At 35.4% G+C, this 557,934-nt stretch overlaps 8 protein-coding genes, 1 long non-coding RNA gene and 1 other non-coding gene across 19 annotated transcripts; 6 read left to right on the top strand and 4 right to left on the bottom strand.

The window, feature by feature from the left end:
- The first annotated feature begins 46,473 nt into the window (after positions 1 to 46,473).
- Positions 46,474 to 46,545, top strand: Trnae-uuc (transfer RNA glutamic acid (anticodon UUC)). The gene has a single exon. It is a non-coding gene; the product is annotated as a tRNA-Glu (tRNA).
- A 121,152-nt stretch (positions 46,546 to 167,697) lies between these two features.
- LOC126978722 (abnormal cell migration protein 10) lies at positions 167,698 to 222,640 on the top strand. 5 transcript variants are annotated; one of them, XM_050827749.1, is made up of 14 exons: positions 167,698 to 167,842; positions 178,103 to 178,201; positions 202,182 to 202,368; positions 202,977 to 203,110; positions 204,950 to 205,039; positions 206,755 to 206,989; positions 209,103 to 209,252; positions 209,428 to 209,613; positions 211,325 to 211,572; positions 211,942 to 212,034; positions 213,358 to 213,467; positions 214,047 to 214,138; positions 214,917 to 215,087; positions 215,546 to 222,640. In XM_050827749.1, the coding sequence occupies exons 2-14, from the start codon at positions 178,103 to 178,105 to the stop codon at positions 216,817 to 216,819; spliced, it is 3,069 nt and encodes a 1,022-aa protein (XP_050683706.1). In that variant the 5' UTR covers positions 167,698 to 167,842; the 3' UTR covers positions 216,820 to 222,640. The 5 variants fall into 5 exon arrangements, with proteins under 5 accessions (XP_050683706.1, XP_050683708.1, XP_050683704.1 ...); XM_050827747.1 differs by lacking the exons at positions 167,698 to 167,842; positions 178,103 to 178,201 and adding an exon at positions 195,463 to 195,954 and having other exon boundaries at positions 206,773 to 206,989; XM_050827746.1 differs by lacking the exons at positions 167,698 to 167,842; positions 178,103 to 178,201 and adding an exon at positions 195,463 to 195,954.
- Positions 222,641 to 224,692: 2,052 nt separating this feature from the next.
- Positions 224,693 to 250,554, top strand: LOC126978727 (uncharacterized). Of its 3 annotated transcripts, XM_050827761.1 has the most exons (10): positions 224,693 to 224,831; positions 226,942 to 227,122; positions 227,813 to 228,026; positions 228,789 to 228,910; positions 229,704 to 229,882; positions 240,155 to 240,327; positions 241,099 to 241,231; positions 245,288 to 245,452; positions 248,331 to 248,486; positions 250,369 to 250,554. In XM_050827761.1, exons 1-10 carry the CDS (start codon positions 224,819 to 224,821, stop codon positions 250,512 to 250,514), a joined length of 1,482 nt encoding a protein of 493 aa, XP_050683718.1. In that variant the 5' UTR covers positions 224,693 to 224,818; the 3' UTR covers positions 250,515 to 250,554. The 3 variants fall into 3 exon arrangements, with proteins under 3 accessions (XP_050683718.1, XP_050683721.1, XP_050683720.1); XM_050827764.1 differs by lacking the exon at positions 248,331 to 248,486; XM_050827763.1 differs by lacking the exons at positions 224,693 to 224,831; positions 226,942 to 227,122; positions 227,813 to 228,026; positions 228,789 to 228,910; positions 229,704 to 229,882 and adding exons at positions 235,245 to 235,918; positions 237,518 to 237,873.
- A 5,458-nt stretch (positions 250,555 to 256,012) lies between these two features.
- LOC126978719 (eukaryotic translation initiation factor 4 gamma 3-like) lies at positions 256,013 to 330,107 on the bottom strand. 4 transcript variants are annotated; one of them, XM_050827743.1, is made up of 29 exons: positions 329,593 to 330,107; positions 313,872 to 313,897; positions 311,519 to 311,691; positions 306,215 to 306,330; positions 305,249 to 305,386; positions 302,844 to 302,899; positions 300,343 to 300,477; positions 298,686 to 298,748; positions 297,051 to 297,133; positions 292,567 to 293,185; positions 274,252 to 274,623; positions 273,371 to 273,646; positions 273,129 to 273,262; positions 272,893 to 273,049; positions 272,451 to 272,626; positions 272,008 to 272,211; positions 271,708 to 271,848; positions 271,151 to 271,235; positions 268,312 to 268,661; positions 267,588 to 267,782; positions 267,265 to 267,415; positions 266,309 to 266,386; positions 265,462 to 265,717; positions 263,906 to 264,092; positions 262,978 to 263,154; positions 262,617 to 262,778; positions 261,310 to 261,526; positions 259,615 to 259,716; positions 256,013 to 259,476 (listed from the first exon to the last, which is right to left on the bottom strand). In XM_050827743.1, the coding sequence occupies exons 1-29, from the start codon at positions 329,646 to 329,648 to the stop codon at positions 259,397 to 259,399; spliced, it is 4,965 nt and encodes a 1,654-aa protein (XP_050683700.1). In that variant the 5' UTR covers positions 329,649 to 330,107; the 3' UTR covers positions 256,013 to 259,396. The 4 variants fall into 4 exon arrangements, with proteins under 4 accessions (XP_050683700.1, XP_050683697.1, XP_050683698.1 ...); XM_050827740.1 differs by lacking the exons at positions 313,872 to 313,897; positions 329,593 to 330,107 and adding an exon at positions 314,403 to 314,530; XM_050827741.1 differs by lacking the exons at positions 313,872 to 313,897; positions 329,593 to 330,107 and adding an exon at positions 314,403 to 314,528 and having other exon boundaries at positions 292,567 to 293,182.
- A 26,020-nt stretch (positions 330,108 to 356,127) lies between these two features.
- LOC126978724 (facilitated trehalose transporter Tret1-like) lies at positions 356,128 to 416,434 on the bottom strand. Its single transcript, XM_050827758.1, has 14 exons — positions 416,270 to 416,434; positions 380,782 to 380,905; positions 378,398 to 378,502; positions 376,619 to 376,821; positions 374,694 to 374,849; positions 371,933 to 372,016; positions 371,765 to 371,852; positions 369,270 to 369,400; positions 367,844 to 368,053; positions 367,245 to 367,322; positions 363,700 to 363,798; positions 361,950 to 362,095; positions 357,325 to 357,445; positions 356,128 to 356,439 (listed from the first exon to the last, which is right to left on the bottom strand). The coding sequence occupies exons 2-14, from the start codon at positions 380,903 to 380,905 to the stop codon at positions 356,359 to 356,361; spliced, it is 1,626 nt and encodes a 541-aa protein (XP_050683715.1). The 5' UTR covers positions 416,270 to 416,434; the 3' UTR covers positions 356,128 to 356,358.
- On the top strand, positions 382,033 to 400,997 carry LOC126978728 (uncharacterized). Its single transcript, XM_050827765.1, has 6 exons — positions 382,033 to 382,274; positions 389,268 to 389,549; positions 392,041 to 392,198; positions 396,580 to 396,838; positions 399,098 to 399,217; positions 400,807 to 400,997. The coding sequence occupies exons 1-6, from the start codon at positions 382,107 to 382,109 to the stop codon at positions 400,921 to 400,923; spliced, it is 1,104 nt and encodes a 367-aa protein (XP_050683722.1). The 5' UTR covers positions 382,033 to 382,106; the 3' UTR covers positions 400,924 to 400,997.
- Positions 416,435 to 423,799: 7,365 nt separating the features above from the next.
- LOC126978720 (structural maintenance of chromosomes protein 1A-like) lies at positions 423,800 to 483,575 on the top strand. Its single transcript, XM_050827744.1, has 27 exons — positions 423,800 to 423,815; positions 423,900 to 424,021; positions 424,488 to 424,608; positions 427,275 to 427,374; positions 434,486 to 434,634; positions 436,546 to 436,714; positions 436,877 to 437,089; positions 437,869 to 438,008; positions 439,078 to 439,177; positions 441,300 to 441,458; positions 442,270 to 442,377; positions 443,274 to 443,435; positions 451,771 to 451,982; positions 455,155 to 455,329; positions 456,770 to 456,892; positions 457,434 to 457,565; positions 458,584 to 458,649; positions 462,140 to 462,273; positions 464,264 to 464,385; positions 466,699 to 466,880; positions 468,351 to 468,473; positions 469,355 to 469,458; positions 472,004 to 472,145; positions 477,765 to 477,869; positions 478,484 to 478,558; positions 479,916 to 480,099; positions 482,873 to 483,575. The coding sequence occupies exons 2-26, from the start codon at positions 423,910 to 423,912 to the stop codon at positions 479,991 to 479,993; spliced, it is 3,306 nt and encodes a 1,101-aa protein (XP_050683701.1). The 5' UTR covers positions 423,800 to 423,815; positions 423,900 to 423,909; the 3' UTR covers positions 479,994 to 480,099; positions 482,873 to 483,575.
- A 2,857-nt stretch (positions 483,576 to 486,432) lies between these two features.
- Positions 486,433 to 490,298, bottom strand: LOC126978729 (uncharacterized). Its single transcript, XM_050827766.1, has 3 exons — positions 490,006 to 490,298; positions 489,580 to 489,775; positions 486,433 to 488,313 (listed from the first exon to the last, which is right to left on the bottom strand). Exons 1-3 carry the CDS (start codon positions 490,095 to 490,097, stop codon positions 488,074 to 488,076), a joined length of 528 nt encoding a protein of 175 aa, XP_050683723.1. The 5' UTR covers positions 490,098 to 490,298; the 3' UTR covers positions 486,433 to 488,073.
- A 22,432-nt stretch (positions 490,299 to 512,730) lies between these two features.
- LOC126978730 (dihydrofolate reductase-like) lies at positions 512,731 to 547,056 on the top strand. Its single transcript, XM_050827767.1, has 4 exons — positions 512,731 to 512,893; positions 523,630 to 523,801; positions 536,120 to 536,236; positions 545,799 to 547,056. Exons 1-4 carry the CDS (start codon positions 512,805 to 512,807, stop codon positions 546,000 to 546,002), a joined length of 582 nt encoding a protein of 193 aa, XP_050683724.1. The 5' UTR covers positions 512,731 to 512,804; the 3' UTR covers positions 546,003 to 547,056.
- Positions 514,668 to 515,741, bottom strand: LOC126978731 (uncharacterized). The gene is made up of 2 exons (XR_007732689.1): positions 515,348 to 515,741; positions 514,668 to 514,930 (listed from the first exon to the last, which is right to left on the bottom strand). It is a non-coding gene; the product is annotated as an uncharacterized LOC126978731 (long non-coding RNA).
- Positions 547,057 to 557,934: the final 10,878 nt, after the last annotated feature.

Raw genomic sequence — 557,934 nt, 5'->3', positions numbered from 1 at the left:
TAAGGTATTGATATTGTCATATAAATGTATAGATAGACTTAAAAAGCTGTGAAAATGTCGAAAAAAATTGAGTTTATAGTTAACCTCTTTTTTGAGCAATGCACTCACACTAACACAAAGTGTCATACAAATCGCGAGTGTAAGACATAGCATGTCATACTCACTAATGTATTAAACCTGGCCTGTTTTTAATCGGTTGTCTAACAGCAAGAGACTCTATTTAGACGTATAAATTATCCCAGTATGGTATTAATATACACACCATGGTATTTGATCCCTAACAAGGAATATCTAATTTATTCATATGGCCTTGTATTATTTATCTACTGTTCCCACGTCTACACGGATCTCCCCAGTACCAGATACTTCCAATTCATACAAAGAAGGGTGGCTCCCATCATCAATGACATCTCCAACCAGGGGCGTGAATATCAAATTCAAATTCAATTATTTTTATTCAAAATCACTTATTGAACGTCAAAAACTATCACCCATTCCAAACAGACTGTCTCAGACCTGAGTAAGACAGGCGCAAGAACCTCAGGGGCTTTTTTTTTATAAAAATATGGATTTTAATGTAATATCGTACAATAAACATTTATAATTGAAGAGCCTGAGGGTGTCCGCTTCATTCCCAGTCCGTGGTATCATTAAGAAAATCGCTTATGTTAAAATAACCTTTCCACACAAACGTTTTTTATCAGCTCTTTTAAATTTTGTGACACATGTATTTTGTACATTTTCTAGGATCATATTGAAAAAGCATATACATCGCCCAATAAACGACTTACTAACTCGACTTAACCAAGTAGTAGGAATAACAAGTTTATGTTTGTTCCTCGTGCCAACATTATGATTGTCACAATTTCTAGCAAATTCCTTAATGTGCTTATGAACATGTAGAACATTATCAAGAATTTATTGAGTAGCAACAGTCAAAATGTTTATTTCTTTAAAATTTTCTCTTAATGATTTTTAGGACCTAGGTTATAAATAGTGCGATTAGCCCTCTTCTACAGCACAAGGATGGTAATAATATCGGCTGCACTGCCCCATAACAATATACCATAAGACATATTACAATGCATTTAAAACAGTAAGTTATTGGCGCTAAACCAGTACACGATGTCAGATAGAGCATTGTTTACTTCCTCATATTAAACTTGGCTTCTTTTCAGTTTGAATATGAGTGAAGTGTTATTCGCAAACAATACTACCTTGTGTTTTTTTTTCTACAACTTTAGGTAGATTATTTATATAAATTAGTAAGGAAAGGGTCCTAGAATAGACCCGAATAAAAAATTATAAAAGATAGAATCATATAGGCAATCAGGCAGTGCCAACCTCGTTATCAACCGAAATAAATGTAGTGTTTAATTTCATTTCATTTCATTTGATTCGGTTCCGTTATTTTATAACCAAACATTAAACAACCTAATATGATTTTTCCTTACTTAAGATACTAAATATATACGGTAAGCAATCTGTAGGTTGCATATTCCAAAGTTCAACTACGACTGGTTATGTATACAGATCCTGCCTTTCTAAAAAACTAATGCACGTTAACCAGCTTAACGTTTTGCGTTTCAATGAGATATTGTCTGCGCATCACGCATGTATCATAGAAGAGGTTCAAAAAGATGTTTATCTGAAGCCAAATTTTACCACCAGCTATTAAATGCGATATTCAAACGCATCTCGCTGATATTTTGCATGGAGTCACTGCGCATTTCATACAGCTACGAGAACCGATTCGACTTAATGTTCAAGCTTACAGATTATACATCCAATCAAGGGCAACGCATCTCATCTCCATGGACGGACTGGTATTTATTTAGTGGTATTTATTTACCAGTGGGAGGGTCCTTAGCACAGGATGCCGGCTAGATTATGGGTACCATAACGGCGCCTATTTCTGCCGTGAAGCAGTAATGTGTAAGCACTACTGTGTTTTGGTCTGAAGGGCGCCGTAGCTAGTGAAATTACTGGGCAAATTAGACTTAACATCTTATGTCTCAAGGTGACGAGCGCAGTTGTAGTGCCGCCCAGAATTTTTAGGGTTTTTCAAGAATCCTTAGCGGTGCTGCATTATAATGTACGTTTTTCGCCTAATGTTTAATCGTTATGTTTTGTATATTCTATCCTACTTTGCTTATATTAAGGGGGAAACTTTATTCGCTTGTATAATATTAATTATGTTTTACAATGTATACATAACTTAGGCTGTTTGTTGTCCAATATATATATAAATACAATAAAAATAAAATGTAAGCTACTCTCTGGTCGAGATCCCTGAATTTGAAAATCCCAATACACGCAGGTATTTTGAAGATAACACGTTGTTAGATTTCAATTTGAGATATGCAAAATGATTTGCTTACGACGATCAACGCGATCTGGTGTGCGAATATGCGAAAAATATCATGTACCGATCGACACACGCGAAGTTGGTGTGATATGATGACACATAATATAATGTGATAAATTAACCGGTCAAGTACGAGTAAGTAACGTAAAATTAAGACACGAAACGTTCCAGACCATCGTACGAGATATATCACTACGTATTTTAATAAATTACTTATGTAATAGACACATTTTTGAAGTAGAATCTTTTTTAGACTCTCAAAAGATATTATTTTGTGGGTATTAAATGAAACTGAGCCTTTACGGTTGGCTATGTAACGCTGGCTCGAGTAAAATCGGCTCGAGGTCACTTATAAGGGTCCCTCACTTTCTAGTTGTATTTTATATAAAATAATCTTAGCTTTGTCCTTTTGTGGTTCGAGGTATGGTTATGGTTCATACATGGTTCTTTATTTGCTAATATCCATATTTTTATAAAAAAAAAGGCCCCTGAGGTTCTTGCTCCTGTCTCTCTCTTGCTCCTTACTCAGGTCTGAGACAGTCTGTTTGGAATGGGTGATCTGGAACGGTCTTGAAACGTCGGTCGGGTTAACTTAAATAAAAATTTAACTTTCACGCAAAAATCGAATGTAAAAACAGTTACAATTACACGCGTTTTAATCATTTAAAAGTGTTTATTCAAATGTGTAACACTCGTGTTAATCAAAGAAAATACAACATGAGGGATGGACTTGGAAAAAAGCTCATTGTGAGATAGATACTAATTTAATGTGGCCTTTCAAAATCTACTGAAACCCCGACTATTCCGGCCACATCTAACGTCCTCCGGGCGACAGGCATGATTGTATGTATGTCAATAACTTGAATGGTACACGTGTTAAATTGAAATCACAGTCAAAACATAATTCCGACAGCACGTTTAAATAATAACTTATTATGTTAGCTACTGGGTCGATTTTGCCAAACAATGGGGTGTTGAAATATCCGTTGTCAAATTATAGAACAATCGTTTCATTTTGTTGTGGTTTGTTTATATTAAAATAGAGAATGCTTGGTTGTTAGTGTGAAGGTAGTAGGTACAATGTAGCTGGAGACTTTGATAACAAAAGCTTAATTTATAAGCTAAACAAGGGGCTGTTCTTCGCGTATGATGTAAGATTGTAATGAAAAAAAAAATAGAGAAAAATATTTATGTTGACTTATTAAGTCGGGATAATATATTCCCATTAGAAAAACAATTGCGCAAAATCGTCAAGAAGTAAAACGTTAATTTATTGGTTCTTAGTAGAAACATTTTATATACTTGTTCAACAGTATGAAAAGAAATTCATTGTCTCTTTTCAATTGTCGAAAAATTCAATTATTTCCCAAGATAATTTACATAACATATGCAAGAATATATTTGTTTCAAATTCAAATTCAATAATTAATAACATTTACAATATATCTATAAATGCCCCGCCGCTTTTGCAATGAACTCAAAAATTACTTAACTGATTTAAATAAATTTTCACTAAAAAGATAGGAAGAATGGGACCTAAACATATTGTAGAGTTAAAGGTGAGTCGTATGTTTTCTTATAAAATTGTATAAGATATTTTATTTCTTTTCTTTTATAACACTACTACTTATTAACTTACCTAAACGAGCGTCACATAACCAAGCGTGACAGCTTAGTATCGTTCAGTATTCACAAAATCTAGAGCAAAGTGCGCGTCAAGCAGTTATTACTTTAATATTGGGAACTCTAACTGTGACTCATGTCATGTCAAAGCCAAATATGTCGGTTTAAATTATTAAAACTAACTTCGTACCTGTAAAAATGTTTTCCTTTGTATATATGCTGAAAAAAGTATTCTTTAATGATTAGTATAATCAGAAAGAGTAGGAAACCCTTTGTGGTTTATTTCGATGTGGTTTATTTTTGTCATAGAATTTCATTTAATAAATAGAATGATATTGACTACACATTGTAGAGAGATAAAGGTAATTACAATGATTCTTGCATTTAATTAATATTTATAATTCCTACCTAAGTTTATAGGCATTTATCTATTGCCCTTCTTATTCTTCCTTTGAGCAAATGCAGCTTGAGTTATAGGGACAGAATGACCTGTCTTTTTTAAATGGTCAAATAGTTTATTTTTTGATGGGAAGTCTGTCTGGAAATCAACACATCTAAGGTTCAGAGTACTGCCTGTGTTGTTGTATTATCCAACTTCCTGTACAAAAAGATACCAAATTTAAATCGGAAATACGACTTCAATATAAAGCATTATGGTAAGCATATATCTCAAAGAGAATGATCTCGTAATTAAGAAGAAAGAGTCAATGTTAGTAGTGTCTAAACGCAATACACTGTTGCTGTTTAATTTCACAGTTCTTAAAAGCACGGTGAAACATTCTTGTGAGTTGGCTGGTCGTACACCATACATTTGTTTGTTTTTTTAAATTTCCGTTTTCATTAAAAATTATAACGTTGGGCACTTTATTTAAATAACGGTTAGTGACCAATAAAAAACGTTGGCGCCATGGTGTAAGAATAATATGATTAACTCAAATTAAAATAATTGAGAATCGACTAAGAAAATACCCTAAATAAATATCAAAAAGATGACCATTTTGATCGATAAAAGAGTAATAATTAGTAAGGAATTTCACGAAAATTTGAATTATTAAACTGGTTATATTATTTTATTATAGTCGTTAGAATTTAAGCTTCTAAACTGGTTTGGGTATTTAAACAGTTAGCACTAACAGTTTTCGAGAAGGACGTTAGCCAAGCGCTGTTTATATATCCAATATGTGTAATATATTGAGGCATAGGATCGCTGGTTCAATTCCCACTTCAAATATTTTTTTTATAGAAAAGGAGGACAAACGAGCGTACGGGTCACCTGGTGTTAAGAAATCACCGCCGCCCACACTCTCTTGCATGACCAGAGGAATCACAGGAGCATTGCCGGCCTTTAAGGAAGTTGTACGCGCTTATAGATAGTTACATGACGCAGTTTTATTGGGGTCAGGGGGCAGTCTATGGTAGTAGGCTTCTTGTTTGTTAATCATAAATTATTAAGGGCTGTCATTTTTTTTTCAATAAGGAACGAGACGAGCAGGATGTTCAGCTGATGGTAATTGACACGCCCTACCCATAACAATGTTGTGCCGCTCAGGATTCTTGAAAATCCCAAAAAATCTGAGTGGCACTTCAATTCGCTCGTCTTCTTACAGACATAAGATATTCTCATCTGCCCAGTAATTTCACTAGCTACGGCGCCCTTCAGACCGAAACACAGCAATGCTTACACATTATTGCTTCACTGCAGAAATAGGCGATTATTGTAAGTAAATTGATTAATGAACGAATTATTGTAGAGTGTGTTTTACACATTTCCGCCTCAGCCTGTGATAGTAAAATAAAATAATTATATTAGGTACACATTTGAAAATTAATTTTGCATCAGCTTTGGCTAGTAGTATGAATTTACTTCGATAATGAGAGATAAGATGAATCTCATGTCCTTGGCGATACTGTTTCACATAATATTGTGAAATATTTTTATAAATATTTAAAATATAATAATTAAATAATGGTATATTAATGACGCATCAAATATATAAGGCAAGTGTGTGTGGGCAAGTCGGTCGCGGGAGACCTCGTAGAAGAACATTCGTCGACCAAATTGGGGACGTTTTGAGAAAAGGAGAGGTCCGAAGCAACCGCAACCGGCGAGCATGTATGAAAACAGTAATGAATGTAGAGGAAGAGCGTGAGGTTTGTAAGGATAGAAGCAATTAATGGCATTCTATTGTCTCTGCCTACCCCGACGGGAACAAGACGTGAGTGTGTATGTATGTATGGTATATTAATATTTACATGAGTCATGAGTCTTCACATAAATATGGCTGTTGTTCTAATAATGTTTTTTAAGTATGCCTGTATATTTTCAATTGATTTTATTGAAATTTTGTAGATATACTTGAGTTGTTCAAAAACATAACAAAGAAAGTTTCTATCTTATTTTGGGGGTATAGATCAGTATGCGTTTTTGGTTCTTTTAAACAACATAACAAGAATATGTTTCTATAAATTGGATTTAAATTTATTGAAAACATGGTGAAGTCGTGTAATATTCATGTGTGCGTAGTCACATTGTGGCGATACGTAGGTACATTTTTGCGTATGTAATGTTGCTGGATGTAAGGACGAAATTCCGAATAATTTTTGGAACATTTTGTCTCGCAATATTAGTACACAACTAGTGTTTTATAATTAAGAATAGTGGTGATCAAACAAAATCATAATAATAATATAAGTTATATTGTTATATAATACTTATACCTGAGTATATCTCTATTTAATTAAGGTCCATTTATAAAACGAAACAATAATTAGAAGAGAGTTCTTTAAAAGGCATAAAAAGGCATAAAAGGCATTTATTTTCTCAAAAATTGATTCCTTTAGAATTCTTTTTGATGTCATTTCTTATACTACTAGATACTACTACCGCTTCGGAAACAAATGGCGCTCTGAAAACATTTAAATTTATTTATAGATAATGCCTGAACAGTGGCTGGGACTTTATTGTAGAAGTGTATACATTTACCCTTAAAGCTATTATGTATCTTATGATATCTTTAATTATGTATCTAAACATTCTTGTCTAATATATAAAATTCTCGTGTTGCAGTGTTTGTAGTTAAACTCCTTCGAAACGGCTTGACCGATTCTCATAAAATTTTGTGTGCATATTGGGTAGGTCTGAGAATCGAACAACATCTATTTTTCATACCCCTAAGTGTTAACGGTAGTCCACCACAAAACCTTTTTTTTAATTTTGACAATTTATTTTATTTTATATTATGATGATTCAGCATTGAAATATACATACAAATTCAAGTTTTCGCTCTTCTACGATTTACAAGTTTTCTCGATTTTTGTATCGCGATTTTTATAGAATTCTGTTCCATCCACAAAACCGCTAACCGGTTACAAGAAGGCAATCGAGTACAATAATTGTTGTACGATATATTTGCTAGGTCTAAGAATCGGTTTCATCTCTTTTTTATACCCCAAAATTTTTAATAATTGATTTTTTTAAATGTTATATGGCAATACGACGTTTGCTGGGTCAGCTAGTTAAATATAAATTTATAAATGACTAGCTTTGACTCGCGACTTCATCCGCGTGGAATAGTTGATACTTTGCAAATAATACACATACAAACTGCTATTCCCGCTGCTGGCAACGCTCTTCTTCGCATATCCCTTGTCATTGTGGACAGTCTCTTTAATAGTATTTCCCTACAAGCTATACTATTCCATTTTATCCCCATGTAGGTAAAAGTTTCAAAAATGATGAAAATAAAACGACAATATAATAAAAATATAATATACGATCGACTGCAGTCACGGAAACAAATTGGTATTTTAAATAAAATAAAATAAAAGTAGAAAACAGACCGGACCCATTTGATTTGCGTGCATTTTATAAACATTAAATGCTTTTAAATAAATATAATTTGAATCTATGTTCTAACATTCTATTATGTTTTATTTTAAAGGCGGATTCCAAATACGTTTATATTAAATTAATAGTTACATTCGCGAATTATTATACTATTATGCATAATTTTATAGAATTTTAAGTGATAGTCACACTGACCGAAATGTGTCTACAGAAATGCGATAGCCAAACATTCCTAGGAATGGTATTAGTACTTAATAGTATCAAAAAGTTTACACATATCTACTTTCGGTAGTCAAAGTCCTATAATCAATCTCAACCTATTAACTACCACAGCCTGAACAACCAAGCAGCTATTTCGACACATAAATCCCGACAGTATTATTGCTACACTACTACTACTAGCCTTCCAGAATCAGCAAGTGCCCCAATACACTAATGTTTTCAGATACACCAAAATCGAAAGTGCCGTACGGCACACTACGCCTTGAGCAAGTTCTGACCCTCATTTTGTTTATAAGATGGTTTATTTTGCATAGTCTTATAGCTTGTTTCAATAGCTTTCTAATACATTCACTCAAATCACCCTAATTATAAGCAATCTATTAATACATGGTAAATAACACGCAATGGCAGACCACTGCGCCGCGCGGCCATCACAAATCCCGCCGATCTAAGGTATTCCGCGGCGGGGACTCTTACCGATTTCGGAAGGCTAGTTACCACTACATATAACTATCGATTTAACTACATATATTTTAAAAAAAACATATTTTTTGGCTGTCTGTTTATACAGGGTATTTAAATGGTTGGACCAATGTTGAATAGACTTTTTTACAAAATTTAAATTAAAATGTATTTTAAATTAAAATGTAATATTCTTCGCAATTTCGTATTTAAAACTTTCATTAAGTGGTTATTCTTGGAAATTGTCAATGTTTAACGGCGTAAAGGTTTACCCACAGCGTGGTTATCAGGAATATTCCCCTCATATCTTTAACCAAACCAGTGGTGTGAGGTTACTTGCGCTATGTTCTGGTTTATATAACCGTAATTTGCCCACCATAATCCTGATAACGCTCTTGTATTTTTTTACCTGATAGTATGTGATCCTGCTACCAAACTCTTTTATTTTTTTGAAATTCACCACCATGATTTTTGATAGATGGTACTATCAATATTTATAATTAGTTCAGTCCACTGATACACAGACAGACAAATGGACCGACATCGCTGTACAATACAATTTCCGATTGTTAACCTTCGGTTTGGTAACGAAATCCGTACTTTACTAACATATTAAGTAATTCCAGTTTATAAACCGTTTATATAACGGTACCAATCACATAGTTCATAAGAAACAAAAATAAAACTGTTGACTATTGTAATATAATATTTTCTTGAGACAAAAAAGACTCGTACAGCAATGTTAAAACAATGATAGATACAACTGTGTTCACGGCTGTTGAGGCGTTGCTCAGTTTATGTAAATTAGTAAAATATTGTATTAAAATGATGATGCGAACAAAATTTGACAAACTCATTCATTACTGGTACTTGTAATTAATATTTAAATTCATATAATATTTTTGTACAAAATATGATTATAAATCACTTATTTAACGCTGCGAAGTAACACCCATCAGAAAATATATGCCTCAGACCCGAGATGAACGGGTAGAAGAAACTTAGCGGTATTTAAAAATGTTTCAGCAAAATTTATAAAAAAATTGCCTAAGCGCTTTGTCATTTAAGTTAAAGTATCGTACTAGTTACAATTACATAAATGACCTTACACCTTAATATATAACACGATAAACAATAATTACTTTTAATAATAATATATCGCTTATAAGACGCGTGATAATCTCTTAACAATTTCTATATTTTAACGTTTTTAACTCAAATCAAATCAAAACCAGTTTATTCACGTAGGTCACGGGAATGACACTTGTGAATGTCAAAAAAAACATTAAAATATTTTTCTTATTGAATGTTGAGCTAATGAGAAGAAGTAGCAAGAAACTCATTGCCACTCCTTTATATCAAGATTTACATTTAAGTACATCGATTTACAAATCATTTCAAGTTACAATATAATATGTTAAATGTAAAATGATGCAACAGACACACTCAAACGTCAAAAAGTCAAGTGTCTTACACGAGTGAGTCAAAAAAGTAAATGTAAATTAATACAGAAGTTATTGAGTACAGTAGCTGCATCAAACACATACACCATAAATAAATAAATAAAGGTATTCTGTGAGCATTTATTAAGCGATTATAAATAAATATATATATATATATATACTCCACTCATAAACTTATAAATCCAACACAAACTGTAGAGACACGCTATTTCCTATTCATTCCGCACGGAAACAGCAGCCGCACGTTGCGTTGATATGCAAAGCATGCCACCTATTTCACCTTCTACAATCTGTTGAGGTTATTTCTAACGTACCTTGTATTTTTAACGACTAATATAACACTTCGGAAAAGTTGAGCTTTAATAGGAATAAGTGGATTTATTAACAGTTTCAGCATTGTACAAAATATTTACAAAATCTGAAGAGTTAATCAACAAATACTAGGTATTTTTTTTCGTCTTTAGTAATGCTAAAAATACCTCAAAATAATTATGAGTACAGTAGATGCCTCAATGAACACACATTGTAAATAAAAGTATTTATTATAATGTTAATAGTTAAAATTCTCGTGCCCCGGTGTTTGTTACTAAACTCCTCCGAACTAAACGGCTAAACTGACTTGTATGAAATTTTGTGTGCATATCAGGTAGGTCTGAGAATAGGCCAACATATATTTTTCATATCCCTTTATGGTATACCTCCAAATATTTTTGTGACAAAATTTTTTATTTTTATTTTATTATGATTCAGCATGGAAAAATAGATACAACTTCAAATTTTCACCCGTCTACGATCAACAACTATTATTGTATCGCGAATTTTATATTATTCTGTTCCATCTACAGATCCACAACAGGATTGCATGATGTCAATAGAATACCATAATAATTAGTTGTACTATAAAATTTATGTATGATACATTTGCTAGGTCTGAGAATAGGTTGTCATCTATTTTTCAAGCCAAAAAAAATTAATTATTGAAATTCTTTTATGGTTTATGGTTTAAGAATCTTTTTGATGTGAAAACATTATACGCGCTAAGCGATTTTTGGAAGAGAAAGATCTAGAGGTGCAGTTGCAAGAGTGTTCGATAAACAGTTTTCTTATTGCCTATGTCTATTTTATGCCAATCGCCAATGGTTGTCCAAAAAGATCTCTTTCAATTTTCAAAAGCCCTTTTTTCGTGTCCACTTTATTATATTGTAATTTCTGCTAAGAACTCTGAATTTATGAGCCAATGCAGCTGCAGTTTATTCCAACTTGAGGGATAGGCTAGTTTTTATTTCGATTTTGGACACATCATTATTTTTATTTTCAATATTTGTTTTGTTTATTAAAAAACTGACCCAAAAATTCTGAGCGGCACTACAATTGCGCTCGTCACCTTGAGACATAAGATGTTAAGTCTCATTTGCTAAGTAATTTCACTAGCTACGACGCCCTTCAGACTGAAACACAATAATGTTTACACATTACTGCTCCACGGCAGAAATAGGCGCCGTTGTGGTACCCATAATCTAGCCGGCATCCTGTAAAAAGAGCCTCCCACTGGTAGCGAGAATCGTTTATTGAAATCATGGCAACTGTTTACATATAGGAAATTGGTTGATTATTGTTTTATTCGAATGTATATCGTTTCCCGCGTTTATTTGGAAGGCTGATTGACATCATATTGTGTTGTCAGCGATATAATCTACATTTTGCATATTCTGGGTTTATTCACAAGTATAACATTATATCAAATTGATTTGTAATAAAGTTAATGGGTATTACTTCATGGATTGCAGTTTAGTCCAACTTGAGAGATAGGATAGTTTTTATTTCGATTTTGGACTCATAATTATTGTTATTTTCAATATTTGTTTTGTACATATTTTCTATGAGAGAATTTATTGACGCACGGTTTGACAGTTCTGCTGTGAAACAATTTCATTATAACAAGACGAAGCATATTTTACGAAATAATTCTTGATGTAATGAAATATTATTGAGAAATTCATAAAAAAACAGTATTTTATTTATTATGAACAGAACGTCTGTCGGGTCAGCTAGTTAGTATAAGATATATAAGATTAAAAATTAATGAGTTATTTAAATTCTGCCCACTTAGCTTAAGGTCCCGAGTTCGAATCCCGGGATTATGTGATGTACGAGTAAGTTGAATGTATGATGAATATGGATGTATCCGTATCAGAAAATTTTTCAAGTATGTTTAAGTATTAATTGCGATGTAAAGAAATTAAATTCATTGTGACGCACTCTATCAAACATTATTTCTACTTTTAGAACATTTTTTCTTAGCTCCAATCACATTTAAATTTCGATTTAATTGATTCAAATTAAAATCCAAACATTTTTATTAAAAATTGGATTCAAAATCACTTATTGAACGTCAAAAACTACCACCCATTCAAAAGAGACTGCCTCAGACCTGAGACGAATGGGTGCAAGAATCTCAGCGGGCTTTTTTTTTAATATAAAAATATGGATTACAATTTGATATCGTAAAATAAATATTTATAATTAAAGAGCCTGAGGGTGTTCGCTTTATTCCCAGTCCGTGGCGTCATTAAGAAAATCGTTTATGCTATAGTAACCACACAAACGTTTTTTTTACAAGTCTTTTAAATTTCGTAACACATTTGTTTTGTACATTTTCTGGGATCATATTGTAGAAGCATATTAATCGCCCAACAAAATTCTACTTACTCGACCCAACCGAGTAGTAGGCATAACAAGTTTATGTTTGTTCCTCGTGTGAACATTATGAATGTCACAGTTTCTAGAAAATTCCTCAATGTGCTTATGAACATACAGAAAGTTATCAAAAATGTATTGAGAATCAACTTGAGAGAAAGAAGAAAAAGATTAAGTTTACAGCTCGGAGAGAGAGAGAGAGAATTGCATCGCACAAGCATTGAATAGAATACCGTACATTAAACTAACTAAACACATTTACCAGTGGGGGGCACCTTTTGCATAGGATGCCGACTAAATCATCGGTACCAAAACGGTGCCTATTTCTGCCGTGAAGCAGTAATGTGTATTATTGTGTTTCGGTCTGAACAGCGCCGTAGCTAGTGAAATTACTGGGCAAATGAGACTGTACAACTTACATCTCAAGTTGACAAGCGCATTTGTGGTGCCGCTCAGAATGTTTGGGTTTTTCAAGAATCCTGAGCGACTTGCATTGTAATGGGCAGGGCGTATTAATTACCATCAGCTGAACGCCCTGCTCATCGCGTCTCATATTGTCATAAATAATTCGAGTAACATAATATATATTAGCCGTAGCAGTTAGTTTTAGAAGTATTAGCAAAGGTGGTAGGTTAAATTAATTCTATTAGTGTTTATCATCACCAGACGGTGCCATCTCATAACAAGGACATCAATTCAAACAGGAACTAATAATAACTGGTATGTCATTCGTCACCTATATTATCTTAAAACATCCTTAGTTAATACAAACGATACACAGTAACCTAGGGCTGCCAACCGCATTTGAAGTAACCAAAAAAAAAATAAACTACGTTTAAAAAACCGACCTCAAAAACTGGAGACTATTAAGTAACTATAAATTAAATTTAATACACCTCTTATGCAAACCTTTACCTTTTTAATATTAATAAATACTATTATATAATGTATATGCTACATACCGATAGCTTTTTCGCATCGAACTAAAAAAGAATTACGTAAATCGGATCATAAATCTCAGAGTAATCGGTGTACATATATAAAAAAATATCGATCGAATTGAAAACCTCCTCCTTTTTGAAGTCGGTTAAAAATAACGGACCACCTCTCAAAACATAAAAACTGCATTCGGTAAACTGTAATATTTCTATTTATTATTATAAGTTTCAGCATTTTACATAATATTTTAAACAATACATGTAAAGTGCTGCAACATACTTACTCAAATGTGTAGACTTACTTGTATCACTTAAAAAAAGCGGCCAAGTGCGAGCCGGAAGCGGAACCCATGAAGGGTTCCGTAGCAGCAAGTAACATATAATATAAAAGTTCTAGTAGTTCGTTGTAACTTTGATCGATGTTATTGATAATACGGTTTTGGACGTATTAAAAAAAACTAATTACTAGATCTCGTTTAAACCAATTTTCGGTGGAAGTTTGCATGATAATGAACATCATGTTTTTTTTAGTTTTATCATTCTCTTATATTAGAAGATACAGGGCACATCCATTTTACCACTTTGGAAGTGTCTCTCGCGCAGACTATTCAGTTTAGAAAAAAATGATTTTAGAAACATCAATATCATTTTTGAAGACCCAAACGTATGGGATTGATGAAAAAAATTTTTTGTGTTTCAGTTTAAATGTGGCTGTGACATACGGACGGGCATACAGATATAACGAATCTATAAGGGTTCCGTTTCTCGTCATTTGGCTACGGAACCCTAAAAAAAGAAAAAAATGGGATTAATCACAAAAAAATCTCAAAAGTAGAACAAGTGCAGCAATGTTCACACTAACACACACACATATGTGATCCATCTAACTATATTAACATAAAATGGTATATTATCAATATAAAAAGAGCGATTAGAACAATTTATTGCAGCTCCAGTTTGACCAGCTGATGATGGAGATGTTTGGAGAGTCATTGGTTAATCTACATCATCTCCCAATAATACACGTTTTCATACAAGTAAATTGTAGACTGACTTTTTTAATCTATACTGTGACATGACAAGCCCATGACAAGCCAATTTAACCTGATTCCTGCCACCGAATTCCACCTTCGCACGACACGCCATAAATTAGGATATCATCCCCACCATCTGGATGTGTGGTGGTCCTCCACAGTGCGGTTTTCAAGGAGCTTTCTTCCTCGTACTACTAAGCTGTGGAATGAGCTTCCTTGTGCGGTGTTTCCGGGACGATACGACATGGGTACCTTCAAAAAAAGCGCGTACACCTTCCTTAAAGGCCGGCAACGCTCTTGTGATTCCTCTGGTGTTGCAAGAGAATGTGGGCGGCGGTGATCACTTAACACCAGGTTACGCTCGTTTGTCCTCCTATTCCATATAAAACATACCATTAGTTGACCATGTAACAGATTGCATACTCGTTAGTCACTCTCCTCCATAACTGTTACATCCTGGTTGGTGGTTAGTATAACACATACGGTATTTTGCTGTTGCAGAATAGTGGTAGAAGAAGTTCATGATATAAATCTGTTTGACTGTTTTTGCTGAAGCATTTCATTATTTCAACTGCTGGTTATCAATTCTTGTAGGCTCCATAAAATTTCAACAACAATTCTATTCTAAATATACTAAAATATTATACCTTTTTGGTACATAACACTGCAAACACCACCTTATTATGTTGATATAGAATAAGCCTTACTTTAGTTTTTTAATGTATGTTAGTTTTAATTAGATTAGGCATATTATAGTAATTTTTAAGATAAGTTTTTTCATATTATTTGTTATTATATATGTTATTATATTTTGTAAATGTTCACGTGAATGTACACTACAAATATGTAGTGTTTATTCCAAATAAAGATATACTTACTTACTTACTTACTTAAAATAGATCTAATGAAATGTAATATAGTCAGTGTCACGGTTACTGGTCTCCCCGACATAAGCACGTATTTTTATACATTTAAGTTACATGTAAGGCTTAGATTATTGGTGATTATTACCTACTGTGTGTTAGATATCGTTGGCGTATCTGTAAAAAGCGCCAATATATTATTAAAATTGCGCATTTCACTAATTGCTCGAAATTTTAGTCAGACTCGCAGTGCGCAAGCAGAGATCTTGGTATCAATAATGTAAGTATGTATTTCTATATTCTTATTTGCCTCTCTAATGGTTTATATATAATGTGCCACCTGAGTAGCCAACAAAACGAAAAACCTTATTCGAAATCACACAAGATACGACGAATTGTTGTAACGTATATTAGTATACCGAATCAATGCTAAACCGATTTGAATGAAACAAACACATAGGGTACCGAAAGCCACAAAACATCTGTAAAAATTGCATTCAAATCAATCGAACAGACGCACTGTTAGGAGGGCCGATTCAACCGACAGATAAATATTATAATAACATAATCCTCTTCTCTTGGCCTCGGTGAAATACCGATAATGTGCATATTTTTTAAATTAATGTACAGCGTAGTTTTATTTTTATTTACCTACTTAGAATATTGTAACAATACATTGTAGATACTAGATAGGTACAGTACTCGTTATACTTTTCAATCTATACATATAAATAAATTTGTAATATTGAAATAACCGCTTTTTACTACATGTATATGAATATATATACGGTACATACCTACACCAATGACCAAAATATTCTTTTATACATTTTTTGTCTGTCTGTCTGTCTGTCTCATGTCTGTTTGTTGCGGCTAATATGCGAAATCATTTGACCGATTTTGATGGGACTTTATTGGCAGGTAGCTGATGTAATAAGGAGCAAATTAGCTTTTTAGAAAAATTCTTTTATTTTAGAAAAATAAAGTAATGTTGCAATGTCGAAGAAACGGTTCAACTCTAAAAATAATATATTAAGCAAAATAACGTTTGCCGGGCGAGCTAGTAATTATTATATATCTTAAAATTATAACTATATATATATATATATATATACATTGACATCTATCGGAATAGCAGATAACTATTGTGCTAACTACGCAACTGTGAGATAACGTCGTAGTCCTTTGTATTTCCATCAGATGGCGCTAAAGACAAAATAACAATAGAAAGTTTTTATATAGCAATAATAATTGAACTTCAATGTTTCGTATGTTACAAATCATAATATTTTTTTGTGTAGTTAATTTGTTGTAAAGAAATATTTACTGTGTTATTCAAACTGATATCTGATATGTAAGCATAAGGACAGTTAGAATCTGATCGGTGATGCTTTGAATTCGAGCTTAGATATCCGTATAGCGACTGACTGTCACTAGATGGCGCTATTAAGCAAACAAAATTGCTCGGAAATCTGCAAGAGTGCGCTACGGCGCGTTGAAGCTTGTATCCAGTGCGCAATCCCAGCAGGACATTACACAGTACACACTTCCGCCTACACAAGTTTATCTATTCCGGTTCGGCGTTGCAGTACGAACGGGCGAAACGGACTGTCGCGTGCATTACGATATTATTGTGCATCGGGATTCATAAGTGAAGTGATAAAATTCTTGAATTAAATACTTTGAATTTGTTTACTCTGGACTCTTATCAGCTGTTTTTACGTCAACCGGCGTTCATGTATGTAAGTTTTAATTGTTAATAAATGTTTTATACCTACTCTGTATTTATCGTTAGCTGTAGTATTTAACGTGATGTTAATAATTACCTAATTGTGTGAATTAGAGTTTCAAGTTTTATCATTGGTACATATTAACCGTGGTTTTTGAACTAAATACTAATAAGGTACTTACTTACCAATGATCTGAAAAGGTTAGAAGAAAATTTTACAAAGAGCAGGTTCGGTTCCTGTTGAGGTACCTACCTAGATACTATTTCTAAATTCGTAATTATTTCTTTAAACAGAGTACTTATATCGATAAAGGAAGGTCAGTACTTAGGTGATATCTACAGCACGATTACGTGTTGATTCATAAAACTTAGGTAAATAATTTATCTCTTCCTAGGATTGCCGTGACATTTTGAATCCTATTATATAGGAGGAAAAGAAAAAAATCTTTTCATTCCGAAAAATTGTAGAAAAAATAATAATGGTTGTACTCTGATCAATATAAACAGCGCGCTATCAAAGAAGTTAATAAAAATCGTGCTAATACATCAGTTAACTGTGTAACTTCATAATTTCTAGTCTCCTTGTGTTTGGCGAGAGTTAAAAAATCAATACACCTGTTCTCTCACCCGGTTCAAAACCGCAAAGGGTAAGTAATTCCAGTTAGGCCTGCCAACCCAACGGAAAACTAATCCAATTAATTATTTACATTACATCTGATGACTTAGGACATCAAAATATTTGGAAAAGTTGCGGATATACAAAAAGGGTACCGGATGCATGTATATATTATATATATGTATGTAGACAAGCGGCTGTATGTCGGTAGGTATATAATCATCAATTTAAATTAATTTGATAAAATATTTGTGTTATTGTTAATATCAATATCTAAGTCATGCAAGGTTGGCCAGACAATGGCAAAGTGATCACTTTGAAACTGTTAAATTGCGAATATCTTCCGGATGGATGCCGAGGATCTGTATGATATACCTACTACCTTTATTTATTAAATATAATAATATTGATACATTTGTAGACAAATTATCTTGCCTCAAACTCTACTATGGGTACCTACAATGATATATTTAATACAATATAATTACTTAAACATATATAAATACATATAAACGTGCATGACTCGGAAACAAACATTCATATTCATCATATAAATGATTGCATCTACCGGGATTCGAACCCGGGACCCCTAGCTCGTTAGGCAGGGGCACTAACCACTGGGCTACAGGGGTCGTCTATATTAAATGTCTCTATTAACTATATTTAGTCACGTAAATCTATCTCGCGGTAGTTAATCATCATATAACTTATCTTTTATTTCCTATCAAAAATGAATTATGAATAGAGTATGTACATAGAGTGGTAATACAATATTTGATCTATTTGACCTCAAATCCTGTAAGTAAATAACATTTTTTATGGAATAGGAGGATAAACGAGCGTACGGGTCACCTGGTGTTAATTGATCACCGCCGCCCACACTCTCTTGCAACACCAGAGGAATCACAGGAGCGTTGCCGTTCTTTAAGGAAGGTGTACGCGCTTTTTTGAAGGTACCCATGTCGTATCGTCCCGGAAACACCGAACTAGGAAGCTCATTCCACAGGTTTGTAGTACGAGGAAGAAAGCTCCTTGAAAACCGCACTGTGGAGGACCGCCACGCCTCCAGATGGTGGGGATGATGTCCTAACTTGTGGCGTGTCGTGCGAAGGTGGAATTGATACAAATATAGAAGACAATAAATTACAGCCGAACTTGCTATACCTATATATATAGTAATATATATTACTACCTACTTTTGAGGTATAAAAAATAGATTATGACCGATTCTCAGACCTACCAAATATACTTATTAGTTAATGCATATTAAAGTACTTACATATTGTATAAATTGTAATTATAAACTATACATAGAAATACGCGATACAAAAATAGGTGTTGATCATAGAAGGGTGAAAGTACCTATATATGTATTTTTCAATACATTCAGTATTATAACATAATAACATAAAAATACATATATTTAGGGGTAGGTCACCCTTATCATTTAGGGTTATGAAAAATAGATGTTGGCCAATTCTCAGACCTACCCGTTATGTACACAAAATTCAGATTGGTCAGCCGTTTTGGAGGATTTTGGTAATTAACACCGGAAAATTTATTGAAGTAGGCGTTACTTTGCGGAAATCCATAATTATACAAATTATTTAAGTTTTCTTTTAATTCCGCCAATATATTTTTTTAAACAATTCGACACGTGTTTCGCATCTACACGAAGGCATCCTCAGGACGTGTTGTCTCGCCAAAATCTGGCACGAGATGTCTCGTGGCGGAATTAACACTAAAGAAAACTTAAATCATTTGTATGATAAACACCGGGACTCTAGAATCTTATATATTAGATATTAAATATAAATAAAGAAATTCTACTAGACTAATGAATGCAATAATTTTCAGTATGTGCATAATTTATATTTTACCTGCATGTTCGGAATTTATATCTTAATTGTTTTTCGTTCGAGCATAGAGCTGGCTAATAGCAATAATAGCATTCAATGATCTCTTTCGCCTCAGCCTGTTAAGAGTGCAATGCGAATTTATGGCACTTTCTTTCTCGTGCAAATAAACTGTGGAAAAGCTTCCTTACGCGGTGTTTCCAGGAATACCTGGCAGCAACGCTTCTGTGATTCCTCTGGTGTTGTAAGAGAGTAGGGCGTCGGTGATCACTTGTATAGGTGACCAGTGTGTCTATTCTATAAACGTAAATAATTATTTTTCTGTTCATTGTTTTGTGTAATTTTTAATCAGAATGGATTATACTCACATCGGTGAGTACGTTATGATTACGCCCATTATCGGCATCGGTACGACTGAGGATTTTAGGTTGCAAATAGCAATATACTATAACATAATGGCAATAAAGTAGAAATTTCCGTGATATGTGGTCGTAATAACAAAAATACCGCTTCGGTATGCTTGAGGCTGCTGTATCGGCAGCCTTGAGAATGCTTCAGGATGCTTCGGCATCCTTGGGTACGATACAATTCAGACAGCTAGCTTGTAACAACTCTGAGACTGTTATGATGAGAAATACGATATTGAGACGCTTCGGCAAGCTACAGGACGGTACGGCATCCTTAAGGACGCCTCGTCATCCCTAAGAACGTTGCAGCATGCCAAAGCATAATTGCCGATATTGTGCGCTTGCATTTAGGATGCCGAAGGATCCTTTTCCTTGCCGATGCCGATAATGGACGCCGGGCCTAAAGGTTTTCAAAGTTATGGTACGTTCAAAAAAACATACCTACGAATTGAGAATCTTCTCCTTTTTTTTAACCTTTTCCTTTGTCCAGTGGTTAGTAATCCTACTGAGCTAGAGGGCTCGGGTTCGAATCCCGGTAGGTGCAATTATTTATATGATGAATATGAATGCTTGTTTCCGAGTCATGGATGTTTATATGTATTTATGTATGTTTAAGTAAGTATATTGTGTTAAATATATCGTTGTCGTAGTATAATATATTTAATTAATCAAAACATGTACATTGATACCTTTACTAAAACAACCATTCGGACGGAAATCAATAAAATGTTTAATGGCGGTTTGGACTGCCCTATCGGAGTTGAATTTTTATATTCGCAGCATAAAATCACTCTCAAAAAATGTTTCCAATAAAATGTATCTATCATAGATTCATAAGAATATTCAAAAGAAAGATCGGATATTAAGAAGAATACTTTGTTCAGTTTAGCAAAAAAAACTGTTTTAAGTTGTTGATAAACCGGTTATTATTTCCTATAATGTGATTAGCTCGCTTGTCCTTCTTTCACATAAAATACTCATTAAATATTTTAATACTTTACATAAAAAGTCGCTCGTGTTCTCGAGACACCTTAAAAGTGCAAATTTATTTGGACTCTTAGTTGGCGAACGTCCAAAGTAATATTTTGCATTAAGATTTACTTAATTTAAAAGTTTCATTCTGCAGTTGTAACATGCACCTGCTCTTAATCGAAGCTTGACAATCCATTTATTTAGAATTTCTTTCTGGCACGAACTTATCAAACAGACTGAATATTTTAATATAGGTACTATATATGTAAATCTCTTCTGAATAAACACATGGAATCCGGTATTACCAATTAGATTATTTATAGTAATATATACCTGATAAAAAAGAAATTATTATCATTATCGTCATGAGTCGGAAGACGTCCACTAATGGACAAAGGCCTCCCCCAAAGATTTCCATGACGATCGGTCCTGTGCTGCCCTCATCCATCGTATTCCGGCAGTTTTGACCAGACCGTCGGTTCATTATGTTCGGGTCCTACCAACTGCGTCTTCCGGTACGTTGTCGCCATTCGAAGACTTTACTGCCCCATCGGCCATCTGTCCGTCGAACTATGTGCCCTGCCTACTGCCACTTCAGTTTCGCAATCATTTGGACTATGTCGGTAACTTTGGTTCTCCTACGGATCTCCTCATTTCTGATTCGATCTCACAGGGAAACTCCGAGCATAGCCCTCTCCATTGCCCTCTGAGCGACCATGAGCTTTCTCATAAGGCCCATTGAAATAATTATAAATAATGTTAATTTCTATTTTGACAGCCTTACTTTATTCAAGTAAGAAGATTTAGGGTTCATTGATTTTTAAATTTTGTGGTTCTAGTGTCTGTCTGTCAACCGATCATAACTCTCTTTATTTCATTACTTAAGACTGATTGTGTATGGTCGCTATAACAACAAAAAAAAAATTGTGGATCTTAAAACCGCCGCTGTGCAAATTACCACTAACGTTGGTAAGATGTTATGAGTATTTTTATTAAACATCCTTTGAAATAACTTAGTTACGAGTTAAAAGCTGAGGAAACAATAAACAATGCCTTGATTTTCAAGAATTTCGTTAGAGAGGCTTTTACGAAACAAATTACAGGAGAACAATATAATATTGAAATGGCGTACTCATACCCTTTTAGCCTTCAATTGAAGTCTTCAAAACAACGGAGTTACTCAATTTGAGATTTATTCTTGATAAAATATATAAAGAACGCCTTAAAATCTAATAAATATGATTCGATCTTATAAACGTAGTTTTTTACGACATAATAATATTGATGTTAATAATTCTTTCAAGTTACCTCTCAAATCTATAATTAACTAGCGATTCGGATACCATAGATATTTTTTATAAATATATTTGCAGATTGGATTATCGTTACACAATAAATAAATATAAATTATTTGTTGCATGAGAGTTAGAGCAGCGGTAATCATTCGGCCTCATCATAGAGATAACATGCCGAACTCCGGTCCGTCTTTAGTGGCGTTCTAATTTATCATAAACTTAGTAATTATTTTTATCTACACCCATGGTTAAAATCCTCTATTAAAGATTCGAAAGCAGTTAGCTTATTGGCAACATTAAAACACCTAATATCCTAATAACCATTATATCCAAACGAGTGTTGTAATGAAATTCAGTACAACATTACAACACTCGTTTGGATGATGTAATGGTTGCTAGGACTGGCTTTTTTAATGTTAGCTAACTGTTTCAGAATCTTTTAAAGATGATTCATATTATGGGTGTAGATAAAGTCTTGTATGCAACTGTTGATAATTTGGTATTAAAACACTCATTTGAAACTATTATCAAACCCACATTCGTGTTACCCCTTATTACACAACTGTTGCATAAATGATAATATATAAGATAGCATAATAATATAAGAGAGGACCATTGGGCAAGAGGCTCACGTGATGGGAGGTGGTGAGGAAACCGCCCATTGACATCCTTAACACCAGCGATCAAGAGATGCATTGCTGACCTTCAAGTTATGAGTATGCTCTTAACAACGCGCGATTATAAAATACTAAATGTGACCGTGATGCGGACCTAATGTCCGGTGGTGGAATTCAGCTGCTTCCAACGTTGTTGGTGACAACTCCTCTGTGCACTCCCCGTGGTATATACGATAGAAGATGCAGAGAGAAGCCGCATCTCTACGCAACGGCAAAGCGAGCCAGTCAAATGGAAGAAGCTGTTGCTGAGAAGTGCCCGCTCAGAAGTTATAACAGTTCTCCATGCGAGGCCGAATTTGCATCTTATATATAAGTAGTTACAGGCGGTTTTTCGGACACCAAGCTTTTAAGAGTAGCCTCTAGCGTTTGGGTCTTTCGTTCAAAGTCGCCATGGATCTAAACAAATAATGAACCGACAGTTGTGGCAGTTAGAAGAGTGATCTTAAATCGAGGAGAAAAGACAAATGGGGATATTTTTGCGGTGATGAATAGTGTACTATAGATTCTCCCTTCTTCATCTATTTACAGTGTAAAAGACTAGTTTCCAATTTATATAGAGTCCGTGGACTACGAGCCCTATTTTTTTAATATCCAAACCCAATCATTGCATATTAGGAAATTTACTTGAATTAATGTGGCTCTTGCAAATCTAAACAATTTGTTATTTAAAAGTGATAAATCTCGTTTCTGAGATTTATTATACAAATGAAATTTGTAACTAAAATTTATGACCGATTACGAGACTCGTGCGGTATGATTGATTTTTCAGTAAATGGTTCCAAAATAAAATTTTATGCATACACATTTGATCTTCTGCAGCGAATACCTATATAAAACAACTTTAAAGGTTTTTGTATCCATCGCAATTTGGTAGAAAGCTCAAGCATCCACATAGACAATTACTTAACCACAGCACTGGCTCTCATAACCTATCGTATTTGCTAGGTCAGTGTTTGAGGACTCTGTAAACCAATAACGAGGATTGAACTCTCCTTACATGCATGACCTAAGGGACAGGCAACCGCGATTGCCATATAGAAATTTTGTATCTTGACTTATTTACTATCACATACAAATAAAATTGTTGTTCAATAGAAATTCGAGAAGGTGCATCGTAAAGATAAAAGTATCCAAAGCAGTGCCGAACCTTTGAATTTTGAATTATTGATAGAGTTGGTATTTATTTCGAACAGCTGAAATCTTCAATTCAATTTTTCTTTCTTAAAAACAGTCGATGCTAATTTCCGTCCCATTTCAGTATTATAGCCTCACTGTTAGAGCAATCACACATATATCCGAGCCCAGTTTTTGTTAATACTCATTGAGCGATTGACTCAGACACGCCACAAACTCTGCTAGAAGTACCGCAGCCACTAAGTGTTGATACTTGGTTAAAGTATGAAGTAATTGGTGCTGTGGTAAAATTCTAATCGATACAACCATAAATTACTGGTTTATTAAAAGGCATCTATTTTATCAAAATTAATTCCTTTAGAATTATTTTTGATATTATCTTAGTACTAATACCGCTTCGGAAACAAATGCGCTCTCAGAGCGAAGAAGCGGCGAAAAAAACTCTCCTAGTATTCTTTTTTGCGCTCTTTTTAATACAATATACGATATTGTACTGTCATTGTTTTAAATAAATAAATAAATCCTTTATTTTGCTAGAAAAAATGTAACAATGGGTGTAAATAGTTTTAATGTTTCAATGTTTTCGGCCATTTCTGGCATGCAAAATTATTATTAACAAAATTCTATTAACAAAACTCTTTTAATTTTGCTATAAAATAATCATAATCTAGTCCCAGGCTGTCCGATCACTTAGATATTCAGCTGTGGAGTAGTAGGATTTACGACAGAGCCATTTTTAATAAAACATTTAAATTTATTTATAGATAATAACTGAACATTGGCTGGGACTTTATTATAAAAGTGTATACCTATATTTACCCTTAAAGCTATTATGTATTGGTTGGTGCAAGCATTTATATGATGAATATGGATGTTTGTTTCCGAGTCATGGATGTTTAAATGTTTTTATGTATGTTTATAATATGTATTTTTGTATGTTTAAGTAAGTATATTGTATTAAATATATCGTTGTCTTGGAACCCATAACACAGGCTATATATGCATAATTTGTGTAAAAAGTGTGTCAATATTGTTATTATCTTATGAAGCCTACTAGATTAGTTACAAGCAATCCCTTATTTCTAGTTTTATAATAATGAAAATCAATATTAAGAGCAAAATGGTGACGATTTATGTGAACGTATATAAAAATTTCATGATGTACTGACAATGAACAGTCATAATATTTATTAATAGGGTACACCTAACCGGAGTCCATTATTGACATTCTGTTTTGTCAGGTATATATACGACCACTATTTCGGACTCTAGCAGTCATGACGTGGGCCATACTAAAAGTTATTGGAATGGCCTCTTGTTATATAAAATGAACAATCCCAAGAGTATGTTGTTACATTTAAATTTGTGTGATTGTCATTTGTTTGTGCATTATGGCATCATTACACTGAAGACGCGGTACATGCATTCAAGAGGCTATTCAAAATGTACTTCAGGAATACATAAATAACTGTTTTCAAACAATGGTAGGGTGTATAAATAGTGAAGGAATATACTTTAAAAAACAATATAATATGAAATTATCCATGGATGAGAAAAAAAGAAGGACTTCGTGTCACCTTACTTAACAGTGAAGCACCAAAACAAGCCGGTACACTTGTAAATACATAACCCCACGCAGACACTTACACTACTACAAGCCGATCCGCCGCCATTATGAGATTTGCCATCGTCTGTGACAGATGAGTTTGCGTCGCAATAAAATATTTTAAAATACCGTTGTTGCGTTGTGAAAAAGTGTAAAAACAATACTATACAAGTATTTGTGGCCATATATAATTATTTAAGTGAGAAAAAATTGTGTAACTGGTATCCCCCGTAACCGCACACACACTAGCATAAAGGCGCTTCACTTGTTAATATCACAGCGCGGAGTCCTTCTTTTTTTTACTCGTCCGAGGATATTATCAGAATATATGGAATTATTAGTGAGAACCTAGAAAATTACAATATAAAACTCATGATATAATAAAACGTTGTCGTATTGTAACGTTGTTATGTTTTAAGTTGTTTGTTGTTGTTTGTTTGAAGTATTTTGTGATTACAGATGCTTAGTAGAGTCGTGAAAGTTTCATAGTCCGTGTGTACTTTGAACCTCCTTGACGTAATACCAAATAATTTGTTGTGTTTCCGCCTGCCGCTTATTTCCTTTCACTCGGACCATATCTAAAGCCATAATCTCGTGAATGCACAAATGATAGTTTCAATATTGTTTCAGTGATAACACTGATGCACACTTTGTGGCTCATAGGTGCAGAGGATCATTCATCTACGCTGAATTCTTAGTTATTATCTGGTTGCTTTAATAGTCGTTAACTAAAAATTAATGGTAAAATGAAACCTTCTTTAGGTGTGCTTTAAGCTGGTTCGGGCGTATCGAGTGACCAATTTTGAATTATCAATGTGTGAGTTAGCTATTAGTTTGCTAAAAAGCAAACGTAGCATCTGTTTACGGCTTGCCTATCAAAATCGGGTTCACTAACTATAGATTTGCTATCCTTTTTTATCTTGCTATTTCTCGTTAGAAATGTTCTTCTCTTTCACACATTTTGTTTATCTTTACGCCAGTATATTCTTAATATAAGTAATAAATAAATAACAAGCATATTTATTCAAGAGTATAGATTACAGATTTCAGTACGTTAGTAACTTAAAAAATTATATCTTAAACTAATGTTATTACTTAAATTATAATCATGATCCCATCCGGGTAAATGCCTTCTCCATCTTCTTCCACAGCTCTCTAATTTTTGCTTTCTCCAGCTAGTTTTCACCTGCAACTGTAAGAAGGTCATCAAACCTCATTCTAGGTCTACCTCGGTATCTGTTACCTGAGGGACCACTCCATCTTGTCGCTTTTAAAGTATAAGTACACAATAATTATAATTCCTAAAATTGATTCTAAGATAAGTTGTATTTACCTCGCCCTGGTAAAGTTTTCACTTCTGTCATTTAAGTCTTCCGTCGTAACTTCTTAACTACCCACCGTTTTTATTATAAGCAACGCGGCCATCTATACATCGTAACTATCCTAATCTGTTAAAATTTGGATTTTTGTAATTACATATTTAGGTTACTTACTCTCTGCGGAGTCTTAGTACCTAACAGAGATATAACAGAGTAGGATGTTTTTGTTTTTTTTTTAAACTTACTAAATATTCTACCGTATTACAAATATATATTTGATCTATATAGTTTTAATTTAAGCAGATAATACGAAGATTATATAACACGTTATGGGACCAAAACCTTCACTTGACAGCCAATCATCATATGTCTCGACGCTGAGCAAAATGTTTTATTTATTAGTAGAAACTGTGCACAATTCCACTCAGTACTTATTTTGTAAAAGAAAAACTCACAATATGATATGTTCGTTAGAAATCCATTATACGATGTTTATATTTTGGCAAAAACATCACATAACGCATATTTCTGCCGTGAAGCAGTAGTGTGTAAACATTACTGTGTTTCAAAACAGACACTTTAATTTTATTTATACGTATTTCTATAGATGTGTCTCTCAGGGTGCATCTCAATAGTGTTACTGGGTGAGCAAAGGCTCCTCCGGTCATCGAATCAGTCAATGCGACAGTTCAGATTTGCTAAATGGTTCTTTATTATGTTGGTACAGTAAGTATTCTTGCGTTAACTCTACAATAATATGACAACCAGACTACATTAAATAATTATTTAGATCCATTACTTCCTCCGTGAATGTGCATCCCAGTGCGGCTACTAATTATTCTACCACGATGCCACAACAAAATGGTGGAACATAGTTGTGCTGTATTTTTAGGTCAAAATGACACATTTTACTTCAAAAATAGTGCACACAGTATAAATACTCATACAAATAATAAAAAAATTAACATTTGTATAAATCAATACATTAAAAATAGATTGACACACCATGTTACCTCACTACAAGGTACTAAAGACAACAATTGCTCTAAACGTTATTGCTTTTGCGGCGAACCTTATTTTTTATAATATTAATATAATTAATTTAAATAATTTGCTAAAATACACTTCAAAAAGTGTTAAGTTAGTAAAAAGGCCAATGTGATATTCTTTCTATCGATTCGGTTCTTGTAATCTTTTAAATAATATTAAGTTTAAATCATATATCTAAACACTATAACGCGCCTATAATTATGAGCTAGCTAATATTAAGGTTTTTTTATTAAACAAATTATCAAATAACTGTAATTTTCGTATTTGTGTTATGTGTATGAGTTTGTAAAATTGAGTGAGCTAATAAAATAGTTGCAGCAATGCACTTACTGACTACTGTAACTAAACCTGTGTTCACAGTCGTTAACATTGTAATCTACTTGAGTGAAAAATTGTATGAGTGAGCTGGGAATGGGTATTATCTATATGTTAATACTTGAAGAAAAAAAAATTACCCCTTTATAAGCTCGTTTCGATTATGAAGGCGTCTGAAATTTGTCACAATGACACGTGTTCATCGATGAAGATTGAAGAAGGGCAGATAATCAAAATGAGTAGTAGAAAATTATAATATCATTGATAACGTCCATTTTTACAATATCAAACAAAATTCAGTATTTTTGATAAATATAAGGTGACAAAAATCAGTGACAAACGATTAAAATGGTAATTTATTCATGCTGTTTTTGAAAAAAAAAACTAGTTACCGTTTTATTATAAAATATTTATAAAAAATATGGTAGAAAAATAAATGCTGACAATGATGATGATGCCACTTTGAATTTTGTCAACTGCAATGGTAGTTTACATATAAAAAAATGATTTCATAAAAAAAATTGTGTGCGTACAAACTACACGTATCAGACGTGAAACTGCATATTAAGTCCTGGTACATGTTGCTAGGATGACGCATGATTTCAACCGCAATGAAAGACATTACTATCAACGCTACCATATATATGTTCGCCTGGTGTCTATCTACAGTACAGTACAGGAATACGTCGTGCGCGTGACGTTAGAATATATTAAAGTATACTCGCGTCATACATAAGACAATCTCTTCTTCATCAATAATCGACTGATACCAAAACACTGTATAATGCTTCTTATCTCCCACGTTAAATCTTATGAAGTTTTGTGACTGTCTCTTTTTACTGTCACTTTTTCGTTTCATCGAATTTCAAATCACAACGATGTTAAAGAGGTTTTCACTTCAAAAATATTCAATGCGATGCACCTTTGTGTGGACTTGTCACAGGATAGTGCTTTAAAACGGTATCACCAGAGTACTTTGACTTGAAGCTTTTTATTTAATTTCCACTTATCGGATTTCTTAGAGGTGCGTTGCTGCCCTTTGATGTGAGAGTACGCTCTTAGTCTGAAGACCCTTAAATCGTATCGTTTCGCGGATACTCTAGCCGGTAGGTGATTCCACAAAGCGATTGTGCGAGGCAATATGTTTCTTAAGAAACGGTTAATGAATACTAATCATCAAAGTGATATAGGTAAAATACCTCATGCCTTCGTCGACAATGACTTCAACAGCACTTCATTGTATACGACAAGTGGACGGTGAACTCCTTCCACTTGTCGTATACAATGAACGACTGAATTTGCACCAGTAAAGAGGAGTTAGGAGTTGTTAAAGAGGTTTTCACTTCAAAAATATTCAATGCGATGCACCTTTGTGTGGACTTGTCACAGGATAGTGCTTTAAAACGGTATCACCAGAGTACTTTGACTTGAAGCTTTTTATTTAATTTCCACTTATCGGATTTCTTAGAGGTGCGTTGCTGCCCTTTGATGTGAGAGTACGCTCTTAGTCTGAAGACCCTTAAATCGTATCGTTTCGCGGATACTCTAGCCGGTAGGTGATTCCACAAAGCGATTGTGCGAGGCAATATGTTTCTTAAGAAACGGTTAATGAATACTAATCATCAAAGTGATATAGGTAAAATACCTCATGCCTTCGTCGACAATGACTTCAACAGCACTTCATTGTATACGAAAAGTGGACGGTGAACTCCTTCCACTTGTCGTATACAATGAACGACTGAATTTGCACCGGGTTAGTTTCTGGTCTTGTATGAACCCCAAATAATTTACCTAGATTTAGAATGGTCTGAATCTAAAATTAAAAAAATATGTATTTTCTGTATCAACTTATGAATACTACAAGTCGAGCCGATATGATTTTTTTTTATGGAACAGACAACAAAGGAGGGCTGTGGTCACCTCATGTTAAGTGATCACCGCCGCCCACATCTCTTGGTCTTTTATAAAAGTTTACGTGCTTTATTAAACTCATGTCGTAATATCTTGAAAACACGGCAAAACGAAGTTCATTCCACAGCTTTGTTCTACGTGAAAGAAAGTTTCTTGAAAATCATACTGAGAAGAACGCCACACATCCAGATGGTGGCGGCAAATAGTGGCGTGTGGTGCGAAGGTGGAATTCGGTATAAATTGTAAAGTTCTCTTTATTTGAATTTCAAGTTGTTGAATGGTTTCAATGAATCGTGGATTAAATTCCCAATGTGGTCGGCTCATAAAGTTAAGACTGACAGTTTAAAAACAACGAAAGCCAATAATACTATCTCAGAGAACAATTAAAAACAAAGCCTTAATATCCAAACATGGTACGGATGAATTTATTTACTTAAAAATACATAAAACTTAAGAAATCGTGTTAAACTGTTATTTATTATTATTGGTCATTGTTCTGTTGTTTAGCGTAATCATATAAAACTTATGTGTAGTAGTGACGAAAAGAATCAGAATATATGTAACTATATTTTTTTTTATAATCGTTTAAAATATTTGAAATGTCAATGAAACAGCTTTATAACGCGCCTTAACATCCGAATTGTAAAGCGTCGGCGTCTCGGCCGTTGACCCCGAGGCGTTTGGATATCCTTCCCGAATTGGTAGCTCACTATCAATATCTACAGTCACATGGCGCGTACCACGTTAAGTTGCATAGATATTATCTAATCAGAGGCTACTGACATTAATACGTTTTAATATGGGTATACATTAATACCGGCCGATTTCTATATGCAATCGCATTCCCAAATTGACGATCCGAGATTAAATTGTAATATTATTTTCAATCCCTTGGTATTTGATTATGGATTTGGAAATTCAAATTTTGAAATGATTGTGTTATAAAATCCGGATTCTTATATTAATAAATCGAGAAAAAAGAGATAGACTATTGAAAGCGACAATATAATATGTGGTAAAACGAACAGATGAAGAGATAAAATAAAGTCAGGGACAATTAAATATAATAGGCCCTAAATAGTAAAGAATTAATGTGAAGCTTAGAAGAATAATACATATTTGGAAATTTTAGTAAAGATTTAAATTCAATTTACTTACAATTTCTGTTCATAAATAGGCATACAAATTTTTGGTTCGCAATAAGGCTTTTCATTTAAGTATATCTCACCAAATTATACACTCAAATCAGACTTCAGAAGTTTTTTCTTCTTTCAGAAGTTCACTGAAAATTGAACAAAAAATAATACGGTTTGTCAGCTTTTTCATTTACACAATGGTTGCATTTCTTGTTAGGACAATTTTTCTTGTTGGTACCAAACAGTACCACATCTCATACTAGATACTTATAGTGGCCTTTTTTTTTTTTATGGAATAGGAGGACAAACGAGCGTACGGGTCACCTGGTGATCACCGCCGCCCACACTCTCCTGCAACACCAGAGGAATCACAAGAGCGTTGCCGGCCTTTAAAGAAGGTGTACGCGCTTTTCTTGAAGGTACCCATGTCGTATCGTCCCGGAAACACCGCATAAGGAAGCTCATTCCACAGCTTCGTGGTACGAGGAAGAAAGCTCCTTGAAAACCGCACTGTGGAGGACCGCCACACATCCAGATGGTGGGGATGATATCGTAACTTGTGGCGTGTCGTGCGAAGATGAAATTCGGCGGCAGGAATCAGGTTGAACAGCTCTTCGGAACACTCCCCGTGATAAATGCGGTAGAAGACACACAATGAAGCGACGTCCCTACGCAACGCCAAGTGATCCAGCCGTTCACAGAGTACTGGGTCCCCGACAATTCGAGCTGCTCTGCGTTGCACGCGGTCAAATGGATTGAGCTGATACTGGGGTGCGCCAGACCAGAGATGACAGCAATACTCCATGTGAGGCCGGACCTGCGCTTTGTAGAGCGCAAGAATGTGGGCCGGCTTGAAGTATTGCCGTGCTCTATTTATGACGCCCAGTTTCTTTGAAGCCAGTTTGGCTTTGCCCTCCAGATGGCCACGGAATTGGCAATTGCTCGAGATTTCGAGACCCAGTATTCCGATACTAGGCGAGGCTTTAAGGGAAGTGTTCTCGAAGAGCGGTGATACGGCAAATGGGGTTTTTTTAGTGGTAAACGCGCAAACTTGAGTCTTCTGGGGGTTAAATTGGACAAGGTTCAAGTTACCCCATTCCGCGACCTTATCGAGAGAGGACTCGATAGAAGACACAAGTTTCACCCGGCACTGGTCGACGTTTTCCCGAGAGAGACCTGCATGGCCCGTGTATACGGCATCACCAGTGCTGTCGTCTGCATAGCAATGCATGTTGGCGGTGTCCAACATATCATTGATATGCAGAAGAAACAGCGTGGGAGATAGCACACAGCCTTGGGGCACTCCAGCGTTCACGGGCTTGGGATTCGAGCAATAACCGTCGATAACGACCTGTATGCTGCGCCCAGTGAGGAAGCTGGAGGTCCACTTGCATAAGCTCTCGGGAAGCCCAAATGATGGAAGTTTTGCGAGGAGCGCCTTGTGCCATACACGATCAAAGGCCTTCGCTATATCCAGACCAACTGCCAGGCCTTCCCCCTTGCTTTCAATAGCCGCCGCCCATCTGTGTGTTAGGTATACCAGAAGATCGCCAGTCGACCGACCATGGCGAAAGCCGTACTGCCGGTCGTTGATCAACTGGTGACCCTCAAGGTATACCAAGAGCTGGCGGTTAATTATGCTCTCCATAATTTTGGAGAGTAGGGATAATAAATAGGTAATAGCAATAGGCCTGTAGTTTGCCGGATCCGAACTGTCTCCTTTTTTTGGGATCGGATGGACAAGAGCTGACTTCCATGAATCAGGGACTACGCCTTTTGAATAAGAGTGCCGGAATAAACGCGTTAGCACCGGCGTCAACTCAGGGGCACACGTTCAAAGCACGATTGGAGAAATGCCATCCGGCCCGCTCGACTTCCTGACGTCCAACGAAAACAGAGCTCGCCTAACAGTTTTCTGTCGGAACTGTACTTCAGGCATGGAGCTCTGACACCGCGGGATGGTCGGCGGTGTTTTTCCGTTGTCGTCAAGAGTCGAGTTGGAGGAAAAAAGAGTGCACAGGAGATCGGCTTTCTCTTTTGCCGTATGGGCCAGGGTGTCATTTCTCATGTGCAACGGCGGCATGGACGGCTGGTTGAAGTTACCAAGAGCAGCTTTCGACAACGACCAGAACTTGCGTGTTCCGGTCGGGTAACTGGAAAGCTGCTCGCCAATTTTGACGACGTGCTTCGATTTCGCACGGGCGATTTGCCGCTTAAAAAATCTGGAGGCACGGTTATATTTCCTCTTCAGAACTTTGCAGTTCGGATCCTTTGAGCCCAGCGCCGCAACCCAAGTTCGATACGCCTGTTTTTTGCAGTTAGATGCTGCTTTAACTGACGCATCGAACCAGGGCTGTGATCTGCCACCGATCGGTACTACAGAGCTTGGTATAAAAATATCTATGCCCTGCAGTATCACATCGGCTACTGCAACGGCGCAGGCACTAGGATCATCTGAAAGGAAACAAACCCTGCCCCAAGGGTAGGATGCAAAAAAGGAACGCATCCTATCCCAATCTGCTGACTTGTAGTGCCAAACGCGGCGGGTCGCTGGTGGTCTGCGACGTTGGCGTCGGATAGGCACTACACTCCTGACCAGGCAATGGTCGGACGTTCCGAGAGAGGCGTCGACAGAGACCTGGTAACCATCGGGATTTGTAGTCAGCAGAAGATCTAATAAGGACGGCATGTGGCTATCCACATCCGGGAGCCGCGTCGGCGACTCAACCAATTGGGACAGACCATACGCCAATGCAAAATTATGCACAGATCGCCCCGCGTAGTCTGTGGTACGTGATCCAAGCCATTCGGCATTGTGCCCGTTGAAATCACCCAAGACTACGATTTCAGCGGAGGGAATCTGAGCAAGCACGTCATCAAATGCCGCTTGAACGCAGCCCATGAGGAGATCCGTTTCTGCGTTACCACTATGGGACCTGTAGACACACGCATAGATGCGGACGCGGTCCTCTAAATCTACGCGGAGCCAGAGAGTAGACAGGCCCCTACCCTCAAAATTGCCGAGACGGCGACAGCAGATATCCTCCCTAACGTACACACATACCCCGGCATGAGGCATGAAATTATGCTCAATTTTGTACCCGAGGTACGTTAAATATGACGTATCGCTAGGTCGAGATATCTGCGTCTCCGTAAGGAAACACAAGGCCGGCTGCGCCGTCTCAAGGTGGTGGTGGACGGCGTTTAAGTTGGAGTGAATTCCCCGGATGTTACAAAAGTCCACATTAAGCGTGGAGCGGGGTGCCGTGGTGTTGCTGCCCTGTTTGTCCTGTGACATACGCGGTACTGTGCCCTCCCCAGAATACGAGGGGCAGCCCGAGCGCGAATGCTCGGGGAGGGATTCTCCGGCTCTACAAGAGCCGGTACCCTCCTGGGGTAATTTATTTTTTAGGGCCGCTCTCATATTTTGTTGGGGGGGGGGGGGAAGGACGGGGGGGAATGGCCTCCGGTCCTCGACACTAACCTATGCGAAACATAGCGGCACTAGGCCGCTACTTCACGCCGGTATTCTGTGCGAGTGTGGTAAGTAACCCGGACGAGTCTGGCCCGATTGTGCTGACGTCATAAGGCAGCAGCGTGACTCTCCCACTTTCAAAATTATATATATAATTACCTATCTATCCTATAAATCTTTTCCAGTCACATTTTTTATTATTATCACAGTTAAATATACTGGCATCTGCAACCATTGCAGGAATGGTGCGTTGTGCTTAATATACGAGTAGACGAAATAAGATATAAATCAAAACAAAATCGCTCTATTTATATAGGTTAAGGAAATGACACACATTAATGTCAAAAGTTTTATTTTCTTTTAATATATACCGCCACTTCGGAAAGGGTTGAGCTTTAATGAAAAAACACTCACTGCCACTCTTTCAAATCAAAATTTACAGCTTCATATCTTTACTATTCCTTTAAATTACAATATATTAAAAGTCACAGAACAAAAATATTCAAACGTCAAATACTTAACGCCTTACACGAGAAAGTAAAAAAATAGCAGGTGAAAATAGGGCGCATAACTAAGTAACTAATGCTTTGTGTTATGAATAAAATCTTTATTAGAAATGGGCTGGCCATGTTGCCCAAATGAAAGATCAAAGATAGACTGAGAGACTCACAAGATGTCGCGGTCCATCTGGAAAAAGGAATAGTGGCAGACCTATAATAAGATGGAAGGATGAAGTTAACCAGTGGGGTGCTTCTTTACACACGATGCCGACTAGATTATGTGTACCTCAACGGTGTCTATTTCTGCCGTGAAGCAGTAATGTGTAGACATTATTGTGTTTCAGTCTGAAGGGTGCCGTGGCTAGTGAGTTTACTGGGCAAATGAGACTTAACATCATATGTCTCAAGGTGACGAGCGCAATAGTGGTGCCTCTCAGAATTTTTTGGTTTTTCAAGAATCCGGAGCGGCAGTGCATTGTTATGGGCAGGGCGTATCAATAACCATCAGCTGAACATCCTGCTGGTCTCGTCCTTTATTATCATAAAAAAGGTAAAGAGAACAACCGGATCTTTCTGGATACAAATAGTTTAAGATCTAGAATTCTTTGGAGGAGGCCTTCACCCACTCTCAAGTTCCGATTTATTTTATAGTAGTAGAACCCTCATGACTGAGGTCTTGCTCATCATGGGCTGAGGGTACTGATGCTGTGATACTTCTTTCGATCTGCCTCCATCGGTGCCTGTCCATTGCAACTCTGACAACCAAGCAGAACTTAGTCGAGGGCTTTTCAATTGATCGCTCCATCTGGTAGTAGACCGACTGCGGGCGCCTTTGCCTTCATTGTTCCCTACAGCTTTTCAAGGCTCTCAACTCCTCCTGTTAATATGATTCGATAAAAAATAATATCGTACCCTTAATAATCAATGCAATCAACCAAACTGCAGAGTTCCTTGCCTGCAAGGTAAGAATTCATTGGTAGTATGGTGCATGATTAATTAATTTTTAAGATAAGCAGTTTTTTGATCACATAAATCGAAATTGCCAGTCAGTTACTTTAAATATTTAATAGATGTATGTAGAATGAATAACTAGTTACAATTCAGTTAGGCTTACAGTTCACAATCTTTGTATTTTTTTTATGGAATAGGAGGACAAACGAGATCACAAGAGCGTTGCCGGCCTTTAAGGAAGGTGTAGGCCCTTTTTTGTCTTTTCTATATCTAATCTTTGTGTTGAATTACGTCTTAATTTTTTTAACAATGCATAATTTGTTTGAATGGCTCAGGTTATAGGTTAGAAAACTGTAATAAATCTATTAATAATAATTTATCAAATATCTGTTTTTGTTTCAATTCAAGTTTAGGTTAAGCTCAGTGTGTAGTATTGGGGTCTATTGAAGTAAGTGGCCAATCAAGCTCCCTTTCTGTTTAACTGGCGTCATATCGCAACACTCCCGTAGGGAAAGATTAGATTGTATCGGGCATGTATTCCAAGAATATGTGGGGCAAAGTCTAAGTCAAGGTAAGATGACCTTTGACCATTGACGTGACATCATTAAAGTACCACGGCAAACGTTAGAAACAGAACACATATGCCTTTCCTTCAGTTACTTTCCAGGCATGCTTTGAGTATACAAATCTATACTTTAACTATTTCGCTAATTTTACAAAAGTTTATGTGATCTTGTTTGGTTTTTTTCTTAACTACTCAACTTATCATCATTCTTGCACAGAATGTGTTAGGGATAAAGAAAGAGATACAAAGTACAATTTATAGAAGTTTTAAAGCATTTCTCAGGTAGCGCGATACAAACTATTTTACACGGAGTTAGTGACGGGTAGAAGCTGGTTGAATATAAAATGAAACTTCTCTTGAGGGAGAATCACGCAACACCTTCTGAACGTAGCGGGATGCGACTATAAGCTTTCGATGCATAAAGTTTCATAGATTTTTAGATTTACTTTTCAATACATTTTTTCCCATACCATAACAAACTATGGTTTGCTAGCTGTGAACATAATAGATCATACTTTAAATTGTTTTTTTAATGAATTAACAAACGGGCAATTAGCTTACCTCATTGAAAGTAAAAGCAGCCTCCGATGGACATCTTGATGACCTTTGAATTTGGATATACTCTTACCAGTGGGATGATCCTTTCCTCAGGATGGCGGCTTGATTATGGGTACCACAACGGCGCCAATTTCTGCCGTGAAGCAGTAATGTGTAAACAGTATTGTGTTTCAGTCTGAAGGGTGCTGTAGCTAATGAGACTTAACATCTTATGTGTCAAGGTGACGAGCGCAATTGGAAAACCCCCTAAATTCTGAAAGGCCCTACCTTTCAGAATTTTTGGGATTTTCCTGACCTAACTACATTGTAATGGGCAGGGTGTATCAATTACCATCAGGTGAATGATTTCACACAGTGACTGTACGCCGTCAAAGTTACTTGCGAACGCTGCTATCATTTTATCCTATATATATTATTATCCTGAAAAGATCATATTTAATTTGTCTAAGTAAATGATACAAAGAAAATATATTTTGTCAGTGGAACCATTCACAATCTTTGTAAAGGGCTTATGAGTGTTGACTGTCCCTTTCGAATGAATGTGCCTTGCGGGACACAGTGCTCAGACTAAGATCTCGCTTAGTCTAATTGACGTCTGGCCATCGCACTGTGGCGATTGCAAGGTATTGAATAAGAGAGTTCTATTCTACATTAATGCACTCCCATGTACATTCGTTAAGTGTACGTGCACAGGTAAACAAGAGAACGAGCAAACAGCCGTTTGTGGTTAATGAAAAGACGACAAATCTTTCTTTATACAAGTATCGAGTATCTAGCTTGTTGATTGAAACTATAATAATGTCATAAAACCAGGGCGCGTCTTTATCACGGACACGGCCCTGGTAATACGTACATAAGTTGATATTATTATTTGAGCGTATTATTATGTGTAGTATAATATCTTTCTACATTTTCCATTCTTTATTCATAAAATAAGTCAAGTGTTTTTTTCATTACTGACTGACATCGTGACAAGAAGTAGATTTTTCCTCGTCTTCACACCACGGGGTTTAGGTTGTAACCCTGAAATTAATATTACTGATGTATTAATTTCTCTTTTTAGCATCTCGGCAGTCTCGATAGTTGAGATAACGAATGATTGGGGTCGCAATTGTGGCTCTCCTACCTAGAGTTTCGATAAGAGGACTTTTAGTATGTCTGCCTCCTAACTAGTCCAACAAACGTGCAAAGTCTTTCCGCATACCAAATGACTTGTGAGCACTGTGTCTAAAACTCAAAGGTGTACGCGCTTTTGAAGGTATTCATGCTGTATCGTAATGAAAACAAGGTAGAAAATTCATCTCCATGATTGTACGTGGGAGAAAGTTCCTTGAAAACCGCACTGTGGAGGTACGCCACACATCCAGATAGTGGAGATGCTATTCTAATTAGTGGCATGTCATGAAGGCAGTATTCGGTGGTAGGAATCAGGTGTTTTGCGATGAAGCGACGCGACGTCTCATTCAGATATGTTCCCCCTTTACTGTGTTATATTTTTTTATACGCGACTTTTTTATATTGCTATTTGACGATCTACTGTGACACACTATAATAATTACTTAACTGTAATATCACTTCAAATTATAAAACAAAGTCCTTCGCCGCGTCTGTCTGTCAGTTCGCAATAAACTCAAAAACTACTGTACTCCTTCTCATGCCGTAGCCACCAATGGATAGCGTGGTTCTTGAGGAAGGTTTTAATTTTAAATTGTTAAGTTTTTGAATACATTTCTGTATACATAAACGACATTTATTTAAGGTGTCGAAAAAAATTTGTCATAGGAGATTTCATCGAAAACGCTGTCTAAACCCTTTGACGTATAACAAAATAATGTTTGGTGGATTTGTGTATCTTATATAGATCTAGTGGGCACATAGTTCGACGGACAGATGGCCGTTTGGACAGTAAATTTCTTGAATAACGACCACGTACCGGTAGACGCAGTGTTGGTAGGCCCCCCACAAGATGGACCGACGATCTGGTCAAGATCGCCGGTTCTTATCATTTCCTGTGGCTTGAAGCCACAGTATTCCCGAATACTTGCTTTTTTTTTCTATTGAAAGAACAGCGTCTGAAAAGCTAGCTTTTATATAAGCTAGAATATAACTAACTAAACTATGATAGATCTGCAAGCTGACGATTGAAACATTCACAAACGTCGTATGTTCTTTCAAAAGATAGCTTAAAGTGAAATTATATTAAAGTGAAATTATATTGTGTATAATTCCTCATAGTGGGATTGCTTCACAGGACACTTATTTGCAGATCTCACTCAACGTAACAATTTCCTTCTTCCTTTTGATATATATAATAGATAACATGTAGCTTCAACACTATACTATATCTCAAGATTTAGTTATCAATTTTCGGGATTGCCTTCTCTATTTGTGAAAATTTAAAGAAATATTCACGTTAATGCAGAATAACTTTAATAACATTATAATTAAGTACTTAGCTTATTAGCTCTAAAGCCTGCTCTGTTCTACCGTAGTCAAAGTTTCTTTAGATTTACGAAGAGTAAGTTTAAAGGAGTTTCAATCAATGCCACACAACATTCTAAAACTTTTATTGAGACGCGATTCCATGTTGAGACTTATTTATATTTGATTATTTATTGAAAGAAAATACACATCCCTTCTCTGTGATAATAGTATTATCTATTTATTGGATCAAATTGAAATTGTAGCAGAATAAACAATATCTAATACGAAACATGCAAAGTAATCTTTACTGCTAATAACAATAAGAAACAAAAACATATTATGATGTGTATATATAAAAAAGTAATCACTTCCTACTCTTAGTCGTTAATTCTCTTCTTCCATAAAATAGTGAAATTACAAATGTTCACTGTCGAATATCCAATGTTTCTCAGAAATGTTCGAGTAAATACTAACATTTAATATTAATTTGGCGCCATATTTTCTTCCCGTAAAATACCAAATTGCTTCTGGGAATTTGCATTCATTACGCGGCTGAATGCTTCTGGCGGTACTAGACTATAATGAAATACTTTTACCCGCAATATTACGCTAGTTTACGGGCTATAATTTTCAAACAATTTTGTTTCAAAATCTTCGGATAGTCTTTCTAGTCATATTATGCGACCTAGCATAAGAGCTATAAATATATCAAATTGATATGAATCGAAACGTGGACTTTCAGGATAAGCATTTATCAATCTTGCGCATTACAGGCATTAAGTCAATTATAAAAAAGTGCTTAAGTGCTACTGGGTACAGTAGATACTGAATCCATCAATTCACACATATTGTAATTTATTAAAAGAAAATATAGTTTTAAATTATACAACAAAAGCAGGTTAGGATTATCCTGTAAACACAAGCACTGCTTGTTTAACAGCATAACAAATGGACCAGCGATCGGTCCACTCGAACATAAGTTGTTATTGATTAATTCTTGACATTTGACCTATTCAAAGAAACCACATGTACCCTAAATGCCACCCCTATGCTCTAGCTTTTAAATCACCCACTACAGACCAATTGCTCCACCGAATTGGGAACGCAGCTGAAATATTTGTGACTGATATAGAAACTAAATAACGTGACATATCCCTATATACGAAGAATAAGAGTTCAAGTCCCTCAAAACATACGAAATTAGATTAGTCACGTAAGATAGTATTGTGCATCGCGTGTCTCCCTACGTCTGACAGCTGGGAGTGATTCACCGGAGGGTGCTAACCCTCTGTCTCGAAACGTCCCTGAAAGAGGGCAACTTATACGTCGCACTCTCACCAAAATGTTGAATAAATTTGGATGTTCAATATCTGCTATCACCGTGACATAAATCATCATAAATATTGTTATTTTTTGATAAGTAGATAAATATATCTATACATTTTACTTGTAATACAAGAAAAATCAATAGATTTTACTTTTATTGTATTGCTTTCTTATATTTGATTAATATGTTTTTAATAGTGCAATTATTTAGTTTATTGGCGATTCTTCTGAACAAAGTTGGGTACCACAACGGCGGATATTTCTGCCGTAAAGCAGTAATGTGTAAGCATTATTGTGAAAGGCGCGGTAGCTAGTGAAATTACTGGGCAAATGAGACTTAATATCTTATGTCTCAAGGTGCATATTGCCGCTCAGAATTTTTGTGTTTTTCAAGAATCCTATCCCAATCCTAATTCTAACCCGGCACTACATTATAATGAGCAGGGCGTATCAATTATCATCAACTGAATGAGGTGCTCGCCTCGTCCCTTATTTCCATTAAAATAAACCGAACTTTACGGATCAGTGGTATTGTAAAAAAATTATCATATACACAAAAGTGATTTTACTATATTTTATACAAGGCTGACGTATAAAAGTGACAAAAATATATGACATATTTTATGCTACATTAATTGGTAATATTTTTTTTTACATTTTGATGACCCCTTAATTGTTAACATTATAAAACGTTTTTTAATTTTCTTCAGTAATTGAAGTTAATCCAAAAAATTATAAGAAACATAATTAATATAAGATATACAATATATTATTAACATAGTTAATTGATGACAAGATCGGGGGATATTAAAAACTAAGTCTTAATTTTACCACTCGACACCTGAACTATCAATGTGACGAGAGAGGATTTTAAATTATTCCACCCACTGAAGTAAGAAACTCCCCAACTTATTATCTAGCGTCACATTATTTTCCTTTAAACTATCGGTTTTCCTTTATATTTTTATCATCGGATCTCTTCAAGATCTATCGTACCATACCAATACTAATTAGGTATATTCTAACCTCCTTATTCATAATGGTCCGCTAACTTAAAACAGCCGCTAAGAAGTGTTTTTTCTCATTCTGACTTAGGTCAATAGAAGAAGACAGAGTGAGAATTAGCAAAGCTTTAAGTTAGCAGACTATTATGAATAAGGGGGTAAGTGTAGACCATATTCCCAACTTAAAGGCTGCAACGCATTTCATATCCATGGGTGGCTACCTCACCACTTGCACGTCTTATATATATATATTATCTCAATATATAAATTACGTGACACGTGGATTGTCCGCGATGGACAGGAGTCAAACAAAATCCGTTCATTAGTTTAGGAAAACTAATGAACGGATTTTAATGGTTTATTTACTTCACCAAGTGCAGTTAAGTCCGACTTGAGAGATAGAATAGTTTTATTTTGATTTGAGACTCATAGTTATCTATTTACATACATATTTTCTATGAGAGAATTTATTGACGCACGGTTTGACAGTTATGCTGTGAAACAATTTCATTACAGTTAAGAACAGGGAAAAATGATGTTCTATATGTCGTTGACAGGGATCATAATTTACAACTTATTCTTGGTGTTACGAAGTATTATTGACAAATACAGAAAAAAAAAGTGTTTTTATACTATGCACAGAACAACGTCTGTCCGGTCAACTAGTTATATATATAAAAATGCTCGCCAATAAGAAAAATCAGAAATATTGAAGTTATACTTATTTAGGCGCGTTATGAAAAAATGAGTAAAAGTAACAGGATGAACTTGGTTCCTCAAATTTTATGACCTTTGCGTCATTGGTTATTTTTTTTGTGGTTTCTTCGTCCATTATTAGGACAGGCAAAGGGTTCAAGTACATACAGCCGAATTCATTATTTAATAATTAATTGTCAAAGCCATCTTTGCAAGATTTTTACAAAATTGTTCTTTCTAAAAACGTAGAATAGCACGAGGACCCAGTGCTCTGTGAACGGCTGGATCACTTGGCGTTCCGTAGAGAAGTCGCTTCATTGTGTGTCTTCTACCGCATTTATCACGGGGAGTGTTCCGAAGAGCTATTTAACCTGATTCCTGCGGCCGAATTCCACCTTCGCACGACACACCACAAGTTAGTATATCATCCTCACCATCTGGATGTGTAGCGGTCCTCAACAGTGCGGTCTTCAAGGAGCTTTCTTCCACGTACTTCGAAGCTGTGGAATGAGCTTCCTTGTGCGGTGTTTCAGGGACGATACGACATGGGTACCTTCAAAAAAAGCGCGTACACTTCCTTAAATACTTCCTTAAAGGCCGGCAACGCTCCTGTGATTCCTCTGGTGTTGCAAGAGATTGTGGGCGGCGGTGATCACTTAACAACAGGTGACCCGTACGCTCGTTTGTCCTCCTATTCCATAAAAAAAGAGGAATAAATCATTTTAATGATGTTTGCTTCGTAAGGCGAACGAAGTTTAACTTCTTGTGTGCATACATAAGTACACACACACTTTTTTTAATATTATACCCCACAGTATGAAAATACCATAACACCACGGAATGAACAGTGTCGCAGACGGTAAAGAATTAAAGAATCCGAGCGTATACACAACGACATGATTTCACGGTTGGCGAAGATACATATAATATTTTCTGCCACTGCTAAGTAATACTCGTCCAGATAAATCAATCTCGATGGCAATTTCATTACAGCCTGATCATCAATAAAGTAATTATTATCAGTTGTACAGCACTTATTTGTTACTTTCTTTCTTCACCCAAGGAATGGAAAATTTTGTGATCTTAGACTTAAAATTTGATAGAAAAATTGCTTTCGCCGAGTACAGGCCAGCTACTTGCGATTATTTTAGAATCCAGATTTTTTACTATGTTCCGTAGATTGGTTATTGAAATGCCAATAGCAGGACATCGATTAAAATATCATGCACTACTAATTGTCAATTTCAGCATTGCGATTGAATAAATTAATTGCCCGTATAAAGGCCATCGTCAAAATGACAGCTAAATTATAAACGACTAACAAAAGGGAGCCTTCTGAAGAACTGTCTGACCTCATTCCTATCGTCAAAATTCACCCACAAAACCCACCATCTGGATGTCTCGCGTTTCTACAGTGCGGTTTTCAAGGAACTTTCTGCCACGCTCAATCAAGGTGTGGAATATTCTTTCTTATCCTGTGTTTCCAGGACGATACGATGTGGGTGCCTTCAAAATAAGCGCGTACACCTTTCAAAAGGACTGGCAACGTATCTGCGATTACTCTGTTCTGGTGTTGCGAGAGAATGTATAGGGCAGCGATCACATCAGATTAGGTGGTCCTCCTCTAACAAAAAAAGACGTGTGGCACTCGGGGACTGCCGCGGTGAAGCTATTGCATAGCATTTTTTATCAACTTATGCAATTATAATTATTTATTTATTTTATTTATGCAGTATTTTTTTTAATAAAATTAATTTAAAAAAAAGCAAACGGGAAGTGAGTAAAATTTAACTTGCAAGATTTTATTACAGACAGTAGATTTATGGGTAAAATGCCTGAAATAAATGATTTATTATTATTATTATTATATACATCTAGTAAGTAAGTGTTAGGTAATTTTCGTTACGGAATTTCTGGATTCGGTCCCCACGCTCAAGGCCCGCGATAGAAGCTATGCAATAGCTTAAAAAGGTATGCTTACTTCAATATATCTTTTATAGAACGTAACCATCGGAACCAGCCACGGAGTACGAAAAATACTCTCACTTCACCAATTTTAAACCTTTCAATACTTAATTCACCGTCGTAAATCACAACACACGCTGATTGGCTATCATATTATAACTTAATGTCATCACTGCAATTAAAAGCCAAAAGTCTCGTTGAAAGTCCATGTGACCGAAATCGTTTTAATTAATATTCTCATTTGATTGACCCACTACTGTCGTTATTTCCGAAATTGCTTGCTGCAAGAGTGATCCGTAGCTTCACAATATTGAAATTGAGATTTTAATTTCGTCGCGCGAACTGATAGTTATTGGCAATCGTTTCATCATCGGCTTTTCAATTAATCTCTTTTAATAGGCTTCCAATATAAATTGGCTTCACTTGTATGTATGTACCTACCTACCTAAAGTCTTACCAACATAATTATTAGCATTCAAAATGTGTATACTATTATTTTCATCCTTTTGTATTTATTTATAACTAGCTAGAGCCCGCACCGTTGTTCGCGAAGATTTATATAATATAATAATATATAATATAATATTGAAACAAATCTTATAACTATATTTACAATTCTACGACTACATAAAATTAAAACTATCATTACGTGGAAGCGTACCAAGAATACTGGCAGCATTACCGCGTTGGATAGCAAGGCTGATCCGTTGACCGAAATAGCTGCCAGAGCTTGGGCTTCCAGTAGCCTTATTGAGGCGCGAAGATTGTATTTTGAACATTCTCCGCGCCTCTGGGCCCCACGGGCATCCATGACTTGGAAACAAACATCCACATTCATTATATAAATGATTGCACCTACCGGGATTCGAACCCGGGACCTCTGGCTTAGTAGTCAGGGTCACTAACCATTCGGCTATATCGGTCGTCATATATTTCGTCTATTATTTCAATTATAATATTTGTTAGTGAGGTTCAACTATTGAAACAAAAACCAAAGCAAATCATCTTTATTTTCAGGACTTTTAACATGGTATTGTTGGCTAATAATTATTAATTTCTTATCATAAGGCATGCAAACTTAAAATACTGGATACCGCCTTAGTCTAAATTTTAACTTCTGTTACAATTGTTTGATATTATTAAGTATTCGCTATACTAAAACAAGATTAACATCTCAAACCAAATATAAATTAATGTCAAACAGACAAAATTCTTAAATGTTAAGATATTTTATTGGCCTCGCTTATAGAAGTAGAACGTGTATAAATTGTTTATTTCCGGATATTAATACATTATAATGTATAAACATAACTGATAGTGATGCTAAGATTTTATTGTGCTATGTAGGTATCGATAAATATTAATAAAAAATCCCTACCACAAAAGTGGAAGTCAAATAAAATGATTGATAATAAACTTTATCATTATTTATTAATAAAATATACAGCAATTCCAACTGATATCTCAACTCCCGTATGGTCTAGTGGCTAGGATACCTGGCTTTCACCCAGGAGGCTCGGGTTCGATTCCCGGTACGGGAAATTAGTTTTGATTTACTGTTTTATGAAAACATGTCTTAATATCTTTGCTTTATGTAACATAATTCAGAGATACAATTTGTTAAACTTAAAAAATTCTACATTCAAATGTTAATACTCGTATGGCAAATGTTTTATATTAAAATCTTCGAGATTCTTGGTAGCAACATATTTTGTCTTTTTATCTGTAAGTGTGATATCCTAAGGTATCTTTTTTTCTAATAATTTAACCATGATGCGTAGCCGAGGTAACCGAGTTACTATTTGTAGATAGTTACTTAAATACTACAATAGATCACTATGTATACTAAAGCCGCTCTTACAAACCAACTTCTTAAAAATTTCGAAAATGAGGTAAGTATTTATTTAATTTTTGTATCGAAATATAAATATAAAAATAGTATATAATTATAACAATAATTTAAAAAAGCGCGTATACCTTCCTTAAAGGCCGGCAACGCTCCTGTGATTCGTCTGGTGTTGCACTTAGCACCTGGTGACCCGTACGCTCGTTTGTCCTCATATTCCATAATTAAAAAATAATCATTTATTTAATAAAATAAATATTGTCGTGGATGTCATATTTTCGTATTATATTTATATATTTTTTATTTATTATATAATATATTAAAATATCACTAATCACCGAAAATAATATCTAGCCACCATACCAGAAATTCTGCTTAAAAGGCATTTATTTTCCCAAAATTTATTCCTTTAGGATTCTATTTGATGTCATTTCTAATATATTGGATACTACTACCGCTTTGGAAACAAATGGCGCTCTGAGAGAGAAGAAGCGTGCAAGAAACTCTACCAGCATTCTATTATTGCGCTCTTTTTAATAAAATTTACAATATTGTACTGTCATTGGTATTATAATCAAATAATCATAATATAGTCCCAGGCTGTCCGATCACTTAGACATTCAAGTGTGGAGTAGTAGGATTTACGATTTACACTAGACTTTGATGTCACACTGCACTTCTACCAATAGCATTGCCTTTCTATTTTTTATAGTTCGCGCGTATTTATTGTTTAATTTGTCTTCATTATTCAGCAAAAATTTAATAATAAAAAACTATTTAAGATATGACGAGGAAAGAACCTCTGTATTGTTTTTAAAAGGTGTGACGTCATTACTGTTGACAACACAATTGCTATCTTGCTGAAGATCACCCATTGGTTCTTCTAAAGAAAACTACACGAGTAGGTATTTTATTACTTTCGTTTATTCAACGGGAAGCGTTACGACATCCCAGAGAGGTCCGTACCGTACGACAGCCCGAGCACGACTGACTCAAGTGTCGACCGTGCGGCTGTATTTATAGGACCCGGCGCACGTGCTAATCCACGTGTTTTGAAATGCGGCCGTATTTATGAGGCTCGGTGCACGTGCACGTGTTTTCAATTCGTGTTGTAGTATTTTGCGCCGATAGATATAATCAATAGTAAAATTTATCAAGATTAAAAAAATAATAATTAAATATAAGTTATTTGGATATACCCTATTGCTTGCCATTTGTATTGCAAAAGGTTCAGGATATACGACCTCGCAGTATGATCCTTCTTCACCACTATAACGCCTCGTCGCACTTCGACCAATCGCCTTTTTGGCGACGTCACACGTGGAATTACTGGCTCACTCGCCGTATATCGCCTTAAAAATTTTATACATTCCCAAAAAAAACAAGAAAATTGAAAAATTAGAGGAAAACGTTTTATGAACGCCGATGCAGCTGTGGCTGCGTTCAATAGGCCTTCGTAGAGACCCCTAACGTGCTTTTTATTGTGGTTACATTGTATACGCCGATGTATTGACGTGAATGGATACTATTTTCAAAAGATATAATAAAACTTATAACTTACTTTAACAAGATTTTGATTTTCGTATATACTATTCATGAGTGTTCTACCAGATTTGAATTTCTTTTCTTAGTCATATTTTTTTTAAGTAGCGCCGAAATAACATATCAATATAAGTTATTGAAGCCTTAAAGGTGTACAAATGGGTGAAATCTATAACAAGATAGATGTGAAAAGATCGATCAAAATATTAAATTTAAATTTTTATCCAAAAATCATAGCGACTCCATACCTTTTTATGGTTGAAACAAAATTCTTATTTTTCTTACTGTCTACGTTCACACTCACAACATCCATGTTTCCTTGCTGGGGTCTTGCTGTTATTAAATTTTTCCATGTGCGCAATTTATTGATGACATTAATTTGCTGCTGTACAGAATTTTTCCTGAGAATAAATGAGAATGCAAGAATTGAATTATAAATGATATGTTGAATCCGAATTGTTGGTATGATGAAAGAAGTTCTAGACGGTGCCACTGCCAACTAACTCATCATAATTTTCGGCCCTTTTATTTCCAAGAAAATTGTGAGATATATCCTCATTAACTATCCGTACTTTTATTTCTTAGTTAGTAGCACTCGCTGCCTTTTTCTAACACAAAGATAAATAGACAGATATGACATACAGAACACAAAGAATTACATGTCATGTTCACAAATAATATGATTTTTTTAACGATTTTTTATAAAAATAAGAGACAAGACGAGCTGGGCGTTCAGTTGAAGGTAATTGATACGCCCTACCCATAACAATACAGCGCCGCTCAGTATACTTGAAAAGCCCAAAAATTCTGAGAAGCACTCCAATTGCGCTCGTCACCTTGAGACATAAGATCTCATTTGCTCAGTAATTTCACTAGCTACGGTGCCCTTCAGACTGAGACATGATGATGTTAACAAATTACTGCTTCACGGTAGAAATAGGCGCCGTTGTGGTACCCATAATCTAGCCGGCATCCTGTGAAAAGGAGCCTCTGGCACTGGTATTCTGTCTGCATCGAAATTAAAACAATATTATGGAAATCAAAAAGAGATTATTGAAGTAAAACAGAATGGGCTACAGAAATTATTTAAATAATTTGAATTTACCATGTCCATATGTATTAACTCCACGTACCTTCAATGTTTTGTTCTTATTTTGATACCAACTAATGTAATTCATTTCACTTTCATTCCAGATGTGAAAAGGGCAGCGTGATCAACATTGCGCCGACCATCTGTGACTGAAACAATATCTGTAAGTTTACTTTATCAATGATATTATGTTTAACGAAAATACAAGAAATTATTTCTCTATAACCTTCAAGGTCTTTTTAAATCCTCACACACTCAGCCATGCGTAACTGTATGACTGTGCTGAATTGCAACTTAAATTTGGTAGAAACAATAAGTATCAAAGCATTTTTTAAAAATATTTTTCATTTGATGTGCACATTGCATGCATGCAATGAAATGTTGAGAATGTATTGTGAAGCAACGGTCACAATGTCAATAAAGCGTTGTCTCAATGATTCCCGCGTTAACATGCTGTATATTAAACGTATCTCTCTCTTGAAATACAAAGAATACAATAGAAATAAGTATATTTATTTACTATAAGGAGTGACAATAACATAATATATCGCAACAGCATACTCGGTATACGTCATTAAGATACATCAGTTCGTAATGGCGCTATGGCATTCTTTTTTATGAAAATAAGAGACGAGCAGGACGTTTAGCTGATGGTAATTGATACGCCATGCCCATTATAATGCAGTGCCGGTCAGGATTTTCGAAAAACCCAAAAATTCTGAGAGGCACTACAGTTGTGCTCGTCACCTTGAGACGATAGATGTTAAGTCTCATTTGCCCAGTAATTTCACTAGCTACGGCACCCTTCAGACCGAAACACTCTGCAAAGGACCCTCCCACTGACATGGAGAGAAACAGTCGCAACTATAGCAGTGGGAGGCTCAGGAAGCCGGCTAGATTATGGGAACCACAACGGCGCCTTTTTCTGCCGAGAAGCAGTAATGTGTAAGCGTTTTTGTGTGTGTGTGTGTTTGTAGTGCCGCTCAGAATTTTATAGTTCTTAGAGTCCTTATTGCACTGCATTGGCACTGCATTGTAATGTGCAGGGCGTATAAATGACCATCAGCTGAACGTCTTGCTCGTCTAGTCCCTTATTTTCATAAAAAAAAACGAATAAACATAGATATAGCAAAGCTAGGGTAGCTTTGCTGTAATTAAGGTAGTGTTCGCAAGCTATGTTATGATATGTCGTGCATAATATTATAGGCCCGTGATGGGCCTTAACTTTGGTAGAATATGTAAGAGAAATTATATATTAGCGGCCGAGTAGCTCTTGACGAGTCACATAACTGACGCCCATTTAATTTTAGTTTTTGTAAACATTGTGTGGCAGTTTTTTTCCCTTAAGTTGAATAAATCGTGACTTATTATAGATTATGAATGCCTCAGGTCGTAACGTTGGCGCCTGCTATCTGTTATCACCGTGTCTATCCGTGACCCCGGGTCTACCGCGAACGGAAACCCGACCTAACGAGCCGTGATCGATTGCCTTCCAGACGATATAATTAATTGGAGCGGTATTTAACACTACAACGACAATACTTTGATTTATTCATAACTGAGACAATAAATGTGATGGTTGTGTTAAATATTATAGATGGTAGATATCTGTTTGTTTGTGGATGAATGAACCAAATGATACGAAATAACCCAGAGAATTTTTAAATTATAATATTACATGAGTGTAGTGATTGCGAAACTGAAGTGACAGTGGGCAGGGCAAATAGTTCGACGGACAGATGGCCAGTGGGGCAGTAAAGCCCTCGAATGGCGACCACGTACCGGAAGACGTAGTGTTGGTAGACCCCCACAAGATGGACCGACGATCCGGTCAAGATCGCCGGAATACATTGGATGAAAGCAGCACAGGACCGATCATACGTCGTGGAGATTTTTGGGGGAGGCTTTGTCCTGCTGTGGACGTCTTTCGGCTGATGATGATGACGATATAAATGTAATTTATATAAACTCTAAGTGACGCGCTTGTCTATGTGTAAGAATTATATTTAATACAGTGCGTTAACTCTAGACAGAGCAAGGAATGGGTTGCGGTATGAAGTAGAAGAGCAGCGTACATAAAATAACAATTATGTTTTAATTTTTTCGGTAGTAGATTAACAATAATTCATAAAGCGTCTGATCGAATAAGCTCAGAGACAAATCTTGGCAACATTTTCGTATCAGCGCAACGTGAAATATTTGAAAGTTATCTTAACTATTCTCAAATCGCACGCTCACAAAACCATAACAACATTTGTTCGTCACTGCATCGCATTCGCGACTGTCCGCCTTCCGAGTTCCGATGTAATGTCTACCGAACTCGACCCGCGTAAGTATAACTTGCGTTCCAGCCGTTCTATGAAGATAAAATACTGTATGATAACATTACCGTGGTAAATGGCTATGCGTAATCTTATATTAAGTTATGTTTTTGTGACATTACTTGAAGTTTTAGCGACTTAATGTAGAGACAACATTGCTAATTAGCAACAAAACAAAAGAGTTGACTCACTATAATTGTATTCACAATACTAATAATAATATGGTACATTGTTAATTATCGTTATCAAACACAGTTTATTTATTATAAATTAGCTTAGGCCCGCGATATTGCCTCGTAATTGCGCTCAAGTGTCACTTATTTATTTTAATTTGTTTCCTTCTTTATAGGCGTTACCCAAAAGCGTACAATATTTTTAATAAAGCCACTAATAAAATTCCAATTAAAAGTCCTCATGGTTAACTTATTTAAAATTATCAATTTGCTAATTTTAAATAAATTACGAACGAACGAACGCTGCTATTTTAGTTTCTGTTCACTCGACACAATTTTGCCTCAATTCAATTCACTTCCATGTTTTTAAATTTTTATTTGCCTGTGTTTGGTTTTGACACGTGAGCGTAAAATACTGGCAGGAGTATTTAATTTTTTCAAACGTCTTAAGAGGCCGTCCTGACAAAACGACGGATTTCGGTGAATTTTGTTCCGTGATTCTGAGAATATGTTACATAACATTTTCAAAAATGTGTACGTTTTAGATAGCATAACTCTTCATCTCGCATGTGGCTAGAAGGAATTTAAAAAAAAACTTCACATTTAATGGTCATCCTTCGATATTCAATGCCATTTTATTCAATAACGTCACAGTGAAGTTTGACCATCGTTTCAGGAAAAACGAGAAAATTTGCTATATATAAATATAAGTATCTACAGCATATAAATGTTCCGAAACCATTAATATGCTTGTGATGAAACTTCGATAAAGACCTATAAACGATTTGCAGTGCTTACCGGGTACAGCTAATTTGACGGTAATAAAATCAGGTTGAAAATTAGTATTAATATACAAAATATTATATAACATTTTACTTGCGCCTCCATGTTTGAACTTCGAGTCGAGATTATAGCTTACAGCCACTTTCATTAATTATTTTCAAGCTAAGATCATTCTGTCACTCCAAGTTCTTGAACCTGGTATTTTGAATGTCCACTTTAGCCTATTGTTCGTTATTATACCTACTCCTAAAATAAGAAACGTTTTATATTTTACGCGTGTCATTAGGATAAGCTCGCTATTTTATCTGAACTGTATAAATACCACTGGACAGGCTATTCCTTATGTTTGACAGAAAATTTTCGTGCCTATTTGAAGCGTCACTCGCGTATGTCCAGAGAACTAATTATGACGTATAATACAAATGACTTTTTGAAATTTGCATTGACAGATTTTATTTTATTTTAAACACTATAATTGAAGACAGTTTAAAGTGTAACTTTGGTATGGTATTGTAAATCTTGAGTTGTTATACATTCCGTCCGCGTTCTTTCACTTTACGACGGTCCGACACGTTTGAAGTCACCGCGAGAAGCGAACAGGCAACATCGCTTGTGTTCTATCCGACAAACGACCAGCGTCTTTGAACTTGAAGCACGCGGGTTGGCAACATCGCATTTTGATGTGCAAAGATTCAAGTTCATTGAATCATTGAGTGTTGACCCAGTGTCCTCGTGACCCGATTGTACATAGTCGCTCAAAATTAAAAGTCTACTTTTTGACCTAACTAGTGCACCAATTTTTTTCATGTTTTGTATATCGTTAGCAAATGTTATAACAAGTATTTGGCTACATTTAATTCATAGATGAAAAATACATACTGTATTTCGATGTTTGCCGGAGAGATTTTGTAGCTTGTTCTCTGTTATAGCAAGCACTTCACTCGATTCTATAGACATCTCCAAAATGCCCTCTCTTAACGGAAACCTAACAATCAGCCTCGTAATAATCAACAAAAGGTTTATTGAAGTAAAATTTCCTTCAGCGGGTGGAGGTTTATTATATTTTGAGGGTATTGAATGAGATTGATTTCGGGTAAAGAGCATTCATTCTAGGTCGGAGCAATATTAACCTGAGTAATATTACAAGTACACTATCTATAAATATTGTACATGTTATGTTACTTTATTAATATTGAATAAAAAGTAGATATATTGTTGTTATTTACCGCGCCTGGAAGTTGATGTTTTCATTTCTTAAGCCACCTTAAGCAAACACCGTTTTCTGAAGTGAAAACTTCATTAGCGGCGTTGAGCATTTTTCTTGGTATGGGTATAAAATGTTATAGTCGCGTCATGACACGTGACCTGATCGAAAATTCGTAAGACAGTCGTTGAAATTATGGATGAAAGTTGATTTTTCTTAGAGATAAACTTTTCAATGTAAAATAATTGTAATCGTTCTGAAATGTTAAATTTTTTATGTATAATGGTCTTCTTAACCGACTTCAAAAAAGAAGGAGGTTCTCAATTCGTCGGTATGTTTTTTTTATGTTTGTTACCTCAAAACTTTCGACTGGGTGAGCCGATTTAGATAATTCTTTTTTTATTTGAAAGCTGGTGCTTCCCAAATGGTCCCATTGAGAGTTGACTAAAAATTGAAGAGTTCCGTTACTTTGTCATGGATTCCGTAATCAGAACCTAACCAAACTCTCATCAAACTATCTTTGAAGTATATCCTTTCCAATAAAAAAAGAATCATTGAAATCGGTTGGCGCGATATGATGAAATGAAGTCGGTTAAAAAAACAATCGACTTCAAAAACACTATTCCAATACATCTAATTATAGATACGATTATTGTTATTTTTGGAGTCGGTGTTAGCGAAGATAGGTTTGTAACTACATACAGGCGAGAACGGGTTGCGGTGGAAGGACACCGATTCCAAAAATAACAATAATTGTAACTAGAATTTGATTAATAAATTAGATTGTATAAAAATACGCAATGATTTTTATACTTTTTAGTGCACATTATATCTATTGTTTTGGAATAGTGTTTTTGTAGTCGGTTGTTTTTTTTTTTAATTTATTTGTGTACGATAGCGCCTTAAATGAATATTATATTTTACCACATAATGCTAGTTTTTTTTAAATTGACAAAAAAAGAAATTCGTGCGAAATTATTCCCTAACCATTTTCCAAATATTCAAAAATTCACAACGTTAATGTTCATGTTTTCTCTTCTGCCAGCCCTCCCAGAGTGCAATCCGTTATAATCATTTTTATAATAATATTATAGTATTCAACTTCTCAGTAGACAGATACCTTCGTTTTCATATAAAACCTTTATAATCTCCATTCCGTAGAATTGTACTCGACAGCTAATAATTATCTTATACCGCGAATAACTACTCAAGACCCAGGATAGTTCTAAGTATAGATCTGCCCTTCGATTCTGAGACCTACTTTATTATACTTACAAAAATTAAAACATTTGGTTGTCTTGTACACAAAATCAAAACAAAAAGTCGTAGTTTCATTTATAAACGCCAATGTTTTTGCCAATACAAATTTCAGTAACTTAATTTCGATGTGAGAAATTGGCGTGAACCGAACTAGTAATTAAATTCAACATTTCGAAATAGAGACAGTTCCGGATATTTCAATTTGACCATTAAAATTTCACAAACCACTAAACCGTTCCCGACACTACACGGCTTATGCATTTGTAAACTTCGATATTCCGTTTGAAATTCAATCTGTATGTCAATGAAGGTAATGAATACTGAATGGTTTACGGACAGACATAAAGACCAATAAAACTTCCTATCGTTTGATTTTCGTGCGAGCCTCGCTTAACTATTTATTTGAAGCCACAACCTGTGAGTTGAACAAAGCAAACAGAATTTTATAACGAGGCGGTACTCGAACGGTTGCCTCAGTTGGTTAGAGCACCGGCACGGAACGCCGGAGGTTGTGGGTTAGAATCCCGCATCGTTTATAAAATTTTGTATTTGTTTGTTTTAATTTTATAACGCAAAAAGGCATCCTTGATATTGACATTTTTCACGACACGTTTAGATTATATAAAAAAAAGGATTTTAGAAAAAAAAAATACGAACACGATAGTTAATAGTTTGATTGTTAACTACTTATTACTTCTTACTTTTATTTTTGTAGTTTCACACTTATCAAATTATTATTATTAACATTGTATAGTTTCATATTAGAATTTACACTCAAGTAACTTACTTTTTTTAAATCTTGAATGTACCTAATTAGAATAACCAACCTAGAACTTGTATGTTAGTACAAATCAATTATTGTTAATGTTGAGTTACTCTTGATACTTTTTATAAAAAAAAAATCTCCACCAATGAAAATATTTACCCAGTTACGATGGTGGCATTGGCACGGGGAAGGAACGCGACTTGTTTCGACACTCTGCTGCCTTCTCATGTCCAAGCCACTTGGTACTGAGGCTGCATCCTTATAGCGTATAGATGAACAAAGTGTCCAAGTTATAATAACATTTCTAAGGAAAGATACAACAGGATAGAAAAGATAAGCGAATCTATTGTTTCTGTAACTGATTTTAGCTCCATAGTACTTTGATTATCATACTACTAGCTAATGCGCCGATTGTCAAATCAAAATTACCAGGCTGACAGATCGTCTGTATGTAAGTCAATGCTTATAATAAAATCGTAGTCGTGCCGCGGAATAGCGAATCTAATTTAAATAAAACACTTTTAAAGTATTAAAACGCGTGTAATTGTAACTGTTTTTACATTAGATTTTTGGGTAAAAGTTATATTTTTATTTTAGTTAATCCACGTTTCAAGACCTTTCCAAATCTCGTTTTTAGGGGGACTATGTAACTTTTACTCAAAAATCTAATGTAAAAACAGTTACAATTACACGCGTTTTAATGCTTTAAAAGTGTTTTATTTAAATGTGTAGCACTCGCGTCATACAAAGAAAATACTAGTAAATCTAACTTGCAGTGTACGGATGTCCTCTCTTGATTATTATATATATATATAAGAGATTCCCACCTATACATTGACTCATCACAGTATCTCTAGAACCATAAGGCGTAGAGACTTGTTTCTTAGGAATATTTCTATCGCCGTGTAGAGGTCAGCTAAGAACGGATTTTTCGAAATTTCACCCGCAAGAGTTTTTTTTTATTATGAACAGAACAACGTCTAACGGGTCAGCTAGTCTTAATATATATATTTATTTTGTGCGTTCTGTTGTAACTGAACTCCACCTAAACGGCTGGACCGATTTTTATGAAACTCTCTGTGTGTCTTCAGGTGGATTCGAGAATGGTTTAGATTCACAATTGAACTACATCCTAAACGGCTGGACCGTCTTTGATGATTTTTTTTTGTGTTTTCGAGTGAATTTGAGATTGGTTTACATTCTCCATTCCATATAATATAATTCTCCTGCCCATTTGTATGTTAGTGAACTCCTATCGGCTGGACCGATTTTTCAAATTTAAGACGTGTGTACAGGACAACGTCTGTCGGGTCCACTAATATATAATATATAAGAGATTTCCACCTATATATTGACTCATCACGATATCTCTGGCCCCATAAGGCGAAGAGATTTGAAATTTGGTAGGAATATTCCTTTCGCCGAGTAGAAGTCGGCTTTTTACGAAAAACGCAAGAGTTTTATTTTATTATGAACAGAAACAGAATCAGCTAGTTATATATACAAACGAAGAACAGGCATGGGATTCAAGTAATATCTTTTGTCACCGCAATTAAAAAATCTCACTTATTCAGGGTATTTGAGCTCACAGCTCGTCGTAGCAAAGGAAATTGTAGCGCTCGTATTAATTTCCCACTTCTATGCTTCAATTAGTAACAGATTGGCGTATTGAATAATTAACGAAGCTTGTGCCGGATAGACGACGGAAACACTATATATATCCAGCTATTTATAGATAGTACAGAGGTCATTGATGATGCAAGCTCTGCTTTCAAAGGAATATCCGATGTTAAATGGAATTTAATTAATGCAAGTTAACGGATCAGTTGCTTGCTTTTGGTGTATCTATAGTAACTAGAAAGGCTTAGATCATTTATACGTTTATTAAGCCTGTAACAGCTGTGAAAACGTCTATCGGCACTTCCCAATATACTATCTACAGATAGAGATAAATTACTACCTACTACTGTCAGTAACTAGCTGTCAATAATCTGAAGCTGTCCTAATATACCCCATAAGTCATTCTTATCGCCTTATACTGGGACGCATGAATTGCAATATCCATACAAATTTCATATTGCTGGTATCTATCAGCTATACGTCGTCCCATCGACAGACAGCGTGCACGGATAAGGTGAGTTACCGTCGGTAAGTTTATTGGTACAGAAAAGTCAACGATAGTTACAATTTTTATCACAAGTAAGAGATAGACGAATATTGGGAACGGCCGCAATTTGAGTTAACTTCTATTTTGAGCAATGCACGCACAATAACACAAATCGTGAGTGTCAGATGTAGCTTGTCACGCACACTTACATTTTAAACCCGACCAGTTTTTATCGGTTGTCTAACAGCAAGAGACTATCTAGACGCATAAATTATCTAAGTAGCGAGGAATAGTTGTTCATATTGATATGGCGCCTATTTCTGCCGTGAAGCAGTAATATGTAAACATTACTGTGTTTCGGTCTGAAGGGCACCGCGGCCGTAGCTAGTAAAATTACTGGGCAAACGAGACTTAACATATATGATGTTACGAAACTCGTGACGAGCGCAATCGTAGTGTCGCTCAGAATTTTTGGAGTTTTCAAGAATCCGGAGCGGCACTGCATTGTAATGAGCAAGGTGTATCAATTACCATCAGCTGAATGTCCCACTCTTCTCGTCCCTTATTTTCATAAAAAAGCTAACACCGATGTCTTGCGATATGCATCCGTTGATCGAAATCTCTGACTTTTTAGAAAAAAAAAGTTTTACATTATAAATGTCTTTTAAATTATATCACATCTGGATAATATGCTCGAAAAAACAAACTTTAATAATTTACCTAAGGGTTATTCTCATTAAAGCCCAAGTTTTCCGATGGAGGTTGATAAAATAGTAAAATCAGTTTTACATTTATAAGTATAACTTTTTAAGCTAGGCCAATAAAAATTTAAATTTATATTTCAGTTGCAGCAAATTAGATTCCTAACGTAAAAACCATGCAGATGGGTTGTATGTGTCAGTAAAAAATATATTGACAAATGGGCACTTCTGGCTGAGCTGTATGTTACCCAATATTAATTAGTATGTAATCCCATAAATTATAAATGCTATAATAAACTTAATCCGTCAAATAATTTTACATTAACACCAGCACGAACGCGTCATTGCTGAACTAAAACTTTCTCCAAAGATTTCCTTAACGACCGATCTTGGACTTTTTGCTTCGAACGAAACCCACGTCTTTTATCAGGTCAATCTACCATAGGGTTGTATAATGGAACTGCTGGCCTTTTCTTAGTTGTGTCGGACATATTGGATGTACATTCTGATAGTAGAGAAAAGGTAATCGTAATTTTATATGAATCCACAAGTATAAATTATTGTACAATTCCATTTGAGTAATATGGGCGTATTTTCAGCGATATTGCATCAAATATTGATAATATTAACTTAGTACCGGCAACTGTCAACCAATTTCCGGTTCGGCCGAGCTGTCGATCACGGCGCTAATGATTTTAGTTTACCGTGGCATCACTTCCGATACGGCCTTATATCTACGTGGCAAATGTAGCAAATTCACTGACCTGTATAAATACCACTGGACAGGCTTTTCCATATGTTTGACAGAAAATTTTGTGTACGTATTTGAAGCGCCACTCGCGAGCGTCCAAAGAACTTATTTTGACTTATAATACAAATGGCTGCGAGATAAGCGTACCGTACTCTGAAGTATTTTTTCATTTTGAATTAATTTCGTTCGTTTTCCGTGTTATTTATACTTCAAGAATCAACGTATCAAGTACACATTTCTTTTTGTAGTTTCCTGCCATCTATCGATGTTTGATTGGCTGAGGTCGTCATCACTAGTGTATTACTGAACTTAAGATATTTTTAATCAATGTTATATGTACAATAAACATTTTCATTTCATTTCACTACTTTTAGTACCGCAGACTCTCGCTATGGCCAACAGCGCCAAAATTGCGAATATCAAACAAGCACAAAAGCACTTTGCCAGGCGCCAGTCCAGTGGTAAATAGTGGAGGTGAGTGAGCAAATTATAAAGTTTATATACCCTATATCTAGGAGCCTACAACAAAACATACACTTAAATGAAGGCGATTATTTTTGATTTTTATAAAGTGTGCATTGCGAAAAAGCGTTCTTCGATCTCTCTCTCCTTTTGCATGAGGGAGAGAGGAAGTTATACTGGTTATAAGTGAAGTAGAGATAATAGGACTTATATTTGCTTTGAGGAATTATTATTTGCTTTGAAAGTAACACTGTCAATGTAATACATAACACCACGTAGCCATGTGATCATGACAAGCATTTAAAAAATGTCAAACCAATACAGAGGTTAGTATCAAAATAGTTTAAACTTCATTTAGAGTTCTTAGGAATACATCAAATCATTTACTATTACATTTTTTTCAAACATGCCTTGACCGATGCTATTTTTACTAAATTATGTTACAAGAGCTGCTTACAATGATATCCTACCTCGTTGTCATGACGTTCACAGTTCTACCTTCTTTACCAGTTTGAGGCTCCTTGGCACAGGATAACGACTACGGAACCACAATGGCGCCAATTTCTGCCAAGAAGTAGTAATGTGTAATCATTACTGTGTTACGGGCTTAGAGACTTAACATCTAATGTCTCAAGGTGATGAGCGCAATTGTAGGGCTATTCAGAATTTTTGGGTTTTTCAAGAATCCTGAGCGGCACTGCATTGTAATGGGCAGGGCGTATAATAAGGGCGTAATGGTAATTGTTACCATAAGCTGAACGCCCTGCTCGTCTCGACCCGTATTTTCATAAAAAAAAAAATTGTTAGTGTTCTGTTCTTCAAGTAAACTTCTCTATTCTGTTGTTATTGTTCACACACTAGTTCTCAAAACAGTTGAGAATTTAGCAAGATTAAAAAAAATGTTTGTCAGAGAGTTTTTTCTTCGATTCGTATTTTAAGTTAGATAAGTTTTTTTTTCTTGTCTATAATAGGCTCTAGAAATCTAGAACTCTTAGCCATACACTTATTGCGTATAATATACTTTATTATTTGCTACTAAATAGAATTGATGTTAAAATTTGTTTTGGTGAACATTAAACTTTTACAACAAAATATTTCACAAAAAGGATTGATAATATTACAAATTTATGGTGTATGGGGTTATGACGCGGTCAATTCACAGCCATGACCATTTTAATTTATTTTGAATGTATGCCTTTAAATCTTAATAGGCGTTTACATTTTCACAAATGGAACTCGAGACCGTAACATTATTTTTAAATATTGAAATTGGAGCCGCGTTCGCATCAATGTTTATAAACCCTGGAATCGTAATACACGGCGTCAGTTTGCACGCAACAGATTTGCACGTTACAAGTTAATAAATTTCTCAGTTAGCATTGCTAGTGCTACATTAGTAGCCGCCGCTTGCTACTTCACACGCCTGGATTAGTGGTAGTGGCAATTTCGTCGAATCGGATTTTGCTTAAATGTTAGGGTTGTCGCGGAACTTTAATTTAAGTCTGGTTAATATCAATGCTTCAAGCTCCGCCTTTCTATTTATCTTGCAAGTAGATATTTGAGTAATACATAAACGTGTAATAAGTCTCATAGACTGAAGAATTTTATTTTTATTTTATTTTATTTGGGTTGACAACAGCCTAATACAAAATAATCACTTATAATTAAATACAAAAACAGCCAATTATAGTCTAACCACAGTTTATCTTGTGAAAGGAACAGCAGTGTTTACAGTAATAAAAAAAAAAATATGAACAAGACACGATCAGAGAAATAAAAAAAATAATAAATTTAAAAGTGCCTGCGTTAATTGCATAATGAATTACATATATAACTATGAAAAATGGATATAAATAAGAGAAGAACATGATAAATACACAGATTTACAAATTTAATAGTACAATACTACATTTAATAGTTTTATAAATCATAATCTATTAATAAATAAATATAGATATTTGTTACAAATGAGATTTCTCTATAATACTTTTTATGGTGTGGTTTTAAAAGGTCAACCTAGAACCGTAGAATGGATATCTTTGAAGGATTTATTATATACATTAGTGCAACAAGTGAGAACACTGTTATTAGTACGATGAGTAGGAACTTGAAAAGTAGAAATGTCACAGGTGCGCAACGGCGAAGCGCGTAGGCAAATTCCTGCCAGAAGAGATGGACAGTCGAGACGACCGCTCAGCACATCATGCAAGAAAATTAAAGGAATAAATACTAAATCTAATTGATTAATTATATTTTCAATATAATGACAACTTTCACCTTTGACATTACTTAACACGAAGCTCCTTTTTAAAAGCTGAGAACGTAAAAGTTATTCATTAACAGCCAACTAGTTACATTCAATCGCAAACCTTAACTAACTTGTCGTGCTTGATATTTTAATCCGTTTCCTGCTTTTGACATTTCAATATTCGATCTTTGGTACGGGTGGCGTATTGGTATGGTATATTTTAGTAGATCTACAAGATTTTAATGTTATTTTTTATTTGGATTTGACAATGAATATTGGCATATTGAAGATGGATAGTTTGAAATTAGATTTCTTTAGATAGATAGATCTGAATTCAAAGTAATATCAGATTAGAAAACGAATTATGAATGTATATTTCCCTGGCGCATTACCTATTTGGGATCGGCCCTCCTGGTTCTAGTACGCCACTGTTTACAATCTTGGGTCATTGCTTGCATTAGGCCAGGTAGACTGTGGGCGGCCTCTGCCTTTCTTGCCCTTGTCCATATACATGACTCGTCTCGTTATGTGGTGTTCGTCCCTACGCATTAAAAGCCCTTCGTATTCGGCCTTCTTGCATTCTATGATGTATAAAGCTGCAATTTTAAAGTAGCCTCGGATATACACATTCCCACATTTGGTCTGAGAAATCGAATTATGAATGCTGTCGTTAATACTGGAAGCAAGCATGTGTTACTTAAAAATATTCCCTACGTAAGAATGCACTAAAATACACAAAATTTCACTTTCCTTTATAGTAAGAAGTGATGAAACAAGGCAAGAGGAGTCATCTGATGATAAATGATAGGTCCTGCCCACAACTGTGGAGTGCCGCAAATAAAAGATAATCTTAATCCGAATCTTTTGGATGACGCTTGGTATCTTATAGAAGAAGTGGTGTGATGGATTCATTTGGATTAAGATAGGTGCGAGTAAAAGAAGTGACGGTTATTAAGGCTTAGGGCTAAGCCGATGACCTTGACGAATTATTAAATTAAATATAGATAATTTTTTAATAAAATATAAATGTAATAATATAATTTTCTTTAAGAAACAAACAAAACTATGTACAATATTGATTACAAGTTAGTAAATTTTCGTACATTTTTTGTCTATTTATTAATCATTCAAATTAATTAATGGCTCGAACTGAAAACATTAGGGGTACTTCCAAAACCGTTCACAATTGTAAGGGATACAGCTTGAATGTTTCGTGTTTTTTTTTATGGAATAGGAAGTCAAACGAACATACGGGTCACCTGGTGTTAAGTGATCACCGTCGCCTACATTCTCTTGCAATACCAGAGGAATCACAGAAGCGTTGCCGGCCTAGGTGTACGCGCTTTTAATTTTTCTAATAGTAGGTACCTACTGTATAGGTAATTAATACTAATGTGTTAGTAATAACTCTGTGGATAGCTAACATAATGAGAATGTGAGTACTATCTATTATCTAGGAATGAAATGGTAGCAGTGGTCCCGTACATTACGTCGTATTTATAGATCAGCATACATAGGATATATAATAGTCAACAGAAGTTGTCTCAAGTTACAGATACTGTAATATTCCCACAACATGTTTATAATGATATGCTTATGTTTTTGTTCGCTACTGAGCTCCGAGTCAACAGGAATATTTACACACTAGTGGACCTTTTCGCTTATCAAACTAAAATTAACCGCCCAAAACAAATTTTTATACCTTAAAACCTTACCTTTTTCGTTTGACTCAATTCCCTATTTGTAGACAGCTCAAATTTTTAAATACTTAATTAACTCCATCATGGGTGTATCAAGTATTTCCGCTATAACAAATAATATTAAACCAATATTTCATTCATATATTTTTAACTATAAAATTACTGGATAAGCTTTCGTCCTGACCTCTTCTAATCTTTAAACTCTTCCGTCATCATTTACTCTATGACCATATCTCCATCTCATTACAGATTATTCAATTCATAATGTTCAATACTATATATATATATGTGGTTTTATATGAGTGGCGTACATATATATATATATATATATATATATATATATGTGATTTTATATGAGTGGCGTACCTACTTGTGTGCAAATTTACTATACTTAAACTTCGTTAGTAATAATTAATTTTAATAATATATGTGTGTTCACGAACTAATGTTATATTATCTGTTTAAATATGTTAAGAAAGCACAAACCTATGTATATAATATAATAAAATTAGAAAAACTGCCTGAATTAAAATTTAATACATAGTACATTGCTACTTTAAGAAACTAACATTTTAAGAATAAGTATTGCTGTACTATTGTAACTATACTACATATTGGGTGACAAATACATGTATTTGATTTTATACGTATTTGATATTGCTATTTTTTTTTATGGAATAGGAGGACAAACGAGCGTATAAGTCACCTGGTGTTTAGTGATCACCGCTGCTCACATTCTCTTGCAACACCAGAGGAATCACAAGAGCGTTGCCGGCCTTTAAGGAAGGTGTACGCGCATTTTTTGAAGGTACCCATGTCGTAACGTCCCGGAAACACCGCACAAGGAAGCTCATTCCACAGCGTTGTAGTACGTGTTAGAAACCTCTATTAGGGAAGCGACCAAAGATCTCTCTTCATTCATTCAGTTCAATTTAAGTCTAAAACATTTTAATATATTGATATTGAGGGTAGTATCGGAAATCTACGATTGATTTATCTTACTAGTATTTATTCTTCATGTAGATAAATAAGCGATCAGAGGTGTATCATAGATAAAATTACTATCGTGGTTTCCTCGAGGTGTTGAGATAACGCCCACAAACAGAACGTGTGTAATTAAATCCTTGTCCACTTATCTGTTATACAACATGCCTAGCGCCCTCTGCTGGCTAGCTTGTTAAACGCCATGTTGCGATAACCATAAACGTGCACACATTTCTTTTTAGGACGCCCGCGTATAGAAAACATATTAATTTTATCACTATAATAACAATTACGACGACCTGTATAGCCGAGTGGTTAGCGATCCTACCTACTAAGCTAGAGGTCTCGGGTTCGAATCCCGGTAGGTGCAAGCATTTATATGATGAATATGGATGTTTGTTTCCGAGTCATGGATGTTTATATGTATTTATGTATGTCTGAGTAATTATATTGTATTAAATAAATCGTTGTCTTGCAACCCATAACACAGGCTATATATGCCTAATTTGGGGCAAGATAAATTGTGTAAAAAGTGTGTCAATATTATTAAAAAAAATTGAAAACCGTAATATCTTATTTCAAAATGGCTGACATACAATTGTAAAAATATATTATTGCAAAAGTATTTATGAATTCGTAGTGTTATATCTTGTACGATGGTACAGACCGACTCGTATGCGTGTCCGACTCCAGATTTTTTTTATGGAGAATGATGCTTTTGAGTGAAACCTTCTTGTTTGATATTTGATTGTGGAATGCTTGTATACCTTCCTTTAAATTCCAACTATTTCTTGTGTTAAAAGCAAAGTAGAATTTTATTATTCCTGACGTGTGTGCAAAATTTCACGATTTATTGTTTAGTTGTAATCTAATATAATAAACTAGCTGACCCGGCAAACGTTGTTTTGCCATATAAAGTATAATTCACGCGATAGTTTTATAAGTAATAAAATATTGCCTATATTATAGCCTGTACATAATTTTGTTCTATTGTCAATAGTTTTTGCGGCGCACGCAAAAATAGGTTTTCGATTTTACACCTTGTGTTACAAAATAGCAATTATATTACGGATCCCTAATTTTGAACAAAAAAAACATAGCCTATAGCCTTCCTCGATAAATGGACTACCCAACACTGAAAGAATCATTCAAATCGGACCAGTAGTACCAGAGATTAGCGCGTTCAAACAAACAAACAAACACTGCAGCTTTATAATATTAGTATAGATAATGTATTAATTATATTTTGCAGTGCTATTGTTTATATGTTTATAACAATCAGCCTTTTTTTATGAAAATAAGGGACGAGACGAGCAGGACGTTCAGCTGATGGTAATTGATATGCCCTGCCCATTACAATGAAGTGCCGCTCAGGATTATTGAAATACAATAATTCTGAGCGGCTATACAATTGCGCTCGTCACCTTGAGATATAAGATGTCAAGTCTCATTTTCCCAGTAATTTCACTAGCTACGGCGCCCTTCAGATGGAAACACAAACTATATATATATATACTGCTTCAAGGCAGAAAAAAGCCCCCTTGTGGTACCCATAGTCTAGCCGGCATCCTGAGCCTCCCTTTTGGTATAGTTGCGACTTTTTGTCCCCATGTCAAAGCGCCATTAAGAACTGATGTATCTTCATGATGTGTACCAAGTGCTGTTGCGATATTATATTATGTTATTGTCACTCCTTACAGTAAATAAATATATTTCTATTGTATTCTTTGTATTTCAAGAGAGCGATACGTTCAATATACAGCATGTTAACGCGGGAATCATTGAGACAACGCTTTATTGACATTGTGACCGTTGCTTCACAATACATTCTCAACATTCCATTGCATGCATGCAATGTGAACATAAAATGAAAAATATTTTTGAAGAATGCTTTGATATTTATTGTTTCTATAAAATTTAAGTTGCGATTCAGAACAGTCAAAAAGTAACGCAACAGTGAAGCTTACACATCACTGATTCACGGCAGAAATAGGCGCGGTTTGGTACCCATAATCTAGCCGGCATCCTGTGCAAAGGAGCCTCCCACCGGTATAAGTTATACAAACCTAAGCTCAATAACAAGAAACTAAAATCATCATTGTAATTATATTCCCTCATTCGTACAATCACATAATATCCTTACCACACATCAAAATTTCATAAAGGATCGAGCCTACTGTTTTAAATACTAGTATAGATTAAACGCGATGAAACGAACATGTTTATTGATTGCCTTTATTCATATTCCAGCAGAAATTTTCATATAATGAAATTCCGAGAGTTACGTGAGGTCGGATATGCGGTATTAATTAAGTTTTGATGATGAATTCACCAAATACTACGTGTTTAATAACAGTTTATAATACCTGAATACGTACGTGTTACTCAAATTCTAAAAGTTTTATTCAAAGCAGGATTTAATTTAATTTATTGTTATTTAGTTATAGGACCTTTATCACACAAACGTTTTCAACAGTTCTCGTGTTAATACTTCGAACTATAACTACATTACAGTAACTACCAATGTTCAAAATGATTATTATGTATCTATATTATATGTATGTTATTAAGATGACGCGCAAGTTATTTTTTGATACTAATTTCTGGTAGTTGTTGGGTTGGACAAGCAGGTCTGGACAGGTAGTTGTTGACATGGGTTGACATACATTTAAGCTTCCTAGAAATGATTCCTGTCCATTTATAATGGTAAAATTTTCATCTTTTTCCTTCTTGTATTCACGTCACGCATCGTCACGTAAAATAGAATATCAACCTTACCATCTGGATGTATGGCGTTGCTCACGGTGCGGCTTGCAAAGAACTCTTTTCCATGTACTATCAAACTTTTTAATGAGCTTCGACACGGAAATCTTGAACAAAAGGACCGGCAACGCTCCTGTGATTCCTTTGTTGTTTTAGGAAAATGTGGTTGGCGGTGGTTAGTTAACATACAGTGGCTAGCACTCGTTTGTCCTCCTCTTGCATAAAAAGATGAGCTGCAAATCTCTTAGCATATATAGGTTATATATAATATTTCGCACCGTTTGTGTCTCACGGGGCACAATTGAAATATTATCTTAGAGCACGCAAGGCTTTCTGTACAAGAACACTGGGGGCGCCAATCCCATGATAAAATATGGCATGCCAGATTTTACATTAACGGAAATGAGAAACCCGATGGGGTATCCGAAGAGAGACAAAAATGGAGTTTGGGGAAGGGCTAGTTTTACAAGATACTGTTATTACTATTATAATATGCTTGGTAATTTTTACTGATAGTAATTGATACGTCCTGCCCATTAAAATGCAGTGCCGCTCAGGGTTCTTGAAAAACCCAAAATTTCCGAGCGGCACTACAATTGCGCTCGTCACCTTGAGATATACGATGTTAAGTCTCATTTGCCCAGTAATTTCACTAGCTACGGCGCCCTTCAAACCGAAACACAATAATGCTTAAACATTACTGCTTCATGGCAGAAATAGGCGCCGTTGTGGTAACTATAATCTAGCCGACATCCTGTGCAAAGGAGCCTCCCACTGGTAAATTGACGGTCACGTAATACGTGCACAACATCAACCAGGCTGGTAGTAGCTATCTTGTCTTATCCAAAATCAATTGTATTGTACTAGTTCCTATCTACATCATTGCATAGAAGTGATATTTATTCTGACTTCATATTGTGATGCCTTCTGGAGTATCGAGCTAAGACTTGATGCGCCTGGAAGAACCTAGGGATGTGTTTATATCGTGACGATGGCAATTATTATCTAAGACTAGTCCAATAGGAGACAGGCGCGTTGGTATTTTAACTTTAGACTTTTACTTCCCTCAACTAAGTTCGTCACATAGTGAACGGTTTCTAATTGTGGTGACTGTTAAAGTGAATAAATCATTTATTTCTGTATAGTTTGTAATTTTGATAGTATTTATCTTAAATACTATCAAAATTACAATGACAATGACTATCTAGTCATGTTAACGAGGCATCAAGGTAGATTTATCAACGTTAAAATAATAATGAATAATCATTTTAATGATAGTCTTATACCTTCGTACTTCTCACGGTATCTTCTCTTCTGAACATATTAAGATGTAATAAGTATATTAAATACTAATTACATGAAATTTACACGAACCTTAATTCACATTAGTGAAGTTATTATAAAATCGAACAAAATTGCCGATAATCGAATTATCATCTAAGTATTGTATTTTTTTGTTTCTAAGATTATATCAATACTGCACTTTGCACTTTGCGATTTAAATACATTATCCACATTCAATGTTTTCCCAGACACGATCAGTCACGGTCGTACTCCGGGGAATGCAAAATATGATGTCACTCTATGATGCAATTGCATAATAGTAAATGCATTTGATATTATTGTCTCTAACAGTTCCCACTGTTGTACCACTTGTTCAAGGTTTGATATTTTAACAAGTGCATTGAATATGTATAGAACTATATTTTAAATTCGATCTAATTTTTTTTTATAAAGAGGGAGCAAACGGCCAAAAGTGTCACTTGATGGGAATTGGTGAGGCGAGCGACCATGGACAACCGCAAGACCAGAGGTCAAGAGATGAGTAGGAAGTTTGAGGTGGATGTATGCTCTGTACCAGATGGTTCCTGAGTTGTATTGCAAAGCGGCTGTCAACATTATAAGAATAGACCGGTATTGGGAAACGCCCGCCCAGAGGTGAGAACGGTGCGTTTTCGGCCACACAAGGAGTACTGTATTTGTTCTGCGCTTCATACAGTTGCAGGCTTGAAGTGAAGTACTGTCGCGCCTCATTGAATACACTAAGCTTAGTATAGGCCAAAATTGGCTTTCTCTTCCAAAGGTCCACGAAACAGAACGTCGCACGATATATCGAAGAAGAACAAACATATACTTAATTATGACTATTTCTCAGCTAAGTCAAACCAGTAAGTCTTTTGTGGGTTGATGCATATGCTTTTATAACATATCCCAAAAATTTTTCAAAAAAAATTATTAAAAAATGACTTACCACAGATTTAGATTGAAGCTGCCGCCTTCAGGCTATTAAATAATAAATTTTATTGTATGACTAGCAGATTCAGAAGACGTTGTATTGCCATACAAATAAAAAACAAAATTAAAAACCTGAACCCTGGATGGTGGTAGGTACTTCAGTCTCCCCAGAGGTGCCACATTGATTACCAATATTTCGAAGCGTTGAAGTGTTTGTATAGAAACGCCACCATGTAAGTCCTTCTCCAGGATCAGATCTCGAAGCCTATCCGACTGCAGCGGGAAGCCAGACAAGGCGATGTCATATCGCCCATAATCACCGCTGTGTTGGACTCGAACGGATTTCGCATCAACATCAACGGCGAATACATCACTCACCTTTGATTTGCAAACGATATCGTAATCATGGCAGAGATCATGGAAGACAAAAGCCATATGCTCGATGGCCTCAATACAGCTTCCCAAGTAGGTCTTAAAATGAACATGGACAAGACTAGATCATGTCAAATGTCCATGTCGCACCTACTTCCAAACCAATTGGGAACTGTACTCTCGAAATTGTCGACGAGTACGTCTACCTCAGACAAACAATCCAGTAAGGCACGTCCAATTTCGCCAAACAGGAAACTCGTCGAATCCAACTCGGATGGGCAGCGATTGGAAAGCTCTGTAAAATCATGTCGTCCCAAGTAACACAGTGTCTGAAGACAAAGGCTGATGACGATGTGAACTTGGTCGGAGAAGTAATAATCATGTATTCCTTCATTGTTTTAATAGTTCTGAAATGATTTAATTTAATATGTAATATAATTTGTCATTTTTCTGTACGATTGCGCAATTCTGTATTCTAAAATGCATAATGATAATGTTCAAGTTTTCAATTCTGCCGGCTCTCCCGGAATGCAACCCGTTATTGTTTCTTTTTTTCTACTATTAAATCAAGTTAAGTATGCTCACGTTGTTTGTCACCACCACAATATAATAAAATTACTGATTTGCTCTTGTATTCTGGTGTCGACGATTAGGTTTTAGATTAGATTAGGAGACGGGAGCTGGCTACAAACGAGGAGCGACGCTGTTGATTCAATTTAAGAAGCCTTTGGCAGTCATTGCAAATTTTATGACCCAACGTTCTTATTCAGAAAACTTATATTACTACTTGTATTATAGCAATATAATTTTAAAGAGTGCAATTATTTTAGTTTCTTGCAACTATCCTCAACATAAGGAGCGTTTCTAATCGGTTGTAGTGTTCAATAGAATTTATAATTAAAAACTGTATAATAATAATAAAATCTTTATTTGTTGCAAAAAGAAAATACAATTATGCTTAAAATTACCTTCGACCCCCAAACTAGGATAACCCGTGACATGGGGGCAGTCTTACCCAGTTGTACAATATAAAATGTCAGTGAAAACAAACATCAACATATTTTAAGGTAAGTGACTAAAATTAAATGGTGTTTTTTTATGAATATAAGGGACGAGATGAGCAGGACGTTCAGCTGATGGTAATTGAAACGCCCTGCCCATTACAATGCAGTGCCGTTAAGGATTTTTGAAAAACCCAAAAATTCTGAGCGGCTTTACAATTGGGCTCGTCACCTTGAGACATAAGATGTTAAGTCTCTTTTGCCCAGTAATTTCACTAGCTACGGCGCCCTTCAGACCGAAACACAGTAATGTTTACACAGTACTGGTTACGGTAGAAATAGGCGCCATTATAGTACCCTAATCTAGCCGGCATACTGTGCAAAGGAGCCTGCCACTGGTAAAAGTAATTCAAATATTTTTATTCAACGACATCACTTATTGAAAGTCAAAAACCTACCACCCATTCCAAAATGAATGCCTCAGACCTGAAAGAATGGGCGCAACAAACTCAGCGGGTAATATGCAACTAATTATGTTAACAATAACAATTACTATTATATACGTGATTATGTTGGTATATGACTTAAGGGCACAATACGTACTTAACTTTTGTCTGATACTGACCTAAGTGATCCCGATATGACTCCGTGATATGAACATCCTTAAAGATGTAACCATACACAATTCTATCTACAGAATCTGTCTTGAATACAACATCCGTCTTGCAGAGCGCCTGACATCTGCAGTTCATTTCTTTACAAATGGAAATTTCCTTCGCACTAACCTTATCATATATGTTTATATTTATTTTGTATATTAACTTATAACTATTTAATATTAATGTATCCATTATATTGTATATCGCTAGTCCTTTGTAAATATTATTAAAGTTAATTTCTACAGTCTATCTTGTATATATAAAATTGAACAAATTTTGACCAAAACAATAAATGTGACAGCAATTTTATTTCACTTGTAATATGAAACAATAACGTAAAAATTTTTTCGTGTTAAGCATTGGCAAGCTAAATGCGGGACTTTACCCAACTTTTAATTTTTTAGCCAAATGTGATCTATATACATAAAATAATCGTGTCACAATGTTAGTTGCCATACTCCTCCAAGACGGCTGGTTCGATTTTTTGAAATTTATATATGTTTGGTAGATCTGTGAATCGATTGTCATTTATTTTTATACCCCAATTTTTTTACCGATTTCGAAAAGGAGGAGGTTCTCAATTCGATTGGTATTTTTTCCGTCCAAATTCCGTGATACTTCTTTAGAACAAAGTATAGAATGTTTGCCATTTGGTCCCATAAAAAATTGACATATTTTGGCCCAGTAGATTATGAACATTTTTTTATGAATATTATTGTTTACGTGTATGATGTTACTATAGTTTGTGTACTGATTTTTAGGAGTTTTCATTTAGTTTAATGATATATCACCAGAGAGCAAATCACCGTAATTATCAAATGCAAATCGTATACCTTTAATATAAATAAAATATGTTTATGTGCTTTATGTGAAATATTTTTATGTGCTACCTATTCATAGGTTTGAAGTCTTAAGGTTTAAATGTATAAGATTTACATAAGAGGTGTATTGAATTAAATTTCTATTACGTTATTTTATACTTTTGAGTTTTTGAAGTCGGTTTTTTTTGTTTTTGTTTATATAAAAGTTTGCCGGTCGGCTAGTTTAGCTTCTGCTATCAGTAATTAGCTGCCAATAATCTGAAGCTGTCCCAATATACCCGATAAGTCATTCTTATCGCCTTATATTAGGACGAGTGAATTGCAATTTCCATACAAACTTCTATCGCTGGTAAGCTATACGTCTTACCATTGACAGACAGCGTGTACGGATAAGATGAGTTACCGTCGATAATTTTATTGGGATAGGAAAGTCAATGATAGTTATGATTTTTATCTCAAGTAAGAGATAGACTTAATATTGAGAACAGCCGTAAATCGTGTCTCGTGTAATATTTTGAATAGTACAGTTAGTAACAGATATATATCAATAACGTAGTACATATTTTGTTCTTAATCTCTAATATTGGGGATTAATCTATTAGCCAATGCGATAATCAAAGGAACAATAAGATGCTTATAATAGATCGAACACTAAATCTCCAATAGATATACAATATCTCGGGTGCATTTCCATTACACAAGAGACAATAAGGGAAATTCTAGACAAGCTTCGTCAGCCACCCTTTGTCTGACTCAAAGGCCCGGATCTTCCTGTGAATGCGTCGGACATACAATGGACACACTCCGCTATAGATTAGTCTACGTTTAGTGTTTGTTGTTTGTCTATGCAAATATGCGTTGAAAGTGTTTACAAAGGTCAGCGTAAAACAGGCCTGTTTTAAATCTATATATAGAGATTTCTTTTAATGAAAATAAGGGACGAGACGAGCAGGACGTTCAGCTGATGGTAATTGATGCGCCCTGCCCATTACAATGCAGTGCCGCTCAGGATTCTTGAAAAACCTCAAAAGTTAAAAGTGGCACTACAACTGCGCTCGTCACCTTGAGACATATGATGTTAAGTCTCATTTGCCCAGTAATTTCACTAGCTACGGCGCCCTTCAGACCGAAACACAGTAATGCTTACATATTACTGCTTCACGGCAGAAATATGCGCTTTTGTGGTATCTATAATCTAGCCGACATCCTGTGCAAAGGAGCCTCCTTATTGGTTGAGTAAAACAGTGCTAAAACAGTTATTAGTAACGATTTATGTAAGCGCTAACTTTTTATTACTATGCACTAAAGGGATGATATAAATAAGTAACAAGCTCGCTTCTTCCCATAAATTTTTCTGCTTCAAGAAGATAAATCTATTATTAATAATACCAATTGAAAGTAACTATTATTTAAGTACAATAATAATTATTCTTTTGTAATTAGTACAATAACATATACACGTATATATACTGTCAAGACGAAACATGTTCCACGTAAATACTCGTATGTTAGATTATATTCTGCGGATGATTTTTGTAATAAAAAAATACTGTAAGTGTCACATCGAAGACTCATTTCTCAAAACAAATATTGCGTGCGTACAAAGTACACAATATGTTAGAAGTGAAACTTCTTTGGCAAAGTAATTTTTAAATCTCGTTTATATTTATACTTATCTGTTCTCTAAATACTAATTTAACGTGCAGGTTTGGCGTAGTGGGATACAATGCTAGTAGGAAACATGTTCTACTTACTAGCAGCCGCGTGCAAACCTACATCATCATCGGCCGTGCGCTTAACCTGAACTATACAACGCAAGTAGGGAAGATGATCGACTTACTCGCGACCGCGCACTAAACCTGCACGATACGACGCTTGTAAGGAAGATGTTCTACTTAGTCCTACCTTACTACCGCCGCTGGAATATAGTAGTTAAACAAGGCCGTAAAATATGGAGTTAATTACTTCACATTTTTATACTAAGTATATCAATTTCTTGATATCAAGTTATGAGTAAAAATTATTGCAACAGAATGACCACAGAAATATAATTGTTTGTATTAGATAAATTATACGTCTAGATACGAGTATCCTACTGTTACACAACCCATAAAAACAGGCCAGGAATATTAGTTCAGTGTGCGTGACATGCTACATCTTACACTCGTGTGTGACACTATGTATATGAATTATGATTAAGAGTAAAAAAATATTGTGACTGTGTAAAAGGAGATTTGTGGACTCAATTACTGGCTGCACGTCTAGACAATCAAATCTAATCTAGATTAGAGCACATTTCCCGTCACGTGAAACTCTCGCTCGATGGCCCTTTTGTATAAAAGAGTCAAATATATTTTCATTAAATACTAGTGGACCCAACAGACGTTGTCCTGTACATACGTCTTAAATTTGAAAAATCTGTCCAGCCGTTAGGAGGAGTTCACTAAGTAAAGAATACACATGAGAAGGAGAATTTTATTTAGAATCTAAACCAATCTCTAATTCACTGGAACACACAAAAAAAATCATCAAAATCGGTCCAGCCGTTTAAGAGGTAGTTCAATTGTGAATCTAAGCCATTCTTGAATCCACCTGATGACACACCAATCTCAAATTCACTCTAACACACAAAAAAATCATCAAAATCGGTCCAGCTGTTTAGGAGGTAGTTCAATTGTGAATCTAAACCATTCTCGAATCCACCTGAATAAACACAGAATGTTTCATTTAAATCGTTCCAGCCGTTTAGGAGGGGTTCAGTTACAACAGACGCACAAAAGAAATATATAAATTAAGATTAAGATTGTTAATGTAAATAAAAATGTTTTATGAATGTTTTAGCAACAAATTCATTTTTAAAATCTGCACAAGTTATGTGGGAAATTTAATTATTGGAAAAGCGACGCCACTGCTCAGATTGAACGTGTCGTAAACATATGAAATAGATTTTCAATTTTCAACCTAACCTCGCGCTATTAATTGTGTGTTTTTGTGTTGTATGTCGTGGTTGATAAAAATCAATTTGCAAAGCGTTTAAAGTGTCTCGTCGGTTTTATATTTTAAAAATTGTTTTAAAATGAAACTTTTATTACATCGTCTCAAACTTTTTCGTCTGTGTGTTGCATGTCGCGTGACGGTCGGGCGGCGCCTATAGTTCGCATATTGGATGCTATTGCGTTCGGGTGGAAGAGTAGGTTCGAACCCCACACACTTGATAAAGGTTTTTTTATTTTATGAAAATGAAAAGCATAATATTTAGATTTTTTTCTATGCTGACATAAATACCTATGTTATTTTGTGAAAAAAAGTTCACTTGCATCGTGGTTTCATAAAACCACACAATTACTTTTTAAAGTACTTTAAGTTACCATTTATTTTTTGCTTTTATTATATTTTTATGATATATAGTCATTATGATGCGCCTTTTATAAAGGCATTTATGCGGCTTCATGTGCCTGTTTAGTTATAATTATACTAACATAATTTAGGAAATTTTACTAACAATTATTATGGATTTCTTTTTTTTTTCTCCGAATTAATTATTAATATTATTAATTATTTTCTTTTTAATTGTGATTATGACATATCTTAAATTTTAAACTGTAATTTTATCTGTAATTTAATTAATGTAATAAAATTAAACTCAACAGTATTATGTAATATAATTTAAGTTAAGATTGTTTGTATATCTATGGGTAATGCCTGAAAATAAATGATTTATTATTATTATTATTATAATATACGCATATTCATTTCGGCAGATATTACATTTGTTTATTCTTATAAAGACGACAAAAGGTATGGATTATCATAAGCTTAATGCAACGCGTTCAAAAGGGTCAAGAACCAAGTTGTATACTAGTCCACCCACGTCATATCTCTTCCCACGAGCCGAAGCAATACCTGCAACCATATGTCATTTATGGGAATTATATTTATTAAAACTGGCTTTTGCCCCTTGCTTAAGTACTTGTGAGGTCTCTTTGAAGAGCGTTTTTCTGTGGAGTCGATTGTATTATCTTAGTGAAAGTAAAGGGTAGATTTTAGTATCCATACTTGATGCATACCTATCATCACATATGAAAGTAACACAATTATCTTCATACAAAAGATCAATTGTAAAAGTACCATGAATCATACTAACATTAAAAATGTATTCATAAAAATAATTTATACCCGATCTATGAATATGCCGAGTATGAAATAATTATCATAGTACAATGATTTACATAGTAACTTAATATTTTAATAGTAAAAAATAAATTATTTATAAAATTCTTATGAGATATTCTATATACACAAAGAGCTCGTAGTTATATAGTTTAATCCTGAAACTTAATCTTATACCTAATTACAATATGTTTTGTTTTAATTACAAGTAAGAATTATTTAGAAAGTGTCATAACCATAATATTAACACCGGGAATAAACATAAACTTTTTATGCCTACTACTCAGCTAAGTCGAGTTAGTGTTTTGTGGGGCGTTGTATATGCTTTTACAACAAGATCCCAGAAATTTAAAAAAAAAATGTAATACTAAATTCAAAATAATTACTAAAAACATTTGTGATTGGTTACTATAACATAAATGTCTTTCTTAATGATACCGCAGATTGGAAATGGAGCGACCGCCCACAGGCTATTAAATAATAAATTTTATTGTACGATATTATATTGTTACCATATATACATACAAAAACTAAGCCCTCTGAGTTTGTTGCACCCAATTCTTCTTAGGTCTGAGGCATGCATGCCTTTAAAAAATATTTGAATGTGAATTTGAGGGGGAAACCAAGAAACTGGGAAATCTGGATAATTTTGAACAATACGTTTTTTAACAATATGTTTCTTTCGTAGCAACCACGGCGCCTTATTGCATCCCTTTTTTTTAAATGAACACAAATGATCGCCACAATTGATCCTTCTCAAGAGCGTTTCATTTAGTTTCATACATTGTACGGTATATTAATTACAAGCGGAAGTCAGCGACTTATATCTCTTAGATGTAGCATTGTATTACATTATTGTTTACTATTGTAGGGATTTTAATTTGTTTGCGCTGAAACCATTTTCAAATTCATTTTCTTGTAGCTTATTTGAGATTAGCCGAAAAACAGTGACGCACGAACTTAATATAAAAAAAAAATTGTGTGTAATGTAAATGTAATCTTTACGCGCGATTGGAATAAAACTTAATAATAATTAACTTCAAGAATAAGTAACAGAAACCTAAATATATTATGTCTCGTGTCCCGGAGGAGTTTAAATAGAATATATAATGAAAATAATAATCAGTCAAATAAAATGGCGGAATCCAAGAAATATTTTACTCTTTCATCAATAAGAATAAAAGAGCTCTTTTATTATCAATCATGAATCAGCAATACCATTCGCACATTTAAAAATTTTGACTCAATAATAAAATAATTGATAATAAGAAATTTAAGGTTATTATTATTAGGACATAACAATATGACATTTTAATTGAATATTAACAAATATGGCTGTATGGGCTTGAACCCTTTGCCTATCATAATAATGGAAACGAAAAACAAAAACCAAGAACAAATTAATGAATGTCAGAAAATTTCTGAGAACTTTTATATGATTTATTGCAATAGTAGTAATAAAATCAATAAAAACACTTGGAGATTTAAAAAAAAAATTACTGAGCAATTTGAAATATTTTTTAAAAACATTTAAATATAACTGTAACGGCTTTAAAAATTCTTTCAATTGACTTTTGTACTGAGCGTTACTTCCGTCAGAAAAAAAATTCTGAATTACCCTCAAGTCGCGCCTAAAGAAGTTTTACTTCAAAAAATATTTACTGATATGGATATGAGTCACGTGAATTGAATTGGGAGTGACACAGGTAGTATCAAAATTGAATACGCGTTTGCCCTAAAGAGCAACAAACTTACGTAATATATCGGCCAACACTATACCTTCCTTTGCATTGCGCAGTCGGGTAAAGAGATTATAGAGATAACTAGCTGACCCAGCAAACGTTGTATTGCCGATATTAAAATCGCGATACAAAAGTAACTGTTGATCGTATCTACGATCAACAACTCCCATCTGGGTGAAAATTTGAAGTTGTATGTATTTTTTTATGCTGACTCATAATCAAACAAATTAAAAAAAATGTAAAAAAAAATTTAAAACAAATTTCATGTGGACCACCCTTAACATTTAGGGGGATGAAAAATAGATGTTGTCCGATTCTCAGACCTACCCAATATGCACTCAAAATTTCATGAGAATCGGTCAAGCCGTTTCGGTGGAGTTCAATGTTTAACAACATGAGAATTTTATATATTAGAATAAAATAATTATATTTTATTTTTTGTAATATATCTATCGACTACTTATAGACAGTGTAATGCCAGCTTATAGATCATTACATACGTCTGCTTGTCAGTTTGACAAACACGTCAGAAACGAAGCATGCTCCTGTCAAGCGGAGTTATTACCGAATAGTTATGTAATATAAAGCTGAACAGAACTTTTTTCGGAACGGACTATTCTCTGAGTCTAGATCTTTGTATATGTATCTTAACCATATTTATTGGAAATAGTATACACGGATTTTACTACTTTGGAAGTGTCTCTCGCGCGAACTATTCAGTTTAGTAAAAATTTATACTAGAAACCACAATATCATTTTTGAAGACCTATCCATAGATATACACATACAGGTTTAGTGAAAAAAAAAGATATATTTCAGTTCTGAGTATTGTAAACCCCAAAATTGTTGGATTTTTTGTCTGATTTTGTGTGAAAATCTTAATGCCGTTTGCAGAATACATCTACTTACCAAGTTTCAAGATTATAGTTCTTATAGTTTCGGAAAAAACGTGGCTGTGACATACGGATGGACAGACAGACATGACGAATCTATGAGGGTTTCATTTGGCTACGGATCCCTTAAAATAGTCAAGCAATAATACATATTTAATGACTAATGCTTATGAAACCGCGTTAATATAGTTTATAATAAAATAGCCATTATTAATGTTTATATCATTTCAAGCTCATAATAAACCTGGCGTCGACAGAGATAGATACAGTATTCGTGAGTAGTTTATCGTTATCACTGACTGTCACGCGCGAGATTCACTTGATAGCACGTCATCAACCCACATCTTAACAGTAACGCAAGTTCCTTCTCCATTATTTCTCCGGTGTTGCAAGAGAGCATGGTTCATGGGTCCTTTTCACAAGCCCGGGCACCGCAGCAGTGCCTTTTTCTACCCGCGTCGCCTCAAACAGTTTACCAGTGAGAGGCTCCTTTGCACAGGATGCCGGCTAGATTATGGGTACCACAACGGCGCCTATTTCTGCCGTGAAGCAGTAATGTGTAAGCATTACTGTGTTTCGGTCTGAAGGGCGCCGTAGCTAGTGAAATTACTGGGCAAATGAGACTTAACATCTTATGTCTCAAGGTGACGAGCGCAGTTGTAGTGCCGCTCAGAATTTTTGGGTCTTTCAAGAATCCTGATTAGCACTGGCAGGGCGTATTAATTACCATCAGCTGAACGTCCGGCTCGTCGCGCCCCTTATTTTCACTAAAAAATAAACAATAATTTTCATTGCATTATTGTATTTATGTCTGATTGGCGCCATAGCTACTGAAATTACAAGCCAAATAGACAAAGTCTATTTGGCTAGTCTTGTCTCAAAATGACGACCACTTTTGTTTACAAAATATACAAAGCTAGGTCTGCTTAGGGCAGTCCAGTTGAAAAAAATCTTTGGTATTCCAGTCAGTGACAGTTCTATTTCGAATTTCAGTCTTTTATTTTAACATCGATAGGGAAATGGGGAGTAGGCGATAAGCGTCGCGTCGCTAGCGCATTATGTTGAACCTCATCACGGAGCCTACGGTTTTTTCGAATTCATTTGTACGTTAATTCGATGATTTATAAGTTAGTCAACGCTCCTGTGATTCCTCTGGTGTTACAAGAGATAATACATCCGATATCATCAGGTGACAAAATAAATAGGTAATGCGCCCGGTCATTATGGAAACAAATGTGGATAAAAGAAACTTTTTAGTAACAAAAAAGGAGAGTTCTCCATAATTTGATCCACAAAGCATCGACCGGGCACTAATCTCACTCACAAATTTTTTATCAAGTATCGAGTTAGTCTTTGCTTGTTCAACTAAGATCCAATATGAGAAAATATCTGTCATAATATTACAAAATAGAGAAAATACTCCTAGAGTCGTTTCTTCTCTACATATATCCCAGAGTATTATTTTTTAGATTGGAGGTAGTTATGGAGGAGGTATTATGAAGAAGAGCTTTATTGAGTTTTAAAATCTTGGTAGTGGTTCTTTGCTTGGTACCGGGAATTTCTAAATTCTCCTTTACTTTACTTATAAATATAACTGGGGACTTGGTGGGCACGAATACAAGGCCCATTATTTTATGGATGGTTCTCCGGTTGGAATTTATTAATTATACATTAATTACATCTATAAACTGTAATAAAACGCAGAGTTAGATAAATATGCAATGAGCCCAGGGGATCGAACCCGTTACCTAGCTAGAAACACTCAATAACATAATATTTCGTAGTAATAACAAAATTTTGTGGAATATATTTGAGCTAACAAAGTCTTGTTACCTTAGGTACCATATTTAACACAAAATAGCTGCAAATAGAGCTGTAGCAAAACTTACCTTGGCTCTACGCCAACTTGCAATTTTGTCAAGCGCAAACAATACGACATCGGATTCTGCAACGCTAACGATCAAATTAAATCTACACTAAATTTTTTTCCGGTCAGTGTATTCGGCCCGAGAATGTGCATATGATTTAAATACATACATAAATACAATCACGCCTTCCGCTTAGGGGGAGGGGGAGGGGGGAGACAGAGATTGTGGTCTTCCATTTACTACCATCACACATTAAACATGCTGGTTCTTGACCTGGACTAGATTGTGATTAAAAGTACGGCAAGTTTGACCTCTCCCAGCATTCCATCCAAATCACCTATCAATTTGTGCAGCTATCTACTTTTCCGGGTCTCTTACGATTTTCAAATGAAAACCATTGAAATAATTAAAACATGACTTAAATATAATTTTATTAACTTTGTAAATCCTGGATTATCTGCAATACCAGTAGTAGTTCTTATATTAGGTGTTTAAATGGCTTGAATTTATTTTTTGATAATTAATTTATTTATTCCGGGAAATTCAAATGTTTTAAAAAAGGGCACTATTATATACCACAACGACGTCTATTTCTGCGGTGAAGCAGTAATGTATAAAATTTACTGTGTTTTGGTCTGAAGCGGTGGGGTGGGGTTGACGACTGACCTTCGTTCTGATATATCTACATTAATATACTTCTTATCTCTAAGCTTTTATGTTACATCTGCTTTGATCAATGTTTTTTTTTTATGACAATAAGGAACGAGACGAGCAGGACGTTGTAGATGGTAATTGATACGCCTTGCCCTTAATAATGAAGTGCCGCTCAGGATTCTTGAAAAACTCAAAATTCTGAGCGGCTCTACAATTGCGCTCGTCACCTTGAGACATAAGATGTTACTGGGCAAATAAGGCTTCATTTGCTCAGTAATTTCACTAGCTATGGCGCCCTTTAGACGATTAAACGTTCCCATGCAACGAAACGTAAACGTGTTAAATAATCTTTACGGAAAAATGTAATGCAAAAACACAGTTACAATTACACGCAGTTTAATTCTTAAGTGATTTATTCAAATTGTATAAGCATTTAGGAAGTTTTAACTCATTTACTCAGCATAACAAAAATAGCTCCCGATAAGACAGACGCTGTTTTGGTAAAAAAAAAAGTATATAAAGATGATAGTATTCGGGAATAATATTGTAGTTTAAAGCTATCGGAAATGTGTAATAAGGGTTAATAAATGTTTTCGCCAACATGCATTGCTATGCAGACGACAGCACTGGTGATGCCGTATACACGGGCCATGCAGGTCTCTCTCGGGAAAACGTCGACCAGTGCCGGGAGAAACTTGTGTCTTCTATCGAGTCCTCTCTCGAGAAGGTCGCGGAATGGGGTAAGTTGAACCTTGTCCAATTTAACCCCCAGAAGACTCAAGTTTGCGCGTTTACCACTAAAAAAACCCCATTTGCCGTATCACCGCTCTTCGAGAACACTTCCCTTAAAGCCTCGCCTAGTATCGGAATACTGGGTCTCGAAATCTCGAGCAATTGCCAATTCCGTGGCCATCTGGAGGGCAAAGCCAAACTGGCTTCAAAGAAACTGGGCGTCATAAATAGAGCACGGCAATACTTCAAGCCGGCCTACATTCTAGCGCTCTACAAAGCGCAGGTCCGGCCTCACATGGAGTATTGCTGTCATCTCTGGTCTGGCGCACCCCAGTATCAGCTCGATCCATTTGACCGCGTGCAACGCAGAGCAGCTCGAATTGTCGGGGACCCAGTACTCTGTGAACGGCTGGATCACTTGGCGTTGCGTAGAGACGTCGCTTCATTGTGTGTCTTCTACCGCATTTATCACGGGGAGTGTTCCGAAGAGCTGTTCAACCTGATTCCTGCCGCTGAATTTCACCTTCGCACGACACGCCACAAGTTACGACATCATCCCCACAATCTGGATGTGTGGCGGTCCTCCACAGTGCGGTTTTCAAGGAGCTTTCTTCCTCGTACCACGAAGCTGTGGAATGAGCTTCCTTGTGCGGTGTTTCCGGGACGATACGACATGGGTACCTTCAAGAAAAGCGCGTACACCTTCCTTAAAGGCCGGCAACGCTCTTGTGATTCCTCTGGTGTTGCAGGAGAGTGTGGGCGACGGTGATCACTTAACACCAGGTGACCCGTACGCTCGTTTGTTCTCCTATTCCATAAAAAAAAAAAAAAAATAATAATGAATTAAAATTGAAACAAGAAGGTATTTCCGAATGATTTTATAACATAGATATGATTATACAGACAAATGCCATCGCGGACTTTTCTGTAGACCTATATAAGATACACGATTCCACAATACATTTTAAGACAATGTTTTTGTTGAAAGCTACCAGACGGCTTATTTTTTCCGACACCTCCAACAAATATTGTTAATGTATACAGACATCTATACAAAAACCTAATAAATTACCTTCCTCGAGAACCACGCTATCTATTGGTGAAAATAGCATGAAAATCGGTGCTGTAGTTTTTGAGTTTATCGCGAACAGACAGGCAGACGTGGAGGAGGTCTTTGTTTTTTCATATGTAGTGATAGTGATGAATGATGTCACAAACGTACTGTGACTTTACGTAATAACGCAAAGCTTCGCCTTACGCGACAAAATGGCCGAAGAATAACAATATGGTACGCACTAGAATCGGATCCGTCATCCGATTTCTTTACTTCAACCGTTAGAAATAGTTCTACTACCGTTTTTTCACGGATACGGATCGGCTTCGGATCGGACGTAGTGCGAAAGCGCCCTGAGAAATTCCAATTATTTAGCATAAAAATCTTTGTAGGAAACTATTAGTATTTCTTGGTTACCATAGTAACCTATTGTTATGTGGTGTATGAGATACAGTCCCCTGACAGACAGATGGACATACTCTCAGACAACAAATGATAGGATCGATGAATCATCTAATAAGTTTATAACTTACTCGGTCGAACTCAGGATATTTTTTTTAAACATGACGTTTATACGATTGAATCTTTTAGAAAAAAATCTTATTAATGTTTTTGTCATTCATACTGTCTATATTTTCTTCAATATTAATTCAATTTAAATATGTATTTTATTAATTTCACCTTCAGTTTCAATTTTTTTTGTTACAACTGTTTACCAATCTGGGTCGACTAGAACGGTGATAAGGCTCTTTATACACTATCGAACAATTTTCTTTAAGGTGAAAACTTCTTAAGACGCGTCGTGCCTTTGGTTATGGAGCAGAAGCACTGGATTCGTGTAACCGTTACGTTAACAGGCAATACAAATTTTTTGTCAGAAAAAATTTTCATGCTTTTTCGCCACACACTTTTTGTTGTCATGCTTTTCACATAATAATGGAAGAATTAATTTAAATAAGAATTAAGTCTACCTTAATATGAATAGTGTTGTATATTCAATTGATTAAATTGAACAACGTTTATTGGTACAATAATGACAATTTTTATGTGAAAAAAGCGCATTAAATAAAATATAACAACTATACTAATACGCTGATAATACTTCCTGAAATATTCGTTTAAAACCTCAAAGTATCAACGGTGATTAAATAAATCAGTCATAACTACAGACGTTTCATTATTTCACGATTATAACCGGTAGAGTTGCTCACAATATTATCACCACTTGCGCAGACAAATGCAACTCGAGTGAAGAGCTTCAATGGACGTGAAACATTCATAAGTACGGGTATTATCTGAGTCTACCAAAGCTGCACAATTTATCGCCAGCACGTTTCAAATGCAGCGTATACACTAACAAGGACACTCCAGATTCAAACTAAACTCGAATCTTCTAGTATTTGAGTAAAAAACTGCCAATTACGCCAGCTTAGGATATTTAGATAAAACGTATGTACTTGTATGTATGTCGTGGTTTTTTTATGACAATAAGGGACGAGACGAGCAGGACGTTCAGCTGATGGTAATTGATGCGCCCCGCCCCATTACAATGCAGTGCCGCTCGGGGTTCTTGAAATACCCAAAATTTCTGAGCAGCACTACAACTGCGCTCATCATCTTGAGACATAAGATGTTAATTCTTATTTACCAAGTAATTTTACTACACCTTCACCTTCAGACCGAAACAAAGAAAAACTTACACATTACTGCTTCACGGCAGAAATAGGCGCCGTAGTAAAATGAATGTACATCGGGCCGCCAGTACTCATTTCTTATTTTGACTTGAAAACAAAACGCCACCCTAACCTATTGATTTGTTTAAATAATATTATTTATTATAGTAACATTTTATACTATCTGAACGTATGTTTTTCACGCATATATTCGGTATAAAATTGATAAAGTTAACTTATAATGTATACAAATTATGACACTTTTCGTGTTTGTTGGGTCTCCTGTAAAAATTAATTTTTTCGAGAACGGCTTTATTCGGTATGCGTTTCTTACTAACGGTTAGTCTACGAATCTTCACCAGTATTGTTAAATGTAATAAATGATGATCCTTAGAGTTAATTCCGCTAATTTCCAAAAAAAATAATTCGACACGTGTTCCGCCTCCACACAATACAGGAGCTGTTAACTCATCAAATCAGAGTTCTCTCAAGAGAACGCATTTACGGCCGTTGTTTATATTCAGTCTATCTCTTACTTGAGATAAAAATCATAACTATTGTTGACTTTTCTGTACCAATAAACATATCGACGGTAACTCACCTAATCCGTACACGCTGTCTGTCAATGGGACGACGTATAGCTTACCAGCGATAGAAGTTTGTATGGAAATTGCAATTCACGCGTCCCAATATAAGGCGATAAGAATGACTATTGGGTATATTGGGTCAGCTTCAGATTATTGACAGCTAATTACTGACAAGGTAGTAATTTATCTCTATTTGTAGATAGTATATTGGGAACGGCGGTTAGTGAAGTTTCCTGGACATTAAAAAAACTTAAATTTTATTTTTATATATTGTTTTTTGAAAAACCGATCCAGTTAGAAAAGTATAGCGTTTTTCATAGGCACAAAATAGGGCGCCAACGTACATGCGGTTCCAATTTCCTGTGAAGCCTTATTAATTGAACGTCACAGTTGTGTAATAGAGTGAATGTTACTATATTACTAGGTGTAGGTTTTCCTCGGGATCTATTAACTATGTAGGTAACATATAAACCTCATTTTTACTTTCTAATGAAAAGTCGTGTTATGTTGAATAGTTAATGTGAAGCTAGTGTTTGTTTCTACAGTAAAATAGCCGTATTATTACATTTCAAACTGACATTTAAGAACTGTTGGGAATACAATATCTAAATTTAAATTTGGATTAGAAAATGTAATGGTCATATACTTTTACTCCTCTAATTCTAATAACATTCAATATTCAAGTTATCTCACTTCTCCGTTTAGATGTAGCACGCTGACAGACAGACGGACGTCAGATGTATAGATGTATAGTATAGTATTAGTAAGATTCTACGAGATCCCTTGGGGTAAAGAACTCTTTTACTTCACATTAGGATATCCTTGCCCAATCTAACGCATAAATCTTCGAGTTTTATGTATCTGTATATGATATCAAGACATCAGTTTTTTTCTGTGCAGATCTGTAAAATTCGTTTCGAATATTGATTTTGTGCTTCATTTTCTTTTCTCATTTCAAATGTATTTAACTTTATTACATTCTGTGAACTATCATCAATTGGCTGACACAAGTCTCAATGTCTGTTCTGGCGCGCCCCAGTATCAGCTCGATCCGTTTGACCACTTGCAACTCAGAGCTACGCGAATCATTGGGGACCCAGTGCTCTGTGAACGGCAGGATCACTTAGCGTTACGTAGAAATCTCGCTTCATTGTCTATATTCTACCGCATATATCACGGGGAGTGTCCCGAAGAGCTGTTTCACCTGATTGATGCCGCCGAATTCCAACTTCGCACGACACGCCACAAATTAACATATCATCCCCATCATCTGGATGTGTGGCGATCCTCCACAGTGCGGTTTTCAAGAAACTTTCATCCACGTTATACAAAGCTGTGGAATGAGCTTCCTTGTGAGATGTTAATATGTGAACTCTGTTGACTATGTCGTGGTCTTCCAACGCATACATTACTATCTGCAACTAATGTACGTTTCACAATGAAATAATATTACGATATACGAAATTACGATTACATCCCTTTTTATATTAAAGAAAAAACATGAAAACAACCGTAACGTCATCAGAAGAGGTAAAAGTCACGCGATAGAAAAAAAGGCAACTTCTACGTGAATAAAAATTTAGGTTAATAGCGCTGTGTGATCTAAATTATACCTTATTGTATAGTCGCTAGAGTCCCAATTTTTTTAATTGATTTTTCGAAAAGCGCCTTCTGTACTTGTGCTATTATATATTCTTTGGTAATACAGTGAAAATACCAAACACAAATTAACACATTTTTCACGCTTTTTATTAGCTTCACCTGTATGTATTTTTGTTTGTAATCGACTCATTTTGGCGCGATTTTGACCCACTTTAAAGATCCAGATTTAGTTCAAACTTTGTAAATATATCGTGGACCAATGACTGATCATTAATTTGATATAATTATTCCATTTTTCAATTTGCAAAATAAGATTTTTATTATAAATTCAAAATAAATCTTGAAATATTTTCTTTCGGTTTTCTATAAAAAGCGTGTTTTTTTTACTACTATTTATTAATCTAACAACTTAACACAACAAAAACAATCCCGTCTAACACCTTACACAGATTAACTACAACTCGCCTCATACAACTTAACAAGATCGAGTGACTAGACCTCGCAAATAACATTTCAAGTCAACGATGAATGTGAGGATAATACGAGTAGATAATACAGCAGATAGACACAGTTATTGACTGTTATTGTTGTTTGTTTGTTTGTTTGTCCACGAGTTTCACGGTACTAAGCGGTAAGTCAGTTACATCACAGACAATGAAGATATTTATAAATATTATCACAGTGCGTTATATGTTAATACAAGTAACTTCATTGCTTGCATACAAAGTACACAAATGCAAATATTTGTTCAGCGTTGATAAGATGTTATTTATGCTTGGTTTGCGTTTCGAAGACGATAAAATCACAAATATCTTGATACAGCAGCTAGTTTAGTGAAGTTTATAGTTCTATTTATATACACAGCCAGTATTTTACCACCACATATTTGATAACAGCAACGGTCTATCATTAGACATAATATTTTCACCTTATATATATGAACATAAATTAATTTGTGATGCAAAATTTATAAATTCCTTTTTAAGAAAGTTTTATCTAGTTGCTACATTCTTTTAGATTTCTACGTGTATTACAAAGACGCTTAGAAAACACAAAACCGTCACAATATGATCACGTTTTTTTTATTTCTAGTACTCCTGTAAAAATAAATCGTAAAATGATAAAAATTATTTATTTTCGCGTTCTCGATAGCCAGGAACATAGCCACATGTTGCAGCCAGCTTAAATGTGTACGCAAAAATCATAAGTGGTTCTCAAATAAAGTGCACTACGCTGTTTTAACGGGCTTTTAATATAATTATATGCTTTCACGTGTTTTATGGTAGACGAAATATATGAGCTATAATATTTGCGTATATTTTTTCTTTTAAATTCGAACGTATTACGTAGATAAGTACCATATTTGTATATATTTGCCATTTATCTAAGTGAGCCCGCCCACGACTTTGCCTGAGTAGATTTCGTTTTCGTAGCTATATGAGCTACCTGCCAAAAAATATCCATTCAAAATTTGTCCATTCGTTTAACAAATTTTCCGGAACTCTTGTTCTTCTCTTCGTCTTGTTTGCATGTAGACCTTCACATGCATATAGAAAAAAAAAACGGGTTACACCCCGGGAGTGCCGGCAGAAGTGAAAACTTGATCATAAACGCTGTGCATCTTCAAATATTTTGGAATGGTAAGAGAATAATTTCGCACGAATAGCTTTATTTATCAGTATAAAAATATTAGCATTATGTCGTTAAATATAATATTAGTTTATTGCGCTATTGTATACAAAAGTGACAATTTATATTACATGAAAAATGTAATAATTCAGAACTAAAATCAAAATTCATTCATAATTTCAATGACTCTTTCACCAACTTCATTATCATCATCATTAGCATCATCATCGCCAATCTCTAAAACTGATACAATTGGTTTATAGTAGCTGAAGTAAGAAACAAAATAATAAAAATAAATTGAAATAAAATAATAAGTAACAAAGAAATACATGCATAACTATCGCCTTAGGTTGAGTCTTCGCTAATCGACTGTTTTACGAATTTTCTATCAGGCCACGTGTCCTGACGCGAGTTGAACATTTTATACACATCCCAAGAAAAGTGCTCAAAGCCACTAAAGAAGTTTTCACTAAAACAAAATTATTTTGACACAACCCACAGACACTAACATTTTCCTATAATATTAGATTCTCGCTGCTAATACGGCGACATCTGTTGGCGTGGATTCGTTTTACCGGGCTATGTTCTCCTTGTAAACAATTGAATGATGATTGATCCCCTTCTGTTTTATGATACCTATGTTGTGTATTGACATTTTTCATTACATTGTCTGCCTCTGTATACTTCGAAGTATTTTTAAAAATCTATCCCAACAGATAGGTATCCGATATATAATGCAAAAAACCTGTACAAGGAAATACCCCAGGAAATTTTTCTGCTAGTTAAATATTTGTCTCAAACCATATTGTACTTTAGTGAGATTTAAAAAAAATCAGACTCAGTGCAAATCATTGTGGCTCTGTTATGAGCTCGCATAAAAAGGGTGTCTTTTTATGAATAAACTGTTTTATATTTTCTTTTGTTTTTGATAATAATCGTCAGCTTATTTATCCTACCGTAAAGTCACGTTTAACTGGGGTTGTCTATGGTTATGGTTGTGTTATGACCAATGTGATCTATTGTGTCTGCAACTGTTAACTTATAGCTCACAAGCAAGATGGATTCTTTTCACGAATCTTATTATATTTTTTGCAGTGAGCTGACGTATCACAAGTGGTTAAAGAATTGGTCTTCCCAAAGAGAACATTTACGCATTGAAGGACCACATTCAGCATGTGTTAACGGCGTTTCATCTTTACAATAGTGATAGTCTCTGTATTACAGAGTCTGTGTAGATTCTGTGATAACAATAGGTTGCATTACAGATAAGGATATTGGGCAGAACCTGATCTGTAATGCACCTGTCGATTGCCTCTATACCTTTCACTAAGGATGAAGTAAGGCTGGTTGGTTAGAAGGACTTTCGATCTATGAAGTCCGTTTTGCCAGATTTACTAATAAACAGTACCTTGACCTTAACCCAATTTCACCCGTACCAGTCTCATTTATTTGTAGGAAATACACCAGTCCTCCCTATGAGTTCTCGTATTATGTTCCTCAACCTCTAAGTTGAGGGCCTCAGGGGATGACACTAGTTCCAAGGTTTCCTTCTTATCATGTGATGGTGTCAGCTGGTCTTATTAGACAGTTTGAGTCGTACTCATGGCGTTGTCACATAGCTTCCTTGATGATGCTCTACGGGCCCTCCTGATTTTTTTTATTGATTTTTGTAACCTCTCCAATGTTGGGTATTTTAGCCATGTTGAATAATGTGAGAACTATATACGTGTCTAAATGTGTCTATAATACCTTGTGTCAGAGCTGACACAGCTAGATCATGTATGTGTGTGATCACTGTACCCAAATTTATTTTTATAAATATAACATTTTTCTAAATAACTTGACGACATTTAATTGGATTCTTGCAAAACTGTCAGCTGCGCGGTACGCAGAAACATAAACTGATATCACTCACTTAGTATGAGTAATTCCAATTCCAAAAATGTTGGTTCCAAATTTAATCTAAACCTGTTCATCTATTTTTGAATACGAATCTTAACATTCAAGATACATCCTCACAGATGATTAGTTATTGCAATAAAAATAGTATCCATTAATCCAAAATTCATTCTAAGTTGACATTCTTATTTACTTCTATCAAAGTAACAGCCCTACAATTCAGATGTCAAAGTCATCTCTATTGTAATATCATTGAAGTTTTTCTAGTCTGTGCGTTCACAGTGTTGAAATAAAAATTAGAATACTTTAATATGTATGATATAGGTACCTAATATAGTAAAACGCTTGATACAGCATAACATGAATGTGCAATATAGGTTTTTTAATTCATATTTTATTATTAAAAATAAGATATTAAATCACTTTTTTACAAAAATGTATGCTTCAGACCTGAGAATTATTGGCGCAGGAAACTCAACGGGCTTCTTTATCTTTATGGCTCTATTGCCAATCTGTGGCATCAGAAATTAATTAATGTTACAGTAACCTTTATAGCATACGTTTTCAATTTCGTGATGCATTTGTTTTTTCGAGACATGTTTTTTTCTGGAAAATTTTCTGGCAATATGTAGTAAAAGCAACTGTACTACTACTAATAATATACTCGGTTTTTCCTATTTTCAGAAAAGCTTAAAAACAACCAACAACTCCATTACGACTTTCTACAATTTTGGTGGCAACTTGACAAAGAACAATACGTATTATTGGCTCAAACAAGTGAGGCAAGTAATAAGAAATTAATTTGGCCAAACGAAGCCAGTCCCCTGACAGTCCGCCGCGAGCTATCGTAAGCGTAGGAATGCATTGTGTTGCAAAAGCAAAAGGTTGTGTATTGGAATTTACAACCTTAACAGCCAGATGATAATCGATATAAGACAATTAGTTCCTTATCCTTATGTTAAGTTCACTATTCGATATCTTAAAACTATCACACTATCAATAACTTGATCGTGAGATTATTGAAGTGATTCTTTATCGGCGTTGAGCACTTTTCTTGGGATTCGTATAAAATGTTCAACTCGCGTCAGAACACGTGACCTGATCCCGGAATTCGTAAGACAGTCATTGAAATTATGGATGAAAGTTGATTTTTCTGATAGATAAACTTTTCAATATAAAATAATTATAATATTTCTGAAGTGTTAAATATTTTATGTAATATAAATTGTAAGTTTTGTGTACGATATAAATGAATATTGTATTTAATCACATAAATGCTAGTACTTTTATCCTGATAAATAATGCAATTCGTGCGAAACCATTCCAAAATATTCATTAATGCACCACGTTTATATTCAATATTTCACTTCTGCCGGCACTCACGGAGTGCAACCCGTAGTTTTTTGAATTCATATTATGCAAAGGATCACTGATCATTACTGAATCTGCTTTTCAGTATGAAAATCTTAATTTTATTAATCAGACAATCTTAAATCCATATCCAGACGGTAAACGCTCATGTGTTAGTTTCATACAAATACCTCTTGGTTATTGATATGCTTAAAGCAGGAAATGTATTCTAACATCAATCTCGATCATAAATAAAAAGAGGCAGTATATTCTTTCCCCCTTATTCATAATAGTCTGCTAACTTAAAGCATTGCTAATTCTCACTCTGTCTTCTTCTATTGACCTAAGTCAGAATGAGAAAAAACACTGCTTAACGGCTGTTTAAAGTTAGCGTACCATTATGAATAAGGAGGTTAGACTTTGCTGAGAGCGAATGTCCACCGCTACGATCGGGATTGCAATGGCGGCGCCGAAGTTCCGATGTATTCATTTACTATAATCGCGTGTACAATGCATTAAGATAACATTACTTGCCATTGAAGATGCACGAGCACGTATATTTAAACTATTTAATTACATTTTACAAATTATTTAACTTTTCGACTTTGACTATAACTTGATGATGTTAACTTGCTAAAGAACTTAGTAGGAACTGGTTTGTAGGACTTGTTTGAGATCTTCTATCACATTTATTATTTAATTTTATGATAAGACAGTGTACTGTGATTTCTATTGGCACTGTTAGAAATGACAATTCTAACGTTATGAAATAACACTGACGTGATGAATAATTCTTTTTTCCGATATTCTAAGTAAAATTTTTAAATATTGCAGCTCGCTGTTTACAAATGCTCGTCCCAACTACATCTAATTCGCGAACAGATACAGTTACTATAAGCTAAATCGTGACCGCTATGCAAGATCGTAATGGAACGTGAACTCAAGATAAGCACCCAACACACTAGTTAATAAAAACGCAACGCATTTCCGCGGCCGCGGTGATTTCGTCAAGTCATAATAATATAATAAACTAGATATTTTGATATTTTATAATTACCTTCTAGATCTAGACTTAACCGTTACTTTATATTACAGATATCTGACCCTAAGCAAACGCTTAATTTGTTGTTTGCATGTTGAGTTACATTCAATATTAAATCATTTAACTCTTAAAAATCTAATAAGAAACGAAAATATCGGAGACTTCGTTTATCATCGGGATGTCACCTAAAACAGTATGTCAGTACTTCTCCAATCATCTCATCGTAAACAGCCTTCTGTCAGATTAGACTACATTATATTTGCTTCGACTCAGCTCAACATAAAATAAGCCGCACCGTACACAGTTAGTGAGAACTCTCCGTTACAATGTAACGTACCTCACGTGTCGATTGTTCGTGGCCGGCGGAAGGATGTCCCATCTGTGACACGAATTATATTAACATATACATATTATATCACGCGTCGTGACTTCCTTATAAATACGACGTGCAAAACTTGTACCCCAATGAATAAAGGAACATGAATATTTGACGTGCTTTGGTTGCACTTTGTTTTTCTACTGGAAGTCGTTTTGAAAGTATCCATGTAGTATCTACCTAGAAAAACACGCCAATTCAGTGCCTGTCATTAGGTCAAACAGACTAAACAAACTCTTCAGAATACTTCCTTGATAAATGTGGCACAAGACACAACGCAGCAAAGTATCTAAGTAGAGCCAATGGATCGAGTAGTTCACGTGACCAAAATTTAATCCCAACGATTCGCACAACTTATAAAGGCATAAAGGCATTTATTTTCTCAAAATTGATTCCTTTAGAATTCTTTTTGATGTCATTTCTTATACTACTAGATACTACTACCGCTTCGGAAACAAATGGCGCTCTGAGAGAGAAGAAGCGGCGCAAGAAACTCTCCCAGCATTCTTTTTTTTTGCGCTCTTTTCAATAAAAAATACAATATTGTACAGTTGCTATAAAATAATCACAATCTAGTCCCAGGCGGTCCGATCATTTAGATATTCAGCAGTGGAGTAATAGGATTTACGACAGAGCCATTTTTTTATAAAACATTTAAATTTATTTATAGACAATGCCTGAACAGTGGCTGGGACTTTATTGTAGAAGTGTATACATTTACCCTTAAAGCTATTATGTATCTTATGAAGCCTACTAGAATTAGTTACAAGCAATCCCTTATTTCTAGTGTTATAATAATGAAAATCACTATTAAGAGCAAAAAGGTGACGATTTTTGTGAACATATATTAAATTTTCATAAATGTACTGACAATAAACAGTCATAATATTTATTTCTTTAAATTTTTCTTTGAGAGACTGTCTATAACCAAGCTGATATATAGCACGCAGTGGACGCAGTCAAATGCTTTTGACAAATCACAAAAAATGCCCAATGCATCCTGTGACTCTTCCCAGGCGTCAAAGATGTGCTCAATGAGTCTAGTACCCGCATTAATTGTTGATAAACCCCTAGTGAAACCAAACTGATTTTTGTTCATTAATTTACAAAAATGCATTTGTAGCTGTTGAAGCAAAAGTTTTTCAAAAATTTTACTAAAAACAGGCAGCACTGAAATAGGTCTGAAATTAGCAGGGTCAAAAGAACTGCCCGATTTAAACAAAGGTATAACTTTGCTGTATTTCATGAGGTCAGGGAACACACCCTCATCTATGCATTCATTAAATATTATTGCTAATTCAGGTGCTATAATGTCAAGTATGTATTTAACAATATTAGTCGAATGGCCCCATAGGTCTTTTGTATTTTTTAGGTTAATTAATTTGAAGATTTTTATTATATCGCTACCTGTAACATACTTAAATTTCAAGTCAGTAGAAGATACTGGTACGTGTAATTTAAGCATATCATATGCTGCTTTTGGCGAAGAGTTAAGGTATTTGGTCGTGACAATCGGGATTTCGGAGAAGTATTTATCAAATTCATTTGCAATTTCTATTTCCGAATTTATAACGCGATTATTAATATTTAAACAGATAGAGGTGTTACGGCAATTCGATCTACCAGTTTCATTGTTAATTACACTCCAAGTCGCTTTTACTTTATTATTACTGTTTTTAATTTTATCTGCAATGAAACGTGTTTTCGCTTCATGACAAACTATTTTAAAAAGCTTGGAGTATTTTTTTACATATATTTTAAATTCTTCACTATTATTGTAATGTTTCTCATAATAAAGGTCATATAAGCGTTTACGACTTTTGTGGATACCCATTGTTGCCCAATCATTAAAACTATGTTTGTTGTTTACTGTCACCGTTACTGGAGTAAAAATCCTGTCAAATTCCTCACAGAAGGAATTGAAGACTAAGTTATAGTGAAAATTAGCAGTTTCACCACAGTGTAAAAATGGTATCGTATTTACCAAATTATTTCTAAACCTCTCAAGACGGCTACCCGTAACTGGTATAATCGTCACCTTTTTTGGTCTGACATTGTCCAATCTTGTATTTACTTTTATAAGTTGCCCACTATGGTCGGACTGAAGATTATTAATTATGAGTTTACTAGTAATAGTAACATCTGTAAAAATATTATCTAAACAGGTTGCTGTTGTAGAAGTGATTCTAGTAGGTTCCCAAAATACATTGAACAAATTAAAACTTTGAAATAAATTTTTAAGGCTAGTACAATTGGCCGAAGGTTCAAGCAAGTTTATATTAAAATCTCCACACACTATAATTGACTTGCTAGTTTTGCTAAATTTTGATAGTACCTCCTCCATTCTATGTTGGAATTGTTCATATGATGCAGTGGGGGGGCGGTATACACTTACAATAATAAATTGCTCTAGTTCTATACAAGCTATCTCAATTAGTTGTTCTATAGAGAGATTAACAATATCTCTTCTATTTTTACATTTTAATCTATTATTAATAATAATTAGGGAACCTCCATGTATTGCCCTACTTCTACAAAACGAACTGACTACTTTATGTTCTCTAAAACTAAACTGGAGCTGATGACTCTTACGCCAATGTTCTGTAATACATAATATATCTATATTACAGCAGCTCAAAAACAGTTCAATTTCTAATTCCTTACTTGAGATACCTTGTATATTCTGGTGAACAATATTTATGAGCTTTATATTATGATTATCTATAGCAGTAACATTTATATTTGGTGAATGTTGCCTATTTTGTATGATATTGCAAGAGTTGTCCTCCCTTGTCAAATATAGATATATAGATATTGTACGTAGGCAAATGTATCGAATTCTGGACTGATACTGAGCTTCTGCAGACCACAGATGAGGGCAATACTCTATATGTGGCTGAACCTGAGCCACACGTGGTTACACATGGGTCGACTTGAATCAAGACACTCGAAAGCCATGTTTTATATAGCATAGGCTTTGCAGATGACGGAAAAATTTTGAAACCTAGTACTAGGCTGAGTATGGCATGTTGGAAGTTGAGAACGCTGAGTTTCAAGTGCTTGGACACGACATTTCATACCATCGTACAGGATATAACTTACATACAATATGTTACTTGTTATTAGTTTGAATGGTTGCCATTTGTAATTTACCATATTGGTTTAATTGTTTATTTGGCAATAGCAATACAGAATCAGTAATTTTAAAATTTTAATAATTTCAGCGGTCCAACAGGGGTGTATGTGACACGCTGACAGACAGACAGGGTTATAAAGTTAGGGCTATCAAACTAGCAGTGCGGACAAAGAGATACAATTTAAACCGAACTGTGGCAATACAATTTTATTAACAGGCCTCAAACAATTGCTTGTATGTGTTACAAGGTTGTGTATACGAGTGTGTCACTAATTACTTGGCCACCAGTCGACCACTAGCGCCTCAATTAATTAGATGATATTAATTCGCATTGTTGGTTCGCGTATTTGTAAGCTTAATTAAGCGGTTTATCTCGGGTTTTATTTTTTTTTATATCCACTACCAAACGGCGCCCACAGCTACTTTGACCCAATATAATTATTTTAACTTTTTTGAACTAAACCTTAACAAAGAATAACACGAAAAGCTTGCTACAATATACCACTAAAAATCACTTTCAAATCGGTATAGCCGTTTCAGAGACTAATCTCACCCACAGACAAAAAAGATTAAATCCAAAACGCTTGAATTTGACCATAAGTTTTAAGTAAGAGATTTTTAATCGTCTCGATCTCGTGCAGCTTAGAGCAGACCATGTCTTCTAAAATTGACCATAACTTAAGTCCAAAGGGTTCAGCTCTTGGCTAGAGGAAATCCAGTCTTCAGCTCCTATAAAGTCCGCAATGTTGACTTCCAGCCAAGCTTGGGTTATTCATGCTTTGTGACCAGATGTAGTCTTTAAATGTGTATTGCTAACATGTTTAACAGAATGATCTAAGACAGTCTCTTGATACACTTTGACTGAAGTCTTTCACCCGTTCACGGATAACCCATCATAAGCCCCCGCTCAACCGTGATTACCAAGTGAAAAAGTGAAAAGTTGCACTTTTCTCGACCAAGCTTCTTTGGAGCTATGAATTATACTTTAAAGGACAGCATGCATTTTGATCCAGCACCAAGTTTCAAGTCTTTTTTGATTGTTTTTGCTGAAATCTTCATTCCACGCGATTTTTTGTGTTCTTATAGGATAGCTATTTTCTTGTGCTCTTCTAACCATGTTCTTCGACACAGATTGTATTAATATAAACTATTGATAGTACCATATCGAATAACGGATGGATACCGAGATTTTGAAGCGTCTCACTGCGATTATGTTTTATTTTTTACTCAATTGCATTATTATCTTTGGGCGTTAAATCAAAAGTGACAGTGGGTCATTTTTTAAAAGTTAGTTTTATTTTTATGCATATTTGTCTCTTAGCATAATATACCGCTATTAAATCTTATCCACACTTAAAATTCCATTTTATAAAACTTTTCATCTTGCTTAGTTACACATGCTGCAAAACGGCTTCATCATATTAGAATCTTTATCCTTTCCAATAATCCTCCAACCTTGGAAATGGATAGAAACCACTTATATATTTTTTATTCCAATCAATATTCCAGCTTTACCAGCCAGTTATCTACGTGTTTTGGTTCATAAGAGTGCAGTTCGTTCTCACTATTTATAAAATGCTTCTCTTAGGGTACCGATCAGAAATCGTTTTATTTTTTTAAATATTTATGCTTTCAACACACTGCCTGTACACACTAGATAATCAACAACAATGAAATTATATTCAATATTTAGTCAGCTATAACAACAGCAATTGGGCAATGTTTATTAATCAACTGTTTTGTATAATTTGCTTCGTTTATCACGAGCTGAATCCCAATTATACTCTCAATTGGATGTGCTCGATCTCTCTCATTTAATTCAATATTCTAATTGGATATTGGATATTTTTATTTTACATCAACATAGGTACCCTATTAGTAGTTCGTACCTGCTTCCTCCTTTATCGTTGTCTAGGTTTGCACAGCAGTGATTGCAAGTCGTTCTGGGGGGAATGGGATCATGCAACTATATTTGCGCATTTATTTTGCTCTCCACATGAGCGCCGGGTCTTGTAAAGAAGGCTCTTAGGAGTTACGTACTTCTATAAGCCTTTCTTCTCTCTCTGAGCAACATTTTTTTCCGAAACACTAGAATTGCTTTAATTGACATCAAAGCAAAGGATTTAATTTTGAGAAAATAAATGCGTTTTCATAATACCAGATCATAATTCTCACATAAACGCCGTGGGAGTCTATTCCGTAACTCTACGATACTAATCGAACGCATAAATTTTACAAGCACGTTCACCAACGGTAAGGCGTGGGCTACGTTAATAGCCTCCTTATGAGCAGAACACTACAACTAAATAACTTTTCTTTTTCCATTTCATTAAGTTAACAGTGGGATGTGTTATTAAATTACTGATACACTTGAAATGTGTTCCGGTGGTGCAATGATTAGAGCCTGTTGCCTCTCATCTGAGACGCGTCGTTTCGATGCCCAATGCGTACCAATGTGTTGTCGATTTTAGAATTCTTTGGTCGTACATTTCATGGACTTACTTTGAAATAAAACATTGTTTGAGATCTACACACACGTCAAGAAATCAAAAGGTGGCGGCGGTCAATGTCATCAACGAATGACTACAAAACAGTATTCACCTTTTACCAGCCTTACCTAACTTGGAGTCGATTCATTCAAGATTAGAGCATATTTCCACCTTAAATGCCTGCAACGTATGTGTTTCATCACGTGATCATCTTGCCCGTTTGTCCCCTCTTCTGTAAATATATATAACTTTCGGCAGTATATATATAAATAACTTGCGGCTTGTCCAGATTTCACCTGAATCCTTTATCCGATATTTATTTGCCGTCAAGCATTAGTGCGAAGGGCATAAGCTCGTACATTTACTGGCCTATAGACTTTTTTACAGCTTAAATATCTATATAAAATATATATAGAAAACCGCACTGCATTGTTATGGGTAGAGCGTAACATTATCACATCACACATATTTTTCAAAAGACTTTTCATAAAAATACTATCAGCAATGCTAAACTCATCCTAATCAACACTTATTTTTCAAATGCTCAAAACGTCGAGGATCCATGTTCTTGACTTAATCACTCAAGAATATTTCTCTTGCAATAAAACATCCGCGTCTGAGAGCACTGAATTCACTTTATTCAATGGCAAGTCAAACAAAATTGTAAAACAACTGATTGAAAGCGATCACTTCCAATACAAGAAGTACCAATACAGCACTAATGGTATGTAAGCAATTGTGTATCGATCTGAAGAATCTACAAACGGAAGTTTTACAAAGCTTTATTGCATGAAAAGCCTTTCTCAAAGATTGATATTTAAGTACTGAAGGTAAACTTCAGCCTGCAGGAACATCTAGTCATTATTATTGCTATTTTCTAGGTGGTTTGTTTGGATTCCTTCGTATTATTAACCGACTAATAAAAAAAAGAGGAGGTTCTCAATTCGTCGGGTTGTTTTTTATTTATATTTGTTACCTCACAACTTTTGACTGGGTGAACCAATTTTGATAATTCATTGGAAAGGATATATTTCAAAGGTAGTTGGGTGAGTTTGGTTATGTTCTGATTATGGGATCCATGAATAAGTAACGGAACTCTTCAATTCTTAGGGGCAAATTAACGAAACTCGGTCGAACAACCGACCAAAATTGCGTATTCTTATAGAATTTAATTAATTAATATAATTGTAGTTACGATTGCTGTGTGCTCTGAGATAGAAGAAGCGGCGCAAGAAACTCTCCCAGCATTGTTTTTTTTCTCTCTTTTCAATAAAAATATACAATATTGTACAGACATTTATATGGCTATAAAATAATCATAATCTAATCCCAGGCTGTCCGATCACTTAGATACTCAGCTGTGGAGTTATAGGATTTACGACAGAGCCATTTTTTATAAAACATTTAAATTTATTTATAGATAATGCCTGAACAGTGGCTGGGACTTTATTATAACAGCGTATACATTTACCCTTAAAGCTATTATTTATCTTATGAAGCCTACTAGAATTAGTTACAAGAAATACCTTATTTCTAGTGTTATAATAATGATAACTACTATTAAAAATTACAGAAATACAAAACACACCTATTACCTGCAGTCAATGTAATAGATACTTACATAACAACTGTAAGAATATTAGTTACGTTAAATTTATATTTCTATCACTTGTTACACCACTATATTATATTTACAGACGCTATATTGCTATCATTTAAAATAAAACAAACATACATTATATATGTGTGTATACTTTATAAACGCAGGTAAATAGCAACACTTCTTTGGCATATCAAAAGAAAAAAAATTTCAAATCTGTATACATATAATCTTATATATAAAATTGTCGTGTCCCGGTGATTGTTACCAAACTCCTCCGAAACGACTAAACCAATTCTTTTGAAAATTTGTGTGTATCGGGTTGGTCTGAGAATCGGCCAACATCTATTTTTCATACCCCTAAATGATAAGGGTCATCCACCCCTAAATATTGTTTTTGACATTTATATTTTTATTTATTTATGCATTAAAAATTACATACAACGACAAATTTTCACCCGTTTACGATGAACACCTATTTTTATATCGCGATTTAATATTATTCTGTTCCATCCACAGATACGCAAAACAGTTGCAAGATGGCAACCGAATATTTGTGGTAGGTCTGAGAATCGGTCGTATTATACTCCAAATTATTATAATAAATTATTTATAACCCATAAAATTTTAATTATTGAATTTTTTTATTACTTTATATAGCAACAAGGTTTGCTGGGCCAGCTAGTATATTATATAAATACAAAATTATGTAGTACTATGGTTGTATTATGGTGGTAATAAAATCACCACTTCACACTATACTAGAGTGGCTGTCGACTTACTTCATGGTGTCTGATAATAGTGACGCTGTGAGCAATCGTCCTAAATAATACACTGTCATTATTTTCGAAACGCGCCATAGTAAGTATAATTTTAAAAATATAAGATTTACATAACCAATGTTATTAGATCTTAAATGGAATGAAGTGTTGATCATTAATAATGTCCGTGGGGGTTTATTTAATATACAATTATGAATATTTACAAACAGTATGGAACTGTCAGTCCCACACTGTGCCCGCGCCGCGGCCGCCCTCGCAACTATTTCTAGATCTTATCTGACGCCAACATCTTATTGTAATCTTGTTTAAAAACGTCCAACACACATGTTTTGGGTAATTTAGATAAATATTAAACATAAGCCAGTTTTATCCAATCATCAGTCACAATATTTAAACTTGAATTAATATCGATGCTCAGAAATATTTTTTTTTAACAAAAATCAACCGACTTCAAAAACACTATTTCAAAACAATAGATATAATTAGCATTAAAAAGTATAAAAATAATTGCGTATTTTTATACAATCTAATTAACTAAATCCTTTCCAATAAAAAAGAATCATCGAAATTGAGTTATTCGTAAATTTATCATTCTGAATGAATGAGAATCATCTCAAGAATTCTGGAATATTATTCGTAACCACAAGGCAACGACAGTAGTTGTTGACGTAGTTAGGTTCTCTAACCAGTGACACTAACTACTGAGCTATAGGTCCCGGGCTCGAATCCCGATAACTGCAAACATTAATATGTTGAATAATTATGGATGCTTATTTCCGAGTTACGAATATTATTATTAAGTAAATATATCGCTGTCTTGCACCAATAGACAGGCTATGCCTATTTTGGAATGAGATAATTTGTATAAGTGTGTATTATATTATATTAAAAAAGGATCTCCGAAAAATAACGTCCAATTTAATTAAATTATCATTTTCATGTCGCTGGCAACAAAAATAGATTATGGAAGGATCAGCTATTATCTATTATCAAATAATTTGAAAGGAAATCCGCTTGTTTGCAAACTTTAGTCGTACTATTTCATCGTTATCTAGCTTGTGTCAATAATGACAAAATTTGATGCTGAACAAAGTAATATTTTGACAAATAAAAATGAAGGCTGTTAATTCTATATACTTCGGTGAAAATTTAGTTGACGTTCACAAAACTCGTTTACTATACATGTCAAATATAGTGATAGTTATAGTTATTGAACTAATTAATCTTATCTTACATCTTTAAACGGCTCTAACGATTTTAATGAAATTTTGTATACAGACAGTTTCGGGGGCGAGAAATCGATCTAGCTAGGTTTAAATTTTCAAAAAATGTAGTTGTTTCCGTGTTTAATAAGAAACAGCCACAATAACATTAGAATACAAAGGTAAATTTCGCCACTATATACAAGACTATAATAGCTCAGATAGGTCATTGGGTGATCCGGAAAGCAGAAAACCCCGGTTCGAATACAGATGTCCTATTAGTTCTTAAAAATCTTAAAAATTCATTCAATTCAATCATTCTTGAAAATGTTTTACATTAAGGTACAGTCGATGTTCTGACGTTATCTATAAATAAATTGAATAAAATCTCTGCTGTAAATCTTATTACTTAGCTGCGGATGCTCTAAACGACCAGACATAAATAAAATACTTTTTAAAGCATTAAACTGTGTATCTGTAAGTTTATTGCGTAATAGTTATTTTTGTTTTGTATGACAGGACCTTACACCTACAGTCCCCCTCAAAACGTGCTTCTGCAATGGTCACGAAACGTAGTATCCATATAAAAGCATCTAATTTAAATGCGTAACTCTCTCGTTAATCAAGGAAAATACTAACAATCACACTGTCTAGAAACAGACAATGATTATTGAAGTTAAAACTTCTTTAGCGGCATTGAGTACTTTTCTTGGGATGGATATAAAATTTTAAACTCGCGTCAGGACACGTGGCCTGATCGAAAATTCGTAAGACAGTGGTTGAAATTATGGATGAAAGATTTATACTTGGAACTATAGCTCGGCTATTTCAACTTAATCATACGGTCATTGGACCAGTAGTTGAATCATTGTGATTGCGAGGCCGAAACACCGCGAAGTCGACGGATCGAATATCAGCCGTAAAATATTTTTCAAGTTTTGACTTCTACCAGCGCTCCCGGAGTGCAACCCGTATTTTTGTATAGCAATAACTTAATACATTGGATTCATTATTTATTATTATCTCTTTCTTATCTTCTCCATGAGAGCGCCATTTGATTCCGACATGGTGGTAGTGTATTTATTTTTGTAGAAATATACTAGTAATATACACGGCTTTTCTCCGCAACTGGATGATCTGCGTCTATACAAAACGCCCTCGGCTCAAGCACTTTTAATTAAATAAAATAGAATTCTAAAGGAATCAATTTTGAGAAAATAAAGATGCCTTTATAAACCCGACCTTGCTGCCTGCCAAAATTGTACACATTAAACCTTTTTTTATGAAAGTAAGGGATGCGAGCGAGCAGTATGTTCAGCTGATGGTAATTGATGCGCCCTGCCCATTACAATGCAGTGCCGCTCATAATTCTTGAAAAACTCAAAAATTCTGAGTGGCACTAAAATTGCGGTCGTCACCTTGAGACATAAGATGTTAAGTCTAATTTGCCAAGTAATTTCACTTTGCGGCGCCCCTCAGACGGCAACACGGTTATGTATAAACTGTTTCACTACAGAAATAGGTGCCGTTGTGGTTGGTACTCATAATCTAGCCGGCTTCCTGTGCAAAGGAGCCTTCCACTATTTATAAATTATTTGAGAGATAACAGCGTTATTTTAAATTGAGTAGTCCCGGGCGCCGAACAAATTCAGCTTCCGGTGTATATTATAGCGGTAACTGATAACCACCACCAACAAACACCAGTTATAAGATTGCCAGAACATTATCTGCCTTTACGAACCTACACAATTTAATATCGATAGTGAAAGTCTGCTTTGTAGTTTCTTGTGTAAACGCATGAGTCTGAAATGAAAAGCTGATAAAATTAAGTATATTATTAAAAGTATGAAATTAATTCCTTTTTTCCAACTTTTTCCTTAAAAACTTCAAATATTAATAAGACGTTCGATGTGCAACTATTTTACTCGTAATTTACAGTGTGTGATTTGATGCGTCCAATAACTTTGAGCTTTACAAGTTATACTTATTTTAGGGCGTTAGGGGAAAATTTTCAGATTGAATTTTTACTGACGTGAGTCACGGTCACTTCACATTATCAACCGGAAGACGTTCACTGCTGGACAAAGGCCACCCCCAAAGATTTCCACGACGATCGGTCCTGTGCTGCCCTCATCCAGCTATATTGACCAGATCATCGGTCCATCTTGTAGGGGGCCTACCGACACTCCATCTTCCGGTACGTGGTCGCCATTTGAGAACTTTACTGCGCCAACGTCCATCTGTTCGTCGAACTATGTGCCCTGCCCACTGCCACTTCAGTTTCGCAATCATTTGGACTATGTCGATAACTTTTGTTCTAATTCGGATCTCCTCATTTCTGATTTGATCTCGCAGGGAAACTCCGAGCATAGCCCTCTCTCTCCATTGCCCTCTGAGCGACCATGAGCTTTCTCATAAGGCCTATAGCTAGCGACCACATCTGCGTACCGTAAGTCATGACTGTTAACACACACTGGTTGAAAACCTTTGTCTTCAGACACTGTAGTATTTGGGTCGAGAAGATTTTACGGAGTTACCCGAACGCTGCCCATCCGAGATGGGTTCGACGAGTGACCTCTTTCGCGAAACTGGACTTGCCTAACTGGATTGTTTGTCCGAGGTAGACGTACTCGTCGACAATTTCGAGAGTACAGTTCACAATCAACAACAATTAATTGTTGTAACAACAATTTAATGATGTTAAAATAACGTTAAATCACTAGATTATACAGTATAATAAAATTTTCTTTGATTGTATTTAAATCTTTCTTTAATATTCGGCGACGACATCATCACCGCGCTCGGATTTTTAAAGACCGCATCAAAGAGCTTCTGTCGTTCGCTCGGGCGCAGTTGGGAGGGTTGTAAGTTAGGAGGACTGGCTCGCGCGGGGAATAGTTAAAAATAGAAAATTGACAATGAAATTAATTGTTTTGATACTCGAGGCTACAAAAAGGCTAGTATAGGAGTCTCCAGGTGCCAGAAATCTCATTTACAAGAATGATTTTTTCCGTCTAGCAGCCGGGCAGTCGCCTTCTACAAAATTTATATCAACATATTGACTTGATGAATGAAGGTGAATTCGGATCAAATATGGTCTCGGCTGCCGTGCCTTATTTGTACGCACATTGACTCTTTCAGATTTTAAAAGTGAATTTAGAGAAACCCCTCGTTAAGCTAACGGCAACTGGCAAGCACTTTTTGATTTTCTTATGATTATTGAGTACAACGTTGCCGATGTTTTACTGAAGGTTCTCAAGAATCCTGCTACTACGACGTAGTAGCAGGCGTATCAATTTCCGATAAGTAAACTTTTGAACACGTTACCTACTCGTCAGAATGCTGAAACTACGAATACGAATACTACACGGCAGAAAATGAAGACTCTACCTATTAAGGTAAATGTATTGAGGACCCCTATAGCCCAGTGGTTAGTGCCTGAGCTAGAGGTCCCGGGTTCGAGTCTCGGTAGGTGCGATCATTTATATGATTAATTTGAATGTTTGTTTCCGAGTCACGGATGTTTATTTGTATTTATGTATATTTAAGTATGTATTTTGTATGAAATATATCGTTGTCTTGTACCCATACTACAGGCTTTGCCTAGTTTGGAGCAAGATAATTTGTGTAAGAGTGTGTCAATATTATTATTATTATTATTATTATACAAAAGGCAATATGTATACTCGTATATCGTCGGATAGGTTAGATGTCATGAGCACTTACGAAAGACTTCATCTCAAAAGTATCAATAAATTGAATAACAAAATATCAGTAAACAAAACAATTTGCTCTCACTTCTCTGTTCAAATAAAACCCTTGAAACAAACGCGCCAGTTACTAGTTGATGACAGGAAAGCGACACCCAGAACGATGAGATGGACGGAAGTGTTCACTTGATATATCAAGTTACCCCACTAGTTACTCCGCAATTCTCACAAACTATCAACCACTTGATAATAAATGATAAATTTATTCAATAACAAAAGAAATATCTATATCTGTATAGCTTAGTATCGATTGAACTACTTTTTTGTATATTAATAATTCATTTTACAGCAGTTTCCTATCAGATACTGCTCAAAGCTATAACAGTCCTTCAGGGTATGAAAACAATGTTTCTGAAGTGAAAACGGCTCGACTCGGCTTCGTACCCACTTTGTGCAGGCAATTACTGCGATTTCTTAAACACCCCATTCTATTATTGTGATGAAAAGTTAACCGAAAAATAAAACACGATATCGCTCGAATTGATCGATATTATTATTATTAATGTCCGTATGTCACAGTGACGTGATCTGTGAACCGCATTAAGATTTTCACCTTAACATTTTTAACCTTAATTAAAAAAATACTCTAATATTAAAACATCAATCAAAGTTAGACAACGAACTACTCGTACAAAGAACTTTTATATTATGCAATTTGGTGCTACGGAACCCTTTATGGGCACCCCGACTCGCACTTTATATTTAATTAAAAGAGCCGCCTTTAATTAAATGGCCGCTTTTTATTTTATTAAAAGAGAAAAATTTAAATTTAACTCTCAGTAACTACTAGCTTACTTTGTTTTTACTGTATGAGGTTATAGTATGCACTTGCTTTTTGGTACTGAAAACTTCAGACTTTGTAAGGAAATTCTATTAAGGTATTTAATCGAATCTTGCCCTCTTTATCTATAGATTAATTATGCACGGGTATCTCAAGGAAATTGACAAACACCCGTCCTCGTGTCCCGATACAATTCTCGTTACCCTTTCGTATCGAAAACAAATGAAGCTTAGGCAATATAGGTTGAACAGTATAATGGATTGGCATTTGAAAAATACTATAAGAAGATGGTGTTAGCATTTGGTGATAACATTGTGTAGACTGTTTTGCTTTGAAGTTATACTTCTTTAGGCGCGTTTCGAAAAAAATATGAGAGTGAAATTTTAAGATGCGCACGCATCTCTGTTACACAAAAGTAGCAGGTTGAAGTTGGTTCCTAAAATTTTCAGACGTTTGCGAAAGTCGTATTTTTTTTTGTGGTTTCTTCGTCCATTATTCGGATAGGCAAAGGGTTGAAACCCTTACAGCCATATTCGATATTAAATAACTCTTTACTACGATCTTTCTACAAACGTAGAGTAGCAGGAGCAATAAATAATTAAACTCTTATTTCTTTACCTTAATTTCTAAAGTGTTTCTTTGGGACGTAATGAACAATGAACCCCACCTATTCCTCAGATATTTGTTGGAAATAAGTAAATGATAAGGTATAGTTCCTCTTCGGTGTGGGCATAAAATCATGCTGGCATACGGATATCTATACCTATACAATATAAACAACGACTCAGGAAGTAGATTACGTAATTTGGCTGGCAGTGGATTGAATTTCTATAAGATGCGCTTATGAATGTACAACAAAAATAGTTTTCTAAAGATTATACGTATATTAATTTGAAAAGAAGATGAAGGTTAGCTTTCTCAGATAACAAAAGGCACTACTACTCCATGTAGATGTTTTGTTCCTTACAAGGGAGCTAATGAATACTTGTGTGTGATTTTCTAATAAATATGGCAAAAGATGTATTAACTGAAATTCGAAACTATTGTTTGCTCATCCAGTTCCATTAGATGAGAATGAGATGAGAAGAGTTATGAAAATGTTTATAAAACTTAACGCAGGTCACTCTACAATTATTATTGTATGTGTTGAAGCGCTTATTACAAAATATGCCAAAAAATTCAGAAACTTACGGCCGTTCCCAAAATTCAGTCTATCTCTTATTTGAGATAAAAATCGTAACTATCGTTGACTTTTCTGTCCCAATAAACTTATCGACGGTAACTCACCTTATCCGTACACGCTGTCTGTCTATGGGACTACATATAGCTTACCAGCGATAGAAGTTTGTATGGAAATTGCAATTCACGCGTCCCAATAAAAGGCGATAAAAATGACTTATCGGGTATATTGGGACAGCTTCAGATTATTGGCAGCTAATTACTGACAGTAGAAGGTAGTAATTTATTTCTATCTGTAAATAGAATATTGGGAAGGGCCGTTAATTAACCTAAGTTAATGCTACCCAAAAAACTTTTTAAAAATGAGACGAGAAGTATCTAAAGTTGTGATGTTAAACACTCCTATACATTTCGTATGAGATTAGTAGAATAGAGATAAAGATGAGGGCGCCAGCGAGCCACTGTAAACATTGACTCCGTATTTATTGTATATTAAAAATCAAATAACATAAATTTCTCAATTAAAAACAAGTGCAGTGAAATAATATATACGCGACTAACAACATATATTGTGGACAAAGCTTTAAAATCAGTGAATAAACATATAAACACTACTATCGTGTTGGTGTCTCCGATCTCCGAGTAAAGAAAAGTTTGTAAAAATTTTAATGAAATAAATCTGTGTTACCTTGATTTTTAAAAGTACTCCGTGCTTCAACAATAAACGTTATCACAAATACATTACGAGTGATTCTAACACTAAATATTGAATAAATGCAACAACACACGATTTCGACGTTCACATACATTGTTTTGGATTGGCTGTGTGACAATAGTGAGAGTATTATATTTTGATTATTTATACGTGTATTTGAACGAATTATCACCGATATGTATTTTGCATAAACAGCTTTAGCACGAAACTAACACTCACGAGGTTTAATACTTAACTAAATTTAGCTTTGGTTTTGTGATAATAAATAAAGTGAATTCATGAAGGTAGTTCTAAATTGGATAAACAGTAATAATGGAAAAAGAATACATCACTTTACGCAAACGGAAACAGAATCAGAGTATGGATGACCTTTACTTAGAAACATCACCTAGCACTAGTGAAGACATTAAAAGCTTACCGGACCTGTCTACAATATATTGCGAATTAGATGATTTCAAAGAAAAAATTCTCACGTTGCAATGTTTATTAGACAAGGCAAATAGAGAAATAGAAGAATTAATTTTAGAAAACAATTTCTTAAAGAAGACAATTAGTGAACTGGAAAGAAAAATAACTACTTTGAATATATACACCGACCAAAATAGCACTAATAAGAAATTCAAAAAGTTCTCATCAGTTAGAACTTTAAAAGCTAAACGTAGGATTGATTTTGATATTGTTAATCCCTATGATAATCATCTCAAGCCTAAAAAAAGTGTGTCGACATCCATGCAACATGAGGAAAATAAACCCAAAAAGAAAAAACGTTTATTTATCTTTGGAGGTAAACAATGTGTGGGTATGGCTTCTCGACTCTCCACGTTTAATTTGACTTCAAAATATGAAATCTCAGCAGAAACAAAACCTTCAGCCAGTACAGAAAATATAATCGAATCGTGTTTCAAAATAAAAACTTGCCAAACGGACCAATTCATTCTTAGTTTAGGCGAACACGATAGAAATCCGTTCGTATTTATGTCTGAGACTGCTGCCCTCCTACGCTACCTAAAAGGTACTGATATTATAATATTGAATATTGTGAAAAATCCTCATCTTAACGAAATTCTTATTAATAACTATTTAAAACAAATATGTCAACAATATCCAAATTGTAAATATTTGAATTCAAATGTAAATTATACTGGATACTATAATGCTAAAAATAATTATATTAATAAAGTTTGCAACAACATCAACAACGAATAAGAAAGTCAGCATTATAAACAGGAATTTTTGGTATGCAAGGATTGGTTAAATAAACTAAAATATAAAAATAGAAGCGTTAGAAACCAAAAAGAAATGTCTTCACAAGATGATAAAACGATATTGTCAGTTAAAAACTATTGTAATAAAGCGACTCAAACAATTAATCTAGAAAATAATACACAAGCTAATTTTTTTCGACCATAAACCATGTAAGGAAATGTATCTCTTGCACCAAAACATTGCTGGTGTTTTAAATAAGCTAGAATGGATAGCTAGCGTTGTCTGAAATAGAAGTAGATATAAGTATCATTTGTCTTACTGAAACTTTTATAAAAAGGGGAGAAGAATCTAATCTCATACTGCAAAATTATGATGTCGTTTCGACGTTTTGTAGATTGAATGAAAGACGAGGAGGTAGTTGTATTTTATTGGAGAAATCTCTAGATTATAAGATTCTCGATCAGTGTACTGAATACTCAACCGAAAAAATATTTGAATGTTGTGCTGTTGAAGTAAGAGCGATAAATTGCTACATTGTTTGTATATACAGGACACCAAACTCAAATATTACTTTATTTTTTGAAAAATTAGAACTACTTCTCCATAAATTAACCATCAATAATAATAAAAAGATTATATTAGCCGGAGACTTTAACATTGATATATTAAAAGAAAATCAGATATCAAAATTATTTCAAAATCTATTAAGTAATTTCAATATTAATATAAATATAACGGAACCAACTCGACAACAAGCATGCCTAGATATAATAGCGACAAATATTCCTACAGTGGAAGGCAAAGTAATTAAACTTTTTCTATCGGATCATGAATCATGCCAACTAGTAAGTTTACCGAAAATATTTATAAATAAACCGAAAAATTGGTCTATAAAAATTAGGGATTATTGTCAAGAGAATATACATAAATTTAATATGTACTTACAATCTCTAAATTGGATCGATGTATTAAATGAGTCAAATGCCAATACAGCCTTCAAAAATTTTCATGATTTTTTCTGCCTGTTATACCATCTTTGCTTTCCCATATATACTAAGAAAATGTCCAATTATGTTGGCAATAATAAATGGATATCAAAAGGTATTAAGGTAGCTTGTATTAAGAAAAGACAGTTGAGATTTAATCACTACAAATCAAAGTCTCATGAAAGTAAGATAAAGTTAAAAAAATATAGCAAAATATTACGGTCTTGTATTGACTGCTCTAAGAGACATCTAAATAATCAATATATACAAAACTCAAAAAATAAAACTAAAGCTACATGGGATATAATAAAGAAAAAAGGTAGTCATAATAATATGATAGCTAAAAATTGTATTGACCTAATTCATTATAACGACGTTGATATAACAAATCCATCAGACATTGCAAAAACATTTAATAATTCCTTTATTGATTTGACTAAAAATTGTAATCATAATTGGAATAATCAATATAAATACAAAATAAATGCAATCAATAATAGTATATTTCTCTCTCCATGTTCCGAAAACGAAGTAATAAAGATAATAAATTCTCTTAAAAATACAAAGGCAACAGGTTATGATTCCATATCTACACATATACTCAAACACTGCAAGCACAATATCTCTCATATTTTGACTTACTTAATTAATATATCCTTTTCACAGGGTGTCTTTCCAGAAAGCTTAAAGTTATCTGTTATTAAGCCTTTACTCAAAAAGGGTACTAAAACCGATATCAATAATTATCGGCCAATTACTCTTATATCTATTTTCTCAAAGATAATGGAAAAAGCAATGTATGTAAGAATAATGCATTTTCTAAATAAACATAATATTATAAAAAAAGAACAAACTGGATTTCAAGCTAACAAATCAACTACTTTGGCTGCTTATTACTTAATAGAAGAAATAACTACACGTATTAACAAGAAAGTACCTGTAATATCAACCTTTTTTGATATGTCAAAAGCATTCGATTTTGTTGATCATCATATCTTAATATATAAATGTGAAAAATATGGTATAAGAGGCCCTGCTCTAAAATTGATTGAAAGTTATTTAGCCGATAGACAACAAATTGTAGAAATAAATAACATAAATGAGAAACTGGAGATGACTACATACAAGTCACCCTATTTAATTAGTAAATTTGGAGTTCCTCAAGGAAGTCTTATGGGACCCTTACTGTTTTTAATTTATTTGAATGATTTACCCGATGTGGTTGACTATAACTGTGTATTATTTGCAGATGACATATCCATAATTATTCCTGACGAGCATAAAGCGATAAATAATTATAATATGACTATTAATAAAAATTTAGAAATTATATTGACATGGTTTAATGAGAATAATTTATTCGCTAATATGACAAAAACTAAATATATACAATTTTCTAATTATAAAACAATACATAAATCTCTAAATATAACACACAGTGACCTAACGATTAAAGAAACAAACACAATAAAATTTTTAGGCATTATATTAGATTGCAATTGTAACTGGAAAGCTCAATGTGATACAGTGGCAGGCAAAATAAATAAGTTCGTTTTCGCTTTAAGAAGGCTCAGACAAACTGTATCCTTTAATGCTGCACTTACTGCATACCACGGTTAAATTGCGTCAGTTTTACGGTACGGGTTAATACTATGGGGAAACTCCACTAATATTTCAAATGTTTTTCTGGCACAAAAAAAATGTATAAGAGCTTTATGCAATGTCAGTCCTCTAGAATCGTGTAGACCATTATTCAAAAAGCACCGTCTGTTAACGCTTACTGGTCTATATATATTAGAAATTTGTATGTTCATTAAAAAACATGGTGAACTTTTTAAACCAGCAAAGGACTATTCCATATTAGGATTAAGAGATCCAACTCGCCTTCTGATGCCATACTGTAGAACAGCGCTTCATCAAAATAACTCAAATGTTATGTGTATTAGGGTATTTAACCACCTTCCAAAGAATATTAAAGAGATGCCTAAAACATTAATGCATAAAAAATTAAAATTATGGCTAATAGATAAATGCTTTTATAGTTTAAAAGAATTCTTTAGCCAAAAATAATAGTATTCAAATGTAATTTTTGAGAGGTACCTACAAACTAATGTTTATTTTATATTATCTCATTGAATTAAAGCTATGTAATGTGTATTAAGAACGTATAAGTATAAATTAAATATGATATTCCAATATTGACAATCAAATATTTGTATGCCGATATATTGGCGAATTGTGCTGTACACCAATTAATTGTTAACAACTATGTTACCACGATTCATACAAATAAATCATTTCATTTCATTTCAGAAAGTTTTAATTTCCTTATTTTTAAAGATTATTTTAGCTTATTACTGATATTAAAGGTAACTGTTTATTAAACCTAACATTGTAATAAAACTATCTTTTAATTGAATAATATTTGCATCTTAGTACATTTTGTATTTAAAGCAGATGTCGGAAGTGACGTCCTTTTTGTGTGATACAATGACCTTTCTACTTATGTCATGCTAAATTCATGGGAGTGTTTTATATCAAAATTTTGGATACTTCTCGATTGATTTAAAAAAGTTATTGATGTCATTTTCGTGATTAGATAACGTACTTTCGATATCGATAAAACCAGGTTACAAATCTTATATTGCGGCGTCTTTGTTCGTTCTCTTTTTCCTTATATTTTTCAAAGTTAATGCTCTTGTGTTGTCATTTTGCTTCAAGAAATGTCTAATGCTAATATCTGCGTCATCATATAGCTGCACACTTCAAGTTAAAGAATGTGCGACTTAGCAGCTGCCAAAGATGCCAAACTATAAATAAACTGAGTCATAAACCTTCTGGGCTTATTTGAACTCTTCCCAAGTCTCCATTAAATTTTAGTCGTCGAACGGTCGTATCATCTACGTAAGATGTGATTTTACAGTTAGTTAGTTCCATAGTTAAGCCTGTAGCCTGCGGTGCGGAGGTGATTTGTGAAGTTAGGTAAAGGTTAAACTTCTTGCCTCGCACAGCCACTTTGTGTAATCAATTACCGGTTTTCCCGAACCGATACGACTCAGGGACATTGGTATTGTGCTCTTGTTTCCGCAATTAGACCGCTTAGTTGGGTCCATTTTGCGTACAGTGTTGGCCAGTCATTCCAACCAGCCCAGCTCCTTCCAGAAGTTCAGGACACTCCTGGGGTGTTCGCAGACTTCCTGGAGTGATCTCATATTTACTAAGGTTTTTGCCCATTGGTTGGCCACCCCAGCACATTTCAGAATTACATGATTGACCGTTTCATCCTCGGTTAGACTAGTGACGACTCAGGGACATTCAAGCATAGAAAATACCCCCATATTAAAGGCCGGCTACGCATCTTCACCCCTGTTTGTTGAATGTCGATGGGTGGCCTCACCACTTCTCATCAAGTGAATCTCTTATCCTTTTTTGCCCCCTTAATTAAAAAGAAAAGCTCTTTGGAACACACAACGAAGCAACGTCTCAACGAAACGCTATACAGCTATGCGATGCACGTTCATATTTTCAAGTCAAGTCAATGTCAATTCGAGGATGTGCTAAGAAGGGCCTAGATCAAGAGTATCCAAGATCTCTTTCGGTTTATTCTTATTTTTATATATTTATATTATATGATATCATCATGTTTTTTCCGCCCAAAATAATGTGGGTGTCTTGAACTCATGGTATAGGCCTTTACAGCATATGCTACATGCTCGTCAAGGGATACCTCTCCAACAAAATTACTTTATATTTTGTAGGAGAGGTATGTTGATGCAATTAGTTACGAAACACATTTCTATTCACAATCCGATTATAATATTACTTTAGTAAGTTGTGAATCACATTGGTAGCTGTTCCCATACTAATTCTGTGATGAGTTTGTTATACAAATAAAACTCAACGTTAAAGTTTTGTCGTGTTCTAGTTCAGTATAACTTGAACCGTCGCAATTCTATTAAACTTGTGTCGTACCTGCACTTTGCTAGATTTAGTTGTATTTTGTTACTGAGAGTATATTTGAATAGCGAATTTACTAAGTTGGTAAAACTGAAACGTTGCGCTTTATTTTAATAATTAAAATAAGTTGGTCAGCAGTTAGGAAATAGGGAAATAATACAACTTCTCTGCATAATTATGGAATGTTCCGATGTGCTGCTTAAGCTATCTCTCATTCCACAGTTTATTTTACAACGAACTTTCTTCCGCATACAGCCATACTTTATGAGCCTCCTTGCACAGTGTTTCCAAGATAATACGATGTGAGGCCTTCGAAAAAGACTCCAACGCTCCTGTAATTCCTCTGTAGTATGAATGGGTGACACTGATAGCTTACCATCAGGTAAATCGTACTCAAACAAATAAACAGCTCACGTAAAAGTCTGAGAAATAAGACAAATAGTGATATTTAAACAAAATTTATTAAATAAATTCATTTCAGTTAAACTTGAACTGTAATAAACTAAATAGAATAATGTTATGAAAGTAGAGAATCAGTATTGCCGACTTTTAGTACTGAACTGACAGTAATGACACAAATAACTTGCTAACACTCTAAAAGCAATTGTTGAGTTGCACCCTAATTTGATGACGATTAAAGCGCAAAAAGAGGATGCCGTAATACCTTCTCTAGTGTGCTGTTAGGGCGCATGGCTCGAAAGTTGAAGCATAATGCTTCCCGCTTTAGAAGTTCCGCGATGGTCATGGCAAGACCCAGGATATTTTGTTGGAAACAGGCCTTCACAGTGATGTCGGTTTCTACTCTTATCGCATTCATTTGCTATTTTAAACTTCTTGCTTTAAGACCCGGCGTTTGGGATAGGATTCCCTGCAGGTGGGTGATGCCGTTGGCTACTCTTCGTGTTTCATTACTATATGAGCTTTCCTAAGAGAAGCCCATCCTCGTACTCCTCCGTATTCTAACTCTGGATATCCTGGATTTCCAAAGTTGGCTACAATGTCTGTGTTCCGGACGTTTTAGGTTGTAGTTGAATCAAGTCACCAGGCGGCTCGACACTGGAAGGCTGGCTCATGCTGGGTAGACTCCTCACTCAAATAGCAAGACTCTAAAATAGTTTAAATCTCTAGAACAAAACCAGTCCAAAATTATCATAATGGAAATCTTTGTGGCGATGAAAATTGCACAATGGTTCGACAGATATGTAAGCTAAGCTCACTTAACTCATCCTAAGAACAAGGGTATAAAATAAACTGTTATACCTGTAAGGACAGGAGATTGACACTTCATGACTCTCTACTCGTCCTTGCGTTAGTTATAACTTGGAATGTAGACCGGTTCCAAATAAAATCATATTTCGACATTAGATTTATATCCAACAAAAACACACAGACAAATTTTGTCACACCACGACTCGTCAGAGGCCAGGCCATAGCATGCATGTACCATAGCTCCAAAATACCGTTATGAAAGTATATAGAATACAGAATTCGAAAAGAAAACTACCCAAAGCATGTCTCTAATAGTATTTTATATCTGAGCGTTCTCCAAACAGGATTGAATAACGTAATAATATACCTTACTTGAAGTATGAGAGAGAGCATATCCCAGTACGAGGATCATGACACAGAGACTATCCCAAACGCAAGATAAAATGTGTGTTACGCCATACGACCATAGATGTCGGGGCTCGCGGTTTATTCTTAACTTGTACCGGCTAAGTTGCTAGGATAAAGGTGTAAGGCGTTAAGGAAAAGGTTGTGTGTTATTTGGACAATTGGCGTTACCACTTCCGTTAATGTGTTTACCCTTACAGGAAGACACTTTAAACAAATAGAGAATCTCTACATACATTCTTACTCTCGAATTCTAAATAAGTAGATGCCCCGGTACATTAGCACGTCTACAAGCATTTTACAAATAGTTATTTAAAAAAGTGCTGAAACAATTTAAAATGGCTCACCATGGAATAAATCAGCACATAATATGTATTTATGTATGTAATGGAATCATTCACAGTATTTGATTCTTTTGAAAAATAACGCTCACTAAATAAATAAGAGATTTAAATACGTAACAAAAATTTAGAAGATATCTTTAAACATACAGAATATATTCATTCTATACAAATTCAAGGTTAATTAATAAATTATACATAATTAAAATAAAATCTCAGAGAACTTTATATCTTTATAAAAGGAAATCTCCATATATAAAAAAAAATTGGTTAACTTTTATTTCGGTTAGCTGTTTACAGCATGTAACTTTTAAATTTCCAACTTTAATTTATTATTGTAATAAAGGTTTGAAATATAATTATTCTTCACTAGCGCTTCACGTATGAGTTTCGTAAGAAAGTATCACATATGGTTATAGGAATGTGCGCAGGGCAAGTGGTCGGAACAGCTTCCTTCAATGGACACTGGTCTTACCATAAACACGCATTCCCATCGCATCGTCCATCTAATATGTAACAGCGTAGATGCTATCAAATTATACATTACGCCCTGTATTTTTAATGTCTTATCATTCTAGCTTAATTTGTTTTTGCTTATAGGCCTAAAGTTAAAATAATACTAACATATTTCTTTTTAAGGCATTTCTTTATAAGTAAAACGTGTCAGAACTATTTTATAGAAACTTGTTAGTAAACTAGGATACCGCAATCATATGGATCTGATATTACCATGAATGTAGTTCAGGATTAATACCAGTAGCCAAACTTCACACAAGATATGCTTTATACTACGTACGGTTCATATCGTTCCCCTATATATGGACGAGGGAGGCGATCGCTGGTCCATGCATCATGTTCGTGAACGAACACTCCTTGTAGTAGCTGGATGAACTTGTCAATAAGAATTTTGGTTCAAGTTATTAAATTAAAGTTGTATATTATCTTAAAAATTACTTATTGAACGTCCAAAACGTCCTCCCAATCGATAGTACGCGTCAGACCTGAGAAGAAGTGGCATAACAAACTCTTGAGGGCTTATTTTTAATTTCTTCACAATACTTGCCTAATACCTTTATTAACCGACTTCAAAAAGGAGGAGGTTCTCAATTCGATCGGTATTTATTTTATGTATGCACATCGATTACGCTGAGATTTAAGATCTTGTAAATTGATGTTAAATCTATCAGGTAGCACATACAAATAATAGTATTTTATTTATATTAAAGGTAAAGGTTTGCATAAGAAGTGTAGTAAATTAATTTTTAACTTTATACTTTTCAATTTTTGAAGTTAGTTTTTTTAAACGTAGTTTTTTATTTATTTATGGTGTGTGTGGATTGATGCATCTACTGTACTCAATAACTCTTTTGAGTTCTTTTCAACTAATTAAATATTTTTTATATTTTTAATTTCTCCAGTAAGTCATGATGTTTTAAGTATTTTTGTTTCGACACTATTGATGGTAATTTAAATAATCTGTGTAATTATAATGTTAATAGAGAAGAATATATATAAGAATACATATGTGACGTCCGCGCGTCAAAATTCGAAAATCACCCGCTAGACTTGTTATATATGTGACATTCCACATCTTTGCTCGCAAACCATCTTGTAGAATCAATTACCAGCTAGAGTATTTTTGTAACTCATTTCTTGACCCCTTGTATTTTTCTTCAGTTGTCCATGGGGGCGGTTACCAAACAGATGGACCACCAGCCTCTTTGTCCCCTCTAACAGGAAATATCTTCAGATATCCATGGGGCGGTTATCCATCAGATGAACCATCAGCCCGTTTGACTCCTCTAACATCAAATAAATATTAATTTGTTTAATCGTGTTAATAATTAGTTTCTTATTTTTCTGGCATCTTGATACCATGTTTTATCTTCGTTTCAATAGGTTTAGGACCGGTTTTCTTTGTATGTGTCGTAACAATAACTAATTTTATTTATTTTTAATGACATTTATTTGTTTCAGATTTGAAATGCTGTTCACTTAGACATCATAAATGGTGCGTATACATAACCCATACATATTATGTAACGATCAGTCAGGTAAAGTCAGCTCGAATCGATTCAGACAGAATTTGTAACCCCTATGTTGTAAATGTTACTTTATGAATATATATGAAAAAAAAAATGTATTTCGTATTATTGATAATGTTTTTACATCTATGATTGTGGTCTTATTAGTATAGTATGAGTTCTTCAATTATTAATTTACGGTTTACGGTTTTATAAGAATGTACAATTTACTAAAATTACAAAGCTTAAAGAAGCTTGAAAAAGGTTTTACAAAGTTAAACTATTCAAACACGTCATAATTACTTCACGTGTAAAAATTAGTTTTTAAACCTTTAACTACGTAAGCATCGCAACTCGTTCCGACGCCTCTCTGTGTAGTTAAGTACTCGGCTTGATGTAGTGACCTCATAGAGTTATTAAAATAAGACTCTGTTTTAGATTGCATACAGACTAAACTTTATTTTCTTTGTTGAAAATAAGTTATTGTTAAATACGTTCGGTAAGGTAAATATTAATTTGTATCGTTCACGTATTCCAATACTTATAATTACTGTTTCAACATATTATTGTTACCTATATAAAAACAAGAGCCTACGCGAAAGTTGTATAACAACATTGGTTCAAATTTCAACTCGCTCAAACGTTTTCATAATATATACATGTAATACTGATACACTATGCCTTTGTGTGTTCCACAATATCAGTATTAATATTGTGAAAATTCATCCCTGTATTTTAAACCATCGTTGAAGTAGACCTTGTAATATACAGACACGTACTAGTTTAAGAATGAATTTGTTTTGTGCATCGCATTTTGAATGACAGATTGCTTGGATTCTGTGCGTTGGCAAATATCCTAGTATCTTGTAAAATACTTAGAAACATAATACATATTACTGGATCAAAAAAACTAACAGAATTTTTTTTTTGAAAAAAGTTTATAAAAAAAATATTTTGATCTGTAAGTTTTTTTTTTGTAAATAATTTTTGCAGAAGTTTGTATTTGTTTGTATTTGTACGACTGTGTCCCGGTTACTCATTTTTTATTAAACGGTACAATGACTTACTTAATTACAATAAGATTTAAAAAAAAATATCGGCTAAATTACATTTCGTTAGATACAAATTTTAAGTATTGTTAACATAATTATAAGCATTGTTTTGTTGTAAATCAAGAACAACATTACAAATGACGATTATAACAATTTTATTTTTCACTTTCAACTTTATAATAATTCTAGTAGCATTACATTTCATATTAGCATTCCATCTAGGCGTCATTCATTCATTCATTCCAGTCTTAAGCCTAACTTTTAGCTTATTTAACCATTATATTCTTAACTATTCTATTGCACTCCGTAAAGAACAGATCACAAAGCAATTTCGGCTATTTTACAGTCTTTTTCATTAATCCAATTTCACCGAATGATACGTTTTGTACGCAATTGTTTGATAAAAGAAAAGCATTACATAATACGATATATTACTGAATTCTAAGGTAAAAAAAACATGAAGTGGGAACTTCTTGTAATCTCAATGGCTTCCTAACCTAATCTCAATACCGTGTCGTTCAGTTAAGATCACTTGTAAGTCATCATGGTAATTAATATGCTGTTGTTAGTGGCAGGAGTATTTAGAACGATTAGTTTCAAAAGTGATATCTCTATCAGAGAGATAGACTTGCATATTTTGCCATTTGACTTACACGTGTACGGCATTGAGTATTTCATGTTTGAATTTTTTTTTATGGAATAGGAGGACAAACCGGCGTACGGGTCACCTGGTGTTAAGTGATCACCGCCGCCCACATTCTCTTGCAACACCAGAGGAATCACAAGATCGTTGCCGGCCTTTAGGGAAGGTGTACACGCTTTATTTGAAGGTACCCATGTCGTATCGTCCCGGAAACATCGCACAAGGAAGCTCATTCCACAGCGTTATAGTACGCGGAAGAAAGCTCCTTGAAAACCGCACTGTGGAGGACCGCCACACATCCAGATGGTGGGGATGATATCCTAACTTGTTGCATCATTCATTCATCTAATTTTATCTTCATTCATTCATCTAATTTTATCTTCATGCGTTCATCTAATTTTATTGCAACACATATATCACAAAAATGTATATATTGTGACTTAAATGATTTGTAAAACGATGAACGAAACACTTCTTCCAATAAAGCTTAAGGTATTCCGAAGTGGCGGTAAATGTAAAAATAAAAAGAAAACTTTTGACGTGCATAATTGTCTTTTCCTTGACCTACATGAATAAAGAGATTTAATTTGATTTGATTTGATTTACTAGCATAAAAGCTTTATACATGCGATCTTGTTCTTGGTACTCTTGACATCGTGGAATGTACGCCTAGTCGATCTTATCCTATACTTCCATCCACATCAACTTTATCAATTTTTGCAATAAATCTTCTTTCATCCAACCGCTCATATCCCATGATCGAATCTCGGTAGGTACAAAGGTTTGTGTGATGAATATCAATGTTTGTATCCGAGTCATGGGTTTTTTATACATTTATGTATTTTTAAGTATGTTTACTAAATTAAATAAATATCGTTGTCTGACAATACGTCTACCAGACAAGATACGTATGAAGTATGTCAGTTATTAATATTGTTATTATATTAAAGTCCTCCATTTGAGAAATCCACCCCAATATTTACAATAACTGTCTCTATTTCTTCCTTTTCTCCTAGTCGTTCTATAACGTCACTGTTTCTTAAATCACTTCTCAAATTAACTCGGCACATTTATTCCACTTACATTCTTCCCTTGCCACTACCACCTTGCCGCTTCCTTGGTTACCTTATGTTATTCTTCTTGTTACTTCACCACTAGTAAACATGTCAAGTTTTTGATTTGTTCCACTATCTTATTCATCTTTATCAAATACCATTTATTGACGTTCTGAGCTCCATCTGTGTATTAATTACACGATACAATTCATATGAAACTCGCAGATATAGCAGCTAGATGATATTGTATCCACATAAATCTGGTTCACGTGCTTGTGTTATTACGACATGTGTTTTGTTCATTGTGGACATATAAATGTCATTGTAATTTACATATGGAAATAGTTGTGCTTGTAATAGCACATACGGCGCCATACAGTAACCTTTAGTAGGTTAACTACACATGTAAAGGTTAGAACAATTTTCAGCAATAAGTGTTTCTTATCCTGCGGTATCTAGTTCGAGCGCTGCGGAGACCAATCCTTAATCTAAGGCAAAATGTTTACAAGCAGACATTACTTATTATTGGTTTATTCGGACGTATATGGTTTCCCTCTTTAATTTGCAAGGCTTCTTGACATTCGGAAAAATTCAGAATTATCTCTCAAGTTTATTTGTAAGGCCGGTTATCTCTACACGCTCAAGTCGAGTTAGTAATTTTTTTATTGAGCGATGTTATATGGTTTTTCATCATAATACCAGAAAATGTTCAAAACAAATGTATAACTAAATTCAAAAGAATTCTTAAAAAACGTTTGTGTGGTTAAAGTGTGAAAATATTTTATGTTTTAAATATTGATATGGTCACTATACTTTGTTGTTAGGTTAGCTAATTACGTTAAAAGTTAATACAGAAGGAGCCTTAAGTAGGAACCAAATAAATTGACAGGATTGGAACTCACAACTTTTCACGGTAGAAGAACGGAGTTGCGAGACTTGGTTTTTTTTTTACAAGTTATGTTTTCGATGGCTCAATTCTACTGTTGTGTTCCGGATAACAGAGTTTGGTTGCCGGTGTTGATACAAGACCATGGGATATTCTATCTTTAGTGTCAGTTTTAATATCAGGGGATGTCGCGCCGTAAACATTGTCACTGTAAGTACAGATTCAATTCATTTCATTCATCAATTCAACTGTAAAACCGTTGATTTGATGAATGAAAGTCTATACAGGATTTAACACGTTTCAACTTCATTTGTACGCATTCGATACGTCTGATCTTAAGTTTGCAGCAAAGTAATGTGTTTTTGTTTTGTGTTTAAATGTTTGTTACGTGTTAATCACGCGATTTTATCTTAAATATATTTTCGTATAACATGTCAAATATTTTTAAAGTGCAAATTCGAATTGCACTGCATTCCAAATGTTTTGAGATTTCTTTAGTGTTATTCTGCCCATATTTGTCTTTAAACAATTCGACACGTGTTTCGCCTCTACACGAGGCTTGCTCAGGAGATGTTGACTCGCCAAACTCTGGCACGAGAATAATGAATTCAAATTGTCGAATTGTTTAAAGACAAATATTGGCGGAATTAACACTAAAGAAAACTCAAAACATTTGGACACTTATGGATTCCCGCAAGTAACACCTACTCCAATAAAAAAAATTATGAGCAATGTAGGTCTCTATGATTAAATGTTTGATTATGTCAAGTTAAAATTAAGTTTGGTTTAGAACTTGAAATATAAATTACTAAAATTAAAAAAAAAATACAGTATGAACAGAAATGATAATCAAAACTTTTAAGCAACTCTATTATTCTTTTTGCTGCGAATGACACAGATCATTTAAATCAGTAATATTGGTGGCTCTCGTCATTTCTTCTCTCATATCTTAAATTCACCACGATGTTGAGAAAATGTATGGAAAATCGAATGCAATTATTAACTCGATCATCGCTTTCTACTAGCACAATATAATTCAATATACTGCGAGAGCACTTCTATCGTACCACAAAGCACAGCATAAATTGGTATTAATTGCCATCTAACTCTCATCTCAAATTTGTTAGTCAACTTTAAGGACCACTGCGATTTGAAATTGAATTCAACGCTAAAGCTGATTTGCATTTTGGGCTGAATGCATGAGGAGGATTTGCACGATAGGACAATAGTACCTACTACTAACAAGGGTTGAATGAAAACCGATTTGGGAATTTCTAATATGAAGTAACTCGATCATTTCATAATATAAAGTTTATTAATTCTTACATTACTAAATATTTATATTTCAATTTGGCGTTTGTAATAAATGAATAGATTTTGTGTAATTGTGTAAAATAAAAAAAAACGTTACATTCTTCCTTCTTTCTGACGGACGGAAGCCACACAATAAAACCAAATACCACCAAACGAAGTATCACTTGTCCAATAATATCAGAAGTATTTATTTAGCGAATATAATATTGTTATTGCCGCTGTGTTTCGTTCGTTCTGAAGAATCAGTCGCCCCTGTACAATCGTGTATGGTGACTGCCCCACTGGAGATGGCCAAACTGTCTGAATCTGGGTAAGATGGAACGGAGTAAGATTCTAAAACCCTCGCCGTGGACTTTTGTAATCTCAGAGGGTTTCATTCTAATCTTAATTCTTAACCACTTCCATCTTCTGACTGAGACATACATACATATCCTCTCTGCTGATATTTCATACCTCTCTGAGCCGTATAACCTGCAGCACTCCTTTATAGAACGGAAAAGTGTTTGCGTTTGCGCATACTTGAAGGTAAGGATGTATCCGTTCTGTGCCTGCGACCACCATCCGCGAATCTTCGCTTATTTTTTTATGCCAATAAGAGACGAGACGAGCAGGTCGTTCAGCTGATGGTATTTAATACGCTCCGCGCATCTCAATTCTGATTGCACTACAATTGCGCTCCTCTCCTTGAGACAAAAGATGTTAAGTCTCGTTTGCCAAGTAATTTCACCTTCAGTGCCCTTCAGACTGAAACACAATTAAAATTAATTAATAAACATATTACTGCTTCATGACAGAAAGCGGCGGCGTCGTGGTAATCTAGCCGGCATCCTGTGCAAAGCACCTGGCTCTCTCCTGAATGGTTCCCATACTGGTAACTCAGAGACTGGCCGGCTCCTTGAGCATATCTAAATGGCTATTAGATTCTCTGTTGAAGTTAATCCCCACCGCAGAGATAATGATTCTCACTCACGTACCACCAAACAAATGGAGTGATCTGTTTGCTACATAGCTTTAGCATATCCTCTTGCATTACTGCAGAAATTCCGAACTTGGAAAATAATGCAATTTCTATTCCTATATCATACACCTTATATTCATCCTCCTATTCCATATAACCGTCTGTAGCTTCTTCTCGTTGAGCTTATGCTCGCCGTACATTGAGCTTAATATTTTGCTTAAACTCTGGTGCGTTTATCAGAACGTTAAATTCGTCTGCCGTCCTCTTCAAATAATATAAAGGCCGGTCGCGTAAACACTAAAAGCATTGCTAAATTATAATAAATATATCTTTCCTTCGATCAACACATCTTGCATAAAGCGAGAAAATTTACATTTACATCAATAGTCAGCAAACATCTCGTTCCCGTGTTAATATATTTAAGAATGTATTGAAATATCGCTCCCATTATGTTTACATATCCACCTCTCTTTGTACAACGGTACTAGCCCTTTTAGGGACTTCACTCTGCGGCGAGTTACGACCCGATGTTTTTATGGGTCCATTTATACTATACGATCATATTGTCGTGTGTTGCGTTGTGTATAACTTTGCCATCTATTTATTCTATTAATTAGTTTTTTTAGTTTAGACTAATTGTAAGCATGTTTATTAAGATCACATAACATTTTTATATGTTAATATGAATAATAATCATAATGAATACGCAATTAATTCAATTTGATTTCAATATTTAATAAATATAAGTTATTATAAATTACGTTTTTATGGAAAGTATATATTTTTTAGTGTTTAATTTGGGAATTTCTCATCTTCAACGGTCACTATGAAGCTCATATTGCTCTTCGATAACAATATTATGTCAAATTTAACCCAACCCGTATTATGAATAATTTAATGCGTTCGTTAAAATAGTTAATTTCGCAATCAATGATTTAATGTTTACCTCATTATGATAATATTATTGTTCGTCAATTCAGCTGAAATTCAATTCAGCAAATGTTTAGTTGACGGTATGCACGGGATGTCAGAACTATAATAATAACAACCTTAAATAATTCAGACAAATTATATACAATTCCAATGTATAGTGGTAATGAAAATTATAATAATCTGAGTAGAATATGAAATGAGAATTAAAGTTGTTTTATTCTTGCAAATATCACTCATTAAATCTATACTAATATTATAAAGCTGCAGTGTTTGTTTGTTTGTTTGTTTGTTTGAACGCGCTAATCTCTGGTACTACTAGTCCGATTTGAATGATTCTTTCAGTGTTGGGTAGTCCATTTATCGAGGAAGGCTATAGGCTATGTTTTTTTTTTCAAAATTAGGGATCCGTAATAAAATTGCTATTTTGTAACACAAGGTGTAAAATCGAAAACCTATTTTTGCGTGCGCCGCAAAAACTATTGACAATAGAACAAAATGATGTACACGCTATAATATAGGCAATATTTTATTACTTATAAAACTGTCGCGTGAATTATACTTTATATGGCAAAACAACGTTTGCCGGGTCAGCTAGTTAAATACTAAAAGTATTTTATTTACAGTAGTATATTATTAAAAGTCAGTTATAATACAGCATTTTACTACAAACGCGTCTAATTATATCTCACTTTCAACTTTAATTATTACAAAGTGGCACACCTGTGGATAGAAGGTAAAAAACAGTCGCCCATAGACATTATCAAGACCAGAGCATTACCAACTAAATGGTGGAAGACTACTCTTAACTTAGTATTTTCTTTGATTAACTAGATTGTTACTTATACTTTGCACAGGCACTTTGTGAAATTATCTTCTGGCTTCTGTACTCGACTTCCGATGGCCAGCAACGCATTTTAAACCACCAATATTACTAATGTCCATGGGTGACTGTTTCTTTTAAATTTACATCTGTGATCTCACGAAGATCTTAAGAATTTTTCTTATAACGTAAGCAATCTGCAGTAATTATTTTTCTGTAAAACATTCTGTTAAAACACCATTTAATTATATGCAAGTTATGATAGTCGTTCCCTCATGACTGAGGATTGTGGTCATCAACAAGTTGTTGACACTTGGAATGAACTATTTGTATCCATCGGCTTCTATCTATTGCGGCCCTGACGACGGAACTAAACCTCGGGGATCTGTCTTTTATTTGGTCGGTCCATCTGGTAGGAGATCGGTCTCGGGCTCGCTTGCCATTTGTGTTCCCAACTACGATCAATTTCTCCAGGCTCTCATTACCCCTTCGCATTATGTGGCCAAAATACGAAATAATTCGTTGGTGGCATTTCGTGATGATATCGTTATGGTAGTAAGTTTTTCTTCAATATTTTTGTTCTGCGGACGGTTTTTTATTCCCTCGAGAGTAAAGCAAGTTTCAGTTATTCAAAAAAAAACAAAGTCTGAACATATGGTTTAGCCAAGGCAATTATCGTTACCGATATAATTAATAATACTATCGTCAAGTCTAAATGTATTTCTATTTCCCAAATATAATAAACGACAATATTGACTTCAAATATCTGAAGTGTATTGACCGCGTTTTATTCCTTCGCTAATTACATATAAATTTCCGTAAAGCATTCCGCTTGAAATAACTGGAAGTATTGAAAGCTGCTTTGTAAGTACATGTTTAGAAATTTATACTCTATATCATAAACTAGCTACTACCCGCGACTTCGTCCGCGTTTACCAGTGTCACAATATCTGTTGGTGCAAACATGCATTTATTCAAAACAATAATAATAACATTATGTCTCTCATCGTTAAGGCAGCGTTCGTAATAGACGTTTTGTCTGAACGTTTTATCTAGAACGTAGTTCAGGAAGTTTCAAGTAAATATCAGGTATATACTTATTTGTTTGTTGTCCCACTAAAAATATCACCTCTACTCAATATGTACCATCCACATACCATACGATAATAAAGCTATACCTTAAAATTATGTCTGAGGGCCTACACTTAGTCAGCTGTAAGTTTTGCTTTTATAATAAAATAATATAAAACATAAAATTTGTTCTTTTATTAATGCCAAAAATGAAACTTATTATAAATGTCATTAAAGATAGGAATACCACTACTGTTATAAAGGAATAAGTAATATAATGTTCTACCTTTATCCTTTCTAACAGTTCTACTAATGCAGCTCATGCCCTCCGACCTGCCTGTAGAGCTTGAGGTGAAGAAGAAGCAAAAGAAACCTACCTGCTTCTTTCAGGTTGGAGTTCAGACAGAGGCAACTCGGGAATATCAATACGGATGGTACTTATACATAACTTGTGTAAAACACAGCAAGCAGTCTATAAAATATTTCAGTTTCCTACAAAGTCTGTTCCGTCTACGTTCTAATTGTTCTTTAAGGAGCCTTGATTAAATACATTCTTGAAGCAATTTCAAGTAAATTTGCAACAAAATCCACACGAACGAAAATCAAAAGGTAACATCTAAGGTTTCGTCAAGTTAAGTTTAAAACTCCGAACAAACAGATGTCATAATCAAATTTTCGTTCGCAACGCAAATTAAGAGTAGGTTTAGAAATTCCAAATGCCAAACAATGACATGAAATGAAATGGCAATGAAACTTCGAAACGAATGAAACCGTAGTATGAAACACCTAAAAGTTCAATAGAAACTTTTTCGTAGTATGAAACACCTGAAAGTTCAATTGAAACTTTTTCGTTGAATAAGAGTTGACCTACTGGTACGGCTTTCCTGTAAATAACGTGTTGTGAAATCAGAACTTATGTTGCATTTGGAAAATAACCGCAAAAAAAACTTATAATCAATTAAATAGTTTTTATCTAGCGGTGAGAAGGAGACTTAGCTATTGCGTGTCTGCTTAATATAAATCCATTATCTTACTTAATCTACCTGTACCAATTAAATGTCGACACTCAAAAGCCTTTTTCGTCCGACGTATAACGACTTTCGTTAAATTTAACCTTGGATTTATATTTCATACAACTTAAATTAAATTATTCGAAAACAACGTTCGAACTGAGCCATGGTGATGCTTAAATGCTTACCGAATACTTTAGGAAAATAAATGCAAAACTGTTTCAATGCAACGTCCAGGAAATTGTGAAAATTTTAATTTGGTGTGAGAGAAAGTCGGTGTTTCTGACTGTGTTATATTTGCTGTCAACTTGTTAGTGTTAACGTTGGTTAGGAGTTGGCTGCCGCATGCAGGTGAGGGCTTAAAAAATAACTCAAACTTTTCAAAGCTTACTGGCTTAATTTATGAAATTTGTTTTATTCTGCTGCTTTTATTCTTACTGAAATTCAACCGTTATTTAAACAATTTATTTTTGAAGTCTATCGCGGTTATTGTTGATTAGGTTATAATAGACACCTTACTTATCATCACTTTTTGATTTTTCAACAAATTGATGACACTTTTGTTGCATGCTCATTCATTGTTGTCGATTAAAATTTATGGACAACTATTTAATCGGAGTTTCATTTCACTGTTTAATTAACGGATGGTTGTATTTGAATTTGACAATATAAATCTATAGCAATAATGTTGTTTCACTGTATTTAATAATGTTTTGTAATATAGAACTTCTAATTACTATCCAAAAAATCTCTTTAGATACTTTAAGGAAAAATTTATTTATTCACCATATTGTTTGAAATTACCTATCTAACGTATATCTCCTAAATAGAATAACCTCGTAAATAAAATGGTATGATAGTAAAGGTGTTCTTGTAATTATTTATTAATTGAAAAACGTGATAGCTTTTTGTTAATTTATTTAAGTCCTAGATGAAGTCATGATAGCTTATCTTCGCATAGGTGCTCTGATCACTCACAAAGATATAACTTATTTTTACTGAGATATTAGGACAGAGGAGCTTACTTCTTGTTGATATCAATGTCGGGTCAGTCTTCAACAGCTAGGTATGCTATGTCGTTAGTTGAAGCTAAGGTGTCGTTATCCGAAGCCATAGGATTTCAGACGATATGCAAGGGATATTTTAGTTTTGGCTGTTAGAAGGAAGATAATTCATGATAAGTCTAAGACTTATATAAAATATAAATATAAAGGAACTCATTTCAGACCACTGACTCCAGATCTGGCTGTATAATATGTCCCCTTCCCGGTTTCATACTGAAGGGTGAAAAAAATATTGGTATTACTTAATAGTAATAAACCTTTTTATTCCGAACTATCATACATGTTGAATGTATTCATATACTTGGGTTACTATATTTATAATATATCTCTTAGCTCGGTGTGCCTAGCGGCATAGGCCTCCTCCAACAATTCCACTGTTTTGCCACTCTTAGCCAAAGGGACCTAAAGTCATTTTCAGCTCGTCGTCCCATCTTCTCACTTTTCGACCTCGGCTTCTGTGCCCATCTCGTGGGTACCTGACGGTCACTTGTTTGCTTCATTTCTCTTGCTGACAATGGAACAAATGTCCAGTCCATCTCGATTTTAGTTGGTCGATACGTAATAGGATATCTGTCTGTTTTGTTTACTGATGTCTATATTTCTGATTTCGTCTTTTAGATGTAACCCTAGAATAGTCCATTCCATAGCTCTTTTTGCCAGTTTGTCTGTATGAAATTTTGTCGAAGCCCAGGTTTCACAGCCATATGTGATGCAGGAATTGAATATATTTTATTTTTATCATAATGCCTAGTTCCTTGTTTTTCATAATTATTTATTTCAAAGCCCAAAATTTTTTACACCTAGTAGCAATTCTTTCTTCAATTTCTTTGCACATTTGGTCGCTTGATTATATAGACTGCCAATTCATTCACATATTCGAGCTTTTGCCCATTCATGATTATATCGGTAGCTACTGACTTTGTGATCACTTTTGTCTTGCTCGAGTTGATTTCCTGATCTACTCCTCTTCTTCTTCGGCTTCTGTGGACAAGGCACTTCTTATATAATCAGATCATCAGCTGTTGTTGATCGGCAAAGTATCTCCTAGAGATTCCAATTTGACACTTGCTTTACTCTCTCTATAAAGTTTCTTATTATGTTTATATAAGCATTTTGGACCTCCTGCTCCGTAAGATTTTGCCATACAAATTCATGTCGTGAGGCTGTCAAACACTTTTGAGTAATCTAAAAAGGCTAGATAGATGGGTTCGTTGTGTATTTGTAGCTCTTTGATGGTGTGTATGTGACTGATTGTACAAAAGTTTTTTCGAAACCCTACCTGTTCTAGAGGTTGATGGTATTATGGTTGGTATTATTTACCCATTTTGTATCATTGGAAAGCATTAAGATTTTACAATGATCTTTCCAATGATACAAAATTTAATTTCCGGTCTTAGATAGGTCTTTAAATAAATTTTAAAAAGAATAGAAGTTCAATTAAACAATCATTTCCTTGTTTCTCTTGCGTGCTCTTTTAATTAAATCCTATCAAAGCAGAACTGTCAAACTGTGCGTTAAAAATATGTGTCGTACAAAAATAAAATTTTAATGAAAAATATATTATTTAATCAGTCATATAGAATTTAACAAAAATAATCCATCTGCCACTAAGAGGATGGTCTGGATTTCGGTAATGGCTTCATAAGAATAACAGGTATTGGTTGCTGACAGCTTCTTCCGTTCATTGTTTGAACCAAACGTTCTAGATTCTGTAAACTAGAAATACAGATGGCGAGCCAATATAAGAAATCTAGGACACAGTTCTAAGACAACAGGCGCTTTTGTTTAACGCCTCTTTGTCTGTCAGGACATGTCCGGTAATACGACAAATGGAATTTTTTACGCAAACTTGTTACAGTCGGGGTAAATCTGGACTAGATCAGCCAACCCCATTTCTTAAATTACCCTAGATTAAAAATTATTTAGTGTGATATTATTGAGCTCGGAATTCTTAATTATACTTAATACGTGGTAGTATTGTACCTATGTTGCATAATTATTACGGTGGGAATACATACGGAAAAGAAATGCGTCTAAGAAGATAAAACAAAATAAAGTCATATTTTTTCAGTGATAATGTGCTCACATACACGAAGTGTTTTGTAGCGGTTGTGAAATTGGTTTTGGCTTTTATTTAGTAACATTTATTTCACAGTATGTTGATTCGTACTTTTTTAAATTTATTCAAAAAAAATATGGCCAAAGGTACTGAAATCGACGTGAAATGTATGAAATCGTCTGAAAGTCGAAGATACGGCCTTTATCTACTTCATATTTATTTTATTTTATTAAAAAAACCAACAGCATATTACAGATTAGATAAATAACTAATAATATTTTACAATAATAATGCCAATAACAGGTTTCCCTTATATTATATTATATTAAATTACGGTTTCCCAAAAATTTGAACATCGTGCGATACCTACTAAACAAAAATTAGATTTATTTTGAGATTATATAGGTCGTTTCATTACATAAAAAAAAACTGTTACTAAATATATACATAAAAGGTAATACATAAATATGTATACTATATGTGGTAAAATAAATAAACATATTAATATAATATGTTAGTGCATCAGTTACTTAGATGTATCATTGAAAGTAGCTATGAGTTCTGATTTGAATTTAGATTTATTTATGCTGAAAAGATCTACGTGACTGAAGGTTGTGTTGTAAGTATGTATTGCCCGTGATATGAAAGTGTTTTTGGAATAGTTTGTATAGTGTAGTGGTTCATAGAGTAGATTCGTGTGCCTCGTGCGGGTTGACGGTGTACAGTATGATATTTTAGAGGTCAATTTATCACAGTCGACAAAGCTGTTCACAATATCAAATAGTAGGCTCATATCAAGTAACGTAAGCGTCTCTGCTCCAACGTTAATAGTTTGTGCGCCTTACAACTGTTATAATAAGAGCCAGTGTGTATTTTTTTGCGGTAGTTTAGGTGGTTTAAGAATTTTTTCTGTATACGTTCCAAGCGTTCATTGTAAATTATATATTGTGGAGACCATATTGGACAAGCATATTCCAAATATATTCAACAAATATCTACGTAACAATTATTTGATTGGTGAGATAAGATAGAGATAGACAGTTGCTGTTTAAATTCTCTTTGGTTGCACTGTGCCAGTGTAACTACAGGATCAAAAGTCATTTTATCTCATTATCCGGGTGAGACTTGCAGATGGATGTGATCGGGTTCTCATTATGTTACAGATGATTTCAATTAATATCACGTGGACCATCTGGTTGTTCCTTGCTATTATTAAAAAATATATTGTTTAATCATATTGACTTCTAATTAACCTGGAATCTAAGAATGTTAGTATTAATAACCTGTCGAGTATATTACGCACACGAAGGGTTTTTATCGTAGTACAAAATATAGCACTTTATCTTAATATATATAAATTACGTGCAACGTTGTTTGTCCGCGATGGACTCCTAAACTAATGAACGGATTTAAATGGGGATTACTTCATGGAATGCAGTTTTTTTTATGGAATAGGAGGACAAACGAGCGTACGGGTCACCTGTTGTTAAGTGATCACCGCCGCCCACAATCTCTTGCAACACCAGAGGAATCACAGGAGCGTTGCCGGCCTTTAAGGAAGGTGTACGCGCTTTTTTTGAAGGTACCCATGTCGTATCGTCCCGGAAACACCGCACAAGGAAGTTCATTCCACAGCTTTGTAGTACGAGGAAGAAAGCTCCTTGAATACTGCACTGTGGAGGACCGCCACACATCCAGAAGGTGAGGATGATAATCTTCACTCATCATATACATGTTACTTTATTATTATTTTCACTCATTATATACATGTTACTTTATTATCGTCACTCTTACCGGTTCTATTTTCGAATGCGAGCTACAATTGATCGTATATATAACAATTCAGTATTGAGAATACTTTAATATTTATAATTTATTAACAGGCTTAGATATATTCCATAAGTAATATAACCTCGAGTGTTGTAAAATGAAAAAAAATTGAGAATGAAACTACTTATGATAATAATATAAAAAGTACGAGTCGCCCCATGAAGGTTTCGGTTGCAGCAAGTAACATACTATAAATGTTATATTATATATCAAGGAATATGATATTAAATTATTTAAATGGAAAAGGCAAAAAATCAAAGTCATATAGTGCAAGTGATCTCTGATCATTTGTATGTATTAAAAAAAACTACTGACTAGATCTCGTTCAAATCAATTTTCGGTGGAAGTTTGCGTGATAATGTACATCATATATTTTTTTTAAGTTTTATCATTCTTTTTTTTAGAAGTGGGGGGAGACACATTTTACCACTTTGGAAGTGTCTCTCGCGCAAACTATTCAGTTTATGACACGTATGGGTTTGACGAAACAAAAATTTTGAGATTCAGTTCTGAGTATGGGGAACCCCCAAAATTTTTTGTCTTTTTTCTATTTTTGTGTGATAATGTTAATCCGGTTCACAGAATACATCTACTTACCAAGTTTCAATAGTATAGTTCTTATAGCTTTGGAAAAAAAGTGGGTGTGACATACACGGACAGACATACAGACATGACGAATGTATAAGGGTTCCGTTTTTTGCCATTTGGCTACGGAACCCTAAAAATGATAAACAGTCAGAGACATTGACACAATATGATCGTTTATGGTAGCAATTCATTTATAAACATGATTGTTATTTGAATTGGTAACATCTTAACCTAATAACGTCAGATTTCAAAATCCTTTCTATTCAAAACTATTAAGAATACAGATTTTATGCCATATGTCAATCGGTCGGGATTCTGCATTGCTAATCGAAAATTTCCACATCGAAATGGTGAAGAGCGCTTAACTGTACATTCTTATCTATAAACGCCTAACGGCCGTTTTCAATAACGTATCTCTAGTTCCGGATACATTGCTATCTATCGGTTTAGTGACAAGATCTTATCTGTTTTTTAAACTTTTATCATCGTGGAACTTTAACATTGTAATTGATGCCGATATTTATAAAATATATATCGTGAGTACCCATTATAATAATTACAAAGATCTTATCATCCATACTTATGTCCAATATAGTTATAGTCCAATGCTTTATATCGATAGGTTATTGAAATGTAAGTAAGCGCTAAAGGATGGATTTGTTTACATCTAGTAAGTTAAACTAAGCATAGATAGGTTATTGAAAACGGCCGTTAATATACACTGGTATGGAGTATTGACTCCATCGATGGAAGGAGATGACTGCAACTTTCCATACATAATATAAGATCTGTAATAGAAATGTCACAAGCAAAAAACTAATTCAGAAGGATCGAAAATTTACGATTGTGATTGAATATATTTTTTATCATGAGAAAGGAGAAAAAACGAGCGTACCTGATGTTAAGTGATCACCGCTGCCCATCTTCTCTTGCAGCACCAGAGAAATCACATGAGTCTACGCGCTTTTTTGAAGGTTCCATATCTTTGTAGTACGTGGGAGAAAGTTCTTTGAAAAACCGCACTGTGGAGGACCGCGCACACAGGATACATCCAGACGGTGTGGATGATATCCTAATTTATGACGTGTCGCGAAATTGGAATTCGGCGGCAGGAATCAGGTGAAACAGCTCTTCCGAACACTCCCCATGATAAATGCAGTAGAAGACACACAATGAAGCGACGTCTCTACGTAACACCATGTGATCCAGCCGTTCACAGAGCACTGGGTCCCCAATTTACTAGATATACAGGCCGTAAGAGCTGGTCGTCCTAAATCGACAAACGTATATAAACCTTATATGTAAATAAAAGTATACCTCGTAGGATAAGATACGATTGAACGAGTAATGAGGATTTTTGGTAAATTATCTAAGCTTAAATTACAAGATGATAAAGCACACTTGAAGAGAAAGAGAAAATAAACTCTTTATTATGTGTTGCCTTATATTGCAGGTACTAGAAAAAAAAATAGTGTATACAAACTGGAACAGAATACCAACCACCCAAATAACGGACTCTTTAAACCCACCATTTATTATCTCATCGAAAACCTATACATGTATTGATAACAACAGCTAAATAAGATATGAAGTGTATGCATTACAATTAAAATTTCATTTGCATTTTCGCTAGTACGGGCAGATTTGTGCTGTAATCTGGATATTCGAAAACATGTTAGCTTTTGATAGTTTATGTTGCATCCCTTTAGTTGAACATTTATGCGGAAAACTTCGGATACCTAGTAAGAAGAGGCTTGTTTACTGACCAGTTGAAAACTTCTTTCCACAGTATGATATTGCAATGTCATAAGCACGACGTACATCAGGTATGTGAAATGCTAGTCGCTGTCACTCGTTGTCACTTTTTCTCATAAAAATCAGATAACTCCCGCGACTACGCCCTCGTAGACATAGTTTACAGTCTGATGGCTAAATCTGATTTACTACTTTATTTTCTGCTAGTCCTTATTAAAGTTTGTTTGAGAAACTATTTGTGGTCTTGATAATATAAATATCAACTGCTTGCCATGCCGCGTTCATAACACTTGAAGGGTACAGGGAAAGAAGGATCATAGTCAGTATTTTTCTAAAACTGAGTTGACAGTGCCATCTAGTAGTAAATTGAGAAAGCTATCGAATGGTGAAATCAAAAAAATGTAAAAGAAATCAGTCAACATGAGGCTCAAATAAGTTTACTATGGCTGTAGGAAAAAAAAGATCATAATCACCTCTCTTGTTTATAAAAAGATCATTGTCTATGGACACTTTTTGACAGTTGACGGTAGTCTGATCTGTGGGCAGTGTGGGTGTCATTGTAGTTTGTTACCGCCAAAACCTTGTTTTCTCGTGTTTTACTTTATTTATCTGATTGTTCACGATGTCAGAAAGTGAGAGTGAGGAGACAAAGTGTGGAGTCACTGATAATCCCAAAAATTAACCATGTAAAAAAGGTCATGGTCGAGTGACTTTGATCTTTGTTACAAGTAATTTAATTAAAGATATAAGTTTTTTTTTAATTTGTGATGAAAAACAATTAATAACATTAAATAGTGTGTATTATAATTTGAAACATTTGCCTACATATCCTTTTAAAAAGTTTGTTCTTTCGTTTTGGTCTAATACATTGATCCTTCTTTCCCTGTACCCTTCACTTGTGAATGGCCGTAGTATCGGTAGCTGCAAGGTATGCGGTCATGATGATCATAAAGGACACTCTACTTTGATTAATTCTATCTCTAGCTACGTTTAAAATTAATAGTTTAGGACTGTTTCTTAGCAACAGCCTAGGATTCAAAATCGTGTTAAGTGGACCCCGTAAGTCTGCCTCGCCTTTTTTAAGGATAAAGAGGGTTCGGGTTACTTGATGTTAACTTATAATCGCCGCTCACATACTTCTTGAATACCGATTGAAAGTTATACGTAGCAACACAAGTATGGAAATCTTAATGAAGAGTGTAAATCAAGTATTGGCTTAATGTGACGCGTTACGTTACATGTCACTTTGCGATTATGACGTATGTACCTACGCTGTACAAAATTATAATTCCAATAATATGTATTATATTCCAATAATATGTATATGTATATGTATATATATATATATATATATATATATATGTATATATTCCTACGAAACTTATATAAGCATGTTAAACTCGAAATGTAAGACATTTAAAACATTGCCTCTCAGATCCGACAAATGAAAAGCAATACATGCGAGAAAATACTAATTAAAAATATCAACTCAAACCAGAGCCGCTTTATATAGAAAAAAAGTGAAAAGATAAGGTGTCAAATGATAGGATGATCACAGTGAAAGCCCTTTACAAAAGTCTGATATGCGACAAAACATGCTTCCTTTTGGTATTATGGATCTCAAACCACACGTGAACTGAAAATGTGTTTCCTGAACAAAACGTCCGGCAACAAACACTTTTAATCTAAACAAGGCTCTCCGCACGGTAAACGTACGCTGCACTATCAGATGTTGCACCGATCAATACAGACCCCTCCGCCTCCCCATACGCCGCTCTCGTCTGCCCACCCTTCGTCACCCTCCGTCGAACAAATAAAATACACCAGCAGAGCTCACGGGCCTCCCGTACCCCATTTTGGGGTTTTCGCATAATTTTTTAATAGCGCCCTCGTGTACCTTCAAAGTGCTTTCTAGATAACATAATGCCGTTTGTGAATGAGTGTTTTTTCAGTTACCACTACCAATTGATGGTGGTTTTCTTCATTTTTATTGACTCTAGGTTTGCTTATTTAAAAGAAAATTCTTGTCACGTGACCCGTACCGTACTCGTTTGTAATATTTTTCCATAAAAAAAACATTTCCATATTTTGTCATTTGCAGTATGCCTGGTGAGATAGGAACGATATTAAAAGAGAGTACTCGGTACGGTATTCTTTATGTTATAAAGCTAGGTACTTGATTTTGAGCACATTTCCCTATAAATAAATGAAGCGCCAATACACTACCTCACCTTGTCGATAGTTAATCGCAAGCGCCAACATGTTCGTTTGTCCGCCTCTCCACTTCCTTCACTTGCGCGTGGGATTTAAGTCTATTAATATTTATTGAAGTGAAAACTTCTTAAGCGGCGTTGAGCACTTTTCTTGGGATGGGTATAAAATGTTAAACTCGCATCAGTACACGTGACTTGATCGAAAATTCATAAAACAGTCGTTGAAATTATGGATGAAAGTTGATTTTTCTCAAAGATGAACTTTTTAATGTAAAATAATTGTAAAGTTCTGAAGCGATAATTTTTTTATATAATATAAATTGTAATTTTTAAGTTAACTTAAATTTTAGTTAACCACATAAATGCTACTACTTTTATACTGATAAATAAAGCAATCTGTGCGAAATTATACCCTAACCATTCCAAAATATTCAAAAATGCATATCGTTAGTGTTCTAGTTTTCACTTCTGCCGACACTCCCAGAGTGCAACCCGTTATTTATTTAAATATTTTTCTTTTACTCAAATATGATCGCTAAAGTAGGTTTGAATCCGCATATCTTACATTATATTTCCAACACTCTTAACCCAACGGGTATTACCGGTAAGCCAATCCTTCGTTACCTACATTGTTCAAAATCTTGTAATGTTTGCTCTCCTCATCATGTCACATGCCTTATATAAATATTGAATTACTACACTTTGATCTTAGCCAAATATTGAATTATAATAAATACTTTCATAATTATGTATGGTTCAATGAAAATAATACCATACCGGGTGAATCATATTATGAAAACGTAAAATATTACAAATTTTACCAATAATGACTTCCGTCTAGAATCGGTTTCGTATCCAACGATGCACAATTTCCCGATACTTTATCTGGAACATTTTTGTAGTAAAATGCAGAATTGCTCTCCAATCTATTAGTTTCCTAAGGAAATGCACTTCTAAAATAATCAAAAGATCTATCTGATGTCTAGAAACGAAAAAGTTTCTTTGCTCTCAACCTTTGAGCAAAACGACTTTGTAGAGATTACTCAGTGTAATTAGTATCGCAACTAATTTTAAATTGAGATTGTTTATTATTTTATTTTTTCGTTTTTCAACGCTTTCTATTTTCTTCGCCTGTATATATTTAGTTATAAATATATTTCTTTTAGTTTTATTTCTTAATTTGATAAAATGCGCTCATTGATTCAAGATGGGTCTCCAACTCCGCAGCCGTAGGCGTAGTCGCAAAGTGCGGCAACTAATACTACGCCCTAGTGGGTGTACTCGAGCCAGTCTCGAACAATGTGTGACGTTTACGTGCCACATTCTTTATTAAACTGATGGCAATGCTAACTGAAAAAATGACGTCACTACGCAATAACAATGATTTAGTAGTGTCTTTCGATAAAAAGAATCTTTACGAGTAACACTACTGAACGAGTACAGAGTTTGTGGTGGCCGGACGAGCCTATTTAATGTTTTATATCTTTAAAAAATTATAATTCTTTCTTAATTTCTTATTTTACTAATTTCTCAAATAGGTTGGATAGTTTAGGCATTTGAGAAGCATCTTGTAGAGATTGTATATTTTTTATTGTAAAATGCTAAAACTGTAAATGGCAATTCAAAGGAATGGGAATCAGTTTTTTATCGCTTGTCGCATTAAAGCTATAGTTTTCTCTTGTGTTAGTACATATATGAAGTATACAAAATAAGTGTTATTTTTGTCCTTAATGAATAAATAACTTTTTATTTTGAATTTGAATTCACTTCATTCGTGAGATTCTCAAGGGACATCTACGAATAATGAAAGTTTATTTTAGCAGTCTTCATCGTTTTCCCTTGATTGCCGAGGGTGTAGTGTAAACGACATCTCCAGTTGTATTCAGCGAAACAGTTCATTGTAAAGACACAGCCTTCTCTGGCAGATGCATCGTGTTATAAGGAGGAACCTATACTTCTGTTGATTTATGAAACTATTTAGAATTGACAATAAATAGTAATATCAAATTCGTTAGAGGCAAATTTTTATTTAAAAATAGTTATTCAAAATAGGATTTTATTTATCACTTGCGAACTGAACACTTGTGAACGTCAGAAACTACCACCCATTCGGAAATGTATGACACTGACCTTAGAATTTTTATAAAGTTTCGTCAGTATAACATCGTACGCTAATATTTATTATAAGCTAGCTGAAGGTGGTCGCCTCACTCCCAATCTATGGTATCCAGGGTCGTGCATTGGTTTTGTAGCAAGGTAGGCACAGTAGATCTAATTAGTCGTAGTTGAGCTTTATGAAACGCTATGAAAATGTAAGGCTGCTTGCTTCGTATATGCAATCCACAGAACAGTTTAAAGAGATGCAATCTGTATACTGCCTACAATAGGTAACAAATTAACTTTAACACTAGTGCTATATTTATTTAGGTTCATAACGAGATAGGCACTGCCTAATTGCCTATATGATATGCACGCCCCAGATGGTATCATAACTATTTACTATAATATTGTTACCTGTATTACCTGTACCACACCGACGTCTTTAGCAATTGTTTTGAATTTCGTAACTCATTAGTTTTGTATATTTTCTAGAATCAAATTGTAAAATCATACACTTATTCTAAGCGTATTACTTGCTCTACTTTCTTACGTATACAAAATAATGCAGTAATTGCTGGACAGCTATTCTAGTAGCTTCATAAAATACACAATAGACGTTCTGTCTTACTGGCAAAAGCAGTGTAAAGTTACTCCAAGTTTGAAAAGACTTCTCCCTGTCATGTGATTCTGTAGTGAAAAAGGCAAGATAAAGAAAAAAGTGTAAACACTCGGAATAACTTTACTTCGCTTTTATTAGTTACACAGGTTGTGTTCAACCCAAATAAAAAATGACTTATTCCTCAACTGTATTATCGAAAGATGAGGTAGAATGGAACTAGATTGTGATTTACCTTAGCATTTCTTTTTTATAAAAATAAGGGACGAGACGAGCAGGGCGTTCAGTTGATGGTAATTGATAAGCCCTACTCATTACAATGCAGTGCCGCTCCGGATTCTTGATAAACCAAAATAAAATAAAAATAATAAATAAAAAATTTTGAGCGACACTACAATTGCGCTCGTCACCTTGAGACATAAAATGTTCAGTCTCATTTGCCCAGTAGTTATATTAGCTACGGCGCGTTTCAGACCGAAACACAGCAGTGTTTACACATTACTGCTTCACGGTGGAAATAGGCGCCGTTGTGGTACCCATTATCTAGCCGGTTTCCCGTGCAAATGAGCCTTCCATTACCCTGGTACCCTGGCATAATGGAAATACCTTTAAAAAGCACAATAAAGGACACTGCCGTTTTATCTCTCTCAGAGCTCCAATATTTCCAAAACGGTGGTACTTACTTTAATGACACCAAGAAGAATACTCAGTTAAGCAATTTTGAAAAATAAACGAATATAATTATTACAACAATACTATCTCAATATTACGTTACGAAACAATTATTTAAAGTTCTTGTATGTTCTCGTTTAACATGATGTCCAAACTTTACAGCGCGATCACCAGTTAAGCCTCTACAGAGTTTCAATTCTGTCTCAATAGTCTAGCTGTTTGAATCAAAGTTATCCCAGCGCCGCGCATCAAAAGCATCAACATTGTTGAATGGAAACGCGAAGTTCTAAACTTGTATAGCGTATTAGAAATGAGCAGCGCATTTCGAGTGTCTTTAATTATTTCAATGGAATATCAATTATTGATCGAATATCGAGATTTTCGATGGATTTTTACAATTCCTTGTTTATAATATTTCTGTAGAGCATCGTGTATGAAATTTATTTTTATGAAAACTTCTTTATCAGCATTAGATGGTTTTTACTTGTGGTATTAATTTTTTCTGCATTTTCTTTATAAATGATGAGAGTTTCTATTAGTAATCTATGATCTGAAAGGGAAGCTTTCGCCAGCTTAGTTCACTACATCAATATCAAGTATGGACTTTACACAAACAAACTGAAAAAGTATATTTACTATTAGTCTAACAAGTATATTATGATATGTGGTGGCTTTAATATTTATTTATTAGAAGAATCCAGATTAGCTTTAGATTCAGATATTTGTTGAAATCATATAATTGATCAAATATATTCTTTGAACCTACTAGAGTAACCAACACCTCTAAAAGCTGTATTGATAATATTTTTTTTTGTATATGAGGAAGATTTACAGCACTGCACTAAATATACAATCACATAAATAATAAATGTTCACAATTAAGTATTATAAAATAAACAGGTATTAGTTAAATAACAGGTAAGGGCAAAAAGAAAATGACACTCACTAATGAAAATGTAAAGTATCTAAGAGGAACATTTTAAGGATGTTTTCAGACCTCTCTTTGCTGCCATTATTCTAGTAACTATTATAGAGGTAATGTTTAAACATCTCAAATTTGTATTAGAATTGTAAAAGTAATCTATATCAGATGTAGGTACGGTATTTTCTTTTAAATAATTAAAATAACAGAGTTTGCTTCTATATTTACGAGAAAAAGACAGTATTTCACTATACGAACTATAAACAATTTGGCTTTACTTTGGACGCTCGACTACGGATTCAAGTATTGAGCTGATCAAAAATATCTTTGAGGCCTGGGAGGAATCACAGAATGCACGTGGTATCTTCTGTGACTTATCTAATCTTTCGATTGTGTTCAATATTCGACGCTGGTCAGAAAGATATGTCTGTATGGTAAATAAGGATCTGCGATCAGGCTTCTGATATCATATTTAAAAAAAACACCACAATTAAACAAATATATAATTCAGAAAGTCTATGAAAATGGCGGGATATCTTCCGGGATTCCTCTCGATAGGTCCTCTTCCTAATTTACATAAATGCAAATAAATAAAAAACACAAGGTAGTATTGTTGACTCTTCACTCATAAGTGAAAAAAAAGCCAGGTTTTATACGACGAAATAAACAATGCTTAATACCTATTAATTCAAAATAAAACAAATCATCGCACTTACATTATAACTTGAGAATTACCTTAAAGTTCTTTAAGAGACAGCTATAAATTTGTTTTAGCAAAGTAAAAATGATATATTTCCAAAATTCATGTAGGTATCTTATTTTAATAATTATTATGATAAAGTGTATACAAAATGAAAGTGTTTAAAAAGACTTCCATATTATATTCTTATTACTTGCTCCTTATATCTAACCTCTATTTGTTTCCTAATAAATAATTATTGACTAATTCAATACCATAACTCCTACCTAACAACGTTTCTAATGAAGCTTCTAATGGAGTCAGTTTGAAACCATCGTTGCTACTAAATTAAGGATGCTAGCAATTAGCATGCTGAATACGATTATACTTGAGTAAATTCAGTAACACTTGAAATAATACGACTAAATTCAGTCAAGTGTAATAAGATGTTAACAGTGAACCTTATCTTATAAATCGCAAAACTTACAACATTAAAACTACAAACATTATTTTCGCGCTCTTTCAATTATACAAAAAAAATATTGTACGATAATTTCTTGTCTTAGTAAAAACCTAAAAGTTCAAAGAAGCTTCCCTTCGATATTAGCTACATAGTTCAGATATTATGAGTTTTAGGTAAAAGATCTCAAAGGTTGGCTCTAAATTGAGTCATGATAACAATCCGTTTGTTATCGCGCAAAATTGATATTAAAAGAACCGGCTATTAAAGAACTAATTGATTCAATAAGTGGCTCAAAAAACTCTACTCCTAGAATTTATATTAGATTTATTGTAAGATTATTTATTGTATGTATCCTCTTGTAGCAATCCGGTATCATATAGATATATTTAGAATATTAAATGGTGTTGTATAGTCGACATTCCTCATCCTCTCTTTCTCTCTACTTTCCGTTGAGGCAGTAATTCGCACGACAAGCGACTAGTTAGGATATCATCGCCACCATCTGGATGTGTGGTGGTCCTCCACAGTGCGCTTTTCAAGGAGCTGTCGTCCACGTACTACAAAGCTGTGGAATGAACTTCCTATTGCGGTATTTCCGGGACGATTCGACAAAAAGCGCATACCTTCCTTTAAGGCCGGAAACGCTCCTGTGACTCCTCTGGTGTTGCAAGATAATGTGGGCGGCGGTGATCACTTAACATCAGATGACCCGTACCGGACAAACGAGCGTTTGTCCTCCTTTTCCATAAAAAAAAATATATTGGTGAATCAAAGATTTTTACCTCAATTCATTTTATCACCATCACCCATGAAACCCAGGACCCATCAAAAAGCTCTTTTTACGTTACGTTATATTGTTAGTGAGTACCCACAATAGTCATTGATTGGAACACCAATAAACCATTTAAACTTGAATTACAATAAAATGTTCAAAGAAGAGGCCTGCTACACTAAAGATACCATAAAAAAGCCCTCACGTATTGGGATACAATTGTCCACTTAAAGACTAGAGTACCAACAATATCAACAGTATCCGATAGGTTAGGGTGGCTATACGCCTAGTCCTGTTTGGGTCCTAGTAACACCGCGTCCAGAATTGAACTATTATGTTTGCCACTCTTTACCACTTTCCAGCTCGTCGTCAAGCCCTGCCGCGTTTGTGAACTGCAGTATCTTCTTGACGCGAGTAGGTGCAAACAGCATCTAATCGCCACGGATGGTGTTACGCTTATGCAATTACAGAGGAGATGAAGAGGCGTTTCATCGGCCTCAGGGCAAAATCTGCAAGTTCTTTCGTTTTTTATTCCGACCACACAGAGAGATTATTTAGGCGACAGTGCCCAGTTAGCATTCTGGTGAGTATGCGTAGATTTTTCCTGCTAAGTAGGGCTTTATTCGCATTTCTGTTATTGAAAGCCTTTATCAGTGCTTTGGAATGGTTTATATAGGGTAGGATAGACATCCAGGCTCTTTATGATCCATAATAATGTCGAAATAACACTATGCCAAAAACAATTACTCTCGGATAGCTTTTATTCTATACCAAAGATTTAAAGTTGTTCACGGTAGCTTTAACAGCTTAAGTACGAGGTATCCGTTTATCAGCGACCTAAACCCTATCTTCATTACGTCGGCTTATCGCTTCTACAAATTCAGCCTTTCTATTCATTATCTTTTTAATGTTTGATATTCTTTATTATTGTATTGTATTTCTCTTTATTTATTATTAAGCACAAGTACACATAAATTATCTAGTAGGTAACTAGTAATTTTGTTCCCATGATTTTATTTATATGGTTTCCACGGACGAGTAAGAAAAGAAGGACTCCGCGCCGTGATATTAACAAGTGAAGCACCTTTATGCTAGTGTGTGTGCGGTTACGGGGGATACTAGTTACACAATTTATTCTCCCTTAAATAATCATATATAGCCACAAATACTTGTATAGTATCGTTTTTACACTTTTTCACAACGCACGACGACATTTTTAAAATATTTTATTGAGACGCAAACTGATCTGTCACAGTCGATGACAATTCTCATAATGGCCGCCTATCGGCCTGTAGTAGTGTAAGTGTGTGCGTGGGGCTATGTATTTACAGGTTAATTGGCTTGTTTTGGTGCTACACTGTTATGTAAGGTGACAAGTAGTCCTTATTATTTTACTAGTCCGTGATGGTTTCACCACTCGTGGGATATTCCTTTCACATAATGCCGGAAAGCTGGGTAACCTTTATAGCGGTGATCATCGCTGTTGTCTCTTGCATCTCAACTCATTTACATCTCTCCCTATATGGAGTAGTGTACCTAGCAATATTAATGAAAGAATAACAGGCAACAATCGTTTCGCAAGGTTTCCGCTTTGTGCTTTACGATCGTAAGACCAAAACGGAGGAAAGTAAATAATTTTGCAACTATCTGGATAACTTCTAAGTCGTGATTATATTACTAGTCTTAGCTATGTTAATAGCTTAACTCTCTCTCTCTCTCTATCTCTGTTAAAACCCCGGCTGCGTATCACAAAGCAACCCTCGTTTGAGCTCGCCATTTCTCCTAATTAAGACCCAGTTATTAATTAATTACTCGGCGCGCGTCGCTGTCGCATCGGTCGGCTTTGATCCTATTTGCTCACACTGCATCAATATCAACTTTGATCACAATTACAATTAAACAATCATTTAACGTTTACTTTATACATTTAGCATGTGGGCCTGTAAAAATGCTTAAACTCATGTCATTGTAAACTCTATTCTAACTGTTAATAAAAAGTGTAAGGTTGACGTATTGTTACAAATACACAAATATATAGTATAGTAGTGGATCTGGCAGACGTTGTTCTGTACACACGTCTTAAATTTGAAAAATCGGTCCAGGCGTTAGGAGGAGTTCAGTAACATACACATGAGCAGGAGAATTATATTATATGGATGGAACTGAGAATCTAAACCAATCTCAAATTCACTGGAACACACATCATCAAAATCGGTCCAGCCGTTAAGGAGGTAGTTCAATTGTGAATCAAAACAATTCTCGAATCCACCTGAAGACACACACCAATCTCAAATTCACTAGAACACACAAAAAAATCATCAAAATCTGTCCAGCCGTTTAGGAGGTAGTTCAATTGTGAATCTAAACCATTCTGTCCACCTGAAGACACACAGAAAGTTTCATTAAAATCGATTGAGCCGCTTATGAGGAGTTCAGTTACAACAGACGTACAAAAGAAATATATATTTAGATATGAAACTTATGAAGTTGTTTATGATTTAATTTTACAAAGAAAGTCGACATATTCAAGTATTTGTGTTGCGTCATCTTTTGTTTTGTAGAAAACTAAAATTGTATATGATAATTCGAAAAAGCAACAAGAACTAATTTTAAATTTCGCAACAAAATAGGAACAGAGTTTTCGACAGTAATGTAAAGAAAAGCTATCGCTTCCGTCTACAATATTTGAAACAAGTGAACGACCCGCCCAACGACGTCCTCACAAGCAATGAAATTTATGCAAGCATTACGAAGGCCACCAGTAGAATTACAACTTATAACAAGATAGAGTGTATATATAATGTACGAAGCTAATAAAATACCTCTACTTACAATAAAAGTTGAACACAGCAAATCTTGATTCCAATGTAATCGCATCTCACACCCTAATATAAAAAAATATACTACAACAAGATATCCTGCAACCGAATATACCTTTAAGGTCAGTGTATAGAAAATAGTGACTGCGGTTAACCTTCGTAGTATCGTCTTACCCTGAAGATGCCGAGTTTATGCCATTTTAAAGGCAATACGCGTGTGTCTGGTTTTTGCGCGGCCGTGTACATTTGCGGTGCTTTGAGTCATAGGGTGCTTACCGTCGTATCAAGTTTTCCCTTAAATTGTTGCGGTAAATTTTGTTTGAATAAGTGTGTGTTTACTTTTGTTGGCTCGTACCAAGCTATACTTCATTGGAATACTTAAATATCATCAATTGATTTATTTGTGTTAAAGTTATCATTTATTGCTTGCTTTACACAATCAATAATGATAATTGTCCATAAAGTGCAAACAAAATTGTAAAAGATATAACTTTTAGAATATTTTATCACTTCGATTTTCAACATAATTATTACAAAACTGATATGGTAAACATAATAAAAAAATACCAATCGAAATCAGAACTTTCTTCTTTTTTAAGTCGCTGAATAAGAAACGAACAGTTTTGGTTCAATTTTCAAAACCATATCAAGTAGAGCTTTTTCCACATCCCCAAAAGTATCCGACGCGTCTAAAGAAGTTTTTTCTTACAATTGAAACATTTTTTGGAAAAGGATTACTATCGATCGTACCGGTTACCTGGTTTTAAGTGATCACCGCCGCCCACTACTATTAAAGTTCAATAGCCGCTCAATATTCTAATAGTTTACCGCAATCTCAAAAGCCTGTCGAGAAAACAGCTATCATCAAGCCCAAACTCATATTCAGTTAGTCTTTTAGATAAATATTAATTACTTTTACCGCCAGTTGCAGAAAGCATCCCTAATTTTAATTTTTCATTATATCGCATGCTGTCTTTGATTGTCAAAGAGAAAAAGAAAGAGAGAGTTTTATATTTAATCAACCATTAACTTGGATGCTTTCTGCAACTAGCGGTTATTAGACCGTCGTTATATTATTTCAGTAATGTACTCAGCTACCCGTTGGTTTGATAAAAAAAAATAGTATAATATGATAATTAGGGATGATGTGTGATTTTAACCCTCGCCTTTAGGGATTCGTCGCAGCGCTCTGGTTAGAAATATAGTTCATAACCAAGCGTCCGAATGACGCATAAGCCATAAATTTTGGTATGTTTGTTCAACTGTATGTGGAGTCATGGAATGGAGTGTACAAATAACAAATTGTATACTTGCTACAGTTGCAATTAAGTATATTATTTACTACAACAATAATAATATAGTTGAAGTTATGACAGAGGCTACTGTTATCGCTATAAAAGCAAGAGGTCGTCATGCTAATAATAAATGTTCACTCTACAAAAGAGTTTTAAAAGTATTTATTTATTTAATTAAATTGCGTTACATGCGTAAAATTGTAGTGCTAAATAATTATCACCTCCACCTCGTAAGACAATTAAAAATAGAGTAGAAGTATTCATTAATAGAATTGTAACATTATTCCAAAAGTAACTTTTTCAAAGACCTTTTGAATTTTTTAATATTGGTTTCGGATTTTAAGTGTTCTGGTAACTTATTATAAATTTTAACTGACATTGGGTAGGGACCGTAACTGTGTAATGTTAATTTAGATTTAGTTTGCAACAGATTATTTTTATACCGAGGTGTGTTGTGCCCCGGCACGTCTATGATTTTAGTGTAAAGATTTGGGTGTTTTCTTACAAACTTACAGTATATTCGATTTCGAGTATATATGTGCACGGTAATGTTAGAATATTTAGTTTTTGAAAATGAGGTTTGTAGCTTACTCTTTGTTTAATATTAGCAAGCACACGAATACATTTTTTATGTATCTAGTGTATCCGATTCGCAAATGACCATGTTTTGTTCTCAAATAATATATTAAAGTATTTATCAGTATACTTCTCAGGATACACCAAACGACTAACAAGACGGCATGTGATGCTTTATAATATTAACATATACTCTAAAGTCTATACGAACAAGTTATTGTGCATTCGCTTCACGAGACGCTGCGGTATGCTACTTGAATCGTAACTAAAAGTCTTATTTGTATTTCAGTGGGTCATTATCAGTACAGCGAAAGTTTTGGTAACCAAACAATTGTATACGTACCTACATTTTTGTATATATAACAAGGCTATCATTTTAATATTATTAAGCTATTGCATAGCTTCTATCGCGGGCCTTGAGCATGGAGATGAATCCAGAAATTCCGTAACGAAAATAACCTAACACTTACTTACTAGATGCATATAGATATTTCGGCACGGTCATTACAGTTGCCGTGGAACAGCGGTTATCACGTATGCTTTTTGTGCAGAAGGTCCCAGGTTCGAGCCATCTTCGGGTACATCTTAATTTTTTTTTAATTTCTTTATTTTTTTTTATCACGTTTGTTTAATTTTTATTAATATGACAAGCATTTTTATTTAGTTTCACCTGTCCCGTTGTCTGTCTGTAATTAAATCTTGCAAGTTAAATTTTACTCACTTCCCGTTTGCTTTTTTTAAGATTAATTTTATCAAAAAAAAATACCGCATAAATAAAATAAATAAATAATTATAATTGCATAAGTTGATAAAAAATGCTATGCAATAGCTTTACCGCGGCAGCACCCGAGTGCCACACGTCTTTTTTTTTATTTCATAAATACATGGCTACTTTAATAAAAGTGGGTGTGGCATAAGAAGAATGAAAGAAGATTGTTTGAGAGAGTGATTATGAAACAGTGACATTAATCAGATAGTGACGTGGAGTAAAAGGTGATGTAAAGAGAATGGATGAATGAAGATTGACTATAAAATGTATAATTATAGCTAATGTTGATTGATCTTGGAAAACGGATATTTCACATAAATTTAGATTATTATTTTATTTATTAGTTAAACTTTTAAGAAAACTTAGACACACCCAAGAAAAGGCAAACTCAGCGTGAAATTTAAATTTTGGACGTTGAATACTAGACAGAACGTAGGTAAGCTACACTATGAAATACTGAAGTAAATAAAGTTTAATTTAACTGAAAAAAAAATACAATCCCCCCACAATCTGAAAGTTCGGCTTCTTTCCACAGTGGGGCTTAGAAAGGCATAAAGGGCATTCATTTTATCATAACTGATTCCTTTAGAATTCTTTTTGATGTCATTTCTAGCATACTAGATACTACTACCGCTTCGGAAACAAATGGCGCTCTGAGAGAGAAGAAGCGGCGCAAGAAACTCTCCCAGCATTCTTTTTTTTTATAAACTTTATACTTTGTACTGCTGCCAAACTGTTAATGAATTTTCTCGAGCAGTTCAAAATAAGCGCGTACAACTACCTAGGTGTAGGTAAGTAAATAGTTGACAATCATTTAAAAGAAATACTCCAAAGAATGGATAAAGTTGCGATCAGCAATAGAATATGTAAAGTATCTTAGTATTTTAAAATAATTTTGTGACACATAATGTGTTCAAACAAAATATCGATTTAGTACCTACCTACACGTTTTCACGCAAAATACACAGCCATGTCGAAGACACAGCCTCATGCGGTTTTTTTTTTTTATAATAGTAAACCACAAATCAAACGCAATATAAACTCTTAGTAAAAATATAACATGTGCATTGAGATTCGACCAGCGATTTCAAAGCTGCCAGTTTCATTCCAATGTCTACTAAGCACCTTCACATAGAATAACTTTCTTGCGTTCTTTCAAAAGATTTATCTCGATTGCTCTCTCAAATCCGTTCGTCAATTCGAACCACTTAAATTTCTTGTTATCGTATTTATGTTATATGCTATATTATAATTTGTATTAATCCATTTACGTTTACAATAAGTAAAAAAGTTTAAAGAATATAACTCAGATGTTATAGTAAAATAGTTCAATTCATAATAATTAAGCAAATTAATCAATTTAAAAAAAACTGCTGTGTTTGTTGCGCCCATTCTTCTCAGGTCTGAGGCATTGATTTTGGAATGGGTGGTAGTTTTTTGACTTTCAATAAGATGTCACATCCTATTTTGAATAAAAATATTTGAATTTGAATAACTTTAAGCTATTATTTTATATTGCTATTAGTTCAGATGTTACAATTTTGTTACCTATGTATAAAATATGCCGTGCACGCTATTTATGAAGTACAATATGTATGTATGAATATATAAATATTGTAAACTATATTATTTAAATCATAATTTATTGATTATTGACCTAAATCTGAATGTATTTTGGAGCGAACTTATTACATTTTTTTAAAATAACTGGCATTTTACTAAATAAAATATTTTCTAGGTACCCATCCATTGTGATTAGTTTAGTGCGGATTTTTAACTACAAAACCGCATTCCTTGTGGTGTTCACGTTAGCCTATTTTCTGTCGGCGGCTTTGTGTCTGAATAAATATGCGAATTCACGTTCTGCGAATGGTCACCATGTGCATATATATATTTTATACGTGCAAATACATCTATGTGAGTATATTCTAAGTATTTTATATTCTGATGTTGGTGGAATTTAAACTTAATCTGAAAAGAAGGCGATAATATTTATTGTAAGGTAGAAGTGAATTTCAAAACTTCAAAATTTCCCAAGCAAAACAAATTTAAAATAACATTTTTGTAAATTATATTGCATATTCTGTTTTTATGGAGGATAAACGAGCGTACGGGTCGCCCGATGTTAATGTTGTAAATTATGCTAATTCAGAGGAATTACAGGAGCGCTGACGGCCTCTTAGAAAGGTGTACGTGCTTTTTTGAAGGTACCTATGTCGTATCCTACCGGGAACACCGCACAAGGCAGCTCATTCCTTTATATATTTTTTATTATATTGCGTTATTGTACTGTGGAGGAACGCCACACATCCAGATGGTGGGAATGATATTGTAATTTGTGGCGTGTGGTCCGAAATAGAATTCGGCGGCAGGAATCAGGTGAAGCAGCTCCTCGAGATAAACAGTCGCAATGATAGAATCTTGATAAAAAATGGCGCGTCTCACTCTATCCGTATCCTAATGATATATGCCCATTATCCTAAATAAACAACAAATAAGTTAACTATAAATTTAAAATAATCTTTTATGTCAAGTCTTTAATTTTAAGCCATTTTATATCCAGTCTATTAGTTCCCATTGTCATCCCCATTAATTCGTCGATATCAGCAAAAGTAGCTTAAAAGTATATAAATAAATTGATTGTTGAAATGAAAGTGTAAAGCTATTTTAATTCCTCTTGTTGCGTAGATTCTAAAATGAAAATGATGCGAACAAACGCGATATTTATGCCATTTCAACGGCTGTGCTATTAATGGAATTTATTCCTTGAATCTATTGAAGACATTCTCGACTGGAAGAATTATATAAAGGAGTTCGTAGCTTAAGCTTTAAATGGTACCGTTCCGCAATGTCGCTCGCGGCATTAATGAGATATTATGCCTCAAACCGACGATCGCACTTGCATCGATACTTATTGCTTCCAGATTCATTTGCATCAGTACCTATCGGGCTTTGATGACAAGTGGACTAATTTTAATTATTTTTAATTTTGGGGACTAATTTAAGGTCAAGTGGCGAAGCGTTTACCGGGAATAAGAATAATGATACCTATTAAGAATTGATTAAGGTTTAAGTAAACATTAGCTACCATAGTTATGTTCATAAATTTCCTTTACCCATTAGAATTTGTGCCAACGTTATGAGAGTAGTCCTGAGTTATTTTCTACGGGTAAAGATTAAAACTCGGGAATAAACGTTTTTTACCGGTATATTCAGGAATATATTGCGACTGTGATTTATGATTAGATTTATGGGGCATGTGTGAGCCTATTATAATAAAGTTATTGAAAATATTCCTCAACAATTATGTTTTATTTAGAATAAATGTTGCAATACTGCATTTTTTCCAGATTATCTAAAGATATACCAGTTTGTAACTACAGGGATAAGGAAGACACTAACAATTATAGGCCAGTTTCTGTTCTGAGTACAATTAGTTATCGTTTTGAAAAATAAATTTTAAATCAATTGTTCAACCATTTCCCTGATAATAATATCTTACAAACTAAACAATTTGGTTTAACGAAAGGCCAATCTACGTCTGATGGCGTTGTTTCGTCATATATTTAACTCTTAACAGAAATATGATAACGCTATATATATAAAATTCTGTGATCTTTCGAAAGCATTTAACTGTGTAGATCATTCTACTTTAATCCGTCAACTCATTTATTATGATTTTAAAAGTAAATCAGTTTATCTTATTGCTTTATATGTCAACTGTAGTCCTATACGATATGTATCGTATAGGACTCAAAAAGTAGTAATTAATAAAAAACATTAATTAGGACCTGTAATGTGGATGGGCGTGACTCAGTATTCAATCCTAGGACCGCTCTTACTCCACGTCTACATTAACGATTTGCCATTTGTAGCCTCCAAAGAATGTGAGATTTATATTTTTGTTGATGACACCTCATTAGTTTCTAATATTGAATCACAGAAGAAACTATTTCTTACACATCAAAGGAAAACCAAAATCGTTGTTTTTATTTAATTCCGAGCATTTTCATATTTATTCACCTTTTAAACCTTCTCTGGACTTCCACAATTATGACCAAAATAATTAATAAAACCAATTAATTAATAAAGCCAATTCGGTCCAGCCGTTCTCAAGTTTTAGCGAGACTAGCGAACAGCAATTCATTTTTATTTTTATAGATTATGAAATATTATATATTTAAAACGCCTTTTTTTAAATATCTAAAACGCTTTTTAGTTAAAGTATTTGTATAAACTTTATTTGAATTTGACTTTGATTTGAGTACCTTCCAAGATCAAGGCCGAGAAAACTCCTGGGGCTGCATAAGAGATGATTATACTTACCATCAAGTGGGTCACTTCGGCTGTCCTAAGAATACCATAAACTGAACCAAAGAGTTCTATCCTTTGGTTCAATCGTATATAACAAATGGTAGATTACTACAAACTTACTGAGTTGTCATGAGATTGTGCTCGACCCCCTCCCTCATTGCTAATCTCAAATAAGATTTTTCCAAATTCGTATTTTATCTGTAATGAAATATAGCATAAGATGAAACTAGTTCATATTATGCTTGATTGCACTAGATTGATTAAATAAATAATTATGCCTAACTCTTTTTATTTTAGACTAGTACCTAAGACTTTTACTACTTTATTGAAGCCCTCTTAACGCCTCAAGTGATTAATGGTCGCCCCCATATCCGCTGATAACATATTTTTAGACATGCGTTTTAGTGTTATTTTGCGTTATGTGTTTATGTTAATCAATTACTACATGTTGGTCCACTTATGATTGACATAAAAAAGTAGATACGGTATTTCTTTATAATAATCTATGTAAATTTACTGTTTCAGTAAGAAAGCTCAACTGTCGCATGTTTTCAGCTTTTCATTATCTTCTGATATATAAAATTCTCATGTCGCGGGGTTTGTAGTTAAACTCCTTCGAAACGGCTTGACCGATTCTCATGAAATTTTGAGTGCATATTGGGTAGTTCTGAGAATCGGACATTTTTCATCCCCCTAAATGTCAAGAAATTTTTTTTTACTTATTTTTTTAATTTTTTTTTAATTTGTTTGATTATGAGTCAGCTTTAAAAATACATACAACTTCAAATTTTCACCCATCTACGATCACAGTTACTTTTGTATCGCGATTTTAATATCGGCAATACAACGTTTGCTGGGTCAGTACTATAAAATCATTTAAAAGTAGTGTAATAGATATGCTTTTCTATGTAAAAGCCTTGCTGTGTACTCTACAAGCAATATCGAGGTCTAAAAAGAAATACGTACAGAATTTAAGTCTCTTTGTCTGTTTGTCTGTCCGGGTATAACGCAAAAACTACTGAAAAGATTTTATTTAAATTTTGTATGAATATTAACATATGGTAGAGACAAAATATAGGCCACATGTTAGTCTATCGAAATTGGCAGAATCCGTTATTCACGTCAGATCTTTAAGATGTTCCAAGATCTGTTGGTTCAATGCGTGCTCCGTAATTTTTGAGATCATTCAGGTAAGAGAAATAAGCATTCATTCAAATTTGTCCAGCTTGCTTGACGCATGTGTATCCAAAGAAAATATAGTGTTTTTAATATTCAAACCTAGACTTGGAAAGAATCCCTCGTTACTCGGTAATCGGCAAGCTGATTTTCAAGTGAAGTATTATTTCCCCTCATTGACTTTATGATCAATTTAATCAACAGATATCGATGTAATTTTGCTTACATCGATATCTGTTATCGATTATTCGCTATCTATAGCGAATAATAAAATCATGAGACTTTATAATGTATATTACATAGTTCACTTTTAATGCATATTATTACGTGGCAGGATTACAGAAATAATCAGACGTCTAGTTCCAAACGCTTTCACTGTTCATATGTCGTACTCGAAACGTAACGAGCACTTGAGACCCTTGTATACTACGCCCACTGAACATGAATAAAACGCGGCGTGCGTTCGTCTAAACATATTTATAACAGGGATTGCTTGCTTCATATTAACGCATCGGTATAATAACGTGAATGGTTAAGTTGAATAATAGTTCGCTGGGAATGTTTATACAATACGCATGAACGGAACTGTATTAAATGACAAACATTTTTAACTTTCTATAAAAAAAATAAAGCTCAGTATTTATAGGTATAGTTACATAAATTTTCGATAAACAGTTCATTTATGCAGCTTAGTGTAGAGTGAGCTGGTAATTTGGATCACCACGTAAGGAATACTGCTACGTCCGGTTAGGTTCCGTCGTAGTTTTTATAATATCATCAAGTTTCATTCATTTATTTAAAAATTATAAAACCTAAGTAGACCGTTTTCCCCACTGCATCCTCAGTTATGACAGATATTTAATTAATTTGAACCGCGTAACAGCACGCTGTTACAGGGGAATATAATTTATCGACTATTGAGCCCAATCCTTGAAAGGGCTAAAGTAGGATAACATCGAATAACGGACAAATTTTTTAGCAATTCAAGTTTCTTGGGCCAGTCTTGCTTTTCTTTTGAAAAGTTCTTGTTATTTATAAGCTCATTTGCTGTCAAAAATATTACATTACCTTTGTTATTGGATCTGGTTCTGAATAACATGAATCCCTTAAACTTAATTTGGATTTGATGTATAATTAACAAACGATAGTAGCCGTGAACCTCTAGTTATTTGGTCACTTTAGGGTGATATCAGACAGTTCATTTTTCGTTTATTCTTGCCTTTCGTTCAGCACCTCTGACTAAAAATAAAATGTTTGAACACAAATTGCATCAAAAGTGCCGTATGAATTCATTAGTGAACCCATCCAACAATCTTGGTTTTTTAGCGTTTAGTCCAATATTGCGACAAAATGGTGTTCAAGTGGAACGATCAAAATACGCTACTGTTTTTGTACAACTTTAAAAATGATCAATGCTTTTGGAACCATAACTGAACGAAAACAAAAACAAAACATTACTAGCAAAAGCTATTAAATCTCTCATTAGTGAATTGAAGAAGATATCAAACATAAAATAAAGACGAGTTTAGTCGACGACATATTATTATTGCAATAAAAGAGCGGATGAATGTTCTTTTGTCTATCATTCTAAAAATGCCGTGTGTGCATCGAATGAAAAAAAATGAATTATTCACTCGAACGATTGTTCACTCTTTATTCTCTCACCGTCTGATATCACCTATGAAGGAAATTATTTATATTAGCTACATAATCTTTTTATGAAGAAATCTTCCATGCGGATTGTTTGTAATTTGTTTTTATTAGCACTCGAATAAATATTGTTTTAATTGTTTTTGTAAACGTTGCGATTAAATATGATCGTGAATATTCAACTTTATCTTTCGTATCATAAATCAAATTGAAATAATATTGTCGTGTATAAAAAGATAATCTCGTATTGTATCTGTAGTAATGACTAGCTTTTTAATTTTTATTAGTCACATATAAATTACTTCCGGGTTGTGGCTGGTTAGTTTTAATGGTCAACTTATTAAGGTACGCGTAATAAAAACGTTTGGCACAAAAAAGTGTACGCAACACAATAAGATATATCTTGGACTAGTTGCCTATTTTACGATTTGCTCATTTTTAACCGACTGCAAAATAGGAGGAGGTTCTCAATTCGTCGGTATGTTCTTTTTTATTTATTGATTTTAAGTGAATTTGAATTACACTAACTAACAATTTGTCTAAATATGTGTAGATATATGTATACCTCAAAACTTTCGACTGGGTGAACCGATTTTGATAATTCTTTTTTTATTTGAAAGCTGGTGCTTCCCGTGTGGTCCCATTTTATATTATATTTGGTCCAGATCTGAAAATGGCATCCATAAGGAAACCATAAAAGTCTTAAAATTGCTATACATACGTATAGCAAATAGGATGAAGTTTCGTTTTTATACAAGGCATCTTCAGGAGCTGTAGCTGACTCGCCTAACGCTGAAACGAGAGTGAAACTTAGCGGGACTAGTACTTAAACGTACGCGGATCATCATTTATAAAATTAAAATATACATTTTTCCTTCACTTGTGTGACTTGCTATCTATATCTTTGATTAAGACGCGCATAAAAATTTAATTGAGATTTTACATAAAAAATATTGTTTCTGGTTGTGTAGTTCTGTTGTAGTACTTACTTACCAAATGTAACATTCATAGTTTATCAGATGGACCACGTGCGTATGTAAGCGCATACGCATATCACCCGATAAGTATCGGCATTTTCTATGCAGACATTTTACTAATTATATTTAATTTAAATTTAATTCTAATTCAACGATATTTTATTACGTTAGCGCGTAAGCGGCAGCAAATGGTTGACAAGAGTTTAACTTTCAAAGTTTATAATAAATCCTTTGTTTTTCCAGAAAACATGTAACAATGGGTGTAGATTTTAAGGTATCAATATAATCGGCAATTATTGGCATGCAACAGTTTTATGTTGATTTATATTAGGTTTCAACTTTCGTTATGACAAACATTTATCAAATTCAAATATTTTTATTCAAAATAGGATTTAAAATCACTTATTGAATGTCAAAAACTACCACCCAAATACAAGAGACTGCCTCAGATCTGAGAAGAATGGGCGCAAGAAACTCAGCGGGCTTTTTTTTTTAATATAAAATATGGATTACAATTTGATATCGTACAATAAACATTTATAATTGAAGAGCCTGAGGGTGTTCGCTTTATTCTTAGTCCGTGGTGTCATTAAGAAAATCGTTTATGCTATAGTAACCTTTCCCACACAAAAGTTTTTAACAATTCTTTTAAATTTCGTAACACATTTGTTTTGTACATTTTTGGGATCATATTGTTGAAGCATATACATCGCCCAACAAAAGATTTACTTACTTGACCCAACCGAGTAGTAGGCATAACAAGTTTATGTTTGTTCCTCGTGTTAACATTATGAATGTCAAAGTTTCTAGAAAATTCCTCAATGTACTTAAGAACATTATAAAAAATGTATTGAGAAGCAACAATCAAAATGTTTATTTCTTTAAATTTTTCTCTTAATGATTCTTTAGGACTTAGGTTATAAATCGCGCGAATAGCCCTCTTCTGCAGCACAAAGATGGTATTAATATCGGCCGCACTGCTGTTAGTCAAATTTATCGAATAATCATTAAAACTGTTTGCTTCATCAATTATTAATTTCATTGTTATTTACTATAACTGATTCTATACAAGTGTCACCTTTGTTACTTTTTGTTTCATTTTTAATAATTTTCCACGTTGCATAAAATATGTTTTTACTGTTTGCTACATAATGGATATTACTCATTTATAATCCTCTCATCTTAGTACAACCATTTACTTGTCGTAGCACTAATAGTCGTCTTCAAAGCGTTATCTAAAAAGCGATTTAGAATAATGATCGTCAATGGATACTAAAAATCAAATTCATCGTTTTCCATTTTAACAGTTCATAACAATGGTATGACTGGACATTGGATAATATTGTGATTGTTGGAACTTCGCGCTGTAACATCAATAAAATATTCAGAAATATACGATATTTGAAGACTTTTATTTACAATTTGGATTTTTTTTTGTATGGAATAGGAGGACAAACGAGCGTACGGGTCACCTGGTGTTAAGTGATAACCGCCGCCCACATTCTCTTGCAACACCAGGGGAATCACAAGAGCGTCGCCGGCCTTTAAGGAAGGTGTACGCGCTTTTTTTGAAGGTACCCATATCGTATCGTCCCGGAAACACCGCACAAGGAAGCTCATTCCACAGCTATGTAGCACGAGGGAGAAAGCTCCTTGAAAACCGCGCTGTGGAGGACCGCCACACATCCAGATGGTGGGGATGATACCCTAACTTGTGGCGTGTCGTGCGAAGGTGGAATTCGGCGGCAGGAGTCAGGTTAAACAGCTCTTCGGAACACTCCCCGTGTATGCGGTAGAATACACTCAATGGAGCCACGTCTCTACGCAACGCCAAGTGATCCAGCCGTTCACAGAGCACTGAGTCCCCGACAATTCGAGCTGCTCTACGTTTCACGCGGTCAAATGGATCGAGCAGATACCGGGGTGCGCCAGACCAGAGGTGACAGCAATACTCCATCTGTGGCCGCACCTGCGCTTTGTAGAGCGCTAGAATGTGGGCCGGCTTGAAGTACTGCCGTGCTCTATTGATGACGCCCAGCTTCTTCGAAGTCAATTTGGCTGTGCCCTCCAGATGGCCACGGAATTGGCAATCGCTCGAGATTTCGAAATACGTGATTCTGAGAAAATACTCAAATAGATAGTAAACATCTAACAATTTTTATTTTGAGTCATCTCCTTTGTTTCTGGGATTAGATATATAAATTTAATTTGTACCAAAATTAATGGACGATACGGAATTCGAACCCGTACCTCTCTAACTAACGAAGCCAATTGTCTAACGGCCGTTTTCAATAACGTATATATCCTTAGTTTAACTTACTAGAGGTAGACAAATCTATCCTTTTACGCTTGCTTACATTTCAATAATATATCGACATAAAGCATTGGACTATATTGGACATAACTATGGATAGATAAGATCTTGTCATTAAACGGTGATAGCAATGTATCCTTAACTAGAGATACGTTATTGAAACCGGCCGTAAATGATGCATGATCCGTAAATCTTGTTATATTTGTTCAACTGTATGTGGTGCCATTTAAAATTGCAGTAAATAAGTATTAGGCAAATTAACTTGAAATGTCGTTGTCTCAAAATCTAAATAATGTGTTACGTTAGTGATAGTTTTCACTTCTGGGCTTATGTGTGTAGTAATTATCTGTAAGTTATTTACTTAATGACATAGCTGAGGTAGTAAAGAACTGCCATATTGTTTTACCCAGGAGAAACCTGATTTTCAGATCCAAAATCTGCTCAATAATTACCAGAAGAACTTTTAAAAAATGTATTTCGAACTCTGCTCTTAATTTTACTAAAAAGTTTACCTTTGAAAATACTTAACTTCTTAAAAATTATTTCACATTTTGCTACAACGTTTGTGAAGATGCACCTACTATAATAATCATAACTACATATAGTGTCCAATAAAAAGTGAAAATGCAGCTGAATATCACTTTTATTAAATCATATTTTATTTTTCGATATTGGCGTCTTTTATTTTATTTTTTTCTCTCTACATCCTACACACCTAATAATATCTGTACTACAGTGATTTCTACCTCAAATAATCCTTCAACTTGAAAATATATAGAAATTACTGGGGATTAGGTTGGGCGAATTTGTTTCTCCGTTTCTGCTAAATTGGTTATGGAGTTTTTCTATTTCTGCAACATATAAAGAGCCAGTATCAGTAACTACAACATAGTGATACTCAGCCATGACCACTTAACCACCATTCGGTACAATATCAGTAAGAAGAGTCCGTTATCTTTTCGGCCGCATAATTCTTCTCAATATATCTCAGAGCTTGCATATCGGTCTTACATGCAAGAGATGCCTATAAGAGCCCTATAGTTTTATTTCTGAAACTGCGTTTCATGCATGCAGGGTTTAACGTACTAGTTATCGGCATGTATGTGGGTTATCTGAGATTAGAATTTATATGCAGCGTTAAATGTTAATAACAAAGTTTAGTATAGAGGTTTTATTGCAAGACGATAGGACCCGCATATGGCGACGAGAAACTGTGTTGCCGCTTCGCTCTGTAAACATTTTACTCTAGTCAAGCCACAATAATAATATTATATCACCGCTCATATCAGATGGAGCCGCAACCGCTTAACTGCTGCTGTGTTTTTGGTTTACGCCTGTTGGTCCATCTGTCTGTCAGCATACGTAATGACGTAAACTACGTGTAGAGACATAATTGGCCGACAGTTATATAAATTAAGATTAACATTGACGACCGCATAGCCGAATGGTTAGTGACCCTGACTACTAAGCTAGAGGTCCTGGGTTCGAATCACGGTAGGTGCAATCATTTATGATGAATGTGGATATTTGTTTGAGTCATTTTACTGGGCGAGTCCAACTCCGACTTGGCCGTTTTTTATGATTGAATCAAACAAGAACAAGAAATTCAATAAACATAAACATGCTAAAAATATTCAATCCGACTAAATATACACTGTTAGTTGCATTAACCTTTAACTTACGACAAAACAGACGGACACGTTAATATTTTCACTCGGTATTTTGTTATAGCATTGTATTGTATTTTGAAAATAAGCGGAAATTATTTTGGGAGTTAATTAATTGCGATTCACGTCTTACGAACACCATGAAGTTTGTCGATTTGATATTAAGTTAACTTGACGTACGAACTTGAGCTGCATCCGCTGTTCGAAAGATTAGACAAAAATAAACTTGTGGCTACGGCCAGGTAAGTATTTCAGTCTGATTTCAATTATTTTCACAGTATCTTGTTAATACAGCTGGCATTAATGTAATTTTGAGCTGTTTGTGCTGTATATCAGCTTGGTTATAGACAGTCCCTCTAAGAAAAATTAAAAGGATTAAATATTATTACTGTTGACAGCATATATATTATAAGAAAATGTTTATAAAAAGTCACCTTTTCACTCTTAATGGTGCGTACAGATTGGTGAAATGTAACTTGAAATTTATTAGGAATTGAAATAATTCGCCGTAGGTACACATCGCGGCAATGTATCATGAAAGGTAACAATTTCTCATAGTTTGGACGTCTTGTGCGTGTGAAATGTGCATTTCACCAGCACACCACAGGTATTACAAACCGCTCGTGAATCGACCCGTGATTTGTCGGTTTTTCAAACGAACGCAAAGGGGCGCGTTCGCGGCTGAATAGCAAAACGAAACGTTTTACAACGGCGCCTATTTCTATGTAGCAGTCTTATTTCTCAAGGTGACGAGTGCAATTAAAGTGCCGCTCAGAATTTTTGGGTTTTTCAAGAATCCTGAGTGGCACTGCATTGTAATGGGCAAGGCGTATAAATTTCCATCAACTATACGTCCTTCTCGTCTCGTCCCTTATTTTCATAAAAAAACGTGGGAGGTTCGTACTGAATACGCGGGTTGAGCGCGCTATACGTTCATGCTTGAAGCAAACATACAATAAAAGGTAGAATGAAACATTTCATGTTACGTTTCACCAGTCTATACGCACCTTTAATGGTAATTTTGTGACATAACCCTAGAAACATGGAATCGCTTATAATTAATTCTGGTAGGGCTCTAAAGATACAAAGTAGCTTTAAAAGTAAATATATACTTTTATAAAAAATATCCGTAAATAAATTTCAATATTTAATAAACTACGAGTCCGTTGTAAATCGTATTACCCAACAGCGAAATGTCTGAACGATATGACTACCTAATCTAACCTGGGAATAGATTTTTTAATATGATTTAATATATTTCAGAAAAACATCAAGGAAACAGTATACAGAGTATTGTTTAGTTCTTTTATTTAAGAGCTCAAAAAAAAATACTGGTAGCGTAGTTTCTTGTGACGTTTCTCCGCTCTCAGTGCGCCATTTTTGTTTCCGAAGCGTTAGTGGTATGTTAATCGGCGTTAAAGGTATTCGGAAAAAAATAATTTTGGGCAAATAAACACCTTTGTCTCTCTCTTATATACTGTCATGTATATTCATGACACTTTTAGATATTTTATTTAGTCAAGTGACACTGTAATACGTAAAATAAGTAATCAAGATTTCGAAGTATCTTTAAAATAAGTCAGCCTTCGTTATTCAGGAACTAGGAACTGAATATTAAACTTGCTCAACATTTCAAAGTCTGAGATGGAAACTGAAGATGAGCGTAACGGCACATCTCCGGAAGTCTGTGCATTTTCAGCCTATCTTGAGACTTGTCTGCAGCTCTGCAGGAAATAGTTATCGTCCAATTGTTTGCTGACAAGCACGACTGAATTCGAACTGCGATTAATTCAGAGTAGAATCTTAAATGTATTTAGTATTTCATAAATTTAGTAGTAGTTAATGTTAGTTTTTTTACTTTTTTCACTCAATTAAATGATATTTATGTTACACAATATTATTGATATAATTAATTTAATACTATCAACAATCTAGTAAACGTATCTATACGTTTAAAATATGTATTTATCTTGTAGGATACACACATTATTTACAAGAAATTATATAATTATATAATATAAGTTAATTCCCGCTATTTCTGTCGGGATGTATTCTGTTTTAAAACAACTCAATATTTCATTTTGAAGCGCCTAGTCTTAATCTAGTCTCGTAACAATAATTTGATGCTAGCTCAGAATACTCTGAAGAACAAATTCCATGATAAAGCTTTAGTTAGTGAGTGCCCTAAGTATTCGGAGTTAATAGTACGTAGTTTAAAAAGGTATAAAGTGAGAATCGCGCTTTTGACTGAGTCATCATCATCAGCCGGAAGTCGTTCACTGCTGGACAAAGGCCTCCCCCAAAGACCTCCACGACGATCGGCTCTGCTCTATCCAACGTATTCCGGCTATCTTGACCAGATCGTCGGTCCATCTTATGAATACCAACACTCGTCTTCCGGTAAGTGGTCGCCATTCGAGGACTTTTCTCCCCTTCCTGCCAAATATACTTCCTTTTTCTTTCTTTTTCTCTTTCACACATGTGATTACCGCAACACGAGATCATATGCGCATAGCCACATATACGAGGTCATATACCTTCGCACGTTCTTACGTCGCTACTTCAACCGGCCAATCTCCTCCAAAAAATCACCCAACTTCTTGGACGTTGCCGAAGACTTTCCTAATAACGCCCGGTAAGCCTAGGTGCTTCACCCTGAAGTGTGCCTCTCTACACTCCAGGTGAACATGGGCGGCTGTTTCTTCTGCCCAGCCTCTGCATGGCTGTCTGTGACACCTGTATTATAAAGATAACTCAACAAGTTGTGCGCATAATATTCCTCTCAGTCGACATCGACTCAGTAATAAAATTTCCCTGGCCCTGACGCAAGTCGAACATAATAATACATAAGCTAAAGCACTTGTCATTATATTTATTCAAACAAAAAAAAAATATAACTATATTTACAATACTATGATTACATTATATTAAAACTATGTACCGGCAGCATTTCTGCGTTGGATAGCTAGGCTGATCTGTTAACAGAAATATCTGCCAGCGCTTGTATCTTGGCGCGAAGATAGTACTTTGTACATTCTCCGCGCTTCCGGGCCCCACAGGCCAAGTGTCTCGACACCAAACGACACTAGTAAGACTCACTGAGACCGACATATTCACGAGCTGTCTTCGGCAGTCGAAGCAGCAGCCCCAGCCCCAACTGACGTAACTTGGACTTGAGAAGCTACCAATGTGTTGACACAAGTCGCGTCTCACATCAGCGCCCTTCCCCGTGCCCAAACCACCAGGGTCATTCCATTAGGACGCTTGCCATCGCAACGGGTAATACATTTGGCTCTAAAACAACTGGTAAGATCGGCTAATTGTATAGTTATCTTTAAACTCTTTTAATCTCAACCCTTTTTTCTATAATTTAACACTGTAACATCTTCCACGTCAGGTCCAGAGATAATGCGGGTAGTATAATATCATATTGCAGAGATTGTAAAATACTGTACTGTTAAGGAGGAATTTAGCTTTTGCAAAATGAGAGGTAACAACTTCTTTTTCAGGGTGACGAGCGCAGGTGTAGCGACTCCTGAATTTTTGGCGTTTTAAATAATCCTGAGCGGCACTGCATTGTAATGGGCAGGGCGTATCAATTACAAGCAGCTGAACATCCAGCTCGTCTCGTCCTTTATTGTCATAAAAAAAAGTCAAGAGGGAGTGCTTAAGCGGAAATAATCTTTTATTGGAAAATGTTGTGACACGCTTCAATTATGTACCCATCAACAAGCGTTCAAGCGTTTCATATATTAAAACTAGATCTACGTCTATTATGACGAATTGTAGAAATGTATTCTTCATATTTCAAATATACTTAAAAAATGGACGTCCAGCATAAATCGTTTACACGATGCTTTAAAATATTTCGATGATGAATTCACGTGAAAGTTGAATGGCCACTTAACTCCACAAAAGCCTAAAATTGTTGAAAATTGAAAATATTGCATCTAGCATTTTTGAAACGTATCGAGGAAAATAATATTTAATAGTTTGATAAAAATATTTGATTTTGAAATTCTATAACGCTTTTTTGTTTAGTGAGTGAGTAAATATTTTTTGTAAATATTTTACTACTGGGAGGCTCCTTTGCAGAGGATGCCGGCTAGATTATGGGTACCACAACGGCGCCTTTTTATGACGTGAAGCAGTAATGTGTAAGCTTTATTGTGTTTAGTTCTGAAGGGCGCCGTAGCTAGTGAAATTACTGGGCAAAATTTTTGGGTTTATCAAGAATCCTGAGCGGCATTGCATTGTAATGGGCAGGGCGTATCATTACCATCAGCTGAAGATACTGCTCGCTTCGTCCTTTATTGTCAGAAAAAATATATAGAATTTTCTTAATGTATGATTTATGATCCTACATGATCAGTAAACATACTAACTATTTAAGGAAACCAAAGAAGGAAACTTGTATATGTCAAAGTAATTTAAAATTAAAAAAATGGAATTGAATAATTAAATGTCAATAAAAATAATCTTAAGTATAATTGATATTACTAAGGGCAATTAGTATCGGCTTGATTTTTTTAAAGTTGCCCAGAGATAGAGAGAGAATTGGGATTGTTAAAGAGAAGCCAGTTCCACGTTTGTTGTTTTTTTTAAATGCAAGATTTAGTTGTTGTATGAGGAACTACTTTATTCACAAGTACTCAAGGTCATATAACCCATACGTATATGTTAATGATTAATCTTACATCTTTAGCTAAATCAAATAGATGATTCAGCATCCCACGATTACCAGAACCAAGATAATAAATACAGCGAGCTGCGTCATCTCATAGCGCGGATTCATTCAAATTTTGTGAATCCTTGGAGACGAGAACACGTGTTATTAATTATAAGTGTGTTTTAAAAAGAGGTTTTCATTGATTCTAACAAGTTTATGTGTATCGTGAATGTTGTTGTGGGATTTGAATAAGTGGAATATGTTTGATAATGAAAATCAACCTTAGATCATTCAGGTAATTTATAATAATACTAAATAATAAACTAGCTGACCCAGCAAACGTTGTATTGCCATATAAAGCAATTTAAAAAAATTTGGGGTATAAATAGTAGATGCAACCGATTCTCAGACCTTCTAAATATATCGTACTACAATTATTGTACTCGATTGCCATCTTGCAACGATATAGCGGATTTGTGGATAAATAATATAAAAATCGTGATACAAAAATAGTTGTAGATCGTAGAAGAGCGAAAATTTGAAGTTGTATCTATTTTTTAATGCTGAATCATAATAAAATAAAATTTAAAAAAAATTGTCAAAAATAAAAAAAATATTCAGGACTTCCTTTAACATTTAGGTGGTTGAAAAATAGATGTTGTTCGATTCTTAGACCTACCCAATATGCCGTCTCGGAGGAGCTTAACTTGAAACACCGCGACACGAGAATTTTAAATATCACATTATTATTATTTATTTCAGACATACATCCATATAAGATTGTAACATTTGATTTTAAGGATATTCTAGAGTAATCCTTTACTTAACGTCCACTAACATACTATATGAAATAATTATCTTAACACTATCACTGCTAGCCACAGAAAGGTATTAGACCTTTACCATAGGTTCGAAGCCACACCAAAAGTCACTGTTTAGACACATTTTAACCACACATGGCTTGATTTAACAGCACAGTGGTATTATGTGTACAATGTATCTTGTGTTTTAGCAGTAAAATTGTTAATATGACAATTATGATTGTTGTTGATTTTGACAAATATCGTGGTACTTAACCTCGAACCACTCTCGGGAACTCTTAAATATTCCGGGATAGTATGTTTCTTTCACACTTTTTTTATACCTGGCAAGGTATGTGTAAACTTTCATCATCATATATATGTCACAGGAATATTGTCAAAGCCGTGATTATACAATTTCACTAGTGATATAAATATTCGGTAGATTGTCATTAGAATATTGATGAAGAAGATTGGTAGAATAGATTTCATTTCTTACAGTTTAATGACCTGGTTTTAGTGACATTGTAATGTCACGGTATAGTGATATTGTAAGTCAAGCTAAAAAAATAGTGACTATACAATAAATACAAGTAACAGACCAATCAGAGACGGACTATTAAATTAACGACCAGTGAAATTGTCATAATATCACTGCCTTACAATATCACTATAGTGTACTCGTGACATTACAATGTCTTTAAAAAGAGGCCTGACAATCTACCGTTCAATTATAATAATAGTTTGCGACCGATTTAAAATATGTAATTCTTTCACCAATAGAATGCTATATTATTGTAAAGTTAAATGAGTTTTCATATGTCAGAGGTAATTAAAAAAAAAATAGTAGTCAAAAAAAACTAACAAACACGCTTTTTATAGAAAACCAAACTAAAAATAGAGAAGAAATTTAAAATTAACATCAATTCCTGGCTTATAGACGATAAATGAAAATTATATAAAATAACAAAAAAATATTTTGCAAATTGAACAATGGAATAATTTTGTCAAATAAATGTAATATGAATTCGTTTTTTTCTATCATATTTTTTTTATAAGTTTGAATGAAATCTGACCGTACCCAAATGAGTCGCTTACAAATAAACAAACAAACATACATACAGGTGAAGCTAATGAAAAGCGTGTAAAAAAGACGTCATTTGTAATTACATAGATAGTATCAAAACATCATAGCTTAGCCTTAGCTATGATGTTTTGATACTATTTGCAACATTTTGGTATTAAAAAAGAGGAAGGAGTTACATTTTCACATTTTATAACTAATTTAAGACTAAGCGAATACAGGACAATTTTAATATTAGGTGATGGCTTTCATGGTATGCCTATATCGTCATTAATACGCTGTCAATCTAGTATATTTAAACTGCGTCTCCAACCAGTTGGGCACTATTTCTTACTTCTGGGCCATCAATGATACCGCTATTAAATCTCAACTATATCTACTTCAGTATGAAATAGTTAATCAATAAAGATATGTAATCTACATTCAATATTATAGAGGAGGTGTTTAATATGCTAATGTTTGATTTAAGTATCATCAGACACTATGTTCAAGGTATGTTTATAGTTTATGAGGCAAAATATTGGTGATTGACTCAAATGTGTGATGCAGTTAGTCATACGTGATAGAATTAGGATTTGATTACAGTTTGTGATAAGATAGAGCATCAGTTAACATCAGCATTTTTCTTTATGATGGGGGCTTAAGAACCCTATAAATTGGCGGCCACTGTCGGCTTCAACATTATATTCTACACATCACACGTACAAATATTTAACATACCTACACAACAGTCTGAATTATAGAAACTTCGAGACGTGCCGAAAGAGTAGGCTGCGTTTAAAAAAACGTGTCTGTTCAATAAAACCAGAGTTCACACAGTTTGTTTTTTGATATGCTCATGCACGTGTCAACAAGGTCAGTTATTTATATCAATGACAATTTCATCTTCTGTATCACTAAATATTATAAAACAAAGTCCACCGCCGCGTCTGTCTGTCTTACTATTCGCGATAAACTCAAAATTGTTGGACCGATTTTCATGCTGTTTTTACCAATAGATTGCGCAGTATAATTATGTATTGTTACGTTTTTGTAATAATTAACAATATCTTTTGGACGTGTCGGAAAATAACAAGCCCTCTGGGAGCTTTCAACGAAAACGTTCTCTATGACCTTTGAGATATAATAAGATAATGTACGCTAGAATTGTGTATCTTATATAGGCCAACTGAAAAGAAACATAGCATATGTCTATCTCTTAAGGATAACATACTATATCCATTTTATTATTTAAAAAAATGGCAATTATAAAGCGGTAATGTAAAAGCTATTTGCACAAATACGATATTAATCCTTATTATTTTATTACAACAGCGTCTGTCTGATCGGCTAGTATGCATATAATAAGTTCCCTTGTCGGTCTGATTCGTCAATGGAGAGCTGGGTTCTGGTTTCCCAGACATAAAGGTATCCATAAATATGCTTTCAAAGGTGCTAAGGGAGTCCATCACATTCATTATCAATACATTGTAATTTTTCAAAATTTTACTCCCAAGCACAAGTTAAGTAGAGGTTTAGCGTTTATACTGGGATATCGAAGATTTTGCCGGAGCCACAGTGTATATTGAATGAGTTTTTTTTTTATGAAAATAAGGGATGAGACGAGCAGGACGTTATTACAATGCAGTGGCGCTCAGGATTCTTGAAAAACCCAATCATTTTGAGTGGCACTACAGTTGCGCTCGTCACCTTAAGACATAAGATGTAAGTCTCATTTGCCCAGTAATTTCATTAGCTACGGCGTTAAGTTAGTACTAATATAAAACGTGGAATACATTGAGGATCTAGAATCGGATTATAGAGTATCCCATCTCTCAAGTTGGGCCAAACAAATTTAATTTGATATTGGATGCAGGGTCGTGCATATCGTATAGGCAATTAGGCAGTGCCTACTTCGTTATGAACCTAAATAAATACATCACTAGTGTTAAAATTAATTTAGGTTAATTTCGTGCCATTATTTTTAACAAAACTTTTATTGGAGATCCACTCCTTTTTCACGAATTTTTTTCCATTCTTCTTCTTTAGCCGTTCTCAATCTCTAAGGTGTAGGACTCCTTCATCTTCTGCCATCTATTCCGGTCTTGAACGATTTCCAACCACTTTGTTCCGCCAGTCTTTTGATAACGTCGCTAGATTTTGCATGACCTACAATAACTTACAAAAAAAAGCTAACACATCTACTAATATATTTTTACTCATATTCTTTTTTGTGTTGGATTCTAATACTTTCGTTTGTCAATATTTATTGCATTAATATAGATACTTTTAATTAAGTCAAGAACTCATAGAAAGTCTTTAAAGAATATTAGAATTCTGTGTGTACTTGTAAAAGGCAGGCATGTTTAATGTAGTTATGTTTAGATATTATATTGTCAATGTTCTCATTTCTATATATATGTATATTATTCTCGTGCCCCGATGTTAGTTACCAAACTCCTCCGAAACGGCTAAACCAATTTGTTTGAAAATTTGTGTGTAGGTCAGGTAGGGCTGAGAATCGACCAACATTTATTTTCCCTGCATGACCCTGTATGAACTACCCCTAAATTGTTTTTTTTATATTTTTGACATTTTTATTATTATATTTTAATACGAATCTGCACTAAAAATTACATACAACCTCAAATTTTCACCCGCCTATGATCAACACCTACTTTTGTATCGCGATTTTTATATTATTCTATTCCATCCACAAACACAATAGAGTTGCAAGATGGCAATCGTATATAATGATTATTGTAGTACGATTAATTTTATGTACAATATATTTGGTAGGTCTGGTAGTGATTTTTAATTACTTTATATGGCAATACAACGTTAGCTGGGTCAGCTAGTATTATATATATATATTTCATATAGGTACAATATTCTTTTCTCTCTTCTCTCTCTTTCTCTTTATGTTTCTTAAGTGAACATTAGCTAGGGGAGTTTCATGTATTTGACAATTGAAGAGATATGCGGGTACTTTTAATTGTTTTAAAATGCATATTCACGTGTTATCTACTTATAACAAATAGATGTACCTAGACATTATTTTTCGGCTTATGATGGAAAGGAATAAGGACTTTTAAAACTTTTTATAATAAAAAAAACCTTCTGAGCAAACGATGCAAGTTTTGCGTTAGCTAAGTTACGATGAAAATGTGATAGAAGTCTACTACTTAATGGTGAAATAAAAGAAAAATTTAAGATTAAGGATTGGTCTCCGCTGTGCTCCAACTGGATACAGCAGGCTTAGTCAGAAAGTGCAAAGTGGACGTTGACATGCCGCATGTTCATGTAAACTTTGCTAATAATTGAAACTAAAATGCAGGATTGCGTAATAAAACTCTTTTAATAGAATACTACATGAAATAAGAAAGACACTGGGATCACATGTCATCAGTAAGTATTTTGTATTTTAATTAATTTCAATAAAAAAAAACACGAAGCGCATGTTACAAAATTTAAAAGATGCCATTAAGTGTTAAGATGCCACGCACACAAGCATCTAATAGTTGTCGTAATAAAAAAGCTGTTGTTCTTAGGTAGTGAGGTATCTTGTTGGAGCGCAGTGGAGATCAATCTTTAATCTAAGATTAAAATAATATTTTTATTGCAATAAACAGTTTGTATTTTCTCGGTTCACGCAATCGAAACTATTCGGTATACGGAAAATGTTTTCACCCAAATAACGTTGCGAAATGTTTGTGAATATGGTGTGTGTTGGTACTGTGTCCATTCATAGAATTCAAGATTGGTGATTGACCAGGGATATTACCCCAAACATATGTTTTCACCGGTTTGATGTGGTGTAGACATGGATTCTCATGGATAAGCAAAAATGAACAGATTTTATATTTGATATAACTGAGATTTATTCATAATAATTGTTCCACCAATTTTTTTTTGTTTATTTATTTATTTTTGTTCCAACATTAACTTCTTGCCATCATTTTAAATGTTCTCCAATCCCGTGTACGTCTTGTACCTGTTCTCATATCATGCGAGATTCTTCAGAAAACCACACCAAAACGCCACTAGTCTCACCTACCTTATGTTCATACTGTGTTGACGAGTCCAATATTAATGGGCTCTATAATTGCAAGGCTCAGTTTTCGGAGAGTTTGCGTTCATGTCATTGACTTACAAAAAAAAACTAGGCACCCAATCGGTACCGGTAACCTATTGTAGGTACACGCTCGTTAGAAGCTCGGATGGGATTTTAATCGAGAACATTTTGTTTTAGCAATTAAATTTAGCAAAATTATTAAAAACGTAAAGTAAGTTACACAATTTGGTTAATTTCAATGGGTATTTACCTGAAATCATCTTTTTTAAGTTTGGATATGCAGTTATTTGGACAGTTTTTCACTGAACACTGTCATTGCGCGGCGTTGTATTCAAAGCGTGGTCGAAACATAACTGAACGAAAACTGCTTAACAGACGCGTAGGCAAAGTGCTGTGATACAATTTTGGGGCGTGATTGTGACTCTATTTGTTTATAGTACGTCAATGCTTTATACAAACGAGATATGGTTTAATCGGTAACTAACATTCCTAAGAACTACGAAGCCTCTAACCCAACATCAGTTAACTCAAAAGTATCCATATGAGTGTCAAAAATATAATCATATTACACAAAAGGAAGGAGTATATAAATGTAAAGTAAACGTTGTTATAGTTTCATTGCACCTCTCTGCGCCACAATCCCGGGACTTTAAGTTTACAAACCACAAAGTATTTCTTCCAAAACAATTGGCAATCGTAGAGACTGCCGATAGACGTGAAATCTTAGGACTTTTACTATTAAAATGTGAAATTTCATACTGTTTTGAATCAATTAAATTATTAATTTCAATTTATTTTTAAAACTTATTTTCAATAATATATTAATCACACAAAAACACTATTTGAACAATATATACATTGAACTTTTCACTAAATCCATTCAATCTCACTTAAAAGATACACTAAAACAGCACTAAAGTTGTACAGTAAACCAGCTGTTTAGCTACAGATAGATATCTTTAAGCATTTCGGTGACGCGAACTCACGAGATTCTTCTAAAAATTGTCTCACTATATATATATATTTATAATTATTTATTTATTGCGTGCGCAACCCGGCTACAGAAGTTTCCACTTAAAAAAACTGACCTCAAACATGCATATGCTTAGTATTTTCTTTAATTAACGCGAGTGTTTAACATTTATTTAAATGGGATACTATTTAAATGATTCAAACGCGTGTTATTGTGTCTGTATGTTTCGGGAATATACTAGCAGATAAATCTGACAACTTGATAATCCGTAACCAATTTCAGTTTGTCAATCTGTGCGTTAGCTAGTTGTAAAATATTCAAATTAGGTACCTAGGAGCTAACTCCAAGCGTGGTTGGCTGTTTCGAGTTCTGTTCAGTTCTGAAAACGAATCTGTTATGACTGTAACCGATTTTGAAAAACAAGTCGTAAACAAGAGTTGTCTCTGTTTGAGATATGGCTGGCTATGCTTGTAGCGCATAGCTAATATTTATATCTTCTTAATCAATTCAATTAGACAAGTCAACTGTTTTTAGAAAAGTTAAAATTTGAAAAGATTGTCGCAAGGACATCTTATTAAAAAGAAAATGTTTCATACATTTAATAAATTTTAAAACTATACTAATCATAGTATTCTTAATATAGTTGTAAGTTTTGTTTTGTTTGAAAAAATACTATAACCAAATAAACTAAACAGTAAAAAAATTAAATTTCTGTACAAAATATTGAAAATGAGATGAATTTGAGGTGAACTCTTAATTACTCTTGAATTCTTAGTTTCTTTAATCCCTTAGTAACTAAAAGTTATCTGTTATCAATCCATAAACTACGTGATAAATAAATAAAACACAAAAAAATTTTTTAAAATAAATTCGAATTGTAAAACTCATCCTTTAAGAATCCGAATATTATTTTATTATTTATTGTATTTAGGACAAATTCTTGTGCGTAACTTTATCTCTAGCCGTAAACAATTAAGTAACAATAGATTGTATCAGTTTTTCTATGGAGAGCCATTGTGCGTCGCAGCCACGGTCCAAACACGAACATATTTTATCGCGATGCGATTACAAAATGTCACTTTTCTCGTAAATATTACACTATGTGTGCTCAGTGAAACAAATTTGGTTACTATGTTACTATTTTTAGGTACATTATATTCGCATTGACTGCTGGGAGATCCCACACACGCTGACTTGAGATTACAATTTAAAAGCGATTGTTGATTTTTTGTATAATATACTATTTCGTTGAAAATTAATTACTACAACATCGCCTGTCATTTGACTCTCCCGAGCCAAGACTGCCTTATAGTCCAGTCATTATAGTAAGTTCACCTCGGAATTCGAGATACCCAGCTGTAAGTCTGTAAATACTTGTATATTGACACCCTAAAAGTTGTCTCAAAATCTACATATGGTAGGGTGTACGCAACTATTAAATTTCAAGGTCAAAGGTCACAAAAATCGGTTCTTTGCGCTTTTTTTGTAAATGTCTCAGTTCCTATGGGTCTTCATCTTGTTATTTGTATTTATTATCAATATTGTAGAATACTAAATTCTCTACAAATCTTGTTTAATTTTTTTTTTTATACGGCGAACCGTTTTCGAGAAAGGGGGCGGAGAGATCGCGGTCACAGCATCACTTCAGGTCAACCGGTGCTTCCGGTAGAAAACGCTCCATATATAGTTGATGAACAATTGATAAATCAATGATTATAAATAATTAACAATTTTTATTAACTAATTAATATTAGTAAATGTAACAGGCGAGCTCAGTCAGACTTTACTCTTAATTATATGTTTCATTTTTTTGGTTGTAATTTAGACCCAAAAATTTCAACTTAATAATATACATTGGAATATTAGAAAACAATAGTTAACAGTTAAGGACACATGTCAGACTATAAACAATTAATATCGTCCTTTTGAAAATAAAGCCCACTTCCGCGGCAATATTTTACAAAAGCTCACCGTATTTCAACATTGAAAACGTAATATCAGCCACAACGAGTTAATCCCAAAACTTGTCGCAAGCGATTGTGGCCCGTAATGGCGGGGGGGAAGTTATAGTTTGTTGATAGACTACTTTTTGCAACTTGAAGTTGTTGTTACTACGAGTCCCTTTTACGGCTATTCTATTGTTGTGAGCGTCGATTATGTCAAAGATTGCATTCTCTTGCTGCTTAGTGTCGGATATTAGCGCGTTATTCATTTTTTGCTGGGTTTGTTGCTGCGCTAAGCTTGGAGATATGAGTCATTGTTTTCGTAACTGGCAGCTAGTCAGCTACTAAGCGCAAAATGAATACTCACACTGGAATCTGGAAACAGTACGTATTGCCGCGGGAGTTATATATAGCGTCAATCACATAAAATGGTTAAGTCCTCCGGCTTGGGGGCGATGAGACCTACGCAAAGGCATTGCCGAAACACAGGACCTTTAGAAAACTTGACACTCAGATAGATCAGAAAGATTTCTTTTAGTTTATTTGACTGGCTCTATCACGCTCAGAATGTGATGGGGCTGAACGTTCCCTTACAGACTCGCCTCCCTTCTGAACAGTCCTAAGGAAGGCGATAGCTGGTCCATAGTCCATGCGAGGATTAGTTATCAAGTACTCGCCCTAGTTGTAATTTTAAAGTTACTTTATAGTTACACTTGCTTATACCCCGCGACGTCGTTCGCGTACATAATTTTACATCTAGGGTTACATTATTAGACTATTAGTAGAGATCCCTATTTTTTTTTTTTTATGAAAAAGTAATGTAGCCTATATCACCCGGGGATAATGTAGCTTCCCAACAGTGAAAGAATTATCCAAATCGGTTCAGTTGTTGCGGAGCCTATACAATGCAAACAAACAAACAAACAATTAAATCTTTCCTCTTTGTAATACATACTTCATCATACATCTTCATAACGTCGATAAATTTATTCATTTACAGTAGAGTGATGCATATACGGTAGTAGGTACTCAATAGCCGTTGAGGTTTAATATAATATTTTTTTTATATAAATGGGGCAAAGGGGCAAGTGATGGGGAGTGGTTAATTCAAGAAAGTCCAACATTTTGTTTATTTTTAATATTTATGTATAACTTTGCACAGATTTTATTTGACATAATTATTTGTAATATGATAATGCTGTTCTGTATATTTATTTAGAAGCTGCAATGAGTTTCTTGCCACTTCTTCTCATTAGAACTTCAACTTTTTCAAAGTGGTGGTAAATGGTTATTTTTGACGTTCATATGCAATTTTTTGACCTAAATGATGATTGGATTTCACCTATAGAAAGTTTGTGAACTGATTAGGGATTCCTTTTTAAATAATAATAATGACACACTTTTTACACAAATTATCTTGCCCCAAGTTAAGCATATATAGCCTGTGTTATGGGTTACAAGACAATGATATATTTAATACAATATACTTACTTAAACATACATAAATACATTTAAACATCCATGACTCGGAAACAAACATCCATATTCATCATATAAATGCTTGCACCTACCGGGATTCGAACCCGGGACCTCTAACTTAGTAGGTAGGATCGCTAACCACTCGGCTATACAGGTCGTTTTTCGACCAGGTTCGATACGTTTGTATTGTAAAGTAACGCTAAAGCCGACTTCTTGTTCCAGATGGCATTGGTAGAAGAGGAAGTGAGTCCCAGTACGGGAGGGGAGGACCCAGAGGCTCTTCTGAACGAGTGGCTGGGAGAACTGACTGTGCTTACAGCGGTAAGTAAATATTACTTGTGTAAGGTAAAGTTAAAAGGTTACTATATAATAATTAATCTATCTATAATTTCTCAATGATACCACAGATTGGGAATGGAGCGACCGCCCACAGGTTATTTTTAAGGTCAGGTAAATATATTTTTTTGAAGAAAAAAAAGCCCGCTGAGTTTTTTGCGCCCATTTTTATCAGGTCTGAGGCATTCGTTTTATAATGGGTGGTAGTTTTTGACTTTCAATAAATCCTATTTTGAATAAGAATATTTGAATTTGAATTTATGGTATATAAAATATTATAACCCTTAGTACAAAATTCCATACAAATATAACGCTACAAACTCTTTTTAATTGCTTACATTTAATTAATATGTGAACTAAAGTATCATCTATTTATGGATATTAAACCTTAACCTTAAGTTAAATTTACAATTCTATTTGGAAAACCAACCGGCAAAGTGTACATTATAATGCTTCTAATAAGCCACTTGTCTTTTTTTGATAACATATCCACAATTACAATATTATAATCGTAAAAAGCAGCCAAGTGTGAGTCGGACTCGCCCATGAAACAAGTAACATAATATGTTTTTTTCTTATATTAGAGTTGTTTCATTAAAACATATTTTTTTTTATAGAAAAGGAGGACAAACACGCGTACAGGTCACTTGGTGTTAAGTGATCACCGCCACCCACATTCTCTTGCATCACCAGAGGAATCACAGGAGCGTTGCCGGCTCTTAAGGAAGGTGTTCGCGCTTTTTTTTAAGGTACCCATGTCGTATCGTCCCAGAAACACCGCATAAGGATCATTCCACAGCTTTGCAGTACGTGGAAGAAAGCTCCTTGAAAACCGCACTGTGGAGGACCGCCACTTCAACAAGTAACTTTGTTAATTCAAATGTAAACATTCCTTAAAACAGTCGTACCTACCAAGATTCAACTCAAGACCCGTAGCTTAATGGTCAGGTGACAGGTAACCACGACTGGCCTGTACGCTCGCCGGTCTAATATTAGTCAATTATAATATCACTAGCTGACCCGGCAAACGTTGTTTTGCCACATAAATTAAATTGTATTCATCTTTTGCTTGCTAGTTGATTCATTAGTAACAATCACACTTCTTTTACATTTTTCTATAATTCACACTATAGTTTTATAAATTATAGCCTATTTGTTATTCTGGTGTGTAAGCTATATTATTGTAAAGTTTCATCAAAATCTATTCAGTAGATGTTGCGTTAAAGAAGTTCAAACATACATCCAGACATACAAACTTTCACATTTATAATATTAGTAGGATAGTATAGAGATTTAACAATTAAATTATCCAACAAAAGTATTTTAATCCAAGCAATAATATTATCACTGGAAACGTTTGATTGTAAACTTATGTATACAAAGTGATTACAAATGAAATCCTTCATAATACCACTTCTGCACGCAACTCAAAATTGCGTTAAAAATGTGGCCTAAAGCGATTGCTTCACAAAAACACGTAAGGCATTAAATCAGCTCGCTAAAATAAAATTAAGTGGTCGTCAAAAGTAGGAAGATAATAAGTTCATAATCATTGTGATCGTTTGGCCTCACTCGGTAGTGGGGCGGGCGGCTCAAGCGCACCTGTCATGACAGCTGCAAATGCACGTGTGTGTATCTGAACATCATTCTCTGCTGCTTTCTATATATTTGCTTAATTCATTAATATATACAATCTGCTCTTGTAACTAGTTTGATTCGAGGTGATAGATTGCCGGTTAACAACCTTGTTTAGAAAAGCAACGAAAATTATCTGTTTATTACCTAATGGTCATATAAGTCTATCATCATCATAAATCTTGCTTAACTTTGTAAGGGAGTTTGAATTCTTGTTAGTCATGAAGACAATTCGAATTTAAGCAAGAAAAAGAAGCAATTCAAAAGTTATTTAAAAAATAATATTTGAATGTTCGAAATTGGTTTAAGTTGTCTTGGCAATGGAGATAATATCTACAATAGCGCCGTGTACTAGTATTTACAGCGGTACAGCTAGCAAAAAAAAAGTAATATGTACTAGCTTTCGCTTTCAATTCCGCTCTTTAATTGACCTAAAGATCTATTACTCAGTCTTGTTGTATGCACGTAGTGTTGCCACGTGTGCCACTATAGATAGAGATAGCTTGTAAGTGAGGGATCTAAGCCAGGATAAAAGATGCCTTTTAGATTATTTTCTCTATAGACACGGCTGACACAATTTAGTGACTTTGATTTAATATACATAATAAATACGTCCCTGGCTTTTTCAATACTTCTATACAAGCTTTCTTAGGCATCGTGCTTATTGACTACGGCGGTAGTTTCAAATTAGCGATTCGATTTCATTGTATAACCAAATTCCAGCTTGTGGTTGAAGAATACTAGAACATTTTGAATCGGCTCATTAACAAGAGAACAATAGAGTGATCGTTTCAATATAATATTGTATCTCAAGCAATGCGACGCCATAATCGCGAGTTCATACAAGCATTGGCCCAGGGTGTCTTAAAAGGCAAGCCGTGAGATACAACTTTATGGTATTTACCATGTTAAATACATTTCTTCTGGCTTGTTTGGCCCATCTTCAATATTTACTTCACTCTTCCTTTGCTTTTGCCTTAGATCATTTATACATCTAGATAGACTTTGATAGCTGTGAAAACGTCGAAATAAATCTAGGGTTAAGAATTTACCTCTATTTTGAGCAATACACGCACACTAACACAAAGTGACATTCAAAATGCTATTGTAAGACGTAGCTTATCTCGCACACTAAACTAATATTTGTGGCCTGTTTTTTATCCAATAATCAATGGCATAATGAAAGTATTAAAGAGTGAAGGAATAAATGGTTTCAAGAAAATAACTAAAATTTAACCCAGATTTAATATAAATATTTAATTAATAAGATATTCAATAAAATATATATCTACTAGTTCGACAGACGTTGTTCTGTACATAATAAATAAAACTGTTTTATAGGAATTTGCCAATAATATTTCAAAACATCAAGAATTATTTCGTAAAAAATGCTCTGTTGTTATAATGAAATTGTTTCACAGTGTCAAACCGTGCGTCAATAAAGTCTCTCATAGAAAATATGACCATACAAAACAAATATTGAAAATAAAAATAATTATGGGTCCCAAATCGAAATAAAACTATCCTATGTCTCAAGTTGTACTAAACTGCACTCCATGAAGTAATCCCCATTAAAATCCGTTCATTAGTTTAGGCATCCATCGCGGACAAACAAAGTGTCACTTAATTTATAAAATATTCAATAAAAGAAAAATATAAATTAATTATATAAAAGATATTTAGTCGGCCATGTTAACGTCACCCTTCATTCTCAATAATGATCACGGCGTCATTTTAAGTTTTAGTTGTTCTACACAATGACGATCTATACACAAATAAGAACCTACAATTCATAGTCCGAGTGCAAAGTGTGATATTTTTTAACTACTCGATTGTGTATCCCACACTCTTGGCAGTCTGATAGCGGAAAGGCAAAAGTGTGTTTTTAAAGACAATATCAGCACACTCCTCTCCTAGTCGTGTGTCAACTGTCACTGTCCGGATCAGGTTCATCATAGGTAACCTTTACTGGATAATTTGTTTTACATTGCTGCTTATTGAATAAGAGTATTTAAGACAACTAGAGTAATGAGCAGCAATGTATAGATATAGCAGCCGAAACTTATAATGGTGTAATTTGTGGCATGTTCCATATTTCGTGATTTGTCTGATTTGTCTAACGTGATGTATCAAACGTCATTGGTTGTACATACATATTATTATATTACACGCTATCATTGATGGCTGAGGCGTGACGTCATAACCTATATATGATATTTATATGTATATATTAACATAATATGTAAGCACAAGAATTGCTGGTTTAAATAAGTAATTAGGGTGGGTAATGGACATACTACTCAAGAATATTATTGAAATTATTTATGTTTTACAAGAACAAAAATCTGAAATTATGTCAAAAAATCATTCGAAAGTTCTGGTATACCCTGATACTATATGATTCGTACATGATTATAGTAATTTAACATAGATATAAAATATAAAAAAAAATACGGGTTGCACTCCGGGAGTACCGACAGGAGTGAAAACTTATTTTAGCGCGTTTTTTGAATTTTTTTGATGGCTACTAGGTTTATTATATATTATGAATTGTATTTTATTAATTATTAGAAACTTTAAAATACATTTAATATTATTTTATGAATCATCGTTAACAATTTCGATAACTCTTGTATTATCATCATTATCATAAAAATTATTACAATCTAAAATAGAAGGAATATTTTCATGGTAACTAAAATAGGGTATAAAAATTATATTCGAATAAAATATAATATTGTATAATAATATATCTACATTTTATTTACCTAGACGTGTTCGTGGTCTGCTATATGTGCATGCATATATGTACACACTATAGCTGCGTCTCGTAACGGTGTCGCAAGTCCAGAGATTTTATTTATATCATTTAAAAATATACGTACCGCGCTAAAAGAAGTTTTCACTTCAAAATCATAAACATCATTTTGCAAATGGAAGTCAATCTCCGAATACCATATTAAAGTTTCGAATTTTAATCTATACTAACAAATGGAGAGCCGTTTTTTCCCTTAGGTTTTACTGCAAAACTTCTGAACCGTTCGGAATAATAATTATACCGTAAGTTGCGTGTTTCGGAGAAGGTTAAGTAAATAATATTATATAATAGTTTAAAAAAAAACTTTAAATCACGCTAAAAAGCACAAAGTTCGCTGTGGTAACGAAAATTTCCTAATATTAGATAAATCGGTTAAAGATAATGGTTTAACATCATTTCCTGGCTTATCGACGATAGATGAAAATTATATAAATTAATAAAAATCTTCTTTAGCAAATTGAAATAATTTTATCAAATTAATGTTTTGTCATCGGCCCTCGATAAATCTACGAAGTTTGAACAAAATGTGGCCGTTTAAAGTGGGTCTAAATCGGGCCCAAATGAGTTGGTTACAAACAAATATATATAAAAGTGAAGCAATAAAAAGCGTGTAAAATACTTAAATATTCGCAATAAATTCTTGATAATTCAATAAATGACATTTCAATCCATATGACAATTCATACAATGAACAGCCGTGAGGTTTCATTCCTAGGGCATAACAACTTTTGGCAGGTTAGCACTTGTTATTAGCTATAAATATAAAATAGTGACAATTTTACTACGTCATTTATCAGTAAAGCGGAAAATATATAAATTTATTATATAATCATGTTATTACCATTACAATGTAAAGCCGGCCCTGCAGATGCAAGCTGCAGAGTTGTAAAGATTTTTTCTATTTATGGATCCGTATCTGCTCGAAGCGTGCGTACCATTTTTTGTTCTTCCGTTGGGACAGATGTTGCCTCTTGAATACAAAAAAGCATTAGAAGGCACATTTAATTATAACTTAGGTTTGAACGCTGCCATCTTTAGGTCCATGTGTGTTAAATGATATATTTCAAGCTGATTGCTTTTGCATTGCGATTTTAACTGTTATTTACAAAATTATTCACACTTATTAATGTTTACCTATGTATATGGTATATTGAAATAGTAGCTAGTGTAATGACTGGGTAAGTGAAATTTAACATCTTATAGAATTTGTTATACAGTATTAAGTGATAACCCTCACTTCTAGGATTAATTACCTGGACCTCTCGCGTTCCGTGCGAGCGCTCTTACCAAATGAGCCAACCGTTCAAGTGACGTATCGTTGATAAAATCTCGTATGCTTTGTTCAACTCTCAGTTTGTGGCTTCATCTACAGGATCTACTTTACAGTTGATAACCTGCCCTACCACAATATTTGCATATTAGGAAATTTACTTCAGATGTCACTCTTGCAAATGTAAACAATTTACATGTTTTAAAGTGATAACCAATACTTGTGGGATTAATTACACAAATAAAACTGAAAACAAAATTTTATGAACGATGCGGGGCTGGAACCCGCGAACCCGCATTATATGACCATATACCTTTTATGTTACCAATTTAAATAATTTGAATAGATACCAACCTCTTCCTTCAACGTCATTAATATGTTAATTACAAGAAGAACCTGGATAATTTCTTATGTTCGTTTTTTTTATATCTTCTAGTTCATTACTTATATTCGCACAAAAAACACAAATAAATAGGATAGTGTTGTTAAATTGAGAAGTAGTGATAGTGGTATTGATAAATTGTACTTGCATGTCAAGTAAAGGAGTAACTGTTTTTATAACATAATTTTAATACATTTTGACTGTACCTACTGAAGATAACCTTCAGTCAAAATTCATTTGCACGTGAATAATGAAACATTTGATCATGAATATTTAACTCTGTCTTTTATTAATGGTCTACGTAAACAATGGCAAAACAACATATCAAAGTACAAATATTATTGTCTGCTGTATATGATAACCCCTTATTCAATTTTCGGCTTTATATAACTTTGATATGCATAAAAATTCATGAATAATCTATGCTAATATTTGACAATACAAAATCAACAAACTATTATAGATTATCCATGAGGGCCTAGACTCCTATGAAATAATCGATATTCTGTTTAAAAATTTGATAATAGATACCTGGAAAATACCCATGCTTCGCTCTTTTACAGCTGACTGTAAGTCGTGTACATCTTTGAAATGAAAACTTCTGTAGCGGTGTTGAGCACTTTTCTTTGGCACTCCCGTAGTGCAACCCGTTTTTATGTAAAGAAGTTATTGACGTGCCTTTTGATTGAAAATCCGAAGATTAAAGATTAACCTCCTTATTCATAATGGTCCATTAACTTAGCCGCTAAAGCTTAAACAGCCGCTAAGGAGTGTTTTTTCTCATTCTGACTTAGGTTCTGCAATAGAAGAAGACAGAGTGAGAATTAGCAATGCTTTAAGTAAGGAGACTATTATGAATAAGGGGGTAGATGTATTATTAATTTCGGCCCTTACAGTCAAATATACTGGCAGAACAGGTATGACGTCATAAAGAAGAAGCGTTATGTCGTCACCCGAGACGTTCCGTTCTATCTGGCATAATATCTAGAGGCACTCGTCGCGAGTTTTTATTTCATAGTATTATGTTTACATATTTCAACCAAGGTATTATTAGTTGCTGTGTAGCTCAATTACTATAGCAATAGACAGGCAATATAGGTTATCTCAGATTAAAATATGTGTGTGTTTGTGGGGTGGGGGGGTTATAGCTGTATTTTTTTTTTAATTATTTATTTATTCACTTGTTATCCAATTAATCACAATTCTATGTATATTTAATCTTTTTCCTTAAATATTAATTAAACTCATTGATTTTATTCATTCCAATCGTATTCATTAAATTGAAAAAAATCCTAGATATAAAAATATGTAGACTATCCAGAGAGAGACAAGCATGAGAAGAACTGGTATCATAGCTTGAATCAAAGTTTAATTGAAGCTGCAATCAAAGATTTTTTTGTACTTCTTCATTGAATATATGATCGTTATAATTGTAACGATCTTCCATCAAAATCTCGTCCGTATAGCGAGGTCCTTTATTAACACACTAATATCTACAGATAGAGATACATTACTACCTTCTACTGTCAGTAATAAGCTGTCAATAATCTGAAGCTGTCCCAATATACCCGATAAGTCATTCTTATCGCCTTATATTGTGGACGCGTGAATTGCAATTTCCATACAAACTTTATATCGCTGGTAAGCTATACGTCGTCCCATTGACAGACAGCGTGCACGGATAAGGGGAGTTACCGTCGATATGTTTATTGGCACAGAAAAGTCAACGATAGATACGATTTTCATCTCAAGCAAGAGATTGACAGAATATTGGGAACGGCCGTTATACGATACTACGGAATTTTGTATTTTTGTATTTATCATACCAGATAACAAAGTATAGCCAACTGAAGGTATTTTCTTGCTCTATGTTCATATTGTTAGAAATAAAATAGGTGAAGCTGTCTAGAGGCTCACGTGATAGGAAATGGTAAAGCAACAGCCCATGGACATCCGCAACTGTTACTGGGGAGCGCCCGCCTTGAGGTGAGTACTGTTGTACTCCATGTGAGACCGTCTTTATATGTATGTCACAGTGTTGTCTAAATCACGGACGAGTAAAATAAGAAGGGCTCCGTGTCACCTTACGTAACAGTGAGGCACCAAAACAAGCCGGTAAACGTGTAAATACATAACCACACGCATACACTAACACTAATACAAGCCGATCGGCCGCCATTATGAGATTTGCCATCGTCTGTGACAGATCAGTTTGCGTCGCAATTAAATATTTTAAAAATGCCGTCGTGCGTTGTGAATAAGTGTAAAAACAATACTATAGAAGTATTTGTGAGTATATGATTATTTAAGGGAGAAAAAATTGTGTATCCGGTTTATCCCGTAACCGCACACACACTAGCATAAAGGTGCTTCACTTGCTAATATAACGGCGCGGAGTCCTTCTTTTTTTACTAGTCCGTGGTCTAAGTAAGTAAAATCTAGTACATATTTGATAAAAGCGTACGAACTATCCATAGCGCTGGAGTTCGACCCCTCTCCGATAACCGTACGGGGCAATTTTAATACGAATGATAAAGATAAAATTAATAGAATCTCTTTCTTTCTTTATGTATGTTACGGTTTTATGTTTGGTATTGGATCGCTGAAGACATTGTTATTTTAACGTGGTATTTGGTTTTTGGTTGTAGTTGTTCGAATGTTAGACTTTTCTTGAGTAAGTTATTTATCACATTATAACGATATTAGAAATTATAACCCTTGTAAAAAATTGCATGACATTTTGATACGAGGTGCACAGTAAACACGTTCGGGCTGAAAGTGTGGATTGTACGTTTTCACCTGAGTCTGTGAATGTCCCTAGAGGATTCTCAGTGTAATGAACTAGATTGATGGAGCATATTAAATAGTGCCACTAATAAATTTTGCCGTAGAAGCTCATCATCATAATTTCAGCCGAAAGAAGTCCACAGGTGGACAAAGGCCTCCCCCAAAGATCGCCATAGATCGCTGCTGCGCTGCCCTCATCCAACCTATTCCGGAAATGTTGACCAGATCGTCCGTCGATCTTGTGGGGGAACTACGTCTTCCGGTACGAAGACGCCATTCGAGGACTTTATTGCCCCAACGGCCATCTGTCCGTCGAGCTATGTGCATTGCCCACTATCACTTCAGTTTCGCTTGAGATGAGCTTCCTCAAAAGGCCCATAGTTAGCGCCCACGTCTGCGTTCCGTATGGGTATCACTGGCAACACATCGTGATTCAAAACCTTCGTCTTGTAACACTATAATAAATGCTGCACATCTGAGTTGGAAGCTTCTATACTTTACAGTAATAGACTGTTTAGATTAGCAGCAACATTGGAAGATTGTGGATGTTGTCATCCATTATTTTGAATAGCGTGTGTGACTCAGTGAAGCTATTTTTCATTGGAAAGGAGTACCAATGAGTATACATACGGGTCAACAGATAGTGGCTCTCTTGTAACACCAGACTTATCACAAGAGCATTACAAGCGTTGAAAAAAAACTTTTGTGGCAAAGCAGTAGGCGCGAGATGATATCGTTTACTCAATAAATCCTCTTTAGAAATCTATAAACCAAATGTTAAAAACGAAGATAAATATGCAATATTATTTAAATGGCCAAATAATTCCGTAATCGTAACGTTCCGTTGACCAACCGGCTAATAACACACTACATAATAGTATATTGACAGAAGTTGTAATCAAATGGATGGCGGCCGAACACGCCAGGTGTATCCGAGTGCATTAATATTTAATCCATCTGGCAACACGAAACAAGGTGAGAAGACGCTGTGGTTTCGTGCATTTTGTAAATTTTGACATAACATACGCACCTGCTTCTGACAGCTACGAGCGACTTAACCACTAACCAGTATTATTACACAAGTTGTCTGTGATTGCTTTAAATATATCATACTAAACTACTGGCCGAGCTTAGTGCACACGAGCTCAATTCTCAACCATCATAGAAGATAATGATGTCATCTTAATTATAACACATTTTTAGAAAAAGATAAGTTCTGAATAATTTGTTGTATCACTTCGTATTTAATATAATAATAATGTTGAAGCTTTAAGTGTTAAATTAACTCTAAAGCTGCACTTTTCCGATGTGGTGATAAATAGTAATATGTATAACATTGACAATAATAAGTTTAATTTTTTCGCTGACATGAATAAGCTAATTTTGAGTCTGAATGTTAAGTGGGTACTCATTTTTTTTTTGGAAAAGAAGGACAATCGAGTGTAGGGGTCACCTGGTGTTAAGTGATCACCGCCGCCCACCGTTATGTATACGCGCTTTTTTTAAGGTACCCATGTCGTGTCATCCCGGAAACACCGCACAAGGTAGCTCATTCCACAGCTTTGTAGTACCTGGAAGAAAGTTCCTTCAATACCGCACTGTGGAGGATCGCCACACATCCAGATCCTGGGGATGATATTCTAATTCTCAATTTACTCAAAATTCTAAGTGTATACTAAAGAGTCACGCTAGGTACCAGGATACTGTTCAGTCGAAGAAACCGAAGCATTTTCTTTACGAAACATATTTTATGCCTTTTAGAATAGATAATTGTAGATTTTCAGATTCATCTGCGTAAATGTTGCAACACCTTGTCACTTCGTAAGCGAATGCATTGCGCTCCACTATAACATAAACCATCATCATGAATGATCAATTGAAGCCTTCTCCCCCAGGGCCATTATTTGCTTCATTGAAGCTGTGGCTGATTTCTAAAAATTACTTGCCACGTCTGGGAATTGAACCGACTTAAATGTAAAAAATAAAAACACTCCTTTAACTAAAGTGTTTACTTTTATGATGCCAATCAAAAGAATGGCCAATAACTAATAACTCTTCTGAAGTAACGTAGTATTTTAATAGAAAGGAACAACGTAAAATGTTTGAGACAAATTTCAAGAAAGTTATTTACTGCCGTCGACGACGTTCGAAAAGTAGCGATATTATCATTCCATAGATAGCATTGATTATTTGAGGCAAGTAATTTTTAGAAAATCTTTGAATGCAGAATTACCAACTTTTAAAAATTACATAAAGTCTTCTTTCAGTAAAATACTCTATAAACGATATTATAAGATATAGATATAAGGTACTTTCCCTTCATGTCCCATAACTTTGGGACGCCCTGTATATGTTAACGCCTGTCAAAAGCACTTATACTTACTTAGATACTCTGTGGTAATCATAAGTGTTGTTATGTGAAATTTTGTTACTGTTTGACATATTTTATCTTATGCGGGCTGGACCCTCTTTCAACGACTAGTCTTAGGTATTAGACCTGGATTTGTTCACCACCCCAATTATTAATGCAGGTAAAACAGTAAAGTTTCGGTCTTTTGTTATTTTTTCCTTTACCATTTTAAATAAATTTCGTTTATGTTGTCCACTTAACTTTTATATCATATATTCATTCATATCTGTGAAATCTTTTTTATTGTCCTTCTGTAATTACGTATCTAAATTTTTTTAACCTAGCTATAAGTTTTCCCAAAATTTTAAAATAAGATAAATAAAAATTGTTACTAGCCTATTTCCATTTCCAATGCTATTAAATTATCTCTCCAAATTATCGTGCAAAATTAGGGATAGCCTGTGTTATGGGTTGCAAGACAATATATTTCATACAATATACTTACTTAAACATACATAAATACATTATAATACAATCCATGACTTGGAAACAAACATCCATATTCATCATATAAATGCTTGCAGCTACCGGGATCCGAACCCGGGACCTCTAGCTTAGTAGGTAGGGTCGCTAACCACTCGGCTATATAGTTCGTCAAAATGTAAATGATAATGTAATCGTAATCAAAACCTTAGGTCATAAAACAGGAGTATTTCAGTTTGAGCCAGACTCAGTAGACATGTGGGTATAGAAAATAGAATAAATAAAGTGTTATTTACTTTTATATTTTGAACTGATTTAATTTTCATACGTATTCGAATAATGTGTGCGTGCATTCACTTTAGAACATTGGCTATTATTTAAATTATACTTTGTCCAGATTTCTTGTTGATTCAGACGCAGAAGCATGTGTCAATCGGGACAGGTGTGCACTATTACCACCTGTTCCAACTTTTTGTAGAGTTTCTTCAATGCCCGCATCGTGCCGGAAATCGTACGCTTTTTGCGACTAGCATGAACGATGCCTTCGGTGTTTCTTTATTTTTGATTGTGATTAAGTTGCAAGATTCAATATTAATGTCGCAAACTGTATTCTATATGCTTATGCAATAAAGTATTTTTTCTAACAAAAAGACAGGCAGGAAAATGTATGTATTACTTCTCTTGGCTATAATTATATATTTTCCCCTATATCTCTGGTAAGTATGTAGTAAATGACGTAAACGGGCGTCCATATCCCATAAAGCAGAAGATTAAAGAATGAAATTGAAAATCTGAGTCTTATTAGTAACTTGATATGAAACCTCCAGACCTTCTTTTAAATACGCTCTGAACTTTTTAAATGGATCACCGGTAATTAATTGTATTTGTTGAAATATGGAAAACATTAGAAAAGGTTCCATTACTTTTATATTTTAATCTAGCTGACCCGGCAAACGTTGTTTTGCCAAATAAATTATTATTAGAGTATGACCGTTTCTTGGACATTGTAACATTACTTTTTATTTCTAAAATAAAAGATTTTTTCTAAAATAAACGTAGCCTAAGTTACTCCTTATTTCATCAGCTACCTGCCAATAAAATTTCCATCAATATCGGTCCAGCCATTTCAGAGATTAGCTGGAACAAACAGACAGACAGACAAAAATTGTAAATAATGTTGTTTTGGTGTAAGTACCGTATATATATTCATATACATGTAGTAAAAAACGGTTATTTCAATATAACAAACAGTCACTCCAATTTTTATTTATATGTATGTATAAATGAATAGATAAAAGAAGATCTACTACATTTTTTACTAGTCGTGAAACCATAACACTCTTCGTTGTGTTTAAATTTAATTTATCACGCTATTGCCCCAAGTTTTTATGTAAACGGATACTTAACGAGGTTTCTGTTACTCTTTGTATCGCGGTAAAGACTTGGACATAACAAAACAACTGTTGCAACAAGTTAGAAGGTTATTGTTGTATAAATGTAGGCCGTGAAGATATGCTGTTGCCACTTTGACGCAGCGGGGCCGCTTTTGTGCCTCAATAATATTGTAATTTGGCTGAATGCGCATACTGTGGAGTGTCAAAGATAAAAAAAAATTAATTATATATCAATGCATGTAGAGGCTTTGTGGGTCGGGTTGTACGCTAAAGTGTAGTCGAGGGATGCGATGGCTGGTTCATGCGTAATGTTCGTAAACGGGCGCAACCTGTGTGTGATAGCTGGGTGGTTCTTTCAACGAGAACCCCGCTTTTGCCTCCTTTAAAATTTTAAGTGGTATATATTTTAAATATGTGCATATTATAATTTATTTTAAAAAATATTTTTATAATAGTTTCTATTGGTTTATTTACAATTATCAAATTACTCCAGTAGTAATTAAAATCGCATAGTTTGCATTTAAAATAAGTTTTCAAAATGAAGACTTTATTGATTTTGCAAAGAGTCATAGTATGTTTCCTGCCACTTCGGCCACAAAGGTCTAGTTTTCCCGCTGGTAACATATCATCTTATAAAATATTCATTAATGTATAACTTGACATTGATGTCTTTTTTTGGATAAATAAATAAGTTTTAATTGAGTGATTGATTGATAATTCTAATCTATTTTTCATACATGCAAATTGCAGTGGGGCCGCCATATTGAAGGATTGGCGAATAGGCTTAGTTCTGCAGCATATGCGGTTAAGAAAATCAGACGGTTAACTGACATAGATACGGCGAGATTAGTATACTTTAGTTATTTTCATAGTATTATGTCCTATGGTATATTGTTATGGGGCAGTGCGGCCGATATTAATACTATCTTTGTGCTGCAGAAGAGGGCTATTCGCGCGATTTATAACCTAGGTCCTAAAGAATCATTAAGAGAAAAATTTAAAGAAATAAACATTTTGACTGTTGCTTCTCAATACATTTTTGATAATGTTTTGTATGTTCATAAGCACATTGAGGAATTTTCTAGAAACTGTGACATTCATAATGTTAACACGAGGAACAAACATAAACTTGTTATGCCTACTACTCGGTTGGGTCGAGTTAGTAAATCTTTTGTTGGGCGATGTATATGCTTCTACAATATGATTCCAGAAAATGTACAAAACAAATGTGTTACGAAATTTAAAAGAATTGTTAAAAAACCTTTGTGTGGGAAAGGTTATTATAGCATAAACGATTTTCTTAATGACACCACGGACTGGGATTAAAGCGAACACCCTCAGGCTCTTTAATTATTAATGTTTATTGTACGATATCACATTGTAATCCATATTATATATAAAAAAAAAGCCCGCTGAGTTTCTTGCGCCCATTCTTCTCAGGTCTGAGGCAGTCTCTTTTGAATGGGTGGTAGATTTTGACGTTCAATAAGTGATTATAAATCCTATTTTGAATAAAAATATTTGAATTTGAATTTGAATACCCCTAAATGATAAGGACCCACCCCTCAGTAACTCTTTTTATTCTTATTTATTGTACCATTGAAAAATACGTAAAATTTCAAATTTTCACCCTTATACGGTTAAACCCTGTTTTTTAATCGCGATTTTGAAATTATTCTGTTCCATCCACAGACCTGCAATAGGGTTGAAAAGTGGCAATCGAATATCAAATGCAGTTTAAATTTACAAAAAAACCTATTTCTATGCGGACGAAGTCGCGGGCAACAGCTAGGTATAATTATATATGAATGTGCATACATATTTATGGAAAATATTTAAAGGAATTTCAACTTTCTAAAGAAAATAAATATGTATTTTTAATAATTTTTAATATAGAATAGTTTATTAAGGAATCGATCAAATGATTATAGAATCACAATAGCGCACTGCGCTCTTGCTATTACTTTTTTCAATCTTTTTGAACCTGTTGCCTGTTGCCATATAAACACAGTTCGCTGTCCCACAAAGCCGTACGACAACAAAATCGATAATTTTAGCTGATGAGTTGCGTAATTCTAAACTTCAAACCCGGATCTTAGCAGTTCCCGGTTGCCACCCCAAATTTATATGACTAAAAATTAGGGTTTGAGGTACGAGGAGTACGGGTCGAGGGAGGAATGGCCGGGGAACACACCACAGTTCACACACCGTTCTAATGTTGCCCACGCTGGTATTGCGCAATATTTTGGGGAAGTTTCGGGTCTATATATATTATATTTTTTATGACATTAAGGGACGAGTAGACCAGTAGGACGTCCAGCTGATGGTAATAGTATATATGTAGTTGTACAAGCACAGAACAGTACACTCGGCAAAACAATTGAAGAAATAGGGACTTTTGCGTCTATACAGTTAGGTGTAATTCAGATCGCACAGCGCTACCAACCTACATTTTTATTCACCTATAAGTTGCTTCTGACGACAACAGAGTTGTCTTTTTTACCAAAAACTGTCAATTAAAAAATCAATTTAAATTAGATTGTTTCAGCTTCTTCAGGATGTTTAAATAATAATTTTAGATCGCAATGATCTTTAATATGGCCATTTCTAATTGATTGGTCGGACCGGTGAAGTAGGTGACGAACAATCCTCGCACGTACGTCACTACTCGCTGAGTCCTTACTCGATAGCCTCTCTGTGGAGGCCGCCGCGAACACTTACGATTTCGATACCTACACAGAGACGGAGACAGGCCTGGCAGCACTACAATTACGCTCGTCACCTTACCACATAAGATGTTCACTAGCCTACCCTTCAGACCGAAACACAATAATGTCTACATATTACTGCTTCACGGCAGAAATAGGCGCCGTTGTGGTACCCATAATCTAGCCGGCATCCTGTGCAAAGGAGCCTCCCACTGGTATTTATATAGAATTCTATATAATTGAAATATTTTGGTTCGACTTAGATAATTGAAGTGGTACCGGTTTACACGCATTGTACATTGATGAGACACGTTGGTGTTTCAACAAGCCTAGTCGAGAAAATAATATTAAATGGCGTTGCAGCAGTAAGCTTTCACCTACTAATCCACTCTACGATGTAACTAAACTTATTTGTCATGACTTTTTGCAAGGGTCATCTTACAGGTGCTTCGTCATAGTTAACCGTGTCAGTAGCATTGCTGCCTAAGTATTGAATGATTACTTTGTCACATTCTGAACATTCAGAATTTTTTTTTGAGATATATTGTTCAATTCATTGATTGATTTACGAAATTTTGTTTGAAACTTCTAATTAAAGCTGTACGAACTCTCTGCGACTTGGTAGAGGCTTTCTAAAGGCACAAATATTTTTGTTCTTTTTTAAAAACCCTTTCCCCCTTTTCATTTGCTTTAATAAAGATTCTCTCTCTATATATATATATTCCCTCGGCATAGCTTTTATGCTGTGTTTTATTTCATTTTATACATATGTGTGCCGTAAAATGCGTTGCCTGTTCAGTAGCTTTATACCGTTTAAAGTCGCGAAAGACGCACAGTTATTGAAATTTATTTGATCGCCATGTATTTGATACCAAAGGTATCAAAATGCACACAATATAATAGCTTCTTAATTTTTAATATTTGGTTAATATGCGGTGGAGGGTCTTTTATGCTTAAAACTTGTACATAATATGTAATAGCGTAGATTAAAGGACACATTATGCATGTGACAAATAATAATTATGTAGGATCATGAATGGGAGTGTGAATTATCGTGTCACGGAGAAAGTAATACCAACCAAGTAATATCAACTTGCTGGTTATATAGCATAATATGAATTCTGTAGAAACCCTCCAACCTAAACCATGTGTCAAAGTTCTTACAACAAGCTCTTTCACTTGAATTCCTCATACAGAAATCGTCGCAGACATGCCCGCGGCAAACACTGTAGAGATTTTCGGGAGCTTACAGTTACGTGAAGTGTCAACACTCGCGCGTTGCTAAGTTATCAAACAAAACGCAGAGGGTCGCACGACTTAACGCAGCGCACACGTGTCGGGACTTACTCACACAGACGCGACCGAGTCTCAGGCAAGTTGCGGGCCAACTTCATGCTTGATACCCCCCGCCCGCGCTCGCACCCCCCGCCCGCTTTACCGCGCCTGTTTCGGAGTGCGGACTTTGACGTCCACTCTACTTCGTAAATCGTAAGACGTAAAGCAACTTTAGTTAAATTCATGACTTTGTGCCGTGCGCTCCTGTGCTGCCTTTGTTCTGAGACACGATAACTGTGAAATCGAAAGTTTTTATTATTGACATTATAAGCGAGCCGAGGTCAACCATCGCTTTATGCCTCGTGTACCTACTAATAATTTGGGATCCTAATCTCTACGGTGCACTTCCTTCCGTGATTTATGTTAAAAAAGCACGAATAACGGCATGCAGATCGGCATTTCTGTGTGTTTGAGTGTGTAAGTAGTGACTCAGTGCGATGTGATGAAGAAATGATGGACGTCCTAGAGCTGAGCAAGTGGAATCGTGGATTCCTCGCTGCGGTGAACAGAAGTTTTCGTCTCAAGAAAAATCTGAATAACACGGAGAACAGAATCGAGAGAACGATGCCTTCCACGGTACGTAAACGGCGCCCGACTGGCGCGGTGGCGCCGCATCGCCTACCAACTAGCCTATATTAAACTTAACTTGTAGTGAAAGCTATTATTTATAGAATATTCAACGTAGTCTAAGATAAAGTGTCTATTTCCTGCCTAGATAATATTGTAAAGGATGTGCGTGCTTTATAGTTATTCCTCGCATAATTAAACACGGCGGAGCAGTTCATTGTTCTGAAAACAATGCGTTCCTGGCTATGTTTTGGGATGTTGACATGTGTGTGTATGTAATTAATTCGTGTACGTGTGTGACATTCGTTAACAGGGACTTATGATTTAGGATTAGCTAGAGGTTCACTGGGGAGTCAGTTTTTGAATGGTATTCGCTCGTAGTATAGTCGTCTTAACAGCCGACAGAAATATTGAATATCCATGTACTTGTCATAACAAATATTGGTCTAGTCAATAAATTTATTATTAAAATTATTCCCAAAAAGCTAAAAAGTATAATTCTATATAATTCAGTATTATTTCACGACGTAATTAACGACCTCTGCTATACATTTGATTCAACAGTTTTATTTCATGTAAGAAAACATAAAGGACAAAGATAAATCGCAGTTGATGTCGAAATTGTCGAACACTCGGTCAATACAAGTTTCGAAATTCTACGTTTTTGAAACCCTTAAAGTGCATGTATGCACTTACGTCGTATCGACCTGATATTTATAAGGCCACAACAAAAATTCTATATTCTTTGGCAGTTTGTTTTTATTTTCAAACTTTTTTTGTTAAAATTTTGCGATTTATGGTTTGATAAGACTAAGTTTAAAATTTAGATAGGTAGATAAAATTTAACGGATAAAATGAGGTCAGATGCGAACCGTGACTCGGTGATAACGAAATTCCGTTTTTGCGGTAGAATTTATCAATGGAATATATTCTTTTAAATGTTTAAATAGGTAGGTACCTATACTACCAGTGTTTTATACCCAAACGTATTAAAAATGATATAAATGCATTAGAAACAGTTCAAAACGCTAGGCGTAAACTGTGAAATACTTTGTCATGAACCTACAAAATGGAACTTTCTTTGATTTTGTCAAGGTTGGTCGCTCATTTCGCTTCGTTCATAATCCACTGTTTTAACCCAACTATTATTGTGATTATTATGACCTTAGTTTAATCCTGTCGGCGGTTGCTCTCTTCGCTTCGCTGAGTTATGTTTACATTCCAACCAAATACTGTGTCTCAAAATGTCGTTCGATTGCCAGCCATTTATTAGTCACCTCTCTCTCATTTAGTAAGAAAGGCAAAGCAGAACTTAAAAAAACTGCGGGTTATTTATAAAGTGACACAATATTTCATAAGCTTCTTTCTTTTTTTCTTTCTCTTCTTTCAATCGTTCTCATCTCTGGTCTTGTTCATTCCAAACCCGCTTGGACCTTTTTGATGTAGAGCTATTCGAAATGTCGAAATCCTCTACTCTGTTTCTGGCTCGATCGCTTGGCGTTGTGTAGTGACGTTGCTTGATTGTGTCTTCCACCGCATTTACCACATGGACTGCCCCGAAGGCCATTTGATCTGATTCCTGACGCCACTTCTCAAATATGATCTCCAATCCCTAGGTGTGTAACGTTTCCCTACAGTGCGGTTTTCGAGGAACTTTATTCCACTTACAATGAACCTGTGTAATGAACTGAACTGTTTTACTTTTAAAAAAAAATTGTTCACAGTTTCTGTGCAAGTCCTGATATGCTTGGCTTTCTACTTCCACTCTCATCAAACCTTCTACATGCGTGCTTGTTCTTTGTACTCCTGGTCTGGCCTCGTTCAAAATATCCTCGATAGAGATAGAGATCCTAGATCGACCTTCCCTCTACAAGTTTCATGTTAATTTAGGCATCACTCGGCTTTTTTTTAAAGTGACAAGACTAGCAGAACGTTAAGCTGATGGTAATTGATACGTCATGCCCATTACAATGCAGTGCCGCTCAGGATTCTTGAAAAATCCAAAAATTCTGAGTGGCACTACAAATGCACTCGTCACCTTGAGACTACATCTTAATGTTAAGTCTCATTTGCCCATCAAATATCACTAGCTACGGCGCCCTTCAGACCGAAACACAGCAATGTTTACACATTACTGCTTCACGGCAGAAATAGGCGCCGTTTTGGTACCCATAATCTATGCTATCCTATCCTACTTTCACCCATCCTCGCTCCATGACCAAACCACCTACGCTTACACTGTAACAACTATCTTTCAACACTTAGAACATGCGCTTATAACGAAAAGGGAGGGAATGTTGGCCAGAAACCAGCAGATTTTCCCAATACTGGCGCATGTGTTCAGCGGCCATCATAGTAATTGGAACTACGTCAGTTTGGCGCTTCCTGGCCCCGACAGAGTCCGCTTCGCCTGCGTTTTGTTGTTCGTTGTTCTTTAACCAATTCACGTGTTGAAAAACTATACAAATGCGTAACGCCCACTGCAGCTTCCCTATTTATGAAATAACAAGAACAAATAATTTAAATAAAATTGTATTTTCTATCTTAAATATAGGTATATATATATATCATTAGGATTTAAAGACTAACAACATGGTGTGCTGCTAATTAATATCGTCGCTGTGAGCGTATGACGAAATAAGTCACTCGCACATTTTTCACAACTGTTTCCAAACTTATATGTAATAAACATAATATGAATTTATAGCTATTTTATATAAATAACTAGTCGTCTATCAGACTAAGCGAAATGTAATATAAAACTGTGGAATAGGATGCCGTGTAGGATAGTCTCGTAATTTGATTATTTGTCATCAGTTTTATTCCACATATACCAATAGTTCTACTGAAATGTTATTAGTTACTTATTTATTCCAGCATATTGCAAATATTTTATCTATTATCGTTATTGTAACCTATGATTTATCGAAATAAATTGTAAACTCAATGGAAAAACCAAGAAAATCTTGGGTGCATTAAGAGCCAAATCACAAACTACGCTTAATCCAAATTCGCCTTTAATATTGCATAAAGACGATGCTGCCTTTAGCATATAATTTATAAACGCTACATAAATAGATCACAGTCAACAGTTCTTTTAGTTCTTTTAGTCAGATGTTCTTCAGTAGGGAGTAATAATATTTGCGACGGCTGACGGGCACAGGGCGACATCAAGTTAGCGAATGGTATAATAAACTTCACATTAGGCTGAGCACCGATTGTGCGATTATCTTATCCAATTTTTAATTTCTTCCTGTATCACACAAATCGATATCTTATTTCTATTTGAATTTAGTCTCTTCTCGTATTGTACATAATTTGTGTTCTTAATTTTACTCCAAGAAATAAAAAAAATTGCATTTTTTGAAGTGAAAAAGCCATTTTGGCAGATGAGGTCTAACCATCGTACGGGTCACCTGATGTTTCAGTGATCACCGCCGTCCACTTTCTCTAGCAACACCAGAGGAATGACAGGAGCGTTGCCGGCTTTTTAGAAAGGTGAACACGCATTTTTGAAGGTAACTATGTCGAATCCTTCCGAAGACACCGCACAAGGAAGCTCATTCCACAGCTTAGTTGTGCGTGGAATAAATATCGTAAAAGACAAACAGACACACAATAAAGCTCCCCAAGCATATTAGAGCAGCCCTGCGTTGCACATGGTCAAATAGTTAGACCTGATACTGGGGTGCACCAGACCAAATATGAGAGCAAACTCCATACGGGGCTAGACCTCCGCTTTGTAGAGCGATAAAATGTGCCCTATTCCTTGGGAACAGGCAAAGTAATTTCTTGTTCAATTCTAATTCAGTGTGTTTCTGCAACGCTATGTATTTGATGATCCCTAATATTAACACGATCGTTTCATATAATTTTCAAAAGATCATTTAGACTGTTTTTAAACTTGAACTTGTCTACAAGTCTTAAGATGCGACTGAGGCCTTACGAGTTGTCGCGCTTATCACGTTATCGCGGTCGCAGCGGGTGTACTATGATTGCGCTACTGTGGTAACGTAATACGAATTACGGAGGCTTTGATCGAAATGGACTCCGTTCACATTGTAACCTTGTTTATTACGATTCATTTAATAGGCAGGCGTATATTGTTTTGGTTATTGGCATCATTGTTATTAATTGCTGAACAGATATTTACCAGTCGGCTTCTTAGCACGGTATGCCGACGAGCTGGCAGCCATACCGGCGCTTATTTCTGCCATGCAGCAGTAATGGTCAAGCACTGTTTGTGTTTCCGTTTGAAGCGCGCTATAGTTAATGAAGTTACTTGGCTAATGAGACTAATATACACTCTCCAATTGAGAAATAAAATTGCGATGCCGCTGCTAACTTTGGGCTCAATCAAGAATCCTGTGCGGCTGTAGAGCCCTATTACCAAAATCGGGAAGGAACGAAGTTACGATTGACGGATCGTACGTTTTCCTATTACGAAAGTATTTCGAATCCGAAGATCGATACGAAGTTCGCGATTAGACATTTTGTATTTATTATTATTACTTATTCCCAAATTCTCTTGACATTTACTTTTTCGTTGTTTGAGATTAATAAGGTCGTAACTACAACTTCACTTTTTATGGTTATGTCTATGGTTCCGAATCGAAATCCCTCCAAACTATTCGGGTCCGAAGTAGGTGTCTTTAAGGCTTTGGTAATAGGATTTAATTTGATGTTCGTCGTTCTTTCGTTTCGGACGAAACTTCGTCTATCGATTTTGGTCAAAGGCCTTCTGCGCCGTAATGAGCAGGGTGTATCGCTTACCACACACAGGTAGAAGTCTTGCTCATGTCGTCACTATGTCTCTTAAAAGAATTAATACTTCACACATAACAGCTAATAGTAACTACCAGGTCGCTAAAACACGCACAAATGAGCACTGTTACACCTATATTTACAACTATGATAGGACTTACCTTTCGCGGTTATCAGGTCGATATAATATGGGAACAGCAAGACATTGTGTATGGCTGGCAACGCTCCAGTGATACCTGCATTGGCAATAGAGCTGGGGCTCCGGTCGTTACTTGTAAAGTGTCTGAAACTTCCACTGACAAAAATGTCAGCTTGGTAAATATATTCAAATTTTTATTCAAATTCAAATATTGTAATTAAAAATAGAATTTAAAATCACTTATTGAACGTCAAAGATAATACTACCCGTTCGAAATAGTATGCCTAAGAGTTGAGGAGGACGGTCGCAAGAAGCTCAGCGGGATTTTTTTAAATTTCGTTGCAATATTAATTGCAATATCGTATAATAAATAGCATGAGGGCATTCGCTCCATTCCCAGTCTGTGGTATCATTAAGAAAATCATTTGTGTTATAGTAACCTTTTACACATAAATGGTTTTAACACATCTTTTGGATTTCGTATCACATTTGTTTTGTACATTTTCTGGGATCATGTTGTAAAAGCACATACATTGCCCGATAAAAACTCAACAGTAATAATAACAAGTTTATGTTTGGTCCTCGTGTTTAGTTATTATTCACACTACGATTGTCGCAGTTTCTAGCAAATTTCTTAATGTGCTTATGAACGCAAAGAACATTATGAAGAATTTATTGAGATGAAATAGGTAAATGTTATTAAAGTTTTACGTGTACATACGTAAATATTCTTACCCGACAAACTCTAATACATTTATGTAAAATTGTACGTTTCATCTTATATATAAAATTCTCGTGTCCTAGTGTTTGTTACCAAACTCTTCCGAAACGGCTAAACTAATTTGTTTGAAAATTTGTGTGTATATCGCGTAAGTCTGAAAATCGGCCAACATCTATTTTTTATACCCCTTAATGATAAGGGTCACAATACCCCACCCACCCCTAAATATTTTCTTTTATTTTTTTGACAATTTTATTATTACTCAGCATTAAAAATACATACAACTTCAAATTTTCCTCCGTCTTCGATCAACACCTATTTTTGTATCGCGATTTTAATATTATTCTACTCAATCCACAGATACGCAATAGAGTTACAAGATAGCAATCGAATATAATGATTATTGTAGTACGACAAATTTTATTTACGATATATTTATTTGGTCTGAGAATCGGTCGTTATGTATTTTTTATATCCCAAAAATTTTAATTTTTCAATTTTTTTATTACTTAATATGGCAATACAACGTTTGGTCAGCAGTCAGTAGTTCATTAAAACCTGTACCCAAAATGAAGTTCTTTTAAGTTTTTTTACTAATCTATTATATTACAGGGTTTGAATGTCCCCAATGATGCTGCTGCGTTGAGGCCATTAGAGATTGTGGCTCCTCGAATTGACACGTACAGGTTCAGCATGGCTAACATGGAGGACACCCAAGACGCAGATCTAGATGCCATCCTGGGAGAGTTGTGCGCGCTCGACTCCGAATATGACGAAGAGATATCCCGGGCTTCTACAGGTTAGTCATCTTCTTCTGATCTGATTTTTGACGCTCCAATTCAAAAACGAGTGAATAAATACTGGAGCAATTTTACTGTTGGCTGCGGTTGGCGGCTTATAAGGTGTCGGACCGTGCGTAGTGCACGTATTTAAGAATTTATAGGTAAATCATTTCATATTCTTCATCAGGCTCATGTTTCAAGCCAGCGTATTTCAACATATTTAACTCCGGAAACTTTGCCTGTAACTATACCAAATCAAAATATTATATTTCATATGTCTCTTTTTTATCTAAACAGCAGTAATAAATAAAATATATAGAGATCAAGTTCTCCTATGATATTCTTTATTCGTATTGCCGTCATTTTGCCCACCATTGCTGCACAAGGCCATCAATATCCGGAACCTTGCAAGCGTACGTAGCAATGTAATGTATGAATAAATCGGTAACTATCTTCCCGCAAAGAATCAGCACTTATATAATTTTTATTACCTTCTTATTTACCATTTAGTACTAAGCATTTCTTTGGAGGGAGGCCCTTAAAGAGAATGGAGGTGTTGATGCTCTAGAGTTGTTCTACTGTTCATATGAGTACATGCGTTATAATGAGTCTCAACATCTTACAGATTACTCTGCATCATCTAAGGAGAGGAGAAACAGGGAGAACACCCAGCGACCAGAAAATAAAGAGTCCAGCGATGTGACATCCAACATCCCGCGTACAGACTCTCCTGACAATGACTCCGCATTCAGTGACACTGTAAGTATAAAGGCCGGTAATAATTACAACTAACAATATTTAAAACTATCCTCGGTTATAAATCCTTTTAAATTGACACGCATAAATTATCTTAGCCCCAAGGTAGGCATGGCCTGTATGTACTATGTGTGCAAGACAACGAATACTAATTCATACACAAATACATTTTAACATCTATGACTCGAAAACAATCCATATTCACCACATAAATATTTGCACCTACCGGGATTTCAAACCGGGGCTTTATGGGTTGGCGACTGTGATATGTCGGTCTTAATGTTAATATATAAACGATTATAAATAGTCTCAATAGCGAAAAAAAATGTTGAAAATTGTAGCGGGAAAAAGGTGCCTTGAATTTATGAATATGAAATAACTTCTCGTTTTCATCTTTACTAAACCAAGAATACTCGAAAGGGATAAGTATTTTTAAAACCTTGATAAATTAAGAATTTAGAAGTTATCATACTGTGGACCAGCCCAAATGTGGAATTATTTGCGACATATTAAGAATGACCTGTTTTATCAATCTATTTAAAAAAGCAAATAATTTTATTTTAACTTAACTATATGATCTTCGTTCAGTACAGATTTTGCATCTTAATGTATAATAATATCCTTAAGGAGGTATGTGTAAACTCGATGATATATAATATGTAAATAAAGTCATCAACATCTTAAAATGTTTTAAGTTTAATAGAATAAAAACGAATACTTTAGAGAAACATCCCACATTAAATCTGAATTTTACATTGCCAAAATATAAGTATTTCATTTAATTATATTATAATTTAACGAAAAATATGAAACGTTTATAAAAAGAAGTATTGAATCTCAACATATTATATATACTAAACATATTAATGTTTGCACGAAATATGTGTAAATGTACCTACAATGAATTCAATATTGTGCCAATGGCCGAGCATGTTTGCATGAAAATAAGTAGAATAGTCCCGTATTCTAGAAGTTTACTCGACTTTTATTGCAACATTATACTAAGTGCCTTTCCATACGTCCCGTTTACTAGGTATTCGGTTCTAGATACCTATTAATTATTTGTGACTTAACCATAACGTCTGAAAGTAGGCAGGGCAGTCGGCACTCGATACTCCGAAAACAGGACATGTATGTAAAGTATTTATTGAATTTATAGAAGTGATGTCATCACAAGTTGTGCCTCAAAAGAAACTAAAAGATGTAGCGTACCGAGATAAGACCTCAATTTCATTCCACAGTGACTCTCACTGAAAATATAATTGATTTAATTACGCATATTTATATGCCTATTGTTCATTAATTCAACGAGTAATCTTCTAGATTGTGGGCTCATGTGCCTATCGTTTACGTTTACTACGAGAATTCCTTAAATCTCTGTCTCGTATGTCTACCTGCATCTTGTTCTACGAGTATCCTTCTAGATCATGGTCTCATGCGTGCATTAATCACTTGTACTACGAGTCACCTTCTAGATCACGTTCTAATGTGTCTCTCGTTGACTTGTTCTACGAGTCACCTTCTAGATCAAGTGCTCATGTGTCTCTCATTGACTTGTTTTACAAGTCGCCTTCTAGATTATGGTCTCATGTATGTATCGTTCGCTTTTACTACGAGCCAACTTCTAGATCAAGTACTCATGTGTCTGTCATTGACTTGTAATACTAGTCCCCTTATAAATCATGAACTTATGTGTGTGTCGTTCACTTACACTATGAGTCATCTTCTAGAACACGGTCGCATGTGTCTATCGTTCACTTGTTCTACGAATCACCTTCTAGATGACGGCCTTCTACTTTAATTTATAAATGTGCTTACAGCCAAGGACGGTTTAATTTGCAGGTATCGATGCTTTCAAGCGAATCTTCAGCTTCAAGTAGTATTAGTTCTAAAAGCAAGCCAATGAAAATTACTGTGCATCCCAATGAAAAGGTAAATAAATGTGTTTATTTTTATTTTTTCGTTTTTAGCTATGACTTATGTTCCACTCACAAAGTAAATAAAATGTAAGTGTTCGTATTTTTCCTGTGCCTATTTAGATGATTTCAGAATGCAAGCGAAATAAAATTCAAATACACTACTAATAATATTTTAATAACGGTAGGAAAATATATTTATATCATACACCAAGTATAAATTGGCGGTTAAATTGGTGACCTTCTGGCGTTCCGTCGTATTATAATATAAAAATAATTTATATTTTGCTAGAAAAAAAACTCTCATATAATATCTTCAAAGAATTACGCATACACGTAAATTAATTTAATATATTAATCTTTAGTTCGTTTTTAAGATTACGTGCCAATAAACGAACGGAAAGCCTAATACTAAGACTACGCTGTCAGTCCGTCTGTCAGCAGGCTGTATTTCACAAACCGCAATAGATAGAGCGTGTAAATCTTCACAGAGTTTATTTTACCTCTGCTGCTATATCAGCAACAAAAACTTGAAGATGGTGAAATATAATGTCTGCAATTAACATTTTAATAAAATGTTTAATGATGTTTTCAAAAGTATATAGTACTGTATACCGCTGTGGTGCATACTTGCCATCACCAGCTGATAGCACTTGAAGGATCTACCGCGTACTCTCGTTTTTCTTTTCCTCTTCCATTAAAATGTTCGCTAATTCCGTTTTTTGTTTGTCAAACGCCAACTTATGCTTGATGACGTTCGTGGGTATTGGTCCAGACTTGAAGCCGCACCCTTGTAAGCGCATGTCTGTGCACTTGAGTTTTAATGTTAATTTACTGGACTATTGTGAAGGGGAGTCATAACCAGCTCGTATTCAGTGTCGTATAATATTGTAAAATTTTCGATTTTTTTATAAAATAGGAGTAATCAAGGAAATTTAAACTATTTGAGTTTATTTAATGGATTGACGACAACTGGAAAGTAAATATCCTCTTCACGATGTCCAACTATTTAAGCCAATATTTTATTGAAAGACGTTTGAATATAACAAAAAAAATGTAATGGTTTTATATTAAACTTCTTTTTTATATCATGTACCTTTTCTGCCCCAAAATAACAGTGCACTGGTATGTTGTGTTCTGGTTAGAAGGAGTTAGCGGTGTATTTATATTCTACAATCCATCTTAAGTCAGGATAACGGGAGCGGGTTGTTATGGACAGATTTCCATAACGGTGATAATAACATAAGGAACACAGTTCTTAAAATATAAGTCTACAGTAGCCAGTAGAAATAATTTGATTATTTTCTGCCAGTTAGAAATTAAAAATAAAATAAATATTACGTTTAAGTAAACAGCTTAGTTTTTTTACAAAAAAATACTTGTTTTATATCGATACACGATTCCATACTATTTAAACTTATTGAAAATTATAATTTTTTGTAGTTTGATTTTATATTAAGGCGTTTTATCTATTGTGTAACAGATTGGTTAAGCTTTTATGAATTTAGAAATTAAGATAACATAGACATGCTTGCTTCGGATTTATCGAAGAATCACAAAATAGTCTTTGATTGTAAGCGAACATTAGTTGAGTACACTTTAATAGAGAGTTCTCAGAGTTTGTAGAGTAGAAAGGGTTTAATTCGAACGTCTATCAATCAGTTGAATGATTTAGATGTGGCTAACAGCTTGATCAATGTGTAGAAGCTTCTAGTGTATTATCAATTACAGGATACAGTTTATCAACAGAAAGCTAACAAGATCAAACTTGCCTTGGAGAGAATGCGAGAAGCAAACGTAAAGAAGCTCTTCATCAAGGCTTTCTCCACTGATGGCTCTTCGAAGAGCCTGCTTGTAGATGAGAAGATGACGTGTGGATATGTCACCAGACTCCTCGCTGATAAGAACCATGTTACAATGGATACGAAGTGGGCTATAGTCGAACAGCTACCAGATTTGCATATGGGTAAGTGTTTCATATTACATAGTGATTTTAATCATTTCAGCAATTATAAACTAGCTTGGTATTAAAGCTCGGGCTAAGATATATAAAGTATACAATATATATATTTACTCGTGATATGAAAACTTTGGGATCCCTTTCTAAATATGTTGCTTGCATGAAGTGCAGAAGAGAAATTAAATTATTAAGTTCTTTTTCAAAATGTCAAACTAGAGTATTCAGTGGCAATTTGTCTCTGCTGTTTAGGCATAGAAAAAACTGAGATTAGACAACAAATTATGACCTGTAGTCTGTTTACATACCTGCTTCGCTATGGCTAATTGAGATTAGTCTTTATAACAGACAAACTTTAATGTGATCTAGACCAGGGTCGATAATTTTTTAAACCCAAAAAAGTGTGTATAAGGATAAATCTTGAAAACTGTGGAGACCACACATGCAGATGGTGTGGATGATTTACAAATTTTTGGCGTATCGTCCGAAGGTACAATCGGCGGCTGGAATCACATGAAACAGCTCTTCGGAATACGCCGACACAATACATGACAGCAATACTCCATATGTGGCCGGACCTGTGCTTTGTAGACCGCTAGAATGTATCGGCTTGAAGTATTACCGTGCTCTATTTATGCGAGATATTGTCCTGAGCTTTAAGGGAGATATTGTCGATGAGCGGTGATACGACAAATGCGGTTTTTTAGTGGTAAAGCGCAAACTTGAGCCTTCTTGGGGTTAAATTGGACAAGGATCAATTTATTCCATTCCGCGACCTTCTTAAGAGAGGACTCGACTGAAAATGGCCTGGCCCATGTATACATCATCATCAGTGCTGTCGTCTGCAAAGCAATGTATATTGGAGGAGTCCAACATATCATTGATATGCAGAAGAGTGAGTGTAGAAGATAGCACTAGTCTTGGGGCACTCTCGGGCTCGTGAACGCTGGTTCAAGGGCTTCGGTTTCGAGCATCAACCGTCGACAATGACCTGTATGCTGCGCCAAGAGAGGAAACTAGGTCCACTTGCCCAAACTCTCAGGAAGTGGGCTTCCTGAGAGTTTCCTGAGAGAACGATGAATGTTTTGAGAGAAACGCCTTGTGCCAACCACGATCAAAGGCCTTCGCTATGTCCAGACTAACTGCCTGGCCTTCTCCCTTGCTTTCGATAGCCGCCGCCCATCCATGTGTTAGGTATACCAGAAGATCGCCTGCCAACCGACCATGGCGAAAGCCGTACCGTCTGTCGTTGAACAACTGGTGACCTTCCAGGTATACCAAGATCTGGCGGTTACTTATACTCTCCGTGATTTTGCAGAGCATACTTCTTAATAATGTCTATATTGAGCCAATTAAAGGCATGCAGGAGTCATGACAATAACGCAATTGTAGAATAGAAACTCTTTGACTGGACCCGTAAATGCCGCCCTCTATTTATCCAACCTGACTTAAAATTTCTCTGGAAGTCTGTCTTAAATATAATCTGCTTTATCAGTTTCCTAGTATGTCCTAAACAAAGCATTACTTGTCAGTTAAGTTTTATTGTTTCACTTCGAAGAACTAGAAGATTAAACAATAAAATTGTATTCCTAACTAACAGTGTTTTTGTTATTTTAAATTTTTGCGTTATTTTAAATTGACATATTCTGAAATTTTTAAATGATTTTAATAAAAAAATATTAAATTTAAAAGAGCTAAAATTTATTAGGAGAGGTGAGTCTAAGTGTAAATTCCATGGCTAGCTTAGGGGTGTATTGAAAGGGGGAGGATCTTTCAATACTTTCAAGAGTAATAAGAACAAGAGAGCGTAGGTAGGTGTCAGAGTCGTGGGCTAATGTAGTTTCATTATCTGTCTAGTCCTCTGGGAGACAGACAGGCGTGACTGTGTGTGTGTGAGATGATGCCATTGTGGAATTTCACACCGGTCCTTGTCTTTATGTTAACAATAGCATTAGGAGCTGGTGGGTATTATTTTATGTTAAACAGTCAATAACTCCAATCAAGGGATGACAATGACTTGTATATAAATCCATGATGACTCTACAGTCTTTAAAGCACTATTGCTTTTCTTGAGTAATTGATAAAATGATTTGATAGAATTCTCACACATTACCTTTTCCAGAGCGTGTCTACGAAGATCACGAAATGTTGGTTGATAACTTGATGCTGTGGACGAGAGAGTCGAAGAACAAGATACTCTTCGCAGAGAGATCAGAGAAGAACCTGCTCTTCCAAACTCCTGAGAAGTTCCTACTCACTGCAGATGACAGAAGTTAGTATTAGAAGTAGTGTTGTTTAGAATATCAACTTTGCTTTGATGTACACTGCACGTAGACTTAGGCATAAAAATGTTAAATTCTAAGTGGTCAAAAGTTGTTGCCTTTTAGTTTGAATAGAAACAACTGTCTCTACTGCTGAAGTGAGTAATAATAATTTTCTCTGTCCAGGTTGGTCTAACGATCTCGACGAACATTCTCGCCAAGTGATTATCGATGAGTTCTTCGGACAGAGCAATGCGTCTGCTATCCCCTCTGTATCGGGACATCTAGTGCCCCCCATGGAAGGATTTCTTTACCTCAAGAGTGAAGCTAAGAAAGGCTGGAAAAAATACTTCTTTGTGCTACGACCATCTGGTAAGTAGATACCAATCAAGTTCGTAATACAATGTATTATGACTTAACACGACTTAATATTTTCTATCGTAATTTACATTTAGGAATTATTTGTATATTTTTAGAATATTGATGGTGTTTTAAAATTTCTTAAATCTTTTGGCAGTGGACAAGCCTGTAAAGGCTTATTACCTTGTAAGCATAAAAAATTTTTGGAGATACTACATAAATTAATGCTCATTGCGATTTTTATGTGCCATAGCGATATTCTGTTTCGACATTTATGTATGCAATGCATTTTTAATAAGATTGTGTTAGATATTGAATTTACAATGTTTATTCTATTATTATATTTAAGGATTTAGTGCCTAATATAAACACTAGCTAATCTGTCGGTCGTTGTTCAGCTCCATGTCTTAATGAAATAGATAATTTATTATCATATATATGGTGTCGTATATAAATTAATATCTTAGTATTATGTTCTTAAACATATTAAAAGTAGTTAAAAAACTAAAAAACGCGCCTTGATGAAAAAATATATTAATTAACATAAATCTTATTTTGCAAATAGTAAAATGGAACAATTTTTATGTATTGTCATCGGTCCTCGATAAATCTACAAAGTTTGAACGAAATCAGCTCGTTTAAAGTGGGCCAAAATCGCGCCCAAGAATCGGTTACAAACAAACATACTCACATAAAATTCACGCCTTATTTCATATTGTACTAGGTGGTGACCAATGCGCTTTGCTTCACCTAAACCAATGCAAATATACAAAATTTCATACCAAAATTTAAAATCTTTTTTGTTACCTACTTACGAAATTCGTAGAAGTTCAAACATAACAATGCTTATTTCCGTTTTCCCTGTTTAAAGTAACAGCAGAACTGTCAAAAATTTTCTCGTAAAATTATTCGTACAGAAACAAAAAATTTAAATTATAAAATATATTAGGGTCACTTATGGAAAAAAAGCCTATCCTATATATCTCAAGTTAGATCAAACTGCACACAGTGTGTAAAATTTGATTAAAACTGGTTCAGTAGTTTAGGAGTTCATCGCGGACAAACACGAAATTTTTATATATATATAGACTAGCTGAACCGACAGACGTTGTTCTGTAAATAATAAATAAACTACTGTCCTTTATGAATTTGTCAATAATATTTCATAACATCAAAAATTATTTCGTAAAATATGCTCCCTGTTGTTATAATGAAATTGTTTCACAGCAGAACTGTCAAACCGTGCGTCAATAAATTCCCGCATAGAAAATATGTTCATACAAATAAAATGTTGAAAATCAATGTTGTGTAATATGAATCACGGAAACGACTCCAACGATTTTCATAAAATTTAGTATACAGGGGATTTTGGGGGGGGGAAATCGATCTACCTATGTTTTAATTGAAAAAAATGTAGTTTTATCCGTGTTTAAATGACTTAGAATACAAAGGTAAATTTCGCAACTATAAACAAGACTGTAATAGCTCAGTTCCGGATTAACCAATGTCTATATTGGGTGATCCGGAAAGCAGAAGACTCCTATTCGAATCCATATGTCCTATTTGTTTTTTTTTGTTCAAGTTTTGTACATACTTAAAAATCTGAGCAAGGCTCGGTCGTCCGGATATTACAATATTATAACAATGGCCACTTGAATTTGCATACTTGACGTTCATTCCTTTCTTTGTCTTTAATAACTGTACGTTTTCTATTTGTCAATAGGCTTGTACTATGTACCGAAAGATAAGGTGAAAACTTTGAAGGAGTTGGTGTGTCTAGCAACGTTCGACAACAACGAAGTATACGCCGGTGTCAACTGGAAGAAGAAGTACAAATCTCCAACTGATTTTTGCTTTGCAATCAAACACCCTCGGCTTCAGCAACCGAAGAGTGTTAAGTTTATCAAGTTCCTGTGCGCTGACGACCAGTTTACGATGGAGCGCTGGCTGACTGCAATGAGAATAGCTAAAGTAAGTTTTTGATTTTATAATATCAATCTATTTTTTAGAGCTATCCACTACTTGCTAACGAATAGGAATTCTATTACTGGGACTCTGGTGTATATCATTCAGAGGGTTGTATGTATCTCATTGACCTAATATCTAAGAGCTAATTATAATGTAAATAACTATTTGACCAAATCCAGTCAAAAGCACAAAATAAGAAATAAATAAATAAAATTAAGTGTTATTTTGCCTGTTTGGCTGCAAAGAATATTATCTATATTCGTTGCAGAGACCATTTGCTAGTAAGTAACTGAGCTGCAACGTAACCATAACAATTGTTATTACATTTTTTGAAAAATTTCTCTTATTTTATAACACACATGTTGTTTCTAGCATGGACGCCAAATATTGGACAACTACCGTTCTCTTGTTGAAGAGTTGACACAAGAAGATCTGGATCATTTGGCGCACGCCAGGTCTTGCTCCGTAAGTATCATTATTTTTTTAGAGAACCACAAATAATTTGTAAACTCCTGTGATTCTACTATAGAAAGACATAGATGACAGCAAAAGTGCAATAGTCTATTTTTTACATAATTTATTTGAAGTGATTGTAACCTGGTATGAGTAGGGCTTAGAATCTTGTGAGCACTTAATATCCCTCAGGGTGTACAGATGAAACGAAAGATTAAAAAAATATTATAGGATGTTCTGTTGTTCTATGATATCTATTCGAGAAGATGGTCTCACGTACTTTATTTCTCGAAATAAATTCATACACAATTATTTTAGTAACATACGTTGTTGCAATTAAAGTATTTATGTTATAATTAGTAACTTTCACTATAAGACTTCGTTTTTTCATAATAACGCCATCTGTTTATTACGAACGAAACGGTTAGTAGGTGTGTCTGGAAGTGAGCTGTGACAAAATGTAGACTACAATTATTGTTCTGCTATCGGCTGACAGGATAGATGGAAACACCGTACAAAGAGGATGTAAATACTACGTAATAAGAGACCAGACTAAGTAAAATTTGAAATTTTGTTTAGTATTAAACGTGCAGTGATTTGACATAAGTTTGAAAGGGAAATTAATAATTACAATATTATGGCGAAGAAGTATAATCCGGCTAAGTTTTAAACCGGACAGTTGCTTAAAAAGTACCGGATTTCGGCTATCCCCGTTTTTACAAGATTATAGCCGTCATCTGACAATGTAAAATTTGAAAAAGAAAATTTTATGAACGATGCGGAACTCGAACCCACGACCTCCGGCGTTCCGTGCCGGTGCTCTAACCGACTGAGCTAACCGTTCGAGTGACGTATCGTCATAAAATCTTTAGAATCTTCCAACAGTACAGCTCTCATACATGCTTTTGATCTTACATCTAGAGGAGTTCAGATTTGCGGGTATGTTTATTCAAATAGTTGAGGCGTTTAAAAGACAAACTAGTTTCCGGTATTTGACTTCATGAACAGTGCTCGCTTATATGAGGGAAGCATGTATTTATAAAAGTGTTATATTCTTAGATAATTTAAAAGCCTAGATAGAGATGGGAACAACCTATGAAAATAGGCCAGGTTTTTTACTTTAGTGTGCTTGACAAGCTACGTCTTACACTCGCGATTTGTATGTCACTTTGTGTTAGTGTGCTTTAAGGTTAACTGTCAACCTCAATATTGACGTTTTCACAGCTGTCAAAGTCTATCTAGACGTATAAATGATCTATTATTTCATATTTTTGTCTCACTTGACAAGTGCATTTAAGAAACGCCGAAATTTAAACGTTTTTTGTTTTGTTTTAGATAACATCGATACCAACCAAAACCAACAGTAACCCCACCGCGGTCGCCATGCCAACCCAGGCCACATCCAGCAACATCAGTGTTGCCAACTCGGATATAAGCAGTGGCAGGTTGGTGTTACCATTTATTATTAAATGAAATTAGTGGCAATCTTTTTTATATGTGCGAGTGTATATGCTATGCGATGTATGTATTAAACTGGCAATTGTTGTTTTTGGAAGCATATTGTCAATTGCGCGAATTGATTTATCTGTTCAATCATACTAGGCACTACTAATGGGCAAAATTTATTTCTTTAACTAAAACTATCCCCGCACAATTCGCATTTCTCAACTAGCTCTAAGTTCTGCGATAAGCTTTCTCGGCAAATAGTCACGACATCTTTACGACATACAAAATACAATATTGGCCATCCACATTTGCTTGTAGATGTTATAGGCATAAAATTTTTAATATCAATAACTCACTGCTATGTGCCGGGATTGAGCTGGTATCCTCTGGAGGAGAAGAGACAGTGGCACTGGCCATTATTGAAAATATTATTATTTAAAATGATTACAATTTACAAATCCACTATTTATATGAATAATTATGATATTCTACGTAAACGATTAATTAAATAGTTTACAATAATGATCTAATAATGGTTCTTAAAAATATTGTTCTATATAACATTTGTATTTTGCTAGACATTCGAGAGCCTCTTCATCCAGTTCGAGCGGCTGCCAATCCGATGGAGGTACTGCATCAGAAAGCGCTTTCGATTGTGAATTTCCTATGGGTAAGCAGGTTTTTCAAGTATTACTTCAGAAAAGTCCTTTTCTATTCCAATACTCTAGTAAATTAGGATTTGGAATACATCTTGAAATTTTTAATCCTCCCTTTTTGACACATTTCCTCCCCTTTTACTTTCATCCAAATGAAGTTATCCTAAAGCAATTGTCTGTCGTTTCTCACTTAATAGATTACCTTGCAATTGACTCTACATGACATCTATTACATTTTTATGCTATTTTATTAATAACAAAAAAATATATAATGGGGCTTTCGTTATTTTTACTTGAATGAAATATAAACTTCTTAGCAGAGTAACTCTAACCAGTGCCCGTGACTCGTGTACAGATTTATGGGGCCCTTACTGTAATTCAGAACTACCCTCCACTGCTCTTGTAACTTTTCTTGTCCCGATAAATTTGTTTGAACCTGATAGTGCATGTTTAGAAATTTATAGGAATTACTGCACTGCAGACCTTGACGCGCCAATCTCTTTCAGTTTGGGCAGATAATACTTGATTGCCTATTTTTATGTAATTCTTTTATTGTTTGATTCTTTGGAATTTACTATTTTCTACTAATATTTTTCTTGATAAATGTCCCCCATGCAATCTGTGTGATGGATTCAATAACGGAACGATTGATCACAGATAATTTGATGCCAAAAGAACATTGTACAAAAATGGTTCTCAGTGGAATACGCACTAGAGCCACCTGTATCACCTTCACTAGTAGGCTAATTTAAGGGGCTTACTTAATACTAATAAAGAAATATTAAATATTAGGTACAATCAAACGCAAGCCATCGATGAAGCCCAACATCCCTCTAACATGGATGACGAGACAACTGAAGGAGATGGCTGAAAAAGACGAAGGGGAACCTGGGGACTGCAGTACTCTTACGCGAAGACCCAGGCAAAGAGATGACTCGACACTGAAACGACGTAATACTACAGGTGAGCGCTCATTTTTATTGTAATTTTATGAATTCGACTCATAGGGAGCTAAATAAGTACAGTAAATTTCTATATGTAGAGTGGAAATCTTAACTTCACAGTACAATATTGAGCTGCATCCATATAGTTCAATTCCTATCGGGAGATTAATAATGAGAGACATTCCTTCATAATGACCTTCACCGATAGCAAAGGAACCGTTTGCAATCATTAACAACTCAAGCTTTGTGCTTTAATTCCAGAAAAAATAGTACCACTGTTATTTCGCTGAATACTTTAAGGAAATTATTATTTATTTATTTATTTGGGCAACTAACAAAATACACTCTTTACATGCTTAAAGTTAAAATATAATAATATAATATCATATCATTGACGACAATGAGAAAATAATGTTAATGTACATTATGTTATCAAAATTAATCATCGTAATCAAAATAGTTATTCCTTGCTCACAGAACCGCAAGAAAATGTCGTCTACGGCACTGGCAGCATCTCGTCATCCGAGCCAGGCCGGTCTGACTCTCAATCTCCTTCGTACAACCACTACGATACTATCACCAGAGATACATTCCGAACTAGCGTCGACACCGCCTCCTCTATTTACGGTTATACAATCTACGACAAGACACAAAGAACAGAAGTCGTCGAAGATCTACCCCTGCCTCCCCCTCCAGAAACCGATATAGTTGATACAATGTTCAGCTCAACTCTAAGCCTTGACGATTTACCTCCGCCACCTCCAATGGAACCCATTGAAGACCTCAACGGTTCCCAACTCAGCCTACCTCCTCCTCCCCCAGAGCATGTTATAGAAAACCACTCTGTAAGGGTACAGGATATCGTCAGCCAATTAACCGCTCAGCAAGTTGAACAAACAAGTAGAGCTGGACAGCGATCGTCTACGAAAAGTGATTCGAAAACATTTCCTCGACAGCCTTCCCTGGACAGTGTTAATTCAGAAGCCTCAAAAACATCTTCGTTGCATTCTGATAAAAGTGTACTTGGTCAACAAAACGTTGCGTACGGAGCGTGTTTAGTTGAGTTACAATCAAAGAAACTAACCAACGGGAGTCAACCTTCACTGAAGAAATCCGAAGTAGGAAAAGAACGTTCCAGTTCGATGAAGAAGGTCAATTTTGCTGAGGATCTGCCGACCTGTTCTGAGAAGAAAACCAAAAAGATAACTTTCAATTTGACGGATGCTCCTCCATCGCCGAGGAAACCATTACCACCGAAGCGCAACGAGAGCACCAAACTGACCTCGCCAAAAAAGCTTAGTGATTCCAATAGTAATCCTCCTAAAGATTTCCTCAAAGATTTGCAAAGAGTTATGAGAAAGAAATGGCAGGTCGCTCAGAAGTGTAAACTTGAACCGGAAACAACGCCGCACGAGGTTTTGGGCTTCAGAGAGTATCCTTTATCTGAGGATTATAAGGAGACGAGCGTATCAATGTGGGTACAAGAGCATTATGGCTCAGGGATAGAAGACCCGTTTTACGAGAATGTTTACGGGCGGGATTCGATTCCACCGAGACGGGAGGAGCCGAAGCCTATAAAGAAACGGCCACCTCCAGCACCACCAAAGAGAAGCGATTCCACGCACCTCACCTCAACTAGTCTGCAAACTCCTCCAGTGCCACTGAACCACGTGAACTTGCCACCGGTTTCCCATATCAATCTACCCACAGCTTCTCACTCGAACGTCCCGGCGATACAGCCGACTGCTTGAAATTATCTTAACACGCTCGTGTCACGTTTATGTTGCGGACGCAATCATTCTCGTGAAATAACTGACTTTTAAACACGGGCGATGTATCCAATAGTGTGTGTGCATTATCATTCAATTTATGAATGCAGTGTTATGACCAATCGGTAAGGAAAGACGTTGTTGGTAAGGAAAGATAGGATAGATGTTGGTTAAATTGAATGACGGTGCTATTGTGAAATGTATACTAATGTAATTATTGTGAATTTGTTCGTTATTGCTGTATCTATTAGTATGACCCTCGAATCAGCGCCTCTAGCTGTCCTAACGGGAAAAGTTGCGTCCTTATCCATTCGTTTACATTATTTCCTTTCTTCGTCAATATACTATATTGTCTACTATGTTATGTATAACATGTTGATTGCTAAATAAAATTAAAGGAAAGTTGAATTTTATAGGGATTTGAAATTAATATGCCAAGATCTTTGACGATACAGAGACACTTTAGGTATTATAAATTACACTGTACTTACCGTGATATTCCGTTGGGTCATATAATTGTAACATATTTTTTTCACTATATTACCTATACACGTACGTTCCTAAAAAAATATTAAATAAAACACAGTAATTTTTGATTTGCGTCTTATTAGTAGTTATTAGCTGAATATTAAACTGTCTATACACTTCGAATATATCATCTAGGTATGTATTTCATTTCATTTTCAAATCAATGTTGCAACTATTTGACAACTGTGTATGTATATAATATAATGTAATCAATAATTCGTATGATAATCAAGAAGCAGTTGTAACGGATATAATTCATAAATAGTATTCTATATTCTCCATGTTTCGGTTCATTAGAAAACTATTATGATTTTGTTGTTTAAGATTTCAATATGTTTAGAGGCTTTGTTTATTAAATTTTCTATAAGTTTTGATAAGAAGCAATGTGTTTGGCACACTTAACATTACCAAAAAAGAGTAGGTTTTTATATTTATAATGTTTACGATGATTATAATATTTGTAACAACGTGCGGGACACGATATCAAAATTATGTTCATAACTCGAAAGTGATCTCAAATGTTTGGGCTATTAATTTTGACTATAAATATTAAGAACAATTGTATGACGTCATTTAATTTTCATAATTAATAGCCCAATGTTATTTAAAGTAAATTCTGAAGCTTTTTAAAAATAAAAAAAAATATGAAAAGGCTGTTTTTAGTTTAGGATACCTGAATAGTTTTAATAATTAATTATATGATTTTCAATTAGAATACAACAGTTAGATGAGCATAAAATATCCAAAGTCTCATATTCCATGTTTATTCAGCCATAGTTGGAAATATTAAGAATAGACTGTCCGATATATCCAAATACCTACACCTTAGATTAAGGATTGGTCTCCACCGCGCTCCAACTAAATACCACACTACCTAAGAACAATAGCTTTTTTATTACGGCAACTATTATATACTTGTGTGCTTGGCATCTTAACACTTAATGGCATTATTTCTTCTCTTTCTTATTTTATAAAGTTTTACTACACAACCCGGGATTTTAAACAAAGCAAGCGAAAATAGCAAAGTTTAACTGAACATGTGGCACGTGAACGTCACACATTGTTCGAGCTCGACTACGCCCACTTGGTTGATTATTTGCCGCACTTTGCGACTACTCCTGCGGTAGAAACCGCAACTAGATAGTTTGAGCACGGCGGAGAGCAATCCTTAACTTAAGTATGCGATATATCTAAACCTAAAGGTTTTAAGTTGACTGCACTTGTCATCAACAAACGTTTACAGGAGTATCAGCCAGGGGCATGATTTGGTTTTCTAGCAAGGTAGGCACTGTGGGTCTAATTGTAGTTGAGCTTTGGGATATGCAAAGATTGCTTCTCGTTGGTATTTAGTATAGATAACTATTTCACTCAAAAAAAACTGTCTTACGCTCTATCGTGATAATATACTAGATACCTACGGGAAGCAATCTTTGAGTGGGTGTTCAATAGAAGTTTGGTTATAAAATAACGGAATCAAATTTAACTAGGTATGCCTTTGTTCAACTCTCAGATTGTGGATTCATCTACAGGATCTACTTTACAGTTGATAACCTGCTCGACCCCAATCATTGTTTAATAGGGAATTGACTTGAGATATCGCTCTTTCAAATCTTAATAATTTTAAATTAAACTAAATCAACTTTAACACTAGTGCTATATTTATTTCGGTTTATAACGACGTAGGCACTGCCTTATTGCTTCTATGACATGCACGCCCCTGGTGCCACCTTCTACATCTACTGATAATGAACACCTGGTAGGTACCAAGAGAGCAAGTAACGCGTCAGGGATTCTTAATGTTACCAAATTATGTTATCAACACTTGCGAAATTAATATGTAGAATTGAACATCTATTGGCAATTACTTGACATTTTTTTTCTTAGGAAACAGGAACTTAATATGATTATAGTGCATTGAAAAGTTAATAATAATAACTTGTCTGAATTCTGTTTTGTTTAATTTTCTGTTAATTTGCTGGTGGTATATTACTGTGTTAACTTTAGATAATGTAGCACTTAATGCCAATCTAATGACATAGAAACCTTTCGGGTGTGTAAAACTTTGTAGACACTAAGCTTTGTAGTAAAAATTTGTTGTTAATTAAAAAATTTACATATACACATAACTTAATCTTATCTAGTTGAAATTTTACGTGGATTTATATATATGATAATTAAAAATGGAATTATGTAGATCGGATAACATTATTGAGTGCGCCGCGGATATTTTAAGTCACGCCAATAGTATTTTTATGGGAGGCAGTAACAGAACGAGGAGGTAACGTGAGTCACTCGGTACTTCAATTACACCATCAATCACACTATTCGACCCTGACTTCATCGGTACAATTATAGTTAGGAAACGGTGTGAGCGACCACGACAGAAATGTAAATTACATTGCTTTGTTATTAAAATGAACTTCAACTACTTTCATGTATATATTATATTCTTAAAGTGACAATTTTTTTTAAATATAATATGAACTGTGTATTAATTACTCAGTCTGCTCTAACTGATCACGCTCCCTTAGTCAACCCGAGCCAACTTTACCCGACTGAGCGTGACGGTCTTAATAAATTCCCAAAAATTTAATTATGCAGCGCGGCAAAAGCAGTTTTAACTTCAACAAAATATTGATTTTCAAACTAAAACACCTAAAGTAATATTAATTTAATTTTTAATTTACATAATATATTATCTATCTACTAAGATCTACTAAGATTCAAATTCAAATATTTTTATTCAAAACAGGATGTGACATCTTATTGAAAGTCATAAACTACCACCCATTCCAAAAAGAACGCCTCAGACCTAAGAAGAATGAGCGCAACAAACTCAGCGGGCTTTTTTTCTATCAAAAAATATGTTTACAAAGTAAAGTACTAGGATTTGAATTTATGGAGAAGGCATGCTATATGCTTTGACAATTTTAAATTTAGAAATATTTCTAATGTGTATAGATCAAAAAATTATATAAAGTTGGGCAATTATAACAGAATCCACCGCATTGATATCCGCAGCGCACTAACTCTGTAAATAGTGTGTAGTAGAGAATTGATGTTTAGATCGAGTAACCATAGTATTTTATAAAATATGAATTATTTCTTTACATAGAGCGATTAGTAGTAAGCCTTATATTCTCATTAATAAAGTTTGCTTAATATCATCAATTTTAATTATGTGTGTCGAATCTAGATGTAACTTATAATATTTATATAATGATAAATATATCTAGATATTGAGCAGAATTTATTAATAAGGGGTTTTACTACTAAATCTGGAATCCCTTGACCATTCCAATCATGAATTGACTAACGCACAAACTATATAACTATAGAAAGACCGGCCGAAAAAGATCAAAATGTAAATAAAAATCATATTACATTTTTTAACATAGGATCCAGCACGAACTGGTTACAACTGATCTGTTTTTGTTGGTCGCTCGTTAACATTTTAATCTGTTTATAATTTTTACTAACGAGAAATCTATTCCTCTCTTGTAATTCATTTTATTCGGACTGTAAGACTGAAATTATAATGGTTCCGATTAGACAATATTATTGCGTCCAAAATTATATCAACCATATACAGTTGCGTATACTTTAGGCTACTTCATAGCTAATATTTAAGACTGCTATTATTAGAAACCATCCATCGTTTTGAACCCATCTTTTTATTCTTGAAATTTATTCCAGAAATATCAATATATATTTATGATACAGTTGTAATCATAGTTAATTTCTGTGTGGATTAATCTGAAGCTGTATATTATAATATATTGGTTGAATAAAGCAAAATGTAAACTAATAACTGTGTGAAAGTCATTTGTTTTTACTTGTTAAAGACCAAAATATGTATGTGTGCGAATCACTCACACAAATATCCTATAACCCTTACAATACACCACATTTAATTTTTTTTATAAACCTTACATTATCGGTTAAAGCTAATATTATAGCTTAAGCCGATATTTGTTTTTATACATCAAAATGAACAGTTACTTAGTCTTTTTTAGAATTTCTTTCTATATTCATAACTTCACTGCCATTACCTGCCTATATGATTAGGTATATCTGTTTTGATTTTTATGTATTTAATATACACACCTTTTTTGTGGTTTAATAATATGTAAATTGCCAATGAGCTATGACTATACAATTTGTACTCTTATATTGTATTATAATTTAACGTAATCAGAATGTACCTTTCATATTTTTTTTGAAGCTATTGTATGTTTTGCAACAGCTATTATTCTAGTATATATATATATATGTGTGTATATGGAGCATCGTCGCTGTAGTACGTAAAAAATGGTAGTTAACAATCGGGTGACCGTACAAGCAAGAAATAAGAGGCTAATTAGTGTGTCATAGTTGCGTATTGAAATATTTTTTTTTGTCATCCGACGATCCGTCAGCGACGATATTACATTCGGCTTTATATATATATGTATTGCTTTTGGATAGATTCAGATACCTAAATCCTTAATGTTAACTAGAATATCGAATATGCGAAACTTGTGTCCTATTGTGTAAGCAAAGGGTTCTCCATAGAATATACTAATGTATAAAACAATAGCCCAGATTCCGAGGTGTTTCTATTGATGTACTTACCTTACAACCAAGTTTATTCCGCGACTAATAAATCGGAAACTTATTATATAGGTGCTTTATATGAATCCTCTTAATAAACGTAGCAATCCATAAACCATGAATGTATAGGAATATTCGTAGAATAACTTTGTGTAGACATGCATAATAAGAAAATATTTTCGTTCTGGTTGGGTATTATGTTTCTTCTCTTTTGCAATTCAATTCGTTAGTATTAAAAATCATCCTATTTTGTTAATCACAGGACGTATGATACGGGTGCTTTTATTGTAAATTTGCTATGCATTTAAATACTAAGGTGTTGTGTTGCCTTCTGTGTCTGACGTATTGTAGTTGTCAGTGACAGTCATAGTAGGTAATCAAGATGGCGGAAAGAGACAGGAGTCGTTACATATGTCATGTCTACTTCACCAGGGCGCAACACAACAACTTATAATTTATGTACAATCAAGTAATTTAGTTTATTTCGTAGGAAAAATACAAATAATGTTGAGTTTCTGTATATTTTAGCCTGCGTAAAACATAATTTGAATTTACGTGTTACCTACGCATTTATTAGTACTTTTAATTACGTTATATTTTAAATTGTACAGATCAAATTATTAATTAATTATTACTTATAGTTTCTTTGTATATTTTTCCAAATATAACTAAATTCCGATTATGATGTTGTTTCATTTTACGAATTAACATTTATTTACTTATCCCGACTGTTGAGTGCTTCATCAACGCAGTCATAAAAAATGCGCGCATACTTTTCTAGGTCATGCAACGCAACTGTGGTTACTCTGGTGTTGCAAGAAAATGTGGGCGGTGGTGATCACTTAACACCAGATGACCCTTATGTTTGCTTGTCCTGCTCTGCCATATAATATAATATTAACACACTTTTACACAAATTATCTTTTTTTTTATGGAATAGGAGGACAAACGAGCGTACGGGTCACCTGTTGTTAAGTGATCACCGCCGCCCACAATCTCTTGCAACACCAGAGGAATCACAGGAGCATTGCCGGCCTTTAAGGAAGGTGTACATGCTTTTTTTGAAGGTACCCATGTCGTATCGTCCCGGAAACACCGCACAAGGAAGTTCATTCCACAGCTTTGTAGCACGTGGAAGAAAGCTCCTTGTAAACCGCACTGTGGAGGACCGCCACACATCCAGATGGTGGGGATGATATCCTAACTTGTGGCGTGTCGTGCGAAGGCGGAATTCGGCGGCAGGAATCAGGTTGAACAGCTCTTCGGAACACTCCCCGTGATAAATGCGGTAGAAGACACACAATGAAGCGAAGTCTCTACGCAACGCCAAGTGATCCAGCCGTTCACAGCACTGGGTCCCCGACAATTCGAGCCGCTCTGCGTTGCACGCGGTCAAATGGATCGAGCTGATACTGGGGTGCGCCAGACCAGAGATGACAGTAATACTCCATGTGAGGCCGGACCTGCGCTTTGTACAGCGCTAGAATGTGGGCCGGCTTGAAGTATTGCCGTGCTCTATTAATGACGCCCAGTTTCTTTGAAGCCAATTTGGCTTTGCCTTCCAGATGACCACGAAATTGGCAATCGCTCGAGATTAGATATATATATATCGAGATATCTTGCCCCAAACTAGGCATAGCCTGTACTATGGGTACAAGACAACGATATATTTAATACAATATACTTACTTAAACATACATAAATACTTATAAACATTCATGACTCGGAAACAAACATCCATATTCATCGTATAAATGATTGCACCTACCGGGATTCGAACCCGGGACCTATAGCTTAGTAGTCAGGTTCACTAACCATTCGGCTATATGGGTCGTCATATAAAAAAGCTATAACCGCTGGTGCTACTAACTTGAAATATGATTTCTGAATCCTTACATTACGTGATTGAGCAAATAATGTATAATTAAGGATGAATTAAGAACGAATTTCTTTTAAACGACAATCCTATGCATGAAATATCCGTAGGTCTAATTTTTTGCCCTAATAAAGTGGATAAGAGGTTTAAAATAGCAGTGACTCAATACGAAGGTTTTTAAACCTGTGTATGTTGCCAGTGAAAACTTACAGAATGCAGAGCTGGTCGCTAACTATAGGCCTGATAAGAAAGGTCATGGAGCATGGACTATGCTCGAAGTTTACCTTTGAGATGGAATCGAAATGAGATCCGTAGGAGAATCAAAGTCACCGGCATAGCCATAGATTGGACGGACTTACGGGATTATCTGAAATTAAATATTAGCGTTAACGAACGGAACCTAAAAAAAAATATCAAAAGAAAAGTTGTTTCCTAGTGTTTACTATTCTGATTTTGAAATGTATTTTAAGAAGTCTCTATCTTTTGTGAAAGTCCCGGTGCTATAGCCCAGGTTGCCCTCCGCTAAATCCGACCCTGAAACAAAATGCGAGAGAGATGATCATCTCTTACGGAAACACGTCAAGATTGAAAAGGGAAAAGTTACCGTTTATTTTATTTGACAAGTCGTAAGCAGACAGCGACACTTATTTAAAGTTGAGAGTATTTTGAATAATAAGCCACTAGTTAACGCCCACATTGACAAATCAAACCCTCTTGTCTCTGGTCACGCTGCACGCATGATCGGGTACATACGCTATATACCTAGTCTAACATACCTACTCTTTGAACAGACAAAATATTTATGACATCAACGTCATTACCTACATACAGACATTATTGAAAATATTCTTAAACTACATTAAGCAATACTTTTAATTGCGCTTCAGAAAATAGGAATGAAAAAGTATCTATCATAACATAAACATTGTTCTAAATTTTAGTTACCTATTAAAATTGTATGTATATGCGGAAAGCGTCTTGAAAATGACTAATCAAGGTACCTATTGTTTTTATTAAGGAATTATGGAATATTTATGTTCTCAATAATACAAACGTTATGGTGTGTTATTAGAATTTTTAAAAATAAATCAAGTTATCATGTTATATTGTATAAATAAAGTACTTCTACATTAGCAAATGGATATATTATCATGAGGATACGATGGGTGGATGGAAGCAATGGGATGATATACAACATATCATGAGTACCTATATTAATCACTTAGCAATAGTTTTATATTGTAATAAATACTTTATTCCTTAGAGTAACTCTGCTAAAACTTCAATCAAACAAAATCTTTAAATGCGTGAATACAATGTACATCTAAATCATCTCATTTACTGAATAGGTGTTACTGCAGCTTCTTTTCTCTTTAAAAGACTATTATTAACATTTTTACTGAAGTAGGCGTTACTTTGCGGAAATCCATAATTATCCAAATGATTTGAGTTTTCTTTAGTGTTAATTCAGCCAATATTTTGTCTTTAAACAATTCGACACTTGTTTCGCCTCTACAAGAGGACGTGGGTGGTTTGATAAATATTGTTCCAATATCAGATAAAATAGCTAAAATATTTAGTAAAAACAATATTAATGTCTCCTTCCGAACAAATCACAATATCAATCGAATATGTAATGGCAAAGATCGATTAAATAATTCCGAAAAATCCGGTGTTTATAAACTAAGTTGTGGCACTTGTAACGGGATATATTATATAGGTCAAACAGGTCGAAATTTCGAAATTAGATTAAAGGAACATATTGCCGCATTTAGGAATAATCATCCCGAAAAATCACACTTCGCGAAATATTTAATTGACCCCGGACACACTCGGAAACAATAATAATTTTAATATTTTACATACATGTGAAAAAGGATTTCGCTTGAATTTGCTTGAAAAAGCAATTAGAAATAATAAAACACAAAAATAACATGTTTACATTATTGAATGAACAAACAAATTTAGTTCCTTCACCATTATTACGTATCTCTCCCGGGGGTAATAAGTCACAACAGCCGACCAATCACAGCGCGTCATTTCACGGAACGAGGGTGTAAAAGAGCGGCTTTCGGCTCATTTGATTCAATCTCGTGCCAGATTTTGGCGAGACAACACGTCCTGAGTATGCCTCGTGTAGAGGCGAAACACGTGTCGAATTGTTTAAAGACAAAATATTGGCGGAATTATCACTAAAGAAACCTCAAATCATTTGGATATTATTAACATGATAAAACGTGCATTCTAAGTATTAACATTTTATCCTATTTCCTGCTTCTACTCTGAACTCCATATACGTTAAGCCCCGTACGGAAAGTTTTTACAGAGTGTTTCACCTGCAATTTTTTGAAATTTGAAGGCCAAATAGCTTACTGGTCAACGACTAGACGTAACAAAAAAATAATTTTAAGAGTCACTGTTGTGTCCGTATCAACTTGGACACAACACGGAAGAGACATTAAAGATAGAGAGATAGTAGTTGGTGAACATTGCCTTGAGCCTGCAAATGTCCCTCAATTTCTCAAAAATAGACCGATGGAGGAAATTATGCGAACAAAGAAGAAATAGAGCTAGCGCTTAGTGGAACGGCATAAAGCAACGTAAATATATCGAGGAATCTGGGCCAAATCCCATAACACCAAAGCCATTTCTTTCCAACCCACGGCGAATAATGACCGAAGAGCCACTCGAATTCTTTAAATTCTATGGCCCTGAGGGTGCTTCCTTTTCATCCTCCCAATTCATCGCATATATCACGGATATTTATACAGAGTTGCTAACGCACCCGAATTGCACCACCAAAATCATGTCAAACCGCGAAATTTCACCCGAAAGGTGTTGTTGAAAAATAATGAGTATAACTGGCATTCCACAACTGTGCGTTTTCTCAAGAAATCTTTGAATGCAGTTTTCTTTTTTGAACTTTTTTAATCTTGAGCATACATATATTCGGCAACGTATCTCACGCACACTGGTGCCCACTTAAAACAGGTCATGAGCTTACGTTAGTAGCTGGCCATAAGAACATTCTTACTTCACAAAGCCGCAAAATAAATAATTATTTCAATCGTATAATATTTCAAACGACGTAACGACTTTTATTGCAGATAAATGTCAATGCACTAAGATCGAAGGACACTTGGACGAAGTCAAGTGGCGCATAGATCCAAGGATCACGCACAAACTCCCTGAAATTCTCCAGATCGACGAGTGGACCCAGGATCCTCACATATGGCTGTACTACGTGCAGAGCGCAGATGGACTATTGCCAGACGATGATGTTCTCAGGTTTTTTAATTACACATTATTCACGAAAGCCCACAGGAAACTCTCATATAATGAGCTAGTGAGTGTATATGCATGAATTACCAGATCCTACACAGTAGTACAGACCATTTAGAATTGCAATAATGTGCGTGGAATCCTAGGCTATTGTGGCATTTACAAACCATTACACCGAGTTACCGAGGTTACTAGTCATTAAACCTCACAGTAAATACATGCTTTCTATAAAAAAAATAGAAATATTCTTACATATTATGCCTTAATTATTTTCCGCCGTCATCGCCACTATTATCAGCATCAGCAGCAAAGAGCGATTACAGAGTAGACTACCGATGTCATGAATACTAAAGAATTTTTCCTGGGGAGGGAAGATTCGATGACGATTTCTCGGACCTCAGCTCGTTAACGCATCTTGTTCTTAATATCTGCTTGTACAGACCTTTCTTTGAATCGATTGCCGAGATATTTGTGTGTTCTGGTATTCTTTCAGACTTTCTCTAGAGAACACACTGCTATGACACTGTAATAAAATATTATCAAGTCATATTTGTATTAGATTGTATTTTTCTTGTTTAAGTGCCTCTTCCGGTAGCAAGGTTCACTGTCATAATAGATATAGTATTTATTTCTCTATCATTAAGTTTAAGAAATCTACTATCCACAAAATAACCACTTTAAAATAAATGATGGCAGATCTACAGACCCCCAGTTCTGGTCAATCCACGACGTACAGCGGTACTTCGTAGGAGAACTTCACTGCGAGAAGGTCCTCTTTACATTCCAGTACCCGAATTTGAGGATGCCCACCCGATTTGGTAGCCACCTATGGAAGGCTAATACCTCGCTAAAGTTGCAACCGACACTATACCTAAAGGAACTTTATATGTCAGTTGAAGTAACACTCAAAGTATGTCATAAATATTGATTTTTAGTTTTACTTTAGGCTGCATTTAGTGCTTGACCTACCGTCATCGCTGACGTTGGCCGAGCGTAGCTATATCTATGAAAACATAATATGCAAGCGTTTATGCCAGCGCTGATTATTTCCTACGCGCGTAAAGCTTGGTCGAGCTAATGAAAATCGTCGGTCGAACTCGTCGATCCGACGTACGTTGGTCCTCTGACGCGCTACGGCAATAAATGAGTGCTTTCAGTGCTACGCTGGTCGCTGACCGGGCGACCAACGGGACGGTACGCTCGTGTATAAGAAAGGTTTAAAATTGATTCATTTTTCTTTGCAATAGTAAACGCGCAATCAAGCATAAGCTTCGCTGTGACCTGAGCATCGGTCACGGAACATGGTCTACGTGTATGGTACGTGCTAGGCTCGATCGACGTCAGCGGTGACGTCGGTAGAGCACTAAATGCAGCCTAAATGACCATTAATACCACGTATTTATTGTCAATGACTAGAACAATCAATAAACACATGGTATTACGTACATTTATACGTAATACGTAGGTGCGTTTTCTGCAACACGATTATAAAGTATCAAATAATGGTAGACATTGTTAGATATATACCTTCTCGCATAGTTAATGATAATGTTAATGTTTATGGTTCATCGATAAATTTTTGCAGAATATCCTCTTCGTAATTAATATTAGAAAATAAATTGAAAGTCGTTTTAATCTTTATTAAATATATATATTAATATTATGATTTCAGAAAATGGAAGCTAGACAAGTTCAGATAAACCGCTTAATTATTAGCGATCAATTGATTAAATTGGATCGTTTGGATAAGTTTAAGCGAATGACTTTTCTGAGAATTCTCGGGAATATACTAAGGTAAGGATACCTAAGGTAAGGTTAAATACGCACCTTGTACACTCGTATAATAAAAATAAACATGTTATTGGATTTAATTTCTATTACAATTAGTCGCTTAGGGCGCGTGTGAATACGTAAGCAGACTCCATATTATTTCTTAAGATTATTCATTACAATTTTTCCGAATATTTATGAATAATTTTATTTTTAGTACGTTGATTCACAATTTATTAATATTTGCAATTTTTGTTATATATACATATATTTATGTTTACTAATTTATACCCTATTTACTTATGCACGTAATCAAAATATGAAGCGAAATGCGCTCAGAAATGATTAAAGCGATTTGATTGCAGTTTTCACTTGCGTATTTTGGCGAGCATCTTATAAATCTTGGTGTAAACTTGCATTCTAAAGAGTTCAAAAAGAACTTGATGGAAATTATACACGCTATTCTATAATCGTGCTTAGTCCTAATTAGTTGAATTTTTATAACTGTAGTTTAATTAAAAACTTATTGTTTCTGCTTATCTTTTAAGTGAGTGGACCGAGTTTTGATGTGATTTTTCCTTACAAGTAGCTTATATTATGAGCAGTTAATGGAACTTTTACAAAACGAATTTTTTACTAAATTCCATTTGGAATTTCAAAACGCCGCCATGCAATTTAAACAAATAAAACTCTTTTTACAAAAGTATTTGAAAATACAGTATTATCTTGTACTATGGAAGATCGTTTTATTTTGCCCTTTTGTAACAAGAAATCTAAAAAAATAAGGAAAGTTAGTAACAACCATATCATCAATTAGCTTTCAAGATAACCTGGAGCTGGTATCACTGGAGAACCTGTGCAGCAAGCGTGTTGAAGGAGTACATCTGATACAGCAGTTAGCTTGCTTTAACTCACATTCACTGAAGTACTTGTTCCTCTGGAGATTCGTGCTGCCAGATGAGAATCCTCTACTCATCAATTATAGTTACATAACTGGTATGTATTTTTTTGGAAAATAACGAAGTCTGTCATGAACGACATACACTGACGTCCTGTCAATGTCACATGTAGGTGTATGGCACTGTACCGCATGTTTTGATCAACTATTTAAAACTATAATTATTATGAGGACATTATGAGTGGGTAACCTCTCTATTAAACTAACATCAAATCAATAACTTACTAGTATTTTATTTAAGCCCGCTAATCTCTATCTAGAGACTAAAAATTATCTAATTCGGACTCTTCCACGGATCTCTTCCAGTCCGATTTAGATAATTTTTATTTTAGTATATAAGTAGTGATACCAATGATATTATAGTGTTAAAAGAGATAGATAAGTCACTAGCGCGCCGAAAATTAATCGCCTAAATGGAGACAATTGGTCCCTTTGGTCTTCGATACAAAAACGGTACGCACGCGTTTGTTGTCGACAGAATTGCTTAATTTGATATAGGTATAACATTAAAATGTCGTCTTGTGTTATGGGAAGATACACTAAATACGAAAGTAAAAAAAATATCATAGAATTACATACCACAGTTAAGAAATCATGAATGATAAAATTTTATTTGATTTCATTATTTATCGTCATGACAACGAGACTCGAGTCTCGAGTGCGGACATAGATTAACGTACAGAAACGACAAAATATTCATGCTGTCTGTTGCGGGATGATCGAGGTAGTATATTTTGGAAAATGATGTAAAAAAGGCGGTGAATGTAATATGAAATGTAATAATGTTTAATAAACAAGTGCGTATATAGGTAGCCGAACTATCAAACTACATAAACAAGTTTTAGGGTAGGTAAAGTAGCGGACGTAAACAGTTAGTGCTGATGCTTACGACTGAAAAAACTCCTATTTTTCAGTAACACTGTCCCTTCCGGTATATCCCTTGGTAACTGTAGACGAATCAATGGATCATTTTCTTCTTCTCCCATTATCTTATTGTAATAAGCCCTCAACTAAACGACATTCATAAATAATATAAGATACAAAAAATAATAAATCTATACTAATATTATAAAGCTGCAGTGTTTGTTTGTTTGTTTGTTTGTTTGAACGCGCTTTCAGTGTTGGGTAGTCCATTTATCGAGGAAGGCTATAGGCTGTATGTTTTTTTTTTTCAAAATTAGGGATCCGTAATAAAATTGCTTTTTTATAACACAAGGTGTAAAATCGAAAACCTATTTTTGCGTGCGCTGCAAAAACTATTGACAATAGAACAAAATGATGTACAGGCTATAATATAGGCAATATTTTATTACTTATAAAACTATCGCGTGAATTATACTTTATATGGCAAAACAACGTTTGCCGGGTCAGCTAGTGTAAACATAAAACTTTTTGGGATACGTCGTTGGTAAAATTGTAAAAATTGTCGTAATTGTAAAAGTTTTACTTTTCGATTTTGTTTTGAATATAATTGATATCTTCGATGTTGCTATATATTATAATCGATATAAAATTATTTTTTTACAAAATCAGTGACACAATGCAGTTTTACTACTTTATAACTTTTACTACATGAACTTAAATCATATTTGATGAATTGTTATTTATTTTTTGTTCAAATACGTAGCAATTAGCAAATTAGATTTATCTCTTTTTCGCTTGCGATAATTGCATTTACTATCCTTCTTTGACGTGTAATCTTAATGTAGTGTGCTATTGAAATGTTAAATTATTCATGTGTGCGTTAGTGTATCATTTATAAACACCGAATGTTGTCTAGGAAACATATCTATACTTTTAAATATCATTGAGGGTATGTTACGCTATCCACTGCGATCACTGCACAGTGCTATCACTATAGAAAAATTAGTTCCGTTATGGACTGCAAGTATACTGCCGCAGAACCCTAGGTAAATATATGACGTCATAAATCGCCGCCATATTCTACTGTGAGCACTGGCGTTTTCGAGGTAAGGTACTCGCAGTACTTTGATCAGGCTATCAGTCAAAACCACTCGAGTGGCTAACGTTTTTTAAACAATACCTACAGTTTAATCCCAAATATTTTTGATTTGACGTCACTCTGTACAGTGGTCGCAGTGAATATCGGTATATACCCTGAGTGATACGTACAAAAACATTGATCTTTACATATACAACAACTCAGGCGAATCACCATGACACCTGGCTCAAATGTCTTGTGCAATGTACAGTGTGCAAATAAATTTTTGTTTCCATTTCATTTTTCATTTTCATTTCATTTCTTGTACGAAAACGAATAATATTTTTAGAATCAAACGTCTCATGCATGTATATATGTATATAAGAGATTTCCACGTATATAGTCACTCATCACGATATCTCTGGAACCATAAGGCTTAGAGACTTGAAATTTGGTAGATTTATTCCTTTCGCCGAGTAGAGATCAGCTAAGAACGGATTTAAAGAAATTCCATCCGCAAGAGTTTTTTTTTTATAACAGAACAACGTCTGTCGGGTCCGCTAGTATTCTTATATAACATTGATATATCGGTTTTAGGTAATAACATGTAGTCGTCATTCGATTTATATGGAAATAGAACAAAAATAAATAGTTATTTGTATTTTTGTATTAGATTTGTTTATAAAGGTAATTATTTTTATATTATAGTTAAAAAGTTATACCTATTTATTAAATTTAAAAAAATATCTATTTCAAGAGAAAACCTCCAAATGTAACTATGACAACAATTTTTTTTAAAAGTACAAATGCCCGCGTTGTAATCCATTAAAAAAGTATTTTTATTTAAACAAAAACCTTAAAAAGTATTTTATTTAAATAAAAATACCATAAAACAGCAAGAGAATACCTCGAATATTTTAGAGCGCAAATTGTTAAAAGTTATAACAGTTTATTAAACTGTTACCCAGTAAAAAAAATTAACCATGTTAATATTGTTAACAGTCACTTTTATTTTGAATGAAAATCTTGATTTAAAAGAGTGGCAATGAGTGTCTTGCTACTTCTTCTCATTAGCTCAACCCTTTACGAAGTAGCGGTAGATTCAATAAAAAGAATACATTTTTTTGACATTCATAAGTGTCATTTCCGTGACCTACATGAATAAAGTGATTTTGAATTTGAATTTTAAAATTTGAATGAATAACGTGTTACGTGACACTCAAACCAAAACAAACAAAAGAGTCGAATATATGTTAGAGCGAGACAGCGTTTGCCGCCATTATTTTTAGAACAATTTCATACATTTTCAAGTTTATTGGAGAGCTGCGCCAGACTGGCACACAAAAGCTGTCATACAAAGATATGTTGGTGTCCGCTTACACTGTAAATGCTAAAGAGATACCCTTCAAAAGAAGTCCAAGTCTCAATGACAAAATATAACAAATTTAATGTATTCCAAGGAATTTAACATTTTAATAACCAGCTTACCTAATTAATTTATGTAAATAAAATTAATATATTTGAGTGTGTGTCTATTTAATCCAAATACATTTCAAATATACGCACAAAGCAATAAATAAACATACAAACTTTCGCCTTTATAATATGAGTGTGATAAAAACGTAAAAAACCCCCGACTGAACAGACCTTGATCAGAAAATAAAGACAGACTGGTAAACGTAAAACTTATAGTAACTTTGTTTTTTGCCAGGGTTTAAAAAAATACCTAACCGCTACTCCACTGATGTCACTGTCCAAATCGGGTCTCAATTCAACATATGCAGCTTAAACTGAAAAAGTGTTTACGTGCTGCCTATTGACCAACAATATTTTAAACAACTGGAGTAAACGCAGATATGTATAGACATAGAATAATAACGCTCAGAACGATAGTTTCATTCATAGTTCCTGTCAATATAGAAGTAACATTATAATTAATGTGTGCGTGAACGTCACGTAATTACATTCGCCAACAAGCACCAAATAATGTTGCAAGTCAATAGACATTTCCCTAAATTAGTAAATCGTAAGAAATACTACGTTATATGTAATAAGAAATAAAATATAAATTAAGAATTTAATAAAAACAGCGCGTATTTAATTATTGTTGCAACAATTTTTGAAGCGCAAGTAAAAAAGTTGTTTAAAATCGTTGTTTTTTGAAATTCGATGAAACGAAAAAGCGAGGCGCCTTTCCTAGCTATATCCAAGGTTTTCTAGGGTGCAGAGAACGAATTTGGGATAATGTTTGAAATCCATGACAGCCGCCGTGCAAAATTATGTTTTCATTATTATGGATATCGTATCCAAGGTTCTCGAGGGTACAGAGAACGAATTTGGCATCATTTTTTAAATCCAAGGTGGCCGCTGCGCTTATTTACCATTTCTACGATTTTAGTTCCATGTGGCACAACAATTTCCGAAAGATGCCTATCATTATAACCACCAAGCATACGCATAGCCCCAAAATAATTTTTCACCGCAGCCATCTTGAATTGAAATCATAATTTTGCGCGGTGGTTATCTTCGATTTAAATAAAAACAAAATGGTGCGTAACCGAATATTGATTTGCTATAAAATTTATCTCTTACGTCGATAAAGAAGTTTCACTTCAAAAACATACCGCCTTATTGAGAACCTCCTCCTTTTTTGATGTCGGTAAAAAATAGTGGCCGTTAATCCGTTTTTCCGAACATATTATGGTCAATTCAGTAATTTAAAATAAATATTTATAGTGATTATTCAAAGCGCTTAGTTTAAGTCTAATTGAATTAAGATAATTTGATTTTGACTTTGAATACTTATAACATCATGTGGCGTCGTACATTATAGCTTCCTATCAATAGATATTTACTAATAAACACAAAAAGCTATCCCAGCGGAGGAACTCGGATATGTAGTACATTCATAGCTGTCAACATATTTTTTAATGGCGTCTGGTTTGTTTACAAAATATTTTGCTGTTTTATTTATTAGCTTAAATTACAAGTTGTGTATTAGTATTTAGGTGTGAAATATGATTTGCATAAAATAATTTTTATTATAAGTCGCTTTGTGACACCCTTTCACTGTACAGTAAGTCCTTTTTCAATTAAATTTCGTGCACTGATTGTCCTGGAAGTTGACAGAATGACACAGACGCGGCGGGAAACGTATGTGGTCATAAACGACCACATTGAAACTGCTTCATTTCGCTCGGACCTACTCACGTTCTAAGCGTTATTATTCTATGTGTATTGATATTATGACAGTCGAACCTTATTATGGTGTAATTTGTGGCATGTGCCTTATTTCAAATATGTTTTTGTACTTTTATTTTATTTATAGACAATTAATGTCTTTATGTATAGAACTTCATTGTATACAGAGGATTAAATATACATATAATTATTTTTCTATTCTATGATAATACCTACTTAAAGTCGACACAAAAAAGTTAACACTTATGTCATGAAGCTCTATTACGTAACACCTTTGTTACATATATCAAAATTTGTAACATAATGTTATAAAACTATATAAAATTGTAAGTTATAAAAAATCATTGAAAATGCTTATTTGTGGTCCATTTATGCTCGCTTTTATCCCATGTTTGAAACTAGCGTGTGTAGTGATACCATGCTTAATCCTACTTGGTTCTTTAGGAGTTTACATGGGAGACTTTTTTTCAAACTACTCAAATGTTACCTACGTTAAACTCAATACATTTATAAACAACACAAAATTCTGATGTAAAAATACAAAGTGTGATCGAGACAACTATCGTAAATAATGTGTTTGTGAAATTGTAACTTGTGGTTAAATTGTGGTTGTCATGGCTGATGCTGTCTTTGACATTACGAGCCACATACAAGGTTGTCATGGAAACAGTTGTTAATACAGTTTTATAAATATGACAACAGACGAGGATAAAAGCAAGTTAGCTAAATTACTTCACAATTTAGAAGTTTGTGAAGATAAATTGCCGGAAAAATGTTCACCTCTTGTGAAAGAGTTCTCTGAAAAGTTTGGCACCGATATTGATGAGGAAGTTTTAGAGGAACTGGTCTATGAAAATCCTTACGTTGTCGACAAGGTACAACTGGCCGAGATTGATGCAAAACTGAGGGCACTTGTTGTGGAAAGCAGACGGTAAGCTCTTAAATTTTAGTATCAAGGCTTCGCGCTTTTATATATTAGTCTAACCACTACACTGGATCTAATCAGGGGTTGGACTTAGTATCCCGTAGCACGAATTTGGATGTAAAAAAATATTGTAGTTGATAGAGCTTTAGTCCACGATTATAATGATACCACTCTTATTACAAGGTAATGCACCGTTTTCAAGAAAATAACGAAAGTAATTCTAACCTAAAACAGGTAAATCACGTAAATAAACACTACATGAGCGCTGACATCGCGGCGGGAGGCTAAAAACTGTTATGAAATGATTTCGGTTTCTTCGTAAAATATTAGGACAGGCAGAGGGTAAGACCATACAGCCATAAATTGTATGAAAAACAGTGAAATGAATGGGTCACTGAATATTATGCGAAACCATCTTGTCAATACAGACACTACTAAGTTGTTAGGTATTGCAAATAGACCCAAGGCAACACACCGCGACTCTGATATTAATTTTGTCATGCTCGCTTGAATGTCATTGCTGCGGGCATAGCTGGGTGGTGGATTTTTTTTTAATATGGTGGAGGGACGTAGTGGCTCGTCCATGCGTCATGCGTCTGTTATATATAACATTTGTCTTCATCGTGTTGGTCATTTAATGTTAGCACGATACTTTTATTTTTTTACATTGTTTACATGTACTACATTTGTCATCATCATCTTTACTGTACTCTATAATTCTTGTGTGTTTTTTCAACTAATAATAATAATGCAGCATGCAGCGCTGGATTTCAGCCATATTTTTAGTTTTTCTTACTACAATAAGTCAGAACGTTTTACTATTTTTGTTGCATCACTTTGCTGTAAGCTGTAAACTCACTCATTAAAGTTCGACCTTTTCCGAAGCGTTCTTAATGATACCACAGATTGCGAATGGAGCGAATCAATTCTTTAAAAACTTTTTTTTTTTGAGATCAATATTCATAAATTTGATAGTTACGCAAATTTATTAAAAAGGAGCCCTTTGAGTTTCTCGCGCCCTCAATTCTACTCAGGTCTAAGGCATTTTATTTCAGTCTTTCTTTTTAGAATGGGTTATAGTTTTTACGTTCAATAAGTGGTTTCATACCCTATTTTGGATGAAAATATTAGAATTTTCATTAAAAAAGGATTTCTTGAACTTCATAAATCGAATCACCATTAGAAGAAAATGTGACATGGGTGTAAGAAACTCAGTGAGGAGTGATTTTCAAATCATTAAAATTAATTTTATTCCTAACATTCGACCAATCCATTCTGAAAGTGTGGAGTATCGTTTAAATTAATGTCTTTCTAAATAGTACCAGGTACACAAATATTTTTCTGGGATCCTGTTGTAACCACATAAATAATACTGTACCCAACTTTGGTCTTACTAGCTTCAGGAGAGGTAAGACATATTGTTCATAAAACACAATATGTTCTAGCTCACCACATTAACACAAAAGTCAAGCCACGCTATGCGCTTGCTGATTAAAATACATATTATTATTATCTGCTCCTTCGAATAATTTCATTATTTATAACCATATAAGCTAAGCCAATATAGTATATCGATATCAAACCAATTTATATTATTTGTTGTAGTGCCAAAAAGGAAATCACAGGCAGCTTAGCTCTAACCGGACCAGACCCCAAAAGACCTTGGCGTACAAATTCTAGCAAGGAACTATTGTTACGTATTGATAATGACCTTAAAAGGCATTCGGAAAAGGCGGATCAGGCTATCGCTCCTATGGGTGATAGTGAGCTGAGAGATCTCATCATTGAATGCCAGGACGAGGCTCTTACTGGTCCTCTGGTTGGTGCGGACCGGTTGCGTGTGACTGTCGAAGAAGCGAGAAAGAAGCTTCCTAATTTCCAGTATCGTAAAATTGAAAATAGTACAGCAACTTGCATATTGCCCACAGCGCATACACCTAAACCCAAAGATAATATTGACGGTGAACTTGCAACTTTAGCTAACTAATGATGTGTTTGAAATCAGAGTATATATTGTTAATTGATTTTTTTGTTTTTTTAGTTTTTAGTTTTAATATCAAAACACAAGGTAACAACACCTGTTGTAATTTACATATATTATCGACATAGGTATCTGGTATTCCAGACTTTATTTAGAATGAAGATGTACCATGATTGATCAATACATTATATTAGTATAGACCATAGTATTAATTTTTTAATTTTTACTGCTGGCTCGCGCATAATCGTCCGAGCTTGAAACTGACTTCAAAAGAATCAATAGGCAAGGTGCAACCTAATACTAAGGCTGCGTTTAGAGCTTGACCGACCGTCAGCGCTGACGTCGGTCGAACGTAGCTATAACTATGAAAACATACGAGAGCGTTCAGTCCAGCGCTGATAAATTGCTACGCGCATAGAGCTCGCACTGACGAGAATCGACGGTCGAGCTCGTCAGTCCGACGTAATATGTCGGTCCGCTGACGCGCAATGGCGATAAATGAGTGCATTCAGTGCTTCGTTGACCGAGTGACCGAATGACGCGCGTGTGTACATCATCATCGAAAATTCGTGTTCTGGAGATATCGAGTATATTTTTTGTATACATTTTTTATTCAAATTGCCGCTTTTTAATAATTGGGTAAACATGATTTTTTCCCCGTCTTTTATTCCGTAATCGTTTGCTGAAGTTGGACGCACATAATAAATAGGTTTAAAATGGATTCATTTTTCTTCACAATTGTACACAGCAATCAAGTTTGCTGTCAGCTGAGCACTAAACGGAACATGGTCAGCGGGTATGGGCTACGCTTGACCGACGTCAGCGCTGACCGTCGGTCAAGCACAAAATGCAGCCTAAACACTATTATATTCCTTATAAATATATAATTTGACATAGAAAAGAATAGTTCAAATCTGACTAGCAGATCTAAAAATTATTAAGTTCGTTGAACAAATAACATAGAAACAGAAACCTGTTCACATAACAAATATGGGTATACATTAAGGAATATAAGTACTTTTTATATTATCCATCCATTATCCATCCCGCATCGTCAATAATATTTGGTATAAATTAGATTTGTATAAGTACTTATTATTTATTTCAGAAAAGTTATATTTTGTCATTCGCATGATACTCCATTTCCTTCTATTCGTTTAACACATAGGGCGCACTTTAAAGTTTCCGGAACTGGCCAGTTACATAAAAAATATTTAAAAGTAATTACATCATTTGAAAATGGAACTACAGCTAAAGAGTTCTATAAAATTTTCATTTCATTCTGTAGACAGAATGCAGTTTTTTTTATCTGACTGTCAATTTATTTTACATTGTGGTGCAATTTTAAAAATTGCGTGTCATTAACATGGATTTAACTCGGGAAAATTTTCGTAGTATGATTTTCTACGATTTTAAGTGTAATTTGACAGTTCAGCAGAGCCTCACTCGGCTTCAATCTGCTTTTGGCGAATCACCATGCCGGACGACTATTTATAGCTGGTTTGTGGAATTCAAGCACGGTCGTGTCTATCTCAGTGACGAATAACGTGATGGTCGCCCGTCCACCGCAGTGAACAAATAAAAGAACAGGCATGTGACCTTTCCTGAAATTTGGGCATCCTTAGACATAGGCATGAGTCAAATACAATCAATTCTACACAAACATTTGGATGTGAGAAAGCTATGCTCGCGGTGGGTTCCACACAATTTGACCATGTCTCAAAAAACGGATCGCATCACTTGGTGCAATGCCACACTTACCAGATTCAACGAAGGGGCGTCAAATTTGGTGTGGGACATAGTAACAGGTGACGAAACATGGATTTATTGGTATGATCACAAAACAAAGCAGCAATCGAGGGTATGAGTCTTTCAAGTTGAGCCAGAACCAACTTTGGTTGGTTTTGGCTCGCGTGCATCTAAGCGGATGATTGCTTCTTTTTTTAATAAAACTGGACACGTGGCTACTGTTCCTTTAGAGAATCGTCGTACCGTTAATAGTGACTGGTACACGACCATTTGTATGCCAGAAGTTATTGACGAACTGCGTAAAATAACCGCGCGCCGTATCATACTTACACAACGACAATGTTAGTCCCATACGGCCATATAGACAGTGCTGACATGAGTAAGACGATCTGGGTTCTTAATTGAACCTATAATTCTGACCAGCATCGCATTTACAAAATCTCTTTAGCCCAGTAATTTCAGTAGCTACGGCGCCCTTCAAACTAAACACATTATTATAAAATTACCACCAGGAAGCGGCCAGTTCATACCCCGTCCCGAAACCCGTCAGTGCTTTCTGCGAAGCCTTGCTGAGCTCCGAAATCTTCGAGTCTTGGCTCTCGAGTACTCGCACATTGCTGATGGGAGTGGTGCAGCCATTATGACTCTCCTAGCGGTTCTCCGAAGACCTCACTTTCGTTTACAAGTAAATTGAGCAATTTGTTAATGTCAAACTATATTTTAGAAAATTCTTTTGATTAAGTTGATTTTCAGACTAGAAATTTTCTTCTCAACTTGTTTGTGACTGACATTTTAGACCAGCAGCCTGCTTGCTTTCTGGATGAGAAATGCCAAATTATAGATTAAATTTTCACAGTGTGATTCTTAAAGGAATTAAAAATTAAAATATTAAAGGAACCCTTAACTGAATTATGGAATGAGTTTCGTCAGTAGCCTTTCCGGTTCAAATAAATCTTGAAAAATCGCGTATTAGCCACTAAAAGATTAGATAAGTTCATGCTGTATGTACCTACTGAGGATTTTACAATAGGCATGTAACGTGCCTTTTGTAAAATCCTCTTTAGCCACAATCTATCAATTGACGATTAAAGTTTGAATTATGGTGGCATACATATCGGAATTATTGACGAGGAGGACAACAAAAGAGACAGTAATTGGCGTGATATACTTTTCTACTAGTGTTAGATAATTCCGCCAGCTCAACGAACCAACGTTCATAAATGTTAAACCATAAAATGCGTTTGTCAGTTTGATTATCTATAAACTAATAATAGGTCTCGATTACGGTGTGTTGATTATGTAAAGTTAGGGTGTCAACCAATGTTGAAATGCGTGCCTCTTCGCTGATGGAAAACAAATACAAAAAGTGATTCTGCTACGAAAACTTAATAACTTCGTTAGATTTACTATAGTATTTATAATTTCAAGCTAACTCGAAATCCTCAAATTATTTTAGTTAATATGTCGTGAAGATCAGATTCCGGGTCTGACCGATGCAACTCTTGGTGTTGGAGGGTACTGCATCCCAGATACAGCGTGGAGACGCGTTACAATTGCTTGTCCTGATCTCTACGTGTTTATGGCCTTCTGTTAGTTGACATTCTGTGTTTCTGTATCTATTAGATAAATTCATTAAAATGGTACAGCTGCTTGAAATAAGTTATACTAAGATTCGTAAAAATGTCTTGCAGAATATTTCCTGACGAGACAAATAGGACAGCCAGCATTTATTTCCTTTCTTTAAATGAATGAGTTTTTTTTATGGAATAGGAGTACAAACGAGCCTACGGGTCACCTGGTGGTAAGTGATCACCGCCGCCCACATTCTCTTGCAACACCAGATGGCCACGGAATTCGCTCGCTCCAGATTTCGAGACCCAGTATTCCGATACTAGGCGAGGCTTTAAGGGAAGTGTTGTCAAATGGTTAAATTGGACAAGGTACAATTTACCCCATTCCGCGACCTTCTCGAATGAGGACTCGATAGAAAACACAAGTTTTTCACGGCAATGGTCGATGATTTCCCGAGAGACAGGCATGGCCCGTGTATACGGCATCACCAGATAAGATAAGATCATTTATTTGTAGTCATGGGTATACATAGATGTTTCAAATCACAATAAAAGTTCTCCATTCCTTGCCCGCACGCTGTGGCGTACAAATAGTAATTAATAACAAGTCAAACAAATATATTTATACACAATGACAGTTAATTGATGTACATATCAATAATTGAATATTTTGAAATAACATATAACAAGTGAAATTGGTATAAAGAAATTAAATTAAGTAATATAATATTTAAAAAATGTTAATTTAGTGTTGTATCTGAAAAGAAGTCTTTTATGGAATAGTACGATTTTGTCACTAGCACATTAAATAGTTTCTTTTTAAAACACGTCAACTTAAGTTCTGTGATAGTTGTAGGTATCTTGTTAAATATTCTCGGCGCCATTTCAAGAACACTATTGTACATCGAAGCTGTGTTGCTGCCATGTAAACGTAATCTACCTTGCTTCTCAAATTAATATTGTGGATTTGAGATGTTCTGACAAATGTATCAGGGTTAGTTTTTACAAATAATGCTATTTCATAGATATATAGTGAGGTCAAAGTAAGAATTTTATGTTGGTTAAAGAAGGGTTTACAACTATCCCTTATTTTAAGACTACACATTGACCTAATGCAGCTCTTTTGGGCTTTAAAAATTATATCTTTTTCGCATGAGTTTCCCCAGAAAATTATGCCGTAACGTAAGTTGGATACAACAAATCCATGATACGCTGTCAGAACAGTTTGTCTATGAGCGACTTTTGAAAGCTCATGAAGTGCGTACGAGAATTTACTTATTTTCTTACTAAGTTCTATTGCATGTGCCTTCCAATTTAATTTACTGCCAATGTTAACATTGACAGTAAATTAAATTGAAGTCCTACAAATTTTGTTGTTTCGACACTTTCTACAACTCAGTCATTGTATGTGACGTTAATTTTTTGAGGTGTGATTTTTGGTCTCGCAAACTAAAGATCATAACTTTAGTTTTCTGTAGGTTTGCTTGCAAATTATTAATGTTAAGCCAGTGTAGTGTCCTTGCTAGAGCATCATTTATATTTACTTCAAGTTGTTGCAGGCTGTCACCTTTAATAACTATAGTACTGTCATCTGCAAATAAAATCGTAGGATATGGTATATTTGAGGGCAAGTCGTTTATATATAACAAAAACAATAAAGGGCCTAGCACGCTTCCTTGGGGTACACCGTATGTAATTTCACGTTCTCGAGAACTACTAGTTTTTTCCATTTTTACTACGTGGGCTTAGCTTAGTAATGTGCGTTATCTGTTTCCTGTTGGCAAGGTATGTTTGTATTAGACTGTGGACGTTCCCACGTAGTCCATATTATTCCAGTTTTTTTAACAGTATCGCATGATCAACAAAATCAAATGCCTTTGTCATGTCTATATATAGTGCACAAACTGGCATTCGTTTATCTATATTTGTGACCACGTGTTTCATAAAATCCCATGTTTGTGGTGTAGTTTTTTCCAACCCCTTTTTGTTGTGGAACAAGAACTTTGTTCTTTTCTAAAAATGAGTATATTGACTGATAAATGATTTTGTCAAATATTTTTGACATGATTGAAGTTAGGGCAATTGGTCGATAGTTTCTTAAATCGTCTTTTTTGCCTTTTTTGTGTAATGGCTTAATTATAATTGGTTTAAGTTTATCAGGATATATGCCATTGATGATGCTGATATTAATTATATGGTGCTGTCGTTTGCGTAACAATGTATGTTGGAGGTGTCCAACATATCATTGATATGCAGAAGAAACAGCGTGGGTGATAGCACACAGCCTTGGGGCACTCCAGCGTTCACGGGCTTCGGATTCGAGCAATAGCCGTCGACAACGACCTGTATGCTCCGCCCAGTGAGGAACTTGCATAAACTCTCGGGAAGCCCAAATGATGGAAGTTTTGAGAGGAGTGCCTTGTGCTATACACGAACAAAGGCCTTCGCTATATCCAGGCTAACTGCCAGGCCCTCCCCCTTGCTTTAAATAGCAATTATATTATATTGAATATGTTATTTATTCAAGCCCCAGTTTTAGAATGACTCTGAGTCATCTTTTCAGGAATTGGTTATCGATTTTTAATTCGATTTGTAAAAAACTTCGTGAATTGTGACTGAGACGAAAGTGTGACACAGTCTTTATTGGCAAAGGCCACTGAAATTGTCAAATATGATTTGACAAGACACAAGTCATCAATATCATGATAATACCAGTCTCAATAACGGATTTGACATTCCTATTGGTTGCTGATTTTAATTTATATTGCAATGATTTGATATTCAAAGAAATACAATTGCAGTCGTTAACGTTTATCGTTCGATAGTTTAAATTGATATCAGTGGCGTTCCATTGATCTTTATTTTACTGGATATAATATATAATAATAATAATAATCATTTATTTCAGGCATAACCCATAGAAAATACAAATTAAAATCAAAATTACAATTTAATTACAACTAAATCCAATTAACTAACCATACAAAAAAAAAATTAAATAAATTACAAATTACTTACTTATATTAAATATCTTATTTTCTATTTTTATTAAGATGGATGTCCATCCATCTTTTGAAAATATCGTTATTATGTATATTGTTAGAGACAGTCATCAGAATTCCGTTGGTGGAGCGTCTCATTCGATCCCAAAAAGAAGCAATTCTTGTGCGAATTATTGCGAAGAAGTCGGGCACTCTCGCTCTCGCAAACATACTTGCAGCACTGCAATACCTTGGAAGTTTCAGAAGAGCTCTTGCTCTTGCACTCTTAGTGAACTTAAGATCTTGTTTGAATAATTACACCACAGTTGGCAGGTGTACATACATAGGCAATAAGTTTTAAATAGTGTTGTTATCACCTCATTGCTGCACTTTGCAAACCTTCGTGCTATCATGTTGCTACGTACCGAGAGCGCCCTTCGCTCCCTCTCAATATCGCAGTCGTCTTTCAGATCTTCCGTTAAGATATGACCTAAATATTTGAATTGATTTACAATTTTTACACTTTTCTCATTCAGATATACCCCAGGAATATTTTCTGGACCCTTTCCAGATTTAAATACCAACAAAACGGTTTTATTAACATTATACTTCAATCCATGACTGTCAGCATAATTTTCGCATATTGATATTAATTTACGTAACCCTTTGATCGACGGACTCAGCAGGACCATATCATCAGCGTAACTTAAATTATTGATGCATATATTTCCCACATGACAGCCTATTCTGGCCCTCCTGAGTTCGACGATCAAATCGTTGATGTAAAGATTGAACAGATCAGGAGAAGTCAACCCTCATTGTCTCACACCGCAATCGTGTCTGTAGCCACTAGATAGGGTGTCGCCCCATTTAATGTAGTTTATTTATATATATACATATTATGTATATATTATTATTGATCAGATCAGGGCTCGCTTTCGACTTTTACCGGCACGAACGTTGTATATTTACCTTCATAATATATATTAATTATTATCCATTCAACTCTTTTTGAGCTCAAATGTACAAGTTGTACTTAGAAACTGAGCAACTCTATTGTGTATTCCTACTGCTTCATTTTTTATGCATTTAGTTCGTATTCGTGACTACGACAACCTACGTCGCTTCATATCACCAAGTATACCACTCAGAGAGACTCATCTACAATACGGCATCGACCTGAAGTACTCCCAGCGACAGGATTCAGACCTCACAAGTTTCGTAAGGCATATCGCTTGGAGATATGCAGATACACTCGGTAAGACGTTTTATGTTCTGCTACACAACTTTTATTGTACACACTACCACTGCTGTTGTAACTATTTAGCAGTGGGAGGCTCCTTTGAACAGGATGCCGGCTAGATTATGGGTACCACAACGGCACCTATTTCTGCCGTGAAGCAGTAATATGTAAGCATTATTGTGTTTCGGCCTGAAGGGCGCCATTAGTGAAATTACTGGGCAAATGAGACTTAATATTAAGATATTAAGTCTCAAGACGACGAGCGCAGTTGTAGTGCCGCTCAAAAATTCTTCGAGAATCCTAAGCGGCAGAGCGTATCAATTATCAGCTGAACGTCCTGCTCACCTTGCCCCTTATGTTCATTAAAAAAAATCTATATAAATCAGTTTACTAATTATCTACTTCAAAAATGTTCTCGTAAAGCCTACCAACTATCATAAGAATCCCTTTTGCACATCGTGATACCTTTATAGGATGGAAGGACAAATTATAATACTAGTCATAACATAACTCTATTAATAAATCTCCGTCCGCGCGTCTGTTTGTCAGCGATCTGTATCTGACCAACACGATTAGACAGTGAGTGTCATGAAAGTCGAAAGAAGAAATTCTTTAACGATGCTACTTATAATCTTATACGAGTATATAGCGAATATACGATATTATCTTGTTTGATGGCACGGAACCCTTCGAGTTTACTCTTACACTTGCACTTAATAGGTTTATGGCGACTTGACTGTTTCCTACTTCCGCGCGCCGTTTTAATATTTAATCCGTGCGTTCGCGCACTAACCATGTGTTGCGTATTTATTACACTTTCTTACAGATCAACAAATAACAAATTGATTCAAAATATTGTGTTGTGAGGCGAATTTCAAGTTCATGCAACACTATAATATAAGATTATTTAATCTAGGTTGTACAATATGTACCATTTTAATAACTACTACGAAAAATTCTTTTTGCAAAAGAAATTGTAATATACAAATTATTCTTTTCAATGTGAAAAATTTTTCTTCACATAGCACAAAGCTGTGTAATGAGCTTCCTTGTGCGGTGTTTCCGGGGATAGTCCAGAGATATATATAATAAAAAAAAAAACGCATTCCAAAAAAACATTTTCCTTAAGGGGCGTTAACGCTCCTGTGATTCCTCTGGTGTTGCAAGAGAATGTGGACGGCGGTGATCACTCAACACTAAGGGACCAAAATACATACCCAACTATCGTGAGTTTCACACCATGCTCTAGGTATACACTCTTTTGTTAAAAAAACGAGCACCTATGTAAGTAGCCTGTTTCACTGGCATTTTCAGAATATTTCATAATTCTAAGTAGCTTGTATCATCATTATACTTTCAATAAATAAGCAAAAAGTAGTTACACTCAATTTCGTCATTACATTTTGATGGAATTAATGAAAGATGATCTCAGAGTCTGAACAGCTAGTTGGGTTCATTAAATAATAAAGCAGGGTTTAAGGGCAGGGCATAAGTTTTAACATAAAAATAAAAGTTTAATATCGAGTGTGACACGCTCTTGCTAATATGACAGCTTGTAATCGTCCGGGCATGCTATCGATGCTGTTCTTAATTGTTTCTTGTGGAATTCGGTCCCACTGCGAAGCTATTACATTCCTTAGCTTCCTGGTGTTTTGCGGAGCGGGCTAAGTGTAGCTCGCTCCGCAAAAACGAAGAGTAAGATCAGTGGATCTTACTCTTCGTTTTAGAACATCCCAAATGTTCTCTATGGGATTGATGTCGGGACTTCGAGCTAGCCGATCCCTAAATCTTGATTTTATGCTTCCACATCGCCAGAAAGTTGATCGCGTCCGTTATCGTCCATAAAAATCAAATTTTCTTTAAAAATTTGTTAATGCGTTAATAGGTTAGGATAATACGTTAGGAATTTAGACTTCTGATATGTACCGGTGTGCATTCAAAGTGCCGTATTCTATGAAGACTAACTCCGTACGGTCCAATACATTAATCGTTTCCCAAAACATAACTGAGCCACCACCATAAGGGTTATTTCTTCAAAGCAGTACTCACCGACTTCCGCCTTCATTATATAGTGATATTCTGGCTTCATCCGAGGATAATACTCTACCCCAGTCCTTTAGAGTTCACGTCGCACAATTTCGAACGAAGCTAAGTCGAGCAACTCTGTGCTCGCGGAGTAATTTAGCTTTAGGCCACTGGCTGCAAGGCGACTGCAAATAATGGCAGCGAGAAGCCTCCTACTGACATTCCATAAGCTGGTTTGCTTACTTCCTCTAGAGTCCGTTTTAGGTAAGAGATTGAGGTGAGGAAGATTTGCGATTTCTCAGTGCCTGGTTTACGAGGAATCGGTCATCTCAAACTTCTGTGCATGGTTTTCTTCCAGACCCAGGCCTTCTAATGACGGAACCAGTCTCTTGATATCGCTCGTTCTATCCCGCCTCTTATTACTTAGTATTTACATCCCCTTTTACTGCAATTTTTGTTAAATTCTGTCTTAATTTTAAATGTGGAATAAACTTTTTATGCACCACAACACTTCATAAATGTGCTCGTTACATTCTCAAATGATTGAAACCTCTTTTGGTATTTTTTTTCCTTTGTAAATGAGCATATAATGTGTACGTTAATTTATGTATCTACAAAAGAATATTATGAATATTTTATGAATGTTTAAATGTCAAAGATTCAAGAAAACTGGGTGTCTGTCTGACTTTTTGTGACTTGTAAATCAAAATTAGCTACAGTTAAAATAGATTCGCTTTCCTTTTCTATCTTACTATATTTCCTCTACAGACGCTTCTCTCTCGCTCTCTAGCATGTAGACTACGCTAGTGTATAGTATGTATAGTAGTATATATATAGTAGTGTATAGTCATGAATGTTAATTTTTCAGTGACATTAAGTATTCATCAATGGCGCGGGGTCGTGTTCCCGATTCGGCGTATTGTGGAGCTTATTCCCAGTCTGGTCAGACTTCATTATATTGGACTCGTTGAAGAAATGGATCTACGACGAACACTTAATATTGTAGCGTGCGGTGTCACATACAGTGTGTATTTTTTTATTCAACAATAAAATTATAATAAGTCTACCGGAATCAATTTTTAAAACCTATAAAAAAGTACGGTTATGTAGTGCTTCGGTCGAGTTGAATGATTGTTAGTTGTAGTAGTAAAACTATGCATGTATGTTTAATAGGTATGACTGGTAAAGATATATCTAAGATGATCGGTACTCAATTCTCGATCTAACAATGTAATTATATTTGGTACTTAGCCACCTGCTCGTGCTATGCTCATACCATGACTTGTCCACCTTTCAGTTTAATGTCTAACCCGCGCGTGCGTACCAACGTACATAATGTTCAGTTATGTTTACTAAGCGTCAATTAATATTTTTATCTACACCCATGCTTTAAATCGTCTATTAAAGAATCTGAAACAGTTAGCTTATTGACAACATTAAAACACCCAATGTTCTAATAACCATTACATCATCCAAAAGAGTGTTGTAATGTTGTACTGAATTTCATAACAACACTCCTATTTTTTTTTCAATCCCTTCATGCTCAAAGAGTTTTAACAGACAGCCACATTCTTATTGCTCGATGCGTGGTATGTGTATGAATTTCAAAAAAAGAACGTTTTCGTTTACGCGCGTTCCACACTACCGCGCGCAAAGTCGCGCGCCGAAAAAAAAAAGTAGGTTATTTGAATCCCCGCCATTTTTCTTCGATATTTTTATTGTTTTGTTTACAAAAATTGAGCGATTTATTTTAAACGCTGCAAAAGAACATAATATTCAAGTGAATTTTAATTATTTCTCTATGCAAAATGTAAATTACTACTAAAATAAATAATTATTTCATTAATACTTAGTTTATTTGCATAGAATCAGTAATGGATGATATTAGGTTACTACTAGGACTTGCTGTTTTAATGTTAGCAGTAAGCTAACAGTTTCTGAATCTTTTAGAGGATTCAAATTCTGGGTGTAGATAAAGTCTTGTATGCAACTGTTGATAATTACGTATTAAAACACTCATGTGATACTATTATCACACTCGGCTTCGCCTCGTGAGATACACATTCGTGTTTTAATACCCCTTATTACACAACAGTTGCACAAATAACTAATCTTTAATGTTATTTTTCACTTCATATAAGATCGCCCAATATCACGTCCGCATTTAAAAAAGTAAAAAGACGTAATAAACATGAATATTCGACATCCACCGTGATTCGTGGTATCCCTAGAGATTTCGTGAAATCCCTGGTATCCTCATTTCCCTGCGACATATATATATAATACTAATAAACGAGCATTTTTTGTAAGCAATAATTGCCTTTTTTTGGAAATGACACACAACTTGGATACATTTTTATTTATATTTTTTGACAAGTAATCTAAAGTACATCAAAGGTTTCCAACGAATGATTTGAGACAAAAGGAGGCTTACAGAAATCGAAATACAGTAAAAGTGTAATTAAATACATCTTAATATTAGTATATTTTTCGATTAGTAAGTAATATCCTATATAATATACAATAATAATAATAAAGCCCTTTATTGTGATAATTTAGTATCTATTTACAAAATATTAATAACTATACAATAAGAATGCAGATATACAAATATATTTTTTGTAGGTCTCTTTGCCGGCATAGGCCACCTCCAACCTTTTCCATTCCTGCCTATTTTGATCCAGTTTATTCCGTGTTACTCCTGCTACTTTCTTAATGTCATTATCGCATCTTTCCTGTGGTCTGCCCTTTTTCTTTTTCCTTTCTCTAGGGTACAATAGTGTCACAATATTGTTCCATTTCTATTGGCGTCTTTCGTGCCACCTATATCACATGATAAGATATATTATATACCAGTAATTCATTCTTACATGTAATAAACAAGACTCGTGTTTATTCATTCTCAGGGTTGAAGCAGATGAACATACAAGTGCAAGATAGTGAGCAACGCCGCGACTACTGGACTGACGTGGTCCACTCACTCAACCATGACTACAAAGACATCGTCTCTCTGTTCGAAATAGACTTATGTATCTCAATATACAAAAGCTAATATTATATATTATTTATGATTATATTTTTTACGAGATATAGATATTACATTTACTTCTTCCTACTAATAGCTGATGTGATAGAATGGGCATGACTTATGGTCTAAGAGCCCGTGGACCCCAGACCTACGTTATTTTATAATAACTGAAAGTTTGTCAGCGCATGCCCACAACACAGGTTAGAACGAAGGTATCCTTGTGGAGTTTTGGTTACAGTGGCTTTGGCAGGTAAACGGAACTAAAGGTGCGTAAAATACCGATCCAAATACATCAAATAATAAACTGCAATTTTTCGTTATTAGCTTCAAAATATTATTAAAAATCACGTTATTCCTTGCCAGACACTCTTAATGTTCATGAAATTATAATTTTACTTACGTCATAGTATAAAAGCTGATTTTTGTATATAATACTTAGCCAGACACTTTAGATAGTTCCAACCCCCTATAGGGAAACTGTACTAAAAACCGTTTTCCTGCCAAAGCCACTGCAACCTAAACTCCATAATGGTCCATCGTTCTTTCCTGTGTTGGGAGCATGCGCTGACAAACTTTCAGCTTTTATAAAATAAAGTAGGTCTGGGGTCCACGGGCTCTTGCTCTAGTTCACAGTAACCACTCTCATGTACAAATGAGATAAGTGCTCAAAGAGATAACAACCAAAATGAGTAGGTACGACATTAATTTTTTTTTCGTTTACATATACATGATATAAGATCTATATCGGTAGATATACCGAAAGAAATTAAAACGCACATTGTTAAGACGCAAAATTCATATAAAATATAATATAACAAAATTCTTGAATATTTCCTTTTATAACAATATATAAGGGGCACACTGGTAAGAGTCACGTGATGGAAAGAGATCTGAGGGCCTACCATCAACTTTTAATAAGCGATGCGATTCCGATGCAGTTTAAATTCAAATATTTTTATTCAAAATAGGATTTATAATCACTTATTGAACGGCAAAATCTATCACCCATTCAAAAGAGACTGCCTCAGACCTGAGAAGAATGGGCGCAAGAAACTCAGCGGGCTTTTTTTTTATATAAAATATGGATTACAATATAATATCGTACAATAAACATTAATAATTAAAGAGCCTGAGGGTGTTCGCTTTAATTCCAGTCCGTGGTGTCATTAAGAAAATCGTTTATGCTATAATAACCTGTAATAAGCTCCTGTGATTCCTCTGGTGTTGCAAGAGATTGTGGGCGGCGGTGATCACTTAACAACAGGTGACCCCGTACGCTCGTTTGTCCTCCTTAAAAAAAAAACCTTTCCCACACAAACGTTTTTTAACAATTCTTTTAAATTTCGTAACACATTTGTTTTGTACATTTTCTGGGATCATATTGTAGAAGCATATACATCGCCCAACAAAAGACTTACTAACTCGACCCAACCGAGTAGTAGGCATAACAAGTTTATGTTTGTTCCTCGTGTTAACATTATGAATGTCACAGTTTCTAGAAAATTCCTCAATGTGCTTATGAACATACAAAACATTACCAAAAATGTATTGAGAAGCAACAGTCAAAATGTTTATTTCTTTAAATTTTTCTCTTAATGATTCTTTAGGACCTAGGTTATAAATCGCGGAAATAGCCCTCTTCTGCAGCACAAAGATAGTATTAATATCGGCCGCACTGCCCCATAACAATATACCATAGGACATAATACTATGAAAATAACTAAAGTATACTAATCTCGCCGTACCTATGTTAGTTAACCTTCTGATTTTCTTAACCGCATATGCTGCAGAACTAAGCCTATTCGCCAATCCTTCAATATGAGGGCCCCACTGCAATTTGGAATCAAGAGTAATGCCAAGAAATATAGCAGATTCCACTGGTTTTACCACCTCTCCATTTAATAAAATATTCGCATATACATTTTTGACATTTGGCGCGGTGAATTTAATATATTTGGTGTTATGATTATTTAACAATAAGTTATTGGCGCTAAACCAGTACACGATGTCAGATAGAGCATAAACAATGCTTCTACTTCTTCGACTTCGTCATATAAAACTTTGAATATAAGTGAAGTGTCATCGGCAAACAATACCACCTTGTGTTTTTTTCTACAAGGTTAGGTAGATCATTTATATAAATTAGGAAGAGGAAGGGTCCAAGAATAGACCCTTGTGGTACCCCCATACCGAGAGGAGTTCCAGGAGATCTCCTGCCATTCACCTCGACCCTCTGAATCCTATTATTTAAATATGAGATCAGAAGATCGAGTGCAGATCCTCTTATACCATAGTGGCATAGCTTCCTGACCAGCGTTGAATGTTGAACACAATCAAAAGCCTTAGATAAATCACAGAAAGTGCATTCTGTGATTCCTTCCAGGCCTCAAAAATATTCCTGATGAGTTCAATCCCTGCATCCGTAGTCGAGCGTCCCCTAGTAAAGCCAAATTGTTTTATATGAAGTAACTTATAAGTGTTAAAGTGAGTAAGCATTTGGCTTAAAATAATTTTTTCAAAAATTTTACTAAGGGTCGGCAACACCAAAACAGGGCGATAGTTATTCGGGTCAGAAGTGAGTCCCGATTTAAATATTGGTGTAATTTTACTATACTTTAGAAGGTCAGGAAACACGCCATGTTCAATACAGCTATTAAAAACTATTGCTAGATATGGTGCTATGACGTCAACAACAGAACTTATTATTTTTACAGATATGCCCCATATATCAGCAGTTTTTTTTTCATTTGTAAGGATCTGAAAGTTTAAATTATTTCTGCTGGGCTAACAACACTGAATTTGAAATTTTGTTTACATTCCTTAACATTTTCCAAAAGAAGTGACTCGGCAACACTGGTGGAGGAAACAAGGGTGCTTGAGATGGAAACTGGAATGTCAGAAAAAAATTTCTCAAAAGTTAAATTTAGGTACTTAAACTGAATCACTAAAATTCGTACCATGAAGTGCCTTTTACTGAATGGCGTTTGGATCGCTTATGAAGATTGAATGAAATAAATTTGTCTGTGGTCCGCGGTTTAAGAAAGAGATGACGCTCTACAGTCTTTGCATAAGTTTGTCCCTCTTACTCGAACCATATGCGTTGCGTTTCGAAACCTAAAATGATATGATTTTAGCGGTTTTTTTGCATAGAAAATACTAAAAATATATTTTAAAATTGCGCTTAACAGCATCAAATTATAAACCAGTAAGCCCTTGTTTGTACTTATTAAATAATAATAATATAAATGAATATAGTTCTTTCAATTCCAAATTAAATGTTTTCTTAGGTGTTTTCATAAAAATGACGAGTTATGAACGCACCGCCATTGATGTTTGTATTGACAAGAGCACAGAGTACATTTTTTTTAAATTCATTCTTGCGAACAGGCTATATAGCCTAACTGCCTCGTCCTTAGTATTTTCATTTTCAGTATTTTGTTTTACAAAAAGTCCAATAAAGTATTCTTATCTCATCTTTCATCAATAAAATTTTCCTTTTCTTTGTTTTCACTATTTTTTAAAAGTTATTAACAACACGATTCACTTTCCTCTAAGGAAGTAGCAACTTTTTTCGAATCGCTCACTTTAACACAAGCTATTTAGGTTTTTTTAAGCAGTTTAGGTTGAAATATTACCTCATGGTACGAATGAATGAACGAACTAAATCAGTTTGCGATTCAATTGATATCAATTTTGACATTCAAATTGACATCATTGCGATTTAATCAGTTCATTTGACGTCAACCTAAATTAGATAGATCTAATCACGTAGTGGTACGAAATAGCAAAGCAGTTCATTTTAGATTGTCAATTGAATCGCAATAAGAGTTCATGGTAGGCCCGCAGGCCACCGTCCATGGACATCCGCAAAACCAGGGGTTAAGAGATGCTTTGCCGGCACTGTACACAAAGGACCACGGCCTGAATATTGATCTTGCTCCCGCTTCTCAAGATAACGCCGGTACGGACATGGACTCAAATCCTTGTAATTATTTGTATATATTGTAATAATTGGGGCAACGCTGCCGATATTAATACAATATTTGTGCTGCAGAAGAGGGCTATTCGCACTATTTATAACCTAGGTCCTAAAGAATCATTGAGAGCAAAATTCAAAGAAATTAACATCTTGACTGTTGCTTCTCAATATATTTTTGAAAATGTAATGTATGTTCATAGGCACATACCTAAGTGAATTTGCCTGAAACTTCATAACCATTATGTTAACACCAGGAACAGACAAACTTTTGATGCCTACTACTCGGCTAAGTCGAGTTAGTAAGTCTATCCCAGAAAATATTCAAAACAAAAGTATTACGTTATTCAAAAGAATTGTTAAAAAACGTATGTGTGGTAAAGGTTACTATAACATAAAAGCCCGCTGAGTTTGTTGCACCCATTCTTCTCAGGTCTGAGTAATTCATTTTGGAATGGGTGGTAGTTTTTGACTTTCAACAAGTGATAATATTTGATATCGAATATGATCTCAGCTTCCAACCTAGAACTAGTACTTCGCAGCCCTTACGATCAATTCCTGGAGGGTGTGCTTATCGTGCATGACCCCTACAATAATGTGTAATATAGGAATAATATATTTAACATATTATGAAAAGCAGTGATATTATGAAAAATATAAATATTTGTTTTCTTAAAGACGAAGGAAGTCGGGCGGGCTGAATGTCATTACTTCCATTGTGTTCCAGTGCCCTTGAGTTGACACCGGTGCTAACGCGTTTATTCTGGCACTCATATTCAAAAGATCCTGACTCATGGAAGTCAGCCCTTGTCTATCCGATCCAAAAAAAGACAGTTTGGATCCAGCAGACTATTTCCTCCCTGCTCTCCAAAATCACGGAAAGCTTATTTAACCGCCAGCAGTATATATCTAGAAGAGTCGGTGGCGCAATAGGAAGAACGGTTGACTCTCACCACGGAACCCCCAGTTCGCCCACCACGTACCAATGTGATTTTGGTTTTCGAATTCATATGTAGGTACGTTTATTTGACGGTGTATAAGGTCGGCTACACTCATGTGATTCCTCCGGTGTTACAAGAGGATAGGGGCCGCGTTTTTCTTCCTCTTTCATAAAAAAAAGGGTCACCAGTTGTGAGTTACGAGTTAGACCATGATGAAACGACATGGCTACCTACAAAAAAGGCGCGTATACCTTTCTTGTCCGGCAGCTTCTGATTCCTCTAGTGTTGCAAGAGAATGTGGGCATCTTACTGCTGCCCATGAATGCGAACTCCTCCATAAGCGGGCGATCGACAATTAGCGAAAGGCCGTCATCCAATGCGACCTTTAGTGTTGCAGGCTGAGACCCCGTAAGATGAATAAATCCGCATTGTTAACGTGTGTCAAGTTTTTTGATACGATTTAGATGACGTTAGACTCTTCTGTGTAATATTAATACAAATGTTAAAGTTAAATACAATCCAGTAGGTATTGTACTGTATTGAACATTATCACTAACATCAGGCTAACCAAATGGAAATAATTAATTTAAAGAAATTAAAGAAAATAGTTGTAAAAATTTTTATTTACATAATAAAATAACTCCGCGAGCTAGGTGACGTTAGGTCATGGCGCAGAAGTCGCGCGATGAGTGTAAGCCGGGCCAATTATTCAAATACCCACTTAAAAGTTGAAAAAAAAAAACAATTTACTATTAAAAAAATTATTAAGATTACTATTAAAATACAATTACTGAACAATAAAAATTTATATTTTAATTTAATTACATACATATAAAACTTAACTATGATTACATAATATTATTATTCCGATAGCTTGGTGGCATAGTGTTGGACGTCACAATGATTGCGTGCACGCTTGGTGGCCGCCGCGACTTGACCACAACTAGAACAAGCCCCGCAACAAACTCCAGACACCACGCTATATCAACATCCTCTCATAATAATATATCAATATTATATTTAAAAAGTATAAAAGCGACGAATTTTCTTTCGTATATTTCTAAAATTACACTATGAATTATACGCCCGCTAAAATACCTGATACCTCCTCTGTCGAGGGGTGTTTATTATAATATATTTTTTTTTACATTTTTATTAGTATATTTTAAAATTATTAAAATAAAATGTATCGTATGATTTACATTATATTCAAAGAATATCGCTCATTAATTATTCATCATCCGTACTAAATTTTCACATCCATAAATATTTTAAAGCCCGCATCAGTGATTGAGGCAAATATGCGTCTCTTTACATATTAATATGCTGTTCCTATACAATACATAAAAATCCCGTGTACCATTCCAAATTCTGCGAAGGTAAATAATTTATATAATGAAACAAACTAAAAATATCTTGTACATAAAAAATCGATCCTTTCAGTGCAAATTAAATTTTTCCCCATCTTGAAAATATTAAGAAAAAAAAAACATTAAAAGTGTGATATACACACATATCAAAAATGAACTTCAACATTTGACAAGAATAATTGATTTCTGCGATACATATAACATACTAAAAATAATTAAAATATCATAAGCTTTCTTGCGAAAACCAAAATACATTTCATTCATGAAATAATTCTATTACGCGCCATAATTCAGCTTGCATTACATATACTTTTAGATATAAATTGAGCATATAGTTCATAATCATGTTCAACTAAAAGGTCGGACTAAGTGAAAGAGGAATAATTTTGAACGTTTAAACAAATATTTATAGGAAAAATATTAAAATAATAAAATACATGAAAATCCTTTCAATTTTTGAAAGGCGACTCATGTGGTTACTTAAGTGGTTCTTAACTCACTTCATACATTATAATCTTACATCCACAATCATATCATACACACTTATCGCAATCTTATACATAATTTAGTTAAGGGAGAAAGCGGCTTACTTTGAAAATAAGATTTCTTTCGCAAAAGAACCCAAATCTAGAGAAGATGCCGGCACATTTAGTTGAGGAAGGAGTACATAATATTGTTGAAACGTAAAATTGTCTGCTAACAAAATTCAAGCCATAAAATAGTAAGCAATTCAAAAATCTCCAATCTAGGGAACAACGACTAATTTGATACTAGTTATTTAATTTAATTAAAAATATAAATAATTGCGTTAATAATTTTCACTATACATATTTGCATAAAAAACGGGCGCTTATTTTCTATCGACCTAAAAAAAAAAACTACAATACGACAGAGCTCCGGCTGGATATAATAGAAAGTACTAATGTATAAAAAAAGCATGTTCTAAATGTAAAACTGTTACTAAATGTTTACTTAATATTGGATGAATTAACTACAGGACTCGCCTTGACCCCTCTAGCCACTCCCAAAATACATACTTAATAAGAAATTTTTAAAAGTACTCATTGTACATGATCATGTTTCTAAGATGTTGTTCAATATGTTATTTGGTGGGACTATACGTAATATTCATACATTTACCCGCCGTTTTAATTTGTATAGAGCTTCAAGCTCTAAGCACTTCTCAAGAACTGTCATTATTTGACAATTATATTCTCCCCCTCAAACGGCGAATATTTATCTATCGTGATCCTATATAATAATCTTTTTAAGTCTTGTGTCCCATGGTTAATTCGTCCAGTCGTAAACTTTAACAAAACACGTTTAAAATTTTGACAAAGAATGTTTTTATTTTTCGTAATATTTAAAGAAGCGCGTTCCAAATTTTAAATGGTTTTAAAAGGAAATAAGTTACTCTTTTTAAATAAAATAGAATTAAAAAACGAGGAGTGGATAAAGTTATTTCACTCGACAAACTAGTTAGTAGTTACGATAACTTCGCTCGCAATTGAACAGACTTGCGAAGACTGCAGGGATAGGATGTTACTCTAAGTCACGGTATCACTGTATGGTGTATGGTGAACACAGACGTCGGCGAGGCATGTTTTGAGGAACTCACATGTTATCTTGTCCTATATTTTAGGAATAAATAAGATAATTGGAACGTTCGGATTAGTCTTCCAAAATGGACACTGATACCAATACATAACAGAAATATCTTTAAGTCCTTCAAAACACTTGAAACTTGTATGGCTTGTAATATTCCAATTGTATACAAATACACTAGACGTTATTACAACCAGATCAAGCGAGTAGTTTTGAAATAACAATAAATATTCTTTCCACATTATTTAAATATTTGATATGGCGCGATATGCGCGTAACAGCGACCCGGCTTCGCAACACCTAGCTAAACAAATTATATGTATCTATTTATCGTATTCAAAATATTTATTTTTTTATTAAATATAACTATTTTGTTTTTAATAGAGCATACTAAGAGATTAACTTCACAGTTTGATAATATCCATTAAAAGTTAGACCATAAAGCCATTGAGCATGTCTGTAACCTTTAGGTAGATCACAAATTCACAAATAAGATCAGTGCAGCCGTCTACACAGACTAACGGAGAACTATATAAATTACGGCCTTTGTGAAATGGCAATAAGGTCTAGACTTGTCTATATAAACGCGCAGTTTTGGAATCACTCTGTGAAGCACTCAGTGAAGATGCAGACAGAGCCCGCATCTCTATATAAGGCCATTTTTATGAATATTTTTCGTTTTACTAGGCACTTGGAACATTAACACTATTTCTCATTAATTTAATTAAAACTTCCGTTACTAATTTACAAAAATATCAGGATACAACTGCCGAAAATCATTACACTAACCGATAGTAATAATAAAATTGATACATTACTTAGATGCCCGTTTTTCTTCGCAAATAAGTTAATTTTAAAAATATTCAACGATTGCTAGAAAATATTGCAATATCTCTGAACGCTTTTGACACGCTTTGTGAAAATATGATACAAGGTAACAGCAACAACATATTGTACGTATAAGTCTATGTGAGGATGATTGGGGAGCCGCGCAAGATGCGCGACAGGCCCGCGTCAGGCCTCACTACAAGAGTCCTCGTTGTCCGCCTCCTTGATGTTCGTGAAGAATGACGTCAGCGCTTTCAACATCACCGCTGCAACAACACAACAATCAATCAATCAATCAACTGAGCACAGCAGTAGGTTATGATTGAGATGAGTGTAATATAATATATAATTCACTTTTTATGACATCAGTAATATTAATGTAATGTGAATTCATGCCAAATTACCTTTGCCTTCAGGTTCCGTTTCTGACGTTTCCCAAGCTATGAATCCTTCCACTGATATTATGTATTGTTCATGTAGATATTGGAATATGTCTAACGTTAGGCCTGGAACATAATTAACAATATATTGGAAAGAGATTTTGAGCATAATATCAGAACTAGTAACATTAAATCAGAACTATTATTGGCTGTTTAGAAGAAACTAAATACTGTCTCATATGCAAAAAATAATAAAAATTTCAAATTATTTAGTTATCATAATTATTGACTATATAAAAGTGACGTTAGATAATAGTGAATATTATATATATGTAGGTATTAAAAATATTAGGATTTTCTGTTATTAAACCTACTCTGTCCATTCGTTTATTTTCTATATTACAATTCAAGATAAGATTTGAAAGAATAATCGACTTATTTAAAATGTTCTTTCAATTGATCTAATACATCGACATTTTTTTAGTTTATATATAAATTTTCGATTATTTTTAAATTATATATTAATAATATAAATAATAAAACGTTTAAGCGCATTATAAACATGTTATCACTAGAAATACCATAAAGCATTATACAATGCATCGCCGACACGGCGGCGCCATTTTGTTGTAACTTGCTTCATGTGCTTGTCACGCGACGACCGTGTGACTTCCACTGTTTTTCGGTGTGTGTGATGCCGTGTTTTTAGTAGGTATATATATTTCTCCGTATAGATACGTAAATTCTTCACTTGCGTATAGTAAACCCACCCGATAAAAGCGTTTAAAACAAAAACTCGTGTATGTGTTTTCACCGACGAGACAACACTGTAGCATCCATTTCGGCTGTGCCTATAGGCAATGGCGAACGTCAATTGCCACGCGGGTACTGTTAAAAGACCCTTTAGCAGATGATCTACTAGCTTTCAAATCAAAAAATCTATCTACTATCACAAAGAGATGAAGGCCAAAGTACATTAAAATTAGTTCGGGAAATGTTGATGTTACTGGAAGAACCTTTCAGCTATGTTTATTAATAACGCGCCCCACCATTCAAGGAAATAAATAAAATGTCAACGCAAGCTAACACCGAACACGAAATTATTAACTGACTTCGTGATTACGGCGAGGATACGAACAATTAATTCCTAAAAACAGAATTTATAATTTTAAATTCAAATCTTCGACCTAAAATGGCAAGGGAATATAGACATAATCTCATTAGAATCCCACCTAATCATTTGATTATCAAAGTATATTTGCTCATAATTCTTAATTTAATCTTGATTTAGACTTTATTAACCACGCGTTTTAAAGTTAAGTTTCACTAACGCGTGCATCAAAATGCGTGCATGCGTGCGTCAAAAAATAAATAAACGATGAACACAGCTATTGTACTTTACTCTTGGTTTAAACTTAAATTCCAAGATTTTGACTAAATTCTTTGCAAGGAGTCATAGATTCATACATGCATATATAAATATAATATATAATTAATATTTAGTTTTATTCAAAGAGAAACGCTTTATACATATTTAAAGTTAACTTTATATTGAATCGCTTCTTACTATACCGTGGATCTGTCAAGACTAAATAAATGATATTATAAAATTTTATACTTTAATATTAAGTATCAATGATATCAAACATCTTAGTAAATTGTTAATTTTAACGTCTCGCTAAGCTGTTGAACATGTGGAGGATGCTAATGATGACTCACCCTGCGGGTGCTCCAGTTTGTGAATGAGGTGCTGTACGCCATACAGACAGGCGGCCTCGCGGCGTGGCTTCTCGTCGCCGAACTCGCCAATGAGCGGCGCGAACTTATTCATGCGCTCGTGGTTCAGATGCTCGCCGCCCGCCAGCGCGTGCTCGCAGATGGCCTGCGTGAGCACGCGCATGAACCACTCTTCGCCGGCAGCCTCGCCCACGCAGTCCTGCATCATGTTTCATTTTATTATACACTAGTTTCACATCACAACAAACGGACTGACACTCTTCCCATGCCGTCCTCTCTAACAGCCGTTCCCAATATTCAGTCTATCTCTTCTTACTTGAGATAAACATCGTAACTATCATTGGCTTTTCTGTCCAATTTTCACGAGTCCCAATATAAGGTGATAAGAATGACTTATCGGATATCTTGGGACAGCTTCAAATTATTGACAGCTAATTAGTTACAGTAGAAGGTAGTAATTTATGTAGATAGTATATTGGGAACGGCCGTAAGCCATCCACGCATGACTATCTTTTTTTGTGCGCTCGCATATGTTATACTATTATTATACAAGCTGATATATATATATATATCTGTCCCATATATTATATTATTATATTATATTACATATTATATTATATTATATTATATATATATATATATATATATATATATATATATATATATATATATATATATATATATATATATATATATAATATACACAGTATAATATATACACTGTATATTTTGTACTGTGTGGATTTGATCCAACTTCAGGGATTAGTTGTTTTTTTCGATTCTTGACCCTTAATATTATTCTCATTTCAAATATTATTACTGAATGAATAATTATTCTATGATTTAAATTTGATCTAGTGTCACACAATGTCATTACAAGAACAGGGAAAAACTAGATAATTACTGTAAGGACTGAACAACAAACGATATGAACAATAGATTTTAAAATTTTGATATGAATTAATATGTATATATACATTCCTTTTGGTGAAGCTAGTATTTAATAAAAATTAAAAGTTACAAGAGTAATGTGTAAGAAAAATATGGTGGTTACATGGTTATATGGTTACTAACCAATACAAATGTTTCATAATTCAGTATGTTTCCACTAGTTGTGTATATTGGGACCCTCGAGGAACCATTGTCTCTACAAAAATGTATTATCAAACTTAACTATAAGGAACCATATAATTAGAGAGACCGGCATATAATACAAACTTGTGTGAACGGCAGTCATTTTAGTTTGAAAGTGAACATAAGAAACAACAATTTCTGATAGTGCAACTCACCTTAATCCATCCACGGATACACTCACAACTCTCATCACTGTTCATCAACTGAAGCAACTTGTTCTGGGTCTCCACTTGAGTCAAGGTACTCTTCCCTGAGTTTTCAACCTCACCTTTGTTCTCGAGGAATTCCAGCTTATTGTTTTCTAACCATTTCGGCACCTAGCAATAATATGTTGGGTAAGAAACAAGTTTAAAAAATTATGAAATATTTAAGCTTTACTGAGAAAAAGCTATGTTCAACATTTATACAATATCTGCAAGGTGTTAAAAAACAAGTAATGTAGTAAATTTTGTGTATCATAAGCTATAGTTATACAATTAAAAGTTATATTGAATAATCAATTTATGTTAATCTTACCATCTCCTCAGGCATCCACTGGTTAAATTGAAGGCCAGACTCATTCCACTTGTTCCTTGTGAAAGTAACTCCCATACTCTCTATGAGTTCTTTTAGGATGGCTCGTAGAAGCAGGTGCCCTTGCTTTGCTGCTATCACGGTATCACAACATTGGTGCACATCCTTCAGTGTTATGTTCTATAAATGCAAATTACATTATACATAATTAATTACAATTATGATTGTCAGTGGAGAGTTAAGATTAATATTTTACTCCATTTTACACAATATAAATATATAGTAAAAACTTTACCCCAAGAACTTATAAATCTGAATACATTTATTACTCAACAAACTTAATTTAAAAGATATCTTAGATCACACTTGTAATCGAGTCTTCTATTTTATGTTTTGCCCAATGAGAATTCACTAAAGGTTTAACTATTAATAACTAAGAGCCATTTCACGAATAAAATGTTTAAATAATTCTTTATAGGTAGTTTTAAATTTATTATTACTAACCCTAGGAATGAAATAATTGCTTCAGATAATTTTATAAATAACTAAAAAAGCCTATTAACTTTTTTACACCTCGTTTTTCGCAGGTTTTTGGCATATTTTTCCAGAGTGATACATTCTGACTTATAATAAGGGATTAAAAATCCAACTTTAAATAAACATATTTCAATTTGAATTTTTTCAGTTTTAAGTATTTAAAGTATATTAAAAATAACCAACCAAAGTTCATAATATATCTATTAGGTTTAGGGTCTGTTTTAGTATCGCAGTAAAGTTACGAATAGGCTACTTGCTACTTATCTATCGAATAAAGACATCTTTTCAAGTATTAAAAAAAATATTTGCATATTTCAAAAGTAGAAAGTATATTTAAAAAATGTGAGTTTTATTATCTATTTTATTATTTACACAAAAACCCTATAAAGTTTACCTTCTTGATGAGTTGTGGCGTGATGAATTTGCCGAGGTATTCGTATAGCATCGGGACGTCGATGTAGGAATCGGGCGCGAATTCCAGCGACTCAGTGAGTCCGGCGGCGAAGTGCTCAGGCGCGATGGTGCCCGAGCTAACCACGTGCAGGACCGCCTCCGACAGCACGACAATCTCCTTCGCGCTCCTGAACACACAGCAGAGCACTTAAGTAATGACAACGTAATTACGTTATGCCACTGTACCACACTGAAACTGCCCACAATTGCTTCAGTTGGCATCTGTTATTGGGTGTCAGCTGCCATTTCGTATTATTCTTGATTCAGTAGGCTATCAATCTGGCTATCATAATATACAAAATATAATCGTTCCAACCATTTATTTAACTTTTGTCAGCTAAAGTGACATCCTGACTCGATTTCTAAAACCAACCGCATCAATTTCTCAAGTTATTCATAAAGTTGTTTTAAAAATAACAAATGTGTATTTACGTTTATTGCAGTACTTTAAATAAACATGTTAAATAATGAAATAAGTATTTATTATTTACTTATACATATATATATATATATATACGTCACAGGTAGGTCATGGACAACATCCGTCGCCAACAAAGCAACGGCCATTTTGTGTTAATCGCAACGAGACGGCTTTGCTTATCACATTTCCGTTCGCTGATTATTTTTCGAACGTTAAGTATTTGTATTGCTTTGTATATAACGTTTGGTTAAGTTGAGCGCAACACAAGCTGTGTTGCGGCTTTGCAACTATTTGGAACAAGAAAGTCGCAACGGTGGACCTAATTTAACAGTGACGCAAGCGTGAGAGACCTTATTTCAGCAGCATTAGGCTTCAGTGGCCCAACGGTGGATAAAATAACTACAGAAGCCTATGGCAGTAGTAATGGCATGAAGAGAATATTTCTATATTCGCTATTCGTCATCACATTTACGACTATTATCAAAGACAAGAGATTCCGACCTTAAAAAAACTATTCTATTAGTTTTTCTATCCTCTCCTCTATGGAATATTGTTTATTTTTCTTCAGTCAGAAATCTTCTTTGGCAAATGTGTTAAGACAGATTGGATTTCTGTATAAAGTTTGTTTAATTTTTTCTTGTTGTAATTATTATGCGTCCTGCACTAGCATGAGAGTACTTAAAAACGTTTTACAGGAAGAATGCGCAAACGCGATCCGTCAAGATAGATTGAAGACGGTTTGAAATAAATAGAGGGGGCAACTAAATATTAAATATAGCTCACGTTAGGACCTTTTCTACCTACTTTATGGAAAATAAGAATAAAATGTTGCATACATTAATGTTTGTTTTCTATTATTTGTTCCTTTTAACTTAATCTGGTTGATATTATTGTTTGATTTTTTAGACCTGTGTAATTTGAAATTAACCAATAATATGTAAAAACAAAATTACTTTATAAACTTAATTAATAGTCGCAAATATTTATTTCTTTTGCGTTCCTTTAAATTTGTCCATAAATGTATTATTTTTGAAAAAGGGAAAGATAACTAGAAATTACGTTATTACTGCACTCACATCTCCAAAGCTACATTTAGTATCTCGCTGATGATGGCGGCGTGGTGGTGCGAACCGAAGAGCTTGATCTCTTCCACCAGCTCGTTGGCATCGTTGTTCAGGCAGCAGTACTCTACCATCTGCTTAATGAGTTTCTTCTTTTCTTCGGGCACAGGCTCCTGCGGCGACGTTACCGGGGTAGAGGGCGCTGGTGGTGGCGACCTGGTCGTCAATTCTGACCGCGCTGAGCTCGTCGAACCAGACCGAGCCGCCGGGCCTGAATATTTTACAAATATGAATAATTGCCGTATTGAGGTTCATTTCAGAAATTAAAGAATCTTTTATTCAAATGATGCGTTTTATGCATTGGGTAAGTTCGAAACTTGTACCATTTATTTTAGAATTGTGGAATGTAGGTACTTCCACCACAATACTTCCATATCCATTGACATGGTAATGTCATTACATTGATAGCTTAGCAGTGAATAGAATGCTGACCGATGTAATGGTTTTAATGATTCACACAGATGTGACTGACTCAAAGTATTACACTCTCTTAAAGAGTAAGAAGTGTTGAAGAAGATATCATCCCCACCATCCAAATGGTGGGGATGACCTAATTTGTCGTTTTTTGATTATCAAAGTCTAATGGAACCAGAGCTTGCCTAACACTTGACTGTGTGAACTGTATTTCAGGCATAAAGCTCTGACACCGCGGGATGGTGGACATTTATATATTAGGGTAGGGTATTAATAGTAGAATTTAGATTATTTACATGTTATGAGTGACCACCATAAAGTGTATTTATATAACACTGTGAAATATTAGCATAAGTCCACTAAACATATTATATTAATCAAAACTCACTGAATTCGTCGGTCGAATTGAAGGTTGACCTTTCAATAGACTTCGAATGTGTGTAAGCAGCTGGAGTCATATCTTTAACTGAAAATAATTATAAAACATGATAATGAATTAAGTATTACAACAAAGGTTTAGTAGAATAAATATAATTTGATTTTTACATACACTTACATAGTACAAATTAAATATTTTAAATGTTCAAAAACGAAAGATAAAGGTTTATGAACAAAATACTTAATTATTATTTTACCGTATGGAATTCATTAATATGCAATAAATGAAAGACACATAATATCAGTCATCTGTAGTTATATTAGTTACGTTAAATTACAGCAAAATTTTCAAACCAAATAAATCTAGTGACCAATTCTACAGACCATTAAAATTTGCTCAAAATGGACCAAATTACCCCACCGATTTCGTGGATTTTGTATATCAATAACAAGTATGTCGGTACATTTATTTCATATAAGTGAATTCCATATAGTATAATATAAGGGGGAAAACCGGTGAATATGGCCATCTAATAGAGAAAAAAAATATTAGCCGCCTATGCAGATACATGCATAATATGTGGATGTTCTAGACTTGATTGGTGCAGGAAGTCAGCAACCGACAGATGATTCAAGAAAGTAGAAGTAGTAGGTTGCAAGGCTAAAATGAGATGCTATAATAGCATTCAGGTATTTTTTTTTGGTAAGACATGAACATAATTTGGGTGAATATTCACATCTTGATGTGATGTCTAGTGGTTTTATTTTGATGCTGCCAGAACATCTCTTCCTACAAAAAAATGGGGGTAAAGTGGCTGCAAAACGGCCCCACACATCATCCAATCACAAGATTAGAGATGACTTATTTTATGATGACTCCAACCACTCTTTGTTGTATGTGATGATAGGGTCAATTAGGGAAAGTTAACAGAGTAAATATATAACAAAGATTATTGAAATACTAACTGAGTGATGTCGGGTCCGTTTGATTGTTTTCTAGGATGCTGTACATATTCTTGTTGAGACTGATCATCGAGTTACTGGCAGTCTGTGTGTTACTCTTGATATTGGAGCTGTGGTTCCACGCAGGTGGAGCCAACTTAATGCTGCTGAGGTTCTGTAACATAGTGTAATTTGACAATGAGATGAACAAGTAAATTATGTAACAGTAATTATAATTATATATAGTTGCTTGAATTAAAATTTCAACATAAAACGTTGCACATGTGAAACAGTAATGTTAAAAATATATTCATGCTAATAATCATGGGACCTCCATAGTTGATTACCTTGGGACTGTTTGTAGCTGCTTTGAGTTTTGTCGTGTCGACGACGTAGCTGTTCCTTGTGTTCGTCTTCCAGTTGTTGTCCATGAACGAGTTGGCATTCTGCCGTCTTCCATCACCACGCTCACCACGCTTACCTCGTCCGCCATCGTCCCGACGGAACCCACCACCGCCACCCATAGGTGCAGTGTTCATAAGCTATCAATAAAAACAACATTTTGTATTGAATATAGGAAGTCGTAAGTATTCCTCTATATATCTCTACTACTATTATATATCTCATATCTCAGTAACACCCGGTGTGGAATACATAAATACATCACAGTATCAAATTACCATCTTCTCCAACAGGATGCATTTGTCAATGTATCACACCCATGTCAAGACAATGATAGAAAAGGTTGCAGAGAATAAATATACAATAAATTATTATGTAACATTAACTTATGTGCCTAACTATAGAGCTTGTAACTTCAAATATTTTATTGACTGAAATTGTAAAGGCAGCAACATACCAGCTGTATGCATAATGGCATAAATACAGATAATAACAAATTAATAGATACTAATAAAAAAATACAAATATCATTCTAAAGGAATACGAAATTATTTAAACAGTTACGTTATTAATTGACTGTCAGACAAGTTTTTGATGAAAGAGGAGCTCCAACTATACTACTGTCACAGAAATACTAAACAATAATGGAGAAGGACACTAGTTACTGACCTCAATATTCCTCTGGTGCTGCTCAGCTTCCTTCTGTATCTGATCCATCATCTTGGGTTGTGAGTCCACAACATTCTTGGACACCCACTTGCGTCTCCTCAACTCAATGACATCTTGCAACATGAAACGGACACGACTGCTAATCTTGTTAGCCTTCTTTTCCACTATATCCTGCATATTCTTAAATATGCCCTCTACTTGGTCTTTAACTTCACTCTCAACTTGCTCCCCAACAGTGGTCAGGAGTTTGCAGAGACACTCAAGTTTCTCCTCTTCAAGTTTTTTGATCAGGTAATCCATACAATACACCATAATTTTAGGTGTTAGCATTTTCAATTTGTATAGCTCTCCTGAAAATTTACTCAATCTTTAATATGTGTTTTTGAAATTAAATGTATATTATTTATTAGATATTAAAAGTCGCTTACTGCTCCTAGCATAAAATAAATTTAAACAAAAAGTTTAACAAAATTCTTAATGTTGAATAATGAGAAAACAAAAAAAAACAAAGGATAATAATGCGTTTAAAACTTTTATTCTGTGTTCATATTATAGATTAAAATTCATCAAGTTTTTTTTAAAGCATAAATAATGTCACTGTCAATATTAAGACAGAAACAGGCTGTTTTTTTTATTATTATGTTCGGGCCTTAAAAGCTAAGTTGGCAAGAAATACATTAAATGAGTTCAGGTACTTCGCAGCGTTGCGGCCGAGGCAGTCTAAATTATACAATATTCATTTATTTAAAATTATGTACATGATACGCAGAACAAACTGACGCAAGCCAATCCTTCACATGCAAATGAAACGAGTGATACGTATCCGCCGGGACTTAAGCGTAAAAGCAAAATTATGGACAAGAAAAATGAAAGTTGACTTATTTTTTAAATATAGGACACTAACACCATTTGTGACACTATTGGCGAGTATCATTCTATACGAACTAATCATACATCAAGATAGTGTGCCCTTTCGGACTGTAAGCCGGCAGCTGTTGCATGTTAAGACAGGCGAAACCTAAGCACGCCGCCCGCGAATTATATAACAATATTGGCAAGTCACTTTCACTTTTAAACCTTACTTTATCACATCTAGATTAGCTGCATACTATATTCACACCTATACCTACGTCTGTACTGGTTTCGCGACTTCGCTCCAGTTAATTCTGGTTTTCTGGCATTACAACTGCAGCGATTAAATTTGCTGCCGGTAGATAAAGTGGCCGTTTATCCGATTTTAGGTTTAACGGGCTGAGACCTATTTATCTATCTATATATATAATATAATTAAAATTGTCTTTGATGCTAAATCACGCCTAAACCACTGATCGTATCGACATGAAACTACCACCATTTGATGCGAAATTTATCAGTGATGGTTTATGGCTACTTATTTTTTGAATTCCTGCATTTTAATTAATAAGAAATTCGCCCAGCGAACGGGGCGGGCGGGAACGGCTAGTATTATATATATCGATTAGACTATTATTTTAGAGGGTCAATTTCTCAATTTATGATAAATAATACAAAAAAACCTCCGAAATATCTCTACAACTTAAAAGAGATGAAATGTAAGTATAATCTAAGTACACCCTAATTAAATGTGTAAACTTAACATAATATCTAGAGGTTCCTAGAGACGTACTTTTATTTTAGGAGTTCACCTGAAATTGTGAACATTGTGGAACTGATGGCAATTAGCCACTATCGGGGAGATGATGCGAACTATGCTTCATCAAAAGCTTTGCTTTCAAAGAACCTTCTTTAAAATATTCCCGTTTATTCAAACTAAAACAGTTAACTGCTTTTTTATTAGTTTATCGGCCGTTTTCTATAACCTATATATCCTTAGTTTAACTTACGGATACATATATGTCCCCGTTTAATGACAAGATCTTATCATCCATAGTTATGTCCAATATAGTTATAGTCCAATGCTATCTGTCAATAGGTAAAGCGTAAAAGGATAGATTTGTCTACCTCTGGTAAGTTAAACTAAGAATAGATAGGTTATTGAAAATGGCCATAAATAAAATTTATTTTTTTAACCAACTTTTGGAAATTAAGTCCTTATTATGACGCAAGTATTAACCAAAATTTTAAGAGGTTCTTCATCATATTCATATCATAAATAATAAACATCGCCCGCCTATTAAAGAACTTTTCATATAGTAATGTCTCGTTAAGACGTCAAAGTAGCGAGAGTAACCTGTCCTTGTTAACCTTTAAAATTATATATATTCAAATGTTGCATGAATAAATAATTTTTAAATACAGAAATACATTCATCTCGTAACTAGAATATGATCACAGATTACCACAAAATAATGTATAAGACATTATTTAGCAAAAACTATTTCTTACATGAAAGGAGTCTCCGATTTATAGCGAATAACAATTATATATATACAAATGAAAATTAATTAATTACATATGAATAACCTGATTCTAGAACAAATAAGGGAAAACAATAAAAGTCACAGAATTACAATGGATCTAATAATATAATATAGAATTACTAACATGACTGAAATGCTATTCTGAATGACAGGTAATTTTTTTTAAAGATTATCCTTTCATTTTATATTCCAACACACCTTATTAATTTTAATATACATGCATAGCATCAATAGCAACAAAAATTATATACAGATATAATTGTACACAGATGGTGAAATGTGTACTACTACTTTTGCAAATTTTATGAAATTCATGTCATTTTATGAATTTCTATTATCAACACTGAGAGCCTAAAAAATTAGGAATACCAAATAAATTTGTACTTATGTGTAACTATTCCTTTTAGGATTAGCTTAAGTTTATAAATTACTAGACTTACCAATAAATCTCACATTTCCAACGGACCTCATTCTGCAGCGCCTCAACTCTTCTTCCAACAATAACTGCAGTTCTTTCTTTTTCGCCTGTGTTATAATATAAATACATATTTAATAATTAAACTCAAAATTTACTGAAAGACGTGCTCATTGAATCAGACATATTTGAGGCATCCATAGATAAAAGACAATATTTCAATTTAGTGTTATCAAAAGCTAACATTTAAAAATAATTATCTTAGCTGAGTTTGAAACATCCATAGCGGAAAAATGACTTGTTTACAGTTAGTGCTAATTATTACTATCATGAATGATTACACTTGCAACTGATAACAGCTAGGACTTGCTGATATGTTATATAAAATTATATGTAGTAATATTAACAAGGTTTACTTGAAACAATTATATAACAAAACAATATGTTTTTTAAACTACTGAATGTTTTCCTAGAAACTGTGGATACTTCAGATTACAATTACTCAAAATCTAACACATAATATACTTGTAAATGCAAAAAATAGCCAACAAAATGAACTATATATGAATCAATATTACTTACAGGGTCAGTGCATTCAGCTAGTTCCTTTTCCCGTTTCATCACTTGTTCATCAACCTTCTCAGCAATGAACTGGTTCTGGCACTTGGTAATGATTAAGGTGAGGAAGTTCACACGCTGGTTGGGGTTGTTGGCAGATGGTACCTATCAATACATCATTGTTAAATCAATCTTTACAAAGGTTTCTAAATAAAAATGTTTCTAATTAAAATTTCAATAGGAATAGTTTCACACCAATCTTTTTAAGAGACAAATCTCTGAGCCTAGTAACAGAGTATAAAACTTTGGTAATTTTTTCCTCACCTTTAGTGTGGAAAGTTTGCTACACATAGCAGCATATGCTTCAGAGAAGTTGGGTTCATCAATGGCTTTTTCAAAGACAAGGTCTATGACACCTTGCAATCGGGCCTGTGTGTTGATCTCAAGTGTCTTGACTCTATCCAGAAGTGTTTCGAATTTTTGAGGTGTCAGCTTGTTCAAGATGCCTCGGAATTTCTTGTACAATTCCTTTAAAAAAGAGTTGTTTATTATGAGTGTTATAATAAAAAACAATTATATGTATCAAAAAAATACATTATATCCTAGTCAAAGAATAAGAATATATGATTGATTCACGAAGAACATTATAAAATGCATTTGAAGGACAACCATAGAAGGTGTTTTGTGGGAGATATTGTATAAAATTAAAATAATTTATTAAATATATTGATGAGAAAAAAAGTTTTCTTCTTTAAAATGAGACAAACCTGCGTTTTCACCTCTTCTTCACTAAGATCCTCCTTTTTGAACCTGGATGGTTTCCATGCATCATCTGACTTATTTAGTTTCACTTCTTCACGTAGGGACAGAGACACTACAATGACATTCTTGTGAGCACCACTACCACCACTTGAGGGTGGACTCAGCTTCATACTACCTTTACCTAAACAATTTGTGAAATGTTTTATTTTAATAAGCCAAGAAAGTAATTTAACTTTTATCTCACATGGTTTAAATAGAAAAAGTAAGAGTTTTAAAAAGTATCCTTGATATATTAAATTTGAAATTCATCAATTTTAGGAACCTGGATTTACTACTGCTTTGAACTCAACTGCATTACTATTATAAAAGAAAGTGAATATATATTATATAGTCAAGTAAATGTAACAAGTAAATTTTCTTCACCATGGCCACATATATGGTCTTTACCTGGTGTAACTGCATTCCATCCTTCCTTCTTTGAATCTCTTGGAAGTGTATTACGCATCCCAACATTTGTATTTTTCAAGAAATTGGGAAACAGTGAGTCATTTACAGGCCGTGTTATTTGATTGAATGACACCATTGAATCTTGAATTGGTGATGGCTAAAAAGAAATAAAAGATATTATCATTATTTAATAAGTTCTGTCACACACAAAACATCAGACCTGTATAATATCTTACCCTCAGCACATTCCATGTTTCAAGTAATGGAGCAGCATTAGGTTTATCCTTTGAAAGTGGATCATCCTTGATTTGCATCAACAGCCTTAGATTGTAGCACTTCTTACCAGAAGTATTTGATGGTGACCATTGATCTAATACATGAAACATTTATGTTATTAGTCAATAAATTTTAAAGTAAATAGTAACATTTAAAACAATTAATGTAATCAAGGAAAAGAGTAACACTTGAGATATCATACCATCACCATATTTATATTTAGGAACAGGCACAGTCCTTGCAGGGGTCTCCTCAGGCTTCTCCATCGACACCTCTTCTTCAATTTCCATATTCTCATCTACCTTATCAGTCTCATTTTCACCATTTTCTTGACTCACTTCTTCTTCGGGCCTTAGCTGTTCAGAACTAGCATTCTTATTTTTCTTACTATTATTCTTTAAATTCTTGATTCGTTTGTCAGTTTTATTCCCTTCATTAATAGGCTCTGCTACACTGGTCATATTACCATTGGTTGCATCTGGTCATGATTAAAAGAGTTACATGTGATACAGTAATTAATAATGAATTTTATATATATTATATTTATTTATATCAAAATATTATAGCTAGACAGCCTAGCCCATGCATAAATAGTGTTAACGTTGTTACTTTAGGTCAAGTTTATTTAAACTTTATTCTTGTAAAGACTATTGTCACTTACGTGAGATATTAACATTTTAACAATTAAAGTACCTACTTACATACAATGATTTGGGTATGTATACAATACAATGTTAGGTCTAGAGATAACAACCCACTTTTATGTTAATGAAATGTTTCATAATTATTATGTATATGCCTTTGACTCGCCTTAAAAGAAGTCAATGTTTTGGCATTTCTTATTTCTGAGGATAGGTTGTTATATACCTGATCTCATTTAAAGGTTATTGTCTATTTTCCATAATTACTATAGGCTTTTTTAAAGAAGGGTTTGATAAATGTAATTTTTTTTATTTAAAACCTTGAAAATGAGTAAGGATCTGTGTTTTTTGTACAATTGTCATAATTTATTAGTTTATTAAAACAATATTATATACAATTCTTTAACAAGTGATAATAATAATAAATAAAACTATTAAATACCTGCATTTGTATTGTTCAGATTAATATCTTTCATTTTAGTATCAGTATTATTTCTGGCAGCACTAACAATGCTCTGAGTGAGTTTGGCCTGTGCAGGGCTAGCACTTTCTTCACTTATAGAAGCTGCTGGTTCAGTTGGAAAGTCTTTGGCAATATTTTCAAAACTTGGGAGTAATTTTGCAGCAAGAGCTTGAGTTTCTAGGAATGTTCTTTTATTAGTGTCAGATATTATGCTAGGGAGTGGCTCAGTCTCTAATGTAGATGATTTATGTTTTGTTCCTATCTGAGCAAGAGAGTCTATTGTTTCTATAGTACTGTTTTGACTAGTTGGAGAATTGATAGATTCCAAGTTACTATCAATTGAACTAATCACTGAAATAAATATTACAACAAAACAATTCATTAAACAATATAGTTAATAGTTTTATTATAAGTGTAAGATCTCACATATCATCATTAAATTTAACATGAAAAATACCACATGCACAACTATAATCAAAATTACACTTTTACACCATTGTGTTAACATAGAGTTATGTGTGATTTAAATATAAATGCTAGTTTTGTGTCTATAATCAGATGTGGATTCAAACCAATTCAATGGAAAGTGATAGTAAGGCACAATGTCATTGAGATTAAATATGCTATAAATAATTACGGAACTATGTAAAAGAACCTGTATCTATTGTCACTACATAGAACCAAAATTTATACGTTTGCGTTTCGTTATAACACTGCTTACGATGTTTCCAATTATCGTGGCAGGGTGTGAGAGTCGAAATGTCGCAAGCATATTTCACTTTCCAGGTCAACTATGAGACACGCACTAGGTTATTTAGCATAATGCACCATTTTGCACAAATAAATCGCGAATTTTCGAACTATGTCTATCACTTTTACGAACCAAGAACTGTGCCTATAAATAGATACGCGAGGTATTTCCATTTTCCACGTGGGAAGTAGTCTCAATATTCGATCGAAACTGATAGTCTAAATTAGATCTTCTATTCAGAATATATAAAGAACACCTTATACCTACCTAAATTCTCCAATAAATGTTCACTGTACCGATTGAAATATATTATATTACGGCAATATGGTAAAAAGGTCACTGATGTATCTTTATCTTTATTTTTTAGCACTCTTTTCACTTAATTCATGTCAATCTTTTGTAATGTTGATGATAAAAAACTAGATTAAAAAATATATACTATAAAAAGTCAAATTTCATTATTGATTTAAGACATGCAATTTACAAAGACATATGATTCAAAACGTAGCCATGCTCCCCGTGACTGAAGTGTAAGCCGCCATGTTGAATTGCTCCATGGCAGAACAGATGACGTATAGCAACTAGTGTTGTGCGCAGGTACAAAATTGACCGAGTAACCGGTTACGCTAGTGCCGGGGTATTTAACGATTTATAGGTAACGAATACATACTGTACAAGAAACGATTTTAAATGAATATATTATTTCAATTGGTTTTGACCGTAACAGGAATTTTTCACTAACGTTACTATACTATTCCAACATTGCTTGCCATTTTTACATTCATTGAAATTGGATTGAACGATCCAGGTCTAGCGGGCTCGCCGAGTGGAATGGAATCGAATCGAATTTATGTAGCTTCCTATAGATTGACGTCACATTATAACGAATCACTCCCGCGCATCCTTAGTGAAATAAATTTCTTTGATGATGTGTTTCAACAAGTGACTTATCTTTAAATTCGAGCGAATAGGAATAATAATAGGGATTAAAGTATGGAATTGCCGTTTTATTGTAAAAGGTAGTTCAAATGTGCTATGTCAACCTTCATGGTTTGAGATTTTTTTGTGAAACTTATTTCACATAGTACCTATGTAGTTCTTCTATTTAAAAATGTGCAACATTCTATTATCGACCTTCAGTTGTTCCTTTTATTCAGCTTAGACAAGAAAGATGGATACTTCAAAAATTCGAGTGATTTTTTAATACGAGTTCCGACGCGGAACTAACGCGGCAGAAGCATCTCGCAATATCAATGTTGCGTTTGGAGAAGGGATTGCTTAAGAACGCACCGTGCGATTTTGGTTTAAACGCTTTCGTGATGTAAACTTTGATTTGAAGTACAAACCACGTGGAGGTTGCATTTTTGGTTACAATTGAAAAAAAAAATAGGTGAATAACAATGAATTGAAAGAGATGGTGGAAGCCGATCAGAGACCTACCTAGGAATTAGCGGCACGGTTTAACGTTACTTTAAAGTGCAAATTGAGTGCCGCATGATTTGACTGATCTGCCGAAAGAAACGCGTGTTGAAACTTGTGTTGTCTTGTTGAACCGATACAGAAATTGAGGAATATTGGATCGAATTGATAGAAAGTGGATTCTTTACGATAACCGTAAGCGAAAAAAGCAATGGCTCACGCCGTAACAGTATCCTAAAGCAAAGCTTACCAATAAAAACAATGGTAACTGTTTGGTGGTCTCAGCTTGGTGTTATTCACTATAGCTTTCTCCGATCTGGTCAAGGATTAACGGCAGATGTCTACTGTGCCGAACTCCAAAAAATAGCAAAACTAGCAGTGAAACGGCCACGACTCATGAATCGATCTTCACCATTATTGCTCCATAATAAAACGAGACCTCATACAGCACGAGAAACCGTTTGAACTCTACAGGAACTGCAATTAGAAACCCTTTGTCACCCTCGGTATTCGCCAGACCTTGCTCCAACGGACCACCATTTTTTTCGTGATTTGGAAAATTTTCTACGTGATAATAAATTTTCTTCTCAGGAAGCAGCACAAAATGCTTTCACACAGTTTGTCAAATCTAGATCACCTCTATCGCAAAAGCATAAATGAATCCTATAAGATGGTAGCAATCTATAGAAAATAATAAAACAAATTTCAATTTTTCAGTACAAATCGGAATTTTCATACTTTATCATTTGAAATTCTTTTAGACAGCTATTCTGTCTCAATTCATATTTTCATAACAACTTGATGGACAAAATTGATAGAAAATATAGTAGGAAAAATAATTAAATAAAAAGCAATATTTCAGTATTGGTCCTCCTTGTACATGTTCAGCTTCCATGACCTTGTGCGTACTTTAGCAAGGCGGTCTTATTTACAAGGTAAAGTATTATGTAAAAACAATGGAAAAAACTATACGCTTAAATATGATTTTAACAGATTTAGGGCTATTTTTCACTCCATAATGTTATTAGTTACCACTTAGTTTTAGGAGTAGTTTCATGGTGGACGCAGTCAAATGCTTTGGACAAATCACAAAAAATGCCCAATGCATCCTGTGACTCTTCCCAGGCGTCAAAGATGTGCTCAATGAGTCTAGTACCCGCATTAATTGTTGATAAGCTCCTAGTGAAACCAAACTGATTTTTGTTCATTAATTTACAAAAATGCATTTGTAGCTGTTGAAACAAAAATTTTACAAAAATTTTACTTAAAACAGGCAGCACTGAAATAGGTCTGAAATTAGCAAGGTCAAAAGAACTGCCCGATTTAAACAAAGTTATAACTATATGCATTCATTAAATATAATTGCTAATTCAGGTGCTATAATGTCAAGTATGTATTTTACAATATTAGTCGAATGGCCCCATAGGTCTTTTGTAAATAATTATACTAATTATAAAAGTTTGCATATTGTGCCGCATTTGTAATTTTTCTATGTTGTCGTACATTATTATGTAAAATATTTGAATAAATAAATATTAGGTATGCTTCAACTCTTTAACAAGAATTTGTAATATGTTGGTGTTCCCAACAACACTGAAAAACTCTTAAAATAAAATTTATGCCGTATAACATTTTACCCAGTACCCCTTTTTCCTCTCCGCGATATACTGACTGCTTCCTTCTGTGATATATTCTGAGGTCATTCGCACGAAGTATTACTACATAGAAACAAGGAGAACATAAATATGGTAGCGGTGATAGTAATGTCTTTCATAGCGTTTGAAATCGTGTGTCATCCTAGCAACATGTACCAAGACTCATATGCAGTTTAGGAGGTTCATGCACAATGCAGGTTTCACGACTGACATGTGTACATTGTACGCATGCAATATTTTTTTATATTGACATTTGACAATTCCCATTGTTGACAAAAGACGCCATAGAATTGGCTATGACTAGGGTTGCCACCTTATTTATCGGACTTCAATAAGGCAGGAGGTTATAAATTTGACGGTATTTTTGTTATATTTGTTACCTCAGAACTTTTGACTTGTTCAACCGATTTTGATGATTCCGCCGAGTTACTTGCGCCCATTCTTCTGAGGTCTGAGGCACATTATTTCGAACGGGTGGTAGTTTTTGCCGTTCAATAAGTGATTTTAAATAATGTTTTGAGTAAAAATATTTGAATTTGTAGATCTGCATTCAGACAATTTAGAGTAAGATTCTGCTAGTGAAGAAGAAAACTTCGTTGTTGAAGATGAAGTTCAAGAAAATGAAATCTATGAACCCTCGGACTCTGAAGAAGACCTTCCAGTTGAGGAACGAGTTTTTTTCTAAGTCTTTAAATATAATCGATAGGCCTCGATCTTCATGGATTATACAGGTACCACAAGCGAACATTAGAGGTAGAAACGGGACAAACTTTTGTCTACATCGGGTCAGAAGATTGTACCCCGCAGAGATTTCATGAAAGGATTATACTTGCAGCTTATAGAACCAAGGCTGAAAGTAAGGCTGGCAGTAACAACTATGACTAGACTCGTAAAAAGAGAACATTATTGTTATTGAATTGCTACGATCCTCCGCTTCGATCGACCAAAAGGCAGAACTTGGACGCGCTGGTACATCATCGGAAACTGAACCTGGTACCTCTGAAGAGGCTACCACATCACCAGGAACAGGACTAAAAGGAAAACGTGCGGCAAATGCCACTATAAAAAACGTATGACTAAAACCATCTGCGCTAACTGTACAAAACCAATATGTGGTGAACATAATGTTGAATTTTGCATTAGTTAAAAGATAAATAAGTTTTTTTTCTGTGTTATTTACTTACTTTTATATTGTTACAAATATATTGAATAATGACATTATTGTTTTGTATTTTCTAGTAGATTTTCCACGTCAAAAATATTAGTACCGATTGATACCATTTATCACAGTGCCTTAAAAATGCAACTTTATACTAATAAAACGCTTTTCGAAGGCATAAAGCTATATTAGTTAAAACATGTTTTAAGCCTATCGAACGTTCGATAAAATTCCTTATTAATATTCGTTAGATAAATCTCCCATAACTAATACGTCTCTATAGTACGCAATGTTGTCATTTCGTACAAAAAACATGATTTTAAATAGTTTTAATGAGTAACTGTCAATGGAAACAGATATCTTTTCAATGTCAATGGTTTGTCAGTTGTCATAAGTCGATGTCAAAATAATTTCAAACTTCAAAAATCAACGTTTTGAAGTCTGTCGGTTGTCAATCTATGACGGATATCCAACAACTTTGAGCGGGAAGCTATACATCACATTATTTAACGAACAGCTGATCGATGTCGGCCATGATCGATGTTTTTTTGCGTTCGAGTGCTTAAAATAGGTTTATAGAAGGGTCCTAGCTACTATAAGTCACGTCCGCTTTATCGAAGACATGATGAGCGTTTTAGCTCTAATATGCGATTATGAATACCATTTTTTAACAAGCGTATACTTGCGATGTTTTAAATCTTCGCTAAGTCATTATGAATAAGACAGTAAAAATATACTTGATATGGTTGACTTTAGCATTTTATAATATTATATTAACTAGTAGTTGCCCGTTGCATTTGCAACTAGAGGTTTTATCTCAATAAAATGTTTAAGTAGGTATAACAGAGAGAGCTGTCATACTGTCATGCAGGCATGCATGCATTAAGGCTGACAGGCTTGCCCTGAATGGCATAGCGACGCACGCCAAGAAAGGGAAGATATTAGTAGGATAATCCTTGCGAATACTAAAATAATAAATTATCGTGATGGCTTGGCCGTCAAGAAGATTCCATTATGAGAAGACAACCTGATTTCAGCCCGATTAAGCACGCCTGGAATGAGTAGAAAGTGAAATATGATAGTAAACTAGGGGAATGTTTGCCAACACCGGCTCAGAAAAATTCGTGATCAGTATGCGAAACCGGCTGCTTCAAGCTGTAGTCATAGCACAAGGAGGCAATACCAGTTATTAAAAATTATTTATTATTAAGTTATTATGTTTTAAGTTAAAAATAGTCTTAGTTTCAAAACATACTTTTTACTGCTAATGCTCTGAAATTTCTTATTTGTGCAAGATATAGGCTGCACAAAATCGATATTTGTGCACAAGTGCACAAAAGGATCTACTCATAAATGTATCTATATTAAGGCAAAGAAAATGAGTCATACACACAATAAAAAGTTCAATGTTATTTTATAATATTTACTTTAATTTATTTGCCTCATGTGTTTTTTAAGACATAAAAGATATTTAAATTTTAACTTAAATACAGTAGGTTATTAAAAAATATATATATGTATTACAAAATTAATTAGTAGGCTGTATAGGTCTGGAGCCCAAGCCTAATATCAATCTCGTAAGATTAAAAAAATAGCGGCGGGAAACAAGTCTTGTTTTTTCGTGTTTATTAATTTCTTCAAATTTGCTAAAATTGTTAAAAATGTCCATGTTATACTACTGTTTTATTTCCTCGCAATCGCAATGAAAAGCAGAGTTTATAACTCGTCCACAAAACTATTTTATCCTCGACATTACTATCAGTCTCGGTTAAAAAATGGTTCGTTTTGTGCACTCGTTGTAAAATCTAACTATTACGTATGTAGTGTTATTTCTGCCTTGATTGCCTTGTTTATCGTATCAAGCGCGATTCATTACGGCAAATAAACTCAAAATGTCAGATCCAAATGCTTCTTAAGTTGCTAGGGCTGTTACTTTAAGCTGGGTATACGTACATACATGTGGCCCAAACATTACGAGTATCCAAATCTGTGATACACCGAATTGTCAAAAGGTATCGACAGACCGGACAGTAATTAATGAGACAGAAGGACAGTAACGTAAGCGGAAAACGACGTTGACCAGAGAAGACCATCTTATCTTTAACACAGCGTGCTTAGAAACAGAACCTTGACTTCTGAGGTAGGAAAAAAGCTCCAAGAAGTACAAGGCCATACAGTTAGCACTACAGCTGTGAGAAGAAGACTGATATCAGCCGGAATAAACGCACATTTTTGCCACATGCCATCCAGTATATCTTGAGTTGCTCACAATCGTATTGAAATGAAGAAGCTCCGATTCAAGATATATTCACATATGAGTCCAGATGTTGCAGAAAGATAGATGACAGAAGGATTCGGACAGAACGCCAGCGAGATAGGTACGAACAGTCAACACTGCAACATTATCGGAAAAGAGGCATATGGTGGAGGGTCAGATATGGTATGGGGAGTTTGTATGGTTGGAGGACGTACGCAACTCTGCGCCATTGAAAATGCGACATTAACGGCAGCACGATATGTGCCAACAATAGCCATTTTAATAGGATATGGTTTTGTTTTTATGCATGGCAATGCACGCCCTTCATACTGCGGCCCTAGGTGTTGAATACCTTCGGGATGTGGATACCACTGTTATGAGGTAGCCACCTCACTCGCCCGACTGAAATCCCATTGAGCATGTCTGAGATAAGCTTGGGAAACAAATTAAGAATATAATTCCTGGACCCGCAAATTTGAGAGAATTTAAATTAGGAGTCCGGACTTGTTTTTCCCATATTTTTGTATGCTGCTTGCGACAAGTCAAGAAAATGAAAATTGATTGTCTAGAGACATGTGATGCTGGAGGAAAATGCTTGCGGTGATCAAACACCATTAGGTGACCCGTATGCTCGTTTGTCCTCTTCATCCAAAAAATTGAAAACCGAATTAATATTCTTATTATAATATATTAAGTGTCGCATATATACCTATATTATATTGTTTAATATACACCTATACTATGCGTTCCTCTTTAAATATGTATGTATAAAAGCTGAGCCAACGAAATTGTATACATAAAAACTTTCAAAACAATCAAATTAATTCAAAATTGAATTGAAGAAAATGTGTTAGGAACATTTTTCTTTAGATAGCTATAATTATTTAAAGATTCGTTAGATTAGTCTAGACATTACTCGTACTCCTAAGCGTTCAAGTTTCGATTACATTATTGGTGTCAGATGTGATAACCGTATCAAATAAATGCTTTGTGAAATCGAGGAATATTCCACCATTACTTTCCACTTGTGTATGTTTTAGTTTATGACAATTAGTCCTACAAGGAGAGTCTACAATTTACTTAGATGATGGCAGCGCAGGACAGATCGTCGTGGAAATCTTTGGGGGAGGCCTTTCCCAGCAGTGGAATTCTTCCGTCTGATGATAATGATGATGAAATCTACAAGTAGATAGTACTAGGAGACATCAACAGCATCACTATACATACAATTTACGCATTAGGTGTACGCTGTAATGTTAGTGTAAAATTGAAATTGTAATAAACTAGCTCACCCGATAGACGTTGTTCTGTTCATATTAAAAAAAAACTCTTGCGGATGGATTTTCGTAAAATCCTCTTCTTAGCTGACCTCTACTCGGTGAAAGGAATATTCCTACCGAGTTTCAAGTCCCTACGCCTAATGGTTCCAGAGATATCGTGATGAGTGACTATATACGTGGAAATCTCTTTTATATATATATATATATAGATAAATAATTAAAAATATTTTTGACAACAAAGGTAAGACGTTTTGTTATCACTACATTTTATAAAACAAAGTCCTCCGCCACGTCTGTCTGTCTGACTATTCGCGATAAACTCAAAAATGATGTTTTTGTAAGATACATCAACGATACTTGTTGGAGGTGTCGGAAAAAAATAAGCCGTCTGGGAGCTTTCAAGGAAAATGCTGTCTAACTCTTTGAGATATAACAAAATAATGTGTAGTGGAATTGTGTATCTTATATAGGTCTACAGAAAAGTCCGAGATGGCATAATAATAATGTCCTATCTCTTAAGGATAACATTCTGTGTCCACTGATTACACATTTCTGATCGCTTTAGGCTAAATTATTCTCGAATACTTAATTTTTTTTTTCTATTGATAGAACAGTGTCTGTCGATTCAGCTTGTTAATAATAAAAGCGTAATACATAAATACAATCACGCTGCCCGTGTTACAATACAGTCACCAGGCCGACAGTGTAAATGCGTACAAACTCCTCACCACTACCACGCTCATTAAACGAGTATCAGACACCAGTAACTTAGAAAAATATCTTAAAGGTCAACATGCTTATAATATACAACAACTATTTCTAGAAATATGTGTGCTCTCTGTCTGTACGTACAATCTCCAAGCCTTGGGCAACTTTGATGAAAAGTGGTGTGTAGTAAGAAAATGTAATTGAGCAAACTAAGGCAAATTTACCACTGAACGTCTAAAAGATTGCTTGTATTTAGCATGTTAATTTGAATTCACTTACTGTGTCGTAAGTTGCATTGCTATCAAAGATTTCTTTAAGATACATGTAACCAAAAAGTACTCCGTACTTTTGGTCATAAAAGTAATTTTAGTCGAATAATAATATCCATTTATTGTCGATCAAATAGGAGTAATACATACGTGTGACTCAAAAAACATGGTTCAATCACAAACGTGCAGGCGAGCTAGCTATTCTTCTAATTTGGTGAGAACACGAAAAAGGCCTCACATTCTTATTATTGTCAATAATAACGTCTTTACATCAAGAGAACCCAAAATAAAGGAGCATTGATATAAATAGCACGCCTTATTACAAAGAACAGTTTGGTCGTTATATTAAGGCGATAAGGTTCTATTTGCATTAATTAATGTTTATATAGCTATTATAGAACTATATAACACTAGCTGGTGACAGGTGGGCTTCGCTTGACCTAAACAAATGCATATTTATATTCAAAACTTCATATCAAAATTGAAAAATCTTTTTCTTACTTAATTATCAAATCTAGTCAAATATCTCAATTTAAAAATTTGTAGAAGTTGAATAATTTCAATGGCTATTTCGATTTCTTCTGTTTTTGTAATGAAATAACGTCACAAGAGAACTGTAAAACTGTCCGTCAAATATAAATTATATCTCTTAGAATTATTCACACAGAATTGAAATTTGAAATTACACAACATTAAGGGTTACGAATTGAATTAAAAACTATCCTATCTCTCAAGTTGGATCAAACTACGCTGTACACAGCGTATGCAAAATATTATTAGAATCGATTGAGTAGTTTAGAAGTTCATCGCGGACAACCAACATGACACATTTTTTTTATACATAAAGACGTAAACAATACAATACATATTATGTAATTATATAAACTTTGTAAATTTTGTATAAACTATATAACTTAAGTATGGAATCTGTTTCTAGAGTTTTTATATTTATATATAAGTTAGAGTTTTTAGCTTTGGGGGTAATTTTTATAATAAACTTACTACTCACACAGCTGAATATGTAAGGGATCAGACAACTTGGGACTAGATTATGATTATTTTATAGCAATCACAATGACAGTAAATTATTGTATATTTTATAGAAAATAACGCAAAATAGAATGCTGGGAGAGTTTCTTGCACCGTTTCTTCTCTCCCAGAGCCCCATTTGTTTCCGATGCGGTAGGATCAAAAAGAGTTCTAAAGGAATCAATTTTGAGAAAATAAATACCTTTTATGGCTTTTTATATGTGTCGATGCTATTTAACGTTGAATTAATTCACAAATTTCGAGAACCAACCGCCTGTAATAATTATGTCCTTACCAAAGTTCATTGGTCGCAGTGGAACAAGTAGGTTCGAGTTGTGTATTAAGTCTTACGTTTACTGTTATAGATCACTTACAAAGTTTCGAATCAAACGAAATAACTAGTTTAAGTTATTGCACAACTAGTTTCTACGTAAAATTTATCACAATGAACAATAATTTTAACGTCCACTAACAAGGAGTGATTACTTTTTATGAGGGTTTTTGAAAAACTATGTGCACAGAGTAGGCGAAGCCATAGAGCATTCAATGCAATTGCACGAGTAGGATATCTTTATGATGTAGAAGTGAATAATAAAAGTTCTTTAAAAAAACTAATTAACACGCTTTGGTTGAAATGGAATTTAAAAGGAACACAATTTCCTATACGAATCGACGTTAGCTGAAAAAATTATATGAATAATTTTATCAAATTAATGTATTGTCATCGGTCCTCGATAAATCTATGAAGTTTGAACAAAATGTGGCCGTGTAAAGTGGGTCAAAATCACGCCCCAATGAGTCGGCTAAAAGCAAACATACATACAGGTGAAGCTAATAAAAAGCGTGTAAAAAATGCGTTGTGCACTTTATTTCTTTCCATTCTTCGTGATCACACGTCTTGTATCGTTACACGGCTAGGTGTAAACCGGATTTGCCGCTTGTTAATTATATACATGCGGTTTTTGGGTCGCATATTTTAAGTAAACCGCGTCTATAGAAATTTATTTCAGATTTATATAATTAATTAATTAAGATAATGTTTTTTTAAAAGTTTGCCTCACAAACTAGATGTAAGTATGTATTTTTTTCTAAGGGTAGACTTAATACTTTGAAAATTTAGTTTTTTTTCACTTTTGAAAGTACGGACAACCTAGTTTATCAAGTTTAATAATTCCCTTTATGTAGTATTCGTTTGCGTTTTTATATCATAGGTGATATAATTATCATTATTGTTAGATGAAATAGTGTCCTTCATGGTTGAAAGTTTTCACCAATACAGTAACGTATTTTATTTGTACAACTAGGGAGAATCTTTTTTTATTTATGTGTGCATATTGCGTCAAGACCAACGAAATGAATTCCAATATATTCCAATTATTCACATTTGGTTTGTAGGTACTGATATCCACACATGCGTTCGTATTTTGTATAAGTAATACTTTGACAATAATATCAGAATTTGAGTGTAAAGTCATTTAACATTTCTTTCTTTAAGTAATAAAAAGATAGTAAGTAAAGTAAAATTAAATAGTTTCCAATACTGTATATTCGTCACACACACAGTTATGATACAGTCTGTTAATCAATTTAAAGCTTTATGATAAACTATATTTTTAGTTTTGTTTTGTGGTGCGGTTAGGTTCAGAAATATTAATTTTGACAAAACTTAAGGTTTATCAATCTACATAAAAATAATCTGATTTAGAATTAACAAGAGAAATCAATTTTATTTTATACCTCCTGAGAAAGATAGAATGATATAAAAATTCTAATTAGTTATTCATTTTCAACTATTACTTTAATTTGATTTCTGAACGACGGGGGAAACACGATATGAAAATCAAATTCGTTGTTATTATTTAATTCCGAGAATATTTTATTTTTATTTTACCGAACAGCAATTCATTTTTATATATGTACAAGCTGACCCGACAGACGTTGTTCTGTTCACCATAAATAAAAACTCTTGCGGATGGAATTTTAGAAAATCCGTTCTTAGCTGACCTCTACTCGGTGAAAAGAATATTCCTAACAAATTTCAAGTCTTTAGTTCTAATGGTTCTAAAGATATCGTGATGAGTGACTTTATACGTGGAAATCTCTTATATATATATATATATATATATATATATATATATGGACTGGACAGTCACATCTCCCTTTTATCCAATCATTTAGTTTAATTGGCAATAAGACAAGTCACTAGACATCTGCTAATCAATCATGAAATCTTGCTGACCAAGTAGTTATTTTGCGGATTGAATATTTACTATGCAATCTCATGTTATTGTAAGCTGCCTATTTATTATTTAATTTTTGTCCATAACAAAATTATTTGCGTAACAAGGATTGCTGCCTTAATATTTAAATGTTGTTTTTTGTGGCTCACCTAATTTAATAATTGCTAAACATTTAATTACTTCTCATTTTAATATGGTCGCTAGCTCTGTTTCAGCAGTCCCAGTTTACCTGTACAATCGAGCGTTGGGGTCTTGTACTATGATATTTCACTTTTTAGCTTTAAACCCTAACTATAACAGCTAATATGATGCAATTCAGCTTTAAGAGGCGTCTTATATAACCTATGTTGACAAAATAATCACATAACTCGCACATAAATCGCTATAGAAACAATTTGACAATAATTCTATAATACATTATCTATTTTTGATGTGAAAACTTCTTAAGGCGCACGGCACACACATTTCCGTCACGCTCTAAGGTGAAAGGCTCTATCGGATAAGCTCGGGGTGTACCCGACGGAGAAAGATACAGACACTATTTTTTTGATGTTTAATGCGGCAAAAATGAAAAAATATTCAATTCTTAGCATTACAAATATTGTTAAATTACGCGAGCACGTAAGTACCTAAAAACTCGGTATTGTTGACGTCACTCCCATAGTTTATAATATAATTACATATAGGTAAGATATACTATTAAGTCGCATTCGCTCTATCTAACCTTAGACTTACAATATACGCAAAGAGTGCGAGAGAGTACATCTCTAACGGAGACACAGTAAGAAATAAAAAGGAGATTGAATCTATAGTTACTGTAATCGATTTTGATTAACAAGTCGTAAACAGTCAGCCACGCTTGGCATTCACCTCTAAGTATTTTGAATACTAAAACATTAGGGAACGTACACATTGACCAGAGTCGGCCCCAACTATCATATCGTTCGATATCATACTTACGTACAACATCTGTCAAATTTGTTTGCAAATTGACGTTTAATTTCGAACTTAACGTCATCTCGACTGATATTAAAAGAGTCAAATCAAATTTCTTTGTTATTTTGAGATGTTCGTTATTTGAATGAAACAAAATTATCGATGTTATTATTAAACAAAAATAACATTTTTACAGATAAGATATTTGTTCTAGCAAAAAAGTTTATTTTTATTGCGGTCATCATGTACGGTTCTTGAACGCATAATGGAGAGCTGATAATATATGAGTATATAATTTTTTTAAATGTTTTCATGGTGACATCATCCACGCCACTCGAAAAAGAGACAATACATTCATCGTTGATGAAATAATTGATTCCAATTTGACATGACAGTCAATGAAATGAACTATTACTTTTTACATTGAATAATTTATAATTTTTTTTTTCTTAAATATTTAGACCATTGGTTACCAGACCTTCAGCTTAAACCAAAACACAATAAAGGAGGAATTTGAAATAATTTTTCAATGTAGGTACGAGTACATTACACAAGCTCCTTTATTGGCAAAAAAATATCATTATATAGGCAAAAAAATATTTTATATAGGTCAGACGTCGTTTTCACTTTTACACTCAATTTCGAGTTTCCAGATGACATTGAATAATAATATCAACAGAAAATGAAAAGCATTTACGAATGAGAGACTTCAGTGCGTCAGTGATAGAGGTAGTATGTTTTGATACAGACTGCATTAAACTGAATTAAACTTCACTTTATTTTTGCCATACATTTTTGTGTCATAATGCAATTTGATGCTTCAGTGTTCGATCGTTAAGATCATACGGCACCGCTGTGATTATTCGTTTTGTTATAAGTGAGTAGTTTTACTAGTGTTGAATATGATACTATCGTGCAGTGTTTAGAGGGCGTAAGGGCCCAAAGTGCATAGAAAGAGGGGGAATGCAACTATTTATTCGTAAGTACAATAATTGATACACGATTTTTAGTTGTATTCATAGAGAATAATAAGTGTGTGCTAAAGAGCAGACCAGAATAGTTTAAAGCTCAAATATTAATACCTAGATAGGTACCTAAGTCTATATTCTATAATAAAACTGTGGAGTCGATGTGTCTATACATAAGACTTTTTTAAACTGAGTGTGGAGCCGAACACTTAAGTTCATATTCAAGACGGATACAAAGGTATTTACGTGAACGAAGTCGCGGGCACAGTTAGTAATATATTATGTAGCGATCGGATTCTAGTGGTTTTTAATATTGTTTTTTTTTTCAGTATCATTTAGATTGCGACATAGCTTAGTTTGGTATCTAAGATTTAAGAATAGTTAAGTTAATCTAAAAGTTCTATTTTCAGTTTTTATTTGAATTATGCAACTTATTAAATATTAATTGTTTTTTTGATGGTAAACATGTAAGTTTGTATGTTGATTATGTTAGTTGCATGATGAGGGGTATTAAAACCGACTCTGTTTTGCGCAGTAGGTACTAAACTATCAGACATTTCTTAAAACGTCTTACTTAATTCGGTACGGTACAACAAAACGTACTTGAGTGGTACCTCACCCACCCAACACCGCGTCTGCGGTAACGCAGGGGCTATTACAGATAATTTATTAATATATTTTTATTTATATAGAATACCTATTGGCAACGAAACCATCAGCTCAAACGGAAACACTGTAAAACATTAACAGTTTTCATTTTACGCGATTACAAGAAGAACCGGCTTTGGGAAAGCGCTTATAAAGCTTGTGGTAAATTAAATTTCGTAATCTATGTTAGACATCTATTTTTCAATGTATGTTATATGTCAAGTTAGGTAAAAATTGGAATCAACACTTTATTGTAATGTTATTTATGTCTTTAAACAATGGCGGCGAAATTATGGCAATACAGTATATTTATTAAATTTAAACATAACTTACTGATAAAGTATTGATTAGTATTTTATTGGTATGAAATCCTTGTACTGACAATAATAAGAATCTGGCGTTCAATTTGACAGGTCTGCTGTGACGTCATGATATCAATAGAATAATTAGCACCGTCTATATTTATTTCGACCACATCATTCCATTCTTTAGGGCGAAAATAATTATGTTATGCCACTTTATTTGATTTTGAAATAAATACATTTATTGGTAAATCCCTAAACTTTTATCTTATTTTTTTATCTGTATCTTATATCTGACTGCGTGCGTGAAAATGCGTTCAAGAGATTTATTGACAGAAAAGTCTAGTGATATTAATATTATGACAGTACAATGCTAGTAGGTACAAATACGAGCACCTCCTGTACGCTCATAAACATATAAGCCAATTTAAAAAGAATAGTGATGAACATAATACTCAAACAAATATAAATTCTCAATTCCATCTACTACACTCCGTAAAATTGCTAAATCTTATAAAGTGGACTGTGTTATATTTTATATTGAACTCCCAAATGATATTAAAAAATTTAAATGTATCGTATATGTATAAAAAATAAATTAACATCTGAGGCCTATTTTAATGTGAAAGATTATTTGAATGATACAGACAGTTGGGATTAATGTTTCTAAATGCATTGTTAATGAATATTGTTACAACTTATAAAGTTTTACAGTTGATATAATAATATATGTTTATAATTTTTTAAATTTGAATTTGAATTAGTTAACGATTATAATGAAATATTCTCAATATTTAACAATAAACAGGATGGAAATTTTGTCACTATCTAAAAGGTTCATTATCGCCTTCACCCGACGCTGACAGTAAATCTCTATAAATATTCGTCATTAAAAAGATAAAGACAAGTAGACACTATAAATCAATATGCAGACTTTAAAATAATTATCACAAATCACAATCGTTAATTAAGACTATATACGAGAAATATATTTTATCTTTACTTCCTACGAATGAAAGTGGACGAAGCGAAACAAGTAAGTAAGGATCGTAGCAAGTGGAAAGAAGTGGTCTCTGCCTACCCTTACGGGAAAGAGGCGTGATTATATATATGTATGTATGTAATTCCTATAACCAGTGGGAGGTTCCTTTGCACAGGATGCCGGCTAGATTATGGGTACTACAACGGCGTCTATTTGTGCCGTGAAACAGTAATGTGTAAGCATTGCTGTGTTTCGGCCTGAAGGGCGCCGTAGCTAGTGAAATTACTGGGCAAATGAGACTTACCTTCTTATGTCTCAAGGTGACGAGCGCAATTGTGGTGCCGCTCGGAATTATCGGATTTTTCAAGAATCCTGAACGGCACTGTATTGTAATGAGCGGGGCGTATCGATTACCATCAACTGAACGTCCCGCTCGTCTCGTTCCTTATTTTCACAAAAAAATAACACATCTCCAATGCAAGCAATGTCTGTCGGGTCAGCTAATAAAACACGAAACTATTTTTGTTCAACAACACACTCTTTTGTTGAGTTTTTCTTATATTTCAAAAGTTATTAACTTATTTTGGGTCAACATATTGATTAAGGTATGGGACGGCAATAGGGTAGTAATATACAGGTTGTTCCGTAAGGAGTGTACCAACAGAATATTGAGAACACAGGGGGCAAATACCAACTAGAAACTACAAATTTTATCGTGTTACTACTAGCTGACTCAGCAAACGTTGTATTGCCGATATTAAAATCGCGATATAAAAGTAACTGTTGATCGTAGATGGGTGAAAATTTGAAGTTGTATGTATTTTTAATGCTGACTCATGACGAAACAAATTAAAAAAAAAAATAAAAAAAAAAATTTGGCGTGGACATTAACATTTAGGGGGACGAAAAATAGATGATGTCCGATTCTCAGACCTACCCAATATGCACTCAAAATTTCATGAAAATCGGTCAAGCTGTTTCGAAGGAGTTTAACTACAAACACCGCGACATGAGAATTTTATATATTAGATTAATTTTCTGCAAAATGCAACAAATTTCCAACATATTCAAAAAAATACGAGTGAAAGAAATCCTGCAACCGATTTCAGGACTTCTTTTTTATAAAATTACCATAATAGTAATAATCGATAGAATATATTAATAAGCGTTTTTATTTCATAATTTAACCTGTCAAACTCTGTTATACGCAATACATGTATCTATATACATTTATGGAATTAATTTGTAAAATAGAAATGCTGTAAAGTTTGCTTCAATAAAAATTAAGCATAATGTCATACTAAGAGAAATCTGTTATAATATTAGCTATCTATACATTATCTATTGCCGCATAATTTATACGTGTATCGAAATTTTAATGTGTTAAATAATTTTATTTAGTTAAAACGTTATTTAATAACATAGTACCTACCATCTTTAATGATATTACCTGTTCAGTAAGATATTTGTAGTGGTAAGAGGCTAAATACAACATTAGAGTAAGCAGTATTACCATACCAATACAACTTAGGCATTTTACAAACTTAAAAGTCAAACCGACCTTCGCACTTAAAAGCCGGCAACGCATTTCTTGACCTCTACTAGTGTCTACTTGGCTGTTCCCCCTCATATATCAAAAATTATTATATTATATATAATACAGTAATAAATTTCACAAGGAAAAAACTTACCAACAGAGGCGGGCCCATTTCGTTTAGGGACATCTAGCTCTTGGACATTTTTGTCATTAATGTCTATTCGTCTTTGTTTTTCGTCTAGCTTGGTACGCTCCTTGGTTTCGCGTACTTTCTGTGTTTGAGGCATTTGTTTCATCTCTTCAGGTTGCTGCTCTGATGGTTGTAACTCTAGCGCTGTCTGATCATATGGTTGTACTTCCACCTTCCCGTCTTGCAATATAACCACATCAGACTGAGTTTCATTCTGAGGCACATTTGGTTTCTCCGGAAACTTACTATCTACTATAGATTGACTCTGTTCATTAATATTTGAGTTTGTAACATAAACTGTCGATTTAGGCACTATGAGAGGAATATCGGAGACGGCAGAGACAACTGGTGTGACCACATCGTGTTGCTCTGCACTTACATCACTATCATTCAACATATCAGACTTTTCATTTATATTTAAAGTAATTATTTCGTTCTCTTGAAGTTGCGTGTCAGCCAGGTCATCAGGCACTTGATAGTCTTTCAATGCGTAATTGGACTTGGCGGGGCTATGCTTCGATGGCTCCATTGCTGCTGCGCTTACCATCCGATTGAATTGTTCCACAATAACACGAGCATCCTGCTGACACAAAACAAACAACTAATCAATTTGTAGACCATTACATATGGCTATCATAACACCATGTTTACAAAATATAATATTGGTCACATGGTAAACTCTTGGTCTAATTGTTAAAGTTTTACTGGTCATTCGTTTTAATAAAACTATTAATTTTGTCATTGTTTCGTTATTGATTGTACAATTACAAAATAAAACGCAAGAAATTATGTTTTATTTAAAAACATGCGATAGCTTCGTGTAAATTAAATAGTAAGAATAAAAAATAGTTTAGACAGAAATCCGGTTATGACTGCGTCTGTTTGCCCCGTAATATAATCATGAATATGATTACAGCAGTAATATAAACGTATGACTATTTTATCGTAAAATATTAAATAAGATATAGTTATTCACATATAAAGTAAATGTTAAAAAAGTTTCGTGTTGAAAATGTTATGTAATGACGTTATCTAACATTCTAAATTGCTTTGTGGAAGCATAATATAAACAGTCAGTTAGATTGAGACACATAATAAAACGTTTCGAGGCTACGAATACAATGTTATACCAGATTTGCAAGGATCCTACTTATCGGCGATAACCTATCACTTGTAGTTCTTGCTTTATATTGCATATATTTCCATTAGGTCAAACGAAGACTAATGTGCGATGTGAATCAGTTTGTTAGTATAGATATATGTCGTCGGTATATTGTCAAAGCCGTGATATTATAATTTCACTAGAGACATAATGTCACTAAAACCGGGCCGTTAAATTGTAAGAAAAAGTCGATTGACAATCCGGTAAATTATAATATCGTAAGTGAAATTATAAAATCTTCTCAAAGCTTTGACAATATACCTGCGACATATCTTAATCTTAATATATATATAAATCTCGTGTCACAATGTTTGTCCTCAATGGACTCCTAAACTAATGAACGGATTTTAATGGTGATTACTTCATGGAGTGCAGTTTGGTCCAACTTGAGAGATAGGGTAGTTTTTATTTCGATTTGGGACCCATAAATATTTTTATTTTCAATATTTGTTTTGTATGGACATATTTTCTATGAGAGAATTTAGTGACGCACGGTTTGACAGTTCCGCTGTGAAACAATTTCATTCTAACAACAAGGAGCATATTTACGAAATAATTTTTAATGTTTTGAAATATAAAACAGTTGTTTTTTTACTATCTACAGAACAACGTCTGTCGGGGCAGCTAGTATATTATATAAATTACTTGACACGTTGTTTGTCCGCGATGGACTCCTAAACTAATGAACGGATTTGAATGGGGATTACTTCATCGAGTGCAGTTTAGTCCAACTTGAGAGATAGGATAGTTTTTATTTCGATTTGAGACCTATAATTATTTTTAATTCCAATATTTGTTTTGATGGACATATTTTCTATGAGAGAATTTATTGACGCACGATTTGACAGTTCTGATGTGAAACAATTTCATTATATTAAATATCATATATGTTATGTAATATTATTGACAAATTCATAAAAAATCAGTATTTTATTTATTATGTACAGAACAACGTCTGTCGGGTCAGCTAGTACATATATTAATCGACCATCCTGAATGGCACTTAAACTTTCATTTATAACATAATATTTCGACAAAGTGTCAGATGCTATCTAGTGGTTCATGCTTTCACCGTTTACGGCCGGTCTCAATAACCTACTTATCTTTAACAATTTGTTAAATTAGCTACCATAGATAGCTGTAGCCGCATCTTTGCGTTTCAATAAACTAATATAGATTGAAACTTATATCTTCAACTTTGATCTACCTTTGGGAGGGCTTACCGCTCACCATAGGTAAAGCTATAGAAAAAAAACATAGACCATTTCAATAACATTTTAACAGTTAACTTTAGCTTGTTTCTATTACTGCCTGTCAAAAAATTACTTTCTCTCGAATTCGGGCGATTATCTTCTATATTTAAAAGATAACTTTGAATTTTAGTGAAGTGAAACTTCTTTAGGTGCATGGGGGTAAAATTTTTACAAATGAAACGCCATATTAATACTATTAGCGTCACTAAGATGTGCAGCGTTTTTGTCGAAGAAGAGGGAGAGGGCGATTGAGACCGATAAACCGAGAAAGGGCGAACGTAGCATGAAGCACATAGCCATGGAGCGAGAATAGGGAACAAGCAAGTGAGAAAGATCGAGAGAGAAGGAGTGAGATAGAGCGAACGTCGCATCACGCACAGTGCAATGGACCACGAGGTGGGAGAACTAGTGAGAAAGATTGAGAGAGACAGAGAGTAAGGGAGTTCGAGGAAAAAATACAAGCTGGTTGATGTATTCCTTTAATAATTAAATATTAGAACTTTAGATGTAAATTCTGACGCATAACGTTTTTTTAAGTCCAAGATGGCCGCCGCACAATATTATGATTTCAATAATAGGTATGGATGTCGTATCTGAGGTTCTCGAAGGTGCAGAGAACGAATTTTGGACCATTTTTTGTATCCAAGAAGGGGGAGAGGGAGATTCAGACCTATTGAGAAAGAGGAGAAAGGGCGAACGGAGCATGAAGCACATGGCACCGCTAGTAAGCAGACCAACTTCGCTAACAGGTTCAACTCTGCCGCGAAAACGAAGAACATCATCCCCATTAGCTTTGTATCGTACAGGTTTAGCGCGTGGCCGCGACTAAGAAGAACATCTAATAACTTCTAATATTGACAAAAAAACATTTGGTTTAGACAACAGATTAGGATAATTAATATAAACGATATTTAAACATTAATTTTCCCAAGAAGTTACAATTATAAATATAATGGATTTGTATATTGATACTGTAGCGAACACAGAACAGGTAAAAGACATATGTTCTGTTGTGGCAAATATAGCGTCTGAAGAACGCAGGAGTATAGCCGTATAAATTATTATAAAAGTGAATTTTCAGACGCTGAATTTACATTTAGATGTAATATAACGAGTGTTAATGAATTATTAATAAAAATATTATCATGATTGGTCGTTAGCGTCATCTACGGTCAAATGACATTCTGCGTTAATTGCTTCAGAGTATGATTGTTCTCGGCTTTAGTAATTTTCTGTACTGTACAACTTACAATAATTATATTCCTAAAGTAAATCTAAATTCTAAATAACTGTTTGTCAACAAATAACTCAGCCGTTTTGTTAAAATATAAAAACAGAACGCGCGAGAGGGAGACGTTTACCAAGGACCTATCTGTCTTTAACTGTAGTAATTAGCCTTGCGACAATTTTTTTATTGAGACGGCAGTAACAGATAGTTTGGAAGTGACCGATAAACTCTAGTAGCTAACCGAGTTTAACTGTAGGTATATTATTGAGACTGGGTTTTTAATCCACTGAGACATATTTAACGGCAAGAGTTTTGTCGTTCTTCCACGAGGTTGTCAATTATTTTACCATTGTAGATATATCATGTTTACGAGCAACCCCTCCAGACTAATCTATATATATATAAATGAATTGCTGTTCGTTAGTCTCGCTAAAACTCGAGAACGGCTGGACCGATTTGGCAAATTTAGGTCTTGAATTATTTGTGGAAGTCCAGAGAAGGTTTAAAAGGTGAATAAATATGAAAATGCTGCTAAATTAAATAAAAGCAACAAATTTGTTGTTCCTTTGATGTGTCCATACATAATTTCTATGAGAGAATTTATTGACGCACGGTTTGACAGTTCTAAAGAATGAAACAATTTCATTACGACAGCAGGGTGCATATTTTACGAAGTTTTTTTTTATGTTATGATATATTATTGACAAATTAATATAAAACCATTATTTTATTTATTATATACAGAACAACGTGTGTCGGGTCAGCTAGTTACAAATTATAATAGGATCTGATCTTTTTATCTTACCGGTTGTGGAGTTTGCCTTTCGCTTGACTCTCCGCTTGCATTTTGATTGTCGTTAGAGAATTCTTCAGTAAAAATAGATTGCTCTGCAAAATACATAAAAAGAATAACAATTGCACCAAGATATCTAGAACTAGTCTGCAGGGCTACCATGCGCAGCACGAGTATATTACCTATCTCTACCCATTTCCCCGTCTTATCTGTATATTGAAGATAACATGTTTGCATAAGTACTCATTTGGGGCCTAAGACTATAAACGGCCTATATATCCATATGAAGCTATGTAGAAATCTTTTGATAAATTTATTCTTTTCGGTTGTGAAAGACAAATTGGGCAAGATCACTCCATGTGACAGGCCCAAACCACTGTGAGCAACTTTCTTAATATTTACAGAAGGTAGGCACAATCATTTACTTTTCAATTGCTATGAAAAGGGCCAGTTCTCTGAGCCTCAAATGGATCTATACATTTCATACTCTTTGCGGAATGAGTACGCCAACTCATCACGGAGGAGTGGCTTCAGGGGTTAAAGAAAAATATCATGTACCAGAGATATTGGGGCTCAAGACATCATTAAGACCTCATCCATCTGACCCACAAGGAACCCAAAAGACATGAGAAGAAAGTATGCGAACATAATTAATGTACAACTGGCAATCAGAGGGTTTTTGTTTGTTTCATTACAAGGTGTAGTAGCTCTCTGCCACCACAGTATTCAATAAATCCACTTCGAAACTTTCAAATTCTTTACATGCTTTCCTGTCAAAAAAAGTTAAAATTACAGTACCTACGTAAGCTCCACTTAGATTACAAAATGCATGATGAATTATTTTAATGATTTTTTGAATGGGGAGAAATTTCATTTTGTGTTTAATGTTCTATTCAAAATATTTTTTAAATACAGGTAAATCGGTGTTGCAACATAAGAATATCGTTAATTATTGTAACGGCAACATCTTTGTTTGTCTTCTAGAGAAGGCCAAATCGTTGACGAGAATTTTGTCACTCGTAGTGTGCATGTTAGGGTTAGCCAATTAGCCGACATAGACAACGTTTCTCTCTCCCGTCGCGAGATATCTCGAGTTGCGCATACTAGCCCAGCAGGAATATAAATATCGAAATACTATACTCTCAGTAAACAGGGCTATCCCATGTCGTATCGATGTGGGAATACCATGCAACGAAGTCCATTCCACACTTTCACTGAATGAAATACACCCAGATGGTAAGCATGTTGAACAGCTCTTCGGAACACTCCCCGCGGTACTAACTCACAATGAAGCAACATCTCTATACAACAATGACCCGTTAACAGAATAATATCGCGTTCTAGCGAGGGTGCAGAAAAGGTGGGTCCTACTCCTTATGTTGAATGTGAATATGCGCCACGGTGATCACTTACCATCAGGTAACCCGTACTCTCATTTGGCCTCCTATTCCATAAGAAAAACCCTCAAATCTCGCAATGATACTGAACTGCACCAGATGCGATGAGGTCAATTTTAAGTGTCGTGAGAAGTTCGCTTTGTGAGCTTTCTTGGTGATCCTAAGCCTAAGATTCTTAAGGTTTTATAATTTATTATAATAAGCAGCATATTAATATGACGACTTTATAATACAATATTATATTACTTACGGGTGATGGGGTTGATAATTGGAACTCGGTGTGACAGGCGCTTTGCCGGCAGTTGTCGGACATCTATAACAATCACATGAACTTGGATGACAAGTCATATTCTAGTACAATTATAGCTACTAGCTTAAGATGCGCACCCTGTGAATATATATCTAAAAATAAAATTATGTATATGCTGGAGATGCTGATTCTGGTGTATGAGTAAGCTAGTGATATACATTTTGGTATAATACATATACTATATTTATATAAAATATTATACTAAAGTGTAATAAGGTAGCGTAAATACACATTTTAATATATGTTTGTATCCAATAACTTATAACTACAAAATTAGAGATGCCCAGTCTGATTGATGTATGTATAGGTTTTGGTTAGAGATTCAGATTTTGATACGAGTATGAGTGATCTATATTCCGGTATATATGAGCAGTTAGTGATGTTTATTTTTCATACACACACGCACCAACAACTCTAGGGGTATGATATTCCAAATCAATCATCGTTTTATCGTAAAACAATCTTTACATATTACATAAAAAGTATAAAATAAATTGAATTGTTCGAAGTTGTGTTAGTTTAGGTAGTACTTATTCAATACAGTCATTAAACATGGCGTACTTTCAGAGGCTATAACGATTAGAAATTTAAATCTTTCTTATAAGAGCTCAATAGGAAAGAGTTTTCATAAATAATTTAAATCGGATAGATTTTGTACGAGGAGAAAAGAATTAGTCCGTACGCCTTAGCATTGAATTTTAAAAATCCTTTAAAATTATTGTTTATTATATTTAATTAAACTATTATCAAATCAACATTTGTCAAAAATCGAATAGGTGTGTATGAGTACGATCCTGTTGCCTAGTTTCGTAGGAAATAATAAATTAAACAGTTTAAAATGAAACGCGCCATTTTCAGCAAGTATGTTGATTATTTCAACATATTTAATTGTTTGATTTGTTTTATTACTATTTATTTCCCACAACTGTATTGAAATACGTCGTGAAACACGAGTGTATAGATTATAATAAACCCAGGACATTAAAAAAATTGTGTCACAACTATTTGATTGTGTAATGATATTAACTAAGCAGTACGATAAATAAACTTAATGTTTATTGTAAGTTCATTATTATGTGAGAAATCTGTGCTGTGACCTCTTCGTAGGTCTAACACGTTATATAAAGGTTGAAGTATATATATATATATATATATATATATATATATATATATATATATATATATATATATATATATATATATATATATATATATATATATATATATATATATATATATATCTATTTCTGCTAATTGTGATGTGAACACAATTCTCGTTGTGTTTGCAGCCAATTTTATGCTTATATGTTAGTTTATTTCATTGTCATGTATTTGTCGTTTAATATCTGCTCGATGTACCAATTAAAATAAATAAATCATAGGATATAATTCCTGCCTTTACAAATTATTTACAGTTTTATTGTTAATCGATAAAAGCTCTATACATCCTTAGACTTTATTGATGCGTGTGTGTAGTTACAAATGGAAATTCATTCGCATTCTCAAATACGCTTCCGTACAAGAGATTGTGTGATGATGAAAGTTAATACTTGTGTGTGCGGTTTAGGAAAGATGAAGCGCTTAAAGGGATATATACTGAGCGGCACGTGCGGCAGCTGCGAGGACACGTGCGACATAGGCGTTGGTGTGGGCGTGTTGGACACGACCAGAGGACTCTGGCTCGCTCTACCGCCGCCGTTGGCACCAACTTGCTGACCATTACCATAGTAGTCTGTGAGGATAATTTATATTTAATTTTAAATTAATACTAGTTATACTAAAAATTACATACTTTATTTTCCTAGTATCAACATAAACATTGTTACAAATATACGAAACATATATCACTGCAGCGTACGTTCGCTATTGCATATTATACAGTATGGCTTATCCAAAATGGTCTCCATCGCATTCCGTTAAGCGTTGTCACCATCAATTAAAACACGCACGCTCTCTATGGGAAATTTAGCTTTGCCAATCATATCGAGCTTTATACACATCAAATTATCATGGCATTTAAAACACCCATACTCATTAATCAGGCAGATTAGGATCAGTGCTAGATGACGACCAATATTCAGCTTCGAGGAAGTCAAAAGTGTTTCTTTACTCTTGCTTAGATCGAGCTGTATGATTTGGTGCTGATATATTATGGGACATGATTTTAGGTTTAACTCTTGGCTGATGTTTTGAGTTTTTAAACTCCGTCACTATTTGATGTCTCGCCACCAAACAAACACTGGAGCTTGATCATCGTTCTGCTTATTATAATATTGCTCAGCAGTATATATTCTCGTCAGTGTATAAAATCTCTGCGACTACCTTTAGTGTACTGCCTAAGAAATGGTTTTGATTTTACCAGCTTATTCATAATAAAAATTATCCTGTGCGTCTCTTATCGATATCAATTCATGTTTGAATGTATGCTACATGGTTTTCGTTGCGGTTGGGAGTTAGTAAAATTGTATTTGCGTCCATTTCCTCCTCCTCCCCCTGTCCTCGAAGCTTTAGTTCTAATGTTTTATGTACTTCAAATATTTCCTTTTCAATTTTTTCTTTTCATCATATTTGAATAATCGCCTTTGATGTTTCCATATAAAACGGATTCAAACGAAGAGAAGAATCTCAATTTTATTTCTAGGCACTTCTTATCCTTTCATTTTCGCCTTTTATCCTTTTACTTTATTTTTAAGTTTGATTCTTTGGTCCAACTTTTAAAGTAGATCATCAATTTCTTGTTTTTCATTTTTATAAGTGTTGGCTTACATGATAGTGCCGATCAGTAGTTTAATTTGATCTTGAATTTTTAAAAATATATATCACATTTGCCTATAGATTTTTTTAGCAATCAAATGAAATGTTGTTTTCATTTCATTATAACAGCATACAGTGTAATGCGGCAGATAAAAATAGGCTAAATTTTATTTTACGTGGAATGGACCGCTTGGCGTCCTGTTTATCACTCGCTCTTAGCGCCATTGAACGGCTCCTTTCCGAATAATTTGGCTCGCTAGTTAATTTTGTCAATCAACTCTGAAGATTAAGTTCAAAGTCAAATAATTATAAGTAAAATAGGTTTGTAGAGAACACTACTACCACTAAATACAACAAAAGCTTGTTATGATTCCTGAAAATAAATTCTAGCAATCAAATAATGTTAATTCGAGCAATTGTTAACAATAACACTGACTCGCAAGCAACACACTAATATAGCCAACATGTATAGCTTGTATTTTTGCAATAAATAAAATAACTTTTTATAAAGATAAAAATATATAATAAATATTAAAAAACAAATATGGGATACCAACTTAGTATTTTCTCCGTATGATAACATATTTGTCAGGTTTATTTCCATCAAAAATTAGTAGATTCCATCAACTAAATGCATCACTAAGTTCCAGTATGTTGTGGCGTCTCTTTAAATTTTCTACTCTCTTCTTTGTTGGATGGAACGTCATTTTGCGAATTTACTTGCTGTTGCTTCGTATGTTGCTACCAAACTATGAATTGCTTTAATTTAGATGTTTTGATATATTTAATTTTATTTAACACACTCCGTTAATTGGTTACGGCTCTAAGTCCTCTGTTGTTTGCGTTTCACTTCATCACTTCATTTATGCTGGTCTTCGGTTTGATTGTATGCTAGGAATTTGTTTTGATCCTCAAGTTTTTTGATAGCGCAGGTATCAGAGGTGAAGGCAAGCCGAAACAGCTCAGATGATTGAAAGTCAAAGCCACTATGGCTATCAAAAGATGTTCAATGTATTTCCGACCTTTTAGAGTACGCTCTCAATTTAAAGGTACCTAAATCATATTGGTTTAGGAATACTTTAGCTGGAAACTGATTCACAATGGCTGCGTTAGAAGTTTCATTTGAATTGCGCGGTTGTGGCACTGTATTGTGACGTTCCCTTAAGTTAAACGCATAAGTGATACCTACCACCATGTTGTGTAATTATTGTCACCATAAAATTGGGAAGTAAAAATGGACGTCAAATAGCGAACAAGTCGCTATGTTAAATCCTGTTCGGGTGATCCGTCCGGAGATCGACGGTCCTTATATAATAACATAATTATATTAATGCATAAACTTACAAGGTGGTGCGTGACCAGTGGGTGAATATCCGAGATAAGGCATGTACTGGTAGTATCTGAAACAATTATTTATTAAACGTTATTATAAAATCCAACAACAAAATTCAAATAATATTATTGTGATATTAATTTACATAAATACCACAGTGAAGGCATGTGGTGAGGTGTAGTACCACTACACCATAAAAATCTACAGGCAAACCCATTTACGGCCCTTCCCTTTCAGTCTATCTCCGGTTTTGGCCTACTTAAGATAAAAAATCCTACCTATCGTTGACTTTTCTGTACCAATAAACTTATAGACGGTAACTCATCTTATCCGTACACGCTGTCTATCAATTGGAGGTTGTATAGCTTACCAGAGACAGTAGTTTGTATGAAACTAACAATAAAAAATAACAATTTACGCGTCCCAATATCATCCGTATCTGTAGCTGTCAGTAATATTGGCTGTCGTTCTCAGATATTCAGATTATTGACAGCTAATTAGTGACAGTAGAAGGTAGTAATTTATCTCTATCTGTAGATAGTATAGTGGGAACGGCCGTTACTCTATGTACCGCAAAATGATTATGAAATGATAAGCAAGGCAGAATAGTCTTAGGTCAGTGAAGTGTGATCTATGTGTCACAAGATTTTTGTGTCATAACAATGTTATGTTGCAACATATTTACACAAAGTCAATATAATTAACGATCATAACTAAATCACGACAATATATTAATCATTTAACAAATGTGTATGTAAAATACGATTAAATTGTCTATATATATTCAGGATAGTAATAGATACAGTGGTGGACACATACTTAAAAACACCAATACTAACATATTATTACTTTCAAAGACATTGATGGCAGGGGCGTGCACATCATATAGGCAATTAGGCAGTGCCTACCACGTTGTGAACCTAAATGAATATAGTGTTAAAGTTAATTTATTTTAATTTGGTTCCGTTATTATATAACCAAAGCTCTTTTGAACAACTAGTCATAAAAAATTTCTTACGCTTTATACCAAATATCAATCGCCAGATTGTATTTTCCACAACTAGGACTAGTTAGATCTACATACACACATATTAAATGCATAAGTACCTACTTAAATGATTTTTTTTCATTACCTACAATACATAATACATTATTTAGGAGTTTTTTATTACATGAACAGTACGAGCATGAATGTATCTTCAGATGTCAACGACCGAGGGCTTCACATCCAAAATATCCTCCACATGTTTGGTTGACAACAAATTACATCAATGTATGATTAATTAGATTATATTTTAATGCCAAAAAATATTTACTTAGTTTCAGGTCAGAACTATTAGTAGACATTGACAAGTTGGTGAATAACGCCTACTACTCGGCTAAGTCGAGTTAGTAAGTCTTTTGTGGGGCGATGTATTTGCTTTTACAACAAGATCCCAGAAAATGTTCAAAACAAAAGTATGACGTTATTCAAAAGAATTGTTAAAAAACGTTTGTGTGGTAAAATGAACTATAACATAAATGATTTTCTTAATGATACCACAGATTGGGATAGGAGCGACCGCCCTCAGGCTATTAAATAATAAGTTTAATTGTACAAAATTACTTTGTCAACATATTTTTTTGATGAAAAAAAAAGCCCGCTGAGTTTGTTGCGCCCATTCTTCTCAGGCCTAAGGCATTCATTTTGGAATGGGTTAGGCCTGTAGTTTTTTTAGTAGTAGGTGTCACATCCTATTTTGAATAAAAATATTTGAATTTGAATCAATTGAAAATTTTACGTTCCGTTTTGTTGAATGCTTTCGTCTTAAATCACGCATAAGTGAGATGCTATAGCGTCTAATTAAGCATCTTGCATTATAATCACCAGTGAGAGACTCCTTTGCACAGGATGCCGGCTAGATTATGGGTACCACAACGGCGCCTATTTCTGCCGTGAAGCAGTATTGTGTAAGCATTATTGTGTTTATGTCTGAAGGGCGCCGTAGCTAGAGAAATTACTGGGCAAATGAGACTTGACATCTGATGTCTCAAGATAACGAGCGCTATTGTAAAGCAGCTCAGATTTTTTGGGTTTTTCAAGAATCCTGAGTGGCACTGCATTGTAATGGGCAGGGCGCATCAATTACCATCAGCTTAACGTCCTGCTCGTCTCGTCTCTTATTTTGATAAAAAAAAATCATTTCAAAGAATTACGCTCCATAAGGGCAGGTTTATGTTTCTACTGGCATCAACCAATCCATGCTTTGTTATCCTTAGTACTGTTAAGTGGCCGCTTCGCTGATTGTAAAATTTGTGTATTCGATCTGTAAAGTAGTCATTCTCATTTCAACTATACTATCTACATGAACGCACTACCCCACATTACTATCCGATAAAAGCAAAAGTTATCTTTCTGCTGATGTTCTATTCTTACCCTCCCGGCGTGGTAGACCTGGGCGTCTGGTATGTCTGCTGTATCGGGATATGCGCGGTCTGGAACAACATCGGGTGGTGGTACATCACTGGTCCGCCAGAAGTGCTTCCCGCTCCCGGAATGTACTGTTGTTGTTGTCTGGAATACATACATTGTTTTTTTTTATTTGCTCAATAATTTATATATTCCGATTTATCTACACGTGATGGTAAGCTAAGAAAATAGCTCTGGCGGATCTACTGCTGTTAAGTGATTCACATGTGTCAAGTGATGACACAGTCGCTCACATTTGCAATACTTAAGTACTGGGATAGTATAGAGTAAATTAGGATATGAAGAAAGTATCTTCTACGTCTAGATAGTTACAAAACTGGAATAATTAAGATGACTTTAGCCTTACATTATATCTCTACTAATATAACATTTTACAAATGTGGCATAATCTGGTTTTCAAATAATTTCGTTCAATTCACAATGTTATTCATAAATCACTAGATCCTCACCCCCTCTTTTTTTTATGGAATAAGAGGAATAACGAGCGTTCGGGTCACCTGGTTTAAGTGATCACCGCTGCCCACGTTCTCTTGCAACACCAGAGGAATCACAAGAGCGTTGCCGGCCTTTAAGGAAGATGTACGCGCTTGTTTTGAAGGTACCCATGTCGTATCGTCCTGGAAACACCGCACAAGGAAGCTCATTCCACAGCTTAGTAGTACGAGGGAGAAAGTTCCTTGAAAACCGCACTGTGGAGGACCACCACACATCCAGATGGTGCGGATGATATCCTAACTTGTGGCGTGTCGTGCGAAGGTGGAATACTCTACTCTTTCCGCGCAACGGGTAGGATTTCAACATTGAAACACTCATAACTATAAGTATTCCATCCATAATTAGATTTTTGTAAAGTATTTATGATTCTACTGTCTATTAATAATTATTCTATATTATGACTGCCTGAGTATTTACCTGCCATGCGAATTAGGTCTTGTCGAGTGTTGGGCGGCACGAAACTGAAAGTTTAGGTATTGATGTCGGCCCGGTTGCGATGCGTTAGATGTGGTCGATGCGTAGTTGTGTCCTGCCTGAAAAGTGAAACACAGTCATCATCATCGGGTTCGAATCCCGGTAGGTGCAAGCATTTTATATGATAAATTTGGATGTTTGTTTCCGAATCATGGACGTTTATATATGTGTAAGTAAGTATATTGCATTTAATATATCGTTGTCTTGCAACCCATAACACAGGCTATATGCCTAATTTGGGGCAAGATAATATGTGTAAAAGTGGCAATATTATTAGTATCTTGTCTTGGTATAAAATTACTTAAGACAGTGTAGAAGTCCATTTAAGAAAAGAATTGTTCCAAAATGCGCAAGTCTATATACGTACACAATTTTTTTTTATGTAAGTATTTATACACAGAAACTAAGTGTAATTATTGAAGAAGTTTTGTAAATACTTTTGATCCAGCTTATTTAGTATAACCGTTTCTTATCAGCGTGTCTATTATAACCCTGCAAGCCCTAAGTTGTGGCATGGTTCTAGGTTATATATTAATGTCCCGTGATAAAGTATGTTTTGAACACAATCAGAGAAAGTTTCATTTTGCCTATCCATAACCCGATACAGGAACATTTCCCTAAATCCAACTACTTTGTATTATACTATCACAACAATTCTGGTGACTTTATCACGGAGTGATGCATATAATTCATACATCACGCGATTTTATTTTAACAGTTTGACGAGGTAATGAGAAAAACCACCATGAGAATAATTCTTATAATAATGGAAAGAAACAAATGTCATAATATGAAATTTGTTATATTTATCAGGTTACCATGACAAGTTCAATTTAGTATTTAATAACTCGTGAGCGCCGTCTACTTAACTTCTTCTCACATTCCTAACTACGTATGTACAACATTTCATGATCATCGGTTGAGTAGTTCAGGCGTTACAAACAATCAATGAAACAGACTCACATTTACATTCGCATTTAGGTATAATATTAGCAAAACTCTGTAATATTTTTTTGTAGCAAAACATAGCTACAGAATTGCTGGCCTTAACCTTAAGAAATCTTTTATATATTTATAAAATTAATGATTTGCAATATATACGGTAATGTATTACATTATTACAGCTGCCGGTCATAAGTTCTGTCAGTGAAACAACTAACAACTATAGCAGGTATTATAATATTGTCGACTGGAGGCACTACTGGCCTCCGTAGTATTTCAGGCACCTAAACAATTCGAGTATATCTACCGCTCCAGCTAAACTTGGCCTGGTTTCAATTTATTTAATCTAGTTAAATGTCAAGGGAGCCTGGAAACCATTGAAGATATACTCTCTTGTAATAGCTGCAACGAAAGTCCTGGTTTAATTTCACGAGCGTAGCGAAATACAGAGCTGCATTTCTTTAAAATAATTTCTATTGAATTAACGCTTTAAAATTAATTATAAATATAAAGTAAGTGCACTGAGTTAAGGTTAACACAATTTCTTAATTTAATTCAGTTCTTTATATAACATATTTTGCCATAATATCTGCATTTGGGTCTTATATAATATATCACTTCAATATAAATAATTATTGGCACACAGTTTAATATTATATTTTATTGTATAACATCTCCGAACCCTTAGAAACTGTTAACTATTCATACACATTCCAATAGTTATTTCGGCTGCTTTTTTATCGTGTACAGAAAAATCATGAATCCTCTCCATGTGTATGAACTTCCAGCCGATTGTTCCCACTTAAAAAAAAGATGCTGGACGCTGTGAGTAATTCATGTATCTCCTCAAAGTTAATGGCAATTTTTGTTAATTACAACAAGAAAACAAGCATTTGAGTATTACGTATTGTTCAAACCAAAATTCTAAATTTAATAATAATGTTACCATTGAACTGAACTAGCTATAAAACAGGGATATCTAATTTCACAAACTTATTTCATTATACACTTGTATGAAACCTTCAGAGGTTTACGCGAGAAGTGTATGAGATCAAGGTCGTTGTCGATTACCTTATCACTAACAAGATCTGTAATGAAAGCAAGTGAACATTTATTGTTTCAGGTAACACTAGTATCCATTGAAATGAATAAAACGAGTAATTTCTGTATTGGTAGCTTGCTTGGAATATAAAGAGGTGCTATGACAAATAATAAAATTTAAAAGCCGTTGCAAATGCTTCTGTAAATTTTACTCAACCGAACGATTTACTTTAGTTATGTTAGTATTTTTACGTTACTCTCAGTGCAAGACGTGAATTAAAAGCCATAAAAAATATTTATTTTCTCAAAATTGATTACTTTAGAATTCTTTTTGATGTTATTTCTAATATGCTAGATACTGCTACCGCTTCGGAAAAAATTGGTTTGTGTTTCGAGTTTGTTTCTACGATAGAATCCGTAAAGAGGTTATTTGGAGTAGAACCAGTGCTACCGACATAACGCAAAGAATGAGTAAGTTGAAATGGTAATGGTCGGTCCACATCACTTGCAGAATCGATTATCTACATATAACATTTATTAGATAGGAGGACAAACAAAGCATGGTCACGTAGTGACTGAACAAGTTTCAATTTACTTCGTGAGCTCACGATAAAAAACAAGTATCATATGACATTTCTCGACGACTACTCGAAAACATCGCCGTTAAAATCGCGTCTCCCATTTTATCTTCCTTAGTAAAAATGCATGTTGAGGACTAGTAGGCACTACGCTCTCAACAATCAATTTGAGAAGTTTCAAGAGAGTGGTCGATATGGAAAACTGTTGTCTTTCGGGATATATCGTAAAGGAAAATGCACGCTTGCGCTTCGCGTGGCGGAACAAACAATGAAAAAAAACAATACGCTATTGTAAAATTATGTTCAATTATCGTTAGTAATGTATGGTACGCGATCCAAGACAGTCATTATGCGCTGTGTAAGACTCCAGCGGAGGGGAACTGTAAGCGAAACTTAACTGCCGATTGAACGGGGGCTATGACACGTCCGTCTCAGGGTTACTAATGGGACTTGTAGATACAAGCATCAATCCAAACGTGGATCACGTTATCCAGATCTAAGCAGTCATAGAATATAGACACGACGCGAACTTCAATTATTTTTCCTGAAACGACGTAGGCTTAAAGAACGTATTGTATAGGAAAACACATTTCATCTGTTACGTGACTTTAGAAACAATGGCAAGAGTCTAGATAAAAAATCAAGTAACAACTACAAATATACAACGTTTAATCGTCAAAGCCAAGTTACTACGGTTCTTAAATATTGTGAATGGACTCGTTATAAGGCCCCATTTAAGCTCCTTTCGGCTTTACGGGTAGTTTTGTAACATCCTGTAAAAGAAGAATGCTAATAAAAACAAAGACGTTTCTCTGCAAACAAAAGAAAAACCTTTTATTTAAATTATAATGATCAGCATCTTTCTAATTACACTATCTGTAAACAAGGAATCCATTTACTTTCAGAAGAATCAAAATAAACAACATTAAATGCCTTTATATCAGGTCTTGTTATTTCTCTTACAAATGTTTACATAACATTGTTCCAATGTTTTAATTACTCGAAAAAAATTAAGACAATAAATTTCAGACTGGATATCATAATGACGAAGTGATTTGGAGGAGGGAGAGAGGCTAAAGGTAGTTACTAATTTTATGCATATGTATTATTGTTGCTGATTGCTTTGGTAATAACTTATCAAAAATATGAACTCATTTCATTTTCAACATAACAACAATATCTTAAATTAAAAAATGGTGCAGTGTGAATACGCCTTAATAGCGGTTCCCTTTGTGGTGGCTAATGGCATTTAAAAGAATATTGCGTGATTGAGATTGGATAATATCTTTCTCATATTCTCCAATCTGAGCAGTAAATATCATGATTCAAAGAACAATTCAAAGAGTATTATGGATACAGGCCGAACTTTTTAAACCTAAATGCATAACGTAGTTTCATAATTAGATTAGAATTATCTTTACTATGTAATACATATCTAAAGTAAATACAAATTTGGAATGATTTTCAATGTCAGCCAAAGAAAATGCACATACAAAATATCTTCGTCTTCATGGCTAAATGAGAACATAAATTACTTTACAGCTGCAAAGAATAGTATGCATTATACTATTATATGATATTATGTCACATCTACGTTATTCATCTGTTTTAGGTCAAAGAGAGTTCAGAAAAACAGCTGATAAAGATTGCGGCATGCAGTTTTTGCGGAAACATAGCATATCAAAATTTTTTATTAAAATATAATGTAAATTCATTTCTGACTTCCACATAGTCATTAGTGATGATCTAAAGAATGTCTGGTTCAAAGTATAGTATACTCATAAAATTTCATCATGTATATTTTAAATTACTTTTTTAGTAGTAATGGTGGCGAAATATTGGTCAATCCCATTTAATTTTTGATTTCTATATTCCACACCACTTTAGTATTTTGCATATCCCGGAATAAGCTCTAACAATTTGGATGAAATTACCACGGGTGATTTTGGGGCCGAAAAATTGATCTAGCTAGGTCTCATCTGCGGAGTATCGTCGAAAGAGAACAGAGAGCGAGTAGGTCAGGTCCTATGTAACAAAATATATAAGCAATCCCAGCCCCCCATGCCCATAAATATAATTAAGTAAGTAGTAAATTATTTAAAAAATATTTATCATGTCATTTATATCTGAAGTCTAGCTTTTATACCGAGCTTATTACATATTGGTACCCAACCGATATAGGAGTGTCCTAACTTAAGGTTAGTTTAAGAAGGCGTTACATGTTCAGTATAAATCAAAATCGTATCTGCGTGGCTTCTCTACAGCCCGTAAGTATTGCTACCGTGGAGTAGGAATTTCTCCAGCGCTCGAATTTAAAAAAAAAAACTGGTTAAGTGTGAGTCAGACTCGCACACTAAGGGTAGGGCCGACGCTCATGACAATACGTCATTTCTAAACACAAAAAAATGCAAGTCAGCCGTATTGGAATACCCACGCCAGCTTAATTTTCTATTGTATGTTCTTATAGCGACTATAGTCTATACTGTCAAACTTTCAACTGCCTAGCTATTGCGGTTTATGAGATACATCCGCTGACGGACGGAACGACCGCGGAGACTTCGTAACAGGTTCCCACTAGTAACCCTTTATGTACTGAACCCTTTAAAATATCGACCTCACGTTATTGGTGTAATGGCTCCCACTTACAATATAAATATACAGAATCGAATAGCCTAGTTTGACATACCATTGTAGTCTTCGACATTTCCGGTGGTGGCGGTGCGGAAGGTTGAGGCGCTGACGGGGCCCTCATGGTCTGGGCCGGTGGCTGGGCCCCTGCAGTGCCGTTACCACCCATGTACCCCGGCCCCGCGGCTCCGCCCGGGTGATAGCGGTCCGCGACGTTTGCGGGAATCGTCACTGGACAAAAAATAAACATACACTATTTCGTTTCAGGCTAACTAGTGTTGCCCTGGCAACAGATACATTCACATCTCCAATTTATAATATAGGTGACATACGGTTTGAGATACGCTTATCGCGTTATTATAAACAAAAGCAGCAGGTTATGTTTAAGTGAGCGAGTCGCAATATTTCTTATCATCGACCCTCACGCTGAATCTTCATTGTCTATTATAAGAACTCTTACGTAACATAAGGATCAAGAAAATCTGTTAAGGCTTCTTTGCATAAACCACGCGGCTTCTGGAATTGAGTGGCTTGTCCGTCTACACGCAGTCAATGGTCAATAATCGCCTTTATGATAACCTAGTTGTATACTGTAACTATAGGACAAAATACTGCTGCTGTCTATGATAACAACTAATTAACTTGTCTTCCACTAAATCTATTTATATATTTTATCACAAAATTAGCATATACGAACATATTGTTTGCGCACTTCACTTAAACGTCCAATATCAATTTCATAATAAGTTTGCATCGGCATACTTTGTTATGAGATGTTAAGCAATATATTATTGTAAGGCAGTTTGATATTATAACAATATTAATTATTAACGATAATAATTATCGAACTGTCATTTGTGCGCGATAAATAATAACAATGCATAATTTGAGCACAGAGTAGACTATCTGACTATTTTTGATAACCTGGGTAGTTAGGTGTATGAAATGAATTAATATGAATAACTTGTATTGTTGTGATTGAAATAGTTACCATAATAACTAGCTTATGATAATGAAATAATGTTGATACGATTTCTGTCATTTATCGGTATCTACCTACTATATAGTTTTGTGGTGTTAAATGATCACCGCCGCGCACATTTTCTTGCAGAGGAATCACAGGAGCGTTACCGGCCGAAGAAGAAGAAGGTGTACGCGCTTTAGAACTTAGAAGGGGTTGTAATATTTTTTTATGTTAACCTAAGAACTTAACAAGAATCGTGTGTAAATGGGTACACACACGTCGCATTGTTTCATTTAAATATCACAATAAATCAAAAATCACTAATGTTTATTTGCTAACAATGATGCATAGAGTCACCAATTTCTTCAAACATTGAAATTCATTCATTATTCAGTCAAAAGTGGCCACCGTGACATTTACGAAGATAATTCAAAGTATTGATTGATAAAAAATGCAATAACTAGTGTTAATTTTTTTCGGTTATAAGAGACACTATAGAAGAGGAATCCAAAATCACGGTATATAGGTACTGGGTTTATGTACATGCTGATCGTAATAAAGTTTTTGTTTGGTTGGGAACTTACGACAGAAAAGACATCAACAATGTACGAGCCGAAGGGACGAAGCCGACAATGTCGCGGTTTTTATTGTGAGCACGATATGCCGTTTAGGTGTAGATATTACTGTATGCACTAATGTACAAAATTAACATATAAAGCGCAGAGTGTTTCTGTTCACAGATACATTCACATTATTTTTTGTTTTGTTAGAATTATATTTATACATTAATGTTTATTAAGCAGAAATAAAGCGGGAGATATAATCGCGAACAACATAAAAATATTAAAGACATGAAAGTGGTCTATTTTTTAAACTCCTTGATAATTATTTTTACTGTTAATTTAATTTGTTTTTATTTTAATATTACATTTTGTAGGACAAGTATTATTTAATAAAATAAATATATGAATGAGCCATGACTAAAGACCAATATTTCAGTAATATTATGATATTTTTATACATACAACTAAACTATAACTTGTTCATAGTTGAGAACGAACTTGCTCTCAAACGCACCATAAAACCGTAACTTGATAACGAAATGTAGCACGGTATTGATTAAAATTTTATACACGTGAGTGAACTTGTATTTATAATTACTTTTATAATGATTCCACGTATACATGCGATATTATTACTGTATTGTATACATGTGGCTCGATGAAATCGTTTTAATTCTCTAAAATTAAAAAGTCCCTCATCTTGTATTTAATTTATATTAAAAAAATGTGTGTGTGTGTGTGTGTGTGTGTGTGTGTGTGTGTGTGTGTGTGTGTGTGTGTGTGTGTCTGAACTTAAGTTGAATGATAATAAGTGGACAGAAACACCCCTAATGTTTCCAACCAGTTTTGTTCCTCGATCTTGTACTAATTTGAATCCAACTCACTGTGTGGTGTTGACGCCCTTGGATATCTGATGTTATTATTAAGGAAATTAACAAATACACAAATATCAAAATGCATTATAAAATAACACACTCAACTTTATCGCGTCGCTTTGAACAACAACTTGGAATTTGGATACACATTGAACATTACAGACCAACATCAAAATGTCTTATCGCTAAAATAACAACGCAAATATATTATTAACAAAGTCTCACTCGTAGACAATACTTTTGCAACTCACCACTGGAATAGAAACTTGGGTTTATAGAGCTAAGTATAGTTTCTCCACAATAAGAGTACAATTATATAAGATTAAATAAAAACAAGACCAACGCAAGATTTGAACCTGTCATTCAAAAACCAAAATCTAGAATGCCGATTACCATAAAAAAAATTAGATATAATATGACATTATGTGGTGTGGGATACCAATGGAGAACATTAATTTGTAAGTTCAATAAAAGTAGTATACAGTTTGGTATAACGCAATTAGCGTGAGGCCAGTTGTCACTTAGTCAGCAGTCACTTACTAGTCTGCGGGCGTCTGTAGTGCAGGGCGTGCGCTGCTCGCAGGGGCTCCAGGGTCGGCTGCTGTGCAAAGTGCATCTTGCTGAGTGCCGGCGAGCTCATCTGACCGCCGCTCACCACTTGGTTCAAACGACCGACATGTGCCGTATTAACGCTAGTATTGCTTTGGTTACTAAGACTAATGTGGCTCGTGGCCGCCGACTGGGTAGCGTGGACAGTCTTCAGCAGATTGTTCGGGATGCTCCCGGGGCCGGGGTGGCCCAGGTGGTTCATCGGGCCTCTCAGCAGGTGCGCTACGGACGTGTGGGTCCCGTGCGAGATGTTAAACGTCGGTTGGAGCGTCTGCGGCATCTCCAGGGACGCATGATGGGCGCGGAAGACACAGCCGGGGCCCGCGCCGCCGCACCTACTGTTACCACCCCTCAGGCCCATCTTAATCTCATGATACAGATTCTTTAAAATTTGAATCAGCCAAACGTTGAACCATTCCCAAAATAAAGGCGACACGAGCATTGGCTTAAGGCGATGTCAATTCGTCGGAATTAACATTATATTATTGCTTCATTGCTTATAGTATATCCAGTCTTACGTTACATTACACTAACTACTACGCGATGTATTCAATATCGTCGGAATCGAACGCGTATCGCATCGCGATAATATTTGCAGTGCGCATCCACGACATAAAATGTATATTATGCAGCAAAGAGCATAGAGAAAATCGATAGTGCTACGCGGTGACCGCTCTTCGTTCACGCGTTCTAAACATCGCCGCCACTGTCTTTACGTAATCGTTGCGGCCACTTTGAAACCAGGAGACGGGTACACGAAAAATTTGTAGATGTATGTAAGCTGCACTTAAAATTTTTTTGCTTATTGCATAATTTTCGCGAGATCAGCGTTCACCCCTGACGCTTGTTGATGTTACATTGTAATAGGATTCTGAGTCGGAAAGGGACGCAGCTATGTCGTTGAAGGGGCGGACCGAATGTCCTCCGTCAACCCCACGAATTCATTCGTTGTGAACGAGTAGGAGAAGCTCTCGGAGCTTACATTGCGCTGCATATATTACTTTGCGCTATTCACTTCGTCCTCAAACCGCAATGAACGTTGAAATTGTATTTCCTACATTTTATCGATCGCAACCGCGTGCCAACAGTTCCATTGTAAAACCTTAGTGATTTTGTTCTAACCTCTTATTAGCAATATCTTCCCTTAAAATAATTTGGTGCCATTATCACAATCACAATAACACTGAGCAAAATAAAATAAGTTGTAATAGGTGTAAATCCTTGTAGGTTAGATAACAATATTAAATATCTCTAAGATCATAATTTTTCCCAATTGGATTTAATGTATTTGATACATTAGTTACAGAATATATTATTACGATACAAAATTAATTTTAAATTGTTACCCCACATATAAAATATCTAGTCACTAATTATATAATTGAAGGTAGTATTTTCTTTGATTAACATTATCAAGAATATATTGAGATGCTACACTTATAATATTTATTCCTTTTAAATTTATATATATAAATAAATAATATAGTAGATTCCACCTCCCCGTTTAATAAAATATTCGCACCAACATTTTAATTAAATTCGCTTTTCTATGTTGCTGTATCTCCGTTAGGAATGTTCTCTCTTGCACGCTTTGTTCGTCTATAGTCTATACGCTAGTATATTGTTAGTCTATGGTCTATGCATGTTTTTCATGTAACTGTGTCAAGGTATTACGAATGCTTCTTAGGAAATTGTTTTACATTTGGGATACTTGTTATTTGTGTGTGTATGGAATATTTTGACGGATTCCGATATAGGTTAGTAAATGTTTTCCAATTCAAATATTCGTGTTTCGGGAAAAGTAAGACGACTACTAGGGAGTATTGGAGCCTTTGGCTTCGTTAAGCGCATAAATGACACCCCTGTTAGGATTCGCTAACACTTGAACAATGTACTAATTTTGTGTAGTTAATATGTTAGACGATATAACAATTTTATGATTTAAAAACTCAATAACGCCTTAACCAATTACAATAAGAAATCTATACATAGTACAAATACGCATAGCATCTGTAAATGTTTATGTATTTTTAACCGACTTCGACAAGGAGGAGGTTCTCAACTCGATTGGTATTTTTTTATGTATGTCCCATTTTCGGGATTCTTTAATTTCTTAAGTTTGATTCGAAATGTTTGCCATTTGGTCCCATAAAAATTTCACATAGTTTGGCCCAGTAGTTTTCATTTAATGAATATTTTTGTTTACGTCGATGATGTTAATATAGTTTAGCTTTATAGGAGTTTTTAGTTAGATTGATTATATATTATTATTATTATTAACCCGTTTGCCGATAAATGGGTCTTAAGCTACCTGTCACTCATAGCTAACAAACGTTCTTCACGATATTTCAGTGACTCACAAGAACTTCACGTTCTTGATTTATATAGTTTAAGGCACGTGGAAGCTTTCGAAGGTCAAACCTAGATACTTAAAACTATACTATACTATTTAATATATGAGAATAAAAAGCAAAGAAATCTTACTAGTTTAGCTGATTAACGACACTAAAATGTAAGATATAATAATATAAATTGATAGGTTTGCAGTCGGTGCCAAGCAAAATGTAATGGCAGGTACCCACACTTGCCACGCGTGACTTTGAGCGGGATAGCTTTGTCTAGAACCAAAACACCCAAGCGGGCACGCAACGACTTAAACCCTATCAATAGGTAGCACGTAATAATAATAGTTTTTTATTAATATTAAAGGTATAAGATTTGCTTTAGAGGTGTATTAAATAAAATGTTTATCTGTTTTCAAAGTCGGTTTATTTAAACGTAGTTTTTTTTAACTACTAATATACGTTGAGCTCATCGAAGACAACGACATAATTAAGATTTTTTATTGATTATTTACCACCGAGAAATCAATATATTATTACGCTAACTTTCACCTAATTGTAAACAATGTACTTATTTTGTGTAATTAATATGTTAGACGGTATATCCATTTTATGATTTAATAACTCAATAACGGCTTAACCAATTACGATAAAAATCTAAAATTTATACATAGTACATCTGTAAATAGTTTATGATTACTAACATGCGTTGAGCTCATCGACAACGTATTTAATTCCTAATTTGGACTTTCTAGGGATTATTAGTTATCACCGAGAAATCAATATATTACGCTGATTTAAAATCATATCATTTTGATCTAGGTCTAACAGTGGTCTCAAAAAAAACAAGCTTAAAAAACACTTAACATTACTCCAATGAGAACGCGTCGTAGTAATATGATATATATAGCGAAATTCCAAGAATTGAAAACAAAACCCGCGCACTAACAGAAGTTGAATAACTCGAACTACATTCCTAGAAATCTATTATGCATCATGCTTGATGTGTGGCGGGTCATACTATGCAGAAGCTGGAGCCCTCGCAATAAGAATATATACTGTACAGCAGTGGTGCTCAAACGGTCGATCGCGAGTGCTTTTTGAGTCGATCTCGAGAAAAAAATCCGGTATAATAAACTAAAATCGGTAATTACGTACCATCTTATGAAAAGTATGCTCAGGATATGCAGTGTCACGCTTAAACATCCAAAGTCACTATTTAGTTAAGCTTAGAACTTAAGAACGCGTTTGTTTTGAAAGAACCAATAAACTCGCAATTTTGAATAATAATTATGAGTTTATTCATTGTCATTTAGACGACAATCCTTCATCACACATACTTGAAGCCTCTCAGAGCCGATCGATCGTAGTTTAACAATTTTGAGGTAGATCGCCAGCAGTTCAAGCTTGAGCACCCCTGCTGTACAGTTATGGAGCGACGCAACCTACGTTGTGTATATACCTAGTCATGCCATAAATACTGAAACAAAAAAAAAAGGCGTGTGGCACTCGGGGACTGCCGCGGTAAAGCTATTGCATAGCATTTTTTATCAACTTATGCAATTATAATTATTTATTTATTTTATTTATGCGGTATTTTGTTTTTTTGATAAAATTAATTTTAAAAAAAGCAAACGGGAAGTGAGTTAAATTTAACTTGCCAGATTTGATTACAGACAGACAACGGGACAGGTGAAACTAAATAAAAATGCATGTCATAATAGTAAAAAATAAAAAAACGTGATAAAAAAAATAAAGAAATAAAAAAAAATCAAGATGTACCCCAGGCTCGAACCCGAGACCTTCTTCACAAAAAACATACGTGATGACCGCTGTTCCTCGGCAACTGTAATGACCCTGCCGAAATATCTATATACATCTAGTAAGTGTTAGGTTATTTTCGTTACGGAATTTCTGGATTCGGTCTCCACGCTCAAGGCCCGCGATAGAAGTTATGCAATAGCTTAAAAGAAAAAAATTCTATTGCAAATAACATTTATTACGTTTAAAGTGTGCTAGTTTAATACATTAATACGTTTCCAACCAAGACTGCGTAGACCGGCTTTATGACCCGGCGCCCAGTCTTGCTAGAACGACCATTCTTGGTTATTGAACCTGGTGTTGTTAAGGGGCTTCAGTACCTTCTCAAGAATGGTACCTTGATACGCTTGTGCCGATGTTTTGATACCGTTTTGGACGTCGTTTTTACGAAGTCGGATAGTGCTCACGTTGTACTCTGTCGACTAATTGGGAAGCTTCTTCAGAGCTTTGAGCATAAATACGGTCATTTTGTTTGTTAAAATGTTGCTCAATTGTAAAAAAAAATCTCATCCGTAGACAAAAATTTTCTGTGACCTCTCTTTGCGTACCGCTTCAGTGGTTGTTTTGATTTTACAGCCATATTTTTTTAAATTATCAGTTAAGAAATGACCAGTACGGACAGGATTTCTTCGAATTCTTTCCCTTACTACTTTGACCACCTTTTTCGAACGAACACTACGTGAAGGATCAGTCCTCTTTGTGTCACAAAGTCTCATTGTACCTATTAATATCCCGGTAACAAACATTTAACTAATACCAATCGTATCGAGAGTTAAAAATTGCATTCAGTTGCTCCATACGTACTTTGTGTAATGCAGCACAGGGATTCGATTCTCTTTATCACCCCACTCCATTTTGATATCGCAAAATATTGTACAGTGTATTGGCGCCAAATGAGAAAACTCAATTAACAACCATACAAAAATTACAGATTTCAAATTCAAATGTAATATTTTGTTTATTTTTAATTGTAACAGTATTTATGGCCAGACTAAGTATGTTATTATCTGTTTAGGCACACTCCGTTGCACATACTTGCATTGGTGTCGCTACGTGTGCGGGGCTGACGCCCACACTTGTTGCGCGCTTGTTCGTGAAGTTTGAAGACACAATAACACATTAACTTACAATTATTAATAATTTTGTTTTTGAATTTCACTTTAAGATTTGTTCCTGTTTCGGCCCGGGTTTTTGTCCCACATTACTGTTTCGTCCCACGTTGACTTTTATTCCTGTTTCGTCCCACTTTTTAAAATTTTACTTTTGTACAGCCAGAAAAAAATGTGAATTACAACAATATTCTAGATATATATAAGAGCAATAGTTTTCCCAAGACCTAACGATGGCATGAAAGGTGTTCATAAACCTATTACAAGATATTATGTTCTTGCAGATTGCGGCACACCTGTCTTAGGTTGTCTCAAAAGTATAACGATAAAACTTGGCACAAAAATATCATAAACGGACCAAGTACATAGTAAAATTATCTTGATTCCGAAGTCCATGCATCAAGATGAAGGTGAAGGAGAAAGCGGTAGATAAAAGTTAGGATTTTAAGGATTAATAAGATTGTATAATCATCATAATTTAAAGAATATTTATTAATAAATCACAATTCGAATCACAGACAGGTCTATTAACTATTCTATCAACAATTCAAAGTTATCATCCTAATATAGACCGCTATACAAGTAAAAAAATCACAGATCAGTAACATAAATTATTAGGTTTTAAAATATAAAGTAGGTAAATGATAATCACACATCAGTTACATTAATAAAAAGGTTTAAAATATAAAGTTTTTTTAAAGATATTGAGTTTTTAAACCAATTTATATAACAATTTGAATAAGTAAAATTTGAATTAGTTAAAAGGCTCCTGTTTCCATTAATTAATTTCTGGTATAGAATACTAACTTGTTCAGTTAATTAATAATATTTATCGTCAAAAATATGATTTCTAAAATATTTTGTATGCTGTCCGTACAAAACATGTTGTAAAACACATAAATTACTATCCGGGGCGAATAAGGAACAAAAAGTGGGGGCGAAACAAGAATAAAATAATAAATTATTCATTGTTCTTATTTTCGGGACGAAACAGGAATAAAATCTGGGGGGGCGAAACAAGAATTTTTTGTGTGGGGCGAAACTTTGCGGGACGAAACAGGAACAAATCCACTTTTAAGAAATAAATTTATGTTCATAAAACATTGAAACGGTGTGGGCGTGTGTTACTTAACCAGGTTGTATCCAGTTCAGTGCATTGCGAAGTAAAAAAGATAACTAAAAGACTTTTTTTAATACTTATATGTCTCTGTTTATTTTTTCCGGCCAGTGAACGCATAAAAACATGTAAGCAGTCTTGTCATTAAATTACCAATGTAAGAGAAAAATAGTGTTATTATATTGAATAGTTTTTGACTTTCAATAAGTGATGTCACATCCTATTTTGAATAAAAATATTTGAATTTGAATCTAAGTCGATATAAATGTGCTTTGTCAGTTATTTTATCATGCGCCCAACGTGATTTACGTGATTGGTTCTCAGCATGAGATAATTACGGTAATGTGTTCGCGCACTTGACATAATATCACATAATGTCAATATTTGTCAGTTAAATGGACGAAAATGCGTAATGTATGAGCCAAGTATGTGCGTAATGTATCAGTCATAATAAAATATAATGGATAATGTACTATGGGTTCAAGAAAACGATACATTTAATACGATATACTTACTTTAACATACATAAATACATATAAACATCCATGACTCGGAAACAAACATCCATATTCATAACATAAATGTTTGCACCTACCGGGATTTGAACCCGGGACCTCTAGTTCAGTCGACAGGGTCACTAACCACTGGGCTATACAGGTCGTCATTCTATTGTTTATGACATGTCAACTCAGTTTTCGTGAACGCACTTAAAATGTATAGGCGAAATAGCTTTGTATTTCACCGACAGTAAGACTGAACGTAGAACTAGTATAAGTAAAACTGAGTTTTAGTAAACTCAGTTTGAAGTGTCAATGGTGAAATCGACACTTCAAACTGAGACAACAATTAATGTTTAAGGTATCCGCCGAAAAAAATAAATGGATGGTAGATTGTGACGTTCATTAAGCGATTTTAAAATAGATAATAGAATTGTGAAATAAAACCAATCCAATGTCCGTATTACCACAAACAAAATATTAAATATTCGCAGGATAAAACGCATTCGTTAAGACGCCGCGGCCGCAGTAGGAGAGAAAATATCAACCTTTATAACACCCAACCATTATTATATTTTCTTTGTTAACCTAATCGAAGAACTTCAATAAAATTTAATTAAATTATTATTGCTCCCATGGTTGAGTGAAAATTATTCAACTTATTACTTAAATTATTTTAATTACTTACTTAAATTATTTCAAGGTGGTATGTGCTTTTATATCTCAATTTAAAGCATAACGTAACACAATATTATGAAAATGAAGTTGTAAGATAGGCGAATGATATACTTTTATCTTATTTGAATTACAGTAAACTTCTATAGGCTTTAAATGTGAATACTGAACTCCAACGCTGATGAAAAGAATATTTAAGCAAATGTAACTATGACAGCGCTGCTCCTACCAATCGCGTCTCACTAAAACAACATACGTCTTAGAATAACAACAATAACACGAACCTTTAACAAATTAAAACGTACACAAAACAAATACAACTTTTATTGAAATATTATACAATCTTGTCTTATAAAATGCCGATAGAGGAAATATTATGTTACACATAGAAGAAAACACTGTACAATTGTACAGGAGTAATAACTTTTTCTAATCTTATTATTTCGGTTTACCTTCAAAGATTCCGCTTTCTCTTTCTTCCCAATAGTGCACCGTAATCCTTCAAAGTTAAATCTCGCTAAGCTTAAGTGCTTTGTTGCCTGAAATTCAGCACCTGACTAGGAATACGTACATCTAGAAACTGCTTTTAGATTTCAGCTGCCATTATTTGAACATCCAAATTTTTATACGATTTACTTTCTTAAAGATTTTGTACTCTAGAAGGTGAAACAGGATCCAATCACTAGCGGCAAATTCTAAGTAAATAGTTATACAATGTGTCCGGAGTTTTAATAACTAGATGTTACTTAACATGTCACTTGCTTTAAACTTAATACAGTTAATAGGCTCTTTTATTTATTACAAGCTGACCCGGCAAACGTTGTTTTGCCATATAAAGTATAATTCACGCGATAGTTTTATAAATAATTGCCTATGTGTTATTCTGGTGTGTAAGCTATATTATTGTAAAGTTTCATCAAAATACATTCAGTAGTTTTTGCGTTAAAGAAGTTCAAACATACATCCAGACATACAAACTTTCACATTATAATATTAATAGGATTATTATGCACATAGTTTCAGAGAAAAACTTATTATTTACTAGCTTGAATCCGTGATTTCGCTTGCGTCGATGTCTTAAATCAAAAATGAATATAAAATAATTTTAAATATTTAGTAAACCGGAAAAAATTAACTTTATTAAAAATTTTGCAGTTCCGGGTCTTGTTGAATGATGAATTTGTTGATCGATTGGATTTTTCGATTTTGGAATTCATATTTATGAATGTAAATATAAAAAACGAAAACAACGAATTTCAATAAAATAGCTAACCTCAAAAATCATTAATTTTTTATTGGTTTTTCTTGATATTAATGTAATGCTGGATGGAACGTTAGATGGCGTTGAAGAAGATAATACATATACAGTGAAAAAATTGAATAATAATAAAAAAATCGTCCGACTAAATATGTAAGACGATCATATTTAATAGACTTACCGCTAGTAGTAATATAATACCATCACTTTCTTTTTCATTTTGACAGTCAAAGATAGCATGTGATATAATGAAACATTAACTTTAAGGATGTTTTCTGCAACTAGCAGTTAGGAGCTATTTCACAATGTCCAAGTAAAGTGGCAGATTAAAGTAGCAGCATAGGCTAGATAAAATAATGGCTACATAAAAGTTCTAGATATAGATTGCGTTTCACAATCACTATATTTAATTTTTAGATGACTTTGTACATTGGTCTGGCAACCTCGCATTCAATAGTTCCGTTTTACAAAATGAAATAATTAAAAAAACTGTTTCGTCTACGAAACAACTAACATAAGTTTAATGGCGTTTAATAAAAAAATAATTTCATATTTTACAGTTTTCTATTTGTATATACATATTTCTAAATAGCACTTCTACTACTACTTTCACAATAAAATGAATCATCACATTATTGTATTTCGCTTCCGTGTAAAGAAATTACCAATATTGTCTTTAGCCTTTCATAATTGTCAATAAGTCACAACATAACAAACCGTGTGCCAAACATTATAGTAGAGGAGACTAAGCGGAGATTTTGGGATTTAATCGAGTGCATCCTAATAACATAAGAGGGACAAACTTGCACCTTGTGAAGTACTCCCAACATAGCTGAGCCTTGTATATAGGGTCGTCTAGGGCAGTCGATCATATTAGTAAAAAAATCGATCAGATTGAGATAAGGTAAGTAAATTATATGTAGTAAAGTGTGTATTTCAATAATCTACATCTACATTTTGAACGTAACGTTCGGAATAAGGAAATCGGAAAGTCACAAAGTTTCAAACCGTAAGGTTTAGGGAATTCCATCACACAAATGTAATGCCATGGGCATGTCAGGACGATATTAAAATTAACCATCTGTCATGATTTTTTTTGTATTTTCAAAAATCGTTTGGCCATCCCACCCTGCAAACCGGCAGATTAATATTTTTCTGTTATCAGTAACACATGCATACATTATTAATATCTGAATCGCTTGAGTATTTCTTTGTGACTGCTTTTTTACATTGTTGTACACGCTCCCCCGCCAGTGACAGGTCATATAAACTTTTTTCTAACCTACACAACCAATAGGTGCCCACGACGGTCGAGTAAATATATATTATTACTAGCTGCCCCGACAGACGTTGTTCTGTAGATAGTAAAAAAACAACTGTTTTATATTTGAAAACATCAAAAATTATTTCGTAAATATGCTCCCTGTTGTTAGAATGAAATTGTTTCACAGCGGAACTGTCAAATCGTGCGTCACTAAATTCTTTCATAGAAAATATGTCCATACAAAACAAATATTGAAAATAAAAATATTTATGGGTCCCAAATCGAAATAAAAACTACCCTATCTCTCAAGTTGGACCAAACTGCACTCCATGAAGTAATCACCATTAAAATCCGTTCATTAGTTTAGGAGTCCATTGAGGACAAACATTGTGACACGAGATTTATATATATTAAGATTTTACTCCTACCTCCTTTACCCTATTTAGTCTCTCGGGCTTCCCTACCATTAATTGACAATTTTTTGTCAAATGCTTGTCACTCTGGCTGTCGATCCATCAGATAACTATGATATCTGCTACTACATCCATCTGATTATTTTCCTGCTGATGGCAATCAAACTTTTCGACAAAAGCCCTACCGCTAGTAAAAACCGCGCTTCATAGTTCATACCTTAAGAGGTCGCAATTTATATATTTTTTAGAATAAAGGGCTGACAGTTCTATTTTTAACCGACTTCAAAATAGGAGGAGGTTCTCAATTCGTCAGTATGTTTTTTTTTTTTTATGTTTGTTACCTCAAAACTTTCGACTGGGTGAATCGATTTTAATAATTCTTTTTTATTTCAAAGCTGGTTCTTCCCATGTGGTCCCAATTTGGCCCAGATCTGCTAATGCCATGAGAAAACCATAAAAGTCTTAAATTTGCTATATGTATGTGGATGATAAATTTACGAATAACTCAATATCGCGCCAACCGATTTTGATGATTCTTTTTTTATTGGAAAGGATATACCTCAGGTAATTTTGTGAGACAGACTCTCATGATATTGGGCTCTGATGATGAGATCCATGATAAAGTAACGGAACTCTTCAATTCTTAGTGCTCCTAAGATACTCGGCCGAATCTTTTTGCTATTAGGATATTTAAGTCACCTACCATAACATAGTTTATGGTCAAGTAATTGTCGTAGTCGAATATGATGATCAATGGGACTCCTTAACGACTTATAATAAGAGTGCAATATGTGGCAGGATTTCTTAAAAAAATAACTTGACTTCAAAAACACTATTCCAAAATAATTGCGTATTTTTATACAATCTAATAATTAATTAATCTAATTCTAGTTATGATTGTTGTACTTTTTGGAGTCGGTGTCATCCACGATAGGTTTGTAACTACATACATAGTTATAGGTGAGATGTGCTTGAGTCGTGAGGAGGCGAGAGGTGAGAGCGCGTCGCGGCGGAAGGACACCGATTAAAAAACGCAATTATTTTTATACTTTTTAGTACATATTGTATCTATTATTTGCGAATAGTGTGTTTGAAGTCGGTTATTTTTTTTAATTACAAAATTTAATTCCAAATTTCTCCGTAAAAAAATTTCAATTTACATATATAAGTTATAAGCCTCCACTTAGGCACAACTGGTCCTGAAAGAACCAATTTCTGAGGTGCACACCAGCTGTTTTCAAAGTTTTATTTTGGCTTTATTATTATAATAAGTTTTTCGAGTAGCATAATTTCTTAACCAGGAATTGTTGCTATGTTTAAATTACAATTGGTAATCCAATGGTATAGAAAAAAAGAATTGACAGCCCTATTTTCTAATACTTTCTTTTAAACAACATTTCTTGTTCTTCTTTTGGGTTGAAGAAAAATCTGGTGAACTGTCTCTGGATTGATACCGGCTAGATTCAAAGTTTGGCCCTGTGCTTTATTAATTGTCATTGCATAGTATAGTTTAACCGGAAATTGCAGATGTTTCAATTCAAATCTCATGATAAAGATATAGCTTATAGACGAAATATGTGTGCAAGAGAGAACATCTCTAACAGAGATACAGCTAAATGGAAAAGGAGAGCAAATCTAAAAATACTGTAAGTGTAACCGATTTTCATTGACAGTTTGTATACAGTCAGCCACAATTGACATTTGCACATAAGGATTCACATGCAACCCTTGCCTGTCTAATTTAGAAAAAAAAAAAATTAATGGTTTAAAGGCAAACCAATAAAGACTGTATTGTTGAAGTATAGAGTACAGTTGCGGTCTTATGATATTTGAAGTTTATATCCATTTAAATTTATTTTAAAACATAATATATGAAATACCGATGGTAAAATGTTCCCAATTTTTTTGATAGATAGGGCAAGCCATAAGATGGCACTTTATTTAGTTTTTTATAGCCATATAACCGATCATCATGAAATTGTTCACACACATTGTCAGAAGATAAGGTACTTTTTATCCCAAAATTTAGTTCTGATGGAGTGTGATTCATTTAAGAACTGTTCCACCGATATCAAAGGAAAGAGTATCTCTTTCTTGGTTTTTGATATGGAAATTATTTATAAAATCCATGATGGCTGCACAAAATTATTATTTTACTAATATGGATATTTCCCAAGATTCTTGGGGGTGCACAAATTTGGGATTGTTTGTGAAATGCAAGGCTGATCATGCTACAATATGATAATTTAAATACTTCAATTCTACAGATAACCATTTTTTATAACCCCCAGGAACTTCATAAGGATGACTCAATTCAGTATTGGGGAGCTTTTATAATTTGTCATTTTTAAAATGGTGAAATAGTCTGCATAGCCTACTACCATATAGCTTAGATATAAGGATTTTTAGGGATAATCATTAACTTTTGTAGACCTGTTTATCATAAATAGTTTTTTATAGATAGATATTGCCCACTCACAACTTATTCAGAGTAGATTTTAACCTAAGTATATCACATGTGTGTATAGAAAGCAAGATTCTCAACTACAAATCAATTCTAAAACCTATCTGGACATTTGGTATAGAATTGTTTATTTGGAGTCAGCCAATAACTGAAATATAAAGTAACTGCAAAGACAAAATAAATATTCCATAATAAATGCACCTTTTCTCATTGAAACAGTGAATTACACATGTACACACAGATATGAAAACACTCAAAGAAGTAGAATGTTGAATAAAACACACAGAAATAATCAACAATGAACTCGAGCTCTAAAGGTTGATATATCCAATATACAATAATATATACAGTTTATTTTTTATTACTTTTTATACAATATATGATATTTTAAACACTAGCTGGTAGAGCATCTTTCAAAGTAATTTTTAATTTATATTACAGCCATGGTTACCATAGTCATTGATTTAAAAGAGTGGATGTTGAGTTTCTTTTATGTTCTTCTCACAAGCTCTTCTTTTTCCAAAGATATTACAGTAGATTCAGTAATTTAAAAGAAATATTTAAAATGACTATTGAAAAGCTCTTACTTTGAGTGTAACTGAATAGATATAGTTTATTTGACTTTGAAAAACAATATAAAAATTGGTGTAGTTGTTTCAGCAATAAGCAGATAAATTGTGTAAGTTAAACATTATTTGATGCTCACCAACACAAAGTATCATACAAGATTATATTACTAAGTCTATTAGAGTGTCTATTATTAGTCATTTACTAGTAAGGTAGAAATTTGCCACATTACTAACTCCAAATTAAAATTCACCTAAACAAATTATATATTTTACTTTTTTCGCAATAGCAGTACAGGATGTTGAAGTGACAAACATATACAAATTAAAGAAGGACCTACCTCAAATTTTTTTTTTCATGAATGATATTACACTAAATTCTATCTCTAGGCTAATTATTTTAAAAGACAGGTAAAAATTAGTGCAATTCAGTTCATTTAAAATTTCAACAACAGAATTTTCAAAATATATACTCTTATCTATCCACTCTTTTAAATCATCCTATTTAAATAAGAGGATAACTTTAAAATTCATAACTGTCATTTTAATTTACTATTTTAGTAAGAAAATTATATTTCATTATATCTGATTTGAATGACATAATATGAATATTTTACTATAAAAATACACCTTAAAATTATTCTAATATGATAATTTTGATCAATAACATACATAACACTATAAAATGAAAAATAACTTTTATTATTACTTAATTTCAAAATATGAATATTTAAAAATATATGTAAAATTTTAATTTTAATACCTTTTTACTGAAACTTGTAATCCATCCATTGTTTCAAAAATATATGCCTCAGACATAAGAAGATTGTCTGCATTTTTCCCATTTTATAAAACAAAATTTTTGATCATTGTTAATTTTGTGAAAATCATTTTTAAATATTTTATATGTTAAGATAAATCTCTTGTCTTGTCTGACTCAACATGTGTCTAATAACACAAGTAATATGTTATCCTCTATATGATTTTGTTACTCTAAAATGGTTATATATACTCTGGAAAATGAAGGTTGTAGAGAATCTTAAGTGTTATTATCTGACCTTCCTATTTATATTGTCAAATTAAAGTAGCTATTCATTAAAGTAGCCAATAGAGTTCAACCTATGCAATAACTTTTCATTTTAAATTACAACAATAAAAAAATCGCCTGCAAACTAGGCAAATCGCTCTGCTCATCCACTTTCCTCACCAGTTTAGAGTGACTTCTGAAACTCACAACTTCCTTCAGTTCAATAAACACAAGATTAAAATTATAATAATATACACACAAAATGTTCAAAATGCTCCAACTTACAAGATATTACAGCAGACAATTGATGTAAATCTTAGTATTGTTGCACCTAGATATGATTCAATTACAATATTATGAATGAAATGTTTACAAATAACTGACACTGTATAAATGTAGAATGGAATGTTTGTATTAGGGTAACATCACTACCTCATGTCAACAGGGATTCAAGCATAAATTAATGACACACACAATCACTGTTTTCGCAATTGCGGCACCAGATGTTGAAGTGGCAAATATTACGTAAATAACAATGTACTGATTAAATTGTAAATAAAAAGGATACGTTCCGGGCCCGCACTGAGAGGGCGCCAACGGTAGCTGGTTCCCGATACCACTCATATTCTTGGCAGCATAGGTCTCGCAACACGTACACCACTCGAGGTGGCACGTTAAATAGCCTTAACCAATTGTAGAACACATCCGGCAATTCGCAAACCCAAACTTGATGTCAGATTGACAGCTTCCTATCTTCAGCAGTACCACTTTGTCAGCAGATTTTCTAATAAAAGCATTGTAATTCCATTTACAATTAACATTTTCTTTTTAATTTTTAAAGTAGCACTTTCAAACAAACTAGTCACTAAACAAACGACTGTACAAAATGGCGGATGTTAACCAATAAACAAACGAACTTGTTACTTGTTACGAATATATTTCTATTCTTGTATCTCACTTAAATTTGTTATAAAAATATTATTAAAAATATATAAATGTTTTGTTTCAAATACTTCTTTTTATTTTCGAACTTGTCATTCGATGGTGTACGTATTAAATAAACCGTCACGCATGTTCAATGTTCATGATGCAATCAGAAATCAGCAGACAGCAAGTCAAGTCAGCAATGCTTCGAATGTCAAATTTGATTTTACAATTGAGGTTAGCTTATTCTCGTTGGTTCTTTGCCTCTAACTTAGCTTGAGCTCACATCAGCACATCTGCTTAACGCCACAGAGTACTTTAATAACGCCATGCTATAGTAACTTAGAACATTATTTTTTTCACTGAAACTAACGCCATCTGTATGCCGATATAGAAACGGAATTTGAAGCTTTGATGGTTTTTATATAAGTTTAACAACAATATTTTATTTATTGCAAATAGCATCTGCTTCTGCTTTAAATCGCATTTTGAAATACATGTAATGTATTTCGTAAAATACTGTAACGTATGTAAAAACTCCTTGTTGCGTGGATTAACTCATAGAGAACTTTTAGTTATTAAGTGTTATATTAAGTTGTATTAAATTAAGTAAATTATGCAACAAAATAGTAAATTGAAAAAAAACTGCAATAAAGTATTTAGATAAATACACCAACACACGGATTCATGTAGACTGTAATACACAGTACACATAGGAAAAGTTGCGCCAACCAGCGTCCAGATGGCGCTAACGGGTAGGAAAATTTAGAGTGCCGAGCTGCCTATCTCTGTCAGTTATTAATCTTATCTATGAATAAGACAAATGAATTAAATAATAATTATACTATATATCATATATTTAAATCTCCGTGTGCCCCTTTTAAATAGCAATAGTTTTGACAGGTGTGGTCCAAGGTGTTGTCTTAATATTAATAGGTATGACTTAAATTCCCCTAACGAAAATAAATCGTACGACTCAAATTCACATACTCAAAAGATAAATGGGAATGTAAATGAAGATAATTATGAAAAGTATTTACTGATAATTATACATATATTATAGGACCATAACATAACAAAATATAAGTAATATTCAATTAGTGCAACTATCATATTAACTTAAACTGCCACTGGCAGCGGAGCCATGCCCAAGCTATCGGTGTCAGATAGCACAGATAGAGGTATCTTTAACTAATTTTTGAGCCAACTATTAAGGGAGAACCGCTTGATTTACTAATCGAGGCTCTTCGCTATAAGACCATTCACCGTAAAAGCCTAATCACGTGGTTGGTTTTGGTACAACCAGTCCATCGGATATACCGGTGGGTGCCTCGCACTAATTGCTCCGGTGTCGTACTCGTTACGGTCCAGACGGAAATAAAAATATTTTCGTGCGATGGGCAATGCGACACTCCATCGAATATGGTCCGCAGCCAGACTTCGTTCAATGGTTCGACCATACCAAACCCGATTGTGTTGACCCTATAGGGACTATCCTGGCTATGATAGTCGAGTCAACGTCTCATGTGTCGGTTATCTCGTAAGCCGTGTCCAAGTGATACAGCATGCCCATTATAATACAGTGAGGCGAATGATAATTGCAATAGTTTGTTTGAAAGTACTACCTCAAAAATTAAAAAAAGACTTGTGGCCCTCGGGGACTGCCGCGGTAAAGCTATTGCATAGCATTTTTTATCAACTTAAGCAATGATAATTATTTATTTATTTTATTTATGCAGTATTTTTTTCCCTTTGTGTTTTTTTCTTTGATATTAATTTAAGTTACACTTTTTGAGCGTGGTGACCGATAAATAAATAATTTTTTTTCTTTTATTAAGTAAATGAGAAGTTAATATTGTTCAAAATATTTTTATTATCTTACAATACATGTAGGTTATTCAGGAATATTTATCAATGAAAGTATAGGTTTATGGTAACTGAAATAAGAAACATAAGTTTCTGACTTGATATCTTCTAAATATCTGGAAAATACCGCGTCGATGGTGGTCCCATATTTTGTTGTGAATTCTTGTGGATCATTATTCGTTTTCAAATTCAATATTTTCGAAAGAAATTTGTCAACCGCTCTGATATTTTATCAGCGAAGTTGATGTTGAAATCGCCAGCCAAAATAAGTGGAAATTTAATACCATTTGTACCAAGTATTTTCGACCCTTCTTCAGTGTACTCCAGTAAAGTGCGATTAATAAAATGCTCTGCCTCGTCCAATTTTCGATTCGGAGAAATGTAAATAATAATAAAAAATAATAAAACGTGATAAACAAAAATAAATAAATTAAAAAAATCAAGACGTACCCCAAGCTGTACTCCCAAGAACCTGGGACCTTCTGCACAAAAAGCATACGTGATAACCGCTGTTCCCGGCAACTATAAAGACCGTGGTGAAATATCTATATACATGTAGTAAGTGGGGTGTTAGGTTATTTTCGTTACGGAATTTCAGGATTCGGTCTCCACGCTCAAGGCCCGCGATAGAAGCTATGCAATAGCATAATAGCTTAAAAAAATTTTAATTGTACATGGTTTTACAATGAATTTATTAGAAAATTTGCTACCACTTTGGTACTGCTAAAGAGAGTAAGCTGTCAATCTGACATCAAGTACGGGTTTGCGAATTGTCGGATGTGTTCTACAATTAGTTAAGGCCATGTAACGTGCCACCTCGAGTGGTGTACGTGTTGCGAGACCCATGCTGCCAAGAATATGAGTGGTATCGGGAACCAGCTACCGTTGGCGCCCTCTCAGTGCGGGCCCGGAACGTATCGTTTTTATTTACAATTTCATCAGTACATTATTATTTACGTAATATTTGCCACTTCAACATCTGGTGCCGCAATTGCGAAAACAGTGATTGTGGTGTCGTTAATTTATGCTTGACTCCCTGTTGGCATGAGGTAGTGATGTTACACTAATACAAACATTTCATTCATAATATTGTAATTGAATCATATCTGGGTGCAACAATACCAAGATTTACATCAATTGTCTGATGTAATATGTTGTAAGTTGGAGCATTTTCTGTGTATATTATTATAATTTTAATCTCGTGCTTATTGAACTGAAGGAAGTTATGAGTTTCAGAAGTTTTTTCTACACTAGTGAGGAATGTGTATGAGCGATTTGCCTTGTTTACAGGCGATTTTTTTATTGCTGTAATTTGAAGTGAATAGATTTTGCACAGGTTGAACTCTATTGGTTAAATACACATAATATTGGACTTACCAATAATAATGAATAGCTACTTTAATTTAACAATTTAAATGGGAAGGCCAGATAATAACACATAAGATTCTCCAAAACCTTCATTTTTATCATGCTAGAGTAACAACAACATATATTGGATTAAATATAACTTATGTTATTAGACATCTGTATTTGGCCTTTGAGCCACCCGTTAACCTTTCCGGATCGGCGCGCTCCGGATCTCGCTGTACACTATTGATCGGCAAGCTTCCGGCAATTTCGCGGCATTTTCCCCGTGTGTATTATTTTACGTGTAGTTATAAAATGCTTATAACTAGGGTGATATGAGTGACTGTCACTGAAAGCTATTGAAACATGCTATAAGACCATGTATAAATTATTCATATTGTCTTTCTTTTTTTTTTCACACAGACTTTTCATTCGAAAAAAAGTGTAAAAATAGGTATATTTTAAAATAAATATTGTTATTATTGTTAATTACTTGTTTTATTTATTTCCTTTTATGTTTTTGTAATGAATAGTATATGTTAATTATAAAATAAAGCTTAAATCTCCACAAAGAACGATCTTCGTGTAAAGTCTTGATAACGACCGCTCGCTGCGCCGGCCGAGAACAAGTGGACACATAAGTGCTTTGTCCGTAAAGCTATGACGTCGAATATTGGTGGCCTTGAATCGTAACGGATCGAAATTTGTTTGAGAATTCACTCGTTCATAACTGCGTAGGCAAATAAACCATCTTGTACACCTTATAAGGGTGAAAACTGGATGAGGTAAAAGAGTGCCCCGCGGCACAGCCGCTCTCATTGTTTTTTGAATTACCAGTGCCCGCGGGCACGGCCGATGCGGAAAGGTTAAGCGAAAACCTTTTGATATATTGATCGAGGCTCTTCCCTATAAGACCGCCGTAATGTATATCCGGGCTATGATGGTCGAGTCAACGTCTCGTCGGTCGTCGGGTTAGCCAAATCAAAGTACTTGCTGAACTTATCGTTCTCAGCTTTCATTAGGTAGGCTTCATATGGGATTGTGACTTCGACGAGGACAACCTGGCGCCGGGATCGGTTACAATAATCCTGCCCTTGATTATAGACCATATACTTAAGTCTTAAATTTGCATTAAGTATGTCTGCGACAAATGGGCGAATAATTCAAGCCAACCAATTTTGATGAATTTTTGAAGATTTACTTCTTAAGGCACGTTATGAAAAATTGACGAGAATGAAATTTTAAGATGCGCGCGCATCACTGTAACACAAAAGTAACAGAGTGTAGTCAGTCCCTAAAATTTTCTGACGTAAGCGACTTTCGTTATTGTTTTTTTGGTTTCTTCGGCCATTATTATATACCGCCGTATTCATTGTTTAATGATTAGTTAATTGTGAAAGCCATCGTTGCAAGATTTTTACAACATTATTCTTTCTACAAACGTAGAAATTATCGTATTGGAAAGGATATACTATGTTTTATATTATGTGATCCATCACAAATGAACAGAAATCCTCAATTCTTAGGGGCAAAATAACGATACTCAGCCGAATTTTTTATATGCTATCCAGATATTTGAGTCATCTACCGTAACGTCGTTATGGTCAAGTAATTGTCTTTGTTGAATTTCTAACAGTCTGTAATCATATTGCAACGCGCTTACATTCGTTGCTGCATTGCACCATGATGCAACGTTCTATTTTTGCTGTCTACGCAAGTCTCTTTTGAAATTTTCCTCGATGTAGATTTCCTCTTTTGAGATAGACGTAGGTATCTCCCTGACTGCGTTGGTTTCTCTTAAAATAGCACTGTCTCATATGAACAGTACGTTTAGTAGGTCTTGACATATTATTTAGACAAATTAGTTGGTGTACTTCAGATTAACTAAATATAAATTACAAAAAACGACCAACTTCGACCAAAACAATATTATATGCACTAAAAAGTAGAAACATAATTGCGTTTTCTTCTACATATTAATAATCTTATCTTAAAATTATTTTTAGAGTTTTTCTAAGTAAAATGAAGTGATAAATATAAGATTCTAAAAGTCAATCAAATTATTACGGCAATATGTTGTGGTAACAATTAGTGTTATTTACAATTGTGTCAACCAAGGTATGTTTGTAACTACATAGTTACATAGATCAAGGTGAGATGCACTGTGTCGTACATGTGTGACGTGACGAGGCGTGAGGTGAGAGCAGGAAATTTATTCATTTATATTAATAAATTTTAACTGCACCTTGCATGAGACGTTTATTTTTTTTTTGTTATTATTTGTGTCGCTTCAAAGTGAACTGAAGAAATTCTTGCAAGTTTATTTAGTTCCCGTTAATCTGTTCGTCCTGTTGCTTGTATCCATTTTTTTTAGTATTGGATCTAATGGAAACCTGAAATAGATTATTATTTTACTACACATTGTCCAACATCCTCACAACATGTTCCTTGTTTTATTAACAATCACAGGAAAACAATCACAGGAGAACAAATGTCGTTCTAATTTCCTTACTCCATACAAATAAACATACATGTAAATTATTAATGCTAATAATAAATATCTGTGATAAAAATGCTGTATGTTATTTTAATAAAATTGAATATAATAAGGTTTAAAATAAATTAGTACCCTAAAAATTAAGGTAAGACTATATCTTTGTTATGGCAACATTTTGGTTGTCACTGTTTTATGGTTTATTTTGATTACGACAAATTTACTGAAAATAGGTGACATTTATTTGATATGAGCTTGTTACAAATTATATTGAAAACGTTAGGTGGAAAGTAAAATTTACGTGTGGAATGTAACTCCTAGATTTTTACATTCACTATGGCTTTGGCAACCAGACACACAACACCCAACCATGGCCTTAACTTTTATAAGTTGAAAGGCATCCGTATCTCACACCAAATATGTTTCAAAACAATAAAATCATAAAAATACTATTCTCAAACTCGATGACATGAAAGATCTTTGTTTTGTGCCCCAAAATTGACATTGGGCCCAATAAATAAATGGGTACGCGATAGAGATGCAAGATCAATGGCTTTGTCCCGTTCTATCTCAGTCTTAGTTGTGTATCGCTTCTCTTTTTTATTTGTAATGAAGTTTCTGACACTACTTCTGTAGCGTTAATATTCTAAGCCTACAAATAAATAAAACACTAACCAAACACTGTCACTGACAACCACAGAGTAGCTTTGTTGTTTGTTGATGACTTCACAAGTTGAAGTCACAATTCAGATCACTTCTATAGAGCAGGGTTTTGATGATCTGTGCTGCTGACAGTCAGTGTCACGCACTGGTGGTCATATATATCTATTTATATCAAAATAATTAAGTATTAAACTCAATTAAAGTATAAAGTATGTGGTTAGGCACACTGTTTAACTTAATACCAATTATGTAATATTATATATCTACATCATAGAGTACTTGAGAATTGAATACCTACATTATGAAACTTGGTTTTTATGCTGATGGCCCCGAGTATAGGCATACTATGAATAAATGAAAATAAAGTACTTATTTAAGCTTATAAACACTGTCACAAATCTAGCAATGTCAGTAACTCAGTAATAAGAATTGGATAAAATCAGAATTATGCTAAGACAATATTTGTGTCACAACTCAGTTACTGTTAGTAAAAAAAATAAGGACAGATACCTATCTAATGCCTACCCACAAGGACGTTCTATACATATATAAAATGCACCTCAAACAAAATCAAAGCCGAAGTATGCCACAAATGATAAAGTAATACGCTTCGACTGCTGTTTTTTATACATTTCTGCGATTACTTTAGTTGTTTATAATATTATTGGTCAATAGGCAGCAATGTAAACACTATTTCAGTCAGCTGTATATTTTGAATTTAGAACCCGATTTGGACAGTGACATCAGTGGAGTAGCAATTAGGTATTTTTAAAGCCCAGATGAAAAAAAAGAGGGTTGCTATAAGTCTTATGTTCGTCAGTCTGTCCCTATCTTCCGATCAAGATCTGTTAAGTCGGAGTTTTTTTAAGTTTTTAATCAAAAATCACACTCATATTATAAAGGGGAAAGTTTTAAAGGAATTTGGATTTAATAAGTTAAAGTAAACTTTAATGAGAGAAACTAATACCATAATATAGTATTTTAATTTACTCAAAATAATTTGTTAAACTGGTTATTTAAATGATCCTTGAATTAAATAAAATTTATTTTTTATACTTAGATATTTATTTACTCATTTATTGGTTAGTTCCCAAACAACATACATGTATTAATTATTACAAATCACGCTAGATTAAGTAAAACATGATTAACATATACGTCAATTAAATGGAAACACTAATGATGGCGTGATATTTAACTTAAATAAATGTAGAGTTATATAACACAATAGATAATTTTATGCAAAATAGTGATACTTTCCGTGATAACGTGTAAATAGCACTTAATTTTTCACGTATTGTAAGCCGTTTACATTACACAAAATACAATATTGCTAATCCTTCTTCACTAGGCCTTTAAAATAAAATTTAAATTTTAAATTAAAATATAATTTAAATTTTATTTTGGAGTCGGTTGTATTTTTGTTAAAAAAAAAATATTTTTAGATTTTTTGTGAATCTGAACTACAATAACTAATTATTTGTCTAAATTTGTGTAGATTTATTAATTTTTGCAATTCTGCAATGAATGTGAGCGAACTGCAATTTTATTATAGTTAGAAATTCTGCCACCGATTGCACCCTTACTGTAAGTCGTTAAAGAGTTCCGTTGATTATGATCATATTCGACTACGACAATATGGACGTTACGGTACCTGACTCAAATATCCGAAACTGACGAATTGAGAACCTGCTCCTTTTTGAAGTCGGTTAAATAGAGCGTATCTATTGTTTTCATTTCCGACTGCGTCCTTTCATTTGTCCTATTCTGACAAGCGGGTCTTGTCTGGGGACTTGTCAATAATATCGTACCATATTTAATGAAAAAATATTCGTTTTATTAAATTACTTCCGCTTTTTGCATTTCAATCTTATATAACTGTCATTTTGAAGAATGGTGTGTATGGCTAATTCACATACCGTTCAGTGCCAAGAAAAAAAAAGAATGTTGTGGATTGATTACTATTCAAAATTCAATGTCAAAATAATTGAGCAGCATTCATAATAATTTGCACTAAGTAATTTAATTTGTAGTCCCTGTTTTAATGAATGTCCTATTAATTATAGGACAATTAATGGGAATTAGTAATTTAGTATTCTCCCTCACCCATGCTCACTTGCCTAGAGCAATCAGTTAGTTGAATGATCCAATACTATTTATATAAGCATATTTGAGATTCCACTGAAATACTATGTAATAAGTATAATCCAAGGTAAAATATTTTTTCTTGAAGAGGAGGACAAACAAGTTTAAGGGTTATCTGATGCTAAGTGATCAACGCCACTTACACTCTTGTAACACCAGAGCAATCACAGGAGTCGCATCGCCGGCTTTTATGGAATGGAAGTACTCTCCGTAGTTTTAACACACAATATATCATAATAATAAAAATAATTTGCCAATTATAATAAATTAGAAAAAAATTGAGAATGCATCATAGTTGCCTCAATTCTCTCTCTTCTCCAGTTGTTGTGGTTTTTATTTTATTATATGTATTTACTTCTGAGGCTGTGGCTCACTTTTTTGCTATCATATGGTGCTTTTCTGGAGTATTCTTACAGTGGTCCACCCAAAACTATCTTGATATGGCCAGTCCATATCATCAGTAAAATGCCTTGTGGTTGTGTATCCTAAGCGCAAAAATTGTCAGAATGATGTGAGGGTGTGGAATTGTATAACAAACAAACTTGTTACACTAAGAACTTTATTAAATGAAAATAGTAAGTTTTTTGTTGGGCAATGTGTATGCTTTTAGAACATGATCCCATAAAATGTATAATAATATACAAATGTCTAACAAAATTCAAAATTATTGTCATAACATTTACTTATGTGGTACAGTTAATATAACATGTTAAATGACTTTGTTAACCACACTCGGGGAATGGAACAGCCCGACTCTTAGGCTATTTAATAAAAATAATTGTATCTTAATTTTATTGCCCACAGAGTTTCTTGATCCTTATCTTTTCAGGTTTGAGGCAATTAGTTTCAAATGGGTAGGTATTAGTATTTTGGTGTTCAGTAAGTGATTTAAAAATCCTATTTGGAATATAAATACATAAATTTAAATAAGTGTTGTGGACATAGATGCTGCTTGATGTTGAGTTCTTGAAATGGACTGTTCCCATCTCTGCCCGCAGGTATCTGCAGCACAGAAGAAAAGGTCAAATACTAATGTTTACAAGATTATACCTTGAATTAGTCAACTTACCATCCTTATCTATGTATGCATTGAAATTTTTATATTATATACTATTATTTATATTATATACTATTTTATTTAATATTATATACTTTATTTTGCACAGACTAAACAATTTCTTTTTATTATATAATTATAACTTAATCATGTTATTTTATTATGTGGGTCCATGTAGACTAGAGTAAAAATCTCCTTTATCTCTACATATTTCCTATCTGTAGCAAGTCATTGATCATCTTTTTATTGATATTGATATATCCACTAAATTATCTGTCCATCCTCTCTTTTGATTTCCAATGTTAGCAAAGTCCATCAACAAGGAGTATACCAATCATGTAATGTGAAGTGATCACCACCACCCAGATTCTCCTGCAACAACATCGGAATCATGGGAGTGTTGCTGGCCTTATAGGAATGTATTCGCGCTTTCATGTAAAGTACATACATGATATATTGTCCTGAAACATCGAACAAGGTAACTTGTTCCACAGTTTGGATGTGTGTGCAGTAAGTGCCTTGAAAATTGAACTGTGAAGGAATGCCATAAATTCAGATAGTGATGATGGAGTCAAAGTTTGTGGCGTGTCGTGTGAAGGTAGAATTTGGAGGCTGGACTTGAGTCTCGACAAAGTGCTTGAGATCCCACTCCACATGTGACCGGGCTTGCGCTTTGCACACGTGAGTGCCACAATGGGGCCAACTTAATGAAGTATAGCTTTGCTCTATTAATGACCCGATGTTTCTTCGTAGCCAATTTGGCTTTGCCTTCCAGATGACCGCGTAATTGGCACTTGTTCGAGATTTCAAGACCCAGTCTTCCGATACTGGGCAAGACATTATGGGTAGTCTGTCCATTACAATGCAATGCCGCTTAGGATTCTTGAAAAACCCAAACATTCTGAGCGGCACTACAATTACGATCGTCACCTTGCGATATCAGATATTAAGTCTCATTTACTCTCTGCCTTTAGTCTCCCAGTAATTTCACTACTTATTTCAGCTACGGCGCCCTTCAGAATAAAATACAATAATCCTTAGATACCTACACCTTACTGATTCACGTCAGAAAAAGGCGCCGTTGTGGTACCCATAATCTAGCATCCTATGCAAAGGAGCATCATACAGGTAAAAGTTGCTTAGGAACCAGTTAGACGTGGGGAATTGCTGAGAGTTTCAGCAGCAACCGTCAGAAAATAACTGTACGCTGCGTCCCACGAAAGGACATAATATGATGGAAACTTCGACATAAGTGCCGTGTACCATAGACAATCGAAACCCTTCGCTATATCCAAATTACATATGCAAAGGAGCATCATACTGGTAAAAATTGCTTAGGAACCACTTAGACGTGGGGAATTGCTGAGAGTTTGAGCAGCAACCGTCAGAAAAGAACTGTACGCTGCGTCCCACGGAAGGACATATGATGGAAGCTTCGACATAAGTGCCGTGTACCATAGACAATCGAAACCCTTCGCTATATCCAAATTACAAACTAATTGTCAAACCGAAATCTGTCCTGTCGGTCACTGATTAATTGACTATTCCCTAGATTTTATGGAAAAGGTCAGCTGTAATAAGCCGGATCCGAGCTGTAACCGTTTTAGGGGATCGGATGGAAAAGATCATAGTTTTGGATTACATCATTACGATCTTTGCTAACAATATAGAAATCTTTATTATAAATCCTTCATACATTACTTAGTTCACTTAATTCTACTTAATATTATTATACTATAATAACAATACAAGTAGTGGAACATACACGACATTTTTCTGGACAAACAACACCAAATACATCAAAATAATTTTCAAATATTCACAATGCTTTTGAAAATAATCGCACCACTAATCCCGTAGGATAAGTAGTGTTTCTAATAGTTAATTAAAATATTTTATATTATTTTAGTTGTCACTAGCATTAAACTAGGCCGGGCCTGTATTTTAACACTAGTTACTTCCAGATACATTGTTTTTTTACAGATAGCTTCAATACATAAAAGCGTATATAAGAATTTAACTTATGGAAAAAAAAATTTTTTAACAGTTCTACGAGAAAATAAATAACATTTGTCTATCATACATATTATATATAGCGGTCAGTAATAAAATTGAGGGTATACTTAAAAACATTTGGGTTGACTACAAAGACTGTTGACTTGGGCTATTTTCATATAATAATATAGTAAGGTATTATTTATTGGGTTTATTTTGAACTTTTAAAGTAATCTATACTAATATTATAAAGCTGCAGTGTTTGTGTGTTTGTTTGTTTGAACGCGCTAATCTCTGGTACTACTGGTCCGATTTGAATGATTCTTTCTATGCTATGTTTTTTTTTCAAAATTAGGGATCCGTAATAAAATTGCTATTTTGTAACACAAGGTGTAAAATCGAAAACCTATTTTTGCGTGCGCTGCAAAAACTATTGACAATAGAACAAAATGATGTACAGGCTATAATATAGGCAATATTTTATTACTTATAAAACTATCGCGTGAATTATACTTTATATGGCAAAACAACGTTTGCCGGGTCAGCTAGTAATGTATAATAAAGTATTAAAGATAATAAATTTTAAAGATAAATATCTTTGCTAATGAATTACGACTGCACAAAATACACACAAGACAACTTAACGTCCTCGTCGACTTTTTAACATCCAAGGTAAACAGACCTCATCGAACATTTTTTGCCTCAAATATACTTCAGGCAGACTTATGTCACGCCAAATGTCTTACTGTGTCCAAAAGATCGGCTTTACCGTATACCAGGGTATCATGGAGCTGGTCTGTTTTCTCTTTATTCCTGACAATATGTTATGCCCACTTCCGTTTGAGCTGTAAAACTATTAGAATGCATTTCTTTACCACGTTTTGTTTTGAATATCTATGTTTCTTGTTTTATTTATTGTTCTGAGTTTGAAGACGCTTCTGGATTCATTAAGCTTGGGAATATGCAGGAGTTAATTAGGTATATATTTTTTCATTTTAAAGTTATATTTTTAATGTAGTAATGGGTAGACAGACAGACAATGGAGGCCTAGATAGCAGTAAAACTTTCAGCCTTTTAATTATGCGCAAAATAATATCGCTCACTCTTCGAAATATGTAAAACTTATCTCTTAATATTCAACGATTCATTAGTTTGTACACAAGATTGTGAATTCAAACGCGAACGAGTCTTGTCAATATAATTTATCCTGTAAATCGCCTCACTAAACAATAGTTTCAATAAACATTTTGAACAAGCGTCCATGTTCATGTTTACCATGTAAAATTTGATCATATAATTATGAATATGTTAATGAAACAATAATTTGCCAAACAACCTTCTGACTTTTCGTGTGTACAAGAATTTATTTCGTATTCTAAAGATAATAAAAAAAGGTTTCATTTTTCAAACAAATAGATAAAAAGAACAAAAATGTCTTGAAGTGGGTGACAATAACGTTTAACTATTCCATGTTAAAAAATTTGTAGGTTTTCTTGTAGGTAGTTACATTATCCCGTTGCTATTGGAGCGGAATAAAACGCGGCTAGTAGTTTTGGCAGTCCCCCCCTGATGTCCTGACACTGTCTCATGAAATTTGAAAAGACCGAAACAGGTAGAATTATGAAGGTGCGAGGTCAAGGCAATATGGCGGATTTGACGAATTCTCTTAATTTTTGCTGAATGGTCAAAGATATGTGTCATCTCGCGTTATCATGATGAAATACCACATCCTTTCTATTGATCAGTTCCTGCCGCTCATCGCCATTTATCAATCTCTTCGAAACGGTTCGGTTTCTAATTAATCCGATTGTCTCTCAATAAAAAATCGCAAATGAGTAGGTACACAGTTCATGATGGTTCCTTTCAGTGAACGGTTTCTCGTGTGGCATCCAAATATCGAGCCTTTAGGCTATTTATAAATAAAATAAAATAGTTCTATTCTCTACAACTTTTAGAAGTTTAACAACAGGGATTATCTAATGATATACATATAGACGTTTCAAACGAAGTAACTTATTACAGATCAGTCCCTAATTGAGGATGATTTGCATCAAAAAACAAAACAAAAATACACTATAATTGATAATCTCCTGATGTTTTAAGTGTCCGAAATGATCAACGCAAGCAGGACATCGAAAAAATACTTACAACCTGGATGCAAACAATTATTATTGATATTGTTCATTAGAACATAATTTTTATTTAAAAAGCCTTAAGGAACCTTGCTATTGTTGGTTCTTATAAGGTTCTTTAAAAACCGGTGGACCAGAAAGTACTCTATACAATATCATTGTAAACATTACCTACCTAGGTAAAGTATCTACCAGTAAAATTCATAATATTTCATATATTGCCTGGATGTCCCAGGTATTCTATAGATTGTCTAGGTATTGTATAATAAAGGTTCCTGAATTATGAATATTGCCGGTAGCATTATTCAAAAACTGCAGCGCGATACAGTGGTAATGAAAATTCAACCGCCTTATTCAAGGCCAAATAAATGTTTGAACCCAATTAGACCAAAGGGGTAGGACACATGGTTCCAAGAACATAGTTAACAATTATAGGTATCCTGTAGTGCGACCTTCTACGATAGTACCCTTTCGTAAAAGAATAGCTTAAGCGATTATTTATGAAAATGGGATTATATCTCTTCTAAAATTAACTATTTTCAATTCTCTTTTGTACTGTTATCGTTTTTACACTTCTATACTTACCAGCCTAACTATAGTCATTTATTTTCCATATGTGTGTCGTCGTACATCGTTTGACAGTATACAGTATGAAAAACATGCGGCGGTACTGTATAACGAAATAAATAAACTAAACAATATAACTATATGAAAAATCATACTATGAATGCAAGAAAATAATAATTGAGTGGATAAGGTTATTTAATTATGAAGACACAGAAAACCTACTTATAGTTAGGTACGAAATCTTTAAGTTTTCTTTCAAACTAACACTCACACCCACACACACACACCCACCAATACATACAATCACACACTCGTTCACATACATACATACACACACCCACAGGTGTATGTGAACGATCGACGTATCACACACAGCACATTAACTTAAGATTACAAATAAATAAATTTTTAGTATGTTATCAATGTTAGTAGATTTCTTTCCCTTAGTTAGTTAACTTGTTTATAATTACATCATATTAGTATGTTTTTGCTATGGAAGAGCTGTTTGTTTGTTGTTGTAGATTTGTTGTAATAAATAAATATTTGTATTGTATTTGCGTGTGTGTGTGTGTGACTGTCATTTTGATTTTTTTAATTTATAGCAAAAACACTATTTTGTTAGATAATAGGTACGGTCATTTTGAATAAGTCAATGTATATTATCTTATTTTGTACTTTGTACGACCGAATTTTGTACTTAAATAGTGAGTCAACACAGTTTGGGGTGCCCAAAATTATAACGAAATGAAATTGAAAGTCTTTTGACTTGGTAACAGAGATTTGTACAGAGTGAGAGATGCTTCTCATGCTCTCAACACATCGCAAACACTTGTACGCGCACATTACTGGAAATTTGACTTATATTTTGATGTTGTTGTACAAAAAAGTGTTGTTGGAGATTATAGATGTAAACTAGTTATGCGTATGTGGTTTCACATACGCAGATCATTAACGAATCCATTTTCCAACATGACCAACTGTCGATCATCAAGGCTACGCGATACATTATCAGCCATTGCCCACTATGGAATTGTAATTGTTGGGTTCTATTAAGGTAAGGAGATCCGATCCGGAGAGCCTCACCTCCAGTTTTGTCATCAGATCAGCTCGATGGTCACCACAATCACAGAATAAGCGAAAACGCGTGTATGATAAAGTTGTTTGCCTAGCACACCCAGCTACTTCCTATATCATTCGTCGGCTGCTGTACTTCCGAACCATACCACTTAGATACCTTATAGTTTAGAAAATACTCCCACATCAAAGGCTAGTAACGATATTGCAGACGTTAATGGGGAGCTTGTTTTTACTTTCAACGATTGACAAAACTTAAAATTAATCTCTAAACTGGATTACCATTATTTATAATATATAGGCCCCTTTAACTTTTTCAAAAGACGTACTTCATAGAACAGTACTTACGTACCATGACTTTTTCACTAGTGATCCCGGTTTCAAATCCCGGTAAGTGTACTACTTAATAGGTTTTAATGATGAACATGAATTTTTGTTGTCAGCGCATGGACGTTTATTATTTGTATTACATATATTTAATATTATATATATCGTTGTCGTAGCGACGCCTAGTTAAGTACCTACGTCATAAACAAAGAGATCCCGATGTTGTCCTTAGAAGCACACATAATATATAGATTTGTTATAAAAACTATAATCGTGGTATAATTTATTTTTTTATTTATGGAATAGGAGGACAAACGAGCGTACGGGTCACCTGGTGTTAAGTGATCACCGCCGCCCACACTCTCCTGCAACACCAGAGGAATCACAAGAGCGTTGCCGGCCTATAAGGAAGGTGTACGCGCTTTTCTTGAAGGTACCCATGTCGTATCGTCCCGGAAACACCGCACAAGGAAGCTCATTCCACAGCTTCGTGGTACGAGGAAGAAAGCTCCTTGAAAACCGCATTGTGGAGGACCGCCACACATCCAGGTGGTGGGGATGATATCGTAACTTGTGGCGTGTCGTGCGAAGGTGAAATTCGGCAGCAGGAATCAGGTTGAACAGTTGAAATTTATAATATATATCTTCTCTTAAATAAGGCCAAAGTAAAATAGATTTGAGAATTTTTTGACTGTGATTTTATTGTATTTACTTATACGATATTAATAAGAATGTCGTGATATAAAATACAACTTGAAAGCTATGCTTACCTTAATTTTTTTCACTTGCTTCATGAACTGATGGCCAGTCTTAATATAGCACCTAGGAGAAGTTTAAGCTGTAACCCCGAATGTCATTAGTCCCACCACTACACACGCTCTGAGCGCGAGCGCACGTCAAACCTGTTCGGAGTCCGTCTTAAGACTGACTACTTGGCAACTGAGTACTGACCCACCCCTAGTGGGGGCGGAAGGGTGGTTGCCAGGGCCGATTAATTTGGGTAACATTGATAATTGAAGTATTTACAAAAATACCTACAGTCATGAGGGTAACATTACGGACTTTGTGTTCTAGTGATAAAAACAACACAACTGTCGAAATAATCCTACTAATATCATCCCTTTCTTGGCGTGCGTCCGTGCAGAATGGTATGTCGCTGTCAGGCTTGCCCTGCATGTTTCAGTGTGACAACTGAAAAATTTTATTGAGACAAAACCATTAGATGCCAGTGCAACAGGCAACTACTCGTTTAACTATATTGTATGTCTTTATTTTTGTAACAACGAACGAGCGGAATAAACTCAATCGAGTTCCTTCCTCGTTCCTCTCAGGTCCTTTCAGGTCAGGTCTCAGTCATGTCTTTTCGAATGCGTACTTTGATAACGATATTCATAAGTGATTATGAAATATGAAGACTTCTTTGAATTGAAGATTACATTGTTTCTTTGTTCCAAAAAAAAAAAAAACGAAATGAATTTAAATACTAGTAGACCCGACAGACGTTGTCCTAAACGTCTTAAATTTGAAAAATCGGTCCAGCCGTTAGGAGGAGTTCACTGACACACACATGAGAAGGAGAATTATATTATATGGACGGAATTGAGAATCCAAACCAATCTCAAATTCACTGGAACACACAAAAAATCCTCAAAATCGGTCCAGCCATTTAGGAGGTAGTTCAATTGTGAATTGAAACCATTCTCGTATCCACCTGAAGACACACCAATCTCAAATTCACTGCAACACACAAAAAATCATCAAAATCGGTCCAGCCGTTTAGGAGGTAGTTCAATTGTGAATCTAAACCATTCTCGAATCAACCAGAAGACACACATAAAGTTTCATTAAAATTAATCCTAAACGGCTTTAGGATGAGTTCAGTTACAACAGACGCACAAAAGAAATATATACATTAAGATGATCATCATTGCCGAGTGAGTAACGTGGGCTCTATTATGTTTTATAAGGATGATCTCTCATTGTTTTCAACTCTTGCGGATAAATAATTTTCGTAAAGTCAACCAGGATATCTAAAACTTCTAGTCCTCCCTCATAAGCCACTTTGTCTATTCGTGAAAACCGTCCTAACTTCTTACATGTCCAATCCAATCAATCCGTTTCAAATTCCAAGAACACAATGCTTCACGATCACATATAAAGATGATGCCATTTAATATATAGGAACTTTAAAGCTCATTGGTTATTTATTTATTTGGTTTTAGGTCTACTAATACTTATTACAATAAAACTAGAAACAAAGAACTGTAGTAGGCATAGTACAACTACTACGGTATATGTATGGGGTACCTACTATTAAGTACGAAATTTCACCCCTACTTTTACGTTACTAGCTGACTCGACAGATGTTGTTTTGTTCAAAATAATAAAACTCTTGGGGCTGGATATTCGTAAAATCCGTTACCTTATCTGACCTCTAGGTACTCGGTGAAAGGAGTATTCCTACCAAATGTCAAGTCTCTACGCCTTACCAGTGCGAGGCTCCTTTGCACAGGATGTCGGCTAGATTATGGGTACCACGACGGCGCCTATTTCTGCCGTGAAGCAGTAATGTGTAAGCATTATTGTGTTTCGGTCTGAAGGGCGCTGTAGTTAGTGAAATTACTGGGCAAATGAGACTTAACATCTTATGTCTCTCTCTATACTAATATTATAAAGAGGAAAGATTTGATTGTTTGTTTGCATTGAATAGGCTCCGCAGCTACTGAACCGATTTCAATAATTCTTTCACAGTTGGGAAGCTACATTATCCCCGAGTGTAAAGGCTATATTACACTTTCAAAAAATTAGAAATCCGTACGGGAACGTACTGTAGGGTAATACGTACGCGAACGACGTCGCGGGGTATGAGCTATATAGAATAAGTTTTGTTATTTGTGCGATACGAAAGACGTAATGTATTTATTTTAAAGAATCTCTTATAAAATTCTTATTGAAACTGGTCAAGAAATAATGAATAATGCCAAAAGACAAGTTTCAACTGTTTAATGGTTTGCTCATTCGATAATCTATAGAATTTGTCCGCAGAACAGTTTTTCGTAAAGGTGGTACTAAGGACAAAATACTCTTAAATAATATCTACTCGGCGTCTGGAGATCTTTGCGTGGGCATTATCGATTTATAAAGCATTAAAATATTTTGAACTGTAACACCCACACACTTACTAAGCTATTCTATTTTAGAAAAGTCAAATTTATTTAAATTTAACTGTTTTCTGATTAACATTACTCTGGCAGTGCAGATAAATATTTAGGAGTTCGCTCAATGACACGCGAATCTCATTATCAGAAATAAATACTGATATGGTAGCAAACACTACAATTTAAAATATATACATATATAATACAAAAATAATCGTGAATATCCAAATTGAATTTCATAGAAAATACAACAATTACTATGCAACTAACAAACAACTTATTTGGATTTTTTTAATAATTAGCTATTTACAACAATTAATTTATAAGAAGGTAATGAACGTTTTTAAAAACATCATGAAGTGATTATATGCACTGATTTTTGATCACATGACATTATAATTGACAAATAAATATAAAAATGATACAGTACCTTGAGTTTTATTGTTGTTTCACTAATCCCGTATGTAGCTGAAATGGTTACAAAAAGAAAAACAACGTAATATTATTGAATCCGATCTATTCTACTATTAAGCCGGACACAGCACATATTATATTTCACAACGCACAAAATCAAGAGAACAATAGGTCTAAGACCTAACAACACAATGGGAGGAGCACATATCATAACAAGCTGGGGTTCGTTGGTTGAGCAGAAGGTAGGTAGGTCCTGGGATTGCTTATTCATTATCCGATCCAGAGCGGTCCTCATCATGATCTCGACGGCACAATACACACATGGATCGCCATCTCTTCTGGGCGTATATCATACCCCCTAGCAATAAGGTTATTTTATTCAGTTTCCAAATGGAGCGTTTGCAGCTGAGAGACACAAACAAAAGATTCTCCGGTGTCCGCGGCAGCTTCTTCAAATAATTGTACAGTTTGAGCAGCTTCTTAAGCTCAGCGAAAATAATCTCAAGTTCAATCTCAAACATTGTCGAACACTTTACTTCACTTTTCACTTGAACTCACAGGACGATAGACACTCCAGAGAGTGGAGGAGCGAATGCGTCACTCGCAACAGATTCCTCTTATTTATCGAAAACAGTGGGATCTTAACGTACCTGTTGCTACTTAAGCTGTGTTCAGACGTTGTTATATCGTGCTCCCATAAACATAATATTGTCAATTTATGTAACATTCGATTCAATAAAAACTTTAAACACTTTTTTAACAGTACGTTATATTTTTATAATTTTTTTAGATAAATATTGCTTAAAATCCCTTCCACCCCTTTGAAACTCCCTTCGTGCCATATTACTTTATGGCATAGACATAATATATATAAATAAACAATAATAAAAAAATCATATACGATATTAATATTAAAATATAGTTAATAATTTAATAAAATTTATTATTCTATCATAAATATGATACGTACCTACATCTTCAGATTCCATTATTACATTAAAAGTCTCTCTTGGTTAACGTACTTATAACACTAACGAGTGCCTTCGACTTCGCGCGAATAGATTTCGTCTATGTGCCGCTGATAATTGTATTAGATTTTATTCAGAATTGTATTAGTAATTATTTTATATAGGTTCCGCCTTTATTCTAATCTTTATTTTAAAATCAATATATAAAAATAAATTTGTAATTTCCATCATGGTTTTGCAAACCAGTCGTCAGAAAGATGGTTATATATAACAGTGTTTGACATTTTAATTCGCTTATTTTTTTTGTTCGACTGGAATTCAACATACACGATATCAAGTGTCGCTGAACTACCACCAGAAGTGAATCCCAATTTGCTCAGCCAATTTTGAGATTAGCAATAAACCCACAAGACAGAATACAAAGGATGGGTTGCATAATATTCATAGGTTTAAATAAAATTGTTACATTAACGTTTACAGTAATGCTGAATTTAACATAGACTGTGGTAAATTTTGCACCATCGTCCATCGTATTACTTGGCATAATTAAAGTTAAAAGTAAAAATTTAAGTCAATATCCAATATTTATTTGAAACTCTTGACAAGTCACTATTTAGCTATTAAACATTAACAATAGCTTTAACCGGCGAAGATTCAAAGTTTACGGTTAACAGTTAAACTTATACGTCTTCTGAAAATTGTCAAATGGTGCAACATATTGTTTGCCTAACAATTACTTTAACATATTTGTTATTGCTAAAGTTAGGTGATACAATCCAGCCTAATTATTTTTTGGCTTCGGTTACAGCCTTACAGGTAAGTTCTTAACGTATAATTTATCTATACTAATATTATAAAGTGGAAAGATTTTATTGTTTGTTTGTTTGCATTGACTAGGCTCCGCAACTACTGAACCGATTTGAATAATTCTTTCACTGTTGGGAAGCTACATTATCCCCGAGTGTTATAGGCTATTAGGGATCCCTACTAAAAGTCCAGTAATGTTTTCTTTTTTTTTTATGAAAATAAGGGACGAGACGAGCAGGACGTTCAGCTGATGGTAAATGATACGCCCTACCCATTACAATGCAGTGCCGCTCAGGATTCTTGAAAAACCCAAAAAATCTGAGCGGTACTACAATTGCGCTCGTCACCTTGAGACATAAGATGTTAAGTCTCGTTTGCCCAGTAATTTCACTAGCTACGGCGCCCTTCAGACCGAAACACAGTAATCTTTACTCATTACTGCTTCACGGCAGAAATAGGCGCCGTTGTGGTACCCATAATCTAGCCGGCTTCCTGTGCAAAGGAGCCTCCCACTGTAACCCAAGGTGTGAATATGCGTACGCGAACGACGTCGCGGGGGAAAAAAATAATATTTAAACGTACAGACACGGAATGCTTACAATTATTATTTATATAGGTAATAACCGACTTGTTGACGACAGCCGCTGACCCCTCTGGCTGGTAGACAATGTATTATGTACCTATCGACCAGATACGCACTCATTGTTTAGATAAAGAGTTCACATTACCACACTTTGTTATATTTAAGCTTTGTCTGTATATATCTACTTACGTACGTAATGGAATGATTAAGTGATAGTCCACTGTTAACTATGATTCAATGAATCACTTTGAATTTATAAATGTTGCTTATTTAATCAAAACAAATCTTGTAACTATATTTACAATACTACGACTACATAAAATTAAAACTATCATTACGTGGAAGCGTACCAAGAATACTGGCAGCATTACCGCGTTGGATAGCAAGGCTGATCCGTTGACCGAAATAGCTGCCAGCGCTTGGGTTTCCAGTAGCCTTATTGAGGCGCGAAGATAGTATTTTGAACATTCTCCGCGCCTCTGGGCTCCACGGGCCAAGTGTCTCGACACCAAACGGCACAAAGATGTATGACTCACTGAGACCAACATATTTGCGACGCTTGCTGTCTTCGGCAGTCGAAGCAGCAGCCCCAGCACCAACTGACGTAACTTGGACATGAGAAGGAGCCAGAGTGTCGACGCAAGTAGCGTCCCACACCAGCGCCCTTCCCCGTGCCCAAGCACCCAGCGTCATTCCATCAGGACGCTTGCCATCGCGGCGGGTAATACCATTTGGCTCTAAAACAGCTGGTATATTAAGAGCGGCAAATGCCCTGCGGATGACTTCATTAATGCTGGCGTGACGACTGATACGGCCTGATTTTAGGCAGGATAACCCGTGGCGTCCAAGAGCATCTACCTGAACGCCACATCTACATTGATGTGGTTCATTCAGTTTTATACCTAGCCGGAGTGATACGCATATTGACAATGTCATATTGTCAAGTAGCGTTCCAATCGGCGCAGAAGGCAAGGCTTGTAACCAAAATCCCGACTCATTTTCTGTCACGGCCAAAAGACGAGCACGCTCTGTTATCTGTCAGTAGATGAGATTAAAAGATCATCAAAGGCTGACTTACAAAGAAGTGCGTCCCATGCTTTTTGACACATTAAATCGTCTGGAAAATTTTGAATGTTTGCAATATTTAGCCAAGCATTGTTAGCTTCGTTCAAATACACAATCTCTGAGTTACCTGGTACATGATTAACAATTCTAGTAACCAAAGGCTGCGCACTATGAACTGAAGATAGAAATGCTGGTAAGGCAACGCCCGAAACTTTGCGAGTACCCAAACTACCAAACCGTATCGGTAAAGAGGCTTGAGACCATGCACGATCTGTAAACGCGCAATTCAAAACGGTTTCTAAAATATTTTTAAGTGAAATATCAATCACATCAAGCAAATTTGGAACTTTCCATAACGGGCTAGACCTTAAGAGGTACGTAAATTTTGGAACAAATAAACAAGACCGAATAATAGTTAAGGCCATATGAGAATTAATTTTCAATAATCTGTCCGAAACGTTATTAAATTTTATTTATAAATTGTTTTCTACTTTATGAAGCGAGTTGAAGAAGTATATTTTAGCTATATTTGTTCTTTTATAAGGTTCCTTAATTCAGTGGTTCCTAGCTGGTTAAGGGAGGCAATGGATAGCCCATGCGTCATGCTCGTGTAAGGGTGAGGCCACTTGAGGTGGCTTGTTGATCCTGTTATCAGTAACTCAGCTTTATGTTGCAAAAATTATCTTATTATTATTATCTGATATATTTATAGTTATATTATATAGCTTTATTATCGTTGTGTTTATGTAATCTTCTATTTCTTCTAAATAAAGCTGAACTTTTGCCAAAGTGGCGTTCAATGGTGAAAAATATAACTTTTGACAATCATAACTGTAATGTTTTAACGTAAATAATAAATCATTTTTTGCAATAACATTATATACATAAACGTCATTGTTTTTTGTTTTCATTTCATGCAGGGAACAACGACTTCTGATTATCAGAACCCAATAGATGACCTCAGGTGATGAAACCAGAAACACTTTCTTACTCAACGTTCTGAGACCTCAAGAAAACATAGCGTTGATATAAAACGCATCATATTATATCAGTTCTTCAACTCGTTGCCAGCTGATGAACTTCTACGTATTTGATCACCCAGCATGTCTTAGGCACGGTATCTACCAGAGAAAAGGAGATGTATTTTAACAACCAATCAGATTTCGTTATATCCACATCTCCTCTCCCCTTAGCTTCGATGGAAATGGATCCAGCGGAGAGAAAAGGAGATGTCTCATTTTTTTTATAGAATGTTGTGCCGAGTACTGCTATCAAACGGCTCGACAGACCGGAGAGTCGTGTAGACGGGCGTGATGACGTTTTCCTTTCGGAGACATCACTCAACTGATTTCGAGCTCGCACCGCTCACATGTCCTCTCCGCTTTGGTGGATACCGGGACTAAGTCAATCACGCTGGCTCACTGCAAGTTGCTCAACTTCACTCGCAACTTTTTTTCCTCTCAGCTGTGTGTACATCTCTTCACAATGTTTCCTACACCGTAATAGCGTTGAATAAACGTTGAATGAATAAATCGGAAACACATTTATAGTTCTGATGAAAATTGTATGAATGAAAAGAGTGAATTGGTAAAAATAGTAAGGAAATAATCTGTGTCAGTCATCATCATCATCAGCCGGAAGACGTCCACTGCTGGACAAAGACCTCCCCCAAAGCTTTCCACGGCGATCCGTCCTGCGCTGCCCTCATCCAACGTACGTTTAGGGTTCCGTAGCCAAATGGCTAAAACGGAACCCTTATAGATTCATCATGTCTGTCTGTCCGTATGTCACAGCCACTTTTTTCCTACACTATAAGAAGTATATTGTTGAAACTTGGTAAGTAGATGTAGTCTGTGAACCGCATTAAGATTTTTACACAAAAATAAAAAAAAAATCAATAAATTTTGGGGTTCCCCATACATAGAACTGAAACTCAATTTGTTTCCATGAAACCCAAACTGTAGGCTATCTATGGATAGGTCTTAAAAAATGAAATTCAGGTTTCTAATATCATTTTTCATATATGATGTACATTACCATGTAAACTTCCACTGAATTAATGGTTTGAACGAGATCTAGTAAGTAGAATTTTTTTAAATACGCCATAAATCGTTACAACGAACTATAAAAACTTTTATATTATGCAACTTGCTGCTACGGAACCCTTCATGGGCGAGGCCGACTCGCACTTGGCCACTTTTATTACGTTCGTGTGCGCGTCCACGCAGACACAAATTACATAGAAAAACAGAAGTCTTTATTTACTATGTCTTAATATCTATAATTAGTCTATGTCAAGTCATAGTCAAATAAACTTACTGAATCTATCATATTATGTTCGGAAAAAGTAGGCCTCGTGAGAAGAACGTACAAGAAACTATTGAAGTACTCTAACACTTCTAAAAACTGGTCTTATTTGTAGATAAATTTCGATTTAGGCTAGAGAACTTTTGTATGGAAATAAGACAACTTACGTTTTCTCTCAATAATGAATTTAAACACAATATGTTGTGCCTGCATATTTTAATAAATAAATGGCTTCCGACCAGATGCATAACTTTACGAATGCGTTTTTCGAGATAGCGTGGTATAAATGGAGAACAGTGTACGTAAGATTATAACGGCCAATTTAAGTTCAACTCAAATCGATATCTTCGAACATATAGCTTAGAGTTCAGCTTAGAGTGCATTGATAAAAAATCACACATCGTTACTTAAATATCATAATTATAAGCAATAGCTTGTCGCGTTCAGAGATGGAGGTAGGGTCGCGGTCAAGGCTAATTTGCAAATGATTCTTCTTATTGGTGATTTTTTATGTATCTGCTTGCATATGACGTTGATGACGTCACAAAAATTATGACACAGAGTAGACCTTGTTTTGACACAGAACAACTTTTCGATTCGTCATGTCGGTCTGTATGTCTGTCCGTCTGTGACATCACAGAACACTTTTCTCCGAAACTATAAGAACTATTCTGTTGAAACTTGGTACGTAGATGTATTCTGTAAAACGCATTAAAATTTTCACACAAAAATAGAAAAAAAACTGAAGGCCTTAAAAAAGGATATTTAGGTTTTTAATATCATTTTTTTGAAGTTTGCGCGAGAGACACTTCGAAAATGGTAAAATGTGTGCCATGCCCCCCCTGTAACTCCTAAAATAAGAGAATCATAAAACTAAAAAAAATATATGATATACATTACCATGCAAACTTCCATCGAATGTTGGTTTAAACGAGATCTAGTAAGTAGTTTTTTTTAAACGTAATAAATCGTAAGACGCAATTTACCTTTCATTCAATCAACTGAAATTTAAAAAAATAATACATGCTGTTACGGATTCTTTCATGGACGAGTCCGACTCGCACTTGGCTGATTTTTATCACTGTGGGCCCAATTATAAAATCACACCGACGAACTTACGGTAATTACCTAATACAAATAATATTTAATTCTTATCACGTTTTTTTTTATTTTATTTCACTCCAAAGTAATATAATATAAGACAGAGTACTAATAGTAAAACATATTTAATAAGGTATTCCATTTATACATATATTGAAGTTAATAACATATAGGTATATAGATGCATTAATTACCTACTATTGCACTGATATATATACGTAGTATGGTGTTTATTAGTTTGAGTTTAGTACGTATAAGGACATAGCTGGTATATGCCTGTTACTCCAATGTTGAGAAACTTGTTGCTGCTTCTTGAGTGGGTTTTGACCACCGATCGTCACTACAGCCGGGTGCTACTGTTGCTCTCATTCTGGTTAGTATTTGAGAACGCTGGGTTGATAACTCCAATCATCACCTTTTTCTGAAAATAAATAATTACTCACTTATTATTCAAACAAATCAGCTGATATAGATTACTATAATATATCACGATTTGAAATTTTTTAAATACCAGAACTGTATATCGTTTGTGCATTGGAATTTACTAATGGAAAAATAAATCCTCTCCAGTCCTCCAGTCTTTTGTCTTTTAAAGTTGAGTGACGTTGAGTTTTACGTATTACAAAACAAAGTCCTCCGCCGCGTCTGACTGTATGTATGTTCACGATAAACTCAAAAAATACTACACCGATTTTCATTTTGTTTCTACCAATGGATAGCATGGTTCTCAAGGAAGGTAGTATATAGTTTGTTAAGTTTTTGTATACATATTTGTATATATTTACGATATTTGTTTGATGTGTCGGAAAAAAATAAGCCGTCTCGGAGCTTTCAACGAAAACGCTGTCTAAGCCCTTGGAGATATACTCTAATTCTGAAATATACACTGAGTGACTGACCAACGCACAAAAATCTTCAGAAATACAAGATTGCTCTAAAAGTTTACGAACATCCAGGGAAGTTTCTGACCTTCTGGAAAGAGCTTTAGGAGAGGAATAACTGGGCAACCCTGCACACGAAAAGGGCCTAATTGAGGTGTATAATTACGGAAAGAGTGCTCCCACACCATATCATACCCTACCATACTAGCCAAGCTAATTAAAGTTAGTGGTGGTGTTCCCTGGTGTTCCCTTTTACATTATTGTTCAAATACTCTAATTTTATTCTTGTTGTACCAACTTCAGGTCTATTTTTTTAAATCAATATGATAAGTTTTTTTTACTTTCGATAATTTCTCTGTATTGATTTCGTAAAACAATAATTATTTATTTATATTGGAGATATAGCTAGAGTTTGTTTAGCAGACCTGAGAGCGGTAAATGCTGTTGGATAACCTCTTGACTCCTGCGAAGTGATCCTCAATATCATTCAGCTTCTTGCCTTCAGTCTCCGGCAGGATGAAGTAGAACGTAATGCATCCTGATATACTGAAACAAAACGATTGTTTTACAAACATCGCGTCGCCCGGAGCAGTAAAGGCAAAGTAACATAACGCTTTAGGGTATAAAATAAGGAATTCATTCTTTAAGAAAGACGCATGCTATTTCACATACCTGTTTATAATTACAAATAAACATATGTCAATATTTTTCAAAATCTTACCCATAAAAAGTTGAATAAGCGTTTTATTATTTTTTCATTTCGAGCGATTAGACTGGCGGACTAAACAATTCATAATTTCTATATTATTGAGATAAAGTTTATGACGGGTTCGTCATGTCTGTCTGTATGTCACACCCACTTTTTCCCGAAACTATAAGAACTATACCGTTGCAACTTGGTAAGTAGATGTATTCTGTGAATCGCATTAAGATTTTTACACAAAATAGAAAGAAAAGCAATACATTTTGGCATTTCCTCATAATTGAAATTCAAAAAAATTTTTTCATCAAACCCATATGTGTTATCTATGGATAGGTCTTCAAAAATGATATTGTATTGGTTTCTAATAAGTAAACATTTTTAAACTCGTATACTTGTGAGTATTAGCGGAATGTTTAGTTGATGTAAAATATTTTTGAAGGTACTATATTGTATTGATTTAGAGAAGATTTTTTTATGGAAAAGTAGGAATAATAGCATTCGGTAAATGATCACCGCAGCCCAAACTCTCTTGTAACACCATAAGAATCACAAGAGTGTCGCCGACCTTTATAAAGGGTCGAATAAACGTAAGACGACGTCCTACACCTACATCTTTTGGCGCGTTAGAGAACTATTTATCACAGTGAATTTTGGTCAAGTGGAGAGAATGAGTGAATATAGAATGACTTATCAAATATATAAGGCACGTGTGTGTGGGCAAGTCGGTCGCGGGAGACCTCGTAGAACATTCGTCGACCAAATTGGGGACGTTTTGAAAAAAGGAAAGGTCCGAAGCAACCGTAACCGGCGAGCATGTATGAAAAAGTAATGAATGTAGAGGAAGCGCGTGAGGTTTGTAAGGATAGAAGCAAGTGGCATTCTATTGTCTCTGCCTACCCCGACGGGAACAAGGCGTTAGTATATTGTGTGTGTGTGTGTGTGTGAATTTTTACAATGGATTCCAAAATTTTACAACCTGATGTTGGTCAACAAGACTTTCTCTACAATTTTGTTAATCTTACAAGATTGTATCTAATGATACACAAAGATAATAATTAGTTAGTAGTTCTTGAAATATGGATCGCCGTCACGTGACTATATCTGATGCCCGAGTTTTGTTTGTTGCCTGTATCACGGTGTGGTAATATTCTAACTCGGCCCTGTCCTTGGAATTAATACCTAAGGCGGCGTGTAGCCGCGTGGTACGCGTAAAACAGCGATAGGGCTGCCACCTAAAGTAATTTACTTTCATACGAGTTTACAGGCAAAGGATTCAAGCCACCCAAGAATAAGACAAGCTTTATTTTAGAGGTGAATTACTTTAAACACATGCGAGGCAATAAAAAAAAGAGGCCAAGTGCGAGTCAGACTCGCCCATGAACGATTCCGTTGCGGCAGGTAACATAAAATAAATGTTTTTAGAAAGGAAAATGATACTATATAATGATTTCATAGGGCGGGGGGACACACATTTTACCAATTTGGAAGTGTCTCTCACGCAAACTATTCAGTTTAAAAAAATGACATTAGAAATATCATTTTTGAAGACCTATCCATAGTTACCATACCCTACATGTATGAGTTTGATGAAAAAAAAAGTTTGAGTTTCAGTTCTAAGTATGGGGAACCCTAAAACTTTATTGTTTCTTTTTCTATTTTTGTTGAAATGTTAATGCGATTCGCAGGATACATCAACATACCATGTTTCAACAATATAATTCTTATAGTTTTGGAAAAAGTGGCTGTGACTTACAAGGACAGACAGACAGACATGACGAATCTATAAGGGTTCCGTTTTTTGCCATTTGGCTACGGAACCCTAAAAGGGCTGCATAAACAGGTAGGCATTTATTCAATAATTGTTACTTAGTTAAATATTACTAATATCACTCATCTACTCATTTGAAGCGTCGCGTCGGTGTCGCAGTAGGTTGAACAAAAGATCCCAAAAGAAGAAATTTCCTAACAGGAAGCTCCATCAAAGTTGAATTATTATTTATTACTTATTGTTATTTTTAAATATATTAAAATCTTCTTTATAAAATATTATGAGGCACTTGTTCACGATGAACTCCTAGACTAACGAATCGATTTTAATCAAATTTTGCACACTGAGTTCAGTTTGATACAACTTGAGAAATAGGATAAGTAGTTTTCATTTCGATTCGTAAACCTTAATATTTTTTGGTTTATTTTTGTATTAAATATTGTATAAGATTTTATAACGCCCATAGTATTTTCTTTGACTAACGCTAGTTCTACACATTTAAATAAAACATTTCATAAAGGATTAAAATGCGGGTAGTTGTAAGGTCGTGTTCTTACCGACGTTAGATTTTGCGTAAAAGTTACATGTTTATTTTTATTTTAGTTAACCCAACGTTTCGTGAACTTTCCACAGGAACTTTAAGTCCGGGGCAACAAATGGCAGTAATATATTATGAAGCATATATTTTTAAATAACTATGTATTTAATTTATTTTCTAAAATCTCTTGTCTATTGTTTAACCATTACTACATTTTTCAATCAGCAAAAAAAATCGTTATAATGCTAGTGAATATAACTAATTAATAAAAAGCAATACAGATGAAAGTATCTGGCAACAACTATTTATTAATTGTACCTATGTAACACTGAAAATGTTTAGAAAATGAAAAACGACTTAATGTAGAAAGTTGCCAATACTTTTATTGTTTTTCGAAATAATCTCCGTTTCTCTCTACACATCGTCGCATTCGATAGAACCACTGAGAAAAGCAGTGGGCCCATTCTTCCTTAGGGGTCTCTTCTATGGCATTTTCGTACGCTTTCAGCGCATCTTCAGGGCTCGAAAAGCGAATACCTCTAATTTTATCTTTAGTTATTGGGAACAAACAAAAGTCACGAGGCGCAAAAGGGCGCCAGGACTGTATGGTGGATGACTCATTATCTCGACACCTGCAATAGTCAAATATTCAACAGTCCGTTTTGCGGAGTGCGCTGAAGCATTGTGGTGGTGAAGGAGGATCCTGCTTCGCGGGCGCTGCTGTCGAATTTTTTCCAAGACAACAGGCGAACAGCGATTGACATACCAGTCTGCAGTAACTGTCCTTCCATCTTTTAGCACAACTGTCGCGAAATGATGTTTCCGACCAAAGAATGAGGCAATCATCTTTTTTCCTTGACATCTGCATTTCTTTACCTTAGTTGGCCGATCCTCGAAAGGAAACACCCACTGAGCTGATTGTCTTTTGGTTTCGGGTTCTTAGCAATATATCCAGCTTTCATCACCTGTGGCGATGCCAAATACAGCATTTGAGTCATCGCCGTTGAACTTATCTAACATTTGGCGACACAAGTCCATGCGAAGGTGTTTCTGGTCGTCGGTTAAAGTATGGTATCCATCTGGTACAAAGCTTCCTGAGTCCTGACGCCTAAATGTTCGTGTAATATTTTTTGAACTTGACTCATACCAATGCCTAGGCTTGCCCCTACCTGCTGATAGGTCACTCTCTTATCTTCCTCTATCATGCGTCGCACGGCACTGATGTTATCTGCAGTAGTCGCTGTTAAAGGACGTCCCTCACACGGATCATCATTGAGATTGCTACATCCACGATTAAACTCGTTAAATCAATTGTAAATAGTGGCACGAGCTGGGGCTTCATTAAGAAATGATAATCGCAGCCTATGATAGCATTGTTGTTGAGTAAGCCCACAACGAAAACGTAAATCATTGACGGAAACTTTTCTCGCGTTAGGTTCATTTTCACGTGTAACAATAGTTTTAGATTTGCCGCCAATTCACAAAAACAAATGAATTCAATATACTACATCAGGTTACCAAGGAGTTCTAAAATTGAAATTCAACAAAAGTTTTCACTAGCAATGTTTCTAACTGGCCAGTTCTAAAAACTTTCAGTGTCACCCACGTAAATACACAATATCTTATAACAGCACCATCTAGTTAATTTTTGTGTACTGCTATGTCTCGGAACAAGTACCATAAGGTTTGTAAAATAAAAACTGCAAATTAACTGTACTACACTTCGCACAGATGACGTTATTCAGCAAACAATACATAATAAAATTGCTATTGGAGCATGGGAGTCTTCCACATAGATTTTTCATATGAAACAATAGTCTTTTCGCTTTCCTGTAATCTGTGGGTTTCATTTCATAAGCTCGTGGGTGTCGCCTATGATGTATGTGGAGGGACAGACGGGTGCAAGGCCCCTGAAGTGACACGGACGCATGGTCACGTTCATACCACTTCCCGGGCCCTAATGTGTGGGAGTGGGGCCAGACCATTAATATAATATCACGGTAAAGTAAAGTCTCGTATTTTGATTAAGTAAGTAAAGTACCAGATGAGGCCGTAGAGTCCGTAGGTGCCCCAGATGGACAAGGACTCAACCATGCTGATGTACATCTTGTTGGTGAGGAATCCGAAGATATAGCCCACAGCACTGGATAGCCCAGCTCCTCCGGACCTGCACTTAGAGCTGAACACCTGCGGACGTGATATCATCCATGAAACACTGAATCGATTGACAATAAGGTAAAAAAAAAAATCCATCCAAGTCTGAATATTACGTATTTAGGTAAGTTTCTCGTATTTAAGAGAAAAATAAAAAAAAAACATTTTTACTATTGTTTCTCAATATATTCTTAATAATGTTCGATATGTTCATAAGCACGTTAAGGAATTAGCTAGAAACTGTAACAGGAACAAAGATATACTTGTTATCCCTGCTACTCGGATAAGTCGAATTAATAAGTATTTTAGTGGGCGATGTATACGCTTTTATAATATGATCCCAGAAAATATATAAAACAAATTTGTTACGAAATTTAAAAGAATTGTTTAAAAACGTTTGTGTGGGAAAGGTTATTATAACATTAAAGATTTTCTTGATAATACTGGAAATTAAGCGGACACCCTCGGCTCTTTAATTATAAATGTTTATTGTACGATATTACATTGTAATCCATATTTATCTTGCACCCGTTCTTCTCAGGAATGAGGCAGTCTATTTTGAAAAAGTGGTAGTTTTTGATGTTCAATAAGTGATTTTGTAATTTTTTGTGATTGTTTCCTATTTTGAATTACAATATTTGACTTTGAATTTACCTACCTTTTAAAAAGTAATAATACATACATGAAGAAACATAAAAATAGAACAGAGTGGCTCTTCACCTTATTTTTTTTTAAAGTCAAAGGGAAATAGGTAAAAATTCTATCGAACTAGATTGATCCTTAGAATAACGTGTTGCTTAGTATCGATACTTTAAAAAACGTTACGGAAAGGTTATTTATTTTGAATTATAAATAGAAGAATAACATTGAATCGTGTTTCGGTTCCTTTTTATTGAAATCACTGCCGCCCATATTCTTTTGCGACACCAGAGGACTCACAGGAGCAGTGCCGGATTTGAATTAAATATAACTATAGAATTAATAATTCAGGAGAATATGATATTGTTGTCATACTTTATCGAATTCCGATTTAGCGTGTAAAGTAATTGTTAAAATTTTAAAAAAGTTAATAAACTCATTTGTTTACTTTTTTAAAATGAATGTGAAATCTAATAATATATAAAATTCTCGTGTCCCGGTGTTTGTAAACTCCTCCGAAACGGCTTAACTGATTGTATGAACGGGTATATAAATATATATATAACCATATCGGGTAGGTCTGAGAATCGACCAACATCTATTTTTCATACCCCTAAGGTGTATGATAAGGGTGACCCATCCCTAATCTAATTTTGTATCGCGATTTTATATTATTCTGTTTCATCCACAAATCCGCAATAGGGTTGCAAGATGGCAATCGAATGTAATAATAATTCTTGTAGTACAATTTGGTAGGTCTGAGAATAGGTTGTCATCTATTTTTTATGCCCCAAAAATTTTAATTATTGATTTCTTTTATTACTTGATATGGTAATACAACGTTTGCTGGTTGAGCTAATAATATATATAATACAATATGTATTCAATTAACTGACTTCATTTATGAACGTTCAACGACTGTCCTTACTGTCAGGTACCAACTATGTACCTAATTAAAAGTGTTCATATACACATTTCATTAGCAATATTCAACTCACCTCCCCGATTAGAATCCACGGCAGTAACCTGATACCGGTGTGGGTGACAAACGCCAGCACCATCAAGAGAGTTGTGGGCATCCAGGAGTACGGGTTCTTCTATAATATAAAGATATTCACAATCAATAAGCCTTGTTAATGACACTGAGAGACACCATGATATACATGGGTTATGTATATGGGTTGGATACAATATTATTTTCTTAGGACTTTCTATCTAATATATAAAATTCTCGTGTCACGGTGTGCGGGACCGAACTCCTCCGAAACGGCTTGACCGATTCTCATAAAATTTTGAGTGCATATTGGGTAGGTCTGAGAATCGGACAACATCTAATTTTCATCACCCTAAATGTTAAGGGATTTTTTTTTTTTAATTTTTTTGACATTTTTTTATAAATTTGTTTGATTATGAGTCAGCATTAAAAAATACATACAACTTCAAATTTTCACCCATCTACGATCAACAGTTTGTATCGCGATTTTAATATCGGCAATACAACGTTTGCTGGGTCAGCTAGTATAATATATAAAAGAGAGAATAAGTATGTGATTTTTTCATTTCTCTTTTGCACAGGATTCCGGTTAGATTATGGGTACCACAACGGCGCCTTTTTCTGTCGTGAAGCAGTAATATGTAAGCATTATTGTGTTTCGGTCAGAAGGGCGCCGTAGCTAGTGAAATTACAGGGCAAATCAGACTTAACATCTTATGTCTAAGGTGACGAGTGCAGTTATAGTGCCGTTCAAATTTTTTGGGGGTTTCTCAAGAGTCCTGAGCGGCACCGCATTGTAATGGGCAGGGCGTGTCAATTACAGTCATAAAAAATAGTATATTACGCACCTCGGAAGAAACGTAGGTCATTCTCACCCGCGGAATATTGTGGGTGATACAATCGCGGGTGGCAATGTCCTACTTATATCATTTCGGACAAAAGTCATCTTGCCGGGAGTGAATCGGTCAATTTTGTCCTTCGTACCAGGTACTAAAAGACAGCTTTTCATCGAGGTCATCAAAAAAGGAATTTTTGAACACGTAATATACAGGGCGACATGACAACCACGAACATAGTTACGTTAGTGCCGGATAGGTGGCGCTGGTGGCAATATGATTTACATAATATTATTTTGAACCATAAATCGAATAATTGATATTTGATATGCAATTTTCTATACAGTGATATAGGTGAGTAGAAGTAGATTTTTTAGGTGAACCACTTGCTGGTATCCCATATCAATAGTAATGAGAATATTGTATATTTTAGTATCTATTCCCCTCTATTCTATATTGTACTAGCTGATCCGACAGACGTTGTTCTGTTCATAATAAAAAAAAACTCTTGCGGATTCAATTTTGGAAAATCTTCTTGAAGGAAGGAAAATCTTTGGAAAATTCTTAGGTGACCTCTACTCGATGAAAAGAATATTCCTACGAAATTTCAAGTCTTTAGCTCTAGTGGTTCCAGAGATATCGTGATGAGTGACTATATACGTGGAAATCTCTTATATTATATATATATATATATAGATTGAACTTCGGAAATGGATTGTCTTGATTCATACCACAAACTTTCAAGGATTGGCCTTAAGATTTGAATGGTCAGGGCGAATGCGAGACGGATCGCCGAAATTAAAGATTTGCGGGCTAACTCGTCATGCAAAATGTTCATTAAGTAGTTGCTGCAGATCTGAAGAATTGCTATTACCATTGCTGCATTGATCTCTTCACATCGATCAAGTTATTGGTCATTTGGAAACAAACATTGTATTTTTGAGTGTTTTCTAGAACATGGCAGCACAATTCTTGCGTTTCTCCGCAGAATACTCGCAAACAACGTCCATCGGCCCAATGCGAAAGCTAGTATGCAAGCAGTACTACAGTACAGTATAAGTAATGCAATCGTATCGAAACGCTGCTCGATTCAAATCAGTACTTTATAAACTTCTTCTTGTGCGTCGAAAATTATCTATAAGTTATAGATCTCTGAGGTTTTACTGGACGATTTCGTATTGCCAGCCGATCCGTTTTTTTCTTATGATTCATAGCACGAAGACGATCCATACTAACGCGGTTCTTTTCACCTGCAATTTCTTGTTCTTCTTCAGTCCTTTCATTCGCAATATTTCGAATCCTAGTTGCATTACGTCTTTGTCGGGAATAATTTGATCGTCTTGGTCGTGACATTGTTAATGATAATATCGGCACAATAAGCTAATAGAAACTCGAAATAAACACACCAACCGGTCAACTTGAATAACATGACGTGCACTGTCAGTTGTATTTTATAACTCATGTAGCGTGAAACTAACAAAAATCTTTATTGAATTCTTTCTATTCTCGAGATGTCATCAAAATGTCAATCCATACAAAATGTATCAGAAAATATTTTTTTTTATTATAATATTTTTTCGTATTTTTTTTGATATTTTATGACTAATTATTATATCCTATATCCGTCTCCTGGCTCTAAGCTACCTCCTCACCAATTTTCAGCCATATCGGTAAAGCCGTTCTTGAGTTATAAATAGTGTAACTAACACGACTTTCTTTTATATATATAGATAAAGATTTTCGGATACCTATTACCAAATGAACCGTGCTCTTTGCCAAATTATAAATTTCATATAAATAGGTAGTACCTAGATTGAGGAGGGATATAAGATACATTTAGAAATGTAGGAAAATAGTTAATTACTTGTTATGTCGATTGAAATACAAAAAATATTTGTTATTTCTAACGTAACCTTCTTGAATTTGGAGTATTATCAAAATAAAATGATTATTTACTATATTACTTATCCCAAAGATCGACAGTGAACGTCAAAGAATATTTATTCTAAGTAATCATATAAGTGTATGCTGTAAGTGTCTGTTCTCACTTCTATTGCTAAATATAGCGTTCGTTATATTATTATTTGGTCGACGAACAAAATTAGTAATAACGTTTCATAATTAGATTTAGGATTGGTCTCCACTGCGCTCCAGCTAGATACCGCACTGCCTATGAACAATAGCTGTGTTATTACGGCAACTATTAGATGCTTGTGTGGGTGGCATTTTGACACTCAATGGCACCTTTCAAATTGTTTTAACATACGCTTCCTGTTATTTTAACATTGAAATAAATAAAATTATAAATACCTACTTACCGGATCATAATATGTGATAGTGTCTTTCTTATTTCTTGTAGTATTCTTTTTACTTTTACTACGCAACCCGGCATTCTAGTTTCAATTATTAGCAAAGCTTAACAGATCATGTGGCACGTCAACGTCACACATTGTTCGAGACTGGCTCGAATACGCACACTGGGGCGTAGTATTAGTTGCCGCACTTTACGCCTGTGGTATCTAGTTGGAGCGCAGCGGAGACCAATCCTATCAAAGGTTTCATACGATACGTTGAAATACAACGAAAATTAACATTAGGCTGTAAGCATAAAAATACAGTATTTATTGTTTTAATGAATGTAATAATCATTTTATTTTGTTTATAGTCGCGTTATTAAATACATGTAAATATTTATAATATTATTTTCACTTACATAGTCCTGTGTAACGTCCATTGTCCCGTTGGTGATGCTTGTGTTGGACCTCGGAGACCGGACGTCGTCGGGGTCAATCTATCGAAGTGTACAAAATACTATACAGAAAGATTTTTATAAGTTCGAGGATAAATAGGGTAAGTACAAAAAACTTTGGCGTGGGTAGTTGTTTGGTATACTTAAACTATTTACTAATTAATAGGTCCTTAATTAGAATTTGACATTTTATAGTTAGAAAACTATTACAATTTTAAGTTATATTGCTATAGGAAAAAAATAACAAAGTAAATTTTTACCATGCGCACTCACACCAACACCAAAATTCGACACCCTGGGGCTGGCTCGTCAACCAATGGATGAGAATTAAATAAACAATATGTAGGTAGAGTATAAGTTGTAAAATAAAAATAAAAATTTATTTCTTTCTGAATTTATATGGCCAAATGGCATCTATTCCTATTCATCGAACCAAAGAAGAATTACGTAAATTGGATCATAAATCTCAGCGTAATCGGTGTACATACATAAAAAATAACCGATCGAATTGAGAACCTTCTCCTTTATTAAGTCGGTTGAAATGTTTTCAACCGTGGGCGTACCATTCGCAGGTATCCCTCGTAGGCCGCCAGGAGTAGACAGCAGGTGCCGGCCGCGGCGGTGGAGAACAGCGTGAGTGGTCTCTTGCCGGTGGTGTGCACGGCTAGGACACAGCACGCCGAGCCAGCCACCTGCAGCACACCCAGGATCAAGGTGGCGTGGTACTTGTCCAGCGGCGCCTGCAGCATCTGGAATATCGACACTGCGTACGTCTGCAGTGTGCGCCATCTGCTTTAGCAAACAATATATGAGACTTACATCATTTATACGTATAGAATCTAGACTCTAGATAGACTATGACAACTGTGAAAACGTCGAAAAATACTGAGTGTAGAACTAACATCCAACACAAAGTCTCATACAAATCGCAAATGTACGACGTAGTTTGTCATGCACACTAAACTAATATTCCTGCCCTGTTTTATTATTTTTATGAAAATAAGAGACAAGACGAACATAACGTTCAGTTGATGGTAATTGATACGCCCTGCCCATTACAATTCAATGCCACTCAGGATTCTTGAAGAACCCCAAAAATTCAGAGTTGTCTTATGTCTCAAAGTGACGAGACATGTTAAGTCTCATTTGCCTAATAACTTCACTAGCTACGGCGCCCTTCAGATCGGAACACAGTAATGTTTACACATTACTGCTTCACGGCAGTAATAGGCGCCGTTGCGATACCCATAATGTATCCGGCATCCTGTTCAAAGGAGCCTTCCATTGGTAAAATTTACGATAGTATTTAAGTTAATATCAAGAGACTATCTAGACGTATAAATTATCTAAGCTATGAGCTTTATGTAATTACTGGCCTGCTGAAGGCTTGAGTTTTTATGTGCCAAGGTGACCGCATTGTAAGGCCCTCACTATTTTAATTCTCTTTTTTTTTAATACGGCTGGCACTGCTTTAGCCTGACGCTCGTCTGGAGTTTTCTTCCTAACTTAATATTTTTATTATGATAAATTAATTTGATGCAGCGGCTGTTTACTATAGCACCTTGCCATACTTGAAATGCCGTATTATAATAGAAAATTTCCGGTGGTTGGGTCTAGTCTTTTCATCACTTTCACATCACCAATTGATACTATGTCTTGATATGGTGTTGAAAACATTAAAATCGCTCTCATAGTTCCACTATCTCATCCGAACATTGTTTCAAATCAGTCTATTAATTATATTAAATTGACAGTCGTGACTCGTGAAGTAACAAACATACAGAAAATAAAAGTTGTATCCATGAAGAAATGTACCTTACTCCGATTTTATTAAATTTTGATATTTGAAAGAAATCATTCTCTGCTAAATACTTTTTAAATTAATTAAAACTTAGAAGAATATTATATTCTGTCACTTGTTTTACAATGTGACGAACATTATTTAAATCGTAAGATATAACTGCATGCAAAAAGGTACTCTAATGATACCTGTAACGTCGTCATCCCACTGAAGTGTCCAACGAAGAAAGCGTACGCGACCAAGAAAAACGGATGAAGGAAGCTTTTGTCAGTGTAAGCAGACAGACGTTCCCACAACGTTTCTACCTCATCTGATGATTCTGGAATCAAAATACGGCCGCGATTATCTCAAAAGACAGTGTTGGAGTTAGCAGCCAATGAACGTGAGTTCATGATAGCTCAGTGGCCTCGTTGGTATCCATTGTCGACACGTGCTCCAGGGTGGACGCGATTTGTATCCAACGAACGCCGATGGTAACGAGTGAACGTTTCGTGGCAATTGGATATCGCCTGGTCCACAAATGCCATAAAGTATTATTTGGGAACGGCGGAAGGTGACTTATCGCTGACGTATCATTCTCGAATACTCGCGGTCAGAGCACCGTCCCCTTAGAACCCGTGGCGTTGGCAATCAATGCAAAGCAAACACGTGACAGCTACGGTACAATAGGTAACAGCGAGATTATTAATTGTATAGTGAGCGTATATCATATGATATAGAATTCTTTTATTAATGAAAATAAGGGACGAGACGTGCAGGACGTTCAGGTGATGGTAATTGATACGCAATGCTCATAACAATGCAGTGCCGCTCAGGATTCTTGAAAAACACAGAAAATCTGAGCGGCATTACAATTGCGCTCGTCACCTTGAGACATCAGATGTTAAGTGTCATTTGCCCAGTAATTTCACTTTCTACGGCGCCCTTCTGACCGAAATACAGGTTCACGGCAGAAATAGTACCCATAATCTAGCCGGCATCCTGTGCATAGGAGCCTCCCACATGTATATAGAATAAGAAGTAACCTCAAGGAGCGAGCCGGAGCAACTGGGGGATCTAATTAGTAATGGCCTTTCTACCTGAATCTAATTGGTTGTACTAATAAATTTTAATTCAGTAAAAAGCAAACTATGGCAATTCGTGGCATACATCTGAAGCTGCAAAGGGCTGTTTGAGCTCCCATCTCCCATCTTCACAACACCAAATCACATGTCTTCATTTAGCTGTCTTCCGCAGCTAAATGCGTGGCGTTCTTCTACACACCGTTTTCAAGAAACTACTATCCGTACTATCGTCCTTACTATCCGTACTAGCAAACTTTATAATGATCTTTGTTTTGCGGTGGGTCCAGGATGTAACGACCTTTAAAAAAGTGGCCGGCAACGCTCCTAATCCCTCTGGACTCTGGAGTTACAACAAAATAATGGGTGATACAGATCACTTACCATCAGCTGACCCCTACGCTCGTTTGTCCTTCTACTCTTTTATAAATAATACACTGGAACGAGTAAAAACTGTATAATAGTCGTGAAAATGGGATAAAAATATTGGTAAGAGGGTTATGATAAATTATCTAACACAGTGGCAGCCAAGATGCTGAGTGTGGAAACAGCCCAGCTAACTCAGGTGAGAATATAATAATATGTCATCATCATCATCATTATCAGCCGGAAGACGTCCACTGCTGGAGAAAGGGCTCCAGGACTATCGGTCCTGCGCTGCCTTCATCCAACGTATTCCGGCGATCTTGACCAAATCGTAGGGACCTTCTTGTGGGAGGCCTACCGACACTATGTATGTGCTGGATGAAAATAAAATGAACCTAACAGAGTGCCTTTTTTTTCTTTGCCTTAGTTTCCTTAAAGGCCGGCAACGCTCTTGTGATTCCTCTGGTGTTGCAAGAGAATGTGGGCGGCGGTGAACACCAAGTGACCCGTACGCTCGTTTGTCCTCCCATTCCATAAAAAAATATAACAAAATTTTGAAAGATATTGAAAGGTAAGGCGAAATACAAACGACGTGGGACAAACATAAACTTGTTATGCCTACTACTCGGTTCAGTCGAGTTACTAAGTCTTTTATTGGACGATGTATATCCTATAATTCCTATTAATATTATAAATGTGAAAGTTTGTATGTCTGGATGTATGTTTGAACTTCTTTAACGCAAAAACTACTGATTGGATTTTGATGAAACTTTACAATAATATAGCTTACACACCAGAATAACACATAGGCTATTATTAATAAAACAATCGCGTGAATTATACTTAATATGGCAAAACAACGTTTGCCGGGTCAGCTAGTGCTTCTATAATATGATTCCAGAAAATGTACAAAACAGATGTGTTACGAAATTTAAAAGAATTGTTAAAGTATGTTTGTGTGGGTAAGGTTACTATAGCATAAACGGTTTTCTTAATGATACCACAGACGGGGAATGAAGCGAACACCCTCAGGCTCTTTAATTATAAAGGTTTATTGTACGATATCACATTGTAATCCATATTTTATATTAAAAAAAGCCCGCTGAGTTTCTTGCGCCCGTTCTTCTCAGGTCTGAGGCAGTCTATTTTGAATGAGAGGTAGTTTTTGACGTTTAATAAGTGATTTTGAATCCTATTTTAAATAAAAAGATTTGAATTTGAATTGGAAATAGTCACAAATTAAAGAATTTTGTTACCATTTCTTTCCTTAAACAAAGCTTTTATGTCCATGAGTTCTCCCTCCACTGAGGATGGTGTTGTCCAACCACGAAGCCACTGTAGACTCTGAAAATAGAATTTAGTTATACATTACTTTAAAATAATATTATAACTTTATATTATTTATTTACAATATGATAACATACCTCTCTTGCTTCTTCATATCGTTTCCGGGACACAAGCCAGTGCGGTGACTCTGGCACGAAGAACAGAGCTATGACTGCAGCTATCTAAAATAATTAAACAATAATCTCTTATATGTTATATAACTGAAATATCCTCTATTCTGCTTCTATTAATGGAAACCTCTATAAATGAGACAGATATTTATTTAAACCTGGATATCTGAGACACTGAGTAAGTACGTGGAATACTAGTGGTTTTAAGTGAAAATAAACTGCAAATCCCTTGATGTCTCACTTAACAAGGTTTCACTGTCACAGCGAATTGATAAAGCCCACGAGGAATATTTATAAATACTAATAATTTATCGAATAAAATAAGTTTTGTGTGCCATCATAGTTTTATGATAATATAAAACAATTCATATAAAAAAGCCTATTTTTCAAAAAATAAATCTATCGAGATTTTTTTTCGTAATCGTGTTTTCGAAACTGCAATAATTTAGATAAAGAAATGAAGAATAAACATGTCAAAAAATTGGAACCATAGAATATTTAGAAGTATTTTAAGAAGATTTTCAAAAATGTTACTTTTTAGGACTATAGTGCCTTAAGATTAAGGTTTAATGAGCTCCAAACTATGTATCATAGGTATAGTGACCCTATAATAATAAGTCCAATGTGACTGTTACCTAGTGACAAGCGGTATATTGCATTAATCGTCGGTTTGGTGAAATTGCGAAAATTTAAAATATATTCTGAAGTGCAACTCTTTGAACTAAGTGAATAAAGTGTAATTGATATTATGATTTGAGTTGCCATAAAATATAAAGAAATGGAATGCAATGCTACTCTACTCTGTTTAAACCTCAAAACAAGCCGGCAAGTAATGTGTGGGGAGTTTTGTTATTTTTGAAGTGATAACTTATTATGAGAGGTTAAACTGCTTCGTAACGTAACGCGTTACAGCGCCAGTCTATCTGGCTAGCCTTTCTCTAACGCATACGGCAGCGGTGGCAGGCTCGTCCACGTTTCACTCTAATTGTTACTTTTATATAATTGAATAATGATACTAATAATGTACATACACAAAATTGTAATTGTACATATTCAATAATCTTAACTACGAATAAAATATGTTTTATAAATAAATAAAAGATTTTATTAATAAACAACCTTTTCTTACAATATCATATTAACATACTTATATAAAATTAAAAAAAAAAGTAAAAAAAAATTAATATTAAGTAGTAAAACTAAGATTAGTTTAAGTTTTCACTTCTGTCGGGATTTTATTAGCTTAAGCTGTATGTGTATTTCAGGAATTCTTTCAAAGTAATATTCACCACAGTTTAAAAGTTTGGTTAACATGTATTTGTACCTACAAAGCACATAAGAAGAAATCGGAGCTTTTAATAATTATAAATACTTTCGATAGTATATTGAGGCTGAAAAAAGAAATTGTTTTTTTTTTGTTTGAAGAACTAATACAATAAATCTAATCCTTTTAAAAATAATAATTGCTAATTTGATTGTGACACGCGTAGAGTTCGTATTACATAACTACATACATCAAAAAAGTCTAAGCAACATGCATGATATTACGAAGTTATCATTTATATTAATTAATTTCTATGTCTTTATTCACTCAAGGTGCATAGATATGTAAACTTTTTTATTATTGATGACATACTGGCTGGTTGTAAAAAAAAATTCGATTATGTTTTGTTCTTTTTCATAAAATTAAATGAAAGGGAATTTGTTTGAACTTAAGTGCATTTTTATTGCTAATCTTGATTTTATAATTTTACCAACCATTTAAATAAAGTTAGCGACAAAATTAAATTGTTAGATATTCATTACGTCATGGAGCGACGTCATTTGACGGCAAATGAAATGCAAAGAGCTGTAGGGATGTTGCAAGCGGGAAGCAGGTATCTCGGCATTTTGGCATTCATAGGAGAGTTATTTGTCATCTTTGACAGCGCTACAATAATACAAGGGAACCCGCTGAACAGCATTCAGGCCATAAAAGGAGTACAACCACTCGGCAAGATCGGTACATATAACTAACTGCAAGACGCCAGCCGATGTTAACCGCACGAGAGATAAGTTTGAGGCTACAAAATTCAAGTGGTGTTGATGTAAGTCCCCAAACTGTGCGAGATCGTCTGCATGAGAACGGCCTACGAGCTCGACGCCCAATTAGGTGCCCACCGATACGTCACGGGAATCGCGCTCATCGAAATGAATGGTGTAGAGAACGCAGAACATGGAACCAGGAACATAAACAGTCTCATTAATTCTTTTTTTTTTTTATTGAATAGGAGGACAAACGAGCGTACGGGTCACCTGGTGTTAAGTGATCACCGCCGCCCACATTCTCTTGCAACACCAGAGGAATCACAAGAGCGTTGCCGGCCTTTAAGGAAGGTGTACGCGCTTCAATGAATAATCGTTGCCGATAAGTTCTGAATAGCAGAGGAGGCCATACTTTGTATTAAATTATCTTATTCTTTCACAATAAATTCATTTTCCTTAGAAATTTCACTTTGTTAAAAAAAATGTTTAGTTGCTTATGTACCTTAGTTTCTGCAGTATATTCTAATATTGTTAATTTCTGTTAATAAAAGAACTTATTAACAACAGCTGTTATTTTTACATCTTCGGACCCTAAAAATATTATTTTAAAAATAAAATACAACGTTATAATGTGAAAAACCATCCTAAAATTTAAATAAGTACATGATGCTTAGACTTTTTTGATGTGTGTATTCATACTCACTGTAAAAGTTATGTTAATAAGAGCTACAGTCCTCCAGTAGCAGAGGAGTCCGAAGAGGAACTGAGTGAAGATTCCGATGATAATGCACATCGAACTGGTTGCTGTGAGGGCGCCGCGCAAGTGAGGCTGAGTTATCTCCGCCACGTACGTCAGCACCTATACAAAGAGGACACCAACTGTTCAAAGACCTTAATTTTACTAAAACCGAACATAATCGCTTCATCACTGATACCAAAATAAGGGACGAGACGAGCAGGACGTTCAACTGATGGTAATTGATACGCACTGCCCATTACAATGCAGGGTCGTTAAAGATTATTGAAAAACCCAAAAATTCAGAGCGGCACAACAATGCGCTCGTTACCTTGAGACATGAGATGTTAAGTGTCTTTTACCCAGTAATTTCACTAGCTATGGCGCCTCAGATCGAAATACAGTAATGCTTACACATTACTGCTTCACGGCAGAAATAGGCCCCGTTGTGATACCCATAATCTAGCCGGCATCCGGTGCAAAGGTAAAAATCCACCCACTGGTAAAAATTGATTCAATTGACTCAAAATTGGATTCAAATTCAAATATTAGTAATTATTTTAATCACTAAGCCAAATTGAACGTTAAAAACTACAACCGATACGAAAACATATGCCTGAGTTTAAAATATTGTTTTGTTATTACAAATAAATCATATTGTTAGGGTTTTTTTATGTGAATGATATGAGTTGATCATCATATAATCAATAGACAACACACTCAGTAAAAACTATTTTCTCTAGTTGAAGACACCTAGATTGCTTTTTTTACTCTCGAAAAACAGTGGCATCAATAAAAAAATAATTAGGAGTCCGAAACAAAATAGTTTGAAAAACGTTTATTGATAATACGAGTATATCGTTTACTTGTACTAAGTAGACAAAACAGCATATTGGGAAAACCAATCGTAGTTAAGCAATAGTATAGTTTAATATAATATTATTTAAATACAGTAATTAGAGCTCGAAACAACACCGATAGTGGACCGGTCTGAATCGCTCCAGTTAGAATGAATACATTCTTGCAGTATTGGGAGCAGTAACGCATTATTTTATTGAATATCGGTAAAGATGGAAAAATCCATTGCCAGAACGCTAAATAAATGTTTTAAAAGTCAGTAGGCGCATGTTTATGTTTTGTTATTGAATTCCCGTGGCGGACTACGTCGTGCTCGCGTGTCGTGGCGGCGTCGTGACACGGGTCGTTACCTTCTCTGAGTCAGCTGGTCCGTGTGTTGCTCGTGAACGGGCGCTCCTTGTTAATAAAATGTCCGCATAATACCTTTATTATGTACAGTGTCTTCCGAATTATGCATCTACTGTACTCATAAGTTTCCCTTATGTGGCTTTCTATGTTTTATTTCATCTATTTTAAGTTTCACAGCTATTAACTATTATTATTGGTACCGAGTGGTATCGAGGTTATTCCAGATTTTAATCATTCAAAACTCAAATATGTTCGTTATAGTAAATGTTTTAAACCAGTTTAGTTATGAATACCACATTTTTATTGATTCCCGCAAAATTCTGACTTGTAGGTTCGACTTAAATAAGGTTTCGGAAATTACCGATGAATTGCTTTTTATGTTTATGTCGAAAAAAAGTAATGGAAAAGCCTTAGATCATTTAAACTTCAAGATAGACTATGACAGTTGTGAAAACGTCGAACAAAATTTAGTTTAGAACTAATCTATATTTTACGCACGCACACTAACACAAAGTCTCATACAAATCACGAGTGTAAGACGTAGCTTGTCACGCACACTAAACTAATATTGCTGGCCTGTTTTTATCAGTTGTCTAACAGCAACAGGCTCTATTTATAAGTATAAATTATTTAAGTTTATGTCGGAAAAAGTATTGGAAAAACGTTACAATTAGTAACTTACGTACTGGTGCTTCGAGCAGCCCTCCAGCCAATCCGGTCAGCACCAGGCTGACGTACAGATGCGTCGCCGAGCTCGAGAAGTGGAACACCAGCCAGGCCACGAAGAACGGCACGTTGACCAGCTGCATGGCGCGGCGGCGGCCCAGGGGCGCTGCCACCACGCCTGATAGCGCACACCCCACCGGCACCAAGATCAAGTTTATGGAACCTGAACAACAGATCATTTACTTCAAGAATGACAGACTCTCTACTATTATTATACCCGGACAGCTTGCATGCAAACTTTGGACGTTGTTTTCATGAAGGCAGAACAGCTGTCTCAGGTTATTGTGAGAGGGACTGCGAGCTTCTAAATAACAATCCTATCAAACATTTTAGATTTTTTCGTCTTATAGTGCTTTTGTTAAAGAAATAGGGGGACAGACGAGTGCACGGGTGACCTGAATACCTCCATACTCTCTTGCAACAACAAAGGTACATTTTTAAGGTACCCATGTCGTACCCTCGAACACCACGCAAAGAAATTCATAATATAGTTTGAAGGTGGAAAAAAGTTCATTTCTTGGTGGTGCATATAAAAAGCAGGGAGAGACTTAGGTCCTATGACCATAGCAAAGCGAAGCTCTCGATCAACAAGGGAATCCACTTTTGTTTAAAACAAAAAACCTTATGGAAAATAACGGTTTCTTTAATCCGGAGGATAGGTATAGGTAGGTAGGTTTCCTGGACCATTTTCGTTAGTCTACTGTGCGTCTATTTTTGGGCAAAGTAAAATAGACTTTATTCAATTAGGCTTATGCTAAGTGCGTTAAAATCGTCTGTAGGCTTAAACTAAGGGTTATTTAAGCGCTGTTGAAAAGCCCTGGGTTCAAGATCTTTTCAGCCCAGTTCCAGTTGTAAGAAACTTCACATCCTATTTTTGGAATCTTTCGCATATTAAATCGATAATCAACAATACTATAATACGAGCGATGATTGAACCGGCGCGAGGCAAAGGCTCCTGCGCCCTTGTGCCACCGACGCTCTCATGAAGGTTTCGTAAAAAAGTTTGTCCTCTTCTAGCATACAAATCGTTGAAGTACAAAAGGTTCTGTTCTATCTTACAAGTTACATATATTATAACACTCTCTACTTTGTAGCTGCTTTTGTAAAAATATATATTTTTTATTTCATGACGACCTCTTCGTAACTGCCAGCCTGGTTCTTATTATCCGTTTGGAACTCATTTCCATAGAAAAAAATCTTACTCTCATTATAATTTAATCTTCGTATTGATTGAAACTCCGGCCATCTATTTACAGTGTCGCCCTTAACATTATACAGTTCGTGGACGCTATGAGCATAAGTATGAACTTTCACTTCCCAGTAATGATACAAAATGCTCAGTAAAGCTTGGTTCAATCACCAGCTGATCCTTTTATGAAATAGGAAGATAAGTGAGCTCGCAACTTACCATGCTCTATTAAAACACCAGAGCGATCAGTGTCAACTGTTATACTCTTATACGCGTTTTTTTACGACTAACAAATCAAAGGCTGATAAGAGGCACGTTGTACGCGTCCACTGCTATTCGACAGCTGGTCCGCAGGTGGACGCCGTTTTGGCACTACCTAATTGCCTATATGGCCCGCCCCTGCTTAAGAGACTGCCAGTTCTACTGGTGTTTCATGAGAGTTACCTGCTTAGCCTCCTTCTCTCAAAACCTTACGTTCATTTGCTCTCTTTTATCTTCCTATTCTTTTGAAAACGTAACAAAAAAAATATTAATGTATCGAATAACTTACTTATCCAAGATATTTCTGACTTCTGCAATTGTAAAACTTCTCCTTCTATTGGGTCTTTCACAGCTGGAATGAGAATAGTCGGAAAGCCGAGCGTCATGCCGTAGCCTGTGAACATAAAAAAATATCACAGAATATAGATTTGAGTTGAAAAATGTCCTGTAATATCATCTTGTATGCAAAAGTAACAGGAAGTTCATTGAGCACTGCACCATATGTCATGAAAGTCAGTTCTACTTTTCTATGCGAAGCGAGCTGTCTCACAACACTCCGCTGAAAACCAGCACTTGCTGCAGCATATGCTGAGTGGTTCTTATTTTTGCATCACCTACTCTTAAAATCTATTGTATTCCAAATTCAAAAAATTTAAATTTCTCTTTAGAGTCCATTTCATGAAAGAAGTCTCGCGGACGTGGCGCTGCAATCATATATATGAAGATATGTTGCTAGCCTAGTAATTATAATACACTCTTTGGTCTCTTCAGGTTTCGACTCCACTCAAAATTCAGTGATAATTTTAACATATATTTTACTTGATTTGACAAACTGTTACACGTAATAGAATAATACCTAATTAGTTTCATTTAATGCCGCGGGACTTCTTTCATGAGATTGACTCTAGTATAAGTAAGTTTTTGCGTTATTATTTTTTATTTTATTTTGTCAAATGTGTATGTGATTGTAAATAAAATTGTGTTTACGTTGACATAGAGATATAAAAACATTTTCGGCGCTATTTCTCGCCGACTTTCAGTGTTAGTGTAGTGTATCCATGGGTCGAGCTCCATCCATTGTTGAAGAAACTTCTTAGTGCTCATCTATATTTTTTAAGTTTTTAGTTTAAGGCAGTTTTGAGGATGATGATGCTGCAAATGATCTAAGAATGTGATGGTACCCACTTTAAATTTTTTCTTGACTTATCGTATTTTAATCCTAACTGACTAAAATTACAAATACTTGGCCAATACAAAGGATATAGCGTGACACAGAATGATGATCTACCATCTAGTGACCCCGTGACGTTAGCGTCCGTTGTCAAAATAAAAATAATTTTACAATGACTTTCATCATTATAGGCCGGACGAAGACGTCCAATGCTGGACAAAAAGCCTCCCCAAAGATTTCCACGACGATCAGTCCTTCGCTGCCCTCGTCCAACGTATCCCGGCGATCTTGGCCAGATCGTCGGTCGGTGGCTTACGCACCACAAGATGGACACACACTGCGTCTTCGGTTACGTGGTTGCCATTCGAGGACTTCTCTGTCCCACCGGCTATCTGTACGTCGAACTTTGTGCCCTTCCCACTGCCACTTCAGTTTCGAAATCATTTGGGCTATTTCGGTGACTGTTGTTCTCCTGCGGATCTCCTCATTTCTGATTTGATCTCGCAAGTAAACACCGAGCTTAACCCTCTCCATTGCCTTCGGAGCAACAATGAGCATAAGGTCCATAGTTAGCGACCACATCTGCGTACCGTAAGTTATCAACACACACTGCTTGAAAACCTTCGTCTTCAGACGCTGCGGTATTTAATATGGGTACTATAACTTTGTATTAATATAGATGTTTTATTTTACGCCTAACACACGGAAATAATTTATCGCAACCTGCTAACTACAAACATAGGTAGTCAACTTAACGACGAATTATTACATTGTGATATTTTCTTATTATAAGAAATAATGGGACGTGCAATAAGTTAATCTATGTTAAGAGACCTACCAACTAGCAGAAAATCTTTTTTTTTTTATGAGGACAAACAAGCGCACGGGTCATCTGGTTTTAAGTGATCACCGCCGCCCACATTCTGTTGCAGCACCAGAGGACGTTGGCGGATCTTAGAGAAATCGGTATCTTATTTATGGAAAGTGATCACAAATTTTGAAATAAGCTGCATACTGCCGCTGATTGATTTTTTTTAAGTGTCAAAATTAAGAAGATTTTTTGATACGCTGAGACATCAGGCCAGCATCAGGGAGCTCCTTACCAAGGAATATGTAATAGGTAGTACAAGTATTCTTGACTATAATTCTCTTTTGAGCGTTTTTAAGATATGGTTGTAAGTTTGACCATCATAAATTTAAATTTCGACTTAATTTTGACTTTAATTGATAAGGCCTGCCTATTACAACGCAGTGCCGCTCAGGATTCTTGAAAAACCAAAAATTCTGAGCAGCAGTACAATAGTGCCAGTCACCTTGAGACGTAAGATGTTAAGTCCCATTTGCCCAGTAATTCCACTAGCTACGGCGCCCGTCAAACATAAACACAATAATTTTTACATGTAATGCTCCTGCAGAAATAAGCGCCGTGGATAAATTATAAATAATAGAATTTTAAACTAATAAATATTTGAATTCATATAAATATGAATAGAACGCCTTACCTAATAAGAGGAGATTTTTGACGCTTACAGCGAGGAGTTGTGGTAGCGCTGTTCGGAAGTCCTTCTTGTATCCATAGTTGTGGGAGCGGGGACTTCCAACCTCCATAACATTTGGAGCCAGCATCTGTAGGACAAATTACAAATCACTCTTGTATTCAACCATAAATTATATGTCGGGCCACAATTGACTCGCAGTTGGTCCTTGAGCTAGTTCTTTTTACTTTTTAAAATTATTGGATTGTTTGGGCCCTTTATATGGTATTCTTGATTATCTTTGCTTAAGTAGATCCAAATCGATTTAAGTGTCAATATTTTTTAATAATTTATATCTATATCAAAAAGAGTTGAGGAAATAATAATATTTATTATAGAGTGAGAGGGCATGGAGTACATCACAATAATTTTTAAATAACGTTTTTTTATATCCTTCCTTATTATTATATCAATACTAGCTGACCCAGCAAACGTTGTATAGCCGATATTAAAATCGCGATATAAAAGTAACTGTTGATTTAATGCTGACTCATAATCAAACAAATTTAAAAAAAAATGTCAAAAAAATTAAAAAAAAAATTTCGTGTGGACCACCCTTAACATTTAGGGGGATGAAAAATAGATGTTGTCCGATTCTCAGACCTATCTAATATGCACTCAAAATTTCATGAGAATCCGTCAAGCCGTTCAATGTTTAACACCATGACACAAGAATTTTATATATTAGAGAGATAGGCTGCAGTGAAACTTAATATTCAGTGAAGCAAAGGCTCGTACGTACGTCTTTTTTTTTGTACTTTGTTTTCCTTTTTCAAAAAAAAAGGTAGAAACCTAGTAGAAACTGAAAAAATTGCGTCCGTACAAAGTACACGTGTCAGAAATGAAACCTGAACGTCGTGTTTAAATTCTCTTTGGTGAAACCTGTGCATGAACTGTCGTTGCTAGGATGACGCGTCGTGATTACCGGTAATATTTTTATGTTCTCCTGGTGTCTATGTGACGGTCACAGACGTATGACATACGGCTGTGACTCTTATGTCATACGTCGTGCGCATGACATCTATGACATGTGTTTAAGGTATACTCGCGTCATATATAAGACAATCTCTTCTTCAACTATGATCGCCTGGTACCAAAACAGTGTATAATGCTTCCTATCTCATCATTTTCTCCCACCTTATAAATTTATGTATCTGTCTATTTTTACTGTCGCTTTTTCCTTTCATCGACTTTCAAATCACAACGATGCTAAAGAACTTCACTTCAAAAGTATAAGTCGTCTAGTAGTCTATGACCATGGCCATACTGAAGAACCAAGTGAAAGTGTCAAAATGTGGATGATAATGTTTGTGTTGTGTCAAATAGCCGGTGCAGCGGCGGCCGGTCACGGACTCTTACTGCTGCATCGACCCCAGGATATCAGCTCCCAGTGTGCCTTCGCGAAGCACTTACGATACGACATCTCATTTGGCATGGGAATGTCAGACACAATCACATTGGTAACGTTCGTATTATGACGTTTATTTAGAGACATTTCTATTATTTTTTCGTACTTTTAGGTTGATGGTTTTAAGTGCTTTAAAACACTTTTATTATTAGCTGACCCGACAGATGTTGTTCTGCATATAATAAATAATATAATGTTTTTATACTAATTTGTCAATAATAAATCATAACATCAAAAATTACTTCGTAAAATATGCACCCTGCTGTCGTAATGAAATTGTTTCACAGCAGAACTGTCAAAACGTGCGTCAATAAATTCTCTCATAGAAATTATGTATGGACACATCAAAGGAAAAACAATTTTGTTGTTTTTATTTATTTTAGCAGCATTTTCCTATTATTCACCTTTTAAACCTTCTCTGGACTTCCACAAATAATTCAAGACCAAAATTAGCCAAATCGGTCTAGCGGTTCTCGAGTTTTAGCGAGACTAACGAACACCAATTCATTTTTATATATATAGAAGATAAACTGACCAGACAGACGCTGTTCTGTCAATAGAAAAAAAAATGGATATAATATGTTATCCTTAATAGAGACATATAATATCATCGCGGACTTTTCTACAGACCTATATAAAATACACAGTTCCACCATACATTATTTTGTTATATCTCGAAGGATTTAAACAGCGTTTTCGTTTAAGGCTCCAATTTTCCGACACCTCCATCAAATACCGTTCATATATAAATACAAAAACTTAACAAATTACTTACTAAAAACTTCCTCGAGAACCTAGCTATCTATTAGTGAAAACGGCATCAAAATCGGTAGTTTTTGAGTCAGGCAGACAGACAGACGCGGCGGAGGACTTTGTTATCACTTCTTCCCGAAAACATTCTCAGAGAGGTTTTTTAATGTCTACGAATAGAGGACAATGTGTCAGAAGTTTATGCAACCTTACCATAATATAATAAAATACAATCCCATGGTTCAGTCGGAATATGGGTAGTAAATGTTATCAACATGACAATATTTTTATGTAATCTCCTCATGACAATGTCGTTAAAGAGTCGTGAAATGCATGCAAATTTATAAATCTTACTAATATTCTGTTCCATTTTACTCTTGTTAGAATTTTTGACGTTTTGTATGAGCGCTTGGATTCTCTACTATCAATATACGTTATGAAGATCGCACCGCACTCGGTTGGTCATCTTCGTGACTAATAAAATAATTATCCAAATTCTGTTTTGTTTATTATGTTTGCTATTTAGTTTGTTTAGCATCGATTCCAGCCACACTAACAACCGGAAAAATAGCTTTTTTATTCGTTTCATGCGGCAGTTCAACAAGCAACCGTGATGACCGTTTTGACCTCTTTATTTGTACTCCTCGTGTAGCTAAGAATGTGCTTATCAAAGACAGTGTCGATGTAAGTCTAACATAAAAAAAGAAGTACGTAATCTCTAAGTTAGAACCTATTTTATATTACATTAATGTTTGTGTTGTATATTAATCTGAGCTTAAGCAATTTAAAAACATATGTGGAAGCTTGTAATTAACATTTATTAATCTATTTGTTGTATAAAATTTTGTAAAAATGGCTGTAAGTTTCCCAAATAAAATAATATTAAATAAAAATGTAGTGTGATCGATAATGTTCATCTACTTTACATATCAGAAGCGATAAAAGCGATATTTATTTTGATATAACGATCAATTATTTAATACCAAACGTGCATTAGAAAAAAATTATCAGTTTTTATTGTATTTATTGTCAATATTTTCACAATAATGGCTCACACATAAAATATAGATATATGCTGTCCCGGGCTTTTTTGTTGGACTATTTAAGATAAACATATCCATTATACATTATATAAGTGTATCTCTAACGGTTATTGCAGTGTACGCGAATACGAATACTTACTTGATACTTTCCGTTATATTTTGACAATTCTTACTTCACTGATTCACACAATACCTAGGTAGTACTGAAAATGTTCAGAAAATGAAAAACGGCTTAATGTAGAAAGTCGCCAATACTTTTATTGTTTTTCGAAGTATTCTCCGTTCCTCTCTACACATCGTCGCATTCGATGAAACCACTGAGAAAAGCAGTGGGCCCATTCTTCCTTAGGAGTCTCTTCTATGGTATTTTCGTACGCTTTCACCGCATCTTCAGGGTTCGTAAAGCGAATACCTCGAATTTTATATTTAGTTCTTGGGAATAAATAAAACTCGCAGAGTACAAGACCAGGACTGTATGGCGGATGACTCATTATCTCGACACCTGCCATAGTCAATTATTGCACAGTACGTTTTGCGGAATGCGCTGAAGCATTGTCGTGGTGAAGGAGGATCCTGCGTCGAGGGCGCTGCTGTCGATTTTTTTCCAAGAGAACAGGCAAACAGCGATTGACATACCAGTCTGCAGTAACTGTCCTTCCATCTTCTAGCACAACTGTCGCGAAATGACCTTTCCGACCAAAGAATGAGGCAATCATCTTTTTTTCTTGACTTCTTCCTTTCTTTACCTTAGTTGGCCGAACATCGAAAGAAAACACCCACTGAGCTGATTGTCTTTTGCTTTCGGGTTCAAAGCAATATATCCAGCTTTCATCACCTGTGACGATGTCTAATACAGCATTTGAGTCACCGTCGTTGAACTTATCTAACATTTGGCGACACCAGTCCATGCGAAGGTGTTTCTACTCGTTGGTTAAAGTATGGGGAATCCATCTGGTACAAAACTTCCTGACACCTAAATGTTCGTGTAATATTTTTTGAACTTGACTCATACCAATGCCCAGGCTTGCCCGTATCTGCTGTTAGGTCACTCTCTTATCTTCCTCTTTCATGCGTCGCACAGCACTGATGTTATCTTCAGTAGTCGCTGTTAAAGGACGTCCCTCACGCGGATCATCATTGAGATTGCTACTTAGATTGTTATTTAGATTTGCCGCCAATTCACAAAAACAAATTACAAATGAATGCAATATACTACATAAACTACCAAAAAGTACTAAAATTGAAATTCAAAAAAAGTTTTCGTTAGCAATGTTTCTAACTGGCTAGTTCTAAACATTTTCAGTGTTACCCACGTAACTTTATGCATTATGGCCTATGTGTTATTCTAATGTGTAAGCTATATTGTTGTAATGTTTCATTAAAATCCATTCAGCAGTTTTAGCGTGAAGGGTAACAAACATCCGCATACATACAAACTTTAGCGTTTATAATACAGTAGAATTTCGATTATACGGCTCTCTGTTATACGCTACGCTCAGTTACAAAAGCGTTTCACATATCAAATACTTCATAAAAATTATAAACAATAAACTATATAAAAATAAATTATCGCACATATTGTATTATATTGGATGCATCAACGTATATTAATACAGCTGCATTGGGCAGCTTGATTGTACAGCTATTATTTACAATTCAGTGATCGTAATAAAGGTAAAACAATAAAGAAACTATAAACTTATGTCAAATAAAACACATCTTATAACTATACTTTCATTACTATAGTTATTTTAAATTATAACTATCATTACTGGGAAGCGTACCAAGAATACTGGCAGCATTTCCGCGTTGGATAGCTAGGCTGATCCGTTGGCCGAAATAGCTGCCAGCGCTTGGGTTTCCAATAGCCCTATTGAGGCGCGTAGTTAATACTTTGTACATTTTCCACGCCTCTGTGGGGTCCACAGGCCAAGGGCGCGACACCAAACGGCACAAAGATGTAAGACTAACTGAGACTGACACATTTGCGACGCTTGCTGTCTTCGGCAGTCGAAGCAGAAGCCCCTGACGTTACTTGGACATGAGAAGGAAGCATTGTATTGACGCAAGTCGCGTTCCACACCAGCGCCCTTCCCCGTGCCCAAGACAGAGGATCATCCCATTAGGACGCTTGCCATCGCGCCTGGTAATAGGATTTGGCTTTAAAACAGCTGCTCTATTAAGAGCGGCAGATGCCCTGCGGATGACATCATTAATCCCGGCGTGACGACTGATACGGCCTGCCGATTTTAGGCAGGATAGCCCGTGACTCCCAAGAACATTTACCGTTACGCCACATCTAGATTATATGCGTCAAATTGTATTTCCTAAACATTAAAATGACCATGACGGAATGTTGAATCCTTTTGTGCTGCAGTGAAATTATATTACTATCAAAGTAAGTCAAACATTAATATTTGTATAACGTATTTTTTAATAATATTTCAATCTTAACTAATATCTTAATAAGCTCATAATTAATAGATATTGATGATATCGAATGAAAGCGATCCGCAGAATCCACTTGAAACTCAGCACTTTAATGTGTGTATATCAATGACGTTCTATGCGTATACGTCATCATAGTCGTACGTCACAAAGACTCGAAAATACCGTAATCACTGAAGTTGTTCTTTGGTATATTTATCGTGATATATACAGACTCCAGCTTTTCATAGATAGGTACTTTACGTAAAATAGAAACCATTCAGTAATTTTTCCGTTTTGCCTAGACGTATATAGAGACAAACAGAAAAGATTCAATTAAGTATATTTTTACCTTCGGTATTGTTTGTAGAACACGTAGCATGTAATCTTTCTGGGTTTCAGAGAAGGGACCGAATGAATGTGCTGACAATCAATTTGGCCCTGAACCCTTGACACATCAAGTTCATAAGACTCTAATAAACTCCGGAGCAACACTCCGGATTTAAAACATTCCTAAACCCTAATACAAACCTTCAACAAAAGGCTTCGCATGAGGCACTAGGGCTCACTAGGGAAAACTTTCGCATTCTCACCAACTTAAAAAACTAATTAAACACCGCTCAATCCTAGGCCTCAGAGAGCCCCCGTTACACATCCTCTCTGAATGTGATACTTTAATGCGTAAATAAAGCATCTTTTTGGGAAGATCAATTCTTCAATCACTTGAGATACGGCAGATCACTGCAAAAGATATAATAAGATTCATACTACGGAACCCTTCATGGGCGAGTCCGACTCGCACTTGGCCGCTTTTTGTGTAGACTCTTAAATTAATTTGACTTCTTCTGACTTCACTTAAAGTTTAAATAGAGCGATGTTACGGTGTAAGTAAATATGATGTAAAATCTCTTTTTATACCCAACAATTTCGCAATAATTCCACATATAGAATTATATATTAGATTTTTTTTAACGATACGTAGTCGTATCGTTACAAAAAATTCTTATCTTGACACTTATTTGAAATACTAACTGACCCGACAAACGTTGTTTTGCCATAAAAAGTATAATTCACGCGATAGTTTTATAAGTAATAAAATATTGCCTATATTTTACATCATTTTGTTCTATTGTCAATAGTTTTTGCAGCGCACGCAAAAATAGGTTTTCGATTTTACACCTTGTGTTACAAAATAGCAATTTTATTACTGATCCCTAATTTTGAAAAAAAAACAGCCTATAACCTTCCTCGATGGAAATGGACTACCCAACACTGAAAGAATCATTCAAATCGGACCAGTAGTACCAGAGATTAGCGCGTTCAAACAAACAAACAAACACTGCAGCTTTATAATATTAGTATAGATTAACTGATAAAGTTTAATTTTAGTATTTTACTAGCCGTTCCCGTCCGCTTCGCTAGGCGAAAAAGGAAATAAATTAAACAAAAAAAAAATAAGTAGCCATTAATCATCGAGGATACATATTGCATCGAATGGTGGTAGAATGGTAGTTTCATATCGATACAAACAGTGGTTTAGGCGTGATTGAGCCTCAAACAAAGACCATTTGAATTTTATATATATTATGTCTGCTTTAAAAAGGGCCCATGCATTTTTGGGCATATTATTACAATTACCTTTGGCTACTTCAAGTATTCCAGATTCCAGAATACGTAATCCACGATAAAGTGTGTTTTATCACTTTCTTCATAACTTTGCGTGAAATAGATAAAACGTTTGACCATATTCCTTACAATTTTATTGTTTTCGCAATCGCACCACTTCGTTTTTTTAAAATTAGGTTTTGTATCAATATAATATTTACAACCAGGATCTGGAACGTACTTCTGCTGCCAAAAATATTAGGTTGGCTATGACGGTAACGTTGTCAGTTTTATGGTCTGTATGGTACAGGCAAAGCTTGAGGACGAGGTAATTATGGTAACAGTTTTTATCCACACCCATGCTTTAAATCCTCTATTAAATATTCTAAAACAGTTAGCTTATTGCCAAAATTAAAACACCCTATGTCCTAATAACCGTTACAACATCCAAATCAATGTTGTAATGAAATTCAATACAACATTATATCATCCGTTTCCTTAAAAACACTACTTTGCATGATATTATGGATACTAGTAAGCCAGTCAGCTAACTGTGTCAGAATCTTTTATAGAGGATTCCAAGATTCATATAATGGCTGTAGATAAAGTCTGGTATGCAACTGTTGTATTAAAACACTCATGTGATATTATTATCACACGAGGCGAAGCCGAGTAAACCCGCATTCTTGTTTTAAGGCTTGTGTATGTGTCAATACGTGGTTCTCTCCGTGTAACTGTTCTTTATTGAGTGAATATAAATGAACAAAAAAAAATATATGTTATTTATTGGACTTTAAATTTTACTTTAAACATTTGAAATAATTCTCATAATGTTATAAATATAGGAAAAAAGTCCCTTATTACACAACAGTTGCATAAATAACTATAGTTTAATATTAGTCTTTTGTATAATTCATTTTATGTAATTATTAACGCGAGATTAACACATATATATTTTATATCACTCTTTTTGTTTATTATTCTAAATTAGATAAAAATTACGAACTTTATAATATTAAAATCCCAGCTAATCCAATGTAACAATATTAGAACATAATATATAGCGATATAGAATAAAATTATTGTGTGACTGAATAACTGTAACTTCGTACGGTATTTTTTTTTCAATTATTGTAATGTATTATAGAACGTACATTCATTGAGAAGAAGTAACAAAGTTGTTGATACCCAGTAGAATATAGAATGGTTATATATTTCAGGTATTCCGCTCAATCATGGAGGTGGACTACGGCTGTGTGGTGGAGATAGTGGCCAACACTGTGTCCGAATACCTGCTGGTGGTGGTGCGATATCCGACGCTGGTGGGTACCAACTGTGAGATCAACAAGGACGCGTTCACACTACTCAAGAAGTGGCGCTGTATCCGGCTCTGTGACGTCGTCTACGATTATTCCCTTGACTCGCATTATTTCACGTTCTACGTAAAAGAACGGCTGAGGTTTAAATTTCTCAGCAATAGCAGCATCAATGCTGACTTAAATGTAAGTGTAATTGTTATTATTTATTTATTTTATACACGTCTGGTTGCAATACTCTTATAAAAAACGCAAATGAAGCCCTGTCCACTATATATAGTTTTTTTTTTATTTATTGTTCAAAATATACAAGAAACAAACTACTAAACAAAGCCATCCTCATCAAAGTGTTTATGTGAGGAATAGCGAGATCACTTATTCTTAACTTAAAATATTTTAATATTAAATAATTATTATTCTAAAAATATTCCATTAAAGTCGAAAAAAAAATTACATATAATAACATGACTGAATTAAATAGTCAAGCAGACAAAGCAAAATAAAAACAAAGAAAAACAATAGAAAATAATGGAAAAACGAGACACCCATGCTATGCTCCTTAGTAATAGGCATTTCCTAGAGTATGTGGCCATGATCAGCGGTATTCATTTCCAAGAAATGTCTCTTACGTCGCCCTAAAAACCATGATTTTCTATTACTGGTATCTCTAACAGGTAATATGACAAGTATTTCAATCAGTTAGTATTTCAAAATATATTATTTATGAAGTAATAACATAATATAAGTTTTTATATTCTTTAACATTTACAAGACTTGAAACGAAATAGTGACACTAGACTACCTAATTAAAATCGGAAGAAGTCCTGCTTCTTAATTAGATTTAATTAGATTTTTCTATGGAATAGGGAAAAAACGAGCGTATGGGTCACCTGAAGTTGAGTGATCACCGCTACTCACATTATCCAAAACAAGATGGTGATTCCTCTCGAAGCGCCTTAAATAGCATTGCCAGCCCTTAAGGATGGTGTACGCTTTTTTTATAAGGTATCCATGTCGTTTCTCACTTCTAATATTCATAATTGTCTCATTCCTAGAGGTCCCGGGTTCGAATCCCGGTAGGTGCAAACATATGATGAATATAGATGCTTATATGTATTTATGTATGTTTAGGCAGACTACTAGATCCGTATTATAATTTAAATGGCGTTTTCTGCTAGGTAACACTATTTATACATTGTGACACGCAAGTTATGTCTTCATTCGATAGATGAGTAGCAAGTAGCCTATTCGTAACTTTACTTGTATATTGTGAACAGGGCCTTAGAGCGAAAATATCGGTCAGATAAGTTGATGGATTAAACGACAATTAAAAAGTTATGAAATAAACAAAAGATACTCCAACAGTATCGAAAACAGGGCTGAAACACCATTCCGTTTTCTTCCAGGCATCAGTCGCATTGGTCTAAAATCAATTAGTTTCGGGGGACTTTACAAAAAACTCGTAACTTCAATACAGGTTATAATATGAAAAATCGTAAATATATCTTCCTAGGTTGCATCTAGTAGCTGCCAGGTGCCAACGTTAACTCTATGTGAGGTTTTAACGATCTTTGTGAGCTTTGGTTGTAAAGACTTGCCTAGACCTATATATGTGATATTAGGTAGATACATATCTCCCCAGAACACAGAAGCTGTGGTTTACGAATCTGGTTCAGCCTACCCATGCATACTTTCGGAATATGATAGCAGCCCCATTCTAAGATGTATAATTAAAACGAACTTATTATTCTAATCAGTAATTTTAAAGTAAGTTTTTATCAATCGTGGTCGATTTTGCGAGTAGACCCTCCAGGGTCGATATATTCGGCACGATACGATAATACTCCGAATATTCCTTATTCCATATCGTTTATCGTAACAACATCGTAACTATGATATTAGAGTGAATGAATTGTGGGCAAACCTATAAAAACTAAATATTATCTGTGCTATGTCGCTGTTAAGTGTCAAAAGTCAAAACATAGCTTAGGCGCTAAGGACCATGCTAGACTCTGCACCACCAATTTAGTATAATTTACACAAAATGTAAATATTAAAAAAATATGCAATGAATATAATATGACCATTTAAAATTGAGTGAATAATACAAAACTTACGGATAATAAAATAAAAAAAAAAAGTAACTCAACCCTTCTCGTCGACTTCCTATTTCTCAGACGGCCATTTGCATTACTTTCTACGCATAAGCGATCAACAAAATGACTTAAATTACTTGATAGTAAAAAAATCCTGTTGAATAGTAAACCACGTATTATTATTTTAATAATATTTATTAAGTATTTCTATTTTATGGCAAATATATCTATACAACTTGTAACGATAATAGCATCGACAGCCTAGAAGGTGTCGTTGAGATTATCGTAAAAGTGACGTTTGATTATTTGTCAAAGTCGAATATTCGTCTGTGACATTTTCTACTAAGAATAGGTTAGGACCGATAATATCGAATAATGTTTCGTTCGTTCAATCATCGTTTCGACATTGAATACGATGTAACTAAGAGTAGAATTCGACACGATTAGTGCCACGATATATCGAATATCAATTTAAGGAGTAGGCCTGCAGTAATTTTAAAGTACGTTTTTATCAAAGAACAGTCATTGTTAGCTGATTGAACAGTGGGTTGATATCTTAACCGCATGTTTTCCCTTATCAGGGCTTGTTCTATCAAGTGACGGTGACCACGGCTCGTAAGAAGCCGTACATCGGCTGCAACAGAAAGAACGAGACCATCTGCGTGATTGGCGAGAGTGAGTTCTGCTTCACGAGCGGCGTGGTGTGCGATGGGATCAAGAACTGCGGAGTCGATGATTGGTAGATATCGAAAAATAATATCAACACTACATTTTAATATTTACTAGATGACCCGGCAAACGTTGTTTTGCCATATAAATTATTTTTAAAATTAGACCGTTTCTCGGACATTGCAACATTACTTTATTTTTCTAAAATAAAAGAATTTCTCTAAAATATATATAACCTCAGGTACTCCTCATTACATCAGTTACATGCCAACAGACACTCCAACTTTATTTATATGTATAGATATGCGTGATTCCGGTTGTCAGCGGGACTAAATAATATTATATCTTCACCGATGCTGTGAATTCGTGCAATACAGCTGACCTTTGTGTGTGTTTTCGTTTGACAATTAATGCAAAATTGTGTAAAGGTATTTAATAATATATTTTGGTACAGCACAGGCATAAAATCAACTCTACTTCTCTCTTCATATTAGAGAAATTTCCAGAGGTTAATTGATGTGTCGTTTTGCCTGTTTTCTTTTTCAGTATATGTACAACTATGTTTAAAGCGAACATCTAAGCAGGGAATCAATTTATTAAACCATTGACTTGTTTGATAATTTTATGTAGATTTTATTCTCAGACTTTTGGAAAATCAACAAGCAAGGAATAGTTTTCGTTAATTTGATCATGACATTTTGGTTAAATTAATGAGAAATGATGTCTAAGTTCAAATAGCCCAAAGTATTTTCTGTTTTTTATTTATTACTATCTGACCCAACAAACGTTGTATTGCCGATATTGAAACCGCGATACAAAAGTAACTGTTGATCGTAGATGGGTGAAAATTTGAAGTTGTATGTATTTTTTAATATTGACTCATAATCAAACAAATTTAAAAAAGAATGTCAAAAGAAAAATTGCCGTGCACCACCCTTAACATTTAGGGGGATGAAAAATTGATGTTGTCCGATTCTCAGACCTACCCAATATGCACTCAAAATTTCATGAGAATCGGTGAAACCGTTTCGAAGGAGTTTAACTACTAACACCGCGACATGAGAATTTTATATATTAGATTGCGGCTTGAAGGTTTTTTGGCGATGCTTAAAGATGTGGGTTTTCTGTGCATCTTCTACCGCATTTATCACGTACTTAGAGTCTTATTCGGGTTGATAAATAAAGTATAGCCCCTTAAAGACGCCGATATTGCGTCTCTTGAACCCTGGTGTTGAGGATGTCAATGGACGGTTGCTTCACCTCTCCCCATCACGTGAGCCTCTTGCCCATTTACCCCCTCTTATGTAAAAAATGTAAATTACTAATTATGGCTCCGATAAAGTTTCAATGTTTAAATTCAGACATGAGACACCGCGCTAGTTTGCCCTTCTGTCAACTGTCAAAATTATCACCAAATAGCTCTTGCTTGAATTTCAAACTAAATACATTTCCTACTAACATATTCTTAATCAATTTGCTATTAATTTTTTTTTTAATTTGAGCGTTGTGCCCCCTGTGTGTCATCATCTTAATATATATAAATCTCGTGTCACAATGTTTGTCCTCAATGGACTCCTAAACTAATGAACGGATTTCAATGGGGATTACTTCATGGAGTGCAGTTTAGTCCAACTTAAGAGATAGGATAGTTTTTATTTCGATTTGGGACCCATAATTATTTTTATTTCCAATATTTGTTTTGTTTGGACATATTTTTGACGTACGGTTTGACAGTTCTGCTGTGAAACAATTTCATTATAACAACAAGGAGCATATTGTTATGTTACAATGAAAAATTATTGACAAATTCATCAAAAACGGTATTTTATTTATTATGTATAGAACAACGTCTGTCTGGTCAGCTAGTAATATATATAACAATTTCTTGTCACGTTGTTTGTCCGCGATGAGGTTTTAAACCACTGAACCGATTTTAATTAAATTTTTCACATTCTGTGCAATTTAATAAAACTTGATAGATAGGATAGTTTTTATTTCGATTCGTACCCCGTAATAGTTTTTAATTTCAAACTTTACATCTGTATGAATGAGTTCTATGAGATAAATTTTTGTCGCAGAGTTTGACAGTTCTGTTGTGACATTATTTCAGGGAATGACGTAATAACTATTGACGATAATTATTTTAATTATTAAAATTGAACAAATATCGAAAATTTTAACAACAAATTTTGATATCGCATTTGTTGTGGTGAAGCGAAGAGCATCGGACACCAGCTTTCAATATTTGTTTTGTATGGACGTATTTTCTATGCGAGAATTTAGTGACGCACGGTTTGACAGTTCCGCTGTGAAACAATTTCATTCTAACAACAGGGAGCATTTTTTACGAAATAATTCTTGATGTTTTGAAATATTATTGGCAAATTCCTATAAAACAGTTTATTTTTATTATCTACAGAACAACGTCTGTCGGGGCAGCTTGTAATGTATAGTTTAATCTACAATGTAGGTGAAGTGACAATTATAACCTCGCCACGAACACTCAGGGTCATACTATAAATGTTGACATCTCGACGCAAAGCTTACACAACACCTTGGGGCTATTAAATGTGCATAAACAATACAACACAATCTTATCATGGACATTCCAATAAAATTACTCTAGCAAACTAATAGTTACACATAGCATTTTAGGATTAGGTAAAGGCATGTTATTGCCAATTAATGTGGGCATAAGTTCAATGTACTTTACTAGTGGACCCAACAGACGTTGTCCTGTACACATGTTTTAAATTTGAAAAATCGGTCCAGCCGTTAGGAGCATTTCACTAACATACACATGAGCAGGAGAATTATATTATATGGGCGGAATTGAGAATCTAAACCAATCTCAAATTCACTGAAACAAACAAAAAAGTCATCAAAATCAGTCCAGCCGTTTAGGAGGTAGTTCAATTGTGAATCTAAACCATTTTCGAATCCACCTGAAGACACACACCAATCTCAAATTCACTGGAACACACAAAAATATAATCAAAATCGGTCCAGCCGTTTAGGAGGTAGTTCAATTGTGAATCTAAACCATTCTCGAATCCACCTGAATACACACAGAAAGTTTCATTAGAATCGGTCCAGCCGTCTAGGCGGAGTTCAGTGACATACACACGCACACAAGAATTATCTATATAAAGATAAAGAGAGGTGCTTGGCTAAATGCGTGGTTCACCTCAATTCTAGATACAAGGTATACAAAATGTTTTCATCCATCCACTCTTCTAATTCTACTTCAACTACACATATTTGTGTTTTTTTTTTAATGAAAATAAGGCACGAGACGGGCAGGACGTCCAGCTGATGGTAATTGATACGCCCTGCCCACTACAATGCAGTGCCGCTCAGGATTCTTGAAAAACCACAAAAATTCTGAGCGGCACTACAACTGCGCTCGTCACCTTGAGACAAGATGTTAAGTCCCATTGCCCAGTAATTTCACTAGCTACGGCGCCCTTCAGACCGAAACACAGTAATGCTTACATATTACTGCTTCACGGTAGAATTAGGCGCCGTTGTGGTACCCATAATCTAGCCGGCATCCAGTGCAAAGAAGCCTCACACTGGTATCATTTTACTGTTTCTCAACTGTGTCTCTCAAAGTAGCCCGTTATAATATTTTACCTTTAACAAAATTAGTCGAAATGGGGTGAAACAAATTCATAGTGGAACTCACCTACCCAAAGACATTCGTGGGGATTTGTTCATCTAAAATAACAACAAACTTGGGGGTCAGCTTTCAGTAGATACTGTAATTCAAATTGAAATATTTTTATTCAAAAAAGGGTGTGACATCACTTATTGAAAGTCAAAAACTACCACCCATTCCAAAACGTATGCCTCAGACATGAGAAGAACGGGCGCAAAAAATTAGCGGGCTTTTTTTCATCAAAAAAATATTTATAATAAACAAATAAATATTGTACTATTAACTCCACTCCAATCTGTGCAAAATAGTCATTTATGTTATAGTAACCTTTACCACGAAACGTTTTTTAACAATTCTTTTGAATAACCTTATACATTTTCGGGGATCTTGTTGTAAAAGCATATAAATAAATACAACAATTAACTAGATTAGCAGTAATCAACAAGTAGCAGAAGTATACAATATAATATCCGAAAATGAAAACATTTTAAAGAAGATACCATACCCCTGTCTTGTAATGCATTTTATTCAGAATTGGGTTTTTATACCAAATTATGGAATGAAGTTCCTTTCGCAGAAATGGATAACTTCAAGAAAGCGCTTGCATTGGCAGATTCTTGTAAACATTTGCCGACCATTCTATTCATAAAAAAATCTAATCTCTGGCCTCAACTGAATAGCACCTATGCAATCATCTGCTGCGTTTATTAAGGCATTATAATGTTAAAGTTGTATTATTCCATGCGGTAGTACTTCAGCGCCAGTATATGTAACTTATACCACACCGCAGGTTTGACGAACGAAAGACCCAATGTTCTTTGCCAGTGGAAAGTCTTGGCTATGCACCCGTGGTAGCAGTGGTAGCAGCAGCTCTCTGTGCCCTGCTTGCTCTGGGCCACATCATTCATCGATGTCTGCCACCTCTAGCTGATTCTTTCTTCATCTTCAACGTCAACGAAGACAACAGACTGTGTATCGATCCTATGCTGGTTCCTGTCGTCGACCCGCTTCTCAAAATCTCGGCGGTGGAGCGAATATCTGTTATACCCGTAATTATAATTCAATGAAATATAATAAAATATTACGAGGCATGCCTTTTAACTCGTTTGAAAAAAGAAAATTTTGTAGATACTTTTTATTGGTGGTCAAAGTATTCTATAACAGGCAGTTGAATACTGTTCAAATTAGTTTCGTAAAACATTTTCATGTTCCACCTCAAAAAAGAGGGGTTGGGGGATAATACAGCTTTCTTGATTGAGTTGGCTTCTTCTTCACCAAACTGGAACCTTGGAACTCTGAATCACTGATAGCGGTTAACAAACCTATATCGCTCTGCATTAAGAGTTCAAGTGCAATCGTCGCGGTATAACTGGTTCTCGCCATGAATGTGGCAATGGCTTGAAAGCAATATTGTATATATTATATTAAGTAACAAACATTTGTCGGCTTTTGCTTGTTTTGAAATTATTCTCCAATTTGAAAAAAAATGTTAACTTAGGTATATATAGGTTATAGGTTATCACGGGCTATTATCCGCAACTCGACGACTACAGCGCGCCTATTTTGCGCGCTGTCATCCCTCGATAATAGCACGAACTGGCCGGCGTCGATCGGATTAGTACACTGGCACAGAAACCCGGCATGAGGTAGTCCCGAGATCTGAGAACGACCCTCTTGGGACTTCCGACCACTGCGTGATCAGCAGTGTCGTGCATATCATACGCCTACGTCATAGAACACCAGCGACGCTCTACGTTTGGGCCAAAAAGTCAGCTGATTGGGATGGGATCTGTTCCCATGATCCCAGTACCTGTATCATTACAGTAGATGTGCTACCTCGCGCCATGGATGAGTCAGTTAAAGCACCAGCTGATAGCAACTACTACAACACTCGCGTCGGTTGCGGTGCTCCAGATTATTGTAGCGGCAAGTCGTTCGTGTGATCTAAACACGTGGTTAAAATCGAAGACCAAATTCATTTATGTACACAAGTTGACGGATTCGAAACGACGCTGTATCTAAATAATTTCGTGAATGGGTACAACATTGTATTTGCATCCTCTTTGGGGTACGCAATCGCAGTTCTTTAAATTCGGACAAAGCACACGGAACAGTTCTTAATTCAAAATTCTAGGTAAATATGTAACTAACCAAAAAGGCATGCCTCGTATTTAAATCTGTAGACTATCTAAATGTGTAGGCTGAAAGTACCTATACTTTGGTGTTAAATTTTCTCATAAATATTATTTTAATTACTCATGAACACAAATTCTGCTATTATAAACTTTGTTTGATTGTCTATTCTATCTCTACATTCATTAAAATTACTTTAATCTTGTAAGAGCATCCAAAATCATAAATAATAAGCTTTATTTAATATCAGTAAACATAATGATGTAAATTTATGACCACCAATCTGAGTTGAGCTCTAATCAATATCTATAGATATATTTAATAGGGTTAGTACTTTTAATATTTGTCACAAGCGCTCTCTGATAGTGCGTAGATTTGGTCTTCCACACTAACTTTTCTTTTTGACCTTCCTTCCTAAAGTCACGTCACAAAGACTGAATTGATGTCTTTTAAAGATGGTAAAAATATTCCTTATACGACAGTTTCCTTGTCAGTTCACACGTACACAGTTTATCATTCGTCACCCTATAAACAATATCACTGCCATTTATGGGAGTGTACCTACTTATTATATGATAAAAACCTTCGAAATTTTTTTATTGTTAACATACATTATTATCATTTTAACTGCAGTCTAGCCTTAGGCTGATAAGCAATAATTTTTTTCTATTATTATTCTTTTTATAATCTGTGTTAAGAGGAAAACACTACGCTTTTGTATTCTTTACGCATCTTTGGATCTAATTTTGAGTTTCATTACACTAATTGCTTTTGAGTCTTCTCATTAGCTTCGTGTTATCGAAGAGATGTCGCCCCACTTGCATTACAATCTTGCTTTAACTTAGATCAATAAGTAATTCTACTTTAACTTAAACTCCTGGATAGATTAAGGGGAAGTCACATTGTTCATGTGTCTTTTCTAATATCACTAATATCAGGTAGGCGACGCATAGACAGATTATTCACTCTCTGTGATTCGCGCGATATTTCAATGAAACTCAACAGGTAGGTATTATACATGAACAGTACATACTTACTTGCAACTTATAATAGAGTTTACTTGGACAGGTTCACAAAATAAGACCGCAATGTGTAAACTGAACCTACTTCACGGACTTTACATAATTGTATACAGCCTTCTTTAAGAATACATCATTAACAAAAGAATATTGTAGTTGTTTTCCAGTTCATCTTCAGATACAGAAGGCGAGGAAAGAAGTGAGGCTCAACCCGACGCACCCGAAACCTCGGAGGAGCAGAACATAAAGACCGTTGTGACGAAAATTGAACACGTGGTTTGTATTACATATATCAATTTTTTTTCTATCCAAGACGGCCACGCTCACTGCTGCTCATTGCTATTTCTTTGTTTTATTTATTTATAAACCAACACAATAAAAATCATAAAATCATACACATTATGCAAATACCGTAAAGTCTAATAACAGGTGAACTAAGTAAACACATCAAGTCAATAATTGATACCATGGAAAATGTTCAGAAACTTTTTTTTGTGAATCTTCTGTAACCGTTTCAAACTTAGAAAATCGCGGCATAGTCATGAAGCTCGATTAAAATATTTTAATCACGACTCGCTTGAGATACGCAGTAAATTAATTGATCTAATATACATGTATAAAGTTGTAAATCAGCATATTCATACTAAACTGTTGTCCAGGTTTTCTCTATACTGTAATCCTTGTAGGACTAGAAATGCAACGACTTTCTTTGTTTCTTTTTCTTGGTTTTGGACATCACATAATCATAGATGACTGCGGTGGCCATCTTGAATTTTAGAAATGATCCCAAATTCGTTCTCTGTACCTATGTGTAGAAAACCTCGGATATAGCTAGGAAATCACCTCTATCGTCTCTTTCGGCTTTTTCGTTTCATCGAGTTTCAAAAAACAACGATTCTAAAGTACTTCTCTACTCACCCTCCAAAAATTGTTGCAACAATAATAAATTCATGATTTTTTTTATTAAATTCTTAATTTATATTTTATTTCTTCTTTCTTACTACATATAATCTTAGTAATTCTTACAATTCACTGATTTAGGGAAATGCCTATTCACTTCCAACATTATTTGGCTGTCTGTGTGCGTGTTGGCGAATGTGAGTACGCGACGCTCACGCACACATTAATTATAATGTTACTTCTATATTGACAGGAACTATGAATGAAACTACTGTTCGTTTCCTAAGTCGTAATAGTAACATAAAATTATCTATTGTGTTATATAACTCTACATTTATTTAAGTTAAATATCACGCCATCATTATGTTTCCATTTAATTGACGTATATGTTAATCATGGTTTATTTAAAATACTGTTATTTTGTCATTATTAATACATGTACATGTGTTGTTTGGGAACCAAATAAATACATTGGTATTATAAGGAAATTATTGAAGTCTTATAAAAAGAAATATAACCAAATTGCAATAACGTTTATGTATAGAATGTCATTTCAGATTGTCAAATAAGTAAAAACTAAAATGTGACAACTATTTGCCTTATAAAGAGTGGCAATGAGTTTATTGCTACTTCTTCTCATTAGCTCAACCCTTTACGAAGTAGCGGTAGATTCAATAAGATTTTTTTTTTGACATTCATAAGTGTCATTTTCGTGACCTACTTGAATAAACTGATTTTGATTTGATTTGATTTATATGGATATCTAATCCGAGGTTCTTGAGGGGGAAGAGAACAATTTGGGATCATCTTTAAAATCGAATCCGAGGTTTGCTACCCCTGTACTGTATTGTAGAATAACTTTAAAAGAAAATATACACTTTTTGGAGTTCTTTTCGGGTAGTAAAACAACAGAAATATGATAGAACTGAAGCTAGAAAATAAAATACTTTTAAACCAATCGGCAGGATCAACCAACACGCAAGAGTACACTCAAGTCAATCTCCGATCGTCTCCAAGATACTCTGTGGGCATTCGGAAGCCGCAAGAAGAGCCACGACAAGGAGCCACCTGACATTATCTAGACTCCGGTCACTAACTAGCGTACAGCTGAGAATTTTGGATTACATTAGTAGAAAAAGATAAATATTTTAAGTAAATAATACTTACGTATCGTTTTAATTATTATTAATGATTAATATATATTATATTATTAGTATATTGACTGACTGAGCTAGAGGCCCCGGTATCGAACCGTTTATTTACTCATGTGTTCGAACTCCGATAGGTGTTTCCAACATTTGTGTGAATTTTCATGTTCATTTGTATTTGTGTATATTAATACATATATTATTGTATTACGTTTGCAACGATAGTATAGACTATGCCTAGTTTGCGGATAGACAAAACGTGTAAAAGTGTGTCAAATTTTATATTATATCCTAAGGTTAAGAAGAGTACGGAAAACGCCGCCGGGTGGCGCGACGGTTGCATATGTACGTACGGAATGTCACGGCAGTCAAATACGACAAGTCAGCCCCGTCTGATTGTAATGCCTTAGTAAATTCCATCTCTCTTCTGTAAAATCTACACTAGATTAAAACATAGGCTCTAGATTCTTGTTAAGTTAGTAGTAATATGTCAATATACAAAACGAGATTCAGACGGGCATTATGGGTACACTTGCAAAACAATAGGAAATCACAGGAGGGTTCCCGGTTTTGTAGGTCTAGGCGACCTTCCAAAGTTCCTTGCAAAGCACACTGTGGAGGGTGATGTTAATTAAACAGGTAATATTTAAGTGGGAATAATATTTGAGTAGCACATCGGAATCCGGAGGTATTTATAAGTTCAAACGGCTCTTCTGCAGAACTCCCGACATCACCTGTTACTTACGTATACAATATAATAGGTTTGGCCTGAATATTATTTGAAAGGCAGTAGGATCTCAAAGATCCAGAAGGTTAAGAAAAGGGGCCTTGAAAATTTGTTTTAAAAATTTTCCTAATGAATTTCTATGGAAGGGCACAGGCGTACGTCACTTGATGTTCTGTGATCACCGCTGCCCTATTCTTCTATAAAAGGAAACACAACAGGTAACCATGCCGTAGTTTTAAATGAAACTTATTTTTCTAACGATGTCAATTGGATTTTATGAAACGAAATGTGTAACGAAACCTTTGAAATGAGAAACAGAGAGAGTCAATGAAATCTATAGTTCATTATTTTTGTAGGTACTGTATGTTTAATGAGTTGTAAATATGTGGTAAGTGGTATTACGCCTTGATCAAGTTTTCACTTTGTTCTTGTTAACCGTTATTTTTTGAAACACATTCACTAAGTTTATAGAATTGAACTCACAACAAATATAGTATTTTATGCACCAGTTGTATAATGAGGGTCAAAAAACTCGTATGGCGTGGGTTAGCCGCACAGGGCCTACTCCTAAAATCGATATTCGATATATGGTGGCATTAGTCGTGTCCAATACAATCGAACGCCTTGGATAAGTCACAAAAGACTCCAAGACGTGCATCACGAGACTCCTCCCAGGCTTCAAATATATTATGTATCAAGTCAATACCACCATCGGTAGTTGAACGACCCTGGGTGAAACCAAACTGTTTGGAGTGCAATAAATTATTATGGAAAAAATGACGAAAAATTGATTTAAAATTTTACTAAAAGTGGGTAGTACAGATATTGGTCTATAATTAGTAGGGTCACTGGTACAACCTGATTTAAACAGTGGAACTACTTTACTATGTTTCATTAGGTCAGGAAATTCACCATATTCTATACAATTGTTAAATGTTATAGCTAAATCTGGCGCAATAATATCAATCAAAGACAGGACAAGTTAACCCCAAATGCCCCAAAGATCATTTGTCGCCTTATTTTTAATAGATTTAAAAGCTTTTATGACATCAGAGCCAGAAACATGATCAAATTTAAAGATTTTATCACATCCAAAAATGTTATATTTATTGAAACCTCCGCTCCGAAGACTCCGCTCTTTCACTGTTGAGTGAAAGAGCGGAGTCTGGTGATGAGTTCAACGAATTTGTAGTGGTAACAGGAATATCTGTAAAGAATGTTTCGAACTTCGCAATTCGACTTTACAGACCTGTTATCAAAGTTTAAATTTAACTCGGATATTTTATGGGTCTTGGTTATTTCGGTTATTTTGAAGGGTTCCATGAGAATTTCATAAATTTGAAATTCTTATCATTACAATCTAATTTTAAGTTACAGATCAACATTAATTCTGATTTTATCACCGATAGTGGTCACATGAACTATACTCTCTGTGGCCATGCTGATAAAATATAGTAGTTTCACTTACTACAGATTCAAAATAAAAGTAGGTGAAGACACCTTAAATAATAGGATACTATATTATATAGTAAGGGTGGCAACCCTAGTAGTTGCCTTTGCCAACACTGACGCGAGATACTGCGTCCGCGTCGTGGTGCACAGCTCATTGCTCGGCAATATCTGTTAGCTTCTACCTTGTGCTTTGACCTTCAATATTGTGCTTACGCAATGTGTGTGCTATGCTTACGAGAGGAAAAATTCAATGATTGTAGCAATCGATATAAAAGGTAACCATTTCGTAATGTGTTTACAAACTTTATTCCTTTCGTATAGGTATTTTTTAATGGCACGCTGAGAGACGCGAAATGACCCAGGACTCTTTCCCAGTATTCTTTTTTGCTCTCTATTAAAAAAAATATACAATATTGTACTGTACCAACTACCATTGCTGTTGATATGATGATATAATCATAATTTTATGACAGGCTGTCGCTTTATTGCTCTAGAAGTTATAGGCGATACTAGTAATGTAATAATGAAAACCATCGCAGATTGTCGATAGAAATGAAACCTTAGAACTTTAAGTAAAAATTTGAAATTTCATAATGCTTAATGTTTTTTTAAACTTATTTTCAAAAATATATTTATCAAACAGAACCACTATTTCAATAACGCACAGTATACCTATATAGTATAACCATTGATTTATAATTTATATCGTTACCTTTTAACTAAAATTGTTGTGTAATTTTTGGAAACTTCACCGGTGAAAGTGTTAGTTTTTAGGTAGTATTTTTATTGTAATACTGTATGTTTCCTCTACATAAATTAATAAAGAATAAATTATTGGCGTCCATAATAATCAGTTGACGAATTAATTACTGCACTGAATTTGTAATTGTTCTCGGTATCCTAACAATTATTATAAACGTGAAGGTGAATGTGAGTATGTTTGATTTCGGAGAGGTTAAATAAACTGTACCGATTAGTAAAAAAAACATCAATTTCTTTTGAATTCTTTAAAATAATACGTTAAATTTTGAAATAATTATTTTACTGATTTAGTATTCTAGGGAATCACGCGCTCTATTTAGGTATATGATATACCATAGTGTAAGGGTTTTTTTTAGTTTAAATCAATTTCAAAAAGGAAGAAGAAATATAAGCTTTTTGATTCAAGTCAAGCATACTCTACAACTGATTCAACTTGACTCTGAAACCTTTGTTAGCTAATGCATAGGTTAAAATGTCATAAGCTGGGTTCAGTCTGTCAACTAGGCTTAAAATAAACAAGTTGTAGCTCTAAGTTGTAACTTGAGCACCGCCGACCGCGTCCTGTAAACATCGACTGTCGCTGTAAGTAATACCTAGTTATATTCCACTTTGCTTACTTTTAATCTTTACTAGTTGGCAATCTTTAGGTATCCAAAGTGAAATGAGTTTACGCAAAGTCAAATAACGAGATATCCATTTTTGATTAAACATAAAACACTCACTTAGGTCATTTTATAAAAGGTTAGAGGAAGGGGTGGTGATATGGAACCCGTTGATTTATTTGAACGCCTTAATATCTCAGAAACAGACAACATCGAGTTTGATAGTTCGAACAAAAAATTTTAAATTTCATATGACGCACAAACGTTTAATCTTGAAATTGCTAAAATTGTAATTTATTTCTATGTTTCGTAAACGACAGAGGATGGGTGAAAGAAAGGTTTGGTTTATTTTACAAAGTTTTAGTTTTCTGGCTAACACAGTAATGTTTTGAATTTGGAACGCTAATAAATGTGCGGGTAATAATGTGGACCCGGGTTACAAAATCCTGCAATGTTTTTAACATCCCTTTGTTCCTGGTATATAATATGATTGAAGCTGTAAGAGGAAAGAAAGATAAGTTTTTGAAATAGCTGTAAAACTTTACAGTGTTCCAAAAGCGACTCTGCAAAGGTTTGTGCACAGTGACCAGTCTCCCGATGAGGTTGTTAATACTTATAGGAAGAAGACCTGCTCTTGCATATCATCTATAAGAAATTCTCACTTTCTCGTAAGGGAAAATAAATTCTGTGGCTTGACCCACCAGGATGTTCGTAAAATGGCCTATCAGGTGGCTATGTACAATGATATCCAACATCCGATTAAAAATAATATAGCCGGTCGAGCTTGGGTTGAATTTGATATTTTTTTGTTCTGTATTTACTTCAACGATTAAGGCGATAAAACTAGGATTCATTGCCAATCAATCATGTGGGTTTTGGGCACACATTGAATGCTCAAAAAAATGTATTTACTCTATACCTACTTATAATTTGGTACCTGGGTTCCAATCCCTGGGCTCCAAACACATTTATTATTCTTTCAATAAAACAATATCTTTTCTATAATTAGTGGTATTATTTTGTTAATGTGTTCCTTAAACAAAAACGTCAAATATTTTTGTTAAAATACTTAAAATATCTAAGGCAGGGTTCTAAATTACAACCCTCTACTAACTGGAGATGCTAAATTATGTTCAAAGTTCATCGAATTACATAATTCTGATATATTGTATTTGTGTCCGTTCTTCGCGAAGGCTCGAAGCTGAAGTTAATTTAGTAATGAATGACGAAGTTCGTTATAAGTTTAACCTTGCCAATACGTACCAGCTTCTTCAAAACCTATTTCGGACCACATGGCCGTACGTTTCCGCGCTATTTGCTGGTATGTTGTTACATCCAGAAGCCGTGAAAGAGTTCGAATTCTTATGAAGTTTGTCTCTGTAGCTGTAGGAGGCTCACAAAAACACATTTTTCGCTCGCCGCGCACGATGTATATACCTGTGCGTACAGCGTAACCCATAGACCCCTCTATCCGAAACAATTTTTTTTTTGTATTTGGATTTGTAATATGGTTGGGTGAAGGAAATTAGATATAAATAAAAAATGAAACATTCTGATTTTTTTATTATTTAATCCTAATTATTTTAACTAAATGCTATCTTTAATTACACATATTTTTTATCGACTGATGCATGAAACAATCTTAGTACGGTCACGTATGATTCTCTGGCTGCAATTCGAGACGATGATGATGGCTTCAAAATGATGATGAAGCTGTAGTCGCTGCGATAGGAATTAATGGGATGAGATGTTTGTAAAGGACTTTTAAGTTTCAAAAAAAATTATTCCAAGTGTTATGCTATAAGGCATCTATATTACAAAATAAAATCAAATCAAATTTAATAGTCTCATTATTTATTTTATAAAAGTTCTCACTTTTAATTTAACGCCCTACGTATTAATTGCCAGAAATTGTAGTAATTCTTTTTTCATTTTTTCACCGGTGGTGTCATGTTATGTTCCTCGAGTTGGTAGATACATATGGATCTGTGGAACGCTAAGAGATATGGATGTAAGTAGTTCTATACGAATAGTACAATCTAGTCCACATTTATTTGTACATAATATGTATTTCATACCGGTTGTGATGATGGCGGGAGCTAGTCGGTCAAGGAAAGCCGACAACCTCGCGGCGTCCCTTCACGAGACAATTACTTCCGATACATTAATATGTATACATGTACTATCGGAAGTAAACAGCTTGAGATTAGTGCTTAATTAGTTGTAACAGCGGCTTATATAGAATGGCCACTGGTTTCGAATGGCCACTGGTATGAATTTAAAATTCTATTATTCTCAGCTAGACATCAACGTGATGCGGATGGAATTTGGCATTTTTACGTGATTTTCGGTAGTAAATTTGTCTTCAATGCAGTCAGAATCCAAATCTAATCGCAACTCTAAATAATCTATAAGTTCGTTACGAGTTAAATCTTGGTGGTTTTTACCGTTTTTTACTTTTGCCAGATTATGGTTAACTTGCTCTTGGCTGCTTTGGTAATCTGTCTATGTCTCCGAATTTCTCCGTCATGGCCCGATTGCTGATCAGTGATCAAAGGAATCACTTATAACCTTCAGGTCTTAGACTTTATTCGTGAACGTATTCCTTTATTTTACTCAACTTCAGCTGGTAAACTTGTATGGACCCCTTTTTATTTCTCTGCTGTAGTGAGTCTTAATTCATTAACCATTTCTATTTTAAGAAGCATGATGTACCTGTAAGGTGCACCTGTTCTTAAACAACGAGTTTTATATAAAATTCATAATATGTATATGTCGCAGGCAGCTTGTATGATTCCACTGTTTACAAACGGCGTTGTTCGTTTCAAAACGCTCGCAAGTTATGTAATATGACGAACGTAAAATGTAAAGTCTTGTCACTTTATATAATGCCACAATATAAGATAGTCAAATCAAACGCCATTTACAAAATGTCGCAGAAAAATTGTAGTTTTCAAAAAGTTTCCATGAATCCAGTGTTCGTAGGACTCATGCGGTATACAATTGGTACAGAAAGTATTAATTAAATTTCTAAAAAAGGATAGCCGTGAGAGTCCAACAGTCCGTGTAATGTCTTTAGAAGAATATTCAATATTATGACATAGAGGCTGACAAAATAATCTGTCTTTTTTGTCTTTTCTAGGTGTGATTAAAATATTAAAAGTTCATAGAACTTGATTTTCTTAGTATTTGTACCTATATATGTTAAAGGCTATAATTTGAAGAAGCAGTGTATATAGTAGTTTTGGTATGTTAAAAATTACAAAATGTATGTTTGTTAAAAGGTTTCACAGTTAAAACTTAGTAGTAAAATAAAAAATGAGTCATAAAGAATAATGAAATGGATCATGGAATAAATATTGAGCAGCAATATAATTAATTGGGCAGTAATTGTGGATAGTTAACAAATCGGAATTAGTTAGTAGGAAATATAATTTTCATATAATTTTTAATATTTCATTGATTTTTCTTATCATATTATGTGTAGGGTATCTATATGTCTGTTCTTTTTTTCATAAAGCTCTTTGAAGTCTTAAATTTTTTATCTTTCTCTACGTATGATTTAAATATCAGACTTCAAAGAATTGTTTTTTCTTATTATGATGTAAGTTCTTGTCCCACCTTGATATCTATTATACTCTTAGTTTAAGACTTCATGGTATCTGATTACTGAAATTAAGTCTACTTTATCCTACTTGATTTATTATCATGGTCACCCTACACTTACAATCATCAATGTCGAAAAAATAGCAATTGCACGAGTTGCCAATTTTACCAAGGCATATTACATAACAGCAAGCGTCTGTAAACAGACGACACCGTATGTAAAACGCCAAATTATGTGATATTCGTATACCTGCGAGATAATATACTGTAAATTGATGTACAAAAAGCAAATGTATTTATGTATGTTTATATGTATGTTTATATGAATTTATGTATGTTTAAGTAAGTATATTGTATTAAATATATCATTGTCTTGTAACCCATAACACAGGCGATATGTGCTTAACTTGGGGCATGATAATTTGTGTAAAAAGTGTGTATGTGTCAACAAGCGAAAAAAAACAACGAACAAATCAAAAGAGCCCCATTTTTAAAAGTAGCTTACCACGTTCGTCAGAAAAAAAAACAGCAAGTAGCACCTTAGATTATTTTAAAACAATTACATTCCATTTCAGATTGTAACGCTTTATTAACATTTTTTAATTACTGTGACTATTTGTATGTGTCATGCCGGATGTTAAGAGCGGCCGTAACATGTGCTATGCTTAAATGATATAAGGCTGCGGTCACATCTAACGAGCGAAGGCGAATAAAAGCTAAGGATCGGAAGATATAAAAATTTATAGCGATGTTGGTAGAAAGGAAAACCTTTATCTGGATCTGGATCGTAAGCAGCCGAGAGTACTCGAGTGACTCATAATGCCAGTCAAATACAATAGTCAAACATAATATTATGTTATAATAATATATAATATATATGTTATAATAAGTACTAGTTCAGAACAAATTCGCTCCAGACAAGCCAAAATATACCTATTCTCAATCTTATAGTGCATAAGATTGAAAAAATGAAAAACTTCATCAAATTTCATTAAACAAAGACACTCAATGGGTAGGCCGTGCTGGCTTATTACCATTCTACTTTAACAACTTCCTCCCATTTACAATATAATAATATTCTCATGTGATCAACTTTATTTCAACAAAGTTCGTCATTAAAATATGTTTTGTCGATGTAGCTAAGATCAAGTAACAAACTAGTTTCGACGCGTAAGCATTTTTTGCATGAAATTTCATACAAACTGGATGCATTACTAACCCGTTGTTCATTTGTTTCTTTTTGTTTGTATATTGCATATCTTGACGAAACATATACCCCAGTGATTACTGACACTGCCCATTGAGCATGAGGTGCCGGGTTCGTATTCCAGTAGGTATATGCACCTAATTTTTTAATGTACATTAATATGTTTAAGTGTCACTGTGTTATGGGTTACAAGACAACGATATATTTAATACAATATACTTACTTAAACATACAGAAATTCATATAAACATACATAAATACATTTAAACATCCATGACTCGGAAACAAACATCCATATTCATCATATAAATGCTTGCACCTACCGCGATTCGAACCCGGGACCTTTAGCTTAGTAGGTAAGATCGCTAACCATTCGGCTATACAGGTCGTCAGGCAGTGTATCAAGGGTAACTCGAGGGGCAACAATCCGGGTTCCGTTATTTTCCCCATATACCCCATAATACCCAACGCAGTAAGTATTACTGCCCTGAGTATGATAGAATCTATATTAACAACACAACATACTCTGGAACGTCTGAGTAGACTTCCGACAGGTAATGAGACGCTCTGCCTTGAATCTGTCATCAACTGTTTAAGAAACTGATTGGGTTGACGAGACCTCCAGCGGCTATCGAAAATGTGGGAGAAGTACTGGTAATTGGATGGAATGGCGTGGATATAGAGAAAGCCTTTGATCGTGTATGGCACATGGCGCTCCTCTTAAAACTTCCATCATTTGGGCTTCCTGAGAGTTTATGCAAGTGGACCACCAGCTTCCTCACTGGGCACAGCATACAGGTTGTTGTCGACGGTTATTACTCGAACCCGAAGCCCGTGAGCGCTGGAGTGCCCCAAGGCTGTGTACTATCTCCTACACTGTTTCATCTGCATATCAATGATATATTAGACACCTCCAATATACATTGCTATGCAGAAGACAGCACTAGTGATATACGATAGCTAAAAAGTCAGACTTCGAGTATCGACCGAGGAGGTTATTCGATATTAGGTCAAGCGCAGTGCTTGCGTTATTGCTTAGAATATTAACGCTACAGAAGTAGCTTCTTCATTACAAATAGAAAGGACAAGAGATATATAACTTAGGCTGAGATAGAACGAGGCAAAGCTATTGATCTTGTATCTCTATCGCGTAACCCATTTTATTGTCTGTCAATTAACAAAATTATGTAAATAATATTGCAATTTTATTAGTATTTATTAAATAATCACATTTAAATTGCTTAAACGAAATAGATTATTTAAGTTCTATTTTTTTTTTTATATACCTAAAGAGTGTTATTAATGTGTTAAGTCATGTGTAAATAATTTCATGGATTATTTTTTCTCGTAAATGGAATAATTATAACGGTCTGTTAAGGTTACTCTCAGTATTTTTGAATAACAACTTAAGGCATTAAATACAACCAGGCGTGAATAAATATGAAATGTTGCCAGCGGAGACTAAACCGCAACCCGTTACTCAACCGCTGTCCCGGCACTCGTATGAATTAGTAAAAGTGCCCCGCTACCCCGCTACTCGCGGTCAAAACATCGATTCCTCCATCGCAACGATGTTAAGTCAAAACAAGTAGATATAAATCGCAGAATCGCAGATAGATATATTTTGTACGCACATTCGCACAGCTGTAAGTGAACGCATAGTCAACACGTGGTCAACACGACAACAATTCTACACAATTTCAGAACCGCCAGTGGCCTTGTTTTAAATATTGCAACACGAAGCAATAACATATATCAAGAAAATGAGGAAATTTTAATTTATTAGGCTAAGTAACTTAGCTAAAGAAATATTTATTATGTACAACTGGGGTTTAAGTATGAAAGTAGTAAAAAAGAACTGTAGTTTTGGAGTACTGGCTACTTTGTATAAAATAAGTAAAACTTTCTTGGTACGGTACATTCCCGTTTCTCAAATATATGTACTCGTATGTTATGCTGCAATATTACCAATAAAAACTGAGATACACAGTTTTATCGTAACACAGGTTATGAAACTAACACTACAAAATGAAAATAAAAATTGTCGACATATTATGGAAAATAATTCGCATGCTCAGCAAAGGCCAAAACTAAACCGTTTCATTTGCATACAGTTGTAACAACATTAATTGCTATTAGTTAGTTTAGTTGTAACACATTACTATGACATCTAAGTCTGTACATAAATTCTGTTACAATTAATCAACATATTTCAATAGAAAAAAGCCCGCTGCGTCATGTCAAGTGGTGGTGGACTGTTCATCAGGGAAAAAGTTGTAAAAGTACACATTAAGCGTGGAGCGGGGTGCCGTGGGGTTAAAGATTGGTTAGTCCTCGGACCTGCGCGGACATTCTGTGACCTTCCCAGAATGCGAAAGGCGGCCTGAGCGAGAAAGCTCAAGGAGGGACAACTCTGTAGAGCCGGTACACTATTGGAGTAAAATCTCGTTAAAGGCCGTTGTAATATTGTAGTGGAGGCACGGGCGAAATGCGATATGCGAAACATAGCGACACAAGCCGCTACTTCACACCGGTTTTCTGTGCCGAGTGAAGTACTTAATCCGGACCAGTCTGGCCCGTTCGTGCTGACTTCATAAGACGGGAGCTTGACTCTAGGCGACTAAGGACTTTTGCCCTTAGTCGCCTCCTACGACAACCTTGGGCCTGGGACACCCCTATTAATTTTTTGCCCTGGGGAAACACAGGGCACTACACTAATAAATTTAGCAAAAGAAAAAATATTTTTTGCCTTGTAGAAATATTTATGACAAGACTAGGCTATACGAATACGCATAATCTAAAAAGGATATTCAAGGTGAGACTTATGTAGTAATTATTTATAAAAATAAATGTAATCTCATAACGTCCACAATTATCTTTGGACCTAATCTTGAATTCCACGCAGACAAAAAAGTCGTGTTTTTATAGATAGTATAGTAGATATAAAACAGTATACAAGTTAAATCATTTTAGAATGTAGGAGATAAGCTAAGCCTGATGTTAATAAAATTAAAACAATAATTCAAAATCCTGTTAATATGGTCAAATATTTATTTTATATGGTCGCTAGGCATTATTATTCTGAAATTAAAAACGGCCAATATATTTATAGCAGTCTCCTGCACGTATATAAACATTATAATTTATACAGTAAAATAAGCGACAACCATAATTTAAACATTAGAAATAACTACAAGCTTATAGTGTCTACTACCCCTACTTAGCCTCTATAAAATGAAGAATTCCTTTGGATGCAAAAATTTTACAATAAATTACCTAAAAGTGTATCTGAATTATCAATAAATAAATTTAAATCTTTTATAACTCGTAAACACAGACTTATGTCGAAGACTTATTACAGTATTAAAGATTACGTAAACGATATTACCGAATACATACAATGTGGAATTGAATATATTATACCAGTTGTTATTTTTTATGGATTTTATGGTTCAGCCTTGTATTGTTTTACTGGATTGCATTATTTTTAAAATACATAGATATGTTTCAACTTTTGTGTTTATTAGCATGTATTTGAATTGTATTTTTCTGGTTCACGTTGACGAGCAATCTTTTGATTTTAAGTCAGTAAAATATTTTTGACTTTGACTTATTTATTTTTTAATAAAACAATGTCTTGAATTATTTGTTATCTGTTTATACAACATCGTCGAAATGAACACACACAAACACAAATACAACGAAATTAATTAATTAATTTCGTTGGTTAAACAGGAAAATACTTTAAAAATAAAAAGTTACACAGAGTAGAGGGACACAAATAGAATAAATTGTTTAATTTATACACATATATAAAAACTGGTTAAGTGCAAGTTCGACTCGAATGGTACGGGAATTATCGTATAAAATATAGCCGACGTGTATTTTTAATATCGCCATCTAGTTTCTTAAAAATTTTTCTTTGATACCAATGATGTATGACGCATTCTCACTTTCTTCGGGCATGTATCGCGACGTGGAAGCGACTCCATAGAACGCTTAATAGTGCAGGGTAAATTCGAGGGCACTAGACCACGAGGCAGGTCCCCGATGAGGTGGACGGACCAAGTGAGGCAAGCTGTCGACGGTACTCTGCATGAATGCACGAGAAGAGCGGCAGTTCGCGACGAGTGGCGTCGCATTGTGAAATAGGCCACTAACCTCGACGTGACGACCACGACCACTCTGACAAGAGTGTAACGCCGAAGAAGAAGACCAATAATGTTCTTTACATACAGACAAATCCCGTCGTACATAAATAAAAGACGAAATATGGAACATGCCTCACATTACACAATAATAAGCTTCGACCACGTACCGGAAGACGCAGTGTTGGTAGGCCCCCCACAAGATGGACTGACGATCTGGTCAAGATCGCCGGCATACGTTGGATGAGGGCAGCGAAGGACTGATGATCGAGGAGATTTTAGGGGGGAGACCTTTGTCCAGCAGTGGACGTCTTTCGGCTGATGATGAAGCCTCGACTTAGGTACTCGAGTTGTATAAAATTATCTTGGTGAATAAGCAGCAATGTAAAATATTTATACAGTTGGTTAAGTATGTTGAATTTAGAACCCGATTCGGACAGTGACACAAGACTAAGGAGAAATTTGTGCTTACATTGTCTTCAATTGTGCACACTTTTGCCGATATACGTATAGAACGTCATTATGTGTTCCTAATACAAATTCTATCAGCTTCGTGTCAAACATGGCTGACGGTTTACGACTTGTCAATCCAAATCGGTTACAGTAACAATAGATTCGCTTACCTTTTCTATCTTGCTGTATTTCGCTAGAGATGTTCATGAGAGAGCTCGCATGTGGTTGTGGTGTCTATATCTATTATATTGTAACTCAGTGGCACAGTAGCAGGGTACCCATTCGTTACCCATTCTTAATGATGAAAACATCTCTTAGTTTTCTTCCATCTAATAGGTAAATACAGTTTTATGCGTACCAAATCTATACAATATATTATAATATAAAAATTAAATTTAAAAATTAAATATTGTTATGAAAGGCGGCTCAAGATCATTTATACGTCTAGATAGACTATAACAGTTGTGAAAACGTCGAAAAAAATTGTGATTAAATCTAACCTCTATTTTGAGTAATTCACGCACACTAGTAAAAAGTGTCATACAAATCGCGAGTGTAAGACGTAGCTTGTCACGCACACTAAACTAATATTCCTGGCCTGTTTTTATCGGTTGTCTAACAGCAAGAGACTCTATTTAGACGTATAAATTATCTAAGGTTGGCGGTGAGTTTGGACATAGCGAAGACCTTTGACCGGGTGTAAAGCGCTTATAGCGAAACTACCATCCTATGGACACCCGAGAGGGTGTACAAATGGTTATGTCTAGCTTTATGGCCGATCGGAGCATCAAGGTTGTTATCAGCGGTGCATGCTCCGACTTAACCCATCAACCCTGGTGTCCCGCAAGGTTGTGTGCTTTCCCCTACACTGTTTCTCAAGCATATCAATAATATACTGCAAATCAACATTATTCATTGTATACTTCCTACACCGGCCGTGCCAACATGTCCCAGGATAGCGTCGCCAAAAACCGGAATCAACGTCTGTATGAAATCGAGACTAAGATGCAAAGTCTCGAAAAGGGGCCGACTATATTTAGTACAATTCAATCCTAACAAGACACAAGTTTGTGCGTTCCCCGGTAAAAAGTCTCCCTTTGTCTCGATCACTGTATCGATATACTTGGCGTCCATAATATATCGAACGACGATCGGTTCCGTAGTAACTTGGAAGAGAAGGCCAAACTGGCTTCTAAAAAGCTTGGTTTACTCAGTAAAGCGATACACTACTTCACTATAAGCCATCGCCTGCAACTGTATAAGGCGCTAATCCGGCTTTGCATGAAGTACTGTCCTCACCTCTGGGCGGGCATTCCCCAGTACCAGCTTCTTCCAATCTTGCTTCGTACAGCCACTTTCTGGAATCAATCACCGGCTGCTGTTTACCCGAACCGATGCGACTTAGGGACCATCAAGAAAATAGCACACTCCCATCTTAAAGGCCGGCAACGCATCCCATGACACCTGTTGTTGCGGATGTCCATGGGCAGTTGCCTCACCACTCCCCAATCCGTGAGCCTCTTGCCCGTTTCCCTCCTCTTATAAAAAAATATAACAATATGAGAAACAGTGAAATTACCCCAGAAAACCAATTATTGCAAATAAATTAGCTTTCACTTAATCCACAGAAGTGGCTAGACCGATTATAATTTAAATATCATTTGCAGTTAGCTCATGTAATACGTAGCAATATTTATATATAGTTTTTCATATTAAATAATAAATTACGAATCTATAAGGCCAAAGTCGCGGGCGGTTGCTAACTTTTCAAGAGAGTTTATGAGAAAATAAAATTCATATCTTATTTATAAAAATCGTTTATCAATTACGAATCTATAAGGCCAAAGTCGCGGGCGGTTGCTAACTTTACAAGAGAGTTTATGAGAAAATAAAATTCATATCTAATTTATAAAAATCGTTTATCGCAAACTTAATAAAATAAATTATGTTAACATTCACATACTTTATTGCAAGAGATATTATGTACGAGTTATAATATTAGCGGGAGACAGGGATTCACTGGATGGTAGGTGACACCTAGTACTAACACCTATACTGTATTTATTAAAAAAAACAGAGTTCTTAAAAACAAAATAAAGCCGCATCAAAATCAGTCTATTAATTAGCGAGTTCCGATGACACAGGCAAACAGATAAGGCGGTTGCAGGTTGATAGTCGTAAACATCTTAAGCATCTTAAACAAGTGACATCTTAGTTTAGATTTAGATTGTTTTGTTTCAATAGGTTCAGAAAATAACGAAAAAAGGAAAACTGGTTTTAAATTCGTACACAATAAATTTAAACAATAAAAGTAACTACTTACCTTTGTGTCGATAAAATACTTAGTAGAACACAGTGAAGACGGACACAACGATCTAGAAGCAGCAAGCGGTGGCACTGGCAGGACACTGCTGTTTATTATTTACGTGTAAAGGACACAGACACACTATAACGTTAACAGAGTGAGGCGCACGACTGCCCTCATCAACAACACGTTACCAAATGACTTTTACTTTTATGTATTCACCAACTAAACTGGAATGAACGCCGGAGCCGTAGCCGGCATTCGGCAAGATGCGAAACTTAATATAAATTTTTAAGAGTTACTTAAAATAATCTTATCCAGAATATAATATAGTCGTGTTGTCGTCAAATCCGCATCCACTAACTACTGGAAGAGTCGGGCAGATATTAATAATTATCAAGGTAGAGACAGCCATGATATGATATTACGGTTGATGAAATCCGTATATATAGAACAAAAAGCATCAATCATTTAATTAAGCAATGAGATCTATAAAGCGTACTTAGACTTTGCTCAGACTTTACTCACGTAAAACATAGCTAATAGTAAGCTTAGCACTTACATTTCGTTTTTATAGTCATTTGACACCTGAAATTATACTGAGTTTACGCTAGGATAGTCCAATGCAAAAGTTAAGTTCGCGTTTATCTCATAGTCTTTTATAGAATAGCCCCCTTATTCATAATGGTCCGCTAACTTTAAACAGCCGCTTAAGAGTGTTTTTTCTCATTCTGACTTAGGTCAATAGAAGAAGACAGAGTGAGAATTAGCAATGCTTTAAGTTAGCAGACTATTATGAATAAGGGGGTTAGTACTTAAATAGCTAATTTATAATGCTATACTAAGGTATAGCATTATAAATTTTCACTCCTGTAGTCGTCTAATAATAATAATATAACTTTGTTGCAGACACAGAGATGCTTAGTACAATAAAATTTAATAAAAAATAAAAGTAAGAAATAAACAAAAACTCGAAATAGTAAAATTAGAAATAAATGCTTTTTAAGACACAATGTAAACGTTATTAAGGTTGGAATTTCTACCCATCGTCACAACGTCTTTGATAGGAGCAGTTTGTCTTGACTTCTAATGTTTGAATTTTTACACGTGTCAACTCTGGTAATACTTAATGCTATACTTTTGCGCTGTATTGCGTTAAAAGTGTCATCCCAATCAAAGTACATATTATTGAGAGATGTGGTAGCTGCTGCTATTATGAGTCATACAGGTGAGTAGAACCGACTTAAAACGCAATCACTTTTAATTACAAAGATAAATTTTTATTTTGAAATTTGAAAACTAACGCATGACTGTTCGACGAGCAAGTTAATATTTGTTTAACCAATTTGCTAATAACACTCATAAGGCGTCAATATAATCAAAAGTCAAAAACATACGTGTCTACACCTATCAACGCATAGAGTGTGTATTACAAAGAGCTGACAACCGTATTTTTTAACTTTCATAAACCTTAGCTTCTTCAAATAAACAAGTACCTGCATTAGGTTTCCATTGATATATTTCATGATGATTTATAATCATTATTCTTATTAAAAGTTTGTGAAGGAGCACTGTGGAAACACAATAAAATAAGTGGCGGACATGATATCTGTGAAGATTTTTGTGAAGGTCGCCCGGCAACTGCTGTTACCAAACATAATCCGATAACTATTTGAAAAATTACATGTCAGGAAATTCGTACTGTATTACGAATTGCCATTATATAATTTGCCGTTAAAAAATATAAAACGAATGTCAGGTATTGGCTGTATATAATAATATTACCAGTGACAAAACCTCAAAGTAATATACCCACATTACTTTGAACCTGAAAGAAAAGCTAAGCGATGGAATGAGTCTCTCCTTTTGAAGATATGCGTACGAAAGTTAAGAAAAGTTCAACTTACCGAAGTAAGAGAATAGTTGCAGGCATATCAGGACAATACACTACAGTAATGCTTTAAAACCAAAGGGAAGTTAGTGCAGATAGGTATTTCAAAACGTGCTTGACCAAAGCTATTGAAAAAGTTTGCGAAAAACGTCTTCTCAGCGATGTCGCCCTTTATATCACGTCAACGCGTCCTCACATTCCGCCGGCCAAGGGAACGAATGCGATTTAATTTTTTCATGGCAAATAGCCAGGTTTTCCCAGTTTCCTGGATTCCCCCCCCCCCCCCAAACCTCATGTATTAGTTTTTAAGCATAATAAAGTTTTATCCCTCAATACGTAGATAGGGTTGTAGAAATAAGTTTTCTGATACCTATATATAAGGCTTAATTGTAAATTGCTTTAATAAGTAGATTTAAGTAATTTTGTATATATATATTTTAATATCAAATGTAGAAATTTGGAATTTTTTTTATTGGTAACCAATGCGTTTTTGATGGTCTGAAATATAGAAACAAAAACGCATCCTACATACAGCTCGGACGTTAACTTAACCTAGTGCTTTTATATATTTCCGAAAATTAAAGATTAGGAAATTAAGATTAAGAAAATTGAGATTAAGAATTAGGTTATAGTTCCCAACAAGGAAGAACACTTGGTTATGACGAAACAATTCGGCCACGGAATAAGGAACGACAGAGGCACTAGGCTGATGGATTTACATTAGAACACAAACTCACCATAGTAAACACATGTTTAAAAAGAAACCAAACACAAGATCAGCATGGAGCTATTAAATGGCGACTACAAAAACGAAATAGACTTTATTTTTAACAAACCAACCAAGAATATTCTAAAACATTGGCACTATAAATTTATACTATCCATCCATCATAAGCTAGTCAGAGCAACAATGATTAAACTAACCAATCATAAGAAGAGTAGAGTCAAATTAGGAAAGAAAAACTTGGCACAATATATCAGATAGCATTCAGTCTGCTCGCCAGAACACTATATTTGTACAAATATGCTATGATAACATAACTAACTTTATCACATTGGTATTTAAAACTAGCCAGAGAAATAGAAAATGAACGACAACAATCAGTAACACTACTACAGAGACGTAAAGAATGGCAAAATATAAATCGTAGTGAAATAAAATAATGAACTTTCCGAACAAACTAGTTAACAAATATATAAAAAGAGACTATGATAAATACAGACAAGTTATCGTAGAAAAGCGCTATTCCACGCACACACTAAGATAGCTCATTCCTCAGAAAGAACTCAAATAGGATAGAAGGATTAAAGTTAGATAAAGTCCAAACAATTTTTTTTTTTTTGTTTTTTAGTGAATGTGAAGTACACGTATTAATAATTTGTCTAAATTTATGTAGATCTACTTAATTTTTAAATGCAGCAATGAACGTAAGCGCATTGCAATTTGATTACAGACAGAAATTCTACCACAGATCGCACCCTTTCTGTACTTAAGTCGTCAAGGAGTTACATTGATCATCATTTTCGACGGCGACAATTTCTTGACAATAACGACGTTACGGTACCTCAAGTATCAGGATAGCATAAAAAATATTCGACTTTTGATTTTTTTATTATTTCGGCCAAGTATCGTTAATTTGCTCCTAAGATTTGAAGAGTTGCGTTACTTTGTCATGGATCCCATAATTAGAACCTAACCAAACTAAACTATCTTTGAAATATATCCTTTCCAATAAAAAAAGAAACATCGAAATCGGTTGGCGCGATATTGAGTTAGTCGTCCATTTGTTTTTTATGGTTGTTTCATTGATGCCACTGTCAGATCTAGACCAATGGGAAGTACAGAAGTACATGCTTCCACACGGGAAGTACCAACTTTCAAATAAAAAAAAAATATCAAAATCGGTTCACCCAGTCAAAAGTTCTGAGGTAACAAACATAAAAAACACATATAATAATAATAATATATAATAATAATAATTTATTTCTCTTAAAATCATAGTTTACAGCAGCTAGTGGCCGGAGTCACCTTTTAAGCAAATAATGCCTGTACCAGGTGTCTCCGCTCTTCCAATTCAGCAATGTGTTATATTTAACAAAAGTTTTATTGACATGGTGGTGAAATAATAATAAAGTTATGAAATGAATATAAATTAACAATTTAAATATTTGGAAAGTTACTTTTGAACACCTTAACAATTACAGCGACAAAGATTTACAATTACGATTTTTAATTCTTATCGAACATGTAAGTCACTTTTTATTATTATAAACATAAATAACATACGAATTGAGATCCTCCTCCTTCGGTTAAAAAGAGTTTAAGTTTTTGCACTCTAAAGTCAAGTATTATGTCAATTATTATTTTAATTATGGGGACCTAATCCTTAATCCTTGAGGGACCGTAAAACAAATTAAAAACTGAAAAAATTTAACTAAAAAGAAATAACGATTGGATTTCAAAACATAGGAGATGAACAAAACGTGTCTCAGAGTGTAAAAAATAATAATTTCAAAGAAATAGGTATAAGAATTTTAGAAATTTATTATTTCAATATATAGCAGATGTTGAAAAAATTCATAATAAAAAGTATTTTTCTGTTTCCACTCGTAAACTGTACCAACGTTGCCAAGTAATAATAATAAAGAATAGAACAGGCATCAATGAAAACTAATTAAACTCATACGGAGACTAAATGTAAAATATTCATAACTTACCGTAACTTAATATTTAAAACATCATTTATCTACAAAATATCTTATCAACAAATCGAACTTAATTAAATTAACATAATCTAAACGCAGTTACGGATTACCCATTTCATTTTTATGTTGGAAGCACTGAACCACCGATCGACTGTCAAATTACTATGACTTTTATGCAAGATACATTCGTTAACGCTATATCAAATTCGCGCCGAATGCGCCGGTTCGTTTTACGCAATAATATAATGTTAGTATGTATACGTTTACATTTTATAGTGTTTGAATATACAAAGTGCCGGGGACAAAAGGAAATGTCGAGACCTAATAATCTTATAGATGCTAGCCGAAGCATTAAACGAAGCGTTATTGAAGAGCGGGGATAAGACAAACGTTTGTTTGTTGTTTATCGCGCATACTTGAATCTTCGTCGTTAATTTGAACCAGAATTACTTTACTCAATTGAGAAACCTAAGGAAAGGTCTAATCCTGAAGGACCTGTGTACTGTAAAACGTACTATGTTTTGGAGTGATATTGAGATGCGAAATATTTATAACATGTAAAAAAAATTTTTGCCATCGTGTATAAGTCCTACGAGCAATAACAACCGGCCGTAGGTATGGTGTAACCATGATTTTCGGACAAAAGAATAATACAAAAAAAAACTTTCCAAATGAAATGAAATGAATGAATTCAGGATAAATTTCATGAATTATTTCATGTCACATTAATAAGTGGCTCTTTACCTGTTAAGGCATAAACGACCTTCCTATTAGATGGCAGCAATGTATACTAATAGTAATGGAAACTATTTTGATTAAATATATATTATTATGTTAAATTAAAAAAACAATCTCAATTTTTCTGTAATTTCCAAAAACCGGTAATTTCATACTCTATTGTGGGCGACACTATATTCTGTATCTGTGTGCGTATTCTTCCACGTGGTTCATCAATGATATTTTTTCTCTCTGTTGATTTCACAAAGACAAAGTGGCTGTGCGCGGCAAGAAATTTCATGAAAACATCGTGGTTGTGGAACGCCAAACGTTTGTGTATCTATATATAAAATTATCGAGTCACAATCTTAGTTAGATAGCCATACTGCTCCGAAACAGCTTGAAAGATTATTGTGGAATTTTAAATGTATATAATGTAGGTCCAACCGGTTGGGCGTAATCTATTTTTCATACCGCTGAGTGATTCAGTTTTTTTTCCATTTATATGCATATGTCTATTCAGCTAGTATTTTATAAACTTTTAAAGTGATAAAATTTTATGGTAATTGAAAATGGTAACTTAAAAAGACCGTTTGAACAAATTACTTATCAGTTAGATTATTGTACATAAATGTTTATAGAAATTGATTACATTACCGATTATATAATATCTCTATAAGATTATTGCAAAGAAATGAAACCAGATATATCACAATATGTCGATGCGCCTGTTATGGGAATTGTAAACGGACGTAGAGACTTCTTAAGGCAATCATTTTCATATTGAAATTACAAGCCATTTAGATGAATATATTATTATGGCGAACATCAGTAGCAGGAGAGTAATTTTTGTTTCTGTTTGTGGTCATTTTCGCAATTTAAATAGCTTTCCCAAAACTTGTTAAATATCAAATACCTACTATTTTTTGAACAAGAGTGCCTTAGGGATAGATGACACATACCAGATAGAAGTGATTTATATTAGAGGAGGTCAAACTCACCTGATGAAAAGTAAAATATCGATCACACATGCACAGAGGTTGATATGTGTTGCCTTTGAAACGTAAGTTCGAGATAATAGCCAGCTGAAGATTCCACAATGTAGCTGTGTGAGTATGTGAATTTCACATTACATCATGCCATAGATGGATTGAAAAAATATTTATCCAGAAGTTTTATAGATCAGCTGTCATCAAAATCTTTTACATTTCCGGGTGAAGCAGATCAAAATATTATTCTTATATCGTCAATTTACGATTGTGATTGAATTAATCATAAATACTATTTATAATAGTTTTTATTAACGTTTAATAAATTATTTAAAGTCCTACTTTGAATAAAAATATTCGGATTTGCTAGGTCAAGAATATAAGATAAACTCAAGAATAAAGAAACAACTGCTTATTTTAGAATAGTTTTAAGCCCCTTTTGCGTGATAATAAAATGCTTATAACGAAAATTTTTACTAAAAATAAATTACAGTAAAAAACTTTTTTTTTTCACAATCAAACGTGGCACAAAAAAAGGTTTCCCATAATTATGTACACAAGATATTTCAAACGTGGATTTTGTATGTTTATAAATAGCCCTATTATTTTTCATACCAAACCAACCACACACTCATCAATCATCACCTTTTGACAAGTCAGTTACTGCTGATTTGACTTTGAGATAGTCTTTGAGAACTAGAGATCTAGATCTAGAACTAGATGTAGGTATTTGGAACCACATTTCATCTTTAGTATTTCCAAACATATACGTCATCATGAAATGTATTATTTGTTCGGAATTCAAAATTAATTAAAATAGATAAACGGAAAGATAGCAGTAGATATATAATTCTATATCTTAAAAATTATAGAAGACATAACATAGGTACGTAACTTATTGTCACCTTATTGGGAAATGACAAAAACTATGAGCGGTAAATCGATCGATTTTTATTAATCTTTATTCATAAAATTAATAGTCTATCTTTTTCAACAAAAGTTGATGGTTATCAAAAGCGTGACGAGTATTCTGTAATCTGGAGGTTAATACATTCTTAAATGTATAATTTAAAATACTTGCCTTTTGCTCTGAAGTCTGATGATTAATGTACTTTGGATTGAAATCGAGTAATTTTCAGTCTTCCTGTCACTCCCTAGTCTATGTTTTTAGTTTGTATTTCGACTTCCGTTAAAATTGAGTTTAAAATTTAAATCTCTTCTAAAATTAAGTAGGTACCAGCAAAGTTGGCCTATGTCATAAGTAGTGTATTTAATGTTTGCAATCTTGGCACCAGAAATTATAATCAATTAATTGTTCATTAATTCAGTAATTGTTGTTTTTCAGACCAATAATAATGCCGGCGTTCTTGAAATGCATAGAGATAGAAAACTTCAAAACCTATCGAGGCCATCATGTCATTGGACCATTAAAACCGTTTACTGCTATTATGGGACCAAATGGCTCAGGTAAAAGTAAATTGTTACATCTTAACCTCATAATACTTTTAATTAGATACCTACCTAATTCAGCCAAAAAGTAAAATTTCAAATTGCTGAGTTTAATTATTTTCGATATGATTAAAATTTATATACCTAGCAATGTAAGTAGGTACCTACCGTAAGAGTGGCTCTTTCAGCTCTGGCTTTTACGTATTACCGTGTCCATGTAAAGTACATATTATGTTGGCAATTCGCATGCAAACACTAGTCAACTATTAATATTTCTATGATGCGTTACAAGAACAATTAGGAATACTAAAACAACGCTTATTTCGACGTAACCCACTGTTACGTTAATTAAGCTCGTAAAGGAAACCCATTTATAAAATTTCTGGCTGCCAATGAGAAGTATATTTCTTTCAATCATACTTAATTTCATACCTTTCTGACACTCACTGAAAATAATTTAAATTTAAATAACAATTATTGTCAGGCAAGTCTAACTTCATGGAAGCTGTATGCTTTGTTATGGGCGAGAAAACATCCCTCCTCCGTGTGAAACGTCTGAGTGATCTCATTCATGGTGCTCATATCAACAAGCCAGTTGCAAGTTCGTAAGTAACACAAAATTTTATTTTGAAATTAAACCAGTCATGCCAAAAATGTATCAACCAATTATCAGAAAGTAAGCAATTCATATCAAATTGATTAGAAACTAATACATGTCTACTCAGTATAAAAGCCTAAGACAAATAAGCTAAGTATATTTAAACCAAATATATTATTTGTTATGAACCTTTGTTTAATATTCTCCTGATAATAATAATTAATTGAATAAGATTGACATGTTTGTCTTATTAAAATTTAAACCTGATAATGCATACTAATGAGGATTTTACATTTAGTTGTAGGTGAGTCGAATGATTTTTCACTTTTCACTTGTAATCAATCTGTATACTATATTTTTATTTACTATTAATATTATTGACTGATATTATATTATTGCACCTCTTTATTAATGTCATACATCTAGTACAATTGTTATCAATTGATAGGGGGAGTGTTTATCTACCACCATAATTCAAATTCTTAAAACTCACTCATCAATAAATAATCATAAACCAATTTTTGATGATTTTTTTTATAGATTTTTAGTTGTAATTGTCACTAATGAATCTATATATTAACTTTAAGTATCATATTTGTAAATAACTTAGTATTTTGGTGTGTACTTTTAAGCAAGGAACTAGATGACCCTTTTATCATTGTATTTACTTATTAATATTAAATTTTCTTGTGTCAATGTTCTAATTTTATTATGTTTATCTTACTCTTTGGTTATACTTGTTTCTGTGTTATATTACTAAACTTTTCCATGTAGGATGATCATAATATCTTAGGGTAATTAAAATACTACTGTCAATATAAATTTGACATGATAATATGTAACTGATATTGTGAGGACATTATACAACCAGATAAATGCTCATATAATAATAATTTGATACAATCAACCAATTTTAATTTATAGTTAACATCAAATGTAGTTTTTTTTGTTCAAAGTAGAAAATACATTTAATTGTTTAGGTCATGATATAAAGATATATGATGATGAATATGTTTACCTTAGATCAAAAGCCCTATTTACCAAAAAACCTCTAGGCTGGTAGCTCAAAAGCATTTCCAGAGTCATAGAGTGTAGGCCGTGGAGGCCACAATATATAGAGCTCACAACTTCAATGTGTCTCCTAACAAGACTTGCAAAATCAGACTGACCATGTACTAGGATGGAAGGAGAGATCATATTGTAATATAATCTTAATGTACATTGGACTTTTTCCAAGGGAAATCAAATTCTATGATGAAGGTGTATGTATGAGTGAATATATGTGTGGGTGTTGTGTATATAAGTATGTTTGCAAGTGTGTATATAGTGTGTGTTTTTGTTTGCCGATGTCATCACCCCATGCTCTTTTACAAAAAACACTATTAAATAATTGCAAAATTCATAGTTTATGTTTATTCAAAATGATTGTCTACTTTTAATTACATAGTAAATTGACTAGGATGGGCAACATTCTCGAATCTTTCATCACTCAGCAATAAACACACATTTTTGCATTTCCTGATCCAGTTTGTCATCATTTGTATCGCCAGTTAGTGACCTCTCAGACACCGGTTCCTTCCACATCAATCAGAATATTCTTCAGTTGTTTTATAACTTAAATTAACTGTAACATTTAGTTAACTGTTAGAAATTGAGAAATAATAAAAAGCTACATGCTACAAACTTAGGTAGGGGCTGCACTGACTACAGCAGTGACCTCTACCCCTGGCACTGGCTAACATTCGGTATTCGAATCGCGACAATATGAGCTTACCTAATAGCAAAGAATATGTAATAGGTAATACCTTTATACGATATTATGGCGGCTACGTCATTATCATCATCATCAGCCGGAAAACATCCACTCCTGGATAAAGGCCTCCCCCAAAGATCTCCACGACGATCAGTCCTGCGCTGCCCTCATCCAATGTACTACGGCGATCTTGACCAGATCGTCGGGCCTTCTTGTGTGGGGGCCTATCAACACTTCGTATTCCAGTACTTGGTCACCGTTCAAGGACTTTTCTACCCCACCTGCCATCTGTCCGTCAAACTATGTGCCCTGCGCACTGCCATTTCAGTTTCGCAATCAATTGGGCTATGTCGGTGATCTTGGTTCTCGAAGGGATCTCCTTATTTCTGATTTGATCTGGCAAGAAAACTCGGAGGAAAACCCCCTCCATTGCTTTCTGAGCAACCATGAGCTTTCTCAACAGGCCCATAGTTAGCAACCACGAGCTTTCTCAACAGGCCCATAGTTAGCAACCACGAGCTTTCTCAACAGGCCCATAGTTAGCAACCACGTCTGCGCACCTTAAGTCATCACTTGCAACACACTCTGGTTCTAAACCTTCGTCTTCAGACACTGGTATTTGGGACGAGAAGATATTACGGAGCTTCCCGAATGCTGCCCATCCGAGTTAGATTCGACGAGTGACCTCTTTCGCGAAATTGGACCTGCCTAACTGGATTGCTTGTCCAAGGTAGATAGACTCGTCAACAATATCCAGAGTACAGTTCCCAATTGTTACGGGAGTAGGTGCGACATGGACCTTTGACGTGACATGGCGGCTACGTACGATCGTTAGAACTGTAGCAGTTAATGGTATGGTGGGGCGTATTTTATTGAATGCTTCAAGTTAATTATTATAAGTAATATTATTATATTTACAGCGCATCAGTAACGGCAACATTTATATTGGAAAATCAGAACGAGAAGAAATTTCAGAGATCTGCTGTTGCCCACTCATCGGATTACAGGATAAATGATAGTGTAAGTATAAATTATACATTATATGAATAAATTCTAAAGTCCAGTTTTGTGTTTGTCACTCTAAATAATATATGTCAAGATAGAGCCTCTTGCTATCAGGCAACGCATGACGCCTCTTGCTATCAGGCAACGCATGACAACAGGCCAGATTAATTAGATTAGCGTGGCCGCCTTTTTCTGCCGTGAAGCAGTAATGTAAGCATTCTTGTATTTCGGTCTAAAGGGCGCCGTAGCTAGTTAGAATTACTGGGCAAATGAGACTTAACATCTTATGTGTGAAGGTGACGAGCGCAATTGCATTGCCGCTTAAAATTTTTTAGGTGTTTCAAGAATACATCAATTACCATCAGATGAATGTCTTGAAAAAACCTTTAGTGTCCTTGACAGCTACGTCCTACACTCGCGAAACGTTAGTCATTTTATTTATTTATTCATTTTCATGTAATATAATTATAATATAAAGTAGAAAAATAAGGCTAAAACTGATTACAGTATATAGGTATTAAACAAAAGAAGTAACATTTTATGCTTCAACAATCCAGAATAAGTTAACAAAAGTAAGTTTAGGTGTGTGTAAGGTTGTGTGTTGTGTATTTGAGGGTGTATGCAGTGTGTGTGTGTGTGTGTGTGTGTTTGGATACAATGTGTGTGTTGACATCCAAGTCGCTAACGGAGCTCACTTTAGATATTGATACGCCATTTATCTGGAAATCGAAAAGTATTGGTTTTACTTTACGTGTCAATGTTATGTAGTGGCATTTTTTAACGTTCACGGCAATCCTATTATTACTATAATATTCAGATAAAGCATTCAGGTCTGCTTGCAACTTGTAACAGTCATCAATGTCACGTATTTTGAAAAATAGGCATTATACTTAAGCGGGCCTAGGATAGAGCCTTGTGGCACACCCGATGGTATTGACATGAACCTCTAGCGCTACCCGTCACAACAGCCTGCATACGATTCGTGATATATGAGGTGAACCATCTGTGCAGATTCCCACAAATTCCGAGTGCATTTAACTTTTCGAGTAATATTATGTGATTCTCATGATCAAATGCTTTTTAAAATCTGTGTAGATCACATCTACCTGATACCTCTCATTCATGCACTTTAATAATCGGTGAATACCGCCAAGTTATTCACGGTGGAACGATATTAATAAAAAGATGTTGATCGAAGGGGAAAGACATAGCAATTGTTGGGGTTATGCGTTTGCAGATAACTGTCTCAAGTAGTTTGCTTATTCCATTTAAAATTAATATTGGCCGGTAGTTCTCAATTTCATTTTTTTGATCCACTTCTATGAATGGGAACTATTAAAGCTTCTTTCCATTTATCTGGGAAGGCGATACCTTAACGTTTTCTGCGCCTTCTTCTAAAATCTTTAATCTATCGATTAAAGATTATGGAAAGGGGCTTAGCCAAGGAATAAGCACATTTATGTAGAAAAATTGAGGGAATGCCATCGCTACCGGCTCCCTTATTTGTATCCGACTTTAGCAATTTGAGAGTTTCATCTTCTCGAATAATAATATTGCATATCGTTTCGTTATGTGTAATGTTGATTTATATATTTGGGCAACTAACAAATTACACTCTTTACATGCTTAAACTTAAAATATAATAATAATATGGATAAGAGTTAATTCACTTATAAGCTACCACAGCATTCATAATTCTTACTACGCTTATAGGACAGTAATTTTAACAATTTATAAACTAAAATCTAAAAATATTGTAATATATAATCTATCTACATATATAAAAATGAATTGCTGTTCGTTAGTCTCGCTAAAACTCGAGAACGGCTGGACCGATTTGGCTAATTTTGGTCTTAAATTGATTGTGGAAGTTCAGAGAAGGTTTAAAAGGTGAATTAATACGATAATGCTCGGAATTAAATAAAAACAACGATTTTGATTTTTCTTTGATGTTCCCCCGTCGTTCAGAAATCAAATTGCAAAAATAGTTAAAAATGAATAACTAATTAGAATCTTTGTTTCTCAGGAGGTAAAAAACGAACTTTATTCTAGCTATCTATACTTAGTGGATGAACTACAGCTGTTAACTATGATGGCAACACAACGTTTGCTGGGTCAGCTAGTTTAAAATAAAAATGAAAATATGAAAACAAGGTTTCTAAGTCACGTGTGTAAATTAAGTATTTTCTTTTTATATTGAGCAAGCGGAATGAATATATCAATGTTCTGCGATTTAGCAAGTGAGGTATATGACCTACAGAGCCTAGAAATATTTGCGTTTTGACCCAGATTAGTCCTAGATTGTGGTACTACAAACAACGAATATGCATTTTTTCTTATTAATTTTGGAGGAACTTTTATTTTTAATTTGGATAGCAAGTATGGAGAATCTATTTTACCGCTAAAATATTGTGTAAAAACAAAAGATCTAACACTATCCTTCTATCCGCCAGTGGGATCACACCGTAATGTTTTAGCCTTTTTTGGTAGCTTGAGTGCTTTTTCGCTAAGAAGTCATTATAAGATATATACAGCGTCTTTGCACACTCTCAATACGCTTAATAAGTATATCATACTGTGGACTCTAAACTACGCTGCAGTATTCTAAGAGGGACCGTATAAAAGAGTTAAATAATGTTATTTTGGTTGAATGAGATTTAAATTCTTTGGTATTCCTAATTATAAAACCGAGTATTCTGAATGCTTTATTGGCTATGTTGTCTATATGTTTGTGAAATTTTAATTCTTTATCAAAACAAATTCCGAGGTCCTTAAATTCAGTAACATTCGATAGGCCTTGAGCATTTAGAGTATACTTATTATTTTATTATTTATACGTATTAACTGTTATATATTTATTACGAGTAAATTGCATTGTAACGCATTTTGATGTATTTAAAAACATATAGTTCAATTTGCACCAATCAGTCAATCTGTTTAGATCTTGTTGAAATAAATTGGTATCTTTAAAAGATGTTATTGGTCTTAATATTTTGAGATCGTCAGCATATAGAAAGTTTTTAGAAGATTTAAAACAGTGTGTTATGTCATTTATAAATATATTAAATAATATTGGACCTAGATGAGACCCTTGAGGGACTCCTGATATATTTTTGTAAGAATTAGATACGAAACCATTGATTACAACTGTAGAGTGTCTATCTTGAAGATAAGAGCAAAACCTTTTCAAAATAGAACCGGAAAGTCCTACTTTCTTCAATTTTTCAATCAGTAATTATGATTAACGCGATCAAACGCTTTACTGATATGTGTAGATCACGTCCACGGGAATCCGATTGTCTGGTGATTCAACCAAAATATTTTGGCCAAAAGTAGGTTTACGCTGCTGGATGGTTTTTATCTTCAGATACAAGAGGCAAGGAGCAGTGGTGAAAATCGATGTTACTAAACAAGAGGTCCAACGTATTTTGTTTGCAATTACAAATTGTATTCTGCTATTTCTGGCCGACCAATGTTAGGCAGATTAAAGTCACCGGTAAGGAGTATGCAGTCATTAGGATGTAGAGAAATAATTTCAGCAAGATGGGTTGAGATAGAGTTGATGCGAGCAGCTAAGAGGTTGTCTGGTGGCGCATAAATTAAGCCTATGTGGACACTGCGTCTTCCTTGAATGCGAAGAGTTTCTGCTGGTAAGGTCGCCCATACAGACTCAACGCCAGGGCAAACCCAATCGTTTCGATGCAATATTTGCAAATTCTTAGAAGCACATAATAATACTCCACCGCCTAATTTATTTTTAGAGGTTTCAGGATTTCGATCATGACGCAAGATGTCGTATCTACCATCGCAAATTCCACGGTCGTAGATACTACTACTTAAGCAAGACTCTGTGATAAGGATCAAACTAAAATTATGGTTTTGAATATTAATACGAACTTCTTCAGTTTTGGTACGTAAGTTTTGTTTTAGTGTCAGTGTGTTGCTGAAAATAAAATTTTTCGTATGAATGTTTTAATGTTATCTGTATAAATTAATGTACACGTATATTTTTTATGGAAAAGGAGGACAAACGAGCGTACGGTTCGGATAAACTGGTGTTAAGTGATCACCTTCGCCGACATTCTCTTGCATCACCAGAAGAATCACAGGAGCGATGCCGGATTTTAAGGAAGGTACGCGTACGATGGTATACGAGGGCGGCACTGAAAATTTCGGGAATCAAGGAAGTGACACAACATTACTATTTAAAAATGTATTTATTGCTTTTCGAAGTAAGTCTCCGCGAAATTTGATACATTTTTCCATACGATGGAACCAATCATTGAAGCAACCATTCCATTCAGAAATTGGGGTGTCCAAAATGGCCGTTTTGTAGGCGTCCACAGCTTCTTCAGGTGATGAAAATCTCTGACCACACAATTTATTCTTTATTTTAGGGAAAGTATAGAAATCATTAGGGCTTAGGTCGGGGCTGTACGGCGGATGGTCTAATAATTCTATGTTTTCTTGCTCTAAAAACTTTAGTTCTGTGCGCGGCGTGAGAACTCGCATTGTCGTGATGGAGGATGATGCGGCGGTTGCTACTCTCTTGCTAGTTCTCTACAAACAACAAAAATGCTAGCATACCATTCTGCATAAACCGTTCTGTGTCCCTCAAGAGAAATAGTCGCAACTTGGCCGATTTTTGAGACAAACGTGGCCACCATTTTTTTTCCAACACTCCGTGAACGAACAATTTTTGTTGGCTTTAACTCATTTTCGAACACCCAAAATCGTGACTGGTTTTTTGTTTCGGGTTCGTACGCGTATATCCAGGATTCGTCACCTGATACGATTTTGTATACAGCATTTGAGGGTCCTGCGTGGAATCTTTCGAGAGTTCTGACGCACCAAGTAACGCGAGCCGCTTTTTGCTCTTCACAAGCAAATGCGGTATCCATCGGGAAAACAACTTTTTTACACCTAATTGTTCATGCAGGATTATTTGCATTTGACTCATGCCATAATGTCTAAAGTTGCCTGAATTTCGCGGTATGTCACATGTCGATTTTCCTCAATCAGCTTACGCACCGCATCAACGTTTTTTTTGGTGACTGCAGTTTTTGGACGACCTCGACGGGGATCATCACTGAGCTTGACACGTCCACGTTGAAATTCAGCAAACCAGCGATAAATTGTGGTTATGGATGGGGCTTCATCACCAAATGCAGAAATCATCCGGTCATCACCAATGATATTTAAATGTATAGATAGGTTACCTAGACTAAATTCGATGTTTAAAAATGATTCACTTACGCACACATTAATCATTTAACATTTCAATAGCACACTACATTACGATTATATCTGAAAGAAGCATAGCATGATACAATTATCGCAAGCGAGAAAGAGATAAATCTAACTTGCTGATTGCGTCTTAGTTTAAGGCGCGGACTGACTAGGATTTTAAACTCTACAACCAACCATACAATATGTACATGTATTCATCATGTGGGTATTCCGCAGATGGCATTTATTTTACTGATTCTATTTTGTTTATTCAAAATTTAAAACTTAAATTGAAAAATTGTTCGATTTAAGTTTTAGAAATATACTAATTCTAGTAAATTCTTTAAAAAAAGAATGTTGCTATAGCTGAAAATTCGGAGATTTTTGACTCCAAAGTTTATTTTTGGGAAGCAACTTCCAAATTTTTTATTGGATATTTCAAATTATATAATAATATTCTATTTGGTTCAAAATTTTCTTTTAAGTCCTTCTTTGTTCACTGTATTTTTTGCGTCGGAATATTTTCATTGCGTTATGTTGTAATCGACTCTCTAAGAAACTAAATTTTGTGGATATTGAGGTATGACCGTGCCTTAAGTTGAAACAACATAGAGTAATAATTTATCAGATATAACTTTTACCCGTACACAATGATTTATGTCTTAAATACGATTCACTCAGGAGTTCATGTAGTAAAAGTTATAAAGTAGTAAAACTGCATTGAAATTAGGTAGATAATGTGTCATTGATTTTATAAAAAAATAATATAGTATTGATTATAATATATAGCCACATTGATGATTTTACTTATTTATATATAAAATAATAATAAAAAACATACAGACACCAAAACAAAACCGAAAACCAGTAAGGGTCCCATTTTTACAATTTTACTAACAACGGCTCCCAAAAAGTTTTAAGATTACAATTATTACTTTTTGTATCTTATATAATTTATGAATTTATTTTTGTTAAGGGTTTATTACAATATGGTAATGGGAGAAGAAGAAAATGATCCATTGATTCTTTTGCAGTTAGCAAGGGATATACTGAAAAAACTCCTACGTAAACAAATAGCACTCACTGTCTACATCCGCTACCTACCCTAAATCTTGTTTTAGTAGTTTGATAGTTCAGCTACCTATATACGCACTTGTTTTTTTTTAATTATTACATTCCACTGCAACAATGACTTTTTTACATTTCCTAAAATATTCTACCTCGATCATCCCGCAACAGACAGCATCAATATTTTGTCATTTCTGTACGCTAATCTATGATCGGCTTGGCGTTGTCATGGCAACATATTTATTTTGTTAGATAAATAATGAAATCAAATAAAATGTTATAATTCATTATTTCTTAACTGTGGTATGTAATTCTATGATTTTTTTTACTTTCGTAATTAGTGCATCTTCCCATAACACAAGACGGCATTTTAATGTTGTACCTATATCAAATTGTAAGCAATTCTGTCAACAACAAACGCGTGCGTACCGTTTTCGTATCGAGAGAGCGACTACGACCCCATGCGCCAATTGACTCAATTTAGGCGATTGATTTTCGGCGCGCTAGTGACATATCGACCTCTTTTAATATTATAATATCATTGGTCAACACACTGTTTTTGTGTTAAACCACTTCGAAAGTCATAATAAATCATCGCTTTAGAATTTTCTCGAGTCAATTCCATTTTCTCAACGACTAAACAAGTTTGACAAGACCTTGTGACAAGACCGAGAATCTTTTTTTAAATAAATAAATGGTATTCGATTTTTAAAACCAAGGAGTTTTCAATTAAAAAGATTTTAATATGACAGGAACAATGGAAATATTCCATTCCCGATACTTTTAGTGCAGCCTATGTATGTAAGGTGAATAGTTTATCAACTTTCAGTCTGTGACCGAGGGACAGTATCTGCAGGAGTTGGCAGAGCTAGGAATAAATGTGAAGGCAAAGAATTTCCTTGTGCTCCAGGGTGCTGTTCAAAGCATTGCCATGAAGAATTCCCAGGAGAGGACAGCACTGTTTGAAGAATTTTGTGGGTAGGTGGTAATTAATGAACTCACACACAAATTGCATAAGTCCTCTGACTTAATCTAATCAAGTTAAAAAAATCATTGGATTGTTGTTGAAGACATAGACATATTCATATAAGACATATTCAGAGGGCTGAGAAGAAAAGATTCCTTACTTAACCTTTCACCTAAACTTAATGTCAGCTTATCGGCGCGGGCGCACGTAGAGGCTACGCACATGCCACTGCCATTTTATACTGCAGTAGAAACTACCCACGTTGTCAAACGGCAATGAGACACGCTTTGTGTGTGCACCGCATGCACAGCGTGCATGACGTTGATGACATCAACGACGTCAATTGATGCTTAGCGTGTCCGTGGGCTGCAGTGGACACAATCTCATACATTTTCTTGTAAAGCGAAGCTTAACACACGTGCGTAGCCTCTCCGTACGTGCTCTATACAAATTGTACAATTGGGTAATAATTGCTCAAGCAACTTGTAAAATAGTCTTTTAAGCGCAAATGTTTATGTGTGGACTTGATTATCCTTAATCAATTAGCATATTAAGTAAGTTAATAGTGTAATTTAAAAATTACAGACTTCATGTATGCTTGAGAATATAGCTTACTTTATAACAAAGTAAATAAATATCTAGATTTTAGAGCATGTTCAATTTGATGGTACTCACTAGAAATATTTTGTATTAACATTTTGTTAGGTAGGTACCTAGGTACATTACCGACTAACAAAATTTCCTGATTTTTATGTTTAACTTGGCACCAACTTTAAAATGTAGTAGAGAGTATTTCTTTTTTAAATGCCTTGTTTTAAAGTATATAACTGCGATATGCGGGTTTGTATCTTTATTTTTTGTTAATCTCACCCACTTAACTTAGCGACCGCTAGATTAGTGTACTTTAGTTATTTTCACAGCATCATGACATGTTTGCACTGCAAAAGAGAGCTGTTCGTGCTATATATCAGCTTGGTTATAGACAGTCTCTCAAAGAAAATTTAAAGAAATAAATATTATGACTGTTTATTGTCAGTACATTTATGAAAATTTAATATATGTTCACAAAAATCGTCACCTTTTTGCTCTTAATAGTGATTTTCATTATTATAACACTAGAAATAAGGGATTGCTTGTAACTAATTCTAGTAGGCTTCATAAGATACATAATAGCTTTAAGGGTAAATGTATACACTTCTACAATAAAGTCCCAGCCACTGTTCAGGCATTATCTATAAATAAATTTAAATGTTTTATAAAAAAATGGCTCTGTCGTAAATCCTATTACTCCACTGCTGAATATCTAAATGATCGGACAGCCTGGGACTAGATTGTGATTATTTTATAGCGACTGTACAATATTGTATATTTTTATTGAAAAGAGCGCAAAAAAAAGAATGCTGGGAGAGTTTCTTGCGCCGCTTCTTCTCTCTCAGAGCGCCATTTGTTTCCGAAGCGGTAGTAGTATCTAGTAGTATAAGAAATGACATCAAAAAGAATTCTAAAGGAATCAATTTTGAGAAAATAAATGCCTTTTTAACTACCTAATATGTCTAATTATAAAGTGAATGTTTTAACTAATTAATGTGTCACCAAAAGAAGCCCGTAGCAGAAGACCTTATGGCGATCCAATATTGGACGTATAGTAGGCACTACAATATTGGATTGTCATAAGACACATCATATAAATGATGTCCACGCAGCACTGCAATGATCTGTCGCGCCCTCAACTCTTCGTTATAAGTGAAGAGCTGACCTGAATGGAGATTGAAGCGTTTTTCTAGTCCATTCTCACGATATACCACACACAACCACTTTTTGTTCACTATGAAGTTCTTTACTTTAGTCCTGTAGAGTATCCATTCATTTGTGTTTGGCTATTTCTGTTTATAATAAATATTTTTTATTATTTTGACACTTAGATCTGGGATCTTTAAAGAACAATATGAGAAATATCGTTTGGAGGTAGAAGATGCAGAAAAGGAGATGCAGTTCCTGTACTTGAAGAAGAAGGGTGTGAGAGCAGATATGAATGAGGCCACAAAAGAAAAGCAAGAAGCAGAGGAATACTCCACAGTTGAGAAGAAGCTGGTTCGTTTATTTCTATTTTATTTAATTGTACAATAACAATGTTTTCATAACAGGGCTCCAAATACAATTGCTTGGGCTTGTATGGGTTAGTTTGTGAATAACTTCAGAGCTCACTCAACTCAATGCCTAACTTAGCTGCTATTTAAAAACTATCTTCTTCAGGCACAAAATAGGACAAAGTTCCTGCTGTTCCACCTTTACCACGCTGATTTAACAATCAATAACTGCGAGGAGGAACTGGAATACAAGCAGAATGATGTTGTCAACATTGAGAAAAAGTGGAAACAAGTTGATAAAACTTTGAAAGAGCAGAAGAAGGAAGCAGGAATAGCACAGAGAGACCTGGCAATGGTCGAGAAGGGTATCCGTGAAGTGGTGAGTTTAATGGCCCTACATTGACAGTAAATACTTATATATATATAATATTATATAAAAAACATTAACAACTGGACCTCTTTGAATATTTTTTATTATTTGCTTAAGTTTTCAAATTATATCATCTTAAGAAGTAGTATATTATAACTAATTATTATATAATAATTAAGTAAGCATCATTGAAGGTAGTAAGCCCCAATATGCAGATGACAGACAGTACTGCAGTTGCTCTATATTATATGGGCCATGGTCTCTTGAAATGCGAAAAATGAAAAGAAATCATCGACTAGTGCCAGAAGAAAAAGGAGGAAGGGCATTCTAGCTAGTTATTGCTAAAGGTGGCTAAAGGTAGCTAAAGGCTATATATTATTGTTAAAAGGTGTTTAATAGGTGCTTGCGGGGAAGAGGGGGAAAGAGCCGCGGCACGTTTTTAGGCTGGCTTTACATACATTTTTGCCTGTACTCCCTTCTTCTTTCAAGATCTGTTGCGTCAAAATTGTAGAATGGGAATTATTCGGTAAAGACCACAAAAAACTGTTCTGTTAACTCTCCGGAACAATACTCCTATAAGCGCCTCGCCAAGTATACCTAAGCCTCGCAATCTCCAGTGCACTCCTGTGTGCATGTAACTTAAAATTAGTTCAAATGTTATTTATTTTAATCGTTATTATTGTTGACTATATTAGTTAATTTTTTGCGTAATAATTAATATTAAATAAAAAAAGTGCAATAAATGTGAAAGCATAATATGTTTAATGATATTAGCTTGTTATTTTTAGGAAGTTGAGATAGCGAAGAAGCGTCCCATATTCTTAAAAGCAAAAGAGAGCGTGACGCACTGTGTGAAAAAGCTTTCCAGCGCTCTGAAGACTCTCGAACAGGCGCGAAAGGCTCACGAGGCACACCAGGAGAACATCAGGTACATAATAACCTGACTCCACTCACCCACCATCATTCATTCGGCAGCTGGCCTGGCGATCGCATTTAGATTGCTTAAGTTCTTGAAGGATATGTGTTCGCAGCTCGCTTTGTTACTCTAGGCAGATGTTCGTTGACGTCTGTTCTTGTCGTAAAGTAAAGGAATTGGTTTGAATATAGGGAAACACTTCCTCAATCAGTTCTTCTTTTGATGCCAATAAATTGCAGATGTTATAGAATTCGTGAAGTCGATTCGACTTACAAATTTCCGTTTCCAATTTCCAATTATCGACATGATACTATCTCATCTGATGGATGTTTTGCACTTGGATATGCATATTTCTAATTAATTTAAACGTCTTTCTTTATGTTGCTACAAAGTACAGTGTTTCAGACAAGAATTGATTTCATCAACTCCTGTTGATTGAGGAATTTCAGGCAAATATTGCCTGTGCCTTCCAGTAATATTAATGTTTTAGTAAACCAGTAGTGAGAGCCTCTAGTGTTATGAATAGTTCTTCCACTGAGTAGAAATGTCACAGCCATATTAAATTATTAGATATATTTTTAGATCAAATCTTTGTTCAAGTGTCATCTAAGAAATTTTGATTTAACCATAATTAATAAGGGATGAGACGAGCAGGACATTCAGCTGATGGTAATTGGTACGCGGTATTGCAAGGCCCGCTCAGGATTATTAAAAAATCCAAAAATTATGAGCGGCACTAAATCTGCGCTCGTCCCTTTGAGATATAAGTTGTCAAGTCTCATTCGCCCAGTAATTTCACTAGCTACGGTGCCCTTCAGACCGAAACACAGTAATGCTTACACATTACTGCTTCACGGTAGAAATAGGCGCCGTTGTGGTACCCCTAATCTAGCAGGCATCCCGTGCAAAGGACGGTCTGGTCGATTTGAAATCCTTATTGGCCATTGCCAAGTACAAACATTTAGTCGTTTCAATACGATTATATAATTAAAGTGAAAACTACGTTATACTACTATATTTGAAACAAAAATACGCATTTTTTAGAAAGGCTATAACCTGATTGTGCTATGTAACGTTACAGCGAATTGACGACAGAGCTCCGTGTCGTTAAAAACGAGATGTTGATGTGGGAGAGAAGCCGACAGGCACTAGCAGGCGAGGTGCATCTCGCGGAGATTCAGGTAACTTATTCATTCAGCTCCAAAGATTAATTTAAAAATAAAATTACGAAAAATTTAGGAAAGACTCAGGGTATGAAACTGCGCTTCTGGATCGAAATAGGTGTTATTCTTATTGTTTCGGCCGTTTTGTATTCCTTTCACAATGTTGAAGTATTCCCTAAGACTTAATGGAGGCCCTCGGCCGACAGTCAAAGGGCCGTCGATTTGAGGTTGGCGCGAACGTCACTCGAATTTGACGTTTGTGTGCAAATTTCACACTTAAAAGAACCTCGGAAAAACGTTCAAGACGTATGTTCTGTGAAGAAATTGTGACAAGAAAATACTATGAATTTTGTATAATTCGCCTGCCTGGCGTTGTTTCACTCGGTCTTTGAACCCGCTTTAGATGAAGCATATAGTATAGACCAATTTGAAAATATAAGTTGCGACAACGGTCATACTCCGTTAATTGACAATGTACGTCTCCACACACCCCAATAAAGGCGCCGGTCCTGATAACATTCATCCGGTTTTTCTAAAGCGTACTTGCAAAACACTATCTTTTCCTTTGGAAATTATTTTTTATAAATTTTTATCCTCTTTTTACTTTCCTTGTATCTTTAAGATAGCTTATATTTAAGCAGGAGAAATTGGTACACCAACACATGTACACAAAGCTAAAATACACAATCATAGAACAACAATACGGTTTCGTGGCTGGCAGATCTACTTTGTCAAATCTTCTTGTTTTTACTGATTATTTATTTAAAGGCCTTGATAATAAAAAACCAAATTGAAACAGTTTACACAGATTTCCAAAAGACATTTGACAAGGTTACTGTTATAAAAAAAATTCATACAACGGTATTAAAGGTAACCTCTTGCGTTGGTTTGCTGCTTACCTAAGTGCCCGAGTACAATCGGTAGTTATTAATGGTTTCATCTCGCCTACAGTTAACTTAACGTCAGGCGTACCTCAAGGCTCTATACTCGGCCCATTGCTTTTCACACTTTTTATTAATGACATCTCTGATTGCTTTAAATTTTGTAAGTATTTATTATATGCAGGTGATTTAAAATTGTATTATTGATTTCAACGATGTCCTGCTTATGCAGGAAGTCTTGAATAGGTTAGATGTCTATTGCAAAAGTAACAAACTACTCTTAAGTTACAATAACTGAAAGCATATCTCTTTTACGAAAAATAAAAACATAATTCAAACGAGATTTTCACTAGGCGATCAAGAACTTGAAACAGTTACCTGTATTCGTAATCTTGGGGTATACCTTGATGCCAAGTTCACACTTAATGACCTCATTAAACACATAACGAATAATGCATATCCTATGTTAGGCTTTGTTACACGCGTCTCTACGGCATTTATTATTTATTTTACGGCAAAGATACATATATGTGTTTTTATCGAACACATGTGCTGTCGCAGTTTGAATATGTCACCTCAATATGGAATCCGCTGTATAAGACCATCAGGTCGAGATGATACAAAAGAAATTCTTGCGCATCTTAAACTTTCGCTTGGGTGGACGTCGAAACCACTACAAGAATCTCTTAAAACAATTTAATATTCTTTCATTAAGCCAGCGACGCAGTTTAATTGAATCTGTCACTCTGAGAAAAATATGTAATGTGTATAACTTGCGCTCTGAGGTAAGAAAATTGTCCCCCAGTTTGCTTCAATAAAAACAATTTGGCTCAAACAGTTCACGCGCTAAACTTTTATGACTACTATGACAAATACTATCTCGACTGTTTTCAACTGCAGTCCCGCTGAAAACGTGTCTCTGAAAAGTCTCGTAGTTCTCGTACTTTCGACAAATATTTTATATGATAAAAATTTTCTTATACGTAATATTATAGACAGGTGCATAATATTATAGAATCGCATCGCAAAATGTATGATTACTTGATAAATGATCAGAATCCCATCGTGCTCTAGTTTACACCATTCCATCATAGGCATTTGATCTACTGTTCGATTTACGTCTTATAGCGCTTTTCCCATAGAACTCAATTTGAGATTTTCATTTAGATTCCCGTTCAAATTTATAGGAAGTTCTTTGTGAGATCTTGATTCTGTGTTGTACCTTCATTGTTAACATTTATTGCGCCGAAACTCTTTAGATCCGTGAATACGAAAAGCTGAAGATGGAAGCGTCCCGACGGGCTGCACGTTACCTGCAGGAATTGGACTCTATCCACCGCGAGCAAAAGGCCCACCAAGATAACATTGACAACGAGATGCGGAAGAAAATGGAAGTTCAGAACATATACACGCAGAAGGTATGTTACCATTGTCTGTGTAATAGTTTATAACTATTAAAAATATTATAGAATACAATAAAGTTTAAAAATAAATAATCAACAAAGAAACTAAAAACACTCAAATAAAAATTTTAAATAAGCTAATAATAGGTAGTAATATGTTTTTGGAATAGCCAAGTCGATAGAGGAAAAAAATCTAAAAGATTTTATAATTTTTACCGTCAGTATTTATTTTATGCACGCAGTTGGTACTGTGTGTGGGAGTAAATAATAAAAAGTGAGATGTCAAAGTAAGATAAATATTTCTATTAAATTACTCAATCTATCAAGTCAAATCAAAAAGTTGAGCTCGAAAGAGGAAAAGAAAATACAAGAAACTCAATGGCCACTCATTTTAATCAATAGAGTATTTTACAATGGCTGTAATATTCAAAACGAATTAGTTTGTAAGGTGTTGCATCCAATATATGAATCGTTTTCAGTGTTTTAAAATTTAAAAATTTCGTAAAATTTGTTAAAAATATTAACTGTATAAATGTAATAAATTATCGTGTATTGTATGCATCAACCTTTAGTGCTCCAATTTACTGTTTGTGTGAGGATGCTTTGTGAACACTGTCATAATAATTAGTAATCGCTTCAAACAGAGCACCCGGTCACAAATTGTCGGATGGACCAGAAAGAATCATAAGCAACAGCGCTATTACTCAAAGAATTCTCAATTGATTCGGGTTATACCAATCGCTTTTGTGCGTTGCTATTTTGGTTATAATTATTCAAGGCAATTAATGCCTTGATTAATATTCTTCTAAAATGTGTTTGCTTGCAGTGCCACGAGCGTGACGAAGCCCTGAATCGTATAGAGAAGCTGAACGATCACATCAATACCTCGCAGATGAAAGTTGACGAGCTGTGCCGCCGGCGCGCCCAATTGCAGGTAACTGCTGACATCTAGCTTGCCTTCATCCTGTAGCAGTAGCAGGCATGATAACTCTATCTGAAAAAATTTTCGAAGGTATCGACTAATTTTTGTTAAAATTCGCCCTAATACGCTTTCTTGTGGCATGGCGTTAGCTCCTGCCCTCAATTAAAATTAAAATATTTTTATTCAAAATAGGATGTGATATCACTTATTGGATGTCAAAAACCAATACCAAAAAGTATGCCACAGACCTGATAAGAACAGGTGCAACAAATCTCTTAGATATCAACTCAATATCTACAGCCGAAACCATATAAGCCACACCCACTAGTTTCAACTACTTAATTCGAAATAGTAAATATTTACGTCTATAACAAAATGAGTAAATTAAGCTTTTGTTCACCAAACAAAACTGATTTACTTTATAAGATTGAAATGTTCTTTGAATGAAAATACTGAAATCAAAAAGCGATGTTGCCGTCCGTACTAAAAATTAAGTTAGTTTCATTAAAATTTAAAATTAATAATATAAACTAAATAAATTACAAGATTTTGGCCATTTACCGACCAGCCTACCCGCGATGGTGTAACAATTGTTAGTAATCGCTTTTTAGACCAAATGCGAAAACGTTAGACCCCTTTTCACTGTGCCCTTAGGCATCGTGAAAGTTTCCATAGAGGAGAAGTGCAAAATGCTGCAGCGAAATATAACACTGTAACATGCAGTTCTAATTATTATATCGCAGATGACAACATTCAGTGAGTATTTGATTATTGAAGGTTATATTTCATTGATATTCATTTAAAAAAATAATAACGTTATATTGTTAAAAGATTTTGGGAGTGGTAAATAAATAATGGTTAGGTACGTGTTGAGGCTTGTTGATGATGCTTGACGGTGATGGTGGCAGGAGGACATGCGGTCGTGTCGCGAGCACGTTCAAGCACTGCAGGCGCAGCTAGAGGAAGTGACGACGCAGCTGGGCGATGCGCGTGTCGATTACCAACAGGAAACGCGCCACCGCAAAAAGAAGGAGGTCATTGAGAGCCTCATGCATGAGATTCCTGGAGTCGTGAGTCGCTCTTTATTCAATATTCAAATGTATACTTTATTTTATTTATGTTTTACTAGCTGAACCGTCAATCGTTGTTTTGCCATATAAATTGTATTGATCTTTTGCTTGCTAGTTGATAAGAGATGGTGCTAGTTGTATCCATTAGTAACAATCACACTTCTTTTATATTTTGTATTATTCACACTATAGTTTTATAAATTATAGCCTATTTGTTATTCTGGTGTGTAAGCTATATTATTGTAAAGTTTCATCAAAATCTATTCAGTAGATTTTGCGTTAAAGAAGTTCAAACATACATCCAGACATACAAACTTTCACATTTATAATATTAGTAGGATGTATGTAACCAAACACATTCCATTAAATCGCTGTACGAGATTAACTAATTCTACTATTAGTCCGCCTGTGTTGATTGGTATTTGAATAACCTGATTCCATGGTGTAGGACTACCAGTTTCTTTCATAATTATTATGAGCTTGCTTTTTCCATTCTTATATGTATAATGATATCTTAATAGTGGCATGATGTATATGCTGACCAATTGAAATATTAAATTTACTTAATATATTTTTTACATTTAATTGTTTGGCGCCTTATTTCCTTGATCTGGTTGTCCTGTTGTGAGATGGTTACCTTTTACATCTTTTTGGTGCATCTTTAACCCTTCCTTAGATTTGACGTAGGTTGGGGACGTTATATGCCTTTTATTACTACTCCATTACGTCTTGAGTCCAATTTTATTGTTCTCATTATAAGGGATTTGTAAGGTTGATTTAGATGTGGAATACCATGGCCCGGATGAACAAATCTGCAAATCCCTTGCAACATGAAAAAGCAAAAGCATTACTGACTTTTAATTATTGCTGTCCTTAATACTGTATAGCTCTCTATAATTAAATTATAGTTTAAAAATACTTCTATAAAACAGGCTACAAAAAGTGGAAAATATGTTTTTATTGTGGTGATTTCTATAAATAAAGTTAATTGAGAATCTATTTCATTATCTTAGATGAGCTGACTTTATACTGCTATTTCATAGTAGATTGTTTACCTAGGGAATAAAAATCATATTTAGGCAGTTTAAAACTCCGTAGTGAAGTGTAAGAGTTATATATTTAGGCAGTTTAAAACTCCGTAGTGAAGTGTAAGAGTTATACAGGAAAATAATAAAGTTAATTGAGAATCTATTTCATTATCTTAGATGAGCTGACTTTATACTGCTATTACACAAATTCACCATATTTCATAGTAGATTGTTTACCTAGGGCATAAAAATCATATTTAGGCAGTTTAAAACTCCGTAGTGAAGTGTAAGAGTTATACAGGATGGCCGAAAAGTTGACGACCAAAGCTAAAATTTGAAAGCCTCATGGTGATGAGTATCCGAATCAACCCTATGTATGTTCTACGATTTGGCGTAGATTAGGAGATAATAATTTTTTTCCCCTTTTATCCGCATTTTTCGCCTAATTGTGGTTTAGGACTTTTTTCAAATTTTTTTGAACACTTTTAGTTAATTTTATTGTCGATAATTATGAACTACAGTTGCAATAAACACATAACCCGCGAGGTGCCAATCAGACGTCTGACGTCTGCTATCAAAACTACTGTTGAGTGCCAAACCAGACGTCGTACGTCTGCTTGGCACACAACGGTAGCAGATATTTTTTCGTTAAATATACACAGAGTAAGACAAGCTACACGATATACCACAAGAAAGGTAATTTAACAGACTATAAAAGTAAGAATATTTAATTTTAAAACTTTATCTGTGTAAATACGACAGGCCGTCAAAATGCGGTCAGCCGTTTCAAAAGCATTGACGTTCGTTTTTATAAACAAGCCGAAACACTTCAAAAGCAAAAAATTTTATTGTAACACGAGCCCGTTGAAATTGGCGTCGGTAACGCGCGGCGGCTTAAGACGGGCATGTGCGCCACGCGCTTTGTGGCAGTTTAGCCAGTGACGGGATAAGAAACTATGAATAGTTTAGACAATGCGGAACTAGTTTAGAATTGAGTCGTAAGTTCAAGATAACTGCTCCAGCTAAATTCATGAAAATGTTCAAGGTATCAAAAAATAAAATGGGGAGCCTATGGCTTCTAACTATTTTTAAAAACTTCCCAGAAAATTGGCCAATAAAATGAGCCTAATGCAAATTTTAGTTTTGGACGTCAACTTCTTGGCCACCCAGTATAGATTATTGTAATTAAATCCGCACAGAATTAGTATAGGTCTCAGTCCAGATTTGAATACTTTACTTTTCCCATCTTCTCCGATGCAACGCAATAAAGAAGGGTTATAAAATTAAGCATGGATGGCGCAGGCAAATTCTAGTCCCCTTGACGTAGATCTTAGTTGAAAGTAGTAAAAATTAATAATTCTCAATAGGTTTATTTTTATTTTCCTTTAACTGCAATCGGTTATATACTATAGAGCTTTTTGAGCTCTGACAAGCATAAGATCCAGAGATTTGTTTCCTCTGGTAATATAGTACAATTTTATTCAATAAACTAACAAATCAATCTGATGATATTACATAAATAATTGTGAATATTTTTGTTTGTGATTATATTTAATACAAAGTAAGTATCTATATTATGAATAGGGTACTTAAACCATTGTTATTGAAGGATATTTTCAAAATATCTTCTGCTATATTATAATTAAACAATAGTCTTTCATAAACTTTTAATGTCTATCTACCAGATACTGTGTATTATTAATGATGACGACAAACACTTCAATTTCAAATATCAAACATGGTATGGTATGGTATGATATAGGGCTCCTGTTTCCGCAATTAAACCACTAGCATGGGTCCATTTTGCGTGCAGTAATGGCCGGTTACTCCAACCAGCCCAGCTCCTTCCAGAAGTTCAGAACATTCCTGGGGTGTTCACAGACTTCTTGGAGCGACCTTGTATTGGTTAAGGTTTTTGCCCGTTGGTTGACCACCCCCGCGCATTCCAGGATTACGTGAGCGACCGTTTCGTCTTCGGTCAGACAACCTCTGCACTTAGGGCTGTCCGTTACGCCGATTGTGAAAAGGTGTTTGTTTAGTGATGTGTGACCCGTTAGGGTGCCCACCATTATACGGATGTCATGTCTGTTGAGGCTCATAAGTCTACGTGTCAGTTTGGGCGATAGTGCAGGTATCGCCACCTTCGACTGTCTACAGCTTGAGACATTCATCCATCGGGTGTTGTGTAGGTCGTTGGTGAGAGAGCGTATCCATGAGCGCATTTGGCTGAAGGGCAGTGGCAGAAGTGGCAATGGACCAGACACTGTATTTGCCGATGCCCGCCTTGCAAGCTCATCCGCTGCATCATTACCCAACGAACCACTATGTCCTTGATCCATTGCAGAGTTACCTGGTTATAAGAGGCAACTTGCTCCAAGGTTTGGTGACATTCGTGTATTAGTGCTGAGTTGTGTGTGGTACCCTTCAGCGCTGTTAGTACCGCCATACTGTCAGAAAGAAATCTGATGTTGTGGCCATGTACCTTTCTTCTTAATATAGCGCTGGCGGCTTCCTTGATGGCTACGCACTCACATTGGAAGATGGAGCTGTGTGTGCCCAAGGGTATGGAAATGTGTATGTTTAGTTCCTGTGAGAATATGCCGGCACCAGTTCCAGTAGCCATTTTCGAGCCGTCTGTGTAAATTCTTAGTTCGTTTACACCTGACTGGTCAGCATCTTTCTCATATAGCTGTATGTGATAGTTTTTATGGAAGGTATTTGTTTTAGTTATCTTATCACATGGTGCCTCACAGAGTGGATAATCCTTTGTTACCCTATTCCAGAGCTTATCTGTTAGGCCGTCTTCATTCTTCCATACACCCAACAGCTTTAGACGTAGAGTCGCCATTGTCGCTTCTTGTTGAAAGTGTATGTCGAGTGGTGTTAGCCCTAGAATAGTTTCAAGGGCCGAGGAAGGCGTGGTGCGCATGCATCCTGTTATGGCTGTGCAGGCCAGCCGCTGGAAACGCTGCAGCTTGGTTTGTACTGTCACAAGCTCTGTCCTGGGCCACCACGCTATTGCTCCGTAGGAGATAATTGGTCTGATGACTGCTGTATAGAGCCATCTGCTTATCTTTGGAGCAAGACCCCAGGTTCTGCCTATGAGTCTTCTGCACTGCCAAAAGATGATGCATGCTTTTTCCAGCTTGTTTTCAAGGTGTTTGTTCCAAAGCAACTTACTATCCCGTATAACCCCCAGGTATTTAACTTCTTTAGTAAGGCTTAGTTCGGTGTTGAACAGCTTTGGTAATGTTAGATTACCAAGGCTGCGTTTGTTAGTGAATAGTATTAGTTCCGTCTTTGACGGATTAGCTGTGAGTTTGTGTTGCGCGCACCATTCTTCCAAAATCTTAAAAGCAGATCTCATGAGGCTACATAAGACGTTCTCGACTGGTCCTGTTATTAGAATGGCGAGGTCGTCAGCATAGCCCACCGTGTACAGTTTCTTTTTGTTTAGCCTTGTGATGAGCTCATCTACCACAAGGTTCCAGAGTAGCGGCGAGAGTACCCCTCCTTGTGGGCAGCCCGTTGCCACCACACATCTAGTACTGGTGTTCACAGTAAATCGTATCGCCCTATGCCTCAACATGGTGTCTATCCACCCGGCAATTGTAGGATCTACATCATGAGCGGCTAGCGCTCGTCCTATGCTAGTGAAAGGGGTTTTGTCGAAGACGCCTTCGATATCAATAAAAGCACCTAAGGTTGATTGTTTACGTGATAATCCTTTCATTGCGAGAGATGTTACGCAATAGAGTGCGGATTCGGTTGATCTGCCCTGAGTATAGGCGTGTTGGTTGTCATGTAGCGGTTTTTGTATGAGGGCATTTTCCCTAATATCCCTATCGCAGAGTCTCTCTAGAGTCTTCAACAAAAATGATGTGAGACTGATTGGCCTTTACGATTTGGGATTTGTGTAATCACTTTTGCCGGGCTTAGGGATAAATACCACTTTTACCTCCCTCCACTGGAGCGGTATGTATTTGTAGGCCAGGCATGCCCTATAGATTGCAGTTAAATGCGCTACTAGCGGCCCCATACCGCTCCATTGTAGCAGTCCTGGGAAGATCCCGTCCAGGCCTCCTGATTTAAATGGAAGAAAGCTGTTAATTGTCCACATTACCTTGTCTTTGTCTACCACCCTGTGAGCTGTGGTCCAATCCGTTAGATCCGGTGTGTTGCTCTGCGACGCCACTTCCTCCCACGTCTGGTTGTTGGTGATGCGGCATCCAGGGAAGTGAGTTTGCAGGAGTAGTTCGCAGGTCTCGGGGTCGGATTTGGTGTATGTGCCGTCAGATTTTTTCAAGCAACCTAGATTACGCTCTGGGTCGCGTGAAAGGATGTTTTTTACTTTAGCCGCTTGGTTTGTGGATTCAATGTTAGTACAGAAGCGTCTCCAGCTTTCTCTCTTCCTTTCGCGGATGCGCCTCTTGAAACGATATTGGGCCTGTTTATATGCATCCCAGTCGTCTGGTGCCCGAGTATTTTTGGCTCTGTTGAACAGCTTCCTTACTTTGCAGCGCAGCCTATCTAACTCTGGACCCCACCACACACTTTTGTCGATTGAGTTGGGCTTTGTCGAAGTAAGAGGACACGTCTGTTCATAGCTGTTGATAAGTTTTTGAGTTATGTTAGTTACATGAGTTTCTATACCTGCGGTACCGTTATAATCGTCTGGTAGGGAAATGGCCATAAGCTCATTTCTCACCAATCTGTCGTATTTGGTGCGGTCCGTTTTGCGCGGGTTCCGCCTTGGCAGGGCAGGTTTGGTGTTTAAGCGAAGGTTGAACCTAATCCATCTGTGATCCGAGCATGAAGGTTCGTCTGACACGTGCCAGTCATTGACGAGAGAAGAGACATGGTCGGTTGCCAGTGTTAGGTCGATTATAGTTTGGGCTCGCGCCGTAACGTAGGTAGGCTCGGAGCCCCTGTTAAGTATATTAAGGTTAGTTGAGAAAAGGTATGTAAGTAAGTCCTCACCTCTTTTATTGGTATTTTGGCTGCCCCAGATGGTGTGATGTGCGTTGGAGTCAGCGGAGATGATTAGTTCCAGCCTCTCTGTCTCGCAGTAGCTGACTAGCGCGGTGAGCTCCGGTGTTGGTACCTCCTCTTCCCCCGGCAAATAGACCGACGCTACGACCACGTCTGATAGGCCTAGGCGGTCATCTGCCTGGAGCTTCACAGCGGTTAGATCTCTGGAACATAGCTCATTTATAATGGTGGTCGTTACATGTCGTGGAGTATAAATACATGAACGTGGTTTACCTTCGGTAGCAGTTAAAAGTTTGCCTCCGATGTTGTTGAGACCACATATATTGCCTTTCCTAATCCACGGCTCCTGGATTAGGGCTATGGTCTCGGTGTTTCCCTCCAGCAAACGTCGCAGGTTAGCCGTCGCGGTGTAGCTGTGCTGGAGGTTGATTTGTATGACTTTAAGGAGTGGAGGTGGATCGGTCTGGGCTGCCATCGCTGTGCAGTAGACTGTCCTCCAACTCCTTTGTCTGATCCTCTTCCCCGGCCCCTTGCTGCCACCAGTCTATGGAGTGCGATTTGGTCTCTATGGGAGTCCGAACCTCTTTACAAGTGGCGGTCATAGAGACACCGTCGGTCCTCTTCTGATGTGTAGCATCAGGGGCTGCACCTGAGGGCTGCTGCCCTCCTTCCGGCACGACATCCATGCGGTTGTCGGGCGCCGCCTCAGGAGCGGTCGAGGTTGGTATTTTCGGCTGCGCTGCCACGTCCGGGTTTGGTTTCGGTGCTTCGCTGCCTTTACCCTCCTCTTCGGGGAAATTTACGTACACTGAGCCGCATTTGTACGAGACCCTGCGATCTCGCTTCTTGAGCTCAGCTACATCTGCCTCAGGTATCCCAAGGACTATGCGCACCCTGCCACTTTCGTCTGGTTCTGGTATGTGGTACAAGCTCCAAGTGCGGACGTTGTACCACGGATTCTGCCCGGCGAATCTGGTCTGCAGCATGCTAAGATTTTCGTCCTTGGAAAACCTCGGGATGATCATGGTCGCCTTGACTTTCCTAGGGATGTCGGCTTGGCGTTTGACCACGAGTCTGGTGTGTGGAAGTGGTGAAGTCATCTTGGAGACAGTCTTCTTAAGCCATTCCACGGTGTAAGTGTCCTCGCACCAAAGCTTGAGAGTACCCTCACCATGGTTGGCTCTGCCTCTGAAGCTGGGCAGCCTGAAGGGATCAGTGGAAGAGGTGGCGGCGCAGACTTCTGCGTCTATCGCACCCTCTATTGCCGACGGTATCGCCTGGGCTTGCTCGGCTTTTATGTCCCTGAAGGGCTCATGCATGATCGCGACTAGTAAATCGTTAGATTTACACATGTCGGCGTAATTTACGGAGCCCTTTTTGGGAGTGGGCCGCGGGTTCGTTCGCGTACGTTTAACGTCCTCGCGGGGTGACAGAGTGTCATCCGGGCGAGCCCTTTTGCTGCCCTTGGGTAGGTTTGGACCTTGCCCGGAAGCAGCACGAGCTTCCGCCCTATCCTGAACGTTTCGGCCAGCGCGTTTCCCTCGTGGCCTTTTTTGGGGCTTACTACCGCTTGCTACTGGTTCGATAGTCGGCTGGCCTGCGGGCTCGCCTTTATCTCCAGTAGCGCTGTCTACCTGAACCTCTTTGGGTTTGGGGGGGTTGCTTTTAGCGGCTTTTATTCTTGCTTTCCTAGCCTCGGCTCGCGCGCGGTTTCGTGCGGTCCTGCTAGGTGCCTTGTATGTAGGCTTGGCATCTCCCTTCCTGATGGGTAGCGTCCAGGCATCGTCCGTGAAGGTAGTTGCCGGTATGGCTTCCTTTAGGGTGGAAAGATCCAGCGAGGAAGACTCTTTCGGCGCTGTGGGAGCAGCCGTGGTCTGGACGGATTGGCTAAGCGCTCCCGAGGGAGCAGCTCGTTTGTTATGGTCGAAGTTTCTCTTTTGGTCCATGGGTAGAGATTTATTAAGATTCATCCTCGTCAGTGCCCCACCCGCCTTGGAGCCTCAGTAGGGGACGTCATGCACCTTGATGTACATGTCCGCCAGGACTACTGCGAGGATATAGTAACCCTCACCGTGAATACCTGATGACTGACGGCCGAGTAATGTAGAAGCCGCATACGTGAGGAAGAGAGCCTCCCGCGCTCACCTCAACATCCGCGACCGGGCCATAGGCACCCACATGGATTTGGGTCACTCGCCGGCAGCCCTCTGACTGAAATATCAAACATACTTATTATACTAAAAAAATGAGGCGCAGGTAAGCGTGGTTGAGTTTGTCTAATTCTAATTAAATAAGTGATTTTAATTGTTTGGCAGTACGGCCGGTTGATTCATTTGTGCCAGCCGATACACCAGCGCTACAACGTCGCCCTTACAAGGGTGATGGGCCGCTACGTGGACGCCATCGTCGTGGATACGCAGCATACGGCGCGCCGATGCATCCAGATGCTGAAAGAACGCTTGCTGGAGCCTGAGACCTTCCTGCCGGTCGATCACATAAAGGCCAAGCCGCTCAAGACGAGGCTGCGGTATTTATAAACGCTTTATATTAGCTTCACTTGTATGTTTGTAACTGACTCCTTTAGACGCGATTTTGACCCACTTTAAACGGCCAGATTCCATTCAAACTTTGTAGATTTATCGAAGACCGATGACAATACACTAATTTGATAAGATTATTCCATTATTCAATTTGCAAAATTAGAATTTTGCCAATTTATATAATTTTTAATAAATAAATCACTAATAAGCACCATCTAGTAATTTCTTGTAAATTACAAAGGAACCGCGCGACACGTCAAGACAGTTCCCCAAAATAATAGTGTCTAATTCGTTTAGAAGCGAATAGATGGTGGTGAATTTGTAATTCACGCCATCTAGCACCATTTAAATAAACTCTTAATTATGAAATGATATCATGGAACGTACACGTGTACAAATGATTCTGTATGTTGAAGTAATGTTTTTATTTACGAAAAGATGGCGCTGTTTAAGTAATCTGTTTCCATTATAAATTATTAATGCGTGATTTAACGGAGCTAATTATTATAAAAGCTAGTTCGGTGATCTCCGGTTATCTGAATTAAGTGATCTTTCAATATAACAAATATTGAAATCCCTTCATTCAATCTAAAAAAATTAACTAAAAAATGAAAAATTAATAATAGTTTAAAAAACTAAAAAACACGCTGTATATAAAACTCTTTATGCTACGTGAATCAGAAAGGGTATAACATGCCTTCAATGCTACGTTATATAAGTCATATGCAATAGTATTGTGATGCTTAAATTTGAATAAATAAAATCAATAAAAATAAAAAAAGCCCCTGAAAAATAAAAATATTATATTTCAATTTCTTTTCTTAGACAACCCTAACATTTAAAGAGACCGCCATTTAATATAGGCGGAGCCGTTGTTTTTAAACAAATTTTTCAAATTCAAATTCAATTTTATCTTTCGCAGGTTTTGAACACTCCTTGAGTTTCACAATAAATACACGAAAACACCACATCACGTCATTTTGATTGATTATGTTTTAGGTAGTTAGGTACCTAAGTAGATACCTACTTATCTCATCACTAGTACGTTCAAAACAGTCCAGGAACCTACATCACGCACCCACACACAATAATATCATGTCGTAATATTCATTGTTCCCATAATCTGCCATGATTATCACACGAAATCAAAAGTCCAACGCGACTATCTAACAAACACGACTGTCGGAACTTAACTAAAGTATAAAAATTATTATAAATAAAACATCCATTGAATTTGAGATTATTATTAAGGGGTATGCACACTAGACGAAATCACACAATAGCACGTTGTATTACACATACAATTAGAATAAAGTACTTCCTGTTATTGCGAACAAAATAAGAAATAACAATACTTACACATTTTCACGCCTGTATTCCTGAAGGGTTAGGCAGAGGTGTATTTTTTCCACCCACGTTTCACTGTTATTATTTTTTTTATGGACAAGGAGGACAAATGAGCGTATGGGCCACCTGGTGTTAATTGATCACCGCCGCCCACATTTTTTTGCAACACCAGACGAATCACAGGAGCGTTGCCGGCCTTTAAGGAAAGTGTGTAGGACGTGTAAAAGTATCCATGTCGTATGGTCCCGCAAACACCGCACAAGGAAGTTCATTCACAGCTTTATGTATGGATTGTGGGCGTGTCGTGCGAAGATGGAATTCGGCGGCCGGAATCAGATGAAACAGCTCTTCGGAACACTCCCCATGATAAATGCGGTAGAGGACACACAATGAAGGGATGTCTTTATCCAGCCGCTCACAGAGCAATGGGTCCCCGACAATTGGAGCTGCTCTGCAATGCACGCGGTTAATTGGATCGAGCTGATACGGGGGTGCGCCAGTCCAGAGATGACAGCCTATTTGGCTTTGCCCTCCAGATGGTCGCGGAATTGACAATCGCTCGAGAATTTGAGACCCAGTATTCCGATACTAAGGCGAGGCTGTAAGGGAAGTGTTGTCGAAGAGCGGTTATACGACAAATGGGGTTGTTTTAGTGGTAAACACGCAAACTTGAGTCTTCTGGGGATTAAATTGGACAATGTTCATGTTTGATTTCCACATAATAGGGGCGAGCCTCCACATTTCTAAACTCTGGGCTGCTACTCAGAAATTTCTTACTAAAAACCCAATGCTTTTTGCCCGGCCCGGAAATGAAATACCTACCTATCTATTATTAATACGAGGATGGTCAAAGACATCCATTTTTGGCTAAAGTTATCCGTTTAGAACAATTTCTGAATAGGAGCCTATTAGAGTTATTTTTATTGTATAATACATTTTTTTTGTGTTAAGAAGGGACGAGACGAGCTGGACATTCAGCGGATGGTAATTGATACTCCCTACCCATTACAATGCAGTACCGATCAAGAGTTTAGAAAAACCCAAAGACGCTGTGCGGAACTACAATTGCGCTCGTCACCTTGAGACATAAGATGAGAAGTCTCATTTGCCTGGTAATTACAACAGCTACAGCGCCATTCAGTCCGAAACACAATAATGCTTATACATTTCTGCTTCACGGCAGAAAAAGGCTCCAATCTACAAATACAAATTTTGAATTATTTTCAATGTCAGCTGAAGAAAATTTCAAATAATCTCTCCTGGCGGTTGGCAATCACGTTCATATTACAACGTGTGTACATAGTGTACCCACCACACGGCACGGTCCATTAATTACTTCGAACACTATAGCCTCTAGATTATAATGTAAACTAGGAAAGTCAAATGTCAATTTTGAAAAGACATTTCGTACATTACCCGACAGTTTCATTGACAGGAGTCCCAAGGAGTGCATTGCGGCTCCTTGCTTTGGGTTAGTAAAATACATAAAAACTAGCTCTGGACATCGAATTCAGTTCAGATCGAAATCACATGGAAAATGTCGTATTTCAAGCATTCGATTTATAAATAGATTTCAACAGTTAATATGGTACAAGATTCTTTATGTAGATGTGTTTTTAGGCACTATCATCTTCAGCCGGAAGACGTCCACTGCTGGACAAAAACCTCCCCTAAAGATTTACCTATCCCACTACGATCGGTCCTGCGCTGCCCTCATCCAACGTATTCTGGCGATCTTGACCAGATCGTCGATCCATCAATTTAAAATTAGTTCCTTGATTGTGAGCAATAGTATCTACATGTTCTCCGCAGCGCCATCAAAAACCCGAAGAACGTGAAGCTGTTATACGACGTGCTGCGGTTCCAACCAGCTGCCATCTTCCCTGCCGTGCAGTTTGTCACCAACAACGCGATGGTCTGCGAAACTCCCGAAGACGCCTATTACGTGGCCTACGAGTACCACCGCGACTTAGACACTCGATACGACGTGAGTGAGCTACACATTACGTATACATAATGTAGTATATGGGTACACCGTAAAGATACCACAAATTGGTTTATCAGTTACAATTACTCAATACATTATAAGAATAAAAACGGTAAATAAAAAACACTGTGGGCCATTAAGGAGTTCCATTGATCATCTTGTAATCTCATGTTCGACCACGACAATAACTTGACCATAACGTCGTTATGGTAATTGACTCAAATATCCGGATAGCATATAAAAGATTCGGCCGAGTATCGTTAATTTGCTCCTAAGAATGGAAGAGTTCCACTCCTTTGTTATGGACCCTATAATTAGAACCTAACCATGCTCTCACCAGACTACCCTTGAAAAGAATCATCGAAATCAGTTGGCGTGATATTGAGTTATTCGGCCATTAATCACACATATATTTAATGCAAATTTAGACTTATATGGTTTTCTCCTGGATACCATTGTCAGAAGTGGACGAATTTGAAATGGGACCACACGAGGCACTTACTTAAAGGCAAGTACTAGCCTTTAAATAAAAAAAAATAACTGTCATGCCTATCTTGCTGGAAAACCAACCACGCTTCTGATCCCGTGACTCTTACCTCTTCTGATGATATTAGGGTTGACTTCTTTACCTAAAACTGTATCTATCTAGTATAAGGTCTCTCCGTGTAGGTATCCAAATCGGAAGTACACGCGACGGGTCTACAGAGAGGCTTTACAGTAAGGATTCCCGCGCGAGCTTTGTTCGTCACCTGCTTTATCGGTCAGACCCATTAAAAACGAAGACAAAAAAAGTATATTAAAGGTCATTAAGATACAAAATAATTTTTTGAGCTTCCTGCAGGACGCTGCTGAAATAATCTAATTTTGAGTGATTATTATTATAATGAAATTACTATTCATGATAGTTACATGTTTATTTCCTATATTAAGTAGGTTTGACTATGTCGTGGTCTTCCAATGCATACATTAGTATCTGCAACTTATGTAAATTTGACGACAAAGGAATATTGATTATAAATAACGATTACATACCTATTTAAATTATAGAAAAAACTGAGCTATTTTTTAAGTTGACCTTATACTAAGGTAAGGAAGGCAACCCTAATGTTGTCAAAAGAGGTAATCACGCGATAAAAATAGGCAACTTCTAATAATATTCTGTTAATAGCGCTGTGCGATCTGAATTACACCTTATTGTATGGCCGCCAGAGTGTCTATCTCTTTAATTGATTTTGCGTAGTGAGATTTCTGTACTTGAACTATTACATAATGTTTGCCTCGACTAAGTTTATGGAAAGGTAACGACCCGCCCGCGATAAATCGCCACTACTATGACTTTAAAGTGAGTAGGTTACGGAAGCTCATGTCCTATTTCGTGGAGAGCTATGATGATGAGGGCAACAAGATATCCTTATGTACAATGCATGTTGCATGTTTCAGACTTTGGCGCTGGACGGCACGTTCTACCAGAAGAAGGGCCTCATCTCAGGCGGCTTGCAGGATCTGGAACGGAGAGCCAGGCGCTGGGACCAGAAGCATCTGTATGAGCTCAAGGATAAGAAGGTCACTTTTCTATTAGTATAATAGTAGATATAAGTATAACGCTAAGTTTACTTTATCTGTTTGTTATTCATCAATAAATATATTCAATTTAAACAATTAAAGTAATACAAGATCTATTAACTTAAATATTATAAATTTTTGTTGGTTCATTATTAAAAAATATATATAAAATTTAAGAAAATAATTAAAGGAAGAAAGTCCTACTAGTCGTAGGGGACTAAACAACGAATAAATAAACAAAGGTAAATTTTACATTAATTAGAGTTTAAAGTTCTTTGATAGTAGCTCACTTGTCACTATAATTTAAATAATTATAACAGAAGTGGTCCAATATTCCGGCCAGGTGAAAGGTCTTGAACGCCAGAGCTGCAACAGCATTTAGGGCAATCAGCACAGCCTGAAGGCCGCACGGCCCGGAGACGGTCCGAAGAGTGAACTGCTGGTACTGGTGAGATTACTACGCGCGTCAGCGTCCAAAAGAGATAGTACAACTAGCATATGATTACTATTGTGGATAATTGTTAAATATTGTGGTATTCAGGAGAAGCTGGCAGAAGAGCTCCGGGAAGCGATGAAAAACTTTCGCAAGGAGTCGGAGCTCGCCACTTTGGACTTGGAAATCCACGGCCTGGAGGCCCGCCTCAAGTACGCCATCGCTGACAGAGATGCTACGGTAACTCCCTCTATTGTCATGTAAACTAAAGCTATAAACTTTGAAAATTGATACATTTAGATAGAATCTCTAGCTGTTATATAACCGCTGAAAACAGCCAGTAATATTAATAGTGTGCGTAACAAGCTACGTCTTACACTCGCGATTTGTATGACACTTTGTGTTAGTGTGCGTGAATTGTTCAAAATAGAGGTTAGTTCTATTCTCAATTTTTTCGACGTTTTCACATCTGCCATACTTTATTTTAGATATAAATAATCTAAGTCTATAATTAAAAGCTATAATCATTAAACGTATAATCACTCCCTTTCCCAAATGATTCCTTTCCCAAATGAGTTTCTAATAAAAGTGGGTTAGAGCCTAGAGGACCTTACCGAGGACAGTATTTTGGTAGATTTGTGCTATTTCTCCTTATGAAACCATCTTTCATGATACAATTTTAATACTTATTGACGTAAAAACTACGTGACTTACGTGAAGCATCAGACGGTGATCTGTTGACAATTCTATGTTTACAATAATTTACCAGATGTCCTAGCATCCTTGGTCAAGTAATAAATTAAAAAATTACCAGAATAATTCCATAAAATTAATATAAATATTATACTATCGATACCGCTTTGCTGAGTAAATAAGTAGTGAAAAAAGAAATTAATAAAAAAAAAATATTTTATATTCTCAAATGATCTGATATTTTCCGAACTACTTCGTGCCTAAGCTATCTCAATAACCACTAATAGGTTTTTTTATGGTTTTCTCATATAGTATAGTAAAATGCTCTGTTGAATATAATGCGAATATATTATATTACACACATTTTTAGTACCAAAATTAATTCGATCTAGCGGTTAAAGTGGTAACCAACGTAACAGGGTGCTACCACTGAACAAATGGTACGATAACTACATCGGTCATAAATCAATAAGATCAATTCTTCAGTCGTGGTTTACAGTAAACCTTGTTCCAAATACAAAATATGTAATCTCCATTAATTTTTAATTGTTTGTTTTTTTTCTAGCAAAAACGTGTTCATGTGTTGGACGCTGAAATTGCAGTATTGCCACTTACAACTGATATGATTGGGGTGAGTTATACTTATATAAAGTGCATATGTTTGTTTCCAAGTCATGGATGTTTAAATGTATTTATGTATGTTTATATGTATTTATGTATGTTTAAGTAAGTATATTGTATTAAATATATCATTGTCTTGTAACCCATAACACAGGCTATATATGCTTAACTTGGGGCGAGATAATTTGTGTAAAGTGTGTCAATATTATTATATTATTATTTAAACTTGTGACATGCTGCACAATGCGGTTCTTGAATACGTCGTTTTTATTCGATAGTTTATCAAGAAACTGATTCGACATTATTTAAACATTGCAATAGTACCTACTGTAATATTTCGATGCTACACGAGAGCTCTTTAAACAAATAAAATGAAAAAGTTACCTACTCAGTATATTTTTAATGGAATACTGTGGTATTTGACAGTTTACAACTGACAAATCTTTATTGATTCATAGAAAACAGCTTATAATAATAGATGGCTTTACTGGGAAACATTTTGTGACGACAAACTAATAGGTCCTAGCCGGCCGTTTTAGCTTCAACTCAAACCCTGTTCTCTCGCGACTCGACTATTTCTTCTCGCGTCTAACGGCCGTTTTCAATAACCTTTCTATCCTTAGTTTAACTTACTAGAGGTAGACAAATCAATCTTTTTACGCTTACTTACATTTCAATAACCTATCGACATAAAGCATTGGACTATAACTATATTGGACATAACTATAGATAGATAAGATCTTGTCACTAAACGGTGACAGCACGGTATCCGTAACTAGTGATACGTTATTGATACCTTCCTAAAAGGCTTGCAAATTTTCTGTGACCCTCTGGCGTTGCAAGTTCAAGTAAGATTTAAGTTTTGTCATTGTTACCAATAAAAAAAATCATAATTGATGACACTGGTTCATAGAAAAATTAGAATGAGTTGACGGGTTGTAACTGTGTAAGCCACATCTTAGTGCCGCTCAGATTTCTAAACTATTAGATACTAGCTGACCTGGCAAACATTGTTTTGCCATATAAATTATATATTATGCAAACCTTCCTTGAGCTTCAACGAATCTATTAAAAAAGATTTAATTGAGATCGGTCGAATAGTTTAGGAGTTATTAGGGAACATACAAACATACATTCTCTTTTATATATATAGATATGGATAGCGCCCTTGATATTTCGATAGCCTCAATAGCCTGGTTATGTGTTTAGCTACGTATGTGAATTTTAAATTTTGGATGTGTTCTTAACAGTATATATTTTGAACATCCTTGTACTGTCTTTTACATTCTTCCACGCACTCCTAAGCTAGGACTTGCTTGCGCGGTATTTCCGAGACGCTGAGTTACGGTTGCCGGCAAAAATCCGGCAAACTGCGGCGGTAATCACTTACACACTTACAGTGGTTATATGGTTAGCTTGTATAGAACTAGAGCAATTTGTCATTGTAAGTGTATACCGCCCCCCACTGTATCATATGAACAATTCCAACATAGAATGGAGGAGGTACTATCAAAATTTACCAAAACCAGCAAGTCAATTATAGTGTGTGGAGATTTTAATATAAACTTGCTTGAAAATTCTGTCAATTGTTCAGCCTAGACTTAAAAAATTATTTCAAAGTTTTAATTTGTTCAATGTATTTTGGGAACCTACTAGAATCAATTCTACAACAGCAACCTGTTTAGATGTTTTTACAAATGTTACTATTACTAGTAAACTTATAATTAATAATCTTCAGTCCGACCATTGTGGGCAACTGATAAAAGTAAATACAAGATTGGACAATCTCAGACCAAAAAAGGTGACGATTATACCAGTTACTGGTAGCCGTCTTTAGAGGCTTAAAAATAATTTGATAAATACCATACCATTTTTACACTGTGGTGAAACTGCTAATTTTCACTATAACATAGTCTTCAATTCCTTCTGTGAGGAATTTGACAGGATTTTTACTCCAGTAACGGTAACAGTAAACAACAAACATTGTTTTAATGATTGGGCAACAATGGGTATCCAGAAAAGTCGTAAACGCTTATATGACCTTTATTATGAGACACATTACAATAATAGTGAACAATTTAAAATATATGTAAAAAAAATACTCCAAGCTCTTTAAAGTAGTTTGTCATGAAGCGAAGATACGTTTCATTGCAGATAAAATTGAAACTTTACTCCTAAAACTAAAGCATTTTGGAGTAAAACATAGAGCCCTTAATCTGTTAAAATCATATTTAAGCGAAAGAGTTCAGATTGTCGATGTAAATGGCAAACGGTCTTCGGGTAAACCTGTGGGAATAGATGTTCCGTAGGGTTCTATTCTCGGTCCTTTCTTGTTTCTTATATATATTAACGATCTACGGTTTATGGTAGATGATAGCCATGAGATTGTATTGTTTGCTGATGATACTTCATTTATTTTTAAAGTGAAACGAAGTGCAGATATTGATGACGAGGTAAACAATGCGCTCTCAAAGATAGTGCGTTGGTTTGAGATGAATAATCTGCATTAAAACAGTAAAAAAACCAAGTGTTCATTACACCAAACACAGCGTACAAAACGTACCGTACTTATAAATGACCAGAAATTGGAACTTGTGGACACTACAGTCTGTTTGGGTATCACTTTGGATAAAAAGCTTCAGTGGGGTCCACATATTGCCCAACTAGCAGATAGAGTCAGTTCTGCGGCATATGCTGTTAGAAAGATTAGAGAGTACACTAATGTTACGACCGCTAGATTGGTGTACTTCAGTTATTTTCACAGCATCATGACGTACGGTATTTTACTGTGGGGTCATGCTGCCGATATTGACATAGTGTTTGCTCTGCAAAAGAGAGCTGTTCGCGATATATATCAGCTTGGATATAGACAGTCTCTCAAAGAAAAATTTAAAGAAATAAATATTTTGACTGTTCATTGTCATTACATTTATGAAAACTTAATATATGTTCACAAAAAATCGTCACCTTTTTGCTCTTAATAGTGATTTTCATTATTATAACACTAGAAATAAGGGATTGCTTGTAACTAATTCTAGTAGGCTTCATAAGATACATAATAGCTTTAAGGGTAAATGTATACACTTATATAATAAAGTCCCCGCCACTGTTCAGGCATTATCTATAAATAAATTAAAATATTTTATAAAAAAAATGCCTCTGTCGTAAATCCTATTACTCCACAGCTGAATATCTAAGTGATTGGACAGCCTGGGACTAGATTATGATTATCTTAAAGCAATAGCAATGAAAGTACAATATTGTATATTTTTATTAAAAACAGCTCAAAAAAGGAATGCTGGGAGAGTTTCTTGCGCCGCTTCTTCTCTCTCAAAGCGCCATTTGTTTCCGAAGCGGTAGTAGTGTCTAGTATATTAGAAATGACATCAAAAAGAATTCTAAAGGAATCAAATTTGAGAAAATAAATGCCTTTCATGCCTTTTTTCATGCTACCGGTGATGCCTCCGTTGCCCTCCTATTTCATGAAATATGCTTGACAGGCCCAAATCGAGGAGATTGAAAGCGCGATCCGTGTGGGCGCCTTCAAGATCATGGAGATAAAGGAGAAGATTAACAATGTGGAAGACGCGGTGTTTAGCGCTTTTTGCAAAGAAATCGGTGTAGCCAACATACGGTAGCTATCACAAACCTATCGCCACTTGAGAAGTTCAGTTCTGTACGGAGTACGGATATTATCGTCAAGCATATGTTACCCGCGCTTATTTATTTTAAGTGTTGCTGTGACGCCTAATTGGTCAATTGTTCAGACTTAATTCAAATTTCAAATTCAATAACACTTTATTCATGTAGGTCACGGAAATGACACTTATGACTGTCAAAAAAAAATACTGTTTCTTATTGAATTTACCGCTACTTCGTAAAGGGTTGAGCTAATGTGAAGAAGTAGCAAGAAACTCATTGCCACTCTTTTAAGTCAAGATTTACATTTTAATTGTTTTACAAATCATTTCAATAACAACATATGCAAAGTGACGCAACAAAAATACTCAAATGTCAAAAACTGAAAGGCTTACATGAGTAAGTCAAAAAAAAGAAAAAAAAAAGTAAATTAATACTTATAAACACAAGAGTTATTGAGTATGATTGTATAGATGCATCAATCCACACATACCGTAAATAAATAGAGGCATTATGTGAGCATTTCTTAAAATAAAATATATAATAACTTTAAAGGAAATAATAATAATAAAAAACACATCAAGCAGACCTCCCGTTAACAAGATCATCCAGCCACCACGAGTAGAACCCGTTCACGAGCATGACGCATGGACCAGCCATCGCCTCTCTCGACCATATTTTAGGGAAGGGAGCGACCCGCCCCACGTCGCCGCCTTAGACCTTGGATGAAGTATATTTTATCTAATTTCTAAGTCACAATTTTGTATCTATAATTTGTCATAAATGAATAATTTTCCAAATAGCTAGCAAATATTCCAAATATTCTAGCTGTTCATAAATAGGCAAACCGTTTATACGTTTACTTGAAAAAGTCTCAGATTACGCAGAAAACTTACCTACAATTAGTGTCTTATTTGATGTAAATCATTTAGTCGTTGTTATGATATTTTTTGATCAAAGCATTTGACTATGTAAACCATGATATATTATTATATAAATGTTAGTATTTTCTTTGATTGTGTAATTGTAACTGTTTTTACATTCATTTCAGCCGGAAGACGTCCACTGCTGGATAAAGGCCTCCCCCAAATATCGCCATGACGATCGGTCCTGCGCTGCCCTCATCCATCCTACTCCGGCGATCGTCGGTCCATCTTGTGGGGGGCCTACCAAGACTACACCTTCCGGTACGTGGTCGCCATTGGAGGACCTTACTGCCACGGCCATCTGTCCGCCGAGCTATGTGCCCTGCCCACTGCCACTTCAGTTTCGCAATCATTTGGGCTATATCGGTGACTTTGGTTCTCCTACGGATCTCCTCATTTCTAATTCGATCTCGCAGGGAAACTCTCCATTGCCCGCCTTATAAGGCCCATAGTTAGCGACCACGTCTGTGTTGCGCATGGCAACACACATTGGTTAAAAACCTTCGTCTTCAGAGACTGTGGTATTTTGTGGTAGTTTCCCGAATGCTGCCCATCCGAGTAGGATTTGACGAGTGACCTCTTTCCCGGAATTGGACCTGCCCAACTGGATTATTTGTCCAAGGTAGACACGTATACACGTCAACAATTTCGAGAGTACAATTATTCCGAACTGTTACGGGAGTAGTTGCGACATGGGCATTAGACATGATCTTCGTCTTTTCCATGTTCATTTTGAGACCTACTCCTTGGGAAGTTGTATTGAGGCCATCGAGCATATGGATTAAGTCCTCCATTTTTCTGTCTTTTTAGTTTTTACATTAGATTTTGCGTAAAAGTTACATTTTTATTTTAGTTAACCCGAGCTTGAAAGGCTAAAAACAGTTACAACGACACGCGTTTTAATCCATTTAAAGTGTCTTATTTATATATAAATGTTATCATTATGGTTTAAGGGGAATAAATTCGAACTGGCTAGAAACGTATATTAAAAATAGAAAACAATGTGTTCATATAACAAACTCTGGACACTTTTACACGTTCTGTGTTGGACCTTTGCAGGCAGTACGAGGAGCAGGATCTGCCTGCGCAGCTGGAGAGGAACAATCGGCGCATGGATTTTGAGGCACAGATCGAGCGCATCGCCTCCACGCTGAAGTTTGAGGTTTCGCGGGACACTCTGGGTAATACATCGCAACATATTATATAGTATGTAGTTATATAATATGCTGTGGCTATCTGGAAACCCCCGAAGAGATAAAAATGATCTGCACCTTATTATGGATGCTCAGGGTGCCACTTGTCCTTTGAAGGCCGCAAAACCGTGCTGTTTCAAGGCAAACGGAATATGAGACTCAAATCAGCCTCCTGCATGGTCGCCGTATACTTATGTTATAACAAGGGACTAACAACTGCTGTTGCTAGTGCAACACTTCGGAGGGTAGGGAACACTTTTTGTGTTATGTTGTGACGAAAAGCTGCTTAATAGATTTTGATGACACGCAGAGAGCTCTTTATATAGTGCATATTTTGTACAGGACTTAAACATTCAGTATGACAAATTAATTAATACATAACAGCAGTATCTTGGAAGGACTGTCATTACTGGATATGAAAAATATTAGTTAAATCGAACTTCATATTGAGGAGATGATATTAATTCATATTACATAATTATTTACCTGAGCGCCTTTTTGAAATGAAACTTCTTTGCGCGCATGAGGGTAAAATTTTTACGAATGAAACGTCACGAAAATGTGGGACGTTTTTATCCAAGAAGAGTGAGAAAGTTTATTGCTATTTAACGTAGCATGAACCACATGGCACTGCGAGTAAGTAGAACATCTTCCCTAGTAGCGTTGTATCATGCAGGTTTAAAAATTAGTTTTCTAAAGAAGTTTCACTTCTGACATATTGTGTACTTTGTAGGCACGCCATTTTTTTTTTCTCTTTTTGAAAATTTGTCTTGATTGAGAACATTTGCCATCTTTAATTATATACATGAGTATCACAACAAGAAACTGAAATGTTTGAGTCATTTGAAAGATATGTCATTAAAAGTCCACAAATAAGTTGTCTTAGTTTATGAAACATTATTGTTATATGATAAAAAATGGAAAACATGATATAAGCCCAATGTAACAAACACATTGACAGTTCACTGCATTTTACACGAGTTTCAGCATCATATCCGTTACGAGCAGTTAGACCACAATAAAGAAAAATATGCTGACTCTACTAGTCGTCCTGTTACGGATAAATGGATACAATTTCTGAAAAATTAGAGTATATCAATTACAAATTACGACATAGTTGAAGGGCTGGAAATTGACCACTACACAGTTGTGACTCATTTAAAAATCTTGGTACACGAATAAGCATTTAATATGGGTGCCTTACGAGCTCACTGAAGGAACCCTATTGACCCTGTACTCATTTACCATTCTTGATTGAAACGTAATGAAACCAAACCATTTTTGGCGAGATTATTAATAACTAATGTCGAAAAATGTTGGTTGCCTATTCCGCGATCATCTGGAAGGCAACGCCAAATCGGCTTCAAAGAGCAATCTGGGCGTCAAATAGATCACAGCAATACTTAAAGCCGGTCTACATTCTAGCGTTCCACAGGTAAATTACTTTTTTGCAATTGTGTGTGTGCACGTGTACGGTCAGTACATAAATAAATAAACCACTAGTTTTATATTTTTTATAATTTTCATAGCCATTCTTCACATATGGAACTAATTATATTAAACGATGTTAAAATAGTGAATATTAATATAAAACATAATTTTTTCTTCTTTTTTTTCTTCTAAATTTCTTAAGCTCCAGACATTTTACACACATTCTCTTTTTCATCCAAAGCCTGACTTATCTAACTCATCCTCATCTAAATCAGTTTAATTTACAACTTTACAATAATATCACTGAACAATAATTGTTATAAACTACAACACATTCACTTATTAACTAAAACCGAATAGGCAGACACATAATTAGCTGACCCGACAGACGTTGTTCTGTTCATAATAATAAAAAGCTCTTGCGGGTGTAATTTCGTAAAATCCGTTCTTAGCCGACTACTACTGGGGGAAAGGAATATTCCTACCTTCACCCTACACCTTATGGCTCCAGAGATATCGTGATCAGTCAATACATTGTTGGAAATCTCTTATATACCTGGCAGCTTCAGATTTCAGCCTGTTTTGGTTCGATAATAATCTTTCCATAATCTTTTGCGTTGCGTCATTATAACATACAACGTAAATGTATAGATATATATATTTTTTATCAACTAATATTAAATGATTGTAGCAGACTGTTTGATTCCTAAATAAAAAAAAATCTAATTACATATGATATTGACGCGTATATTGAGTATTACTGGAAAGATCCAACAAATCTTGCTAGGATGAACATGAACATGCCAGACTTTGGCTTGACTTCCAAGTTCCACTTCTACTGTTGCTCATTGATCTTAATGTTGTTTCCAGAGAACGTGACGCGGTGGGAGCGTGCGGTGCAGGAAGGCAAGGCTGAGCTGGAACTGCAACGGCAGGTGAAGGCCCAGCTGCAAGTGGACATAGGCCACGAAATGAGCCGAGCAGTAGCGCTCAGTGAGACTTGCAGCGACAAGTGCCGTGTGATGGAGCAGGTGGACGTGAAGATAGCGCAGGTACGTAATGCAGGATGTTGATACACTGGCAGGCGGTGAGGTAAAGCAGGGATAGAACACGACTTGTGGCTTCGCCGCACAGACATGCATGGTTGAGCTAATCAAGAATATTTTTGATGCCTGGGAGGAATCGCAAAATGCACTTGGCATCTTCTGTGATTTATCGAAGGCTTTTGATTGTGTTCATCATTCAACGCTGGTCAGGAAGCTATGTCACTGTGGCACAAACGGAACTGCGCTCGATTTTCTGACTTCATATCTAAACAATAGAATTCAGAAGCTCGACGTGAATGGCAGGAGATCTCCTGGGACTCCTCTCAGTATGGGGATACCACAAGGGTCTATTCTTGGACCGTTCCTCTTCCTTATCTATATAAATGATCTTCCTAATCTTATAGAGAAAAAACAGAAGGTAGTATTGTATGCGGACGATACTTCACCGATTTTCGAAGTGAAAAGAAACCAAGCTATGTATGACGAAGTGAACGATATTCTATCTGACATCGTGTACTGGTTTAACGCTAATAATAATAAATTTGTTTAATAGCAAGAAAACTAAATATATTAAATTTACCGTACCAAATGTCAAAAATGTAGATGCAAGTCTTTTGTTAAACGGAGAGGTGATAAAACCAGTGAAATCTGCTATATTTCTCGGCATAACTCTAGATTCCAAATTACAATGGGGACCCCATATTGAAGGATTGGCGAACAAAATTAGTTCTGCAGCATTCGCGGTTAAAAAGATTAGACAATTAACTGACATAGATATGGCGCGACTAGTATACTTTAGTTATTTCCATTGCATTTATGTCCTATGGTATATTGCTATGGGGCAACGCTGCCGATATTAATACAATATTTGTGCTGCAGAATTGGGCTATTTGCGCTATTTATATTCTTGATAATGTAATGTATGTACATAGGCACATAAGTGAATTTGCTAGTAATGCCTACTACTCCGCTAAGTAGAGATAGTAAGTCTTTTGTGGGGCGATGGATATGCTTTTACAATATGATCCCAGAAAATGTTCATAATAAATGTATAACGAAATTCTAAAGAAATGTTAAAAGTTTTGTACGGTTAAGGTTACTATAACATTAATGCAGACTTTCTTATTGATACCACAGATTGGAAATGGAGCGACCGCCCTCAGGCTATTAAATAATAAGTTTAATTGTACAATATTACTTTGTAAACATGTTTTACCGATGAAAAAAACCCCGCTGAGTTGTTGCGCCTATTCTTCTCAGGTCTGAGGCATTCGTTTTGGAATGGGTTGTAATAGAAGTTTTTGACTTTCAATACAATAGTGACATCATGTTTTGAATAAAAATATTTGAATTTGAAAGTATAGTAAGCAGAAATTAATGCATCCTTAAATCTGTTTGTTAATACATAATTGTAACTTTAATTATTGTAAGACTGTTTAATAGCTGAATAAACAGAAATTAATTTTATAATGTCAGATACGTAACGAGCTCGCGTCGATCCATAAAGACATCGTGACTGTCCAAATACAAATTGACGAATGCGAAGCCCGCATCGAGAGTAAGAAGAGTGAACGACACAAATACCAGCGACAGTGCCAGGTGGGTCCATATCTCATATTTCCATGCTACTTCCGCGTGTAACGTGAACATATTTTTATACGCGTGGATCAAGAAGCGATTTAAAATAAAATATTTATGGATAGGAAAATAAAATGTACGAGTACGTATGCTTCTAACGGTTAGTAAAATATTGACATATAAAATAAAACAATTTCATTACAACAACAGGGAGCATATTTTACGAAATAATTCTTGATGTTATGAAATATTATTGACAAATACATAAAAAACAGGATTTTATTTATTATATACAGAACAACGTCTGTCGGGTCAACTAGTATATAATATAAATGTAAGAAATAAGATTGGTGTGTCAAATTTTTAAATTACTTAAAACTACTTAATATCATCCTCTCCATCTGATTGTATGGCGTTCCTCCACAGAGCTTTCTTGTGCGATATTTCCGGGTCGATACGACATGGGTACCTTAAAAAAATGCATACAACTATCTTAAAGGCCGGCGACGCTCGTGTGTTCCTGTCATCTGATGTTTCAAAAGAATGGCTTACTAGGTAAGTGATACACCCTGGCCATATAGAATTCTTGATTTAAGCTAAACCTCTTGAGTGGCACTGCTATTGCGCTTAACTTTGTGAAATTAGTCAGTTATGTAATGTTGTTTCATTAGCCCAGTAATAACATTAGCTATGACGCCCTTCTGCTTATTCTGTAAATCTAGAAGTCTTCATTAAAAGAAACTCAATGGACCAAATCTCTATTTAACCTGTGCCCAGACTGTAGGTAATTTACTAATTAGTTTGCCAGTTTAGCTCACTGATGACAACATTCATCGAGTACTATTTATGTATTATAAAATAAGAAAATGAAAGTCCATTTAGGTAATAAATTGATTTTTCAGATCAATGGCTTGCGATTGCCGCTGCTGCAGGGAAATTGGGACGACATAGAGGATTCGGAGACCTCGTCCATGTCCACCGCAGAACTTTACGCGCGGGATGAACGGTATCACATGTTTTATGGTTTATTAAAGTTAGGATTTAAATGAAATAATTACAAAATTGTTGTAATACACCCTATTGGGACTCCTACAACGCATGTTAACGAAAGTATTTTCTCAAAGAGGACTCAGAATCTACGATAAATGAATGTTTTAAAACTTGAATCATCGAGGAACTTTAACATTGTAATTATTTTGACGGGTACTCACGATATATATTTTATTGATTTGATGCCGGTATTTCGATCCAATTGCATGAATCGTGGTCGCGGCGGGACTGCAGAGGCGACGTGAAACACTAGACACTAATCGTACATCAATCTGTCCACTTGGCGCCTAGTTCATTTTGGTCTTTGATTCCCTAATACAATTATAGGCTGTATTTTTTCATCGCCTTTTCGTAAAACTGCTGCAGTTATATTTTTCGTAATTGTATCTGTTTGCTTATTCAATAATTTTTTCATTCAAATCAAATCAAATCAAAATCAGTTTATTCAAGTTGGTCACGAAAATGACACTTATGAATGTCAAAAAAAATAAAATATTTTTCTTATTGAATCTACTGCTGCTTCGTAAAGGGTTGAGCTAATGAGAAGAAGTAGCAAGAAACTCATTGCCACTCTTTTATATCAAGATTTACAGATCATTTCAATTACAATATAATTTGTAAAATGTAAAATGATGCAACAAACACACTCAAACGTCAAATAGTCAATGTCTTACACGAGTAAGTCAAAAAAAAAATGTAAATTAATACAAAAGTTATTGAGTAGAGTAGCTGCATCATCCACATACACCATAAATCAATAAAGGTATTCTGTGAGGATTTTATAAGCGATTATAAATAAATAAATAAACATGTATATATCCATACATATATATGTATACACAATAACTTTAAAGAATCTGAAACCGAGTCCCCGGCAACAGGATCATCCCGCCACAAGCAGCGCCCGTTCACGAGCATGACGCATGAGCCAGCCATCGCCTCCCTCAACCATATTTTAGGGAAGTAGAGGACCCGTCCCATGTCGCCGCCACAAGCAGTGACATTTAAGCGAGCATGATGAAACCTGTTACGAGAACTCAGCAAACAGCAATAAAATAATCCTAATACATCCATATAATACTTATATACTTTACTATTATATATACTTTACTATGTTTCATTAGGTCAGGAAATTCACCATATTCTATACAATTGTTAAATATTATAGCTAAATCTGGTGCAATAATATCAATCAAAGACAGGACAAGTTAACCCCAAATGCCCCAAAGATCATTTGTCGCCTTATTTTTAATAGATTTAAAAGCCTTTATGACATCAGAGCCAGAAACATGATCAAATTTAAAGATTTTATCACTTTCAAAAATGTTGTCTTCCAATAGTGAAAGAGCGGAGTCTGGTGATGAGTTCAACGAATTTGTAGTGGTAACAGGAATATCTGTAAAGAATGTATCGAAAATTGTTGCAACTTCGCAATTCGACTTTACGGACCTGTTATCAAAGTTTAAATTGAACTCGGATATTTTATGGTCACCCTTCCGGCTTCTTCATTTATTATTTTCCAAGTCGTTTTTATCGCGTTAGAACTATTGATTATTTTTTCTCGTATATACATTTTTGATAAAAGCAATTACATCTCCGATGATAACAGGGTTGTCATATTGGCGCAAAGGAGCGTAACAGAGTGTGTTGTTTTCTTTTCTTTTAATAAAAAAAAACCTACAAATAAAAAACTAAAAAAAATACTGTTACTTGTACGGGATTCGCACTAGATACTTTTGAAGTTTATTGGTTTTTCAATACCAATGTGCTGTCTACAAAAATGTTATACTTAGGTCCCTTTAATTGGCTTAGTTTATAATTTAGTTTTGATTGGGTGAATACATATTTCATTATATTCATATTAATATTGCACGTCACTTAAGACATCTCAAATGTGATCACACCAATTTGAAACTGAAGATTTCTATTTATACTTACAACAAGAAATTCACAATACTTTCCAAAAGCGCTGTAACAAATTATATATAATCCATCGTCCACATATATGACAAATATTGACAATAATTGGTTACCGTAATAATATCATTCTGACAACCAACCATGTAATCACGGTGTGCGCATGACAAAATAACTGACAAAGCACATCCAAATATCGACCTATATTGAATACCAATAACACTCTTTTTATTATGCAGTGATAGTTTACTGTATTGAGACTTGTGTGAATTTTTGGCGCTTATAATCTACGGTAGATAGTATGTCAAGACTGCTTCCATGTTTTCTATTCGTTTACCGCTTATATTTTGATGACAAAATAGCACTGCTATGATATAAGAAAGGCACACCTGTACACATTTTCTAGGGTTGCCAGAAATACGGTCAATGAGCCAAATTTTTATGTTGTGTGCGTAGAATACCATATAATATATCTGTCTTCCTCCACTTGTTTATCGTAAGAAGGCGAATAGCGCAGGGTAACGTGGGGTAAATGTACAATGGTAAATAAATCTATTAACTTAAACTACTTTTATTTGTGCCAGGATTCGAGTAGACTTTAGCTATTTGTCGGACTCGTTGAAAAACGTGGAGGAAGCGGACTTCAAACAAATAGCGGAAGAGCTGCAGAAGAAAATCAATGAGAGAGAGAGAATTTTAAAGCAGATACAGGCGCCAAATCTGAAGGTATTTAATGTACTCGTTATTGTAATATACTCAATAGTCACGTAGGATAGAGATATAATTTTATTGTTGCATTACAACTATTATAGGTCGTATTGTCGGCCCTAATTCGTTACGGTATAACCTTAATTTTGTTATTCATCACTGGCAATAAGAAATGAACCTCTTTCGTAACAAGATCGAGAGTTCCAGCTGCAGCTGATTCTTCTGTGGAAGACGCGTTTAATCAATAACGTGTAATTCAGATCGCACAGGGCTATTAACCTACATTTAAGTTACCTCTAGAAATTGCCTCTCTATTGTGTGACGCTTACCTATTTTGACGACAATAGGGTTGTCTTCTTTACCCAACTCTGTACCTACCTAGTATAAGGTCATCTTTTAAAAATTGCTTAGTTTTTACTATAATACAAATAGGTATGTAATCGAAATCTATACTTATAATAAATATGTAGAGATCAAATTTCTGTACAAAGAAAACAAATTATCAAAATGCCTCTCTATTGTCTGGATGTACGGACCTGTGAAAATCTCAGCCTTACCTTCTGGTTTTCTAAAGAAGTACCCACTAATATTATAAATACGAAAGTTTATAAGAATGTATGGACGTCTACTAAATAGATTTTATTGAAACTTGACAATAATATAGCTAAAATATCAGAATCATACTCACATAACAGATATGTAAATATATCGTACTACAATTATTGTATTCGATTGCCATATTGCAACCCTATATCGGTTTGGTGGATGGAACAGAATAATATAAAAATCGTGGGGAGCTTTTTGAAAAAAAATTAAATATGGTTCTCAATGACCAATATTATGATTTGCTCATTTTATGTTTCTCCATTTTTAAAAATTCGGTCGGTCCGGTGAAGTAGATGAACAAAAATCGCGCGTGCATCATTGATCGCTCTTGAGTCCTTACTGGCTGGCCGACTGTGTAGGGCCCGCCGCGCGTAAAACAGTGGAACACTGGGTATTGTTTTTAATTAATTCTATGGAAATTTTAAATTATTACGCAATACATTTTTGATTAATTTTATGAACATTTTAGTTAGATCATAATATCAAGTGTGTATTGAAAATTTCAAAATGTACAAATACATTGAACAAAGGGTTTGTCTTAAACTTTGGCATCACCTATTTTGTTTAGAATTTCATATTTGGAGGCATTAGAAATGATAAAGAAGGCTTAGGGTGAATAAACTTTATCAAGAGCACGTGCTGTGTAGTAGATAGGTACAAACCGTTCAAAAGCGGTCAAGAGACTTAACTGCGCCCTTCAATAAAACAATATAGTCTTCCTCCTACAATACTTCTATTAAAACAATACAGCTCATGGGCACGCCCTTAAAGTTAATAAGTTTCATGAGCACTATGCTAAAATTATCATTTCCCACCGCACACGTTGCACAAACCACTAGAACATATAGCACACTCCTTAAGTATCTACATGTGCCATTCTGCACCACCAAGAGCTGATACCGCGATGGAAAAACCAGCACACGTCGCGCCTCACGTTGCTCCACGCCTGTTCCCTAGATGTCCATCGCCACAATATGTATCACATGTAGTTTCCACTTAGTAGCACCTCGAGCCAGAGAGATTTCGTTAGATCCAGTGATCATGAAATTATAAAAAATTCATTAAAACTTAAACATATTTCATATAAACATGCATTTGCATGCCTTATGGGTTAGGATAAGAGCACCTGTTAATTATAAGCCAACAACATCTAATTATTACCTTATCTTGCAAATAAAGATGATTTGATTTGAAACAAAAAACTACGTTTAAAAAAACCGACTTCAAAAACGGAAAAGTATCAAATAACTAAAATCTAATTTAAAACACCTCTTATGCAAACCTTTACCTTTAATATTAATGTGCTACCTATTGATAAGTTTTAAGTCAGTGCCAAGCCCTTAACAAAATAAAACTTAATATTATAAACAGCTTACTTACTGTAATTATTTAGGTGGTCTGGCCACGCGTGTCTGTCCGCTTGGGTTGTTTTGTTCTAGACGAAGTTATCCCGCTCAATGTCACGCGTGGCGAGTGTAGGTACCTTTATTACATTTGGCTTGGCACCGATTTCAAAGCTATCAATATGTAGCACATACAAATAATAGTATTTTATTAATATTAAAGGTAAAGGTTTGCATAAGAGGTGTTTTAAATTAGATTTTTAGTTATTTGATACTTTTCAGTTTTTGAAGTCGGTTTTTTTAAACGTAGTTTTTTTTTTTGTATTTTTTATGTTTTAGTGTCAGTTAATAATAATACATAATCAACCTGAATGAAAACTCCAAAAAAAGCCGTACACAGAAAACAATTATGTCATCCAGGTAGACGAAAATTTTCATATAGATGTTCATAAAATGAAAACTACTGGGCCATGTAAGACCAAATGGTATCTATTTCGCATCAAACAAAAAAAGAATTACGTAAATCAAATCATAAATCTCAGAGTAATCGGTATACATACATAAAAAAACCGATCGAATTGATAACCTCCTCCTTTTTGATGTCGGTTAAAAATGGATTGACATGCTAGACGCCATGTAGACTAACATCTTTATCGTCGTTATCTTCTCGTTCGGTGGAACCTGACCAAATGTCCTATGTCTAGTAAATGTAAAGATCTCACCGACATATTCCGACACACAGACTCATATTCCAGACTTTCGCCAGTGGTCTTCCTTCGCTTAGGTCTCGTATCATGCGAATACTGCGCAATGTATCACGTGACATAACACTTTGTTCTGCACTTCGCATTGCAGCGTACTCGTTCCAGTATGTAAACAAAATTCATTACGAAGTACTATTATTGTAAACATAATAATTAAAATTTCTCACATGCTCAGCGAAATGAGTCTAATTATTCGTCACTTTCGGAAAACTCACAAGGTATGACATGTGTAATTGCAATAATTATATCCAAGTCGTAAAAACTTATTACAAATGAGTAAATTCACTAACATTTACAGAAAACTACAATCACAAAATAGCAACTCACTGAACAATTCAATTCCCATAGGCTAAAACATCATTCAAACACTTCATTCAATTTGTACGTAATGAGTGTGGCGAGAAATAATGTACTCGCAATAACTCGAAATACTCGAAATAAATAATGTAATGGCTTTGGTTAAAGTAGCTATCAAACTCTTTTGGTTTTAAAAGGTTTCGTTTTTGGAGGTAATCTATCCTTCAGTCCGAACCGGTGGAGATACGCCGAGAAGCCACCATGACCCGTGATGACTTGGGCCATCAGAGCGGAGAAGGGTGCCTCCCGCACCAGCTTGTAAGCCGCCACGACGTCTGGCAGGAACGCCTTTGTGACGCTTGCGGTGTGACCCGCAGTGTAGCGCTCCTGCCAGACGTCGAGGGTCCTGGCTCTTATACCGCGGCGAAGAGTCGAAACCGGTACTCCGTCGTATGCGGCCCTCGATTTCGAATGGAGCGCCGCATCCTTCGCCAAGTGATCAGCCCTCTCGTTCCCCTCAATACCTACATGCGCCCGAACCCAGCGGAACCGAATGGTTTTCCCCAATTCTCGAGCCCGCCGGATCAGGTTTTTGATTTCGAAGGCTATCGGGTTAAATGATGATCGATCCCTTAGCAGCTCCAGCGACGACCTGGAGTCACTAAGGATCTCGACCTTCATGTCGGGCATCTTCAAGATGTCCTCGATAGCCTTCGAAATTGCGCACATCTCGGCCTGGAAGACAGAGCAATAATCCTCTAATTTGAGTTTCCTTGCTCTGACTTCCAGGCCTCGCCGCCTGTATGAAATTCCGGCTCCAACCCTGCCCTGTATCTTGCTGCCGTCGGTGTAGACCTGCAGATAACCCTCTCCTTCTCCTTGGTCATCCTGCACTTCTACCACGGCGGTTTCGGCCTGTGTCTCCTCGAGGCAACAGAATTCTACCTCAGGAGCGAGGGCTGGATGGGGAGCATCCAGGAAGCTAACCCGCTGTTCAGCCTTCCGCCGTCCGCCGCGGACACCCCATACCGACTAAAACCTCCTCTGTGCTGTTAGCAGCCCTGGCTTTCACAGCGAAGTAGGACGTGGGCCGTGGAGGCCGCAAAGACTACGCAACAACAGTCGCGGGGCGTCTCCTAAGGAGACTCGAACCTCAGACCGGCTGTGTGCTTGTGGGAAGGAGAGAGAATGAAAATGAAGATGAAATGAAGATGATAAGAACACACTCACCGGCGAGTGTGGTGATGTTTTGTGTAATGTATGTAAGTGTGTATGTATGTGTTTATGATTGTATGTATGTGTGTTTGTATGTATGTACGTAGTGTAAATGTTTGTGTGCATGTATGTTTGTGTTTGTGTCTGTTTGTGGAGTGTGTTTGTGGTTGTGTAAGTGGTGTATGTCAGTCCGTCAGTCAGTCCGTGTGTGAGTGAGTGTAGTGAAGCGATTACAGGACGAGGACTAACGTCTCGTCGGGTATCAAAAGAATGTGTGGTGTATCTAGGGTGTGGGCCGCTGGCCATCGTCAGAGTGACGAGTGCCTGTGGTTTGCGGTGGTTGACCGCGCCTACGCCTGCGAAGGCGGTGTGTGCGTGTCTGTGTCGGTGTTTGTGTGGGTGTCGCGTTCGCGATGGTGATGTCGTCATCCGGGTCTACCGTTACATGTCTGGGACGTCTTATTGGGTTGAGACTATGGTGAAGGGGGGTGTACCCGCATGCCTTCCTAACCAAGATGTTGGGATGGTTTGGCGCCTTGTCAAAGAAGCGTCGCGAGATCTCTTTAAAGTGTTGAGCTATTGTCGGAAGCTCTAGGTCGCGGTGAAGGTCAACGTTTCGGATGAACCACGGGGCTCCGGTTGCCATGCGCGTGAATTTATTTTGAACTACTTGCAAACGACGTAAGTAGCTCGGTCGGGTGTGCGCGAAAACGACGCTTGCGTATGACAGTATGGGCCGTACGATGGTTTTGTACATCGTCACTTTGTGTTTGAGCGGAAGTTTGCTTCGCCCACACACAAGTGGATAAAGGCGACTGAGGACAAATCGGGCTCTATTGCATACCGTATCAATATGTTTCTTAAAGTTCATATTGCTGTTGAACGTGACTCCTAAGTATTTGTAATCCTTCACCCACGGTATGGGTGTTTCATACAGTTTAATAACGTCAGTCGGTTGTTTTTTAGCGCGGATGCTATTCGCGTTACCGAAGAGTACCGCTGCACTCTTGGTGGGGTTCACTTCAATCCGCCATTTTCTGAACCAGTTGGCTAGTTCATCAACGGCGGCTTGAAGCACTTTAATGTTCTTGCTCAAGGTTGAGCGGTTGGAGCCGAAGTAGAGTGCCGTGTCGTCAGCGTACTGAGCGAGCTGGGCCTCGAGTGTTGACAATACGGCCGTATTTATAGGGCGTATAAGGCAAAGTATAGGCGTACAAGCACGTGTTTTTGATTAATATTTTTTAACTATGACTTCACATCACAATGTAATCAAATGATGGTTTATGAACTAATAATAAAAACATATATTCTCCTTTTTATAAAAGGTGTGTTCTAGTATTTCCACCGGAGAGTTTCTTGCGCCACTTCTTCTCTCTCAGAGCGCCAAATGATTGTGATATCTGATTATATAGGCGGACCAGAAGCTTAGTGAAATCAGGGAAAGAATGTACAAGATTGATAGACTGTTCGTAGCGGCCCGCAATCGAGTCTACAATGCCAAGCTGCTCTTCGACAAGGTTACTGCACAAATTTATAAACATCAACTATTTTAATAATTATTATTTATTTTAACTATTTAAATTTTGTAACGATCAATGCTCCTGTGACGTTGATATAAACTTGATGTTATTATTGTAATTTTTACTATATTTTTTACATAATTTATTCGCGTAAAAGTTACATTATTTATAATTTATTTATTTAACCCGACGTTTAGGTAACCTTTGTAGGAGCACGTTTTAGAATAGAATAGAAACACTTTATTAACAATAAAAATACCCGCCTTCAATTTACAGTATAAATCTTAAAGTAAAAAATTAAATTATATGTAACAAAAAGTTATTAATCTAATTTTGTTTTTTAATTAATAACAAAAAAATTAAATAAACTGTGCGGCGCGTGATTCCCATATCCATCCCGCTTCGACCTGAAAACAAACTTTTATCCACAGATTGTTTATGAATATGGAAAATATTTTAAAACCTTAAAAACCGCACCATAAGGCGCATTCCCTCGCATCCAGAAGTACTGAGGACGATGTAACTGTTTGTGGGACACTGAGCCCAGGGCAACAGGAATCGAGCCAGGCTATAATACAAATACATAAATTAATACAATTTTTTTGTGACAGGTAAAGAATGAGCGCTTAGACAAGTTCAAGCCTTGTTTGGAACATGTCGCATTAGCGGTCGACAGTATTTACAAGGTGAGTGAATTATTATAAGTGTTGACAATATTTCGTTCCTTTATGTATAAAATTCAGTTCAATCTTTACAATCAGAGAGAGAGGAATCCCACCTCCTGCCACCCTTGCAAAAAAAAACTGCCCCGACCGAGTCCAAAAATATCACGAAATTTCCAAGAAAAGCAAGTCTTTTCAATCAGCAGAAGTAGTTAATATTGTATGTAGTAGCCCTCACCACCAAATTTTGGCTTATCGGTTGACTAGATAGTCAACCGGTCACCCGTTTACCATTTTTTTTATGGAAGTAGAGTACCTGATGGTTTGTGATTACCGCAGTCCATACTCTCTTGTAACATACCAGAGGAATTATAAGATCATTGCCGACCCTATAAAGCGCCGAATAAATGCACATATGAATTCGAAAACCGACACCGGGGGTCCGTGGTGACAGTCAACGGTTAGTCATAGCGCCACCGACGCTTTTTAGAAACATGAAGAGTAAAACATGTTCCTGTACTAGCTTTATGTAAAACTAGTAGAATTCGCCATTTTTGCAAACGGCACATGCAATAAAATTGCTGTTTTATGAACTAATTAGCAATAACAATACAACACAAAAAATAAAATTGCGCTGTTTTTAAAGTGAGTTATGCTATTTTGCCATCGCCACCTAGATAGCTACCTACCTAGATAGATAGCCTCGTTCAGTTCCACGAATGCGCCATTTATAAAGCTAGATATATAAAATGTTATGTAGCAACTGTTGGTGAAGAAGTCAGCTAGTGCGCACCTCGAACCGTTGAACTGCGAGGAGCCGTACCTGGACGGCATAATCTATAGCTGCGTGGCGCCGGGCAAGACATTCCTGACCATGGACAGCATGTCCGGCGGAGAGAAGACCCTGGCCGCGCTTTCGCTACTCTTCGCACTTCACTCGTAACACATTCTCTGTTTTTTGTACTCCTCTACTTTATCTGTCATTAATACAGCCACCATTACTTATAAAGTACAATATTAAGTCTAAAAAGCAGCACAGAAAATTAAATCTCGGTTCGGTGTGTTTGGTCCATAGAAATATTAGGTACTACGTAGTACATACTATATTACATACAATCATTAGACCAAACATTTTAATACCAACTTAAGAAGAAAACCTTGTTAATATAATTTGTCAATATGCTTCTAAGTATATTTGCAATTTTCAATTTTTCCGGGAAAGTCGACCAGATATTGTATATATATATATATATATATATATATATATATATATATATATATATATATATATATATATATATATATATATATACACAAGAATTGCTCGTTTAAAGGTATAAGATGATAATATGATAACGTTTGTGATGTTTGTTACTAATAGATATCAGCCTGCGCCGTTCATACTGCTAGACGAGATCGATGCGGCGCTCGACAACATCAACATCGTCAAGGTCACTGACTTTATCCGCAGCATGGAGGATTCTTTGCAGACCATTCTCATCTCGCACAAGGAGGAGTTCTATAGCTGTGCCGATATGCTCATCGGTACCTACTCGGAGAGTTCGGTGAGTGTCTGTATATCTGCAGAACGATTGGCTGTAGGCCATCGTCATCTCTCTCAAGAAGTACAACCACGGTTATCCGGTAGGAGTTTGCAACACAGCACAGGACTGCATAAGTGATTGTCTTTATGTACAAAAATACTAGTTGTTACCACGGACTCGTAAAAAATAAGGACTCCGTGTTACCTAACATAACAGTGTAGCACCAAAACAAGCCGATTAACGTGTAAATATAAAAATACTCTAAATTATTTAAAAGTGTTTGTTCTATTGCAAAGTCTATGCATATCAGACAAATAATTAAAAATGCACCAAATAAAATAAAGATGACTTGGAATGTTATTAACTGGGAATCTGGAAGATTGAAAGACCGCAACATTGAATATAATCTATCAATAAACAATATAATAATTCAATCTCAGCAGGAAGTTGCTACTGCTTTTGAGATTTTTTTTTCTGAGATTCCAGTTTCTATCACAAACACTCTTGTCTCCTCCACCAGTGTTGCTGAGTCACTTCTTCTGGAAAATGTTATAGGATGTCAACAAAGTTTCAATTTTAGTTTTGTTAGCCCTGGAGAAATAATTAAAACTTTTAAATCTCTAGACATGAAAAAAACTGCTGATATATGGGGCATTTCTGTTAAAATAATAAGTTCAATAATTGATGTCATAGCACCATATCTTGCAATAGTATTTAATAGTTGTATTAATCGTGGCGTGTTTCCTGACCTTCTGAAACATAGTAAAATTACACCAATATTTAAGTCGGGATGCTCTTCTGACCCGAACAACTATCGTCCTGTGTCGGTTTTGCTGACCCTTAGTAAAATTATTTAAAAAAATAATTTTAAGCCAAATGCTTACTTACTTTAGCTCTCATAAGTTACTTCATTTGAAACAATTTGGCTTTACTAGGGGACTTTCAACAACGGATGCAGGTGTTGTGCTGATCAAGAATATGTTTGATGCCTGGGAGGAAACGCAGAATGCACTTGGCATCTTCTGTGATTTATCTAAGGCTTTTGATTGTGTTCAACATTCAACGCGGGTCAGGAAGCTATACCACTATGGCATAAAAGGAACTGCGCTCGATCTTCTGACTTCATATCTAAACAATAGAATTCAGATGGTCGACGTGAATGGCAGGAGATCTCCTGGGACTCCTCTCAGTATGGGGGTACCACAAGGGTCTATTCTTGGACCGTTCCTCTTCCTTATCTATATAAATGATCTTCCTAATCTTATAGAGAAAAAACATAAGGTAGTATTGTTTGCGGACGACACTTCACTGATTTTCAAAGTGAAAAGAAACCAAGCTATGTATGACGAAGTGAACGATATTTTATCTGACATCGTGTACTGGTTTAGCGCTAATAACCTATTGTTAATAGCAAGAAAACTAAATTCATTAAATTTACTGTACCAAATGTCAAAAATGTAAATGCAAATGTTTTGTTAAATGGAGAGGTGATAGAACCGGTGGAATCTGCTATATTTCTTGGCATAACTCTAGATTCCAAATTACAATGGGGCCCCCATATTGAAGGATTGGCGAACAGACTTAGTTCTGCAGCATACGCGGTTAAAAAAATTTGACAATTAACTGACATAGATACGGCGCGACTAGTATGCTTTAGTTATTTCCATAGTATTATGTCCTATGGTATATTGCTATGGGGCAACGCTGCCGATATTAATACAATATTTGTGCTGCAGAAGAGGGCTATTTGCGCTATTTATAAGCTAGGTCCTAGGGAATCATTGAGAGCAAAATTCAAAGAAATTAACATCTTGACTGTTTCTTCTCAATATATTCTTGATAATGTAATGTATGTTCATAGGCACATAAGTGAATTTGCCAGAAACTGTCATAACCATAATGTTAACACCAGAAACAGACATAAACTGATGATGCCTACTACTCGGCTAAGTCGAGTTAGTAAGTCTTTTGTGGGGCGATGTATATGCTTTTGCAACAAGATCCCAGAAAATGTTCAAAACAAAGGTGTTACGTTATTCAAAAGAATTGTTAAAAAACGTTTGTGTGGTAAAGGTTACTATAACATAAATGACTTTCTTAATGATACCACAGATTGGGAATGGAGCGACCGCCCTCAGGCTATTAAATAATAAGTTTAATTGTACAATGTTACTTTGTAAATGTTACTTTAATTGTAAAACATATTTTTGATGAAAAAAAAAGCCCGCTGAGTTTGTTGCGCCCATTCTTCTCAGGCCTGAGGCTTTCACTTTGGAATGGGTGGTAGTTTTTTTGACTTTCAATAAGTGATTTCACATCCTATTTTGAATAAAAATATTTGAATTTGAATACATAGCCCCACGCACACACTTACACTACTAAAGGCCGATAGGCGGCCATTATGAGAATTGTCATCGTCTGTGACAGATCAGTTTGCGTCTCAATAAAATATTTTAAAAATGCCTTGTGAAAAAGTATAAAAACGATACTTTATAAGTATTTGTGGCCATATATGATAATTTAAGGGAGAAAAAATTATGCAACTAGTATCCCCCGTAACCGCACACACACTAGCATAACGGTTCTTCACATGCTAATATCACGGCGCGGAGTCCTTATTTTTAATTCGTCCGTGGTTGTTACATGTTAAGCTACGATTAAGGTAATAGAAAACAAGCATCTATTTGTCTGTGAGACACAGCTTGGTTAAGTGGATCCTGGAGAACAATACCAGCGATGTATTTTCATGTGTTTCTATAATGTATTGAATAATTAACGTCACTTTCTCTTGCAGCCGGAAGATCGTATAATGAGTGGTTTCGTCACACTTATCTTGTCGAAACACGACTGAAACGCGGACGCCACAACGCCCACCCTTGTTGGTGTATGTTAATGTGATTACAAGTTTTTGATTTTTTTTTTGAAGTTCACTTTTTTGTTAAAAATTAATGTCTATTAGGTACTCAAGCTAAGCACGACTGTCGTAAGTTTTAACAACTACGGAAAAGAAATAGTTGCTATATGATATTATGTTTTTTTGTTTATGGTAGTAATAATATATTATTGTTAAAAATTGTCTTCTCGGAATGGTATTTAATTTTGTTCTTATTATTATGAGACTATGTTTGTATGTATAACGGAGTTAGTGTAAGAAATTATTCATCTGGTTTGATTATATGAAAATTTCTTACCAACAGCTAGTTTCGATGGCTTGGAAACAGGTTGTTGAAACTTAAAATAAAATGCCTTCTTTTTCAAATATCCTGTATTGGTGGGTCAAATCTGGATAAAACCGAACACATACTTCGCCCAAGCAATAATCCGAATATAAAACTAGTTTCGAGCCATCCAGGCGTTTTACTTTTTGTCACATGTATTAGAGTTTTTTTGATTGGATACCGAACCATGCGTCACTAAGATAATAGTGATATCGAAATGAATATGGTGTGTATCAATTTTTTTCATTTAATTCAGTTTTGTAAAATGAGAAATAAAGTACGAAAAGTCAAAGATTTTTATTTACTTCCGTGTTAATTTCACCTAACATTTGTCTACAATAAGGAATTTTCTATTAAGTGCTACACAGCGTATAAACACTTTAAAATTTTCATGTAAAGCACTAACCACTAGTTCTGGAAACAATTACATGGCTCTGACTAGGAGCTAAGTGACCGGAGCCCTTACGGCGACAATCACTCTACCGGCCTTTAAACCCTTTTCTAACACACTTGCGTATATATCTAGTGCCACATAATATGACTTGGACGTAAAAACACTTGTTGTTTTATTTATGATTAGTAAAAGAAATAGAAAAATAGCATCCATTTGTTATTAGATGCAGCTTGGTTAGGTGGATCTTGGAGAACAATACATAATATGACTTGGACTTAAAATCACAATTTATGTTTTTTATGGAAGAGGACAAACGAGTAGGTACCTACATATCATAGCCTGATTGTGTGATCTCACGGTGATACCAGCGTTGACGACCTTATAAAGCGTCTAATAAATAGTGTATGGTGACGTGACGGACTAGAATCCAACCTGGGTCTTCGTATTAAGAGTCAAGGATTCTACCTATTGCGCCACCGACGCTTTATAGTTTGAGTTTCAGCACTTTTGGCACTAATGTTACTGGAAATGTCACAGTACAGCTGCTGGTAGATAATTATTTACTTAGTAGATATACACTGTGTTGGTATACCCTGTACCATAACAGCTGACACGGATATGAAGTACAATGCGGGGAGATACCACTAAAAATAAAATAAAAAATCAAAACCCCTTAAATTAAATGATACAGTGAAAAGAACATTTCATATTAAATATTTTCAAAAATCTTGAGAACCCCTGACTTATTTATTTTAGCAGTAAATTAAGGTCATCGCACTGACCTCGGTCCAATGACGTGTAGCTCTAGCATCAGCTGCGCGGCGCGGCGGCTCAAGCGAATAAGGCGGGGCCGTCCTTTCCGCCGCTGATGCCGCCAATCGCGGAAATTAGAATTATTGTTAGTCAACCGGCATCTAGATCGGGTATGTAAATTTTGCGCTCGCGTCAATTGCGTGATTTTTGCTTTTACAGTGCTAGCACATAAGATACCTTTTAGTTACTCATTTGGTGTTAGTTAGTGATTGATAGTTTTTGTGCGGCATGTACTCGAAAGAAGAGTATTTTAACATGCTCATGTGTCTAGGGCGACGGTGCAGCTCGTAGGGATTACGAACAAAGTTATGCACTTCCGCTCGATTTGGAGTTGCCGTCTCGAAATGCTTTCCAGCGCCTGCACAAGCGACAGTACACTACGACACGTGAAGAACTACATGTTTAAATAGATTGAGAGACGCTGAGCAAGTGGACATAATAATGAACTAAAGTGTTAGTCAAAAAATTAAATGACATGATTAAATTTAATGACATCATGTTCATGAAGCTTAATATTATTTAAAGTTTCAAGTTAAAAAGCACTTTTAATATTAGGCTATCATCGATACATGGTTCTTATTTCTTATAATATGAAATAAATATTGAGAATATATATCTCTCAAATACCTAAACTAGACGGTTGATATGTTTTATTGTATTATATGTGTTTCAGCACCCAATATTTATATTGTTAATGCGGACAATATTAATTGTGTCTTATGTTTGAAAAAATATTATCTAACCTAGGCAATGTCATCAAGGGTTATTTAATGCGAGTACCATACACAAAAAAATGCTATTAAAAATGCTGTTTTAAATTATAGTCTTTAAAAAAAACAATGGCAGTTACAAATAATTCGTAAGTAATCCCTTAACTGTCCCAAGGATTCAATAGGTATTTAAGGCCGGCAACGCTCTTGTGATTCCTCTGGTGTTGCAGGAGAGTGTGGGCGGCGGTGATCACTTAACACCAGGTGACCCGTACGCTCGTTTGTCCTCCTATTCCATAAAAAAAAAGGTATTTACGTATATATGGTGATCCTTTTGTTTACGGGAAGAGAGTTCATCACGGTAGGTATGTTTTCACCATTTTATAACTACCTACTCTATTCTATTCTTCCTACTGTGGCTTCTGTGGAAGACACACCACAGATTTGCCAGTATCACGTTAAAGTACACTACCAAGCTTTGAGTATGTGTCTCCTAAGTTTAATGGTAATGATCGGTGTTAAGATTACACAAAGTTTTATTTTCTTATAATATCTGAAACAAATAATATACATGCTATTAGACTATAAAGGACATAGGTACTTATACAGATACAATAATTAATTAAATTAATAATTAATATAAGTACTTAGTGATATTTACAACTTAATCTTATTTATTTTAATATATTTACAAAAGGAGTGTAAACTAGGGAGAGGAGAAAAACCTCCATGGCATGGATGGGGTACTACCTACTCTGTAGTACAAATAACGAGACAAATGCGTTAGTATTCTAAGCTTTGTGCAAATTCTAAATTATGTTACCGCGCCATCTAGCAGTAACTGTTAGCAATAGGAGTTTAGTTACAACGCTTTCTAGCATTGAGTGGCGGAACTTGCGTGGTACTCAATGGATTGTTAGATGGAAACTAGCTTTCTTTATTTATCATTGGTTTTTTATATAATGCAAAAACATTATTTGATATTGGTTCCCTCACTAAAGAAGTTTGAAGTCACTTCCACTTGTTTCAACTATTGTGGTAGGCCGACCAAAGGGCAAAATACACGAAAAATACTCACTCCGAATAGTCTATAAACAGCCCAGGAAGGTCAAGGATAATTTCGGAAAGGGCCTATGCTGCTTGCAATGATCGGGCACACCTAGCTGAATAAGTTATACGTAATTAATAACGTACAGTAGGTAAATGAAAACACCATTAATAATACTAAAATATATTTTATTGAAATACTAAAAAGTACAATTTTCAAAAAATAGAATAAAACTATGCTTACTAAAAAGCAGATGTCAATGTGGACACATAGTGTTTGGCATATAGAGCTAATTATTGCTATATTTTAAGAAAACTATCATAAACCATAACAGTAGTTGACTTTTGCACCGGCACAAAATATTTTAAGAAAAAAAAGCAGCATAGCAACATAGATAGGTTTGACAATTGTATGAAGTGTGCAAATACAATATCGATAAGACTTAATTTATAAGTAGGTTAGTACATCTCAAGCATTACATAAAAAAATTACTTGTTAAGATTTTTACAAAGAAGCCAAAACAAAATTTTAGCTTGTTTTTTAGAGAAAGAATACAAGGTATAGTTATTTTATTCAAAATAGTGAACCAGTATAAAACTATAAGTAGCACCTCACATATGTCCACAGTTAAACATCCAATCCAACAAAATTTGTGTAAGCCATCTAAATCTAATAATATAACACACAATAATATGTTACCTGTATCACAAATAGAGGTCCCTTACTTGGAATGTATATTTGTTGCTTACAGAAACAAAAATTATCAGTTAATGATTTTTTTAAATTCAACTCTGTTATTAAAGCATTTGCAATGTAAGCATAATCATTATTCTTTAGTGACATAACAATACTATATGATGCACAATATATAAAATGTAGAAACAAATATATTTGAAATATTCTATAAAGAATATATTTTATTACTAATGTTTCTACTAACAATGATAAGTACTTGTAAATATAATATTTTACAAAAACTTAAAGTTTTATTGTTTAACAAGAATACAAACTCAGTCAAACAATAAATAAATGAGATTTTTTATTACTTAATTAAAACCTATACATCTACAAGTTCTTCACTTCTATAGATTTCTTAATTATTGAAGTATAATATCTTAGCTTTTATATTTCATGAGACATGACAAATTATACACAACTAACATATATATCATAACTCATTCAATTTCAATTCACAAAAACAATTAAAAATTGTAATTTGGCACATTTGGGTCTATTCTTGCAAATAGTTTACACATTTCACAGTTAATTTTAATACATATTTAAATTCATAATACCCTTGTTGAAAAACAAAAAATAAACAAACTTTAACATTCTTTGCTGAATCAAGTTAGTGTAATTTATGAATTTCATTCTATTGATCAATTAAGTCTTTGAATAAACCATTAAAATATATTTGGATTTGTAAATGTTTGTTCCTAAAACCGTATATCTCTAATATTACTTTAAAAATACTTTCATAATATAATATCTTTATGTAATACTATAAAGTTCATAAGAAACTTATTTAAATAAGTGTAAATAAAATGATTACTAATCACTGGAATATAAAGATTCACTGTTTTACCAAAGCAAAGTGATAATATTTTTTTCAGATGGTTGCTGAATTTTATGACTAATAGTAACATTTAGCAGTCAACATTTGAGACATTTTGATGTGAGTATTTTAGTCGCATTCTAGTTACAATTCGAAACATTGAAAAAATAAGTTGAAAATATGTGTTGCTATTCAAAGTATGCAACTATAAGTAATCCTACAGCCATAGGAGATCAATAAATGCAACAATGTTTACATTACATAAGCACACAGTCGCAGCACATTAGACAATAATACAGACACTTGATACCACAGTCTTCCTCTTCTTCTGCAGATGAGGTAGATCTATTCTTTTCAGATGACCGTGGTCCAATATAAACACTATCAACCTTGTCCTTCTCACTTTTGTCTTCTTTATCGGGTGGTTTGGTGACAGCCTTGTCATCTTCCATGAGCTCTTCTTCATTTTTATCTTTGCTGCTATCAATAGATGTATCCTATAAAGATAAAGTAACAATATTTAATAATATACATTTTTATAAACCATACATGTAAACAGCTGGATTTGGATCTTTAAAAAACTTTACTTTCATGTGACTTGATATAATAATGCATATGGTGAAATGTGGGCATTTGGTATGTTCTGCTTTAGTTTCTATATTTTCTATTAAATGATTAGATTCTGTATACAATTTGATTGCATTACTTAACATGTAAGTGCTCAGAAAACAAAGGTTCACAACAAATATAAAGATGTGACACCCTGGTGTACTCCACACTCATAATTGTTGTTCTTTTACTCCACACTTCCTGTGACCACCTAAACATTGATTCGCAGAATAGAACAAATATTTAAGCAAACTTAGATTTGGAAGAAGTTTTAATATCATTTGCCTCCTCTAATATGGAGTGTGATGACCTGGAAAAACCTTACTATGAAAAACAAAAGCTAAAACAAACAGGACCAAAGAAAGAATTGTATTAAAATAACGAGATGTATTTACAGAGAAATATATTAATTTGAGCAACAATACACAGAAATAAAAATTTTAAGGAATTCATGTTTAAATTTTAATAAATACATGTTATATTTCATACATGTGGGTTGGGCTACTAAGTCATGATGTCATTTAAAGAGTGACAGTAGGGCTGCCATTTTTTGTCAGTCTGTTAATATAAATCACTTTTGTGTTCTTAACTCTATTTCAACATGATTGTGGTTTGGAATGTTTTTCAGGAATTACATCCAATTGTGTGTGTCACTTGTAGACAATATGTTGAGTCCCACTAGCCTAGTAATATCAAACTATTGCACCCTTCAAACCGAAACACATAGAGTGCTCGCCCATTACTGGCAGTAGAAGAAAGTGCTGCTGTCAGAACCAGAAGTGCTGAACCCAGCTAGCCGGCATCCTGTGTAATGAAACCTCTCAGGGTTTTATAGATCATATGAAATTCCACCTTTGTTCAAAAACATCACTTTATAGACATGTGTTTTTAGCATGGTCATGGCTCACTCATGTCTCAGGTAAACAATATGTATGAAGTAAATATTTGTGAAGCCTTTGCTTCTGAATCTCATGTCTTAAGATAAATAAAAACTTGATATGCAGTGAAATTAGGGCTGTCGTTTATCATAATTCTATACAATGTTAACAAATTATATAATTATGGTTAAAATATGGCTACTTCACAGCCAAGTTACCTAACCTAAGAGAAAGCCTACTTTTTCTATTTAAAAAAGACAATAGAAATTGACTTACTCTACCAAAATCCCCACTGGAATTTAAAAATTCTTGTTTTTCATTATCTTTTTCCATCACTGTTTGGGTTTCCTGAGACACAGCCTCAGCACCTACTTCCAATCCTGTAATTACAACTGGTGCATTTTTCTCTGGAACCAATAAAGCTGCACCTTCATCAATCTTGGTTGGGTGGTTTGATGAATCTCCAGACATACTGGAAAAATGTTGACAACCTCTTTACACAACTTTTCGATAAATACTAAATGCTAACAGCCATAAGAATCTGCTACTGCAAAATGACACAGGTAAAAGATGATATCAAAGATCTCATTTCATATAACAATAATAATATGACACTGTCATCTTAATGCGTATTCATAAACAATAGCCAGTAACGTGTATTATGTGGCATTGCATTACTATTACTTTACAATCTTGATTCACCTTCCAAGCGTAGCCGACTTTTCTTGCTCACCGGACAAACGTCGCCAGGTACTCATAATAGATTTGAACTCAAAGTCATTCTTCTCTTGCATTTTGATTAAATGAACCAAAAAGTTCTGCTACTTTATGCCAACTTAAACTACAAATATTTCCAAAAATATAGTTGAACAATCACATCAGTCTCCTACTGAAGTCTTCATTTTATTAAGTGCGACGTAGTTTAGGTGTGACAATAGTAATTGATTTTATTTACGCAGGATTCTTTACAAATATAACGTTGCAGACTGCTAGGTAGGTACCTCTAAAAGTTTTGTTGTGACTTGTGCTTACTGCTTGTGATTTACTTTGTTTTTTTTTTCGGTTATGAAATGACATAATATTGACAACTGACATCTAACAAGTTTTACTTTTCTTTTCTTTTCTAGCGCTGCGCTTTATTCTGCCACAAAAATAAATAGTAGACGTTGCAACTTTCAATCAAGTTAGTAAATACAATCACCGGTTCTCAGGGACTAATATTAGTATCATTGTTTCATTGAAGTCGGAAAAAAATATTCAAATTAAATTATGCGCTTGTTTTCACCATCAGCCGCTAAATTATGGGACTAGCTTATATATGGATCCCCTAACATTTAAGTGGCAGATTGGTCTTATATTTGACAATAGCTTGTATTATTTAAACGTAGCTTTGCTTGTTGTATAATAAAATGGAAGAATTTCTAGAAAGTTTAGAAACTATTGAAACTATCAACGTAGGTATTCAATGGCGTAACACTGGCAGTGATAATGTGGCTGTCGCTGAACCTGGTGGTCTTTTTCTTGTGTTATTTCATGTAGAGCATAATATTATGTGGAAGTTAGCAGGTAATAACACTGGACCATGGCAAAAAATTGTATCATTTTAATATCTGCTGGCACCCCAGATTAATTCAGATACTCGTATCAAATTAAATTTACCCATTGTATGATTTGCGTTTAAACACGTTTTATCTGTATCAAATCAAGATTATGAATGAATGAAAAAAGTATTTTTAAGTAGGTTCTGTCTATGACATATACAAAGAGGTGAGTATTCTTATTGTATTATAATCGAAACGTTGTCTTTTGGTCACGGATTTTCACTCACCTATTAACGTATCATACCAGTTGGTTTTTTAACGTCATTTTTTTTAGCTTACGTGTAATATTTATGTCCCGTACGAACATTAAGAATTACAGCAACTATTTCAGGGTTAATTTCATTATTTGTATTAGTTTAACAACATTATTTATTTTACATCGATCGAATGTTTCACAAGGGAGAAAATGAGATAATGCTTCCTATTGAACAGTGGTTTGGTACCAAACGATTATAGTTCAAGAAGAGATTCTCTCATATATAAATAAAATTTGGAAAACAACGTGAGCCTGAACAAACCTGAGCGATGAACAAAGCATACAAGATTTTGATTTTATGACGATACGTCACTCGAACGGTTAGCTCAATTGGTTAGAGCACTGGCACGGAACGCCAGAGGTCGTGGATTCGAGTACCGCAACGTTTTCCAAATTTTATTTGTGTGTTAAACCTAGAAGTGAGGGTTATCACTTTAAAAACATAACAAATTGTTTAGATTGTCTTATGTATGACGCGAGTATACCTTAATAAATTCTGACGTCATACGCACGACGTATTACTTTCGTTCTAATTATTGGTGTTCGTGGTTATCTTTGTGCTCTGCTTCGTTCCCCCTCCACTCGTGTTTACCAAAGCATAGTGGGAGTCTGCTTGGGCCTCAGCATGTACGTGTGTTAAAACGATTTTGTGCGTGCATGCTTAGTACAAAGCCTTAGTACTCTTACCCTTAGTAATCTAGTTTTCATCATTTTTATAGTAAAATTCTTCATCATTTTTTGATGGTTTCACTTCTACCACGTGTGAAATGCACACATGTTTTTTTTAAAGTGTATGAAAATGTCTTAGATCATTTAAAAGTCTAGATAGAGTCTCTTGGTGTTAGTGTGTGTTTTTTTTTCTCTCCAGTGTTTTGTGTATTAAAAAATATGCATTTCTTTTGCAAGCCTAATCAAAGCCAAATTGGTGATGAGATAGAATATAATTCTACTGACAAAATGAAGGAAAGAAAATAAAAAGTTTGTGTTCTGTTTGTAAGTAGTTACTATGTACAATTCTTTAGCATTTAGACAAATATTCTGTAAATCTTATTCATCATACAATAATTAAAATTTCATCATTCGTATTAATCAAACAAACGTTTGAAACCCACCGGGATTCAAACCAGAACTTGCCAGAACCCGAATTACCTTAAATGTCAGGCTCTAGCGATCAAGGTACTATAGAGTTTAGCAAACCAAATGTTGTCTTATGTCAAAAGAAATGACACTTGTAACCAGCCTCGAAACACTAAGAGAAAAGCGATTCACTCAATTGTATGGAACGTGCAGTCATTAATAGATTGACAGATGACAGCCATAATCTTGTAAAAAACGAAGATAGCCGAAATCCACTTTGTTTTAAGTAACTATTCACTTTCAAACTTAGCAGATCTATACTTGGCCGCCAATCGCCATACTGTAATTACTACTATTTCAAACTTATGTCAAATCAGTGCACGTTTCATACTAAACTAAATTTTAATTTTTACTTAGGCAGTCCCGCCTCTTATTACATAGTATTTATATTTTACATCCTCTTTGCTTGTAACTTGCTATAATATAAACAATAAGCGTATAAATACTACCTTGGTCACAGTACACAAGTACCCTTTTTCGTACATTTTAATAAAGTAATCAATGGTTAATAATTATACAGCCTGATAGAGTACTCACAAATTGTACATAGATGGAGTCCTTTCCTTAGTTCGTTGTTCATTCTGGTATTTACCGTAAGCAAACTCCTTGTGTTTATTCTTTTTTCTCTGTGGCAGCCAAATAATTCCAAATTTAGCAGACGCCGACGATTTATTTTTGTTCACAACTGTTGGCAGTTTTGCTGGACCCGGCTTTGGACTTGAAATGGTTGTTTTAGGATTTTTTCTGGATAAGTTGCTGGAACCACTTTTCCCCATAGCACTAGCACCAGGTTTTTTACTTGTCGGCGCCAGTTTGATGGGCAAGATCTAAAATTACAATCACAAATCAGTATTTATAGATTGTTATCTAATTTTAATTATAATAGAGTATAATATACTCTACGTATGGAAATTAACATAATACACCTACATAATTTATAGGTTAGTTACCTTGGTTCTTCTACAAAAATAACTCGTTCTTTTTTACAAATTTTATTTTTTGTAATTAATATACATAATATTTATTTAAATTATTTTCCCAAATTATTAAATTAAATTCTAGAATATGACAATATTATATTAAATTAAAAAATATTTTGATCGGTTTTTTATGCATTAATTTATCTTATGGAAGAAGAAGACACACAAGTCTAAGTCTCAGGTTTAAAAAACATTTGGAGATTTATTTCGTTATAGAATTGATCAATGCGATGTAGACAATGACTGAATACATTATATGACTACCTACACAACTGATACAGCCTACATAGCGAGTGCGTAACTTTTTAAATAAAACAGTATAAGGACTATAAAAACTAATTTTAACGATTCGCCATGTAGCTAATAACAGACGCCTACATATCGAATTAACTTTCGGTGTCTCGACACTCCACTTTGTTGATTGAACAATGATCAAAACAGGTTGTACCTACAAAAAGCAAAAGTTTATTTTATTAGATTATGTAACGTTTCTTTTCAACTCATGAAATATTCAATTTATTGACTTTGTTTTTTTTGTTGTCATTGTAATTGCGTTATTGCAACTGGCAACCTTTAACTACAGTAGACATAATCTATACCAGTACGGAACCCTACAAATGTTCGTAATGACACACACACAAACATGCGAATTGACGAGGCCCCTAAGTGGTTTTCGCGGTCTAAACGAGTCAAGTGTCACGTTGTTATTTGTTTCCGCGATATTTTTAAATATGCCAGCGTATTGCGTGGTATACGGCTATTTCAACTCGGCTCCATCAAAACTCGAGTTTTCGTTTTTTAAACTATAAACTAGTATACTATATAAGATTGGTTTATTGTTATATTATTATTATAATTAGTAGGTATTCGAATTACAGGTGGTTACCGCGAGATCGATTATAATAAATTCGTGAACATAATTCACAATTTACACTAAGATGATGATTTTCTATGAGTGGGGTGTAATGGTTTTCTAGGATGTTTTTTTATATTTATTTATTTTGGACAAAAACACTTACCTGTGTTTTGTCATGGTTTTCAAGGGTGCTGAAATAGATAGTGGTATCAGAATGTAAATCCAAGATGGTGGCTGCATGAAATTGACAATTTTTGCATAATGGGTGTCGTTTTCATGGTTTTTGAGGGTGCTCAAACTGATAGTGCTGGATAGTGCCGTCAAAATGTAAATCCAAGATGGCGGCCGCGTCAAATTGAAATTTTTTCGTTATGGGTCGTTTTCATAGTTATTGAGGATGTTGAAAGTGATAGTGCTGTGAAAATATAAATCCAAGTTGGAGCTACATGAAATTATCAACTTTCTTATCATGGGTGTGGTTTTCATGATTATCGAGGGTGTTGAAGCCGATAATGCTGGACTTTTGAACAATATTTCATTATTCACTGTATAGCTATTACACATACCTACACTATACATAAAAATCTTACGCTTTTTACTTTTTTCCGTTCCGCAATGCCCATTAGAAACCTCGTTCCAAAACTCCTTTTTTAAAGTCGGTTATAAAAATAATCTGACAACCCTATTGCTTCAATGGAGTGTACTCACACGTCGTTAAGTATTTTATCAACAAGGCTTAGTTTCTATACTGATACATATATCTACTGTGCTTTAATTAAAACCCATAAAAGTTGATAGTCAACTTAATTGATAATTTCTCCCGCCAAAGTTGCTGTCTAGAGAACGTCTAACAATTGTGGCAAAGAATATGTAATAGTACCTACAAGTAACAATAGTACAATTTAGGATGGTAACTTTCAGCAAATTGTCATTATAATAAAATATTTTATCTTGATATTATCTACCAAAAACTAATCTAAACACCACGAGGTAGAGATATTGAATCTCAGCCGTGAAATATTTTTACAGTTTAATTGCTTTGTCATTAGCGAAGACTCTCCCTAAGGCGATACTTATACTTGTAAGTCTATGTTACTTATTATTTTGTTTAAATTTTTAATTTTTGTTTCATTTTTTTTCCTACCTCAGCTACTTATTGTATCAGTTTTAGAGATTGGCGATGATGATGCTGTTAATGAGTTAAAGTTAAAAATTATGGATTAAAGTTCTTTTTTCTGAGAGACTTTTAAATATAAAATAATTGTAATAGTTCTGAAGTTTTAAATTTTTTATGTAAAATAAATTGTCATTTCTGTGTACGATAAATTAATATTGTATTTAACCATGTAAATACTAGTACTTTTATACTGATAAATAAAGCAATTCGCGCGAAAGTATTCCTTAACCATTCCAAAATATTCAAAAATGCACAACGCTAATGTTCAAGTTTTTCACTTATGCCGGCCGGCACAGCCATAGTGCAACCCGAATTTTTTGTTTATCGAAGAAATTCATAGAGTGATGATAACGAGGTAATAAGTTGAAAGGCGGGGAAAATCATATAATCAGCACAGCAAGTTTTAGGGTTTCAATATTAAAACCAGGCTTCTATATCAAGTTTCAATTAACTTTAGGCGACAACAATACACTTATGTATGAACGCAAGCCTTGGTAATACGGCCCTATTAATTTATTATATTTTAGTTACTTATACCACGCTCAAGCCCAAACTGTTTTGTTACTATCTGCAAAACGATCATGTAAGATACTTTACCCGATTACCTATACATCTGTTATGTAAATTAAACAATGAATTCTTTTATTTTGAGACAGAACTGAGAACATTTAAAAATGTATTATTATAATTTATCTTAGAATACTAATAGCAAACCGATTACTTTTCAACAATTCTAAACCTAAACAATTTTACTTAATGTAAAAATACATATTTTGCATTTGAAATTCAATATTCTTGCCAAGATAAACATAAAAATATTAGCTACAGCCAATAAGTTTTTACATCCATATATTATGTACGTAAATACGACCATATAACTCAGTTGCTAGAAGCCCTGACTATTGAGCTAGATGGTACATCTCGGGTTCAAATCCCGGTAGCTGCAAACATATTTGTAAGTATGATGAATATGAATGTTTGTTTCCGTGTTTGTCATGGATGTTTATGTGTATTTATGTATTTTTAAGTTTTAGTACAAGATATCATTTTATTAAGGCCTTCTTTTGCCATCTTCAAGTATCAAGTAGGTTAATTACCCCGTAACTTCAGTTAATTTCATAATCTTCAAATAGCACTAATCATACTATGATTAACTGTCCCGTATTTTACTTGCCGCGTCTGTCTGTTAACTAGCATGGTTACAGTTAACACTCACACATCCTATTATTACTTAGTTGTCGTTTTGTTCACCATGTAAAATAAAGTTATATTGGTCATAAAACTTATAGGCACAATGTTAATTGAGATGTAACTGTTTATCGACGCTTTACTTGGGTATGGTGAAGAGGCCCTTAATATAATATCGTGGTCCTGCAACCATAGTAGGTACAGGTTATGCCTAGTTTGGGTAGTCTTTGATTGAAACTGTTTGTAAGTTTATTATTATTATAAATGAGTCGCGTCGGCTTAGGTTCACGACAATTCCGACAGTAGGGCGACAGAACGAGGTACTATCGCACGATGCATGCCGTTCCAAAAATAGCTGCCTTCTGAATCTGATCCTGAACCGAGAGCCTCTTGAGATACTGGTCGAGGCAATTTACGGAAAGGACTATAGGGACAATTACTGTTGAATCAACATACCACATGTCAATACCTCGTGTGCTAAGCTAGGACCTTCGACAATTTGTCTATCTAAGTTTTTAAGACGTTATTATCACACGAAACGTGATAATAACGTCTTAAAAACTTAGATAGACATAATATACCTAAACAAAAAAGCGTGACGCAATAATAGCATTTAGCAATAATTATAGTACTGTTTGTAAACAAATGATCTTAGTAGAGCTTGGCACAGCTGTTTTCCAGAACTGGCTCCGAAGCATACTTATAAAGTGAGACTTCAAAATGCACAACATCGAATCGAACACCAGGCCATTTGTTGAAAATGCTCTGCATTTGTAAGACGAGAACAGCCCGAAATGATAAGTCTGTCTGACTCCGCAGGATGATGGCACTTCCGATTTGTGTCTATAATGCCATCCTACAATTTTTGCTTCAGCTGAACGTCACAGACGCAAACTTGAGCCTACCAGGCTGTGGGCCTGGTAGGCTCAAGTTGAGCGAACCAATTAAAAAACTCCATGAAGCTCTTTCCACATTCACACACTCAAACGATCTTGAGTACAAAGTAGGTATGTATAACCGGTTTTTGCCAGTTCTTCTTGGACAAAGAGAGCGGAGTAAGTCCATTGTGTAGAAAATATTCCCTGTGATGATACAACTCACGGATATGCAGGTTTTTGGCACTTAGTAAGCCGCGGCCTGCACATTCTTCAAGCATGGATGGTGCCATACGGTATGTTGTAAATAATTTACGGACCTCTATCCAGTGCGTCAAGCTCGATTTGAGTTGACGGACCTCTATCCAGTGCGTCAAGCTCGATTTGAGTCGAATTTTATATTTTCAAAGTGTATATCAGTAACAGGATTAGTCTTTACCCAGCTGTTAAAAATCATGTAGGTACTTTGGTTCCAGCAGATATAAGACTCTTAAAAACTTTATTTAGTCGGCTTGAGAAACGTTTTGAGGCGCATTCACCCAAAAGCTACTGAACTTTTTTACAATTGAAGATACTATAACAAGCACACAAGGAAAATGTACGCTCATAGCTCAAAAGAAACTTTACATGTCGCAAAGTGCAACATGGTCATCACCAAAACAGTAGTGCAGACTTGTATTGCCGCTCAGAATTTTTGTGTTTTTCAAGTATCCTGAGCGGCACTGCATTGTAATGGGTAGAGCATATCAATTAGCGTATAGAACCGTTATGAACTAACTCTCCCTTGTCCATCTTTCAGTGTCTTTATCACGAAAATAACAAAATAAACAGTTAAACAACTGAAATTTTTACTGTATTACAGCTTCCGCTTTAACAAGATTATGATAGAATTTTTGTTGTTTAATATAACGTGACAATAATCTTACGATTATTGCACAACGTTTTAAGAATGCATAGCATGCGCAGTAAAAAGGAAACGTCCCTATTAGATAACAGGAATAAAACAGATCTAAGTACAAAAAAATATATAGGTACCTACTCAAATTCGAATTCAAATATTTTTATTCAAAATAGGACGTGATATCACTTATTGAAAGTCAAACCTAGTGTATAACTTGCCAATTTTTATAGTTTTAGATCAACGAAAAATACCGTATAAATTATGATTCCCTTGAGAGTGTCGAAATACCTTTTTACAACCGTTTTTTTTACGTTAACTAAGAAATATGATTTTTTATTTTTATTTATATATTTTTCCACAGCTTCAACAGACTATAGACCTGAGTAGTATCGTTTTAATTTCAACCTGACACCTCCACCACGCCCTCCCGAGATAAAGGGTCTTGACAGACAGACGGACGGACCGACCACAAAGTGATCCGATAAGGGTTCTGTTTTATCCGTTTAAGGCACGGGACCCTAAAACTATATAACATATCGCTTCAAAATTCACCTTTTAGTAGGTATACATAAATAAGGAAGAAATGTATCCACTATGGTGAAAAACGAAAATTCTTTTTACTAAACTTGTTGGGCAGGGTGCATCACTTACCGTCAGGCGAAAGTATTATAAAAATACACACTGATTGTTTCGAATTACTTGAGTAATTTAAAATGAAAACGGTGCGTGTTTATAACCTCCCGACAGAAGTGTAAACTTCATCAAGGCGAGGTGACAAAATCGAAACGCAATTATTTTTATGATTCTACGAGTATATCCATAAGGTAATACAAAAAATGTGTACCTAATTAAATTTAAACGTGTGTATTTCTCTGACTGATTGCTCAACGTAGGGTTACGTACCCGACGGTGACAGCTCAGCCTAATTCAATAGCCACGTGTGCGCAGATTGCCTTAAGAACTTTTCACGTCAAAAAAAATTATTTGATATAACCAGTTTTACTATGGACATATTAAAAGGCATAAAAGGCATTTATTTTCTCAAAATTGATTCCTTTAGAATTCTTTTTGATGTCATTTCTTATACTACTAGATACTACTACCGCTTCGGAAACAAATGGCGCTCTGAGAGAGAAGAAGCGGCGCAAGAAACTCTCCCAGCATTCTTTTTTTTTGCGCTCTTTTCAATAAAAATATACAATATTGTACAGTTGCTATTAACTTAGGTATGTAACATCTTGACTGTTGCCTCTCAATATTAATATAAATATGTTCATAAGCACATAAGTGAATATACTAGAAACTGTCATAACCATAATGTTAACACCAGGAACAGACTTATAATGCCTACTACTCGGCTAAGTCAAGTTAGTAAGTAAGTCATTTGAGGGGCGATGTATATGCTTTTACAACAAGATCCCAGAAAATGTTCAAAACAAAAGTACTATGTTATTCAAAAGAATTGTTAAAAAACGTTTGTATGATAAAAATTACTATAATAATATCACGCTATTAAATAATAAGTTTAATTGTACAATATTACTTTGTAAACATATTTTTTTAAAGAAAAAACACCCTGCTCAGTTTGTTGCGCCCATTCTTCTCAGGTCTGAGGCATTCGTTTTGGAATGGGTGGTAGTTTTCGACTTCCAATAAATGATTTCACATCCTATTTTGAATAAAAATATTTTAATTTGAATATGAGAATGACTGTCTCTTTTTTCAAAACGATAATATCTTTAGGAAACCCAAATAGCTTCTGTTCTCCAATTATCTATGTCATACGATATCGTACTATGGTTATAGTAATATGTCATATGGTCTACAGATCACTTGAGGAGGCCAACGATCGACCGCAATCGAGTGACCTCAAGTAAATAAGTACTGACTTAGCTCTAGAGCGAGTACTGGTAACATCTACTATCAAACTATAGGTCAGATTATTGCTACATAAAGGGCAAGAAACTCTCACTACTTACCTATACAATATAAAATAATATAGTTAAAATATATGGTGCAAATATATTGTGCATACATGGATGCAATTAAATATTCCAAATGAATAACATTACGCATAAATTTTTGTGAATATTTACGTAAAGAACCTCTCGTTTTTGTTTTAATGTCTTCCATAGCTTGAAATGCATGATATGGGATGAAAAAATATATTATTAAATAGAGCTTAACTTACAATTAAGGCTTAAAGAAGGCTGTAGAAGTCCAGGTTATTAAAATGATAAATCACACACACGTATACAAAAGTATGTATGTACAGATTACGCGACTGTCCGTGTTTGAAATCAACGAAAACTGGTATATCCACAGTACAGTTTGCGATGGTAATACGCCACACAAGCAACCAATCAAGATAATACGTACATGGTAAAGCGATTCTTAACACTTGGTGACATGACGTTAAGTCGCGTGAACACATCGAAACGTTATGCTTTCTGCGCGATCAGCGTATACATAACAAAATAGTTCACGCTGTATGGCTTGCGTCATTTTTAACAGACCTAAATGACCATCTTGTGCATTCCATACATAGTAACTATGTTCTTTTTTAGGGTACCCCGAGAGGATCCGAAGGGAAACTCTGTTTCATTATTATTAGCATGTCGTGTCTCATAAATTTCAATAGCTACACTTTAAAAAATACCGACCTCAAACATTCATATTCATTATATAATTAAGTTTTTGAAAACATTGCAAATAAAAAATATAATTACCCTAAAGCGTTTAGAACTTGGTGCCTTAGCACAGTAAACATAATAATTGCGACATTCAATACACATATTATCGTATACCTAATGAAATGATAATCCAAAATATATCTCCGTTAGTTATAACCGCTTTAATTACCATAATACAACATAAAGAATCATGTTATATGATGAATGACACTGCTAAAGGATAGGAAATTCCAAACATACAAACATCTGGAATCTGGATATACGTTTTATATGTTGAACAATTCTACGGAGCACTTGTGTATATCAGTCTTACATTTGATACGTTTTATTTATAATAAACTAGTTGAACCGACAGACGTTGTTCTGCATATAATAAATAAAATAATGTTTTATATGAATTTGTCAATAATATAATATCATAACATCAACAATTACTTCGTAAAATATGCACTCTGCTGTCGTAATGAAATTATTTCACAGCAGAACTGTCAAACCGTGCGTCAATAAATTCTCTCATAGATCATTCATTTTCCTATTTATTCACCTTTTAAGCCTTCCCTGGACTTCCACAAATAATTCAAGACCAAAATTAGCCAAATCGGTCCAGCCGTTCTCGAGTTTTAGCGAGACTAACGAACAGCAATACATTTTTATATATATATTCTTTTCTGCCGTGAAGCGGTATTGAACATGCCTTATTATGTTTCGGTCTGAAGGGCTCCGTAGCTAGTGAAATTACTGGGCAAATGAGATCGCTTGATGATGAGTCTTAAGGCAAGTTTAGACAGGGTCAGTAACTGTCGTCAGTGCTGGCGCCGAAAACTGACTCGTGCTATTTAGACGCAGTCAGTATTTCGTCAGTAGTCGAGGATATTTCTTTCGGTGTACACACGTTTGTGAAGTCAGTGTGGAAAAATGAATTCTGGAAAACAGCAAAAAATAAAACTTAGTAATTTGTTGAGAAAATTTACGTTTCTCATGATGCAAGAAGTAACTGGTATGTTAGAAGAAGAATTATCCAAACAGAAAAGAGTTTGGGTGAGAAAATGGATAGATGACAGAGATAAAAATGGAGGTTCTGCTATGTTGCTAAACCAGTTGAGAATTGAAGATCCTCGGGAATATAAATTGGCTTTGAGAATGACGTCAAACAACTTCGACAAAATGCTTATGTTATCATTCAGCGTCAAGACACATTTATGAGAGACGCCTTGCCAGCCAAAGTGAAAATCAGGCCGACATTTTTGGCTTCTGGCATGTCGTTTCGAAATCTCAGTCACTTTTATCGTGTCTCGATACCATCTATTTCTAATTTAATACCGGAAGTGTGCTGGGCAATATATGAGTCATTGAAAACACAGATTAAGGTAAGTTATTTATTGAAAAAGTACTAGTTGCACTTGCACTGTCGCTTTCCCACTCAACGTTTTTAGGAGTACGGGCGGCACTGATGATCACCTGACTGGGATCTACATATCTTGGACCTTCAGTTGGCGATGAAAAGTAAATTCCCATAGAGCTGCTCCTGGGGACAGCTGTCTGTGTAGACTGGGTGAGATAAAATCCTAAGGAGCTACTGTTGCCGCTGTTTGTCGTAGAAGCTGGACTAGGAGTATAACGGTTCTGCTGAGGCTGTGTACTAGTAGTAGCCTTCATAAAACAGTGTGTATTTGGGTAGATATTGACGTTTCTTCTTCTCTTTTCTAGATCTGCTAGTCTACACTTGGATATTATTCTCTGAATTTCTTCCTGTGCTATTATACGTTGTTCCTCAGAGAGTTTTTTTAACTGAGAAGCCACATGCTTTCCGTAAATATCACAATCATTTTCTTCGTCTGATGGCATATTAATACTATGTGATAAATTTTTTATGTCTTTTGTCATTTCGGACATCTGAGACAGTTTGCTACGTTTTGACCTCGGTCTTTTCGGTTGATTGGAGTTTGGTGTGGTCGGCCCGGATTCTGAAGCTGGTGAATTCCCAGTGTTATTATTTTCAGCATTACTAAGCTGTCTTCTCTTTGATCTTATCTCATCTTCAACATCATCATCATCATCACCAGAAACAGGAATATTTCTGGGAGTATCAGAATTATCCTGAAAATAAGTAATCAGTTAGTTAACGAGTACCTAATTCGATTATTATTATGCATTATTATTAGTATAGATGTACACACATTACTACAAGAGGAAAGATTTTATTGTTTATTTCTGTTTAATACAATTATTATTTTTCATTTGCAGATTCCAGATGGAGAGGATGAATGGAAAATTATCGAGTACGGATTTAACAACAGATGAAATATTCCCTCGTGTTACGGAGCAATTGATGGAAAGCATATTCCTATTAAAGCTCCACCAAATAGTGGAAGTAAATTTTACAACTATAAAAAAACAAATAGTATTGTTTTGATGGCTATTGTAGACCATAACTACTGTTTTTCATACATCGATGTTGGTGCGAATGACAGCGCTTCTGATGGGGGAGTCTTTAAAAATTCTTCCATTTATCGCCGTTTAGAAGATGGATTACTGCCAATGGATGGAATAATTGTTGGCGATGCAGCTTTTCCATTAAAGACTTATTTACTAAAACCGTATCTAGGTACTCAACTGACTACCGGTGAAAAATCTTCAATTACAGATTATCTCGTGCGAGGCGTATTGTGGAAAATGCTTTTGGAATTCTAGTTTCCAGATTCCGTGTGTTTGAAAAAGCAATTCCCACCAGTTTGAAAACAGTTTGTGCATCCTGTGCCCTTCATAATTGGTTGCGAAAAAAATCTAACTAACTAACTAACTCTATCTAACTCCTACATAACACCTACTTGTGTAGACAGAGAGGACTCTGAAGGACAAATAATACCAGGTACTTGGAGATCGGAAATAACTCCATTAACAAGTATAACTGATCAACTTAGAGGTAACCACTCGGTAAATGCGAAAGAGAGAAGAGATTTATTAAAAGAATGCTTTATGACGAATGGAAGTTATATTTTGTGTGATTTTTATACTAAAAATAAATAAATATTGTGGGTGCTTACTGTTGTTTTCCTTTGCATAGATACATTTCTTATAAAAGCGTCCATTTCTTCGAACCATTTCACTTTTGGGATATACACATTTCCACCAGCGCCTGATTTTGAGGACTTTTTAATTTTATCCAGTTCCAAGTAGTAAGTTGCCCTCAAGTTTTTAATTTTATTTTTGACCTCGGTAGGGCCAAACCCTTCTAAATTCAATACTCGTGCAATATTATGTAATGATGTTGCACGCATTTCTTTATTTCTATAATTTTGTGTTTTATTATCCCACAGGCATTCATCATCGCGGTATAATTGAATAAGCTTCAAGTTTTCCATGTCGTTCAGTTTTCGCGTCATTTTGTGATGCGGTGCGAGTTGTGCGACGCAGCGTGGTCCCCGTACAATACAGTAGCAGCGACTGACTTCGACATTTACACGGCGTCAATTGCGCTGGCGCGAGTGGCGGGGGGAGCGGACTGACGCCGAAAATATGAAGCGGGAATATTGAAGTCGGTGCTGAAGCGACAGTACTGTATTGACTTGAAATCAATTTATACGATGGCAGTGCCAGGTCAGCACTGACTCGGCAGTTACTGACCCTGTCTAAACTTGCCTTTAGACAGGGTCAGTGCACAAGTCAGTATCGGCGCCGACACTGCCGCCATCCATCACTTCATTCGTTTACATGGAGCCAGTGGTCGTGGTAAGCTGAGTACGGCGAGCACACGTTTGTGAAGTCAGTCGCTTAGTTTACGAGACATTTTAGCGTCCACGCATCGCGACGTCAAACCCACAACACAGCGCCAGTGACCGACCCAGCGCTGACTTTCCCATTTTCACGGGTTTTTTTACCACTGGCGCAGGAGGGTGCGAGTAGCGGGAGGGGCCGACTGACCTCAAAATACTCGTCTGCGAATATTGAAGTCAGTGCTGACTTCCCGCCGCTGCACTGACTTCAAATCAGTTTACATTGGGTATTTTTCGGGTCAGCGCTGACTTGTCTCGTATTCGAAGTCAGTTACTGACCCTGTCTAAGCCCCGCTTTATTCTTTAGAATCTAATGTCTTACATACGTACAATAGTAGGTACGATATATTTTGCGCATGAATGCTTCAATGCTTTTTTGTATGGTTGAAATATTATTTATATGTATTTTAAAAACATATTATTGATACCTACTTAAGTACTACAATAACATTGAAAATATTTTTTTTTATTTAAAGAAAAAACCCCAAGGGTTTTAAATTTCTTCGCTGGCAGCCCATTGCTTCTAGGGTTCCGCATTTACAAGAACAATTTATTACTAATATAATATTATTCCATTATGATTCCTGCCGCCGAATTCCACCTTCGCACGACACGCCATAAGTTAGGGTATCATCCCCACCATCTGGATGTGTGGCGGTCCTCCACAGTGCGGTTTTCAAGGAGCTTTCTTCCACGTACTACAAAGCTGTGTAATAAACTTCCTTGTGCGGTGTATCCGGGACGATACGACATGGGTACCTTCAAAAAAAGCGCGTACACCTTCCTTAAAGGCCGGCAACGCTCCTGTGATTCCTCTGGTGTTGCAAAAGATTGTGGGCGGCGGTGATCAATTAACAACAGGTACGCTCATTTGTCCTCCTATTCCATAAAAAAAATATAACTCGTACTACATACATTACCTTATTATTACTTGCACGATTCAAGTAGAACTTAATTTGTTTATGTTATCTTCTTTCACATATTTTGGAATATATCAGAATGGGAGTAGATAATTGAAGATATAAACTTAAATCTTAAGAAATGCATAATAAGATGTGTAGTGCTGGTGTGGGACTCAATTGCTTTTGTCTTAAAATAAGAAATAAAATAAAATAAAACATTTATAAATTAAAACTACTCAAATATTGATTCTGATAAATATTCCTATTTTTGTTCAAAAACTTACGAATTGTATTTGCAAATAAAATTCTGTTAACGTATTCAAATATGATAAATTGACAACGTTTCAAACTATAAAATTGAGGTTGCTAACTAAACTCTAACTTATATTTCACGAGTGATGTTAAATATTGCATCCATACAATTATTATGGTGTCAAATAACTTCCACACAATAACTACGTACCTATACGGCTACCAAGAATGATAACTGATACCCAGTTTAGTGTTAAGTACTTGCGTTACATATTACTTATAATTTGTTTCATTTTCTTTTGAACATTAATATGGAGCCGATCTCCACTTAGATTGGCATAGAATCCCGGCGTGAAGTAGCGACCTAGTTTCGCTGTTTCGCATAGGTATAGTGTCAAATACCGGACTCCGGAGCCTATCTCCCCGTCGCTCCACCAGAATATGTCAGCGGTCCTTAAAGAGATTTTACCTCAGGAGGGTACCGCCTCCGCGGAAGTGGGAGAATCCCTCCCCTAGCATTATTGTTCGGGCCGCCCATCGTATGGGGAGGGCATGGAACTGTGCATGTCCAGCTTCTACCAAGCCCAAAGTCAAGGTTTGCCGTCCAAATGACTGCGGAATTGGCAATCGCTCTAGATTTCGCGGTTCAGATTCTATATTACTACTACTACTAGGCGAAGTCTTTATGGGAAGTGTTTTCGAAGAGCGGTGATACGACATATCTTAATGCTAATCTAGACAAGACTTGAGCCTTCTGGTGGTTAAATAGTATAAGGTTTATTGTGCCCTATTCCGCGACCTAAACTACTAAACAGAGGACTCGAAAGAAGCACAAGTTTTTTCTGGCACTGGTCAGCGATTTCCCGAGAGAGAACTGCATGACCCGTATATATACGGCAACACCAATACTGTCATCTGCATGTCAATGTATGTTGGAGACATACAACATATCATTGATATGTAGAAGAAACAGTGTAACAGAGAAACTCCAGCGTTCATGGGCTTTCAATTCATGCAATAACTGTCAATAATGACCTGCGTTCGTTTTTGAAGGCCTTCGCTCCCTTGCATTCGATTGCCACGGTCAAAGTATGTTTTAAGTTTATCAGAAGATCGCCCGTCGACCGAATATGGCGAAAGCCGTACTGTCGGCCGTTGATCAACTGATAATCCTCTCTGTATACCAAGAACTGGCGGTTAGCAATGAGTGCTCTTTTGGAGAGAAGGTAATAGCAATAGGTCTGTTGTTAGCCACATCTGAACTGTCTGCTTTTTTTTGTATCGGATGAACAAGGGCTGACTTTCATGAGTCGGGGACCGGAGTCCCGTAATGCACTCAACAGAACATTATGAAAAAAACATGTTAAAACAGTATAGACCGTCATGTCACAAGGTTGTATGAGCGCTAATTTACTATTTTGCTAATTTTTTATATTTCAACGAATACGCCGACGCAGTACAGGGCGGACCTACTCTGTGGTAGCAAGTTGTTCTGAGATGAAAAATCTTCTTTAAAATTAATTAAATTAAAATATAAAATAAAGTATACTAGCTTGTCTAAATACACACTATTGAATAAGTTTCTGAGTTTTCTATGCGTGTAAAAGGCAAACAAACAATATATTAACTGGGCCGTGCGTCATTCAGGTCGAATGCTGAGTCAGTGTCCAAAGGTACCTAATACTAATAATGAACAATGATAACAAACCCCCATGACACCAACCATGACTCTTGGGGTAGATATAGAGTTGTTATTATAATATCCGGACGACTGAGTCTTGCTCGGACTTTTAAGTACATGTACAAAACTTGGAAAAAAAATTGAGTTATTATAGTCTTGTATATATATAGTGGCGAAATTTACCATTGTATTCTAATGTTATTGTAGCTGTTTTTCATTAAAACACGGATAAAGCTACATTTTTTTTAATTTGAAACCTAGCTAGATCGATTTATCGCTCCCGAAATCTGTATACTAAATTTTACGAAAATCGTTGGAGCCGTATCCGAGATTCATCATAATTGCTTGTTTAAAGATATAAGATTATATTTAATTAGTAACAATAATAATATTTTTTCTTTATTTTGGGAAGGTTGTATTCAAGTTCTTACCCGTCTCGTCGGTCAATTTCTGTTAAAGAAATTGTCGTTCTACTATTTTTGAAAATTACGATTAACAAAGTAACCACCTATCCACTTTGAGATTGTGTGAAGATGTGATTACCAGAAAAACTCTAACGCTACTTCATGCTTTTTTATACAGTTATTAGACATTAATGAAGTATTATTAACTAATAGGTTCAATTCAAACTAACATTGTACAAAGAAAAAAATATATTGCAAAATATAACATTTATTACTTTTACAGTATGTTAGTTTAACACATAAATATAAAACAATTTAAAAAGCTTATTCGAAGTGGTCTCCATTAGCTGCAATACAGTCCTTTTAACGTTGACGCCTGTTATCAACAGAAGCACACACTCTTTCCATGGGAAAATTCTTCACTGCCAATTGTACGGATTGTTTTAGGGACTCAAAATTATCATGCCGTTAGAGCAAGCCGTACTCTCTAAAACTGACCACAAATCATAATCCAGCGGAATAAGATCGGGACTAGACGACGGCCAGTCTTAAACTGATGAAGTCCGAAACGTTCGTTTCCAACCAAGACTGCATAGAACGAGTTTTATGACCCGGCGCCGTGTCTTGCTGGAAGGATCATTCTTGGTTATTGAAATTGGTGATGTTAAGAGGCTTCACTACCTTCTCAAGAATTGTATCTTGATACACCTGTGCCGATATTTTGATACCTTTTTCACAAATGAAGCCACAACCTATTATAACACTAGAAATAAGGGATTGCTTGTCGCTAATTCTAGTAGGCTTCATAAGATACATAATAGCTTTAAAGGTAAATGTATACACTTCTACAATAAAGTCCCAGCCACTGTTCAGGCATTATCTATAAATAAATTTAAATGTTTTATAAAATAATGACTCTGTCGTAAATCCTATTACTCCACTCCTGAATATCTAAATGGTCGGACAGCCTGGGACTAGATTGTGATTATTTTATAGCGATAGAAATGACTGTACAATATTGTATATTTTTATTGAAAAGAGCGCAAAAAAAAAGAATGGTGGGAGAGTTTCTTGCGCCGCTTCTTCTCTCTCAGAGCGCCATTTGTTTCCGAAGCGGTAGTAGTATCTAGTAGTATAAGAAATGACATCAAAAATAATTCTAAAGGAATCAATTTTGAGAAAATAAATACCTTTTTATGCCTAACCTGAGAGTTGAACAAAGCATACAAGATTTTATAATGACACGTCACTCAAACGGTTAGCTCAGTTGGTTAGAGCACCGGCACGGAATGCCGGAGGTTGTGGGTTCGAGTACCGCATCGTTCATAAAATTTTGTTTTTCAAATTTTATTTGTGTATTAATCCTAGAAGTGAGGGTTATCACTGTAAAAACATAACAAATTGTTTAGATTTAGAAGAGCGACATCTCAAGTCAATTTCCTAATATTGGGGTTAAGTATGTTATCGACTGTAAAGTAGATCCTGTAGATGAAGCCACAACCTGAGAGTTGAACAAAGCATACGAGATTTTATAACGATACGTCACTCGAACGGTTAGCTCACGCAGTTAGTTAGGCACGGAACGCCGTGGCCGGTCGTGGGTTCGAGTCCCGTATCGTTCATAAAATTTTGTTATTCAAATTTTATTTGTGTATTAAATCAAATCAAATCAAAATCACTTTATTCATGAAGGTCACGGAAATGACACTTATGAATGTGAAAAAAAATTTCTTATTAAATCTATCGCTATTTCGTAAAGTGTTGAGCTAATGAGAAGAAGTTGCAAGAAACTCATTGGCAGTCTTAAATTCGGATTTACAATTTCATTGTTATACAAATCATTTAAATTACAATATAATACATACTCAAACGTTAAATAGTCAATGCCTTACACGAGTAAGTCAAAAAAGTAAATGTATATAATACAAAAGTTATTGAGTACAGTCGCTGGATCATCTACACAAACCATAAATAAATAAAGGTATTCTGTGAGCATTTTATAAGCGATTATAAATAACATATATATAATAACTTTTAAGAATCTGAAACCGAGTCTCCGGCAACAGGATCATCCTGCCACCACAAGCAGCGCCCTTTCACGAGCATGACGCAATGGGTCCGCCACCGCCTCCCTCAACCATATTTTAGGGAAGTGGACGACCCGTCCCTTAAGCGAGCATCACGAAACCTGTTACGAGAACTCAAGCAAACAACAATAAAATAATCCTAATCTACATATCATGCAATACTCACCAAATACCTCTACTTACATTTTGACAATTCTGCTTAAACTTGTAATTAATATTATATTTTGCTAACAGTAATCAAAAGCTCAATCCTTTAGGGTAATCAAATCAAAATCAGTTTATTCATGTAGGTCAAGGTGATGGCTTTTCTTTTTATTTCACCGCCTTTGATGGTTGAGCTTTAATAAGAAGAAGTGGCAAGAAACTCATTTTGACAATCACTCACTCACAAATCATTTCAGTTACAATATATGTAAAGTGATGCAGCACTATTACTCAAACTACAAATACTCAGGAAAAAAATTAATACGTAAAAACAAGAGTTATTGAGTACAGTCACGGCCGACTATTACTGTTTCAACAATAATAGTAGGCCATGGTACAGTAGATGCATCAATCCACACACACCGTAAATAAATAAAGGTATTTAGCCACCATTTTATTAGCAATTATAAAAAATATTATTTTAAACCATGAATCAGAGTTTCCGGCTACAGGATCATCCTGCCACCGGAAGTAGTGCCCGTTCACGAGCATGACGCATCCATCGCCTCCCTCGACCATATTTTAGGGAAGGGAACAAGGCGTCCCACGTCGCCGCCACTAATCCTAGAAGTGAGGGTTATCACTTTAAAAACATAACAAATTGTGTAAATATTTAGTTATATAATATATAATTGTTAATAGTCGTATGCGGTCAAATGGCAGAAGCTGGTACCGGGAAGCACCCGCCCAGAGTTGAGAACAGTACTTCATGTGATGCTGAATTTGCGCCTTATATAGTTGCAGGCGGTGGAAGTACTGTCTCGCCTTACTGTGGTAGTCAGAGGACTGATCTCGAATCAAAGGGATACGACAAAAGGAGACTCTAGCGGTGAACGCACAAACTTGTGTCTTCTTGGGGTTGAATTGGACTAAATTTTGTCGGCCCCGAGGCTTTGCAAAGCATAGTCTCGATTTCAGACACAAGTATGTTCTGGTTCTCGTCGACGCTATCCTGGGACATGTTCGCACAGCCGGTATAGGAAGCATATCTTTAGCTCTCGTCTGCATAACAATGAATACTGCTGATTTGCAGCATATCATTGATATGCACAAGAAACAGTGTAGGGGATAGCACGCAGCCTTGCGGAACACCAGTGTTTATGGGTTTTAGGCCGGAGCATGCACCGTTGATAACATTTTTTCATAGTATTATATCCTATAGTATATTGTAATGGGGCAGTGCCGCCGATATTAATACCATATTCGTGCTGCAGAAGAGGCTATTTATAACCTAGGTCATAAAGAAAGACTAAGAGAAAAAATTTAAAATATAACATTTTGACTGTTGCTTCTCAATATATTGTTGATAATGTAATGTATTTTCAAAGGCGCATAAGTGAATTTGCTAGAAACTGTCATAACACCAGGAACAGCCATAAACTTATAATGCCTATTAATCGGCTAAGTCGAGTTAGCAAGTCTTTTGTGGAGCGATGTTTTAAACAAGATCCCAGATAATGTTCAAAACAAAAGTATTAATCGGCTAAGTCGAGTTAGCAAGTCTTTTGTGGAGCGATGTTTTAAACAAGATCCCAGATAATGTTCAAAACAAAAGTATTACGATATTCAAAAGAATTGTAAAAAACGTTTATCTGGTGAAAGTTATAACCTAAATGACTTTCTTAATGATTCCACAGATTGGGAATGATGCGAGCGCCCCCACGCTAGTAAATAATAATTTTAATTGTACAATATTTATATAAATAATATGTAAACATATTTTTTGATGAAAAAAAAGTCCGCTGAGTTTGTTGCGCCCATTTTTTGTAGAATGGGTGACAGTTTTTCAGTTGCAATAAGTGATGTTACATCTTATTTTGAATAAAAATATTTGAAATTGAATTTGAATAACAACCTCGATGCTCCGATCGGCCAAAAAGCTGATCCATTTGTGAAACTTTTCGGGAGCCCATAGGATGGCAGTTTCGCTATAAGCGCTATCCTATATATGCCACACCCGATCGAAGGCCTTCGCTATGTCCAAACTCACCACCAACGCCACTTCCTTCAACTCAACAACTTGCGCCCATTTATGGGTGAGGTGTGCAAGCTGAGAGACCTTCACGGAAACCGTACTGGAAGTCGCTAATCTAGATTCTAGATAAGCTGGTACTCCTCTTTGGAGAAAGTGGATATAGTGGCAATGTGGCGATAGTTGGACGGATCCGAGCGTACACCTTTCTTAGGGATCGGGTGCACTAAAGACGCCTTCCATAATTTTGAGTTTTTTTTAATAAAAACATATTATATTGGTTTATACATATAAAAAACTCTAATATATATACTATGTAAACAGACGCCAAAGATTTGGCTGTATGGGCTTGAACCTTTTGCCTAGTCTGGTAATGGACGAAGAATATTATACAAAACAAAATCAATACAATTATAGATATCGTAACTACTATAATACTGTACTACGTACCTACTACATAGTAGTTACTGCGCATTTCGAATCGACGCATACTAACTAACAAGCAACTATTGTATTAATCTTCATTTCTGTGATTTTAATTCCAACTTGCAACATCGAAGCAATGTGTTCTAATATAAACTTTAATGTTATAGCCGCGGTTAGTGACAATAGGGGCATTGGAGACTGCGGCGGAGTTCCCTGGCGTATAAAGTAAGATGTTGGATAATCTCTAACTAATATACTATTTCACTTTTCTGCAGAAAGCAAGACGTGGAATGAGGCTATAGTTATCCTTCAGCAGGAGAGATTTAAACACATTTAGGGATAACGCTAAAATAAAACAAATGCATAGCAAATGTAGCTATGCATATGTTTTTTTATATATTGTATTTTAATCTAATTATTGTAACTAAACAAGGAATAATTACTAATACCTACTCATTTTCTTATCTTACCTTGCCTGTGCCTTGCCTCCATCTTGTGGTTGTAAGCTTCATTCTAAATCATGTCCCAGTTAGATTTAAAACATGTCTTCGGTATGAACAGCCATGAAACTTAAACGATGGAGCAACTCAGCAGGTTTAAACCATTCCAAAGCATGATAAACTTAATTAAATTAAACAATAGAAACAACAATGAAGCCATATCACTGAGCAGTAAAAACCTATGCATACTCACTAGGATGCTATCTGGGAACGCCTAAACATGCACTTGAGTGTGGTCAGTATGAAAAATAAAAACATGCAGAAACTGTAAATGTGGCATGGCTTGATGACAAGCTATAAGCATGAGTGGCAAATGAAAGAGTTATATTCTGGATGCAATGGTGTTACTAGGGCTCATTAGAAGTAGGCAATTATACACCCTCTCTACTCTTCAAATAAATAAAAAAAAATAAACAGTCCTGTGTCCTCTATTATAATGACAGTGTTGAAATGCTGATCATGTTTAATATACTTAGTTGTAAAAACAAAACATCAAAAAAAAAAGAATCAACATCTTCAATCATACTACAACAACATATTTTTTTTACTATTTACAATCACTTCAGAAAAGATAGAAGTGGCAAGAAACTCGTCTCTACTATCTTAAACCAACATTAACAGCATAAACACCAAATACAGAATGACTTACATGAGTAATTTAATAAATAAATGTAAATGAATTAAATTAACCTTAAGAGTTATGAAGTACAGTAGATGCATGCACCAATTGACATGCAAATTGAAAATAAATAAAAGCTTCTACACAAGCATTATATTAATGACTTTAAACATATATTACTGTTATCAGATATAGTGTTATTATGTTATATTAACTTCAATTTAAACAACATGATGCCCAGTTTGTCATGACAGGATCATCCATCCACTAGAAGCAACACTTGTTCAACAGTTTATCTTGTCTTTCAAGAAGTATAATAATATGTATGATGTTTATTAAGTAAGTTAAAAAAAAATTAAACTTTATACATTAATTAAAGAATTTCTAGTCTGTCCTGGCTAAAGCCCTACTCTGCTTTATCACTGGACTGAATCCTATTATACCTAATTATTTTGAATGCTACTAAATGTTAAATCTTGGCATGACAGTGAGTAAGATCCCTAGATCTATGGTTATGAACCATGATCAATTCACTGTTGGGCCTCTCAAAGCATCGGAAACATGAGGCCCAACTTACTCTTACTACCTCTCTAAAGCTTATATAATGAAATATCACTTTAAGGAAAACACAAGAGAAACCCCCATCATCCTTATCATTTGCTTAATCACATTTCAATCATTTTTGTACATAATACCAAAACCAGCTATTGAAGTAAGTGAAGAATGATACAGTAAATAGACAATATAATTGGAGTTAATTAAAATAACATTAATATAAATGATCAAGATTGACTTAAGACTTTTAAATATTTTGCATGTTTCATATTGCGACACCTACTGTTTGATATTTTAAAAATTGATACAAAAAAAAACAAAATGATAGTGCCTCAGTTAAATTTTTAATTTTAATAAGAATTTATAATATAATTTGGTAGGATAACACGATTAAAAAAAAGTCGTGGTAGGTTCTATCGGATTCTGCTATAGTTGGTACTCTCCTGCGAGATCCCGATTAGTCACGCTCGGCGATCTGGATGCGGTGATCTTCCAGCGCCAGGAAGATAGAACGATTGTTCGATGTGGAGCGACGTCCTCAGAACCACAAGCACCAAGGCAGCTTCAACGTCAACGGTAACTTAGGACCTGGAATTATAAACCAGCGATTGGCGGTCCATTCCATTTTTTTCAATTCGTTCCTTCTTTCCAAAACACGGAACCCGCAAGCATAACATTGCAATCGCACAAATCGACAACTCGAGGATTGCGTAGTAGGTACCTACCTACTTGGTGCATAGTGGCGAGATTGTCTACATGGCGAAGTAGAAGTTTACATATTATTATTAATGATATTTAACGAAAGCAAGCACTTTATTATGATAATAAATTAAAACATTACTAATCTTATTATTTAACAAAAACGTTGTGGTCAGTAATAAGTTTGCATAGATATCTATAATTTAAGCGATTTCGATTTTATTTCTCAAACAATTAACAATGGTTATTGAATGTTCTACAGCTAAGTTACAATAAAATAAGACTTATGTGCTATTCAATACTCACCCTAGAGCGGGCTTCATCCAACACACACTATATATTTATTACGTAACTGTTAATTTTAGTAATTATTAATATTGAGCAACGCATTGAAATCTGCCTAAATCAATAATTTATGTCGACCGGCCGCGGAAACAGCTGTAAGCCTCTCTGTCTGCCGCTTGCGCAGCCCAGGCCCCAGACCCTTACACCGCGTCATATCGTGCCTGTTCACTCATGAACCGTCTCGCTCTCACCTATTATTAAATAAAACACCACTATCTTATGTATGCTGTAGTAACGTTCCGCTATATTACCCGCTCGGCCCACGTAAGGATTTAACCTAACTAAAGGTAAAATCCGCAAATAACATAATACCCGCCCTTACACTATAAGGCTAATCTATTTAAAAAAAAAGAAAAAAAAACTACAGAGTAAAATAAAAATAAAATACTTAGAAAATACTATAAATAAATTACTTATTACAATTTATTATGACCTACAATTTTTAAGTCTTTAATGTGCCAAGTGCCTAGATCCTTTCCCGACATATTTTCTAAAACATATACGAGAGGTGAAAGCTTTTGCGCTACATGGCACTTAAAAACTTTGGAACCAATTTTTTGCTGAAGTACTTGTCTTTATCGCTTAATACGTAAGCACGCTTCAATACGATGTCTCCAACATCAAACTCGAATGCTTTTCGCCGTAAATTGTAATGGTTAGTATTTTTAACATGAGCTTGATATAAAGATTTTTGAACATGATCAAATATTAACCGTGTAGTGGGACCCGCAAAGGACTAATTCCCTACCGTACACTAGAGATGAAGGAGTGTATGCAGTACCCTCATTCACAGAGTTGATCGAAACTTGCACTTTTGGAATGAAGCTATCCCAAGTTCTGTGATTGTTCTCGACGAATGTGGAAAGACATGTTATTATACTGTTACGCTCAGCCGTGTTTATTTGAGGTGTATACTTGGGCGCAAAGAAAACGTTTGGAACTTTGTACCTATCAAAGAAGAATTTTGTCGGACCACTTATAAATTGACTACCATTATCTAAAAAAAATGGTCTGAGGTACGTCATGTATTAGAAAGACTTGTTCTTCGAGGATCTTCGTAATAATGCTTGAAGTAGCTTTCTTAATGGGAAAATTTTGGCAAAATTTTGAAAAGCAGCAAGTTACCACCAGAATGTAGCTATTTTGTTTTCGAGTCACAGGAAGTGGTCCCATGAGATCAATGGAAATCATTTGAAAGGGCCTAGAGCATTGTTTAGGCCTTCCCATTTCACCTAGCGTAGCATGATTTTGTGGCTTGTATGAAAGACACGTAGAGCAAGAAACAAACGTTACATCGCTATGCATATTAGGCCTGTAATGCCTGAGCGCAATACGCTTATAGGTGTTAAAAATGCCCATGTGACCTGCTGTTGGTTCAGAATGATTCTCTTTCATAACTACCGTTCGAGTTTCTTTCGGAACTACTTCTTTCCAATCAAATTCTCTAGTAAGCGTACAAGGTTTACGCATAATTCGGTATAGTTTATCATTCTTTATTATATAATTAGGATATGAAATGGGCGCCTTTTCACAACCGTCGTAAATATTTAAATAACAATCGTCACTAGTGTTCGTGTTTTCTAACGAAGTATCTATGGTAGACACCGGTACAGCACGCGACAAAGCATCTGGTATTATATTATCAACTCCCCGGCGGTGTTTTACGACAAAATTAAATGATGATAGCCGTACACCCCACCGAGCTAAGCGTCCTGTTGGATTATTTAAATTTAGGAACCACTTTAATGCTGAATGATCAGTGTACACCTTAAACGTTTTTCCGTTTTCTATGTAGCATCTCTAGTGCGACGAGAACAGCTAATGTCTCACGCTCTGTGATACTATAAGTCTTTTCTGCCCCGGATAGAGATCTGCTCATGTAAGCTATTGGGTGTTCTTTACCTTCAATAGTTTGAGTCAACATAACACCTACGGCATAGTTGCTAGCGTCAGTGTGGATTTCAAATTTTTTGATTTTTTACTAGAAGTCAGCTTATTGAGCGGCCCAGCGATTGTGCTAAACTTTGGAACAAATGTTCTGTACCAAGTTGCCGTGCCGAGGAAACGTTTAACGTTGTTACGATACGTAGGAGTTGGATAGTTTAAAATTAATGAGATTTTGTCTGGATCAGTTCGTAAACCTTTCGCATCAACCACGTAGCCTAAATATTTAAGCTGACTACGAAAAAATTTACATTTTTCTAGACTCACAGTTAAGTTTGCCATTCGTAACTTATCAAGTACTTGCAAGAGAAGTGTCACGTGATCATCAAACGAACTAGTAACTAAAACTATATGGTCCAAATAAGCGAGTACCTTGTTTTCCATATTCCCAAATAATAAATCAATCAAACGCTGTTGCGTAGATGGTGCGTTTGTCGACCCAAATGGAGTAGTTTTGAACCTGAACGTTCCGCGACCTGGGACGTATAATGCTGTTTTATCTCTATCTCTATCTAATCGGCAATTGCCAAAAGGCCTTAGATAAATCGATACTACTAAGGTATTGTATGTATTGTAATAGTTTTAAAGGGTTTTTTTGTGGCTAGGAGACAGGTATAGAAACATACTTTTTTTTTTAAGATTACATCGCTAGGTAACTTTACTTTATACTTTACAGTTACTTACAATAATTCCACGACATCTTAAATGTTTGTGGTTGTTACTAAGAAGTTAGGATTTTTATTTAATCACTTAGGTTGGTATTTGATTTTTGTGGATATTACTACTTATAATAAGACCACGAAAGCGAAATTTGTTTGCTAAAGGAGTACTTCGTTTTTATTTTAATTATATCAGTAGTTTAGTAGTTGGTTTTTTATATATTTATATAATAAATTACATAGATTAGTATATGGTTTTCTTTTTGTAAATTAAGAATGTAAAAGTTTGTGAGTGTTTTTTGTTACGTCTTCACGCACAAACTACTGAATGGATTTTAATGAAACTTTACAATAATATAGCTTAGTAAGTTTACGCTAAAATCTTACTAATTTAATAAGTAGGAATGTTTGTGTGTGTGTGTTTATTACTTCTTCAGGCAAACATGTTTGCCGGGTTACGCCTGTAGGAGTTACAAAAATACAAATAATAATGTATATCGGCGCAAATACTGCAACACATCTGTTATAAAAACGAAAACAATAAGATTAATAATTTTACTATACAATTAAATCATAAATCATCATTCGATTACATTGTGATGTAAAATTATTTTTAAAAAGAATTAAAAGCGATATTTAAATGTAAAAATATAAATTAACAAGCATGTTATAACCCAGTATTAAATGACACATTGTAAACAGAAATAAATCCCCGAGCAACGTTTTCGAGTTAATTCGTTTTAATCCTACGGAAATTATTTTATTCTACGGCAATTTTTTTAATGAAAATAAGGGACGAGACGAGCAGGACGTCCAGCTGATTGTAATTGTTACGCCCTACTCATTACAATGCCGTGCCGCTAAGGATTATTGAAAAACCCAAAAATTCTGACCGGCACTACAATCGTGCTCGTCACCTTGAGACATAACATGTTAAGTCTCATTTGCCCAGTAATTTCACTAGCATACAACAAGTTTTGTGCTAAGCGCCTTCGTGTGTCAATAATGTGTACAACTACAGCACATCTCGATACTCGTGTAGGATCTAAGTAAAAATTATTCTTCCTAGTCTCTACCGCTTACCACTGTCGCTCATCTCATGCGAATTACAGTAGTTTATAGTAATGGATCTGGCTTTACACAGCAGTCATAAGACCAATTATCTCATATGGTGCGATTGCTTGGTGGCCCAGGACAGAGTTTGCGATCGTATAAATCAAGCTGTAGCTATTCTAGCAGCTGGTTTGCACAGCCATAACATGATGCATACGCTCTACGTCCACCTAAGAGGCCATCCTAAGGTTGACATCGCTTGACGACAATGACGCTTCAAGCCTGAAGCTGTTCAGTGTATGGTAAAATGAAGACTGCCTTACAGCAAATCTCTCGAACAGAGTAAAAAAGGGGTATCCACTCTTTGAGGCACCATGCGATAGAATACCTAAAACATACATCTTTCAAAAGATTTACCACATTCAACTGTTTGAAGAGGTAACAGACCATTTAGGAGTAAATGAACTAAGAATTTACACAGACGGTTCCAAAATGGCAATCGGAACTGGAGCTGGCGGTTTGTCACAGGAACTTAACATACACCACACCTATACACAACTACCCTTAGGTAGGTCCATCTTTCAATATGAGTGTGTAGCCATCATGGAAACTGCAAACGTGATACTAAGGAGGAAAGTACACGGACATAATTTCTAAATTATATCTGATAGTATGGCGGTGCCGACTGCACTGGGGAGCTATACCGACAACTCAGCGCGATACGAGTCATCTGTCCTTGTAGCGAGTTGTCTCTAACAACTGGATAATTCTGCGATGGATCAAGGTCAATCAATTATCAAGATCAATCCTAAACGGACACTATTGAATCATTGTGGGCACCCTAACGGATCACAAGACAAGCACCATTTCACAATCGGCGTAGCGGACAGTCCTAAGTACAGAGGTTGTGTTGACCGAGGATGAAACGGTCACTCATGTAATCCTGGCATATGCAGGGGTGGCCAATCATCGAACAAAAACCTTAGTGAATACGAGATCGCTACAAGAAGTCTTCGAACACCACAGGAGTGTCCTGATCTTTTGGAAGGAGCTGGGCTGATTGGAATTACTGGCCAACTAAGTGGTCTAATAGTAGGAGAAGGAGCTCCTTTACCATACCATAGTGTGGGAGCTGTATCTCTGTTTTGTAAATAAGTATCTATCCCTACTCTGTGTTAAGTACTTTTATACCACAGTTACCATTAGGTCATAGGCAGGGGCGTGCATTGGCTATCTAACAAATTAGGCGCTAAAGTAATAGATTGTGAACTCTTATTAAGTTAATATTTTTTTGAAACTTTTGTGGCTTAAAAACAACTAAACTCAAGAATATCACATTTCATTACGAAAACTACGTTAGCTGGGTCAGCACTTAGCTTATATATAAAAAAAACTATATTATTCTTATTTTTTACTATATCCTTATTAAAAATTAATATTTTGATTTAATTTAGGATAAAGGCCAAATATAATCTTATATAATTTTATAATAATATAAATATTTTTTTATTTAGTAGGTAATAAGGACATAAATTTGGATACCATTTTCTTTTGGGCTGTAACTTGTATTGATTACAATAACATTAGGTAAGGCGGTGGAACGATTTTTTTACAAACACAGATATTTTAAAAATGCATGAACATTATCCGTTAAGTAATACACTGGCCTGGAAAAGTAAGTATCACACTTTTCAAATTAATTTTTTTTCTTAACTATAGAAGGTAGAGATTTTAGATTAAAAACGTTTTGTTGCAATTTTTATAGGCTTTAATTCTTAGAAACTAAGATTATACATTAGTAACATTTTTAACTTAAAAAAGATAAAACAATGAAAATAGTCATTTTTAGTTTAGTGTAAAAAAATTCAACTAAAATGTATTACATGTTATTTAATTTTTAATAACTGGTATTGCCTCCTCGAGCTCTGATTACAGCTTCGAGCCGGTTTGGCATACTGAACACTAGGTTTCGGAGCCGATGTTGGAGAATATTCTCCCATTCTTCTACCAGGGCCTGCTTTAGTGCCCTGAGGGTAGTAGGTGGTGGTCTGCGATTTCTGACTAGCCTCCCAAGCTCATCCCAGGCGTGTTCAATCGGGTTGAGATCAGGACTTCTTGATGGCCAAGCCATCACGCTGATACCCACCTCCTGAATATACTCTTGTACGATATGAGCCGTGTGTGGCTGGGCATTATCATGCATCAGCATCGATCCATCACCCATATTTGCTAAATACGGCCCTGCATACTCATTGAGAATCTCTTGACCATATCTTTGCCTAGTGAGGGTGCCATTTTCTATGGCTACTATCTCTGTGCGACCTTTGAAGATATGCCAGCCCATACATGTACACTGCCTCCACCGTATTGGACTCTTTCTGAGATGCAGGCTTGAAGGGCTCACCAGGTCGCCTGTAAACACTTCGCCTTCCATCATAAGTGTAAAGGGAGAATCGAGACTCATCTGCAAACAAAATTCTTGACCATTCCTCTTCATCCCACTGCATATGTTCACGGGCGTATCGCAGTCTCGCTACTCGATGCTGTCTCTCGAGTTTTGGGCCACTCGCTGGTCTTCGGGGTTTCCAATTTGCTTCAGCAAGTCTTCTTCTCACTGTACTGTCACTAATGTAGTCCCTCCGGGTCTGAAGTAGCTGTTGCTGGACTTCAACTGCATTTTGGTGGCGATTTCTTAACACAGTGGAAATAATATAACGATCTTCTCGGGCACTGATACACCTGGGTCTGCCATTACAAGGTCTCCTTAGATGGTGTCCAGTCTCTTCATACCTTCTGGACCGTTCGTACTGTCACACCCACCATTCTTGCAGTGTGACGCATACTGATGCCTAGTTCCAGAAAAGCCATGATCCTAGCACATTATTCAACTGAAAGAGGCATTATAAATAAATGTTATGTGCTTTTTAGCATAAATTTTTAAAACAAGACCCATCGATGTTGAAAAAAATTTAAAACAGAAAGAAAAATGTGAATGGTAAAATTGTAATTCGGAAACGTTCACTTTGAAAAAAGAATGGTTTTGTTTTTGAAGTTTTTTTTCAGCCAATTCTTAAAAGAAGGTCACCGACTATAAAGTTTTTATGTACAAAATTAAATTCTCTTTGGAGTCCTTTTTATTTCGAAAGTATATCTTGCGAACATAAAACGTTATCCCACTTTTAAAAGTGTGATACTTACTTTTGAAGGCCAGTTTATTTGGTAGGTACTGGTTTATTGAAAGAAAGAAGTCTACAATCGTTATTTTATCTAGGAAAGAAAAATGTATACCAGAACCGGCAGGCTAATTAATTCCTCTATTATATGTTAATTGCTCAATATCTGTTCTAAATACAAATCACACAGCAACTTTTTCTCACAGTAAAACCTAACACGGGTCACGGATATTGGACTTAACTAAGCAATGAAATACTAATGCAGACAAAAAACCGGAATAGTTACAAACTCATAATCCATTCTATTGCGTATGGAGCGAGTGAAACAGATGTGAGTTCGGGAAAGCATCGGTAAATCTCGCTACAATTGCTTACATAGCGGCCCTAGCGCTGTTGAATGTCGTAAACTGTAGTTGTATGAGACGCTGCGCGCTCGAATATGCAATCTGGAGACTGCGTACAATAGGTATTTTAGTATCTAGCGTAAGGAAAAATTTTTATGAGTGTTATTCAGGTTCTTAACGAGGTACGCACTGAATAATTTCCTATATGTATAGGTATGCACGCTCCTGGTCGTATCTTTTATTTGTTTGGTATTTTAGACAGTGTTGTGCGTCGGTTTATTTATTTATTTAAATTGGTACGCAAAACAGAACTACAACATAAATACCTTTTACCCTTACGCTTACCTCTATAATTCAGAAACAGAAATAGCGCAAAACCACCACCAAGCACTACCGCCAAATTAGCAGAAGTGGGTATCTATCCCAGTTCCCGCCAGGATAGAAGGGTGTAGGTGTGGCTATTCCTGACGGACGGAAGAGAGCAGCAGACACCGGAAACTGAAGGAGATGTGACATCATTTTACTCTCAATATCACTAGGTGCTGTGAAAAATAAAATGGATAGACTTTGGGAGACATTATCGTGTTATAGTAAGTAAGCAGATTTTTGCACTAATGGATACATAGTGTACGCACCACATCAATACTACGTATGCTAAGTACTGCACCCAGAACACTAGCACTAAGAATATGTAACCGATACCTTACGTTTGTGGATTTCGAAAAAGCCTTTGATACGTTAGGATATCTGAAGAGTAGTAGGTATCTGTTCTCGCTTTTTACAAGTTGGCGTCACCGAAAATATTATAGGTAATTAAATGTAATCAAAGAATTTAATTACAATATTATCACTATGCTTGTAAAGTTTTCTTTGTTTGGATTCATTTTTGGGTTGGGGCTAGGAGCACAGCTACATTTCACAGCACACTATTTTTGCACAGAATTTCAATTAATATTCGCCGTAGACTATTGCGTAATGAGTTTATTAACCATCCTTCTGGGACTCTTGAATAGTTTTAGATCATAATTTCCGTATTAACTTATTATAAAAATATAATTTTATAATTACAGCGGGGAAGTAGCCTTCTTCAAAATGACCACAATACAAACTAGGGATCCTAAGAAGAAGAATGCAGTCATCATCGGCAGAGTTTCCTGGGAATGCATTCCTCCCAAATACCGACCACTGGAACGGAGATTAAATGTCATATTGACAAGAAATGTTGATCAATTTAAGCAATCGGTAAGAAAATACAACATTTATTTGCGTCATAACTATTTAAGGCTCCTTGTTATATAATATAAAGTCGGTTATATTTAACCATATAGCGCAGTCGTTAGTGACTAAGACTACTTAGCTATTAGGTCGAATCCCGGTTGGTCTATACGTTCCTATGACGAATTAATGTAGGTACTTTATATTTTATTTTGTATCCTAGTCACGACGTGGACGATTTATATTCACATTCTGTGCAGCATGCACACTGGACTATTGCTGGAATTGACCTCACTGGGTTGAAGACGAAGAGCGTAGGTAGTTCCCTCCCGCCGGAGTAGGTTGTCGCAAGCTTTCTCGCTGCCGCACAGGTAGGTCACCGCAGGGGTAGGTCGCCGCAGGGGCAGGGGTTCCTCGTAGTAATAAAACTGCTGGGTACTTCTTGAGAGTTTCCTTTATTCCTTGTTGTTTCTTGTTCTAGTGGTACTGCGGTACTGGATGACTTAAAAAAAAAAAAAAATTTCCAAATTTCTATATTTGACATTAAAATATATATACAAAATTACTTAAATCTACTTATTAAAGCAATTTACAATTAAGCCTTATATAAGTAGGTATCAGAAAACTGGCACCCCATACCGACTAAAACCTCCTCTGTGCTGTTAGCAGCTCTGGCTTTCACAGCGACGTGGGCCGTGGAGGCCGCAAAGACTACGCAACAACAGTCGCGGGGCGTCTCCTAAGGAGACTCGAACCTCAGACTGGCTGTGTGCTTGTGGGAAGGAGAGAATGAAAATGAAGATGAAATGAAGATGAAAGATGAAAAGGTGATAAGAACACACTCGCCGGCGAGTGTGGTGATGTTTTGTGTAATGTATGTAAGTGTGTATGTATGTGTTTATGATTGTATGTATGTTTGTTTGTATGTATGTAAGTAGTGTAAATGATAGTGTGCATGTATGTTTGTATTTGTGTCTGTGGAATGTGTTTGTGATTGTGTAAGTGGTGTATGTCAGTCCGTCAGTCAGTCCGTGTGTGAGTGAGTGTAGTGAAACGATTACAGGACGAGGACTAGCGTCTCGTCGGGTATCAAAACAATGTGTGGTGTATCTAGGGTGCGGGCCGCTGACCGTCGTCAGTGAGTGACGAGTGCCAGTGGTTTGCGGTGGTTGACCGCGCCTACGCCTGCGAAGGCGGTATGTGCGTGTCTGTGTCGGTGTTTGTGTGGGTGTCGCGTTCGCGATGGTGATGTCGTCATCCGGGTCTACCGTTACGTATCTGGGACGTCTTATTGGGTTGAGACTATGGTGAAGGGGGGTGTACCCGCATGCCTTCCTAACCAAGATGTTGGGATGGTTAGGCGCCTTGTCAAAGAAGCGTCGCGAGATCTCTTTAAAGTGTTGAGCTATCGTCGGAAGCTCTAGGTCGCGGTGAAGGTCAACGTTTCGGATGAACCACGGGGCTCCGGTTTTCATGAGCGTGAATTTATTGTGAACTACTTGCAAACGACGTAAGTAGCTCAGTTGAGTGTGCGCGAAAACGACGCTTGCGTATGACAGTATGGGCCGTACGATGGATTTTGTAAAACACACTGCCTTGGGACATCCGCGATAGCTCGCGGGGTGACCCTTCTCCCCGCACAAGACGCAGGCCGGGGGCTCCGCGCATTGCGCTGGTCGAGGGCACTCCGGCGTGCCGTGTTTGCCGAGGCACTTCACACACCTCGGGGTGTGTTCACAGTTGCGTGCCGAGTGCCCGTATAACTGGCATCTGTTACACTGACCGGGCCCCCTGCGGTTGCGAGGAGCTTCGGCCCGGATGCCCTGAAGGGAGCAAACCGATTTTATGTTGAAAATTTCCTTTCCCTCTTGCGTGAGGTCGAGGACGATGAGAACCATGTTAAATGGTTGTTTGTTGGTGGTTCCGCGCATACGGTGCACCTCGTGTGCAGGGTAACCCTGCTCTTTGAGGTCCGACAAAATGTCGGCCTCGTCTAACTCTCTGGGGACGTTCCTAATAACGACCCTCAGACGCTTCTCCTCAGGCAGGGCGTACGTGTGGAAACCCACACTCAGCTCTCTAAGAAGAGATGTCAAGGCGCGGTGGTCCGCTACCTCTTTGGTCTCTAATTTGATGAGAGATTGGTACGCCCTCGCCTGGAAGGAGAGCGTCTTCGGGATCCTATTTTTGATCACCAACCAGCGGCCTCGGTCTCCTATAAAAATAGGAGGAGGGCGCTTGGTCGAAGGCGGTACGCGGGCTTTAACGGGCGCGGGCGCGGACGCGGGAGTGGAGCCAGTCGTGGCCGCGGATTTCTTGGCGTGTGTGCCATCAAGGGAAGGCGATTCGCGACCGCGCATCTTCTTGCGACTGACGGTGATGAAGCCGTCAGCGTCCGACGCGACACTCTCCGCTCTCGACGGTAGAGCGGTTTCCGGCTGGGCCGGTGAAGCACTGGAAGCCTGAGGGGCTTCCGTGCGGTCAGGACTGACCGCGGGGACCTTAGGGGTCGCCTGTGCGTCAAAGTACGCCTGAAGGACAGGCGGACGGGCTGATCGGGTGATCACTTTCCTTGGTTTGACCGAAGCTACGGAGCTTGCGTCGGAGTCATTACCATTTCGGATTCCCCGTCGAAACCCGAAACGTCAGATGACGAGTTATATTTTTTGGATTTCACTCTAAAAGCGGGATCCACCCTCTGATCTATTGTTTTTTTAATTAGCGGAGCGATCTTCTCCGAAAATAACCTAGCTAAGAGAGCGCTGAAGAAGGCCTCGTCGGGAACCATTGGTGAAGCCATGGTTATCATATTTATTAACTAGGTTGGGCGGGCAACAACCCCCGCTGCCCGTGTCTGGCAGAGGGGGAATATAATAATTAAGTGGACAAATATAGTTAAGTTGTACACTTGCACATTAATAAATAATATTAATAATAATAAAATATGCAAAATTAAAAGAAATTAATAATAATAGTTAAGCCTAAGACTTAGCTTTGCTGGATGTAGACTGGCTGGGCCGGAACACCGATGCACGCTGTGCAGGCCCCCGCGGAGAAGACACACATGTCACGAACTGCAACTCACAAACACACACGATTAGCGTGCAGAATCGCGAAACACAGCACTGGTGCTAACTAACACGATCGTAAAACCGGGTAATTAACACTGATAATAACTAAGCTACGTTCCGCGAAGGAACGTAACAGGTGCGAGACTCAAACAGTCCCGAACAATAGCGCGCGATAACAATAGCTAGCCCAGGTGGCCTGAGCAGATAGTGCGATAACGCAGGTAATAAAAATATTCGAAGGAGGACAGATAACGCGGCACGTGTGCTCGCGTTGCCTGCCTAAATCGAACTCTCTGGGTGACTTTACTACTACTGGTGGGTCTTCCGCGTAGGTCCTTACGGGCCTCGGGGTAACTGTTCGGGGCGATGGCCCCTTTCAGTAGTATAAACGCCGCCTGCAACTACAGACGGGGCACTGGGTGGGACCGGTTGGTCCGTGGTGTCATGTCCGGTGGCATCCTGCTACAGTGCGATCAAGCCCGCGTAGTGTCGCGAGCGATCTGCGGACTGCAGCCGGTTTGTAGGTCCGTGGTTAGCTTGCGCCCGCCGCTCAGCGAGGTCGAGCCCGCCGGTAGTGTACCGGTGAGCGCCCATCAGCCAGCGGCGAGGAAGCAGTCGTGTCCTAGGAGACTAGGTCACGTGGTAGTCCTCTTCTGTCCGGCGGTCGTCGATGGTATGGCGCGATGCCACGCAAATGCTGGGATCGCGCTCCATCGGCGCGCGCGAACATAGAGGTGCTCAGGCGACGAACGAAGTCGTCCAGGCTCTCCATGCGCAGGTCTCTGGAGATGACCTGATTTCGTACGAAGCGTGGTGCTCCGGAGATGGTGCGGAGCGTCAGCGACTGCTGCACTCGCAGCGACTTGCGACCCGTCTCGCTTGTCAGCGCAACCAGGCGGGGGCAGCGTAGGTGAGTCGCGTGCGAACGGACGCCTTGTATACGCACAACTTCGTACGGAGAGGCAGGTGGGACGCCAGCACGGGTCGGAGAACGTTCCGTGCGGCGCGCGTCTGGGCAACCACGTTCTTAACATGGGGCCGCATCGAGAGTGTCCTGTCGATGGTCACGCCGAGGTATTTGGCCTTCGGGGACCATACGACGGTCTCGCCCATGAGTGACACCGGGGGCGGCAATAGGCGCGCCCGCCCGATGGAAATCGCCTGAGTCTTCGCCACATTGACCTTGAGTCTCCAGTCCTTCAGCCAGGTGGGAATCGCGTCCAGTGCTCGCTGCATCTTCAGCGCTGCATGCGGGGCATTCAGCGAGGTGGTAATGAACGCCGCGTCGTCAGCATACAGCGCTTAAATGGCGCCGTCGGCGACTGGAATGTCGTCCGTGTATCTGCTGTAGCAGACGGGCGACAGGCAGCTTCCCTGGGGCACACCAGCTCGGATGGGGCGCTCCGTGGACAGAGCGTCTTCAACCGCCACTTGAAAACGTCTGTCTTCCAAAAAGGTGGCCACAGTCTTAACTACTCGGCGGGGAGTAGTAGACGTGGACAGCTTGTACACGAGGCCGGCGTGCCAGACGCGATCGAACGCCTTCTCCATATCGAGGAATACTGCAACAGACTGCTCTCGCTTGTTGTAGGCGGTAGCGAGATGGTGCAGTACCCTCGTCACTTGTAAAGTGGTGGAGTGTTCGGCACGGAAACCGAACTGTACGTCGCGTGGCTGAAGATGCGGCGTGATGTGCAGCAACAGTAGCTTCTCGAAGACTTTCGAGGTGGTGGATAGAAGAGTGATGGGACGGTAACTCCCAGGCAGCATGATGTTCTTGCCTTGCTTGGGAATCAGGATGACTCGGCCGAGCTTCCACGATGATGGAAAGTGCCCGGTACGGAGGATTCCGTTGAAGAGCCGCGTCAGAGTCGCGATTGCTCGCGGAGGTAGGTGACGCAGGGCTTCGTTGGTGACTCGATCAGGGCCGGGTGCTTTGCGCAGTCTAGTTCGCCGAATCATCCTTTGGACTTGTCCGGGGGAGAACACGACGGGGTCTTCTGTCGGTACTATCGGCGACTCGAAGTAGTTCTTCACATGTCGCTCGATGGTCTCTACGTGCTGCACATCTGCGGTCGGGTTGGGTGTAAGCTGCGTCTCCAGGTAGTCCGCAAATATCTTCGCTCGATCCTCAGCTCGGTAACGTGGGGTTCCGTCACTGGCCATGAGGGGTCTAATCGGGGAGGGCTTCCCGGAGAGTTGGCGGCATAGGCGGTGCATGCCAGACCAGTCGTCACCGGCTCGCTCAATGGCGGAGTGCCAGGATTCGTCTGCAACTGTCTCCAGTGCGTCTGAGATCTTGGCAGCCAGAGCGTTCAGCCGCGTCTTCATGGTCGGGCACCGCAGGTTTTGCCATTGCCTTCGCAGTGACTTTTCTCGGTTCTATGGCGTTTTATAGCAATCTCGCCCGAACGTCCGGCTCTCTGATTGGCTGCCTCGCCGCGCTTCGAACGATTAACCAATCAGAGAAAGCGTCATCCCCCGCATACCTCACAATGTTTTATTGTTTACGTTATTTATCTATACATTTATAAACTATAATTGTAATATTTATCTAATTAAACATTATTTACAGTACTTATGGTCATAACATGATTATTAGGTGTATATACTAATTAGTAACTCTATCGTACACGGGTACCTATTATTATTATTTTAAGTAATCTATCATTCTATTCCTAGTTTTATTATCTAATAGTGGTTTGAACCTTTATTTAACAATTATATTTACTACATAAACACTATAAAAACTTTTAGAGAACGATAAAGTAATTTCTATCGCATCACAGTTATCGTAAGAACTGTAATTTATACAATACAAACAGGAATCTATATAAAACAATTGAAATCATAAGATTATATTAAAATTAACAACTAATAATAATAGCTACTTTTTTTTTTTTTTTAAGAGGAGGAAATACTGTTACGTATTTACACCCCGGAACGGGGCGTAATATGTCGGACTCGAGTGTCCGCGTAAGCGGACACCCCATACCGACTAAAACCTCCTCTGTGCTGTTAGCAGCTCTGGCTTTCACAGCGAAGTAGGACGTGGGCCGTGGAGGCCGCAAAGACTATGCAACAACAGTCGTGGGGCGTCTCCTAAGGAGACTCGAACCTCAGACCGGCTGTGTGCTTGTGGGAAGGAGAGAGAATGAAAATGAAGATGAAATGAAGATGAAAGATGAAAAGGTGATAAGAGCACACTCGCCGGCGAGTGTGGTGATGTTTTGTGTAATGTATGTAAGTGTGTATGTATGTGTTTATGATTGCATGTATGTGTGTTTGTATGTATGTACGTAGTGTAAATGTTTGTGTGCATGTATGTTTGTGTTTGTGTCTGTTTGTGGAGTGTGTTTGTGATTGTGTAAGTGGTGTATGTCAGTCCGTCAGTCAGTCCGTGTGTGAGTGAGTGTAGTGAAGCGATTACAGGACGAGGACTAACGTCTCGTCGGGTATCAAAACAATGTGTGGTGTATTTAGGGTGCGGGCCGCTGGCCATCGTCAGAGTGACGAGTGCCAGTGGTTTGCGGTGGTTGACCGCGCCTACGCCTGCGAAGGCGGTGTGTGCGTGTCTGTGTCGGTGTTTGTGTGGGTGTCGCGTTCGCGATGGTGATGTCGTCATCCGGGTCTACCGTTACGTGTCTGGGACGTCTTATTGGGTTGAGACTACGGTGAAGGGGGTGTACCCGCATGCCTTCCTAACCAAGATGTTGGGATGGTTAGGCGCCTTGTCAAAGAAGCGTCGCGAGATCTCTTTAAAGTGTTGAGCTATTGTCGGAAGCTCTAGGTCGCGCTGAAGGTCAACGTTTCGGATGAACCACGGGGCTCCGGTTGCCATGCGCGTGAATTTATTTTGAACTACTTGCAAACGACCTAAGTAGCTCGGTCGGGTGTGCGCGAAAACGACGCTTGCGTATGACAGTATGGGCCGTACGATGGTTTTGTACAGCGTCACTTTGTGTTTGAGCGGAAGTTTGCTTCGCCCACACACAAGTGGGTAAAGGCGACTGAGGACAAATCGGGCTCTATTGCATACCGTATCAATATGTTTCTTGAAGTTCATATTGCTGTTGAACGTGACTCCTAAGTATTTGTAATCCTTCACCCACGGTATGGGTGTTTCATACAGTTTAATAACGTCGGTCGGTTGTTTTTTAGCGCGGATGCTATTCGCGTTACCGAAGAGTACCGCTGCACTCTTGGTGGGGTTCACTTCAATCCGCCATTTTCTGAACCAGTTGCCTAGTTCATCGACGGCGGCTTGAAGCACTTTAATGTTCTTGCTCAAGGTTGAGCGGTTCGAGCCGAAGTAGAGTGCCGTGTCGTCAGCGTACTGAGCGAGCTGGACACTCGGAAACTTGGGAATGTCGCTCGTGAAGAGCGAGAAAAGAGTGGGAGAGAGGACCGAACCCTGTGGCACGCCAGACCTGATGGGTCTGGGTGAGGATAGGGTGCCCTCTACTCGATATCGGAAGGAGCGATCGGTAAGGTAGGCTCGAATGATGCGCACGAGCCTTTCTGGCACTCCCAGTTAATACAGCTTGAATACTAAGCCGTTGTGCCATACCTTGTCGAAGGCCTTCGCGACATCGAAAAACACGGCTGCCGTGGTAGCGTGAAATTGACGCCGTATGAGAATGTACTCGGTGAGTCGGTGAGCCTGCTGGGGACACGAGTGAGCGGTTCTGAATCCGAACTGTATGTCGGGTATCAGTTTAAGCTCCGCGATGTAATGATTAAGACGCGCGAGAATTAATCTTTCGTAAAGTTTCCCGATCGAGTTAATTAAGCTAATAGGCCTATAGCTACTCGGATAAGCTTTAGGTTTATTGGGTTTTGGGATACCGATAACAATGGAATCCTTCCATTGTTCGGGGAACGCACTATTAGACAATAGAATATTAAAAATGGTAACCAATAAAGTAATAAGAGTCGAGGGTAGGATTTTAAGAACCCTATTGTTTATAGTGTCGGGCCCCGGGGCCTTCTTGGAGTGAAGCTCCTTAATGATTAGCTTCACCTCTTCGTAAGCGGTGGGTTTTATTACGTCGCCTGAAGGGCTCAGAGCGGAGCGACGTTCAACTTCACGATCAACTTCGTCAACGTGTGTCGGGTCGGCTGCTGCATTTGGAGAGCACTGACTCTCGAGACTATCGGCGAGGCATTCAGCCTTCTCATCGTCATCGAGCGCCGGCTGCAGTCCCGGTCTGTCCAAAGGAGGCATGACAGTGGGCGGCTCCTGTTTGAACGCGCGAGGCAGCTTCCAGAAAGCCACATGTGATGGCTTAAGCTTGCCGAGCAAGCGGTCCCAACGTACGCCGCGGAGTTCCGCGATACGTTCCCGTACCACCCGCTGTAGGTAGCGGAGGTGGCGCCTATTCTCGACCGACGGATACCCGTCGTAAAGTCTAGTGGCTCTGTGCTTCTGTGTGAGTAAGTTCCTGACCTCTGGAGGCAGGTTTAGGCGATGCGGTTGCATCGTCGGAACCTGCCTGGAGCAGGCCTTGATCCTACTCTGTATGTGTGACGTCACATGAGAGATAGCACTGTGAGCCGTGTCGACCGAGTCGATGACGTCCGGTATACGGTCAAGGTCGTCGGACTTGATAGACTCGAGATCCTTTTCCAGCCGTTGCCAGTCAATCACTGTTTTCGTCGGTGGTTGAAAGTTGACCGGTGGGCCTAGATTTAGGACGACGGGCCGGTGGTCTGACTCTAATTCGTGAAAAACCTCGATTTAATTTACATTGAGCGTTACGTTTTTAAGTAACGCAACGTCTAGAATGTCGGGTCGGTGCGCGACGTTATCCGGATAACGTGTTGGTTCGTCGGGTGCTATTACTGAAAAGTTCCGCGTGTCTGTGAGAGAGTCTAATAAAATTCCGTTTCTATTTGTGGCTCTACTGTTCCAGCTGGAGTGTTTGGCGTTAAGATCGCCGCCCACTATGACTGCGGCCCCGTGGCCGAGTAATGCTTCTATATCTGTGTCTAATATTTGTTTGTTCGGCGGAAGATAAGCTGAAATAACAGTGATCGGCTGGTGATTCGCCATACTGACCCGGATGGCAGAGGCCTCGATGTTAGTGAGAACCGGAGGATCTATAGGTATACAGTGTAGAGATTTTTAAAATAAATGAGGGTGCCGCCCATGCGGGTGGTGCGATCATTCCTAACTAAGTTATAATTAGCGATACGCGGATCGCGTAAACGTGGTTTTAGAAATGTCTCTTGCACTAAGAATAGGTCTAATTGATGTTCGTGAGCGAACTCCTTCACCAAGTCTAGTTGAGGCTTAAGGCCTTGGGCGTTAAAATACGCTATACGGAGCGTATGTGGTTTAACCCGTCCGCTTACGTAATTAGGCATCGCGAATGTTGTTTTTATGCTTTAGCCCTATATCGGTGAGGGCACGGAATATTTTGCCGTTGTCTGCCATAACTTGCAGGAGCGACGGCGGGTCTTCCCGGACAGCATCGAGCCTGCTGGCCAGGGCTGTTATTTCATCAATGTCGAACATCTCTGACAGTTCGAACATGAACGCAAAGGTGCTGCCACCTTTGTTACCTGTTGCCGCGGACGCGGGCGCCGGTGGCCTCGGTCGCAGGACCGACGCCGCCGGTAGGGACGCTAGCGGAGGCCGGAGGGGCGCGGGGGCCGCGAGAGTGGCCTCTGTGGCAGCGTTGGCAGCCGGAGGAGACCTCGCCCAGGCGTTTACCTTCGGAGGCGGCGCAGGTTTGAAGGTTGGAGTGAACTCCACCTTCTCTGCTCTGCCTTGCGGCTGGCGGCGCCCTGGGTGACGCTTGTGTTTGGGTGCCTTGGGACACCCGCGATAGCTCGCGGGGTGCCCCTTCTCCCCGCACAAGACGCAGGCCGGGGGCTCCGCGCATTGCGCTGGTCGAGGGCACTCTGGCGTGCCGTGTTTCCCTAGGCACTTCACACACCTCGGGGTGTGTTCGCAATTTCGTGCCGAGTGCCCGTATAATTGGCATCTGTGGCACTGACCGGGCCCCCCGCGGTTGCGAGGAGCTTCGGTACGGATGCCCTGAAGGGAACAAACCGATTTAATATTGAAGATTTCCTTTCCCTCTTGCGGGAAGTCGAGGACTACGAGAACCATGTTAAATGGTTGTTTATTGTTGGTTCCGCGCATACGGTGCACCTCGTGTGCAGGGTAACCCTGCTCTTTGAGGTCCGACAGAATGTCAGCCTCGTCTAACTCTTTGGGGACGTTTCTAATAACGACCCTCAGACGCTTCTCCTCAGGCAGGGCGTACGTGTGGAAACCCACACTCAGCTCTCTAAGAAGAGATGTCAGGGCGCGGTGGTCCGCTACCTCTCTGGTCTCTAGTTTGATTAGAGATTGGTACGCCCTCGCCTGGAAGGAGAGCGTCTTCGGGATCTTATTTTTGATGGTTAACCATCGGCCTCGGTCCCCTATAAAAATAGGAGGCGGGCGCTTGGTCGGAGGCGGTACGCGGGCTTTAGCGGGCGCGGGTGCGGACGCGGGAGCGGAGCCAGTCGTGGCCGCGGCTTTCTTCGCGGGTGTGCAATCAAGAGAAGGCGATTCACGACCGCGCTTCTTCTTGCGACTGACGGTGATGAAGCCGTCAGTATCCGACGCGACACTCTCCGCTCTCGACGGTAGAGCGGTTTCCGGCTGGGCCGGTGAAGCACTGGAAGCCTGAGGGGCTTCCGTGCGGTCAGGACTGACCGCGGGGACCTTAGGGGTCGCCTGCGCGTCAAAGTACGCCTGAAGGACAGGCGGACGGGCTGATCGGGTGATCACTTTCCTCGGTTTGACCGAGGCCACGGAACTTGCGTCGGACGCATTACCTATATCCATTTCGGATTCCCCGTCGGAACTCGAAACGTCGGATGATGATTTATATTTTTTGGATTTCGCTTTAATAGCGGCATCCACTGACTCATCTATGGATTCCTTAATTAACGGAGCGATCTTCTCCGTAAATAACTCATCTAGCAGGGCGCGTAAAAGGCCCTTGTCGGCAACCATTGGTGAAGCCATGGTTTTTTTAATTAGGTTAAGCGGGTGACAACCCCCGCTGCCCGAGTCAGGCAGAGGGGGAATATGATAATAAGTGGACAACTATAGTTTAGTTGTGCACTTACACATTAATAAAATACTATTAATATTAATAAAGTATGCAAAATTAAAAGAAATTAATAATAATAATTAAGCCTAAGACTTAGCTTTGCTGGATGTAGACTGGCTGGGCCGGAACCCCGATGTACGCTGTGCAGGCCCCCACGGAGAAGACACACACGGCACGATCTGCAACACTCACAACACACACGATTAGCGTGCAGAATCGCGAAACACAGCACAGGTGCTACACGATCGTAAAACCGGGTAATTAACACTTATAATAACTAAGCTACGTTCCGCGAAGGAACGTAACAGGTGCGAGACTTAAAGAGTCCCGAACAATAGCGCGCGATAACAATAGCTAGCCCAGGTGGCCTGAGCAGATAGTGCGATAACGCAGGTAATAAAAATATTCGAAGGAGGACAGATAACGCGGCACGTGTGCTCGCGTTGCCTGCCTGAATCGAACTCAATAATAGCTACAATACTGAAAACGTGAGCGGACATACTACTTGGGCTCAAATACGGGTGGGTATCGTTAGTATCCAGCCAATACGGAGCTTACTTTTCTATTACGATATGAGATGTTGACTCACGCGCTCGAAAGTAAATATGATTATTATATTGACGAGACGTTGTTCTGCACACATTCTATTAAATATATAGTTACCTCGCTATAGTACAGTTAACTATATTATATTATTTAAAAATATATAGAAAAGAGAGAAACACTTATTAGCCCTATCACTAGGCGTTGTGTAGAGACGTCGGTTCATTGCATGCTTCTACCGCAACGATTACTGGTAGTGTTCCGGATTGCTTTTTGACTATGTTATTATAATATGTTCATTCGTGGTATCTGTGTGAGTAAACACCGCTATGACCGCACTATGTAACGACGGGCACAAATATAAAATATCACCATAGGCAAGTGGGGCGTTCGTCCATTGTACTTCAGTATATCAGGTTATAACCCGCCCAACATAATGATACAGTACATACATCTAACAGTAGCCCTAGCCACAGACGCAAGTTTGATGTGCATTGGCGCAGTGAACTACATCGGACCTTCAAAACGAAACACAACGACTTTTAGATATAGCAGTAGTAAGTTCTACTACTAGCAGCAGAATGCAATTTCAATCTGTGATTGAATAATTCCAGGTGGCAGGTATTCCCGATATAGAAGTTGCAGAGAGCTTTGATAAAGCTCTTGCAATAATAGAGCAACATCCCAACATAGAGTCGACGTGGGTGATTGGTGGAGGAGAAATTTATAAGGTAACCTACTAATTAAAATAATATTTTTAGCACACTTGCCCAAAAATGCATTAACAAAACCTGTATGTGGTAGGCGCCCAGTGCCCTGGTCTTGAATGATAGGGAGATCTTAGCGTCCAATTAAAAAGTAGACTGTAATTAATATATTTAATTCGTGAAGTTAAATTTACAAAGGTAATATTACGTTAACATGACAGTCCGTTCTTATCAAAAGTGACGGCTCTCTGCTACGCGACCGTATCGTATCCAAAACCGGTCTGTCCGCGCGACCGTCTTAATTCGGCCGCTTAACACATATTATATATATATTTTTCCACTCCTCTACTTTTATTTGTCATTTGTACAGCCCCGATCACTAATATAATAAGTGAATATATATCACTGCACGTTTCATACAATCGCTTTTTCTCAGAAGTTTTGTTTCCCTTCGGATGATCCTAGTGATCCTAGTGCCTGCACCGTTGCAGTAGCCGATGTGATGGGCATGGATATTTTTATATCAACTTCTGTAGTACCGATCTGTGGCAAATCACAGCCCTGGTTCGATGCGTCAGTTAAAGCAGCATCTGACTGCAAAAAACAGGCGTAGCGAACTTGGATTGCGGCGCTGGGCTCAACGGATCCGAACTGCAAAATTCTAAAGAGGAAATATAACCGTGTCTCCAGATTTTTTTAGCGGCAAATGGCCCGTGCGAAATCGAAGCACGTCGTCAAAATCGGCGAGCAGCCTTTAACCAGCCGTCCCTACCGCCGTTGCACGTGAGGAATGACACCCTCGCCCATACGGCAAAAGAGAAAGCCAATCTCCTGTGCATTCTTTTTGCCTCCAACTCGACTCTTGACGACAACGGAAAAACACCGCCGACCATCCCGCGGTGTCAGAGCTCTATGTCTGAAGTACAGTTCGGATTCTGTCCGAACTATTAGGCGAGCTCTGTTTTCGTTGGATGTCAGGAAGTCGAGCGTGCCGGATGGCATTTCTCCAATCGTGCTTATAATGTGTGCCCCTGAGTTGACGCCGGTGCTAACACGTTTATTCCGGCACTCATATAAAAAAAGCGTAGTCCCTGACTCATGGAAGTCAGCCCTTGTCCATCCTATCCAAGAAAAAGAAGACAGTTCGAATCCGGCTAACTTCAGGCCTATAGCTATTACCTCCCTGCTCTCCAAAATCATGGAGAGCATAATTAACCGCCAGCTCTGGTATACCTACAGGGTCACCAGTTGATCAACGACCGACAGTACGGCTTTCGCTATGCTCGATCGGCAAGTGATCTTCTGGTATACCTAACACATAGATGGGCGGCGGCTATAGAAATCAAAGTGGGAAGGCCTGGCAGTTAGGCTGCATATAGCGACGGCCTTTGATCGTGTATGGCACAAGGCGCTCTTCTCAAAACTCCCATCGTTTGGGCTTCCCCAGAGCTTATGCAAGTGGACCTCCAGCTTCTCACTGGGTGCAGGATTCCTGTCGTTATCCACGGCCATTATTCGAATCCCAAGCCCGTGAACGCTGGAGTGCCCCAAGGCTGTGTGCTATCTCCCACACTGTTTCTTCTGCATATCAATGATATGTTGGGTGTCTCTCGGGAAAACGTCAACCAGTGCCGGGAGAAACTTGGTCTTCTATCGAGTCCTCTCTTGAGAAGGTCGCGGAATGGGGTAAATTGAACCTTGTCTGATTTAACCCCTGGGGTTAACTTGAGTCTTCTGGAAGACTCAAGTTTGCGCGTTTACAACTAAAAAAACCCATTTGTCGTATCACTGCTCTTCGGCAACACTTCCCTTGTACCGTCCAGCGGCTAATACGGCTGGCTTGTGGCACACAAATTTATATGGTCGTGAGTAGGCCTCTATAACTGCTTTTACTCTTGGCTTGTGAGTACTCCCCTGTGTGTTTGGCCGAAGATGTTGGATTGGCCCGGGTTGGAGAAAGGGGTCACGCAGTGGACGCCACACGTGGTCTGCTACCGAAAAATTTGACAATAAATTGCTCGGTAAGCGAATCTGGTTTTATTTACCTGGAACCAAATAAAGCCGCTTACCGGCACGCTGCCGCCATTTTGGCGTATTAGCCGCTGGACGGTACACTTCAAAACTTACCCTAATACGGGAGAAAACACACACTAATTTAAAAAAGAAAGAATTAGTTTAGTATAGCAATGCCGTGACTCTCATCTAGAACGATTCGAACACGACTGCCGGCTCAAGGTGACCCGGGCGGGTCCGTTCGGACAACTTCAGTTACACGCTCGTTTTGATTAAATATAATCTGTGGCGTCTCCGTCGCTGCACCTATCGCTTGCGCCTACCGGTAATCTTTATCAATGACACTTAAGGTGTGTTGCTATTTGAGATAGGAAGGATGTATAATATTTTTCAAATCACAACTCATAAGCTAATAAAATATAACTAATTAATAAAAAACGATAATATATATATAATATTTTAAAATAGACAATGTATAGCGCATCGTTACATTACCCCCCGTCCCACATAAGGATTTTATTTAAAAATAAAATCCGCTTTAATTAGTAGTCTCAATTTCTTGCAATTACCTTTCATTCAACCTTTCTTAAATCCATTCATACGTACCTCTTATACTGACATCTCAGAACTACGGCGTAATGAGACGTATTCTTTTATAAAGAAAATCATATTCCAAAAACTTTATGACTAATGACTTTTTGCTAGAAATGTTTAGATTGTAAATATTCGTGGAAGAGGTAATGAAACTGCGTTCTATATAATATGTTATATTGTTTTTAATATTACAACAATTAATGCTTATTAAATATTTTTAAATCTTTTATGTGCCAAGTGCCCAAGTTATTGCCCGACATGTCTTCCAATTCATAAACAAGTGGCGAGCGTTTAGTGATAACTCGGCACTTAGTATATTTGGGAGCCAATTTTTTATTAAAAACTTTGTCCCTATCGGACAATACGTACAATTTTTTATATACAATATCCTATATTAAATTCGTATGACTTTCTCCTCAGGTTATAATTAGCTGTGTTTTTTGCGTGGGCATGGTATAATGACTTGCACTTCATCAAAAATAGTGCTCATGCAACCACGGTTTTCAGCATACACGTCCCTGGGCATAAACAAAATTTCATCTCCTAAATCGTTGTCTAGGTAGTGGGAACCACAAATAATTACTTCCCGGCCGAAAACAAGTAATGACGGTGTAAATCCTGTAGCCTCATTAACTGAGTTGTTAATGGCAAATTGAACAGCTGGAATAAACGTATCCCAAGAACGATGATCCTTGTCAACGAAAGAAGAAAGACATGTTATAATTGTTTTGTTATACCTTTCCACTGTATTTACTTGGGGGGTATATTTAGGTGTATAAAATACGTTAGGGACATTATATTTCTTAAAAAGATTGTTAATAGCAACACTAACGAACTGAGGACCGTTGTCCAAAAATACGGTCTGACAGACGCCGTGAACGAGAAATATATGTTCTTCTAAAATTTTAATTATTATTTCTGAAGTAGCTTTTTTTAATGCAAATATGTGGCATTATTTGGAAAAACAACCATAAGTTATTACTAAAATATAAGAATTTTGTTTACGAGTCACTGGAAGAGGACCCATTAAATCGATGGATATCATCTGATATGGTCGAGAGCATTGCTTAGGCCGACCCATTTCTCCGAGCGTAGTGTGGTTTTGGACTTTATACTGTAAACAGGTTGAACATGTACCTACATAACGTGCCACATCCCGGTACATACCTGGCCAAAAGTATCTAAGAGCAATGCGACGATATGTTTTAAAAATACCTAAGTGACCAGCGGTTGGTTCGTTATGGTTTTCAGTTATTACTTTTTCACGTAGTTCATGCGGAACTACTTCTTTCCATGAAAATTCATTGATAAGTTGACATTTATTTTTCATTAGCCGAAAGAGAGAATCATTTTTAATTTGGTAATTTGGAAAATTATCTGGTTTCGTTCGACAGTTATTAAAAATATTTTTATACCAATCGTCACTAGTAGTCATGACGGTTTTGGCAGTGACAACAGCAGAAACAGCTACAGCTCGAGATAACGCGTCTGGAATTACATTCTCGACACCACGTCGGTGTTTTATCTCAAAGTTAAATGACGACAAACGTAAACCCCATCGTGCAAGCCTACCCGTTGGATTGTTTAATGAAAGAAACCATTTTAAAGAGCTATGGTCAGTATACACGCTGAAAGGTTTCCCGTTTTCCACATAACAACGCCAATGCTCTAACGCAGTAAGAACAGCCAAAGTTTCGCGTTCAGTAACGCTGTGGTTTTCTCAGCTGCCGTTAAGGATCGACTCATGTACGCAATAGGATGCTCTTCGCCATTTAAAGTTTGCGTTAGCATACCACCTACACCATAATTGCTCGCATCCGTGTGGACCTCGAACGGCAGATCATAATTCGGGCAAGAAAGTACAGGGGTGGAAACCAGACGTTCTTTGAGCTTCTTAAAAGCAGCGTCAGCTTCATCAGACTAATGAAAAGGTGGAGCATTCATTTTATTAGATGTCAGCTTGTTAAGCGGTCCCGCGATTGTGCTGAAATTTGGGACAAACCGACGATACCAGGTAGCAGTGCCTAGAAACAGCTTAAGCTCTTTACGATTTGTAGGAGTAGCGTAATTAAGTATGGCTTCTACTTTATCTGGGTCGGTACGTAATCCATTCGCATCAACCACATAACCTAAATACTTGAGCTGATTCCTGAAAAACTCACACTTTTCTAGATTTATGGTCAAGTTTGCCTTGCGCAACTTTTCCAGGACACGAAGCAGGAGAGATACGTGCTCATCGAAAGAGCTGCTGACAATGATAATGTCATCCAAGTAACAAAAGATGCGATGATCAACATCACCTAATAGCGCATCAACTAAACGTTGTTGCGTAGCGGGAGCATTCGTTAAGCCAAACGGAGTATTCTTGAAACGAAGCGTACCTCGACCTGGAACATAAAACGCCGTCTTATCTCTATCTTCCTCAGCGATGGGGATTTGCCAGAAAGCTTTAGACAAATCTAAACTAGTAAGAAACCTAGCATCGCGTAAGTTATCTAATATTTTCGAGATATAAGGCAAGTTATAGGCATCTTTCTTTGTGACCGAATTAAGTTTCCTGCTATCAAGGCAGAAGCGAGGCTGTCCGTTCTTTTTGGTGACTAGGAGCACTGGAGATTGCCATACACTCTCACAAGGCTCAACCACATCTAACCGTAGCATCTCATCTACCTGTTCGACAAGGATCCTCTGTTTATCAGGAGATAGGCGGTAGTATCTCTGCCTAATGGGTGGAGAATCACCGGTATCGATGCAGTGAGTAATTAAATGTGTTCGACCTAGTCCACAATGCTCAAAAGAAATGTCATGAAATTGTGTGATAACATTTTCATACGAATTTATAAAATTTCCTGAATCAATGCTAGCATTTAAGTCCTTAAGCGGTGCAACTGATAAATAAAGCGAACCTAAATATTTTGGGCATAAGTGAAAAGCTCGCCAGAAATCAATGCCTAAAATTAGCGACATTTTAATTCCTGGGACAACGAGTGATCTTATAATATGAAATTTGCCTTCAAAACGTATAGGCAAATTGATATAACCTATACTGCTAAAAGAATTTCCCCCTGCTGCGACAATTGATAACTCATCGTTTTTAATCAACTTAAGGCCACGCTGAAGTAAAACTTCATGAGCACCATTGCCAATAATTGTAATTGTCGCTCCAGAGTCCAGCAGACCCGATGTCTCAATATCATTGATTTTAATATTTACATAGGGACGAGTATCAGCCAACGGTTTGTCATGCAGAATTGTAGCAATTTTGTAACACGCGAAAAATTTTCGTACAGTTTCCAGCCAATCATCCCATTCTTCCTTATCGTGGTGACCTTTAACTGCAGTTAAACTGTTACAATTCTGCGATACTAGTTTTTTGAATTAGGATTACACTTGAGACAGTCAGGCTTTTTCACTCCCTTGGCTCCGCATTTAAAACAAATTACTTCTGGATTTTGACAGTCTCGGAAGCTATGCGTATTGACTCGGCAACGAGGACAGTATAGATTATTAGTAGGGTTAGTCTTAGTAATCGCATGTAAATACTGCTTATTAAAATTATTATTATTAGTAGTGTTAGGTTTAGGATAAATTGATTGCTTATTATAATTATTATTTTTATTGTTATTTGAATTATAATGACTTTTGTTGCCTGTATCTTGTTTGTATGCGAACTCTGGTGCTAAGGTATCTGAAGTCGCAGCCAAATTGAGACAAACGTGATTGCACATTCTCATAATTCCTACACAATGATCTTTGTTGTTCTTTTGAATCGATTTCAACAGACGATGCTAACGTACTCGCATAACAAGGTCGAATATTGTGCATTACTATTTCGAGCTTGTCCTCCTCTGACAACGGCCGGCAACAGGCGGGAAAACATGCCCGATAAAATCGATAGATAAATTGTTATATTTTCACCCTTACCTTGAGTCCTATCGCGAATCTCAGACAACAGGCGATAATCGTAATCGGATCTGTCAAAATCCTGTTTTAACAGAGTAGTCAGCTCGTCCCATGTTGAAACCTGTTCCTGAACACCGCGATACCAGTGTAGAGCATCCTCAATAAAAATTTCCGCAGCATAAGCAAGAAGCTTCGTGCCAGATATATTGCGAGCTAAACTAAATTCGTTTGCTCGTTGGATAAAGGAACGTACACATGTTTTGCCATTAAAATTTAATTTTCCTAACTCAGATGAAATTCGGTTACTGCCATCACATGTGACGTTTACATTTATTGGCGTGAGAGGAATTGGAGTATCACAGCTTGGTCCTGCTACCGACAGAGGATCATAACTTTTCTTTTTTAAATTTAAAAGTTTTTCATAAAGTTCCTTGAACAACAGATTGCACTGTAATTTAATGTCCGTGGTACTTTTGTCTGATTCAATTCTTTTAATTCGATGGTATAGATGGTGCAGAAAATTCTCATAGCGAGCAAGTGTATTTCTATCGCCAACGTCAGCAGAAAATGAAGCGTTTATTTTATTTAGCAGTTCGAAACAGCTGGACAAATCCTCTTCAGGTTCAAGGTGTGAACACAAAATATCATCAGATGGGTACAACTGACCTAGTTTATTAATTTGTTTACGGAGTACCGCAACTTCATACTCTAATTCCGATTTTTGAAGTGAAAAGAATTTAATTGGGTACGACATGATAAAAAACTAAGATTTATAAAAAAAATATTCTTAACCGTAACTAGAAATGGCCAAAAAAACTAAAAAAAATAATTAAATCGTCTGTTGTGAATGGCACATACAAAAATAAATATAGAATACAAATATTCCGTTCTGTCACAATCAATTTAACAGAACGCTTTGGTTTGATGAATATGAATGAAAAGAAATGCAAAAAAAAACACTAAAAAATGATCAAGTAAAATAAATTGTAACTGGTGTGAACGCAGCTTTATAATTATAAAAGTAACTTATACTTATTACTTCTACAATAAAAATATTTTTTTTTTGCTAACCGTACAAAATAAAATATAGCTTCTTAATAATTATGAACGTAACTAAAACTAATACTTCTAGAAAAACATTATTGTTTTTCTAGAAGTATTAGTACTTTTTATAAAAGATAAAAAAAAAATATTTTTATGACTACAAAAAAAATATGACGACAAAAATAAATTCTTTTGTTTTATAATAATTATAATTATAGAAAACTTCTATAGAAGTTACGAAAACACAACTAGAAATAAAAAGTAATAAGTTTTTTTTTTGTGCTGACTGTACTAAAAAAAACAAAGCTGTTAAAAGCTGTTAATTATAAAAGTTATTAATAAGTACAGCTTCAAGAAATAAAAGTAATAATAAAAAAATATAAGTATATTTTATTTTTGCTGGCTGTATTAAACAAAACAATTTTTCAAATAAATTTAAGTACAAAACAAAGAAATGAAATAAAAACACTACGTTCACCTCTGTTACTGCAAACCAAGGAAATAAAATAAAAGCGTTTTACAAAAAAAAACCACACACCACGTGCAACAAAACCATGATGTCACCAAAAGCAAAAGCAGTTAAACCACGATCAGGGCGCCAGTGTACCGTTCAGCGGCTAATATGCCAAAATGGCGGCAGCGTGCCGGTAAGCGGCTTTATTTGGTTCCAGGTAAATAAAACCAGATTCGCTTACCGAGCAATATATTGTCAAATTTTTCCACGGCTGGCTTGTGGCACACAAATTTATATGGTCGTGAGTAGGCCTTTATAACTGCTTTTTCTCTTGGCTTCTGAGTACTCTTGAGTACTCACAAGCATCATCTGGAGAGCAAAACCAAATAGGCTTCGAAGAAAATGGGCATTATAAATAAAGCACGGCAATACTTCAAGCCGGCCCACATTATAGCGCTGTACAAAGCGCAGGTCCGGCCAACATATGGAGTTTTGCTGTCATCTCTGGTCTGGCGCACACCAATATCAGCTCGATCCATTTGACCGCATGTAACGCAGAGCAGCTCGAATTGTCGAAGACCCAGTGCTCTGTCAACGACTGGATCACTTGGCGTTGCGTAGAGACATCGCTTTATTGTGCGGATGTGTTTCAAAGTGTTCTTCCACCTTCGTATGACACGCCACAAGTTAGGATATCAACCCCACCATCTGGATGTGTGGCGGCCCTCCACAGTGTGGTTTTCAAGGAGCCTTCTTCCATGTTCTACAAAGCTGTGGAATGAACTTCCTTGTGCGGTGTTTCCGGGACGATACGATATGGGTACCAAAAAAAGCGCGTACACCTTCATTAAAGCCCGGCAACGCTCCTGTGATTCCTCTGATGTTGCAAGAGAATGTGGGCGGCGGTGACCACTTAACACCAGGTGACCCATACGCTCGTTTTTCCTCCTTTTCCATAAAAAAGAGAGTTTCTCTAGGCTGTCGAAAGCTGTAGTATTTGTTTGTTTAATAATAAATTAAATTTCCAAGTCGTAGAAATATTATTGTATGCAACACGTTGTATTACTAACGGTCGTTCTCAATATACTATCTACAGATAGAGATAAATTTCTACCTTCTACCTTTTACTGTCAGTAATTATCTGTCCTATAATCTGAAGCTGTCCCAATACATCTGATAACCCATTCATATCGCCTTACTGGGACGCGTGAATAGCAATTTCCATACAAACTTCTATCGCTGGTAAGCTATACGTCGTCCCATTGACAGACAGAGTGTACGGATAAGGTAAGTTACCGTCGATAAGTAACTGAATATTGGGAATGGCCGTAAGTCAAAAACGCTCGAAGCGTCTTTCATTGCGATGTTCGCCCGCGTCTCACATCGCAACCCACGACACTCGCGATTTTTGACATTTCTTATACAACATTGATTCAAAAGTGCTTAGTTTAAGCCTTATTGAATTTTATTTGAATTTGACTGCAATAGAAAGATAAGAAACGTAAGAGTGTATGGGGGAGACCTTCCGGTGATTTCAATGCTCGTTTTCAGATTTATAATAATTTCAATTTGTTTCAGCTCGCACTCGAACATCCTAATTGTAATCGAATTTATATAACAGATATTAAAAAAACCTTTCAATGCGATACGTTCTTCCCGGACATAGACATGTCTAAGTTCAAATTGGCGGTAGTGACCACTAAGAATGAACAGAACAGCATCGAGTTTTATCATAACATTTTTAAAAAAATACCAAATGCTGACGATGCTCCAGAGAATTAAGAATTACGGTCTACTAAGAGATGAATCTGTTTAAATGTTCATAGCTTATCATAATGCTTGTATCCTATATGTGCTTAAAATATAATTTCTTCCTTATATTTACTATTATACTTTACATATATTGTAACTGAAATGATTTGGGAGTGATTGCCACAAAGAGTTTCTTGCCACTTCTTATTAAAGCTCAACCCTCAAAGGAGGTGGATATAAAAAGAAAAGTCATTTCCTTGACCTGCCTGAATAAGGTGATTTAGATTACATTACCCTAAAGGATTGAGCTTTTGATTACTGTTAGTAAAAATATAATATTAATTACAAGTTTAAGCAGAATTGTCAAATTGTAAGTAGAGGTATTTGGTGAGCATTTCTCGATATGTAGGATTATATGGATGTATTAGGATTATTTTATTGTTGTTTGCTGAGTTCTCGTAACAGGTTTCATCGTGCTCGCTTAAATGTCACTGCTTGTGGCGGCGCCATGGGACGGGTCATCCCCTTCCCTAAAATATGGTTGAGGGAGGCGATGGCTGGCTCATGCGTCATGCTCGTGAACGGGCGCTGCTTGTCGTGGCGGGATGATCCTGTTGCCGGGGACTCGGTTTCAGATTCTTAAAAGTTATTGTGTATATATATATGTATGGATATATACATGTTTATTTATTTATAATCGCTTATAAAATGCTCACAGAATACCTTTATTGATTTATGGTGTATGTGGATGATGCAGCTACTGTACTCAATAACTTTTGTATTAATTTACATTTATTTTTTTGACTTACTCGTGTAAGATATTGACTATTTGACGTTTGAGTGTGTTTGTTGCATCATTTTACATATTATATTGTAATTGAAATGATCTGTAAATCTTGATATAAAAGAGTGGCAATGAGTTTCTTGCTACATCTTCTCATTAGCTCAAACCATTACGAAGTAGCGGTAGATTCAATAAGAAAAATATTTTATTTTTTTTGACATTCATAAGTGTCATTTTCGTGACCTACTTGAATAAACTGATTTTGATTTGATTTGATTTATTAAATATTTAAGAAAGTAATGTCGTTTTATTTTATCCCAAACCGGCTGATGCTTTGTTGAACTGAGACGTACCTATTAGAATAGAGCATACAATAGGCCTTTCAACATACAATAGACTCTATTGAATCAAATATACAAAAGACTTGATGGTGCGGCAACAAATCCTTTGACCCCTGGTGTTGCGGATGTCATTGTGCGGTTGCCTTACAACTCCCTATCACGTGAGCCTCTTGCCTCTTTGCCTCCTTATAAAAAATAGGTATTGATCTATGAAATGGAAATTTTGAGAAATCTTCAGTTCGCTTGTTGATTTTTTATGGCATAGGGCTAACTAACTCGTATTTGATGATGAGTAATCACTGCTGTCCTTAATTATTACAGTTCCGCTTTTAAAGTACCCAAAAACTTGGTTGAATGTTAAAGATTGCTACATAAATACAAATAGTAGTATTTTATTAATATTAAAGGTAAAGGTGTATTAAATTAAAGTTTTAGTTATTTGATACTTTTCAGAGTTGAAGTCGGTTATTTAAACGTAGTTTTTTTTATTTTGAACTTTTTAGTGTCAATTAATAATTATTATATTTCATCAACCTGAATGAAAACTCCTAAATAAGCCGTACTCAAAAAAACAATTATATCATCGAGGTAATCAAAAATGAAAGCTACTGGGCCAAACTATGTAAAATTTGGTTTATTGGACCAAATTACATATATATCGAACTAAAGAAAAATAACGTTAATCAAATCATAAATCTCAGAGTAATCGGTTTACATACATAAAAAAAAATTACCGATCGAATTGATAACCTCCACCTTTTTGAAGACGGTAAAAAATAATGGCCATTATTATCAAAAGACTGTTGCTATTTAAAAAGGAAGTTCATTTATGCATTTTGTTCAACCTTCTGAGAAGAAAATAATTAAAATTTAATTTAAACCTTAAAGTGAACATCACCCAGATATGAAGAGTCAAAATAGCTAGTCTCAACTGTCAAAGTCATAATCACCTGACAGTTGACACTTAACCAATCACCCTCAGTAGTCAGTTCATACTAACAGCATACGCCATACTGAGACATGAGTATTTATTATTTTTCCAAATACAGAGCATAATGCGTTATGCGACTCAGTGCCGCACAATGGCGAATTGTGCTGATGCTTAATTGGAACATGAATTAGTAGTACACACAAGAAACAAAAACAAAAGTATATTTCTGTTCAATAAATTTGTGTATACTTTTGAATTCTGAAATGAAATTGTATTCACATTTTAAATGTGGTACTTATATAAAATTAAATAGTCAATGTTTGTACCTTCATTAGTTTTATTAATCTAGAGCATTGGTAACAAAACCATCGGCTCAAACCACAATAAAAGAAGAATATTTAAATATTTTTTCTTTAAATACTTACATTTTTTTAACACAGTCTAAATTAAGTTTTATTATTTCTAAAAAACTACGACGAAACGAAATCGTGCAAAATTTTTTCAAGGATAAACAATATTACTACCGATAGTAAATAAAATTTGGATCAATGCCAACTTATAGAAAAAACACACGTTAATTTTCTGCCACTGAGTTGGTATACTACGCATCACACAAAAGCAGTACTTTTGATAGTGCTCGATTGTGCGAAGCGTTGCTGTAGTTGGAACACTCAACGTTGAGCATTATGCCGCATAATGCGCTCTATAATTGTAAAACAGTCAATATTCCCAAATATTTAATTACCTATTGTAGTCCTTGGGATAGTTAAAATATGATATATTTTTATTTTGTCTCATATTATTCATGCTTATAGGACAATAACAATATAATATACAACCATATTAATAATATAATATCACTTTTATGTTAAATTATTCAAGCTTGCAATTTATAAAACAATACGTGTGTCGCGCTAACCATGAGATTGTCAACTGACTGTGCGATCGTCAACCGGTTAATTTCGGTTCTCACCGCTTCTCGCCGCGTACGCAACAAGGGGCCAGTGGACACTCAAACATGACCCGGATTATTGTAGTAGTGCAGTGAAGCATAGTCTCTGTACCGTTTTATTGTTTATTTAATTTTTATAATATAATTTTCAAATAACGTGACACGAAATTATAAATAATAAAGATTAAACATCTGAATTTCAAAAACGGAATGTCCTGAATACTTTGGCAGCTTGTAGTGTCAAGAAACACACCTTGCGAGGCTAATAAATCGTAAACATAATAAATCGTACAATATCGAAACAAATTATTGTTAGTACTTTCTCTTGCTACCTACTTATTGTATCAGTCAGAAAAGTAGAACAACCGAATAGGCACTGGCTCGTACATTTATCAATTTTCTATAGATTATTGTACGATTTATTACGAGTAAAATTAGGAGTAGTAGCTAGTGGAGAAAGGGTAAAATTTGTATTTAAAATTATTAAATAGTTTGGAAGAGAATAGTAACTCTATTAATAGATTATGCCATTACAAAAATAAATAAATACATATGTCTAGTATAACTTATCCACAAGATCGACATTCAACATAGAATGTTGTGGTTTTATCACTTTAGACATTTGTTTGGTCTTAAACATGAAAAAAAATCAATCAAATCAGCTACAAAATATAGCTCATTTTCTACAACAACAAGTGTGAAAAAAGCGGCTTTCATCTAATATACAAACTATGATATCTTATAAGCCCGCAGTTAGCAAAGTCTTATAAAAACTGTAAGTATACTAAAATACACTAAGATAGGATATTGAAAACCGCCTTAAGTGTTTGAGTGTGTTCTTGCGGTTTTTTTTTAAGAAACGTACAAAAAACACAAACTCAACTCTCGGTTTAGCAAATAAAGAGTTATAATTGAAAGAGGACCTTTGCATTGTTAAAAAATGACCGGCAAAACAAAATAGATGATACGTCTCTTTAGCAAATTCTGTTTCTTGTGAATGCGAATGCCAATATTAGTACGTACTTTTATTTAGCGTATGTTTTTTAGTAATCAATAAAAAGAATCATGTTATATCTAAGTTTAATTAAGAAAGGCATCCTTAGAGGAGGAACATATGTATTTCTAAATTTAAATAACTACACGATGTATATGTTACCTTCGATGCATTGTCGCTTTATTGGTATCTCCTCCTCCATCTGAGTTATATCGTCGTCGTAAGGCTCTGTTTCTGGTATAAATGTCACTAAAAATATATCAGATACTTCTTAAAAAATTTTTAACGCAATTAAAATAAAAAGATTGACAGCCACTGCATAAATTACGAAACAAACTTACCTTTTCTATTATTTATAGTGTTTCTTGTCATTTTTGTATGTTAAATTACACCGTAGACCAGTTAACACATTCAGTGCCACCGACTCGCCCGGAGAGTCCATGTAAATTTTATTCCAACGCCGTAGACTCGCCCGGCGAGTTCAGTGTTTTTTCTTTTTCTTTCCAAAATGCATTGCAATTTTTTGCTTAAAATAATATTGAAGACTAAAAATACACTAATCTAAAGAATTACGTGGTGGGCCGGGTGTGCAGACCCAGTTTATAATAGAAAGAAAATAAATTATTCTGCAATGCCTTGAACTCGCTAGGCGAGTTCACTGTCATAGATTCTCAAACTTTTATTAATGAAATATTTATATGGTAGACATACTTTTATTTTTAACCGACTTCAAAAAAAGGAGGCGGTTATACGTTCGGTTGTATATACAGTCAAAATCTGTTATAACGACATCGAAGGGACTACTCATATTGAGTCGTAAAAACCGATGTAACAACCGTTGTAACAACCGGTGACAGGTATTAATAGGAAAGATAATATGTATATTCATGTAGGAAATTAAACTGCATTTTGTTTACTTCAATACAAACGTGTAATATAAAAGAACAATATCATTTTTCCATCATTTTTGTATGTATAAAATCTGTAATTTTAGTTTGTTTGAAACACTTCTGTCGTGCATACACATTTTGTAATTCACGTTGGATTTTAATCAGCGTATCGTCACAATTTCCCTGCATGTGGAACTCTTCATTAAAAAGAACAATCTTTCGTAATACACTAATAGCATTGAGACCGTCAATCAAAGTTGGCACTGTAAATTGTTCTTCCGAGTCTTCCTGTTCATTTTCATTTTCCTCTCGAACTTCACGTACAATATCATCCTCCGTAGCTGGTGCAGAAATTGCAATAGACTGATCTACATCAATGAACTCGTCTGTTTCAGTAGTAGATAAAGCAGGTCGTAAAATTTGGGCTAATTGAACCAAAGAAATATTGTCCTCTTCATCGTCGTCAATCACATCATCTGAGGTTCTTGTTAACGACTTGCCGACAATGCCATGTCGAGCCCGGAAACGTTGAATCCAACTAGACGAGCAAAAAAAATCTTCACCAAAACGTTGAGCAAAATCGTTTGCTTTTTGTTGGAGAATTGGTCCATTTATTGGCACATTATTTGTCCTTTGATATTTAAACCACTTTAACAAAGCTTCCTCAATATTCGTATGCCGCGTTGTTCTGGCTCGTTTCATTTTCAAAAAATTCTTGTCGTAAAGGATTTGAATTTTCTCCCTTTCTTTCCAAATGGTTGAAATTGTCGAGTGAGATACACCATATTCTTTTGCCAGGTCTTTGTTTGGAATTCCTTTCTCTAGCTTTGAAATAATATGCGATTTTTCTTCGATACTGATTTGTTTTTTTTTGCGACATGTTACAATTTTCACAGTTAACTCAACAATAATGTTTTGGTGCGTCTTGTGTAAAGATAAGTAACAAACTGACTTAAGAGATATGACGAAGCGGGACTTGAGGCTACGGCATGCATGTGCTTTGTTTCTAAGAATTACAAAAGACCCTAAACTTTGTTTACTTTTACGATAATAGCCATTGACTATTATACTGTGCCAGATGTGGAGACAGTTACCTATTCAAATTGTTTACAATACAGCTGAGCCGGTCGTTCTACAGATATAATTCTCCGAAAATATTAACCAAATGTGGTCGCTTAATGCGGTATGTCGTAGTAAAGAATGTCATAAAAACCAATGTTTTATATAAGGCGGTCATATAACATTCAGCCAGGACCTTTGATTTTGGTAAATTTAAACGGTATGTGGTTCTAAACGATGTCGCCATAAACGGTTTTGACTGTACATACATATATATTTTTATGATCAGTGATAGCTTCGCCGCCTGTGGACCGATTTTGAAAAATTTTCCGTTTAGACTTCTAACGGCGGTTTTCAATATCCTATCTATCTTAAAATTTTGACAGATTTTGTAAGAAAATGTGTCAAAATTTCAAGATAGATAAGAAAATATTAAGTAGTCAGGTTTTATACTGGCATATGTTTTGTTGACGTTTAAGTATGTTTGTTGCATCTCTTTACATATTATATTGTAATTGAAAAACAATTAAAATGTAAATCTTGATTTTAAAGAGTGGGAGTGAGTTTCTTGCTACTTCTTCTCATTAGCCTTCCCTTTACGAAGTAGCGGTAGATTCAATAAGAAAAAAAAATTTTTTTGACATTCAATAGTGTCATTTCCATGACCTACATGAATAAAGTGATTTTGAATTTGAATTTGAAATTTGATGTACAACGAACTTTATTTCAGTAACTACCAATGCCCATACAAAGTGGATGTTCTCCTTTAATGAAATAATCATTTTAACTGTTGCCACTCAATATATTCTTGATAATGTTATGTATGTAGTATGTACATAGGCACATAGACGAATTTTCCAGAAACTGTGATAATCATGATGTTGACACCAGGATCAAACATAAACTTGTTATGCCCACTACTCGGCTAAGTCGAGCTAGTAAGTCATTTGTGTGGCGATGTATATACTTTTACAACATGATCCCAGAAAATGTTCAAAGCATTTGTTTTATCTTTATATATATAATTCTTGTGTGCGTGTGTATGTCACTGAACTCCTCCTAGACGGCTGGACCGATTCTAATGAATCTTTCTGTGTGTATTCAGGTGGATTCGAGAATGGTTTAGATTCACAATTGAACTACCTCCTAAACGGCTGGACCGATTTTGATGATATTTTGTGTGTTCCAGTGAATTTGAGATTGGTGTGTGTCTTCAGGTGGATTCGAAAATGGTTTAGATTCACAATTAAACTACCTCCTAAACGGCTGGACTGATATTGATGACTGTTTTTTTTGTTTCAGTGAATTTGAGAGTGGTTTAGATTCTCAATTCCGCCCATATAATATAATTCTCCTGCTCATGTGTATGTTAGTGAACTGCTCCTAACGCCTGGACCGATTTTTCAAATTTAAAACATGTGTACAGGACAACGTCTGTTGGGTCCACTAGTATATTATATTTAAATTATTTTGTTATATATTATTAATTATTACGTTTTGTTGTTATTCCAACGAAATGTTAAAAAACGTTTGTGTGCTAAAGGGTACTAATAACTTAAATTACTATTAATGACACCATAGATTGGGAATGGAGCGATCGCCGTTAGGCTATTTAAATTATAATGATTGTATCTAGATCTTATAAAAGAAGAAGCACGCTGAGTTTCTTCCCTGGTCTGGAGCCCGTTCTTCTCTGGTCAGAGGCATTCATTTCCGAATGGGTAGTAGTTTTTTACCTTAAAATGATGATTACGTTAAACTGATTTCATATTTTATTTTAATAAAAATATTTGAATCTGTGGTTGTATAATTATTAATCATGTCGGCTTTGCAATAACGCCCGTTGGGAAAGAACCGTTGACCCGTCGAATAACCCGTTGGGTTGGGAGTGGTTTAGGTGTAACACCAGAGGTACGTGTTCATAAAATTTGAAATCAATTTTTTTTGTTCGATACGGGAGTCGAACCCACGACCTCTCGCGTTCGAGTGATGTATCGTCATAAAATCTTGTATGCTTTGTTCAACTCTCAGGTTGTAGCTTTATCTACAGGATCTACTTTACAGTTGATAACCTGCTCTACCCCAGCATTTGCATATTACGAAATTCACTTGAGATGTTGCTCTTGCAAATCTTAACAATTTGAAAACCATAAATTTTTGTCACAAATAATAAATGTGTTTCATGGATTGTAAAATATATCTCGAACTATTTAATAGATACACATTACACAGGTACAATAAATATGCATAGAAAAACTGACATCGTTTGTTCGGAATGAGAAACTGTGATATTTTTTTATCTTCTTTATTTATTATTTATTTAGGTACAGTTAATGTCTCAAAGTAGTTTAATTAACATAAATCTATACTCTGAATGTATATTTCAATAATAACATCTATGCAATATTCAACCATCTTTATATCTACGCATCAAGTAAAAAAATCTGATATAAAATTAATGCAGTTTTATCAATAATGTTGGTGTAGAATAAATTTGTGTTAAAAACAGCGGCCCTCAGTAATAATAGGGTTTGAGAATAACTGTACAGCGAACTGGTAACTTCATAAGAATCTTATCATTATCCACCTTATACGAATGCTCGTTAACATCTTCTTCGTTAGTCAGCGGTTTCACTAGGGCCGCTGTACCATCCGCCTTATCATCACTCACGTTGCTTTTCTCTTGTGGTCTATGAAGTCTCTTCTCCATGATACTTGATGCTCTACCCATGTATCTATGTTTTATTGTATTATCCAGTTGTTTTTTATCTTTCCTTGTTTCCTGTAAACGAATGAATAAATGAAATGTTTACCTGTAATTATGTCTCGAGTATTGCCCAAGATATTATGTCGGTTCAGTTTGTCAATCCCCCACTGTGAAGGGTAATCTAATATCTATTGTGCTGTACTGGCCCTGAAGCCATCACATGCTAACAAGTGAGCTAACTGCTCGTCGGTTAATGACTCATATAAAAATATCACCATAATAACTTATCATCATTTTTTGATGTTATAAAAAAAAATACGTAAATATTATATGTGGGAAACACGATTATTAATAGACATTAGAGTCTTTTTAAAGCGATTCTTGTAAGAAAGTCATTGCTTATGAGTTATAAGGCATTTAATTTTAATGATTTTGGTTGCGAGATCCAATCAGAAATGGGGAGATCCGTAGAAGAACCAAAGTCAAGGACATAGCCAAAATGATTGAGAAACGGAAGTGGCAGTGGGCAGGTTATAGCAGGGCATAGTTCGACGGACAGATGGCCGGTGGGGCAGTAAAATCCTCGTGGTGGCCACGTACCGGAAGTGGCAGTGTTCGTAGGCCCCCCACAAGATGGACCGACCACGCTGGACGAAGGCAGCGCAAGACAGAAGAAATCTTTGAAAGAGACCTTTATCCAGTAGTGGACGTCTTCCGACTGATGATGATGATGATGAATTTTAATGATTTTGGTGTGGAAGAATAGGGTCCAACAAGCGTACGGGTCACCTAATGCTAAGTGATCACCGCAGCTCACTTACTCTTGCAACAATATCAGAGGAGTCACAGAAGTGTTGTCAGCCTTCTAGGAAGGTGTGTGCGCTTTTTTAATGGAACCAATGTCATTCACTGCGAGAGGAAGTTCATATAATAGAAGACACTGTAGTATAATACCTAATAATATAATGTTGACACAGTTTTACACAAATTATCTTGTCCGAAATCAGGCATAACCCTGTGCTTAGGCATAACCAGGTGGCAAGAAAAGATATATCTAATACTTATAAACATCCATGAGTCAGAAACAAACATTCATAACATTCATCATATAAATGTTGCACCTACAATGAAGTGATACCATCCATGATTTTGGAGAGGAGACAGGCTATGGCAAGAATCGCCGTTGTCGCCGTGTTGAAGAATAGTGGGCTCCATGAGTTCCGGACTACTTCATAATGATAACAAATTCTTATTGTAGACAAATTAACACGTGTAACATGTGTTTAATCAACATAAAAGTTTACTTACTTTCAAAATGACACCGCAAGAATTGAAAATTATTCTATCTTCATCTCCTTTTTCCATGATCGTTTCTTTAGAGGCAGCATCAGAGCCTGCCTCTTCTACTGAATCAGAATGCATGTTTGTTCCCTTTGTTAATTGATTTGAATAATTTTCAGACATGTTTGAAAAATTACGACCATTCGCGATCAGTAATAAATTGTTTCTGCGAATCTTCAAAGTCGATAGAAAAGGTTGGCAGATCCACGTGTCACATTACAATACCGATATTTAATACACAAATCTTGCTTACGATACAAATACGCAGCTTGGCAATGTATAGACGGAGTGTGGTCATTATTAGTTATTTAGTTAGCTAAACATTGAAACGCTATAAAATGGCTTATTTTAGAAAGGTCCGCAATAGTCCGGTATTATCCTGAAATATTCCAAACATCCTGGGACTAGAAATATCTAGAGAGCGAAACTTCTAGCAATTCTCCTCGCAATCTTCAAAAGTACGTCCTTCAGAATAAATCGGAACAATGTTTATATATTTAAAAGGGGAAGAGAGGGCTACCATACCACATAATACTCTTGGTTGTACCTACGTTTTTACGCGAAAATGTAAAATTTCATCCAATGCCAATCGCGCGTCTTATGAGTAATTTCTTGCCTCGGACAGCCATTTTAGCCTCTTGCCCTCTTAATCTGGACTCGTTTCTAAGTGGCATGCATTTTGTTTTTTTTATATATACATTTATAATTATGTTTAATAATATATATTGTGTGTTATGTCTAAGCATAATAAATAAAATACTGTTTTTTATGAATTTGTCTATAATATCACTCATAAACAAACATCAGGACACTGGATTTATATATACAGCAAACGTTGTACTGCGATACAAATTAATAAAAAAATTAAGAAAAATATTTATACATGGGGTTATAAAAACAGATGTAAGCTGATTCTCATACCTACCCGATGTGCACACAAAATTTCATACATCACTTCTGTAAACTCGAGTTTGGTAACTGTTCTATAAACTCGAGTTTGGTAACAAACACCGCGACACGAGATTTTTATATATTTGAAGATTTAGCTACGCAAGTATTTTTCTCGATGAAATACTAATGTTTAATGTAATTAAAATTATAGATAAAAATTATCTTTAAGCTTTTTATCGTGCTAGGATTTATTTATGTAGGTATTATAGATATATGATTTTCGCTCTGTCTATTGATGTGCATTACTAGACTTATGTGAAATGATAATCATAACAAAAGATCCTGAGGTATGGTGGTTTCAATTATACTATATTATGTATTATTTAGATTCCTAGTATTTTTCCACTTCGAGAGATCGGATTATTACATATATTACTCCGTTTCAGGATATTCCTTTGTTATGTTCGACTGGAACTATTTGACTTTTAAATAGGTGCAACGGTTATGAAATATATTTCTACGTCAATAAACGGCCATTTTAGCCTAATATTTTACTGCTATACCTTCTTTTGCCTATGATGAAATTTGGAGAGTTGCTATCTAGGAAAGAGGCCTTGGTACCTACCTGCTCTCAAAATTTAATAAATCACATTTATACTTCAAAGCAAACATTTATACAAATTATCACTTGGAAAACCATCTGCATCGGTGGCAGCCATGTGATGAAAAGCCAGCGCGTCAGTTTTGTCTTTTCCATAGGTAAGAGGCGGTACGTCGGGGGACGGGTGCAGAGTACGCGATAATTTTTTTTTAATAGACAGGTCAAATGTCGAAATTATTTTAAAACGCCATTGCTTTCTGTATGTGCACGGATTCATCTTATAATTTACCTAATAATCATTATTAATTAAAAGATATTTTTTTAAATGTAATAAAGGAATCTTTTGGATGCTATTTGAAGTTACAAACAAAAAAAATACAACGAAGATTTGTTCGGAGATGCAATGTCGACATTACACGCGTCTCACACAAAACCTGCGTGAATCAACGATTGTAGATAATATTCATCATC

This window comes from Leptidea sinapis, chromosome Z (assembly GCF_905404315.1).
Source record: "Leptidea sinapis chromosome Z, ilLepSina1.1, whole genome shotgun sequence".
Classification (NCBI taxonomy): Eukaryota; Metazoa; Arthropoda; class Insecta; order Lepidoptera; family Pieridae; genus Leptidea; species Leptidea sinapis.
This window is presented reverse-complemented; position numbering and strand designations above follow the sequence as displayed.

Bases quoted from the DNA above. Each gene is read 5' to 3' on its own strand.
- LOC126978720 (XM_050827744.1), top strand. From the start codon at position 423,910: ATGCCGGCGTTCTTGAAATGCATAGAGATAGAAAACTTCAAAACCTAT. The intron at 468,474-469,354 runs GTGGGTCCATAT...TTGATTTTTCAG, and splicing joins AATACCAGCGACAGTGCCAG to ATCAATGGCTTGCGATTGCC. The intron at 477,870-478,483 runs GTTACTGCACAA...TTTTTGTGACAG, and splicing joins CCAAGCTGCTCTTCGACAAG to GTAAAGAATGAGCGCTTAGA.
- LOC126978727 (XM_050827761.1), top strand. The intron at 229,883-240,154 runs GTATGTATTTTT...AATTACCACCAG, and splicing joins CAATTATAGTTACATAACTG to GAAGCGGCCAGTTCATACCC. The intron at 248,487-250,368 runs GTGTGTATTTTT...ATTCATTCTCAG, and splicing joins AGCGTGCGGTGTCACATACA to GGTTGAAGCAGATGAACATA.
- LOC126978729 (XM_050827766.1), bottom strand. From the start codon at position 490,097: ATGCAAGAGAAGAATGACTTTGAGTTCAAATCTATTATGAGTACCTGG. The intron at 489,776-490,005 runs GTGAATCAAGAT...ACATTTTTCCAG, and splicing joins AAGTCGGCTACGCTTGGAAG to TATGTCTGGAGATTCATCAA. The intron at 488,314-489,579 runs GTAAGTCAATTT...TTATCTTTATAG, and splicing joins CCAGTGGGGATTTTGGTAGA to GATACATCTATTGATAGCAG.
- LOC126978719 (XM_050827740.1), bottom strand. From the start codon at position 314,502: ATGAGCTCGCCGGCACTCAGCAAGATGCACTTTGCACAGCAGCCGACC. The intron at 273,050-273,128 runs GTAAGATATTAT...ATTTCTTTTTAG, and splicing joins AAACATGGAATGTGCTGAGG to CCATCACCAATTCAAGATTC. The intron at 259,717-261,309 runs GTGAGTCATCAT...ATTATGTTCCAG, and splicing joins CAAACTGGAGCACCCGCAGG to GCCTAACGTTAGACATATTC.
- LOC126978728 (XM_050827765.1), top strand. From the start codon at position 382,107: ATGTGGATGATAATGTTTGTGTTGTGTCAAATAGCCGGTGCAGCGGCG. The intron at 382,275-389,267 runs GTAACGTTCGTA...TATATATTTCAG, and splicing joins TGTCAGACACAATCACATTG to GTATTCCGCTCAATCATGGA. The intron at 399,218-400,806 runs GTTTGTATTACA...ACCAATCGGCAG, and splicing joins TGACGAAAATTGAACACGTG to GATCAACCAACACGCAAGAG.
- LOC126978724 (XM_050827758.1), bottom strand. From the start codon at position 380,905: ATGCTGGCTCCAAATGTTATGGAGGTTGGAAGTCCCCGCTCCCACAAC. The intron at 371,853-371,932 runs GTATGTTATCAT...TTCTATTTTCAG, and splicing joins GATATGAAGAAGCAAGAGAG to AGTCTACAGTGGCTTCGTGG. The intron at 367,323-367,843 runs GTACGCCCACGG...ACACTTCGATAG, and splicing joins ACGAGGGATACCTGCGAATG to ATTGACCCCGACGACGTCCG.
- LOC126978722 (XM_050827746.1), top strand. From the start codon at position 195,829: ATGATGGACGTCCTAGAGCTGAGCAAGTGGAATCGTGGATTCCTCGCT. The intron at 195,955-202,181 runs GTACGTAAACGG...ATTATATTACAG, and splicing joins AGAGAACGATGCCTTCCACG to GGTTTGAATGTCCCCAATGA. The intron at 202,369-202,976 runs GTTAGTCATCTT...AACATCTTACAG, and splicing joins GATATCCCGGGCTTCTACAG to ATTACTCTGCATCATCTAAG.
- LOC126978730 (XM_050827767.1), top strand. From the start codon at position 512,805: ATGTGTTCTAATATAAACTTTAATGTTATAGCCGCGGTTAGTGACAAT. The intron at 512,894-523,629 runs GTAAGATGTTGG...TTATAATTACAG, and splicing joins GGAGTTCCCTGGCGTATAAA to CGGGGAAGTAGCCTTCTTCA. The intron at 536,237-545,798 runs GTAACCTACTAA...AATTTGTTTCAG, and splicing joins GTGGAGGAGAAATTTATAAG to CTCGCACTCGAACATCCTAA.